General features: G+C 41.2%; 5 protein-coding genes, 5 long non-coding RNA genes and 3 pseudogenes across 64 annotated transcripts; 8 read left to right on the forward strand and 5 right to left on the reverse strand.

Annotated features, from left to right (window-relative positions):
* Window positions 1-332: 332 nt before the first annotated feature.
* On the forward strand, window positions 333-108,344 carry LOC102165807 (E3 ubiquitin-protein ligase Itchy homolog). 18 transcript variants are annotated; one of them, XR_014832176.1, is made up of 25 exons: window positions 333-447; window positions 5,077-5,203; window positions 21,851-21,941; window positions 26,974-27,115; window positions 27,438-27,562; window positions 28,708-28,845; window positions 31,968-32,013; window positions 42,540-42,697; window positions 44,260-44,449; window positions 46,301-46,396; window positions 52,626-52,800; window positions 58,010-58,079; window positions 65,450-65,534; window positions 71,217-71,345; window positions 72,996-73,068; window positions 74,122-74,193; window positions 77,924-78,012; window positions 80,523-80,682; window positions 80,963-81,096; window positions 81,417-81,557; window positions 90,752-90,872; window positions 91,283-91,387; window positions 95,167-95,263; window positions 102,234-102,306; window positions 105,690-108,344. It is a non-coding gene; the product is annotated as an E3 ubiquitin-protein ligase Itchy homolog (long non-coding RNA). The 18 variants fall into 18 exon arrangements; XR_014832177.1 differs by having other exon boundaries at window positions 5,077-5,153; XR_014832182.1 differs by having other exon boundaries at window positions 5,077-5,153; window positions 42,651-42,697.
* LOC110257495 (small ribosomal subunit protein eS27-like pseudogene) lies at window positions 69,105-69,383 on the reverse strand (annotated as a pseudogene).
* On the forward strand, window positions 82,294-89,226 carry LOC146395274 (uncharacterized). Its single transcript, XR_014832208.1, has 2 exons — window positions 82,294-86,734; window positions 87,125-89,226. It is a non-coding gene; the product is annotated as an uncharacterized LOC146395274 (long non-coding RNA).
* LOC146395275 (uncharacterized) lies at window positions 104,690-113,565 on the reverse strand. The gene is made up of 2 exons (XR_014832209.1): window positions 113,426-113,565; window positions 104,690-112,797 (listed from the first exon to the last, which is right to left on the reverse strand). It is a non-coding gene; the product is annotated as an uncharacterized LOC146395275 (long non-coding RNA).
* Window positions 113,566-113,585: 20 nt separating this feature from the next.
* Window positions 113,586-132,000, forward strand: DYNLRB1 (dynein light chain roadblock-type 1). 4 transcript variants are annotated; one of them, XM_013985283.3, is made up of 6 exons: window positions 113,586-113,649; window positions 120,143-120,198; window positions 123,750-123,825; window positions 128,879-129,032; window positions 129,242-129,409; window positions 131,624-132,000. In XM_013985283.3, the coding sequence occupies exons 4-6, from the start codon at window positions 128,891-128,893 to the stop codon at window positions 131,665-131,667; spliced, it is 354 nt and encodes a 117-aa protein (XP_013840737.1). In that variant the 5' UTR covers window positions 113,586-113,649; window positions 120,143-120,198; window positions 123,750-123,825; window positions 128,879-128,890; the 3' UTR covers window positions 131,668-132,000. The 4 variants fall into 4 exon arrangements, with proteins under 4 accessions (XP_013840737.1, XP_013840738.1, NP_001177109.1 ...); XM_013985284.3 differs by lacking the exon at window positions 120,143-120,198; NM_001190180.1 differs by lacking the exons at window positions 120,143-120,198; window positions 128,879-129,032 and having other exon boundaries at window positions 113,608-113,649.
* Window positions 132,001-132,839: 839 nt separating this feature from the next.
* On the reverse strand, window positions 132,840-147,634 carry LOC146395276 (uncharacterized). The gene is made up of 2 exons (XR_014832210.1): window positions 147,515-147,634; window positions 132,840-133,064 (listed from the first exon to the last, which is right to left on the reverse strand). It is a non-coding gene; the product is annotated as an uncharacterized LOC146395276 (long non-coding RNA).
* Window positions 147,635-147,982: 348 nt separating this feature from the next.
* On the forward strand, window positions 147,983-149,658 carry MAP1LC3A (microtubule associated protein 1 light chain 3 alpha). The gene is made up of 4 exons (NM_001170827.1): window positions 147,983-148,174; window positions 148,498-148,553; window positions 148,640-148,746; window positions 149,054-149,658. The coding sequence occupies exons 1-4, from the start codon at window positions 148,135-148,137 to the stop codon at window positions 149,214-149,216; spliced, it is 366 nt and encodes a 121-aa protein (NP_001164298.1). The 5' UTR covers window positions 147,983-148,134; the 3' UTR covers window positions 149,217-149,658.
* Window positions 149,659-149,860: 202 nt separating this feature from the next.
* Window positions 149,861-271,265, reverse strand: PIGU (phosphatidylinositol glycan anchor biosynthesis class U). Of its 5 annotated transcripts, NM_001185136.1 has the most exon segments (12): window positions 150,177-150,290; window positions 170,163-170,305; window positions 176,009-176,133; window positions 179,313-179,456; window positions 181,183-181,337; window positions 202,491-202,588; window positions 222,041-222,141; window positions 224,639-224,748; window positions 231,676-231,738; window positions 232,580-232,639; window positions 247,849-247,913; window positions 271,107-271,236. In NM_001185136.1, coding segments are annotated over 12 exon segments (1,308 nt in total).
* Window positions 235,242-243,430, forward strand: LOC102160747 (ATP synthase peripheral stalk subunit d, mitochondrial pseudogene; annotated as a pseudogene).
* LOC100519064 (large ribosomal subunit protein uL1 pseudogene) lies at window positions 261,590-262,240 on the forward strand (annotated as a pseudogene).
* A 23,098-nt stretch (window positions 271,266-294,363) lies between the features above and the next one.
* Window positions 294,364-303,339, forward strand: TP53INP2 (tumor protein p53 inducible nuclear protein 2). 2 transcript variants are annotated; one of them, XM_013985297.3, is made up of 4 exons: window positions 294,364-294,603; window positions 298,497-298,673; window positions 299,087-299,375; window positions 299,976-303,339. In XM_013985297.3, exons 2-4 carry the CDS (start codon window positions 298,550-298,552, stop codon window positions 300,226-300,228), a joined length of 666 nt encoding a protein of 221 aa, XP_013840751.1. In that variant the 5' UTR covers window positions 294,364-294,603; window positions 298,497-298,549; the 3' UTR covers window positions 300,229-303,339. The 2 variants fall into 2 exon arrangements, with proteins under 2 accessions (XP_013840751.1, XP_003359997.1); XM_003359949.5 differs by having other exon boundaries at window positions 299,207-299,375.
* A 1,116-nt stretch (window positions 303,340-304,455) lies between these two features.
* NCOA6 (nuclear receptor coactivator 6) lies at window positions 304,456-412,071 on the reverse strand. Of its 30 annotated transcripts, none has more exons than XM_085003582.1 (16): window positions 411,882-412,071; window positions 388,226-388,299; window positions 363,681-363,787; window positions 357,394-357,674; window positions 354,514-354,669; window positions 346,577-346,699; window positions 340,020-340,148; window positions 338,474-339,319; window positions 336,281-336,391; window positions 331,327-332,443; window positions 328,426-328,547; window positions 322,189-325,200; window positions 319,011-319,079; window positions 315,971-316,007; window positions 312,841-312,986; window positions 304,456-305,020 (listed from the first exon to the last, which is right to left on the reverse strand). In XM_085003582.1, the coding sequence occupies exons 4-16, from the start codon at window positions 357,626-357,628 to the stop codon at window positions 304,977-304,979; spliced, it is 6,147 nt and encodes a 2,048-aa protein (XP_084859708.1). In that variant the 5' UTR covers window positions 357,629-357,674; window positions 363,681-363,787; window positions 388,226-388,299; window positions 411,882-412,071; the 3' UTR covers window positions 304,456-304,976. The 30 variants fall into 30 exon arrangements, with proteins under 30 accessions (XP_084859708.1, XP_020933956.1, XP_084859706.1 ...); XM_021078297.2 differs by having other exon boundaries at window positions 312,841-312,989; XM_085003580.1 differs by having other exon boundaries at window positions 336,281-336,394.
* Window positions 350,391-356,098, forward strand: LOC146395277 (uncharacterized). Its single transcript, XR_014832218.1, has 2 exons — window positions 350,391-353,441; window positions 354,187-356,098. It is a non-coding gene; the product is annotated as an uncharacterized LOC146395277 (long non-coding RNA).
* Window positions 412,072-413,749: the final 1,678 nt, after the last annotated feature.

Consider the following 413,749-nt stretch of genomic DNA (forward strand, 5'->3'; position numbering starts at 1 on the left):
TGGGGTCTAGTAGTCAAAGTTTTAAGTAGCCCTTCAGGTGATTCTGATGCACACTAGCTTGGGATCAGCAGCTACAAGTCTTTAGAGGTTCTGGTGAGTAGCTGGGAGGGTTTTTTGAAATGCCTGGAAGTCATCCATGAGTCCTTCCCACCTGGGTGAGAGCAAACTTCGATTTAGCGGCGCTCACCAGCCTTGCCAGCTATTCTTGCCCGCAGCTGGCTAGTGCGCAAGGCCTTCTGGGGCTTGTAGTCGGGATCGCGCCCAAGCCAGAGACGCCTGCGCGTTGGCCGCCAACTCGCTCTATTAGCTGCGGTTGGGGCTCGGGACCGGCTGCCATCTTAGTCGAGGGAGTGAAGAGTCGTCGCCGCCCCGAGTCCTGGTAAAAATCCCCGGGCGGACCGGAGGCAGTTCTGGGGAGAGGGAAGGTCCTGGATGAGAGTGTCCAAGGCGAGCAAGGGGTAGAGGAGTGCGGCGCGCTTGCCGGGACCCCACAGCCGCGGCTGCCTCCTCTTCCCTCAGAGCCGGTGCCCGTGGGGGGCGCGGGGAGCTCGGGCTAGTGGCAGGGGCCTGGCGGGGGGTGGGTTGGCCGGACGCGCCGAGCGGCCACTGCTGGGCTCAGGCGTCTGGAAGCCCCTCGCCTCGCGGGCGCCCAGTTGTGAAAGGACTGGGCCGCCGCGGCGGGCGCCAGCAGGGTCCGGCCCGGTACCCCTCAGCCCCGCCCGGGGGCCACTCTCCGGCGGCCCGGCCTACGCGCGGGGCCCGGTGGCAGCAGCCGGCGCGAGCGACGTGGCCCTGCAAGGGGCGGCGGCCGGGCCCACCTGCAAGCCACTGCCCTTCCCGAGACTTTTCGGAGCCCCCAGTCTCGAGGGGCCCAGCACAGCGGCTGCCGCCTTTCTCTTTTGCACTCCCCTCCTCCCTCCATTGTCCCCCATCGTGGTGGTCCCGGCACCGGCTCCCTCCTCCGCGCCCACTACCGCCGCCGCCCCGACCCAGCCGGCGCCTCCCGGCGCTGAGTTTTGCAGACGTGGAGCTGTCACTGTCCTTCCTCTTGAGAGTGCCCTTTTCTTTAGCGGAGAAAGGAAAAAAGTAGCCGTGAACGTGTTCTAAGGGTCGAAAGGTGTTTGAGGGCAGACTTAGTGGGCACTAGTGGGGAACTCAAGTTTTCAGACTTAGCTTCGGGCCGATGCTGAGAGAGAGATAAACACTGGGTCTGTGGGCCCCAGGTAAACGTTGGGCCTAAAGTTGGCGATGTAACCAGATGAATTTTGCAAACCACACGAAATTCATAGTTCTCCAGTAATAAGTCAACATGTTTCTTTGGTTATATTCGTATCTTGATCTTGTTAGCTTTTCTGCCATTCTAGAGCTTAAGAATGCCTTGTGAGTGTGAGGTGGGGAAGGAAGAATGGAATTTTTCTTTGAAAATTAATGAGGCACTGGAGCCAGGCATATGTTATTATACTTAGCTGGGGTCTTGCATGAATTCGAATACAACCAGATCTTAAGAAAGTGCTAAAAGCAGTATATTTCCATCTCACAACGGAATAAAGATTTCTCAGCCTGTATAAAGTTTTCATGACAGATCTGGTGAGAACCTGCACTGTTTATTCATAGATTTATTCAAGGTGTAATTACTTCATCTTTAAGATTTAGAAATGAAGGTGGAAATTCAGCTGCTTTTTTGAGCAGTGTAAGTTTTGGGGTTTGAGTCCCAAAGGAATTCCTTCATCTTCATCATGAGTCAAGTCAGCAGGGATATGATATGATATGAAATAAACAAGTGCAGAATACTTCTTCAGTTTATTCTAGAGTTAACTCTATATTCATTAAAGAAACATCTTTACCCCTATTGGAATAGACAAACCAGTAGCCCCTAAATTTGATCATTACAATAACTAGGGGAGTTTTTTAAAAGTGGAAATACCAGAGATTCATTTCCTGAGATCGATTTGATACTTTTGATTTAACCTTGACAAATTTATTTTTTAAACTTGCCTCAGGCAGTTCTATTGGTCTTGGGAACCACTGAGACTAACAATGTGTTCAAACCAAAAAGCTTTGATAGGAAAGAGGAAGTAGCCAGTTCTGTTTGGGTTGACCTTGGAAAGGAGGAAGGATCTGCCCCTGGACCTAAGTTACGTCTTAGTTGATGAGTAGGAGTGTGATTGTGATGGGGAAAGGAAAGGACAGGGGAGGCAGAGGAAACTTGTTAATATTGTGTGTAAATGCAGAGAATTGTGGATGAAAAAGGGAGCAAAGAGTGGAATGGGGAAGGAGAGCGATGTGTATATGAGGCCAGAAAGGTAAAAGGAGGCAACGATATGAAAAGTTCTATGTGTAATGCAAAAAAACTTGTTTTATGTTGTTAGCAAAAGATACAGATTTTTAAACAGGGAAGTTATGTGAGTACATTTGCTTTAGAAAGATTCCTCTGGCGATTAAGAGTGAAAGGATGGAAGAGTGGCTATTGTAGAAGTCTAGGTGAGAAGTGAAAAGGCTTGACCTTGGAGAGAGGCTGTGGGGATGATCACAGGATTGGATTGAATTCCTCACTTGTGCAATTTTGTTGCCCTTTTTCTGTATGAGGATTTTTTTTTTTTTTTTTTTTTAGGGCCAGCCCAGGTAAAGGGCTGTTTTCTATCAGAAGAACCCATTAGCAAAAGTAAATATATTGCCAGGTTATATATGTTAATGATACCAGAATGTATTGTTCAGTAGCATCCTGAAAAATTAGTATCAGATCAGTTGCAATTTGGAGGAAAATTTGGAGATTAGACTGAAATTTATGACATTGCTTTAAGCTTGTTTCAAGTGTTTTTCTCCAACCCTCAGAAACTTGGTATTAGAATTTTAGAGCTGGAAGATATTGTAAAAATTTATCTAGTCCACAGTGGCAGATGTGTTTTGTTTTATGGCGCCAACTTTCCTTTGAAGTAGCTGCCAGAAGCCCTGTGTTGGGAAGGATTTTAGTCCATATGTGTTCTCTGGGAAAGTGAGTTATGATTGATTATTGATGACTCCTCTGTGGATACTGGTTTACTGATGCCTCTTTTGTGGACACTAGTTATGTAGTGGGTAGTATATGCCAGATACATTCTTAGACTAGGCCAACCTGTTAGTTTTCTATTTGTTTTTTAAAAAAACAAAAAACAAAAAAACTAAGGAGCTCCCATTGTGGCTCAGCAGAAATGAATCTGACTGGTATCTATGAGGATGAAGGTTCTATCCCTGGCCTTGCTCAGTGGCCTAAGTATCTGGCATTGCCATGAGCCGTGGTGTAGGTCATAGACAAAGCTCAGACCTGGTGTTGCTGTGGTGTACAGCTCTGATTCGACCCCTAGCCTGGGAACCTCCATATGCCAGAGATGTGGCCCTAAAAACACAAACAAAACCAAAACAAAAAAACTAGTTAAGAATCCACTAGGGGTTCCCATTATAGCTCAGTGACTTAGGAACCCAACTAGTAACCATGAGGATGTGGGTTCGATCCCTGGCCTTAGTGGGTTAAAGATCTGGCATTGCTGTGAGCTGCCGTGTAGATTACAGATGAGACTTGGATCTGGTGTTGCTGTGGCTATGGCATAGGCTGGCAGCTGCAGCTTCAATTCAGCCCCTACCCCGGGGAATTTCCATATGCTGCAGGTGTGGCCCTAAAAAAAAAATCAGAACTAGAAGTAAAATCAAGTTTAACTTTTGTTATGTTTTCCAGTGTATCAAGATGAATGTGTGCTACTAAAGAGCTTTTGGTATTGGACCAAAAGAAAAAAGTATTTCTAGCCTATATCTTTTGACAGAGAGTTTAACACAGAACTTTGACCTAGCAGTGAGTTTTGCTGTATTCATTCTGGCTTAAGAAATTTGTGTTAGTAGTATTTATAGGAAATAGCCTCCCCCCCTTTTCCTTTCTTGTTCTTTACCCTTCTCTCAATTTGGGTTTTGGGGATTGGTTTCCTTTATATGAGTTAAGGCAAAAGTATATAAAGGCTTTTTCTCCCCCCTTATTTATAGCACCTATCCAAATTGTGGGCTCATAATAAGCGCTCAGTAAAGGCATGTTGATTTTTGTGGCTGTAAATTATACTGGCTTTGAATCAATATAAATTAGCAAGGGGGGTTACAGAACAGAATTGCAGCATTCTCTGGTTGAGAGGTCAGCCCTCAGCTAAAAATGTTGGGTTGGAAACTAGCCTCACAACCAGAAGCTGTTCCTTGCCTCTGTCCTTTTTCAGTCTAATATAGTGTACTGTTCTTGGAGAACTACTGCCAGCTCAGCTCTTTGCTTCTTTTCAGAACTGGTTATACTCAAATCCTTGGAGTGCTTTTTCTTTTCTTATTCCTATGAGCTTCCAAGTTGGCAGGGACCGCCCTTACTGTGATCCCAGTAGGTAGACTATGTGTTTATATGGCCATCCTTGTTTTGCCATTTGGCCATATGCAGGTAGGGATCACCTCATACTATGTGAGTCATTTTCTCCCTTACTTACCTTCTTATTGGGCCTGCTCCATCAAAAATTATCCTAGGGAGTTCCCGTTGTGGCGCAATGGTTAACGAATCCGACCAGGACCCATGAGGTTGTGGGTTCGGTCCCTGCCCTTGCTCAGTGGGTTGACGATCTGGCGTTGCCGTGAGCTGTGGTGTAGGTTGCAGACGCGGCTTGGATCCCGCGTTGCTGTGGCTCTGGCGTAGGCTGGTGGCTACAGCTCCGACTCGACTCCTAGCCTGGGAACCTCCATATGCCGTGGAAGCGGCCCAAGAAATAGCAAAAAAAAAAAAAAAAAAAAAAAAAAAAATTATCCTAGCAAACTTTTTTTTCACTTAAAGAACTCTGATTTTATTTTATTTTTTGGCTGCACCTGCAGCATGCGGAAGTTCCTGGGTCAGGGATAGAACCCACACCACAGCAGCGACCCAGAACTGCTGCAGTGACAGTGCCAGATCTCTAACCCATTGCTCCCACAAGAGAACTCCCCAGTGAAACTTTTTAAAGCACATTGTGTCCTCAGGTTCCCAAGGTCATCACTGATCTGATGTATTTACAGAGATAATGTGTTAATGGACCCTCCTTCCTCTCTCAGGTAACATGCATTTAGCAGTGGCCTTCTGGAGACAGCGCCTTAACCCCAAGAAGTGACTCAAACGGTGAAAACTTCAGGTATTGTGGCATGCCTGTGAGAGAGATTAGGGACAGTGATGATGCAGAGGGTGAGCCCTGATCATATTAATGGGTATGGGGAGGTATGGGGAGAGACCATTGTTGATGTTGGCTACATGAATTGGTTCGAGAAAGAGATGGTTTCCACTTGGATCTGAAACCATAAGCTGCCTCTCTACAAGGCTTAGCCTGTGAGCCACATTGTACTCTCTTTTTTTTTTTTTCCGGTGCTTCCTAGGGCCGCACTCACAGCACGTGGAGGTTCCCAGGCTAGGGGTCAAATCAGAGCTACAGCTGCTGGCCCTCACCACAGCCACAGCAACACAGGATCTGAGCCGTGTCTGCAACCTATACCACAGCTCACAGCAACGCTGGATCCCCAACCCACTGAGCAAGGCCAGGGATTGAACCCGCAACCCCATGGTTCTCAGTCAAATTCATTTCCACTGCGCCATGATGGGAACTCCCACATTGTACTCTTAATTTAATTTGGGTCCTCTGACTTTTCTGTTTGTCTGGCTTCCTTAGACATATACGTGCTTTTCTTGTGTTCTTTTATAAGCATTTACCTCTATGTACTTGTCCAGACATGTGCACATATATGGTTGAAAAGTGTAGGACTTTAAAAGAAGTCAGAATGATATAGTGGAAAAAGAAAAGAGGACTTGGAGAGGAAAGGTCTGTGTTCTGATTCGATTTTGCTACTGATAAATTCTGATTGTTGGCAAATTATTTAATCTTGACAGGACTCAGTTTATATATCTATAAAATGTTGATTCCTACTTGCCTCCCTGGCATGTTGTGAGGATCAAATAAAACAATACATTAAATTTTTAGAAAAAAATGAATTCATAATTTGAGGTATTATCTAGATCTATAAAGTGGGAAAAGTTGGCAACAATATTGAAAAGGAAGACATGAGAACAGTACCGATTCACTTTAAAAGATCAGGAGAGGAGTTCCCGCTGTGGTGCAGGGAATAAAGATCCAGCTTGTCTCTGTGGAGGCACTGGCTCAATCCCTGGTGCAGGCCAGGGATTGAATCCGAGCTGCATCTGTGACCTACACCACAACTGCAGCCGCTCTAGGTCCTTAAGAACTTTCATATGCCATGGGGGTGGGAAAAGAGGAAAATAAAATTAGGAGAGAGATGAAAAAAAAGATCAGGAGAAAGAAAAAAAAAAAAGCCTACTGGTTAAGAAAAAAAAAGTAGAGTATAGAAAAAGTCAAGGGAGTTCCCATCTTAGCATGGTGGAAACTTAGCCGACTAGGAACCATGAGGTTGTGGGTTCGATCCCGGGCCTTGCTCAATGGGTTAAAGATCCGGCATTGCCATGAGCTGTGGTGTAGGTCGCAGACATGGCTCAGATCCCATGTTGCTGTGGCTGTGGTGAGGACTGGCAGCTGTAGCTCTGATTTGACCCCTATCCTGGGAACCTCCATATATGCTGCCAGTGTGGCCCTAAAAAGCAAAAAAAAAAAAAAAGAGAGAGAGAATAGGGAGTGAATGAAGTAGAGCACATGAATTGGTAGATGAGAAAGCTGAATAAGAAGAGAGGGTCCCTTTCGTTTTGCTAACCCTAACCTTGTGAATTAAAAGGTTGTTCCCAATATTTTTATTATTGTTATTACCACCTCTCTTCATATAAGTGTCCCATCTATACTTAGCTTCTTGTCTCCTTTATAAAAATTAGTGTTTCTTATCGATTCGATTTGTGACTTTTTGTGTTTTAGGGACTTTTTTTGGCCACATATATGGAGGCATGTGGAGGTTCCTGGGCTAGAGATTGAACCCATGCCACAGCAGCCACTCAAGCCGTTGCAGTGACAACATCAGATTTCCTCGGCCTGCTGCACCGCAAGAGACCTCCTAGTTTATATTTTTGATAACTAGTTGCCTTATATTTATGAGAGACCAAGGCTATGATTTGCTTATTATGGTATACCAGGCCAGTGTGATAATCAAATGTGTGTTTAATCTGTTCTTTTATGTAATTATGAAGAGAAAGGAAGGAGTTGGTGGGGATGCTTTGTGAGAGATCCTAGGAAAGGGAAGTGGTTAAGAGGAAAAGAGATGGTGAGAGTAATTCTTAGAGGATAATGAATGGAAAATCATGAAAATGGAAAAACAAACAAACATGTAAAACAAAAAAGATAGTGTTTTCTGCAGTTGAAGAAACATGGCACATTTCCTATCTTTAATGGTGATAATACTTGACAAAAAGTTATGTGCTAAGAAAGATCATTTTCCATACCAAATATCTTTAAAATAGTTCTAAAAGTATCCACTTCATCCTGAGGGCACAAAGTAGTTCTTTTTGGAAAGAAAACTGTGCCAACATTCAGGAGGCCTGGGTTATGGCCTTGGTATTGCTTGTTACTTAAATTCTGTGATTTTTTTGGTGGGGGGACCACATCTGAAGGATATGGAAGTTCTCAGGCTAGGGGTCCAATCGGAGCTACAGCTGCTGGCCTATGCCACAGCCAGAGCAATCCAGGATCTGAGCCGTATCTGTGACCTACACCACAGCTCACAGCAGCGCCAGATCTCTGACCCACCAAGTGTGGCCAGGGATCAACCCTGAATCTTCATGGATGCTAGTTGGATTCATTTCCCCTGTGCCACAACAGGAACTCCCTAAATTCTGTGATCTTGAGCAATTCACTTAAATCTTTCTGGCCCTTATTCTATTGAAAGTATAAACACATGCTCTCTTAAGTTCCTTCTAGTTCATTCTTTGTCCTTTGTGCTTCATTTGCTAAGTACTAATTTTTCAGGGTTTTGTTGATATCACAATATAGGAATGGTTTAAAATATAATAGGACTTCGTAATATTCAGTGCTTTATAAATGAGAAGCCATTTTATTTTATTATTATTATTTTTTTGGCTATGTCCATGGCATGTGAAAGTTCCCAGGCCAGGGAGCATACCCATGCCACAGCAGTGACCCAAGTCTGGATCTTTAACCCACTGCACAACAAGAGAACTCCGGAACACCTGTGATTTTAAACCAAGAATTCATTGGAGTTCTTGTCGTGGCTCAGAGGAAACAAATCCTACTAGGAACCACGAGGATGGTTCGATTCCTGTCCTTGCTCAGCGGGTTAAGGATCTGGTGTTGCCGTGAGCTGTGGTGTAGGTCGCAGACGAGGCTCAGATCTGGCATTGCTGTGGCTCTGGTGTAGGCTGGTAGCAACAGCTCCGATTAGATCCCTAGCCTGGGAACCTCCATATGCCGCAGGTGCGGCCTTAAAAAGACAAAAAAAATAAATAAATAAAAAATAAGAATTCGTCTGTGTTTGAACTTACTTGCCTTACTGCAGAAATAGTCCAAGAAATATATATTATGTATATTATTTTTTTGGATTCCCTAAACATTTCTCTGTTAATTACAGGGAAATTTTTCTTTTAAGACAAGAAAGTAATCCAGAAATGCTATCTGCATTTAGGTAAACTTTGGTTTGTTGGTTTTTTTTGTTTGTTTGTTTGTTTTTCCATTTCTTGGGCCGCTCCCGCGGCATATGGAGGTTCTCAGGCTAGGAGTTGAATTGGAGCTGTAGCTGCCAGCCTACACCAGAGCCATAGCAACACAGGATCCCAGATGCATCTGCAACCTACACCACAGCTCATGGCAACGCCAGATCCCTGAGCAAGGCCAGGGATCGAATGCTCGACCTCATGGTTCCTAGTCGGATTCATTAACCACTGAGCCACAATGGGAACTACTGGTTTGTTTCTTAGTCGTTTTTGCGAAGAAAGAATAGTCTGTAAAATTTAGTCTTTTGGAGTTCCTGTCATGGCTCAGTGGAAATGAGCCTGCATCCATGAGGACACAGTTTTGATCCCTGGCCTTATCCAGTGAGTTGAGCTGTGGTGTAGGTCACAGATGTGGCTTGAATCTGGTGTGGCTGTGGCTGTGGCATAGGCCAGCAGCTGTGGCTCCGATTCAACCCCTAGCCTGGGAACCTCCATATGCCGTGAGTTCACCCCTAAAGAGCAAAAATAAATAAATAAAATTTAGTCTTGTTTTTTTTTGTCCTAGAGAGTCAACTGAAATGGTCACAGAGGAAAGGATGATAGTCTAAAGGAATACTATTTTAGGGGTTAACATTGTGCACTAGACTAACATTGTCTAATTTTGAATTTTGGCTCTTCCACATATTGGCAGTATGACCTTGGCCAAATCAGTAAAACTTCTTGGTGCCTTAGTTTTCTCATCTGTGAATTGGGAACAATAATAGCATATGTCCAGAGTTGTTGTGTGGATTAAATGAGATAATGTACTTTTGCTTGAACAGTAGTTGGCTGAGAGTAAGCAGGAAATGTTAATTACTATTTTTGCTATTGTTGTCATTATCATATTGTTACCACCAACCTTGTCTGTCTTAAATTATCACCTCAATTCATTAACTCATTCAGTAAATTTATCTGTGGTGTGTATTGTAAAGTCAGATTCCTCTACAGGGCTAGCTGAACATTTTATTTTATTTTATTTATTCACTTTTTTTGTCTTTTTAGGGCCATACCTGCGTCACATGGAGGTTCCTAGGCTAGGGGTCCAATTGGAGCTGTAGCTGCCCGTCTGTGCCAGACCCACAGCAACGCAGGATCCAAGCCTCCTCTGTGACCTACACCACTACCTGAACATTTTAAATACTAATGGTAGGAGTTCCCCTTGTGGCTCAGCGTAAACAAACCTGACTAGTATTCGTGAGGACACAGGTTTGATCCCTGGCCTCCTTCAGTGGTTAAGGATCTGCTGTTGTGGTGAGCTGTGGTGTAGGTTGAGGGCTTGGACCCCACGTTGCTGTGGCTGTGGGCGTAGGCTCCAATTGGACCCTTAGGCTGGGAACCTCCATATGCTGCAGGCGTGGCCCTAAAACAACAACAAAAAAAAGTAATGGTAGATCAGATTGGAAGTTAAGTGAATTAGGGAATTAATGTGAATCCAGAGGAACAGCTGTTTTTTAGCTTTTGTTCACTTTATATTTTATTTTAATTTTTTAGCTGCAGTTGCAACATATTGAAAGTTCCCAAGCTAGGGATCGAATCAGTGCCACAGCAACACCAGATATGAGCCATGTCTGCAACCTACAGCATAGTTCACGGCAATGCCGAATCCTTAACCCACTGAGTGAGGCCAGGGATCAAACCTGTGTCCTCACGGACACTAGTCAGATTCGTATCTGCTGGGTCACTATGGGCACTCCCCCAAGTTTATTTTTATTTTTATTTTATTTTATTTAATTTATTTTTTTGGCTTTTTGCCTTTTCTAGGGCTGCTCCTGCGGCACATGGAGGTTCCCAGGCTAGGGGTTTAATCGGAGCTGGAGCCACTGGCCTATGCCAGAGCCAAAGCAACGCGGGACCCTTAACCCACTGAGCAAGGCCAGGGATCAAACCCACAACCTCATGGTTCCTGGTCCGATTCGTCAACCACTGCACCACCATAGGAACTCCCCCAAATTTATTTTTAAATAAATAATTCAGGAGTTCCCTGGTGGCCCAGTGTTTAAAGATTTGGCATTGCCACTGCTGTGGCTTGGGCTCAGTCCCTACCCAGGAACTTCTGCCTGTCAGGTGTGTAGCCAAAAAAATAAAATAAGATAAAATGTATAATTCAGTGTTGGCTCACTATTTTTATTTTTATTTTTTATTTATTTATTTATTTTGTCTTTTTGTTGTTGTTGTTGCTATTTCTTGGGCCGCTCCCGCGGCATATGGAGGTTCCCAGGCTAGGGGTTGAATCGGAGCTGTAGCCACCGGCCTACGCCAGAGCCACAGCAACGCGGGATCCAAGCCGCGTCTGCAACCTACACCACAGCTCACGGCACCGCCGGATCGTTAACCCACTGAGCGAGGGCAGGGACCGAACCCGCAACCTCATGGTTCCTAGTCGGATTCGTTAACCACTGCGCCACGACGGGAACTCCGTGGCTCACTATTTTTAAATGGCTGTATTCATGTATATTGAAGTTCCTGGGCCCAGGATTAAATCTGAGCTGCAGCTATAACCTATGCCACAGTTGTGGCAATGCCGGATCTTTTTTTTTTTTTTTTTTTTCCTTTTTTTCTGCATTTTAGGGCCGAATCCACGGCATATAGAGGTTCCCAGGCTAGGGGTCTAATCGGAGCTACAGCCACAGCAACGCAGTATCTGAGCTGTGTCTGCGACCTACACTGCACAGCTCACAGCAGCGCCAGATCCTTAATCTACTGATCAAGGCCAGGGATTGAACCTGCAACTTCATGGTTCCTAGTCAGATTCGTTTCTGCCGTGCCATGACAGAAACTCCAATGCCAGATCCTTTAACCCACTGTGCAGAGCTGGGTATTGAACTTGTGCCTCCACAGTGAACTGAGTTGGTGTAGTCAGAATCTTAACCCATGAGCCACAATGGGTACTCCAATGTTGGCTCACTATTGATGGGGGGTGGGGTGGCTATAGATGTAATGTGGCCTGAACATCTTAACTTTCTTCTAAGGAGAAGCTGGAATTCCAGATTTTGTGAGAAATTTTTATTTTTAAATGCTGGCAACTGAATGAATTCATAAAAACACTGTAGGCCAAACAGTCACCAGGCAGAATTTTGTCTTGTGGGTTGCCACTCTGCAAACACTGATCTTGACTTTTTGTATAACCCATGTTTCCTCTGGGAAGAAAGTTTATCCACATAGAGATTTTTACAAGTTTAAGCAGTACCTTAAAGTAGTCTAGGGTTGAATGAAGGATATAGAGTAATTATAAAGGCAAAGAAGAGTCAGAAAGTTATTTAAGACTGGGATTCAGAATGGGAGAAATGACGCAAATGGACCTGAGGTGGTGGCAGTACAGTGAATAGGAGTTGGAATTTAGATTTGTCTAAAGAGGGTTTGTATAGTCCTGGTAAGAGAAAGTTTGGAAAGAGACCATTGCAGGGACAGAAAAAAGTTCTCTTCACTTCTAGGTTCTTTGGCTGGCCCAATAATTGATATGACAGATTGATAGAAGAAAAACAAATTTTCCAAGTATGGTACCAGAGCCTCATAAATGTTTGAGAGAGACCTAAAGGGCAGCCTGCTAGTGGAGGCTTATATTAACACAGTGAGCTAAGGAAAGGAGTAAGGGTCTAGTGATGTAAAGGGAGAAAGGCCATTCACTGAAAAAGGAGAGGAGATGTTTGGAAAATAAGGTTGCCCTGTTAAAGCAGGTTAAAGTTCTTAGATAAAAAGATGTGTCTGATAACAAACAGTTCTTTTCCTGGTACAGGCCTCCTTTCCAATGTAAATTTAGGCAGATGGGGAGAGAAGAGGTAAAGAGCTTTTCCTGAATCTGCTGGGTTTTGATTGTTTCTAGCTCAAAATAATCCTTATGCTAAAGTGGCATATTTGGGATGGCAAATTCTGCTCCCCTCACCAGCCTTCTTATTTTGGGATAACCTTAAGTCCTATTGACTGACAGGATAAATTGGTATTTTGTGAAGATTTTTTTGGTACTATTGAGGTTTACAGTAGGGTCGATAGCTTCTGGAGGCAGGGAGACCAGGCTAGGGAGGTGGTAGTGGGAATGGAAAGAGAGGGACAGTGGAATCCTGCAGTAAAGAGGGCAAATTTTGAAGGCTTTTCCTGTATTGATTCTTTTGTAAAAATTAGGGTATGGAGAATAATACTAGAGAGGTTATCTTTTTTTCATGTTATACATCTTTATTACTGTCAGCCCAGTTATCCTCTTTAATAATGGATCACATACATAGCCTTATGATTTCCCAGCTTGCATAAGAAGAACAGAGAAGAATCAAAGTAGTTCAATAGCTTATTACATTTCTAGTTTTGGATTTTTGATGATCTCAGTTAACCTCTGATAGATATGTGTAGACTTGAATTTATACGTGGAATTTTTGTATTTACCAGGGATTGGAAATACTGACAAAAGAAAGATGTGGAATTTTGTTGCAAAAACTTGGCATAGTAATTTATGATTAGAATGTTTAAAGAAGCTGGTAAATGTTGTAGGAAGGTGGAATGTGTTTGTTCTGTATAACCTGAGAAAGTGATTTTTAGGATTTAATTTTCATGATTTAGTGGATCTTTTGTTCATTTATACTCTCATGGAAATTTTCTTGACATACACAGGAAAGTTATTCCTTATTCTTAGGTACAATGCAAAATGTTGTTATTGTAAGGAGTCTTTTTTAGTGAGTAAGCTGGATAGTGTGTTAGATGTAGCCTGAAAATTAAGAATATTTGAGAAATAGCCACATTTCCCTTATTGATGAATAGAAACACTGAACTGAGCTTCTGAAAAGTGGATGGAGTTGCCGCCATCATAGAGATGCAGTGATAGTGTAAAATTTAGCTAAATCTAAATCTCATTTAATGGAGAAGGGATTTAGTTTTTGTTTTTTGAACTTTTGAAGTGTGGTCTAACCTAGTTTGGGGGCTTCATTTGTTGTGAAAATTAAAAGGGATCTTTAAGTGGTTCATTTAATAAGTCTGCTTGAAAGAAAGGAACATGGAAAAGGGTTTAGCTGCATTTGCTGCTGTGGAGAGTTAGTAGTCAAAGGGAAATCCTAGATTATCTTTTTTTCACTTGAATTTTTAGGAGGAAAGATAAGTTACTGTAGGTCATAATTAAAAATTGTATTCTAGGGAGTTTCGGTCATGGTGCAGCAGAAACGCATCTGACTAGTATCTGTGAGGACGCAGGTTCGATCCCTCTTCTTGCTCAGTGGGTTAAGGATCCCACTTTGCTGTGGCTGTGGTGTAGGCTGGCAGCTGCAGCTCTGATTTGACCCCCAGCCTGGGAACCTCCATATGCCACTCGTTTGGCCCTAAAAAAGACAAACAAAACAAAAAACAAAAAAATTGTACTTTATATGTACTGAAATGTGCAGAACCTAGCTACTCCTGGTCTTCATTTGTTCAGAATGTTGATCTACTGTCATCCACTCCTTTGTCCTTTGCTTTTCGGGGTTCAAACTTTTTTCTTTATTTTTTGCTAGGGTTTTAGGAGGGCATGGAGATGTAACACATACGTTCACTTTGTACTGTTAGTTGATTTTACTATATAAATTGGTGTTTTCACTTTTAAGGGACAAAGAAAATGATTAACTTGTCTGTCCTCATTATTTTTTGTTTGTTACTGTGGTAAAATATATATCAAATAAGATTTAAAATTATAACTTTTGGGGGGGTGGGGGGGCTGTGCCCTTGCCCCATTGAGGTTCCCAGGCCTGGATCAATCTGGAGTCACAGCAGTGACAATGCTGGATACTTAACCTAGGGAACTTTTTTGCTTTTTAGGGCTGCATGTAGGAAATAATGGAAGTTCCCAGGCTAGGGGTCAAATTGGAGCTGCAGCTGCCACCTACACCACGGCCACAGCAATGCAGGATCCAAGCCACATCTGAGTCGTATACCACAGCTCACAGCAAATGCCAAATCCTTAACCCACTGAGCAAGGCCAGGGATTGAACCTGCATCCTCATGGATGCTAGTTGGGTTTGTTACCACTGAGGCACAAGGGGAACTCCATGGGAACTTTTTTTTTTTTAAAATGGTCATCCTGGAGTGCCTGTTGTGGCACAGTAGAAAGGAATCCAACTAGGAACGATGAGGTTTCGTGTTCGATCCCTGGCCTCACTCAGTGGGTTAAGGATCTGGCATTGCTGTGAGCTGTGGTATAGGTTGCAGACATGGCTCGGATCCTGAATTGCTGTGGCTGTGGTGTAGGCCAGTGACTGCAGCTCCGATTAGACCCCTAGCCTGAGAACCTCCATACGCCGTGGGGTGCAGCCCTAAAAAGCAAAAAAAACAAAAAAAAAGTCATGCTAATGGGAGAAGTGGTATCTCATTGTGGTTTTGATTTGCATTTCTTTTCTAGTGATCAGTGGTATTGAATGTCTTCTCATGTGCTGTTTGTATAGCTTCTTTGGAGAAATGTTTCTTCAAGTCCTTTGCTCTTTTTTTTTTTTTTTTTTCTTCTTCTGTCTTTTTGCCTTTTCCAGGGCCGCTCCTGTGGCATATGGAGGTTCCCAGGCTAGGGGTCTAATTGGAGCTGTAGCCACCAGCCTGCACCAGAGCCACAGCAACACGGGATCCAAGCCGTGTCTGCCACCTACACCATAGCTTATGGCAATATCGGATCCTTAACCCACTGAGCAAGGCCAGGGATGGAACCCACGTCCTCATGGTTCCTAGTCGGATTTGTTAACCACTGAGCCACAACCGGAACTCCCTTTGCTCATTTTTAAATTGGATTATTTGGTTTTATTGGTGTCTTGATTGTTTTGTAGGCTGCTGCCTACATCTTCTTGGTTTCTTGCTATTCTTCCTTTTCTCTATTCTTGATAAAGCAGTTACAACCATTCTCTAATATATAGTCCCTCAGTAAATGTTTGATAAAATGTTAAAAATAGTGCTTTCTGGAAAGGTTGAAGGATGGTTGGGGCAGGATCTTTTTCTCTGGTTTTAGAATTCTCTAATCTCTTTTAACAATTTACTTTGTGGGGTAAACATTTATAAAGGATTAAGCTTTTAGGCAAAGAAGTCCTTGTGTCATCTAAATTTTCTTTTGGAGAAGGAAGTTACGGAATCTTACTAAAAAGATATTTGCCTCCTTTTAGAGGACTTGCTGTTACTGTTTGCCTACAGAAAATATCTGTCATCCTGAGATATCCAGACAAAGGTTTTTACTTTTGCAATTCTGAAGGGAAGAAAATCTGTTTTAATCATTTCAGTGATTCACTTATTCGAGTTTTTGGGATGATTTGGAATTTCTTACTTTGAGACTATGTTATTTGTTAGGGCTCTTTTTTGTTTAAGAGGGATTTGGGAGTGCTCATAGACTCTATTTTAATAATTTTGAAAAGGACCAAACTGAATAAGTTCATGCACAACAATGACATAAGTATTTTTTTTTTCACTTTTTCCCTTGCTTTTTTGTTTGTTTTTTGTTTTTGCCTCCTTTATGGATCAAACCTGAGCCATAGCAGCAACAACTCTGAGTCCCCAACCACTAAGCCACCAGTGAACTCCCTGTTTAGTTCCTTTTTGGGCTATGTCAAAGTAGAGGAGGCAGTCTTAGAGCAGAATACTAAGGTAAAGATCTGCAGACCCAAAATGAAGGTAGAATTGGCTCTGCTTTCATAATCCTGTTTGCTTCCTATTTTGGGCTCTTGGAAGTAAATGATTCTCTCATTTTTTTCTGGTTTTTTAATGCAATCTTTAAAACAATACTTTTTGAAAAGTTCTTTTAATGTAAAATGCATGAATTTGTTTATAAGGTCTCCATAGTCATTACTCATTACTTGACAGTTCTTAAATAATGTATAAAAATAATCTGAGGAGTTCCCATCGTGGCGCAGTGGTTAACGAATCCGACTAGGAACCATGAGGTTGCGGGTTCGGTCCCTGCCCTTGCTCAGTGGGGTTAATGATCCGGCGTTGCCGTGAGCTGTGGTGTAGGTTGCAGACGCGGCTGGGATCCCACGTTGCTGTGGCTCTGGCATAGGCCGGTGGCTACAGCTCCGATTTGACCCCTAGCCTGGGAACCTCCATATGCCGCGGGAGCGGCCCGAAGAAATAGCAACAACAACAACAACAAAAGACAAAAAAAAGACAAAAAAAAAAATAATAATAATCTGAGAAAGGTTTGCTGGAAGGATGGGGGTGGTGACTATCCAGGGTCTTATATTTTGAGGAGAATTAGTGGATTTTGAAGAGATGGTCACAAAACGAGTTTTTTGGGGGGGAGCTAGGAAATTCAACTTTATATTTAATTAGTTTTGGAGTTCCTGTCGTGGCTCAATGGTTAACGAATCTGATTAGGAACCATGAGGTTGCAGGTTCGATCCCTGGCCTTGCTCAGTGGGTTAAGGATCCGGCGTTGCCATGAGCTGTGGTGTAGGTTGCAGATGCAGCTCAGATCCTGTGTTGCTGTGGCTCTGCCATAGGCCAGTGGCTACAGCTCTGATTAGACCCCTAGGCTGGGAACCTCCATGTGCCGCAGGAGGGGCCCTAGAAAAGGCCAAAAAGACAAAAAAAAAAAAAAAAAAAAAAAGTCTTGTTTTGGGAGTTCCCATCGTGGCCAGTGGTTAACGAATCCAACTAGGAACCATGAGGTTGCACGTTCGGTCCCTGCTCTTGCTCGGTGGGTTAACGATCCGGCGTTGCCGTGAGCTGTGGTGTAGGTTGCAGACACGGCTCGGATCCCGCGTTGCTGTGGCTCTGGTGTAGGCCGGAGACTACAGCTCCGATTGGACCCCTAGCCTGGGAACCTCCATATGCCGCGGGAGTGGCCCAAGAAATAGCAAAAAGACAAAAAAAAAAAAAAAAATTAGTTTTTATAATTTCACCCAAGCATTGTTTGCAAAAGAGAAAAAAATATATATTTTTTTCTGCTTTTCAGGGCTGCACCAGCAGCATATGGGGGTTCCCAGGCTAGAGGTCCAATCAGAGGTACAACTGCTGGCCTATGCCACAGCTGCAGCAATGCCAGATCTGAGCTGTATCTTCGACCTACACCACAGCTCATGGTAAGGCAGGATCGTTAACTCACTAAGTGAGGCCATGGATTGAACCTGCGTCCTCATGGGTACTAGTCAGGTTCATTAACTGCAGAGCCACCATGGCAACTCCGAGAGCAGTATTTATAGTGGTATAACAGTAGCTATATTTATTGTGTCATGTCAAATTCTTTAAACTCTAGCACTAAATAGTCAATCAAAACCGGGACACAATTTGTAATAGTTAATATTAAGTCAAAAAGCCTTTTGTGAGAACAGGGAGAAAATTTCCTCCTGGAATACTGGGTACAGAGTTCAAACCAGCAGATGAATGCTAAAAGTTAAATTCTGATGCCAGTTTCCTTAACTCTTATATACTATTGAACCTTGAAATTTTTACCTTCCTGTTTTTCTTTTTAAGATAATTGCCTCTTTGTGCATATGCTTAAGAATCCAGGCTGGATTCTCATTTGGCCGGAAAATGGGAAAGAACTTTAATGTGAGATTATTACATGATGTTTAGAGCCAAGATGTCATTGTTGTGGGGGATAGGGGCTGGTCCATATCTTACCTCCCTGTTAAGGTAACTTCACAGTAAATGAGAAAGTACCTTTTCTCTGTCATAAGCGTGTTTGAGTTCATTTCCTCCCCTTTTGTTGAAAAATTAAGTTATGGAAAAGAGTAGTTACCTTCTACCCCAACTCGGAAAACTCTTACCCCTCTGACAATACCTGTATCAACCCTTACACCAAGGTCAGCCCATTTGCTATCATTAGTGGAGAATGGGATCTAAACATTGCTCCTTAGTCTGTGTTACATTGGCCTTAGTGAACAGGAATTAACTTTTTTTTTTTTTTTAGGGCCACACTTGCGGCATGTGGAAGTTTCTAAGCTAGGGGTTGAATCAGAGCTACAGATGCTGGCCTGTACCACAGCCACAGCAATGCAGGGACCTATCCCCATCTGCTACCTACACCTCAGCTCATGGCAACACTGGATACTTAACCTATGAGTGAGGCCAGGGATCAAACCCGAATCCTCATGGATACTAGTTGGGTTCATTACCACTGAGCCATGACAGGAATGAAGGATACATATTTTAAAATAAGCCTGGAAATGTAGGAGTGGAATTCCTGTAGTGATGTAGCAGAAACAAATACGACTAGGAACCAAGAGGTTTCAGGTTCGATCCCTGGCCTTGCTCAGTGGGTTAAGAATCTGGTGTTGCCGTAACCTGTGGTGTAGGTTGCAGACTTGGCTCAGATCTGGCGTAGCTGTGGCTGTGGCCGGCTGCTGTAGCTCAGATTCACCCCCTCGCCTGGGAACCTCCATGTGCTGTGGGTGCATCCCTAAAAAGCAAAAATAAATACATAAATAAATAAATAAGGCTAGAAATGTAGTTTGCCCTGTTGTTTATGGGACAAGATGTTACTGAAATAATCTTGTGAAAAGTGTCTATGTCCACTTTTTTTTTCTTTTTGTTGCAATGGAGGCTTTATTTTTCATTATTATTATTAATTTTTTTTTTTTGCTTTTTTAGGGCTGCACCCACGGCGTATGGAAGTTCCCAGGCTAGGGGTCAAATCAGAGCTGCAGCTGCTGGCCTGCACCACAGCAACTAGGGATCTGAGCTGAATCTGCAACCTACACCATAGCTCATGGCAACAGTGCATACTTAACCCATTGAGCGAGGTCAGGAATCAAACTCACATCCTCATGTATACTAGTCAGGTTCATAACCTGCTGAGCCACAACTGGAACTCCTTCCACATTTTTCTTTAAACTGCCTTTCAGGAAGGTGTTAAGGTGCATTTTTATTGCTGGCAATGTTTTAAGCACCTTCTTTTTTACATTTGACATTTTGTTACATTTTTCTAGTGTGATACCAAACATTACTCAAATAAGTAAAAGTGTTAAGAATTAGTCTTATTAATATTTTTTGCTTTTTAGAGCCATACCTGAGGCACATGGAAGTTCCCAGGCTAGGGGTCCAGTCAGAGCTGCAGATTCTGGCCTCCACCCATAGTCATGTCATCACCAGATCCAACACTACACCATAGCTCACGGCAACACCAGATCCTTTTCCCACTGAGCAACGCCAGAGATTGAACCTGAAACCTCATGGTTCCAAGTTGGATTCGTTAACCACTGAACTATGATGGGAGCTCCTCCCAGGAGCTGTTGTGGTGTAGGCCGGTGGCTACAGCTCTGCTTAGACCCTTAGCCTGGGAACCTCCGTATGTCATGGGTGCGGCCCTAGAAAAAGACAAAAATAATAATAATAAATTTTATTGGAGTATAGTTGGTTTACAGCATTTTGTTAGTTTTAGGTGTGTGCAGAGTGCATCAGCCTTGGATATAGTCATATCCACTCTTTTTTAGATTCTTTTCCCTTCTATGTTACAGAATGTTGCGTAGAGTTCTCTGTGCTATACAGTAGACCTTTGTTAGTAATCTGTCTGTTCCATATATAGTAGCGTGTATATGTCAATCCCAAACTACCAATTTATTCCTTCCCCTCACATTTCCCCTTGGCTACCGTAAGTTTGACTTCAGGTTTGACTTCAAGATCTGTTAATATGTTTCTCTTCTGTAAATAAGTTTATTTGAACCTTTAAATGATATATGATATTTGTTTTTCTCTTATCTGACTTACTTCACTTAGTATGACAATCTGTAGGTAAGTCCATGTTGTTGCAAGTGGCATTATTTTATTTTATTTTATTTTTTTTTTGTCTTTTTGCTATTTCTTGGGCCACTCCCGCGGCATATGGAGGTTCCCAGGCTAGGGGTCTAATCGGAGCTGTAGCTGCCAAGCCTACGCCACAGCCACAGCAACGCGGGATCCGAGCTGCGTCTGCAACCTACACCACAGCTCACGGCAACGCCGGATCGTTAACCCACTGAGCAAGGGCAGGGACCGAACCCACAACCTCATGGTTCCTTGTCGGATGCGTTAACCACTGCGCCACGACGGGAACGCCAGTTTTTTTTTATGGCTGAGTAATATTCCATTGTATATATGTACCACATCTTTATCCTTTCCTCTCTGTCTGTGGACAGCTATGTCACGTCTATATCTTGGCTATTATAGATAATGCTGCAGTGAACATAGAGGTGCATGTATCTTTTCACATTATGGTTTTCTGTGGATCATTATGGTTTTGATTTGCATTTTCCATTTTTCTTTTCTTTTTTTCTTATTAGGGCTGCACCTGCAGCATATGGAAGTTCCCAGGCTAGGGGTCTAATCGGAGCTGTTGTTTCTGGCCTACGCCAGAGCCATGGCAATGCCGAATCCGAGCCTCATTTGCGACCTACACCACAGCTTATGGCAATGCCGGATCCTTAACCCCCTGATTGAGGCCAGGGATCGAACCTGCAACCTAATCGGATTCATTTCCCCTTTGCCATGATGGGAACTCCTGGAATGTCTTAGATACCTAAATGAAGTTGTTTAGAGTTCAGCAGTGAAATCTGGGATAGAATGTATAAAATTGGAACCGTTAGTATATAGATGATGTTTAAAGCTCTAACACTGGATGATATCCTTGAGGAAATGAGTATGGAAAGATGAGAGAAGAGGGAACCAAGAACAAAGTCCTAGGACACTCAATATAAGAGAGTAGAGAAAAGAGAAAGAATCGTCAAAGGAGTCTAAGAAAGATCAGTCAAGAGGTAGGTCATAAACCTAGAGAATGTGTATTGGGAACTCAAGGCAAGAAAGTAACTCATAGAAGGAATGATCAACTATGTCCGATTTTGCTAGTAAGTTAATGTAGGTTGAATGCTAGAATTGAAAATGGTACTTAGCAATGAGAAGGCCACTGGTTATGATATGGCCTTCAGTGGGACATGGAAATAGCCTGATTAGCACTATTTACATTTTTTTAAAATTTATTTTTATTTTTTGTCTTTTTAGGGCCACACCCACAGCATATGGAGAGGTTCCCAGGCTAGGGGTTGAATTGGAGCTGTAGCTACTGGCCTACACCACAGCCACAGCAATGCCAGATCCGAGCCGTGTCTGTGACCTACATCACAGCTCACAGCAACGCTGGATCCTTAACCCATTGAGTGAGGCTAGGGATCAAATCTGCACCCTCATGGATACTAGTCAGATTTGTTTCTGTTGAGCCACTATGGGAACTCTACGTATTTTTTAAGGGGGGATTTTTGTTGCTTACAGTGTCTTTTTTGTCCTGTTCAGGTTTGCTGTTTTGGTGGTGGTATGACTGACAGTCGATCACAGCTTGGTTCAATGGGTAGCCTGACCATGAAATCACAACTTCAGATTACTGGTATGTCTTAAAAAAATCTATTGCTTTACTTTTCCCCCACATAAGATTTAGAAAAAACCAAAAACTTAAGTCTTTATTGGCTGTTACATATCAGGTGCTAAATTAATAATTTGCTGAATAAATGAACAAAATGTTTGAATATGTTTCAGGATATTCTTGGGTATATTATAGGATTTGGGTTTGTTTTTTATCCATTAAACGTGCTTGGGCAGTTGCTATTGAATTTTTTGTTTTAGATTTTATTAGCTTTTGTTGAGAGATATTTCATGTACATACACTTTATCCATTTAGAGGTCAGTGATTGTTAGTACGTTCTCAGAGTTGTGCCGCCATCACCAGTCAATTTTAGAACATTTTCACCACTCCAGAAAGAAACCTCTGCCCCATGTTCTTCAACTACCCTCAGCCCTATTTATTGCTATCTCTATAGCTTTACCTATTGTCTCATATAAATAGAAACATAAAACGTTTGGCCTTTTGCCTCTGATTTTTTTTCACTTATCATAATAATGTTTTCAAGGTTCATCTGTGTTGTAGCATGTATTAGAATTTTTGTTGCCCAGTTCTATCCCATATGTGGACATATTTTATCCATTTATTAGTTGATGGATGTTTGAGTTGGTACCACTTTTTGGCTATTATGGATAATTATATGAACATTTGTGTGCAAGTGTTTATGAAGATGTATGTTTTCAGTTTTTTTGAGTTTATACCTAAGAGTAGAATCACTGGGTCATAGGTCATATAATATCCATGTTTAGCATTGTGAGGAATTCAAAATTATTTTTCAAATCATCCGCACCATTCTGTATTCCTACCAGTTATGTATGTATGAAGGTAACTGTTTTCTTTCTCTCTTTTTGCTTTTTAGGGCCGCACCCTTGGCATATAGAGGTTCCCGGCTAGGGGTCTAATCAGAGTTACGCTGCCAGCCTACGCCACAGCCACAGCAACATCAGGTCCGATCTGGATCTGTGACCTATACCACGGCTCCTGGCAACGCTGGATCCTTAACCTGCTGAGCGATGCCAGGGATCGAACCCGCAACCTCATGGTTATTAGTTGGATTCGTTTCCACTGTGCCATGACCAGAACTCCAGAACAATCAAATTCTTTAAACTTCTCATGTTACATACCTAATATACCTGCTTTTTATTTTTAAAAACTCAGTAAAATAATAAATGGAGATGAAGTCTCCATCCTCAGAAATAAATATTGTTATATTGCTTTAGATTTAGGTATATATACTTTTACACTTTTTTCTTTGCATAAATTGGCTATCTTACTTGCTATCATTATTGTCATAGTAAGAAAGACATTTAATAAATGCTTAAATACATCTCAAGGAGGTGTAATTCTTACCACTTTAAAGCTTTCAGTCTTGGATCTAAAAAATTCTGAGAATATACATGTATAGGCAAAAACATTTTAATAAATCAAACACTGAATAGTGGATAAAAGTTAAATATTTAGCAGATATATCATTAGATATGAGACAGCCAGAGAACATCAAGTAATAAACAGTGAAGTGCCAAGCTGAATAGAATCAAATGTCCTTCATCATTTTTTACTTCTTTGCTTTTGGTGCTACAAACCTCAGAACTGTTCTTGCACAGAACCTCTTAATTGACATTGTATTTTTTATTATGTTAATACAATGATGCTAGTCTCTTTTCTCAGCAATGTCAGATTCTCAGTGATTCTTTTTTTTTTTTTTTTTTTCTTTTTTTGCCTTTCCTAGGGCCGCACCCTCAGCATATGGAGCTTCCTAGGCTAGGGATCTAATCGGAGCTGTAGCTGCCAAGCCTACGCCAGAGCCACAGCAACGCAGGATCCGAGCTGCATCTGTAACCTACACCACAGCTCACAGCAATGCTGGATCCTTAACCCACTGAGCAAGGAACCTGCAACCTCATGTTTCCTAGTTGGATTCGTTAACCACTGAGCCACAACGGGAACTTGAGATTCTCAGTGATTCTACTTGTTTTTTGTAAGCTGCCTCAGCATCTTCTAAAATCAAGGAAGGCATAAATATACAAGTTTATTTTATTTTTATTTATTTTTTTGGCCATGGTGTACATAAGTTCCCTGGTGGTTCAATCCCTAGCCTAGGAACTTCCACATGGCTTGGGTATGGCTGGAACACCCCCACTCCCCATGCTGGCCGCCAAAAAAAACCCCGAAAATGTTGTTATAAAAGACTGATGTTTTTTAGGGCCAAACCCATATGGAAGTTTCCAGGCTAGGGGCTGAATTGGAGCTGCAGTTCCTGGCATATACCACAGCTCCCACAGCTCCCGGCGTCTCTGGATTCTCTGACCAAGGCCAGGCATTAAACCCACCTCCTCATGGATACTAGTCAGATTTGTTTCTGCTGCGCCACAACAGAAACTCCTCAAATTTGTTTCTTAAAATCTTTTTATCACATATACATAACACCCATCATGTGGAAGTTTCTGGGCCAGGGATCAAACCTGTGCCACAGCAGCAACTGGAGCCACTTTAGGGACAACCCTGAATCCTTAACTCATTGCGCCACTGCTGGATTTTAGTCCTGGTTCTGATCCTTAATGGTTGTGTGTCCATGTGCTTGCTCCATAGCTTTATTTGTCGAGTAAGGATTTTAATATCTTTGTCACATGGTTGTTCGGAGAACAATGTATATGATTTGGAAAACTCTACAACAGTGTATAAGTGCAGGGAAATATTTTCTTTCTCCGAATTCTTTATTTTTTTTCTCTCAGTAGAATTACTCGTATCTAATTTGATATCTTAATAGCAGTCAAAGCTTAAAAACTTTATAAGGCTGTTATTTATTTTACACTGTCTTCTTTCTTAACACTATCACTCTGATTTTCTTAAAATTTAAAAGGAACTGGAATGAATGATACTGTTTGGTGAAAGAGCATCGATGTATAATTGTAAAAATTTAATGTATGGTTAGAATATTGTGTTAGCATTATCAAAAGGCTTAAGAGTGGATCACATATTTAAAATTTTCTTTGCCTCTTTGTCATCTATGCTTCAAATCTGTGTGTCTCATCAGATTCTGCTGATATTTATTCTTGGATTTCTTGGATTATCTGTTCCTTATCTGTAATTACATGGCCTGGGTCCTTACCTTGGTTTTGGACATAGATCTGTCTGTCTTTCTCTCTCTTTTTCTTTCTCTCTCTCTGTCTCTTCCTGTCTGTCTCTTTCTTGCCTGCCACACCCATGGCATGCAAAAGTTCCTGGGTCAAGGAAGGAACCCTCACCCCAACATTGCCTGATCCTTAATCTCTAGGCCACCAGGAAACTCCCTACAAATTTCTTAGAATCGAAATTAGGTGAAAGCATTGATCTTCAGAACAGAAGGATCAGGAGTACCCATTCTGGCACAGTGGGTTAAGGATCCAATGTTGTCTCTGCACTGGCTCTGGTTACTGCTGAGGTACAGGCTCAATCCCTGGCCCAGGGCAGTGGGTTAAGGATCCGACATTGGAGTAACTGTGGCATGGGTCACAGCTATGGCTTGGATTCCATCACTTGCCTAGGAACTTGATATGCTGTGGGCAAGGCCAAAAATGAAAGCAAGGATTAGAAGAACATTAATAACATGAAATCATATGCAGTAGTTACTGTGTGTGTGTGCAACTGTAAAGCAAGGCAACTTCATGACTAATCATTTAATTCAATAGATGTATTAAATGTCTCTCAGGTTTAAATCACTAAGTACTATATGAGTTATAAAGACTGGTCATAACATTGCCATGAAGGGGATTACAGGGTGAGTTACGTAAAAATCAATAAACTAAAATAATGAAAGTTGTAGGAGCCATAGATAAATATGAAAATGCTGTGGAAGCATAGTGACGAGAACAATTTAATTTCTTAGGTTTAAGTAATCAGAAGGGCAGCCAAAAAAGAAAACAAAAGTTAAAATTTTATTGGATGAAAAGGAAGAGACAGAAGATCATTATGAGTAGAGAGGGTAGCACATATGAGGAGTGAAAGTGGCCTTATGAGGTACAGCAATGTACAAAGGGTGGTTTAGAATACCAGGGACCTTGGAGGAACTTGGTAGAAAGAGATTGTAAAGGTAGATTAGTAAACAATGTAAAATGTCCCAGAAGAATTTAATCTTCATTTTGTAAGCATTAGTGGATCATTGAAAAGTTTTGACTTAATCCCATCTGTTCTAATTCTAGTTGCTGTCAGTATTAGAGAAGTGAGAGCAAGAACACAATTGTTAAGAGGCCTTTTGGAGTAGCTGAGGTGACAGATGATACTGACATTTTTCTGGTTCTCTTTCTTTCGGTTTATTTATTTGTTTGCGTTTTAGGACTGCACCCGCGGCATATGGAGTTTCCCAGGCTAGGGGTCAAATTGGAGCTGTAGCCACCAGCCTACACCACAGCCACAGGGATTGAACCTGCGTCCTCCAGAATGCTAGTCAGCTTTGTTTCCGCTGAGCCACAATGGAACTCCTGGTTCTCTTTCTTTCAGTTTGTAGTTCTTTTGTTCTTTTAATTTACTACGGCAGTTTAAATTTTAGCAAGTAGACATTGATTTATTTTATAACAGCATAGTAATGAGAGTTTTATGCAATCTCAACTTTGAGATTTGAATACTTAAATGATTCCTCCTGTCCAGGCTTTACATTAGCCCTTGAATAAACTTTTAAATTCTGTTGAGCTTGTTTTTTTACATCTAGAAGTTAAGATGATAATACCCAGCTCACAGAATTGAGGGTTTCTTTTGTGTGTCTTTTTAGGGCCACACCTGCAACATATGGAAGTTCCCAGGCTAGATGTCGAATCAGAGCTGCAGCTGCTGGCCTACACCACAGCCACAGCAACACCAGATCCGAGCTGAGTCTGTGACCTACGCCATAGCTCACAGCAACGCTGGATCCTTAACCCCCTGGACAAAGCCAGGGATCTAACCTGCTTCCTCATGAATACTAGTCAGATATGTTTCTGCTGAGCCACAATGGGAACTCCTGTTTAACCTTTATGAAATTAAATATTTTCCCTTTTCTTTTACTTAGTCATTTCTGCAAAACTTAAAGAAAATAAAAAGAATTGGTTTGGACCAAGTCCTTATGTGGAAGTCACAGTAGATGGACAGTCAAAGAAAACAGAAAAATGCAACAATACGAACAGTCCCAAATGGAAGCAACCTCTCACAGTGTACGTTTGAAAGTATTTTTTTTTTTTTTTTAGTTAAAGTGTAATTGATTTATAGTGTTGTACCAATTTCTGCTGTATGAAAGTTTTTGGGGGTGGTGCGAGGGGAGCCGCACTTCGTGTGGCATATAGACGTTCCTAGGCTAGGGCTCAAATTGGAGCTGTAGCTGCCACCCTACGCCACAGCCACAGCAACGCTGGTTGTAAAGTAAAATATAAAGAGTGCGGTGAGAAGTTTCAATTGTAATTTGTTTAGGATCCCGTTGTGATATTTAATGAAAAAAAATTTTTATTTATTTATTTTTTAATCTTTTTTTACTTGTAGTATCGTCACCCCTGTGAGTAAATTACATTTTCGTGTGTGGAGTCACCAAACGCTGAAATCTGATGTTTTGTTGGGAACGGCTGCATTAGATATCTATGAAACATTGAAGTCAAATAATATGAAACGTATGTATGTAAAAATAATAGAAGTTATGCTCAGCTTTTGTTTTTCTTCAAGAAATTCATGTGCCAAACATGGAGAATGACTGTGTTCACTATTTGTTTTCAGGTTTCCTTGATAATAATATTAATAAGGACCTGAATCTTGAACTATTTAAAGCATTCTGAGTAAGCATAGATTGGCCAATATTTTGAATCCAATATTTAAAAAAAATTATTTAGTAGGAAAGATGTTTATTCTAATGCTTGATACTCAATTATGAAAAACTAAAAAAAATAAAGATGAAGGAGAAATGTAATCACTTCAGAAAGACAAATAGGGTTAATATTTTGATTTCCTTTTCAAATGCTTATTTTAAAATTTCCTTATTTTAGAATGCTGGGTTTTATTTATATGTGTATATCTATCTGTTTATACTGTAGATACATAAAAACTTGAAATATGGGCTTATTTTAATTAATATATTATTATTTCTTTTTTTGGCATATTCTGGGCCAGGGATCAAACCTGAGCCACAGCAACAACCCAAGCTGTAGTAGTGCCAGATCCTTAACCTGCTTCACCACAAGAGAACTCCAGATTCAATTTTTTTTTTTTTTTTTTCTTTTTAGGGCCACACCTGCTGCATATGGAGGTTCCAGACTAGGGGTCCAATCAGAGCTATAGCTGCCAGTCTATGCCACAGCCACAGCAACGCAGGATCCAAGCCATGTCTGTGACCTACACCACAGCTCACGGCAACGTCAGATCCTTGACCCACTGAGCAAGGCCAGGGATCAAACCTGAAACCTCATGGTTCCTAGTCAGATTCGTTTCTGCTGTGCCATGATGGGAACTCCTCTAGATTCATTCTTAAATCATATATTTTCACTGACTATAATTCAGACATCTATTACTGAGTAGTCTTGTGGCTGATTTTATGTAAGGAGAAAATGTATGTAAGTGGGATGATTGACCTGTTCAGTATTTTACATTGCAGGTATTAATCGTGTTTTTTTTAAAATGTTTTGATATCAAATGGACTGGAAGCTTGTGTGAAACCTGTTAAATTGTCTACACTGAAATGTAAATTTTTTCTGACATTGTTTTTAACTATTAAGATGACTTTTAAAAAAAAAAGTGACTTTTATGTAATTTTGTTCTCTTCCAGTTGAGGAAGTAGTTGTCACTTTACAGCTTGTAGGTGACAAAGAACCAACAGAAACGATAGGAGATTTGTCAGTTTGCCTTGATGGGCTACAGTTAGAGTCTGAAGTTGTTACTAATGGTGAAACTTCATGTTCAGAAAGTAAGTAATAACTTCTTACATAGTCTCTAATGATTCTTCTTACATTAGCCACTGTAGTATGTTGTAATTATTGCCATTTTTCACATTAAAGAAATTATTTCCTTTTTAAAAAGTGTTCATTTTCAGCTTTCCTTTTAGCACATTGTTTCTATGAAGAAAACAGTTTTCTATAAGTTGAAAAGCTAGCTAAATAAAAGCCACATCACTTGGCCCTCTGAGTGATGAACTGATTTATAAAGTATCCATTCTGTAAGGCCATCAATGGCTGTTAATATGGCATACTTGATGCCACATCTTCTCCAGTGCATGGGCAGATATACTTAGCTCTCTGTAGCAGTGTCTGATTGAGTTTTAACTTGACTCAGAACCTGCTTAGTACTGTACTAGAAAAACAAGTACAAGCTGAAATTGATCTGTTTCCTCTTCTGTTTTAATAGGCTACATTTATTGAGATGTCTTTGAGTTGTAATAATAACAGAAAAAATTATAATATACATATGCTGGTATATTTTGCAATTTATGATTTGCTAGTGTTTGTTAAAGGGAATAAATACAAGCTATAATTAAAAGAAGTTTGGAGTTCCTGTCGTGGCGCAATGGTTAACGAATCCGACTAGGAACCATGAGGTTGCAAGTTCGATCCCTGGCCTCGCTCAGTGGGTTAAGGATCTGGCATTGCCGTGAGCTGTGGTGTAGGTCGCAGACGTGGCTCGGATCCCACGTTGCTGTGGCTGTGGTGTAGGCCGGCAGCTACAGCTCCGATTAGACCCCTAGCCTGAGAACCTCCATGTGCCTCGGGAAGCGGCGCTAGAAAAGGCAAAAAGACAAAAAAAAAAAGTTTGAAGGCATTTGAGTTAGTGCCTGAACATCTAGAATGCTTACTAAAACAACTTCTCAGTGGATGTATTTCTTTCCCTTACTAATATGTTAATAAGTATATTTTCACGTGAAACATAGATTTAGTGGCCTCAAGACAAAGAGCAGATTGTTTCCTTGATTATTCTGACAGAGATCTTTTTGTTTACTTAGAAAGTCGTTATGAAACCTTTTGCATTTGTCAGGTGCTGCTGTACTTCTGTTTCTACTTTGGAAGACTTCCTACTTCCTCTTTACCTAATGACCTTTTTCAATAGCAGGGCCTTCAAGATAGTCCTGTTGTAACTTCCAGATTGGTTCTTTGGGGTTAATGAGAGTGAAGAGAAACTTCTGAATTGGTCACACTGTTTCAGAATTGACACATTCACTTTGATAGAACTCTGTAATAGTTACATTTTTAAATAAATTGGAATTCTAGAAGATAATATAAGTTAAATTACATTGTTAAACTGCCCGGAACTCCGGTATTTATAGTTTCCTAAATCCTTTTTTCTATAAATTGAGACTACTACTTCTGCAGAATATTTAATAATTAGCAGAAGTAAAGCATGTTAGTCTCCCCCCCCCTTTTCCCCTGCTGCACCAGTGGCATATGGGAAGTTCTCAGGCCTGGGATAAAATCTGAGCTGTATCTGTGACCTATGCCACAGCCATGGCAATTTTTTAACCCACTGTGCCAGGCTAGGGATCGAAACAACAGTGCCACAGAGACAAACCAAATCATTAACCCACTGTGCCACGGCAGAAAGTCTGCATGTCAGTCTTTATATTTCAGAGTAGAATCTAATCTGCGCATTTATACTTATGAATTTGCTGTTTATTTCCTACAGAAGTGGACTTTTTTTTTTTTGCCGTTTCTTGGTCCACTCCTGAGGCATATGGAGGTTCCCAGGCTAAGGGTCTAATCGGAGCTATAGCCACCGGCCCATGCCAGAGCCACAGCAACGCGGGATCCGAGCCGCGTCTGCAACCTACACCACAGCTCACGGCCATGCCTGGTCCTTAACCCACTGAGCAAGCCAGGGATCAAACCCGCAACCTCATGGTTCCTAGTCGGATTCGTTAACCACTGCGCCACTACGGGAACTCCAGAAGTGGACATTTTTGTGTCACCAGTTTTCCACTAAAGTAGGAAATAATTGATGGAATATAACCTGCTTCTTTGAAGTAAAAAGAGGCTTTAATTGGGAAGTCTTAGTGGATTTTGGTTGGAGTTGCCAGATAACAGTAGCTGCCATTTTTTGAATGTTTATCATGTGCTAGGCACTATGGTGTGTTTATATAAGTATTCACCTGACCATCACAATTTTGGAAGGCATTACCTGCATTTTGCACATAAAGGAAAGTGAGGCTCTGGAGTTTAAATAGTATGTCCAGCATCACACCAATAATTATGAATCAGAGTCAAGATTGAAACACAAATATTTATTGGTTTCCTTTTTTTTTTTTTCTCCACACTTAGGAACTTTAGGAGTTCTTGTTGTAGTTCAGTGGTAACAATCTCGAGTAGTATTCGTGAGGATGTGGGTTTGATCCCTGGTCTTGCTCAGTGGGTTAAGGATCCAGTGTTGCCATGAGCTTTGGTGTAGGTTGTAGATGGAACTTGGATCTGGTATTGCTGTGGCTGTGGCATAGGCTGGCAGCTATAGCTCTGAATTGACCCCTAGCCTGGGAACCTCCATTTGCCACAGGTATGGCCCTAAAAAGACAAAAGGAAAAAAAAAAGTATGAACATTGTGGCACTCATTTTGGCTACTTTGAGACCCATTTCTGCCTTTCCTATTCTTGAAGCTGTTTTCAGTTCCCTTCCAAAAGAGATTTTACTGGTTTTTCTGTTTTCAAAATCTGTTTTTTTCTTTGTCTTATTGGTAATTGCCACTTTTAGGGGGTGGTAGTTGGAATACAGATATAGCTAAAATTGGATTAGAATCAAGCAAACATGTATTTCAAAGAAGGCAGAAGTAGCAGTAGCACATGAGCAATATACCTTGACTCATTAACATCTCTTATAATAATCACTTGCATACACACACAGAATAATCATTTACACAAAATTTTGGTAAAACTTCTTAATCACATGAACATTTATCACATTTTCATTTTAAATGTGTTGGCCTTTAACTGTTACAGTATGTTCTTTACTAGAAACATTTAATGAAAAGTTTTGTTTACATAGCATGTTTAGAAAGATGGTGAAAACCACTTTTTGAAACTCATTTTCTGTCTAAATTTTATCGATTTTAAAGGTGCTTCGCAGAATGATGATGGCTCCAGACCCAAGGATGAAACAAGGTAAGTGTTCACTTACCACATACCACAGAATGAAAGAAACAACAAGGGGGGATGAATAAGTTTTATTTTAGTCGAAACTTTAATTCATATTGATAAAGGAATAAATGAGCATCAAAAATTTGGGGGCTCAAGGTAAGAAGGAAATATTTATGGTATATTCAGTACTCTTAGGTTATGTGACTGTAATTCTCTAGAGTAAACTAGAGGTACTCAGATGTTAATACTTCAGCTTACAGAAAGTGAGTATGTTGGCACTTTTCAAAGGTAGGGAAGTTCTGTGTCCCAGAGTCATTACTGGGATGTGTTCTTTTCTACAAAAGCTGGACTGTAATTTTTGGTTGTATGTGAAGATCACTATTAGCTGTGCTGTCTTCGGATCTTCATTAGAAGGGACAGAGATTTGTACCAGCTGTTTGCTCTTAACCTATATCCAGCATTTTAATGAGTCCGTCTGCTATGCAACTCTAGGACCTAAAAAATGTTGAATGAATCGTGTTGTGTTAACTCAGTTAACAAATTTGAAGTATTTATTGGTTATCCTGGAAACTGGGAATCGGAGATAAAATTAGGAAATAAGCTGATCCTGGTCTTGAAGCAGTAAGTGACATGTTTTAAGAAGAGAGTTACAAATCCTGTTGGATTCTTCTCCCCCCACCCCAAACCAATTAAGTGGTGGATATAGGATGAACCACAGAAGGAAAAATCAGAAGAGGAAAAGACCAGTGTCATAGGACATAAGGGAAAATATCCAGAAAGATAGGGTATTATAGTTTCAGATGCTGCAGGGGAGGATAGGTGGAGCAAGTAGGCCAGAATGTCGATGGTGGTTGTAGAAAAGTTGTTAGGCACATGGGAGTCCATGTACTTTGATGATGTATGAAAAACTCATCAAGATCTTTAGGAAAATCAGAATTTATAAAGCTACTGTTTAACCTAATAGAAATCTACCTTCACAGTCATTCCTGTGATAAATAGTAATTTAAGAAGTAGAATATTTAGTTAATTTCTTGCCCAGAAAAATAACTGTAACTTCTTATTGTGATTTAAAAGCAGTAGAAAAGAAAAGTTGTTTTTTTTTTTTTTTTTTGCTGTATAGGGCCACACCCGTGGCATATGGAGATTTCCAGGCTAGAGGTCTAATCAGAGCTACAGCTACCAGCCTGTGCCACAGTCACAGCAATGCCAGATATAAGCTGTGTCTGAAACCTATACCACAGTGTATGGCAACACCGGATCCTTAACCCACTGAGCGAGGCCAGGGATTGAACCCACAGTGGATTCATTTCCACTGTGCCCAACGGGAACTCCTAGGAAAGGTTTTAAAGCTGTCTCTAAAGACTGGAAGACAACCTATGCCTCTTGTGTTTCTCTTTAGTATGTTTCATAGATTTTTTTTTTTTTTTTGGCTGCAACCTCAGTATGTGGAAGTTCTTTGTGGCAGTGATGACACTGGATCCTTAACCTGCTAGGCCACAAGGAAACTCCTTTAATAGATTTTTTTTGTTTGTTTCTTTGTTTTTTTGTGGCCTCACGCATGGCATATGGAGGTTCCCAGGCTAGTTCCTTTAGTTTCCTTTCCCTCGTGTCATGTCTGTATGTTTCTCAGTGTTGTCTTCCATCATTTTATGAATTACCCAAGATGATTGGTGCCTGGCATACAGGATTTTTTTGTTGGTTGTGCCTTCTTGACTGTTAATCTTTAATTTGTATGTTATGACCATATGGTCTTATCAGCATCTTTGTTCTATAGCATTTTTTTGCGTTCTTTTTTTTTAAATGCTTTTTTTTTTTTCCATTACAGCTGTTCTGTTAATTTTCTACGGTATAGCAAAGTGACTCAATCATATATATATATATGTGTGTGTGTGTGTATATATATATTCTTTTTCTCACATTATCCTCCATCATGTTCTATCACAAGTGTCTAGATATAGTTCCCTGTGCTGTACAGTAGGATCTCATTGCTTATCTACTCCATATATAATGGTTTGCATCTATTAACCCCAGACTCCCAGTCCATCTCACTCCCTCCCCCTCGCCAACCACAAGTCTGTTCTCTAAGTCCATGATTTTCTTTTCTGTGAAAAGTTTCATTTGTGCCGTATATTAGATTCCAGATATAAGTGATATCATATGGTGTTTTCTTTTCCTTTTTTTTTTTTTTTTTTGTTGTCTTTTTGCCATTTTTAGGGCTACTCCCGAGGCATATGGAGGTTCCAGGCTAGGGGTCGAATCAGAGCTGTAGCTGCGGGCCTACTCCAGCGTCACAGCAACGCAGGATCCGAGCTGCGTCTGCAACCTATACCACACCTCACGGCAATGCCGGACCCTTAACCCATTGAGCAAGGCCAGGGATCGAACTTGCAATCTCATGGTTCCTAGTCAGATTCATTTTAAACTACTGAGCCATGACGGGAACTCCCATATGGTATTTTCTTTCTCTTTCTGGTTTACTCTGTATGAGAATCTCTAGTTCCATCCATGTTGCTGCAAATGGCATCATTTTGTTCTTTTTTTATGGCTGAGTAGCATTCCATTGTGTACATATATACTACATCTTGTTAATGCATTCATCTGTCGGTGGACATTTAGGTTGTTTCCATGTCTTGACTATTGTGAATAGTGCTGCAGTGAATATATGATTGCATAGCGTTCTTTATCTTGTCCCTAACTGTCTGAGCTTATGAGCAGATCAAATACATATATGTATGATGATAAGCCTAGGTTTGTAAGACTGAAGCAGAACAAAGCTATACTAACAGTTAATTCACTTTTCAAATATAACGGTGGTGTTTAGTTCACACTGAAAATTCTATATAGTATATAGGTTTCCATATTGGCTTTCAAAATCCATTTCAGGTTTTTAGCTACATACCCACTCATTAAAGAAACTGAAACCATCAGTTCTATTTTAGTATCACCATGTTTCTGAGACTTTACATTAGAATCACCTAGAGAACTTGTTCAACCACAGATTGCTCATTTTTTTTCCCCTGTTCCCAAATCCTTGCATCTAGGGTGGGGCCCAAGATTTGCATTTCTCACAAGCTTCCGGGTGATACTGGTAGATGAGCTCTTACACTTTGAGAATCACTGTTTGTTAGACATACAGTTATTTCTTAGATTACAACAAACTATTACAGAAAATCTCTTCAGATATATAACAAAATCTAATTTTTTCAATTCAGGCTTTCACAATTTTCCAGAAATGTCATCACTACATCTTTTTTTTTTTTTTTTTTTCCGTCTTTTTGTCTTTTCCAGGGCCATTCCCGTGGCATATGGAGGTTCCCAGGCTAGGGGTCTAATCGGAGCTGTAGCTGCCAAGCCTACGCCAGAGCCACAGCAACACAGGATCCGAGCTGTGTCTGTAACCTGCACCACAGCTCACAGCAATGCTGGATCCTTAACCCACTGAGCAAGGCCAGGGATCAAACTCGCAACCTCATGGTTCCTAGTCGGAATCGTTAACCACTGCGCCACCAAGGGAACTCCATCACTGCATCTTAATTTTATCTTCTTTTAGTACAGACTTCTTTGAATCTTGTTTCTTTTTTGAACTCTTTAGTTTTGCTTATTAGAAAATGATAGGTTATTTTTAAAATGTGAAATAGTGTATATAAAATGTTTGAAAAATTCATGGAAGAAATGGCATTTGACCAGAGACTATAAAACATAGTTATAATTTCCATATGTATATCTTGAGGGAATTGTAGGAAGGAGTTTTAGGTGAAAAGAAGGAATATAGTCATGGAGGTGGAGGAGAACATAGGAGGGAGTTTTATTGGAAATCTTCTCTGGCTGAAAATGAGTGAATGGAAGTAGGAAGTGGTAGGTGGTGAATTTGAGAGTAGAATCAATCAATATTTATTTATTCTTACTCTGTTTCTGGCAGTATGATGAACATGTTTCCTATTTTTTATTTTTTTTTAATTTTTATTTTTAGAGCTGCACCCTCAGCATATGGAAGTTCCCAGGATTGGGGGTTGAAGTTAACCAGAGCTACTGCAGTGACAACATTGGATCCTTGATATTAAACCACATGGGAACTCCAAAAATCAATTTTGAAATCAACCTGGAATCTAGTCTGATTTTGGGAAGAGCCAGAACTCTAACCTGATACTTCTTTTTCCATACAGCCAGTTTTCCCTGGCATGATTAGGCTAAAACCTCATTCTCTTTCTGTAGTACTTAACAATGTTAAATACCCTATCTTTTAAAAATATTTCTCTCTCTCTTTTTTTTTTTTTTTGTCTTTTTGCTATTTCTTTGGGCCGCTCCCGCGGCATATGGAGGTTCCCAGGCTAGGGGTCAAATCGGAGCTGTAGCCCCTGGCCTACACCAGAGTCACAGCAACGCGGGATCCAAGCTGCGTCTGCAACCTACACCACAGCTCACGGCAACGCCAGATCGTTAACCCACTGAGCAAGGGCAGGGACCGAACCCGCAACCTCATGGTTCCTAGTCGGATTCGTTAACCACTGCGCCACGACGGGAACTCCCAACATTTCTCTCTCAATATCTGTGACACTGCTTTTCTAATCTTACACTCCCATATATCCTTCAGTTTGTCCTTTTCCTCCTCTTCACTAAATATAGGCACTTGTGGTCCTGTTCTTGTCTTTCTTTTCTTTCTCTGTGAATTCTGCCCCCCCACCCCCAGGGTCTCAAATTCCATGATTCCAAAGATAATATCTAAAATAATTTGAAATCAGAAATTGTTTCATTGTCATCCACTGGTACCAATAAATGTAGATCTGGAATAACTGCACTCCCAAAGCTAGTCTTCTAGTTCTGTGGATGACACTGCTACCCTCCCAGGCAGTCTGACTTTTCTTCTCTTATGTGTCTCTTGACACTCAATGCCTAAGTCCCACTGATTTCACTTCCACATTCTCTTTCTACTCTTCTGCACTGCTCCAGTTGTAACCTTCACTGTCTTTCAGTGGATGACTATAATAAGTTCCCAAAAAGGTCTTCTTACCTTCACCACCACCACCATATAATCCAAACTATACTTGACCATCAAATAATTTTTCATATGGAGTTTTGGCCATATCAATGTCCCTGTTCAGATATTTTGAAAGACATTTCTCTCTATCAAAAAATATATATGCCTACACTTGCAAACAAAGTCTCCATGTGACTCTAGCTTGTGCAATGAAAACATTTATTCAACAATAAGCACTTACATGGAGAAAAAAAAGCATTCCACTTTAGGCAAAGTAAAACAATGATTATGAATTCAGGCTCCGAAGGTAAGGTAGTCCCAGGTGCAGCTATGCCACTTATGCTATTAATTCAGGCAAGTTCCTTTCCTTTTCCAAGTTTTGTTTTTCTCATCACTTGCAAAAATGATACCTACCTATCCCATAGAGATATTTAAAGATTAACTGAAATAACAGGAACCAGAAGTTCCTGTTGTGGCTCAGCAGAAACAAACCCAACTAGTATCCATGAGGACACGGGTTCGACCCCTGGCTTTGCACAAAGGGTTAAAGGATCCAGTAGTGCCATGAGCTGTGGTGTAGGTCACAGGAGAGGCTCAGGTCTGGCATTGCTGTGGTTGTGGTATAGGCTGGCAGCCTAGGAACTTCTCCATGCCCTGAGTGTGGCCAAAGAAATTAGTTTTTAAAAATGAAACTATAAAACTGTTAGAACAAAATATTTCTAAATACATTTAATTATATAGAAATGGAAAAACCTTGTGTTTTCAGAAATATAAAATTTAAAACAAATGACATTTAACTAATGATGATAAATAATTTATCATCATTAAATGATACAAATTAATGTCTTCATATTATAAAGTAATAAGGAAAAACTATTCTTTTATAATAGAAAAATATACAAAAGACATAGACATATATATAGTCGTGCATGGAAGAAGAAACTCAGATGCCCTATAAGTACTGTTGAACATTAACATTTTTACTTACTAAATTGGCAGACTTCAAAATACATAAGTACTTTATGGTGAAATGGGATTTGTTTGTTTGTTTGTACCTGTAGCACACAGGCTAGGATCAGTTGTTGATGTGGCTATAGGTGTCTGCAGCTTTATTTCCACTTTGATCCCTAGCCCAGGAATTTCCATATGTCACAGGTGCAGTCCTAAAATAGTAATATATATATATATATATATATTTTTTTTTTTTTTTCTTAAATTAGCAGTTGGTATTTCAGCCTTCAAAATACTTGCATACATGACCCAGCTATTTTGTTCAGGCAGTCTACCCGGAGGAAATAGAAAATGTCACCCCTCTTTCCTGAAAAAAGATTGTTATGCTATGTCCACATGATCAAGTATTCAGCAGTCATTAGAAATATTTTTGGGAGTTCCCGTTGTGGCTCAGTGGTTATCGAACCCAACTAGTAACCATGAGGTTGCGGTTTCGATCTCTGGCCTTGCTGTGAGCTATGGTTTAGGTTGCACATGGGGCTCAAATCCCGTGTTGCTTTGGCTATGGAGTAGGCTGGCGGCTACAGCTCCAATTGGACCCCTAGCCTGGGAACTTCCATATGCTACAGCTGTGGCCCTAAAAAGACAATAGACAACAAAACAAAACCCAGAAATGTTTTTGGATAATTTTGGTGAAATGCCCAGTTTGTAATGAATGATAAAACAAAAATTCAATCCAGGATATGAAAACTGTATGATCACATACATTGTATAAATATAGTCAGTCATAGCCAATGAAAAAGGACAGATAAGAGGTGCTTTGATTTCTTAATGGTAATAATCTCTAGAATATAGATTTGATGGTAATTTTTATTTTATAATTAGGATTTTTAATTTCGATTTTTAATTAAAAGTTAAAATGGAATAAATGTATTAATTGCATAAATGTAAAAAATTATGTGTAGGAAAGGAGAATGAGAGAACAGCTTGAGCAATTAATATAGAAATTTTTTTTTAAATTTTAATTTATTTATTTTGGCCGTGCTCACACCATGTTGGTAGTTCCTGGGCCAGGGATTGAACCTGTGCCACGGGAGAAACCAGAGGCACAGCCAGATCTTTAACCTGTTGCATTACAAGAGATCTAGGGAAGTTTTTTTGTTTTTGACTTCTTCTGTGGCTTGTGCAAGTTCATATGTGGGGGATCAAACTTGTATCACAACTATAACCAGAGCCATGGCAGGGACAATACCGAATCCTTAATCCACTGAGCCACAAGGGATTTCTCTGGAAGTGTTCAGTTATATTTGTGGCTGAGAGGAATAATCTAGAAGGAAGATGATGGAAGAGACAAGAAAGGTGTTAAATGTTGGTGAAAAGTCTTACGGAATATGTTAAGGACACACAGATAAGCCTTGAAAAAGCGAAGATCGATTTTTTTCCGCAGAAATGGGAAATGGAGATGTTTAGTCACACAGAGAAATTTTAAAGTGGAAAAGAATGTTCAAGAATAGCTGAAAATCATCATTTTAGAGAAGAGGAGGATTCAGGGTCATCTACAAATTGGGATTAGGTATTTGAGGAGATAGAAAAAGTCTTAAGAAAGAGCAATGGGAACATGGCCAGGAATAGATGTAGTAAATGATTTTGTAGCTCAGTTGAAGTTGTCGAATAATGTAAACTGAAGTCCATGTTGCCTCAGTTATTCTGAAGTGATCAAGCTTTAGGAACTGAAGTTTGTTAGAATAAAAAGATTATAAACTGAAGAAGCACAAATATTAACTTTTTCTGTCTTTTGCTTGTGTCTTTATAATTGTACAGGACCTAGTAAAAGCCCTTTGTCCCATGAAATTGCTATTAAAATATTTAAATTACTATTAAATTTTTAAAGTTACTATTAAAATTTTAAATTATTAAAAATTAAAAATTACTATTAAAATTTTTTGCTGTTAATTTTAACACTAGTACACCAATCCCATTGAACCTGTGGTAGAGGTTTTCATAGTCATCTGTCATTTCTAATTATTTCTCTTTTGGGGAACTTGAGCTTTGACTTTTTTTTTTTTTAATTACAAACAGGAAAAAATAATACCCATTTTGGTACCCCAAAAAAGAATTTTTGTCTTGTGATTCATTGAAAATGAAAACCTCAGGACTTTTCCTTACTTCTCTCAGTGGAAAATTAGTCAGGATTTTTGCAGAACTATTTGCCCTTTAATATGATACTTTACCTAGTTTATTTACTAATAAGCATCTAATTTCTCAGCTGGAACATTCTCCAGCATTACTTGCTGACCTCAGAGAACGGTAGTGGGGAAAGTAAATGAAAGACTAGTTTTAGTATCAAAAGGTTGCTTGGGGGTGGGGAAGTGTTGGGCAATAGTGAATTAAAGGTGTAGCCTGTGATAGAGCCCTAATGAGACCTGAAGGGAACTGAGGGACTGTGAAGATAGAGGGGGTTAAAGGTCGTGGAGACTGAATTAAAGATAAAGTAGTAGGGGGCACAGCAGAAACAAATCTTGACTAGTATCCATGAGGATGTGGGTTCGATCCATGGCCTTGTTCAGTGGGGTTGGGGATCTGGTGTTGCCCTGAGCTGTGGTGTAGCTTGAAGACAGGGCTTGAATCCTGTGTTGCTGTGGGCTGTGGTGCAGGCCAGCAGCTATAGCTGCATGTTAAAATCTTAAATCTAATGTTTAAGATTCTAACCTTAAACACAAGACAACATCTTTAGAATCAGTTTCTGCTGTGCCTTTCCTTACCATAGCAGATTTACAACATGCCCTGAATGGTCTGTCTCCATAAATCTCTAAAACTCCAATAGCAGTAGGTGGGTAATTTAGTATGAACCTTCTAGCAGAGAAGGTTTTAAGGAATCATTTACTCTAGGTCAGTGCACTTGTGAGGCGTAGAGACATTAAATAACTTTTCTTTGGTTACATAACTTGTCAATTGGAGAGTAGGGCTAGAAACCGTAGTTTCCCATTTTTGGTCCATTCTACCAATTATTTGTCTTTTTAAAAGCATCAAGTACCTTTCTTTTAAATTAGTCACCTCTTGAAAGAGTATATAGAGGCAGTACCCAGGATGTCAGAGGCATACAACTCCAAACAAACAAGTATATGACTCAACATCTAGGGGAAGGAGAGTGGTGTCAAAGCTCACTCTTGCTTGCTACATTCGGTTTATATTCTGGGATTGCTTGGTCTTTACTGCAGTCAGTCTTGCTGTGCCTGGTTAGAGCTGACTGCCTATTACTGAGCATTTCCATTTATAAGCATTTGAGGAACCCCCAGAGCAGTACTTGTTATACCCTGCTGTTCACACAGGTCATCTGGATATCTTGTTAAAATGCTGTCTCTGTTATAGTGCACTGGGAGTTGAGTCAAAGATTGTGCATTTCTAACAAGCTCCTATGTATTGTGCTTGTTTCTGGTCCAAATACTATATTTTGAGTAGAAAATGCCCAAAGACTTCTGGGAAACATAGCATGAAAGTCATTTAAAGAGTTCTTTTGTGGCACAGTGGGTTAAAGGATCCAGTGTTGTCACTGCAGCAGTCTGGGTCTCTGCTGTGGCATGGGGTTGATCCCTGGCCCAGGGACTTCCACATGCTGTGGATCTGTCTCCCCCCATGGGGGGGGGATTTAATAGGTTATTAGCTCTATTTTAGTTTCTTGAATCTATTAGATTTTATTCGGACCTGTTGTGAGATCCAGGAGTATACAGTAATAATGTGTAGTGGTTCCAGGTCGTACATATCAGAGCTTTAGCTGAAGCACATCCAGACCTGTTAACTCATGCTCTACTTTCTAGTCAACAGCTAGCCTCCCTAGGGAAAGGAATCAATTGTGTATAACTGACAGTACTAGCCTGACATTCCTCTTAGTTGTTCTCCCCCCTTTCTTCCCTCCAATTGATATCAAATTGCTTTGAAGAAATGAGAGTGCCTTTAAAAAAGTCTGTGAGTACCTCTCTTCTAGATCACCAACTTTGAATATTTTATATACTATTTGCTGGAAGGGGGTAGAGTACTTTTTCTCGTGCTATGAAAATCAGCCCTATCCCACACCTAAATAATATTATGAACTGATGTAAACCAAGGAAATAATGATTAAGTTATCTATTCTTGTGATAAAATGGTGTTCTTTTTAAATTCATTTGAAAAATTTTTTTTTTTTTTTGTCTTTTTCTAGGGCTGCTCCCGCAGCATATGGAGGTTCCCAGGCTAGGGGTCTAATTGGAGCTGTAGCCGCCGGCCTGCGTCACAGCAAGGTGGGATCCAAGCTGTGTTTACAACCTACACCATAGCTCATGCCAAGGCTTCATCCTTAACCCATTAAGCGAGGCCAGGGATAGAACCCACCAACCTCATGGCTGCTAGTTGGACTTGTTTCTCTTGCGCCATGACAGGAACCCCGTATTCCTAACCAGCATACCTAGTAATTCGGAATGGTCCCAAGTATTTCTTTGCCCTTGTTTAAACCCTCTCTGTTTCTCAGTGGGCTCTGAGAAATTAATTAGGTGGCTTTCTCAGGCTCCTAGAACTTTAAGTTTTGGTCTTCCTTCTGGTTTTTTGTTAAATTGATAGAGCATTCTTTTTCTCTTGCTTTCTTCTTACCCAGAGTGAACACAAATGGATCAGATGACCTTGAGGATGCAGGGTCTAGCGACAGTAGGAGGGTCAATGGGAATAATTCTCCTTCACTCTCAAATGGCGGTTTTAAACCTTCTAGGCCTCCAAGACCTTCACGACCACCTCCACCTACCCCACGTAGACCAGGTGTGTATTCCAGCCATACACTAGGGATGTAGCTCTTAGTACTGTGATTGTAAATAATATTCTCTCTGGGATTTGATTATCAGGTAAGTGTTAGGAGACCCTTTTAGGTTAGTTTTCTAGCTGTATTTTTACAGTTAAGATTTTGGCCAAGAAGAATGATCTTTCTGTAATAATCAAGATGTGCTTTCTGTAATAATCAAGTAATCAAAAATCTAAGTTTTTCTGCCCAGAGTGGCAGAAAAGTTATTGAGGCAGGTGCTCTACTGAGAATGAAAATCACATGTGTGCTATATAAAAGTATAGGGAGTACAGATAAGATTACAACTTTTTTCAGGGTTTGCAACATAAGCATTTCATAGTCAAGGATCTGGCTGCTTATTCTCATTATATCCTTTAAAAAGCCAGTCAATAAATGGCAAGTAACCCAACAATGCTAAATGATATTCAGATATTGAAGCAAAAATTATATAAGTAAACATTTTTCATGTAATAAAAATGTAGACATCTCTAATTAGAATATTTAATGTTCTGATTAACGAGAATAAATCCTTAATTCTTTTTTTTTTAACTTCCATGTGTTAGTATGTGGACAGGAAATATAAAATAATTCAAGTAGTATTAGAAAAGCAAATTGTCCACAAATGATTTTATTTAATGACTTGTTTATTAAATTATAGTTGATTTACAGTGTTCCTTCAATTTCTGCTATACACCAAAGTGATCCAGTCGTACATATATATATATATATATATATATATATATTTTTTTTTTTTTTTTTTTTTTTTTTTAAATACTGAGTTCCATCATGTTCTAACCCAAGAGGTTGGACATAGTTCCCCATGCTATATAGTAGGACCCATTGCTTACCATTCCATATGTAATAGTTTGCATCTGCCAACCCCAAACTCCTCATCTATCCCACTCCTTCCCCCTTCCCCTAGTCACTTTGTGTTTAGTTATACATCTTGCCCTTTTTTCTGTAGATTATCACGTTAACAGTATATTCCAAGTCCTTAAGTTTATGTATTACTTTGTCATAATATTGATGACTTCCTCCAGGAATTGTTTTGTCAACAAGTATTTCCTGAAGCTATAATATGTAATTAAGCAATAATATCCCTATAGTTACATAAGTTATGTATCACTATATATAATAGTTATTATCAGTCAAATCTTCCATATTATAGGTAACAATAGTTGGTCAGATATCTGTAGGGTTTCAGACCTGTTTTAAGAGTATGAAAAATTACTAAATGAACCTATACCAAGGGACATGAACACTTTTCTAAAAGTTTATTTCCTTTGGCATCAGGAAATGAGAATCTGTACGTGCTTCAAAATTATAATGAAACACAGGGTAGACAGGATCTAAAAAGTGGTAAACAGGCTTACTAGGTGGGACCATTGGCTATCTCCTATTATTTATCTTTTTTAAGTGATTTTTACTGGCATATCCATACTTTAAGTTGTGTATTTGTCAGCTACCTTTTTATTTTTTAAGTCAATATTCTATCCTAAATTTAGATTTCTGAAAATTTTTCTGTTTTTCTCAAATTTTAAAGCATCTGTCAATGGCTCACCTTCTGCCACTTCTGAAAGTGATGGCTCTAGTACAGGCTCTCTGCCACCAACGAATACAAATTCAAATACATCTGAAGGAGCAACATCTGGATTAATAATTCCTCTTACTATTTCTGGAGGCTCAGGCCCTAGGCCATTAAATCCTGTACCTCAAGCTCCCCTTCCACCTGGGTGAGTAATTGTTTTTGTTAACATTTGTTTTCTGGAGTTCCCATTATAGCTCAGTGGTAACAAGCCTGACTAGTATCTGTAAGGGTGCCAGTTCAATCTCTGGCCCAGATCAGTGGGTTAAGGATCTGGTGTTGCTGTTGAGCTGTGGTATAGGTCACAGATGTGTTTTGAATCTGGCATTGCTGTGGCTGTGGTATAGGCTGGCAGCTGTAGCTCCAATTCAGCCCCTAGCCAGGGGACTTCCATATGCCACAGGTGCGGCCCTAAAAATGAAACAAAACCAAAAACATTTGTATTCTTCATTTTTATTTTTGGTTGCACTCGTGTCATACGTAAGTTTCAGGGCCGGTAGTCGAACCTGTGCCAGAGCTGTGACCCAAGCCACTGTAGTGACAAAACCAGTTCCTTGTTGAACCACGCTGAACTCCATTCTTTAAAAAGCTGTTCTGATTTGCGTATGTGGAGTGGGGTATTGTCTAGAGTCAAACTGAACAAAAAAAAATACTTTTGAAATTTCTCCCTCATTTCCATAGCAAAGTGGAAGAAAAAAAAATTTTTTTTAAACTGAAGAACTCTGAGGTATTAAAAAAATAACTAAGGCCAAGTAATAAAATATTCACCTAGTTCAAATTGCCATTTCTGGCGTTCACGTTGTGGCTCAGTAGGAACCATGAGGTTGTGGGTTCCATCCCTGGCCTTGCTTAGTGGGTTAAGGATCCCATGTTGCTATGAGCTGTGAAGTAGGTCGCAGACGCGGCTCGGATCCCAAATTTCTGTGGCTGTGGCTGTGGTGTAGGCCAGCGGCTACACCTCTGATATTAGACCCCTAGGTGGGAATCTCCATTATGCCATGGGTGCGGCCCTAGAAAAGACAAAAAAGACAAAAAAAAAAAAAAAAGACAAATTGCCATTTCTTTGAAGGAGAAAAAGATTACATAAAATTTTTTTTCCCATCGTAAAGTCATATGTAGCAAAGTAAGAATAATTTAGGAAACAAAATTAATACTCAGTCTTTAAACATCTACTGGATATTTAAAAAATTATTATTTTTGTATACACACACTTTGTGGCATTCAGACTATTCCAGTGCTCAGAATGCTAATCAAATCAATTGATTAGGTGATGAATTGATAAACTTTAATGATGAGGATTTTATTGTTAAACAGTCTGTATTACTTATGTGGGTAGTTAAGCCATTTTCCTTTTTGAAAGCCCTACATGGGAAGCCAGATCAGAATGTTGTTTGTGCAAGGGATATTAGCAAAGAGAATCTGGGTAGGTGCTCTGAAGTAATTGGTTCTTCTGAACTATCTTGATTTATTCTTATGGTTTTCACTTTAAGAATAAACCTACCAAGGAAATGAGAATACTCAGATTGACTTTGTCCATGGGACTATGCAGGGGCACATCTGCTCAAGTCTTATTCTTTGATTTCAGCTTTTCTAGAATGGTAACTGTCCTTTGCCCTTCAGTTAACAGTTCAGTCTGTCTTCAGATTTCATAACATTAATTAGTTTTCTTTTACACTCAAGTCCTCTGTATAATCTGATCAGATTGAGATGGATTTTGTCTTCATAGTTCATTGCCTCAAGCCTTTTTAGAAATGTAAGACATCTGCTAGAGCAGGACTTCTGTAGGAGAAATCTTACTTATTCACTGTGTGTCATCCTTGGGATAGTATTTCTTGATTTTATTCCTAATTTTTTAAATTCTGATAATCTGCTGTGTATACTGACATGCTTACTTGTCCCAAGTTCTGTAATACCATATAAGAGAAAAAAACAAAGACAGGATTAAAAGGCAGCCTTCTCATGCTTGTAGCATATTAGCCTTTTAAATTTTGTGTTTAAGTTGGGAGCAGAGAGTGGACCAGCATGGACGAGTTTACTATGTAGATCATATTGAAAAGAGAACTACTTGGGATAGACCAGAACCTCTACCTCCTGGGTAAGTATCTGAATTAAAGAAGAAAAAAAGTATTTACTATAGAAATATATCTGTATGAAATCTTCCCTACCTTTCTACTTTTCCTCTTCTTGTTGGTCTTTTCTCTGTCTACTTTGTTTTGTGATAGATGCCGACTGGGGAGAAGAGAGTCAAGGAATTGATTGACCATGATGAATGACTTATTTTCACTCATTTCTGACTTTCATGGGTTTTGCTACTTCTAAGTTTTCCTTTGTGAACTTTTACCTGTCTCAGACCATAGAGTTATAAGATAGTTTCTTTTAACCGAATAAGAATTATAGGTTCTGTCATATATATTAAGGTAAAATTCTTAAAATAAAAAATTCATATATGTTAGTGAAATGACTGCAAGATAGTTTGGGATAATTAGTAAAATGGGGATATGTAAATCCATGGTGTTAAGCATTTAACATTTATATAAAATAATTGTAAGTAAAAACTGTAAGAAAAAAATTTTATTCAAGAGTAGTCAGTAGCATGGAGTTCCTGTCATGGCTCAGCAGAAATAAATCCAGCTAGGAACCATGAGGTTGCACGTTCAATCCCTGGTCTATCTCAGTGGGTTAAAGATCTGACGTTTCTGAGAGCTGTGGTGTAGGTCACAGGCGTGGCTCAGACCTGGCATTGCTATGGCTATGGCGTAGGCCGGCAGCAACAACTCCAATTCGACCCCTAGCCTGGGAACCTCTGTATGCCATGGGTGTGGCCTTAAGAAGGAAAAAAGAAAAAAAAGTATTCAGTAGCAAATGGGGAAATATTTAATCATGCTAATAATCTTTTTTATTTCTGTCTTTGTCTTTTTTGGGCTGCACCCGCGGCGTATGGAGGTTCCCAGGCTAGGGGTCTAATCAGAGCTGTAGACGCCGGCCACAGCAATGCCAGATCTGAGCTGAGTCTGCAACCTACACCACAGCTTATGGCAATGCTGAATCCTTAACCCACTGAGTGAGGCCAGGGATCCAACCTGCAACCCCATGGTTCCTATTCGGATTCGTTTACCACTGAGCCACGACGGGAACTTCTAATCGTGCTAATAATCTTAAATAGACACCTGAAGGGTAGTTTTTACTTGTTAAATTAGCAGATAAGCCATGAGCTGTGGTGTAGGCCACGGACGTGGCTCAGATCCAGGATTGCTGTGGCCCTGGTGTAGGCCAGCGGCTACAGCTCCGATTTGACCCCTAGCCTGGGAACCTCCATGTGCCACGGGAGCGTCCCTAGAAAAGGCAAAAAGACAAACAAAACAAAACAGATAATATCCAGTATTTGTGAGATTGTGGAGGAATGTTACCTTATAACATTGTTGGTGGTAGTATAAATTAGCTAAAGCCCTCGGAAAATATATATAACCATAGTAATACACATACTCTTAGTAAAACCTTCTCCAGAAATTCTAAACAGACAATGCAAAGGAACAAAATATCTTTGATATATAAAAGTATTTATTAATTTACTACAGTTGGCCTTTTGTGTGCATGGGTCGAAAATATTGGGGGGAAGAAATTCCAGGTGGTTCCTAAAAACAAAACTTGAATTTGCCCATACAGGCAGTTATTTACATAGCATTTACATTGTGTTAGGTATTGTAAGTAATGTAGGATTATCTAAAGTATAGAAGGGGGGAGTTCCTGTCATGGCTCAGCGGAAAAGAATCTGACTAGTATCCTTGAGGCTGCATGTTCCATCCCTGGCCTCACTCAGACTTAAGGACCCAGAATTGCCGTGAGCTGTGGTGTAGGTCACAGGTATGGCTGAGATCTGGCATTACTGCGTCTCTGGTGTAGATTGCCAGTTGTAGCTCTGATTTGACCCCTATCCTGGGAACCTCCATATGCCATGGGTGACCCTAAAAAGAAAACCCCCCAAACCCAAATAAAGTATATGAGGGGATATGTGGAGGTTGTGCCTATTTATATGCAAATACTATACCATTTTTAATAAGGAACCTGAGTATCCAAGGAGTATCCTGAAACCTATTCTGTATTTATAATATTAGAGTAGTAGAAATAACCCTAAGCAATCAACCAGGTAGAAATCACCAAATTATTTTATCAGTGTTTGTTTACTTAGTGTTATGTACCCAGTTGAAAGATAAATAAGATCTATTCTTGTGAAAATGTGTTTTTTTTAAATCTGTGAAAAGCTATATATATTCCTGTTAGGATTGCAAGTCAAAAGACCATTTGACAGAAAATGAGAGCATTTCTCTTCATTTTTTTAAATTACTGGATGAATGTTATTATTTATAGTTGTACAACAATCATCACGATCAAATTTTATAGCATTTCCTTCCCAAAACTCCAGTGCATCCCCATATCCCCCAACCTGCCTCATTTGGAAACCATAAGTTTTCAAAGTCTGTTAGTTAAGTATCTGTTCTGCAGAGAAGCTCATTGTGTCCTTTAGGTCTTGTCTGTTCTCCCTCTAGCTGCTTTAGATGTTAAGTTAGATCGTTTATTTGAGCTCTTTCTTATTTCCTGAGGTAGGCTTATGTTGGTATAAACTTCCCTCTTAGAACTAGTTTTGCTGCATCCTATAGGTTTTGGAGTATTGTATTTTTGTTGTCATTTGCTTCTAGGGTATTTTTAAATTTCCTCTTTGATTTCTTCAGTGATCCATTGGTTGTTTAGTAGCATGTTGTTTAGTTTCCCCGTGTTCATGTTTTTTGTGGTTTATTTCTTGTTGATTTCTAGTCATATAGCATACAGCCTTGTGATTGGAAAAGATGCTCGATAGATTTCAATTAAAGTTACTGAGGCTTGATTTGTGGCCCAGAATGTGATCAATCCTAGAGAATGTTCCATGTGCACTTGAGAATAATGTTTATTATGCTGCTTTTGGATGGAATATCCTATAAATATCTATTAAGTCCATCTGGTCTAATGCTTCATTTAGGGCATGTGTTTCCTTGTTGATTTTCTGTCTGGATGATCTGTCCATTGCTGTAAGTGCTTTGTTAAAGTCCCCTGCTATTATTGTGTTATTGTCAATTTCTCCTTTTAAGGTTGTTAGCAGTTACCTTACATATTGAGGTGATCCTATGTTGGGTGCATATATATTTACAATTGTTATATCATCTTCTTGGATTGATCCTTTGATCATTATTAACGTTCTTCCTTATCTCTTATAATATTCTTTATTTTAAGGTTTGTTTTGTCTGACATGAGTATTGCTACTCCAGCTTTCTTTTGTTTCCATTTGCATGGAATGTTTTCTTCTGTCCTCTCACGTTCAATTTGTATGTGTCCCTAGAAGTGAAGTGGGTCTCTTGAAGACAGCATAATATATGGGTCTTGTTTTTGTATCCACTCAGCCAGTCTATGTCTTTTGGTTGGGCATTTAGTCCATTTACTTTTAAGGTAATTATTGATGTGTGTGTTCGTATTGCCATTTTATTAACTGTTTTAGTTTTGCTTTTGTTGCTCTTTTTCCTTCCCTTCTTTTGTTCTCGCCTCTTGTGGTTTGATGACTATCTTTAGTGTTGTATTTGAGTTAATTTTTCTTATTTGTGTGCGTATCAATTGTAGATTTTTGGTTTTCAGTTACCCTGAACTTTTGATATCCTGTATATATACAGGGTTGTATTAAGTTGTTGGTCTCTTAATTGCAAGTGCATCTCCAGTGTCCTGCATTTGTACCCTTCTTTTTTCATGATTTCTGATTTTGATAACATATTTGTGTGTGGATGATTTCCTATCTTTGCTGTAATATGCCTTTATTGGTGAGCCTTGTCATTTGTGGTATTTTTGTTTCTAATTGTGGCCTTTTTCTTTTCTGCCTAGAGAAGTTCCTTTAGTATTTGTCGAAAAGCTGGTTTAGTGTTGCTGAATTCTCTTAGCTTTTGCTTATGTGTAAAGCTTTTTGTTTCTCCTTCAGATCTGAATGAGAGTCTTGCTGGGTAAAGTAATTTTGGTTGGAGGTTTTTCCCTTTCATCATGTTAAGTATATTGTGTCACACCTTTGGCCTGCAGAGTTTCAGCTGAAAAATCTGCTGATAACCTTATCGGGATTCCCTTGTATGTTGTTTCTTTTCCCTAGCTGCTTTCAATATTTTCTCTTTGTCTTTAATTTTGGTCAGTTTGATTAAGATGTGTCTCGGGGTGTTCCTCCTTGGGTTTATTTTACATGGTACTTGTGCTTCCTAGATTTGAGTGAGTGGTTCCTTTCCCATGTTAGAGAAGTTTTTGGATATTAGCTCTTCGAATATTTTTTCTGTCCCTTTCTCTCTCTATTCTTCTGGCACCCCTATAATATGGATGCTGGTGTGTTTAACATTGTCCCAGAATTCTTCAATACTGTCTTCATTTCTTTTAAGTCTTTTTTCTCTTTTCTGTTCTGCATTGTGATATGCACTAGTCTGTCTTCCACCTCCCTTATTCGTTTTTCTGCCTCCTGTATTCTGCTGTTGGTTGCTACTAATGAATTTATTTCAGTTATTGTATTTTGCGTCTCTGCTTGCTTAGGTTTTAAATCTTGTATTTCTTTGCTCAGTGTTTGCTGTAAATTATCAATCTTGCCTCCAGTTTATTTCCAGTGTCTTGCATCATCTTCAGCATCCTCAGTCTAAAGTCTTTTTCCTGGAGGCTGATAATCTCAAGATCAGTTAGCTATTTTTCTGGGGTTTTTTCTTGCTCCCTTATCTGAGTTATAGTTCTTTGCTTTTTCATTTTTGTAAGTTTTTGGTGTGGTGTCCATTTTGCAGACAGTAGAGTTATAGCCTCTCTTACCTTTGATGTCTGCCCCCCTTGTGGCTGAAGTTGGTACAGAGGCTTGCTGTAGGCTTCCTGATGGGAGGGACTGGTGCCTGCCCACTGGTAGGTGGTGCTGATTCCTATCCTTCTGGTGGATGAGGCTTTGTCTCTGAGTGAGATTAGAGAGGCCCGTGTGCCTGGGGGGGCGGGGTTCTTCAGGCAGCCTGTTTACTGATGGGTGGGGGCCTGATCCCACTCGGGTTATTGTTTGGCCTGGTGCTTCTCAGCACTGATGGGTGGGGCCAGATTTTTCCAAATTGGCCACCTCTAGAGGAACACTCACTGATGAATATTCCCAAGAGCTTTGTCTGCAGTGTCCTTCCCCCAGATGGAGCCACAGTCACTCCCTGTTTTCCCAGGAGCTCCTCTAAGAACTGTAATCAGGTCTGACCCAGATTCCAATAGAGCCTCTGCTTTGCCCTGGGACCCAGTGCACCTGAAAGCCTGTGTGCACCTTTGAAGAATGGGGTCTCCGTTTCCCCCACTTCCGTGGAGCTCCTGCACACACACCCCACTGGCCTTCAATGCCAGATTCTCTGGAGTCTCTCTCCCAATGCCAGATCCCCAGGCTTGGGGATTTGATGTGAGGCTCAGAACTCTCACTCCTATAGGTGAGTCTCTGTGATACTTTCCAGTCTGTGGGCCTCCCACCCAGCAGATATGGGGTCGCTAATATCACATAATCGCCCCTTGTACCTCTTGATGTGGCTTTCTGTTTGTTTTCTGGAGTAGGGTATCTTTTTTTGAAAGTTTCTAGTCCACCTGGTTGAAGGTCTTTCATCATTTGGTTGTAATTTTGTTGTTTTTTTATGAGAGAAGGTGAGCTTCAGTACTTCTATTCCAGCATCTTAATCCCCCATCAGCCTTGCCTTTTCATCATTGTCTTCTTCTATAGCTTTTGTCTTAATGACTGTTTAAAACTTACTCCATTAAATATGTTGTGTTTCAAAAACCTAACTGATACCTCTTAACTTTTAAGAAAAATTTTTAGAAACATTCCTCTTACGTTTGCTTATGGAGTCCATTTAAAAATATGTAAAAGACCTTGGAGTTCCCGTTGTGGTGCAGTGATTAATGAATCCGACTAGGAACCGTGAGGTTGCGGGTTCGATCCCTGGCCTTGCTCAGTGGGTTAACGATCTGGCATTACCGTGAGCTATGGTGTAGGTCACAGATGTGGCTCGGATCCCACGTTGCTGTGGCTCTGGTGTAGACTGGTGGCTACAGCTCTGATTAGACCCCTAGCCTGGGAACTCCATATGCCACGGGAGCGGCCCTAGGAAAAAATAAATAAATAAAAAGATAAAAAAAATATATAAAAGACCTCAGATAAATCAAAAGTAATTTTGAAAGGTAAAATTTTACCAAACCTGTACCAGGGATAAAATGAAGTCCAGTTTAATTCTTATCTATTTCACAATTATGTACTGAATCTGGTTGTTTTTGTCCTGATTTAGCTGGGAACGACGGGTTGACAACATGGGACGTATTTATTATGTTGACCATTTCACAAGAACTACGACTTGGCAGAGGCCAACATTGGAATCCGTCCGGAACTATGAACAATGGCAGCTCCAACGTAGTCAACTTCAAGGAGCTATGCAGCAGTTTAACCAGAGATTTATTTATGGGGTGAGCATATGTACTTGCATTAAAAAACTTAGTATTTGATTTTTTTTTTGTTTTCAGTATTTTGTGATTTTTATTTTTTCCATTATAGTTGATTTACAGTGTTCTGTCAGTTTCTACTGTACAGCACCGTGACACAATCAGATAGATTTTTTTTTCTCACATTATCCTCCATCATGTTCCATCACAAATTCACTGTGCTATATATAGCAGGATACCATTGCTATCAAAGTGTTTGATTTTTAACCTTCTACATATGAGAAATAATGCACTAAAAGTAGGTAGAAATACGATGGCAACCCAGTTGTTTGCTGCTGATATTGTTTTTATTTATTTATTTTTTGTCTTTTTTTTTTTTTTTGCTATTTCTTTGGGCTGCTCCCGCGGCATATGGAGATTCCCAGGCTAGGGGTCTAATCGGAGCTGTAGCCGCCAGCCTACACCAGGGCCACAGCAACGCGGGATCCGAGCCGCATCTGCAACCTACACCACAGCTCACAGCAACGCTGGATCGTTAACCCACTGAGCAAGGGCAGGGACCAAACCCGCAACCTCATGGTTCCTAGTCGGATTTGTTAACCACTGCGCCACGACGGGAACTCCTGATATTATTTTTAGACCTTGTCCTGTGTATTCTGTGTAGGTGATTTATTCTTTGATTTTAAAAATTTCCTAAAGTTCAACCTTCTTTGCTTTGTTACTGTCAAAAACAAGAAGTTAGGACAACTCAAAATTTGTTTAGAAAAGAATAGTAAAAATAAATCCAAGCAGTTTGAAAAGAATTAAAACAGTTCTGAATTTAATACTGTCTAACTTAGCAGAACATTAGACTGCTTGGGTCTAATTAGCACCTGACTCAAGTGGTCATTCAGAACTGATGATAGAATTGAACCCTTTTGTAACACATATCGTTTATGCAATAAATTACTTGGTGTTCCGGGTGTCTAAAGAAATTCAGTTCCTTATAGGATAATGTCAAATATATTAATATTTGAAGCCATGTTATCTTTGGTATCAAAACATCTTGGAGTTCCCACTGTGGTGCAGCAGGAACGAACTCGACTAGAAAACATGAGGTTGTGGGTTCGATCTCTGGCCTCTATCGGTGGGTTAAGGATCCAACATTGCCATGAGCTGTGGTATAGGTCACAGACGCGGCTCGGATCTGTTGGTGTAGTGGCTGTGGCGTAGGCTGGCAGCTGTAGCTCCTATTAGACCCCTAAGCCTGGTAATGTCCAGATGCTGTGAGTGTGGCCTAAAAAAGCAAAAAAAAAAAAAAAATCTCCTTTCTGGAAATGAAGTTTTATACATTTTCCTTTAGAGTAAGATTTATCTATTTATTCATTCATTCATTCATTATTCAGACACTTATGTTGCTTCCCTATCTTGGCTGTTGTTGCTATGAACATTGTGCATGTATCTTTTTGAATTAGTGTTTTTGTTTTCATCAGATACATACACCCAGGAGTGGAATTGCTGGATGATGTGGTAGTTCTATTTTTAGTGGGGGGTTTTTTCATCTTTTTGTCTTTTTAGGGCCGCACTCTCAACATATGGAGGTTCCCAGGCTAGGGGTCCAATCAGAGCTGTAGCCGCTGTCCTCTGCCAGAGCCATAGCAACTTGGGATCCAAGCCGTGACTGCAACCTACACCACATCTCATGGCAATGCTGGATCCTTAACGCACTGAGCCAGGCCAGGGATTGAACCCGTGCCTTCATGGATGCTAGTCGGGTTCACTAAGCACTGAGCCATGATGGGAACTCCCTCTATTTTTAGTTTTAGGTTTTTTTTTTTTTTTTTGGTTGTTGTTGTTGTTGCTATTTCTTGGGCCGCTCCCACGGCATATGGAGGTTCCCAGGCTAGGGGCTGAATCAGAGCTGTAGCCACCGGCCTACGCCAGAGCCACAGCAATGCGGGATCCGAGCCGCGTCTGCAACCTACACCACAGCTCACGGCAACGCCGGATCGTCAACCCACTGAGCAAGGGCAGGGACCGAACCCGCAACCTCATGGTTCCTAGTCGGATTCGTTAACCACTGCGCCAGGACGGGAACTCCTATTTTTAGTTTTAGTTTTTTAAGGAACTCTGTACTTCACCAATTTACATTTCTATTAGTAGTGTGTAGGATTCCCTTTTTCTCTACATCCTTACCAACATTTGTTATTTTGGGTTTTTTTGATGATAACCATTCTGATAAACATGAGGTGATATCTCATTGTGGGTTTTGTTTTTTTTTGGGGGGGGGTGCACCCACAGCATGTGGAAGTTTCCTGGCCTAGGGTCATATAGGCACCAGAGCATCGACCAGAGGCATAGCAGGAAAAAGTCATTTGGTGTTGCTGAGAAAGTCTGTTCTATTGGTTATATGAAGTGGCCTTTGTTCTGACCCTGGTTACAGGGCTGTAGATACTCACACAGCATTTTATTTTATTTATTTTATTATTTTTGCTTTTTAGGGTTGCACCTGCAGCATATGGAAGTTCCCAGGCTAGGGGTTGAATTGAAACTACAGCTGCCGGCCTTTACCACAGCCACAGCAACTGGGGATACAAGCTGTGTCTACAACCTACACCACAACTCATGCCAAGGCTGGATCCTTAATCTGCTGAGCGAGGCCTGGGATCGAACCTGCATCTTCATAAGTACTAGTTAGATTCGTTTGCACTGAGCCACGACGGGAACTCCAGCAATGCTGGATCTTTAACTCACTGCACTACAAGGGAATTTCCAGCAAGACCAGTTCTCTGCAGGTCTGTCATCCAAGAGCTTTTAAATCAGAAATGCAGTATTTCTCATGTGCTTTAAAATTTAGTCTGTTAACTCAGCTTTTCTAATAAGTTAGTGATATGAAAAAAAAAGAGACACTGTAAGATCTGCTGTAGATTTAGATTTAAGAGACTAAACCAAATGCAATGTGATGACTTTAATTGGATTCTGATTTAACCCACCAAGCAATCAAGCATTTAATTAGAGATTGTGTACTAGGTAATAAAACTAGCATAGATTCTTTGCTAGGTGTGATAATGATATTGTGATTGTGTAAGGAAATGTTCATAAATTTTAGAAAGGCATCTAAGATACATAGGAATGAAATGATGACTGATTTTTGCCTTAGCAAACAATGTGGGACAAAAATAAAGAAATGTGCTAGTTGAATCTTGGTGCTGGGTATGTGGAACATACCGTCTTATTTTACTTTTTTTGTTATATTTTATTGTATTTACAATTTGTGTTTTTTAGACTCCACATACATGTTTTATCATATAGTATTTGTCTTTCTCTGTATGACATTTTAATTTAGCATAGTGCCCTCCAATCCCATCCATATTGTCTTGGCATAAGTGACAAAATTTCATTCATTTTTAAGGCTGAGTTGTATTCCAGTAGTAGGTCTTCCTTATCTATTTACTTGGGTTTTTTTAAAATTTGATTTTTATTTTATATAGGTGGTTTCAGGTGTATAGCAAAGTGATTCATAAATATAACTTTTTAATCTGATTTTTTACTTCGGCTGTGGTGTGCATTAGCGTGATGTGGGATCTCAGTGTGTGTGTATATATATCCATTATTTTTCAGATTCTTTCCCTATATAGGTTACTACAGAATATTGAGTAGAGCTTTCTGTACTATACAGTAGGATCTTGTTGACTTTCTGTTTTATATATAGTAGTGTGTATATGTTAATTCCCAACTTGTAGTTTATCCCTTCCCACACATTTCCCCTTACATAACTCTAAGTTTGTTTTCAAAGTCTAAGTCTGTTCCTGTTTAGGTTTTTAATCTTATTTTTTTACTTTGGCTGTAGTGTGCATCAGCTTGATGTGGCATCTCAGTTCTCAGACCAGGGATTAAACTAGGGCTACAGCAGTTAAAGTGATGATTACTAACCATCATCTGTTTTTTTCCCCCAAGACTCTGCATATAAGTGATATGTGATATTTTTGTTTCTCTGTCTGATTTAGTATGATAGTCTTTAGGTCTATCCATGTTGCTGTAAATGGTATTAATTCATTCTTTTATGGCTAAGCAATATTCCAGTGTAAATATGTGCTACATTTTGAGTCCTGGTGCTGGGTATATTGGATACATTGTTTTATTTTACTTGTGTATTTTTTTCTATAATTATTTTTTCAGCAGTTAGTCTATTTTTTATTTGCTTTACTAAAGAAAGGTGCCAGAACATTTTTAAATCATGGCACAACATTGTAAATCAAGTATAATTATGAAAAAGAAAGGCTTTAGGCGTTCCCGTCGTGGCGCAGTGGTTAACGAATCCGACTAGGAACCATGAGGTTGCGGGTTTGATCCCTGCCATTGCTCAGTGGGTTAAGGATCCGGCGTTGCTGTGAGCTGTGGTGTAGGTCGCAGATGCAGCTCGGATCCCGCGTTGCGGTGGCTGTGGTGTAGGCTGGCAGCTACAGCTCCGATTGGACCCCTAGCCTGGGAACCTCCATATGCCGCAGGAGCGGCCCAAGAAATGGCAAAAAAGACAAAAAAAAAAAAAAGAAAAAAAAGAAAGGCTTTAATAAGCACATCTTACTGAGAGATCACAAAATATTCCCCATTTATTTATACGTTTAAACTAAAACACACTCATTAACCCTGCATAGTCAATATGACTTTTGACTCCTACTTGCCATTTATCTAACCAAACCTCTTCACCATTGTGATAATTTCAAACAAATTTAAGAGGTCATCTATACAGTCATCACCTCCTTCCAACTGCAGTTCCTTCCTTTGACTCACCTGACAGCCTATTTATTCTTCCTGCTCCCCCAGCTCTCTTCTCACAATTCTTTGTATATACTTTGTTTTGTATATGATCTTCTGTTAATGAGTTAGAAATACAAGATTTTTCTCAGTCAGCTGATGACTTTGAGTACTTCTATTTACAAGTGACTTTGGGATGGCTTATATACTTCTGTGATTTACTGATTTGCATGAAAGGAAGGAAAAGCCATTTGGATGTAAAATTATTTATAATATATGAATTTCAAATAATTTCAGATGTTAAATTATATTGACAAAGATTTATTTCTCCATCAGAGTCACTGGCATGACTGATTTCTAAGATGTGAACATGGTAAGAGTACCTATGATATAAAGTTGCTCATGGCTAGGGAAGGCATATCATAACTTATTAGCTTGTTCTCTACTTATCTGTTTAAGTTGTTCTTTATTTCACTATTTTGGTGGTTGTTCTTTTTAGAATCAAGATTTGTTCGCTACATCACAAAATAAAGAATTTGATCCCCTTGGTCCCTTGCCACCTGGATGGGGTAAGTCACGTGGATTTTTAAAATTGAATTCAGTTGTTTTAACAATCAGGTATTATGGATAGATAATACACCCTTCTCTTGTTTGAGTGAATATCTGGAAAGCTTTTTGGGTGTGTTGGTTTAATTCAGAGTGCCAAATGAGCATTAAATTTCCAAAAAGTTGTGAAGTTCCCTGGTGGCACGGTGTGTTAACGATGCAGCACTACATATGGTGTAGGTTTGATCCCTGGCCTGGGAACTTCTGCATGCAGCAGGAGCAGCCCCCCCACCCCCCAAAAAAACTTCCCCAAAGTTCTAATTTACTCTTCTAAAATTTAAAAGTATTTTGCCACTCAGCATGAAGAAGAAATTGATTATTTATACACATGATGATCTGGATGACCTCAAGGGCATTATGCTTAGTGATTCAATTTATATAACATTCTCGAAATGATAAAACTAAAGGGATAGAAAATAGAATAGTAGTGAGACAGAGCCACTGAAGGTGGGTACAAATACAGAAGGTCACAGAAGCGGTTCTTATGTGGTGATGGAAGAGTTCCGTGTCTTTACCATGGCGGTACTAATTACATAAATCTATACATGGGGTAAAAGTGCATAGAACTATACATTTACATAAATGAATTTAAATTTTAAAGATTAGTGAAAATTGAATTTTTAAATTTTTTGTCTTTTAGGGCCACACCAGTGGCATATGGATGTTCCCAGGCTAGGGGTCCAACGGAGCTGTAGCCATCAGCCTATGCCAGAGCCCAGCAACGTGGGATCTGAGCTGTGTCTGCGACCCACACCACAGCTCACAGCAATGCTGGATCCTTAGCCCACTGAGCAAGACCAGGCATCGAACCCGAGTCCTCATGGATGCTAGTGGGGTTGGTTATCCTCTGGGCCACGACGGGAACTCCGAAAATTGAATAAATTTTGTAGTTAACAGTAATTTACCAGTCTCAATTTCCTGATTTTGATACTGTGACACAACTACGTAAGATGTCACTGGGGGAAACTGGTTAAAGTGTATGTGAGATTCTTTGAACAATTTTTGCAACATGTTGTCAGTAATAATTATTTCAAAATAACAAGCTTTAAAAATATTTTGATCACATAGGTGATTCCAAAACACAGTTCAGAAATTGATTGAGTTGATGTTATTCAAAGAATAGTGGAAGGGGTAACATGTTGGGGTAGTAACTTTGTTTCCTGTAGTATGGAGCTCATGAGCATTTTCTCTTATAGAGTACCTTAGTTATTAAATCTTTGCTAGAGTTCCCTTGTGGCGCAGTGGTTAAGGATCTGGCGTTGTCACTGTGGCAGCTTGGGCTGCTGCTGTGGCTTGGTTCAATACCTGGCTCAGGAACGTCCATGTGTCACAGTTGCAACCCCCCAAAAAATCGGGGGGGGGAAACACTTTGCTAATAGATTAATAAATTAATAGTTAAGCCTGCTGCCACATTGTTGTTTTTTCTCCCTCAGTCTGGAAGTTCCCAGGCTAGGGGGTTGAATTGGAGCTGCAGCTGCTGGCCACAGCCACAGCAACATGAGATCTGAGCCACATCTGCAACCTGTACCACAGCTCATGGCAGCGTTGTATCCTTAAGCCACTGAGCGAGGCCAGGTATCAAACCTGCATCCGCATGGATACTAGTCAGGTTCATTACTGCTTAACTGCAACGGAAACTCCTCTATCTTGTTTCAAAAATATTTTTATTTGACTTTTATTAAGGTATAGGTGATTTAGTGTTGAGTCAATTTCTGCTGTACAGCACAGTGACCCAGTTGTATACACACACACACACACACACATTCTTCTCATATTATCTTCCATTATAGTCTATCCCAAGAAACTGGATATAGTTCCCTGTGCTATATAGTAGGACCTCATTGCTTATCCATTCCAGGTTGTTTTAAAGCTGTTACATGAATCATAGTGCTGTAGCAAGTTTCCAGAATAAACATTGCAGCATAGAAAGTTTTGAATGGAAGACAAAGAGAATATAGAAAGTAGAAAACAGCACAGTAAAGCTATTTATGGAACTAGTTGAAGTTTTATCTTTAAGAGCTGCAGACATTTTAGAAAGTGATATTTCCAGATAGTCTTGTTTTGGAAACATCTTTTTCTAAGATAGATTGCTTAAGCATTACTTTATTTGTGAACAGAAGGAAAAGATTGATGTGCCAAGATCACATGATTCTGGGCAATCAGTGATACTGGCTGTATAAGCCTGCCATTCAGTTACCCCATTGCTCTTTTTTTTTTTTAGTGCTGCATCCACAGTATATGGAGGTTCCCAGGCTAGGGGTTGAATAGGAGCTGTAGCTGCTGGCCTACACCACAGCCACAGCATCGCCAGATCATTAACCCACTGAGTGAGGCCAGGGATCGAAACCACGTTCTCATGAATCAGTCAGATTCATTTCCACTGAGCCATGATGGGCAGGCCTACCCCATTGCTCTTAAACTTATTTATGCCTAATATTCTTTTGAGTCAACGAAGTAAAAAAGTAATAATTCATAGTTATTATTGTTACTAGCTTATAACAAAGGGAAGGCATATGAGCATTGTGAACTTCTGTCTTCAGTGTGTCTAGCTGTTGGGTCTGGCTCTGTTGGAGTCATAATGGACAGTATATATTTGGTATGAAGTACTTGAGGGGATATTGCCCTTTTGAAACATATTGAACCAGGCTGATGGTCTTCTCAGCTTTATTTTTAGAGTTGTCTCATGCTTGTGTTACAGAGGAGAAATGGATTCACTCAAAAGATATATCTGAAGGTGTTTCATCCTGTTAATATTATTTCAGAAAAACCATGACCTGATTAGCTTTTGTTAGAAACACGAGCTATTCTACTTGTTCTCTAGGTCAGTTGTAAGAAAAATTACTTCTTGCTCATAGTAACCTGAATTATGGGCTATGTGCCTTTATTTGAAAAGCTTTTTTTGCAAAGCTGGTCCTCATGTTCTGTATCATCATCCTCACTATCAGAATCTTTTTCTTTTTTTTAATTTTTATTTCTGCCTTTTATTGCCACACCTGCAGCATATATAGAAGTTCCTGGGCTAGGGATTGAATTTGAAATGCAGCTGGAGGCTATGCTGCACCCTGCGGCCACGCCAGGTCCTTAACCCACTGATGGAAGCCAGAGATCGAACCAGCATCCTCACGGACACTATATTGGGTTCTTCACCTCCTGAGCTGCAGCTGGAACTCCATTTTTCATTTTTACTTCCGCCAACAAATAGCACCTCCCTAAAATAATGCCTCTGAAGACCCATTCCCAGCTTATTTATATTATCAGAATCTTGCCTTATTTATGTTCTGCAAAATATTAGATTTCTCTCTTCTAAAATTGAAGTGCACACCCCTTCCCCTTTCTAATGAAATGCTGATATCAGCGGTATATACATGGAACAATCATAGAAATAAGTTTTATATTTTCTTTATTTTACCTCGTGTTAGCTTTTTGGTTTCACTTTTTTAATGTTTTTAAACTTTTATTTAGAAAGCCTAACTAGTAAAATTACAGAACTAGAAAATGTATGAGCAGTAACAGAAGTGTACAAACTAAATATTTAAAGCATCAAGAAATAAAATCGGAGTTCCTGTCATGCCACAATGGAAATGAATCCAATTAAGAACCATGAGGTTGTGGGTTCAGTTCCTGGCCTCACTCAGTGGGTTAAGGATCCGGTGTTGCCGTGGGATGTGGTATAGGTTGCAAACGTGGCTCGGATCTGGCATTTCTGTGGCTCTGGCATAGGTCAGCAGCTATAGCTCTGATTGGATCCCTGGCCTGCCTCCATGTGCCTAGTGTGCGGCCCTAAGAAGACAAAAAAAAAAAAAAAGAAAGAAAGAAAGAAAGAAAATCCCAAGCAATTAGATGTTTTTCATGAAAAAGAAAATTTTCTTAGTTAAGACTTTTAAAAATGATGTAAACCAAACCCTTAAATCTGTTCATCCAAAAGGAAAGAGGAAAATCCCATGCAGTTCTGAGCTCCATGCCTTCATTCAGTACAGACTACCCATGAGTAAGATGAGGGTAGCTCTGATGTGGTTGGCAGGGTGCTCAGATCTCAGAAACCTTGGAGACCTCAGGCAGTGACTCTGCTCATGTTAAGCTTTTAAAATTTATTTTCTGGAGTTCCCATTGTGGCGCAGTGGTTAACGAATCCGAGTAGGAACCATGAGGTTGTGGGTTCGATCCCTGCCCTTGCTCAGTGGGTTAAGGATCCGAGCATTGCTGTGAGTTGTGGTGTAGGTCACAGACGCAGCTCGGATCCCGCATTGCTGTGGCTCTGGCGTAGGCCAGTGGCTACAGCTCCAATTCGACCCCTAGCCTGGGAACCTCCATATGCCCTGGGGAGCGGCTCAAGAAAAGGCAAAAAGACCAAAAAAACAAAACAAAACAAAACAAAAATAATAAAATTTATTTTCTTTTATTGTATGGCTATACCTGCAGCATATGGAAGTTTCTGAACCAGAGATTGAATCAGAGCCACAGCCGTGACCTGAGCTGCAGCTGGGGCAACACCACATCCTTTTAACCCACTGTGCCAGGCTGGGTATTGAACCCACACCTCCATAGCTACCAGAGCCTCTGCAGTTAGATTCTTAACCATTCTCTGTGCCACAGTGGGAACTCCTAGGATATTAATTTTATTTATTCATTTATTTATTTAGCCGTGCCTGTGGAAGTTCCCAGGCTAGGGATTAGACCTGAGCTATAGAAGTGACATCACCCAGTCCTTAACCATTGGAGTACCAAGGAACTCCTGGATATTAATTTTAGATTAAGGAAGTTCCTTAAAATTATTTGTTTATATAAAATTATAGATCTGCAATATACTTAAAAATTTGAATTTAATATGACTGCCAAGAACATGACCTTACTTTGTTTTCATGTAGTTAGATGTAGCACTATAGGTACTTCTTTTGCCTCAGACACAACTCTTAGAGTTGGTTGCATGTTTGCATCTCAAGATGCCATGACCACCAAAGCCACTGTTAATATTTAGGATATGTGACAAGATACAGAGTCCCATTTTTCTGTATATTGTATACACCCAAGTTCTAGTTCCATTTTAGGCTCAGCAGATACAGAAAGTAGCTGAGATGTCCAGAGCAGATTTATGATACTTGCCAGTATATACCTTCTGATGACTACTCCCTACCCCCAGCCCCTGCCAGTATCATCATTGCTACTTGAAATCATAGATTCAGTGCTGGAGATAAAAGTTGCCAGACATTATCTTGACAGTGCTATATAATTTTGCCTAACACTCATTCTGCAATATCTTGCTTAAAGATCCAAAGGATCTAAAAAAAGTTTGGAAAAAAATTAGGTATCAACTTTTCAAACTGTAAGAAATGAAAATTGGGTTTTTTTAACCATAGATTTAAGCTTTTTTTTTTTTTTTTGAAAATTACTAATTTTAGGATAGTATACTTAAAAAAGCTGAGAATCCATATTATACTCTTGAATACTTCATTTATTAATTGTGAGACATCTTGGCCAAATTTAAAACATTCAGACGCTGGAAGAGAGCTTTTATTTTGAAGAATTTATTTGTAATGAGCAGAAAAGTCAGTAGTTCAAACAACAACAAATGTTAACATTAAAATTTCAAAATTATTTGGTTATTAAGAGCAAATAATATCACCCATCTTCTAAACCTTAATGAGAAAGCCCAAAGAAGCATGGCAAATTTTGTAGAATGGGACAAGAAAACAAGGAGAATTCTAAAGTAAGATTCCAGTGGAGAAACAAATAGCTGCTTCAGATGCAGTAAATTAACTGAGCCCTGCTTCCCAACCCTTATGTATAAAGTTATTATAAAGTTAAAGATATTTGTGACTTGGAAACTGGTTGTATTAAGAAGAAACAGGATTTAGGAGTTTCTGCCATGGTGCTCTGGGTTAAGAATCTGACTGCAGTGGCTTTGGATGTGTGGGTTCAATGCCTGGCCCAGTACATTGAGTTAAAGGATTCATGTTGCCACATGTGTGACGTAGGTGACAGCTGCAGCTCAGATTCAGTCCCTGGACAGGGAATTGCCTTATGCCATGGGTGTGGCCATTTAAAAAAAAAAGAAGAAACATGTTTTGTTTTTGTTGTTGTTTTGGCCTTATCTGTGGCATGCCAGGAATTGCACCTGCACCATAGTGGCAACCTGCAGTGATAATGGCGAATTCTTAACCTGCTGTCCCACAAAAGAATTCCAAGAAAAAAATGAATAATGCTTAATTAGAATATAACAAAGGCATTCCCATGGTGGCTTAGTGGTTAATATATCTGACTATTATCTGTGAGAACGTGGGTTTGATCCCTCGCCTCGATCAGTGGGTTAAAGGTCCGGCATTGCTGTGAGATGTTTAGATGTGGCTCAGATCTGGCTTGGCTGTGGCTGTGGAGTAGGCTGGCAGCTATAGCTCCAATTCAGTCCCTAGCCTGGGAATCTCCATATGCTGTGGATGTGGCCCTAAAAAGACCCCCCCCCCAAAAAAAGACAAAAAGAATATAACAAAGAGCTCCCTTGTGGTTCAGCAAGTTAAGTTCCCTGGCCAGAGAATTTTGGCATGCTGCAGACACTGCCAAAACAATGACAACAGTGGAAATCTCCACAGTGAAACAGGTACCAGTTCTATTTCCCCATAATATTTTAAGAAATGAGATGAGTTTCCATCCTCCAGCTGCTACTCAATTCTGAGATTTGGGTTAGATAATTTAACTGGTCTGAGTTTCTATATCTTCAAAATAAATAAAAACTCCTTAATCCATGGGACTGATAAGGCTTAAATGAGGTCATATATGCAAAGTTAAAATAGTTATTTATTCTTGCTACTATTGCTGGGGCTGAGCAGATTGAGCAAGACATTGTGAATTAAGTCTACTTAACTTCTAGAATACAGTATTTTCATAACTTTAGTAAGTGAATTTAATAGTGAAAGAATAAATTAACCCTTTTAAAGTTGTGATGTAAAACATAAAATCGTGAAAAAAATAAAACTATAACATTGGGAGTTCCTGTTGTGACTTAGAGGGTTAAGAATCCGACCATTATACATGAGGATGTGGGTTTGATCCCTGGCCTTGCTTAGGATCCAACATTGCCACAAGCTGTGTGTAGGTCAAAGATGCAGCTTGGATCTGGTGTTGCTGTGCCTGTGGCAAAGGCCAGCAGCTGCAAATCCAGTTCAGCTCCTAGCCTGGGAACTTCCATATGCCACAGGTGTGGCTCTAAAAAGAAAACAAAAACTATAAAAATCAGTAGTGCAATGGGCCAAGTCAACTCATCTCATTGTTTTAGTTTGAGGAAGAAGACAATGCCAACTCTAACGCTTTGCCTTTTTTTTTTTTTTTTTTTTTTTTAAAGAGAAGAGAACGGACAGCAATGGTAGAGTATATTTTGTCAACCACAACACTCGTATTACACAGTGGGAAGATCCCAGAAATCAAGGGTAAGAACTTTCAGTTATTAGTGTATAGATAAACTTTAAGATTGTACCCTATTTCTGGCTCAGTTATAAAAAAGTTTAAACTTAGTTATTTTCCCCCCAAAGGCCTTAAACATTAATCATCTACATTCTTTAGAAAGAAAAAATATTATATTATTACTGTCATATTGTGAATATAGGTTTCATGTTCTTTCATATAATGAATGTAGGGGGTGGGGGTGTGTGTGTGTGTGTCACCAAGCACCTATTTCTTTTTTTTTCTTTTCTTTTTTTTTTTTTTTGTTGTTGTTGTTGCTATTTCTTGGGCCGCTCCCGCGGCATATGGAGGTTCCCAGGCTAGGGGTTGAATCGGAGCTGTAGCCACCGGCCTACGCCAGAGCCACAGCAACGCGGGATCCGAGCCGCGTCTGCAACCTACACCACAGCTCACGGCAACGCCGGATCGTTAACCCACTGAGCAAGGGCAGGGACCGAACCCGCAACCTCATGGTTCCTAGTCGGATTCGCTAACCACTGCGCCACAACGGGAACTCCACCAAGCACCTATTTCTTATTGCCAGTTAGTAATTCTGAAGCAAGGTTTTGCAAGCTGCGGTATCTGGATATAATTCAGGGAGTATTTGACTTCAGAAAAATACACATTCAGTTTCACTAACCTTCACCTGAAACTGAGTATTCCTTCCATTATGATTATAGGCTACAGCCAAAGTAGAATTAACAATGAGTAAGGACTTTGACACCAGTAAAAATGATAGGTTTTTTTTGTATCATTCTGCAGTTGTTCCAGATATCTCAAAATATTGTTTACACATAATTACAAGAACTTGATAGTTAATATACAACTAAAGAGACAAATTAGTTTTTACAGGTTTATCTTTTTAGTATTTATAATTGTTTTTCTTTGTAATATTAGTGATAGTGTATGGGTTAGTTTGCTAGGGCTGCTTTAATAAATGCCGCAAATTTGGAGTTCCTGTCGTGGTGCAGTGGTTAAAGAATCCGACTAGGAACCATGAGGTTGCGGGTTCGATCCCTGCCCTTGCTCAGTGGGTTAACGATCCGGCGTTGCTGTGAGCTGCGGTGTAGGTTGCAGACATGGCTCGGATCCCGCGTTGCTGTGGCTCTGGCGTAGGCCAGTGGCTACAGCTCCGATTCGACCCCTAGCCTGGGAACCTCCACATGCCGCGGGAGTGGCCCAAAGAAAATAGCAAAAAGACAAAAAAAAAATAAATAAATAAATGAGCAAAAAGACCAAAATAAATAAATAAATAAATAAATGCCGCAAATTGAATGACTTAAAGAGACACTTGTCTCATAGTTTAGAAGGCTAGTTCAGGAGTTCCCAAAGTTGTGGTGCAGTGGAAACGAATCCAACTAGGAACCATGAGGTTGCAGGTTCGATCCCTGGCCTTGCTCAGTGGGTTAAGGATCCAGTGTTGCCCTGAGCTGTGGTGTTAGATCACTTCCAAAAAAAAAAAGGCTAGTTCATCATCAAGGTATCTGCAGAGCTATTTCCTCTGAAGGCAATAGGAAAGGATGTGTTCTAGGCCTTTTCCCTATCTTTAGTAGTTCCCTGGTTGTGGCAGCCTAACTCCAGTCTTCATATGGCATTCTTCCTATACGCATGCATATCTTTAATGTTCAGTTGCACCCTCCTCCTTCCTTCTTTTTTTTTCCACACCTGTGGCCTGTGGAAGTTCTTAAGTCAGGGATGGAACCTGCGTGTAGAATCAACCCGAGCCACTATGCTGACAATGCTAGATTCTCAACTCACTGTGCCATGAAGGAACTTTCAGGTTTCACCTTCTAATAAGGACTTTAGTCCTACTGGATTAGTGGCTTGCCTTACTGCCGCATGATTTCACCTAGTTACATCTGTAATGACCCTGTTTCCAAATAAGATCACATTTTGAGGTACCAAAGGTTAGGAGTTCAACATAGGAATTTGGCTCGACATGTCAACACATAACAATATGTAATGCTGTTGGTTTATCAGACTGCCATGGGGTTCCATTCTGTAGGGAATTTGGCAAGTTCTGTAGTCAGAAGGCACAGTCCCCACAAAATTGTCCTAACTTAAGACATCAGTCACAAGCTGGGAGGCTTCCAGGATTGCTCTCGCTTCCGTCAGACTGGGTAAAATGTGGGGAGTCTCCTCAACCACTTTCAGGTTCAGTAGCTTCCTATAGAGACTAGAATTCACCAAAACCTATTATACTCACAGCCACCTTTATTAGGGGGAAAGAATATAAATTAGAACCAACAGAAGGAACCAGATGTTTAGGGCAGAGTCTGGGAGGAGTCCACATGTCCCGAAGTGATGTGGAACAATATGTGCTTGGTAATGCTCAGTAGGGAATCTCACCTTAATCTCTTGAATCCAGAGTTTTTATTGTGGCTTCAATATGTACTGCATGCATGGCTAACCTTTAGTTTCTAGCCCTTCTGCAGTGTTTGGGCTAATACCTTTTAGTGTTTAATTACTCTAGCGGTCAAAGCTGATACAGCATATCCCAAAGCCTCCATCATAAATAACATTATTGACTGTCTGGTGTTGAAAGCCCCCAAGCAAATAAAGAGATTCTTGACAGGCAGGACATTCCTGAGGCCTAGAGACCTCCTTCCAATAGCCAAGGGCAAAAGTCTCACTTCTGTTTAGGTGTGATTAATTCTTCACATGTGTCATAAGTTGGAGTTTTAAGGACTTCTGTTTTAAAGATATGCTTTAAGTTTAAAATCTATTTCTGGGAGTTCGGCTCAGCAGAATCGAATCTGACTAGCATCCATGAGGACACCAGTTCAATCCCTGGGTTAAGGATCTGGCATTGCTATGAGCTGTGGTATAGGCCGCAGTCTTGGTTTAGATCTGGCATTGCGATGGCTGTGATGTAGGCTGGCGGCTACAGCTCTGATTGAGCCTCTAGCCTGGGAACCTCCGTGTGCTGCATGTGTGGCCCTAAAAAGACCAGAAGTAATAATAAAATCTGTTTCTGGGTACCAGCAAAGCAAAACATTTTTATGGAGTTATAATATGTAACTTAAATATATTCAGTTTCTTAAGAAAGACTAAGAATTTCATAAGTAATGTTTTAGTTTCTTTGTAGCCTTCTACTCCTATGGTTAGAATAGACCACAACACCTTTAAGGGCACATGGAGGTTCCCAGGCTAGGGGTCCAATCAGAGCTACAGCTGCTGGCCTATGCCACAGCCATGTCAGATCCGAGCTGTGTCTGCAACATACACCACAGCTCATGCAACTCTAGATCCTTAACCCACTGGGTGAGGCCAGAGATCCAACCCATAACCTCATGGTTCCTAGTCAGATTGTTTCCGCTACACCATGATGGGAACTCCCTCCGTGGATCTTTAATGTTTTAGAGCTGAAGTTAAAATCATATTTTTTTTTTAGCCCATAATCAAAACTTCAGTGAAAAACTAACACCAAAATAGGAGACTGCTATTGTATTCCTTACAGAATTAAACATAATGACATTATCTTGGTAGATTTACTAGATTTACTGAACTGATAAGGCTTTCTGCAATAGATTGAAATTCAAGAAGTTGTGTGGACATTAGTGTTGCTTTCTTCTTACCGAACATCCTTTTGTGAGTCTCACCTTCCCTCCTGTTGGCTGGCACAACACTGTTGAACAACCTACACGAAGCACCACTATCTTAGCATGGTTGAAAACCATGGTGATCTTGTAGGAACCTGGACATTTAACATCCATAAAGTAAGAATTTGGACTCTGAAACAGCTTTTTTTTTTAATGTTTTTTCTTTTCCTCTTCCAAGGAAGGATGCAGTAAATCTCTAGCCAAAGGCATGTTGGTCCTTTCGCAAGCACAGCCCTTCCAGATCTGTCTAGAATCATATTTTTAATAACACAATTGACCCTGAATCTTTCCATTTTGTTTTCAGGGCAATACTTATTACTGAGCCTGTCTTGCAAATATTATTTCAACTAAGGAGAATTGTTATCTTCTTAAATTTTTAGGTAGCCTATTTTATCTGACATTTGTATTAGTTATAAGTGAATACAGTTAAATATTCTTAACCTATCGACATAGTTCACAAAATACTGTACTAGGCCATGATTCTCAGCCTTTGTTCTTCTGAAATAAGTACGCTTGAGAAAGTGACCCTCTTATCACCAATATTGGCTCTTTAAAACAATGAGATTAAATGCCTCCAACTGCTCCTCTTCTTTTTTTCTCATGTGAACTTGAGTATTTCCATTGTTTTGTTTTCTTAATAAAGCCAACAGATAAGAAAATTAATTTGCAAGAAATAGCAACAACAACAACAACAACAAAAAGACAAAAGACAAAAAAAAGAAAAAAGAAAATTAATTTGAAATTGTAGAGTAGAGAAAAACAAACTGGCTAATATGGAAAAAACTTGGAACACATACTTAATTAGCTAATTGGCTGTCATTATGACAGAATGCACAAATACAAATTGCAAGAGGTGTGTTCAGTGGTTCCCTACTCATTTTAGTGTCGTATTTTGAAATGTAAAAATAAATTTCTTAGACTCATGAGTGACCAGTGTTCATTATATTTTGTTGATGTCTTAATTTTAATATGTAATAAATTAAAATTAAGTCATTTATAAGTGCCTTGTAATCTAGTTCCTATTTTAAAATTTACATGTTACTTACATGGTGAAAAATTATTGCTAGACACACAAGCTGAAATATTTGATAAACATTGGTGCTAGCACTATGAAGGAAGTACTTTAAGAGTCCTGAAGAGAAGAATCAAAACATGGTAGGAGAAGTAATAATAGGTACAATTTGAAGGCTTTACTTCATGAGATTTTTACGTGTATTGTCTTATTTATTCCTTAGTCTTATTACATAGCTATTAGTTCCATTTTATGAACTAAGAAACTGAAGGTCAAAGAGTTTAAGGTCTAAAGACTGGTGTTAAGGAGGTGGGTAGGAATAATCCATAGAAGAGTACTTGAGGAGTTCCTGTCGTGGCACAGCAGAAACAAATCTGACTAGGAACCATGAGGTTGCAGGTTCAATCCCTGACCTCGCTCAGTAGGTTAAAGATCAGGTGCTGATGGGAGCTGTGGTGTAGCCGTACACCATGAAAGCACAGGGTTCATGTAACGAAGTTGCAGGTAGAGTGAAGAGGTAAAACAGATAGGGACCATTGAGGGTAGAGTATAGAGGCAGAATTCAGGCCAAATGGAGGGGTTTAACCATTGCTTAATGGTGAATAGTAATATCACTTTTAGTTGAGAATGGATATGTTCAGATCTCTATTTAGTACCATCAACAATACAGTGTAGAATCAGTGAAACTAGAGGTAGGAAAACCAGCTGGATGGCTATTGTGAAAGTTTAGAAGAGATGAATAAAGCCAAGGTAAGGATGGCGCTGGGGATTCACAACGGTGATGAACATGAAAACTTCCAAGGTATAATTGGCAGAACTTGTTTTAGATAGGTAGGGAATAAAGGCCAAGTAATGGGGAGAAGACTGATGGTTGATGCACTTGTTGACATGTTTAATGTTCCTATAGGATTTGTAGTAAATAATTGGAAAGTACTAGAATAAATGATTTTTTTTAGAACATTTCTACTACATTTATGGGTGGGTATTTTTAGTTTCTGTACTTGGCAAATAAGCAACTCACAATATTCTTTATTTGTTTTCTATGTTTTAAATAGTCAATTAAATGAAAAGCCCTTACCTGAAGGCTGGGAAATGAGATTCACAGTAGATGGAATTCCATATTTTGTGGACCACAATAGAAGAACGACTACCTATATAGATCCCCGAACTGGAAAATCTGCCTTGTAAGTTTTTCCAATATTTTAATTAAAAGTAAAACTCCTTGCTGTTTTTAGCATAGGGAACATATATCCAGTCATTTGTGCTAGAATATGATGGAGGATAATATGAGAGAAAAAATGTGTATGTATGTATAACTGGGTCACTTTGCTGTAGAGCAGAAACTTATACAACATTGTAAATCAATTACAATAAATTTTTTTAAAAAGTAAAACTGATTTCAGAGTTCCCACATGGCTCAGCAGGTTAAGGGCCTGATATTGTTGCTGCTATGGCACAGGGTTGTTGTTTTTTTTTTTTCTTCTTTTCCTTCTTAAGACTGTACCTAAGGCAGAAATCACCAAAGGGACAGAAGTAGTCAATAGTGGAGTTTCCTTGTGGTGCAATGATTTAAGAATCTGGTGTCATTGCAATGGCTCAGGTCGCTGCTGTTGCTAGGGTTCAATCCCTGGCCTGTGAACTTCCACATGCCACTGGTACAGCAAAAAAAAAAAAAAAAAGTCAGTGTAAATAGTCCTAGATCTGCTAAAGAAATTGAATTCATCACTATTCCCATAAAGAAAATTCTGGCCTAGATGACTAAAGTGGTAAATTTTATTAAAATTATAGGTAATAAGTAATGCCAATTCTATTCACATTTTTTCATAAAATATAAGAGGTTGGGAATACCTCCCACCTTATTTTATGAGGCTCCTGTAACTGATACCCAAATCAGACAAAAACAGGATAAGGAAATTACTGACTTCCAAACGTAGGTGTCAAAATCTTTAACAAAATAATGGCAAGTTAAGTCCAGCAAGGAGTTCCCGCTGTGGGATCAATGGCATCTCTGGAGTGCTGGGACACAAGGTTCAGTACCCAGCCTGGCACAGTGGATTAAGGATCTGGAATCGCTCCAGCTGTGGTTTGCATCTGATTCTTGGCCTGGGAACCCCACATGCCCTAAGGCCATCAAAAGAGAAAAAAAAAATAGTCCAGCAAGATATTAAAGGGTTACACTATTATCATGTAGAGTTTACCACCGGAATGCAAAGTTGGTTTAATATATAAAAATATATTAATATTTTTAATATATATAACATGATCAACATACAAAAATCAGGAGTTTTTGTCCAAACTCTGATTGGACCCCCTAGCCTGGGAAACCTCCATATTCCACTGGTGCGGCCCTAAAAAACAAAACAAAACAAATCATCTATTTTATACAGTAATGTGTATGTTACACCCACTCTTTCAATTCTTCCCTCAACAGTTGCTTTATTCATTTATTTTTTTTAAATTTTTAGTTAAAAAAATTTTTTTTTCCTTTTTACAGATGCACCTGTGGCATAAGGAAGTTCCTGGGCTAGGGGATGAAATGGAGCTGCAGCTGCCGGCCTTCACTACACCCATCACTCTATGCCACAGCAACATCCCATCCCTAACTGAGCCGAAACAGGAACTCCCCCTCAGTGGCTTTAAAAAGATCATTATTTATTTCTGTTTCTTATGTTAAAACAGTCTTCAGAAGTATTTGTTAAGAAGGAAAAAGGTGGTGTTAGGAATATGGCATACCAGGGCACTTTTGTATTTGACTGGTAAGTACTTAGGGAGTGTGAAATTATGTTTTCCTTAAATACTTTATCATAATGTGTCATATTAACATTCTTTCTCAGAGACAATGGACCCCAGATAGCCTACGTACGGGACTTCAAGGCAAAGGTTCAGTACTTCCGGTTCTGGTGTCAGGTTAGTATTGGGACTGTGTTTCTGTACTCATTTTCTTTTCTTATGTTGCTTATACAGTCTGACTGGGAAAACAATTAACTCAAAGAAAAACAGGTAAAATAGAAGCATTGGAATCTTTTTCCTATTTTTAGGTCAAAGAGAGAGATTTATCACTTAGATAATTTATGGCTTATGTTGTCCAGAAGAATAAATTTGAAACCATTTGAACAAGAAAATGTTGCTACTCATTCCAGTACTCATTGTTTTCAGAATGCAGAAATCTTCAAACAAATGAGTTACATTTTTTTTTCTTTTTTTTTTTTTTCCAGGGCTGGATCCACAGCATATGGAGGTTCCCAGGCTAGGGGTTGAATTGGAGCTGTAGCTGCCAGCCTATACCACAACTCAAGGCTACACTGGATCCTTAACCCACTGAGCAAGGCCAGGGATTGAACCCGCAACCTCATGGATCTTAGTCCAGTTCGTTAACCACTGAGCCATGACGGGAACTCCTGAGTTACTTTTTCTGATGTATGAATTATAGCCAGTCCCTTTCATTATATTATTTGATATAAAGGACTTTGATAGATCCATCCATATGTATCCTTTTGGTACATACCTTAGTGTATATTATATATATAGTTATATTTGAAACAAGTGATGAACTATTTCTGACATATATTTACTGAATTAATGATTTCTTTATGGGGTCTAAATAAATTTAATGCTTTAGTCGAAGTTTTGAATATTTTAAACCCTTGTACATCAAACTGTTGTAATTAACTAGACCCATCCAAGCAAAAAAATTTGAATTAGCTTTTTAAAAATAAAGATTTAACCCATTAAATAATCATTGTGCAAATGAGATCTTGCTTTCTTGTGTTTCTTCTATATCAAGTGATCTATATTAGCATGAATACTCATAAATGCATGGTTAAACATTATTAAATGTAAATTCGTATTCATAGTCTACTTGTTTTTGTAAAGAATAAAGTAAGTAAAACTTTACTCTTTTGGTTTTTTGATAGGCCATTTTAATGGTGAAAGTTGACTTAAGACATTCTTATATTTCAGCAACTGGCCATGCCACAGCACATAAAGATTACAGTGACAAGAAAAACATTGTTTGAGGATTCCTTTCAGCAGGTACTGTTTCATCCATTAAATGGTTTACTCTATGGCTTCCAGTCCAGAACCTTTTGGTGCTGGCACTTTAAAGTGTTTGAAACTTTTTGACTTGGAGTCCTTGAATTTTAAAGTCTGATCTCATTGCCAGATGCTTTAGTATTCAAAATGTAGGAAATGCAGACAGTTGTGTAAGTTCTTTGCCTTTAAAATGTCAGAGTAACTTAGTGTTTATTTTCAGATTTCCATTTCTAATCTCAGTGTTTGATTTGAAATAGATATTTAAGTAAGAAGTAGGATTTTGGTAGACAAAAGTTTGGAAATATCCACGAATATTATTGGATGCAGGTATCAAAGGAAGGGAAGACCATGCTTTTATCTCTTGCATTTTTACAATAAGCATAGTTATTCTTACAATTTAAATATTTTTTTAAACAGTAAAAATGTAATTGGTCATTGATGACAGTATCTATAAATAATATTTTCAGGAGTAGTCAACCAGTGTTTTATTTGTCCTCAGAATCTGAGTTATTTAACATTTGTTTTACAACTTAACCAGCTAACTGCAGCTAAGTATTAACTGACTTTGTTATATTAAAATAACCAGTGAACGTATGTATTAAAATGAAAACATCCAGTTCATTTTTATTTCATGGCCAGATGTGGGATGATTCTTTATTATCAAATCCTTAACCATGATTTTGGTAGCTATAGCTTTAATATGTACCAAACTGAATACAAAGGGAAAAGAGATTGTCTGAGATAGTTGACAGTAGCTGTCTACTTATTTTCAGAAACACTGGTTCTTTACTAATGGATTCTCAGTTGTTAAGACTGAAGCCAGTGAATATCCTGCTAAGTAGGAACAGATAAATTTTTATTTTTTATTTTTTTTAAGATGTCATTTTATTTTCCTAATGTGGGGCTAGATTATGTTTATTTATTCCTTTTCAAAAGAAGAAAACTTATTAAATACACTTACATCTCTGGTTTAAAAATATAATTCCAAAAAAAGCTTTTAAAACAAAAAGCTGTGTGTTCAAATTTAGTACAAATTCATTGATAACAAAACCTGACCTGATTAGACATGAGGCTGTTTATAGTGATTATTTAGCCTAATTAGTGTGAATATTCATGTGATAAGCAGCAGTGTGGATATGTTCACCTACAGGTTGTTGTCCCAAGTTTTGATGGGCTTACTATACTGTGGCAAAACAGTCTATTCACCTTTTTAGAATTAAAAAAAATAACCCAAGTTCAGAAATATTTCCGGTCTCAAGGATTTAGAGAAGAACTTGCTAATGTATATTAGTGATGTAACTGGAAAAAAGTAAAAAGAAATTGAGCTCGAGGGTGATGGAATTATCACAAAACTGGACTGTGATGATGACAGCACAGTTCTTTTTTTTTTTATTACTCATTGAATTTTATTACATTTATAGTTGTACAACAATCATCACAACCCAATTTTATAGCATTTCCATCCCAAACCCCCAGTGCATCCCCCACCCCCCAGCCTGTCTCATTTGGAAACCATAAGTTTTTCAAAATCTGTGAGTAACCTTTCTACAAAGTTCATTGTGTCCTTTTTTTAGGTTCCACATGTAAGTGATAGCATTTGATGTTGGTGTCTCACTGTCTGACTTCACTTATCATGATAATTTCCTCTTCCGTCCACGTTGCTGCAAATTTCCTTCCTTTTAATGGCTGAGTAATATTCCATTGTGTATATGTACCACATCTTCTTTATCCACTCCTCTGTTGATGGACATTTAGGTTGTTTCCATGTCTTGGGTATTGTATAGTGCTGCAGTGAACATTGGAGTACATATATCTTTTCTTTGAGTCATGGTTTTCTCTGGATAGATGCCCAGGAGTGGGATTGCTGGATCAAATGGTAATTCTATTTTTAGTTTAGGAGCAGATAAATTTTTAGAGCAGAGGTTGACTAAGGTTTTTTTAGAGTCATTCTCTTGATCTCAGTAAGATTCCAAGGCCATTCTCTATCACAGTCATTACCTATTTCTAATTTTCTTGTTTGTAACCAGCATACAGTCATTGAGTAGTCAGTCTCTGGTAGGCCAGTTTTTTGGAACATAACTTGCCAGTCTGTTATGATCCTAAACAATGCAAAATGCTGAAAAATGCAAAACATGATTAAATGTCTTTTTACCTTTTGAAACCTAGAGAGTTTTGCTAAATGACAGACCAGATGGTGCAAAAACACCATCCGTTGAATAAATGTGAAGTAAAAACTGAAGAGAAAAATTCGATTATTTTGGAAGAGTGACATATAGCAAAATTAGCATTAGATGTTCATAATAACTATTAGATGACGTTGTTTGGGGGAGTAAGTGTTTTTGTTTTCATAGGATAACTGCTTATGGGGGACATTGCAGGAGAAACATTTTTCCTCCTTCATATTAGACATTTGTTAAAGAGTATTATTTATTTATTTAATTTATTATTTATTTTTTGTCTTTTTGCCTTTTTCTAGGGCCTCGCCCGGGGCGTATGGAGGTTCCCAGGCTAGGGGTCGAATCGGAGCTGTAGCCGCAGGCCTACACCAGAGCCACAGCAGCACCAGATCCGAGCTGCGTCTGCGACCTACACCACAGCCCATGGCAACGCCAGATCCTTAACCCACTGAGCAAGGTCAGGGATCGAACCCACAACCTCATGGTTCCTAGTCGCATTCGTTAACCACTGAGCCACGACGGGAACTCCTAAAGAGTATTATTTAAAGGTATTTTCTCCAGAGGAGTAGCAAACAAGATCAGGGACAGCCTAACAGTTTGAAGAGTGGTCACAGGGACAAGGATTAGCCAGAAGGACTAAGAAATGAATAAAACCTGTAACATTTCTCATTTTCATTGCTGTATTTCTAGCCTGTAGTGTTTGTCGAATATTTGTCATGAGCATTGAATTTTTTGTTACATCTGATATTTTCTTGTTGGGGTGGGATATAATTCATAAACGTGATATATCTGTTTTGTTGAAACTGAGAGAGCCCTAGCACAAGCAAGTCACTTGCTGAGACCTTCTGGATAGATAAATACGGTTGCTCATTCTTATCCTTTCATAAAATAGTGTCATGGAATGGACTTTTTTCTATCCAAGCCCTGTCCTTTTTTTCTCCTAAGAGTAATTAATATTTGCTATATTCTACTGGCCCAGTTTTGGGCAAGTAATTAAATACTTTTAAAAAGTAAGAACCCAAATGACCTATACGTTGTAGCTCAGTAATGGTACTGTCCTTCAACTATGAAGATGATCTTATTAACCACTGTAGTAAAATATAAAATTTGAATAGTTTTTCAGGTTTCCTCTGAAAATGAGTTTCCAGGTTAATTATTTTCTCTTTCATTTCCAAATTAACCAGTTAACTATTATGTGTACCTTTGGGCTATAAAACAGACCCAAACCTACCCAACCACAAAAGGACCTAACTTTTGCTCATAGCCACAAATTGTTCTGCTCTAAGCAAGTGAGAGAAGCAACTTTATGTCAGTAGTAGGATCATTTAAAAGCAAATTACATACTTATAAAGTATATGTACAATTTATAAAATATGGTGAAACTTTGCTATATTTTCTATATGTGTGGTGTTGACCAACCCTCAGATAACATTCTGTTTCATAGGTAATTTTAAGTTATTTATAATGAAAGAGATTTCAGACCTTCTAAGTGGTAGAAGGTGTTTCTACTTTTGCCAGTCTATCACTTCTTTTTTTTTCTTTTTTTTTGGTAGATAATGAGCTTCAGTCCCCAAGATCTGCGAAGACGTTTGTGGGTGATTTTTCCAGGAGAAGAAGGTTTAGATTATGGAGGTGTAGCAAGGTAGTGATAATATGAATACTCAGAACTTAGTTCCTTTCCTACAAAGGTATCATTACACTTTGCTTGCAAGTATTATTTTCTCAATTTTCTATTTCAGGAAAATGAAATGTAGGACATTATTATATCTTTATTCTGAAACTATAAAATTTCTAGAAATATCAGTTCAGTGTTACTGCTGGTCGATTCACCCATATCACTCATTTAATCCTTAGGATAATTCTTGAGAATATTTTACAGTTAATGATAAGACTTAGAGACTCACCAGCCACATAACTTTTGCTCATAGCCACAAATTATTGCACAGCCTAAGTGCAAGCTTTGCACCATCAAACTAGAAGCCGGTGTTCAGTCTACCACCTCATATCTGTTCCACAGAGCATGCAAGGCCATATAGTTTTCAGGTCACTTACCCCATCACAGATTCCCGATATAGGTGACAGTCATTCAATTCCCAATTGAGAATATATAAGGTTGTATAAAATAGGAGTTCAAATTTTAAATTCTCCTTTCTTTATATTGGAGCTTCTAATCAAACTCTAGAAGATAGGCTCAAGCAAGAAATTGCTTTGCTGGAGTTCCTATTGTGGCTCAGTAGGTTAAGGACCTCATGTTGTCTCCATGAGAATGTGGATTTGATCCTTGGCTGGCTCAGTGGGTTGAGGATCCAGTGTTGCTGTAAGTTGTGGTGTAGGTTGGAAAGGTGGCTCAGATCCGGTGTTGCAGCTCCAATTGACCCCCTAGCCTAGGAACTTCCATATGCTATAGGTGTGGCCATTAAAAAGAAAAAACAAAAGAAATTGCTTATTTCATAACAGTATATCACACTAGGTTAAAAAATTGCACAGCATTGGCAGTATGTAAAGCCAGGGACTTTAGAGTCAAGATAGGATTTGATCATTTTTCTGCACTCATTAGTATGATTCAGGGCAAGTGTCTTCATCTGTAAAAGAAGAATAGTTCTTTTTTTTTTTTTTTTTTTTTTTTTTTTTTTTTTTTTGTCTTTTTGCTATTTTTTGGGCCGCTCCCAAAGCATATGGAAGTTCCCAGGCTAGGGGTCCAATCGGAGCTGTAGCCACCGGCCTACACCAGAGCTACAGCAACGCGGGATCCGAGCCACGTCTGCAACCTACACCACAGCTCACCGCAACACCGGATCCTTAACCCACTGAGCAAGGCTGGGGATCGAACCTGCAACCTCATGGTTCCTAGTCAGATTCGTTAACCACTGCGCCACAACGGGAACTCCAAAAGAATAGTTCTGTCTACTTTTCTAGGATTATTGTGAAGAGGAAAAATACTGTTTATTAATATGCTAGTTCAGACCCTGAGTCTTTGTGTTGTCACTAACTGGTTGGCTGCATTTTAGTGGTGTTTTCCTAGGTTGTGTTTCATAGCTCACATTCAAAATGTGTGGAGTAATTACAGGTACATGGTAATATTAGTAAAAACATTTACTCTTGTATAAGTTAAAGATAATAAAGGTGAGGTCAATCATTCTTTTTTTTTTTTTTTTTTTGTCTTTTCTAGGGCCGCACCTCGGCATATGGAGGTTCCCAGGCTAAGGGTCTAATTGGAACTGTAGCCGCCAGCCTACTCCAGAGCCAGAGCAACACGGGATCCGAGCCACTGCATCTGCCACTTACACCACAGCTCATGGCAACACCAGATTCTTAACCCACTGAGCAAGGCCAGGGATCAAACTTGCAACCTCATGCTTCCTAGTTGGATTTGTTAACCACCGAGCCACGATGGGAACTCCAATCATTCATTCTTAATTAGAAAATCAAATTGCAGTATTAAAAGTATAAGCAGGATTATAACCAGAGGCTATAAACCAATAGGAAAAGAAGTCTCAGGCACAGGCTGATACCACATGAATTGCCTGACATTGCCCCTGTGTACTATTCTACAAGATTCATCCATGTTACATGGTAACTATGATCTTACATTAGCGTTGGTTGGTATTTTCACAGCAACCTTCTCAGAGTATTTTCCTGATTTCTTGAATTAAGTGTTTTATTGCCTCTCTGAAATTGGAAGGTTTTTCCTATTTAAGATTTAGAGAGCAGTGGCACTTAATGAGCATCACTGAGGGGCTTGGTAATGGATGGAATAATGCTAGATTTGTGTCAGCTGCTCTAATCACATGGGTCAACAGTGAATTTTCAACTTGCCTATGTACCGTATTTCATTGATTCTAAGACTAAAATTTTCACATACCTGAAATTGAGATGTGCATCACAATTAGAAGAACATCCTTTTAGTAGTTTTAAGTAATGTTGTCTTTAAAGTTAATAATGTCTTAGAGTCTTTGAAATAAAATAAGCAGTGTGTAAACATCTCTGTAAAATAGATGTCACTTTACACCAAAGCAGTAAAAATCAACATGAGATTAGAGAATTATTATCACCTGAGGAGCATAGATTCCTGAGAACTTTGTAGTGCTGCTCTTTGATTTGTTGGCATGGTTACTTAAAGATATTTCATACTAAATTTTCTTTTGGTTACAGAGAATGGTTCTTTCTTTTGTCACATGAGGTGTTGAACCCAATGTATTGCCTGTTTGAATATGCAGGAAAGGATAACTACTGCTTGCAGATAAACCCTGCTTCTTACATCAATCCAGATCACCTGAAATATTTTCGTTTTATTGGCAGGTTTATTGCTATGGTAAGTGCTCGTGGAGAATTGTGTTTGCTTTAATTCAGCAATACCTAAGCATTGTTTCTTTAAAATTTCTCGTCTGAAATTAATTTTCTCAACATTTGTCTAAGATTGGACTTGTTATATCTGCCCTTTTCCCAGAAATATTCCATCACAATCATATGACCGGAGTTGTTTGTTTTGCCGGGGGTGGGTGGGGATTGAATGAAGAACTCATCTAACATTCTGAAACACAGTGACTAAGGTATAAAATTATTTTAAATCATTTCGTTTTCCTCTTGTATAGGCTCTATTCCATGGGAAGTTCATAGACACAGGTTTTTCTTTGCCATTCTATAAGCGTATCTTGAACAAACCAGTTGGACTCAAGGATTTAGAATCTATTGATCCAGAATTTTATAATTCTCTCATCTGGGTTAAGTAAGTTTGTTTTCATTTAATTTATCAAAATATAGTCTATCTGCTTTCATTATGGTGTTGGTAGCTTATTCAAACCGTAGGCATGTAGTTATTTTACTGATGTTAAATGGTTTATAATGAACTTGTCTCATTCACTGGGATTAATTTTACAACAATATACCCAATATCTTAGACAAGAATATGACTTTAGATCCTGATGTTCCAATTTTCTTATTGATTCTTATGTTACAGTTTAAAAATAATTATTTAAGAACACAGTCCTTTAGTTAAAAACTCTTACATGATTAATTAGTGTAACAGTGTTACTTTGATTTGTACAGAGAAAACAATATTGAGGAATGTGGTTTGGAAATGTATTTCTCCGTTGATAAAGAAATTTTAGGTGAAATCAAGAGTCATGATTTGAAACCCAATGGTGGCAATATTCTTGTAACAGAAGAAAATAAAGAGGAATACATCAGGTAAGAGAGAATGCTTATTTTGATATAGTCTCTAGCCTTTCTGTTGGACTTAAAGTACATTAATAATTGCTTAGTAAGACTAGTGGACAGTATTTCAAAAAATACTTGCCTTTTTACTAATAATTATGAGAACTGATCTGTATGTATTAGACTGTTTAGGACACAGTTGACCACCTCCTACCTTATAAGTACATTGATAGAGGGACACTTTTATCTGGTTATAGTCGTGGAGCAGGAATCTGATATATTTAATTTGAGCCTTGATGGTTGGGAAGTATTCAGTTATGTAGAAATAAGAGCAAAAGTTATGTGCGGAGATATGTAGGCTAGACAAGGCACAAAAAGTAAATAGAGAAGAGTTGCCATGGTCTTTAGTGCTGTCAGGTAGCTCAGAGCTGGTGGCCCTTTCTGTGATGTCCTGCATTTCAGAAGCCAGAGAAAGTGAATCCTTCGAAGATGTGGAGTCTGATAAGTTATGATAACCCTTAAGTGAGCACTTAGAGCTATAGCCAGTGGTAGATGTAGAGCCAGATTAGAAGAAATTAAGTACTAAATTCAGTAGTGGTTTATTCTTTTTAACAAGCCTGGCAGCAAAGCCATGAGAAGTCGGTTGGATGTTTGTGGATGCAGCAAGTTAGACTATTTGTTCTGTAGATTAATGCAAACTGTAAACCTTACATAGAATTAGTCTACTGGGTGCTAATGGGTTTTATAATCCCTTTCTGGTATATTTCAGTTTAACCAGAATTTTGAAGATTTTTATAAAGTGGTAGAAAAAAATTTGGTTGTATAGAACTTTGATTTTTCTCCAGAAGTGGAAGTTTAAAGGGTAGAAGCAGTGCTGGATCACTTTTTAAAATACCAATTCTGTAACTACATTGCTATGTGACAGCATGTCATTGAAAAGAATCTCAAAATTATATGGAGATTGTTTTCATGGGGAATACTGGAAGAGCAGGTAAAAACTTTTAAATGATTGTTTTATTAGTGTATTCTCTTAGACTCTGCATTAGTTCATACCTTTTGTCTCAAGAGTTGTTAGTTCACTCGCATCCTCTCAACACCAATTCTATCAGATTAGCATGAGATTTCATATTGCTACTTCTTGAGTTTTAGTTTCTGGGTCTCTTGCCTACCTTTCTACTTTAAAATATTTAATGTGTCCTTTCCAGATTTCTTGTGATTAGTCTTTGAATTGTATATCTTCCACCATCTTTTTTTTTTTTGGTCTTTTTCAATCCTTTGTCTTTCTGTTCAAAGTATATTTCTTGGAGTTCCCATTGTGGCTCAGCAGGTTAAGAATCTGACTAGTGTTCGTGAGGTTGTGGGTTCCATCCCTGGTCTCACCCAGTTACTTAAAGGAACTGTGTTGCTGTGAGCTGTGGTGTAGGTTGCAGATGCAACTTGGATCTGGCATGGTTGTGGCTGTGGCTGTGGCTGGCAGTTCCAAATCAACCCCTAGCTTGGGAACTTCCATGTGCTACAGATGTGCCCCCCAAAAGTATGTTTCTTATTCATAGCATATTCTTTTTTTTTTTCTTTTTTACGTATATGATTTTTTTTTCATTATAGGTGGTTTATAGTGTTCTGTCAAGTTTCTGCTGTACAGCATGGTGACACAGTTACACATACATATATGGATTCCTTTTTCTTATATTATCATGCTCCATTATAAGTGACTAGATACAGTTCCCAGTGCTACACAACATTGCTTATCCATTCCAAAAGCAATAGTCTGCATCTATTAACTCCAAGTTTCTAGTCCATCCCGCTCCCTCCTCCTCCCCCTTAGCAACCACGAGTCTATTCTCCCAAGTCCATGATTTTCTTTTTTGTGGATAGGTTCATTTGTGCCATACATTAGATTCCAGATACAAGTGATAATCATATGGTATTTGTCTTTCTCTTTCTGACTTACTTCACTCAGTATGAGAGTCTCTAGTTCAATCCATGTTGCCGCAAATGGCATTGTTTTGTTCTTTTTCATGGCTAAGTAGTATTCCATTGTGTGTATATACCCCATCTTCCTAATCCAGTCATCTCTCATGGACATTTAGGTTGTTTCCATGTCTTGGCTATTGTGAATAGTGCTGCAATGAATGCGGGTGCATGTGTCTTTTTCAAGGGAAGTTTTGTCCTCATATATGCCCAAGAGTGGGATTGCTGGGTCATATGGTAGTTCTGTGTGTAGTTTTCTAAGGTACTTCCGTACTGTCTTCCATAGTGGTTGTACCAGCTTACATTCCCACCAACAGTGCAGGAGGTTCCCTTTTCTCTACACCCCCTCCAGCATTTATTTGTGGACTTATTAATGATGGCCATTCTGACTAGTGTGGGGTGGTATCTCATGGTAGTTTTGATTTGCATTTCTCTAATAATCAGTGATGTTGAGCATTTTTTCATGTGTTTTCAAATGTTGGCCATTTGTGTTTCTTTTGCCTATTTTTCAATTGGATTGTTGGCTTTTTTGGGTTGAGTTGTATAAGTTGTTTGTATACTTTAGAGATCAAGCCCTTGTCAGTTACATCATTTGAAATTATTTTCTCCCATTCTGCAGGTTGTCTTTTAAGTAAGCCTTAAGCATATTCTTAAGTCTTACTATCATTATTCAGTCTGATAATCTTTACTTTTCATTGTAGTTAATACATTTAAATTTAATGTTATTACTGGTAGGATTGGACCTAAGTCTGCCACCTTGCTACTTAACTTGTTTCTTATTTTCTTCCAGTTTCTTTTGTTCCTCCTTTCCTGCCCTGTTTTGTATTAATAAGAGTAATATCTAGTTTTCTTTTTCTATCTCTTTTTTTTTTCTTAAGCGCCTCACCTTAGGCATATGTAAGTTCCTGGGCTAAGGGGTTAAATCTGAGCTACCACCATCCACAGCAACACCAGACCTGAGCTGTGTCTGTGATCTATACCATAACTCAAAGCAATGCCAAATCATTAATCCACTGAGTACAGCATGGGATGAAAGCTGCATCCTCATGGATACTAGGATTTGTTTCCCCTGAGCCACAGGGGAACTCCACCTTTTCACTTTTTTAATGATTGCTCTAATGGATATATGTGTGCTTCCTTAATACTCATAATTAATATTATACTAATATGTTAATGTATGTAACACTAACTTGTAATTAATATAGCACTTGTACACTATAAGAGGCTCATAATAATGTAATTCTATTTATCTCTTTTTAGCATTTGTGCCACTACTGTTTTATTTGTAACCACATAATACCATATTCTTGATTTAAGCAATCAATAGATTTTTAAAGACTTTAGAGAATAATATTGTTTTATATTTACTCACCATTACCATTTCTTACTCTCATCATTTCTTTCTGCAGATTCATTTTTTTTCTACCTGGGATCATTTCCCTTCAGCTTTGTAAACTTTATCTTTTCTCTTAATGTGTGCCTGGTGGCAGTAAATTCTCAGCTTTAATTGAGAAACATCTGGTTATATCACCTTCAGTTTTTTTTTTTTTTTTCTTTTTTGGTTCTGCCTTACAATTTTTATTTTTATTTATTTATTTTATTTATTATTTATTTTTTTAATTTGTGCTTTTTTTTAATTACTCAAATGAATTTATCACATCTGTGGTTGTATAATGATCATAATCTGATTTCACAGGATTTCCATCCCACAGCCCAAGTACATACCCCCACCCCCTAAACTGTCTCCTCTGGAGACCATAAGTTTTTCAATGTCTGTGAGTCAGCATCTGTTCTGCAAAGACGTTCCATCTGTCCTTTTTTCAGATTCCACATGTCAGTGAAAGCATTTGATGTTGGTGTCTCATTGTACGGCTGACTTGACTTAGCATGATAGTTTCTAGGTCCATCCATGTTGCTAAGAATGCCAGTATTTTGTTCTTTTTAATGGCTGAGTAATATTCCATTGTGTATATGTTCCACATCTTCTTGATCCATTTCTCTATCGATGGACATTTAGGTTGTTTCCATGTCTTAGCTATTGTAAATAGTGCTGCAATGAACATCGGAGTGCATGTGTCTTTGCGAGTCGTGGTTTTCTCTGGATAAATGCCCAGGAGTAGGATTGCTGGATTAAATGGTAGTTCTATTTTGAGTATTCTGAGGAATCTCCATACTGCTTTCCACAGTGGTTGCACCAATTTACAATCCCACCAACAGTGTACTAGGGTTCCTTTTTCTCCACACCCTCTCTGTTTGTAGACTTTTTGATGATGGCCATTCTGGCTGGTGTAAGGTGGTACCTCATAGTGGTTTTGATTTGCATTTCTCTAATAATGAGTGATGCTGAACATCCTTTCATGTGTAACTCGGCCATCTGTATGCCTTCTTTGGAGAACTGTCTGTTTAGATCTTCTGCCCATTTTTGGATGGGGTTGTTTGTTTTTTTGGTATGGAGCTGCAGAAGGTGTTTATAAATTTTGGAGATTAATCCCTTGTCCGTCAATTCACTTGCAAAGATTTTCTCCCATTCTGTGTGTTGTCTTTTTGTGTTGTTTAGGGCTTCCTTTGCTGTGCAGAAAGTTTGAAGTTTGATTAGGTCCCATTTGTTCATTTTCTTTTTATTGTCAATACTCAGAGGTGGTTCTAAGAAGATGTTGCTGTCGTTTATGTCAGAGAATGTTTGGCCTGTGTTTTCCTCTAAGAGTTTTATAGTGTCTGGTCTTATATCTAGGTTGTTAATCCATTTTGAGTTTATTTTTGTGTATGGTGTTAGGGAATGTTCTAATTTCATTCTTTTCCTTGTGGCTGTCCTGTTTTCCCAGCACCACTTATTGAACAAGCTGTCCTTTCTCCATTGTATATCCTTGCCTCCTTTGTCATAGAGTAGTTGGCTGTAGGTGTGTGGGTTTAATTCTAGGCTTTCTATCCTGTTCCACTGATCTATATTTCTGTCTTTGTGCCAGTACCATGCGGTTTTGATGATTGTTGCTTTGTAGCATAGTCTATATCACCTTCAGTTCTGAAGGATATTTTCACTAGATTTGGAAATCTAGGTTTATAATTTTTACTTTTTTAAGCACTTTTTCCCAATGATGTCATTACATTGTTGGCTTCTATTTTTGATTATGTGAGCCATTGTATTTATTTTGAGAATAAAATGTTTTTTTGTGACATTTAAAAGAGTTTCTCTCTCTCTCTCTTTTTTTTTTTTTTTCCGGCTATACCTGCAGCATGTAAAAGTTCCTAGGCCAAGGATCAGACCTGCACCACAGTTGTGAACTGTGTCACAGCTGCAGCAACTACAGATCCTTCACCTGCTGTATCACATGGGAACTTTCAAAAGATTTTATTTGTATGGTTTTTTGTTTTTGTTTTTTCTCTTTTCATGGCCACCCCTGTGGAAGTTCCCAGGCTAGGGTCAAATGAGAGCTGCAGCTGCCAGCCTCTGTTACAGCAAGACCGGATCCAAGGCACATCTGTGACCTATGCTGTAGCTTGCGGCAACATGGGAACCACTGAGCACGGCCAGGGATCAAACCTGGGGAGTTTCTGTGTTAAGAATCTTCATCTTGGAGTTCCCATCGTGGCTCGGTGGTTAACGAATCCGACTAGGAACCATGAGGTTGCAGGTTTGATCCCTGGCCTTGCTCAGTGGGTTAAGGATCCGGCATTGCATGAGCTGTGGTGTAGGTTGCAGACGCTGCTCAGATCCCATGTTGCTGTGGCTCTGGTGTAGGCCAGCAGCCTCAGCTCCAATTCGACCCTTGCCTGGGAACCTCCATATGCCACGGGATCGGCCCTAGAAAAGGCAAAAAGACAAAAAAAAAAAAAAAAGAATCTTCATATTTTCATAAATTCTGTCCATCTAATCCTATAGATTCTTTAATACATTTTTAATAGCTTTTATAAAATAAAAAGGAAGAGGGACCCAAATCAATAAAATCAGAAGTAAAAAAGAAGTTACAACTGACACCACAAAATAAAAGGTCACAAGAGATTACTATGACCAAGTACTACCAATAAAATGGCCAACAACAAAGAAGTGGACAAATTTTAGAAAGGCACCATCTCCCAAAGCTTAACAAGGAAAAATTAGAAAATATGAACATACAAATTACCAGTACTGAAATTGAATCAGTAATTTGAAAACTTCTAACAAACAAAAGTCCAGGACCAAATGGCTTCACAGGGGAATTCTACCAAATATTTAGAGAGGAGTTATTTAGTGTCTTAGCTTTCTGAAACCATTCCAAAAAATTGTATAGAAAGGAACACTTTTGAACTTATTCTGTGTGGCCATTTATCCCCTTGATACCAAAACCAGTCAAAGATATCACAAGAAAAGGTAGCTATTAGCTAATAGCTTTTATTTATTTCTGGCTGCACCTAGGGTATATGGAAATTCTGGGGCCACAGATCAATCCTGTGCCACATCAGTGACAATGGAGGATCCTTAATCAAATGCACCATCCGGGAACTCCCAGGCTAATACCTTTTCAAAAGTCTTTACCAGGAATTCCTGTTTTGGCTCACTGGGTGAGGGGACCCGAAGTAGTCTGCATGATGATGCAGGTGGGTTGGAGATCTGGTGTTGCCACAAGCTGTGGCCTAGGTCTTGGGGGTGACTTGAATCTGAAGTTGCTATGGCTGTGTCATGGGCCTCAGCTGCAGGTCTGATTCAGCCCCTAGCCTATAGCTTCCATATGCCACAGGTGCATTTGTAAGGAGAAAAAAAAAACAAAAAACAAAACATCTTTACTAACTCAACATTGGGCCTTATTTTATGGATTTTTTTTTTCTCTTATGAGTCACGTTTATTTTCTTTCTCTTTCTTTCTTTCTTTCTTTTTTTTTTTTTTGCTTCCTTGCGTAGATACTGTTTTTTAATTGTGGATGATACATGGTAGAGACTCTGAATTCCTTTTTTTCCCCCCCTTTGGTGAATACTGAGTTTTCTTTTGACAGGCAGTTAACCTTGTGTGCAGATCACATTGATTGTGCAGAAGCTTGTTAGAGCACATCTATTTCCATTTTGCTTTTAATTCTCAGAAAAATCTTTATTCCTCAAACATTGTTCATACTCCTTACAATGGAAAGCCCTAGGTGTTTTCCATGTAACTTTATGAGAGTTAAACTCCTAAATTGTGTGTCTCTAGCATATGGCTGATGAAATTTTTACTTGGGTCTTTGGCTTTCCAGTTGCTGCATTGCATAGGTTTCCTTGGTGTCTTATCATGCTACACATGTATTTATGAGTCATCTAAGGTTTTAAAGTATATTTCTGTGCAAATTTGGGAGTTTCTTTGTTTTCTTTCTTTCAGAGATTTTTCTATAGCCACCACCATCCTCATGTCTTCTTAGCCCAATAATACTCTATTTTAGTTTGAGTTTCATTTCCATGTTTTCTTTGTAAACTGGGTATGTGCCCTTAGAGGAAAAGCCTAGTAAATTCATTTCAGCTCTCGCATGCCAACTAACTTCAAGAATCGTATCCCGGAGTTCCCGTCGTGGCGCAGTGGTTAACGAATCCGACTAGGAACCATGAGGTTGCGAGTTCGGTCCCTGCCCTTGCTCAGTGGGTTAACGATCCGGCGTTGCCGTGAGCTGTGGTGTAGGTTGCAGATGCGGCTCGGATCCCTCATTGCTGTGGCTCTGGCGTAGGCCGGTGGCTGCAGCTCCAATTCAACCCCTAGCCTGGGGACCTCCATATGCCGCGGGAGTGGCCCAAGAAATAGCAACAACAACAACAACAAAAAGACAAAAGACAAAAAAAAAAAAAAAAAGAATCGTATCCCCACCAGTTTCTGCCTCTCTTCATTTCTCTTTCATATCTTCAAACATTTTTAAAAATTTGCCCAGTGTTTATAATCATAATCAGTTTTAATTAACTTTAGGACTGTCGTTGTCTCCACCTATCATCAAGTAATCAAATGCCTAAAGTACATGTTTGCTTATTAACATCATTAAGAAGTAAACATTTAAAATGTCTGTATTTGATGTGATTTTTTTTTTTTTTTTTTTTTTTTTTTTGTCTTTTTAGTGACACACCAGCAGCATATGGAGGTTCCCAGGCTAGGGGTTGAATCAGAGTTGTGGCTGCCAGTCCATACCATAGCCAATGTAGGATCCAAGCTGAATCTGCAACCTACACCATGTCTTACGGCAGCACTGGATCCTTAACCCATTTAGTAGGACCAGGGATTGAACCCACGTCCTCATGGATGCTGGTCAGATTCGTTTCCACCGATCTACGACGGAAACTCCTGATGTGATTTTTTAACTCTGTTAATGTGTATATTTGTAGATGCAGATTACAAGAACATCAAAAGTTTAAATCTGGTATATTTAGTGCAAACCATTTTTCATTATGAATACTTTTATCCAGTAGTGTCTCAGTGGGATAAGGATCCAGCATTACCACTGCTGTGCCTCTGATTACTGCCATGGCATGGGTTCGATCCCTGGCAAGAACTTCTTCAAGCCATGGGAGTGGGAGTGCTCCCCCCCTCCCCAAAAAAGTGCCATCCAAAAAAAATTGCTTGGGGGAAACCTATAAGTTAAAAGAACCTTAGATTTTGGCAGTGTAGGAATCTTTTACAGATTCTGATCAAGTCAGTATGTCTTAAAATTGAGTTAATCGGTTGACGTTGAGCACTGAATATTTGATATAAAAGAATTATTTTTGACTTTTTTGTGTGATGATAAAGTTACAGTTATGTTTTTATTAATTTATCTCTATATCTATTATTTATTTTCCATTTGGTGTCACACCTGTGGCATGTGGAGGTTTCTGGGCTAGGGGAGGAATCTGAGCTGCAGCTGGTGGCCTTCACCACAGCCACAGGAATGCCAGATTCAAGCCATGTCTTTGACCTACACCTCAGCTCATTGCAGCACTGGATCCTTTAACCCACTGAGGGAGGCCGGGGATTGAACCTGCACCCTTATGGATACTACTTGGGTTCTTAACCCACTGAGCCACAGCAGAGTCCCTAGTTTTTTAAATGAGAGCTCATCTTCTAGAAATATATACTGAAAAGTTTGTTTTAAATGAAATTGTGTGCTATCTAGGGTATGGATGGGACATAATGAATTAAATTAGTATTGTATTGAAGTTGAGATATCTGTACATGGGGTTTACTTTACTTTTATGTATGACAATTTTCATAAAAATGTTTTTAAAAGTTATTTTTATACTCAGATTTTAAAGGTAAAAATCTAAACTTCCTCATAGCTTTTTTTATATTCATTTACCAGAATGGTAGCTGAATGGAGGTTGTCTCGTGGTGTTGAAGAACAGACACAAGCTTTTTTTGAGGGTTTTAATGAAATCCTTCCCCAACAGTATTTGCAGTACTTTGATGCAAAGGAATTGGAGGTAATGAGTTCTTCATCTGTAGCACGCTGGTAAATGATGTCTTCAGGTGTCTACTTTCACCTTGCTTTGCCGTCTTTTCAGTGGCAGTAGTATTTTTTATTCTGGCTGGATGTTTCTGAAATAGCCCCTGGTATTTAAAAGTGTTAGCAAAAAAAAGGGTTTTAGAACCTCTGTCCAGTGAGTGACTGACTAAATATGTGTATATGTGACACCAAACATCGAAACTCAACTTTCCTAAGTATAATAGATGAGATTTTGATAAAATTCTTGATAAACCGTTGACAAGCCAAAGTCCCCTGATTAATCTTTTGAAAGTTGTTTACTACTACTCTTTTCTTACCTATATCTAGCATTTTTATGAAGCTTGTTTAGTTTCCTAAAGAAACCATTTTTCTTTTTCATTTTTAAAGGTCCTTTTATGTGGAATGCAAGAGATTGATTTGAATGACTGGCAAAGACATGCCATCTACCGTCATTACACTAGGACAAGCAAACAAATCATGTGGTTTTGGCAGGTTTGTCCCAGTTTATTTCTTTTGGAAGACATGCCATAAATTTTTAGAATTTGCTTACCACATAGGGAAATACTTCACAGAACAAAATGTACCATTATATTAAGGCTCCTTATTCTATTCTATGCATTATAATAAATGAATACTGATTTAACAGCACTCTTAAAGACTGTTGCCAAATAAGCAACACACGCCTTGCATTATTGCCCAGGACCTAAGACAAATCCAGATGATAATATTCCCTTGCATCTCATCTAAATGCTTTTGGAATTTTATAAAACTGTCTGAAGTATCATTTTCATCATTTATATCTCATTAAGAATTAAATAATGGTCAGAAGGCATGACTTAAGAGACTTTGGAATCATAATAGTGTCTCCTCAAAAAATGTCTGCTATAAGGACATGAAAAGTTACATCAAAAGTAAGCATTAGGAAAGTGTAAATCAAAACCATGATGAGGAGTTCCCATCATGGCTCAGAGGTTAACGAATCCGACTAGGAACCATGAGGTTGCTGGTTTGATCCCTAGCCTTTTTCAACGGGTTAAGGATCCAGCATTGCGGTGAGCTGTGGTGTAGGTCGCAGACGTGGCTTGGATTCCTGTGTTGCTGTGGCATAGGCCAGCAGCTACAGCTCTGATTAGACCCCTAGCCTGGGAACCTCCGTATGCCATGGGTGCGGCCCTAAAAAGACAAAAGACAAACAAAACCACAATGAGATATAAACCCATTAGGCTGGCTATTATTTTAAAAAATGGAAAATAGTTTCTCTTGTGGTTCAGCTGGTTAGGAACCCGACATAGTGTCTGAAAAGTTGTGGGCTCAATCGCTGGCTTACATAGTGGGTAAGTATCCAGCATTGACACATGCTGCAGTGTAGATCACAGATGAAGCTTGGATCTGGTGTTGCCATGTCTATGGCATAGGCCTGCAGCTACAGCTTTGATTTGTCTCCTGGTCTGGGAGTTTCCATATGCCACAGGTGCTGCCATGTAACTAAAAGGAAAACAGTCATCCTTGGTAAGGATATGGAGAAACTGGAAGTCTTCTGCATTGCTAGTGGCAGTATAAAATGGTACATCATTGTATTAAACAGTTTATTGGTTCTTCAAAAAGTTAAACAAAAAAATTACTATATGATCTAGCAGTTATACTCCTTGGTATATCCAAAAGAATTGAAAGCAGGGACTCAGATGGATAATGTTTGACTGTCTGTGTTCATATCAACATTATTCACAAAAAGATGCAGCAATCTAAATGTCCAACAACAAGTGAGTGGTAAACAAAAGGTGGTATATCTATACAATGAAATATTGTCCAATTTTAAAAAGAAAAGGAAATCCCCCCCTTTTTTTTTAATGCTATCTATATAGTTAAGTAATTTTTATGGTCAAATGTGGCAAATTGAGATTTTCTCCACTCTTGAATATGCACATTTTAGTCCTAAATACATTTTCTAAAAAGTAATTTATAGGAGTTCCTGTTGTAGCCTAGTGGGGTTGACAGTGTCTCTGGAGTGCTGTGACTCAGGTTGGATCTCTGGTCCCAGCAAAGTGGGTTAAGGATTCAGCATTGCTGCAGCTTCAGTGTAGCCTGTAATTGCAGCTTGGATCTGATCCCTGGTCCAGGAACTCCATATGCTGCGGGTCGGCCAAAAAAGGAAAAAAAAGTAAATTTTATACAAATTTAAATTGTGAAATTGAGAGGAAATTCTGATGCAAGCTACAACATGGATTAATCTGAAGGGTTTTATGCTTAGTGAAGTAAGCTAGCCACAAAAGGACAAGTAATATGTGTTTCCACTTATATGAGTTACCTAGAATAGGCAAATTTATAGAGACAGAATGTAGAATAGAGGTTACCAGGAACTGGGGAGTAGGGAGGCAGAGTGAGGAGATAAGTTTAATGCTATGAGTTTTTGTTTGTTATAATTAAAAACACTTCTGCAAACAGTGTGATTGTACTTAGTACCACTGAATTATAAACTTAAAATGGTAAATTTTTCTTATATGTAATTTACCATATTAAAAATTTTTTTTCCTGCCTGCTATTTATGTAAAAAAAATTCCTGTTGTGGCTCAGTGGGTTAAGGATATGATGTTTTCTCTGTGAGGATGCAGTTTAGATCCCCCTGGCCAGGCCCAGTTGCTTAAGGATCAGGCGCCTTCATACTGCAGCATAGGTCAGCGATGCAGCTGACGTCGAGTGATGCTGTGTTGGAGGCAGCTGCAGCTCTGATTCAACCCCCTACCCAGGAGCTTCTTCCATATGCTGCAGGTGCTGTCATAAAAAGAAAAAGGAAAAAAAAAAAAAAAGATCAGGTGACTGAGCACTTGTAACAAATACAATTAATGCAGTACGATAAAAATTCTTTACAAAAAAAATTTTTTTCTGAGCCAAAATACTTGTGCTTCAGGCTAGAAAGCATCCTCCAGAAACTTAAAGGTTTGAGTCAGATTTGTAGGAGTTAAAGCCACATAATTCTGGCAACATATAGCTACACCAAGATATAAAGAACATTGTTCCCTGGAGTTCCCGTCGTGGCGCAGTGGTTAACGAATCCGATTAGGAACCATGAGGTTGCGGGTTCGGTCCCTGCCCTTGCTCAGTGGGTTAACGATCCGGCGTTGCCATGAGCTGTGGTGTAGGTTGCAGACGCGGCTCGGATCTGGCGTTGCTGTGGCTCTGGCGTAGGCCGGTGGCTACAGCTCCGATTCAACCCCTAGCCTGGGAACCTCCATATGCCGAGGGAGTGGCCCAAGAAATAGCAGCAACAACAACAACAATAACAAAAAGACAAAAAGACAAAAGACAAAAAAAAAAAAAAAAAAAAGAACATTGTTCCCATTGTGGCTCAGTGGAAATGAATCTGACTAGATCCACGAGGACACAGGTCTGATCCTGGCCTCACTCAGTGGGTTAAGAATCTGGCATTTCTGTGAGCTGTGGTGTAGGTCGCAGACCCAGCTCATATCTGGTGTGGCTGTGGCTGTGGTATAGACCGGCAGCTCCAGCTCCAGTTCAACCCCTAGCCTGGGAACCTCCATATGCTTGTTGTAGGTGGCCCTAAAAAGACAAAAAGAAAAAGAAAAAAAAGACATTGAGAGGATAACATTACTGGGATACATCTGGATGAGCATTCATTAGCTTGATTTCATTAGCTTAATTTCATTTGTTTGTAAAACCAAAGAGTTTGAGCTGACTTGAGCTCTGTGTCCTAGGTTACAATATATGAATGTCTACAGGACAGTTAGATCTAGTGAAAAGTAGGAGCTGCCCCAGAATAGCTGAACCTGAGACTGCGTGACAAGGGAGTTCTTGGTCTCAGGGCACTTCTTTTTTTTTTAAGGGCCACATCCACAGCATATGCAGGTTCCCAGGCTAGGGGTTCTAATAGGAGCTGCAGTTGATGGCCTACGCAGAATCTGAGCTGTGTCTGCAACGCAGCTGATCCAGATCCTTAAACTCACTGAGTGAGGCCAGGCATTGAACCTGCCTGGTCATGGATGCTAGTTGGATTCTTAACCCGCTGAGCCACAATGGGAACTCCTTAGGGCACTCTTCTATCTCCCTATAGGTTTGTGGTAGTAAGATTTATATAAGGGATGGTTGGTGGGGCTTTGACCACCATGGAATAGCTCCAAAATCCATTGTGGTGGATACACTAACTTTCTAGTGCATCTGATACTACGAGTTCAGTTAAGATTTGAAATCTTTTTCTTTCCTGTTTAGTATGCTGTCACATATGATCTATGTATTTCTTTAAAATGTTCTTTTAATAGTTTGTTAAAGAAATTGATAATGAGAAGAGAATGAGACTTTTGCAGTTTGTTACTGGAACCTGCCGATTGCCAGTTGGAGGATTCGCTGACCTAATGGGTATGTCTACATGGTCACTTTTCCTATAGTTTATCACACTGCTGTTACATTAATATCAGAAATAATAAGTATCACCATTTTCTTAATTAATCATTGTTAACCTGGATTTGTGTAAACTTTTAAGTCACTTTGTATTCCTTATCTCTAAAAATTTTTAGGCCTTAAGCTAGACCCCACATTTTAACTCAGTAGAATAACCATCTATATGTAAATCTGTTTCTTTCTTTCTTTTTTTTTTTTTGTCTTATTAGGGGTGCACCCGCAGCATATGGAGGAGGCTCCCAGGTGAGGGATCCAATGGGAGCTGTAGCTGTCAGCCTACACCACAGCCATAGCAATGCCAGATCCTAGCCACATCTGCAACCTACACCACAGCTCACAGCAACATTGGATCCTTAACCCACTGATTGAGGCCAGGGATCAAACCTGCAATCTAATGGTTCCTAGTTGGATTCGTTTCTGCTGTGCCATGATGGAAACTCCTGACTTGTTTACTACTCTTCTCTGTGATACCTGAAGTTCCTTGAGATAATGATCCTTCACCTTTCTATTTCTGGTGCCTAGCACAGTGCTTATCACATAATAGTCACTGATTAAATTGTATGTTGTTTTTTATTTTTTATTTTATTTATTTATTTATCTTTTGGTCTTTTTGCCTTTTCTAGGGCCACTCCCGCAGCATATGGAGGTTCCCAGGCCAGGGGTCTAATCTGAACTGTAGCCACCAGCCTACGCCAGAGCCACAGCAACGCAGGATCCAAGCCGCGTCTGCAACCTACACCAGAACTCATGGCAATGCCGGATCCTTAACCCACTGAGCAAGGCCAGGGATCGAACCCACAACCTCATGGTTCCTAGTCAGATTCGTTAACTACTGTGCCACGACGAGAACTCTTGTGTGTTGTTTTTAATCAATGTGAGTTTATTTTATGACTAAATAATAAGTGTAGTGAATTCAGGTCTTTAACACCAGCACTGTGCAAGTACCATAGGAAGATAGAAGAGAAGGTGTGACTCTTAAGTCTGCTTCAGGTGCTTCAGAGTTAGAATTAAAGAAGCAAGTAGGCAATTTGGGGTACAATGTGTGGAACCAGTTTAAAAGACTTTAAAACTTGGATATTACTTAGGGTTTTGGAAGCTATGAAAACTTTGAAGATCTGAGAACTTGCTGAAGCTACATTTTAGGAAGATTTTATAGTAAGATATGGCTTGTATTGAAAGATGGGGAGAGTCTGGAAATAGGAAGGAATTATTACAGCAATGATAAGAACCTGGTCTTAGGAGATGAAGTAGGGATGGAAAAGAAAGGATAAAATGCTAAAGAAGTTCCAAAGATAGAAATAGGGCTTGATTAGAAGATGAAATATAAAGGAAAATGTCAGAGATATTACCATGTTATGAAACATGGAGAAGTTGTGAAGCATAAAGAATCTGCTGAGCTTAAGGTGGCAATCAGACAGGTACCTAGAAAATCTGGGGAGGGGAGGAGCAGTTTTTAGGTAAGTGTAGAGAGAGAAAGAGTCGTAAGGGCAGTGAAGCAGTGATATTCGAAGCTGTGGGAATGCATAGGCTTATGCAGAAATAGAAAACAGAAGAATGGAGCGCTGACGCTTAGAAACATCTCTATTTAAGGATGAGATAGGAGTAGCCTAGATACGGATTTAAATGAGAGGCCAGGAGTTCCCATCATGGCTCAGTGGTAACAAATCCAACTAGGATCTATGAGGAAACGTGAGTTCAATCCCCGGATTCACTTGGTGGGTTAAGGATTCAGTGTTGTTGTGAGCTCTGGTGTAGGTTGGAGACATGGCTCAAATCCTGCATTGCTGTGGCTGTGGTATAGGCCAGCAGCTGTAGCGTCAGTTTGACCCCTAGCTTGGGAACTTCTGTATGGAGTGGGTGCAGCCCTATAAACCAAAAAAAGGCGGGGGGGTAGATAGGCCAGAGAGTAATAAGGAGAAATAAATATTCTAGTCTCTCCAATGCAGTGTAGAAGTTTTTATCCAGTGCTACAGGGAGAAAGGACTTGGAAAGGAAAATTTCTAAGTAAAGTTTTTGGAGAGGGGCACCTTTGAGGATGCTGTTTGGAAAAGAGGGGAACTCTCTTACGTCATGGCAGGTTAAAGGTCCAGCGTTGTTGCTCAAGCGGCTTGGATTGCTCCTCTGGAGCAGGTTTGATCCCTGGCCTGGGATCTTAAACATGACAAGGGTTTGCCCCCCACCTCTACCCCCACACCCCGCCAAGAAAAATTAGAAAAAGATAAACCATGTTATGGGTTGAGGTAAGGAATAGTGTCCAAAATGAGAAACAAATTGGGACAAGCTTCTCAATCTAAACTGGAAATCTGATTTTTTTTTTTTTTTTGGTCTTTTCGCTATTTCTTGGGCCGCTCTTGCGGCATATGGAGGTTCCCAGGCTAGGGGTCCAATCGGAGCTGTAGCCACCGGCCTACACCAGAGCCACAGCAACGCAGGATCCGAGCCACGTCTGCAACCTACACCACAGCTCACAGCAACGCCGGATCGTTAACCTACTGAGCAAGGGCAGGGACCGAACCTGCAACCTCATGGTTCCTTGTCGGATTCGTTAACCATTGCGCCACGATGGGAACTCCGGAAATCTGATTATTTAAAGAAATGAGAACTAGATCTTCTCTTGGAAATAATATTTGCGGTTAGGTGGAGCAGTCTAAAACACCATAGAAGGATACCTGTGGAAGGCAGAGACAGATTGTGTTCCTTAGAATTTTCATGGACTTTTGGTTTAACCTTGCTTCTACCCAGTATAGGAGAAGAAAGTTTTAAGAATGCTATATGTAATGATTTATTGTGGTAGGTTTAAACCTTATGAGATCTAACATCCCATTTTGTAACACATTTATAATGTCCTATTTAATATTCTGGAATGAACTTGGTAGATGTGAAATTATGTATCTACAATCTCTAATTAAAATATACAGATACATAACATTATAATATAAAGAAATTTTTTTTAAAGTGATATAAAATAAAACACTGGAATTCCTGTTGTGACGCAGTGGAAATGAATCCGATTAGAAACCATGAGGTTGTAGGTTCCGATTCATAGCCTTGCTCAGTGGATTAAGGATACACTGTTGGCGTGACCTGTGGTGTAGGTTCTAGTCGCGGCTCAGATCCTTTGTTGCTATGGCTATGGCGTAGGCCTGCAGCTTTATCTCTGATTTGACCCCTAGCCTGGACACCTCCATATGCCATGGGTGTGGCCCTAAAAAGCAAAAAAACAAAAATTAATTAATTTAAAAAAATAAAATGAAACATTATTTCAATACATGTATATTTTGGGACAACTCTATTAGAAGACATAATTTGTCAGAGCCTTGTTTCTACTTAAAAGAAAAGATTTGGGAGTTCCCCACCAAACAATGGGGCTAGGACACAGATTTGATTCCCAGCCCAGCACAGTGGGTTAAGGATCTGACATTGCCACAGTTTGCAGCATAAATCTCACCTGCGGCTCAGATCTGATCCCTTGCCCACGACTTCCATATGCCACAGAGGTGACAAAAAAAAAAGATAGAGAAATGGTATTGGGGAATTCCAACTGTGGTTCAATCGCCTGAGTGTGAATATAGTGTGGCTCAAGTCACTGAGGAGGCTCAGATTTGATCCCCAGCCCGCTGCAATGGGTTCATGATCTAGCATTGCTACAGCTGCAATGTAGTTTGAGGCTGTGGCTCTGAATCTGGCCCTGGCCCTGGCCCTGGCCCAGGAACTTCCATACGCCATGGGTGCGGTCATTTTTAAAAAAAAAAAAAAGGTTTAAAAGGTCTGAAGCCCTTCTGTATAAGAAGCACTGGAATATGAAAGAACAGATAGAAAAGGTAAGAAATATTAGACTTAAATAAATATTAGAAAAAGAGGAACATAACCTACATGAATTAAGGATAATATACCTGCCAAAATAAATTACAGCTAATCTAAGTGAAGAAACGAGGTAGATCTTAAAGTGTAGTTTCTAATTATGAAATTCTGGTATAGGCCAAGACTGGTATGTAAAAAGGCCTCAGAGATGATAACATTCGAAAGTTGTAAAAGGTGCAAGAGTCTGTATGGAAGTTGTTTTAGGGACAGTGTCAGAATAAGATGGAAAACAACAGGCAGAGTCTTTAAATCGCTCTTTCCAGGTGAGAGAGAAGATCTGTGAACTGAGTTCCCACTTTTCCATTCTTTGGCCACTGGAAAAAATCCTGTGGTGTGCTGGTCATTTAAAAAAAAAGAGAGAGGAGTTCCCTTGTGGCGCAGCGGTTAACGAATCCGACTAGGAACCATGAGGTTGCGGGTTTGATCCCTGACCTTGCTCAGTGGGTTAAGGGATCCAGCGTTGCCGTGAGCTGTGGTGTAGGTTGCAGACATGGCTTGGATCCCGCATTGCTGTGGCTCTGGCGTAGGCTGGCAGCTACAGCTTCAATTAGACCCCTAGCCTGGGAACCTCCACATGCCGTGGCAGCGGACCTACAAAAAGGCAAAAAAAAAAAAAAAAGAGAGAGAGAGAGAGTTCCATCGTGGCCCAGCAGAAACAAATTATGAGGAATTATGAGGTTGCAGGTTCAATTCCTGGCCTTGCTCAATGGGTTAAGGATCGGTGTTGCTGTGAGCTATGGTGTAGGTTGCAGATGCGGCTTGGATCCTGTGTTGCTGTGGTTGTGGCATAGGCCAGCAGCTGTAGCTTCGATTGAATCCCTAGCATGGGTATCTCCATATGCCGTGAGTTTGGCTCTAAAAAGCAAAACAAACAAACAAACAAACAAAAAAACAACAGGCAACTTAAGTCATTAAAAGCAATATAGGAAGTTCCCTTGTGGCACAGTGGGTTAAGGATCTGGCGTTGCCACAGCTCTGCCACAGGTTCCAACGACAGCATAAGTTCGATCCCTGGCCTGGGAACTTCTACATGCTGCAGATTTCCCTGAAAAAATTAAAAATTAAAATAAAAGCAATCCAGACTACTATTACATATTAAATAGGATGATTAGGAGTTCCTGTCCTGGAGCAGTGGAAACAAATTTGACTAGGAACCATGAGGTTGTAGGTTTGATCCCTGGCCTCACTCAGTGGGTTGAGGATCTGGCATTGCCTTGAGCTGTGGTGTAGGTCCCAGATGTGGCTAGGATCTGGCGTTGCTGTGGCTCTGGCATGGGCCAGCACTACAGCTCTGATTAGCCCCCTATCTTGGGAACCTGATATACCTCGGGTGCGGCCCTAGAAAAGACGAAAAGACAAAAAAAAAAAAAAAAAAAGGGATGATTAAATGAAACATTTATATGGTTAGAAATGCTATAATAGGCGTTCCTGTCATGGCGCAGCGGAAACGAATTCGACTGGGAACCATGAGGTTTTGGGTTCGATCTCTGGTCTTAGTAGATTAAGGATCTGGCGTTGCTGTGAGCTGTGGTGTAGGTGGCAGACGCAGCTCGGATCTGGCATTGCTGTGTCTGTGGCTTAGGCCAGCAGCAATAGCTCCAATTCGACCCCTAGCCTGGGAACCTCCATGTGACATGGGTGCAGCCCTAAAAAGAAAAAAGACCCAAAAAAAAAACCACGATTTTTTTGCTGTAATATATTGAAAAAATGTGTGAGTACATAAACTAATAATTTCAAGTTTAATTAATATATTTTAACTATCCTTTTTCATAATGACCATTTCTTATATTTCTGGACTTTTTATTTTTTATTTTTTTGTCTTTTTGCTATTTCTTGGGTTGTTCCCGCGGCATATGCAGGTTCCCAGGCTAGGGGTTGAATCGGAGCTGTAGCCACCGGCCTACACCAGAGCCACAGCAACGCAGGATCCGAGCCACGTCTGCAACCTACACCACAGCTCACAGCAACGCCGGATCCTTAACCCACTGAGCAAGGCCAGGGACCGAACCCGCAACCTCATGGCTCCTAGTCGTATTCGTTAACTACTGCGCCACAACGGGAACTCCTAAATAACTACTTTTGAAAACACTTTGATGTCATTAGGTACAGAATTATACCAATTTAAATTTGTACTGGGTTTTGTTAGGTGGGACATGAAAAAATTCTTTGGGTGTGACTCTCACACATGGCAGAACAGTTAGTGTCCCTGGCCCCTTCTAATTAAAAAGTTCAGGCATTCCTGTTGTGGCTCAGCAGTAATGACCCCAACTAGTATCCATGAAGATAAGGGTTTGACCCCTGGCCCCACTTAGTGGGTTAAGGATCTGTTCATTGTTGCTATTAGCTGTAGTGTAGGCTTGCAGCTGTAGCTCCAGTTCGACCCCTAGCCTAGGAACGTCCATATGCCACAGGTGCAACCCTAAAAAGACAAAACTAAAATCTGGTAGAACTACCAATCCTTTTACCCCCACCCAATAAATGCTTCTCAGGGAGCTGTGGTGACCTTGAAGAAAACCAGTGTGCAAAGATCACCATTCACAGCTGTATATAACACAAAGTAAATGAGAGGCAAGAATTGGTATAAGTATGTAAGGGTGTGCCCTGCAGGACCCATAAGCACAAACATTAATACTGAATTCACTAGTTTGCTTACATTTTCTGAAGTTTAACCAGTTTTCTATGTAAATCAAGTTTAATAAGATAGTTGTAGTTTTCCTGTTGTGTTTAAAACTAAACTTAACCTTTTTATGTGTTCTGTTCTTATGTGAGGTATTACTAATTATAGTATTCTGTTAGTTTTGCTGAGGAATGCTATATAAAACTTCATTTTCTTTTCTTGGGCATACATTACCTATATGGTTCTCAAATTATAGCACTTGTTAGAATCATCTGGAAGCTTGTTAAAACACACATTGCCCAGCCTCACCCCCCAGTTCCATAGGCTTGGGTTAGGACATGTGAATTTCCTGGTAATGAGTTTCCTGGTGATGCTGATGCAACTAGTTTGGGAATAACAATTTGAGAACCATTGTACTGTCAAACTCTTGATGATTTCACTGTATTTTAGGGAGCAATGGACCACAGAAATTCTGCATTGAAAAAGTTGGGAAAGAAAATTGGTTGCCTAGAAGTCATACCTGGTAAGTAAAATCAGAAAGAGTATAGAAAATAGGCTTGGGAACAGTTTTCCCAGGGTTACTTGAGATGTTGCCTCCTGGGCTTGATGTCCTAAGAATGTCTTCCAAATACAACATAACTCTCACCCAAGAAAAAAAAAAAAAGAAAGAAAAACTTCTTCATTCATCCTATATATACTACATGTTAGAAATTAAAAATGAAATATTTTCACCATGGTATTGAATTGTTTTTGAAAACTTTCTTAATTTAGGTAAGAAAGAGGAGTTCCTGTTGTGGCGCAGTGGTTAACGAATCCGACTAGGAACCATGAGGTTGTGGGTTCGGTCCCTGCCCTTGCTCAGTGGGTTAACGATCCAGCGTTGCCGTGAGCTGTGGTGTAGGTTGCAGACGTGGCTCGGATCCTGTGTTGCTGTGGCTCTGGTGTAGGCCGGTGGCTACAGCTCCGATTGGACCCCTAGCCTGGGAACCTCCATATGCCGCGGGAGCGGCCCAAGAAATAGCAAAAAAACAAAAAAAAAAAAAAAAAAGAAAGAAAGAAAGAAATTAACCCACTTTCATTCAGTAATATTTAGTAAATTTACAGAGAAGTAACCATCTAGAAAACTTTTAACTTTTCTGTGCAGGCAGAGGAAGAAATCAAATCTAGAGTATAGGGAGAACTAATCTAAAATGGTGACAAATATTTTGTCATTATGAATGTAGTTTAGGAGTTCCCGTTGTGGCTCACCAGGTTAAGAACCCGATGTAGTGTCCACGAGGATGTAGGTTCAATCCCTGGCCTCACTTAGCATGTTAAGGATCAGGCATTGCTACAAGGTGAGGCATAGGTCAAAGATGCGGTTTGGATCTGGCATCACTGTGACTGTGGTGTATTCTGGCACCTGCAGCTCTGATTTGACCCCTGGCCCAGGAACTTCCATATGATGCAGATGTGGCCTTAAAAAGAAAAAAAAAAAAATGTAGTTTAGCCACATTTTCAAAAATGTGCAAAACTAAAAACCAAACCTTATCTTTCTTTAATAGAGTATGTTGGAATTGAACCTAATGTCAACAACATTATTTGAACTTTATTTTGGGAGACATTTCAGTGGTCCTACATATACCTTGATGGATATCCATTTGTTTTCCATCTGTCCTTTAAAAAAATTTTTTTTTGGTGGGGGCTGTAGTGGGGGGCATTTTAGCAGCATATGGAAGTTCTTGGGCCAGGGATCATACATGAGCCTCAGCAGTGACAATGCCAAATCCTTAACTGCTAAGCCACCAGGGAATTCCCTCTTTCCTTTTGTATTTGTTAAATTGTTTACTCCTTTATGTGTTCATACATGTGCTTTTTAAAAATAACAGCTTGGTAGTTGCCTCTTTGGTGCAGTGGGTTAAGGATCCAACTGTAGTGGCTTGGGTCACAGTGGAGGTGAGGGTTTAATCCCCAGCCCAGCGCAGTGGGTTAAGATTCCAATGTTGTCACAGCTGTAGTGCAGGTCAAAGCTTTGGCTTGGACTTGATCCCTGGCCCCAGGACCTTCTATATGCCACGTGTGTGACCAAAAAAATAACAACAACTTGGCACTTTTGTTGAAAATCAGTTGACAGTAAATAAATACACAGGTTTATTTCTGGGTTCTCATTGATCTGTATCCTTAGTGGCAGTAACATTGGCAGTTACTAATTACTGTAGCTTGCCAGTAAGTTTTGAAATTAGGTATGCATTCTTCATCTTTTTCAAGGTTGTTTCTGCTCTTTGGGTCCTTTGGATTTTCATATGAATTTAAGATTAGCTTGTCCATTTCTGCAAAGAGGTCATCTGGGATATTAATAGGAATTGCTTTGATCAGTTTAGGGGAGTATTGCCACATTAATAATATTTGGGCTTCTGATGCAGGAATATCAGATGTATTTCTATTTATTTAAGTGTTCTTTAATTTCAACAATGTAGTAGTCATTATACAAGCCTTGCCTTTCTTCTGATAAATTTATTTCCAAGTGCAATAGCTTCTTTTTGAAGCTGTTATAAATGGGAATTGTCTTCATTTCAGATTATTCATCGCTAAATATAGAAATACAGTTCATTAAAGTACCTTCATTCTGTATATGTGTTTTGATTTGACCTTTCGTTCCTTTTTTTCAAACTTGGGACAGACTATATACCATTAGATTATTGTGAACGGGTTAAAAATTATCTCCGTCACACGTGAAAATCAGCCTCATGACTTTTTCCAGTTCCATGTTTCCATTTGTTCATCTCCATAACTGTAAAATTATTTTCCTTTTGTGGGTAGCATTATTTCTTCTGTTGACAAACATCTTCCTGCACCTTAACCGAAATATATAGGAGATGGCCATGGCTTTAGTGCATATATCACTCTTTTAACTTGTGAAGGTGTTCTTTTTTTTTTTAAACTCAATGAATTTTATTATAGTTGTACAACCATCATCACAACCCAATTTTACTACATTCCATCGCAAACTCGCAGCCCATCCCTGTTCCCACAGTGTGTCTCCTTTGGTAACCATAAGTTTTTCAAAGTCTGTGTGTCAGTTTCTGTTCTGCAAAGTTCATTGTATCCTTTTTTAAGATTCCACATATAAGTGATATCATATGATGGTTGTGTCTCACTGTCTGACTTCACTTAGCATGATAATTTCTAGGTCCATCCATGTTGCTGCAAATGCCACTATTTCATTCCTTTTTATGGCTGGGTAATATTCCTTTGTGTATGTGTACCACACCTTCTTTATCCACTCGTCTGTCAGTGGACATTTAGGTTGCTCTTGGCTATTGTATACAGTGTTGCAGTGAACATTGGAGTACGTGTATCTTTTTGAGTCGTGGTTTTCTCTGGATAGATGCCCAGGAGTGGGAGTGAAAGTGTTCTGAACATGGCTCCAAAATTAGAAGATGCCCTTTAAAAACTCACAGCTAAGAGGGGTTAGCGAAATTCAGTAGGACCAGAAAATTAGATATTAGAGCAGAAATTTTTTTTTTCATGAGGTATACTTAAAATCTTTTGGTAAGAGACCTTTTTTTAGCCTATAAAGCCTAAAATATTTACAGCAAAAGTTTGCTAACTACACTTAAGTTAGGGTCAATGGGAAAGCTTGAGAGGACTGACATTTTCTGGAGTACCTGCTGAGCACCAGGTACTATGCTATCTATATGCTTGTTTCTTCTTCACTCTATCCTGAGAGGTAAACGTTATTATTCCCATTTACCAAAGAAGAAACTGAGACCGGGAAAGGTAAAATGCTTGTGCTCAAAGGCTTAGTGACAAGAGCTGGGATTTGAACCCCACTTTCTTGGCTTTAAAACCAGTGTGGTAAATACTACACTGCCCATATGATTCTTCATGTATTTCCTTTTCTAAGCTAATGATTCTTACTTTTAGTTTTAACCGCCTGGACCTGCCACCCTACAAGAGTTATGAGCAGCTGAAAGAAAAGCTATTATTTGCTATTGAAGAAACAGAAGGATTTGGACAAGAGTGACTTCTGAGAACTTGTACCACCAAAGGACAAGAACTTACTTGCAGTGTTTGTCCTTTTTCTTCTTTGCCTATTGTACATCTTATAAAATTGGACTGTGACTGTTGAGAGAGTTATCTTGAGTGTAAGTAAATTAATGTTATCATTGAGATTTCTCTCCCAGTGATTCTGGATATCTTAACATTTCCAGAAATCAGATCTGCAAATGACTAGTCAAAACTTAACATGAGATTAACACAGCAATGAAATCTGCCTTGTCTTATTCCACTAGATTGTTTCCTTAACAATTTTGTATATGTGTATCAGAAGTCTCACTTGGGGAGTAAGTTTTTTTCTTTTAGAGATTCTTCAGATATGCAAGGAAGTCCCTTGGTAACTAAAATATATAAGATCTTCTTATTAAGCCTCATGTTAAGAGATACTTGTTTGAAGTAGCCCAACTTCTGGGGATGTGAACAAACTTCTGGCTTGTGCTCTTCCTCTTATTTCAGCCTGGCCTGACTGTTTTTCTTCCTTTCTGGAGCATGAATCCATACATCATTTTGATGTTATCCTTAGAAAGGACAGATGCTAGATTCTTGTAGTTTTGTTAACTTGAATTCAGGGAGAAGTTGGTCCCAGCCTGCAAATGACTTTATAACTCTCTTCATTTGGGAGTCTGATTGTTTTAATTGCCTTGGAAATACTAAACTTTACAAATAATGATAACACTGTGCTTCCTTCACTATATAAAATTTAACCTAGATTTGGAATTAATTTAACTGATTTCATCAGAGGCCATCATTGATAATTTTTGTATGTTCCTATACATAAATTGCATCTTCATGATTTTATCATAATCCAACAACTTCAGTTATATTTAATTATTGTTAAGGAGTTCAGGTTATAACTAGAATGCTTTCTAAAATGCTTTCAAATCCAAGTAGAGGTCAGTGAAACATCCCATAAAATTATACTTTCATTAGGGAGGGAGAGCTGTGGTATTAGCTAAAAAGACAGGAGTCATACATTTACTCTCAATACATTTCTAGTAACCACAGAAATGTATTCTCTATGTGAATTAAAACTTCAGATTTATCATTTTTCTGACATATGTTGGAATAGTTTTTTCCATTCTTTCTATTGTCCTGATTTGAATATTCTCTTCACCTCCAAAAATTTTAACAGGTTTTCCCCTTAATTATTTAATAATAGATTGCCCCATTAGTAACTGATTAATGCACTTTGACCTTCTCTGTAGTAATTCTTTTAACTTAGCCTAGCTTTGACTCTGTCAAGATGGCTGCTATCAGAGGTTTGACATTATGGACACTGGGAGGAAGCCTAAGCCAGCTGAGTGCCTGTCATAGCTGAATCTTGATTTGAGGGTGGCCTCATAACTCATGAAATAGGGACTTTGGCAGATTTCAGTAGCATTGCATGAACAAGTAGTATTGAGACAAAATAATCAGAGAGTAGCAAACCCCTGTTCCATGTGGAAAGAAAAAAAAATTATTTTTGTCCTTAGCTACTCTTGCTTTTACATCTTGGAACAACAAGAAGAACATTTTTAAACTTGTGTATCTGTACTTTAAAACACTGCCATCAAAAAGCAGACTTAATGTAAAAGGGTTGCCTCATCCAGAAATTGTTGGTGTAAAGGGGGGAGATTGGGGTCTCCCCAGTCCTATCTTTATTTTTATTTTATCCTACATATGCTAGGAAATGTGGTATGGTCTCTTAAAAGCCCTATTTGTCTTCAGAGTAGCAACCCTGCCTTTTTGTTGTGGAGGGGGAAAGCTATTGCTTTGTCTTACAGAGCAAACGTCTGCCAACTGCCCCTTCGTTACATAAGTCTGAACTTTGGTAATATGTGACTATGGAGATTAAGCCTTCTGTAAAGACTTCTTATTGAGGTGAATGCTCATATTGAAATGTAGTTACCTACAATATTTACTAGAGATTTATGAGATTAAATTAAGAGATAACGTAAGAAAGTAGACTTTTTTTGTTCTACATAATGCTTGATGATTCATTTAGGGACCTAGAAATGTTGTGTGAAAATGTATAAATATCACTCAAAAGGCTTTCTGCCCTATATTTTTAAAATACAGAATAGTTATATTTGAAGTAGTCCTGGCCCTAGTTCTATAGGGCTTGGCTATTTAATATTTTTATGGAAGAAACGTTTAGTTCCGGAAAAGGTAAATGCTTGTATATATTTTTGCAGCCTGGGATCTCCCTTATTCCATTTCTTCCTTTAATTTAAATGGCCACATGTATATGTCTCTCCCTGCTGTGTTAGGAAAATGGGGGCTGGATATCCCAAGAATCAGAGGTTATATAAAAATAATGCAAATAGACAGTGGACATAAATATCTATCAAATGCTATCTTAAATTTTGGTCCAAACTGAACATTTGGAAATAGATTTATTGTAAGTGTTTAATTAGAGCGATTTCTTAAATCTGAGCTAAATTGCTTTTAGAGTCCTTTTTCTTTGTAAGCATTGTAAATGCTAATAAATCCTGTTAATTTTTTTACTGCATGTTATGTTGAAATAAAAACAAAGTAAAATGAGCAATTGCCTTATTCTTCTGCTCTTTTGGGAGGTTGGGGGAGGTATCATTTCACATACCGTGGGTCAGCAGGGAAGGACATCACTTGATTCATCAAATAGAGTGATTTAAAACTGATCCAGCATCTGATAATAACAGTGAATTCTTGTAATAATTATTTTATGCTATATGAGAGTGCAGAAGAATCTAATTTCATAAGACTTACAATAACTCTATTTAAAATTCAGGTACTAATTTTTCACTAGGAAATTGACACACCAATATCAGTTTATCAGAAATTTTAGTGAAGCATGACTCAGCTGTCCACCAAGGTCTCATCCTAGATGAACTATTTCAGTGAAGCCCACTCTGCACTTTTTATTTATCTGATTAATAGTCTGAAATGTTATTTGGAATGACTCATGGAAATTAGACTTCTGTTTTTATATCCTTCCTTGTTTTTAAACTCCTTTAGGTTAACTACTGCTATTTAATATTGTTGGCATCTCCAGCCCCCCTCATTTTTTTGTTTTAGAGTTATTTACAAAATTATTTGTATATATGCTATGCTTTCTTAACTAAAAATGGGATTGCAGCACTGGATTGTATATTATTGTATTGGAGTTCCTTTGTTTTCTTGAACTGTAATAGCAAATACTCAGGTAACTACAAATTTCACAAGGAGTCAAGTGCTCTTATAAGGTCCTTCAGGGGATGCCTCGCTTGCATTTCTTTAAAAGATGTAAGACTGTTTACAATTAAACTTTTTGGTCCTTCATTTGCACACTTCTCTGTTAGTCTTAAGGTTTTCCCCACCTGCAGGGAAGCCTTCTGTATGAACAGGTCATATAGATTTCTACTCCTCTGCTTCTGTAAATGGGCAAGTTACAGCCTGCCTGTACTGTCAAAAAAAAACTCACTGAGGTGAGACTGGATTTGGTGCCCATTTTGAAGAGAACCAAGATGAAGATGTCTCCTTTTCTTGAACAACTAATGGTTCTCTAAGACAGGATCCCAGCCAGAAGTGCTCAAGAGAGAACCACCAGCTAGCTACCAAGACTGTCAGTAAACTTGTTTCAGTAGACCTTTTTCTTCTTTGCTTTTTAGGGCTGCACCCACGACATATGGAGGTTCCCAGGCTAAGGGTCAAGTCGGAGCTATAGCTGCTGGTCTATACCAGAGCTACATGGGATCCAAGCCACCTCTTCGACCTATACCACAGCTCACAGCAAAGCTGGATTCCTTAACCCACTGAGCAAGGCCAGGGATCAAACCTGCAACCTCATGTTCCTAGTCGGATTCGTTAACTACTGAGCCACGATGGGAACTCCTGGTAGACCTTTTTCTTATTAGGAAAACAAGAGATTATGTTCTCCTTTAAAATAGATTCCATGGAAAGAAGAGGGAATTTATTTGTTGTTTTTTTAAACACGGTGATCTAACAGTGACTGGAGGACAGAAATTACAGGTTCCTCCCAGGTCCTGCAAAGTAGACCCTATCCTGTTTATCCTATATAGGCAGCTGGAAAGCTAGTTTCAGCATGGCTAAGAGAAAGAGGGAAAACATGTTCCCCCCAGCATGAGGAAATCTTCCACAGGAAAATAAGTAGTTGGGTTGGTTTGTTTGCTTTTAAGGGCTGCACCCGAGGCATATGGAATTTCCCAGCCCTGGGGATAGAATCAGAGCTGCAGCTGCTGGCCTACATCTCAGCCACAGCAATGCCAGATCCCCAGCTGTAGCTCATGGCAATGCCGGGTCCCTGACCCACTGATCAACTCCAGGGATTTAAACCGCATGGATACTAGTCAGATTCGTTTCCAAGTAGTTGTTTGTTTTTTGCTTTGTAGGACTGCCCCTGCGGCATATCTAGGTTTCCAGGCTAGGGGTCTAATCAGAGCTACAGCTGCTGGTCTACATCACAGCCATGCGGGATCCAAGCCACCTCTGCAACCTACACCACAGCTCACAGCAAAACTGGATCCTTAACCCACTGAGGGAGGCCAGGGATCGAACCCGAAACCTCATGGTTCTGAGTCGGATTTGTTTCCACTGCACCGCAAAAGGAACTCCCCCAACTAGTTGTTTATTCTGATCATTTGCCTGTCCAGCTCCAGATCCTACAAAGCATCAAACTGGGACTCCGCTGTGGCTGAGACTGTTCTGTTCTCTGGAGTAGAATTCTCTAGACTCTTATGAAAAGCGCCTTACATTGTAACTCCAGCACAGAAACTGCTGTCATTCCCATTTCATTTATCTATTTCTGTGTGTCTGGAGGGCTCCTTTGTGGTCAGGACATTTAGGAGGATCCACAGGAATCTTCCTGGTTGGCAACAAGGGTCTTCAGTGGAGACCTGTACTGGTCCCTTGTGAACAGTATACTGGTTCACAAGATAATACTGGTTCCTTGTGGACAGGTTCCCACTGAGCAAAGATGCTGTGGGCAAGAGGGCTTCCTCAAAGAAACCACAGGGAAGAACCTTGAGAATTTACAGTCATACCTGCAGATCACTGAAACCAGCCATACTGTTATTTCCATCTGTCTTATTAAGACCTCTATTTGTCTTCTCTGTCCTAGCAACTGGTATCACACCCATATTCACTTAGTCCAGGATAACTGTCAACACTTACTGTGTCCCAAAAACTTAGATATGCTATATGCACTGTCATTTAGTCTTCCTGGCCACTCACAGAGAGGAATGATTATCTCTATTTTAAAGAAAAGAAAATAGGCTAAACGTGGTTGAGTAACTGGAAGTGTCCAGTTATTAAGTGGCAAGAGTGCAAATTGGAATTCAGGATTGTTTGATGCCAAAGACTACATGCTTAAAAAGTTTTGCTGTACTGCTACTTACAGCAACCCTGGGAGTCTTCCATGGGTTAGCTGTTCCATCTAATTGGTCTCCAAATCCTGTCGAATCCATCTCCAGAACTTCTTTTGAATCACTTCTCTCAGAGCTGCCCCATTGCCACAGCCCACATTCTTCATCCCTACCCTGGTTTGCTGTAGCAATCTCTTGTCATTGCTTCCATTCTCTCCAGTCCACCTGTGCTACCTTAGAATGCCCGTTGGAAGACTTCAGTCTCATGGTTCTCCCCTCTTAAAATTTTACAAGTTTCCTCCATTGCCACAGAATAAACTCTAATTAAAGCTCATAAGCCTGTCCACTCAAGGCCCTAACTATTTCCAAATCAGTCATGAACCCATGGATCATTGGCCATTCTCTTTTTTGCTTTTGTGACTGTGATGTTCAATTCATTCACCCCTCTCAGTACAGTTCTCTATATGTAAGATTGTGGTAATGATCCTTCTGTGCTTTTCTTCCAGGATTTTTTTTTTTTGCTTTTTGCTTTTTAGGGCTGCACCTGCAGCATATGGACCTTCCCAGACTAGGGGTCGAATCGGAGCTACAGCTGCTGATCTCCACAGCCACAACTAAACAGGATCTGAGCCGCATCTGCAACCTACACCACAGCTCCCGGCCATGCTGTATCCTTAACCCACTGAACGAGGCCAGGGATTGAACCCACAACCTAATGGGTCCTAGTCAGATTCATTTCCGCTGTGCCTCTTACAGGATATTACAGGATATTTTGAGGTCCAGTTACTACAGCCCTTCTTCCCCTTGCAAAATGTTTGTCGAATGTTTCCAGAGTTCAATAATCACTTCTTTGTGTCTTAATACTTTTTTTAAAACTTTGAAATAATTTGACTTACAGAGCTGTTGCAAATATAGTATGGAGAACTCCTCCTGCACACTCTTCATCCAGCTTTCCCCAATGTTAACATCTCATATAAGTTGACATCTGTAAAATAATGCTAAACTAAAACCTTTTTACAGATTTCACTAGTTTTTCCACCAATGTCCCTTTTCTCAGTCTCTTTCAATCTGTGACAGTTCTCATTCATTCCTTGTCTTTCCAGACTTTGACTTTTTTTTTTTTTTTTTGGGTCTTTTTGTCTTTTTCCCATTTTCTTGGGCCGCTCTCGCGGCATATGGAGGTTCCCAGGCTAGGGGTCCAATTGGAGCTGTAACCACCAGCCTATGCCAGAGCCACAACAACGATGGATCCGAGCCGCGTCTGCAACCTACACCACAGCTCATGGCAACGCTGGATTGTTAACCCACTGAGCAACCTCATGGTTCCTAGTCGGATTCGTTAACCACTGCGCCACGACGGGAACTCCAGTTCTTTTTGTGTGTGTGTGTGTGTGACTTTGACATTTTTTGAAGAGTATTGGTTGGGTACCTTATAGAGTCCCTCAAGTTTGGTTTAATGTTTTCTCATGGTTAAGGCCATGGATTTTTGTGAAAAACACCACAGATGTAAAGTGCCCTTTGCAAGATTATCAGAGGGCACATATTAGTATATCCCATAACCAGTTATGTTAACCTTGATCCTCTGGTTATGATGGTGTCTCCCAAGTTTCTTCACCATAAAGTCACTATTCAATCTTCTTAACATGCAGACGCCCCTGGAAGGAAAACCAAATCCTTACTCAACTGAACGAGGCGACAGTGGAATGAAAGTTTGGAGCTTGAATTCAGCAAGCTCCAGTGCCTCCAAGAAACTTTAAGCTGAGGCTACAGGAGATAGAGTGGGTGTAAGCCCAGTAACATAGCACAAGGTTCACTAAATGGCAGTTGTCTTAGCAAATTATTTCCTGCTAGAGAACCCAGAATTTTTTTGTGTGGAAAACTTAACATAGGGCTCTAGGAAGAAGGGTCCCCCTTTTAAAGGTGAGCAAATGAGGGACTACAGAAATTTGAAGTGGCTTCTCTAAGGCAACACAAGGGCGGCCCTGAGCTAGAGGTTCTAAGACTAAAAGACTCCCAGGCTAGCCCCGACCACTTTACCTCAGTGCCCTCATGGAATCCGGGGGAGTCGCTCACGAGACCCTATGGATTCTTGGCTCCAGTTCGAATTTCGGACTTTTTAGCGCATTTTGGCTCGGAGCCTCGCCTTGCCTCAATTCGGGAGCAAAGTGGATATCAGCAACACCCACTCCTTCAGAGTCTCTCCCCACCCTACACCCAGGACCTCCAGAGCTAGCTCAGGCCTCGGTTAAGTGTTGAAAGCCTCTTCCAACAAAGCCAACTTGCCTCTTTTCGGCATAGCTGGAGCTGGGAATTTTCCATAGCTGGATTGCTACTTTGCTGTTCGCGGACAGCACTGGGCCAATTCCCCAGGATCCGCCTACCCGCCTGCTGGCTCCTGATAGGCTACCGAGCCTGTCCGCTTTGACAGGAGCTGTGCGCAGGCGCAGAGAAGCTCCGGGACTGGGCTGAAGGCCGGCGACGAGGAGCTACAGGATCGGTCCGAGATGGTGAGTATCTGCTGGGAGCTTGTGGCCAGCGGCCGGGAGGTGGCCAACCACGACCTCCCACCACCCTCAGCCCAGAGGTCCATCCTCCCGGGCGGCATCCGCGGGGCTGGGCGCGCCGGACCGAAGCAGTCTGGAGGGCGGAACCGGGGCGGCGCGGGCCTCCTGACTCGGACCGAGGGGGCCGAGGCGGGGCCACCGGATCCAGTGGTCCCTTGACCGGAAGTAGTTGCTGGTGCCACGGGGAAGGATTGACGGAGCTGGGCACACGGGCCCCTGCATCCTAGCAACCTTGGCCTTGTTGAGCTATAACAACAATAGTGATTATATTTTCTAGAAACTTAATTCGTGCCAGACACTGCTATACGCTTTACATACCCTGGCCTGCCTCCTCACCGTAGCTCTGTGAAGTAGGTACGACCATTATCCCTGTATTACACACTCGGGATGTAAAACCCGGTGAAACTAAGTGCCCTGCCCCAGTAAATGACGGAGATGGACTTGAACCCTAGACACTTGACTGCTGCCTTTCTGTGTGATTCTTTCGAGCCGTTGAGAAATGGTGCATGAGTCAGAAACGAGCGGGATCCACCCTTGTGGTTCCTGCCTTGCTGACTGGAACTGTGGGCTCTTTATGCCTTTACAGGTTTGGTTTCTTGTGTTTTTAATCCTCCCAACTTGTAAAAAACAAAACAAAACAAAAAAAACAACAACTTGGAAAGAGCTTTTGAACGTTAAACCATGTGAATGGTTTTAAAAAATCGTATTTAAGAATTTAAAGCCTAAAAGAAAAATTGAAAGGGAATAAGAAACAGTACCATACCTGGAGGTAACGACTTATAATTAGGCAGATTACTTGTTTTGTTTTCGTCAGTTTTTGCTTTATATAGTTTAGCTGTATGTAGAATAGATACAGCTATTTATAGTTTATAGTTAGCTAGTTTATAGACTAGATGAGGTAACTTTATCATTCATATCACTTTTTAAACTGTAAAAGAAATTGACTTTTAGCAGATAATAACTGCACACAGTAAAAACAAAAAAGCATCTGAAAGGATCTAAGTGAAAATAAATCTTCCACCAAACCTTGATACCCAGCTTCAATCTCCTTTAGAAACATTAGTTCCTTTTATATGTATACCAGCATGTATATATGTCCTGTCTTTTTCTTACACTAATAGTAGCTTCCTGCAACTTCTACCATGCTATTGTGTGCTTCTACTCATGAAAGCAAAATATATTTAGATGCACATTTCAACAAATTGAAGCAGTACCAAAGTTTGTAACGTAGAAAGTATATGTAGTTCCCACCTCACTCCTCTCTGGTAATGACAGTTGGGTGTGTTTCTTTCCATATTTATTAAGTGCATAAGCATATTTATATATAACCTGTTACATGATATTGGAACATATTTATACATATTAAGTTTACTCTAGGCTATATGGGTAGATAATCTCATTTTGGAACTTACACTCTTCACTAAAAACTATCAGATATTTTTCCATGTCATTATATACAAACGTACTTCATTCTTTTAAAGGAGTGTATTTATCTTCTACTGCAGTATATACATTGAGATGTATTACAGTATTTCACTCCAGACAATGCTACAGTGCTGTTTTTGTCCTTTTTTTTTTTGCCCCACTCATGCTAGTGTTTGTGTAGCGGTAAACAGAAGTGGTACTAATGACGGGCACATTTTAAACATTTTGTAGAAACTGACAGATAGCTCTTTTGGATGGTGATATAAAAGTCATCCATAGGGAGTTCCCGTCGTGGTCCAGAGTTACGAACCTGACTAGTATTCATGAGGATGTGGATTCAATCCCTGGTCTCGTTCAGTGGGTTAAGGATCCAGCATTGCTGTGAGTGGTGGTGTAGGCTGGCATCTGCAGCTCCGATTCGACCTCTAGCCTGGGAATTTACACATTTAGTGTGCGGCCCTAAAAAGAAAAAAAAAAAATCCATAATCACATCCAGTTTTATTCCACCACACAACTGTTTTCATCTTTGTATGCTATGTTCTCCTCGTCTTTGTTTACATATGCATATTTTTTCAAGATATACATTCTAGTTTTTTGTTTCTGTTTGGTTTAATGTCCAGAGACATATAACTTTGTTGCCACATCATCTTTGTATTGAATTATTTTTAATGATTACATGGTAGTCCATGAAATATTTGAACCATAATTTGCCAACCCATTTCCCTATTTGGGTTGCTCCTAATTCTTTGTTAATAAAGATAGCAGTTTAATGAATGTCTCTGTATGTGTAGAGTTTGTTTTCTTTTAAACAAATTTATTAGATGATTTTCTCAGGAGAAATTCTAAGGAAGAGACTCTCTGAGGCCGGGGGACCAACACTTGCAATAGTGTTGTCCAGTAGCTTTCTCAAAAGGTTGCGTTGGAGTTCCAGTCATGACTCAGTGGAAACAATCTGACTAGTAACTATGAGGATGCAGGTTCAATGCCTTGTCTCGATCAGTGGGTCAAGGATCCAGCATTGCCATAAGCTGTGGTGTAGGTCACAGATGTGGCTTGGATTCTACGTTGGTGTGGCTGTGGCGTAGGCCAGTGGCTAGCAGCTCTGATTTGACCCCTAGGCTAGGAACTCCCATATGCCTCTGGTGCAGCCCTAAAAAGACAGAACAACTACAAAAAAAGGTTGCATTGCCTATGTACCAGTTTTGCTGTAATACTGCCAGTGTTCAAAAGATATCTCAGCATTGCTATAATTTTCATGTTTATATGTACAGGGGGAGTTCCCGTCGTGGCGCAGTGGTTAACGAATCCGACGAGGAACCATGAGGTTGCAGGTTCGGTCCCTGGCCTTGCTCAGTGGTTTAACCATCTGGTGTTGCCGTGAGCCGTGGTGTACGTTGCAGATGCAGCTCGGATCCTGCATTGCTGTGACTGTGGTGTAGGCCGGTGGCTACAGCTCTGATTAGACCCCTAGCCTGGGAATCTCCATATGCCGCAGGAACGGCCCAAGAAATAGCAAAAAGACAAAAAAAAAAAAAAAAAAAAAAAAATATATATATATATATATATATATATATATGTACAGGGAACAATGAACATTTTTCTGTGTGTTTGAATTTCTTTTGGGTGTATTTTCTCCTAGTAGCCTTCTTGCCCTCTTAATTTTAGAGACTTAACTATTTTTCTTAATATTCTGTGTGATATTTTAGAATTACCCCCTTTTTTTTTTGGCTGCACCCACAGCATATTAAAGTTCACAGGCCGAGGACCAAACCCATGCCACAGAGGTAAACCAGAGCCACAGCAGTGACAATGCCAGATTCTTAACCTGCTGAGCCACCAGGGAACTCCTGGAATTACTTTTCTGCCTGTTTTATTTATTTATATATATATATCTATTATATATATTAATATATAAATATATATTATATATTATATATATTAATATATAATATATATATAATATATATAATATATATATTATATATATATATATTATATATATAATGGCCTTACCCATACAGCATGTGGAAGTTCCTGGGCTGGGTATTAAATCTGAGCTGCAGCTGAAACCTATACCACAGCCGTGGCAATGCCAGATGCTTTTGTTAAAATCAAACTTGAGCCATCACAGAAACAATGCCAGATCCTTAACCCACTGTACTACAGTGGGCACTCCTGTTATATTTGATGCACTTGTTTTTCTCTCCTTTTTTGTTTTCTAGAAGTTAAAACAAATTTTTTTTTTCTTTTTGGGCCACCCCGTGGTATATGGAATTGCTGGGCCAGGAATCATATCTGAGCCGTGGTTATGATGTAAGCCGCATCTGTGGCAACACTGGATCCTTAACCCACTGTGCTGGGCCAAGGATTGAACCCTCATCCCAGCACTCCCAAGACACCGCTGATCCTGTTGTGCCACAGGGGGAACTCCTAGAAATTAAATTTTTATATTCAGTAGTCGGATTGGATACTGTTCCTTTATGAAACTTTTGCTTCGGATAATTATCCCTCCTATGCAAAACCAATAAATAATCATTAAGTTTTAGTTCTACTTGTTTTTTTAATCTGTCAGCAGCATGTACCTGGGAACTAGAGCACCCAGGAGTTTTGTCTTTTCTCTGATGCAGACACCCATGTTAATAGTAGTAAAGACTCAAGAAGCTCCCTAATGGCCTAACTGGTTAAGAATCCAACGTTGTTGCTACTGTGGCTTCAGTCACTGCTGTGGCACAGGTTCAATACCTAGCCCAGGAACTTCTTTTTTTTTTGTTTTATTAGGGTCGCACCCATGGCATATGGAGGTTCCCAGGCTAGGGGTCAAATTGGAGCTGTAGCTGCCAGCCTACACCACAGCAACATGGGATCTGAGCCGGGTCTGAGACCTACACCACAGCTCAAGGCAACGCTGGATCCTTAACCCACTGAGCAAGGCCAGGGATCGAACCTGGATCCTCACAGGATACTAGTCAGGTTCATTAACTGCTGAGCCATGATGGGAACTCCTAGCCCAGGAACTTCTGCATGCTGTGGGTGCAGCCAAATAAAAAAAAAAAGATGATGACGACTCAGGATGCTGAAGATACCAGTTGGGCTCTTTCTAGGAGTAGGATGGGAAGTTGGAGATAGGAGCTGACTCTGGGGGGCTCCATATCCCCTCAGGTTTTTCTGGTACCAGTTAGCTAGCCCTGATAGGAGCTGACTCTGGGGGGCTCCATATCCCCTCAGGTTTTTCTGGTACCAGTTAGCTAGCCCTGCAGGGATGACAGACTTCTCCTGTCTGCAAATGTTCCTGTTGCTGCTTGTGGCTTTTTGGTATCATGTGTTTTCTTTCTTGACTCCTTCCTTTAGGGCTGAACTTGAAGTTTGTTTTGAGCAATTTCTCCTGAAAGCAGATGCTCTATGCCTTCTGGAGACCCTTCTAGGCCTTATGGCTCTCACTCACCTAGGCCTAGCCCTACCCTACTGGTTGGGTTCAGGTTGGACAAGCTACTCTCCATCCTTACAGGGAAAAAATTTTATTAAGTTGGACTACATTAAAAATTTTTAAAAATAAAATAAAAATTTTAAACTTCTGATTATTGAAAAAAATACTAAGGTTAAATGAAAAACATGGAAGAATCGTGATTTATATGATGGGCAAAAGTCTAATATTTCTAACAAGAGATTTTGAAAATCAATAAGATTTGTAGAAAAATCAAGACTCAAAAAGAGGAATGCAGACAATAAATTCCACTAACTTCACTGATAAGTCTTTTTTTTTTTTTTTTCTTTTTTCTTTTTCTTTCTTTTCTTTTTATGGCCACACCTGTGGTATATGGAAGTTCCCAAGCTAGGGGTCGAATCAGAGCTGCAGCTGAGTCCTATGCCACAGTCACAGCAGCACCAGGTCTGAGCTGCATCTGTGACCTACATGGCCTCTTGCAGCAGCACCAGATCCTCAACCCACTAAGTGTAGCCAGGGATCAAACCTGTATCCTCACAGAGACTCGTTGCGTTCTTAAGCCACTGAGTCACAATGGGAACTCCAATAAGTCTTTTTTTTCTGACTAACCTCACTGATAATTCTTAAAAATTATTGAAAAGTTGGCTTTCTATTATTTGGGGTTTGCCTATTGTTTGTTTGTTTTTGTTTTCTGTCCTGCCTGGGGCTTATGGAAGTTCCTGGGCCAGGGATTGAACCTCTACCACAGCAGTGACTTGAGCCACAGTAGTGACAATGCTGGATCCTTAACCCCCTGAGCCACCAGAGAATTCCAGGGTTTTGCCTATTAGATTGGCAAAAAACCAAAAAACTTGGAAATACTGATTATCTCTGTTCCTCGAACATGCCAAACTCCTTCCCACTTCCCACTTTGCTTTCATCCCATTGCCCAGAGTGCTTTATTTTCCCTTTATTTAATTCTTGGTTTAAAGATGATATCCTGACCACACTAGCCAAAGTCGCATTCCCTTGTCCCCCCACCCCACCCTGTCCCTGTACAGCGAATCTTTGTCACTTGTTTCTGAAGGTTTCTTGCAACAAAATGTGAGCTCCCTGAGGACAAGGAGCTCATCATTTGTGGTCAGTGGTATATTCAGCTCTTTTCTTGACCTGCTATGTGTGCTTGGGCAAAACTCTTCTTCTGAACTTCGGTTCCTTGTTGTAAAACGGATATCATACTAACCATGGAAAATTCAGATGATCATGTATCTGAAAACAGTGATCCTATATCTTACCTGAAGAGGGTACTGAGTAGATCAGTGTATCCTTGTATGTTCTCTCGTTCTTGGTAAGTGTGTGTTGACTTTTTAAGAAGCCAGATCTCAGTGGTTTGTTCTTATTAAATTTAGGATCAGCTAAACCCTCGCTCACTTTTACCCTGGAAGGTAAGACCATGTCCCCCCTCTACTTAAAAAGGTTAATTTTTGTAAAACATTATTGTAGGAATGCTTTTTATTTGCTTCTTAAGTATTTATTGAGCCTATCCTCTACCGGGTACTGGGATCATAAAGACTAGTTTCCTGTTCCCAGGGTGCTTTGGGTCTGGAGGAGGAGACAGATGCAAAACACAGTTATACTCCACTGTGGTAAGTGCTCTGGAGTCAGGGAGCCATGGGTACCTAGAAGAGGGGCAGGTGTCGGAGAAGCCTCCCATAGGAGGCTCATAAGCTGAGTCTAAACAGTTGGGAGTTAGTTTCATGAAGTAGTGAGTGAGGGAGAGGTTTCTTCTTTCAGAGGGAGCAGCGCATGCCAGGGCCCAGGCTCAGGCTGGCTGTGCTTGCCCCCTGCAGTCCATTATCCATACAGCAGCCAAAGCCATCCTTTCGAAACGCCGTCAAAACCTGCTAGTGGCTCCCCACACTACCACCATTAAAGTCATTACTGTAGTTTCTGAGGCCCCCTGAAATCGCATCTGATCCTAGCTATCTATCTCTCTCTCTCATCTGGCTGCCTGCCACTCACTGCATTTCAGCCACACTGGCACCTTTGCTTTTCCTGAACACACCACTTCTCCGCTCAGGGCTCTAGCACTTGCTCTTCATGCTGCCTGAAACACTCTTCCTAGAAATCCACATGGTTAAGCTCCCTCTTTTTCAGATCGCTACTCAACTATCACCTGAGCTAGGCTTTTTCTGACCACCTTATTTAAGATTGCCATCATGGAGTTCCTGTCATGGATCAGCAGGTTAAGAACCTGACTAGTATCCATGAAGGTGCAGATTTGATTGCTGGCCTCGCTCAGTGGGTAAGGATCCAGCATTGCCACAAGCTGCAGTGTAGTTTGCAGACGTGGCTCAGATCTGGCATTGTTATGGCTGGGAAGTAGGCTGGAAGCTGTAGCTCTCATTTGACCCCTAGCCTGGGAACTTCCACATGCTGCAGGTGCAGCCCTAAAAAGCAGAAAATAAAAAATAAAATAAAATTGCTATCAGCCCCTGCATTCCAGACCCCCCATCCCTACTATATCTGACATTTGTATCTTACTTATTTTATTAATGTCTGACTACACTGTCTACCAACGTTGACTTCCTGAGGGAGGGATTTCTGTTACAGTCTGTTTAATACAGCACCCCTAGCTCTTAAACAATGTCTGGCACATAGAAGGTACCCATATTGAATGAATAGCCATCTTATGAAATTTCATTTTTCTCATTTTGGCCCCACTTTAAGACCTCCAGGGGATATTTTGAACTTCAGTTCTGACATCTTTGGATGGTTCCTCTTCTCCAGTTTGATTGCAGATTGATTGAGCTTGTTCTATTCTTACGTTGAACTTATCAGAGCCCTGTAGTCCTCAAATCAGAGATCTCTGATCTCTTGATATACAGAGAGATGAGTTAAAAAATGGGTTTGTTTGTTGTTTGTTTTTCTCCACTCACAAGATACAGAAGTTCCTAGGCCAGGGATTGAACCTGTGCCACAGCAGCAAGCCGAGCCACTACAGTGACAAAACTGGATCCCTGTGTCTCAAAGGAACTTCTAAAAAATGCTTTTAAATAGAAGCAATATAATGGAATAAAAGAGACTCTTTTCTTAAAAAAGAATATAGGAGTTCCCGGGGTGGCTCATCAGAAACGAATCTGAGTAGCATACATGAGGACGTGGGTTTGATCCCTGGCCTCACTCAGTGGGTTAAGGATCCAGTGTTGCTGTGAGTTGTGGTGTTGGTCGTAGATGCGGCTCAGATCCCGAGTTGCTGTGGCTGTGGTGTAGGCCGGCGGCTACAGCTCCAATTCGACCCCTAGCCTGGGAACCTCCATATGCCATGAGTGTGGTTCTAAAGAGACAAAGAATGAAAAATAAGTAAAACCTTATCTATAGTTCCCTGCTCTCAGTGTGGCTTTTTTTTTTCATAATCCTTCTAGCCCTCTTGTTGTTTTCATATGGTTGCAGTCACCAAGCGCTTTTTGCAGTGGTATAAGTATTCTGATCACCGTTGTTAATATGTGTATTATATTCCTGTGAATGGACATTCCATAATTTACTTGGTCTTTTCCCTAATTATTGGGCATTTCTGGCCCTTCCTGCTTTTTGTTAGCACAGATGCCACTGCAGCAAGTACCTTGCTGTGTTCTTTTAGTTCTTTTGGATTATTTCCTGAGGGTAGATTTCTAGGAGGGTTACCAGGTCAGACTGAGTACTGTGTAGTCTTGACCACTATAGTCCTTTACGTCTCCTCTCCAGAGTAGTGTATGGTAGGAACTCGGTGAACGTCTGGACCACTTGTGATCTCATACATGCGTGGCCCACTGTGTGGTATTGTCACATGCACATGTCTAGCCCTGTCCTTTTACCAAGGCTCTGGATTATAGAGCCATCAGGCTTTTTGCTGTTTTGTAGGAGGAAATTGTTTGCCCTTCCTTCCAGCATTTGAGAGTGTTGGTACATCATTGGGGTGTGGGTGGCTGTGACTGGATTGTCAGGCTTCTGCCTACTAGAAAACAGTCCTTCTTTGTGCTGTCTCCATCCTCTGTTTAGAAGCTCCTCCCCCTGGGCCAACTCATTAGCCCCGGAGGGTAGGGAACCACTCTTGGTGAACAGAGCCTCTATTTCCAACACAGTATGACTCTCAGCCTTTGAGGAGCTTCTGACTGGATTCTAAATGGGTCTGGAAAGGCCCTCCTCAGAGCACACACATGTTAAGCCAGTTTCCATCCACAGGAAGAGTTAGGCCTAGTTCAGTTAAGCAGCTGTTTATTGAGCCCCTACTCTTCAGACCATTATAGAGACTCTCGGTCAGACGGTACCTACTGCATCCTCAGAGTGCCACAGTCAAGAGTTCAGGGAGTCAGAAGCAGGCAAAGACATCAGTAAAGGCTTCCTGGAGGAGGTGATATCTTAGATGCTCTAGGAGAATTTGTTGGATTTCAGCAGAGAAGAGGCCTTGTTTGGGTAAAAAGATGTGGAGACAGAGGTTTGGACGTGCAGGTGGAGAGTGCAGGGGAGGGTAAAGAGATGGGAGCAATAATAGAGCAGTAATAATAAGGCCTCGCATGGCAGGGGGAGGACCCAAAGTCTGATTGTCCATTCTGTTTACAGATTCCGTGTGCTAGACCGTCTCACCTTGACTAGCTCCTGGAGAATCCGGACTAATGAGTCCCTTCTCCAGCTTTTCCTCTGGCTGTGTGCCTTGTGTCACACTATCTCAGACGCTAGGTCATTAAGTCCCTGAGTCTATCCTCATGGGATCATTTTGCTTCCTTTGGAATGTTTTCATTTGTGCTGTTTGGGCCACAAATGACAATATGTCTCCTTCCTGTTAGATACCCCCCCTTTTTTTTTTTTTTTTTAGTCATCAGAGTCCTCTGGTTTGTCCCCCAGCTGTGCCAAATATATGAGTCATGGATGTGTATAGACTCCTGGGGATGGTATTTGATCTCTGCTTCCAAATAGCTGAGGGAGAAGGAGTAATAGTGCCTGGTAGGAAAAGGGCCAGGAGCAGCCCCACCCCATACTGGAGTATGGTGGCTTAGATGCTGCTGGTGGCCTAGAGACCATTCCAAATGCTGGGGAGGTGCCACGTGCCTAGGTGTTACTTGTTTGTTGTTGGAACGTGTGATTCATCTGCCAGGGGTTTGAAGGGAGTTGATTCAGTCTTCTTGACCCCTCCTAACCTTGACCTTGTTCTCTCTGGCAGGCGGAGGTGGAGGAGACACTGAAGCGACTTCAGAGCCAGAAAGGCGTGCAGGGTATCATCGTGGTGAACACAGAAGGTACCCCCTCCTTCCAGCTGTGACCTGAGTGCACACAGGCCCCCGGAAAACAGCCCAGCACAACATAACACTTGTTCTTTACTAAGCCTCTTCATGTACCTGATCTATTTTTCATCCTTTTTTAAAAACACCTCTAGGAGTTCCTGTTGTGGCTCATCGGTTAACGAACCCAACTAGCATCCATGAGGACGTGGGTTTGATCCCTAGCCCCTCTCAGTAGGTTAAGGATCCGGCGTTGCCATGAGCTGTGGTGTAGGTCACAGGCAGGGCTTGGATCTGACGTTGCTGTGGCTGTGGTGTAGGCCGGCGGCTACAGCTCCAATTGGACCCCTGGCCTGGGAAACTTCATATGTTGTGGGTGCAACCCTAAAAAGACAAAAACAAAAACAAAAAACCTCTGGTGTGCCAGCATTATTATTGGAATTCTAAATTTTAAAAAAAGGAAAAATTCACTCTATCCTACTGCCCTGACACATACTTTTCAGTATGCCATGCTTTTTAGCCCTTGTTTGGGTTCATTTTCTATTGGTCATAGTGACAGGTGTTACCCTTTTGCATGTGTTTATTCGTGAGTATTTGTTTGTTTGCTCCATGGTTTTTTTTTTGCTCCATGGTTAATGTAAGAAAAATTTTAAGTGCCAGTACAGTGTTTGTTGATCATCCCACATTTATGTTGGGTTTTGTTTTTTTGTGGGTTTTTTTGGCTAGATAATACTCATGTCAGCTTCTTTGGGCCTGTAGTTTTCACTCCTCTTCTGGGATGTTATTTCAACAGCTGGAAGAGCACAGATACTAATTTTCCCAAACTGTGGTAGACATGGTGAAAACGGGGACTGACATGATCACACACCTGTTCTGTGCTGGCCCACTGGCTGGTACTTTACCAACATATCATTTCATTTATTCCTTCAAGCAGCTCTGTGGGCTCCATTTTGCCATGGAGAAAAGTGAGTCTAGAAATTTAGTTGATTTACCTACCGTTATAGAGCCACGATTTCATCCCACATGTGTCTGAGCGCACTTGTGCTCTCACACTGTGCTGTGAAGGACCAGAGAGTAGCTTCTGGATGATGTCTTAGGCCATGTCCAGGGCCACCCAGCTGGGCTCTCCCAGGTCTCTAGCCCAGTTCATTCAGTCAGCTCTGGTTTTGTTCAGGGCTGCTTGAGCACCTCGGTGTGTATGCATTGTCATTTTAGCCCTTGTTTAGGAAAGGCAGAAATCTCAACAGGGTCTACCTAAATAGGGCAGAGCACAAGTCACCCAGGGTGACAAATTGGAGGTGGTGTGTCCTCAGAATGCTGTTTTCCAAGTCATCAAACCCTGGCCAGCCAGAGTGCTCTCCACCTTTGTCAGAGTCTAATTAAACCCTGTGGTCATGGCCTTCAAAGGAGGCAACAGGTTGGGGAGCCTAGAGGACACCAGGGGAGGCAGCTCAGGTCTGCCACTGATCAGCTGGGTGGCCTGGGCTTCCCCTTCCCCTCTTCAGACTTTAGCTGCCCCAAATGGAGTGCTTGGTCCTTGCTTCTAGAAGCTTCTTGCTCCAAGACCCAAAAGACCCAAGAGTCAAAAAGAAACTCTCCTCTGGGACTAGACTTTTTTTTTTTTTTTTTTTTTCCCGGTCTTTTTTTCAGAGCTGCACTCATGGCATATGGAGGTTCCCAAGCTAGGGGTTGAATCAGAGCTGTAGCTGCCAGCCTACACCACAGCCACAGCAACTCAGGATCCAAGCCTCATCTAAGACCTACACCTACAAAAATTGAGCCTTTTCATTGGGAAAATACAGCCCCAGCTGCTTACCTTTTGGATACTAATGTAGCAGTCCTGCACAGTGGCTAAGAATGTAGAATGTGGAACCAGACTGCCTAGGTCTGAATCCTGACTCTACTTATGTATCAACTGTATGATCTTAGACAAGTCATTTAAGCATTCCCTTCCAGTTTCCTGATCTGTAAAATGTGGGCAGTCATACTATTTTCCTCTAAGGGAAGCTTTTAGAATAGTGCCTTATGTGTAGTAAATGCCACATGAATAGTAAAATTACTGTGTGTTTACTTATTTGTAATTCGTGCTCCATTTACAGAGCTCCCACTTTAGTGTCTTATTTACATTTCACACAGTGACCCTGCAAACAGGGAGATTTGCCCATTTTTCAGATGAGAAACCAGAAATTGAGAGCAGGGAGGTGACCTGTCCCAATCAGCCAGCCATAGGTGGATGGGGTCAGAATTCACTATTCTATAGGGCTTTTAAACCCTCTGAAGCGTCCATTAAAGATCAGAGGGAGTTGCCGTTGTGGCACAGTGGAAACCAATCTGACTAGTATCCCTGAGGATGCAGGTTCGATCCCTGGTCTCGCTCAGTGGGTTAAGGATCCGGTGTTGCTGTGAGTGGTGGTGGTGTAGGTTGCAGACGTGGCTCGGATCTGATGTTGCTGTGGCTGTGGCTGGTAGCTGTAGCTCCGATTCGACCCCTAGCCTGGAAACCTCCATGTGCTGTGAGTGCAGCCCTAAGAAAAGCAAATAAAAAAAAAAAAAAAAAAAAAGACTCAAATGTAAACTCCCTAAAGCAGGGATTTGTCTCTTGTGTTCACTCCTGTATCCCCAGCACTTGGAACAGTGCTGACACAAAGTTGGTGCTTAATAAATATATGTTAAATTTTGTTAATGTTTTTTGTTGATTGATAGAGGCAGGTTTGGTGAGAGGACCTGGCTGTACAACCTGACAGACCTGAGCCCCAGATTAGAAATCTCGCCTTTGGGAGATCCTGCTGTGGCGAAGTGGGTTAAGGATCTGGCTTAGGTTGAACTGCAGCTCAGATTCAATCCCTGGTCCAGGAACTTCCATATGCTGTGAGTGTGGCCAAAAACAAAAAAGAAAAAAAAAAAAGAAATCGTGCCTTCGAGGTGACCAGCTACTTCTGCGGGCTACTTGGTCCCCATTTGTGAAGGCAGAGGCTTGGCGTTGGCAGCCTAGTCATTAGGGTATATTTGAGACATTCCCCACCTCTGGCATCCTGGGAATCTGGAATTGATCTCTTGTCCTTGTCTGAAATTATCCCAGTTTTGTCCCTGCCCCCACCCTCACCCTGCCCCCCTGTGTTTTCTTTTGTTTTAAAGTGAGCCGACAAGAGGTTAGTTTCTTGTCTTCTTTACACATCCTCTCACTTGGTAGAAATGGTTTCAAACTCACAGTATTTGAACTACTGAAATAATACCTTCTGTTTACTCATTTATCGACAGCCATAAAATGTCTTTTCTAAAGATACTGCTGAGCAAGTCAGACCTGGTTCTGGCCTCAGGGGCCTTATCATCTCTTAGGGGACAAACACGATGATCACTTCCCTAAAGCTGTGATACCAAACTTGAGTAACTGCTCTGAAGGAAGATTGCCTGGTGCTGGGACAGTAGAATGGGGGACCTGACCACATCTGGAGGCGGATGGAGACATAAGGGACAGTGGGAGTCATGAGAGAAGAGGGGAGGAAAGGAACATTCCAGGCAGAGGGACTTTGTGGTGTGTAGAAAGAGGGCGAGAGGGTTGGCCACCCAAACTTTGCCAGGTCTCGAAACTGGCCCCCCAGGTTGCGTTTATTGTGTGGGTGGTGTTGATAACAGATCACTTACTACATGCAGATTCCTGTGAAACATTCTCAAAGGAATTGAGCCATATTTAATTCTCACACCTGGACTCTGAAGCCCAAGCATTATTTTAGCAATGAGGAAATGGAGGCTCAGAGGCGTTAAGTCACTTGTCTAAGGCCACATAGCCATGAAGGAACAGAGCTGGGGTATAAGCACCGGTCATCAGATGTCAGAGCTCCTGCTCAGCCATCTCCCCGGCTGCCCACACTGCCATCCTTAGAAGGTTCCGCTCTTGAATGCGGCCTCATGAGGTCCCGCTGTGTATATTACTGCCATCTAGGACCCAGCAGCAGCCCTGGTCATCCTGTCCCTTCAAGGCAAGTGATCACTACAACCTGTTCTCATAGCTCCACTTAGCTCAGGACAGCCTCTCTGACTCAGCTGCTTCTCTTACTACTGTGCCCTCTTCTGCCCACCCTTGTGTTCCTGTGCCCTACAAGGTCAGTTTCTTGCCATCCATGGGTAGGCCTGAGGGTGACTGTCTTTGGCTGAGACCCTCAGCTGGTCAGTTATGGGCCAGATCAATAGGGTCCTGGGACCCAAATCCAGCCACTTATGTGTTGGGAACAACTTGTCCCACATTCGTCACAAGAACCTGTCAGCTCTGGGCACTGCTGACATGTTATGGTAATTCTTAGGCACCTGGTGGCCTGAGGTGGCTCAAGCTGAGCCCATTCCTCACCTCTATGACACTGGGCACCGTCCATTGAAGTAGGTCCATTTAACAATTCATTGTGAGGAAGCAGTCCTTAAAACACAAAAGGCTTGCTGTAGGATGTTGCTCACTGCACGATACCTTTTTTTTTTTTTTTTTTTTTTTTTTTTGTCTTTAGGGCCGCACCCACGGCATATGGAGGTTCCCAGGCTAAGGGTCTAATCAGAGCTGCAGCTGCCAGCCTACACCAGAGCCTGGGCAATGCAGCATCCGAGCCAGGTCTGCGACCTACACCACAGTTCATGGCAGCACCAGATCCTTAACCTACTGGGTGAGGCCAGAGATTGAACCTGCATCCTCATGGAGGTTAGTCAGATTCATTTCCACTGAGCTGTGATGGGAACTCCTGCATGATAATTAAGTTAAAAAGTCCAGCCTAAGTACCCACAACAGGGGAATGATTAACCCTGTGGAATGGCCACTTGTGGGCTCTTTGAAAGCAGTAGCAGTGCTGTTTTCAAGGGTGGATTAAGGGAGAGAAACAAACTTTAAAGTGGGGGCACAATCGTGTGTACACACATGTTTATAATTGGGCCCTAAGCCTCCTTGGTGGGAACTAGAGCAAAATGCTAGCAGTGGTTCTGTCTTGACACAAGCTGACCTTTTTTCTACACTTTTCAGTATTTACTTGTAGGAGCTGTTCTCCTTGTTCATGTTCTAAGTGTTATGAATGACAGTCTCTCCTTCCATTGCTAGAAGCCAGTCAGTATGGTGCAGCCCTGTGAATGGAGCCCCGCCATGGAGTCAACAGGCCTGCATTTTAATCCTGGCCCTACTGCTTATCTTTATCTGCTATGCGACCGTAGACAGGCCGCTTCCCCACTCAGAGTTTCTGTTGCCTCGTTGGCAGGTAAAGATGGTGAGGCCCTCAGAGGAGCTCTGGGAACTAGTGCTGACACACTCAAAGCACCCAACACTAGGCCTTCAATAAATAGTGGCATCAGTTTTGAACTGCCAGTCTAAACTATGAACTGCCAGTCTAGAATTATGGGCGTGGGCTGGCACCTGGGCAGAAAGGAGCGCCAATGTTCTGCTCAGTCCTTTCTGCTCTCCCCTCAGGCATTCCCATCAAGAGCACCATGGACAATCCCACCACCACACAGTATGCCAACCTCATGCACAGCTTCATCTTGAAGGCCCGGAGCACCGTGCGTGAAATTGACCCCCAGAATGACCTCACCTTCCTTCGAATTCGCTCCAAGAAAAATGAAATTATGGTTGCACCAGGTAAGGGGTCTTCCTTATCCGACTTAGGAGCAGACCCTCACAGTGCATGCTCTGAACATATCAGGAAGCTGAGCGCATGGGCCTCTCCATGGGTCTGAGGAGTTGAAGGTACAGCTGTTACTGCCTCACTGTCTGATCTGTCTCCAGCTGGCAGCCCAACAAATTACTCATTTATGGTGATTCTAGGCCAGACTCTGTCCTGGGTGCTAAGCCACAGAGGGGAATTGTGATCTCATGGTGGACAAATTATGTGGTCTCCATGGACGGCATCTCTTGGCTTAAAGCTTCCAAGAATGTCTGCTCTGGAGTTCCCATCATGGCTCCGTGGTTAACAAATCTGACTAGGAACCATGGGGTTGCAGGTTCGATCCCTGGCCTTGCTCAGTGGGTTAAGGATCCGGCATTGCTGTGAGCTGTGGTGTAGTCGCAGACGCGGCTCAGATCCCACGTTGCTGTGGCTCTGGTGTAGGCCGGCGGCTACAGCTCCGATTGGATCCCTAGCCTGGGAACCTCCATATGCCACGGGAGCAGCCCAAGAAATGGTAAAAAGACACACACACACACACACACAAAATGTCCGCTCTGGAGCAGCCGAGTTAACACGGTGTTATCAAGCTTTAACACACTGCTTCCACAAAGTACTGGGAGTGTTGTTGAACGTAGAGCTTGATTATTTGTAAGAGACGGTACTGCTAATTCTATCTGTTTTTATCAGTTTTACTGGTAGCTTGTTATTTCTATTTGCCCTTTTTTTTTTTTTTTTTGTATTTTTGTCTTTCTAGAGCCACTCTTGCAGTATATGGAGGTTCCCAGGCTAGGGGTCCAATCGGAACTGCAACCACAGCCACAGCAATGTAGGATCCGAGCTGCTTCTCCAACCTATACCACAGCTCACAGCAGTGCCAGATCCTTAACTCCCTGAGCGGGGCCAGGGTTCGAACCTGTGTTCTCATGGATGCTAGTTGGGTTCGTAACCACTGAGCCACGATTGGAACTCCATATTATTTCTATTTTTATTAGAGATTTTTAACTTATGCAGATTCCTTAACCATAAAACTCAGTCATATAATATCTGCTTCTTCCCAGATGTTCATCATCATGCGAAGAAGCTTTAGGCTTGAATCTGAACAGGCACAAAGCAGGCATGGCCAGGGTCCTGCCATTTCTCTTCCATTCAGCAGAGGGCAGACCAGAGGCATTCAGCATCTGGGTCAAACCCACCTACCCTACCTGGCATATTTGCCTTGGCTTGGGCAAGTCATTTAATTCTCTGAGCCTTAGTGTTCTCATTAGTAAAAATGAGAAAACACTGGTCCCTGCCTCAGAGTGATTCAAAGATTCATTGAGGTGCTGTATGAAAAGTGATTCACCCAGGGGTCTGCTCGTGGAGACCTTGGTCAGTGTTTGCAGTTTGATTATTAAGTGGGTAAAGTTGAAACACCCGCTTCTCCCATATCCTCTTCTGTCAAATGAGAGGCACTTGGGCTCACCCCTGAGGACCTGGACTTGCTGTGATTTCATGATGGACATTCCTTCTGAGTGGGCTGGATCCCCAGAGCTGGAATTCAGTTAGCTTTGACCCTCTATGGCCTGGTGCCTTTGAAATTTTCTAGTCCAGAAGGCTCTGGAAGACCAGCAGCTTGTGACAGAGCTGACATTATCCAAGACCAGTGGGGTTGAGGTTAGAATTCCATCTTTGATACCAACAACCTCGGTAACCTTAAACTGACAATTCTCCCCGAACCTGCAGCATCAGCATCACCTGTGAACTGTTAAAAAATGCAAATTCTCAGGCTCCCTCCAGAGACACTGAGTCTGAAGCCTGGGGTGGGAGCAGCACTGTTGTTTTAAACAGCCCTCCAAGTAATTTCTACATCCTCTAGGTTGAGAACCATTCTTGTAGGCAGTTCATTTAAACTCTGAACCTGAGTTTCCCTACCCAAAAACCAGGAAATCCCATCTCCTGTTACTGGGAGGATTAGAAAAGACAGGTGCTGCAGACCCGCTTTCCAGTAGCCACAGGGCAGAAGCCCCCACAGGAAATTTCCAAGTTCATCTCCTGTTTCCCCAGCAGATAGAAGTAGCCTGAGCCTTGGTGCTTTTATCCCTCCCCCCAACCTCTCATTTTATAGTTGGTGATTTAATGATTTGCTTGCTTTGTAGTGTGTTTTTCTCCCATTCTAAATTTAGTGATTTTTGTTTTCTTTTTTGCAGATAAAGACTATTTCCTGATTGTGATACAGAATCCAACCGAATAAGCCACTCTCTTGGCTCCCTGTGTCATTTCTTAATTTAATGCCCCTCAAGAAGAAGAGCGTGAATCATGTCAACTGACTGGCACGTGGAAGTCACTTTAGTGCCCTCTCAGACCCTACCAGTGACGGGTGGACTGTGGCTCCACCCACCCCACTAAAGCCATCCCTCTGTTAGCCAGTCACCCGATCTTCCGGCAGAGCCCGCATTCCTCTGGTCCAAGTTTCAGAGCAAGAGCTCGTGAGAAGTCCACACCCTGTTTCCCTCTGAATTTGAGTTCACTGTGTCGCCCTTGGAAGAGGCTGTTTTTCTTTAACTAAAAATAACCAAAACACTTACCCTGCTGTGTGTCTTTAAACACTAGTTCTCAGGCCTCACTTCCTGTGTAGTCACATGGTCTGAAGGTGAAGCCCAATGCCACCCGCAGCCCAGTGGTGGATGGTGCTCCTTATTGTACCTGTGGCCACACTTACTGGGCTTGAATCTGGTTTATAACTGGTGTCCTGGTTTCTGGGCCTCTGGTCCCTAGCTATCTCTTCCGTCATTTCCTGCTCCCACCAATGTTTTGGGGTTTTTTTTATTTTAGGGCTACACCTGCAGCATATGGAGGTTCCCAGGCTAGGGGTCCAATCAGAGCTACAGCTGCCCACTTATGCCACAGCCACGCTGCATCCTTAACCCACTTAGCAAGGCCAGGGATGGAACCCACAACCTCATGGTTCCTAGTTGGATTTGTTTCCACTGCACCACGATGGGAACTCCCCCGCCAATGTTTCGAAAGATTGTTTTTAACTGCACTTCACTGGGGAAAGGAAATGAGGGAACACTGGTTGAGTACCAGGTGTGGCTCATACCATCTTCGCAGTACCCCGCAGACGGCTATTTAAAGGCCTGTTAAGGAAGCGGAAATAAGGTTCTCAAGGTTGATTTGCCAGAGGTCACACAGGCAGAAGCGTAGGTCTCTGCTCTTTCCACACGGCCTTCCCCAGAAACCCCAGATGGTCACCTGAGTGGGCGCCTCCTGGGTAAGCGTACCCCTCCCTTAGACACGAGTCATGGGGGTGGGGTGGGCGTGGGAGCAGCGAGGAAGGCGGGGTGCGCCTGCCTCTCCTGAGGCTGTAGGCCGCTCACCATCCAGAAGCACGCTGGGATTTTTTTCCCCCGCAGAAACCACATGTATTTATTTATTTTTTATTAGGTTTTCTTTTTGTCTTTTGTTTCTTGTTACAGAAGGAAAAAAGTTAAAACTGTAGTGCAAGCCTGGAAACTCCCCTTCCTTGTCCTCCTCCCTTCCCCAGCAGTGAGCTCCGTCTGCAGTGTGAGTTCTTCCATTCAACAAAAACGCTTTCTTAAATTGCCCAGCGAAGTTCTCCTCAGCAGGACCAGGGGAGTAAAGCATGACCTTTGGGAGCCAAGAGGTATAGATAAGGGCTCAGCAGAATTTTTTCAAAATCTATTTTTTTGAAAGACCATAGGAATTTTCCACTCCATAATATGTTTGTCTTTAACATAGAAATAATCCTTTCAAATAATTTCCCCCAAATCTTTGAGTAAAACTGATTCTCTGGGAAATCACCTCATGTTTGCCCCCATCCCTGTGGACCAAGAAGCATATTCTCAGGAGGGGTGACTGCGAGACTGGACCAAAATGACCCTGAATCAGTAATTATCTCAGAGATCCAATGTTTAAAAAAAGTGAGGAATGGCCACCCGTATCTTCTCTTTGTTCTCAGAGGCTATTGCAGCTAGGATCCAAGTCCAAGGTTCCGGAGTTTCTCCAGGAAGGATAATGGGGGGAAGACTGTCTGATTGACGTAAATTACCCCCCCCAGGCGAGGGCAGGGGGCAGGGGGCAGGGGAGGGCTGCCTCCAGGGCAAGCGTTTGGACCTTCCTTTGGTTTAGTTCCTCTGCCCGTCCCTCTTGCTTTCCTTAAAGTTTTCCATCCTGAGGGAAATTTGGGCTCCGTCTGGCTTTGAAAACCGGAGGACCCATGAACAGAAAGATGCTCTACCTCCTAGTGCTCTGGGCGGTGGGATTTCACACCTGGGCAGCCTGCCTCGGCTTCATTCCAGTTTTGATGGCGGCATGCAGAATTCCTGATCACGTCTTCAGGTGTGAAATTCCAGGTTTTAAGAAGTCTAAATAATGGTGTAACACATGCAGATGCCCTAGTGTTTCTGACTTAAAAGTAGCAAGTGTCGGGGCAAACCGTAACTAAAAGGTTGGACACTGATATGGTGCTGGGCATGAGGGAAGGGCGTGGCTTCTGGGTTCCAGAGGTGCGTTTGCCAAAACAACAGGGTGTTTCCACTGCTAGCATTATTAACATTTTTAAACATGGAAGTTGAAATAATTGTGTATCCTCCATTTAACTCAATAATTGGTACAATTAGCATTTTTCTCTATCGCATAACTATCCATTTCTCCCATCTATCCATCCAATTTTTAGATGCATTTCAAAGTACATGCTCCTAAACACTTCGACATGTCTCATTACCTAGTTTGTTGACCCTTTTTGGAGAATGGGTGAGATTTACATACGGTGAAATGCATATAGATCTTAACAAATGCTGACATCTGTCAACCCAACCCTTTGTCAAGATCTCATCATCCCAGATGAGATCTCCTGCTGCTGCCCAGCCAGTCAGTGCCTCCAGTCACCAGAGGCAACCCCTCTCTGATTCCCTTCAGGTGGGCTCTTCACCCTCCAAGCTGTAGCTCTCAGCTGGGGTCCCTGAGCAGGGGGCCTGCAGTCCAGGGAAGGGGTTGCCTCCCAGGGAAAATGCTGCAGCTGTCATCTCCATTTATCCCTCCACCTCAGCACTTCCTGATGTTCCTCTGTGAGCTGGTATCGCCTTTTCTCCAAAAATATATGTTCTAAAAACACTCTGGGAAATGTAGGCTCTCTATTCTTTCATTCACTTGACACTCAAACCAACTGCACTTTGTACATGTTCTCATTGAGACCCCGAAACCATCTTTCCACACCAAATTCAGGTTCTGGAAAAAGAAAACATGAGAAAGGATCTCATAAATTGGATCACTGCAGCAAAGTGGAAGTCGTTAAGTTGCCAAGCACATCCAGGTGGTAGATGCAATCCAGTGTGGGAGAGCTTAAGCTGATCAACCACATTCAGTCAAGGAAGAACACAGAACACATTCAAAGTGCTGGTTCTAGTTAAACAAGCTCAATTGGCTCAAAGGGCAGTTTTATTTGGGTCTCCTGCCGTCCTGTCCTTAACCTCGTCCTCTGGGGCCAGCTCTTCCCCTTCCCTGGCTGGAATGGAGGGCAGGTCCCAGGCTTCTCCCTTCGGTAGCTGACGTGTCCAGCCCTGTGTAACAAAGCTTTTGGGCTGCGTCTGGAGAGAGGGGCCACCCCTTCCCCATCTTGGGCCCAGTGCCAGCCTTGCCCTCCGCAGTGGAGGGGGCAGCTCATGTGTGGCCCTGGCCTTGAGCTCTCCCGTGTTGCCGAGAGCAGAGTAAGATGAGGGGAGGAAAGTTCATTACCACCGTGAACCGGCTTCTTCCTCTCCGAGCCGGAGGTGTGTTCAAAGCTGACACTTGTGCTTTTGGTGCATTTTACGTGGGTTTTCAAAGATCCCTTCTCCTTGTCGTGCTGTCACCTTCTGTCAAACACCCCCAACCCCCATTCCCTTCTTTTGGGTGATAAGTGTGGTCTCTGGCTGGCTCCCTGTAACTTTCCTTTTGGCCCCTGGTGCTCAGGGTCCCCCTTTATGGAGTCAGGGTGAAGCAGAATCACCCTGCCACCTCCCTCTGTAGATGGTGAGACTTGAGCACATCAATGGCTTCTAAAAATCACCCTCTAACTTCTAGCTCTTTTATAGGCTAAAGATGAGGTAGAGTGTGAACTCACCTGGGGCCACCCTGTTTTGCATTGGTCCCTGTTCCCCTCTTGGCACATGGCAACTACTGCCTTGGGGTCTCAGCAGAAACTGAGACAAAAATAATTACAATTTAACGTCTTTATTCACAAGAAATACGTTGTTAAAAACTTGCCTGAAGTTGAGGTGCAATTTTGTGATTTTTTTTTGTTTTTTAATTTCCTGGGTTGTTTTGACTTTCAGGTATTAGATTTCCATATGTATTTAGGAAAAACATCATAAGCAAAGTAGCAGACTGATTGTAACTGGTTCTTATTTTGCAGTCTTTCTTTAGAAAACAGTACTTTATTCGTTTATTCATTCAATTATTTGGTGAATGCTTGCTAAGTGCCAGGCCCCAGCCTAGACGTAAAGGAGTTGGTGACAAGAGCTTATTTCTCATGGAGATGAGATAGCCAATTGAAAAACAAGTATCAAACTATGTTTGGGCTCCTCCCTAGACCAATTAAATAATCCTTGAGAGTAAACTCTGGACTTGATCAATTTGTAAAGGCTGCCTGGGTTTCTGTGACATGTAGCTAGGGTTGGGAACCACAGGCACAGTCTTACATGCCATGGTTAAGAGTACAGGAGGCTATCTATAACCAAAATATCAGTCAGAGATAAGAGCTTTTGAAAGATAAAAAATGAGGAATAAATGCATCAGAAGAAGAGGTGCAAGCTAAAGTTGGGGAAATCTCCAACAAAAAAGTGGGGAGGGAGTTCCTGTTGTGGCGCAGTGGTTAACAAATCCGTGAGATTGCAGGTTCGATCCCTGGCCTTGGGTTAAGGATCCTGTGTTGCTGTGAGCTGTGGTGTAGGTTGCAGACGCGGCTCGGATCCGGCATTGCTGTAGCTCTGGCGTAGGCCAGTGGCTACAGCTCCGATTAGACCCCTAGCCTGGGAACCTCCATGTGCCGTGGAAGCGGCCCTAGAAAAGGCAAAAAGACAAAAAAAAAAAAAAAAAAAAAAAAAAGTGGGGGGGGGAAAAAGAAAAGTTTAGAAAATTAAAGGATTAGTCCAGGAGAGTCAACATCTGATTAAAAGAAGTTTCAGAAAGAAGACAGGATAGAACATTATCAACAAGAGACAACAAGGCGTTTCTGTTGTGGCTCAGTTGGTTAAGAACCTGACTAGTATCCATGAGGACACGGGTTCAATCCCTGGCCCCGTTCGGTGGGTTAAAGGATCTAGCATTGCTGTGAGCTGTGGTGTAGGTCACAGACGTGGCTCAGATCTGGTGTTACTGTGGCTGTGGTGTAGGCCAACTGCTGCAGCTCCAATTCAACCCCTTGCCTGGGAATTTCCATGTGCCGTGGGTGCGGGTGAGACCTGTGTCAGGCCTCATCATCATGATATCTCAGAACACTGTGGACAGATACAATCCAGACAGAGAAAAAGAAAAACAGAGTACAAAGGATTAGAAATCACATCCATATCACTATAAACTAGAAGAGAAGGGAGCGATGCCCTCAAAATTCTGATTAAAAAAATAAAGCCTAGAGTTCCACACCCAGCCCACTGTTAAGTGTAAGAGTAAGGTAAATATTTTCAGATTATATTTATCTGCCATGCATGTTCTCCCAGGGAGCTAGTGACGAATGTACATCAAAATTAGAGAGTGAAGGAAAGAATGGAAAGCATGGTACCCAGGCAGTTTGAGTCTCCAACACAAGAGAGTCAAAGGGTTGTGTCAGGAGGATGGTGAAGTGTGCTGGGCAGCAAACTCAGAGGCAGTCCTGAATGGGGTAGAAGGATGCTTCCAAAAACAAAACAAAACTGATAGGTTATCTCAGGTACGTGGATATAGTCAAAGGAAATTTTGAGCTTGAGTTTTCAGCGGAGTGTGAGACGCCTAAACATTCTTTGTTCCGGAGGCCCAGAGTGTAAGTCAAGGGCTGCAGGTGGGGATTTGGGGGTCAGTGTCATGTTGGAGGCCCTGACGGTGTGAATGTGGACACAACCCAGGTTGACAGGAGCAGGCTGAGGAAAGCGGAGGCCCATGCAGGGCGAGAACCTGAGGGGCAGCGGGAAAGGCCAAGGGGAGGCACCCATCTGGGGACGGCAGGGCTTAAGGACAAAGGAGGAGAGGAAGAGGGTGGAGACCCTGGCCTGGTCATTCGGGGAGGTAGCATGAGAACTGAGCTCTCCCTTGGATGGAGAGGGAAGGGGACCAAGGGAGTGAGTCCCAGAGAAAGGCTGGGTCCAAGGTCCCACGTGGGTGTCTCCGTACCGTAGTGGTTATCACAAGGTCCCATGTGGGCAGTGGGGTTGGCAGTCATGGCCTGCACATCCCAGAGAAACCAGGGACTTCAAGGAGGAAGGGTGGGGCAGCCCCAGCCAGAGGCTTGGGGACCCCTGGGTGGGTTTCAGTCCCTCCTGCCTCTGGAAAACTCCACTTATAATTCTGTAAACAGGAACAACCAATCCTTAATCAGAGATAATGACCCTGACTACTCCTGGGTCCTCCCACTGTGAGGCCCATTTTACAAATGAGTTCTGCCTTAAATAAGATACCCCAGTACCGTGGTACCAAAGTTGGTTCATCTGATTCCAGGTCCTGTTTCCCCAGGACTCTGTGTCTTCCTGGTCACTCACTGACCCTCAACCTCAGAGGGAGGCTCTGTTACTAACTCCATTTTGCAGATGAAGAAACTGAGGCTCCAGAAAGAAAGGATTTGCTCAAAGTTATCCAGTAAGTGGTGAAGCAACTTTATACCCAGATATGTCTGCTGTTGTATACAGGAGCAAACAGGCCCAGAGAAGGGACCTGCCATGGTTACACAGTAATTGGTGGCCTACAGGCCAGGAGATATCTACTCTCAGGTGACAAGCCAGCTAAGGCCAGCTCTGCCTTTTCTCAGGTCCCTGAGTCCCAGTCAGAAGCCACAGAATAGCATGGATGAGACATTGCCCTGAGCTGACAGTTTCCCCAACCATCCCAAAGAGTTCCCTCAGACCCCTTGGGTGCCCAGCAGCAGTCCTTGGCCCAGACTCAGTCCTGCACATGGGGTGCAGGTGGCAGACTAACCCTCAGATGGGCAGGGACTTGGAGAGATGACGCAGTGGGTGCTCAGAGGAGAGGTCCTCATCCAACAAGAATTTACTGAGCACCTACCATGTGCTACACTCAGAGCTGGGATGGTGCAAGAACCACACTTAAAGGAAATACTGCCCAACGGGGCTTACATGTTAGTGGGAAAGGTAAGTAAAATACATTTTTAAAATTATATAGCATATTAAAGTTAAGCCCACAATGAGCAATCACTACATGACCACCAGAATGGCTAAAATTTTAAAAACTGGCAACGCCAAATTTTGGAAAGGGAGCAGAGCAACTGGAACTCCCATGCTTTTTTTTTTTTTTTTTTTTTTTTTGGCCTTTTTTGGCCTTTTTAGGGCCGCACCCACAGCATGTGGAGGTTCCCAGACTAGGGGTTGAATTGGAGCTGTGGCTGCCGGCCTGTACCACAGCAACAGCAACGTCAGATCTGAGCCGTGTCTGTGACCTACACCACAGCTCATGGCCACAGTGGATCCTTAACCCACTGAGCGAGGCCAGGAAACAAAACCATATCCTCAGGGATCCTAGTCGGATTCACTAACTGCTGAGCCATGAAGGTAACTCCCTTTTATTTCTTTTTCAATGGAATTTTTTTTTTCTTTTTGCCATTTTCTTGGGCCACTCCTGCAACATATGGAGGTTCCCAGGCTAGGGGTTGAATCGGAGCTGTAGCCACCGGCCTACGCCAGAGCCACAGCAATGCAGGATCCGAGCCGCGTCTGCAACCTACACCACAGCTCATAGCAATGTCAGATCCTTAACCCACTGAGCAAGGCCAGGGACTGAACCCACAACCTCATGGTTCCTAGTCGGATTTGTTAGCCACTGAGCCATGACGGGAACTCCAATGGAATTTTTTTGAAAATTAACAATGTTTTACAATGTTGTGCCAATTTCTGCTGTGCAGCAAAGTGGCCAGGTCGCACATATATATACATTCCTTTTCTTATATTATCTTCCATCATGGTCTGTCCCAGGTGACTGGATATAGTTCCCTGTGCTGTACAGTAGGACCTCATTGCCCATCTATTCTAAATGTAAAAGTTTGCGTCTACTAACCCCAAACTCCCAGTGTGTCCCACTACCTACCTACCTCTCCCTTGGCAACCACAGGTCTGTTCTCCATGTCTGCGAGTCTGTTTCTATTTTGTAGCTAGGATCATTTGTGCCATATGTTAGATTCCACAAATAAAGTGATATCATATGCTATTTGTTTTTCTTCACTTAGTATGAGAATCCAGTTGCATCCTTGTTGCTGCAAAAGATATTTTGTTCTTTTATGGCTGAGTAGTATTCCATTGCATAGATGTACCACATCTTAATCCATTCATCTGTTGATGAGTTGTTTGCATATTTTGGCTGTTGTGAATAGCGCTGCTATGAACATATAGGTGCATATATTTTTTGAATTGTAATTTTGTTCAGATATATGCTGAGCAGTGAGACTGCTGGGTCATATGGTAGTTCTATATTTAGTTTTCTGAGGTACCTCCATACTCTTCTCAATTGTGGTTGTACCAATTTACATTCCCACAAACAGCGTAGGGCGGTTCCCTTTTTCTCCAACCCCCTCTAGCATTTGTTATTCGTAGACTTATTAATGATGGCCATTCTGACTGGTGTGAGGTGGTACCTCACTGTAGTTTTGATTTTCCTTTGTCTAATGATGAGCGACGTTGAGCATTTTTTCATGTGCCTGCTGGCCATCCGTATGTCTTCTTTGGAGAAATGTCTATGTAGGTCTTCTGCCCATTTTTCGATTGGGTTGTTTTTTTATTGATGAATTGTATGAGTTGTTTGTATATTTTGGAGATTAAGCCCTTTTCAATTACATCATTTGCAACTATTTTCTCCCATTCCTTAGGACGCCTTTTTTTTTTTTTTTAATGGTCTTTTTTTTCTTTTGCTATGCAAAAGCTTATAAGTTTAATTAGGTCCCATTTATTTTGTTTTTATTTCTATTGCCTTGGGAGACCCATATATTATTGATAAGATATGGAACATTAATTTCAAGCATAGCAACATAATGATTCAATATTTGCATATTGTGAAATGACCACCCTAAGTCTAGTGAACATCCATTACTATACACTCTTATAAAAAATTTTTTTATCATGAGAACTTTAAGGTCTACTCTTTTAGTGCCTTTCAAATATACACTATAGTAGGAGTTCCCTGGTGGCACAGCAGTTAAGGATCCGGCATTGTCACTGCTGTATCACAGTGGGTCACTGCTGTGGCACAAGTTCGATCTCTGGCCCAAGAACTTCTACACGCCATGGGTGTGGCAAAAAAACCCCACTATTAGTAACCATAGTCACCATGGTGTACATTATGCATCCCCATGACTTTTTTGGGGGATGGGGGCATGCCCATGGCATGTGTAAGTTCTCAGGTCAGGGATAGAAGCCATGACACAGCCGTGACAGGCTGGGTCTTTTTTTTCTTTTTAGGGCCCGAGGCACATGGAGGTTTCCAGGCTAGGGGTCAAATCAGAGCTGCAGCTATTGGCCTACACCACAGCCATGGTATCCGAGCCACATCTGAGATCTATGCCACAGCTTGCTGTAATGCAGGATCCTTAACCTACTGAGTGGGGCCAGAGATTGAACCCATATTCTCATGGATACTAGTTGGGTCGGTCATGGCCAAGCCACAATGGGGACTCCCACAAAGCTGAGTCGTAACTGCTAGACCACCAGGGAACTCCCCCATGACTTTTATGTACTTATTTTATAACTAGAAATTTGTACCTTTGGGAACTCAGCCACTCCCCGCCCCCAGCCTCTAGCAACCACTAATCTGCTCTGTTTTCTGTATTTATTGTTTTGCTTTGTTTTTTAGAGTCCACATATGAGATTATGGTCCATCCATTTTGTTGTTGCAAATGCCAAGATTTCCTGCTTTTATGGCTGAATAATAGTATTCCCTTGTGTATATATATGCCAAATTTTCTTTCTCTGTTCATTTATTAATGGACACGTAGGTTGTATCCGTATCTTGGTTATTGTGAAGCTGCTGCAGCGAATGTAGGGGTGCATATTTCTTTTCAAGATAGTGATTTCCTTTCTCTTGGATACTCAGAAGTGTAATTGCTGGACCACGATAGTTTCATATGCTGTTTTGCATAGAGATTGGGACCGATTTACATTCCACCAACAGTGTACAAGTGTTCCCTTTTCTCCACATCCTTGCCAACACTTGTTATTTCTTGTCTTGAGAATGGCAGTTCTAAACAAGTGTGAGGCGCTCTGTCCTTGTGGTTTTGATTTGCATTTCCCTGATGATTAGCGATATTAACCACCTTCCCATATACCTGTTGGCCACCTGTGTGTCTTTTATGGAAAAAAATGTATACTTAGATCCTCTACCCATTTTTAAGTTGGATTATTTTTTGCTTTTGAGTCATAGGAGTTTATGTATTTTGGATATTAACCCTTTATCAATAAGATATATGATTTGCATACATTTTCTCCTACTTGTTTTGTCTTCATTTTGCTGATGTGCAGAAGCTTTTAATTTTGATGTAGTCCCTCTTGTTTATTTTTTGTTTCTGTTGCTTTTGCTTTTGGTGTCAATTCCAAAAAGTCATCACCAAGACTGATGTCAAGGAGCTTACATATATATGTTGTCTTCCAGGAGTTTTATGGCTTCAGGTCTTACATTCAAGTCTTTAATCTATTTTGAGTTGATTTTTGTGTATAGTGTAGGAGAGTGGTCCAGGTTTCCCATGATGGTTTACTGAAGAGACTGTCCTTTCCCCATTGTGTATTTCTTGGTTTCTTTGTACGTAAACTGACCAGATGTGTATGGGTTTATTTCTCGGCTCTCTATTCTGTTCCATTGATCTATGCGTCTATTTCAAAAAAATTTTTTGGCCACACCCACATGTGGAAGTTCCCAGGCCAGGGATCCAGGGATTGGACCCACGCCACAGCAGTGCCCTGAGCTGCTGCAGTGAGGATGCCAAACCTTTTCCTTTCCTTCATTTTTCCTTCCTTCCTCCCTTTCTTTCCATACTTGCAGCATAAGGAAGTTCCCAGGCTAGGGGCTGAATCAGCTGCAGTTGCCAGCCTAAACCACAGTCATACCAATGCCAGATCCGAGCTGCATGTGCAACCTATGCTGCAGCTTGTGGCAATGCGGGATCCTTAACCCACTGATGGAGGCCAGGGATTGAACCTGCATTCTCATGGGTTCTCAGCCCAAGGAGCCACAATGGGAATTCCAACAATGCCAGATCCTCAACCCACTATACCACAAGGGAGTTCCCTATGTGTCTATTTTTATTCCCATACAATACTGTTTTGATTATTATAGCTTTGTAATGTAGTTTGAAATCAGAATGTGTTGCCTTCAATGTTGTTCTTCTTAAGGTTGCTTGCTTTGGCTATTTAAGGTCTTTTTTGGTTCTATACACATTAGGATTGTTTGTTCTATTTTTGTGAAAATGCTATTGGAATTTTAATAGGGATTGTATTGAATCTGCAGATTTTAACATTAATTTTTGCAATCCAAATGAGCACAGAATATTTTTCCATTTATTTGTGTCTTCTTCAGTTTCTTTCATCAATGTCTTCTAGTTTTCAGTGCAGGTTTTATGCCACCTTGGTTAAAGTTATTCCTAAGCAATTTATTCTTTTTGATACCTTTTTTTCTTTTTTTTTGTCTTTTTAGGGCCACACCTGCAGCATATGGAGGTCCTCAGGCTAGGGGTCCAATCGGAGCTATAGCTGCCAGCCTACACCACAGCTACAGCAACACCTGATCTGAGCCGCGTCTGCAACCTACACCACAGCTCACAGCAATGCTGGATCCTTAACCCACCGAGCAAGGCCAGGGATTGAACCCGCAACCTCATGGTTCCTAGTGGATTCATTAACCACTGTGCCATGTCGGGAACTCCCTTTTTGATACAATCTTAAGTGGAATTGTTTTTTTAATTTCTCTAATAATTCATTATTAAATAAGACCATTTCAGGAAGACCTCCCTGAGGAGATCGTGAAAATGAGAATGTGAGCCCCGAAGAGATCTTGGGGAAGAATGCTCCAGCAAAGGGACCAATAAGTACAGAAATGCTCTGGGGCACACAGGTCTCTGGGATTCCCAGAAGGGCAACAGCCAGAAGGCCAGTGTGGTTGAAGCTAAGGGGACAAGGGTGAGGGGAGATAAGGTCAGTGGAGCAGCAGATCCTACAGGCCTTATGGGCTACTGTTCAGCCTTTGACTTCTGCTTCTAATGAGTGAGGTGAAGGAATAGTATAATCAAACACCTCTGTGCATAGGCTGACTCTTGTCAGTGTAGTGAGACCAGACAGAACTGGGCGAGGCCAAAGCATGGAGACCAGCGAGGAAATGGTAGCAGTAGACAAGCAAGAGATGGTGGTGGCTCTGGCTTGAATGGCAGCAGTGGCAATGGCAAGAAGTAGTCAGGTTCTGGAGGTATTCTGAACATGAACCAAGAGGATTTGGTCATGGACAAGATATGGGGGAAGAAGGAAAGAAAGGAATCAAAGGTGACAGACGGGGACAGGGAAGATTAGAGTGCATTTTAGGGGAAGATCATGAGTTCACTTTGGGGAGGTCAAGCGTGAGATGTCTGCTAGACTTTCAAGGAGAGATATTGAGTAGGCTAGGCCTTTGGATTCAGGGGAGAACTGGAAGCAGGAAGCAGGGAGAGAAGCCAGAGGACTGGTGGGCGGAGTGTCTGCCCTGGTGACTGGTCAGGTAAGAGGAAGATGGAGAACCAACCCTGGGATTTGGGGAATGGGACTGTCCCCAAAGGCTTAGGCAGACAAGAGAAAGGTGTAACCACTTCCCCCATGCCGTGGCCAACCTAGTTCTTTCAGTTGCTCCCCGTGGCTCTGACCACAGTCTCCTGTAACAACGTGTATATGAGATGTGCCCACAGCTCAAGAGTCAGCAAACTAAGGCTCTCAGGCCAAATTTCTCCGTTTTAGCAAATAAAGTATTAATGTGACACAGCCATGCCCATTCAGATTGTCAGCCTGCAATGCTGAAAATATTTACTGGTGGAGCTTTTAAAGGGAAAGTTTGCTGACCCCCTTTCTCCCTCTTTCACTACAGCAATGTTCTGCTACAGGAATACACAAGATATTTTATATGATGTTTAGGCTAATCCCAATTTTTTTGCTATTATGAAAATATTTCAATAAACACACTTAACCATATTTCCTTGGGGTCATGTGCACACCCACAAGTGTAATTCATGGTTTGCAGGATATGAGCATCTTCAGTTTTGGTAGAATTTGCCAAACTGTTCTCCAAAGTCACTGAAGGGATTTAGTCTCCCATCGGCAGAGTTCTCATTTTCCCATAGTACCCCAAAACTTAGTATTGTGTGTTCTTAAGATTTATTAGTTATCAATATAGTAGATTCCTTAGGGTTTTCTGGCTATGAATGATAGTTTTGCTCTTTTTCTTATCTTGGTGCTCTGGCTGGGCCCTCCATATAAGATTACATTTTGTTCAATACAATTTAAAATTTTGTTCCTGGCTCTAAATGTTTAATATTTACCATATAATACGGTGTTTTACCCTTTGGTAATGTTTGCTGCAGGTCTGGGCTTTTTTTACTTTGGGAGAACTGAACTAGAAAATCATCTGGACTATTTTTTTTTTTTTTTTGAGGTTTATGGCTACTCAATATGTCTATTTCTTTTTTAATTAGTCTTAGCAAATTATTTTTTTCTAGAAGATTGTCCATTTCATCTAAATTTTTAATGTAGTGGCATAGTTTATAATCTCATTTTTGTTATTTCAGCTATACCTGAGATTGTGCCCCTTTGGCCATTAATGCTTACTTTACTGGTCTTTTCAAAGATCTGGCTTTGCTTTGTGGTCCATACTAGTGCTTTTGTTTTCTATATCATCAATTTCTTCTTTTCATTATTACCTTCCTTCCACATTCTTTGAATTTACATGTAATACATTTTAAAATTCTTTGACATTCTCTGCTCATAAATTTTCCATTATTTCTTCTTACCTAATATCACCAATAAGGTTACAAATTTTCTAAATACTGCTTTAGTTCTCACCTCCGCCACCCGCCCCACCAATCTGGAATTTTTTTTACATGTATTCTTATTTTTAGTTTGATCTATATAGTTTTCATTTGTATCTGATTTTTTTTTCTGTCTTTTGTCTTTTTAGGGCTGCAGCCACAGCATATGGAGCGTCTCAGACTAGGGGTCTAATTGAAGCTATAGCTGCTGGCCTACACCACAGCCACAGCAATTCGGGATCCAAGCTGCGTCTGTGACCTACACCACAATTCACAGCAACGCCAGATCCCTAACCCAGTGAGTGGGGCCAGGGATCAAACCCACAACCTCATGGTTACTAGTCGGGTTCATTAACCACTGAGCCATGACGGGAACTCCTGATTTCATCTTTGAGTAGTTTTCTAGAAATATGCTTAAATATCCAAATATTTGGAGTTTACACAGCTCTTGCCTGGGATCAGAGAACATGGTCTGTGTGAAATTGATTACTTGATTTCTGTTGAGATTTGTTTGGGGTCTAATAGGTCATTTTTTTAATAAATGTTTCTTGTGTGCTTGAAAGTAACATTAAAGTGCTATGGTGTTCTATTAGCCTCGACTAGGAATATTAATAGTATTAGAAATCTTCTAAATCATTTTTTTTTTGGCTGTTTGGTCTATTAGTTACTGAAAGAGGTTTTAAATCTCCCACTGTGATGAAGGATTTGGCAATTTCTCTTTGTATTCTGACACCTTTGCTTCATACATTTTAGGCCTTATTTTTTTAACTTCTAACATACAAATTTGGAATTGTTATATCTTAGAAAATTGTTTCCATCATTTTGTGTTGAGCCTCTTTATCTCTAATAGTGTCCCTAGCCTTAAAGCCTATTTTTTGTGACTATGCTATGAATATATCTTTTGGTTAGTTTTTCTCTCATATACTTTTTCCCATCTTTTTACTTTTGATTTCCTTAGGTTTTAAATGTCCTCTTGTAAACAGCAGAGCTGCATTTTATTTTTCTTGGCCAATTTGTTCATCTGTTTTAACAGGTGAATGTAAAACATTTAATACCTCTGGTTTTGTACCATTTATATACCATTCTTTTCACTTTGCTTTCCCTTTTCTCTTTTTCTATCTATTACATTTTTTTAATACCCTTTACTAAACTTTTCTCTTTTATGCATTGACATATACTTTCTATTCTTTGAGTGATCCCTCTGAAGTGTTTGAAATACATACTTGACTATACAAAGCCAGGTAATTATCAGTTAGCTTTATCCTCTTCCTCTCCAATAAATCAAGCTTCTTAAAACACTTGACCTCTGACCCCCCTCCCCAGTCCTACATGTGCCATGCTCCTGTGCTATGCTCCAGACTCATCAGCACCATTCTTGTTCCACAGCAGGTGTTTGTTTAGATCCACTTCCCATTTTACCAGCTTAGTAGCTTACCATTTTTCTAATTTCTTCTCCTTAGAGTTGGGCAAATTCACTACAGAGTGTCTAGATGAGTTTTTATTTATTCTGTTCTGGATGTTATATGAGGATCCTGGTTTTTAATCAATTTTGGAAGTTTTTCTCCAGAGCTTCACGGTCTTTTCTCTCCTTCTGGAATGCTAATTAGACCTGTGAATTCTCACTTTGCCATTTCTGTCACTTATTTTATACCATGTAAACATGGTTTGTTTTCCAGGTAATTGCTTCTGCTCTCTCATCCACTTCAGTGATTTTCTTTTTTGCTATATCTAACAGGGCTTGCTTGCCTCGTCCTTCTGAGACCTGAATTTCAGTAGCTGTTTTTCAATTCTAGAAATTCCTTCTAAAACCTCTAGGTTCCTTTTCAGTGTCTTGCTGTCTTCATGTTTTAATGCTCACCCAACCCCCCACAATGACCACTACCTTTTTCTTTCTCTAACCATATGCTCCAGGATGAAGACTTCTGGTTCACTGTTGTCATCCCCAATGCCTCATACGGTCCCTGGAACAGAAAAGACTCTGAGCGAGGGCTGTCTGACGCCTTGGTTACAGTGGAAACAGAAGGATGCTATGCCGCAGCCTGGCCAGCTCTCCCCACCGCCAGACCAGCCAGCCTGCTCCCTGGCCTTGCTGGCGTCCATTCTCCCCTCACCCTGGGCCTGGGGGAGCCCACCTCGCCTGCCCCTGCACAGGCCGTGACGTCACAGGACTGTGACGCTCACTGGGCGCCTCCCCTCCTTCGCAGTGTGGGGTTGGGGGTGGGGGCGGGAATGCAGGCTCCCTGCGCCGTGATGTCACGGGCCCGGGCGGGCAGATTTTGCGTCGGCCCAATGGGAACGGCGCGCTGGCCTCCCCTTTAAGGAATGTTATGACCTGACGTCACCCGGGCGAGTTACCTCCCCGAGCCGCCGCCGCTGGGCTCAGCGCGAGCCCCAGAGCCCTTGAGCGGGAGACGCGGAGCCCCCGGAGCCCCCAAACCACAGCCACCTCCCCGCCTCGCGCGACCGGGAGCCCCGGCCTGCGCGCTCCGCCGGGCCTGTGCGATGCCCTCAGACCGGCCTTTCAAGCAGCGGCGGAGCTTCGGTGAGGCCCGACTGGCGATCTGCGAGCGCTAGGGGTGGGGGCGTGGGGGGGTCGGGGGTGTTGGCAGATCTACTTGTCTGCCGCAGGTGACGTCAGCTTCATGACGTCAAGCTCGGGTTGGACCCCTGGGCTGGGAAGCAGGCTAGGGCCTGGGCCCGGGCCTCCGCCTCCCATCCCAGTGCTGTGCCCCGGCCCTGGCCCTACCTCCACCCGCCTGGGGCTTGGCGGGGGGCGGGGCGGGGTCGGGGGCCGCCCCTCGGGGACTAGTGGGGCGGAACCCAAGGAGAACCTCGGCTGGCCTCATCCCCGACTGCTGTCTGCAGCCGACCGCCGTAAGGAGGTGCAGCAGATCCGCGACCAGCACCCTAGCAAGATCCCGGTGAGTCCTACCGCATACCCCGCCCCCGTCCCCTGGCCCCAGGTCCAGCCTCCCGCTCACGCGTCCCCGCCCCACCTCACTCCCAGGTGATCATCGAGCGCTACAAGGGTGAGAAGCAGCTGCCAGTCCTGGACAAGACCAAGTTCCTGGTCCCAGACCATGTCAACATGAGCGAGTTGGTCAAGATCATCCGGTGCGCTGGCAGCAGCTGTCAGGAGGGGGACTTGGGTCCTGCTGGGATCAGGCATTGGTCTGGGTCCTTCTGAGAAGGAAGGGGTGGGGGTGGGACATGGGACGGGGTGCCGAAGCCCTCTTCTGGGGAGGTTGGGAACGGTCAAGGTCAGGCCTGGGATCAGTATCTTGTCAGAGGTGAGAGCTTCTAGAAGGGGCTGGGATGGGTGTGAGGGGGAGAATCAAAGTCAGGGTGGGTAGGGGGTGAGGGCTACACTCACCCAGCGGCCAGGCCCCTCACGTTTGGCTTGCCCTCCCGCCCACCTCAGGCGCCGCCTGCAGCTGAACCCCACGCAGGCCTTCTTCCTGCTGGTGAACCAGCACAGCATGGTGAGCGTGTCCACGCCCATCGCGGACATCTATGAGCAGGAGAAGGATGAGGATGGCTTCCTCTACATGGTCTACGCCTCCCAGGAAACCTTCGGCTTCTGAGCCAGCAGTAGGGGGTGTTGGCTGGGAGTCGGGGGCCCTGTCAGGCTCTGCCCAGGGAGCTCCTGGCACTGGAACTAAGCTGTCTCTGCCCCTGCCCCTGGTGGGTTGGACAGGGATGCTGCCACCCAGCCAGAGGGCACCTATCACCCCTACTCTGCCCCTGGATGGATTCTGGCCCAGTCATATTAGGGTTGCCCCTCCGGGTGCTGGCTGGGAGGGGGAAGAGTGGGAAGCAGCCCCCAGCACCCCTGCCCTGTGTGGTTTGTCTTTTTTTTAGACCCCTGCCTGTCTGCCCACCTGTCCCTCCCCAACCTGAGGCGCTGCCCATGCCTGGATCTGCCCACCCCTGAAGGACTGGGTCCTGGCTCACCTGGTCTTGACATGGTGTATGGCTCTGTGGTCATTGTCCCTTTGCAGAATAAAGATTGCTCAGGCCTGCCTGGCCCTTTGCCTCCAGCTGCTTGGGGAGTGGGGAGGGCTGTGGGTGGGGCTGCCCCCACCGTTGTCCTCTCACTGGTGCACAGACTTGTGTGCTGTGGACTCAGGGCTCATTCAGGAAACCCACGCCTGTGTATAGTGCATCGTGGGGGTACTAGAGGCCAAGCCCACCTCTTCCACGAGGGCAGCATGGTTCCAGGTAGACGTTTTCATAACAAAAGAAACATTTATTAAGTAGCCACAGCCTAACAAACCCTGCTCACCTGCTTCTTCCCCTTTCCTGCTTGGGAGGGGCTCCTGGTGTGCAGAGCCACACAGTGGGGGCCAGGTGGAGACTCCTGGCTCCGCCCCACAGGCCTTGCTGCCAGCCTTGGCTCCTCACTGGTGCCAGATATTCATGACCCTGGACTCAAACCTCATCTGCCCCAGGGCTTGCCTGCTGGCAACGCTGGCTAGAGGGCTTGGCCCAGCTTCTGGGCCTTTCGCCCCCTGAGGTCCGTGCAGCCCTGTGCCCAGCCAGGCCTACTTGAGCACAAGCATGGCCTCCGTGCCGTCCTTGGCGGTCAGGTAGAGACCGTGTGTGAGGTAGTACTCCCGCCGCAGGAAGGCGTAGAAGTAATCAGAGATGAGCAGGATCTGGGGGGAGAGAGAGGGTGTGAGAAGCTTCGTGGTACCTCCCCCTGAACCTTGGGTCCCTGAGGGGCTGGGCAGGGGTTGGGGAGACACTGCCCAAGGACCCCCCCACCCACGCCCCAGCCTCAGGGCCTACACTTGACCTGCACGGTCTCACTGGCCCCTCAGAAGATGCCCTCCCGCCCTCTTCCTACCATGGTCTGTACTTCCATCCCCATCTCTGGCCTCTGAACTCCAAACTGCTGCCCCTCCATCTCACCTCTGGGGTACCCACAGGCATTTCCACCCCAGCCAAGCCCCTTGTCAAACCTGCTTCTCCCACTGGGAACCCATATCCCTCACCTTTCATTCAGGTGTTTCAGGTCACAGTCAATGGACACGTCTCCGGCCACAGAACAAGCCACCAAGCCTGTCAGTTCTATTTCTACCTCTCTGCACAGCTGCCACCTTGGATAAAGCCACTGGCTTCTGAACAACAGTGCTCTCCTCTCTGGGCTTCCTGATCTCAAACCTCCCACCCACCCACCCTAGCAGCAAAGGCTGCTTTTCAAAACGCAAATCTGGACCAGCTTAAGGTCCTCGAAAGGCTGCCCATGGCTCTTAAGGTGAAGATCAGACTCCCTGGGGCTCCACGGCCTTGCACTCAGTCCCTGCCTGTGTACATGCTTCTCCCTCTCCTGGGCTCCACCTCATGGCTCTAGCCACCCGGCCTCTTCCCCCCCAAGGCAGGATCTCTGCTGTTTCCTCTGCCCAGAATGTTCCATTCCCCTTTCATCTAGTCAAACCTGCTAGCTCTGCAGGTCTCAGCAAGGATCTCTTCCGCAGAGAAGCCCTTCCTCACACCCCAGATTGGGTCTTGGTCCCATTAACTTCTATTTGGCAGCATGAACACATCCAAACTGCAGTTTTGCATTCATTCATCTGCGTGATGGCCTGCTGACTGTGGTGCCTGGCCTGGGCAGGGTCCCTGAGTGATTCTGCCACCGAGGAATCTGTGCCCAGCTCGGTCTGTCTTTTCTGTCTGGGCCTTGGAATCAAAAGAGCCCTAGTGGCTCAGCCTCCCACTCCCTCACTGAGGCTCAGAGGGGAACAGGGATTACCAAGGTATCTGGAACACTGGGCTTGCAGCCTTACCTTCCCAGTCATCCAGAGCTTTCAAGGAAGACCCCCTGTGCCTGGGGCAGAAGGGGCAGGGCAGCTCACCCAAGGGGAGCTCACCACTGAGGACACCCCCGGGTCTCGGGCAATTGGAGGCCTCTCACACTGTCCGCACCAACCACTTCGGCGCAGATCAGGGAGACATAACCTGGAGCAGGGGGCACATCCGGCTAGGGCCTTGGAGCAGATCAGAGCTTGAGCTGGGGATCTCAGCCTCTGACCCCCAGATCCCTGTCCCGAGCAGCCTCTCTCACGCTGTGGGCAGGAAGCAGAGCACAGAGAGGTCTGGAGGCAGCACTTAGGACCCACACCATCAATGGCCTCAAGACAAGGACCTGCCATTCTGTCACCACAGGAGCCCATCTGGAAAGCTGATGGTTCCCATCTTACAGATGAGGAAATTGAGGTACAAAGCGCTCCATTGTTAGCCTAAGGCTGTAGTAGGAGAGCTGGACTAGTGGCCATAACCCTACAAGGTGATACACCTGGGGCCCAGTGTGCCAAGGGCACAGAACTCAGGCCTTGTCCTGCACGCAGCTGCCCGTGGGGGCAGTTATCACCCCAGAGGCGGCCCTCACCCCCCTACAGCCCCATTCCCACCCAGGCCCAAGGTGCCAGTCTGGGGAGGGGGGTCTGGAGCTGGTGGGGACTGATCCCTGAACCAGGTCAGATGAGGGGCAGGTGCAAAGTCACAACTCACAACAACTCCAATGTCGCACACAATCAGCTGGTCAAATAGGAAATCAAAGTCCTAGGTTATTAGGTTAAACTATATTAAACTGCCATTTTTTTCAGATCAAAAGTGGTTGAGTATTGGCAATTTCATATGGTTCAACTTCATATAATATGGGGAAAAAAATCAAGAAATAGTAGAGTAAGTATATCATCTACAAGTACCAGAACAAATATCGGTAAGACCTTAGGGAGCCATTTTTTCCTTGTAAGCCTTAACTTCGTAAATTACGTACACATGTTATGTTGATAAAAATAAAAATCCAATTACAAACAGCCAATAAATGATTGAAAAAGTAAAGAGAATTCCTTGTGGAATCCTGACCAAAGAACTCCAAATAATATATGTAGATACTCTCCCCTCAGGAGGGGGAGCTTAATTCTTGCCCACTCCCCACCCTCTGGCCCCTGAGAGTCCGCCGGACTCCATGACTCACATCCAAAGAGCAGGGAAAGAGAAAACAGTAACTTCGCAGTGGAGAAGCCTAGCAAACACGATCTTAACCAAGTGATGAAGGGTGAACGGCATGAAATGCGGCCGGCATGTACTGCCCGAGTCATCCAAAAACCTAAAACACGGCCTCATGATGGGAAAAGCATCCAACAAACCCAGAGGGGACCCTCTACAAGACACCTGGCCTGTGTTCCTCAAGACTGTCCCATGTCACGAGAAATAAGGAAAGACAGAGTGTGAGCAGAGGACGTGGGGGAGAGGCGACAAATCAATGCAACGCCGAACCTGGGACTGGATCCTGGGAGAGAAAGAGGACACAGGGAAAACTAGTGAAATCCACATAACATCTGGAGCTCACCTAATAGTAACATACCAGGGGCAGTTCCTTGGCTTTGACAAACACACCATGGTAGTATTATAAGATGTGAACAATGCTGGGAAGTGGGTGGGGGGCATATGGGAACTCTGTACTATCTAATTATTCCAATATTTAAAAGTTTATTTTAAAAAGCAATGTACAATTGTTATAGTCAATGACATAAGTGAACCCTAAAAATATCCTGCTAAATGAAAGAAGGCTTTAGAAAGGGTACCTTAAGATTTGTGTTTTTCACTGTATGTCATTTCACATAAGAAAAATGTAAATAAGTACTGAGCTCTGGATAATGATATACATGCTGAAATATCTAGCAGGAAATGTACTGATTACAAAAATAAGATGGACTGAGGGATGGATAATTTGTGATCATCCAAGTACAATGAGATGGTAATGGTGGCGTCTAGGTGGTGGTATAGGTGTTCAAGGTTAAATCTTTCAGCTTTGCTGTGGGCGAAAACTTTCATAATAAAGTACTGGGAAGAGGACGTGGAGGGAGGGCGCTCTGACTGCTGGCTTAGTCTGTCTGGAGCCACAGGTCACTAGGCCTGAATGGGTACTCTGCTCGTGCTTGCAGGGAGAGGGCGTCTCAGGGACACGCTGACCGGGAGGCTTGGCCCTTTTGGAGGGAAGCCCCTGGCTGTCCTGGACTGGCCGAGACAACCTCTTCTGACCTTGAGGCTTTCCTTTTGGGCTGAGGAGAAGGGATTTCCCAGAGGCCTTGGGATTCAGCCAAGACGGCAGTTGCAGACCCGGTGCCCCGTTGCCCAGTCTGGGCAGGAGAAGTGGAAAGAGCACGGGTGAGTTAGTGGCTGTGTGACCCTGTATAAGTCACTTCCCCTTCCCTATGTGGCATTTTTCTCATTTGTAAAATGAGCGACAAACTCTAGTTTGTTACTTACAGTAGTGGCTCTCCTCGTCCTTGCTCTGTCCCCCTGAGCTTTCAGAGACCTGAAGAGCAGCCCATTCTTTAAAGCTGCCCTCACTGACCAGAGCTGGGCCCCTCGGCCTCCCTCCTGCCAGCGACAACCAGGTCACACCAATTCCCCCCCTCAGAATTCCAACTCAGCCCCCCTTCCTCCCTCCCACTGCCCCTTCTTGCTGGGAGACCTCCCTCACCCTCTGGTTCCTGAGTAATCTTACACACAGACAGACACACACAGACACATACATACACCACGAGAGCCCTTCACTTGCCTGCTCAGAAGCCTCCAGCACTCCCCTCACCCTGGTCACACATCATGTCCCAGCAGCCCTGGGACACAGCCTGGTCTTGCACACACTATGTGGCCACCTCTTGGTGCCTCTGCTCACGCCCTCCCCACCCCCCGGGTTGGAATGATCCTGCAAAAGAGCTCCTACTCATCCCTTGAGAGGCAACATCTCCATCTCTAGCCCCAGAATCTACTCTAACCCCTGCTCAGTTATACAACCCCTGAGTGAAGTCACCTCCCACCGGCCTCCCCACCAAACGAGGCAGCATCTTCCCTGGCTCTGTGACTACAGACCCAGTGGAGGGCTGGCACGCTGGGAGCAGTGTGCTGGTCCCACCCCTTTGGCACTGCCCCAGTAAGGGCTCACTCAGACCATATTCCTCTCACTGGCAACCATGAGAGCTCCAGGCTCCCCTTTGGGCCACGATGAAGATGAAGATTGAATGGGGTGGCTGATAAAAGGGTGGCCAGGGACAGAGAAGGGTAGACCAGAAGTGGAATGAAATGGTCAGAAGATGCTCCACTGCAGGGTGCAATAAGGAGAGACCAGGAAACCAACACCTGAGTAACTGCCCAGCCTTTAACAAAAAGCACATCATTGACTCTTCCCAACACCCTGGGGGAGAGCTTATAAGCCCCACTTAGAGATGAGCAAACTCAGAGGCTAAGGGTCTGGCCTAGGGCCACTCAGAAGTAGGCGACATGTATAGGTGGCAATGCCTGTACTGCCTGACCGGAGCCCAAACCCTAGTCCTTCCTTGGCCGCCACAACCCCTCTCAAGAGTCTGCACCCACATATGCTGAATCCTACTATGGCTCCACATCACACTTCATCTCTACTAACACCCCTGTCAAGGCTGTGCTCCTAGTTCACAGCTCTGTCACTTAGCCAAGGAGAGAGAGTTTCTTGAGAAGGCAAGACAAGTGCCTAAGCCAGCAAAGGCTGTTGATGCACTGCATCTAGAATTCGTGGGGCTCGGGATCACAGCCTGGGCCAACACCGTCCTCTGGGCTGCAGCGTCTGGGAAAAGCAGGTACTGTCACCCCAGGCATGTCCCAGTTCCCCAGGTCTCTTGCTTATGTTGGAGATGCCAGTGCTCAAAAGCCAGCCCGGGGGTTGGGGGAAGTCATGTGGTCGTCACCAGTGGTGACCAAAGTGCATCCTCTGCCCTCCTGCCCAGGTGCTAGGAAACTGGGAGCAAGAGCCAACGGCTAACTTGTGCAGCTGGACCGGGCTTTGGGGTGACCTGCCAACTCACAAGCCTGAATGGACACGCACGGAAGGAGGTGGTGGAGAAACAGAGCTCCATCCTCTAGCTCTAAAGATGCCAAACAGGAGTTCCCAGAGTTCCTGTCGTGGCTCAGCGGTAATGAACACAACTAGTATCCATGAGGATGTGGGTTTGATCCCTGGCCTCGCTCAGTGGGTTAAGGATCTGGAGTTGCTGTGAGCTGTGGTGTAGGTCACAGACTAGGCTTGGATCTCATGTTGCTGTTGTGGTGTAGGCTGGCAGCTGCAGCTGTGATTTGACCGTAGCCTGAGAACTTCCATGTGCCACAGGTGCAGCCCTAGAAAGAAAAAAAAAAAAAAAAAAAAAAAAAAAGGAGTTCCCTTGTGGCACAGTGGTTTAAGGATCTGGCATTGTCACTCCAGCAGCTCAGGTTACTGCTGGGACATGGGTTTGATCCCCGGCCCAGGAACTTCCACATGCCACAGGTGCGGGGGGTGGGTGGAAGCAAAATAATAGGAAAATCACTGGATCTCAGCTTCAAGAGTCTGGAAAGTCACAAAGTAAGATCATAGTAGCAACTGCAAAGTAAGAGAATGGCAATTATCATCTACGCCAGTTCATATAAACTTTCTCCACTCACTTCAATATTCCCCACTCACAACCATTCTTCTTGAGGAAAGTGAGGCTACTATCCCCTTATCAGGTTTAAATAGCCTCCTCCCTGTGCTCCAGATTTCAGCTCACACTCCTGGCCTCTTCCCTTCCTGGCACTGGGAGGTTTTCAGAGCATGAATCTGATCTCAGATGTCCTCAGCTTGAAACCAAATGGTCCTCAGCTAATGAGGCCCATGCAGGCCTTGTGGCTCTGACTGCCATTGTCCTGATATGGCTTCACTCCCTGTCAGGTGGCACATGCCCATCCTACAGAACAGCCTTCCACGCTAGCTCACTCCCGGGCTTGCTCACCCCCAGGTGAACCACCTTGAACCTGGTTTGACCCTCCTCATCTCTCGGGACTCACCGCCTCTCCCCAGGAGCATCCTTAACCACCAGCTCTGAGCTCCCCAGGCCGAGTTGACCCCATTCAGAGCACTCTCATGCTGCCCTGGCCCTCTTCTTTCTCTCCTTCAGATGGCAAGCTGCTTGGCAGTGTCTCATTGACCCCTAGCAGAGCACCTGGCACCTAGCAGGCACCTAGATAATACCTGCAAATCAATAAATTAGGCCCGATGAGTTACGTGACCTGCCCAAGGCCAGGGAGCTGGGCAAGGATGAGGCTGGGAGTCACCGTGGAGTTTGGGCCTTCAAAGTCCAGGCCTTCCCACTGGCCTTGTCCCCCTATATTTAGCCTGGTCTTTTCATGTCACTCTGATTATGCGGGTAGGAGATAAGCTTGGGATGCTGAGTGCTGAGCCAAAAGTCTGAGGATGGGAAAGGCAAAGGATGAACTAAGATCCTGACAAAGTGCCACCAGCTGAGGACAGCAAAGCAAACATGCACACCCTGTTGGACGAGGACGGGGGCTCCAACCTGGGCCACTGGCACCTCAGGTTAGGAGGAATAAACATTCCTTCCCGTCAGGGTTTTGGCCCCCATCTGTCCACAAATGTGGGCTCTGTGCTACCAAACCATAGTGATCTGCCCGACATTTCCTCACTGGTCCCTTCCCAAACACACACCAGGCCAATGGAGACATAATTCCAGGAAACAGGACTGTGGTTTCGCTTGCACTGGGTGAACAAGTGAGTCCTGAACAGGCCCAACATGCCAGAGGATTGGTGTCTAGATCTCTGGGCGGAAAGGCAAAAGCAGGGCCAGCCCGGGATCCGCATGGTTTGCAGCACAAGGAGAGGGGTTCTGAGTGAGGAGGCAGCAGCTTGCAGAGCATCCAGACCTTTCCGGGAAGAGTAGAGGGAGGCTGCCAGGAAGTCTGTTTTGGATGCAGACACAGAGAGGGAGTGGGGCTCCCGGGGGGTGAGAGGGGCAGGAGGCTCTGGCTCTGAACCCCTAGATCCAGCAGGACCTGCCATTGGCCCTGCTCTGATCAACAAAGAGAATAGAACTGGGATTTCAGGGTGTACGTACAATTTTGTGTGAGGTCATTGGTTAGAAATTGTGGTTTCTGACCCCTGCTCATTCTTTTATCAATAGACAGTCACTGAGTATATTCTTCTAGGTGCTGGGGATATGGTCATGACCAAGACAGGCCTGGGGGCTGCCCCAGGGGAACCTACAGTCACTGAGAGGGCATGAGAAACAGGGTATGAATCAACACACTGCTCCCTCCAGAGCACAACTGCCCACCCTCAGCTGCTTCATCTGCAGCTGAGATGATAAGAGCAGTGACTCCTTCAAAGGGCTGTTATGAAGATTAAGTCAATGCTTTACCATAATTTAAAAAAAGGACACAGGGAGCTGTGTGTGATTGGGTCCCTTTGCTGTACAACAGAAATTGAAGAAAATTGTAAGCCAACTATACTTTAAATAAAAAAAATTTTAAAAAGAAACTGAAACAGTAAAATCCAATAGATTCTCTCAGATCTCCACCCCCCCCCTTTTTTTTTCAGGGCCACACCCTTGGCATATGGAAATTTCCAGGCTAGGGGCTGAATCCAAGCTGCAGCTGCTGGCCTACACCACAGACACAGCAACTCAGGATCCAAGCCACGCCTGAGACCTACACCAGAGCTCACAGCAATGTCGGATCCCCGACCCACTGAGCGAGGCCAGGGATCAAACCTGCATCCTTATGGGTACCAGTCAGATTCATTTCCACTGTGCCACAACGGGAACCCCGACTGGTTTCTCTTTAGAAAAAAAAAGAAAACAACCTGAAGGGCTGTTGGTAGGAGGATAATGAGTCCTATGGAGAAACAGGTCCTGTCATGTGCCAACAAGGAGAGGTCACCGAGCTGTTTCACTGCAAGGGCAAACAGTCAGGAACCCATCATGAAGCCAACAATAAAACACACACACAAAACTCCTGCTCCATGAGCAGATGAGGAAACATCAATGCACAGCAAAAGGTCCAGAAGGCTGAACAAGTGCATGATCCAGAAGGTTAAAGGGACCACATGGGTCTGGCCCCTAGTAGGAGCTCTTTAGCTGTAATTCTGGGGAAAGTCTTCCTTATGTTGCCAATTTTTAAGTTGAAATAGGGTAAGTGGGACATCTTACCTTCCTCTTAAAAAAGCTAAATTTAAATATTTATTTTCGTTCACATGGAATCCCAGATAACCATTATCTTTCTGCTGCTCACTGACCTGCAGAAAGTTTAAAAAAAAAAAAAAAAAGAGGACGAGGATTGTTCTCCTTCCCTTGGTTTCCAGGTCTGAACATTTCCTTAGGAATTTGCTCTGGAAGAGCTGCTTACGCTACTTCCCATGTTAACATGTATCAGCAGGTGAATCTTCTCACTACCCTGGAGGTGGGGGGCATCACCTGCACCCTGGAGAGGTTCAACCACTTGCCGAAGGTCACACAGTGATGGAGCGGAAGGAGACCTCCACCAACCAATCCGTCTCAACCCCTCCTTCTCTTTCTCTCCCATGTAAATGTCACACACACCTATGCACCTATGGATGGTTCACTGTTGTCATTTCCTGACTCTCGGGCACTTATAATGAGCAAATGAGCTGTGCTACATGCTGAAAAACACTTACTGGCCCCAAGGGAAATGTTTACCCTTCATGTCACTAATAATTACTGATGATTTATTCTACTGTGGAGCATGGCACTGACCGACTCAAACAGAGGGGGACTCACAATCTCCAGGCCAAGATGTTCTCTCATTCAGCTCTGATTCAGCCGTGATGGGGCTGGCTCTGGACGCCTGCTGAAAACCCATACTCATCTGTCTTGCTCAGGGAGGGGGGATTGGGACCAGGCACTATTAGGCACTGCTGCAGTGAGAAGAGCTGAGAAGAGCTGGCTGTGGGGCTGAGGACACTCCCTGAAGCCATGCCTCTCACCAGAAGCACGGAGTGTAAGTCAGATGACAGCTGCACTGGCCTGGGCTGTGGAGGACACACAGGGGCTTCGCTGGCCAGGGAGACCAGGCCTGGCAGAAGCCAGAGAAGGGTTGCGGACAGAGCTGCTACCCCTGACCTTAGCCCCCCTCCTAGACCCCCTCCCCTTCCCCTCTCTGAGTCTGGAAGACCCAGCACCTACTCCTTATCCCCTATGGCTTTCCCAGTCCCCTCACAAAAGGAAAGGGGTACTCATGGCTTCTGGATTTCTCTAACAGTTACTCATTGCCCATTTGGCCATTAATTACACGATGTTCTCCTGGGCTCTTTTTGGTTCATTCAATCATTCTACAAATATTTGCTAAACAGCTGCTCTGTGCCAAGCACTGATCGGGTGGTTGGGGACCCTGCAGGGGGCAGGAGAGACAGACCTCTGCCTTCACGAAGCACATGGGCGAGTGGGGGAGGCAGAGAGAGAAGCACTTGCAAACTAAGTGCTACGTAGGAAACCAATCAGAGGCTAAGAAAGAGACCATGGGGTGTTCCTGTCATGGTGCAGCGGAAACAAATCTGACTAGGTACCATGAGGTTGTGGGTTCGATCCTTGGCCTCACTCAGTGGGTTAAGGATCCAGTGTTGCTGTGAGCTGTGGTGTAGGTCACAGCTTGGATCTGGCATGGTTATGGTTGTGGCGTAGGCCGGCAGCTACAGCTCTGATTAGATCCCTGGCCTGGGAACCTCCCTATGCCGTGGGTGCAGCCTTAAAAAGAAAAAAAAGAGAAAGAAAGAAAGAGACCATGGGGTGGGGAAACCTCACATAAGGCCTCTCTTAGGTCTCTCTTAGACATTTAACTCCTAAATGTTTCCTACTATGCTCTGCGGCTCCCAAGAGGCCAGAGGGCAGAGATAGTATAACCTTCATGATGAGGAGTGACTGTCCAGCCAGTTTAACGCTCCAGGACAAGGACAGCCTTGATGAGTAAGTGTCCCCTGATACACTCCTTTTGTGATCTGGCAGCAGCAGCAACAAAGCCCAAAGCTGGCAGTCCCAGGAGGCATCTGACCCAACAGAGGTGTCTCTGGCTCAGAGCCACAAAGCTCAGACCAGAGGAGACCAATGACACAGGTGTGCCGGATGCCTGAACAAACTGCCAGCTTATGGGCACCTGGACCACTGCTGGGAGGCCTGGAGGCCTGTCTGAAGGGCAACTTGGCAAAAATATGCCAAAATGTATGATGCCTGGAATTTGTCCTAGAAAATACTGGCATGTGTGTACAAGAGTCTATGGAGGGATATGCAAGGATTTTCCTTTTTTTTTTTTTTTTTTTTTCTTCTTCTTTTTTTGGTCTTTTTAGGGCTGTACCTGCAGCATATGGGAATCCCTGGACTAGCGGTCAAATCAGAGCTGCAGCTGCTGGCCTATGCCACAGCCATAGCAGCACCAGATCCAAGCCTCATTTGCAACCTACATCACAGCTCATGGCAACGCTGGATCCTTTAACCTATTGAGAGAGACCAAACCTGCATCCTCATAGGTTCTAGCCAGGTTCATTATCGCTGAGCCACAACGGGAACTCCAAGGATCTTCCATTTCTAATAGTGAAACAATCGGAAGCAACCCCAATGTCCATCATTGGCCTACCCAGTCATATAAATCATGGGTCATCCCACTGTGGGATGGATAGCACAGAGCCATTAAAAAATGATCTCAAGAGGCAGGATCAAGATGGCAGAGGAGTAAGATGTGGTGCTCACCTTCTCCCACAAACACATCAAAAAAACCCATCTCCATGTAGAACAATTCACACAGAACATCTACTGAATGCTGGCAGAAGACCTTAAACCTCCAAAAAGAGCAAGAAACCCTTCATATAACTGGGTAGAACAAAAAGAAAAAAAGAGAGAGAGAATGAGAAAGGAATCAGGACAGGACCAGCACTTATGAGAGGGAGATGTGAAAGAGAAAAGGAACCCATGCCCTGGGGAGACACCTAACTGATGGGAGATCAGCCAAGATGGAGGGACCTCAAAGCTGCAGAGAAAGTACAACAGCTGGACTGAGGAGGGCAAAGCACAGAGAGAGCTGCAAAGATCATTGGTACCACTGCCCCTGGACACCACAGTCTGAGATGCTCAGCCAGGGGCTGGGCACTGAGACTCAGGCTCCGGAGTTCAGTTCTGGGGAGAGGACTAGGGTTAGTGGTGTGGAAACAGCCTGAGGGAGCTAGGGAGTAGCGTGCCAAGGACTGGGAAGTGGAGCACCACAGCTGAGGGAACCCAGGAGGAGGTCTGGACCTGCAGGAGAAGCAAGGCACCATTGCTGGGGAGAGCAAGAGGAGCAGGGGTGAACTGCCATAGAAATATCTTTCTCTGTGCATGCGTGGACTCTTGGAGGATGGGGCTATGGGTGGTCAGGCGCCTGTTGTACCAACCATGGGTGGCAGCACCTCCTGCACAGGATAAGTGTGATGGGACGCTTCTTTCATGATCTACAGGCAGTGGGGGCAAACCATGACTCCAGAGGTGGGCATGGCCTGCCACTACTAGGTGTCCATGAACAGGCACCACCTGTGGCCCCAGTCACCTCAGAGGTCAGCACAGAGGAGCGCATTGCAACTGAGCACAACCTGTCGTTGCTTTCACTCCCATGGGAATGCACACACCCCATCGCTGCCACTGCCAAATGCTCTGGGTGCTGCCTAAACCTGGCTGAGGCTCACTGCCACTTCTCAGGGCCTTGCAACTAGGAGCGGCCTGTGCCACCTTCCTGTGGGTCCTTGCTACTGTCAAGTGCTCAGCAACCAGACACTGGCTACTAGCCCTGCCCATTGCCTCCATCTCCCTGGAAGCATGCACACACCCTATCAAGGGGATGACAGCCTGCACACACTGAGGAAAGAGAGAGCAAACATCCAAACCCTCACATCAAAAATAAATAGTAAGTCCTCACAAAACATGCAGAGGCGCTCTTGCATATAAATAGCCCTCCAAGACTACAATAGTTAGTTTCCCAAAACTCAAAGAATAAGAAAAATATAAGCAAAATAAAGATACCCAGGAAACATTCCCAGTTAAAAGAACAGAAGAAGTCACCTGAAGGAGCAAAGAGTGAAACAGACCTCTGCAGCCTCATAGACACAGAGTTCAAAAAGGAGATAGTAAAATACTGACGGAATTAAGGGCAAATATGAAGGAAGTAAGAGTGGATATGAACAGTAATACAGACTACTTTAGAAAGGAACTAGAAAATACAAGGAGGAGCCAAGAAAAATTAGAAAATTCATTTGCAGAGAAACAAACTGAGTTAGAGGCACATGAGCAGAATGAATAATTAAGAGGGATGAACTAGTTACTTGGAAGATAGAATGATGGAAATCACCCAATCAGACAGAAAACCAAATGAAAAAAACTGAAAGTAATATAAGAGATCTATGAGATAATATAAAGTGGGCCAATCTATGCATAACAGGGATTCCAGAAGAAGAAGAAAAAGAAAAGGAGATTGAAAATATATTTGAAGAAATTATGGCTGAAAACTTTCCAAATGAAATAGATATCAAGATACAGGAAGCACAAACAAGCCCACACCAAGATATATTACAACAAAAATGGCAAAAGCTAAAGCTAAGAGAGAATTCTAAAGGCTGTAAGAGAAAAACAAAGTGTTAATTATAAGGAAACCCCAAAAGGCTATCAGCTGACTTCTCTACAGAAACATTACAGTACAGAAGAGAGTGGCAAGATATATTCAAAGTTCTAAAAGGGTAAAATGTGCAGCCTAGAATACTCTACCCAGCAAGAATATACTTTAAAATAGAAGGAGAAACAAAGAATTTCTCCAACAAACAAAAACTGAAAGAGTACAGCAATACTAAACCCATTCTAAAAGAAATACTGAAAGGGCTCCTCTAAAAAAAAAAAAAAAAAAAAAAAGTAGGAAGAAATAGGATGGGAGAAATCACAATTGGAAAGTAATCATTTAAATAACCAGTATACAGAACCAAAACAAACAAACAAAAAAACTATTGCAAATGTGATGATAAACACAAGGAATAGCAAAAGGACAAACATGAAGATGTTAAAAAAGGACATTATGTGGGGAAGGAAAGTAAGAAAATCTAGACTCTTTTTCTAGGATGTGTTTGAGCCTATATGACTATTAGGCTAAACCAAGCAGATATAGGAAGGGGTTAATATACCTGAAAAACAGGGCAATCACAAATCAAAACCAAATAATACATTCACAAAATCAAAGAGGACACATGCATAAAATAAAAGGAAATCATCCAACCAAAAAAAGAATGGAACAAAGGAGAAACATAGAATCAAATGGAATACAACATTTAAAATGGCAATAAATACATATTTATCAATAATTACCTTAAATGTCAATGGACTAAATGCTCTAATCAAAAGGCATAAGAGTGGCAACTGGATTAAAAAACAAGAGACTACAATAAGTTGCCTATAAGAGACTTACCTTAGGGCAAAGGACACATATAAATTGAAAGTGAGAGGATGGCAAAAGATATTTCATGCAAATGGAAAAGACAGGAAAACAGAAGTTGCAATACTCATATCAGACAAAATACATTTTAAAATGAAGGCCGTACAGAAAGAAAAGAAAAACATTATTTAATGATTAAAACAAAACAAAACAAAACAAAACCTGGGATGCTGCAGTGGTGGAACCTGGCATCTGGTAGATGCCAGTGAAATCCTCAGGTGACGTCTGGCCACGTCACGTCTTCCTTGGCTTTCCTTCCACCCACCACTTCTTATTTAAGCAAATCCACACAAGCTGTGTTTTCTATGATACCTGTCTGTGACTTTCCAGAGCTGCAGGTTCCCCTACCCCCTTTACCAGGTGTTAAAACTTTTCTTTTTGTACCAGTGGATCTGGGCCCAAGACACTACCCACACTGGAAGGGAATTTCTATGATAAATGTATAAACTGAAAAAAAAAGACACTATTTAATTATAGAAGGATCAATTCAAGAAGAGGATATTACACTCGTCAATATATACTCCTAATATAGGAGCACCCAAATACATACAACAGACACTGACAGACATAAAAGGAGAAAATGATGGGAATACAATAATAGTAGGAAACTTTAACACCCTACTCACATCAATGGACAAATCCTCTAGACAGAAAATCAGTAAGGCAACAGAGATCCTAAATGACACAATAGAAAAGTTAGACATAATTTATATTTTCAGGACATTACATTCCTCCCCAAAATCAGAATATACATTCTTCACAAGGGAACATGGAATATTCTCAAGGACTGACCACATAGTGGGCCACAAAACTAACTTCAACAAATTTAAGAGTATAGAAATTATTTCAAGTATCTTCTCTGACCACAATGACATGAAACTAGAAATCAACCACAGGAAAAGAAATGAGAAAAAACTGACTACATGGAGACTAAACAACACGCTACTGAAAAAAAAAATCGGTGCTTAGAGGGAAGTTCATAGCAATACAGGCCTTCCTCAAAAAAGAAGAAAAATCTCAAATTGACAACTTAACTCACCACCTAAAAGAATTAGAAAAAGAAGAATGAACAAAACCTAAAGTCAGCAGAAGGAAGGAAATCATAAAGATCAGAGAGGAAATCAGTAAAATAGAGATTCAAAAAACAATAGAAAAAAATCAAGAAAACCAATATCTGGTTCTTTGAAAGGGTAAACAAAATTGACAAGCCTCTGGCCAGATTCACCAAGAGGAGAGAAAGAACTCAAATAAAATAAGAAATGAAAAAGGAGAAATCTCAACTTATACTATAGAAATGCAAAAAAAAAAAAAAAAAAAAAAAAAAAAAGAGAGAGAGAGGATACCATGAACAATTATATGCCAACAAATCTGATAACCTAGAAGAAATGGACAACTTTCTAGACACACACAGCTCACCAAAATTGAATGAAGAAGAAATAGATCAACTGAACAACAGACTGATCACTAGAAATGAAATTGAATATGTAATAAAAACACTGCCTACAAACAAAAGTCCAGGACCAGATGGCTTCACAGGCAAATTCTACCAACATACAAAGAAGACATTATACCCATCATTCTTAAACTTTTAAAATTGTACTCCACAGAGTTCCTGTTGTGGCCCAGCCATTAACAAACCTGACTGGTATCCATGAGGATGCAGGTTCAATCTCTGGCCTTGCTCAGTGGGTTAAGGATCTGGCATTGCTGTGAACTGTGGAGTAGCCCCGCAGCTATAGCTCCAATTCGACCCCTAGACTTGGAACCTCCATATGCTATGGCTGTGGCCCTAAAAAGACAAAAACAAAAACAACAACAAAAAAAACCTCACTCCAAAAAATTGAACACCTAGGAATAAACCTGACCAAGGAGGCAAAAGACTTAGATGCTGAGAACTCTAAAACATTAATCAAGGGAATTAAAAAGTACTCAAAGAAATGTAAAAATACTCCAAGTTCCTGGATTGGAAGAATTCATATCATTCGATGGCCATACTACCCAAAGCAGTCTACAGACTCAATGCAATCCTTATCAAATTACCCATGACATTTTTCACAGAACTAGAACAAACAATCCAAAAATTCATATGGAGTGGGATGGACTGGGAGTTTGGGGTTAATAGATGCAAACTATTGCATCTGTAGTGAATAAGCAATGGAATCCTGCTGTATGGCACAGGGAACTATGCCTCGTCACTTGTGATGGAACATGATGGAGGATAAAGTGAGAAAAAGAATAAATACACATGTGTATGACTGGGTCACTTTGTTACACAGCAGAAATTGACAGAATATTGTAAATCAATTATAATGGAGAAAATAAAAATTTTAAGAATAAAGAAAAAACCAAAACCCCCCAAAATTTATATCAAACCATAAAAGACCCCAAAACACCAAAGCAATCCTGAAACAAAAACCAAGCAGGAGGCGTAACTCTCCCAGACCTCAGACAATATTACAAAGCTATGGTAATCAAGATGGTGTGTACTGATACCAAAAAAGACAGACAGACCAATGGAACAGAATAAAGAACCCAGAAATAAACCCAGACATCTGCGGTCAATTACTCTTCGACAAAGAAGGCAAGAATATAAAATGGAAAAAAGACAATCGCTTCAGCAAGTGGTGCTGGGAAAACTGGAAAGCTGCATATAAATTAATGAAACTAGAACACACACACAACATGCAAAAAAATAAATTCAAAATGGCTTAAAGACTTAAACCTAAGACACCTAGAAAGAGAACTAGAAGAGAATATAGGCAAAACATTCTCTGACATCAGCCATACAAATATTTTCTTAGTTCAGTTTCCCAAAGCAATAGAAATAAAAATAAACAAATAGGACCCAATCAAGCTTAAAAGCTTCTGCACAGCAAAGGAAACCATCAAAAAAAAACCCAAAAAGATAACCTAAGGAATGGAAGAAAATAGTTTCAAATGATGCAACTGACAAGGGTTTAATTTCCAAAATATACAAACAACTCATATAACTCCATAGCAAAAAAAACAAATAACCCAATGGAAAAATGGGCAGAAGAACTGAAGACATTTCTCCAAAGAAGACATATGGATGGTCAACAGGCACGTGAAAAAATGCTCAATATCACTAATTATTAGAGAAATGCAAATCAAAACTACAATGAGGTACCACTTCACATCAGTCAGAATGGCCATCATTAATAAGTCCACAAATAACAAATGCTAGAGAGGGCATTAAAAGGGAACCCTCCTACACTGTTGGTGGGCATGTAAATTGGTACAACTATTATAAAAAACAGTATGGAGTTTCCTCAGAAAACTAAATATAGAACTACCATGTAACCCAGCAATCCCACTCCTGGACATATATCCAGAAAAAACTTTCCTTGAAAAAGATACAGGCACCCCTGTCTCCATTGCAGCACTATTCACAACAGCAAAGACATGGAAACATCCTAAATGTCCATTGACAGATGAATGGATTTAGAAGATATGGTACATATATACACAATAGAATACTACTCAGCCATAAAAAAGAACAAAATAATGCCATTTGCAGCAACATGGTTGGAACTAGAGACTCTCATACTAAATGAGGTAAGTCAGAAAGAGAAAGACAAATACCATATGATATCACTTATATGTGGAATCTAACATATGGCACAAATGAACCTATCTACAGAATGAAACAAATTGGCCGTGGAGAATAGACGTGTGGTTGCCGGGGCGGGGGGGAGTGGGATGGACTGGGAGTTTGGGGTTAGATGCAAACTATTGCATTTGGACTGGATAAGCAATGAGATCTTGCTATATGGCACAGGGAACAGTATTTAATTACTTGTAATAGAACATGATGGAGGATAATGTGAGAAAAAGAATGTATATATATGTATAACTGGGTCACTTTAGTGTACAGCAGAAATTGACTGAACACTCTAAATCAACTATAACAAAAAAATTTTTTTAAACGATCTCAAGAAAAGATCATTAAGAGAACAACAGCAAGTCAAAGAACAGTACTTAGAGTGAGATGTCTCTGTGTTTGCATATGGACTTAGATCTGTCTGTACGTGCAGAGGCTGTCTGCAAAGACACACACCAGACCCATCCTAACAATTGCATCTGCACTAGGGTGGGAAGGGGTGGGACCCAGGCAAATTGTTACTTTTCATTTCATATGCTTTTGTTTTGTTTGACTTCTTTTCCCTGGAAATTATGCATTCATGTATTATTTTGTATGATTAAAAATATATTTCAAAGAGATTAAAAAAAGATAAAGGACAATGGCAAGAGTTCAACCTGGTTTTACCCTATAGCTCAGCCACCAACACTCCCACCCCCACCCCACCCTACTTCTTCCCAAACTGAGTTGCTCCTGCCTTTGATGGCACCTGGCAGCTTGCATACATCCCCCATGCTGTGTTCAGAAACCGTTTTCTCCTCAAGGCAGCCAAAGGGGGAAAAAAATCTGTCATCTGGCAAGTTCCACAGATACTTGGTAATCAATGCAACTGTATTCCTGACCCACACCGGACACTCACAACCTGACAAGCTTCGGACTATTTCAGTGGAGTTCACCAAGCTCCCCAGAGGTGCAGGGCGGGCCCAATGCCTCCCACGCCAGTCATCACTTTCAAAGGAAAAATAAGGGGATTTCAGCAAGACACAAGAGCCAGAACAAACTTTTTCTTGATTTCCTCAAGGTACTAAGCTGCATCCTGTGGAATTCTGTTTGCGTGGACACAGGTAAGAGGTGCTAGCATCTGCCATTAGTGACCTGTGTAAGTGACAGGCAGTACAGAACCTCTGGCCTGGTCCCGCCCAGGCTACAGGGCTCTCCGTTTCCCTTCCTGCTATGCACAAACCAAGATAAATAGCTGGACTGGACATGAATTGTCCAGAAATGTCCATGCAGGAAATACCAGACCCATCACTCACTGCAAGAGCCCTAACTCTCTTCTTCTTTCTCAGAAGCTAACCTTGGAGGCAAGCATCTCCCTAGGAATTATTCACTGGCATCACTGGTCTTTCTGGCGAGCCCTGCTTCCCATCCCATCCATTATGCACAGGAAGTGCCAGGCTGTGCCAATGCAATTGAAATGGTAAATGGTATGACTGATTCTTGTAAGACCTTGGCAGTTAGGCCAGAGCTGACCCTAGGGAACGCAGCATGGTGAACAAGAGGACGTCAGAGAAGTTTGCTAGACCGCCTACAACAGAGTCTCTGCAGAGCTTGTAAAAAATACAAATTCCAGTCAATATCTCTGGGAGTGGATCCTGGAATGGTCCTTTTTTTTTTTTGTCTTTTTGCCATTTCTTGGGCCGCTCCCACGGCATATGGAAGTTTCCAGGCTAGGAGTCTAATCGGAGCTGTAGCTGCCGGCCTATGCCACAGCTACACCACAGCAACCGGGATCTGAGCTGTGTCTGCAACCTACACCACAGCTTACAGCAACGCCAGATCCTTAACCCACCGAGCAAGGCCAGGGATCAAACCTGCAACCCCATGGTTCCTAGTTGGATTCGTTAACCACTGAGCCACAACGGGAACTCCAGGTCATCTTCATTTTTTAACAAGCTCCCCACGGTGATTCTGAGGCTGAGACCCATTGCTCTATGGCTCTGAGAGAGAGGCTTTCCCCCATCAGAGGAGGGTTGGAGATCCTTGTTGGTGCTTCTCGGACCCCCTCAGTCTCCTCTCCTGCCACCGCTGGCTGCAGTGTGTGCTCCAGACTTACTCAACAGCTAGACCCACTATATATCTCATCTCTCTGCCTTTGCTCCTGCTGCTCCAAAGTCTGGAAAGTCTTTCCTCCCCTTTGCCTCCCTCCCCTCCCTCACACGCTGCACTGGTTCTAGCTGTCCCGCACAGCCCAGGCAGTTCCAGAAAGAGGGTGGACTCAGAAACTGGATTGAGCCTTGCCTGAATTTGGTTCTTGGCTCCTCTAATGACCATGGGCAACAGAAGCCTCTGTGAGCTTTGGTTCCCATTCGTAAAATAGGGATAACACTGTCTGGAAGGCTTGCTGTGAGAATTCGACACATCGAGATGCCCAAGAACGTTAGCCAAATTCAGTTTTCCCTGCTGCTCTTACTTCCCTACCTTTTCTATGAGTCCTGGAACTACTTGAGGGGAGGAACTGTCCCTCATTCATGACCAAACGAACCCCCTGTTTTGGCAGAACCCAGGACCCAGGTTGAACGTCGGAGGCTACAAAATAAATCTTTGTCCCAGTGGTGCCTTTGACTCTTACCTGCCCAACGTTGAAGGTCAGTGTGATGGCATAAAAGAAATTGGAGTTGGCACTTCCTGCGTAAATCCAGAGGTGCCACAGGACAGGGAAGAGCAGGGAGCAGGCGATAATGATGCAGGTGAGGACAAAGATGTTTCGCAGGACTGTAAAGACAGAGGTCACAGTTAGCCCATTGCTGACTCTTTGGGACTCCTTCCTTGCAGGGATGGCCCTGCAGGACAGAGAAGTCCAGGAAAAGCCTGATGTAGCTGAAAGGTAGAACCCCTGCCTCCCAACACACACACGTGCACACACACACAAGGAGAGGCACCAGGCTGCCAAGACCCAAACCTCAGACCCTTAGCTCCTCATGCCCAAAGCTGGTGGGATGTCCTAGATTTGGACTCAACCTCACCTTGCTTTTTCTCTCTCCCATTTTTTTTTTTTTTTAAGGGCCACACCCTCTGCGCATGGAGGTTCCCAGGCTAGGGGTTGAATTGAAGCTACAGCTATTGGTCTACACCACTGCCACAGCAACACAGGATCCCAGCCTCATCTGCGACCTACACCACAGCTCATGGCAATGCCGAACCCTTAACCCACTGAGGCCAGGGATCAAACCTGCAACATCATGATTCCTAATCAGATTTGTTTCCACTGTGCCACAACGGGATCTTCTCCGCTGCCTTGCTCTTTAAGTCTCTTTTTGACAACGTCCCTCTCTAGCATCACCCCCACACCAAGAGGGAATGCAGAATCCCACCCGAAGCGCCCCCCTCACCAAGCTCCCAGAGGACCTGGTACAGAGGGTGGTTCGAGGGCAGGCAGGCCGAACTCTGCTGGTGGAGAAGGCAGCCTGACTGTGGGCTGCAGATTTAGCCTCAGAGAGATCTTGGTAAAAATTCCTCCTCTGCCAGCAAGTTTCTGAGTCCCAGCTTCCCCATCTCTAAAATAGGGCTAAAATGCCTACTTTGTGGGAGCATCCCATGAAATAAACAAGATGTGTGGAAAAGCTGGCACAGATATACTGCCGTGTTTTTTATTGGTGCGGTAACCAATCACCACAAACTTAAGTGGCTTAAACAATACAATTTACTATCTTACATTTATTTACTATCTTACATTTCGGGAGGTCAGAAGTCCACAGGCTAAAATCAGGGTACCTGCAGGGTTGCCTTCCCTCTGGTGGCTCTAGGGGAGAATCCGTGACCTTGCCTTTGTAGTGTGTAGAGGCTGCCTACATTCTTGGCCCATGACCCCCTTCCTTTTTCAACCAGCAATGATGGATTAAGTCCTTCTCACATTGTATCACTATGATCTCCTCTTCTGCCTTCCAATTATACTTTAGACCCTCTGACCATGTAAAGTGATGTAGTCACAGGTTCTGGGGATTGTGGGGTGGCCATCTTTGTAGGAGGCATTATTCTGCCTACCACACTGTGCTTTTATTTTCCATTTAATTCAATAGGGGATCTCTGACAGTAGGATTATATGCTATCGTTTCTTTATACTTTATTGCATTTTTAAATAAACTAATAAATATTATTTAAAATTAATTAAAAGAATGCCTTAAAAATTAGCACTTAAAAAAAAAAAAAAACAAAAACACCAAAAACTTAGCACTTAAAAAAGCTCAGGTAAGTTTCCTGGCAGGCACTTAATGATCAGAAGTTCCCTTCCCCTCTCTGATCCTGACCTTCAGGAAATCCCTTCTCCCAAGTCAGAGTTTTGGGACATTTAAGGGATGAACCTTAAGGCCTCTTGTCTCAGTTGTACAGTGACTTGGTTGAAATGCTATCCTGGCGGTTCATGCACTGGAAGGCGGACTGGATTACAGACAAGGTTCTCAATTCTGGTTGTAAAATGAACTCATCTGGGGAGCCCTGCCCAGACTAAGTCAATCAGAGTCGACAGGGGTGGGGCCCAGGCGTCCATACTGGTTTCTAAAAGCTCCCCTGGTGATTCCAATACGCAGCCAAGACTGGGACCCACTGGTGTACAGCTATAGACCCTTACCAAATAAGCAGCCCACACCAGTCTGTAACAGAGACTTCATGGGTCTGTGTCACATTGAGAATCATCAGGACAAGGTAGTTCGGAGTTTTCTTAAAGCTGAATGTTTTCAACTTAACGTTCCCTCTTTATTGAAAAATGATAGGTGTCTTGCTGCTGGCTGCTGTTGTTAAAATGTCCTTCCTTTTATGAAATGGGGATGAATAACTAGTAGTTGACTGTTTTTTGTTTTGTTTTCTTTTTTTGTTTTTGTTTTTGGCTGCATCCACGATATATAGAAGTTCTAGGACCAGATTTCGAACCCACACTACAGCTGCGACCAGAGCCACAGTTGCGACCAGAGCCACAGCAAAGCTGTGCCACCAGGTAACTCCTGACTGTTTTAATTTCTTCAGTAAAACAAAAAGTTGGCAACTTGGTCACCAGGATCTTTTGAAATGTTAGTGGTCCATGAAACCCCAAAATTTGGAAACGCTCGCCTGGAGGACTTGCAAGGTCCTCTTTTCTGATCTGAATTTCCAGGATCCTGGGCTTTCAAAGCTGAGAGGTGAAAGCCCTGACTCAAGCCTGAGACTTCTTGGAAGCCTTGTCCTTGCTCCCAGAAACAGAAGTCTGGGAAAAGGGATGTGTACACTGAGAATTATGCTTGTTATTATTAATAAACATATTTTTAATAAATATTAAATTATATCTTCAAGAAAGGAGAACTCCAACATTGGTGGTCCTTTACATTTCTCAGTGGTTCTTTCTGATCCCCTGGAAATTATTTTGCTGAAAAGAACATACACTATTCCTAAGATGAAACTCCTGTGGCCTGATGGCCCAAGTGGATTTTTGTTCTATTCTTCTAGTCCCTTTGGATTTCAGACTCGGTGACAACAGATGACCAAGAGGTTGAGAGAGGCTCACATGCCGCTCCTGGGTGCAGTCACAAAGAGCTGCAAGGATACATTCCCATGTGCCTGGAGGAACCGTCGTCACCAGCGTCCAGTTGGCTTCTGGCCTGTGGTGACCTTTGCAGGACTGGGGAGCTGCTGCTCACTCTTGCTGGCTGACAGGCCAGAGGATTATAGCTACATGCCAGAGCAGATGGAGCCAGGGACCTGGGGCACAGGACGGCCTGTTCCAGGCACTAGGAGGTATCGGAGATGTAAGAGATGACCCGGGCCTGATGAGACGCAAGGGTTCACCCTTCATCAGCTGTGCTAGGCCAGATGGAATCAGATTCCCCACCACGTTTACTGGGTGACTTTCTCTGATCTCTGGCTCCACTGCTGACAAGCCAAAACTTCAGGCAAGTCATTTTCCTTCCCTGAGTCTCAGGCTTATTCAGAAATAAAATCCCACTTGAAGAATCCAGTCCCATCAGGAGGGGAACAGAGGGGATTTAGGGACTTCAAAGGTCATGGTGGTGATGTTTCTTTTCTTAAACTAGGTTCTGGGTATATAGGACTTTGTTGTGTTATTTTTTATAATTAATGTGTATTTTAAAATCAGTATTCTTTTATCACTATAAAACAGTTAATAAAAACAAAATAAAGCACACACACACACAGACACACAATCCAGCCCTTTGGTAATTGGCTCTTTGAGCTGGACCACTGCAGGCTGGCACGGGCTCTGCCAGCAGGCTGTTCCCTAACACCGCAATTGCGCGTTCGTATGATTCATCCTGGCCCCAAGCCCCACAGAGTCCCAGCGTCTGGGACCTGCACTCAGGGAGGGGCCCACGTGCCTCTTCTCCCCACTGAGCCGGACAGAAAAACAAAACAGTGAATGTGCGAGCAGGCATGTTGGCACTGGAACTAATGTTTAAACTGAATTCTTAACCACATTAGAAGGCTGAATATATTCAACCTAGGCACACAGACTCTGCAGAATCTCCACAGGTCCAGGCTGAATGTAATGACTCACAGCTGCCATGCCCCAAACAGACATCGTGAGCACGAGTACCTTCTGCCACAGGAGCTGCGCCTCGAGAGGTGGCAGCCCAGGCTCTCTGCAGGAACCTTCAGATGAACTAAACTTGCCCAGCCAGCCAGCAACAGCATCTATTAGATCATCCAGGGTTTCAGAAACGCCATCCTTATTTTTTTGTGCCTCACCACCCCAGAGGGCATAAAATAGCTTATTTCAAGTTTTGAAAAATATGTTTATTTCAGTGACTCTGAATGACTGTGGGTACCAAGCCTAAGGCTGGCTTTGATCATAAAACTATGCAGGAGACCCCTCCGCCCTGCAACCCCTGCATAATTATCACTACTATTAATAACTGCAGTGCTATTTACATTTTCTTCTTTCTCAAACTTGAAACGCCCATGAAAGATATTCTCCCCATATGACAGATGAAAAAAACGGGAGGCTCAGAAAGGTTAAATAACTTGCTATAATGGGAAAGCCAGGACTCAGACTCAAGGCAATCTGGCTCCAGACCATGTTCAGCAATAGGAGATGAAAGATATTCCCCGAGGGAGATGCAGCCAAAAACGACTCCATTTGGAGGGGAAAGGGGATCAACATCCCCAAGACCCACCCTGTCACAAACTGGGGTAGGTTCCTATGCCCTGTGACTTGCCATTGGCCACTCTGCCAAGGGGCGCCAGGCGGACTCTGAGGCTGCTGGACTGGATGATTCTTGACTGTGTAATGAGGGTGTCGCAGGCAGAAGATGCCACTTCCTGCTTCCAGTCAAGCTGCCTGGCCACCACCCTACCAGGCATCACCTGCAGGAGCAGCAGGGCTTGGCCTGCCCACTCGCCTGTTTATCTTCACTCAGAGGCCCACTCCTACAGGTAGAGTTCTTTCTAACAGCTGATCAGTTTCACTTCCTGGTTGACACCCAGCAGTCCCAAAACAATAACAAAGACTTGCTTCCTCTGAAGTCTGCCCTGCCTGGGTTCATTCTTGACACCTTGCTGTGCACCCACCTTAGGCAAGGAAAGTTCAACAGTTCCCTTCCCGGTTTAGAGAATCGAGTGGTACTGGGCCACTGGCACTGCCTCTTTACTAGAGAGGTTTCAAAGAGCCAAGCACAAACATGTGCTGAGTTGTTCTGTGTGTCAGGTTTGATCTTGGGTGCTGGAGACACAGAGGTGAGGGAGCCATGAGCCTACCCTTGGGGAGCCCACAAACACTGAAAAGAACTCACACAGGGGGTGAAGAGCCAGACTGAGGGAGACACTAGGAAACACTAGAAAGCATAACTAGATCACCACTAGGCCACCTTTTGAGGAAGGGATGGTTAGAGCTTAAGGGGTCTTCACAGCAGGCAGGAAGTCTAATGTTGCCTGTCTGTCTTCTGTGGATCTTTCGACACACCACTGGGAAATGGTTCAAAGCCAAGGCCTAGTGCCGCACTGTCCAACACAACAGCTACTAGCTGTGTGTGCCTTCTTAAATTGAAGTTAAAAATTCAGTTTCTTAGCATACTGGTGGCTATTCTATGGGACTATCCACAGAAAGCCCAAATGGACAGCACTGGCTGGAGGCTCACAGGTTTGGAATCTGACGCCAGCCCTTCTACCTACCAGTCAAGGAACAAGTGGCTCTACTTTTCTGTACCTCAGTTTCCTCATCTGCAAAATGGGGATACTTTCTTCAGAGTCTGGTGTGAAGATAAAATGAGCCAACGTGTGTAACACTCTTAGAACCACAGTGGCCAGGTATACTGTAAGTGCTCAATAAACGTAGTTATTTTTATTATCATCACTAGTCCACAGCACCAAGGAGGCAGATATTGTACATGGTGTCCCGGCCGATCAGTGCTGCTAGCACAGCAAGTGCCTATTCATTCCTTTTTCCCTGGCCGGGGGACACCAATCTGCCAGCATGGGGTCAGAGGTAGGAGTACTCACATCTGTAGAGGTGGTTCCACACGGGGAAGAAGGCCATGTAGAGGGCCACATCCCCCACGGTCGGGTAGGACTTGAAGATGGAGATGATGGCAATCTGGATGAACATGAAGAAGACAGGGTGTTCCCTGGGGAAGGCGGGGCAGGGCAGACAGAGAGAGGAAGGTCAGTCAGGGACCAGGCCACCCCAGAGACTCCTGACCCCACCCCTCGATTCAAATCCAAAAGTACTCTCTGGGGTCTTCACAGAGGGCTGGCTCTGCTACCCACAAGACACAGGGCCAGGCCAAGTAGCAGAAGCAGAAAACTGCGGGGACCGGAAGATGCCCAGAGGTGGGGAGGAGAGCCCAGCAAACACTGAGAAACAGTCCACAGAGACACTTCCCATCAACCCCTCCCCCACCGCTCTGAGCCTTCCCCCAGGAGCTGTGGAGGAAGAAAACAAATGAAGTCAGCGTCCTTTATTACTGGGCTTAAATGACTGCTTGTCAGCGTAAAGAGGCAGCCGCCCTTGCCAGAGGCCCCTCTGACATTGGACCCAGGGCAGGAAGTGCCTCCTTGCTGAGGCTTTTCTCTCTGACAACATGGTCAGTGGGGTCCAGAGACCTTTAGCTATGATGAGCTCCTTTCCTGAAAGAGAACTGAGAGCTGCATGCAGCTTTTCGCTCTTAAGGGCTGGAAATGGAGTTCTTGCGTCCTTAATCTAGTAAGACTGGCTGCCATTTCCTAAACCCTCACTCTAAGTCTTATGCGAGGTCCTTTTCTTGCATCAATGCATGTGATCCTGACTACACTGCAACTGCACCTCGAGGTAGGCAATGCCGTCACTGCATTTTGCAGATGAGGAACTCAGGTTCAGAGAAGGTAAGCAGGTTCGTAAGTGGTGGAGTTATTTGTCTCCAGAACTGCTCAGCACCACCAATGCTGCTCTCCTGAGTGCCAGAACGACCACAGCTCTGATCAGAGAGGGTGAGACAGAACCCAATTTCTGGTGCTCCTCCTCTGAGAGCTGACCAAGGGCTGAAGGGAAGCCAACAGGAAGGCTTACACCTTCCTTAGTACCATCTAAACAACATGCACATGCCCTACTTCTGCCCAGTAATCTGGATGCCTAGCTCACGCAGCTTTTCCTCAGAGTAATGGCATTCTTGTCTGGCAGGGCAAAGGTCAGGGTGACTCAATGGGTGTAAATCTAAGATGTGGAGACAAATGTGTACACACCCAAATACTCTACAGCAAATGACTCTGAAACTCAGAGTGACAAAGTCACACAGACCTGTATCCTCTAGGAAGGGTCCAGCTATCTCAGTGAGCATCTTCGGAAGGATAATCCAGACCACTGGTTTTGGGCTTTTTAGGGAGCTGGTAACAGCTGCAACATTCCTATGAAGAGGCTAGTGACCACGTAGTGCCCCCAAAACGTGGAGACCCGAACCCCGTGCAACACCACCTGGGGAAAGGTGACCTGAAGGTCCGGGCCTCACAAAGCTGGCACTCCAGGGGCTGGAGAGTGAATGGAACTTCCTAACCAGGCACAGGAGGTCAGCCATGGGGGAAGTCAGGTATCTTCAACTTTTCTTTATTTTTTTTTATAGCTGCACTTGCAGCATATGGAAGTTCCCAGGCCAGGGACTGAATCTGAGCTGCAGCTGTGGCAATGCTGGATCCTTTAATCTACTGTGGTGGGCTGGGAACCGAACCCACACCTCTGAAGTGACCCCAGCCACTGTAGTCAGATTCTTAACCCACTGAGTCACGCTGGGAACTCCTAGCTTCACCTCTTCTGTCCCCACAACTCTGAGGCCCTGGCCGTGTGTGTGTGTGAGTGTGTGTGTGAGTGTCTGTGTACATCACAAGATGGTGGTGCTACTGTCTACCCAGGAGCTATCTGTGGCCTTATACATGCCAACAATAGAAACTGCTGGAAAGCTGGCTACACAGAGGGAGGAAAGATGCTCCAAGCTCCCGGCTTCTCTCAGCCAAGTGGCCAGGCCTGACCAGAACAAGGGCAGGAAATGTGGACCACAGACAGCTGGAGAGCTTGGCGGGGTAAGGCTGCCAGAATTCAGGAGCCTGCCAGGCCAAGAAGGAATGGTTTTCTGTCAGATGCCAGGCCAAGGCTATGTCACAGGAAGGAAACATCAGCTCTGGGCTTTTAGGGAATGGGAACCATGTGCATTGGTTCTCTGGCCATGGAGAAGAGGGAAGGTTGGAGCAGAGAACTTAAACTCCTGAAATCTAAATCACACTCTTCCAGCTTCCCTCATCTAGGTATATCCATGCCTACTGGTGTCTGTTTCCCCTCCTCCGAAACTAGGATTATGTAACCATTTCTGGGAGCTACTGTAAGTGGTATCTCTCGGGAGTCTGGCATGTGTAGGGCACTGAGCATAAGTTCTGGAGCCAAACAAACCTGGGTCTGAATCCCAGCTTCACTGCTTACTGGCATGTGACTCTGGGAAAATCATCCCATCTTTCTGAATGGCAATTCCTTCAATTATAAAATGGAAGTGATAATAATGCCTACCAGTAAGAGTTGCTGGAAGGGTTAGGCATGACTGTATTTCAAAAAGCCTAGACAGGAGTTCCTACAGTTGCTCAGCAGTAACAAACCTGACTAGTATCCATGAGGACGCAGGTTTGATCCCTGGCTTCGCTCAGTGGGTTAAGGATCTGGTGTTGCCGTGAGCTGTGGTATTGGTCGCAGACGTGGTTTGGATCCCACATTGCTGTGGCTGTGGTGAAGGCCAGCAGCTGCAGCTCCAGTTTGACCCCTAGCCTGGGAACTTCCACATGCTGCTGGTACGGCCCTAAAATGATTAAAAAAAATCCTAGATGTTAGCTCCGTTATGCTAGAGAAGAGAGCTCATAGGTAACTCCTTTGAGGGAAACTGATCAAAAGATTAAACATAGTTGCAGGTGGCCAGCTTCCCAACTAACACGTCCTGAGACCCTTTGGGCAAACTGTTACCAGGATGCTGATGGAGGACACCCAACAGGATCCACTTTTTCTAAGGATTCCTCCTCCTCCCCAAGCCCCACCTTTATCTAAAACGACTGGGCTCAGCAATAACATGGGTTCAAGGATCCCAAAGTGAAGCCAGGGGAAATATCAGGGCTCTGGAGCAACATCTCTGCAGCCTGCCCTCATGTGTGGCTCTACTGCTGGGTACAGCCATTGAAGCGACTGAAGACTGACTGGGCTCCCTGGGCAAAAATAAAACCTGATAGCAGATGTTTTGAAGGGTACCTGCAAAGCTACAAATGGCTCTGTGGACAAAAAAAAGCAGCAGGTCCAACCACTTACTTCAGCTTTATGGCTAAGGGGATGGTGTAGAAGAAGACGTTGATCTGAAACACACATACAAAGAAGAGGCTGAAGTGCTCAAACATCTCTGCAAAGAAGTACCAGAAGAGACCAATGTTTGGAGTGAGATCTGGAACAGAAAGTCTGGAATGAAGAAAACAAAGGCAGAGAAAAATGAGAACAAAATTATAAACAATCTGCTTTGACCTGGTTTTCTCCTGAAGGCTTTGGTCACTGCTGGGCAGTCAAGGACAACTTTGTCTCCACAGAAATCAGGATGTGAGGGGCTCTGCAGGCACCCCAGGCCCAGGTAATTAAAAAAATAATGGGCAGAGGCACAGAGAATAATAACCCATAAAAAAATATTACCTGAGCCAAACTCTGGCATGCATCAGAGATCTGAAACAAGGCAGGAATTCATGCCAGAAATCAAAACACCAGTCCCTCTTTTACTGTCCAGGATATGTATTTGTTCAAAGTCAGGAGGTACCCACACTGGAGCAAGAGAGGAATGGGTCTAAAACCAACAATGCCTATTTGGGGCATTCCAAAAACCTGTGTAGAAGACAAGCTCAGAGATCCTGTTCTCCCCATTCGTGCTCCACATGCCCACAAGCTGCAGCCAGAAGACTGAGTGCCTGACACTCTGCAGTGAGCCTTCCAGGGGCCTGAGGAACCACTGCCAGGTCCTGGCTAGGATCCCAGACCTTGTTTGGGAAATAAGGATTTATCTGGAAAACTTTTGGTCTGGTTATATCAGATAAAGATAGGCTGCAATTTCGGCTCTTCTACAAATTTTACATTATATTTTTTCTATTTAAAAAAATACAGGGTTGAAACTGATGTCAATTCACAATCTTAAAAGTACAATAAGTGGAGCGCAGAAAGGGAGAGAGAGAGGCAACAGTTCATGGTCAAATTTCACTGACGAAGGCCTCCACCCAGGGCAAGTCTTTGCTTCCTGCTGTAACTACATTTCCTTTTCTGTGAAATTAAGTACAGCACACAATCTGTGGACCAGCAGAAAACTAGGAAAAGCCTTTCATTGGGCATTCTAAACTCTTCTCCAAGGCAGAGCATGAAAAACTGAAGGTTACTGGTCATTGTTAGGCTCAGCCAAAATTTTACACAAATAAGCAGCGCAGACATAGATCCCTTTCCCACTCTGGCTGGTTTAAGTGTCTATCACTCACGGGGCTGTGAGTCCCATGCTTGGGCAGAGACTATCCTGAGAAATGTGGAAATGTCTACAGGATTCATCTTGAAAACCCATTTCTTTCTGTTTTTTGGGGGTTTGTTTGTTTTGGTCATGCCCACGGCATGTGAAGTTTCCAGTCCAGGGATGAAACCCAAGTTGCAGCAGTGACAACAGTAAATCTTTAACTGCTGGGCCACCAGGGAACTCTAAACCACACGGGAATTTCAATTTTCTCTAAAAGTCTGGCATATGGAAGACGGCTTTATTTTAAAACTGTTGGAGATCCTCTTGCAATGGAGATACACATCCATTCCTGTTTGGGATTAAGTCAGAATCTCCCAGTCAGAGGCTGGTAGTTGCTTTGGAAGTTCCCCGAAAGTGTTCCTCAACTGTAAGAGACCAGTGGTTCTCAAAGGGTGTTCCCTGGAACACATCACCTGAAAACTTACTAGAAATGCAAATTCTTGGTCCCTACCCCAGACTTACTTAATCAGAACCTCTGGAGGGAGTCCAGCAAGCTGGGTATTCAAGCCCTGCAGATGATTCTGATGCACGCTAGAGGCTAAGGACCACTGCTCTAGATGCTGCCTGTGCTTGCTCTCCCTCTGATTCCAGATGGAGGTGTGAACACTAAATTAACTTCTAGAGGGTTCTAATGAGGCCGTTACTTACATGAAGCCATAGACTGCAGGGATGAAATCCCAGGAGCTGAGAAGGAAGAAGGAGAGGCAAACGATTACCACTAGGCTTCCCACATACATCATGGCATACTCCCAAGAGAAGATCCAGAACGCTTTGCTCTTCACTTTCACCGGTATGTACTGCCGCTAGGAGAGAAGGCAGAACAGTGTTTTTAAGGATCTCAAGGATAAAGAGCAGTTATCAGATTAAACTTCACGGTTCCTTCTGCAAAACAGAGGCCACAGAAACACTGAAAATCAAAGGATTGAAAAGATATGCTAGGTAAACACTAACCAAAAGAAAATTAGTTTAGGTATTATTACCAGATAAAATAGACTTTAATGTAAAAAGTACTGCAGAGATAAAGATGTTCCATCATGAAAAAAGGTTCATTAGAAGGATATAATGGTTCTCAAATTGTGTGTACCTAATAACATGGTCTCAAATATAGGAAATAAACATGGACAGAGCTACAAAGGAAAATTACACAAACCCATCATCAGTGGATAATTGGTGGATCAGACAAAAATCAGAATCAAGTAGAAATATGAAGAGCATGCTTCATGAATTTGTTCACATAAGATCTTAAAGAACAATTATACTTATAGAAAACAGTGCACCTGGTGAACTCACATTCATTTAAAAGCATTGGGAGGGGGGGCATTTATAAAAACTGACCACATACCTAAATCAGGCCACCAAGCAATATCAGCAAACTTTAAGGAATCTGTATCATAAAGATCCCTTTCACTGACCACAATATAATTTGTCGAGATCATTAATAAAAAGATAACCTAAAAATACATTAGGAAAATTTTAAGCATTTTTGTGAATAACTCAGGAGTCAACAAAGAAATAATAGAAAGCTTTGATACTAGAAATTAGTGGTTATGAAAACACCTTATATCACCATTCAAATGTAATATAGATAAAACAGCACTCTGAAGGAAAAATACAACTTTATAAACTTCTATTTGAATAGAAGGCTGAAAATAAATAAACACCTTTTTTTTTTTTTTATAAACACCCATTTTAAGACATGAGAAAAAGAACAGAATAAACTTCAAAAGAAGGAAGGAAATGATAAAGGTAAGAGTAGAATTTGTGGGAACAGAAAACGAAGTTACAACATAGGCTTATCTCATTTTATTACGCTGTGCTTTACTGCACTTCACACAGGTTGTGCTTTTTTTACAATCTGAAAGTTTGTAACAACCCTATTGGTGACAACTTTCCAACAGCATTTGATCACTTTGTGTCTCTGTGTCACATTTTGGTAACTCTTGCAATATTTCAAACTTTTTCATTGTTATTATGTTTGTTACGGTGATCTGTGATCAGTGATCTTTGATGTTACTATTGAAACTGTCTTGGTAAACCATGAACCACAATCATACAAGATGGCAAACTTTAATAAATGTGTTCTGACTAGACTGACTAGCTATATTCCCCATCTCTCTCCTCCTTAGCACCCCCTTATTTCCTGAGACTTAATATTGAAATAAGGCAATTAATACCACGACACAGCCTCTGAGTATTCAAGTCAAAGGAAGTGTTGCATGTATCTCACTCTAAATCAAAAGCTAAAAATGACTGAGTTTGGTAAGGAAGGTACATTGAAAGCTGAAATAGGCTGAAAGCCAGGCCTCTTTCACCAAACAGCCAGGTTGTGAATGCAAAGGTAAAGTTTAAAGTTCTTTTTTTCTTTTTAGGGCTGCACCTGTGGCATATGGAAGTTCCCAGGCTAAGGGTCAAATTGGAGCTGCAGCTGCCAGCCTAGGACATAGCAATAGCAACGTGGGATCTGAACCTTGTCTGCAACCTCTACTGCAGCTCACCGCAATGCCAGATCCTCAACCCACTGAACAAAGTCAGGGATTGAACCTGCATCTTCATGGATATTAGTCAGGTTCTTAACCCACTGAGCCACGACAGGAACTCCTAAAGTTCTTGTACAAAATTACAAATGGTATTCCAGTGAACACATGAATGATAAGAAAGCAAACAGCCTCATCACTGATATGGAAATAGTGTGGAGAGGAGATCAAACCAGTCACAACATTCCCTTTAGCCAAAGCCCCATTCAGGAAAAGGCACAACTCTTTTCAATACCGTGAAGGCTGAGAGAGGTGAGGGAGCAGCAGAAGAAAAGTATGAAGCTAGCAGAGGCTGATTCATGAGGTTTAAGCAGAGACGCCATCTCCATAACATAAAAGTTCATGGTGAAGCAGCAAGTGCTAATGTAGGAGCTACAACAAGTTATCCAAAAGATCTAACTAAGATAATTAATGAAGGTGACTACACTAAACCACAGATTTTCAATGTACATGAAACAGCCTTCTACTGGGAAAAGATGCCATATAGGACTTTCATAGCTATAGAGGACAAATCAATGTCTAGCTTCAAAGCTTCAAAAAACAGGCTGACTCTCTTGTTAGGGGTTAACACAGCTGGTGACTTTAATTTGAAGCCACTGCTCACCTATCACTCCCAAAATCCTAGGGCCCTTAGGAATTATGCTAAATTGACTCTGCAATGTTCTATAAATGGAAAAACAAAGCACATCTGTTTACAACATGGTTTACTGAATATTTCTCTGAGCAGTAGGCCCAGTGTTGAGACATATTGCTCAAAAAAAAGTTCTTTCCAAAATATTATTGCTCACTTTGTGATGGAACATGATGGAGGATAATGTGAAAAAAAAAGGACGTATATAAATGTATAACTGGGCCACTTTGCTGTATAGCAGAAATTGACAGAACATTATAAATTAACTATAAAATTTTTTAAAAATATTACTGCTTATTGACAATACAAGAGCTCTGACGGAGATGCACAATGAGATTAAGGTCGTTTTCATGTTCGCAAGCACAACATCCATTTTGCATCCCATGGATCAAGGAGTCGTTTCAACTTTCAGGTCTTATTATTTACAAAACACATTTTGGGAGTTCTCCCGTGGCTCCGCAGATTAAGGATCTGGCATTGTCACTGCAGTGGCTTGGGTCACTGCTGTGATGAGGGTTTAATCCCTGGCCTGGGAACTTCCACATGCCACAGGTGTGGTTGAAAAAGAAAAAAAAGAAATACATTTTGTAAGCCTACAGCTGCCATAGATAATGATTTCTATGGATCTGGGCAAAGTGAATTGAAAACCTTCAGGAAAGGATTCACCATTCTAAATGCCATGAAGAACATTTGTGATTCATGAGAAGAGGTTCAAGTATCATCATTAAGAGGAGTTTGGAAGAAGTTGATTCCAAACTTTATGGATGATTTTGAGGGGTTCAAGAACTTCACTGGAAGAAGGAACTGCAGATATTGTAGATACAGCAAGAGGACTCAAATTAGAAGTGAAGCAATCTCATGACAAAACTTGAATAGATGAGCAGTTGTTTCTTATGGATGAGCAAAGAAAGTAGGCTGGTTTTTGTTTTTCCCTTTCTTTTTTTCTTTTATGGCCACCCTATGGCATATGGAGTTCCTGGGCCAGGAATCAGATCCAAGCTGCAGTTGCAACTTATGCTGCGGATGCGGCAATTCTGGATCCTTTAACACACTGTGCTGAGTGGAGGATTGAACCTGTGTCCTGGCGCTGCATAGACACTGCCAATCCCTTTGAGCCACAGCAGGAACTCCAAAAATGGTTTCTTGAGATGGAATCTACTCCTAAGGAAGATGCTGTGAAGACTGTTGAAATAACAATGAAGGATTTAGAATACTACATAAACTTAGTTGATAAAGCAGTGGCAAGGTTTGAGAGGACTGGCTTCAGTTTTGAAGGAAGTTCTACTACTGATGGTAAAATCTACTGATGGTAAAATCTATCGAATAGCATTGCATAATAAAGAGTAATAGTTTGTAAAAGTGGGAATCAATTGATGTCTGTTGGCAAATTTCATTATTGACTCATCTTAAGAAATTGCCAAAGCCACCTCAAACTTGAGCAACCACCACTCTGATTGGTCAGCAGCCATCAACACTGAGGCAAGATCCTCCACCAGCAAAAAGAGAAGGCTCAGGTGATGGTTAGCGGTTTTTATTTTTTTATTTTTTTTTTCTTTTTTGGCCACACCCATGGCATAAGGAAGTTCCTGGGCCAGGGTTCAAATTCAAGCAGGAGCTGTGAACTAAGCCACAGCTGTGGCAATACCAGATCCTTAACCCACGACAGGCCAGGATTGAACCAGGGCCTCCAAAGAGAAAGTCGGATCTTTAACTCATTGCACCATAGCGGGAACTCCTGTTAGCATTTTTTAGCAATAAAGTATTTTTAATTAAGATATGTAAATTCTTTAGACATAACGTTGTTGCACTTCTAATAGACAATAGTACAGTGTAAACATAACTTTTCCATGCACTGGGAAGCCAAAAAATTTGTGTGACTTGCTATATTGTAATATTTGCTTTATTGCAGTGGTCTGAAACTGAACCTGAAGTATCTAAGGAATCAAGAAGCCAAAAATCAGCTCCTAGAAATGACAAATGAGACTGATGAGTCTCTGATAAGATAGGTCGAGGAAAAGGGAAGACAAATAAACAATATTAGGAATATAAAAGGAGACCTAACTATGGCTGTGTTAGGGTTAATAAATATAAAAAAGTATGCAACATGTTTAAAAACTGAGGCAAGCAGTGGAAACAAACCTGACTGCTATCCATGAGGACGTAGGTTCAATCCCTGGTCTTGCTCAGTGGGTTAGGGAATCTGGCATTGCCATGAACTGTGGTGTGTGCAGACGTGGCTTAGATCTGGCGTTGCTGTGGCTGTGGCATAGGCTGGTAGCTGTAGCTCCTAAACTGGGAACTTCCATATGCTGAGGGTGCAGCCCTAAAAAGCAAAAACAAAACAAAAACAACAATAACAAAAATGAGGCAAAATGGGAATTGCCATTGTGGCTCAATGGGTTAAGAACCCAAGTAGTATCCATGAAGATTCAGGTTCAATCCCTGGCTTCGCTCAGTGGGTTAAGGATCTGGCATTGCTGTGAGCTGTGGTGTAGGTTGCAAACAAGGCTCGGATCCCTCGTTGCTGTGGCTGTGGCGTAGGCTAGCAGCTGTAGCTCTGATTCAGTCTCTAGCCTGGGAACTTCCATATGACACTGGTGTGACCCTTAAAAAAAAAAAGGAAAGGAAAAAAGCTAGTAAATTAAAAATAAAATAAAACCATGAAATATTAGAAAAAAAACCCCGACAAATCCATCTTTAACCCTAATGGAGGGAAAGGCTCAAAATCCAGAGGCAATAAAAAGAAAAGTTTTATATATTAAAAACACCATAAAAAAAAACGAGAATATATATTCACACAAAAACATGCATGCGAATGTTCACAGTAGCATTATTCATAAATAGCCAAGAAATAGAAACAACCCAAACGCCTACCAACTGGTGAATAAATAAAAAGTGGCATGTTCATACAATAGAATATTATTTGGCAATATTATTTGAATGAAGTACTGTTATATGCTACAACAGGGATGAACCCTGAAAATGCCATGCTAAGTGAAAGAAGCCAATCACAAAAAACCACATATTGTATGAAACCACATATTCCCTTCATATGAAATGTCCAGGATAGGAAAATCTACACACAGAAAGCAGAATCATGCTTGCTTAGGGCTGGAGGGGAGCGGCACATTGAGGAAAAACACAGTGATTGCTAATGAGTATGAGGTTTCTTAGCGGGTGATAAAAATGTGTGATGGCTGCACAACTCTATAAACACACTAAAAATTACTGAACTGTATGCTTTAAATAGGTAAACTGTATGGTATATAACTTATATCTTTTTTGGCCACACTCACAGCATGTAGAAGTTCCTGGGCCAGGGATGGAACCCGGGCCACAGTAGAGACCTGAGCAGCTTGCAGTGACAAGGCTGAATCCTTCACCTGCTATGCCATACTGGGAACTCCAACAGCTTTTGTTTTCTCATCAAGATATAATTTACATGCCACAGCAAATATAATACACAATGGAATCAAACTCCTAGAAGAGAACATAGGCAAAACATTCTCTGACATCAACCTTACAAATGTTTTCTCAGGTCAGTTTCCCAAAGCAACAGAAATAAAAGCAAATATAAACCAATGGGACCTAATCAAACTGACAAGCTTTTGCAAAGCAAAGGAAACCAAAAACAGAACAAAAAGACAACTTACGGAATGAGAGAAAATACTTTCAAATGATGCAACTGACAAGGGCTTAATCTCCAAAATACACAAACAACTTATACAACTCAACAGCAAAAAGTCAAAAACGCAATTAAAAAATGGGCAAAAGACCTGAATAGACATTTCGCCAGGGAGTTCCCGTCGTGGCGCAGTGGTTAACGAATCTGACTAGGAACCACGAGGTTGCGGGTTCAGTCCCTGCCCTTGCTCAGTGGGTTAACGATCCGGCGCTGCCGTGAGCTGTGGTGTAGGTTGCAGACGCGGCTCGGATCCCGCGTTGCTGTGGCTCTGGCGTAGGCCGGCTACAGCTCCGATTGGACCCCTAGCCTGGGAACCTCCATATGCCGCAGGAGCGGCCCTAGAAAAGGCAAAAAGACAAAAAAAAAAAAAAAAGACATTTCACCAAAGAAGATATACAGATGGCTAACAAGCACACGAAAAAATCCTCAACATCACTGATTATTGGAGAAATGCAAATCAAAACTACTATGAGGTACCACCTCACACTAGTCAGAATGGCCATCATTAATAAGTCCACAAATAACAAATGCTGGAGAGGGTGTGGAGAAAAGGGAACCCTCCTGCACTGTTGGTGGGAAGGTAAGCTGGTAGAACCAGTATGGAAAACAGTATGGAGATACCTTAGTAAAATATACATAGAACTACCATATGACCCAGCAATTCCACTCTTGGGCATACATCCAGACAAAACTTTCCTTGAAAAAGACACATGCCACCAGGATGTTCATTGCAGCACTATTCACAATAGCCAAGATACGGAAGTAATCTAAATGTCCCTTAACAAATGAATGCATTAAGAAGATGTGGTATATATCACAAAGGAATACTACTCATCCATAAAAAACAAAATAATGCCATTTGCAGCAACACGGATGGAACTGGAGACTCTCATATAAGTGAAGTAAATCAGAAACAGGAAGACAAATACCATATGATATCACTTATATCTGCAATATGGCACAAATGAACCCTTCCACAGAAAAGAAAATCATGGACATGGAGAACAGACTCGTGGTTGCCAAGGGGGATGGGGAGGGAGTAGGATGGACTGGGAATTTGGGGTTAATAGATGCAGACTATTGCCTTTGGAATGGATAAGCAATGAGATCCTGCTGTATGGCACTGGGAACTGCATCTAGTCATTTATGATGGAGAAAAAAGAATGTATACATGTACATGTGACTGGGTCACCTTGCTGTACAGTAGAAAATTGACATAACATACAGTGTTATGTATGTATAACAACCAGCTATAATCGAAAAAATAAAAATTATTATTAAAAAAATACTCAATGGAGAAAATCTAAAAGACTTCCCCCTAAAATAAGGAGCAAGACAAGGATGCCCACTCTCACCACTTTTATTCAACACAGTACTGGAAGTCCTAGCCACAGCAATCAGACAAACAAAAGAAATAAAAGGTATCCAAATTGCAACAGAAGAGATAAAACTGTCACTCTGTGCAGATGATGTAATACCATATATAGACAACCCTAAGGACTCCACACAAAAACTACTTGAACTGATCAATGAATTCAGCAAAGTAGCAGGATACAAGATTAACATTCAGAAATTGGTTGCATTTCTGTATACTAACAATGAAATATTAGAAAAGGAATGTAAAAATACTTTTTAAAATCACACCTCCAACAATTAAATACCTAGGAATAAACCTGACCAAGGCAGTGAAAGACTTATATGCTGAGAACTATCAAACATTAATCAAGGAAATTAAAGAGGAGTCAAAGACCTGTTGTATAGCACTAGGAACTATATCTAGTCACTTAGGATGGAGCACAATAATGTGAGAAAAAAGAATGTACATATGTACATGTGCCTGGGTCACCTTGCTGTACAGTAGAAAACTGACAGAACACTGTAAACCAGCTATAATGGAAAAAATAAAAATCATTAAAAAAATAAAATAAAAAAAAGAGAAAAAAAAGAAAAAAAAGAGGAGTCAAAGAAATGGAAAGATAGTCCATGCTCCTGGATTGGAAGAATTAATATTGTAAAAATGGCCATACTACTCAAAAATGGCCAACAATCTACAGATTCAATGCAATCCCTATCAAATCATTACAACATTTTTCACAGATCTAGAACAAACAATCCAAAAATTTATATGGAACCACAAAAGACCCAGAATTGCCACAGCAATCCTGAGGAACAAAAACCAAGCAGGAGGCATAACTTTCCCAGACTTCAGGCAATATTACAAAGCCACAGTAATCAAGACAGTGCAGTACTGGTACACAAAAAGACACACAGACTAATGGAACACAATAGAGAACACAGAAATAAACCCAGACAACTATGTCAATTAATCTTCAACAAAGGAGGTAAGAATATAAAATGGGGAAAAGACAGTCTCTTCAGCAAGTAGTGCTGGGAAAAACTGGACAGCCGCATGTAAACCAATGAAACTAGAATACACCCTCACACCATGCACAAAAATAAACTCAAAATGGCCTAAAGACTTAAACATAAGACAAGACACCATCAAACTCCTAGAAGAGGCACAAATGAACCCTTCCACAGAAAAGAAACTCATGGACTTGGAGAACAGACTTGTGGTTGCCGAGGGGGAGGGGGAGGGACTGGGATGTATTGGGTGTCTGGGGTTAATAGATGCAAACTACTGCATTTGGAATGGAGAAGTAATGAGATCATGCTGTATACCCCTGGGAACTATATCTAGTCATTTGTGATGAAGGATGATGGAGGATAATGTGAGAAAAGAATGTGTATATATACATGTATGTGACTGGGTCACTTTGCTGTACAGTAGAAAACTGATAGAAAACTGTAAACCACTATAATGGAAAAAAATAGAAATCATTAAAAAAATAAATAAATAAAACTCCTAGAATTGAAAAAAAGATATAATTTATATGGAGTTCCCTTGTGGTGCAGTAGGTTAAGGATCTGGTGTTGTTACTGCACACAGCTCAGGTTGATGCTGTGGCATGGATTTGCTTCCTGGCTCTGGAACTTCCATATGCCATGGGTGCAGTCAAAAAAAAAAAAAAAATCTGTTAAAAGAAAAACTCTATAGACAAAGTTAAATGGCAAATGAAAAACTAGAAGAAAATATTTGCAAAGGGTTAATACTTCTAATATTCTTTAAAATAAGAGAAAGAAGACCTAAATCCAACAGAAAAATGGGAGGAGGGGTAATAGACAAGCCACAAACATGAAAGAATGTTCAAACTCACACATATTTTGAGAAATGCAAATTAAAACAACACTGAGATACCATTCCTCACATCAGGTTGGCAAAAAAATGCTAAAGTTTCAAAACACTCTGTTAGTGATATTGTAGCAAAACAGGCACTCTCACACATTACTGATGGAAACAGAAAATTTGTGCAATCATTCTGGAGGGACATTTGAAAAGACCTAACAAACTACATATATACTTACCTTTGGACCCAATAATTCTACTTCTAGAAATCTGCATTGATAACATATCTCTAATAACATGAAAATACATATATGAAAGATTACTTATTGAAGCATTAACTGTAATTGCAGAATACTGGAAACAATCTAAATTCTCATGAATATGAGAAAAGATGAATAAAATGTGGTACATCCATACAATGGAGTACTATGAAGCTCAGAAAAGGATGAGGAAGATCTCTATGCATCTATAAGTAATTATTTCCAGGAAATAATGTTAAGTGAAAAAAAAAAAAAAAAAAGCAAAGCATAAAACAGTACCTAGAGTATGCTATTCTTCACACGAGAAAGAAGAGGACAGGCGTTCTGGCTGTGGCACAACAGGATCAGTGGTGTCTTGGAAACCCTGGGACATGAGTTCGATCCTGGGCATGGCACAGTGGGTTAACGATCCGGTGTTAACACAGCTGCGGCTTGGGTCGCAACTGTGGCTCGGATCTGATTCCTGGACCAAGAACTCCATATGCTTCGGGGTAGCCAAAACAAACAAACAAACAAACAAAAAAAGAAGAGGATAGAAGAATATATGCACAGATTGGCTTACTTGTCAAAAGAAATACAGGAAGGAAAAACCAGACACTAAAGAGAATAGTTACTTGAGCTGACAGAGGAAAAAATAGAAAGAAAAGAACAAGATAGGCATGAAGACACAGTAATACTTATCTGAATATAACTTTTTTTACAGCTGACTTTTAGAACCACAGTGATACTTGACAGTCCCGTCACATACCACCAAAATAAAACAAAATCAACCAGGAAGTAGAGGAATACAAGCAGGAATAAAGGAACCTAAGTATATTACAAACAGTAACAACCATACTGAAGGGCCTCATAGGGGAAGAAAAGAACTACCTAAGTGACTTTGAGGAACAGTAACTTTACAGAATACTTAAGGCTAAAAACAAAAAGAACAATACATAAGTGTTACAATCAAGTCAATAAATGTATTTCATACGAGGGCATTTCTCATAATTCTAGAACTACTTCAGGGTCATACCAGAATTGAACAAATAAGCAAACATACTGCAGATAATGAAAAGTTTCTTACCATTAGAGAAAGAAGTTATAAATAAGAAAAAAGTAGAGACTAAAGTGAACCCTGTGGTGCTGGACTGGGATCACAGGTTCCGGTAAGAACAGAGAGATAAAGAATTAAATATGTGTATGTGTGGGTTAGTATACATACATATATTTCATAGTTCTGTCTTCCAGAAGCAGTAATACCCCAATAACAATAAGCATACCTAGAACTCTTGGTTTCTAAATAGCATTCTCCAATAAAAGAACCCAGGAGTCCTGAGAGAAGCAGTTGATTCCAGGGCTGGGGCAGAGAAAATATAAGATGAACTTGGAACATCTTGTGGTACCAGAAAGAAAAGAAGGTTAAAAAATAGAAGGTACTTGTCAAAAGAAGACAAGGGCCAATATGCAAGGGTTCCTAATGGTCAAAGCTAGAAGAATATGAGCAATAAGACAACAATAGTATTGGATTTTCTTTTTTTGAGGTGAAATTCACATAACATACATTTAGCCATTTTAAAGTGTGCAATTCGGCAGCTGTTTTGGTCATGTATAATTCATAGGTTCTTGAACATTTGCTTTGAAATGTTTGAAATGGGTAAGGGCGAGCGAGCTTCTCTAGAATCTCGCTGCAAAGAAAGCAAGTTTCAGCGTAGATGCTGGCAAAGTTAGCAACATTTATTAAACAGAGATTTACTACCAAGCAGGCACACAACAGTTCACACAAACTATTCTAGAAGGTTGATTAGGTCCCGGCTTTTTCCCTTGCCATTGTTCCAATCACCACTTGCAAGAAAAGTTCACTCAAGGCAGAAGTAACAATATCCCAGAGGCAGGGTTCAGTTGCCCTTGGAATCACACCAGGCAACCAGAAATCTCCTCATGGAAAGCTAGACAAAGGATCAGTTAGGAATTAAGCCTCAGGAACCATCTGCAAGGGAAGAAGTTGCAGGTTTTCCTAGATTCTTATTCCCTCTTCATGCAAGTATAGGAAGTATCTAAAATATTTTAGTCAATTCCACTTCTTTTGAATATTTCAATTTTACTAGGACTGCCTACCTCTAATATCCAACTAACCTCACCAATAAAAATCCAATCTGCTTCTGACATTAACTATGCTAATTAGTGAAGGTGTACCTCAGGCTATGGAGAGCTGATCCACTGAGCGGCCACCTCACATAAAGCTAGCTGGGCACCAGGGAGTGTGGATGCTTCATAAAAGTAGCTCATTGCCCCTTGAGTTGAGGCTGAAACTACGTGGCATATGTATAGTATCAGAGGGTCTCTGCAGAGGTATTTTAAATAAATTATAGACATCATAACTTCTTTAAAGGAGAATGGGAGCTGGAGAGGATATTATTGTTAACAGATACAAGGGGAGAGGAACTGGATCAACTCTATGGCCCCTCTAGGCATACACATAGCCCTACTCTTCCCCCTCTTTCAAACTGTGAGGTCGCCTCGCCACACATGGTTATTTAAACTTAAATTAATGGAAATTAATTAAAATTAAAAATTCCTTTGTCTTCCTAGCACACTGCATGTGTTCAATCGCCACTGCATGTGGCTCCTATATTGACAACACAGAAATACAGAACTATTCCATCATCGCAAAAGTTCTATTGATAATGCTGCTCTAAAAGAACAAAGTTGTAAGAGAATCATACATTTCTGGAAAAAATATTCTGAAAATAAGTCAACAAACAGGAGGTTATCCGTAGATAACATTCAAAGAGGGCTGCACTTAGGTTTTGCGTTCCCTTCCAGATTTCTGCCTGCCATTGATGATCTCAGTCTTCTCTTCCTGAAAAATACTGCCACCTAGCACAGAAGGAGGGGAGGGAGGGAGGAAAGCACAGCCCAGGGAGGGAAAAAACCCTTGAAAGCAAAAATGTTGCTTTGTTTTGTTCTCCCTTCCTTCTCAGTAATGATATTTTAAAAAAAAATAAAGTGGGAAGTGAAAAGACAGCCATGGTGAACTGAGTCAGGCATACTGTTCAAAGTGGTTCTCTTAGTAGACTGCTAAGCACATACCAAAGATGTTTCACACTTCGTAAATCCCATTAGCAGCCTCCCAGTTTGGGTTTGCTATGCCTGTTCTTAGTGCTTTATCGGACCTAAAGTGTTATTATTAAGTAGAAAATGATTTTTTTCCCCTAACAAATTTGTGATTATAAAATATGTACTAAATTTTAGGTATAATTTTTCCTTTTAAGAACTTGGTCTTGGAGTCAGGTTTGCTTTGGGGAACAGAGCCCTGAAAATATAGTGTGGAATGTTTACTGAGTCTACTTAAAAAAGCTTGCCTTAATTAAAGATTAAGTAATCTTTTAGACTACTCCTGTTATATAAGAGTAAGGCACTCCTGAAATTCTTAAGAAACGTGGGGAGTTCCCCGGTTGCCTAGTGGTTAAGGACCCAGTGTTGTCACTGCTGTGGCTGAGGTCACTGCTGTGGCATGGGCTGGATCCTTGGCCTGGGAATTTACACATGCTGTGGGGGCAGCCAAAAAAAGAGAGAGAGAAACTCAGGCAATCCTTTGATGGCTTGTTATTTATAAACCCTAGAGCCAAATTTAATCTAGAGGTCCACACTGCAAATTTCCCTGTCATAAAGCAAATGACCATAAGGTCAAGAGAAAGAGATTTCCCATCACTCCCCAGTCACTCTGTGCCCTGTCCCAACCACAACCCCTTCCTTCCCTCCAAAGTAACCATTTTCTCTGGCTTTTATAGCAATTGCTTCCTTGCACTTCTTAATGGCTTTCCATCTAAATGTGCATCCCTTTACACTTTAATCTTGCCTATTAAAAAAAAGTTGTATCAAAATTTTTAGTTGATTAACAATATTGTGTTAGTTTCAGGTTTACATCATAATGATTCAGTAATTTTGCAGATTATATTCCATTATAAGTTATTATAAGATAATGGGTAAGTTCCCCATGTAATACAGTATATCTTTGTTGCTCATCTAGTTTATACATAGTTGTTTCCATCTGTGAATTCCATAGCCCTAATATGTCCCTCCCCTCTTCCCTCTTCCTTTTGGAACCACAAGTCTGTTTCTCTATCTGTGAGTCTATTTCTGTTTTGTACATAATTCATTTGTACTAATTTTTTTTAGATTCTTCAGGAGCCTTTGATAGGTTCCTTGTTATCGGGTATCACAATTATCTAGGATCATCCTGTACACATCCTGTCCTAAACCTAGAATCAACCATTTCTCTAAAGAAACCCTAGTTTCTTTTAATAGGTAAAAATGGTAAGATTACAACCTGAGCTCCAAGGATGCTGATACTGGGGTGGTCATTGTTTCTAGACATAATACAGACACACACACCCACATATATTCAGATATCTACAGGGGCAAGCAGGTAACAAATAAATGAAATGTGATACAGATTTCATTCATTCATTACCACAAGCACAGGAATTGTGGTAAACTGAAGAGGTAAACTAAAGGAGATAGATCTTCCTATTTTTCAAAAGAAGCCAGAAATATGAATTTTTAACATGAATTTTTCAAATATTGACAACTATTGAAATAACTAAACACTGAGGTTAAATAAAACACATCCGTGGACAGATGTGCACCCTCAACTTGAAAAATTTAACCAGTATGTACATACTCTTGTCTGAGAAATCACACTGTAGCTAATATATAAATATATCCGGAGAAGAAGAGAATTCTAAGATTGCTTGAGGAAAAGCCAAACTATAATAAGGAAGGGAAGAAATATATAATTATCTCCCTCTCTCACTAACTCTCTAAAGTACTAAGGAGAAAAGCATTTTCTATATCATACTCCTATTTTCTTTCTGGAACACAGTGAAAAAAGTAAAACTATCAGCTATCAGAAAAAAATTTCAAGGAAAGTTGGATTCTCTACAAAATGTTAAGAGTAAAAATTCTATACCTAAGCTCTTAGAATCTGAAGCTGAGACAGACCCAAGAGATATTTTATATGACTAGGTTTATCAGAGGCAACAGAATTGGTGAAAACTTTCTTGCAAATGCATGATCAACTCCTCACCCTCATTTTTACCCCTTCTAAAACGAAAGCAAGCTAATAGCATTGCCACCTCTGCCTTGGCCCCCTCCTGGAAGCAGGAGAGCTGACAGAATGTTGCTGGGGCAAGGAGTAAGATGTGGAAATTCTAAATAAGGCCCCAGAGAAAGCCTAGGGAAGGGCTCAGTTATCAGGAAAGACCTGGTTGGGTTTGACTCCTTTAGTGCAAGCTGGTAACATGTGACCTGCTTCAAGCTCCAGAAGTATAGAAATCCCAGGATTAACTTCTTCAGAGGTCAGATTAGACTAAAGCAAGAATCATAAGAACATTCACAAGGTATTCCCCCTTAGTTTCTGTTACCTTATTTCAGAGAAAATAAGAACCTCAAACCATCTAAGGAATCCCAAGCAAAAGGAAGGGGACTAGAAACTTCCCTGACTGTACCAACAAGCTCCCTCTGCCAACTTCACAGCTTCAGCCTTGAGGTCCTGTGCACTTGGAATATCCTTCACCGTAGCCTCTTGGTCTCGTGCACTTCAGGGCTATTTTATTCTGCATGCTATCAGACCATAACATTTGAAGCTCCTCTCTAATTTGGAAACTAGGCTCTAAGCCAAGGTCAGAGGAAGAGTAAAGTTGGAGGAGGGGACCAGAAGGGCTCAAACTATCATTCTCAGAAGTGACTCACCAGGGAGTCAGATGCAGCATCCCCCTGACTTTGATCTTGAAGCCTTTCTGTGTCTCATGTACGCAAGAGAAAAACAGCTTTGCCTCTGGCACTGATCAGACATTATCTTGTCTATTACTGGGCTTTTGTACCCCCCAGAAATTACCCTAGCAGAAAGGAGGGAGATTTGCAGTGGCAAAGGAGTAAGTACAAACTAATGTTTACAGCTCCTTCGACTTTAGAAGATAAATATTTTATCTTCCCCTCATCACCCCACATTTCTCCAGCCTGGGGACCATGTCCTTTTGTTGAATATCTGAATACTAATACTACTGAACTCTTATCATATCCTGTTCCAAATACTTGACATGTATTAATGCTTTATAGTACCTACTATTGTATTATCCCCATTTTATAGATGAGGAAACTGAGGCATAGAGAAGTTAAGGAGTCATTTCCCAGGGTTAGAGAGCTAATCAGAATCCAAGCCAAAGGAGTTCCCGCTGTGGTGCAGTGGAAACGAATCTGACTAGTAACCAAGAGGTTGTGGGTTCCACCCCTGGCCTTGCCCAGTGGGTGAAGGATCCGGCGTTGCTGTGAGCTGTGGTGTAGGTCGAAGATGAGGCTCAGATCCTGCATTGCTGTGCCTGTGGTGTGGGCTGGCAGCTGTAGCTCTGATTCAATCCCTAGTCTGGGAACCTCCATAGGCCACGAATGTGGCCCTAAAAAGCAAAAAAAAAAAAAAAAAAAAATTTTTTTTAAGTAAAATAACAATGATTAAAATGTTAAGACATACAAAGGAAAAAGAAGACAACATGCAAGAACAGATGGATGACGTAGAGATTAAAAACTCTAAGAAATAATAAACAGGAGATGCTAGGGAAAAAAAAAGAATCAAAGCCAAGACAACTTCAGAACATATATTCTATGTCCCTCCTTTTTATTATGAAAATTTCAAACACAGAGAAAAGTTGAAAAAATAATACATTAATCGACCACATATTTACCTAGATTAAATATTAACACCTTGCTACATATAAACCTTTCTGTGTATGTGAATTTTCTCCACATTATGACGCTTCTCCCCAAAACAATGCTGCATGAAGCTCCTAAAAATAAGGATAGAGTCCTATAACCATAATACTATCATCACATCCAAGAAGCTAACAATCCCCTATCATCTAATATCTTCGAAATATTCTAAATATCCCCCAAACATCCTTTATAACTGTTTTTTCCATATCAGAATCCAATCAAGACTCACCTATTCCATTCAGTTATTATCTCTTTAATCTAGAACAGTGCCCCAATTTCTCTTTTTCATGACATTGACTTTGTGAAGAGAATTAGACCAGCTGTATTACAGACTATCCTTCATTTTGGTTGTTTTATTGTTTGCTCACGGTGTCATTTAACTTGTTCTTCTGCTCTTATATTCCCTAAAAACCAGAAGTCAGATCTAAAGGCTTAATGAAGGTTAACATTTTGGGTAAAAATACTTTGGAGCTGATGTTATGTACTTTGTACTGCATTATATCATGAAGCACATCGTGTCAGGCTGTTTCACCATAAGTGATATGGAGTTAGATTATTTGGTTAAGGTGGTGACTGCCAGAGCACTCCTTTGGAAAGATATTTTCCCCTTCACTATTAGCATATAATTTAGAAGTAGGAGGGGATACTATTTTGTCACCATGCAAATACGAACAGTTAGTTCTCCAAAAATCTTTCATCTAATGATTTTAGCATGTGCTGGTGATCTTTGCTAGATTTAATAATTTCAATGGTGATTTACTATTCTATCCTTCCTTCTGCAGGTAGAAGCTGGAAATTTTCTGTAAAAGAGCTTTCTTCCTTTAACTAGGGAAGAACTATGGCTCCTTTTAAAAAGACAGGGTAGGAGTTCCCATCGTGGCTCAGTGGTTAATGAACCTGACTAGTATCCATGAAGACATGGGTTTGATCCCTGGCCTTGCTCAGTGGGTTAAGGATCCAGCATTGCTGTGAGCTGTGGGGTAGGTCACGGGTGCAATTCGGATCTCAAGCTGCTGTGGCTATGTCATGCGCCGGTGGCTACAGCTCCAATTCAACCCCTAGCCTGGAAACCTCCATATGCTGCAGGTGCAGCCCTGAAAAAAAGACAAAAAAAAAAAAAAAAAAAAAGAAAAAAAGAGTAACTGCTAAGTTCTTTCCTTTTAATTATTGACAAAATAACCACATCTAATGATGGCGTATACATTTTTTCCTCTCCTCACTCCTTTTCTGAGCATTACTATGGACACACAGATTTTTATTTATGCAATTACTTGCAGTCATTATTCTTTTGATGCTTAGAATATACTAAATGTAGCCAGTAGGTGTCCCTTTGGGCTGGTTCCACTATTCTTTTTTTTTTTTTTTTTTTTTTTTTTTTTTGATGTTTTTGATTGATTGATTTTTTACTTTTCAGGGCTGCACCAGAGGCACATGGAGGCTCCCAGGTTAGGGGTCGAATCAGAGCTACAGCTGCTGGCCTACACCACAACCACAGCAATGCCAGATCTGAGTCGTGTCTGCGATCTACACCAAGCTCATGGCAACGCCAGATCCTTAACCCACTGAGTGAGGCCAGGGATCAAAGCTGCAACCTCATGGTTCCCAGCTGGATTTGTTTCCACTACACCACAACAGGAACTCCGGCTCCACTATTCTTTTGACATAGTACCATTAGTTTTTTTTTTTTTGTCTTTTGTCTTTTTTTTGTTGTTGTTGTTGTTGTTGCTATTTCTTGGGCCGCTCCCGCGGCATATGGAGGTTCCCAGGCTAGGGGTTGAATTGGAGCTGTAGCCACCGGCCTACGCCAGAGCCACAGCAACACGGGATCCGAGCCGCGTCTGCAACCTACACCACAGCTCACGGCAGCGCCGGATCGTTAACCCACTGAGCAAGGGCAGGGACCGAACCCGCGACCTCATGGTTCCTAGTCGGATTCGTTAACCACTGCGCCACAACGGGAACTCCAGTACCATTAGTTTTTAAGGCTACTTTTCTTTCCATCTTAAGATGTCTCAGTCAAGCCTTCGCTCTTATGTATACTACATATGCCTTCCTAGAGGGATGTAAATGCCTATAAAGGGCTCTAAAGACTCTGAGAAAAATACAATGTCAAGAACGCATGTGGAGTTCCCGTCGTGGCTCAGTGGTTAATGAATTCGACTAGGAACCATGAGGTTGCGGGTTCGATCCCTGGCCTTGCTCAGTGGGTTAGGATCTGGCGTTGCTGTGAGCTGTGGTGTAGGTCGCAGATGCGGCTCGGATTTCGAGTTGCTGTGGCTCTGGCGTCGGCCGGCCGCTACAGCTCTGATTAGACCCCTAGCCTGGGAACCTCCATATGCTGTGGGAGCGGCTCAAGAAAAACACACACCACAAAAAAAAAAAAAAAAAAAAAAAAGAACGCATGTATTACTTCCTTGTGGTTATCAAGTCCAATTCAATTAGGAGGATGAAAGGACTTCTAAGATTATCAGGTCCAGCCACCCATGCTGATGCTTACAGCTTTGCTAAGACTCCCCAACAAGTGGCCATTCAGTATGCGGCCTGAACACTGTGATTCACAGGGAACTCACCTTACTTGAGACACCCTACACTGTCCCAGAACTGCCTTATGTTGGGCTGCTTATACCTCTGACCCATTAGTTCTAGTCCCTCTCATTGGAGCCTTTGGGTTTCTGTGAAACTCAGACCTACAGATAATTTCCTCTTCTGTTCCCTCCCTCATATTTAACACAAATGGATTTATTTCCTGGATGTGACTGAACTGATCTTCCAAATACACCATAGTGACTCACAGGCCCTACTGCCTTTCAAGGCCACTTCACATTCACATACTTACGTAAAAACATGTAAATATAGTATGGGCTGGGCTTTTAATTTCTCCATAAATGGGTCCTGAAGTTTATCTCACTCTTTTCAGTCCTGTTCACCACAAACACACGGCTGCCAAGCACGGCCAATTCTACCTCCTAGAATTCTGCATCTAGTCCCTCATCTCTCCATTTCTCCTGAACCTGGTCTGGAACCCCAATCAAGCCCTCTGACTCAGTCTAATACAGTGGTCTAACCTTTCCCTGCCTCATCTTCTCTTCACTCCAATGCACAATACAGGCCACCGCCAGGGTGGTTTTCCTGTAGCACTTGCCCTGCTAGGAAGCCTTCCATGCTTTTCATCTGCAGAGTCCAGCATACTGGCCTTGGGATGCTTAGTCCATGTCGGATGAGGGAGGGACCGACTAAAGTGACCTGCTGAGTGGCTCGATTTCATGACTTAGTTGTACTGCCCACTTTTGTCAGGAGGAAATTTCCTTGAGTTTTAAACAAAAGCTATCTTACATAAGGCAGTACTTAGTATTTGGCTTAACTATTTAAAAAATTTTGGTCAGTTCATGTGTATAAGTAAATATATTTTTATGGTATTTATTTTGATAAATAGTCACGCAAAAGTTCTAGTTACATGCACTCTTCTTCGTGCTAAGACGTTCTAAAGAATCAACTGTAAATATGAAGTAAAAAAGGAAATACCAACAGCATGTTGCTATTTGGAGAAATGCCTGCATTCACAAGAATCTAGAAAGAAAGTCAAAGTAAAGTAACATCGCACTATGATGATACATCTATTAAAATAGAAATCAAATTAAATTTGAAAAGCCAGAGCTGACAGCCTGGGAGGAAGTGGTTCACTTCATTTGAGACACTGATGGTGGCACTGCAAATTGGTTCAGGCTTTCTGGTGAACATGCTGGTCTTGCAGAGTAAGAACTATAAAACCTCTCACACCCTTGGATCTAATGATTCAGCTGGAGGAACACACCCTAAGGAAATAACTTAAAGAAAAACAAATGTCTATACTATTTATGTTAGTGACAACTAGGCAAATCTCAAATTCCCCAAACAGGAGAAGGACGGAGCTAACCATGTATCATCATGAACATCAACACAAAGATGTATTAGGAAGACACTTAAAATGACGCCCACATGGCCTATTTCAATAAATGGAGGCATACACTCAGTTTTAGCAACAAGTTTATATAAGAACAAAGGTTCTGAAATCAGGTATTTCTTGGTTTGAGTCCTGGCATGGCCTCCTATACACTTTCAAAAATGTTTCTCTTCTAAGAATGGATTTGGACCATGTGAGACCTGTAAGAGGTTACTTGCTCTTGAGAAGATGTATGTATTCTTATTTGAGTAGAAAAGACAGATGGTTAGAGAGCAGGCTCTTGCGTCAGACTCCCTGAGCTCACATCTCAGCAGTCACTTGCTGGCCGTGTGACCTCAGGCAGGTGACTAAACCGCCCAACATTCCAGTTGCAATCCATGTGTCTAATGTGGCTAATACTAGATTAATACATGGCTAATAATATGACCTACCCTATAAAGTTCTTCTGAGGTTGAAATAAGATGGTGCTTATAAGTGCTCAGCACAGTGCCTGACATGCAACAAGTTCTAAATGTTGGCAGTTTGTATTCTTCAACTAAATTACTGATCACCCACCATGGTCCAAACATTTCATCAGGTGCAGCCACTACATTTAATTCCTGTCAGAACCTTACAAGGTGAGTGTTGTTTACAAAAAAAGTTAAAGAAATGGGCTCAGAGAAGGGCCTGTGAATATTAAGTGAGAAAAGGAGATTGCAAGATGGATAGTAGATCCCAATTACAAATAAGAAAATGAAATGAACTGAACCATTTGCAATGATATGCATAATTAGAATGTAATGTTCATTAGATCCACTTTGTTTAAAGTTAATCAAGTTTCTTTGTGTTTTCAAGTTGAAGCGAACAAGTGTAAACTGGGAACCCAGTCTCATTACCTTTATTGAGCCCTGCCCTTCTTTCCCCCAAGCAGAGACTAGGCCATGTATTAAATGTCACCTGAATGTTGGCTTCTGACCAGCAAGTGCTTACCTGGAGGAGATAGAGGAGTCCTGGGACAAACAAAGTGAGTGGATACAGAGACTGGTATGTTGCTAAGGCAAGAAAGATGGCACTGAGGAAGGCACTACCTGTAAAGAGAAATAAATACATGAAATAACCCAGCCATATCAACTAGGATTAGATTCAGTGAGTCTCCAAAACTAAAAACTTTCCATAACTGTTCAATCACCTGTCACATGTCTCGAGGTGCACAAGATGCTATGCAAAATGACAAGACAGTGCTTTTTGGCTTGGTTTCTGATAAAAGGAAACCAAGGAAGTCAAAACCATTTACCTTTATGTGGAATCTAAAGTATGGCACAAATGAACATATCAACAAAACAGAAATAGACTCACAGACATAGAGAATAGACCTGTGGTTACAAAGGGGAGGTGGGAGGGAGAGAGATAGACAGGGAGTTTGGGGTTAGCAGATGCAAACTATTATACTTAGAAAGGATAAACAAGGTCCTACTGCATAGCATAGGCAATTATACCCAATCTCCTGGGATAGACTATGAAGGAAAAGAACATAAGAAAGAATGTATACAGATGTATAGCTAAGTCACTTTGCTGTACACCAGAAATTGGCACATATTGTAAATCACCTATACTTTAATTTTAAAAAATTGAAAAAAAAATTATCTTCAGCTATTTATCTCTACCTGAGACACCACAGGTCTATTTCTCATAAAATTTTCTGACCCAGAATGTTTTTACAAAACTTCAGCCCAAAGATAAAGCAATAGCGTCTATTAATATCCATGCCCTATTTAACTTACCAATTGATTAAGCCTACAACTATTGCTTATGCTATTCACAGCTGTGAAACCTATCCCTTTGGTTGTTGCAAATCCCCATCACTATTTTTATAACATCCCTTCTTTATGTAATCCCTTCAGGTCACAGGTTTATTATTCCGTCAAATTCAAGCATATTAATTTTTGTTAATAATGACCCCATTCCCTAAATAAAATTGACCACCATGGAGTTATTAAACATGATGTTACAAAGAATTTTCAACGCATGGAAAGATGTTTATAACATTCTATAAATTGAAGATTATAAAAGAGATACACACTATGATCCTTTTTTTTCTTCTTCTCCTTTTTCAGCTGCATCCATGGTACACTGAAGTTCCTTGGCCAGGAATCTAATCTGGGCCAGAGCTGTGACCTACACCACAGCTGCGGAAACACCAGATCCTTAACCAACTATGCTGGGCCGGGGATCAAACAAGTGCCTCCACAGAGACAAGCCATACACTAACCCACTGTGTCACAGCAGGACAGCCTCTTTTAAACAATAAAATTCATAAATAATCTAAAAAAACACTTAAGGGCTAGGCCACAAATTTCACAGTGTTTTTCTCTGGGTGGTTGGATTATAGATGATTTTTCATTTCTGCTTCTCTATATTTTCTAAACTTTCTATAATGAACATGCTTTGTTTTTATCATAAGAAAAAGCAGATATCTTGTCTACCAAGGCAATAGAAATAAAAGCAAAAATAAAAAGTTTGGGGCCTAAACAAACTTAGAAGCTTTTGCAAGGCAAAGGAAACCATAAACAAAACAAAAAGACAACATATGGACTGGGAGAAAATATTTGCAAATGATGTGACCGACGAGGGCTTAATTTCCAAAACATATAAACAGCTCATTCAACTCAAACACACACAAAAAAATCAACTCAATTAAAAAATGGGCAGAAGACCTAAACAGACATTTCTCCAAAGAAGACATACTGATGCCCAATAGGCACATGGAAAGATATTCAACCTCACTAATTATTAGAGAAATGCAAATAAAAACTACAATGAGGTATCAATTCACACTAGTCAAAATGGCCATCATTAAAGGGTCTACAAATAACAAATGCTGGAAAGTGTGGAGAAAAGGGAACCCTCATACACTGTTGGTGGTAATGTAAACTGGTGTAGCCACTATGGAAAACAATACGGAGGTTCCTTAAAAAATTAAAAATAGAGTTGCCATATGATTTAGTAATCCCACTCCTGGCCATATATCTGAAGAAAACCCTACTTCAAAAAGATACATGCAATCCAATGTTCACTGAAGCACTATTCACAATAGCCAAGACACGAAAGCCATTTAAATGTCCACTGACAGGTAAATGGACAAAGAAGATGTGGTACATATACACAATGGAATACTACTTAGCCATAAAAAGAATGAAATACTGCCATTTGCAGCAATATGGATGGATCTAGAGATTATCATACTAAGTGAAGTAAGTCAGAAAAAGATAAATACCATATGATATCACATACGGGGAATTTAAAATATGACACTAACGAACTCATTAACAAAACAGAAACAAACTCACAAAGGAAACAAACATTTGGTTACCAAAGAGGAAAGGGTGGAGGGAGGGATAAATTAGGAGTTTGTTGTTAGATATAAGCAATTATATATAAAATAGATAGATAATAAGGTCCTGCTGTACAGCACAGGGAACTATATTCAATATCCTGTAAGAAACCATAATAGAAAAGAATATGAAAAAGTGTATGTGTGTATAGATAGATAGATACATAATTGAATCACTTTGTTCTGTACCAGAAAGTAACACAACATTGTAAATCATCTATATTTAATAATAATAACTGGATGGATATGAGAAAAAACTCATCTTTCATAAAAAAATCCAAGTAACTATTCCCTTTCAGATGGTTTAAGACAACAGAGTACCCTAAAATCAAGGCTAGAGCAATCTAGTTTACCATAGAGGTTTTAGAGGGCCCAAAAGTCAGCAGTTCAATTAATGCACCAAGGTTGGTATCTATAATGCTAATATTTCATCAAATAACAGTGCTCATGATCACTCTTATTCGGGTAGTATCAACTTCTACTGAAAACAGCAGACATCTCTGAATGGTGTTTCATAAAAGGAGGAATTATTCACTCCACTCAGTACAAGGAATTTTACCCTCTTCCTACCCAGCTCCAGAAACAAACAGAAGATGTTTCATAGATTCATTATTTTTTGTCCACCAAAGTGGCCTGTATACAGTGGTTTGACCTACGATTTTTAGATTTTATGATGGTGCAAAAGTGATACACATTCAGTAGAAACCATACTTCTAATTTTGAATTTCCATTTTTTCCCCCAGGTCAGCCATATACAGGACCTACTCTTTTGTGATGCTGTGCAGCTGCAGCAAGCTGCAGCTCCCAGTGAGCCTCTTCATCACAAGGTTAAACAATCTGTACACTTAGGGCCATTCTGTACCCATATAACCATTCTCTCTTTCACTTTCAGAAGAGATTCAATAAATTACATACAATATTCAACACTTTATTATAAAACAGGCTTTGTGTTAGTGACTTTGCCCAGCTGCAAGGCTAAATGTGTCCTGGGTACTTTTAAGGTGGGCTAAGCTAAGCTGTGATGTATGGGAGGTGAGGTGCAGTCAACGTATTTTTCACTTGTGACATTTTCAACCTATGAAGGGTCTACTGGAACATAACCCCACTGTAAGTCGAGGAACATCTAAGGGCCACCTTGCTGGGGTGGGGGTGGGGGGTGGGCTATGAATGTGATTACTTCATACGAGAATGAAGAGTTAAAAACTTTGAGTGCTCTTATCCTTCAAACCAAGGACACTCACCAGCTAGAGACAATCCCTGTTTGAAAGAAAGTGGAAGGGAGGCAGAGGAAGGAGGAAGCTGGAAGTACAAGACCATGGACAGAGCTCTATGGGATGGGCTACTTCACCACGTTGATTAGTGCCAGACAAGATGTCCTGTATCCAGGGTCCTTGTAAATATGACTGAGCAGGGACAGATCATGCCAGCAAAGCTGCATGACACACCTAGAACCAGAATCGGATCAACTCTAAGATAGGGAGATAGTGCTTAGGGGGAAAGGTGCTATTCTGGAGACTAACAGCTAAGATGAGCTCAGGACTCCGTGATTAGACCAAAAATGTGAATGATATTTTGTGGGAAATTGGCAAAGAGAGGGGAAAAGCTGGAAAAAAGTTCTAAATTTTACATTGTTTCCTTCAGAAGTTGGTGGTACTGGAGTTCCTGTCGTGGCTCAGCAGTTAACGAATCTGACTAGTTATCCATGAGGACGCAGGTTCAATTCCTGGCCTCACTCAGTGGGCGAAAGATCTGGTGTTGCCATGAGCTGTGGTGTAGGTTGCAGACACAGCTTGGATCCCATGTTGCTGTGGCTGTGGCTCCAATTCAACCCCTAGCCTGAAACTTCCATGTGCCACGGATGCAGCCCTCAAAAGCCAAAAAAAAAAAAAAAAAAGAAGAAGAAGAAGTTGGTGGTGGTGGTAGTCAGAAAAAGCCCCAGTGTTTGCTAACAGAGGAGGGCTAATGTTTCAACTCCATCCATTTTTACAAATGTGGTGCAAACACGTGCTTTCACCTTTGTCTCCCCCAGGAGACACCAGGGAGTGAAATAAACACAGGCACCTCTTGCCCTAATTGCCTGAGGTCAGTAATTACTTGTCTGGAGCAGCTAACTATTTATAAGGCCCAAGAGAGAAGAAATGACTCCTACATAAAGAATAGACTGATAAGTTTTGGAATACTTGCTCCCAAAGTCAGGAAGAACCAGTCTTCCTTCCTTGGATGAAATCACTGGGAAGGAAAAATCTGTTCTATCTGCTGGTCTATCAGGAAATGGCATCAGCATCTCCCAGACACCACAGCTATTCCTTCCCGTCCAGGTCTCACACTCCTCCCACCAGTCACCATGCCCCGCTGACCCACCTCTGGAACATCCGTCACTGTAGTTCTTACTCTCATCATCTCTCCAGGAGTTTTCAGCTGCCTCTTCCTTCTCCTCCTCCACGCTCCCCACCTCCCTCCCAGCCAGTCCATTCTCCACTGAAATACCAGAAGGGTCCTTTTAAAAGACAGTTTGGATTGTGACAAGCCCCTCTTTAAAGACTTTTGAGGGCTCTATTTCATCTATGATTTAAGCCCAAACTCCAATAGCAAACAAGACCCTCCACTATTTGGGTCTCATTGCTCCACCTTCATCACATCCTCTGTCCTCCAGCCACACGGGATCATTCCCCAATTTCCGAACATAGTGGGCCTTTCATTCCTCTGGGTCTGTTCTCAGGCTATTTCTTAGCTGTCCTGCCCTGCCCTCCTTCTAATAAATACCTATCCTTCAGTGACCAGTTGAACTGTTACTTCCTCTATAAGGCCTAAGCAGAAATGATAATAGCAGATTACAGCTAACATTTATCAATCACTTATTAGATGCTAGGCACCTATCCTCTCTATTGGTGAAGAAACCAAGGCACTGAAACAGAAAGGTCCAGTAATGTATCAGTTTAAGTAATGGAACCACTCAGATGATTCCAGTGTACACTGTCTTCATTCAATACTCTCATTCAATACTGACACTCGTTTTTAAGATTTTTATTTTTTCTATTATAGTTGATTTACAATGTTCTGTCAATGTGACACTGTCTTTTAATAATTTGCTAATGTTTCTCCCTCTCCCTGTCTGTCTCTTAAGTTTCTCGACAGCAATAAGCCTCTCAACTTTGAATCTTCAGCACTTAGTACAGTGCCTGGCACATGGGATGAATGAAGGAATGAAGAGCATTCAGTGATACATGTGAAATCCTTTTTAAAACTGCAAGCATATAATGGAAACCAATGTTCCTTTTTAAAAATTTGAGATATAACTGACATATAACATTATATAAATTTCACATGTCCAACTTAATGACTTGATAGGTATAAATATTGTGAAATGATCACTATAATAAGTCTAGTTGAAGGCAATCTTCTTGAGGAAGGAAAACTTACGAAGTATAAAACACAAGAGTAATGAAACATGGGAAAAGCACAAAATAAATCTGATTCTTAAATAAAACAGAGGCTGCAGAATAGCAGTTGAGGATTGTGGCAGGGGGCCAGGGCAGAGAATGCGGAGTAAAGTATCGGATGGCTGAGGCCTCTGGTCTGGGAGCAGAAACTTGGTGCTACAACAGTCAGGAACCTGGCGTGTGGGATGCTGGGGCAGGTGTGCATGGGCCATGTGCACAGTCTGAGCAAAAGTGAGGGGAGGATGGAGGCACACCTACTATGTTTTCTAAAAAACTAGAAGAGGTAGAGTTACTATTGTGGTTCAGTGGTAATGAACCTGACTAGCATCCATGACGATGTGGGTTCGATCCCTGGCCCCACTCAGTTGGGTTAAGGATCCGGCATTGCCATAAGCTGTGGTGTAGATCACAGACATGGCTCAGATCTGGTGTGCCTGTGGCTGTGGCGTAGGCTGGAATCTGCAGCTCTGAGCTGACCCCTACTCCAGGAACTTCCATAGGCCTAAGGTGCAGCCCTAAAAAGACATAAAATAACAACAACAACAAAGCAATGAAAACTAGAAGAGGCAAGAAGAATGGGATAGGAAGGCAGGAGGATGATATATGCTTAGGGCAGGGGCAGGGAAAAGTAAAAGGTGCCTTCAAATGTTTTAGACAAACCATGCAATACCCAAACATTTCTGGAGTGCCAATTCTATGCCAAGCCTGTGCTGGGTGCAGGAGACTGATGACTCAGATAGTCTCTGTCCTCAGGGAGCTCCCAAGAACAATGACAAAGTATGGGAGGAAAGTACCAAAGAAGCACTTTCAGCCCATCAGGGGAAGCTGACACCTAAGTTTTGAACAATGAGTAGGCGTGGCCTGGCAGTCCAATAGAACAACATGTGCACAAGCAGGAGGACAGGGAAAGAATGGGTGCTGGGGGTGGAGGGTGGGGACTGTAATTTGCTCAACAAGACAAAAACAGAGGGGTGGAAGGAGTGACTGGAAGAGGGTGAAAAAGGGGGCTCTGTGGCTATTGGTAATATCCTGTTTCTTCATGTGAGTGTTGGTTACTCATCATTTTGTGAAAATTCACCCAACTGTACACTAATATTTTGTGCATTTTTCTGTCTAAATGTTATAACAAAAAAAGTTATAATTTAAAAGGCTCAGCAAGTAGGTAGGTAAGGGTCAGATCATGTGAGGCTTAGCTTGCACAATCATTCAAAAACATCTACCTACAGGCCCAGACATGACATCTCAAATAATGCCTGAAGTGGCAGCCTCATTTGGAAGAGCTAAGGTATCCTGCTCATCTAACCAGGAGGAACTATACCAAGAAGACAGTGACTCTGACTACAAAAAGATATAATCTATCATTTATCTGCTAGAATGGCCCAGACTTAGACACTAGGTTTTCTGCATAAGCTCTAGTCTTTGACCTTATCATAAGAATATTAAAATAAATCAAATACCAGTTGCAGTATTATCAAATGTATGTGCACCAGTTGCAGTATTAGGGAATTTCATTATTTCCCCAATTTAGCTTTGAATATGTTTTCCAACTCTCTATTTGTGTCAGCATGGGGGCCAAAACCAGCCTGGGCAAGACCTGGGGTAACACTCTGCCTCCAGGGACTGCACCCTGAAGTGATCATTGCCTGGGTGGGTGGCATAGCTACAGGACAGAGCAGGAGTATATACAAGGTGGGACTGTGGAGGCTGGTTCAATATACGGACTCCAAGCAGAATGAGCAGAGACTGGGTCACAGTGCCTGGGTCACCATGGGACAGACTAGAATGTGGACAAAAGGGCTGAGGTCCCACAGGACACTCAGAAGAGGAAGCTGTATTAGAGCTTGAGCAACAAGCAAGACTACTAGGCAGGAGGAGGGTCTGGAGCCTGGCCCGATGTACTATATTCCTTGCCAAGAGTTCTTTCTCAGAGTAGTCCATCCGTATCAGTGATGATGAGGATAACTGACGAAGGCCGCCCTCTCTTCCAGCCATGACTACAAGCACTTTACCTGCAGTACTAAGTCATTTAGTCCTTCCAATAACGCCATGAAATAGGTATTATTACTATCCTCATTTTAGAGATAAGTAAACTCAAGGACAGAGGTTTTTTTTGCCCAGGGTCACAAAACCAGTAAATGGCAATAGAATTTGAACCCATTCCAGAGCCCCCAGTTTTTAACTGTATCATTATGCTACCTTCTTGATCTCAATCTATGGCTGTACCATAAAAATCACAATAAGCAGAGCAACTATTTGTTGAGGGGCTTTTTGTTTTTGGCTGCACCTGCAGCATATGGAAATTCCAGGGCCAGGGATCAAATTCGAGCCACATCAGCGATCTGAGCCACAGCAGTGACAATATCGGATCCTTAACCAGCTGAGCCACCAGTGAACTCCTGTTGGGGGAGTTTTGCTAAGGAATCATGCTAAGCATTTTGTGATTTCTATTTATTCCTCCACTTATTCATGAGGCAGATTTTACCTCTGTGATCAAACTGAAGCTCCTGAGGTTATGTGATTTGCCTGAGGCTGTAGCACTGGTAACTAGAACTAGCAGGTTTTGAAGCTGGGTTGATCTGGCAAAATCCCAGCCTGCTTCCTCCTAGGGACCTTGGGTCCTTAGTCCTCTGAGACTCTCTTCATGGGCAGGCCTTTACCCCAGAGGAACCTCGTATAGAGAGGTGATGGGCTCATCAGGCCTTGAGATCATCACTCGGCCTTATTTTTCCAAGGCTGGGCTCAGGAAGAAAACCTCTCATTTTAACCTTCTGCTAGTCCTCCCAAGAAGGCTCAGGGAAATCTGGTCAATCCTGAGGGATCTTTTAAATAGAAGGATATAATTTAGAGTAACAAGGAGTTCCTGTTGTGGTACAGTGGGATAATGATCCAGCTTGCCTATGTGGCATTGCTGGTTCAATCCCTGGCCTGGCACGATGGGTTAAGGATCCAGTGTTGCTGCAGTGGTGGTGTAGGTCATAGATATGGTTCAGAATCGGGAACTTCCATATGCTGATGCCCCCAAATTACACTAAGTGTTTCACATGTACCATCTCATTCATTCTTTACGTTCACTCTATGCAGTAGGGACTGTTTCAATCCATGTGTTGCAGATAAGGAAAGTGAGGCCCAGAAAAGTAAAGTGACTTTCTTTAGGTGATATTGCCAGGAAGTGATGGAGCTAGGATTAGCTACCAGGTCTTCTGACATCAGAGACCAGCCTGAGCTCTGACTCTGGACTACCTCTGATAGTACTGACCCTTCTTTTTCCTTGGGAAGCAAGTCCTGTCATCCAGGATCCTTTTGGTGGAATAAGAAGAGGTGGAAGAGTCCTTAGGTGGCAAACTTCAAGAATTTCTGGTCTGGAGCATCTCAGTGCTGATGAACACCAACAGTGAACAAGCAGGAGTAGCTATTAAAGCAGGAGTGTTTTCCTTTGAAAGCCTAATGAAGAGGACTTCACAGAGATGGAGTATTTTAATTAGCTCACAGAAAGGCAGTGAGCCTCCACCAAAACCCCAACCTTTGAAGTGAAACCCAAGCTGCTCCACTAAAGCAACAGCAACTCTGCCCACAGACCTGAGTTTCCCAGCCAACGCCCCAACAAGGACATCACAACACAATGGCCTGGGCCTTGTTCTGACCTGCGATTCTCAGTGTGTCCCAGGCAACCCTGGGCTGCCATAAAAGAAGCTAAGGGAGGACAAGGAGAAGGAATCAAGGGGATAAAGCAAACAAGGCCATTCCCTTCTGAGGGTGGGGGGGCACCTGCTCCATGGAAGTTTGGGGAGAGAGGTACCACATTTACTTCTACTGTCCCTATCTTCTTTGCAATCAAGTTAATATTTTTAATTATGTGCTCATGGAAGAAATTTTGAAAAAAAAAAAGGTATGAGGAGGAAATAAAAAATTACTCATGAACTTACTCTACAGAAACAAGTATTCTTTTGTGATCTATTTTCTATTTTTGTTGTTTTTAACAGCTGAAATTATCTTATTAAAACATATTTTGCATTCAGCTTCAAAAAATAAATGTATTCTTACATAGTATTTTTTTTCATTTGAAATGTGCATTTTCTTTTTTTAAATTAAATTTTATTTTTTTAATTATTTCCCCAATACAATTTTTTTTTCTGCTGTACAGCATGGTGACCCAGTTACACATACATGTACACGTTCTATTTTCTCACATTATCATGCTCCATCATGAGTGACTAGACATAGTTCCCAGTGACACAGAGCAGGATCTCATTGCTAATCCATTACAAAGGCAATAATTTGCATCCATTAACCCTGAGCTCCCAATCTACCCCACTCTCTCCCCCTCCCTCTTGGCAACCACAAGTCTATTCTCCCAGTCCATGATTTTTAAATACGATGTGCCTGGGTAAACTGTATTTTCTTTAATTACATGGGGAAATCATTTTTACTTAGCTATTCCTCTATTTTGAAGTATTTTCCAATTATTCCAATCATTATAAATAATTCTGCAGTTAATGACTCTGCATCATAAAGCTTGGTCTGTGATTCTGTATTACTTTAAGTTATTGAAAGTAAAACTCAGGAGCTCCCTCTGTGGCACAACAGGATCCACACTGTCGTGGGAGCACTAGGACGTGGGTTTGATCCCCAGTCTGGCACAGTGGATTAGAGCTCTGGCATTGCAGCAGCTGTAGATTAGTTTGCAGTTAAGGCTCGGATCTGATCCCTGGCCTGGGAGCTCCATATGCAGCTGGGTAGCCAAAAACAAAACAAAACAACCCCAAAAATAAAACAAATAAAGGATTTGCTTTTTTTTTTAAAGTAAAATTCATAAATCAAAAGTACAAACTTGTTAATTATGGCCAGATTGTTTCCCAAGAGGGCTGTGCTAATTTCTATGTCAACCTGCCATGTGGGAGCATGCCAATTTGATAGCACCTTTGCCAGCACTGAGAATTACTTTCTAAAATCTTTGCCAGTTTGAAAGGGAATAAAAAAGCCACTTCTTTGTTATTTCAATTTACTTTTCTTTATCAATTATCTATGGAGTTGAATATTTTTTCATATTTGCTGTCATTTATATCTCTTCTTTTGTGAATTCTCCCAACTCTTTTCTTCCTTAAATAAACAGTGAATTATTCCTTCATTAATTTTTTTTCTTTTTAGGGCCACACCCACAGCATATGGAGGTTCCCAGGTTAGGGGTCAAATCAGAGCTGTAGCAGCTGGCCTACACCATAGCCACAGCAATACCGGATGCTTAACCACTGAGCGAGGCCAGGGATTGAACCTGCATCCTCATGGATCCTACTCAGATTTGTTTCTGCTGAGCCACTACAGGAACTCCATCCATCATTAATTTTATTAAATATCTAATTATGTGGTACAAGTGCAAAATGCAGAAATATGACTTGCAAAGTATATAACTGAACTTTGTATATGCTGTTAATAGGAATTGCTAATATACTCAAAGACAGTAAAGATACTCAAAGAGACATAGCTAACGTAGAATTATTCAAATATTTTAACAGATTGGAAATGTTATTTGGGATGGTCTCTATTACAGATGCCAACAATGGAAAATAAGTTAAGTGTCCAGCAAAAGTGAAGGCCTGGGACCCCCATGACAAATATACCTGAGGAATAGACATGGAGGTGGGTGATAAAGACTTTTATACTTTTTTTTTTTTTTTGTCTTTTGTTTTTTGAGGGCTGTACCTGCGGCATATGGAGGTTCCCAGGCTAGGGGTCTAATCGGAGCTGTAGCCGCCGGCCTACGCCAGAGCCACAGCAACGCAGGATCTGAGCCGCGTCTGCAATCTACACCACAGCTCATGGAAATGCCGGATCTTTAACCCACTGAGCGAGGCCAGGGATCAAACCCACAATCTCATGGTTCCTAGTCAGATTCGTTAACCACTGAACCACAACGGGAACTACAAAGACTTTTATTCTTGTTTCATGTGCTTAAATTTCTTTTATTTTTACCAAGCACTTGAACTACTCCTAAAGTTAAAAAAAAAATAAATTAAATTTAGATTTAAAGAAACTAATACGTCACCAATATTATACATGATTCATATGAAATAAATAATAAAACAAAATTTTGTATATAACACTATAAAATTGTTTATAAATTCATTTTTGCTGTGGAACTAAAAACAATGTGGCTGTAAGAGTTGTATGTGACCTTTTCACATGTTTTTTTCCCCTGCAAACAAAACCTTTCCATTAACTTAAATGGTCTTACAAAAGATGTTCTTAAAATGGCATACTTGACATTTTTGTGTGAGACTCCTATTGCACGCACCTCAGAGGGCACGTCTTCAGTCTTTTTACCTTTGCGTTCAGCTATTTTATTTTATTTATTTATTTTTTTGTCTTTTGTCTTTTTAGGGCCGCACCCATGGCATGTGGAAGTTCCCAGGCTAGGGGTTGAATTGCAGCCATAGCTGCAAGGCCATGCCAGAGCCACAGCAACTTGGGATCAGAGCCACATCTGAGACCTACACCACAGCTCACAGCAACGCCGGATCTTTAACCAAGGCCAGGGCTTGAACCCGTGTCCTCATGGATACAAATTGAGTTCATTAACCACTGAGCCATGACAAGAACTCCTGTGTTCAGCTATTTTAAAGGTGGTATTTTCAAAGACCAGTGCTCAATCCCTTCTGCCAGGCTACAGCATGTAGTCCTTATTTTAATGGACACCAGGCACCCTGACGGATGGGTCTACTTGAGCTGGACACTCTGGAAACAGGAACTGAGGCAGGGAGTATTTACAGAGAGCAAAGAGTCTTCACTATTTCAGAGTGGTTTCCGACAAATGACCACAACCTTCAGAACAAGACAATTCAGGTTATCCAATAGGCTAGTCATTTCAAATAACCTGATAATAATTTCAAGGAACCTGACCTACACAAAGACCACCCACAACCCATTCTAAGAGAAGCAAGAGACCTAAGTCATTCCTATATGTCACTCTAGAAAAGGTAAGCAAACTCTAAGTAAAAGGTTCTGTGTAAAACTTTTGATTCTTTATTTCTTAAGTGTGCAAACTGTTCAGCAACAATACAGGGAAATAATTTGGGCTCTCATACACTTTTTTTTGTCTTTTTAGGGCTGCACTGGCAGCATATGGAAGTTCCCAGGCTAGGGGTCCAATCAGAGCTGCAGCTACTGGCCTACACCACAGCCACAGCAACAGCAATGCAGGATCTGAGCTGCCTCTGTGACCTACAACTGCTACAGCTCATGGCAACACCAGATCCCTAACCCACTGAGCAAGGCCAGGGATCAAACCCTCATCCTCATGGATACTAGCTGGGTTTGTTAGCCTGTGAGCCATGACAGGAACTCCTCATACACTTCTTTTGGGAGTATAAATTGGTAAAACTCTTGAAGAAGGCAATTTAGTGATAAGTTTCAGAAATCCTAAAAAAAGGTACATACCCAGTGACACAATAATTCTATTTCTAGGACTTTATGGTGAGAAAGTAATTGAACATGTGTGAGAATTTACTGTTAGAAGTTACATTAGGAAATTAACTGTAGCATTATTTAAATAGCTGAAAACTGGGAAATTACCTAAATATTTAATAGAAGTTAAAGAATTTCTACATATTCATCAATACAATGGAACAGTAAGCAGTCATTAAAAATGACAGACTAAATGTTTACTGACATATTAATGGCCCCAATACTCCACCCCTCCTTATGTCCAGGCTCTCTGCCATATAACTTTGTAGTACCTTCCACTGTGGAAAGCATGGAAATACCCACTCCTGAGCTCAGCCATATATGTTTTGATCAATGGGATGGATGTAAGCACATGTAATGCAACCAGCAACTTCAAAAGCTCAAGCCTGACTGGGTTTGCTCACAGTTTTGTCTCTGCCACTGCAATGAGAAAAACATGCCTAAATTATTCCTCTGGTCCATGAGGATGACAGACATGTGGAGAAGAGCTCAGCCTAGATTAGCCAACTACAGCCAGCTGTTGATGCAGAAATGAACCCCAATGAAACCAACAAACTGCCTAGCCATATCCAAACTAGATCAGCTGACAGCTGGCTGACTTACAGATGTATGGACTAAGTAAATGTGTACTGTTGCTTTAAGCTACTGAGTTTTGGAGTGGTTTGTCAAATAACATTTTTGCGGTGACAGTTACAATACAATATTTAAAAGTCTTTAAAAAAAAAAAAGGAGTTCTTTGTGACCTGGCATTTGAGGATCTGGTGTTGTCACTGCTGTAGTGCAGGTTCCTTCCCTGGCCTGGGAACTTCCACATGCCATGGGATGGCAAAAAATAAAATAAAATAAAAATAAAATTGTTAAAAGAAAAATGAGGGAATAATCTAGAAATATACACCTCCAATGCTAATAGACTTGTAGTGAAAAAATGGTAAATTAATCACATGTATATCATCTTTCCCTCCAAAAACCTCACTAAAATGACAATAAAGCATTAAAGCTAATCTCAAGTCACAATAAACAGGAGAAGAGATCATAGCAGAATAAATTTTAATTCAATGGTGGAAACATTAAAAGCAGGAGGAAGAGGGATAAACAACTGAGCAATGTGAAGAAAATACAGCTCAATGGCCTGCAGAGAAGAATACCAATAAAAATCAGGCCAACTCACCCCACACAGCTTCTGAGAAATCTAGCACCTTGAAGCATCAGATACTATGGAAGGTTAGGCATAAGGTATAGAGCTGAAAACTAAGCTGAAAGTTTACATACAGACCAGCCAGAATCCCAAGTCTCACTCTAACTATATGCAACCAGGTGACTAACATGCCCCCATCCTTCCAACTTTCTACTCCATCGCCAGAGATTGTAGTTCTGGAGACAATTAACAAAAGAGGCACACGTCTGAGGATACTAAGCACAGCAACGGGCTGAGGAGAAATGCTGGCTGAAGAGTAATGAGATTACATAAAATCTGTATATTATAATCAAGCACTTTCCTGTTCCTGCTCACAACTGCAACAGTTGGTCCCATGAACCCCCTACCCCACTGCAACTCCAACTCTGTTACCCTCAGGCAGGAAACTGTAGGATTCCTCTGTGGAAAAATGAAATATTTCAAAGGAAAAGAAAACCTATAAATGATAACATTAAGAGATACTCCAACAAAAAAAAGGTCAGCCTGCCGTCTAATCTCACTACAGTGAGAATGATCCATCAACAGGTCTTGCCCATGCAGAGTCTCAACTCAACATGCTAATGCCTCATTCTTAAATAATAAGCAGACAGCCAAGGATCACCATAAATGTGAGAAAATCCTTCCATATGAAAGATAGAGCCCAAGACAAACAGGGGGGAAAAAAAGGCAGAGGGATCCAGGAAGACTAAGAGATTATGCTTAGAACAGATGGAAATGGGAGTTCCCGTCGTGGCTCAGTGTTTAACGAACCTCACTAGCATCCATGAGGACGCAGGTTCGATCCCTGGCCTCACTCAGTGGGTTATGGATCTGGCGTTGCTGTGAGCTGTGGTGTAGGTTGCAGATGCGGCTAAGATCCTGCGTTGCTGTGGTTCTGGTGTAGGCCAGAGGCTACAGCTCCAATTTTACCCCTAGCCTGGGAACCTCCATATGCTGCTGGTGCGGCCCTAAAAGACAAAAAGACAAAAAAAAAAAAAGATGGAAACTGAAAACAGAAAAACTCAGAGAGAAAAGAGAGGATACTGTGGTGATAAAATAATAATGATGCTTCAAAAGAACTACTTGAGACCAAGAAATAACTTAAAGGCATAATATAAAAAGTAAAAATTCAATATAAGAGTTGGAAGATAAAAACAAACATTCCAGAGAAAGTAAAAGGAAGTAAAAATGATGTAAAAATCAATAGAAAACAAAACATGCAAATGAGATCAATCTAAAAAGTCCAATATTCAATAGACATTCCAAACAAGAGGAGAGGAAAAACAAAGAGGAGAAAATTTGAAAAACTATATAGGATTATCTTCTAGAATTAAAGGACACTAGTCTCTATATTGAAAAGGCTTATTTACCAAGTGCCCAGTAAGGACTAAAAAAAAGACCCATGTCAAGACATAGCGTCATGAAATTTCAAAATACTGATGATAGAAAAAAGATCCTAATCCCTCCAGAGAAAAAAATTAGGTTACATATAATGGCATCAAATTGCCCAACTGCAACCAGGATGCTAGAAGACAGTGAAGCAACACCTTCAAAATTCTGAAGGATAGGGTGTTCCCTGCCCTGGTGGTTAAGGATCCTGCATTGACACTTGTATGGCTTGGGTCACTGCTTTGGCTTGGGTTATTGCTATGGCGCCAGTTTGATCTCTGGCCCAGGTACTTCTACATGCCATGGGCACAGCACACTACCCCCCCAACCCCCGCAAAAAAAAAAAAATCCTGAAGGAAGTTTTTCCAGTCTATAATTCTATACCTTGTCCCATCTAATAATTTGGTACTTAGAACAAAGACATTTTTCATATGGGTAACAACCCAAAATATATACTTTATACACTTTCTCTTAGAAAACTACTAGGGGAAGTACTTTAGCAAAACCAAAGAAAAAATTAATAAAGGAAAAAGGGAATCTAGGAAAGAAGGGATATAATACAAGAAAATTAGAAGGTAAAGTTATATCAAGACCAGACAGCTACTAGGACAGACTGGTACAGGATGAAGGATGCGTGAAGCAGATCTCCAGGAAAATAACGGAACCAATAGACTGTTTGATACATTTAAGCTTTTTTTTTTTTTTGGCTGCCAAGGGCACATGGAGTTCCAGGCCAGGGATCAGATCCAAGCCATAGCTGTGACCTACACCACAGTTGTGGCAATTCCGGATCCTTTCACCCACTCTGCAGAGCCAGGGATTGAACCTGTGTTCTTGGTGCTGCAAAGATGCTGCCAATCCTTTTATGCCACAGTGGGAACTCCTATTTAAGCATTTTAAAATTATTTGTCTTTTTGGGGCTGCCACTGCAGCATATGAAAGTTCCCAGGCTAGGGGTCCAATCAGAGCTGTAGCCGCTGGTCTGTGCTACAGCCACAGCAACTTGGGATCTGAGCCGCATCTGCGACCTACACCACAGCTCACAGCAACATGGGATTCTTAACCCACTGAGCAAGGCCAGGGATTGGACCTGCATCCTCACGGATATTAGTCAGATTCATTTCCGCTGAGGTATGACAGGAACTCCAAAGCATTTTTTTAAAAACTGCAGAAACATTTGTTTTACTGTGCTTTACAGATTTTTTTACAAAATGAAGTTTTGTGGCAATCCTGCATTAAGTCTATCAGAGCCATTTTCCCAACAGCATTTGCTTATTTTGTGTGTCAGTGTCACATATTGGCAATTCTTGCAATATTTCAAACTATTTCGTTATTATTATGTTTGTTACAGTGATATGTGATCAGTGACCTTTTTTCTTTTCTCTCTCTCTCTCTTTTTTTTTTTTTTTTGTCTTTTTAGGGCTGCACCCAAGGCATACAGTTCCCAGGTTAGGGGTCAAATTGGAGCTGTAGCTGCCGGCCTACACCATAGCCACAGCAATGCCAGATCTGAATGAGCCATGTCTGCGACCTACACCATAGCTCACGGCAACGTAAGATCCTTAACCCACCGAGTGAGGTCAGGGATCAAATCCGAGTCCTCATGTATACTTGTTGGGTTCATTACCAGTAGGCCATGATGGGAACTCCCAAGGGACCTTTTTAAAATTAATTTATTAGAGTATAGTTAATTTACAATGCTGTGGCAGTTTCTGCTGTATGTGATCTGTGATCTTTGATGTTACTATTATAATAGTCTAGGAGCACCACACATCCATATAAGATGGTGAACTTAAGTGAAAAGTGTTGTATATGTTCTGACTATTCCACCAACCAGCTATTCCCCCATCTCTTCTCCTCCTCAGGCCTCCCTATTCCCTGAGACACAACAATATTGAAGCTGGGCCAATTAACACCATTACACTGCCTCAAAGTCTTCAAGTCAACGGAAGTACTCCATGTATCTCACTTTAAATCAAAAGCTAGAAATAGGAGTTCCCTGGTGGCTCAGCAGGTTAAGAATCCAGCATTGTCATTATTGTGGCTCTGGTTACTGCTGTGGCAAGGGGTCGACCCCTGGCCTGGGAACTTTCACATGCCATGAATATGGAGAGATGGGGGTGGGGGGAGCTAGAAATAATTAGCTTAGTGAGGAAGGCATGTCAAAAGCTGAGACAGGCTGAAAGCTAGGCTTCTTGCACCCAACAGTTAGCCAAGTTATAAATGCAAAGGTGAAGTTCTTGAACAAAATTATAAGTGCTACTCCAGTGAACACATGAATGATAAGAAAGCAAAACAGCCTCACTGTAGATATGGAGAAAGTCTGATGGTCTGGAGAAGAGATCAAACCAGTGACAACATTCACTTTAGCCAAAGCCCCATCCAGAGCAAGGCCCAACTCTCTTCAATTGTATGAAGGCTGAGAGAGGTCAGGAAGCTGCAGAAGAAAACTACGAAGCTAGCTGAGTTTGATTCATGAGGTTAAGGAGAGAAGCCATCTCCATAACATAAAAGTGCACGGTGAAGCAGCAAGTGCTAATGTAGAAGCTATAGCAAGTTATCCAGAAGATCTAAGATAATTAATGAAGGTGGCTACACTAAACCACAGATTTTCAGTGTAGATGGAACACCCTTATATCACAAGAAGATGCTATTTAGGACTTTCATAGCTAGAGAGACAACAATACCTGACTTCAAAACTTCAAAAGACAGGCTGATTTTCTTGTTAGGGGCTAATTTTTTTAGAAATAAACTATTTGTAAATTAAGCTATGTATATTTTTTAGACATAATGCTATCACATACTTAATAGACTATAGAATAATTAGACGTAACTTTTTTTTTGGCCAGACCTGTGGCATGCAGAAGTTCTAAGACCAGGGATTGAACCTGTGCCACAGCAGTGACCTGAGCTGGGTCAGGGACAATACTGGTTCCTTCACATACTGAGCCACCAGGGAATTCTGACATAACTTTTATATGTATTGGAAAACCAAAAAAATTTGTGTGACTCACTTTATTACAGTATTTGCTTTATTGCAGTAGTCTAGAAGCAAAACCACAGTATCTCTGAGGTATGCTTTTAGCACTTCAAAGATATAGCAGAGCAAGTAGGGAAAAAAATAGGGATTGATACAAAAAGACTGAGCAAAACAAAAACAGGCAAAAAAAAAAAAATCATAATTATTAACCCCAGAAGAAATAAAAGTTTGTACTAGAAAGAAAAGTAACCATAGTTACTACTTTGCCTAGCGGTGAATAATATATAGTGTCATAAAAATATAAGTACCAACTACTGACTTATTTATTTACTTATTTGTTTATTTATTTATTTATTTTTGCTTTCTAGGGCTGCATATGGAGGTTCCCAGGCTAGGGGTTGAATAGGAGCTACAGTCTCTGGCCCACACCACAGCCACAGCAACGTGGGATCCAAGCATCTTCTACCCACAACACAGCTCACAGCAATGCCAGATCCTCAACCCGCTGAGCGAGCCCAGGGATCGAACCTGCATCCTCTTGGATCCTAGTCAGGTTCATTAACCACTGAGTCACGCAGGGAACTCCTTAAAAGTATTTCTAAATGTTATACTGTCTTTTTTTTTTTTTTTTTTAAATCCACAGTCTAAGTGTTACAAAACCCTGTACAAATCAGGAACTGAGCTTTGTACTTTCCTTCAGGGCCTTACCTTTCATCGTGGTCAAAATGAAGAAAGCAATGAGGGTGTTGTTGATGGCGCAGGTAGACTTGGCAACACAAGACAAGACCGTGTAAGGATTTAAGAGATAGCTGGGGAAAAACACATATTTGGCATTAGTAATCCTGGTCAAGGGACCAGGGAGCCCTGGCTACCATAGCCAGGAAGTTCAAAGGTTTACTAAAAACATACTCAAGAGAAGGCAACTTCTTAGAAATGAATTTTCTTAAGTGAAAAAGAATGGAGTGGGGTTGTGGCCAATAAGCAAAAGGCACTGAACATTCACTGCCTATTCCATGCTATGTGCTATATGGAAAACCATCTATTTCATCATCACTGAGACCCTGTAAACCAACAATAATATTATTTCCACTTTGCAGATGAGGAAACTAAGACTCACTGGCTAAGTAACTAGTCTAAAGTTTTACAAGCTATTAAATACGTTCAAAATCAGGTCTTTCTGGCTCTAAAGCTTATGATCGATTACTTCAGGTTTCAAAAACGATAAAAATTCTACCAATTCCCACAGAGCCGTATACTTTAGGAATGGCTACAGTTTTCTCTGAAAACTAGCAAAGTAGTTTTTCCTCAATCAGATTCCTAGGCTCTGATACAAGCTACGTTCATTCAAGAGGTGACTGCAGCTTAAGTTTGGTCTTTTTAGTAGTCAAGCTATATCCATCAAGCCAGATCCAAAGGACAGAATAAGTACCACTGAATTCAACAGGCTGGTTGCCATTGAACTTCACAGGATAACCTGAACTTCCACTGGGAAAGAATTAAGCTGAAATAGACTTTTCCTGAGGTAGGAAGGAATGGACTGAGAAAATAAATTTGAAATGCTGAACAGAGAGATCTTATACAGTCATAATGAATTGTTATTTTATTTTTATCCACAAAAGGATTTGAGGTAGGTCGAATGAGAACAGATAAAAAAAAAAAAACAGTAGCAAAATTAAAACAGAAATAAACCATCAAGGAGTCCCCATTGTGGCTAAGTGGAAATGAACCTGACTAGTATCCATGAAGACACAGGTTCGATCCTTGGCCCTGCTCAGTGGGTTAAGGATCTGGCGTTGCCATAAGCTGTGGTCTAGGTAACAGATGCAGCTTGGATCTGGTGTTGCTATGGCTCTGGCATAGGTTGGCAGCTTAAGCTCCGACTGGACCCCTAGCCTGGGAACTTCCATGTGCCTCCGATGTGGCCATAAAAAAAAAAAGGAAAAAAAAATAAGAAAGCAAGAAAGCATTAAGACCAGGGAAAATATAAATAAAAGGAAAAAGTAAAAGCCAGGGAAAGAAGACCAAATGGGTCTCCTATAGCACTGAAATAATCAGTTTTAAATCTGGCTCTGAGTTTCCTGGCAGACAAAGTGAAATGGGATATCAGTTACATAATTCTGATTTTCAGATAGGAAGAGACAAACCAGTGTCTCAAGGAGAGATTATAGTTACTATTCACAAATAAAGACCATAAATCTAACACCTCTCAGGGCTGTAAGATTAGGAGTTCTAAAGCCAAAGGCCCATAAATTGTTGGTGTTTTTTCCCAGCATTTATAGAGAGGCTCGTTACACAATCTTTAAAGAAATGGTTTTTGCTATTACAAAACTACCCCTGGAGACATACAAGTCCACAAGGGATTCATAATGTTGCCAAACCTCTGGTTCTATTAGGTAGTTCTCACCCTTATTTCTGAAATACATAGATATGAACTGATACCTCAAATTTGTTTGATGGGAGAAGAGAAAAAGATATTTCTAAATAGCAGGTGATGTTCAAGAAGTGGCTACGCAGGCCACCTATCTGGAATGCTGAATAGGAGAGTCACACACAAGGCGGAGGGTTGAATAAACTGTCCTCATATGGCCCCTTCTAAATCTGAAGTTCTAAGGTCATGTTTTTCCATGAGGAAACTTGTCTGCCCTGTTTACTGTGTATCGTATCCCTAGAAACTAGTTATTATTAATATTTACTATTAGTTGCCTAAATAATTATTCATATTTGCCTATCTCAGGAATATAAATAGGTGTAAGTTAAGAAAGAACATAATGGGCATCACAGAGAACTCCTAGAGAATTTTTTCATAGAGCCTCAGTAAATTCCATTCTCCCATACTGGTCACCCAGGTGGGATGGGTCTGTTTGGCACTTCACTGCAATTTTTTGAACTACAAATGGAGGACCAAATTGTACATGAAACACTGGAGTTGCTTGAAATAACAGCTGCACGAAGATCAGAATTTCGTGCAATCATATATCATAACTGAAGAAATTAATTTTTCTTTCTTTCTTTCTTTTTTTAAGAAAACTGGTTACAAGGAGGCCGGAGCCCAGATCAGGATGGAATGAAAAAGCATTTGTGAAGGGTTGATTGTGCATGTGCCTGTGTGAGGCTTTGTCCCAACAGAGACAGAATGGCTCTGTCTCTTTTCCTGGCCAGAACCCCAGTTGTGCAACAGAACTATAGCTAATACTGGATGACTAAGACTGCAGATCTCCAAAAATACAACAAACAACATGAAAAGGTCTCATCAGATTTTCCTCGCATTTGCTGGCACTGAGCCCTGTTTGGTCAGAGAATACTTACAACACGGCCACTTTCAGAGGGATGTGACGCATTTCCATAGGGGTCCGGATGAGTTCAGCCACATCTGGGGCATACTGGTCTAGTTCTAGGAGGAGTTTCTGCTTTTTGAACTGGAAAAAAGAAAAGTGACAAAATTACACGAAACAAATAACTTCCCATTGCTTTTACAGTGAAGACAAAAGTCCTTCCAGGGCCCACATGGCCCTCCTGACCTGGCTTTACCTCTCCATCATCTCACACCCACTCCTTGCACCTCTCACTTTGTGGGTTGGAGCACCATGAGTGTGCCACACCCCTCCTGCTCTCAGGCCTTTGTTTATTTTAATTTTTTTAATTTTTAATTTTTATTTTTTTAATTAAAAAAAATTTTTTTTTAATTTTAAGACCTTTGCATTTAACCTGGAACCACCTCTTTTTCTCTTTCTTTAGTTAACTCCCTAGGTAGACCTCAATTAAATCATCACTTCCTCAGAAAGCTGTAAAAATCTCCCTACTATATGCATTTTTTCATAGTACTATTTACACTAAAACTTTTAAATTTATGTGACTGACTAATAGCTTTCTCCTTCACGATACTATAAATTCCATGAGGCCAGGGATCATGTTATTTGCCAATATCTGGCACAGTGAGTAAACATTAACTATCTGCTGAATGGCTAAATAAATGACTGAATGGCAAAGTTTTCAGCCATTTTGAGGAGTTAGCATCAGTGGTCCAAGGACTCCAACGTTCCATCAGCAAAGTCAAATATTTTCATGCAAAGTGGAATGATTCCCTGAATGTCACAGTGTCCAAGCTCTCCTGTTTAAAGTTGTTCACTTCCTCTGAGGAAGTGGAGAATGACCACAATGAAGAGAAGAGGGAAGAGGGCTAGGTGTGGCTGGGCAGCTGGAGTGAAGAGTTAAGAGGGAGTGAGATGAGGGTGGAAAGCTCTGGCCTTCCCCATGTGTGCCCCAACAAGTTCATGGATATGCTGCAGAAGGAAAAAAAAGGCAGGCCACCCTATGAGCAAACATGGGTCAGACTACAGAAGGAAACAAACTCTGAACCCAAAATGGGTAGCCCTGCTGATTTAAGGAGCTTAGAGAATATAAAATCAATGTGACAACCCATTATAAAACAGAGTAATTCAGAGAAGCCAAAGTAGTATGTGATTAAAGACTTAATGGTGAAAAACACAGATGGCAACAGAATATACACTGTATCACACAATTTACATAAAGTTAAAAACATGCAAAATACTACTATATGTTATTTAGGGATATTTACAAATACAGCAAAAGGTAAGGCCATGTGTGGGAATGATAAACCCTAAATTCTAATAGTGGTAACTGGTGAGAGATGAAAGTATCATCAGATGAAAATATCAGAAAGAAGTAACTATATGCAAAATGTTCTATTTTTTTTTTAAGCTGAAATAGACTCAATATGTATTATTCTCTATATGTTTTTATAGGTCTTAGATATTTCATAATTTTTTAAAATTTAAAATTAAAAACAAATTTTAAAGAGCTATATTTCAGTTCAAAAGAAAATCCAGGGGGTCATCACAGGAATACAGGTAACCTCAGATTTCTTCCATAGGTTTAGGTAGAGGCTTAATCAGAAAACCTGAACAAATTTCAAAAGCTTCTCTTTAAACATCTCTAGGAGGAGTTCCCGTTGTGGCACAGTGGTTAACAAATCTGACTAGGAATGATGAGGTTGGGGGTTCGATCCCTGGCCTTGCTCAGTGGGTTAGAGATCCGGAGTTGCCGGAGCTGTGGTGCAGGTCACAGACGCGGCTCGGATCCCGTGTTGCTGTGGCTGTGGTGTAGGCCATGGCTACAGCTCCAATTACACCCCTAGCCTGGGAACCTCCATATGCCAAGGGAGCAGCCCTAGAAAAGGCAAAAAGACAAAAAAAAAAAGTCATCTCTAGGAGTCCAAGTTAAGTGCTGGGGATTACCAGTAAAATTTATGCTGCCCTTTAGAGCAGGGGTTATTTAATTAAAAGGGAAAAATATAAACTAAGGTGCTTTTATCAGAGAGAAGGGGGCTGGCTCAGCAAACAAAGCATTAATGAGGACAGCTGCAGCAGTGGTGGAAGGACAGAGGACCCACCAGCTAAGGGTTCTGGAGTTCTACTGCCAAAAGAAGGCCAGCTGGAAGGTGTGAGCTCCACAAAGGCGGCTGTAGAAAGGAAACAGGGAGTTCACCCAGGAGCAGCCAGAAAGACAGGTGGGAATGCAGGCCCATTCCCCAGGCTGGAAGGCGGCCAGCAGACTACAGTTAGAGATGGAAGATGCTGAGGAGGGATGTGTTTACCCGGCAAAGGTGACAACAAGGAAAGAGGAGCACTTCCTTCTAACCCCAATCATCCAAAATACTTTAAAAACAGAAAGATTTTGTGAACGGAGTCTCCTCAAGAGAAGGGCAGTCAGGTCAGCAGTCCCCACTTTCTCTGCTACCTCTCTTTTTATCTTCCTCAATCTCACCAAAACTGCTATTATGCCCGGCCTCATGGGCTCAATATTGACTCAGATCCCCCAAACACGACAAAATCCCTTTAAAAAATCCCCATGCAACCAGTTAAGAGACAGGAAAGTGGCTAAAAAAATCTAAGGAAAATCACACACACACCAAGAAAATATTAGAAGTATAATGATAAATGAGGTTAAGGAGTACAACTTAAAATTCAAAAATAAGTATTTTTAGATATATCTAGCAGCCATGACAATGATGAAATTTCAATCTATCAAAGGAGGTGAAAAGTGACCTAAAAAGTAATTACCTGGATGTGTTCTTTGTGATCATTAATCAGCTTTTCTACATGTATATTTGTAGCAGAAACTTCTGAATTTTAAAAAAATCTCTGGGGTGGAGTTTTCCTTCTCTTTTACCCCCTACCCCATGCAGCCCTTTCCTTGTCTCTTGCAGGGTTTGGTTTTGCAAGGACATAATTCCCCCACTCCAAGTAAAAAGTTCTTTCTGGTCACTAAAGCTGTGTCTATACCCTTTGCATCCTTAAAACTTATGGTGGGGGGAGGGGGAAAGGAGTAAGTACTGCCCCCCACCCCCCCACTGCATCTCCACCTCTCAGGCTCAGCACAGAACAATTTCAGAACCTATCCTCCAAACTCACAACCCTCTAGGCATATTAAGGGGATACAGGTTTTTATCACTCCCTATCAAACCACCTGCAGCATTCTAACATAAATTCTGAGTTCCAAATAAGTACAGTCTCAGCAAAGGACAGACTAGACTAACTTTGTTCTTGTCAAATGACGTAAATGCAAAATGTCATGAGAATCAGCATTCATATTCTATGTGCTAAAAGTTCCAGATAGGGGTGGAGATGGAGAGTCTTCCTTCTCTGCACCAGTTTCCCAGGATGCATTTGGGTGTAGACACAGCTTTATTACTAGAGATAAAAGGTCTCAAATCCCAGCAAGATGAAAACATTTCCAGACTACCTGCTATGGGCCCACTGAGAAAAAGTGGGAAAGATTTGGAGGAAGATATGCTGATATTCTACCCAAATCAGTAACAGTGTGTTAGTATCATTAAAATTTGCCATTTAGAATACTTTTTGACACAGAGTAAATTAAACTCTTATTCTGACCAAGAAATTTAATATTCTAGTAGGCTGAATTCTGAAGATGAATAAACAAAACTAGTTTAAATTTTATCTGGTCTTGGTGATAACAGTAGCACACCCTGTCTTGGTGTGCTAAAAACTAGGGTATTGACAGTAGCTCATTTGGTTTTCTTTCTCCCTCTTTAAATCACCCAAGGGGAAAAAAAAGATTTCTATATGGTCTATATAAAGTCAGAAATTAGAGTTCCCACCATGGTACAGTAGGTTAAGAATCCACCTGCAGCGGCTCAGGCTGCTGTGGAGATGTGGCTTTGATCCATGGCCCAGTGCAGTGGATTAAAGGGCCCAGCACTGCTGCAGTGGCAGCACAAACCACAGATGTGGCTCAGATTCAATCCCTGGCCCGGGAACTTTCTTCCATATGCCACAGGTGCGACCATAACATGAAGGAAAAATAAAATAAAATAAAGCCAGAAATAACTAAGAAATGAATGAAAATTATTGGTGCTTTAAATTAAAAATATCTCTTTTATTCGCATTGAAGCCGTGATAGGAAACTCTACGAAACCTAGTTTCATTACTTCCCCATAAGCTTCTTCTCCCATTAAAAATTGTTTTAACTAAAGTATATAGAAGTTTCCGTTGTGACAGGTTAAAAACCCGACTAGTATCCAGGAGGATGTGGGTTCAATCCTTGGCCTTGTTCAGTGGGTTAAGGATCCGGTGTTGCCATGAGCCATGGTATAGGTCAAAGATTCGGCTCAGATCCGACATTGCTGTGCCTGTGGCGTAGGCTGGCAGGTGCAGCTCCAATTTGACCCCTAGCTTGGGAACTTCTATACACCACAGGGGCAGCCCTAAAAGGCAAAAAAAAGTATATGATAGTTGATCAGGAAAAAAATAGGAAAACATGTAATGTTAGCATCTCCAATCAGTGCTCATTAAAATATATTTCAGTTTTATATTTTGGTTGAAAGACATGGTTGATTGTGTTCTTAAATGAAAGCTACCAACCCTTCCTTAGACATTCATATATATATCACATACATACTACACACACACACACACACACACACACACACACACACACACACACACACACAGGTGGCTATAGATACGGATCTATTTTTTTCTCTAGTGTTTTTTTTTTGTTGTTGTTGTTGTTTTTTTTGTCTTTTTGCTATTTTTTGGGCCGCTCCAGCGGCATATGGAGATTCCCAGGTTAGGGGTCGAATCTGAGCCGTAGCCACCGGCCTACGCCAGAGCCACAGCAACGCGGGATCCGAGCCGCGTCTGCAACCTACACCACAGCTCACGGCAATGCCAGATCGTTAACCCACTGAGCAAGGGCAGGAACCGAACCCGCAACCTCATGGTTCCTAGTCGGATTCGTTAACCACTGCGCCACGACGGGAACTCCTCTCTAGTGTTTTTTTACTAAAAACTTTCAAACTAGAGAATAGCTGAAAGAATTTAATACAACACCAAGATCCACCAATTGCTAACATTTTGTCACATTTCCTTTATCTACACACACACACACAATTTTTTTTTTTTCTGGAACCACTTGAAAATAAATTGCAGATACCATGACCCTTCACCTGTAAATATTTTAGCATATAGCTATCTATCTTGAGAGAAGAAAATAACCACTGCTATTTTATCTCTGAATTCCTCTGCTTATGAATCTCATCCCTCGTTATTTCATCTCTGGCCTTCCAGGGAACCCTGCTAAAGAATTTCACTTCAGCCCCTAAAATTTTCTTTTCTTCTCTTTTCCAGCTTTCTTGAAATTTAACTGACATATAACATTGTATGAATTTAAGGTGTACATGATGATTGGCTATACATACATATTGCAAAATGGTTACCACAGTAAGGTTAGTTAACACATCCATCACCTCATATAATTACGTGTGTGTGTGTGCGCGCACACTGAGAGTATTTAAGATAATACTTGAAAGTGACTATGTTAAATATAAGATCTTTAGAACTTAATCATCTCATAACTAGAAGTTTGTATCCTTTGACCAACATTTCCCCATTTTCCCACCACCAGCCCCTGGCAACCACCAATATACCCTATTCCTATCAGTTTGACTTTCCTCCTTCCTTTCTTCCTTCCTTCTTTCCTCCCTCCTTCCTTCTTTTTTTCTCTCTCTCTTTCTTTCTTTGCCATTTCTGGGCCAAGGAATTTAAGGGGGGATTCAGGGACTCTTTGAGCACTGATAACAACTATGGACTTAGAAAAATGACATATGTGCAAACATACACAATCTTTCACACTATTTTAAGGGCTTTATAAACCTATTGAGCCCTATAAACGGACCCTAAGCTAAGAACCCTCAGTCTAGATAGTTTAAAAAATCTCTTTTGAGGTCTAAAATTCTAGAATTCACCAATTTTATGTTATTGATGACCAGTGCACTGAAAGGCAGACTGCTAATTCTGGTTCTATTACTTGGTAATAGAAGTGAAAATGAACCGCAGACAGAAAACACTAATGGGGTGCAGCCTTCACTCACCCTTGCCTAAATCCTCTCAGTGGCTCCCAGCCAATCAAAGAGGACTGCAGCCAATTTTTAAAATAACTACACAGAGAGTACACATGGTTAATCTGTTAATTCTCTCAGAACCCAGGAAAATGAGAATGGTCCTAGTACACAATTCTCCTTGGTTATTACATATGGATTAAGACGAAATTTACCATCAATATTTTCAACAGACAGTTAATAATACATGTTAAAATTTCCAATTTAGATTGATCCCTGCAGGGAATCAGAAACTACATTGGGAATCTAGTTTTATCTTGCATGGGCATAACAGTGAGTTAAAAGCTCTATTTGTTTTCCTTTGGAAAGAAAAACTGGTGAAAGAAATAAAAGATTTTTAAGACTCTTCATTAATATAACTGTAGTTCAGGAGTTCCCATTGTGGTTCAGTGGTAATGAACCTGACTAGTATCTATGAGGATGCAGGTTCGATCCCTGGCCTCGCTTGGTGGGTTAAGTACCTGGCGTTGCTGCCAGCTGTGGTACAGGTCACAGATGTGGCTTGGATCCTACATTGCTGTGGCTGTGGCATAGGCCGGCAGCTGTAGCTCCAATCTGACCCCTAGCCTGGGAACTTCCATATGCTGAACATGATACCATTAAAAAGCAAACAAACAAACAAACAAAACTGTAGTTCAACTTCTTTAGCTCTAGAAAGTCTAAGCTTGGGTGAGTATTAAGCCATATAAGATTAAGCTGACCTTTCTATATCTATCAGTAAAACTATCTTGTTGGTTTGGGTTTGGTCATTCCAGGATGGCTGAAAAAACCAGAAGCTTCACCCTCACTTCTTAGGATTTTAAAACAATTGATCCGTAAGTACATGACCTCGGATTCTTTGTAATAACAGAGACCAGCAGGCTACTGAATTCCACTGGTTTTGCCCCACTCATGGACTACTCACCACAACTTTATTGAAGTCTTGGATTGCAAAATACAAGGCAATGGCAGTGAGTGCGTCGGTTATCTGTCACGAGAAAGAGAAATAAGAGGAAATGAACCCAATCAGTGTACAAGTAATGGAATGCTGCCAGAGCCTTTTTGGATGGTGGTAGATTATCAAGTACTGAAATCTTACAGTCAAGCAGAACCTCAACCCTCACTTTGATTACAAAAGCCTTTTCAGGGAGGTCTGACCAGAAAAGCCTGAGGATTAGGATCCATCTAGGTTTACAACAGTTTGATGTCCCACATATGCTCTGCAATTGCAACTTACTTACATTTTCTCTAAAATGAGCATAATCACCTTCTGCTCTGTAGGCCTGATACAGGTCAAGTGCTTAGCACATAGTAAGTCCAAAGCCACAGCTGTTATAATTATTAAGGAAGACCTCAGTGGAACTCCTACTTGACTCGGATTTTCAACCCTAGGCAAGTGTTTCAAATTACTACACTCACAAAACATAGCCCCATTGTCTCAATTTTGAAGGTTCTTGCCCTGAAAATCTCATCTGGTCTACATCCTCTTCACAGAATCGCTTTGTAAAACGCTAAGGAAATTCAGGATGCCCTCTACACTGGCACCATAATTAGGGCCAATCATGGAATCTTGAAGCTAGAAATTCAAGACTACGTAGACCAGAAATCAAAATTTGAAAGTATAAGGAACTGGCCAGATGTCAGAGACTACTCCTCACACATCCATAATACTATCAGTTCCATGAATTCATATTTAAGACAGCTTTTCACTTTTATGTTCTGAGAAACACTTGAGCTCCCAAAATAGATTTTTGTCTTAAAAATCAGAAGATAAAAGAACATAAAATTAAAAATATGAATATATTGATTTTATGTGGAAGGTTACTTACCATAAATACCAATTCAGCATAGTCAATCAGGAAATGAAAGAGGTATATTATTAATGGAGTCTGTAGGAGAAAAACAAAGTTAAATTTTACTATTATCAGTTTCCAGAGTAGGGGATGAGGAGGAGGCTATTCTCTCAACAAAAGTCTTTCTTTCTCAGGATAGTTCAATGCTAGTTTGCCAGCATACCTATGAGGGAGAATTATTTAGTCTCACTGCATCATTTTGTGCCCCTGGGACTATCTGCTGAATTGAGTAAAGAGAATAAACAAAATCTAATATATGTGTTGAAGAACTATTAATACAGTAAAGGTATGAGGTGAATTTTAGTTCTAAGACATGTATAATAGGTAAGGGAAACACCATAGTGGACCAAGATTGCTGAACTCATAAAATGGAAAATGCCTTCGCTGCTTCTGTTCTCTGAGATGTTTTGTTTTGTTTAATTTTTATGGCTGCACCTGTGGCATATGGAAGTTCTCAGGCCAAGGACTGAATCTGAACCACAGCTGCGGCCTAGGCCATAGTTGCAGCAAACTGAATCTGGATCCTTTAACCAACTGCACTGGACTGGGGATTGAACCTGTGCCTCTGCAGCAACTCCAGCAATTTGAGCAGCTGCAGTCAGATTCTTTTTTTTTTTTTTTTTTTTTTTCCGTCTTTTTGCCATTTCTTGGGCCGCTCCCGAGGCACATGGAGGTTCCCAGGTTAGGGGTTGAATCTGAGCCGTAGCTGCCAGCCTATGCCAGAGCCACAGCAACGCGGGATCCGAGTTGCGGCTGCAACCTACACCACCGCTCACAGCAACACTGGATCGTTAACCCACTGAGCAAGGGGCAGGGATTGAACCCGCAACCTCATGGTTCCTAGTCGGATTCGTTAACCACTGGGCCACGACGGGAACTCCTGCAGTCAGATTCTTAACCCACTGTGCCACAGCAGGAACTCCTCTCTGAAATGCTTTATAATATTAGTGTTATTTCCTCCTCAAAAATTGGAAAAATTAGGGAGTTTCAGTTGTAACTCAGCGGTTAACGAACCCAAATAGCATCCATGAGGACACGGGTTCAATCCCTAGCCTGGCTTAGTGGGTTAAAGGATCCGTTGTTGCCATGAGCTGTGGTGTAGGTAACAAATTTGGCTCGGATCCCGAGGTTGCTGTGGCTGTGGGGGAGGCCATTGGCTACAGCTCTGATTGGACCCCTAGTCTAGAAACCTCCATATGCCATGGGTACGGCCCTAAAAAGACTGAAAAACAAAACAAAACAAAACAACCTTAAAATTAACTGTGAAGCCATTTCAACCTGAGTTTTCTTTGAGAGAAGATTTTTAAATTACAGACTCAATTTTTTTCCAGATAAAACACTATTCAGATTTGCTACTTTTTCTTTGCCAGTTTATTAAGTTATGGTTTTCTCGGAATTTGTCCATTTCATATAAGTTCTCAAAATTTTGGCATGAAGTTGTTCATAATATTTTATTTGTTGGTGCCTATAGGAAGTACAGTGATGTTCCCTTTTCATTCACAATATTGGTAACGTGCAACTTCTCTGTTTTATCTTGACAAATTTTGTCGGAGATTTTTCTTAATTGTATTAGTCTTTCAAGTACCAACTTTGGGCTTTACTGATTATTTAACTTTTTTTTTGGCTCCACCATGGCAGAGCAAAAGTTCCTGGGCCAGGGGTAAAACCTGCACCACAGAAGTGATGCCAGATCCTTAATCCATTAGGCCACAAGGGAACTGCAGATTATTACACTTTTCTTTTCTACTTCATTAATTTATTTTTTTAAATTATTTTTATTACGGTATCTATTTTTTATTTTATTTATTTATTTATTTTGCTTTTTAGGGCTGCATCTGTGGCATATGGAGGTTCCCAGGCTAGGGGTCCAATTGGAGCTACAGCTGCCGGGCTACAACACAGCCTCAGCAACGTGAGATCTGAGCCACGTCTGCAACCTACACCACAGCTCACGGCAACGCTGAATCCTTCACCCACTGAGTGAGGCCAGGGATTGAACACGCATCCTAACAGTTCCTAGTTGGGTTCATTACCCACCGAACCATGATGGGAACTCCTACTTCATTCATTTCTAAACGTTACAATATACAATTCTTCCACTGTTTCTGGGGATAATTGCTTTATTTTTTTCTAATGATACCTAGATCACTGATTTTCAGACTTTCTTCGTCCCTAACACAGTTGACCCTCAAACGATATGGGAGTTAGTGGTGACCTTCCACACAGTTAAAAATCTGAATATAAATTTACAGTTGGCCCTCCATATCCATGGTTCTGCATCCTTGAATTCAACCAACCTTAGATTGTGTAGTACTACAGGATATATTTATTGAAAAAAAAATGCATATAAGTGTAACTGCACAGTTCAAATCTGTGTTGTTCAAGGGTCAACTGCGTATTTACTTAAAGCAGTAAATTTTCCTTTGAGTATGGCCAGAGCTGCATCATACTAATTGATATGTTGTTTTTTCAGTATCACTCAGTTCAAAATACTATAATTTCCACAGAGATTTCTTCTTTGAGACTAAAGTGTTTACCTTCCAATTATTTGTAAGTTTTCTTTTTATATTTTTGTAATGTATTTATTACTGTGATAACAGACAATACTGTGTGTGATTTCAGTTATTTAAAATGTGTCATGACTGGCTCTGTGGTCCATTATATGGTCAGTTTTGGTAAGTACTCCATGCACACTTGAAAAGAACGTGCACACTAACATTTACAGGTATAACATTCTATGTATGACATCTAGATTGTCTGTTAATGATTTGTTCAAATCTGCTATATCCTTATTGATTTTTTTGGCCTGTTTATCATATCGGTGACTAAAAAAAATATGTTAAAAATCATGCTCTATGATTGTGTATTTGTCTCTCCTTTAGTCATGTCATTTTTGCTTTATATATTTTGAAGCTATGTTGTTATATGAATATATATGTAGAATTATATCTTCTGGGTGAATTGATCTTTTTATCATTATAAAATAATCCTCTTGACCTCTAGAAATGTTTCTCGTCTTAAAGTGTTTTTGTCTAATACTAATATAGCTACATCAGATTTTTGGGCTAATGTTTGCATAAAAGAGCTTTTGCTACATTTTTACTTTCTGCTTTTTTATATGTCCTTATATTTGTTTCTTAAAAGCAGTATATAATTATTTTTAAACCCAATCTGACAATCATTATCTTTTAGCTGCATTTTAGTCTATTTACATTTACCGTAATTACTGATACATGTGTTTAAGTTTACCATCTTACCATTTCATTTTCCATTTGTCCCACTTTCTCTATAGCATTTTTTCTTCTTTTTTGGTTGTTTCACTATTTTTCTTATTACTCCATTTCCCTCCATTAGCTACACATTTAGCTACTGTTCTTTTAGTGGTTACTTTTCAGATTATGACACATGTCTTTGACCTTAATTAAAGTATAACATAAATGATTACTTTCACCACTTCACACTCCATATAGCTACTCCCAGACTTTTCTGTTATTGTTTGTTTGTTTTTGTTTTCTTTTTGCTTTTTAGGGCCACACCTGTGGCATATGGAAGTTTCTAGGCTAGGGGTCAAATCAGAGCTACAGCTGCCAGCCTACACCACAGCCACAACAACACAGGATCGAGCTGCATCTGCAAACTACACCACAGCTCACGGCAATGCCAGATCCTTAACCCACTGAGTGAGGCCAGGGATCAAACCCGCATCCTCATCATTCCTGGTTGGGTTCCTTAACCACTGAGCCATGCTATTGTTTTTATAGCTTTAATTTTACATATATTTTAAACCTACAAGACATTATTACTATTGTTAGTACGTATATGTTACTATTTATTATTTATTTATTTACTGACAGGAACTCCCAGTCAGTACTTATTTAGATTAATCCATCCATATATTTGCTTTTTCCACTGCTATTTCTTCCTTCCTGTATTCCATGATGATGTTGAGGATCATAAACCTTCTACCTTTTTGTATTTTTAAAAATGTGAGTCTGCTGGCAATAAATTCTATCAATTTTATTTGCTTGGAACTATCTTTATTTTGCCTTCATTTCTGAGAGATATTTTCACTTAGTATAGAATACTATGTCAGTAGATATTTTCTTTCAGCACTGTAAAGATATCTTTTTATTGTCTTTTGGATTCCACCATTTTTGTTGAAAAGTTAGTTTCCATCTTATTTCTCTTTAAAGAGAACTATCCCTTTTTGGCTGTTTTTAATCTACTTTGGCTTTGAGCAGTTTTATTTTAATGTATGTTTTTCTTTAAATTTATCCTTGTTGGGTTTAAAGAGTTTCTTGAATTATTTCACACGTTTAAAATTTTTTCAGCTAATAATCTCCCCAAATATTGTTTCTGCCTCATCTTATCTCTTTCCATTCTGAAAATCTATTTGTAGGTATGTTAAATGTTTTTTTACTGTATCTCATAGGTCTCTCTCACTTTTACCCCCCTATTTTCTATCCTTTTCTCTCCAAGCTTCTGTTTGGATATTTTCTACAGACCTATCTTCCAGACCACTAATCCTCTCTTTAGCTGTGTGTAATCTGCTGTCACACTTGCCTACTGCATTCTTGTTATTATGTTTTCTAGTAATAGAATTTCCATTTGATCATTTTTATATATTCCAGTTTCCTGGTTAAACTATCTTAAACATATTAATTTTTTGAACATATTAATTACTGCTCATGATCATTTTAAAGTCCAAGTTTTGATAACTCCAATATCTAGATCACCTGTGAATCTGTTTTTAGTATCTACTTTTCTTTTACTATGCTTCTTAATTTTTAATGGAATGATGGACAGTGTGCAAGAGAAATTGTAGAGGTTCTGAATTTTCTTCCAGAAAGGGTATCTTTAAGCTTCTGGCAAGTAATTAGATGGAATTGTATCACCTTAATCTAATTAGGGGTTTAGCTAATTTGAAGCTGGATTCAGTCTTTTTAAGACCAGCCCATATATGATCTACCCTTATTCTTTGAGCACAGTCCTTTAGAGGACGGATCTAGAAGCCAAGTCCTTTGACAGAGCCCCTACCACTTTGGTTGGAAGTACACTCAAATCTGTATTTCCCCAGCACTGTTAGACTGCCAAGAGCTCTGGTTAGCTCCATAGCCTCTTACCAGTCAACTTCTCTTCTCCTTCTCTGCCCCCTCAGCTTGTGCCACTTACAAGTTGGAAAAATGCATCATGGAGAGAGCAGTTCAGACTGTCAATTTCACTTTTTGCACTTTCCACTTTTTGCACTAGGCCCTCAAGTCCTGGCTATCTTGGTACTTTCCAATGACATCAAACATATATTTTTTTTAATTCCTCCTGATAGTGTAGTTGTTCTAGGCAAGGATAGTTGGTCTGCTATTGCAAGCCAGCTCACCAGTTCCCCAAAGCAGAAGGAAAGTGCATGACTTGGTTTTAGTGAGACCCTGATGGTGACTCGGAAGGACCTCTTCCTAACTCCCAACCATGTGTAAAAATGTGTCCTGTGATACTGTAAAGGTCACTGACAGGCTTTTTTTAGTTAGAACAAGCTAGTGTGGTAGAAAGAATATGGCTTTGGGTTCAGAGTCACGTTTAAAATCAGGTTCCACCTATGGACCTTTGGGCAAGCTGTTTTCCTCTCTCAGCCTTAGTTTCCTCGGCTGTAAAATAAGTATAGTGACCTATTTCACAGGATTCTTGGGAGAATTAAGGAGTAATGTTCACAAAGTACTTAACATAGTGTCTAGCATATAGTAAACCTCAAAATGTTAGCTACCTGAAATAACTTTTTACCTCTTTTTGAAAATAGGGGCATCAGCTTTGCCTTTCAAAGTTCTAAAAGAATTAAACTTTTACAACTATCTACTAATGGATTCTTTTTTGCATTTATCTTTGTAAGAAGTAGATATTTTTATTACCATTAGCCTGCTTTCAACGTGTTTTAATGCTTCGCTGATAGTTTAGAGTGGCGTTACATAGGTCTCAGAAATAACAGAACAAACTGTTCTCAAAAGTTTATCAGCAATTGGGCTCATTTCCATAATGAACTAACATGTAACAGTAGTTAGTTTAACTGCATATCATACTGTAGAGAATCACACACTGAATACAATTTGTTTTTATGCTTCATTTCCATTTAGGTGACCACTATCAGTCAGGGTAGGGTATGTGTGTGTGTGTGTGTGTGTGTGTGTATATATATATATGGATAAACTCACAATTTTCTTATCAGTACTTGACTAAACACAGAAAACAGAAACATTTGTCGAAGGCAGTCATAAAATCTAACCTGTGGTTGCTAAATTCCTTTTTTCTCTCCTGTGCAGATTTTTCTTCTCCACTTTCACATATTTTTACCTTTCCTTAGAAGTAGATAATAAAATCTGATAAAGATTAAGAAACAATACAAAGCAATGAATTTTCTCTCCAAAAGTGTTCTTCCCACTTGGCTTCGTATAATTTTCTTTATAGTACTTTATTACTTAACAAAACTACATTAAAATATAGGTACCTCTTGCTTTATGAATCCCAGCTTACAAGCAAATTAACCCATATTCAGAAATGAGGAGCAAGGGACTCTGGGTTTGAAGCTGTCCTCACTGTGTTCAGGGAAGCAACAGTTCTTGCCCCTTAATTCAGATTTCTTAAAGGTTAACAGTTCTAAAGGGAGAGTTAGTATGCTCCTCATAGCTAGAAATCCCTACCTCTTCCCCCTTCACACACTCACACATGCATGCATGATGAGGAGTAAGAATTTGTTTCAGACTCCCTCATTTTATCTAAGAATACACTTTCACAGAGAAATAACATTTTAAATGATGGTTGACTGGCTAGGTAGAGCTCTCCCATTTATTCATTTGACATTTTTTTCGGAAAGGACTATTTCACATTTTCCTCTCTGCTCAACCTCCAACTTCCTTCCCCACCTCTCACTTGTAGCCCATAATCTGAAAATCTTATTTCCTTTTTCTTCCGGTCACGTCTGTGGTATGCGGAATTCACTGAGGAAAGCACCACCTTGTTTTCCCACTACCAGTGGACCAGTTTACTGCACCTACACCTATATTCTCTACTGTTCTCTTACTAACAACAGATGAACTTCCTTTCTTCCTAAAACCAAATCCTTCACCTGTGAACTGGATCCCATTCCTTCTTGCCTCCTCAAAGACACTGCTCACTTGATTATCATTTCTTACATCATCAATTTCTTTATCCACTGAATTATTCTCATCAGCATTCAAACATGCAGGTCTTCGTTTTCTCTCACTAGCTCTCTTTTTTAGGGCCACATCTGTGTCATATGGAAGTTCCCAGGCTAGGAGTTGAATCAGAGCTACAGCTGCCAGCCTATACCATAGCCACAGCAACACAGGATCCTTAACCCACCGAGCAACACCAGGGATTGAACCCACATCCTTTTCATCATTTCTCTGCCTCTTTTTAAACAGGTCCTCATATTTTAAAAATCTTCACTAGACATCTCCCTCCAGCTACCATAGCATTTCTCTGCCCTCCTTTAGAGAAAAACTCCTCAAAAAGGTTGTCTGTATCCTTTCCACATCTTTCCCTCAATGTATTTCAATTAGTCTCTTGCCCCTATACTCCACTGAAATTGCTGTTGTCAAAGTTCAAATATCTCAATTTTGGCAAATCAATCATCAATCTTCAATAAAAATTTTCTCAACCTTGAAAAAGCATTTGACATAGTTTTTAACTCCCTCCTTGAAGCACTTTCTTCATTAGCTTCCATGAACTACATTCTCTTGATTTTCCTCCTTTTATGCTTTATTTGCTAGTTTCTTTTCTCCTTCCCAACCTTAACCTCAATGTACTAGAGTGCTCCAGGTCCTGGTATTGTTTTTTGTTTGTTTTGGCCACTCCTGTGGCCTGTGGAAGTTCCCCGGCCGGAGACTGAACCCAAGCTACAGCAGTGACAATGATGGATCCTGGATCCTTAACCATTAAGCCACCAGAGAACTCCCCTGGTATTCTTCTTTATGCAAATTCACTCCCTAGGTATCTTAGTTATCTATTGCTGCGTAACAAATTATCCTAAAACTTAATAGCTTAAAACAATACACATTTATTATCTCATGCAGTGTCTAAGAGTCAGGAATCCAGAAGCAGCTTCACTGAGTGGTTCTGGCACAGAGTATCTTATAAGATTGCAGCCAAGTTGTTGCTGGGGTTGCGATATGTAAAAGAGGTTAAATATTTGCTTCTAAGTTTACTTGGCTATCAATTCCTCACCATGAAGGCTCCTTAAAGTTGTTCATGACAGGGCTTCCCCAGAGCACGTGCTTCAAGAGAGAGAAAGTTTACAATGGAAGATGCAGTGTCTTTTCTAACCTAATCTTGGACGTGACATACCATCACTTCTGCTGTATTCTATTGGTCACACAGACTAGCTCCGGCACATGTGAGAGAAGACTTCATGAGGGTAAATACTAGGAAGTGGAGATCTTCATGGGCCATCTTTTTTATTTTTTTTTGTCTTTTGTCTTTTTAGGGCCACACCCACAGCATAGGGAGGTGCCTAGGCTAGGGGGTCGAATCAGAGATGTAGCTGCCAACCTACACCACAGTAACAGCAACGCAGGATCCAAGCCATGTCTGCAACCTACACCACAGCTCATGGTAATGCTGGATCCTTAACCCTCTGAGCGAGGCCAGAGATCGAACCTGCATCCTCATGGATGCTAGTTGGGTTCATTAACCACTGAGCCATGATGAGAACTCCCTTCAGGGGCCATCTTGGAGGCTGGTTATCATGCTAGGTGATCACATCCAGTACCATGTTTTCAAATATCATTTATAGGCAGATAGATCCCAATTTTATACCTCCAGCCTGGATCTCTCTTCTTGAGTTTCACATTTATATGGCCAAATGCCTCAACCCTGACACTGGGACAGCTAATAAGCACGTCAAACTTAACATGATGAAATCTGAACTCTATTTCCCACTCCAACTAAAACTTGCTTCCTCATTAAATAACACCACCATTCACTCAGTTGCTCAGACAAAAAACCGCTATCTTGAATGGTATCCTTAAATTCTCTCTTGCCTTCATAGCTCACATCAAACTTATAAACAAGTTTACCTCTAAAAATATAACTAGAATTTATAGACTCTAATCACTTTTCACCATTTTTGTTGTAACCACCCTAGTTTAAAGCCATGATCATCCTGCTTTGACTATTACATAAGCATCCTAGTCATTTTCCCTGCTCTCAACTCTTGCCCCTAGAGTCAATTTCCCTCCAGACTACAGATTTTTTTAAACCTTAGAAAAGATCTTAGTGTTTATTTTCAATGAAAAGAAGGTTACAAATCCAAGAGAACCTCAGTTCCAGTGTGGCAGGAATACTAAGCTTTTCCTTACCTTCTAGGACTATTTTTCTTTTTTTTCCCCCTTCTCTTTTAGCCACCCTCATGGCACATGGAAGTTCCCAGGCCAAGGGTCAAATCTGAGCTGCAGCTGTGACCTACACCTCAGCTGTAGCAACATAAGATTCTTTACCCATTCCCCAGAGGAGGATCAAACCTACGCTCCCACAGAGACAACACCGGATCCTTAACCTGCTGTGCCACAGTAGGAACTCCAGAACTTAACCTTTTTCAGTACAACTCTGAACTAAGGCCAAAGCCGTACATTCTTTTTTTTTTTTTTTAAATAGAAGTATAATTGACCTACAACCCTGTTAGTTTCAGATGCACAACATAGTGATTTGATATTTCTATACATTACAAAATGATCATCACCACAGCAATACTTATTAAATGTAAAATAAATATGACTGCCTTCCCTCCTAGTTTAAAAGTCCATGATGTTGGAGTTCCTGCTGTGGCAGGAATCTGACTGCAGCGGCGTAGGTCGCTGTTGAGGCGAGGGCTTGATCCCCGGCCTGATGCAGTGGGTTAAAGGATTCAGTGTTGCTGCAGTTGCTGCACAGGTCACAGTTGCAGCTTGGATTAATCCCTGGCCCAGAAATTTCCATATGCTGCGGGTACGGCCATTAAAAAAAAAAAAGTCCAGTGTCTTCCTAACACAATAAAAAATAAAATCCAGGAGTTCCCGTTGTGGCGCAGTGGTTAACGAATCCGACTAGGAACCATGAGGTTGCGGGTTCGGTCCCTGCCCTTGCTCAGTGGGTTAACGATCCGGCGTTGCCGTGAGCTGTGGTGTAGGTTGCAGACGCGGCTCGGATCCCGCGTTGCTGTGGCTCTGGCGTAGGCCAGTGGCTACAGCTCCGATTTGACCCCCAGCCTGGGAACCCCCATATGCCGCGGGAGCAGCCCAAGAAATAGCAAAAAGACAAAAAAAAAAAAAATCCACTTGCTGTTGTGGGCCACCAAGTCAGTAAAGGCTCTCAAGACGGCTGGACAAAACTTGCTCTAAAAGTCATTGGCTGGAGAGCTTTTGAAGAGATCATACTCTAAGACCCAAAGGCCACTGCTAACTTCCTGAAATCCTAGAATAAGATCCTCACCTCCAGATTGGCTACCCTACCTGAGAACCACCTACTATGCACTCCACTTACAAGGCCAGTGTGGTGAAGGCGGCCTTGGCAGACGACTTTGAAAAGAAGTTTAATGCCCTGAAGTTTCTCGTGACACAGCATAAATATACTGTCCAGGAGGACACTAAAGAAAAAGATGCACGAGTGCTGTGCTGAGTTTTTTTCTTTCTTAAAGGTGCGGATTGAAGAATATGAGAAAGAGCTGGAGAAGATGAATGACATATTTCCACTTGAGTAACCATGAAGGGCTTGAATGAAGTCTTCCTAGAAACCAAATTAGACAAGAAGTATTCCAAGTGGCTTCACCAGCCAACTGAGAATTTATAAATTTGAGTCCGGGAAGAAGCTCTAGTCCTCATATTACAAACTCTGGACATTAAAAACAATTATATTAAAAGATAGCTAAAGGGGAGAGGGTGCAGGAGGAGTGAAATAGGTGAGGGAGATTAAGAGGTACAAACTTTCAGATGAGAAAATAAATTGAGTCACAGGTATGAAATGTACACTCTGGGAAATATAACCAGTAGTCATACAATATCTTTGAATGGTGACAAATGAGAACTAGACTTATTACGGTGATCATCTAAAAATGTATAGAAACATTGAATATACTAACTTAGTGTAGCAGGTCAATGATAATTCAAAAACAAACTCATAGAAAAACAGATCAGATTTGTGGTTACACGAGAGGGAGGGGAAATTAGATGAAGATGGTCAAAAGATACAAACTTCCAGTTATAAGATAAATAAGTCCTAAGGATGTAAAGTACAACATAATAAATATAATTAACACTGCTATACATCACATATGAAAGCTAAGACAGTAAACCCAGAGTTTGCATCACAAAGAAAAAAAAATGTTTTCTATTTCTTTAATGTTCTATCTATGGATGATGGAAGTTCACTAATCTTCCTATGGTCATCATTTCATGATATATAAAAGTCAAATCATTATGCTGTACACCTTAAACTTACACAGTGCTATCTATCAATTATATCTCAATAAAATTGGGGGGGAAAGATACATAGGTAGATGGACAGGAAATCCAAACTCCTAACCATGTCTATAAAAAGTCCTACAGGAGTTCCCTTGTGGCTCAGTGAGTTAAGGATCCCGCATTGTCACTGCTGTGGCTCGGTTACAGCACAGGTAGATCCCTGACCCGGGAACTTCTGAATGCTGCAGGCACAGCTTTTTTTTTTTTTTTTTTTTGAAGGCCTACATAATCAGACCCCTAACTTCTTACAACTTATCTCTATTATTTTCCTCTTTGCTCATTCTGCCCTAACAATGCCAGCCATCCTCCTGCAACTCTCAAATGCCAAGCTCATTCCCAAATCAGGCCCACCAATGGCTTGCTCGCTTCATTTAGTTCTCTTATTCAAATTCCACTTTCTCAGAGTGCTTTCTCGAACACACCAAAACAGCCACACATGATCATCATTCTTTATCCTTTTATTTGACTTTATTTTTCTACATGTATTTACCTCTTAACTGAAATCACATTTTTAAAAAATTTAGCTTTGTGGAGGTGTAGCTGGTACAATAAACTGCATATATATGCAAAGTTTACAACTTGGTGTGTTTTGACCTATGTATATACTCATGAAACCATCACCATAATCAAGATAGTGAACATATCCACCATTCATAAATGTTTACCAATTTTACTGTTCATCCCAAAGAACCAATGTTTTTTCCGTGACTTTTAATATTGTTTTTCTATTTTCTATTTCATTTTTCACTCAGATCTTCATTATTTCTTTTTTTCTGCTTACTTTATCTTCTTTTTCTAGTTTCTTAAGGTAGAAACTGAGGTTAATGATTTGAGACATTTCCTCTTTTAAATTATTTATTTTAAAAAATTCTTTTTTTTTTTTTTTTTTTTTGGCCACAGTGCAAAGCAGCTTGATATGCGAAAGGTAAGACAGTAAATCAGAGTTCGCATCACAAAGAACCTTCAGGGAACCCCCCTCTTTTTTAAAGTAGGCAATGAACACTATAAATTTCCCCTAAGTACTGCTTTACCAACATCCCACGTATTTTGGTAGGTTGTTTTTTCCTTTTCATTCAGTTCAAAATACTAATTTTCCTTCTGATTTCTTCTTTGATCCAGGAGTTATTGAGGAATATGTTATTTAGTTTCTAATCATTTGGGGATTTTCCAGGTACCTTTCTGGTATTAATTTTTTACTTAATTCCACTGTGGCCAAAGAATATCATTTATATGACTTCAATCCTTTTAAATTTGTTGAGCCTTGTTATATGGCTCAGAATACGGTCTATCTTGCAAATGTTCCCTGAACACTTGAAAACACTATATGCCAGAAACTAACACATAAAGTAACACATTAAGTAAATCAACTAAACTTCAATTTTTTAAAAAAAGTAATCTCATTTACAAAAGATTACATGTTTTGCTGTTATTGGATAAAATGTTCTGCAAATGTCAATGACATGGTCAAGTTGGTTGGCACGCTGTTCAAGGTTTCTATATCCTTGTTGATTTTCTGTCTGCTTGTTTTATCAATCATTAACAGAGGGCTACTGAAATCTTAGACTATAATTGGAGATTTGTCTGTTTTTCCTTGCAATTCTATCAGTCTTCATGCACTTTGAAACTCTGTTATTAGGTGTATAAACATTAGGATTGTTATGCCCTCTTGATGAATTGACCCCTTTATCATCATGAAATGACCTTCTTTATCCCTGATGACATTCTCTGCTTTGAAAATTCTTTTTTTTTTTTTTTCACTAAATTGTTTCTCTCAGAAATACAGGTATCATAAGGCCAAGGACTGTGTCTTGTTTTTAGCACCAAGTAGGTAGCTGGCATTTGACATGAACTTAACAAATCTTTGTTAGAGGAAAGAGGGAAGGGAAGGGCATACACATGCAGATGCAAAGCTAGCCACTAGGAGTAAGTGATGAAAGGGCACCAGTACATGTTCTGAGGAGCCTATATCACAGTGGGCAAAACAAGTACAGAGGCAATTTCAAGAGTATGAGCCATAAAAAGGATAAGCACAAGATACTTTGGAAGATACAGGAAAAAACACCTAATTTAGTCTAAAGCGATGAGGGCTGGCTTCCTGCGGGAGGCAGAGCTTAAGCTAAATCTGAATAGTGAGTCAACCACACAAAGAGGAAAGAATGGGAGTTCCCACTGTGGCACAGGAGGTAAAGGACCTGGTATTGCCTCCGCAGTGGCTCAGGTTGCTGCTGAGGCAGAAGTTCCATCCCTGGCCCAACACAGTGGATTGAGGATCCGGTACTGTTGCAGCTGTGGTGTAGGCAACAGTGGCTTGGATTTGATCCCTGGCACCCAGGAACTTCCATATCCCAACAGGTGTAGCCAAAAAAGAAAAAGAAAAAAAAAAAAAGAAAGAAAAAGAGGAAAGAATAGCCCTCTATAAGGAGATAATAGCATGAGCAAAGACATATATGCAAGAGAGAATATGATGCTGCAACACAATGAGAGTATGTCAGAACTCTCTCAAGGGGTTCCTATTCTGTCTAGAAAACATACTGCCCAAGGCCCACAGCCCTGGAGCTCTCATAGCTAGTGGGCTGTGTTGTGTATGCCCATGCACATCTGAACTGTGTGCTCATGAAGAGTCTCCTAAACAGATCCTAATCTGTTTCTGCTAATAGTTCTCGTTATTGTGGTTCCATTACGTAGTAATACAAAGATAATGAAACATGAAGGCAAAAGAGTTATCTCCATGAGAACCAAGTTGAATGTTAGAAAAAAAAATTATAAAAACAAAAAATTTACTCTCAAAGTAGGTATGAGGGAGACAACTGTAAAAATTGGGGGTTAAATTGTCAAATTAGAAGACTTCTATTCTAAACGATAAGGCCAATAAAAATGGGAAGGGGAAAGTGGAAAGATATGTGGTTGATGGGGTAACAGGGCCCACAGGGCTTTGTGTGCACCCTAAGGTGTTTGGATTTTATTCTGAGGTCAGTGCTGAGCATTCAAAGGTACCAAACAGGACAATAACAAAATCAGATTCACATTTTAGGAAGACCACTGACTGCAGAATAAAAAGTAAAAGAGCAAAAGTGAAGGCAGAAAAACCTGTCAGGACGCTGCTGCAGTAACCCAAACAAGAGATGGTGGTGACCTAAGAGTGATTTTACTATTCTTTAAGAACTAATTTTGGGAGTTTAAATAGGCTTTTGTGGGCTTTCTAAGAAACCAACATTGCTGTCACAGTTTTTAGGGGAAAACATGTTCCAAAGAAATAATTACACGCCAATTAGCATATGACCTATTTATGACCTGGGAACTGTTTACAATTTATTTGCCAATAAAAATAGTAGCTTCTACAGATGTCTCAACTGCTGGCTTTTTTATGGCCACATCCAAGGAATATGAAATTTCCCAGGCCAGGGACTGAATCTGAGCCACAGCTGCAACCTACACAGCAGCACTGGATCCTTTAACCCACTATGCCATGCCAGGGATCAAACCTGCGCCCCTGCAGTGAACAGAGCCACTGTGGTCAGATTCCTAACTCACTGAGCCACAGCAGTAACTCCTACAGGCTTAATCTGAATCATTTCCACTACAAGTGTGGAACCGCCTTCTCAAGTAGAAAACACCTAAAAAAAGGGCTGTTTTGAAATATGATTTTCAAAAACAGATCTTTTAAAATGTTTGTATGAAACAGAAGTTAGCCTTGGTATCTGTGAGTATTTACTCTTAGTACCCAGAAAAGAAAACAAGAACACTTACTTCATGAAATACTGCTCCAGAATACGGAGACACTCCCAAGTCCAACAGTGAGAGGCCTTCAACCACTGAAAAGTAAGACATCCAAGTTCACTCTTACTTTAGAGACATATGCAGACTGGCCATAAACCAAAGTTTTATATACTCCCAGGAATAAGAAGGGCTTCACAGTTTGTCTAATTCCCTGTACCTTATTCCTAGCAAGTGAATTTAAGTCTTGATTTCAATGATGGTGAAATTTCTTCTATACAGAGTATCTCTTTCCATTGTGGGGCAGCACTTATTATGAGAAAACTACAAACTAATAGCAACCATGGATCTCCTTGTAACTTCCGCCCACTCTAAAAAGTGTTTTGTTTATATATATTCTGCCCCATTCCAAAAAAAACAGTAAGATAAATTAGAAGCTGTGAGAAATGTTGTCCACAGAGTAGGAAAATGGGGAGTCACTTTCACATGCTACTTGTTTGGGTGACATTAACTTTTCTACAGAGCCACATACACTTTTTAAGTGTGTGACTTTTGGCCCAGAAATAGTTGTCCTTAGGGCAATTCATCCCAGGGAAATCACTAGAAAAGTGCCCAAAGAAAATGTTCATTATTGGGCTCAGAGTACTAAAAAATTAAAAATAATGTCTCTGGAATTTCTGCTGTGGCTCAGGGGGTTAAGGACCCAACATTGTCTGAGGATGTGGGTTCGATCCCTGGCCTAAGGATCTGGCATTGCCACAAACTGCTACATAGGTCAAAGAGTGTGCTCAGATCTGGTGTTGCCATAGCTATAGCAGAGGCCCCAGCTGCAGTTCTGATTTGATTCCTGGCCCGGGAACTTCCATATGCCACAGGTGTGGCCAAAATAAATAAATAAATAAAAAACCTCCAGTGTCCATTAATGGATTTATGTAAATGAATCACACACACATACAGTAATAATCATGAAAGCATTAAGTATGGATAATGAATTTAGTGAATAAAAATATGACTGGAACAGAATATTTGCAAAGGGAAAAATAGTAATTTTATGTGAATAAACCTGGCATTCACTGTCTCGCTCAAGTGACCATCATTAGTAACATACTGACCAGTTAATATTATCAGTGTTCAAGTATATCCTGACATGATTCACTGAGATGAGGATAAACACACTTCTGTGGTCCTTACGCCAAAAAATGTGGTATCCTTGCCAAAAAAGCACAACTTCCATTTCATCAAGAGAAAGTATCAAGCAAACCCTAATTGAGAGACAAAATAACCCTTTAAAAATGTTAAGTCTGAGGAAATGTCCCAGACTGGGAGAGACTAAAGATATATAATAACTAAACGCAAGATGAGATAATTGCACCAAAAAGAAAGACATTAGTGGAACAACTGGTAAAAATTCTGTAGGTCTGTAGATTAGTTAATAGTATTGTATCAATGTTAATTCTCTGCTTTAGGTATTGTGCTATAGTTATGTAGGATGTTAAGAGTAGAAGGAGCCAAGTGAAGGGTAAACTAAAACTCTATGTACTATTTTTGTAACTTTTCTGAAAATCTAAAATCATTTCCAAATTAAGAGTTAAAATTACAAAATATATTACAGATGCGCTGCTGACCCTTAAACAACATAGATTTGAACTGCACAGGTCTACTTATACTCGGATTTTTTTTCTTTATTTATTTAATTTTTTTTGTCTTTTTGCTATTTCTTTGGGCCGCTCCCACGGCATATGGAGGTTCCCAGGCTAGGGGTCGAATCAGAGCTGTAGCCACCGGCCTACGCCAGGGCCACAGCAACGCGGGATCCGAGCCGCGTCTGCAACCTACACCACAGCTCACGGCAACGCTGGATCGTTAACCCACGGAGCAAGGCCAGGGATCGAACCCGCAACCTCATGGTTCCTAGTCGGATTCGTTAACCACTGTGCCACGACAGGAACTCTGGATTTTTTTTCAATAGTAAATACTACAGTAGTACACTATTTGCAGTTGGTTGAATCTTCAAATGCAGAACCACAGATATGGAGGAACCAAGGGTACAGAGGAAGAGTGTATATGGAGTGCTGACTATAAATGACACTTGGCTTTTCAGCTGCACAGAGGGTCAGCTGGTGCCCCAACTACTGCATTGTTCAAGGGTCAATTGTATATTTACTGAAGGAAAGATGACCATGAACAGTCCTTTTTTTTTTTTTTGGCTGCACCCAAGGCATGCGGAAGTTCCCAGGCCAGGGATCGAACTCGTGCTGCAGTTTCGGCCTGTGCCACAGCTGCAACAACACTGGATCCTTAACCCACAGCACTGGGCTGGGGATCAAACCCGAGCTGCCACAGAGACAACACCTGATCTTTACCCGCTATGCTGCAGCAGGAACTCCCCCCCATGAAACACTCTTAAATGAAAATGCATGTAAAATATGATCAAATTTTATTTTAAATATTGATCAGCATTCACTCTTTAAATCATATGAGGATGAATATGTATGCAATGAGAAATGCCTCAAAATAAGCATAAAACATAAACATTAAACAAGTAAAAATAAACAAAACAGTTAACAGTGACCATCTCTGGGTGATAAGATTGCATAAGATCTTTGGCTTTTTTTATCTTCAGTTTCTGAATCTTTAGCAATGAGCATGTATTACTTTATAATTATTAATAAAAAACAGGAAAATTAATTTTGAGAGTAAAAAAAGAATAAGAAAAACATAAAATAGAGCCACAAGAACCTATAAAATGTATAAGCTTATAAATGCATGATATATACATAAGAAACTGATATAGGAAACTGTTCCCTCCAGGGAACAGAAACGGGTGGTATAGGAAAATGGTGAAAAGGTGTCTTTTAGTCATATAGACTTCTGTACCTCTGATTTTTAAACCATGTGGCTGAATTACTTATTCAAAAATAAGTAAAATCAAATTTACAAAGCCTGTTTTAAAAAAAAAACTATATATTTGTAATGAGTAGGCCATAAACATGGCTTTAAACTTTGCAGACCCACCCTAGAAGGAAATCTATCAGTTACATTGTTTATGGGGTCTATTTTTTAAATTTAATTTTTATTTTATATTGGAGTATAGCTGATTTACAATGTTGTGTTAGTTTCAGGTGTAGAGCAAAGTGATTTAGTTATACATATATCCATTGTTTTTTCAGATTCTTTTTCCAATAATAGGTTATTACAGAATATTGAGGAGAGTTCCCTGTGCCATATAGTAGGTCTTTGTTGATTATCTATTTTATATATAGCAGCATGTATATGTTAATCCCAAACTCCTAATTTATACCTCAGTCGCCATGGTGTCTGTAAAACAAAGCCTACTGCTCAAGACAGTTATAACTGGTCCTCGTACCAGGACCAAAGAGAAACTTCCCTGAAGGAGCCCCACAAGGAGGCTGCTGTGTAACACAACTATTAAACCCTTTACTAAAAGCTTTGTTGGAGACCCGAGGAGATGGTAATATCAGGCCACTTCACGGGACAACTCTCAGTCTAAGCCAAAAGCATCCTACCACTTTATAGAGGACCAGTAAGATGCTATCCAGGAAATCGCTCTCCACTGGTTTAATCCAGAGGTAAATTCTTGATTATGTAGCTGCACATTTTTCAGGCAACTGTCTAAAAGTAATTTCTCTCAGATATGCTTTTGCCAGGTATTTGCATTACTAGCGCACTTGCTAATGTGTTCTCTGGTAAGTGCCTGGACTGTGGCTCTACTGTCTTGATGATTAAACTTGACCTCAATATTATTTAATATGTAATTGATCTGGGAAAAGAGTCAACATCATGTAAAAACGTGAAAAAACAAAAACAAAAAAACATGTCTCTGGAGCACTGGGATGCAGATTAGATCCTATGACTTGACACAGTGGGTTAAGGAACCAGCGTTGCAGCAGCTGCTGTGTAGGTCACAACTGCGGCTTGGATCTGATCCCTGGCCCTGGAACTCCATATGCCATGGGCAGCCAAAAGAGAAAAAAACAAACAAACAAACCCTGCCATTTACTACCACCAACTACAACATTAAAAAGTGTAGGAAGAGGGAGTTCCCGTCGTGGCACAGTGGTTAACGAATCCGACTAGGAACCATAAGGTTGCGGGTTCGATCCCTGCCCTGGCTCAGTGGGTTAACGATCTGGCATTGCCGTGAGCTGTGGTGTAGGTTGCAGACGTGGCTCGGATCCCGCGTTGCTGTGGCCCTGGCGTAGGCCGGTGGCTACAGCTCTGATTCGACCCCTAGCCTGGGAACCTCCATAGGCCGTGGGAGCGGCCCAAAGAAATAGCAAAAAAAGAAAAAAAAAAGTGTAGGAAGAGCATAATCTCACAATGTTTTTACTTGAATATATCTAGCATTATGATAAATTTCTTACCATGTCCTTATTTTTCCCATTTTGTCACACAAAACTGGCATGGTCTGCAGTGCATTTGGGAATATCTAAGCTACAGAATTTAGCAAAGTAGCAGGATACAAGATTAACATTCAGGATTTGGTTGCATTTCTAACAATGAAATATTAGAAAAGAAATACAAAAATGCAATACATTTTAAAATCGCACCCCCCAAAATTAGATACCTAGGAATAAATCTGATCAAGCAAGTGAAAGACTTACATGCTGAGAACTATCAAACATTAATCAAGGAACTTAAAGAGGACTCAAAGAAATTGAAAGATATTCCATGCTCCTGGAATGGAAGAATTAATATCGTAAAAATGGTCATATTACCCAAAGCAATCTACAGATTCAATGCAATCCCTACCAAATTAACCATGACATTTTGCACAGAACTGCAACAAACAATCCAAAACTTACATGGAAGTATGGATAAAGAAAATGTGGTGTGTGTGTGTGTGTGTGTGTATGTATGTGTATATATATGTATATAATGGAATTTTACTTAAAAAGAAATGAAATAATGCCATTTACAGCAATATGGGTGGACCTGGAGATTATCATACTAAGTGAAGCAAGCCAAACAAAGAAAAATGTCATATGACCTCGCTTATATGCTTATATGTAGAATCTAAAAAAAAAATACAAATGAACTTGTATGCAAAACAGAAACAGACCCATAGACATAGAAAACAAACTTATGGTTAACAAAAGGGAGAGGGGGGAAGGGGTAAATTAGGAGTTTTGGATTAAAGTATAGACACTACTATATATAAAGTAGATAACCAACAAGGACCTACTGTGTAGCACAGGGAACTACACTCAGTATCTTGTAATAACCTATAATGGAAAAGAATATAAGAAAAGATATGCATATTTATGTGTGTGTATATATATATATATATATATACATACATATATAACTGAGTAACTTTACTGTACATCTGAAACTAGCACAACATTGTAAATCAACTATATGTTGTCAATGAAATTTTTTTTAAACAAAAAAAAAAGCAAAAAAAAACAAAAACTTACATGGAACCACAAAAAACCCAGAACTGCCAAAGCAATCCTGAGGAACAAAAACCAATCAGGAGGCATAACTCTCCCAGACTTCAGGCAATATTACAAAGCTACAGTAATCAAGACAGTGTGGTACTGCTACCAAAATAGACATATGGACCAATGGAACAGAGAACCCAGAAATAAACCCAGACACCTGTGGTCAATTACCCTTTGACAAAGAAGGCAAGAATATAAAATGGGAAAAAGACAGTCTTTTCAGCAGGTGGTGCTGGGAAAACTTAACAGCTGCATGTAAATCAAGGAAACTGGAACACACACATAACATGCACAAAATAAACTCAAAATGGCTTAAAAACTTCAACAAAAGACTAGACACCATAAAACTCTTAGAAGAGAAAATAGGCAAAACATTCCCTGACATCAACCTTACAAATATTTTCTCAGGTCAGTCTCCCAAGGCAACAGAAATAAAAGCAAAAATAAACGAATGGGGAGTTCCTGTCGTGGTGTAGTGGTTAACGAATCTGACTAGGAACCATGAGGTTGTGGGTTCGATCCCTGGCCTTGCGCCGTGGGTTAAGGATCCGGCGTTGCCATGAGCTGTGGTGTAGGTCGCAGACGTGGCTTGGATCCCGCGTTGCTGTGGCTCTGGCATAGGCTGACGGCTACAGCTCTGATTAGACCCCTAGCCTGGGAACCTCCATATGCTGAGGGAGTGGCCCAAGAAATGGCAAAAAAAGATAAAAAAAATAAAATAAAATAAAAATAAACGAATGGGACTTAATTAAACTGACAAGCTTTTGCACGGCAAAGGAAACCAGAAAAAAACAAAAAGACAACCTATGGAATGGGAGAAAAGAATAGTTTCAAACAATGCAACTGACAAGGGCTTAATCTCTAAAGTACACAAACAAGGTACACAACTCAACAGCAAAAAAAACCCAACAACCCAATTGAAAAAATGGGCAAAAGACCTGAATAGACATTTTGCCAAAGAAGATATACATTTGGCCAACAAGCACATGAAAATATGCTCAACATCACTGATTATCAGAGAAATGCAAATCAAAACTACTGTGAGATACCACCTCACACCCATCAGAATGGCCATCATTAATAAGTCCACAAATAACAAATGCTGGAGAGTGTGTGGAGAAAAGGGAACCCACCTACGCTGTTGGTAGGAATGTAAATTGGTACAACCACTATGGAATACAGCATGGAGGTACCTCAGAAAACTAAATATAGAACTACCATATGATCCAGCAATCCCACTCTTGGACATATATATGGACAAAACCTTCCTTGAAAAAGACACATGCACCTGTATGTTCATTGCAGCACTATTCACAATAGCCAAGACATGGAAACAATTTAAATGTCCAGTGACAGATGAATGCATTAAGAAGATGTGGTATATATACACAATGGAATATTACTCAGCCATAAAAAAGAACAAAATAATGCCATTTGCAGCAACATGGATGGAACTAGAGACTCTCATATAAGTGAAGTAAGTCAGAAAGAGAAAGACAAATACCATATGATATCACTTATATCTGGAATCTAATATACAGCACAAATAAACCTTTCCATAGAAAAGAAACTCATGGATTTGGAGAAGAGACTTGTAGTTGCCAAGGAGGAGGGGGAGTGAGTGGGATCAACTGGGAATCTGGGGTTAACAGATGCAAAGTACTGCCTTTGGAGTGGATAAGCAATGAGATCCTGCTGTATAGCACTGGGAACTATATCTAAACACTTCCAATGGAGCATGACGGAGGGTAATGCGAGAAAAACAATGTATATATGTAAGTGTGACTGGGTCACTTTGCGTACAGTAGAAAACTGAGAGAACACTGTAAACCGACTATAATGGAAAAAATAAAAATCATTTAAATAAAATAAAATAAAATAGTTGACCATAAAAGCTAATTAGTTATGGCCAATTATTCTAAAACAACAGTGTTTTGTTTTGTTTTGTTTGCATGAAGTCTCTCAATTCTTAACCAATAAAACCCATGAAACAAGATTTTTTTTTGGGGGGGGGGGCACACTCATGGCATATGGAAGTTTCCAGGCTAGGGGAATCGGAGCTACAGCTACCACCACAGCCTCATGGGATCCAAGCCATGTCTGCAAACTGCAATGCATCTCAAAGCAACACTGGATCCCCAACCCACTGAGTGAGGCCAGGGATCAAAGCCGCATCCTCATGAACACTAGTCGGATTCATTTCTGCTGCGCCACAATAGGAACTCCCTTTTTTTTTTTCTCCCAAGAATTCTTAGTTACCTTCATGTATTTTTTTTTTTTTTTTTTTTTGTCTTTTTGCTATTTCTTTGGGCCACTCCCGTGGCATATGGAAGTTCCCAGGCTAGGAGTTGAATCAGAGCTGAAGCCACCAGCCTACACCAGAGCCACAGCAACGCGGGATCCAAGCTGCATCTGTGACCTACACCACAGCTCATGGCAACGCCGGATCGTTAACCCACTGAGCAAGGGCAGGGATCGAACCCGCAACCTCATGGTTCCTAGTCGGATTCGTCAACCACTGCGCCACAACGGGAACTCCACCTTCATGTATTTTTTTGATAGCTGATAATAAAAGCATATCATCTAGTATAAGACAAACTCTGTCTTTGAGTTTCCCATATCAAGAATCATATGCATGCAGCTCATTCAAAAGAAGTGGTATCTTTATATTGCTAGCCAGAGGACCCAAGAATCAGTGTCATCTCAGTAGCAATAAACACACCTAGCATACAGATTTGGTTTCTAAATAACATTCTCGAAAAAAAGTAACCAAGACTCTTTGAAGAAGTGTCAATTCTAGGGCTGGAGCAAGGAAAATGCAAGGTAAGCCTGGAAAATCTTGTCGTTCCAGGAAGAAACAAAGTGCCAAAAAAGAAAGAAAGAAAGAAAGAAAAGAAAAGAAAAAAAAAAGAAGAAGAAGAAGAAAGTATGTCAAAAGGACAAAGGAGACTGAAAGAGGTCCCAATGGCCAAAGTAGTATAGATTATAATCCACTGGTACAACCACTATGAAAAACAGAATGGAGGTACCTCGGAAAACTAAACATAGAACTACCATATGATCCAGCAATCCCACTTCTGGGCATATATCCAGACAAAACTTTCATTGAAAAAGATACATGCACCCATATGTTCATTGCAGCACTATTCACAACAGCCAAGACATGGAAACAACCTAAATGTCCATCAATGGATTAAGAAGATGTGGTATATATACATTACACAATGGAATACTACTCAGCCATAAAAAAAGAACAAAACAATGCCATTTGCAGCAACATGGATGGAACTAGAGACTCTCATATAAGTGAAGTAAGTCAGAAAGAGAAAGACAAACACCATAGGATATCACTTATGTGGACTCTAGTATATGGCACCTATGAACCTATTTAATACAAAAGAAACAAACTCATGGGCATGGAAAACAGACTTGTGGTTGTCAAGGAGGAGGGGGAGGGAGTGGGATGGACTGGGAGTTTGGAGTTAGATGCAAACTACTGAATTTGGAGTGGCTAAGCCATGAGATCCTGCTATATAGCACAGGGAACTATATCTAAACACTCGTGATGGAACATGATGGAGGATAATGTGAGAAAAAGAATGTATATATAACTGGGTTACTTTGCTGTATAGCTAAAATTGAGTGAACATTGTAAATCGACTATAATTTAAAAAAATTTTTTAATTAAAAAAAAGATTACAATCCAGAGAATAAAAGAAATATCCATGAGTCCACACAGATAGAAATATGATTGAATAAATAAACAGGGACAACTCTTCCTTACAGAATTCCAATTAATAAATGAAGAAGGAATGAGAAATTAGAACATTCACTAATACCATATGCAAAAATAAACTCAAACTGGATTAAAATCTAATTGTAAGATCAGAAACCATAAAACTCCTAGGGGAAAACAGACAGAACACTCTTTGACATAAATTGAGCAATATTTTTTTGGATCTGTCTCCTAAAGCAAAGGAAATAAAAACAAAAATAAGCTAATTAAACATAAAAGTTTTTGGACAACAAAGAAGCAATCAACAAAATGAAAAGACAACCTACCGAACAGGAGAAGGTATTCACAAATGATCTGACCAATAAGGGGTTAATATCCAATACATATAAACACCTCATACTACTAAACTTCACCTAAAAAAAGAAAAAACTCAATTAAAAAATGGGCAGGAGGAGAGGATCAAGATGGTGGAGGAGTAAGGCATGGTGCTCACCTTTTCCAACACACACACACACACACACAAAATCTACATGTAGAACAATTCACGCAAAACATCAACTGAATGCTGGCAGAAGACCTTAAACCCCACAAAAGGGCAAGAAACCCTCCACATAACTGGGTAGAACAAAAGAAAAAAAAAGAGAGAGAGAGAGAAAGGAATCAGGACAGCACTAGCGCTCCTAAGAGGGAGCTGTTAAAGAGGAAAGGAACGTGATCTAGCGATCCCACTCCTGGGCATCTATCCAGAGAAAACCATGACTCAAAGAAAAGATATATGTACTCCAATGTTCACTGCAGCACTATATACAATAGTCAACACGTGGAAACAACCTAAATGTCCATCGACAGAGGAATGGATAAAGATGTGGTACATATACACAATGGAATATTACTCAGCCATTAAATGGAAAGAATAATGGCATTTGCAGCAACATAGATGGACACAGAAATCATCATGCTAAGTGAAGTCAGACAGTGAGACACCAATATCAAATGCTGTTGCTTACATGTGGAATCTAAAAAAAAGGACACAATGAACTTCTTTGCAGAACAGATACAGACTCACAGACTTTGAAAAACTTATGGTTTCCAAATGAGACAGCTTGGGGGAGTGGGGGGATGCGCTGAGGGTTTGGGATGGAAATGCTATAAGATATGATTGTGATGATCGTTGCTCAACTAAAAATGTAATAAAATTCATTGAGAAAAAAAAAAAGAAGAAAAAAAAAGAGGAAAGGAATGCATACCCTGGGAAGCCACCTAACCAACAGGGAGATCAGCTGAGGCAGAGGACCTCAAAGTCTATATAGCCCTTCAAGACTACAGTAGTTGTTTTTCTTAAACTCACAGAATAAGAAAAATATAAGCAAAATGAAGATACTCAGGAACCATTCCCAGTTAAAAGAACAGGGGAATTCACCTGAAGGAGCAAATAATGAAACAGACCTCTGCAGTCTACAAGACATCAAATTCAAAAAGGAGACAGTGAAAAGAACAAATATGAAGGAATTAAGAGTGGATATGAACAGTAATGAAGATTACTTTAGAAAGGAACTAGAAAATATGAGGAGCCAAGAAAAATTATAAAATTCATTTCCAGAGACACACGTTGAGTTAAAGGCACTGAAGAGCAGAATGAACAATGCAGAGGAATGAATCAGTGAAAGAATTGGAATAATGGAAATCACCCAATCAGGACAGCAGACAGAAAACCAAATGAAAAAACATGAAAGCAATATAAGAGATCTACGGGAATAACAAAAAGCAGGCCAATCTACACATAATAGAGATTCCAGAAGAAGAAAAATAAAAGGAGATCGAAAATATATTTAAAGAAATTATGGCTGAAAACTTTCCAAATCTAAAGGAAACAGATATCAAGATAAAGGAAGCACAGAGGGCCCCAAACAAGTTGAACCCAAACAGGCCCACACCAAGTCAAATTATAACAAAAACGGCAAAAATTAAAAATAAAGAGAGGATTTTAGAGGCAGCAAGAGAAAAAAAGAGTTAACTAACATCAGAGTTCTTGTCATGGCTCAGGGTTAATGAACCTGACAGGATCCATGAGGATGCAGGTTCGATCCCTGGCCCTGCTCAGTGGGTTAAGGATTTGGTGTTGTCATGAGCTGTGGTATAGGTCACAGATATAGCTCAGATCTGGCATTGCTATGGCTGTGGCGTAAGTCAGCAGCCATAGCTCCAATTAGACCCCTAGCCTGGGAATCTCCATAGGCCACAGGTGTGGCCCTAAAAAAGAAGAAAAAAATAAAAAAATTATAAGGGAACCACCATTAGGCTATCATCTTATTTCTCTACAGAAACACTACAGGCCAGAAGAGAGTAGCAAGATATATTCAAAGTTCTCAAAGGGAAAAATTTGCAGCCTAGAATATTCTCCCCAGCAAGAATATCATTTAAAATAGAAGGAGAGGAGTTCCTGTCGTGGCATGGTGGAAATGAATCTGACCAGGAACCACGAGGTTGTGGGTTTAATCCCTGGCCTTGCTCAGTGGGTTAAGGATCCAGCGTTGCCATGAGCTGTGGTGTAGGTTGAAGAGGCAGCTCAGATCTGGTGTTGCTGTGGCTCTGGCATAGGCCCACAGCAACAGCTCCAATTAGACCCCTAGCCTGGGAAGCTCCATATGCCATGGGTGTGCCCCCCCCCCCAAAAAAAGGGAGTTCCCATCATGGCTCAGCAGAAAGGAATCTGATTAGCATCCACGAGGGCACAGGTTCAATCCACAGCCTTGCTTGGTGGGTTAAGGATCCATCATTGCCTTAAGCTGTGGTGTAGATCCTAGACATGGCTAGTTTCCGGTGCTGCTGTACCATAGGTTAGTGGCCACGGCTCCAATTTGACCCCTAGCCTGGGAACCTCCATATGCCGTGGGTATGGCCCTAAAAATAAATAAATAAAATAAAATAAAAAGACTTCAAGATTATATAATGTGGGGAAGAAAAGTAAGAAAATCTAGACTCTTTGTTTTTTAGAATGTGTTTGAGCTTATATGACTTTCAGGCCAAAGCAAGCAGATATAGGAAGGGGTTAACATACTTGAAAAACAGGGCAACCACAAATCAAAAACAAACATTACACTCACAGAAAGAAAAGGACACAAGCATAAAAGAAAAGAAAGTCCTCCAACCAAAAAAGAAAGGAATAAAGGAAAAAACCAGAATCAACCAGAAAACAAGGTTTAGAATGGCAATAAGAATATATTTATCGATAATTACTTTAATGGTCAATGGACTGAATGCTCCAGTCAAAAGACATAGAGTGGCAGAATCGAAAAACAAAAAAACAAACAAACAAAAAAAGAGCCTACAATATGCTGTCTACTCACCTTAGGGCAAAGGACACATATAAATTGAAAGTGAGGGGATGGGAAAAGATATTCCATGCAAATGGAAAAGACAGGAAAACTGGAGTTGCAATACTCATATCAGACAAAATAGACTTTAAAACAAAAGCCATAAAGACAGACAAGGACACTATTTAACGATAAAAGGATCCATTCAAGAAGAGGATATTACACTCATCAATATATATGCCCCTAATATAGGTGCACCCAGATACATACAACAATACTAACAGACATAAAAGGAGAAATTGATGGGAATTCAATAATATTAGGAGGCTTTAACACCCCACTCACATCAATGGACAGATCCTCCAGACAGAAAATCAATAAGGCAACAGAGATCATAAATGACAGAATAGAAAAGTTAGACTTACTTGACATTTTCAGGACATTACCTCCCAAAAAAATCAAAATATACATTCTTTTCAAGTGCACATGGAAGGAGATCCTGTTGTGGCTCAGTGGTTAACAAATTTGACTAACATCCATGAGGACGCTGGTTTGATCTCTGGCCTTGCTCAGTGAGTTAAGGATGTGGCATTGCTGTGAGCTGTGGTGTAGGTTGCAGACACAGTTTGGATCCTACATTGCTGTGGCTGTGGCATAGGCTGGCAGCTACAGCTCTGATTCGACCCCTAGCCTAGGAACTTCCATATGCCATGTGTGTGGCCCTTAAAAAAAGGAAAAAAAAAAAAGTGCACATGGAACATTTTCAAAGATTGACCACATATTGGGGCACAAAACTAACCTCAACAAATTTAAGAGCATAGAAATTATTTCAAGTATCTTCTCTGAACACAATGGCATGAAACTAGAAATCAACCACAGGAAAAGAAATGAGAAAAAAACTGACTACATGGAGATTAAACAACATGCTACTAAAAAACCAATGGGTCAGTGAGGAAATCAAGAGAAATTCAAAAACACCTCAAGACAAATGATAATGAAAACACAACCATTCAAAATCTATGGGATTCTGCAAAAGCAGTGTTTAGAGGGAAGTTCATAGCAGTACAGGCCTTCCTCAAAAAAGAAAAATCTCAAACTGAAAACTTAACCCATTCATAAAAGAATCAGAAAAAAGAACAAACAAAACCTAAAGTCAGCAGAAGGAAGTAAATCATAAAGATCAGAGAGGAAATCACTAAAATAGACATTCAGAAAACAATAGAAGCTCTTTTCCGGTTATTGCTTTGCCAGGCACCATGAGCAGCAAAGTCTCCCTGGACACCCTGTAAGAGGTGGTGTGGGAGGGCCTACATGGGAACCAGTGCAAGAGCCGGAAGTTTTTGGAGACGGTGGAGCTTCAGATCAGCCTGAAGAAACATGACCCTCAGAAAAACAAATGCTACTCCGGCACCATCAGGCTTAAGTCTACTCCCCGCCCCAAGTTCCCCATGTGTGTTCTGGGAGACCAGTAGCATTGTGATAGGGCCAAGGCTGTGGATATCCCGCACATGGATATCGAGGCATTGAAGAAACACAACAAGAATAAGAAACTGGTCAAGAAGCTAGCCAATAAGTATACCTTTTTGGCTTCAGAGTCTCTAACCAAGCAGATCCCACAAATCCTGGGCCCAGGCCCGAATAAGCCTGGCAAGTTCTCTTCCTTGCTGACCCACAAAGAGAATATGGTGGCCAAAGTTGATGAAGGGAAGTCCACAATCATGTTCTAGATGAAGAACGTGCTGTGTCTGGCACTGGCCATTGGCCACATGAAGATGACAGGTGATGAGCTCATGTACAACATCCACTTAGCTGTCACCTTGCTAGTGTCATTGCTCAAGAAAAATTGGCAGAACATCTGAGATATGTACATGAAGAGCACCCCGGGCAAACCCCAGTGCCTATACTAAGGATCAGCTTAATAAACCATCTGCCATCATTTTAAAAAAATATATTAGGAGTTCCCGTTGTGGCACAGTGGAAACGAATCCGACTAGGAACTATGAGGTTGCGGGTTCAATCCCTGGCCTTGCTCAGTGCGTTAAGGATCTGGCATTGCCGTGAGCTGTGGGTTAGGTCACAGATGCGGCTTGGCTCTGGCATTGCTGTGGCTCTGGTATAGACCAGTGGCTACAGCTTCAATTAAACTCCTAGCCTGGGAACTTCCATATGTTGCGGGTGTGGCCCTAAAAACACAAAAGACAAAAAAAAAAAAAGAAAAAGAAAAAGGAAAAATCTCAAGGGATGTTGCAGAAATAATAATTAAAAAAAAATAAGAGGATACTATGAACAATTATATGCCAACAAATTTGACAATCTAGAAGAAATGGACAACTTTCTAGAGACATACAGCCCACCAAAACTGAATCAAGAAGAAAGAGATCAACTGGACAGAATGACCACTAGAAATGAAATTGAAATGAAACTGAATATGTAATAAAAACACTCCCTACAAACAAAAGTCCAGGACCAGAAGGCTTCACAGGCAAGTTCTACGAAACATACAAAGAAGATCTTACACCCATCCTTCTTAAACTTTTCCAAACGGGTGAAGAAGGAATAATCCCAAAGACATTCTGTGAAGCCACCACCACCCTAATACCAACACCAAAGATACTACCAAAAAAGACAATTATAGGCCCATATCTTTGAGGAATATAGATGCAAAAATTCTCAATAAAATTTAGCCAACTGAATCTAAGAACATGTAAAAAAGATCATCCACCACGACCATGTGGGATTCATCCCGAGTTCACAAGGATGGTTCAACATACACAAATCAATCAATGGCACAAACCACATAACAAAAGAAAAGTCAAAAACCACAGGATCATCTCAACAGATGCAGAAAAAGCATCTGACAAAGTCCAACATCCATTCATGATTTAAAACTCTTACCAAAATGGATATAGAGGGAACACACCTTAACATAACAAGGGCCGGAGTTCCCGTCGTGGCGCAGTGGTTAACGAATCCGACTAGGAACCATGAGGTTGAGGGTTCGGTCCCTGCCCTTGCTCAGTGGGTTAACGATCCGGCGTTGCCGTGAGCTGTGGTGTAGGTTGCAGACGCAGCTCGGATCCTGTGTTGCTGTGGCTCTGGGGTAGGCCGGTGGCTACAGCTCCGATTCCACTCCTAGCCTGGGAACCTCCATATGCCGCGGGAGCAGCCCAAGAAATAGCAACAACAACAAAAGACCAAAAAAAAAAAAAAACATAACAAGGGCCATTTATGAGAAAGTCACAGCCAATATAATACTCAAGGGAGAAAAGCTGAAAGCCTTCCCACTAAAATCTGGAACAAGACCAGGATGCCCACTCTCACCACTTTTATTCAACATGGTATTGGAAGTCCTAGCCACAGCAATCAGGCAAACAAAAGAAATAAAAGGTATCCAAATTGGAAGATAAGAGGTAAAACTGTCACTCTATGCAGATGACATGATACTATATACAGAAAGCCTTAAGGACTCCACACAAAAAACAAACTCATCAATGAATTCAGCAAAGTAGCAGAATACACTCAGGATTCAGTTGCATTTCTAACAGTGAAATATTAGAAAAGGACTATAAAAATGTAATACCTTTTAACATTGCTCCCCCCAAAATTAAATACCCAGGAATAAACCTGACCAAGGAGGCAAAAGACTTACATGCTGAGAACTATCAAACATTAATCAAGGAACTTAAAGAGGACTCAAAGAAATGGAAAGATATCCCATGCTCCTGGAATGGAAGAATTAATATCATAAAAATGGCCATATTACCCAAGGCAATCTACAGATTCAATGCAATCCCTATCAAATTACCCATGACATTTTGCAAAGAACTACAAAAAAAAATCCAAAAATTTATATGGAACCACAAAAGACCCAGAATTGCCAAAGTAATCCTGAGGAACAAAAACCAATCAGGAGGCATAACTCTCCCAGACTTCAGGCAATATTACAAAGCTACAGTGACCAAGATGGTGTGGTACTGCTACCAAAATAGACATATGGACCAATGGAACAGAGAATCCAGAAATAAACCCAGACACCTAGGGTCAATTACTCCTCGACAAAGAAGGCAAGAATATAAAATGGGAAAAAGACAGTCTTTTCAGCAGGTGGTGCTGGGAAAACTCAACAGCTGCATGTAAATCAATGAAACTGGAACACACACACAACATGCACAAAAATAAACTCAAAATGGCTTAAAGACTTCAACAAAAGACAAGATATCATAAAACTCTTAGAAGAGAGCATAAGCAAAACATTCTCAACAGCAACCATACAAATATTTTCTTAGGTCAGTCTCCCAAGGCAACAGAAATAAAAGCAAAAATAAACGAATGGGACTTAATCAAACTGACAAGCTTTTGCACAGCTAGGAAACCATTAAAAAAAAATAGTTTCAAATGATGCAACTGACAAGGGCTTAATCTCTAAAATATACAAACAACTTATACAATTCAACAATGAGCCATTGAAAAATGGGCAGAAGACTTGCATAGACATTTCTCCAAAGAAGATATACAAATGGCCAACGGGCACATGAAAAAATGTTCAACATCACTAATTATTAGAGACATGCAAATCAAAACTACTATGAGATACCACCTCACACCCATCAGAATGGCCATCATTAATAAGTCCACAAATAACAAATGCTGGAGAGGGTGTGGAGAAAAGGGAACCCTCCTACACTGTTGGTGGGAATGTAAATTGGTACAGCCACTATGGAAAACAGTATGGAGGCCAACTATAATGGAAAAAATAAAAATAATAAAAAATAAATTTCAAAAAAGAAAACGGTATGGAAATACCTCAGAAAACTACATATATAACTATCAATAATTCAGCAATCCCACTCCTGGGCATATATCCAGACAAAACCTTCATTCAAAAAGACACATGCACCCCTATTTTCATTGCAGCACTATTCACAATAACCAGGACATGGAAACAACCTAAATGTCCATCAACAGATGAAAGGATTAAGAAGATGTGATATATACACACAATAGAATACTACTCAGCCATAACAGAGAACAAAATAATGCCATTTGCAGCAACATGGATGGAACTAGAGTTCCATACTAAGTGAAGTAAGCCAGAAAGAGAAAGACAAAAACCATCACTTATACCTGCAATCTAATATATGGCACAAATGAACCTATCTACAGAAAAGAAATAATCTTATGGACTTGAAGAACAGACTTGTGGTTGCCAAGGAGGAGGGGGAGGGAGTGGGATGGACTAGGAGTTTGGTAGACGCAAACTACTGCATTTGAAGTGGATAAGCCATGAGATCCTGCTGTATAGCACAGGGAAATATATCTAGTCACTTCTGATGACTAGGTCACTTTGCTGTACGGCAGAAACTGACAAAACAATGTAAATCAACTATAATAGAAAAAATACAAACCTGAAAAAAAAAAATGGGTAGGAGACCTGAATAGACATTTTTCCAAAGAGGAAAGGCAAATGACCAAGACGCACATGAAAAGATGATCAACACTGCTAATCATCAGGGAAATGCAAATCAAGAATACAGTGAGACATCACCTCATCCCTATGAGAATTGCTATCTTCAAAAAGAACACAAATAACAAATGCTGATGAGGATGTGGAGAAAAAGGAACTCTTGTACACTGTTGTTTGAAATGTAAATTGGCACAGCCACTGTGGAAACCAGTATGGAGGTTTCTCAAGAAACTAAAAATAGAACTACCATATGACCCTGCAATTCTACTCCTGGGTATATATCCAAAAAAAAAGTAAAACCACTAATCTGAAAAGATACATGCCCCCCAATGTTCCTGGCAGCATTATTTACAATTGCCAAGATATGGAAGCAACCTAAGGACATCAATAGATGACTGGATTAAGAAGATGTGGTATTGGATTTCCCAAAGCGGTACAGCAGAAATGAATCTGACTAGAAACCATGAGGTTGCAGGTTCAATCCCTAGCCTCACTCAGTAGGTTAAGGATCCAGCATTGCTGTGTAGATGTAGTATAAACCGCATACAGGGCTCTGATCTGGTGTTGCTGTGACTGTGGTGTAGGCCAGCAGCTGTAGCTTCAATTAGACCCCTAGCCTGGGAACCTCCATATACCACGAAAAAAGAAGATGTGGTAAATATATACTGCAATGGAATAGTATTTAGCCATTAAAAAGAATGAAGTTTTGCCATTTGCAGCAAACCTGGAGGGTATTACACTAAGTGAAATAAGTCAGAGAAAGACAAATACTGTATGATATCACTTACATGTGGAATCTGAAAAAAAATACAAGAAACTAGTGAATATAACAAAAAAGATGCAGACTCACAGATACAGAGAACAAACTGGTGGCTACCAGTGGGGAGAGGAAAGGGGGGAGGGGCAATATAAGGGGGTGGGTTTAAGACAGCCTCAAGGATGAACTATACAACATGGGGAATATAACCAATATTTTATAAGTGGAGTATAATCTTTAAAAGTTGTGGAATCACTATATTGTACACCTGTAACTTAAATAATATTGTATATCAACTATATTTCAATAAAAAATGAATAAGTAAAAACAAAACAAGGAGGAATGAGGGAATAGACATGTCATCATTAGACCACCACAGTAATGACTGCTGCAAGGAAGATCAACCTATAAATGTAGGAAAGAGTAGGAAAAAACTTAAAGAGAAACAGGATATTTACGGAGCCCCAAAGTATATCCCCCTAATGTTAATTACTTAAACGGGGAAAATAGTAATTTTACAATGGAGAAATCAGGCGGATGTTACTTTAACCAAGGGATTAAGGTTAACATTAGGAGTAATAAGACATTTCAATATATCTCTTGATCCAATGCATTGAAAGGAATTCTTCCCAAAATCCTCATCTCAAACTAACTGTGAGAAAACATTACACAAAACCAAATTGAGGGACATTCTACAAAACAATTGACCAGTAGGCTTCAAAAGTGTCAAGGTCCTAAAAGATACGGAAAAGCTGAGGAACTGCCACAGATTGGAAAAGAATAAGAAGCTCTAACTAAATGCAATGTGGGATCCTGAATCAGAACCTAGCACAGAAAAACAGTACATAAAGTGGTAAAATTTGAATAACAACTATAATTGTTATAAGTGAACATAGTTATTCCCTCAGTTTTGATTATTACACCATGATTACGCAGGATGTTAACATCAGGGGAAGCTGAGTGAAGGGTATATAAGATCTCTCTGCGTTATCTTTGCAAATACTCCCCAAGTCTAAAATTACTTCAAGTAAAAAATTAACAAATAAAACATACTGGTATCCGATCTCTGGATCCAACTGCTGATGTGTAGGAAATACAGAAAACACAAGAATATGTTACAGTGTACCATGACTATACAATTAGGAAAACCCAAATTGTATCAGAAACTCTACAGGTCAAATGGTCTGGGTTCTTCAAAAGATAAATACTAAAAAAAAGGTTGAGATAGATGGGGAATTTAAAAATTAAAGGAGACTTAAAAGACACACAAACTTTGTTTTAAGAGCATGACTAAGCTATGGTGTCTAGGGGTGCTCATTTGGGAAATAAGCCAAAAAGAAAGCAAAGATGTCATTTACTTATAAAAGTCAGAATACTGGTAGAGTTCCCATCGTTGCGCAGTGGTTAATGAATCTGACTAGGAACCATGAGGTTTCGGGTTCCATCCCTGGCCTCAGTGGGTTAAGGATCCAGCATTGCCGTGAGCTGTGGTGTAGGCTCAGATCCCATGTTGCTGCTGTGGCTCTGGTGTAGGCCGGTGGCTACAGCTCCGATTAGACCCCTAGCCTGGGAACCTCCACATGCCACGAGTGTGGTCCTAGAAAAGGCAAAAAGACCAAAAAAAAAAAAAAAAAAATCAGAATACTGGTTACTTATGATGGGGGATGAAAGGGCTGTGATTGAGATCGGGTGTAGGGAAAGACTTCTAGAGTAAGTGGCAGTGTTCTGATTCTTGACCTGAACGACAATTCTAAAAGTGTTTGCCTTAAAATAAATGAACTGTGTAACACATTGTTGTGTGTATTTTACTAATTCTGAATTTATTTAACAAAAAAGTGGTTTTTAGTTTTTTGCTTTTTTTAAGGAATACCATCAGAAGTGTTCCTCCCAACCCTGACTCATAGTGGTGCCGGAGATGGGTTTCTAAATAAGCACTAATAATTTGAGCTCTCCCCTGATTCAAAAAGCTAAGCCTACAAGAATTACTAATCTTTAAGTCAAAGGCTGAAGAAATATCAAATGTGACAGAAAGGTTCTAAAATTATTCTTGACACATAACACAAGATGCTATACAGTGGTCACTGGTAAAACAGCCATGCCTAAAGATTGCCAGCTAATCACATAATGTTACTATCCATGTGACTTTCAGCAAATAACAATATCTCTGTACTTTAATATTCTCATCTATAAAGTGCCATTATAGAAACTAAATGCTTTTTTTTTTTTAACACATCTAAAATGCTTAGAACAGTACCTGGCATGCAGAGAGCTTTACACCAGCGTTAGTTATTATTATTTATTGGAAGCATACATCTGCATTTTGTCAAGCAAGAAATTTGTATAAATTTTAGCTGTACTATCAAATCAACTGGTGGGTCTGTAGAAATGAGGGACATAAGTAGTTTTAAGTGGTGAGAGAGTAGAGAAAGTAGGGTCTAATGCTGCCTTGGATCTTCTGGAATTCAGAAGAAAGCAGGAACCAAGTGATTTCAACAAACAATTCAATTTGTTCAACAAATAATTATATGCAAATATCATATGCAAAGATATAAAGTCTAAACTCTTACCATCACACATATGAACTACAACTACCTTTTTACCACTTATCAGCTGGAACCTGGGCAAACTACTTAACTTCACCAAATCTCAGTTTCTTCATCTGTAAAATAAGGAAGATAATGCCATCTAATACAAGAATAACTGGAGAATAAAATGAGGCTTACCAGTCTCCGGAAGTATTTTTAGAAAAGTTAGCTCTAATTATTCATAAAACAGCCATTCATTACACGACTCCCCATTCCAAAATGTCAATGGGATAACATCAAAAACTCTAGCATTTGAAGTTTGAGGACATGATGCAAACTATTGCATTTGGAGTGGATAAGCAATGAGATCCTGCTGGATAGCAGAGGAAACTATATCTAGTCCCTTGTGATGGAACATGATGGAGGATAATGTGAGAAAAAGAATATATAAATACACGTATGACTGGTTCACTTTGCTGTACAGGAGAAATTGACAGAACACTGTAAATCAACTATAATGAAAAAAACAAAAATCATACAAACTAAAAAAAAAAGAAAATACATCTAGAGAAATAAATAGATTTTACCTAGCAAAAAAAAAGTTCAAGGACATGAAGGGGATTTCTGGGCTGCTGGTAATGTTCTGTTTCTTGAACTGCAAGCTGGCTACATGAGTATAGTAAATTATTTAAGCTATACACTTATTATTATGTGCACTGTCTGTATATTGTACTTCAGTAAGAAAAGTTTATTTATTTTCTTGTCCATGACCACAGCATTCCGCAGAAGTTCCCCAGCAAGAGATCAAATCTGCAGCCACAGCAGTAACAACAGGAGATCCTTAACCCGCTGTGCCACCAGGGAATTCCAGTAAGAAAGTTTTTTGAAAAAAAAATCTTCAAATTCTGGCCTTCACCTTACACCCACCTCATTACTCCCCTACTTTGGGCATTTCACATCTTTCAACATGTCTTGATCCTGACAACCTTCTACCTGAAACTCCGCTTCCTCTAATCTCCCTTTTCACACTCTACATCCTTCAAGAGTTAGCTCAAATCCCACATTCCTTAAACTGGAAAAGGAGAGGACACTTTCTTCAGGGTCAGAACTCCAAGGAAGGAACTGGAGGCACACAGGAAGTACACTTTTCTTTCTTTTTTCTTTTTTTTTTTTTAGGGCCACACCTGCTGCATATGAAGTTCCCAGGCTAGGGGTCAAATCAGAGCTGCAGCTGTGGGCCTACACCACAGCCACAACAACACTAGATATATCCAAGCCACATCTGCGATCTGCAATGCACCTCACAGCAACGAGGGATCTTTAATCCGCTGAGAGAGGGCCAGGTGTTGAACCTGAGCCCTCCTAATGGATACTACCTGGGTTGTTATCCACTGAGCCACAATGGGAACTCCAGGAAGTACACTTTTCATAAATGACTATATCTGTTTGTCTGCCTTATTAGAGTGCCTGTGGACTCTTTAGTCCAAACTGGCTCTCTGTGGGCTCCAGTATAAAACAATGTTTGATGAAGAACTTAAAAGAAATAAGATATAGTAGGAGAAGCTGCACTGCAAGTCCCAGGCTGAGACAAGGTTTATAAGGGCACTCACACACTCTCCTCGCTTATGCAGGAATGGTCCCCTCAGGGGCACCCCCCCCACACACACACACACACCCACGCACAAGCGATCTCGCGCCAAAACTCACTCCACTTAGCACGCCCTTTTCTCATCCCGACCCTTCCTCAAGCAGATCTTTCCTCAGACCACGCCCCTCAGCTCAGGACCCGAGGGGGACACACCCCCTCATATCTACATCTCGCAGGTGACCAGCCCCTACGGCCCCAACCTCACCACACCAACCAACGTCCCCCCGCCCTTAGCAGCCCCGCTCGCCCGCTCGAGGACGCGATAACTGGTGAGTTCCCTCAGAATCTTGAACATGCGGCCACTGCCCCCGCCTCCCATTCACAGAGGCCAGAGGCGCACAGGCGGGGCCTGGACGCCTACTCGAGCCGGTGGCCTCACCTCTCTTCCAAGAGCTCAGTGGGGACACCACCTCCACCCGCTCCGAGATGAACTCGGCCAGACTGGAGCGAAACAAGGCTGCCCGCACAGTCACTGCCACCACCAGCACCAAGGCCAAGGGAGCCGCCATGATAGCTGGGGCGGGCGCGCAGGCAGGAGGGGAAAGGCGAGGCGGAAGAGCCTCGCGGTCTGTGCACCGCCCTCTGTAGTTCTGCGGGTCAGCGCGCCTCGCGGCTGCCCACGAAACTCCCAAACTGGGAACTACCACTCCCAGGAGGCCTTGCGGCGAAGTAGGGCGTGGCGACGGAAAGCGGGGCGCCTCAAGCTTATAGCAAAGGGTTGGGCGAGGTCTCCCACTATAGCAGGTGAATTGTAATAGCACTGAGGTGCTGCTGAAAGGAGACACGTGAAGACAGTTACCATCCTGGAATTGTTGAGCGAGTTTTAAAGAAACGTTCATTTCACTCTTGTGTGTATGTTTTTAGTGTTAAAATGTTTCCTTTTTTATGTTTTCAAAGAGTATTAAATATGTATTCGTTGATTTACTACATACTTATTTGTAGAATGTCAACTATATGGGTTCTGAGGATACATTGTGGAGTATTACAGAGATTTATTAGCTCTGCGGCCTTGAACAAGTTGCCGAACTTTTCTGTGCCTCAGGTCCCTCACCTTAAAAATGCACTCGTTTTTGGCTCCTTGTGAGTGAGCTAGAAACCATTGAAGAATGCTTAGAAATTTTGCCAGCCGCTTTTAAACACAGACATTACTGTAAATTAGTACAGCCACTATGGAGAATAGTATGGAGGTTCCTTTATAAACCAAAAAGGGAGTTCCTGCTGTGGCAAAGTTGGTTAAAGAGAAGTTGATTAATGATCTGGCTTATCTTTGTGGTGTTGCTGGTTCCATCCCCAACCCTGCTCAGTGGATTAAGGATCCTGAATTGCCGCGGCTGTGGCTGGGATTCAGTATCCCCCTCCCCAGGAGCTTCCATATGCCTCGGGTACAGCCATAAAATTAAAAAAAAAAAAAAAAGTATCTAAGAATGAAAGTGTTTATATGTGTAAATGATTCACTTTGCTGTATGCCTGAAACTAACACAACATTGTAAATCAACTGTACTCCTAATAATACTTTTTTGAAATTAAATAAAAATAAACTCAGCTATTATCAAAAATTAACTTATACAAACCTACAATTCAATAAGTTGTGTAAACAACAAGGTAATAAATACTCAAAACATCCCTTGCTAAGTATTTTACTACACTCTTGTTTTATCTGTGCTCTTGAGGTTATTTACCACTGCTATATCACTATGGCAAATACTGTATAATGGTATACTTCTGCCCTTGCCTTCCCAAATCATGTTTAGTGACTTAAGTTTGATAGTTTGAAATCCCAATCAATGGGAATGTTTACACCACAGAAATTGGCAAACAGTGTGTCAGAGTTTTGGAGTTTGGAGAGCCATCAATAAGCATAAGTAGCACACCACTTCATTAATGTATAAAAAATACTTATGATGAATGCTTAAATGTTAGCTATAGTAATTAAAATATTAAATAAATATAAGGAAATTTAAGATCTGTGAAGGAAATGAAACAGGTTGCATAATCAAAAATAATTTGGTGGGGAGTTCCCGTTGTGGCTCAGTGGGTTAAGAACCGGACATAGTGTATGTGAGGATGTGGGTTCAATCCCTGGCCCTCATTCAGTGAGTTGAGGATCCGGTGTTGCACTGGCTGTGGCATAGGCCTTAGCTGCAGCTCTGATTCAATGCATAGCCTGGGAATTTCCACATGCCCCAGGTGCGGCCATAAAAAAGAAAAAAAATTAAAAAAGAATAACTTGGTGGAATGGTGGTGGTAATACTACACAGAATGGTCAGGGAAGACTCTGGGAAAAGGTAACATTTGCAGTCAAATGCTCTACCACTGAGCTGTACCCTCCCAAGAGGTGACATTTGAACTGAAATGAACCTAATCAGAGCTTCCAAGCACAGGGAACAGACTGAGTCAGGAAGAAGCAAGATGTGTTTGAGAAGAGAAAAACGTAAGAGAAAGTGAAGAAAGTTTTAGAAGGTGTGGGTGGGGTTGCAGAGAGGGGCAAATCAGATAGGAACCTGTTCATCATAGCTGGAAATTCAGGCTTTATTCAAAGTACAATTCATGTGCCATTGGAAAATTTTAAACTAGGAAGTGATGTAGTCAGGCTTACTTTTTTTTTTTTTTCGTCTTTTTTGCCATTTCTTGGGCCGCTCCTGTGGCATATGGAGGTTCCCAGGCTAAGGGTCTAATCAGAGCTGTAGCTGCCAGCCTACGCCAGAGCCACAGCAGCGCGGGATCTGAGCCACGTCTTCGATCTACACCACAGCTCACGGCAACGCCGGATCGTTAACCTACTGAGCAAGGTCAGGGATCGGATCGTCAACCCACTGAGCAAGGGCAGGGATCGAACCTGCAACCTCATGGTTCCTAGTCGGATTCGTTAACCACTGCGCCATGACGGGAACTCCAGGTTTACATTTTTAAAAGAGATCCATATCCCCAGGCCCTATACAGGGTTTTGGGGAACATTGCAGTAGTAAAGCTACACCCCCTGCCTTAATAGACCTTGGAGAGTAGTTGAAGAGACGCAGAGTCTTTTTCATAACCCAAGTAAAAGTAAAATCACAACCCATAATGAGAGAAGTAAAAGGGGGAACAGGATAGTAGGAGAATGCAAAAATCAGACCTGGCGCTAATAGTTTTCTGGACCAGTGGGAAGGGCAGGTTTCCTTTAGGGGAGGTGATCATGAGGGAATAAAAAGAGACACTCTCATCCATTGAGCCCCCCTCTGCCAAGCACTGTGCTCATACATATATGAGCTGGAGATACCTGGTGACTCAAAGGGTTAAGGAACCAGCATTGTCACTGCTGTGGCTCTGGTTTACAGCTTTGGCACAAGTTCCATCCCTGGTCTGGGAAATTCCACATGTGGGGAGAGGGAGGGTAGGGAGTGCAAAAAAAAAAAAATCAACAATAAATCAATTATTTAGTCTGTACAGCCTGCCTTCCTAAAGATATGTGTATCTATAGACACAGAAAATAGATTGGTGCTTGCATAGGGCCAGTGTGGTTGGAATGGTAGGGAATGGGAAATGACAGCTAACAAGTATAGGATTTCTTTACAGAGTGATGAAATGTTCTAAAATTAGTTTGTGGGAATGTTGTACAACTCTGAATGTACCAAAAACCACTGAGCTTTGTACTTTAATTGGGTGAATTTTATAGTATGTGTATTATGTCTCAACATCTTTAAATGAGCATTAAAATCACTTGGAAGATGTATTTTTTAAATGTGAACTTCCTAGTTCTGCCTTAGAGACTGTGATTCACTAGGTCTGGTGTGGAGCCCAGGAACCTGCATTCTTAATCTCTCTGGGTTATCCTGATGCTGGCGGTTCAGGAGCCATACTTCAAAAAACATCACCCTGAAGACATAGGTATCCAGTAATTTATGCAACAAAAAGATGAAAATAGTAATAATAGTGCTTACTGTATGCTAAGTACTAAGTGCTTTATGTTTTGCCTCATTTATATATATTATATATATATTATACATATATATGTATAAACAGGTTCTATACATATAAACAGGTTCTATAATTTCCCCATCACTGCATACAACTGAGGCATGAAGAGATTTAACAGCTTGTCTGAGATCACACAGGTAATAAGTGGCAGAAGCAATATCCAGATGTTGTGGTTAAGCTATTGCCTGCGAAAATGAGAGCAATTTGGGCTGGGTTGGGTTGTTTTGTCGTTGCAGCTGAGAAGGTTAGAGAATTGAAATAAGGGTAATAATAAAGGAGTAAGCAAGGTGATTTCTCTCCTGAGAAACCAGAGATACCTGATGATGTGTGGGTTACCTAGAGAAGAAGAAATTGAGGCTCTGAGTAACCAGCTTTAAACCACACACCTGAGTAGTTTTTTTCTTTAACATTAATTGAACACTCATCATTGCCAGATCCTGCACTAGGCTATGGAATTACAGTCTATCAAGTACATTTTTTTTTTACTCCAAATAGCAGTTTTTATTGACCTTGCATCATGCCATTCAAGAGTCAAAGTTCTTGAAAAGAGCATAAGATTGCTTGTGATTAGGCCCCATGCCTGCCTCTTGGCTATGTCTGAAGAGGTGATATTTAAGCCAAGACCTAAAGGATGAAAAGGAGCCACTGCTGTAAATAACTGGCAATGGTGAATGGTGTGTATACGGAAGAGGGGACAATAGTTACAAAGAGCTTGTAGCGAAGGAGGCCAGTGTAGGAATGACGCGAGCAAGGGGTAAGACCAAAGGAGTAAGCAAGGGTTAAATGGCCTTTGTAAGACCATGATGCTAAATTGCATTTTTATTCTAAGAGCAACAGGAAGCCCACCGAAGTCTTTCAAGTAGAGTTGGAACATGATCACAACTTAGATTTAAAAAATAACAGCCATCTGGCTACTAAGTGGAAAATGGACTGGGGGTGGGTGAGGGGAGACCAGCGAAGAGGCTGCTTCAGTCAACCAGGTGAAAGAAGATAGTAGCTTGGGTCAGGGTTGTAGACAGAAGTGGGTGGATTCAAGAGATGGTTTGGAGGTAGCATTGATCAATTGTTTCCCAAATCCTTCTATTTCTTGTCCCAAAGCCTAACCTCTGTTTTGCATAAACATTTTAAAAGATCTATTTCTTGTCCCCAGGTCTGAGACCCTGACTCCTAAAGGTCTGAAGGCAGTTCTCTGAGACTTTCATTATTAAGAATTTAGGACAGGAGTTACCATTGTGACTCAGGGGTAATGAACAAGACTAGTATCTATGAGAATGTGGGTTCCATCCCTGGCCCTGCTCAGTGGGTATTGCCGGTATTGCACTGAGCTGCAGTGTAGATCAAAGATGCAGTCTGGATCCCACATTGCTGTGGCTATGGTGTAAGCTGGCAGCAGCAGCTCCAATTTGACCCCTAGCCCGGGAACCTCAATATGCCACAGGTGTAGCCCTAAAAAGAAAGAAAAACAAAAACAAAAACAAACTGGGACAGAAACTTAGAGCAACAATCTCAGATTAAGGAATATAAAAATCTTTAAACACAAGTGAGGGCTTTTTCCTCCCTGGCTATCTGATGAGCAGCCACCATTATGAATGACACAGTCACCAGCCAGGAAAGGAAATTCATGACATAACAATTGTTTCTGCAGAAAAAAAACTGTCATCGTGGCCCTTACCCCTGGGAAGGCAACAGTGCTTAAGATAGAATTCAAGAAAGACTAATCAAGATGTAACCCAGAGAACACACCAGAAAATTATTTTGAGGAATTCCTGCTGTAGCACAGCAGGTTAAGCATTCAGCGTTGTTTCTGTGGCAGTGAGGTTTGATTCTGGGCCCAGCATAGTGGGTTAAGGATCCCGCATTGCCACAGCTCTGGCATAGGCCACAGCTGCAGTTTGGATTCAATCCCTAGCCCGGACTTTCCATATGCTGTGGGTGTGGCAAAAAAAAATTATTTTTGCCTTCATATTTGAACACACTTTTGCAGTGGTGAAATAAGACTTTAATAGAAATTACAATTTCTTAGATTATGCAAAGAGAAATCAACCCAAACATAGATTTGCAAGATATGGCCTGAATAAGAAGGAAAGAACTATGACCTAGTTCTTAAGAATTTGCTGAGAGTTCCCGTTGTGGCTCAGTGGTTAATGAACGTGACTAGTATCCATGAGGTCGCGGGTTCAATTCCTGGCCTCACTCAGTGGGTTAAGGATCCAGTGTTGCTGTGACCTGTGGTGTAGGTCAAAGATGTGGCTTGGATCCCATGTTGCTGTGGCTGTGGCGTAGGCTGGTAGCTACAGCTCCAATTTGACCCCTAGTCTGGGAATCTCCACATGCTGCGGGTATGGCCCTAAAAAGACAAAAGACAAAAAGAAAAGAAATACAAGAACAGAATAAAAAAAAATCAGAGTTCCTTAAAAAGTGAAAAGGATTAAAGGTATAGCATTGACTTGATCTGTGCTTGACCATGCAGATTTTTCACCAGAAAACAATAAATTATATACAAACTTAAAAACAATAACATATCAACAAAGGGGGCTGGGTGGGGGGAGTGGAAGACAGTGGCATGTAGGGAAAAATACAGACATCCTTGAGATTGAAAATACAAGAAAGGTCTGGTCTAGTTCATCACATAGATTGGGAAATTAAGGCCCAGAGGGGAGAAGTGCCTGGCCCAGGATCACACACCAAGTCAGTGGTGGCACCAGGCCCAGAAACCAGGGTTCTCGCCATCTGTCTCCTGCACCAGCTGCCTCTTGTTCCAGGGCTGGGTCTCTGGTGAGGCCCCTTGGGAGATCCACACTAGTCTCTTCCTCAATCCTTGGATCCAAGTATTGTAAGGGCCCAAAAGGAACCAAAGAGCTTGTCTTCCATCATGGCCTGAGGACAGATATCAGGACCCAGTACCTCAAGCCCTTTCTCAATTTCCTTCCTGTCCCCTACCACAGATGCCCACCATTGCAAAAACCATCCTGTTAGGAAAACCAAGATGTGAACTAGGCCTCCAACCTGAAGGCAGAAGACTCTCTCTCCCTCCCCTATCCTCTTCTCTCTGAACCTCTCCGCCTCCTCAGGAGCTACACCCTCGGCAAGTATGCAGCCAGACTCCTCCTGCCCTCCCCCCAAACACCCATTGCTCAGGTATAGCGGGCTTTGCTTATTGCTTTCTGGTATCCATCCCCTCTTCCACTTTTCCCAACAGGACATTTAATTCTCAGCCAGATGATTTGAGTGAGCTTGACCTCAGCCCCATTTCCAGGAATGGCCCTAAATGGCTTAAACTAACCAATACCTTCTAAATCCGTAGCCACAGTAATTGATTCAGGCATGAGCATATGATTCAAATCAGGTCAATCAGAGCCAGCAGGACTCAATTCTGGTATTTTTGACTGAACCATTTGGGCAATGGGCTTTTTTTGCTGGGTTTGAGCTTGGACGCACCTAGACCCAGGAGCAACTGGCAGCTTATATGTATAAGAAAAAAATAAGGCAAGGCCAAGAGTAAGGCCCGACTGATTCTACTGATAAAGGTACAATGAGCCACTTTTTAAGTAGTTTATTACTTACATAGACAGCAAGAAGAACATGCCAGCTTCCTGTGATCCTTGTTCCACACACCAAACAGGATGGTACTGAAACAAAAGGGGCTGAATAATTGCAACACGAGTTGTAAGGTACTGTACCCTATTGCTGAGGAGCCAATTCTAGACAGCAGTTAAGAGGTTGTATATTCTGCAGCTCCATTCTGAATACAGTAGGGCTGAACCTGGGAAGCAATATGAATACTGTCTTGGGGAGTTCCCATTGTGGCTCAGCGAGTTAAGGACTCAATGTAGTCTCCATGAGGATGCAGGTTTGATCCCTGGACTCAGTCAGTGGGTTAAGGATCCAGCAGAGTACACAGCTGTGGCCCAAATCCAGTGTTGTTGTGGTTGTGGCATGGGCCTCAGCTGCAGATCCAATTTGACCCCTGGCCCAGGAACTTCCATATGCTGCAGGTGCATTGGTAAAAAGAAATTGCTTTGCCTTACTGCATTACAAGACTTTCTACCTCTCATGTCCTGGGAAGATCACAAGGCATTCTAGCAAGTTTTAGGTAAGCTTTTCAGACCTTTGCCAGTGTGGCCTATATGAATGAATACATGCAAAGTCACCATGGTGCCACGGCAGCGCCATTCCCCTACACTATCATGTGGTTACAGAGAGAGGACCTCTCAAGAATTAAGCCAACTCCTAGGAAGTGTTCTAGAGAAATTAGAAAAGACTGGATCTTGGTTCCATGATTTGAGCCACTGGATCTAGTCTTGCCTGAGGGAACTATTGATGGACAGTTCAACAAATTCCTTTTCTAGTTTAATCCAGTTTGAGTTAGGTCTTTAGTTACTTGCAACCAAAAGCTATTAACCAACCCAACAGGTGGAACTCAGCCTCCCAAAGGACTCTCGTATACTTCTCTGGTAATACTTCAATTAACATTTGTATGTTGATGACTCTCAGAGCTTCATTTCCAGCCCAGATTCCTCTTGTTGAGATTCAGACCTATGTATCAAACTACCTCCTAGACATTGACACCTGGATATCCCAAAGTCACTTTAAATTCCAAATACCTAGGGAGATCCTGTCATGGCTCAGTGGTTGACAAAGGTGGTTAATGAGGATGTGGCTTTGACCAGGATGTGGCTCAGTGGGTTAAGGATCCAGCGTTGCCTTGAATTGCGGTCGCACACACAGCTCGGATCCCCAGTTGCGGTGGCTGTGGCGTAGGCTGGCAGCTGCAGCTCCATTTATTCAACCACTAAGCCTGGGAACCTCCATATGCTGTGGGTTCGGCCCTAAAAAGACAAAAGACAAAAAAATAAATAAATAAATTCCAAATATCTAAAGCTGAGCTGATGATCTTCTTTCCAACAACTCACACTTTCTCCTTAATTCCTTATCGCTGTGAATGGCAACACTAATCTTTCAGTTGCTCAGCCATAAACCTAGGAATCAGCCTTGACACCTCCCACTTCCCATCCCCAGCATCCTCCTAAATATCAGTCAAATGCACCTTCTCTCCATTTCACTGCCACCAGCCTGGTCTAAGCTACCAGCCTTTCTCACCTACATGTCTGCTATACAATCCTGACTCCTGATGCCACTCATTCTCCAGTGATTCTCCGTGCCTGACATTTATTGGTGAATGAATGATTAAATGAACAAATGAATATCGATAACCCCTTACTTAAAACCCTTCACTGGCTTTCTCTTACACTTAGTTTAAGAACTGAAGCCGGAGTTCCCGCCGTGGCTCAGTGGTTAGCGAATCCAACTAGGAACCATGAGGTTGCGGGTTCGATCCCTGGCCTTGCTCAGTGGGTTAAGGATCCGGTATTGCCGTGAGCTGTAGGTTGCAGACGCGGCTTGGATCCCACGTTGCTGTGTCTCTGGCGTAGGCCGGCTATGGCTCCGATTATACCCCTAGCCTGGGAACCTCCATATGCCACGGGAGCGGCCCTAGAAGAGGCAAAAAGACAAAAAAAAAGAACTGAAGCCCTTAAGATGGCTCACAAGGCCCAGAAAGATCTACCCCCATGTTATCCCCTCTCTTTCTGCCCTATTTGCTTTGGAAAAAATAAACAATCAGTGGTCATTCCCTTGTATTTTGTACACCCCATCAGCTACCAAACATCTGTCCTCACTTGGCAAAGTCCTACTTATCCTTGAAACTCATTCTTAAAATTCTCTTCTCGGAATGGCTCAGCAGGTTAAGGATCTGGTGTTCTCACTGCTATAGCTCTGGTTACTGCTGCGGCACAGGTTCAATCCCTGACCGGGGAACTTCCACATCCTTCAGGTGTGGCACACACAAAAAAATTTCCTTCTTGGAGTTCCTGTCTTGGCTCAGTGGCTAACGAACCTGACTAGTATCCATGAGGACGCCAGTTCGATCCCTGACCTTGGGTTAAGGATCCAGCATTGCCATTAGCTGTGGTGTAGGTCGCAGATGTGTCTCGGATCCTGTTGTTGTGGCTGTGGCATAGGCCAGCAGTTATAGCTCTGATTTGACCCCTAGCCTGGGAACCTCCATATGCTAAGGGTTTGGCTCTAAAAAGACACAAAAAATTTTTTCCTCCTCTATGAAGACTTTGATTTCCTCAAAGAGTTAGTTCTTTGTGTATGCTTCCAAAGCACTTAGCAGCTGCTGCTAACCTTCACTTAATGATCACTATTGATAACTCTGTTGTCTGAAGTTCTTGGGATTCTGAACTTCTGTTCATTCTTCTGTTCATTGTGTCTACTGAATCTTTTTTTTTTTTTTTTTCTTTTTTGGCCACCCTAAGGCATATGGAGTTCCCAAGCCACAGTTGAGACCTAAACAGCAGCTGTGACAACACTGGATCCTTAACTATTGTGCTGGGAGGGGAAGAAATTGTGTCTTGGCACTGGCATCCCAGCATTCCCAAGACGCTGCCAATGCCATCGTGCTCCAGCAAGAACTCTTGTGTCTGATGAGTCTTATTCATGGTAGATTGTTTCCTTGAATATTTCATCAATTGTTTCCTTGTGGATTATTAGCTGTTTGGAAGAGCTTTATATACAGGAATTCTGTGTAAGCAATGGCCAGGGAAGAGGGGTGTGCAGAGGCGATCCAGAGAGGATTTGCCTTTGTCTCTGCTGGGTATCTGAGAGATAGTTTCTCCTCTTTGTTAATTTCTCAGCCTGGGCGATTCCTAGACATGTAGGTGATGTAAATATGAACCCCACACTCGCCACTCCCTACTTCATCAAGGGCAGGGGGGCAGTTTCAAATTCTCAGAAGAGTTTCTTTCTCTCACTCAAAGACCAGGCCAGAATGGACATATATGATTTTGTCTCTTAAGCTGGAAGCCAGATGTTTGTTTGTTTGTTCTCCTCTGGTCTGTGCTTTTGCTGTGAGTGTAGCCCTTCAACTGTTCTAGATTTATCGAGGGCCTCAATTCCAACCCCTAACTTCATGTGAGCCCAAGTCTTCATCTCCCCACATGTCTGTTAAGACCCAAATGGTTGCAGGTCCATTTGTACATTTAAAGGGATGTTTGTTGTTATTTCCAGCATTTCCATGTGTTACGTAGCAGGAAGTTCCAGATATTACCAGAAAAGGAAATTCAACTCAATACTTAGTAAACAGAATTGTCATTGTCTTGTTTACTTGTCTAGTTTTTTCCATGAGTAGCAAGCTCTGAGAGGGCAGGGACAAGGTGTGACTCATCTCTGGGTCAAGGCCTCCAGTCTAAGACCTGGCACAGAGTAGTGAGTGCCTTCACTGATACCAAACCTCTGCTCAGACACGTCCAGTTATGGGGATCTCAATTTCTCCCACTCCCAAAGTAGCCTTTCCTTTGGAGAGGGTTGGGTTACCTGGGTGACCGCCTGGTAGCAGGGGTCAACCTGCCCCTCTTCTGTGTTCATTCTTCCCAACACTTGGCTTATCCACTCAGATTCTGTGAAGCGGGGCTCAGGGCCTAGATGATCCCAGTGACAACTGGGACTTTGAGCCTTTATTCAGGAGAAAGCACATGGGCCAGTTCAAAACCTAAGGTTCCTATGTTAGTAGAAGTCTAAACTGGCACATTTTTGGAGAGCAATTTAACAGCATCTCCTGAAATCTGAAGTGTGTGTACCTATCAATTTGACAATTTACTTCTGTGAATCCATTCTGTTCATAAAAGAATAGTCACTGTAGCATTGTCTGTGGCAACAAAAAATCGAAAACCACCCAAATTTCCACCAATCTGTGATCAACTAAAGCTTCCTTTTTTTTGGTCTTTTTTGCCTTTTCTAGGGCCGCTCCCACGGCACGTGGAGTTCCCAGGCTAGGGGTCTAATCGGAGCCATAGCCACCGGCCCACACCAGAGCCACAGCAGCTCAGGATCCGAGCCTACACCACAGCTCAGGGCAACACCGGATCCTTAACCCACTGAGCAAGGCCAGGGATCGAACCCGCAACCTCATGGTTCCTAGTCAGATTCATTAACCACTGCGCTTCGACGGGAACTCCAAAGCTTTCTATTGCCATACAACAGGGAACTGTAAGATGATGTTTGGTTTTGTTTTTAATGAGGAAGATCTACATATACTGGCATAGGTAGAATTCCTGTGTCATATTACTGAGTGAAAAATGTGAGTCTGCACGACAGAGTATCTAATATGGCATATTTATGTAGAAATAAACAAACCTATGAACAGAATAAATTGGGTACAGCCTGGAGGCTATTTGGCAGTAGCTATAGTATTTTTAAAATGCTGCTTAAACTTTTTTCTTTAGGCCACACCTGCAGCATATGGAAGTTTCCTGGCCAGGGATCAAATTCAAGCCACAGCTGCAGCAACACTAGATCCTTAACCCACTGCGCTGGGCTGGGGATCAAACCTGTACCACCATAGAGAAAACTTGGGATCCTTAACCCACTGTGCCCCATGGGAACTCCTACTTAAACTTTTAAAATAACCTCAACTGACTAATCTCCGCTAATAGACATTCATCTTCCAAATAACTAAGCAAAATAATGGATAAAATATTAATTGGAGGATTGTTTATAATAATAATAAAAACTGGAAACAATCTTTTTTTCCACGGGAGACTGGATAAATACTGTGCACATATGTAATGGAATACCATGTATGTGTGAAAAAGGAGGAGGCTTCTCTCCATACTGATAAAAAAAAAAAAGTCTGAGGAGTTCCCGTCGTGACTCGGTGGTGAATGAATCTGACTAGGAACCATGAGGTTGCGGGTTCAATCCCTGGCCTTGTTCAGTGGGTTAAGGATCCGGCACTGTCGTGAGCTGCGGTGTAGCTCGCAGATGCAGTTCAGGTCCCGTGTTGCTGTGGTTCTGGCGTAGGCCGGCGGCTACAGCTCCGATTGGACCCCTAGCCTGGGAACCTCCATGTGCCGTGGGAGCGGCCCTAGAAATGGCAAAAAGACAAAAAAAAAAAAAAAAAAAAAAAAGTCTGAAAGATATATTGTAAAGTGAAAAAACAAGATGCAGAAGAGCGTCTTTGTGTGAAAAAATACTACATATATATGCATTGAATTTTAAGTGCATAGAATATTTCTGGAAGGAATTACAGGAAACTAAAATTGGTGGTTGCCTCCAGGGAGGAAACCAGATGGTTGGGAACAGGGGAGGGAGGAACACTTGCTTTTCCCTGTATTCCCTGTTGAACCTTTGGAATTTTGAACTATGTCCCTGTAATTAAATAAGTAAATAAAAAAATTTTTAAAGCATAATTCTAAAACTAGAAGTAAAGCAAGCCCTCTGAAACTATACACTTCCTGTGTGTACATACACATGCCGTGTAGAAAAAAGAAAGGATTCACTCTGAATTAGGGGCAGTGGTAGAAAGTCTCTGGGACTGGAAGAGGGGTGGTCAAGGGGGACCTTGACCTTATTTCGATTGTTTGGATTTTAGGTTTATAATTTTTTAAATATTACAAAGCGTCCTTGAATTTTATATAATATAAATATTATATAAATTATATATAATACAAATATTATATTATATAAATATTATATAATATAAATATTATATAAATTGTCACATCATGTAAAATACATTTTCATTTCCGAGTTCCCTCATGGCTCCACGGAGTAAGGATCTGGCATTGTCACTGTTGTAGCTTGGTTACAGCTGTGGTGTGGGTTCAATCCCTTGCCTGGGAATTTCTTCATGCCATTGGTGGGGCCAAAAAATATGTATAAATATTTTTTAATTTTTAAAAATAGACTTCAAGTGGATAGACCACAACTACCCCCAGGCAAAGGAGTGAGGTTGACCCTCTTCTGAGAAAAGGATTTATGTCATCCCCTTTATCCCACCTGCTTTCCCCAAGGACACCCTGGCTCTCAAAGAGGCACCTGGGTTACTCCCAGCATCATTCCAAAGAACCTCTCCTATCAACTCTCACCCACTTGGCTCCCTGTCCCCAGTGTTCTGGGCTGAGAACCAGAGCTGATTGACTGGAAGGTCATATTTCCAAAGGGCCCCACTGATGCAAGGTGGAGCAGGGTCAGCCCAGGGAAGCTGGGACATCTGGCTCCAACATCTCACCTGTTATCCCCTTCATCTCCCCATCACCCTTCTCCCCACCTCTCGATCTGTGTTCTTCTCTCAGTCCATTCCATGGAGAGAAGGTCTCAGAAGAACCCACTCAACTGGATATAGAGACATTTAGTATTCCCTTTCTCTTGACTAGTTGCATTTTAGGAGGCATTTAAAGAGAGTAATGCTAAACTGTGAGGGCGGATGCGGTAATGGTGGAACTTCTGACACCAGTGAGGAAGGGAAAAACGGATTTGTTATCACTTTTAGGTCATGTTGAGAGCTGATGCTATATAGCGCTTAGAGTTATATGACCTCTGGAGCCAGGGTGATAGGATTCATATTCATTTGTCCTGTAGTAGGTGCCAAACTTTGAGCAGGTAACTCAAACCCTCTGTGCCTCAGTTTCCTAACCTGCAAGATAAGGATAATAAGAGGAGCTCCTTCATAGGATAGTTGTGAAGCTGTGATGAGATATTACATGAACAATCTTCAGAACATCCCCTGGGCCATAGAGAGCAAGCAATCAATGTTAGCCATCATTACTATTACTTGTACAAATACTTTTTTAAAAAAAGGACACAGATAAAAAAGTTCGATGGTCCCTGCAAGAAAAATTGTCTCGCAAGTCAATAAATCACCTGGGTATAAAGCAAAGAGGTATTAGTCACGAGCTTTTTAATCCAACCCAAGTCAGGGACAGTTGTCATGACAAAGGTCTCAAACAAAAGTCTAAGAAAAATGATGTTCCGGCCAAAATCGGTGACAACTTCACTTCCAAGGTAGAAAACATCTGACTTAGGAGTTGTGAACTGCTGAACTTGCCCTTCTCAAATGAGCTGGTCAATGTTGATTTTGTGCATGTAGGGCAGTGGTCACATTGTATTTCCTTAACTAAACTGAAATAAGCATCTTTGAATGTTGATTTTTTTTAAATTTTAAAACCAGCTTTGTTGAGGTATAATGAGTTTCGACAAGAATATACACCCCTGTAACTATCCCATAATCAAAACCGGAATGCTTCTATCACTCCAGAAAATTCCCTCATTCCCTTCTTTTTGGGGGGCCATACTGGCAGCATACTGTCAGAGCCATAGCTGCTTCAACTCTGGATCCTTAACCTGCTGTGCCACAGCAGGAACTCCCCTCATTCCCCATTGTAGCCAGTCCTTCCACCCACTCCCAGGCAGCTATTGATCTGCTTCCCATCAGTATATATTACCTGTGCCTCTTCTAGAAAGTCATGCAAATGCAATCTATTGTATGTACTCTTTTGCATCTGGTTTATTCTGTTTAACATGGTATTTCGAGGTTTAACCATATTTGTTACAGGTATTAGTAGTTTGTTCCTTTTTAAATTGTTGAGTAGTAGCCTATAGTATGAATACACTACCATTCTGTTAACTTCTTTTTTCTTTTTCTTTCTTTTTTTTTTTTTTTTTTTTTTTTTTTGCTTTTTATGACCACACCTGATAGTTCCCAGGCTATGGGTCCAATCAGAGCTACAGCTGCCGGCCTACACCACAGTCACAGCAATGCAGGATCTGAGGTGTGTCTGCGACCTACACCACAAGTCACAGCAATGCCAGATCCTCAACCCACAGAGTGAGGCCAGGGATTGACCCTTTGTCCTCATGGATTCATTTCTGCTGTGCCACAATGGGAGCTTCCATTTTGTTAACTTTATATACTAGATTTTGAGAGAACAAAGATTGAGTTTGAACTCTGGGAAGAGAGGGTAAAGAGGTAAGAGCTGGAGGTAGAAGTGAAACTGACAGTACTTATGGCCTGAACCTAGCCAGAACCCAGATTGGGACTCAAATCCATATGCTGGGGCTTGAACCCACAGTTTTTAAATTTAAATCATTCACCTGGTGTCTGGACTTACTGAGTTCAGGTTCTTTATGCCTCCTTGCCGAAGGGATTCAGGGAGAGACAAAGTGACAGGCAAGAAATAGATTTATTAAGATAGGAGGCTTGGGAGTTCCCATCGTGGCGCAGTGGTTAACGAATCCGACTAGGAACCATGAGGTTGCGGGTTCGGTCCCTGCCCTTGCTCAGTGGGTTAACGATCCGGTGTTGCTGTGAGCTGTGGTGTAGGTTGCAGATGCGGCTCGGATCCTGCGTTGCTGTGGCTCTGGCGTAGGCCGGTGGCTATGGCTCCGATTTGACCCCTGGCCTGGGAACCTCCATATGCCGCAGGGGCGGCCCAAGAAATAGCAAAAAGACAAAAAAAAAAAAAAAAAAAAAAAAAGATAGGAGGCTTGTGAGAGATGCAAGCAGGCAGGCAAGGAGGCTCTACCCTGAGGATCAGGTGGGCCTCAGTCTTATAATCCAAGGGGTGGGGTGTAGGGGGAATGCCTCTTCCTTTTTCTTTGAGTTGTAGCTCCTCCTTGGTATCTGGTAAGACAGTATTTGACCCTATAAGCTCAAATTAGGACTGTCATGGTGCTTATTCAAATCAGCAGAAGGGTGGTCCTTAAACTCCTGCCTCGTTCTGATGGTCTTCTTGAGCAATTAACTTACAGTGATCTCCCAAAGTCCCCTAGGTTTCCCTCTCTATCTTACGGTCCCTTATTGGGACTTCTACGATTACCTGTGTAACTATCCTACTCCATCCCTATCAGAAGCCTCAAGTTCCTGTCCTGTCCCTTTCACCTACACATTCTGTTACCCTGGGCAAGTCCTCATTCAGGCCTCAGTTTCCTCATCTGTAAACTCAGGGTACTGGCTGATCTCTAAATAGCCATTCCATGCAGTTCCTCTACTGGTAGAAGGATTTCTTCTCTTTCAAGAAGGCATTTCTTTTAGGCTCACAGGAAAGGTCCTGCCCCAGGATCTTAGAGTAAACCCAGTCAATTCCTCTGGCAGAAGGAGAGGGCAGAGTCCACAGAAAACCAGACAAGCAGATGAAGAATAAGCAGGGAGGGCCCCAAGCAAGTCCAGGAATAGATCAATAAGTACTTGCACTCTATTCAGAGCCTCTGCCCCTTGCTCTTCTGCCAAAAGCTCATGGCAGGAGACTCTTAGCTGGAATCAAGAAAGACAGGCCAGGAGGATTTTTCTGGAGCAGGAGGGATTTTGAGGACCTGGGAGAGAAGGCCCTGGTGATGGGTTGAGGCTGCCATTCTGGGCTGCTCCTCTGGGTGGGAGGAACCAAAGGAAAGGGCAGCGAGAAGAGCTTGATTCAGAGAATGGATCAGATCTTTCAAAACACCATTGAACCTGAACACTCTCAAAACCCAAATAAACCCCAGGGTCCCACACAGCTCAGGCTTAGCATCTTCAATGTCATTATTCAAGAACTTCACTATAGGAGTTCCCACTGTGGCTCAGTGGGTTAAGAACCGACATCATCTCCACAAGGATGCAGGTTTGATCCTTGGCCTCACTCAGTTCTCTCTAAAAAGCCTAGAAAGCATTAAAACAAGACACAACTCTCCTTAGAAAGCAATGGGCAGGAGCTCCTGGCGTGGCGCAGTGGTTAACGAATCCGACTAGGAACCATGAGGTTGTGGGTTTGGACCCCGCCCTTGCTCAGTGGGTTAACGATCCAGCGTTGCCGTGAGCTGTGGTGTAGGTTGCAGACACGGCTTGGATCCTGCGTTGCTGTGGCTCTGGCGTAGGCTGGCAGCTACAGCTCCGATTTGACCCCTAGCCTGGGAACCTCCATATGCTGCGGGAGCGGCCCAAGAAATAGCAAAAAAGACAAAAAAAAAAAAAAAAAAAAAAAAAAAAAAAGAAAGCAATGGGCAGAAAAAAAGTGAGCAGGCAAAGGAATTCTCCATCATGCCCCCATTGTACAGACAGAGAAACAGGCCCGTAGGACAGAGAGTCATCCAAGGTCACATAGCAAGTCAGAAGCAGAGCCAAGACAAGAGTGCAGGGCCCCTGATTTGAATCATATCCAGGCCATTCAACCACAAAGCAAACTTCTACTCATCCTTCAAAGCCTCATTAAGATGTGTCCTCTCCCAGGAAGCATTCCTTAGATTCCTTTTTATTCCCCTAGCACCTTGTCCTATGCACTGTCCTAGCCTTTATCTCACTGATGATGTTTCTGTTTATACTGAATGAGATTCTCCAGAATAGAAAAGGTTATATATCCCCTGGAAATAAACTTGGCTTTCCTGAAGATGTGGTGAATTTAAGTGTGCAGTGTTCTGAGAGACAGGCTGACAGTGTGATTTGAAGGCTTTGAGAAGTGAGAGGTTAATTCTTCCCAAAGAGATCTAGGAGAACTTCCTGGAGGAGGTACTATTTGGCTGATATATATCCTGGAGTTGCATTCCACATATTCAAGTTACTTGATTTCAATTATATGACTCTGACAAAAGAAAGAAAGATTTTTCCAAATTATAACAGTATTTACTATGGATTTCGCAAAAATATTTGCACTAAGACAACATGTACCAGAGTAAGATAAGTAACTCAAGTTGCCTCTTAATATTCATGCAAAAACCTTTTTCAACACGTGTATCTTCCTATTGCTGTGTAACAAACTTCCACAGACTTAGGGGCTCAGGGTCAACATCCATCTGTTAGCTTACAGTTCTGTTAAGTCAGAAGTCCAGGCACAGGGGTTCCTGTTGTGGCTCAGCAGTAATGAACACACCTAGTATCCATGAGGATGCGGGTTCGATCCCTGGTCTTGCTCAGTGGGTTAAGGATCTGGCATTGCCATGAGCTACAGTATAGGTCGCAGACACGGCTTGGATCCCGAGTTGCTGTGACTGTGAAGCAGGCTCAAAGCTACGGTTCTGATTTGACCCCCTAGACTGGGAACTTCCATATGCTGTGGGTGTGGCCCTAAAAAAGCAAAAAAAAAAAAAGAAGTCGAAGTCCAGGCACAGCATACCTGGGCTTTCTGCTTCAGAGACTCAACAAGACAAAGTTTGGCTTCCAGGCTCCCTTAGGCTTGGGCAGAGTTTCATTTTTTGTTTTGGTTTTTCTTTTGCTGCCATGCTACTGAGATCCCATTTTCTTGCTATCTGTTGGCTGGGGACAACTTTCAGCTTCTAGAAGCCCCTCTTGGGTCTTTGCCACGCGGCCCTTTTCACAACATGGCAGTTTGCTCCCTCAAGGCCAACACAGGAGTGTCTGCTGCTCAAGAAATACCACACATTTTTCACACATAGCCTTTACAGTTCCACAGGAGAGAGCTCCGCTATCCCCTCTCTCCTCCTGAGCTGGAGAGATGCAACCATTTCCCTTCAAAGAATCAAAGTGTGGGAATTCCCATAGGGCACTCACATCAGAGCTGCTCACCCAAGTACAAACAGAGCTATGGAACCCCAGAGTCACCACCTCATGTTTACGCCGTGGGCAGAGACTAAAACTAAGCCAGGCATTTGGCTTCCTGCCACCTGCCTCCTCTTCCTGAAATGACTCCTGTCCTGACCATCACCTCTTCATTGTCATGGGCATTAAGCACAGTTCACACAAACAAACCCAGATGCCAGGAGACTGGGGCTGGAGGTACTGCTCTGGAAGCATGGAGTCAGCCATTTTGTAGATGGGAAAACTGAGGCTCAGACAAAGAAGGTGACTTACCCAAGGCCAGGCAATGAGCCCAGGATAGAACCAGGATTATAATCTGGATTTACTGACAATCAGGCCAAGGTCTTTTTCATGGTGCGCGCGCGCGCGCACACACACACACACACACACACACACACACACACACACACACAGAGACTTACGCCCAATTCAAACATCTGTGGCTTGAACAACAAAGCTTTTGTTGTTGTTGTTGTTTCTTTCTTGGCCACCCCAAGGCATATGGAGTTCCCTGGCCAGGGATCAGATCCCAGCCGAAGATGCAACCTAAGCCGGAAGCTGCGGCAACACTGGATCCCTAACCCACGTGCCAGGCTGGGAGTCGAATCTGAGTCCCAGTGCTCCTAAGACACTGCCAATCCTGTTCTGCCACAGCGGGAACTCCAACAACAAAGTTTTTTTAGTAGAAGTTCCAGAGATATGGCCCCGTATATATAGGCCAATCTGTTGGGGGAATGTGCGGATTATGTTTGCCCTCACTGGTTTTACTGATTAAATTTCTTTCCTTCTCTATCTCAGTTTCTTCACCAGCAAAATGGGAAGAATAATATAGTCTACATTAGAGGATTGTTGTGAAGATTAAATGAGTTGTCGACACAGGCAATGATTTAGAATAATACCTGGCACATAGAAATCCCAACAGTATCATCATTAATAGACTTAACTCTGTAGATCTCGGGCTGCAGAGTTCAGGGTGGGGATGGGGAACTCTATTTCAAGAGTGATCAGGGCTTGCTGGTTTTGAGTCAGATTCCAAGCTACCCACTGGGTTTGTCTAGGCCTTGCCCTCTCTCTTGGAGGGAGAAGAGGAGAAAGGAGAGCAGTGAGCCACTTCTCCAGCAAGCTCATACCTTTGAGTACATGCAAGATCCCGTGAGGGACACACCCAGGCTGACACATCTCTGCCCTTTGAAGTGGGGGACCCCAAGCCACTGGGGAGCCTCATGGTTTGGTGACGGCAAGCCCAAGGCCCAGACAGAAATAGAAGGGTGGCCTCTTGACCTCCAATCCAGGAGCCCATAACACTGGGCAGGTGCTTACACCTGGGCATGGATTAGATGGGTATGAGCATCTGTTAACCTGTGTACATGTGTGTATGTTTGTATATGAATGCATACATGTGTATGCATAGGTGCCCACGTGTATCCATATATATATAAACAGGAGTGGCACTCTAAGTCTGATTGGAAATGAGATCTAGGATTACCCCCAGCACGGTGCTCACAGCCTCTTTTTCCAATCCAAGGCCCAGGCCAGGGTTCCGGAATACTAAATCCATTCCCTGGGGCCAGAGTCAATAAATGGCTGTTCTGCTCTATAATTCTAAGCAAGTACCTTGACCTCTCTGTGCCTCAGTGTGCCTTAGTTTCCCCACCTATAAAATGAAAAGTTGTGGATGAACTATGGTCTGAGGTGTCCTCTCAGCCTGTACATGGGGTTCATAAGGCTGGGCACAGAATCCAGGTCATTTGTGGACCAGAGTGTGTGCCAGATCCTGCTTCCCTATTCTTGGGGAAACCAGAATCCTGTGCGCAACAGAATGTGTCCTGTACCAGGTGTGGGAATCTTCCTATACTAGCCACTTCTTTTTAATGGCTACACCTGCGGCATATGGATGTTCCCGGGTTAGGGGTGGAATCAGAGCTGCAGCAGCCAGCTTACGCCATAGCCACGGCAAGGCCAGTCACCACAGCTTGTGTCAATGCTGGATCCTTAACCCACTGAGGGAGGCCAGGGGTGGAACCAGCATCCTCATGGATAATATGTCAGGTTCTTAACCTGCCGAGCCACAACAGGAACTCTGCAGCCACTTTTTTTGAGCTAAGCTTTTAATTGCTGAGCCATTGATTGGAGGCTACTCTGTGCCAGGCCCAGCGCAAGCTGGGTGAGGGGAGTATATGAATGAAGACCTGCCCTTGAGATGACAATCATCTACTTGGGAAGACACATACATACACACAATTAATTATCATTGCTTACTGTTTATTGAACAAATAAATGACTGTACTGTCCCCAACAAGGTAGCTCTGGGCTACCTAGAGGAAGAAGGGGTGAATAGAATCTTGAAGACAGGAAAGATCTGAGTTCAAAAAGGTCTGAAGAGGGCATTCCAGGCAGGGGGAATGAGCAAAAGTGTGGATTTGAGAGTGTTGAAGAGACCATGAAGAGTTTGACCTTCGCACAAGGTGCATGTAGGTGAAGAAGGAGATTAGAGCTGGCGAGAACTGGGCTGGATCATGGAAGGCCATGAATGCTGTATTAAGAAGCATGGTACTTTGGGAGCCACAGAAGGTTTCAGAGCAGGCAGGTGGTGTGACAAGAGAGGCATGTTTAAGTCAGCAAGACGTCAAGAGAGGGTGTGAGGTCAGCAGGAAGCAGATATGAAGGGCAGAGGCTCAGGGTTGCACAGAATGAGGATACTGTGGGGATACGACTCCAAGGGCCAAAACACTGCTCTCTCCTCCTCTCACCCAGAAGCCTCTGGATATTATTTCCTGGTTCCTTCTCCCAGTTGCTAGGACTGAGGAGTCCCCCTAGTCTGAATTAGACTGGGACAGGATTTTAGAACCAGAGCAGCCACTCTGGCCTAGCTCACCCCACCCACCCCCACCCCACCCTACCCCCACCTCCTGATGGGCCGGATGAGCAGCTCTCAGACCCAACCCGACTAGCCCAGCTCCTCCAAGAGAGGAACCAGAAAACCCTGGAGACTCTGAGGATGTGTGTGCGTGGTTTTTCCCCAGGCATTTCTCAGGCTGCTGAGAATGCTGGGGACCTAGAGGATGGGATTGGCAGAATCCTGAGGGTGGAGCATTTGAAGGAACCTCTAAAAGGAAACTTGGATATGTTAAGTTTGATAGATAATGAAATTGAGGTCCAGAGAGGTAACATGACTTGCTTGAGGTCACACAGCAAGTTTGGGGAAAGTCAAGACTGTGCCTAGATCTCCCTGGGGAGGCTGAAGCATTCTGGGATTTAGACAGTCTGGTGCCTATAGAGAGTGGAGAGATTTGGGGCCTGGAACTATGGGTTCAAGTTCTGGCTCTGCCATTTGCTGTAGCTTTGTGACCTTGGGAAATCGCTTAGGCTCTCTGAGCCTGTTTCTTCAGCTGGAAAATGGGGAGGGGCATAACACCCATCTTTCAGGGTTGTTGTGAAGATCAAAAGACATATAAAGCACTATAGCACAGTGCCTCGCACTCAGTAAGTGTTCAATAAATATCAGCTACCGGTCTGGCAGCAGCAATAGTAGGTACTCAATATTTGCTCAATGCATTGCTGAATATAAATCTACATACTAAGCATGAGATTTGTTGAGTCTCAGTTTTCCCGCGTGTAAATCGAGGCTAATAATCAATCCCTGTCCCGTCACTTTTCTGTCCAGCCCCAGCAGCAAGGTGGGTTAAACAAGATGTGGAAACGTTCCAGTGCTGAGCACTCTCTAGCTCAGTGTTTATTCAGCCCAGAGCAATCCCTCTCCAAGTCCTACTCTGAAAAATATTCTGTCAGTCTAACCAACTCTCCTATACTCCCGGGTACACCCCTGGAACCGGGGAAGGGAGATGTGCCCCACCTCTCAAGCCTGTCCAGATGAGGAAAAATGGAGCGGCAGAGCAGATAATGCGTAGGGGTGAGAAGGTGAGGCAGAAAACGGAGGCCCGGGAGAAGGGCGGGGAGGAGGAGACTGGAAGGTCACGGATGTGGCGCGGAGTTGAGAAAAGGGTACAGACCGAGGGATTTGGATAGAGGATACAGGTGAACGGACAGGAGGGGCAAAGGCGCTGGGATATGCGGAGGGAGTACAGAAAGATGGGGATCCTGTAGAAGGAGTGGTAATTCTCCTCACTGAGAGGTCTGTGGGGTCGCCCAGGAGCAGGGGCTCCAAGCGCCCAGCAGTCGCGTCTCCGAACGCCCCACCCCCCAGCCTCCGGCTCGGAGTCTTGATCCCGGGAGGGAGCCACTAGCCAGCGAACCAAGGAGGAGGCGGGGAGGGGAGATCCGCAGCCTGGGATTGGCCGCCGCTTCGCCGGTCGCTGACGCGAGGCGGGCGGGCCCCTTTGTGACGTCACAATCAGCTGTTTGAACGCTCCAATTTGTGCTGTGAGCCCAGCAGCTGCTGCACAGACTCGAAGCCCAGCGGGCGAGCGCAGCAACCCGGAACGTCCGACCCGTACCCCCGCCGCCTCCCCGCCTAGCCCCCGCGATGCGGCGGGGCCTGTGATCAGCCGCGGACCCTAGGACACTCCGCCTCACAACTACCTCAGCGCCACCTCCGCCTGCCGCCCCGCCCCTGCCCCAGGTGAGTTCTGATCAGCTTTGGCCCCTGGGCTCCCGGGGCCCCAGAACACTCCCCGCTCCCCCAGCTCCCGGGTCTTTGTCTCTTTCCGCCGGCGGCCGCCGGGGCTGCACTCCCGCCTCTGGATTGGCTGCCGCCCGTCCGGTAGACTCTGACGTCTGCATATTTGCATATGACATTGAGACGTCACCAAGGCCGGGACCGCCCCCCCACCCCCTCCCGGCTCGGGTCGCCTGTCCTCCCGTGACCCGTCGGGCGCTGAGTCGGGACTGGGCCCACGGGTGAGGGACGCTGAAAGGCAGCGGGACCAAAAGGTCCTCCAGTTTTCTGGATTAATCCAAGAGCTGCGTTCAAGCCTCTGATCCTCTACTTTCTCCTTGCGACTTGAGAGAGGTTCAAACAGCGTTACTGGGTCTACATTGGGGGAGGGGGTTGTCAGGAGTTCAGGGGCGCCTGAAGCTTTGGCTCCAGCCGGATCGTTGAGGCAGCGCCAGATGGTGGTGGAATCCCCTCCCTCTGGCTCCAGGCTCTGCACCCCTGGACTAACATAATTACATCCTTCTAATCCCTGAAATGTGTGCAGCGCCTTAACTGAGGTCACGTCACTTCCCGAAAGGAGGGGTCTTAGACCCCATTTCACGGAAGGGAAAACTGAGGCCAGGAGCGGGCAAGTGGCTTACTCTAGGTCCTGCAGCCAATTAGAGTCATGCCTGCCTAGTGAGTGGCAGATGCATTAGCCCTGGGCACATACTTAGTATGAGCTTATTACAAGTAGTTACACATTCTCCTTCCACTGAGGACTGTACCTTGGGCTAAGCGCCATCCAAATTTGATAGGGCTCCTAGGAGATTGGGTCCCCTTTTGAAGCCCTGATCCTTACTTTATACCCTGGAGTTCCAGAGCCCAGTAAAATTACTCCCTCCCATCTGTTTTGACTGCAGAAAGGTGAGTCAGTGGCTGCATCAGGCTGTCTCCAGGGCCGATGTTGGGATGGGGTAGAGGTGAGAGTTCCCTTTGTTTGGCCCTTCTTTGCCTCCCAACATCAGAGTTGTCAGCTAGGAAGGACTGACCTGGCCTAGTGCTGATGATTACAAGGCTTGTGTTGCCCCTCCCTCTGTTCACAGAGAGGGACCAGGAGGAAAGGAGGCAGGAGGAAAGCCTCTGACTTCCTAAGTTGATGGGCCTATGGGCTGGACCAGGAGTCCCATCCCAACCTGGGCTTTGCTCAAGGATGGGCAGAGGTGGCTTGGGGCTCAAGTGCTATTCTAGACATGGCTGCTATAGTTATTAAAGGGAATGGTTCTCTGTGGAGCAGCGCTGGGAATGTGAGAACCAGGAATTTGGTAGGGCTGGGCAAGAAAAGTCCTGGGAGCCTCCCTCAGTGGTCATGAGAGGGGGCGGGCACTGGATGGCTGGTGCGGCTGTCACTTCTGGCCCTATCATTGACTTGCTGTGTGACCCCAGGCAGGGAGCTTCCCTCGCCACCCTAAGGCTCCCTTACCTCAATATGTAATTTGAGGAGGCCCAGAGCAGACTCTGGTACACAATGGGTGCTCTGGTAATACATGATGCATCTTGACGCCAGGAACCCCAGACCTTTTATAGCTGGACCAAGAGGCTCTGAGTACCTCAGTGACTCGATGAAGGTCTGACTCCTGTCTGACTTGCCCATCTCTCCTGCATCATATTTTTGGAGATTGCTTACTGAGGGGTTTCTGACTCTCTACACTCTGGACTGGATGCTCAGTGACCTGGGGCTAGGCCTGCTTTGCCACCATCTAGCCATGTGTCTTTGAGTGGACTTATGTCCTCTGATCCTCAGGTTGCAAAATGGGCTGGGTGAATATCATGGTCCCTGAAACACCTCTTAACTTCCTTTTCATTTTCTTAATGAAGCAGTAGGTCCTTGGAAAGAGGGTTTATCTCCCCAAGGCCACAGTATTCCCTTTCTTCAGGAGGGGCCAAGCTCTGGATATTTAGTAACTGAATCACTAACTCCCTGTGGCTACAGATGGGCTAGGATATGTGGCTTGTGCTGGGCAGGCACTAGTTGGGGGTGGCCCAACCTTTTTCAATCCCTGAAGATCTCCCACTGGCAAAGCCCTCATCCAGAGAGTACTTCCTTCTGGAGTCCACTGTGGGTCCACAAATGTGTAAATACTCTTAGGGTCTAGAGCTTAGGTGATTGTGTGGCAAGTGTGAAAACATACCCAGGGAATGTGAGAGGTAGCAACCACCATAAAAATAGTCCAGGTGGGTAAGCAGTAAGAGTAGAATGCTTCTACTTTTTAATAAAATTTTTTTTATTATAGTTGATTTACAATGTTCTGTCAGTTTCTGCTGTATGACAAAGTGACCCAGTCATACACACACACACACATTCTTTTTCCCATATTATCTTCTATCATGTGCCCCCAGGGAGTTCTATTGGAAGTGCGGAAACATCCTTAGAGGAAGGTGACAGGTGGCTGAGTAGCAAAACTGTTGGCCATCTTCTTGGACAGATGTGGAGAGTCAAGCTTTAGGGATATCCAGGGGGCCTGACCAGCAGTCCCTAGCCGAGGTCTACTCCAAGGTAGAGACCCTGGTGTTTCCACTCCTGGAGCAGCGGGTCTCTTTCCTCACCCAGGGAAGGACTGATTGAGGGCTTGAGTCCTGGTGCAGTCCTTGGTCCTCATCCTTAAGGGCCCCTGGGCCCCATAGCTCCCTACCTCCATCATCACTTCCCTCTGACCTGCTGTCTCCCCAGAGCTAGGCAACCTCATCTTCTTCCTCTTAGCCAGGGATGTTGCCCTTGAGCAGGGGCTTGGGAATAGGAGGTAAGGGGAAGACTGCCTGTGGAAATAAGATCTTCATCTGACAGACACAGTTGAGGCCTGTGCAAGGACATGGTGAGATGGTAGCTGTTCTCTGGGATTATTGCTAGCGAGTGCTTTCAAGCCGCACAGTAGTGGTTCTTAATCTCTGGGGTCAAGGACTGCTGTTTAGGAAATTGTAATGAAAACTAGGGTCCTTCTTTTTCAGAAAAATATGCATGGGCCATGACCCCAGGCCACTAAGTTAAAAATGCCTAATTCAGACAGATACCCAACAAAGACAATGGAATATAGTGATCTGAAATCTGACTGCATGGGTTAAAATCTTACCTCTGTGTCTTACTGGCTGTGAGATTTTGGGCAAATTATTTTACCTCTCTGAGCCTCAATTTCGTCACCTATAAAAGAAGGGTAATAACTATACCCGCTTCCTAGAGTTGTTGTGAGGATTACATGAGGTAATATAAGTGCTCAGTATAGTACTTGGCAGATGAATGTTAGCTGTATGACGGTGGTGATAAATAATCACAATGTTGGGCAACATCTGCTTGGAGAACTCCTATTTACCCTTCAAGGTCCAGGTTGGATGTCCAATCCTCTGGAGACCTTTCCTGAGAGAGTCTGGTCATGTATGTTACTTCTAGAGAATGCAATAATGTCAATAATAACTTGATGAGTTTATTGATGCTTCCTCTGTACCCAGGTACTGTTCTGAGCACTTTGTGTTTAGCTCATTTAATCCCTAGGAGAGCCTAGATGAGGTACTGTTATTAGTTCATTTAATTCGTATAAGGGCTAGGAGGAGGATACTATTATCATTATCCTTTCCATTTGACAGATTAGAAAACTGAAGCACAGATAAGTTAAATAACTTCTAAGGTCATACAGAAAATAGAAAAGCCTAAAGGCAGGCTGCCTTACCAGAAAGTGAATACACATACACACACATACAGGGCAAAGCTTTGCCACGCATCCCTGTTGTACTTTTATCACTGCTCTGGGGACTAGGAGTGGTGTCCCCAGCTAGGAGAGGGGGTAGACCAGTTTATGGTGGTTCTGACTCCTCTCTACACCTCCCAGGTCTCTGCACTGCCATAAGGCGCCCCCGCCTGAGGCTTCTTCACTCCTCTACCATGTTCCAGCGCTTTACCAGCCTCTTCTTCAGCACCCCGGCGCCCCCGGAGGACCCCAACTGCCCCCGAGCCTTTGTCTCTGAGGAAGATGAAGTGGATGGCTGGCTCATCATTGACCTGCCGGGTGAGGCCTGAGTTGGGGGCCAGACTGACTCCTGGACCTGTGAAGTCACCTTTAGGGCAAGTGGCATAGCAACCTGAGGAGAAGAGAGTCGCTAGGGAATTGGGGAGTTCCAAGCCTACTGGGCAAACTGGGGCTGAGGCTGTAACATTAGAGGTGGGTTAACAGGGCCTTATTCCATGCACCTTCTGGCATATCCTGGTGATCCAGTGTTGGAGCCCACATTTCACATGCCCTAGGGCAGGTTGAGACTGTGGGTACACCATGGGTGCAGCAGGCAGGGCTGCGGGTCTGACTAACGATGCCCTTTCTCTCCCTGTCCCACTGTGTCCGGTGTGTGTGTGTGTGTGTGTGTGTGTGCCCCTCCCCGCTGTGCCCCCTCCTCTGCCTGGCTCCCCTTCCTGCGCGCCCCGTAGACAGCTTCACCGCTTCCCCCAGCCCCGGGGCTGCCCCTGCCCCTGCAGGCCGCCCTCCGCCCGCGCCCTCCTTGATGGATGAGAGCTGGTTTGTTACCCCTCCGGCCTGTTTTACTGCAGAGGGGCCCGGACTCGGGCCTGCCCGTCTCCAGAGCAGCCCCCTGGAGGACCTCCTCATCGAGCACCCAAGCATGTCAGTTTATGTTACTGGCAGCACCATAGTGCTGGAGCCTGGACCTCCTTCCCCACACCCTGATGCTGCCCTGCCGGATGGAAACCTTAGTGATGGGTGAGCAGGCAGGGGGCGGAGCCTGGAGGTCTAGAGCAGTGTATCTTGGACACTAGAGACCTGGGTGCAGAACTGAACACAGGAGCCCACCTAGGCTGTGGAGGAGGGTCCTTTAGAGGTGTGTCTTTGTAGCAAAGGGCAGGAACCAAGGGCTGGGATGAAGCTAGGCCTGAAGGTAAAGGGGTGGGGTATTGAGATAGGGATAGACCTGGCTTTCTGGCTGGGCTGAGGCTTGAGAGAGCCATAACTTTGAGGCTTGGGACCAGTAGAGGCTGGAGGAGCAAGGCCAGAGAGCTGAGGAGGTAGGGGTGGGATTCTAGAGGCTTGTACAGAATGCCATGGCTGAATTGGAAGTTGGAGCCAAAACTTCCCTGGGGCCTGGTTTAACTATCTTAGAGGCTAGAACTGAGAAGACCTCTCCAGGTTGGCTTCTTGTGCCTGGTACCCACAAGAAGGGCATGGGCGCCCCCCTGTGAGCTGAGACCTAATCGTGCCAGGGCAAAGGTGCAGAAAAACAGGGCGGGAGGTGCCAGTGCTCCCCTCTGCCACTCCCCCCACCCCCATTTTGTCAGTCCTGACCACCTTGCTCTGTCTCCGCAGGGAGTTGGCGCCTGCTCACCGGGAGCCCCGGGCCCTGCACCACGCTGCTGCCCCTCTGCCGGCACGGGCTGCACTGCTGGAGAAGGCAGGCCAGGCACGGCGGCTGCAGCGGGCCCGGCAGCGGGCAGAGCGCCACGCGCTGAGTGCCAAGGTGGTGCAACGGCAGAACCGCGCCCGCGAGAGCCGTCCTCGCCGGCCCAAGCACCAGGGCAGCTTTGTCTACCAGCCGTGCCAGCGCCAATTCAACTACTGAGTGTCCGCTGGCTGTGCCACAAGCCCCTCGCTGACTCCTGACCCCTGTCCAGCCCCTCCGCCACAGCCAGTGTGCTGCTCAAGAGGCACCTGCAGCCCACCTGATACTACATCCTCCCTCCTTAGGTGTGTGAGGTGGGGTGATAGCCACTCTCTCCCTGCGACTCCATTTCCCTATCTCTGATCCTCTAGTCTGCCTCTGAACCTCCTTGCCCTTCACCCTCTAACCTTCTGGCCCCCAAGCTCAGCATCTAATCCTCCATCTCCCCCACCAATGACACCCCATATTTCCTCTTCTGGTCCTCAACCCAACCTCTGCCCTGGCCTTCTCCATCCCTGCCCTTCAGTCCTCTCTTTCTGAGAGTCTCTTCTTCCAGTCCCAGATTTGATTCATTCCCTACCTTCAACTCCCACGTTACCATACTCACCCTATCTCATGTTTGGCACTACATTCACTCCTGCTCCCTTATTACTCATTCCCAGTAATTCTCCCACTGAAAGTAAAGGGTTCTCTGCCTCTAGTCTCCCTCTTCCCTCCCCTCTGGGGGCTGGGCTCCTCGGAGTTGCTTAGGCATGGAAAGGTGAAGTATGTGGAAAAGGACTGTGAAATGTGAGTTGGAGGGAGAAGGTGAAGGGAATCAAAGAAAAGAGGCAACCTATTGAAAATACAGATAGGACCGACAGGTGAGAGGCTGTAGGAAACAGGGCACCATGGAGGCTGGTATTGTGTTTGCTCAGAAGGCCAAGCCGTGCTCTCAAGCTGGAGCCTGGAGTCTGCTCCCACATCCCTCTCCTATAATCTCACCTCCCAAATCTCTTCCTGAAACCAACCCCTCTGCAGGCCCCTGTATCTGAAGGGCTTAGTAGTACCTTGCTGCCCTGCTTGCAACATGTCAACCCAGGAGTAAAGGCTGGGCAAGACCCTACAATCCTGGACATCTGTTCACATGCCCAAGGTGCTAGAACTAGTTTAGGAGAGATATGGGCCAGAGTGATTCGAGGAAGGGGAAGGACAGACCCCAGAGTAAGCATGCAGAATTACAATGCTGGGGAGGACAAGCTGTGGGGTGAGGCCATCCCAAGACTGGCAGCTTAGCCTTCATCTTGCCTCTGGCCTTGTTTTCCATACCCTGCCAGAATGGCTAATAAACACTCTTGGGCAGGAGGCCAGGAGCCCTACTGCCTCATTCCCCTATAATCCCTATTCAGGTTCAGGGCCTTTAGGGGGCCTCTCTTCATTTTCTCTCCCAGGGTTCTCTTCCTTTCCAGGCTGCTGGGGAGAAATGGATACCCTATGGTTCCCCTTCCCTTCTCCTCCAATAAACACCTAGAAGAGGGAACCTAAGTACCCAAGTGAAACAAAGGAGATGGGCAGCCGGCTTTTCCCTTTCTCATGGTGGGACTGAATTTTGGGCTCAGACACCAGCAACAGCCTCTTGGGATGCCCCAAGTTGCTTCCCTTTTCCTCTGTCCTTTTTTAGGTGTGCTCTTTCTTCCTTGGAACTTTTTAAGATTTCCTGTTACATACCAACATGGGTCTTCCCCCTCACTCCAATTCTAGGTTTCTAGGCCTCATAGTCAAGCTGAGGCTTGGAGAAAACTCTGTAATTTCATGAGAGCAAAGGCAGCTGCCCTCCCTGACCCTATAACCCTAAGCCTCACGTGGGGTGTATGGGTCAGGGAGCAGGTAACCCCGTGGATGCTGGGATGGGGACAGAGGAAGCCCTACTGGGGGGTCTCCTATCCAAGGGAGTAAGCCAAATTTATATTAAGAGCAGATCAAAGTCCCCATGCCCATCCACCAGGGCCTAGTAGTTGACAGCCTTGCTCCTCTTCCTAGGTTCTTCTTCAGTTACAACCTAGTTTCTTTTATTCTTCCAGCTACTCCATGGTTGCTTCACAGCCAGCTTAGGGTCTTCAGCACTTCAAAGAGATGAAACTCCAACTCTTACCGCCTACTCCTTTGCTGTCAGCGGGAGCCTAGGCTTAGCTCTGGGAAGTGCTCATGATCCTTCTGTGGGGGAAGTGTGAGTTATAGAGCACTTGGCTCAAATTTCAAAAGGCTTCTCTCTACCTTACCCCATATTTATGGAGGCTCCTGTAGTTCTAGAACTCTCCAATATCATCATTTGGCTAGTTGCAAGGCTCATGTCTTTGTATTTTCCTATAGATTCTGTAGCACTTGAGTGTGGCAATATTTTAACTGTGTATATTTCTAAGAACAACACTACTTGGTCTCCTGCTAGTCTGACTCCTGAAGCATCAGAACTTGTCATACTATATTGACTGTGTATGTGCCTTTCACCTTGAGCATGCTTCAGGATTTTTTTTTTTTAAACCACAGAACTTGAATCCATGAAGGAACCAGAATTCACAAAGTCTATGCAATCTTAGATAGGAGAGGGTTAGAGAGTCTGTCTTTACTGACGTTTTCAGAGACGCTGGAAAAGTTTGTTCCAGATTGTGAGTGTTAATATCAGTACTACCAGCACTTTGCCAAAACTGAGTATGTCCAAGGGACCCCTGTTTCTAGAGTGAGTCTCAATTATATCAAAGGATAACTTCCAGTAATTCCCCAATATATCTGAGTGCTCTCTGCAAGCTGGGTGTCATTTCCAGCTTTTGCCAGTCTGGCCCCAGCAGGGTACTATGTGTGAATGAATGCTGCTGTTTTGGAGTATGCTTGCTCCCCAGCCCCCACCCAGAACCCTGATCAGTTTGCTCTGACCCATAATGTTAGGTGCAATGAGGACCCTATCAGAGCTCTTGGATGACTCTTAAAGATCTATGTGGCTTTTATGTGAGGGGACGGAAGGCAGACACACCATGGCCCCTTATATCTTCCCTCTTGTTCTGCCACCTAGTTCCAAATGGAACCAGCAAGTTGAGTGCATCCCTCTTGAGTGTTGTGTTGAGACAGGCTGAAAAGAGGAGACTCTAGTTAACTATGTTGTGACATGTTGACAGACTCAAAGACACAACCACCTCAGCCTGGTCATGTGGCACGCCTGTGTATGTGTGTAACAGGATTCTGATTGTTAGACTGTAATGTTTTCTTCTATGGGAAAAAAAAGTAATATAAAGAAAAATAAATAAAAATCTATTTAAAGCATATTATGCTGTCTTTCTGAGTAGGGCTACAGTAGAAGAAGCACTTTGCAATCTCAAACACAGTAATGGCATAGGGTGTTATTATTAGGCTGCCTTTGATTCTGGTTGTGTGTGTCATACAGGGAAGGAAGAGGGTAGATAAGCTTGCTGGTAACAGAGCCAGACAATGTGGGGTCTGACTCATAAATAACTACTTTTAGAAAATCCTTATAATGCAGCACACATTAAAAAAAGAAATAAGAGCCTGAGAATCACCAATTCATCCCTTTGGTCTCAAGCAGTGGGTTGCAGAGCTACGGCAGGGGAAGGGATGGAGGGCATGTCTAGTGTAGGAGACAGAGCAGAAGCCTGGGACAACAGCAAGATAAAGACACAACACCAAGCAATGAAGTTAAGTTCCTTGAATGTAGAGTAGGGTAGGGGCAGAAGCAGCTGGTTTGAAGACCACAGTTCTTACGGTAATAACAGAGCCAGGAAAGGGAAAAACCTAAACACGTTGATGAGAAGTAACCCCAAGCCTGATGCAGATGAGAAAAAGGGCAGCCAAAGAGTGGAATGTAGTAGATATCTCTGAAGTATATAACTAAAAATGCACACTTTTATTTGAGAGCTGTTCCATCTAACCATGGAAATGTACTGAAGGTAGAAACCTAAGCTGAACTAGATTCTTGATGCTGTTACAAAGAATCTTACTGGTCAGTCTGGGTTTATGTCTCGAACAGAGGAGGTATAAACACAATTGTTTTGGGGAAATCCATCGCATGGAAAAGCAGATGAATGAGGTAAAGTGCCAGCTGGGTTGCGATGGCTTCCTGTTTCTAGAAAATCTTGGGTGACATTTGATCCTCACTAAGTTGATTCTGTTATATGCAATCAAAAGGAATTTAACCAATTAATATCAAAGTACCTGCTACAGTACTGAAAAGAGCTCATTTCTTCAAAGCAAGAATGAATTGAGTTAACAAGCATATGCATTTTCCACACTTGTTAAGTGGGTATCTTAGGTGCAAAGAGGACAAGACAGGATTGTAATTCACAAAGAAGGCTGTTCCTATTCTGTATGGTCCAAGGAAAGAGCCTGCTTGCCCAATGATCCCTCAGCAATAACACGTTGATATTCTAGGACAAAGACATTTATTTAGCACATTCAATATTTCACATTGTATAAACCCTTAGATTCTCTTTATTCACTGGTCCATTTCTACAACAAATACATCCAAAACACTATATAATAAAATTATTTACAACATTTCCAAATGAGAAGATTCTTTTTGCCCCACTACTGCTATCCACACACAGTACTTCCACAGCACAATATATCATTAGAAGATCTAAAAATGCTCACCCTGTACTCTAGGCTGCTTAGGAAATGTGAAAACTAATAACATAATCGTATTAGCTCCTCTCAATACATGGCAACATTTTAGAAACCTTGAACTTCATCTTGCAACATCAAAAGGGTTCAACAATTCTGCTTTCTCCATTGCACTTTACGAAACAGGTTGCAGGGACTAGGAAAAGGACCACATTATTAAAATGACTAACTGTACAGAAATGGATTTTAAAAAGTCACAGCTCAAAATTGCTTTTTGTAAAATTCACACACATTTACAAATATCAAGTCGTCGTCCAGCTTGTTTACTTGGATTTTCTCCGCTTGGATTGCACCACACTGGTTATGTCTGTTGGGGAAAGGAAGGACATTTTCAGCTGAGGCAACTCTTTACAGCAGTGCCTTTTAGACAGTCCACAAGAACCAGGGCTGACCCAAGTGGAGCCCTACTAGACTCTAAATCAGAAGGGGCACTCAGTGAGGGGGGGCGGGTCTCAGGCTTCTTGGCCCCATATACTGGGGCCTGGCAATTGGGGAAATGTGATACAGGTAGCGGGAGGTGAAGCAAACATACATGGCTGGAAAAGTGCCAGGGTGAGGAGAGCTACTTTAGTTGGGAAATTAACCCCACAATCTCCATCACCTGTTCCTATCACCAAGAGAAATGATGGGTAGACCGACAATGCTTTTGTTGAGAAATCAATGAGTGATGCTACAAGCAAGTGAATAAACTGTGGCAGAGTGCAACAAAACAGTATTTAGATCCCTTTTGGCGCCAAGCCATTACTTTGCAGGAAGGAACTCTTTTTGCCATGGTATAGTCAAAGTCTCTAAATAACATGACCATGACCCCTAGTCAGCAAGTGTCTACTGCCTAGTCAGGAATTATCAAGGCTGTGGATACACCTGTGTACGTGACATAACGGAGAAGGAGTGTGTTTTGATTCCTTGAATTCCTCTTGTATTATTCAACCAACCCATACGGTATATAATCTTATCCTATATTTAAACCATTTTTCTCAAAAACTTTTTCAATACAAAAGTCTTCTACAGCAAAGTACAACGAGTAGCCCGAAGCTCTCCATGTAATCATTTCTTTAATATCTCACATTGATCTCAGAAATTCACTCTCTTCTTTGTGCTGCTCAATACTAGGTATTTTGAATTTAAAATGAAAACTAAAAAAATCAGAATATACATTCTTTTCAAGTACACATGGAACATTATCAAGGACTGACCACATATTAGGGCACAAAACTAACCTCGACAAATTTAAGAGTTCAGAAATTACTTCAAGTATCTTTTCTGTCTACAATGGCATGAAACTAGAAATCAACCATAGGAAAAGAAATGAGAAAAAATGGATTACATGGAGACTAAACAACATGCTACTAAAAAACCAATGGGTCAATGAGGAAATCAAAAGCAATTTCAAAAACACCTCGTGACAAATGATAATGAAAACACAACCATTCAAAATCTATGGGATGCCTCAAAAGCAGTGTTTAGAGGGTAGTTCACTGCAGTACAGGCCTTCCCCCAAAAAGAAGAAAAATCTCAAATCAACAATTTAACCCACCACCTAAAAGAATTAGAAAAGAATGACGAACAAAACCTAAAGTCAGCAGAAGGAAGGAAAATCATAAAGATCAGAGAAGAAATCAGTAAAACAGAGATTCAAAAACCAATAGAAAAAAAATCAAGAAAACTAAGAACTGGTTCTTTGAAAGGGTAAACAAAATTGACAAACCTCTGGCCAGATTCACCAAGAAGAGGAGAGAAAGAACTCAAATAAACAAAAGAAATGAAAAAGGAAAAACCTCAAGGGATACTGCATAAATAATAATTAAAAGTTCCCGTCGTGGCACAGTGGTTAACGAATCCGACTAGGAACCATGAGGTTGCGGGTTCGGTCCCTGCCCTTGCTCAGTGGGTTAACGATCTGGCGTTGCCGTGAGCTGTGGTGTAGGTTGCAGATGCGGCTCGGATCCCGCGTTGCTGTGGCTCTGGCGTAGGCTGGCAGCCACAGCTCCAATTAGACCCCTAGCCTGGGAACCTCCATATGCCACGGAAGCGGCCCAAGAAATAGCAAAAAGACAAAAAAAAAAAAAAAAAAAAAAAAAAAGAAAAAAAAGAAAAAAACACAAAAACATAAGAGGATACTATGAACAATTATATGCCAACAAATTTGACAATCTAGAAGAAATGGACAACTTTCTAGAGACATACAGCCCACCAAAACTGAATCAAGAAGAAAGAGATCAACTGGACAGAATGACCACTAGAAATGAAATTGAAATGAAACTGAATATGTAATAAAAACACTCCCTACAAACAAAAGTCCAGGACCAGAAGGCTTCACAGGCAAGTTCTATGAAACATACAAAGAAGATCTTACACCCATCCTTCTTAAACTTTTCTAAACGGGTGAAGAAGGAATAATCCCAAAGACATTCTGTGAAGCCACCACCACCCTAATACCAACACCAAAGATACTACCAAAAAAGACAATTATAGGCCCATATCTTTGAGGAATATAGATGCAAAAATTCTCAATAAAATTTAGCCAACTGAATCTAAGAACATGTAAAAAAGATCATACACCACGACCATGTGGGATTCATCCCGAGTTCACAAGGATGGTTCAACATACACAAATCAATCAATGGCACAAACCACATAACAAAAGAAAAGTCAAAAACCACAGGATCATCTCAACAGATGCAGAAAAAGCATATGACAAAGTCCAACATCCATTCATGATTTAAAACTCTTACCAAAATGGATATAGAGGGAACACACCTTAACATAACAAGGGCCATTTATGAGAAAGTCACAGCCAATATAATACTCAAGGGAGAAAAGCTGAAAGCCTTCCCACTAAAATCTGGAACAAGACCAGGATGCCCACTCTCACCACTTTTATTCAACATGGTATTGGAAGTCCTAGCCACAGCAATCAGGCAAACAAAAGAAATAAAAGGTATCCAAATTGGAAGATAAGAAGTAAAACTGTCACTCTATGCAGATGACATGATACTATATATAGAAAACCCTAAAGACTCCACACAAAAACTACTCAAACTGATCAATGAATTCAGCAAAGTAGCAGGATACAAGATTAACACTCAGGATTCGGTTGCATTTGTATATTTACAATGAAGTATTAGAAAAGGACTATAAAAATGTAATACCTTTTAACATTGCTCCCCCCAAAATTAAATACCCAGGAATAAACCTGACCAAGGAGGCAAAAGACTTACATGCTGAGAACTATCAAACATTAATCAAGGAACTTAAAGAGGATTCAAAGAAATGGAAAGATATTCCATGCTCCTGGATTGGAAGAATTAATATCATAAAAATGGCCATATTACCCAAAGCAATCTACAGATTCAATGCAATCCCTAACAAATTAACCATGACATTTTGCACAGAACTGCAACAAAAATCCAAAAACTTATACGGAACCACAAAAGACCCAGAACTGCCAAAGCAATCCTGAGGAACAAAAACCCAGCAGGAGGCATAACTCTCCCAGACTTCAGGCAATATTACAAAGCTACAGTGATCAAGACGGTGTGGTACTAGCACCAAAACAGACATACGGACCAATGGAGCAGAATAGAGAACTTAGAAATAAACCCAGACACCTATGGTCAGTTAACCTTCAACAAAGAAGGCAAGAATGTAAAATGGGAAAAATACAGTCTTTTCAGCAAGTGGTGGGAAAAAATGGGAAAATTTCAGCGAAATAGGAAAACTAGACAGCTGCATGTAAATCAATGAAACTAAAACATACACTCATATCATGAACAAAAATAAACTAAAAATGGCGTAAAGACTTAAACATAAGACACCATAAAACTCCTAGAAGAGAACATAGGCAAAACATTCTCTGACATCAACCATTCAAATGTTTTCTTAGATCAGTCTCCCAAAGCAATAGAAATAAAAACAAAAATAAACCAATGGGGAATTTCCACTGCAGCCAAGCAGAAACGAAGTTGACTAGTATCCATGAGGATGTGTTACATCCCTGGCCTCCCTAAGTGGGTTAACGATCCAGTGTTGCCATGGGCTGTGGTGTAGGTCACAGATGCGGCTCAGATCTGGCATTGTTGTGGCTGTGGTACATGCCAGCAGCTGTAGCTCTGATTCAACCCCTAGCCTGGGAACTTCCATATGCTGCACCTGAGGTCCTAAAAGAAAACAAAATAAAACACTGCTATGGGTGGTGTTCTATAAAAAATAATGGAAGAAAATAGTTTCAAACAATGCAACCAACAAGGGCTTAATCTCTAAAATATACAAGTAACTCATACAACTCAACAGTAAACAACCAACCCAACTGAAAAATGGGCAGAAGACCTGAATAGACATTTCTCCATATAGCACCAGTCAGAATGGCCATCATTAATAAGTCTACAAATAACAAATACTGGAGAGGGTGTAAAGAAAAAGAACCCTCCTACACTGTTGGTGGGAATGCAAATTGGTACAACCACTGTGGAAAATAGTATGGAGGTACCTCAGAAAACTAAATACAGAACCACCATATGATCCAGCAATCCCACTCCTCGGCACATATCTGGACAAAACTTTCACTGAAAAAAATATGTGCACCCATGGGTCCACTGCAGCACTATTCACAATAGCCAAGACATGGAAACAACCTGAATGACCATCGACAGATGAACTGGTTAATGGTACCTATACACAATGGAATACTATTCAATCATAAAAAAGAACAAAATAATGCCATTTGTAGCAACAGGGATGCAACTAGAGACTCTCATACTAAGTGAAGTCAGAAGAGAAAAACAAATACCACATGATATCACTTATATGTGGAATCTAACATATGGCACAAATGAACCTATCTACAGAAAAGAAACAAACTTGTGGACATGGAAAACAGACTTGTGGTTGCCAAGGAAGAGGGGGAGGGAGTGGAATGAACTGGGAGTTTTGGGTTGGTAGATGCAAACTATAGCCATTGGAATGGATAAGCGATGAGATCCTGCTGTATAACACAGGGTGCTATATCTGATCACTTGTGATGGAACATGATGGAGGATAATGTGAGAAAAAGAATATATAGATGTATAACTGGGTCACTTTACTGTATGGCAAAAACTGACAGAACATTATAAATCAACTACAATAAAAAATTAAAGAAAAAAACGAAAACAATGTTTTTTGTTTTGTTTTGTTTTGTTTTTGCTTTTTAGGGCTGCATCCATGGCATATGGAAGTTCCCAGGCTAGGGGCTGAATTGGAGCTGCAGCTTCCAGCCTACACCACAGCCAAAGCAACTCAGGATCTGAGCCACTTCTGCGACCTACACCACAGCTCACGGCAACGATGGATCCTTAACCCACTGAGAGAGGCCAGGGACTGAACCTACATCCTCACGGATACTAGCTGGATTCATTTCTGCTGAGCCACAATGGGAACTCCCAAAACAATGTTTTAGAATTATTTTCCCATCAAAGACAAAAAAGTGTTTTCTATTTAACACACTTTAGTGTAAGATGAATCCAATTTATGCATTTCTAGGCTGAATTTTCTTATGCTGCATGTCAGGTTCAGTATATTAAGCAATTTTTCTTTGCTCTTTCATATTGTATTTTATTTTGAGAACCTAGACTCAAAATGTAGATGCAAAGAGCAAAAATTTAACTACTCTGTTAGCTAGGTAATTTCCAAGAAGTGAGGCTTAGATGACTTGCTGAGAGATGGCCTGCGTAGTGTTTTTAGGGTTCTTTTGGTGTAAATTTCAATATATACATCTTGCTGGGAGATCATGATGCTTGTGCCAGGTGGAGAATCAGTTTCTTTGATTTGCTCATTATCATTAGTCTTTTGCTAATCAGAGGAGAGTTAATCTGACATGATGTTGACAATGGTATTCTTTATTTTAATAAATAAACTAGGTTTCACAGACCCCACAATTCCCCATAATTGCCTCTTTATGTCCAACTCTCAAGCTTCATTTCCAATGTAGCAAATTTGTCATTTGCAGTAAAAACATACAGGGTTTTGTCTTGACAAAGTGTTCATCCCTTAGAAAAATATCTATTAATTAGGTCAAGGTTGGGAGCTTCTACTTTGTTGTGACATGAAGGATCAAGTGGTGTGCCTGAGAAACACATATGTGGGGCTGTGGGAAGTGGTAAGCAGTAGGGGGATAAGCGACCTCAGGCTCCTCACTCCATTCCTTCCTTGCTTGTTCCCATCTGTCACTGCTCCAAAGCACCCAGTGATCTGGCAGGCTGCCTCTGCTTCTGAGGATGAATCAATGAGTGGGGCCAGGAGTAAACAAGTGATCTATGCTAGAAACTACAAAAAAGAAAAAAGACTTTTTAAATAGTGGGGTGAGGGGTGGCAGTGGTGGTGTAGGGTGTACTTTTATTATTTCCATGAAGAAAAATCCTGATTTTGAAGTCTCTATCACCTTCCCTGGATAAATCTAGCCAATCTGGGTCATAGAGCAAAGTCACTTTTGATGTTTTTTTATAAATCTGGAGAGTTTTGTTTCTGTGGTTCTATTTTATTGTCCCTTCAAAATGTTACCAACTTTACCATTCCTTGTGGCCCATACTGACATTTTTAGAATTTAATCCTAATTATAATGGTAAACCATTGAAGGGTTTTAAGCTATGGTAGCAGTGAAGATAGGGAAAAGTAGATGAATTGGGGCACGTGAAATCAAATGAGCAGATTTTTGTAAATGGATGTGCAGGTGAAGGAGGGAGGTGTCAAGGAGGTCTTACCTGATGGACAGATACATGGGGAGAGCATCTGTCCAGATAGATGGACAGATAGCAGGGGAACAATAGCAAAGGACTTGACATCAGGGGTGAAAATCACAAGTCTGTTTTCAAACATGTTGAGTTTGTGGTCCTCTTAAGGATGTACATGCAATTGCCTAAGATCTCTAGAGGTCCATACTAGAAAATAAATTTATGAGTCATCTGTGAAAGGTAGTAACTAAAGAAGGGAGGTATGAATGAGATCACTTAGGGAGAAAATGTAAGTTGAAGAGAAAAGTTGACTCAGGGTTAAAGTTTGAGTAGGTTGACATCTAATGAATGGGTATAGAGACTGATAAGGAATAGCCAGAAAGGAGACAGAAAAATATTGAGAGTTCTGGGTCAGAGAAGCCAAAGGGCAAAGTTAATTCAAAAAAGAGATAGCAAAGTAAGTCAGAAAGAGAAAGGCAAATACTATATGATATCCGCTATATGTGGAATCTAAAACATGGCACAAATGAACCTATTTACAAGGCACAAATGAACCTACTTACAAAACAGAAAGAGACTTACATAGAGAACAGACTTGTGGTTGCCAAGGGGGAAGGTGGAAGGAGTGGGATGGACTGGGAATTTGGGGTTAGGAGACGCAAACTATTACATTTAGAATGGATAAGCAGTAAGGTCCCACTGTATAGCAGAGGAAACTACATCCAATCTCTTAGGATAGAGCATGATGGAAGATAAGAAAAGATAAGAAATATATATATGTCGGGGTCACTTTGCTGTATAGCAGAAATTGGTACAACACTGTAAATCAACTATAATAATAATAATTAAAAAAAGCAGTCAATAGAGAAGAGAAAACTTGGTGGTGTAAGGTTCTTGAGAAGGTCAGAGAAGATGGAATCAAAGGTACAAGAGAAGGAACGGGCCTTGGACTTAAGGAGAGACAGTTGCTCTATTATCGTAGGAGTAAAGGAGGACCCGGGTAGATTTACGTCCTGGCAGTGGAAGTTGCAGGAGTTCTGTTTTCTCTGTGAAGAGGGGAGAACTCTGCTGAAAGAGAGGATATAAAGTAGGAGCCAGAAGTTTGAAAACAGTAGAAAGTAGGAAAGAGAATTGACCACAGAAACCATAGAAAGATGGCGGAGCCTTATTGAGGACCTATCTGAAATGGTGATCAAGGATCAATCTGCCCTATTACGTACTTGCTGCTCTTGTACACACATACAGAAAACATACAGTTAAATGAACCAACAAGTAAAGTAAGAACCAAACAGCAGAAGTCAAAGTAACTTGACAATTTAAGAAACAGAAGCAAAGATGAAGGATAAAATCTGCTGCTGCTGTGATAAGAACCCTATTCTTCTATTTAACCCATAAATAGCATCTACAGACCACTGCTAACCTTTAGTAGAGCTGGAGGCTGAAGCAGGCCGAGAAGATCGCTTCCGATGTCCATTTTCCACACTTTCAGAAGCCACAGTTGGCTCTTCAGTCCGGGAGTTTCTTCGGCTTGGAGTTTTGGACTTTTCAATTATCTCTTTGGGCTCACTGCTGACAGGGGGAAGCATAAAGTCCAAGGAGATAAGGGTATCAAGTCACACAAAAAATAAAGATAACAGTTTCATTCATAAGGCAGGAGATTAAGAACTACAGAATCATCCTAGGGTAATACTGTTCCACTCTGGGACAACAAGCACAATTACCCTCTAATATTACTGACAATTTAAAAGTGAATCTAACTTGTTACATTAGTAAAAATAAAATATTTATGCATAATGCTAGAGCAATAGCCAAGGACTTGACAATAGGGTGAAAAATCACAAGTCTGTTTTCAGACATGTTGAATTTGGGGACATTGTGGAAAAATAGGTAAAAGATAGTAAGAACTCGGAACAAAAATCAACAAACTTTCTCATCTGTTTTCCTAAAATTTCCCTTCAAAAATTAATAGTACCTAAATCTACGAAATTACTAATATACACTGGCATTTACTATGAGCCTGGTATAGTTAGGCAGCAGCATGTTACGAAGTCACATTATAGAATACACATGAGAAAATAATCACAATATACCACTGCACATATTGATTGCTTCTACCTCAATCCCTCTTTTTTTTTTTTCAGTATGCGAAGAATTAAAAATTGGTACTATCTAGTATTATTGAGGGTACAGGACAAAAACTCTTGATGGAGTATAAACTATGCAGCCCAGTGGTTATCAACAGGGGCCATTGTGCCTCCTAAAGACATTCAGCCATGTCTGGAGACATTTTTGATAGTCATGACTGGGGAAGGATGCTACTGGCACCATTTGGGTAGAGGCCAGGGATGCCACAAAACATCCTATAATGCTAACACAGTACCCTCCGCCATTCCCTACCCTGTCCCCAATAAAGGATTATCTGATCCATACAGTCAATATCACTGAGGCTGAGAAACCCTGGTGTAATCCTCTGGCTCAGCAATTCCATTTCTAGGTGCCTAAGGAAATAAATCTTTTTTAAAGAGCTCTAATTACATATGAGGATATCAAAGCATTTTATTCTTCCTAATGAATACAGGAGACCTAAATGCTTAACGATAATAGATTAGTTAACTAAATCATGGCACATCCAAATGGAGTCAGAAAAATCATGTTGCAGAAAGCTATTTAATGATAAAAATTGTTCGTGGAGTTCCCTTCGTGGAGCAGTGGTTAACGAAACCAACTAGGAACCATGAGGATGCAGGTTTGATCCCTGGCTCACCAGTGGGTTAAGGATCCGGCGTTGCTGTGAGCTGTAATGTAGGTTGCAGACACGGCTTGGATCCCACATGGCTGTGGCTGTGGCAGGCAGTTGCAGCTCTGATTCAACCACTAGCCTGGGAGGAGCTTCCACATGCAGTGAGTGTGGCCCTAAAAATACCAAAAAAAAAAAAAAAAAGTTCGTAATGCATTACTGTAGGAGAAAAAAAAGATACCAACATTATGATTAGTATAATCCTATTTTCGTTATAATATATATTAAGTATATATATAACCACATATGAATGAGTGGGTGATATACATATATATATATAGTATTTATATATGGATATAATACTAGATATTAGAGCTATATAAACACTATAGTATATATATAAAACACTGGCTTTTTTTTTTTTTTTTTTTTTTTTGTCTGTCTTTTAGGGCCTCACCCACGTCATACTGAAGTTCCCAGGCTAGGGGTCGAACTGGAGCTGAAGCTGCTGGCCTATGCCACAGCTCACAGCAACGCCGGACCCTTAACCCACTGAACGAGGCCAGGGATCAAACCTGGGTCGGTCTTTGCTGATGCTAATTAGATTCATTAACCACTGAGCCACAACAGGAATTCCAAAACACTGACATTTTTAAACTCTATTTCTATCTGGACATACTTTGTGAGGAAGACTAGAAGAACTAAAATATTGTTGAGTCGTAGGAATAGTGGTTAATTGGTAATTGTCTTTGTAATTCTCTGATCTGAATTTTAAGTTATCTTCAGTAAACTTATACTATTTTCATAGTTCGAAAAATGCATGTTTGGAGTTCTCTTGTGGTGCAGTGGATTGGGGATCCAGGTTTATCACTATCACTATTGCGGCATGGGTTGCTGCTATAGTGTGGGTTCAATCCCTGGCCTGGGAGCTTTCACCTGCTGCAGGTGCAGCCAAAAAACAAAACAGAAACAAACAAAATCCATGTTAAAATCCTCGGGCGGGGGGGGAAGAGAAATTGATTAAATTTACTTATAAGACATGGAACTGAAACATAAGGAATGCAACAAAAACAAAAAACCAATCAAATGGACACCTCTTTCTGGGAAGACTTCCATGCCCTAACTCCCCAAGTGAAGTTCTCTTCTGTCTTTAGGATTCAGTCTGTATCTGGCATTCCAGAGCACATGCCGGGCTGCACAGCATGTTTTGTTTTATTTTAGTGTCTTGTATCTTCCACTACATTGTAAGCTCCTTAAGGACATGAACCACGGCCTGACTGTCAACGATCCCTACCTCTCCACTGTTCACTCCTGCCAGGGTACCCACCCTTTGCTAGTGGCGCTATGCTTGGGAATATGGCCATAGGTTCACTCTTCTAGCTTTACATCTAACAACTCTCCCACAAGCCAAAGCAAGTCAAGGAGAGGCAAGAATTCAGCTGGGGTAGAATCACAACTCGCTCAGCGGGTTAAGGATCTGGTGTTGCCATGAGCTGTGGTGTAGTTCACAGACACAGCTCAGATCTGGTGTTGCTGTGGCTATGGCGTAGGCCGGTGGCTCTGATTAGACCCCTAGCCTAGAAACCTCCATATGCCAAAAAAAAAAAAGAAAGAAAGAAAGAAAGAAAAAAAAGAAATATTATCTCTGAGGGATTGGGGCTGATGACAGCTCCCTACTTCAGTAGGAAAGACTGGTACAAAGAGTGAAAGAAAAAGACAAGGTGAAGAGAGGTTTAAAGGCTGAGAAAGGTGATAACCCTTCAAAGTGGCTTATGCCATATTCATGCTAAGCCTGCAGAAATGATCATCTTACCTTTGTCCAGAGACCATGGTAGCATTTACTTCGAGTTCTGTTAAAAATACAAAGGACAGAAATGAGATGTATGAGCTTCTGGTGTATATGTCCACAGGGAGAAGCTAGGTGTCTATGAAAATTCTGAATGCCCTGTTTAGGCTAATGTGTTTCCATGCATAGCAGCATCCTTATCTTAACATGGTATATAGAGAGAGTTGGCACAGGCAAAATTCGGCTGTCTGGGCATAAGACACTTTACTCAGTCTATTTTTATTTCTACTCCATACTGTGAAATTATCTTGTTTGGATCAACCAAACTGAATCCACACTGCCTGGTTCATATTTCATCCAGCTATCACTAGGTTAGTAAAATAATCCTCTTCCTCTCATGTGAAAGAGATTGTTTTCATTCTTAGACTATCTTTACCCTCTTGACATATTTTTTTAAACAGCAATCTTCAACTATGTCTCAAATATCTATTAAGGATGCATTCTCCTCCAAAGGATTTCTTCACTGAATTTTAGAGGGCAGATTGCTGTACTCTGAGATATTGCCTAAATACCCCACTATGTTCTTCTCTTCCTCAACCTCTCAGCAATGCCCTCCAAGAAAGGAAACTCTCAGTAATTTGTTTAAAAGCGTTTGCTTAAATGAGCATCCTATGGGTTTACCAGGCACTTCTTTCTCAGCACCAGCAGAAAAACACCTTCTTCCTCCATCATACACCTTTAGGTAGTTTCATCTTTTGCAAAAGACCATCCCTGATGCACCAGTCGGCAGTGATCTCTCCTGCCTCTGGTCTCCCACAGCCCTTTACCTGTTCCCCCTTTCAGGGAATTCAGCATCACAGACTCAGCATACATGTCTAACCTGCCTTACTTACTGCACAGTCATCTCCCTGAAGGCAGTGAAGTCAGAGTGCCTGGGTTATTTTGACCTCATTGTTTAGTAGCCATGTATTGGGCAAGTTACTTGACCTCTCTGTGCTAAAAAAAAAAAAAAGGGATCACTACCCACCTCCAAGTTAAAAAGATTAAATGGAACAATGCATCTAAAAAACTTAGTATATAGCACCTGGCACTTGGTAATTACTCAATATTAGCCATTATTAGTATTGCTATGATGCTCATGTTGATGCAGTCTTTATGTAAGGAGGCTGTACTTCTCTGCCTTCAAAGATGGCAGAAGGGAATTTTTGCTTCTCATTTGCTATTTAGCTCCCCATATCTAATCCATAAAACCTGGAGACTCTCCAGAAGAAACCTCACTGAGTCTCTGCTGCCTTGCTGGCTCTGCTAGAGCTGAGAAATAGGTACTGTGTGTTCAAATGTAAAAACAGCTCAAGCCAAAAAAAAGTTGATTACAAAAAAATTTTGGTTTGCTTTTTTTTTTGTTTTTTTTTTTTTGTCTTTTTTGCTATTTCTTGGGCTGCTTCCGTGGCATATGGAGGTTCCCAGGCTAGGGGTTGAATCGGAGCTGTAGCCACCGGCCTACGCCAGAGCCACAGCAACATGGGATCCGAGCCGCATCTGCAACCTACACCACAGCTCATGGCAATGCCGGATCGTTAACCCACTGAGCGAGGCCAGGGACCGAACCTGCAACCTCATGGTTCCTAGTCGGATTCGTTAACCACTGCGGCTTCGTTAACCACTGCGCCACAACGGGAACTCCTGGTTTGCTTTTTTGAAACAAAATTCAACGCTTTTGAGAATTTTAACACTATCACAGCTAATTCATGTAAGTGGAGACCAAAGGGATTTAATGAAGGCAATTATTGGCTTAGTGAGTATTTTTAGGAGATTCATTTAAGCCAAACTTTCAAAAGGAACAAGATTCTTCAGCTAATTACTCTGAGAAGGAGGATATATGATATGGTAAAGCCCATTTTCTGGAGAAAAGAGTTGGGGCAGGAGATGGAATTCCCTTCCCTCTTCTAATCGCTCCCTTTCTCATAAAAAAGTGAGTTTTACAATCTAATTTCTTCTCTGAGTAATCTGCTCCATTCCTACCCTTCTCAGGTATCATGTAGCAAAGGCAGAATCTGGGTGGCTAATTTTTTTTTTTCCTCATCCATTTTTTCAGAGGCCTGGTTTTACTTAAAGTCTATACCAAAGTATATACAACAGAAAGTCCTATCCATAATATAGGACATGGCACCCTGAAGCAGGTTTTAAAATAATCACAACTTTTACTGGCTTAGACTCAAAATTAAACATGGCTGTATATTTTTAAAACTTAATTTTGTCAAATGTGTGAATTGTATTGTCACTGAGATTCTAACCTTCTTGTGAAAAGCAATCATACTTCTCTTTTTCTTTTGTTGGTACCCCTCAATAACCTACAGTGACAAAGAGCCAGGCAAGACTAAACTATAACGAACCATGCTCTTTATCAGCTTCAGCCATCTAATCTATGAGGGCAGTGCGCTGTCACTGCCATCAAGATCCTAATGCGTTCAGAGCTGACCCAGCAGCCTACAGCAGTTATTTGTCAGATTACCACGGACTCCACCTTCCAGAAACTCCATCTCTAGTGCTATTTACAATATCTTGGTCATGGGAAGAAACTTAATGCCATCCAGAAATGACTGAAATGACTGATCCCCTGGAGGAATGGCTACCTCACGACAGCAGAGACTCTCTGAACAAGCCTCTACTCCTGTCAGGATAATGTAATTACCTTCATAATGCAGTGATGCTTGCCACCCCAGCAAATTACTACATGCCAATCAGGCAGCTGCCAGCTATGGGTGCCGGGGTCATGGAACAGGGCAAACTCTGCAATGGAAACCACCCACAACTGGGTGGCAGACAGACAATGGGCACTGAGATGCCCTTCTTGAGTTCCCTGGCTGACCCCAGGAATGCGTCAGAAAGCAAGCCGGTCAGGAGAAAAATAACCTCAAATAGTACTGCACAAGCTCTGCCACTCAACTGAAGTCTGCTCTGAAGCAGGTAAGACCGTTTCAGCCACTTCCTGGCACAATGAGGATAGCAGTGGTTCCTTCACATGTTATTCATTCCATTCAAAAAATTTTTCCAAGGTGGACCTTACCTGGTCTGGCAACAGACCCCTGCAGTGCTGTGGCTGGAGTTTCCTTTGGGATTAAATTCTGTGAAGGGGCTGAGGCAAGAAAAACAAAAACGAGCAGTCTTTTACCTTCATTTCTAAACAAAGCAGAAAATACTGACTGAATCAAGGGCTAAGTAGTGGCTGAAATACACATACTCTTAGAGGACAATACTGAAGTTGGCTTTGAAAACATATTTCAAAATTTAATTAACTACTTTAACATTCACTAACAAAGACTACTGCTAGGGATGTTCTTCCTTTTTTGTATATACAAAGATCAAGGGACAACATGGCCACGAGACAATAGTACCCATAATTTTTACCTCTTGGGGTCAAGTTCTGTCCAGTACTCTAAAAAACCCAACGGCAAACCTTAGTAGGCAACAAACCACTTACAGATGGAAAATTACACCATTCAACCTTGGCCTTTGAAAAATTGCTCATCCCTCTAAAAACTACATTCCTTGAGACCTGAAATGAATCATATAATTTATTCTGTACTTTTTTACAGTATTTGTCAAGTGCGATGGGCATAAAACTAGTATTCAATTCATATTTAATAAACCAAATCAATTTGATATGTTATCTACTAATTAACAGTTACCAAGAATTTACTAGAGGCGAGGCTCTGTGCCAAGCAAACTTAGAGACCAAATTACATTGTTCTTGCCCATCAGGAACTCAGTCTAGTATTAAATATAAGATGTGGTACACTGAAGTGAACTATAACATTATGTGAGCCAGAGTCATAAAGTACAAAACGCTATGAGAGTCCAAAGAAAAGGCGATCAACGCTAGATTGAGAAATCTGAAGGTATATTAAAGGGAGAAACATCAGGATTAGGCTTTGAAGGACAGAGAGATCTCAGGCCCTTGAAGAGGAATGGAACAGAATGCACAATGTACTCTAGAATGGAAATTTCTTGGATCATACGTTAAAGATTGAGGGGACAGATATGCCACAGTCATTCAAGGTTATGTCCTACCATCTTGACACTCAGTCTAATGTCCTAGATAAACTCTGCCACAAGTTTCATCCTCTTGTGGAAATGGTGATTTCTGCAGATTTCTTTCCCTAGTCAATGATGCATTTATGTTAAGAATTTGGATGCTGGAGTTCCCATCGTGGCTCAGCGGTAATGAACCCGACTAGGATCCATGAGGACTTGGGTTCTATCCTTGGCCTCATTAAGTGGGTTGGGGATCCGGGATTGCTGTGGGCTGTGGTGTAGGTCACCACGAGATGAGGCCTGGACCCAGTGTTGCTATGGCTGGCAACTACAGCTTGGATTCAACTCTTAGCCTGGGAACATATGGAATACAGTGGGTACAGATGTAGACAGGAAAAAAAAAAAAAAAAAAGAATTTGGATGCTTAAAACTAATAAAGCTTAAAACTATACCTTAACTTTTACTTTTTACTCCACCATTGGTTTCTCACACTGTCAAAGTAAAAGCACAGAAGCCCCTTGAAAAAGAATGGAAATAATCTTAACTAAAATTGAGAAGTTTTTTCCAACTGCTAGTTCACCTCTCTAAGGCTCACATATTTTTCTAGGATTGTATATGATCCAGATAAGAATATTTTCTAATCATTTCATCATTATTCTCTTGGTACTGGAGGGAAAAGTTTCCTGAAAGAAAGTAGAATGGAAACATTTAATAGCAGAGAATATAAGTCACACAAGGTTTTTAAAATATTCTTAGGGCTCACCTACATTTATAGCGCTAGAACCAGAAATCTAGAGTGCCCAGCCCTATGAAGTCTCTGTCTCCTGCAAGGGCAGAGAACTCCTTGGAGACCTTCCTCTCTCCTTGTAACTCTAGCACTGAAGTGAAGAGGCAAAGAGAAGGGGAATTAGCCTTTGCAAGGCTCTGTGTGAGAAAGTGTGCTGGCCTTCATGCTAAGCCCTCTCAATAAATCTTTGTATAAACTGTCAGAGGTAGGAATTACAATCTCCATTTTACAGGTGAAGTACATGGCTTACAAGAAGTTAAAGGATTTATCCAACTGCAACTGGTAACCACTGGAGCTAGAATTTGAACTCTGATCCTTCACTGAAGTTTGTGTTCCTTCTGCTCCTCAAAACATTTTAGCTGCATAAACAAGACAGGCACTATTGGTGGCCCTAGGATACAACAAAGGTCCTTCCAGCTTTGGCAGTGTTCGACTGAGTCCACTCTGGGGAAAAAGAGCTTCTGTACCACTTAAGCCTTACAGAAGGAGGAACACGTGTGCATGCGTGTGTGTGTGTGTGGGGGGGGAATGCAAAGGAAAGGGAGATATAAGGACATCTATGCTGCCATCATTAGCCTACCTTAACAGTACACAGGAACTCTGAGCTAGAAATACATGAATGGAAAGGTCTAGTTTTCAAAGAGACTGGTAATAACAATTCTTTACCTTTCATTGAATGATTACTATAGTCTAGCCCTGTGCTAACCTAAGCATGTTACATACATTATCTCATTGAATTCTTACAACTACTATCGTCCCCACATTACGAAGGAGGAAACTAAAGTTTTGAGTAGTCATGTAACTTGCCTAAGGCCATACAGCTGGTAAATGCTGGCACTGTGATACCAACCTAAGCCTATCTCTCAACCACTTTGGTCCTCTCATGTCTATTATGGTGAAACCTGGTTTTTTGGAAAGCTCTCCTATGGAGAGGCAAGTCAGAAGAGAACAGACCCTGACAGAATACAATGAAGAAGCTGTGAGATAACTGTTTTGAAATAGCTGAAAGCACTTTGGTGAGGAGAATCCACAGAAGCTGCTGTTCACCCAATTTAACAATGTTAAATTGGAGACTCACAGGATAGATTTTGAATGAAAACTGAACCCTTGAGCTTCAATCTTTTCACCCGTAGAATGGCGTTAGGGATACCTGACATAGTTGATACTTCTTTGTAAAATGAAATATTTTATATAAATGAAAGGTGTTTCATTATTTCAAGAGCTGAGAACCATGTTAATGAATGTAAACTTAACAGAGGATTTTAAAAGAATATTTTCCCAATGTATTTCAAATAAATGGAACTATCACTATTGCCATTTAGCCCATTCTTCTTCCTCCAAGTAGAAAAGAAGTCATGCTTTCTCTTGTGGGATAGGTCATCTAAAAATTCACATGAGATGATGCCATGCCCCGAGTACATACCTATGCTGGACAGAAGCTCTGGATGAGATCCCACCTTCTCCTCCACTAGGCCACCTGCAAGTGGCTCAGATGTTATGCCAACATGATTGCTTTTTGTGGTCGGCGCCGCAGAGATGAGCTCAGAGGGTACCAGAGTGGTTACTATTGAGCGTACATTGGTGGGGAGAGTACTGCCAGGTAAGCTGGGTCCTGCTGAGGCGGAGCCCGGGCCCACAGGGCTAGAGGTCACTTTTAGGAGAGTGGGTGCTGGGGGAGTTGGGGTTTTACTGTCCAGCTCTGTGGATAACTGCTCTGTTCCCATGAGCCCTGGAGCTGCAGTCTCTAGCCCTTGGCTTTCAGTCTCTCCATCTGCACCATATTGTTCTTCCCCTTTCTCAAGAGAACCTGTAACTTTTTTACAAGCTTTCGTCAGCAAAATCTGGCCGATTTTGTCCACTTTTCCTTTGCCCTTACTAGATGAGACTGGGCTTCGTCGGTTGACAGAGGAGCCTGGACTATTAGTCAAAAGGGGAGAAACCACTGTGGTTGACTGTGAAGAGGGCAGAGTGCTCTGATCTGCTGAGGTGCTCACCTGAGGACTAGTCTCATCTGGATTCAATTCTTTCACTTGTTGGACAGGGGCATGAGGAGGGACAACTGGAGAAGCTGTACAAGGTGGGGACGGAAGCTGAACAGGCGTGGCTCGTGAGTTAAGGACCAAGGGTCGACCTGTCTGTATGTTTGGAGCAGGACTACTGGAGGGTGCATTAGGCAGTACAGGAGCAGAAGAAAATTTAATATTCTGAGGTATGTGTAGAGGGCCAACGACTGCAACAGAGGGAGGCATCAAGCCAGAGTTGGTTGTCAGTGGGGCTGCAGGAATTGTGCTTGGCTGTGATCCTTTCATAACCTGAATTATTGAGGACGAATTGATAAAGACAGGTGTAATGAACTGAGGCCGGGCATTTGACTGAGCAGCTGACTGTCCCTCAGAAACCATAACCTTGCTACCCACATTGGGCATTGTGACGACCGTTGACATTAATGCAGATTGCAGGTGAGTTGGCAGAGCCGCTGATGTGTTCGCTGAAGTCGTGATGGGGTTGGAAGTTACAAAAACAGTTATTTGATTTGGGGGCAAAGGAGTGGAAATGGAGGAAGAACTGACAGGTCTTGACATTACTTGAGGGATGCTTGGTGCAACATTAGAACTGACCTCACTCAATTCTGGATGCACAAGGGTTGAACACGGCTCGTTACTGTGAGGTAAATTTAGGGAACCAGTGGGTTCTTTAGAAGAAGACGGATCCTGCAGTGTGGGAATGACGGATGCTTTTTTCAGGTCCTCTCCAGAAACTACTGGGGGTGTTACTTCCAGATCTGTAAGCCCGGGGGGTTTTATGGTCACATTAGGAGCTCCAGAGTTGTCAAGAAGTTGACTTAATGATGTTGGTGCTTCCCTCATAGCAGGAGACACCAAAGTTTTGTTCTCTTCGACACTGGGCAGTTTGTTAGGATCCGAAGGTTGCCCATCCTTTTTGGATTGATCTTCAGGAACAACCATTTTAACTTCTTGGGCTGGGACTGCTTTTAACTCAACATTTACCTGTTCCTTCCTACCCTGGGAGTTCTGGCAATCGCTGTCCTGAGGCACATTCAAGCTTTCCTTGTTATCCTCGAGAACACCCCCTACTGCAGCAACAGGCATAGTAGGATTCTGAGGATTCAGTCCACTGTTGTTAGGGAAGCTCCCAGGTACAGGAGGATTGGGCAAAGGAGTGGGACTGACCAATACATTTCTTGGCAACTCCACATTTTGCAACAAGGCTGTGTTTGTTTGCGAGGCCAGAGTAAGTTTAGGAGCTTTTGAATTTTGTCTCCCAGGACTTGGGGTGGTTTTCCTACTTGACCCAGGACTAGACCTGCGGCTGTTGCTTGGACTTGCCCGTTTTGTTGCTCCAGAATTAGACTGCTTTCCAGAATTTACCACCACAGAATCTAATTTGTGAGTCTGTGGGGCAGCAAAATTGGAAGGATTATTCATGGAAAGATTTGAAGGTGCTTGCCCTATGGCCTTCAGAGTTGTTGGATTTAGTCCTTGTTGATCAAACCCCCTGTTTAAATTTGGCCTGGGAGGTAAAGGAATATTAATCTGTGGGGGAAAGAGTCCTGCTATGGAGGCATTGAGTCTTTCTGGTGATAGACTGATTTCTGAAGGTTCTGTGCTGGGAGGGCGGTTGTTGGGAGTCTGAGGATAATAGGGTCTGGGGCTGGCTCTGTTTGGTGTTTTAGGCCTAGATGTTTGGGTTGGAGCAGCCACATTTGGAAAGTGGTGGCCATGAGAGCTGGGCAGGGAATTTACAGGAGGTTGCTGGGGAGTTGCACCTTGAGTTGCTGAAAGGGGTGATGGTCCAGGTTTTGGCCCTGTCATCATTAACTGATTCTGGGAGACTACTAAATGTGAAGGCATGCTGTTTGGGCCTCCTGAGACCGATGGTACTTCACTGCCACTTGCCTCAGGGAGCGAGGACATCTCACCTAGCGGTGAACTGGAAGGATTCTGGGGGTTCTCCTGGTATACCATTTTCCTTGAACTATTTCCCAAAGCAGTATTCACAGGCATTGGCATTCTTTGTTTATCAGGTGATGGTGGCACGGAGGCAGGTCCTTGCAAACTGACCATGACAGGCACACTGCCACTCTGTTGCATGGGCATTCTCTGGGAGTCTGGGTTCAGGGGACCCCTTGGGGGATGGACATTCTGGGAGACTGGAAGTCTAACTGATTTGGGGTCCTGTTGCATCATGAGCATCATCATCATTTGTTGCTGCTGCTGCTGCTGCTGCTGCTGCTGCTGCTGCTGCTGCTGCTGCTGAGACTGTGGCTGACTGGGAGGTGGTGGCTGCTGTGGTGGTGGTGGCAGTTGTGGCTGTGGCTGCTGCTGTGGTGGCTGTGGTGGGGGCGCCACATGCTGCATGAGCTGGGGAGGCATCTGCTGAAGTGGCCTCTGTTCAACTGGTTGAGAAGGATAACCTAAAACAAGCCCCCAAAATCAGGGAAGTTAGATTTTCAGCAAGAAAAGCTTTGCTACCTTTAGAATATAGCCAAGCAATACTCATCTAGGTGGCACAGACTGTAGACAAACAGCTCAGGCATGCCCATTCCCAGGGGGGTAGGGGCAGCTCCTCATTCTTTGACTTAAGCAAAGAGGCACATCGCTTAAGAAAGCCAAAAGCAAAGCATCAAGAACCTGGAGCTCCTCAATCTTCAGGGTTTGAAGGAGGCATCACTGAACCAAGACTCTGATACAGTGTTGTGCACTGAAAGTAGCCAAGTCTACACCAGCCAAACATTCAGATGAAATGAGAAAAACTCCATCAACAGCAAGTAGTTGACTACCCAGCAATGGGGTCTCATGCAGGCAAGATAAATATTTCACTGTACTTGTGAATGAAGCATTTAAGATTCTCTTTTTTCTGTTAGCACAGATTAATTCTCTTAAGACTTGCTTTTGTTGAAAATGCCAGCACTGAAGATAAGCCTTTTTATTCTTTCAGCAGAAGTAAAATATAAAATTCTAGGATTCAATTCCTTAAGAGGGATTTAAAATTACTTCAATCCACTGCCTTTACACACCATGCTGCATCCTTAAGGCTCACTCCTTTGGAAAACCCAATGAATTAAACTGCCCCTCCGATGTAAATCATTTTAATAAATAGTAGGAGCTAATTAAAGCTGATACACACAATAAAAATAAAATGAGGGCACTGAAGTTCTTTTTTTTTTTTATAAATTATTAGTCTCCATTTACTTTCTTTTATGTGAAACTCTATTTGGAGAAATATTTTCTATGAATCCATAACTGGAGAATAAGTAAACAAGAAGCGTAGCCCTCAGGAATAAAAAATAATTTTGGGAAAAGAACTCTGAGGGACAATGTCTTAAGATTTCTAGAAGGTAACATCTCAAATGATTCTTTTGTGAAGATTTTATTTGGAATTTTAGCACCAAAACCATACACAATCAGTAGAAAGGACAGAAAGATCACTAACCAAGAATAAAGGTAGTTCAGTGGGAAAAAGTATGCATATAGCTGTGATACAATTTCACAAACTAGATTTACTCCATTGTTGCATGAAAAATACACTAGAGAAGTTTTAAGAAGGTATAGGGATAAGGACAGTTGGCTCTGGCAGTAAGAAGTGATGGCTCAAGATTTTCACAGAGCAACTACTAAATGCTGCTGATGCACAGACTCAAACCCTGTGTTTAATAGTTAATTAGTGTCTTCTGGCCAATGACTGACACAGCACCAATGAGTACAATGTGCAGAATCCTGCTTTAAGGTGTTTTTTTAAATCCTTTTTTGTTTTAGGCCCAAGTAACCTCTTTGCATTTATAAAGCCAATAACATGGAATTTTGGTATTTAACTCAGATTCCCATTTTAAGAAAACTGTACTTTCTTTTTTTCAATCTTTTTAGGGCTGCACCTGTAGCATATGGAGGGTCCCAGGCTAGGGATTTAACTGGAGCCATAGCAGCCAGCCTATGCCACGGGCCACAGCAACGCCAAATCCAGGCATCCGTGACCTATGCTGCAGCCTGCAGCAACGCTGGATCCTTTAACCCACTCAGTGAGGACAGGGATTGAACCTGAATCCTCATGGATACTAGTAGGGTCTTAACCTGCTGAGCCACAATGGAAACTCCAAGAAAATTTTACTTTCTGCAGAAGCCCCTTAATGTGAGGGCTATAACACAAAGGCTTTTATCTTTGAAATCAGGCCACCAGACAGCATAAATATAAAGAAAGCAGCAGAGACAATACAGCAGCCTCTCAAAAGTAACAGGTAAGGGCATGGCTGCTATAAAATTCCAGAAGCTGGAGGCAGCAGTCCAAAATACACTCTTGATAAGACGATATATTGGGGTTGCCATGACAAAATGGTAGAGAGGGAAAATCGGGATGTACACAGTGAATATAATATAATCAAAAAGCAAAGGATGAAAATTCATATGCCTTTAGGGGCCAGATCTGTAATGAAGAACAGTGAGCTGGTGTGAGACTGTTGTAGTTCTATGGACAGAGCCAAACTGCAGAGCAGATGCTCTATCTAAAGGTATTTAAATTCAGGTTTCTGTTTGCTGTTATCAGTTTCATAACTGAAACATACTATAGGCCAAATTCAGCCTATAGCCTCTCAGTTTGCAAAAGGTAGAAAGGAAGCAATAATGTCTGTGAAGCCACCCATGGTTTACAGAAGAATTTAGATGTGTCTGAGGGAAGAGGGCACCCTCCTATTCATAATGTTGTTGTACATACCCACCAAAGACTAGTAACCACCCAGCCTCAATTGTGCTGCTGCAACTCACTGATGGGAAGTGTGGTGTGCTCAATTTGTAATAAATAACAAAGTATTGTTATTATGATGAATTTACTTTGGGTTGGGGGTTCTAGGTTGGAATGAATGAATGTTAGGAGATTTCCTTTTCAACATAATTTTCAACATTTAGAAGATGATACTACTTTATAATCAGAGTTGGGTACTATAAGCAGAGGACTTCACCAATATTGGTCTTATTTATCATTAAGCTGGGTAGGAAGTACATGAGTGTCTCATTTATTACTGTGTGTGTGTATATTTAAATTTGTGTGTGTGTGGCTGTGCCTACAGCATATGGAAGTTCCTCAACCAGTGATCAAACCTGTGTCACAGCAGTGACCTATGCCATAGCAGTGACAACATTGGATCCATAACTGCTAGGTCACCAGAGAACCCCACTCTTTATATTTTTTACGTTTAAAGATTTATAATAAAAGTTCTATTTAAAAAAATCTTACTCTGCTTTGAGAAAGTCCCAGTAGGAGAGGCTGTAGGAAAGGCAGGCAAGCAGGATTAGAATGAAAATATCTTTCCATTTAACCTTATTCCATTTTGATGTCAACTAGAACCTTGATACTGACAAGAATAAAGAGGCACCTGATATTTTAGTCTGATTTTATGAGGACCTAAAATAGTGAAGACAAATTTGAGCAGAACACGCATGCAGAACACACACACACACACACCCCTTCAGAAGTTATATTTGAAATTTTTTTACTTAATACCAAGGTTTCCAAATACTAGACACATTAAATCACTAAAGTAGCCTAGTTGGCAGACAAAATAAAATATTATTGTCTCCTTGAAAAAAAGCCTTACAATGCTGTAAATAAGTGATGACAAGTATACAAACTTTAGCTAACATTTTATCACCTGGTGGTCGGTTTGAAAATTCTGGCAGTTTAGGGCCTGAGTTGTCCAAGTTTATTCCTTGCTCTCCAGGCAATGACTGCTGATCAGCCTCCTCCAGACCAGCTGGGCGAGTATCTGAGGTGCTAGAAAATAAATTACGCATTTGAGAGTAAGTTGTATAGTTCACACACAAAACTAGCTTAACCCCTCCCCTATTTCTGAACTAAAATCTGTTTGCATTATCATTCTTAGCATTATTTATATCTCTCTAGTATGATATTCAGTATTTGGCATAAAAACCATCTGGCAATTTCATTAAATGTTAAAATCAATTTAATAACATGGCTATTTACTCAAAGTGCTTTCTACAAATTTCTGATTTAATGATTTTCATATAATCATCTATCCCTTAGATGTTTTAAGACCTGATTATAGTTTGAGCTATCAATACTATAAAGTACTGTTGCTATGAAACTGCATTATCTTTGATGTAACTATCAAATTCAACCAGGGAGTTCAGATTATTTATTTTTTTTAATATTGCAGTGGTGGCTCCAACAATTCATGATACCTTGCAAGAAGCTGCAGACTGGCTGATGAAAACAGTATTTGGAGAACAAAGAAAGATGGAGAATACCAGAACAAAGGTAATTAATTTTGTTGCAGAATGAGTATTTGCACACATCCCCATTTGGCTTTGGGATGCTTTCATTTTCACCTAGTTGTACCTTAGAATTTTTAGGGGGGAAAAAATGAAAAAAATGTTCTCTACTAACATTCCCAAAGAACCAGCATGCTCGGAGTCCTCTTTTTTTTTTTTTTTCCCCCTTTTTCTTTCTTTTTAAGGTCACATCTGCAGCATATGGAAGTTCCCAGGCTAGGGGCTGAATTGAGTTGAACTGGAGCTGCAGCTGCTGGCCTATGCCATAGCTACCCACCGAAGCTTGCAATGCTTGATCGTTAACCCACTGAGTGAGGCCAGGGACTGAACCTGCATCCTCATGGATACTAGTCAGGTTCTCAACCTGCTGAGCCACAACGGGAACTCCTGTAGTATGCTTTACTTTCAAAGAATTGTACTGCTAAAAAAAAATCTCAGCTACCTGGTCCCAGCACTTCATGCTATAGATGAGAAAACAAAGGCCCACAGAGGTGTAAGAAACAGGCCCAAGGTTCCACAGTAAGCTAGTGGTAGAGCTGGGAGCATGCACTCTTCCTTTAAACTTACTGTCTCCCTTCCTAGGAGCCCTGATAAGCCCCTTTTCATAACTTGTAGCCCTGTCAAGGCTACAAGCAGTCTCTCTAAGAGATGGTGCCGACAGCAAAAATCCATGCTAATGGCAATTGAATAACCTTGCAATTTTACTCCTAGATTACTAGTAAGAATAAATATTGCCACAAAAAACGTTATTCCCATACAAGTTGAGAGTGGTGAACTTAGAAAGAGCTATTGGAAAAATAAGATAAAGAGCTTATTATAATTCTGAATTCGGGAAAAAATAAAGATTGTTTATATACGATCACTGAATTTTGACTTATAAGGTTCAAGAAGCGGCAAGTGAATATATTAAAATATTACAGTACAATCAAAAAAATATTGAGAAAAGGCTGAAAAGTCGTTGTTTTATTTTGAACATTTATGTTTGCTTAACTAAATCTCCCCCATTCTTTTCTATATATCTAGCAATTTATTTGAATTAACCTGTTTTACATTTTACATTCATTAGTCACTATTCTCTGGTAATAAATGCCTTTAAATTCCAGTTTTATGATTAAAGGCAGAAAATCCAGTTTAATCAATATTCTTTCTGGAAATATTTTATCAAAGCCAAAAATATGACTTAAATTAATGCTTAGCTTCAGGAAATGAAATATAAATTAATTGCCCTTCCTGCTGTGATCTTGCAAAAGAACTCATCTGGAGAATCTTTGTCAAAAGGGTAACTGATTTAAAAAGTCCAATCATCTTAGCATGAGGTTTTAAGCTTCTAGGGGTAATAAAGAACCTTTAAAAGAAAAGCACCTATACAGAAAACCATTTCTATTTGAGAGACAAAAGGGAGTCTCCATAAGTAGTCTTCATTTCCAAAATACATTTGGCCTTTCTGGTTCCCCAACAGTCATTAGAAGCCTGACATGCTTTGAGTAGTTATAGTGTGGTAGTGCTGGCTACTTTTCAGGCTCTGAATGCCACACACCCCCTGAGAACACAGACTTAAGTGACATATATCAACTGACTGCAATGTATGAAAGTTGTTTGGCTCCTTATTTTAACAAACTGTAAAAAAAATTATTTTGAGGAGTTCCCGTTGTGGCGCAGTGGTTAACGAATCTGACTAGGAACCATGCGGTTGAGGGTTCGATCCCTGCCCTTGCTCAGTGGGTTAATGATCCGGTGTTGCTGTGAGCTGTGGTGTAGGTTGCAGATGCGGCTCGGATCCCGTGTTGCTGTGGCTCTGGCATGGGCTGGCAGCTACAGCTCCAATTAGATCCCTAGCCTGGGAACCTCCATATGCCGTGGGAGCGGCCCAAGAAATGGCAAAAAGACAAAAAAAAAAAAAAAAAATCATTTTGAGATAATGAGGGAAATTTGAACACTGTCTGGATATGTGAGAATATGAAGGAAGCATTAGTTTTTCTAGGTGTGCTAATGGTATTGGGTAGTCAAAAACAAAACAAAAACCTGTCCTTATCTTTCAGAGGTACACACTGAAATACTTAAAGTGAATTTGCTTTAAAATAATCAAGACAGTATTGGGGAGAGCAGGGATGAAGGTAAGATAGACTATGAGTTGGTGATTTGAAGCAGGGGGAATTTCATTATACTATTCTTACTTTATACATGTTCAGAATTTCCCATCAAAAAAAGTTGTTCACATAGAAATAAATGAATAAGATTTTAGGCAAACTATCACAACCTACTTTAGATCTTGCTGACTATTTTTCTTCTTCCGAGGGGGTTTCTTCTTCTTCGGTTTATTTGCGTTGGTGTTATTTTGCTTATTGTTTACCCCAAAATGGCCTGCAGAGATATCACTCTGCAATAAGTTGACCAACAATGGGCTTGTTAGCGTGACATCCTTATTGACCGGGAAGCCTGGATTCTGACCACAGGACATCTGATTTCCATTGGGCGCTCCACTGAAAGGTGCACTGAAAGGCATTCCATGGCCTGAGAAGTGGTTTCCCGAGGCACTGTTTCCCTGCATGGCCTGCACGTGGGGGGGGACCATGTTGGTTTGTTGCATGCTAACGTCAGGCATCATCTGAGACAAGGTGACATCATTATTTGCTGTAGTAGCAGGATCGCCATGCTGCTGGGCCATATGTGGGCTGGGCCCTGGTGGCCGCAAGACCTGCCCCTGAATCCCCATAACCTGAGATGGACTGTTGTTCACAGGCCCTTGTTGGGGCAGCATCTGTCCTGACATCTGTCCTGTAAACTGCACCATGTTTCCTTGCATGTTTGGAGTTGGTCCCCTCATTATCTGTGCTGGTCCCGGCATGACACTGGATTGGTTCTGAGTGTTAAACTGTTGCTTATTCCCCTGCATCTGATTGGTCATGATCTGCTCTATCATTGGGTTCTGTTGGAGCAAGACTTGCCCCTGAGGCCCCATCATCTGGTTATGCGGCGCCATCATTTGTGGGCCCTGCTGGGGAAGCATCTGCTTGGGTGGGGTCATCCTCTGGGGTGAAGGCCCAAGATTTTGGCTCTGAGGATTCACCATCATCTGACCCTGTGGCATAAGCTGGGCCCTTGAAAGGATCATAGGGTTCTGAGGGTTCAAGGTTCCTTGTTGCTGGACCATCTGGCTCTGGGAGGGCACGATCTGCTGGTGCATGCTCATCAGCTGAGATGCTGGGCCCTGCTGGGGCTGGCCTTGCATGTTGCCCAGGTTCACCTGAGGAACCCCAGAACTACCAGCCTGTTGGTTGTTCATGTTGCCATGAATTCCCATGAGGCTGGACTGCATCATATTTGGTGGCCCGTGGGACACCTGCATCTGGTTTTGAGGAGGACCAGCTCCTTGACCACCTTAAAAAGAAAAAGAAAAAAAAAGCACAGTTTCAGAAAGAAATTCTATTATCTTGTTAGTACTAATACTCAAATTACCTTAATTAGAAAAACCCCCACCCATATATCCAGGGACCAACATAAACAGATGTGTTGTGCTCAACTTACTTCCGTGCGTTTTCTACAGTAAGGAGACATAACTGTGACATATTTGTTTATATTCTCAGTGACCATACAATAGAGAAGGTGAAACCATTTCTTTATTCCTATTTGGTAACTTAAAGATAAAATTCTGAAGATCAATAAAGTTTACTTTCTTTTAGATTAAACAAAAGAGAAAGACAGCATCTCATTGTTCAAAATGACTTGCAGCTACCTTAAGATGAAGAAAATTTAGGTTAGTGAAATAAATTCTACTTTAGATGAGTCAAGGAACAAAAAATGTGATATAGCTTCTCAGGAAAACCTCAGCAATGTTGAGAAGACACAAAAAAAGACTCCTCGGAAAACTAATAATGACTATCAAAGATTATTGCTGTGACATCTGGATACTGCACTTTAAAGAAAGGAACACTTCATACTTCCTAAAGATAGGTATCCTCTGCCCCAATGTGGTAAAAATTACTTAATCTGGAAGCTGAGCCTCTGGTGGAAGTTAACTGACAGACAATTCAGAAGCTGCAGGCAGAGGATAGTCAACAAAGGATGTTAAAACTTGAGTGACCCTCTCCTGTGGCAGTCCTTAGTGGACCACATGGGACATGTTTTCTTTTTCTTCTTTTTAATGGCCACCACTCCTGCAGCATATGGAAATTCCGAGGCCAGGGATTAAATCTGAGCCACAGCTACAACCTACACTGTAGCTACAGCAGTGCCAGATCCTTTAACCTACTGCACCGGGCTGGGGATTGAACCCACACCTCTGCAGTGACCTGAGCTGCTGTAGTCAGATTCTTAACACACTGTGCCACAGCAGGAGCTCCTTATTCTTCTTAATTATATCTAATTCAGACAAAGAACACTGCCTGAATTGTTGCAGTATTTACTTATTCTTGGGTTTTTGGGATTTTCCTATAGCTGCTTATATTATCTCTACCCTTTTGCTGAAAAACCTAATAGCTTATTTTATCTCCCTTTTATTTTTATTTCTTTTTTTGCTTTTTAGGGCCACACTCATGGCATATGGAGGTTCCCAGGCTAGGGGTTTAATCAGAGCTGCAGCTGCCGGCCTATGCCACAGCCACAGCAACACGAGATCCAAGCGGGTACCTACACCACAGCTCATGGCAATGCTGGATTCTTAATCCACTGAGCGAGGCCAGGGACTGAACCTGCAACCTCATGGTTACTAGCTGGATTCATTTCCACTGCGCCACATGGGAACTCCTATTTTTCATTTTTAAATGGTGACTAGAAAGTGGCAGCTACAATGAAGTTAGGAGGTCAGTCCATGCTCCAGCCAGGGAGGCAGAGGATAAACTGTCCTTTGTTCATACCATCCAGATTTTTCCTGAATCCCATAGGAAGATTTTCTAAACTGGCCTTGTAAACTCTTAAATTGAATTCCATGACCACTGTACATACTATATTCATGAATATACCAGTGTATGTTCATTCAAATCAACAATTATTTATTGAGTACCTAATACGTACAAGGCATTTTTAGCACTGAGGTAACATCAATAAATAAGACAGGCCAAATTCCTGACTCCTTGGAGTCTAGCTGGCAAGAGAAAATAACAAACAGATCAAGTATTTTCACAGGAAGAAATAAAAGCTAACAAGTGAAATAAAGTAGGGTAAGAAAACAGAATTGGAGGAGAAGAGTTGAGTTCTCTTAGATGGGCTAAATGGAGAAATCAAAACAATACATGCACGCAGGAAGCACCATATAAAAATACAAAATAGCGGTGCTTTTGTGGAGGAATTAAGAACGATTTCATCACTTTTTAAAACTTCCTACAGGAAACATGAATTCACATAGCTCAAAAACATAGTTCTGCATTACCAGATACGGAAAATCACGCAGTTCGCCCTACCCTTCTCTCATTCGTCAGGAGATTGCTTGAACATTTTTTTTAAAAAGTTGGAGTTCCTGGGAGTTCCCGTTGTGGTGCAGTGGTTAACGAATCCGACTAGGAACCATGAGGTTGCGGGTTCGGTCCCTGCCCTTGCTCAGTGGGTTAACGATCTGGCGTTGCCGTGAGCTGTGGTGTAGGTTGCAGACGTGGTTCGGATCCTGCGTTGCTGTGGCTCTGGCGTAGGCTGGTGGCTACAGCTCCGATTCAACCCCTAGCCTGGGAACCTCCATATGCCGCGGGAGCGGCCCAAGAAATAGCAAAAAAAAGACAAAAAAAAAAAAAAAAGTTGGAGTTCCTGTTGTGGCGCAGCAGAAACGAATCCAACTACTAAGCATGAGGTTGCGGGTTTGATCCCTAGCCTTGCTCAGTGGGTTGAGGATCCGGTGTTGCTATGAGCTGTGGTGTAGTTTGAAGACATGGCTCAGATCTGACGTTGCTGTGGCTGTGGTGTAGGCCAGTGGCTACAGCTCCAATTAGACCCCTAGCCTAGGAACCTCCATATGCCATGGGTTTGGCCCAAAAAAGGACAAAAAGGCAAAACAAACAAACAAATAAATAAAAGTTTAAAACTATTCTCCTTCCTTAGAGATGTACACTTAAAGTTGGAATCACAAAACTACCTCCAAGTGGGGATGCAAGTTCAAATAATATATGTGCTATCTCAGTCCAAACTGCCTGAATGAGAAAGCGTAAGAAGATTAGTCATGTGGTACCTGAGCAATCAGAAACATGAAGTCTGGGCTTATCCAATATTGTTTTACAAATACTTTTTAGTCATTCTGGTTCTATACTCTTTGTCCTCCTAAGTTTCTTCTTATATTCAACACATTGTTGACATTTAATCTGTATTGATTAAATCCTGGTCTTTAAACACCACACTATAAACCAGAGTTCAGACACTGAACATAAAAACAAAGTTAACATGTACTACAAAGAAATTTTAAAAGTTGTATTTGTTCAAAATGCCATGTGCCTTCATGCCTTTGTACCTATCACTTCCTTTGTCAGAAACATTTTCTTTCTTTCTTTCTTTTTTTTTTGTCTTTTTTGAGGGCTGCACCCCTGGCATGTGGAGGCTGCCAGGTTAGGGACTGAATGGGAACCGTAGCTGCTGGCCTACACCACAGTCACAGCAATGTGGGATCTGAGCCGCGTCTGCGACCTATACCACAGCTCACAGAAATGCCAGATCCTTAACCCACTGAGCAAGGCCAAGGATCGAACCTGCGTCCTCAGGGATGCTAGTCACATTTGTTTCTGCTGAGCCATGATGGGAACTCCAGAAACACTTTCTTTAGTGTCCATTCACTAACTCAGGGGTCAGCAAACTATGGCCATGGGCCAAATCCATTGCCATTGCCAGCTTGTAAATAAACAGTGTTTGGAACACGGCCATGCTCATTCATTCACGTATTGTCTATGGCTACTTTGGTGCTACAAGAACAAAGTTAAGTAACTGCAACAGAGAACATACAACCTGCAAAGCCTAAAGTATTTACTATTTGGTTCATTTCAGGAAAAGAAAAACAAACAAACAAAAAAACCCCCAAAAAACCCTGCTAACCCCAGCTTTACCTCGTTTCATCTCCTTTCTTCAGGTGTTTCTAGATTTTCGAGACATTCTACCTACTTTTGATATGTCAGTTATTGCCCTGAAAGAATAATTATTTATAGGTCCGAAACTAAGAGGAAGAACTAGGACTTATATTTCTCTGTATATCCTTGTGGTCCACACAATGCTCAATAAATGCTTGCTGAATAAATCACAAAAACAAACCTGCATGCTGGACATTTTGATTTGCTTGCAGCTGAGGGGCTCCTGAATTCCCAGGGGTAGTTGCTGTGGTCGAAGGCACCTGACCTTGCATAAAGTTCGGATTGGCCTGTCCTGCTGAGAAGCCAGGTGGGAGGCGTTTAGGCATTCCTTAATAGAAAACAACGAGTAAGGCAGTTACCTAGCAAATTTATACTCTTGCTTAGATGTGGAATGAATAAGGAAGGATGAGCTGCATGAAGCCTCCACTGGCTTAGCTCTCTCTGTCACACTGGTAGGATCTTTAATAATAAGGTTGGGAAAGATGGTTAAAAAAATCAACACAATCTCTTACATGAGCATTGTCAAAATGAAAAAGAAATACTAAAAAATTTACACTTAGAACATGCCAAGGAAAAGATGGCAATCTGCTCCCTAAATGTGATCTGAGGCCACGTCACAGCAAGGTTTAGGGCTCACTTTTCTCTGTGATACTATGGACCCCAAAACTTTACATACTTTAACACAGGTACCAAAGGAATACGCTAAATTCTCTTATAGTCAAATAAGCTGACAAGAAATACTATAAAACAAAGACCTGGGTCCTGATATTAAGCATAGATAGATGACTTCTTTTCCCCTCCATTGAGGGAAATGAATGACAATTTTCTTTATGGAAAATTTCTCCCCAATATTGTACTTGTCTCTTTGGAAGAGACAAGAGATTAGAAATAATTCAAAGGAATGTCAAAGTGACGATATGTTAAATTTATCATTACACCTTCCCCTCAAATGGTTTGCTGCAATTCTGACAGCTATAGTACCAAAAACTGCTTGAACAGAATCTTACTAAAGTAATACTTTCTTTCATAGGAAGGTTTAATTTAAGAAAACAAAATTGTAATAAGAATCTCAGAATCCACTCACTGTTTATAACAGGCCTGGATGTGGCCAGATCACCTAGGTGAGCATATCATTTGCTCTATGAAAGCATCAAGACCTAAAGCTCACTTAAAATTTTTTTGTGTTAGTCCATTTACTTAAGGGCCAAATTTTCAATGTCCTGAAAAACGCTCTGTAGACAAATATGCATTTGTCCTTTCTTTAGCAGTGACAAGTCCCCATTTACATGCTTCCATTGTAGTTAAATCAGTAATCACATTTGCAGGAGAGACTACCCAGCTTCCACTGATCCAAGGCTAGTTGCCCAGAACAGTGAAGTTTGGAGCTGAAATATTCTTGCATTTTCTAAAAACTTCTTAGGATTCAAATATTATAGCCTGCATGTCAGTAAAAGTAATTACAAGAGAGTGAAAAGACTGATGAGCAACTTAATTTTACCAGAAATCATGGGAACATGCCTTTGCTATGTTGCACTAAAGATGCAAGGATTTTTTTCTGGGTAGGCAATGGGTGTCTTTTGGTGGGGGTATGTTTATCAGATGATAGTATTCCTGATACTCTCTATACCTTACTGAAAAGCTCCAAGCACATTCATGTGCACTAGATCAATGATTAATAAGAATAAATAATAAACATGGAGATGGATAAGTTTTACTGTAATCGTTTTACCTCTCACACATTAAGCTCCATTGCTTTTTCTTCATACAAGAGGCACCTTACAAAATAAATAAATAAATCTCCTTTAGGTATAACTGGTGGAATTCCCTCTCTAAGGAGCAGGCATTGGCATTATAAAACTATAAAAGTCAATGATTCCTGAACTTATTCCCCTTTAATACTTTAATCAAATTTAACAAATACCACGCTATCTACTAACCAGGATTATCAAAATTGAAAGCTAGACGGGCCTTTTCCCCAACAAACCCTATACTTATCTTTTCATTTTTGCTCTATTACATAATCTTAATTTTTTCAACAGCTGAGCAGCTTAAGTTGTTAATAAACTCATGTTTCTTCTGGATGTTTTAACTTACTACTACAAGATCAAGCAAAAATATTTTGAAAAAGAAAATGAACATCTCTATATTGAATTTTACCTGTTTTTATCCAGAGGGCTAGCTTAAACATAACCAGTAAGATGCTGCATCATGCATCAAGTTAACTAAGTTATATAATCAAATGCCATCACTGCATCCACAGAAACAAATAATTACATCCTTATTACACTACCCTCAATTAACTCTAAAAATTGAAGTTCTACTAAGATCTATCTCCAGTAAATTCACCAACACAAACAGCTTCAGTGTTCCTCACCTCCTAGGCCTGGATGTAAACTCTGTGGCCCCTGATTTGGTGCTTGCTGCTGCATCACCATGAAGTTAGGTGGCACGTTTCCCTGTTGAACCATAGGATTCCGACCTGGAGAGCTGACAGGCTGCTGAAATCCCTGGGGAAGTGGGTTATTTTGAGGTGGCCTTGGTCCCATCTGCTGCTGAGTTTGGTTAACTGTTGGGGAGGATGCAGGGGATCCCTGCTGGAAGGAGGAGGGCGAGGAGGCAGGAGACTTGTTGGTGAGGTGGGGCTGCTGCAGGGGGGTTGGGACCCGAGAGGGTCCTCCCTGCAAGCTCTTCATCTGAGGAGCTGTGAACTGGCCTGGGTTGCTCATCTGAGAAAAGTTTGTATGGGCTTGTGAGGCTTGCTGGCTGCCAAAGGGATATGGAGGGGGAGGGTGGGAAGGTGTCTGTACCGTGGCTAAGGATGGTCTTGCCTGGAGTTGCTGTTGCATTGGGCCAGGCAAGGGAGCCTTCTTCCACCCTTGATTTCCAGTCATTGTGCCCAGAGAACCCTGGGCTGGAGGAGGCTGAAGGGCTCCCGAAGGCAGCTGATTCCAGCCTGGAGGAACAGGCACCTGAGTTGGGGCAGTAAATTGGGGTCGAATTCCCTGTGGCTGTTGTTGCTGATGTTGCTGTGGGGGTCTTGCCTGCAGCTGCTGCTGCTGCTGCTGCTGTTGCTGCTGCTGCTGCAGCTGGGGAAAATTAGCTGGATTTATTTGTCTGTTCACAGGGACAGGCTGCATTGGGTGGTGTGGGGGAGCTAAAGATCCTGAGGGATGACTTTGCTGCTGTATATGGAGCCCAGAGAGGAGTGGATCCATTGCATCTGTTTAAAGATAGTCAACAAAGCAATAATTAATTTACTACAACCTAGATCCCAGAGCAGTAGTCTTGGCAATTCTGCAAATATACAGTAAAATCTGCTGGTACCATTCAATGAAATGTTCATGAGCATTTACTATATGCAAATCCACTGCCAGGATGATAGAAAGACAAATCTTATTTAAAAAGAGCTTTTAATTTTAAAGTGGATATAAGAGTCAAACATTAAATATAGAGAGCAATATTTTCCAAAGCATATTCTGAGGAACTATGTTCATTAGAGTTTTAAGAAAACAAATAATATAGTCAATCAGGTTTGGGAAACACTGGTTTCTTCACTGTAGGACTTTCAGTGCCTCCAATATGTTAAACTTTGAATCTCTGGGAGGGAGGATCGAGTAGAATACATTAACCAAATTTGCTTCACTAGAATTCTAGGTCATGGAATAGCAAGACTAAGCAGGTCAAGGAATACATTTTTTAGGAAGGATGGGGTATAACCCATAAGAGAATAATGAGAAACTCTGAGAAGAAATTCTGAGAAGGAAATGGTGAATTTCAGTTTGAAGAAACTATGGTAGATTTTATAAAAAGGATGGCATTTAAGCTGGGGAGTTAGGAATTTGGCATCAGACACAGATGAATTTTGTAATCTGTGCAGGGAGGTCCAGCCTCTTCAATTCGCAGAGTCTGGAGGTCAATACCTGACTGAGAAGCAGGGCGAGGAGTCCTGGGCTGTAGATCTGAATTGGGGCCTGGTGCCATCATGGAAGATGACATGTTTCCACCCTGGGGTATCATAACAGTGGCAGGGTTGGTCATCCTTATTAATCCTAGAGGAAAAAAAAAATCTCTAGAATACAGTATTGGAATTGGCACAATGATTATTTTTAATGAAGTATTTTAAGGATATAAAGAGGTATGGAAAAATTTTATACCACCATCTATCTTATTTATATCTAAACATTCTACGCTGTCTCATTCAGATATTTACGCAGATACACCAGAGCCTCCTTCCCAATATTCCACTCCCTCCTTTTTAAATTTTTTTAAAATAAATTTTATTGGAGAACAGTTGACCTACAAGGTTGTGTTAGTTTCAGGTATATCTAGTCCCTCCTTCTTATATTTGGGGTTAACAGTTTCATACATGTTTATCTTTTCTACATATTTAAGTAAACTGTGTTGCCTTTTTTGTATGCATCGTATTTCTGTATAAGTGACACCATTCTATATGTATTCTTCAGTTTCCCTTTTCACTTAATGTTATTTTTTGAGATTCATCTATCTTGACTGCTATAATGTCCCATTTTATGGAACCCACACATCTGTTCTCCTGCTGATGAATTCTAACTTTACATTCTTAGAATTCTGCAATGGCACACATTTGTCCTGTATTCTTGTGGACATGTAAGAGTGTCTTTAAACTATATACTTAAAATTGCTAGGTTTCAAAGGATAAGCACCTTCGATTTTGCTAGATATTAGGAAACTGCACTCAAAAGTGGTTATACCAATTTAATTACACTCACTAGCAGTCTAAAAACTCCTCTTGCTCCACATCTTCCTAATTTCTGGTACCATTAGACCTTCTAGGATTTAGCATCTATGTTCATAAATGAAAAGAGCCTATAATTCTCTTCTTGTCCTTTAATTTTAGCATCAAGATTAAAACAACTTCAAAATGAGCTAGAAAGCAGCTCTCTATTTTCTATGCTCATAAAGATTATGTGGATCTGTTCTTCAAATATTTGGTAAAAGTCATCTGGGCCTGTAGGTTATACTAACTGATTCACAGGGAGACAGATTAATCATGTCAATTCTTAAGTAGTTACAGATTTTTCATTTGCCATGTTTTATTAAATCAGTTTTAGTTAAATTATATTTCCAAGAAAATTGTTAATTTGCCAATGCTTTAAAATTTACTAGCACAAAGTTATTCATGGAGTGCCTTTTTTCCCATTCTTTTTAAAAATTGAGATACAATTCACATATTATAAAATATACTCTTAAAATGTACAGGTTTTTTTCATTCTTTTCATTGCTTGTGCTGCTGCTTTTTTTTTTTCAATTTGTCTTACCAGGATCATCAATTTTAGTTGTCTTTTCAAAGAAACATCTTTTGGTTTTGCTACTCTGTTCCTTTAGGTTTTTATTTTTATTTTTTGCTTTTTAGGGCCGCACCTGGAGCATACGGAGGTTCCCAGGCTAAAAGTCTAAACAGATCAGAACTACAGCTGCCAGCCTAAGCCAAAGCCATAGCAATGCCAGATCCGAACTGCATCAGCAACCTACACCACAGCTCGTGGTAATGCCAGATCCTTAGATAATGCAAAAAGACAAAAGACAAAAAACAAAACAAAACAAAAAAACCAAACCTATAAACTGAGACCTTATATTTTATGTGAGTCCTATAAGAGCATATAGCTAAATCTGAGATTATTATTCAATCTGACTACTCACATTTTATCAATGTTCATAATCCATTTGCCTTTACTGTTAATTACTGGTATATTTGAGTTTATCATTTTATGATACCATTGCTTTTTACCCTTCTTTTTCTATGCTGTTTTTCCTACTTTTTCTTAATTTTACTGATTTTTTTCATCACATCCTTCCTTTCTACCCCTCAATTACTAGTTTAGAAGTTATACATTCTATTATTTGAGTGATATCTTTAAAATGTCAACAGATATATCCGACTTAATGTCTAAAGACCATATATGATCATTATTACTAAATAAGTCAAAGCTTATTTAGATTTATCCCATGTTTAACAATTATTTAGCTCACCATTCCTTCTTAGCTCTTATTTCTTCCATCTTAGGTTCAATTTTCTTCTTCCTGAAGTACATCCTTGAGCAGTTCAATTAGCAAGGGTCTGTTAATGGTAAATTCTCTTAGTCTCTTTAAAAAGGTTTTTATTTCATACTACTCTTGATGCTGTAGCTTGGTTTAAAATTCTAGGCTGTTAATTTTCTCATCACTTTGAAAATACTATTCTAATGCTTCAAGGCTTCCAATGTTGCCATTGAGAAATTAGTTGTAGGTCTGATAATCTTCCCTTTCTAAACATCTGGTCTTTCATTTTGAGTTGCTTGACAATCTCTTTTTTTATGCTCTGTAGTTTTACAACTTTGTGTCTAGATGAGACTTTACTTTTATTTATAGGGCTCAGAATTACTCTGCTTCTGAATCTAAGGAGTCACGTCGTTCATCAATTCTGGAAAAATTTTAGCTATTCTCTTTTGCTATTGTGCCTCCTCAATCTCTTCATCTTTTTCTGGAATCCTTTCAGACATATGTTAAACTTTTTCATTTTATCCTTCACTTCTCTCTGTTTTTGACCACATACACAGTATGTGGAAATTCCTGGGTCAGGGATTGAACCCACGCTGCAACAGTGACAATGACGGCTTAACCCGATGAGCTACCAGGGAACTCCCATATCCTTCACTTCTCGACCGTTTTCATATTTCCATCTCTTTATTTATTGTCTGATGCATTCTGGGTAATGTCTTCAGCTATGTCTAATTTGCTGAATAGGTTAGTCACTTCAATAATTTTTAAATTTCTATTAAGTTCTGTTTCCCCCCCACACACACATTCTTTTTGTTTTGATGGTGTCCTGTTCTCTTAGAATTTTCATAATTTTAAACATTTTGATGTTCCTATTATCTAGAATTCTGGACAAAAGAAGTCTCATCCTAAATTTTATCAGTTTGGAATATAAGCTCATTTATGGTAGGCTTTAACTATGCTAAGTCTGCAATGGTTTGGGGTGAGAGACTCAATGATTATTACCATTCTAGAACCACTTAATAACTTAGCTTAGCTGTTCCTGGGTCATTTCAATAACATGTTAAATGTCCAACATGCATGAGGGTAGAGAAGACAATTATACAAGCACCATTTCCCCCACCCTTCAACTACAGCCCAGAGTGAGAGACAAGTTTTGCATTTATCTTTTTGTGCCAGAGGGTGAAAATTTTCTAATCTACCTTTAATTGAAAATCCTGGCTTCAAGAAGGATTCTGAATTTTAAATTTCTTCTTTATGTGGACCCATGGCAAAGCTTCATATTTTATCCCTCTTGGCCATTAAAACTCAAATCCTTTGGTCCTTGCAGAATCATTTATTTACTGTGGTTTTTTTTTGGGGGGGGGGGCTATGCCTGCGGCATGCAGAATTTCCTGGGCCAGGAATCGAACGCAAACCACGGCAATGACCTGAGCCATAGCAATGACAACACTGGATCCTTAACCACAAGGCCACCCGGGAACTCCTATTTATTGCTATTTCAATTTTCTTCTTTGACTTCTTTCCTGTCCTGGGGATTTCCCTTACATCCTTATAAGCTCAGCCATGCATTAAATATTACATTGCATCCACCATTTTCAGGTGTTTTGTAGTTAGGAGAGGGCAATTAGGTAAATGTTTTTCTGGATTGTTCCTGATGTTGAAACTGGATTTGTTCCTAGGGAACTCTGCCCCACTTTTCAAAGATGTAATTAGACAAAAAAAAAAAAAAAAAAAAAAAAAATTGGAGTTCCCGTCGTGGCACAGTGGTTAATGAATCTGACTAGGAACCATGAGGTTGAGGGTTCGATCCCTGCCCTTGCTCAGTGGGTTAACGATCCAGCGTTGCCGTGAGCTGTGGTGTAGCTCGCATCCTGAGTTGCTGTGGCTCTGGCGTCGGCTGGCAGCTACAGCTCCAATTCGACCCCTAGCCTGGGAACCTCCATATGCCACGGGAGAGGCCCAAGAATTGGCAAAAAGACCAAAAAAAAAAAAAAAAAAAAAAAAAAAAAGATGGTAATTAGAGAGTAAAAAAGTTCTTAGAAAATACAAAGATACAGATCTTCTTAGTCTGCAAACAGCCTCCTATCCGTTTAAGTTCATGCTGGCTACATGCTCAAGTGCTACTATAAAATCCACTTTAGCAATATGGGGAATTTGGACTAGAGCCATGGTTTACAACTGGGGGCAATTCTGTCCCCAAAGGGGTGGGTATCTGGAAATGCCTGGCGACAGTTTCGGTTTGAACTGGGGAAGGGGTGGTGATGATAGTGGCATCTGATAGGTAGAGGCCAGGGATGCTGCTTAACATGCTACAACGTACAACAGCTCCTCAAAGGAAAGACTTATCAGCTGAAAACATCAATAGTGAGTGACAAGGTTGAGAAACCATGACTAAATGACTACTATGGTATCCTCACTGATCTTGGGATTCTTTTAGGCTATGAAAAAAAAAGGCTACAGATTTGGTTTTAACTTCAAAAGACTTGCTTGTCAGTCAACTTTCTGTTGCCAATGCTAAAAGAAAAAAAGTAGCGCTAAGAATAATTTAGTCTAAAATATTCTAGATACACAATTCCAAAGTTACTTATTGTTTTAGAGGGTAGTTAAGGTCTCTTTCCCTACAAAAATTTCTCTGTTTAGTTTAACCAAGTATTAAATTTTGTTTGCATCCATTGTCCCAATGGACAACAGAGAAAAATGTTCTTGAAGTATGCTTGAGTAAAGAGAGATACCTAGGTGTTAAAATGTTACTGTGACCACAGATCATTACTGATTGATTATTCCTGAAATTATATTGTATATATTATCACAATCAATGTCCTTAATTAACCTACAGTCTAACCTAGTATCAACCTAAACCTCCTATGTTTCCTGTGTTGATAATGAACTACACTCATCACTATAATTTATACTCACTTCTCAGAGATGCTTAGTAATAACCATGTCTGCTATTTGCCAGATACTAGGAGAGGCTGCATTTAGTGTGTTGATATTGGTTTAACAGAGTTAAAAGCTGGAAGGGATCTATAACATTGTTTCTGAGACATAATTAAATGTTTACAGGTAACTAAGACCAGTAAATATTAAGACATATGGCAAAAAGTTGACACTAGAACCCAGATTTCCTGAGTTTCATCCAAGGTCTATTCTTTCTTTTACCAACTATATACAAGTTGGCTAAATTCTGCCCACTCTTCTTCTGGCACTAGTTCTTTAGTAGTGGCAATAGTGTCACCTATACTCTTTCATCAAGCTGTCTTAATACCACATGCTCAGACTTCTGTGGAGAACTGTACCTATTAATACCCTATTATAGGTTCCAGGTTGGGTATTTTACATTTACTATATACTCAACATAGCCCAACACCACCACTCCTGGCATATGCCAGGAACTCAGTAAATGTCTGCTACATGGTTCAGGGCTCATCCACCTTCAAACATAAGCTCAAAAGATTACAGGTACTATTATCTCATTTTATAAGTAACTAAACTGTTGCTTGGAGAGGTACAGTGACCAGCTGGAAGTAACCACTAAATGATAGTGCCAGGATAAAAACCTAGTTCTAATTCTTTATGGCCATGTGTTCAGCTACAGTTGAGAACAATGGCTTTATAAACTGAGCTTCTCTATTCTGCTGCATTTTTTCAAGAGCTGCTACGGTAGGTGGAGAGGCGAATGGTTTGGTACAGTGTCAGGTACTTACTCTCTTTCAACCACATCAGCTGTGCTTTTCTGGCTTATTAGAATAAAAAGTCCTGCAGCAGAAAAGTTTGCAAGCCTCTAGTGTAGTGAAAACAGCACTGATAGAAGCCCACTGCTACTTGACCCTGAGCAAACTGCTTCCTTTCTGAGAGCTCCACAGCTTCCTCAGCTTTACATGAAGGAGCCGACTCAATTCTAATACTCTGTAGTTCACAGAATATTGAGTTCAATCTCTAAAGAAGAAATTTAAGAATTGCTAGAAAAGGCAGCAAATAATGTGACTCTCTCAGATTCAAAATACATAAAACCACATATTCTCCCACATACTTCTACAGGTTCCACATAAACATGCAAGAACGCTCAGCTCACAAATTCTCAGTCACAGAGAAAGGTGGGAGTTAGAAACCTACATTATACTTTAAACATTCTGAATGTAGAAAATGTTTTATTCAGTTCTATTTTCAAGATTTAATGTAGGTCCTATGATATAATAAGAACTTAATACATGTTTGCTGCATGCCTCAGGGCTCATCTACCTTTAGGCATGAACCCAGAAGACTGCAAAAACTGTATGTGCTTCAGGTATGATTCTAGCCTCCTAAGAGTCTAGAGTCACATCTTGCTTTCCTAAACTAACAAACAGAAATGTGCCAGGAACTCCCACCTATCATGCAGGACTCAAATGTTCACACGTTAGCAAATAAAGCCAAAAAAGGAAATTAGTAAAATGTCATACAATTCAGTGGGAGGTCTCACCTGGACCACCTGCCATGGGAAATCCTGCCTCCATCCTAACTGAATTTCCAGCTCCCATGGGTCCATTCATTCTCACATCTTGGCTTCGGTTTTGAGCCAAAGCTAGGTTGATAGCACCTTCCCCTGAAAATGATAATCAGGTTAAAAAAGAAAATCATCAGAATAAGATGCAAACTTTGTTTAAAGAACAAGTATGCAAGAGCATTAGTTTTCTGTGTTTTTGAAGAATTATGGTAAGTATACCATTACAAAGTAAATTCAACACTATACTTTTTTTTTTTTTTCAAACTCATCTGAGCAGCTTCACTTACATGAAGCACGAGGGAGAACACAACTAATTCTCACAATACATCAGATAGACAATCATCAATGATGTGCAGCATCACCAGAGAGCTTGGAATTGTGAACATTTTCTTTTCCTTTTTTTTTTTTTTTTTTGTTGTTGTTGCTATTTCTTGGGCCGCTCCCGCGGCATATGGAGGTTCCCAGGCTAGGGGTCGAATTGGAGCTGTAGCCACCGGCCTACGCCAGGGCCACAGCAACGCGGGATCCGAGCCGCGTCTGCAACCTACACCACAGCTCACGGCAACTCCGGATCGTTAACCCACTGAGCAAGGCCAGGGACCGAACCCGCAACCTCATGGTTCCTAGTCGGATTCGTTAACCACTGCGCCACGACGGGAACTCCGGAATTGTGAACATTTTCAACCAGCTCACTGCATGTGTGCGTGCGTGTCTGTGTGTGCGTGAGTGCACGTGCACTCATGTGTAGGAAGAAAATATTCTCAAAAAGTCTCAAAATCCTAGATTACCTTTTGAGAATTTATGATCAGAAATTAGCAATAACAGTAGGTTTAATGCAGAAAGAACACACAATGGAATGGGGGACCCTGTAACATTTGCAGGCAAAATACCATTTCCCTTTCAACAACTGCAATGTAAACAGATATGCAGCAGAGAAATTCATGCAGTGAAGGGGAGACAGGCTGCTACTAATCTACGTCTGCAATGTCTTATAATAAGACCAACACTTGTATAGGTTTTCTTTTTTTTTTTTTTTTTTTAATGGTCATACCTATGGCATATGGTCAGCGATTGAATTGAGCCACAACTGCAACTTACACAGTAGCTGAAGTAACACCAGATCCTTAAAAACCACTGTGCCAGGTGGGCACTGAATCCAAGCCACTGCAGTTGAATTCTTAACCCACTGCGCCACAGTGGGAACTTGTATATCGTTTTTAGTGCTTACAAAATTTTACCTCACTTGAACCTCACAAGAGCTTGGTAAGTAATATCACTAAAAGTGTTCCAATCGAGTAGACTCTAAAGTTAGAGGCAATTTAAATCTCACTTGGTCTAAAGATAAAAAGGTTTCTAAAACAAGTTTTGGGATGGTTTCTGTGCTTAATCCCAAATTCTGACTGTTACTCTGGAAGACAGCACCACCTTGTGGGCAGATATAAGAGTATAGCTAGTCTATGGCTGAGGAGTTTTACAGAACCAGATAATATCTGATTCTATTTTAGAGAACCATATAATAAAGAAGGAAGCAATGAGGGCCTAGCAGTTTCCCCTATCTTGCCACTGATCTAGGTCAGCTAGCTAGCTTTCTTTCTTTCTGTCTTTTTAGGGCCTTATCCGTGGCATATGGAGATTCCCAGGCTAGGGGTTGAATTGGAGCTGTAGCCGCTGGCCTACATCGCAGTCGAAGCAACACCAGCCATGTCTGAGATCTACACCACAGTTCATAGCAACACTGGATCCTAAACCCACTGAGTGAGGCCAGGCATTGAACCTGCATCCTCATGGATACTAGTCAGATTTGTTTCCACTGAGCCATGATGAGAACTCCTAGGTCAGCTTTCTATATTAAGTATTTTAATCAGGAAGGTAGCAACTAATTTTAATTAGTTCCCTTGGTAATTGGGAACAATATCTTGCCAGTAAAGGACCAATAGCTAGGGGCCACAAGGTATTTTAAGTTGCCTGTGGGAAGCAGGAATACAAGAAAAAGACAATACAGATCTTAAGGGTTTCCACTAAAGGGAAAGAACAATTGATATACTAAACTTCCTAAGACATTCTAGGTGGAAAGAGTATTGTTCATGAAATGGACTTGAGATCACATCACTTCTCAGCTTTGAACTGCTCCAATGCTTCCCACTGTTTTAGAAATAAAAACCAAACTCCTTAACAAGGTACACAAGCCTAAAATTATCCATCAGGCCCTGTTCAACAGAAATACAATAAGAGCCACACACATAATTTTAAATTTTCTAGAAGCTGCAGTAAAAAGGTAAAGAGAAAACAGAAATTAACTGTAATATTTATCTTACTTAACCTAATACATCCAATGTATTATTATTTCAATTTATAATATAAAAATTATTAATGAGATAATTTTATATTACTTTTTGGGGGTGCTAAGTCTTCAAAATCCAGTATGTATATTACCCCACTTATAGCACATATCAGCCTGAACTAGTCACATTTCCAGTACTCAGTAGTCACATATGGCTTGTGGTTACCAGAATGTTCACCCCAGATGTGGTCCTTGCCTATCTCTCTAACCTCAATGCACACTACTTTCTCCTTCAATCGTAAGGATTCAGCCTCAGGGCCATTTTTTTACTTTGTAAGGCATACAAACCCAATTCTCACCTCAAGGCCTTTGCATGTATGTTGTTCTCTCTGCCTAAAACAGTTCTCCTGCACTCTTCACATAAACCAACTTCTTAATTTTCATGTAATCTTAAGAGTCACATGTTCCAAAAGGCTTTCTCCAACCATCTTATCCAAAGTTAGGTCACCCTTATCAGAACATCTTGTTATTTCTTCTAGAGCACATCCTATGTAGTTACTTACTCATTCACTTATTTTCTTGTCTGCTTCCCCTTTATATCTGTTATCTAGCATAGTTATTAATAGTTAATTAATAGTTTTTAATAGTACCCCCTCTTCACTCTCAAAAGTTTCCTAATTTAGATGATAAATTAGATGGCTATCTTAATTATATCCTTTAAACACAGAACAGTGCTTGGCACACGGGAGGCACTCATTAGCTATTTACAGAATATATGATAAGAACATCTTATCATAACTTTACAAAGAAATATAGGCATTTTTCCAAATGATAAATGCATTCCTAGAAAACCTCACATTCTATAAACTCTCACACCGAAAATAACAAGGTTTATGGGAAAAACAGTGTTGAGGCAAACTCAAAACACATGTGGCTTTGAAACCAGAGCTCTAACAAAAACACAAATTAGTGGAGGAGTTCCCATCGTGGCTCAGCAATTAACGAATCCAACTAGAATCGATAAGGATGCGGGTTTGATCTCTGGCCTCGCTCAGTGGGTCAAGGATCTGGCTTGCCATGAGCTGTGGTGTAGGTCGTAGACACAGTTTGGATACTGCATTGCTGTGGCTGTAGTGTAGGCCGGCAGCTGTGGCTCCAACTGGACCCCTAGCCTGGGAACTTCCACATGCCTCGGGTGCAGGCCTAAAAGTACAAAGCAAACAACAACACACACCACACACACAAATTGGTGGAGACAATATGCCCAAAGACACTAGTATGGAAATGCCTGGTTAAAGGTGTGAGGAAATGTAGATGCAGTGGAGCTTTGAGGCAGTGAGGCTTCCACTGAAGCGGGAACAGGAAGAAGTGAAACTTGTCACATGTCAAGAGCCATGCAATACTGAGGGTGTATTTCTGGGGAAGATATCTGAGTGTAACTTCTCATCCTTAATTTTCCTGAAATTAAGCTGAAAGGACTCCTACATATCTAGCAACTAAACTAAAGGCTTTTTTCTTCTTCTTGTGGATAATTTTCTTTCTTCTTTTTTTTTTTCTGGTCGCCCCCAAGGCACATGGAGGTTCCCCAGTTAGGGATTGAATCAGAGGCAGAGCTGTGACCTACGCTACAGCTGCAGCAATGCTGGATCCTAAACTCACTGCACCGGACTGGGGATCGAACTGACATCTGGATCAATCCCACTGCACCACAGAGACAAGCTGGATTGTTAACCCAGTGCACCACAGAGGGAACTCCTCTTATGGATAATTATCCTTCTATTCCTACTATTCTAACACCTCTTGCCCAGGGGGAAAAAAAAAATCTCATACGAATAAACACAATTTCCATACTATACTGACGTTATTGTCCTATTTTCCAATTACACATAAGCTAGCTGTTTTCAAGGAAACACACATAGAGAACACTACTGACTCCCAGACTTGCTGATTTGGGTCAGTAAACCTTGGCCTGTGTGCCAAATCTAACCTGCTGCCTGTTCATTTAAGTAAAGTGTTCCTAGAACATAGCACCTTCATTCATTTACATATTGCCTATGGCTGTTTTTGCACTACAACTGTAGAGCTGAGTTGACTTGACAAGAGATCTTCTGGCCAAAAATATTAATTCCCTGCCCCTTTACACAGACGCCTGCTTTAAATCACCATGAATTTTTACAGAGCGGTCAAAAAAACGTCCTCAGAAAAGACACCTCCTTTACTGAAACTCAAAAGACGGGTACAGGAAGTATTCTTCAATGGAGAATAAACTGCAGGAGGAACAACCTGTCCCTCCACTCCTGCAGCAGACACCATGACAGTGGCAGCACCTTCTCTTACAACTTAAAAGGCATTAGACCATCACCAGTTTCACAAAAGCAACAGTTGCTGCCACCACTTAAACTCCTGCCTGAATTCCTAGGGAGTATGGAATGAGAAAAGGAGATCACCTGGGACACATATGCGTAGGCTCAAAGTTAAAGAACCCTTTTCTGTAATGTGATAATCATTGCCCTATGTGGAGTTCATAATTTCTTGCAATATGATTTCTATTTTGCTTCCTTGATGATACTTGCATTTTAATTTGTGGAACCAGTCTTACCCTTTAAAGAACTTGGAGGATGTAGATATGATTAAGAGAAGAAACCAGTATCTCCTTTCTTCAGTGGAAAACACTACCACAAAGCCCTTTTAATTCAGGAAAATAGGTAACAGAGATTATAAAATGTTTGGTGTTTTGAGGAGTTTCTGTTTTGGCTCAGCTGGTTTAAGAACACGACTAGTATCCACGAAGATATATGTTCAATCCCTGGCCTCGCTCAGGATCCTCATTGTCACCAGCTGCGGTGTAGATTGCAGATGCACCTTGGATCTGGTATTGCTGTGGCTGTGGTGTAGGCCAGGAGCTGCAGCTCTGATTGGACCCCTAGCCTGGGAACTTCCATATGCCCACAGGTGTGGCCCTAAAAAAAAAAAAAAAAAAAAAAATAGTTTGGGGTTTTTAAGAAACTGCTTATAAGTTTCTTACAAAAAACACATATGCTTCTGTGCTTATAAAACATAAGCGGTCTATACGTGTTACTACAAATAGTTGTTTGACTTCCACTCTTCCCAAAAGTTAATCCTATATCTAATAGATTGCTATGAATTAATTTTACTTTTCTGAAACATTTTAGACAATCCAACATTTTTCAAAACAAAACAGTTATTGTTTAAGCCACTACTTCCTTGTTAATCAAACTATGGAATTTATCCCTTTTTTTCAATCTACATCATCTCTAAATAGCTTCTCTACATAATCTGTTTGTTGGTACCTTCTGGGGTACAGCAACCTACAATCCTACCTGTACAAAATGTGTCTCACTTCCTGTATACAAAACACTGACCTTTTGGTTACTGAGGTTCTGTGGAACATTTAGGTTCTATGCAAGCAAGCACAGGGTTGGGAGGGCTTGGCTCACCAATGCAAGGGAAGGCTGGAATCAATGGCTGTCACCTGGTTTGCATCAACACAGGAGGGGAATAGCAGCTTTTAGTTTACTGGCCATCCAAAGATAGAACCTCCTTTGTGCTCCCCCATACTTGGTACTTATATCTCTCACAAATTTGTCTCCTTCATCAAGGTCATGGGGCTCCTTATGAATTCATAGCATCAAGGACTATATTTTATTTATCATTTATTCCAAGTGCTGAAGTGAAGTGGTGCTATTATAGATGCACTTCCTTTGCTTTCATCAACACATGTTTACCAAAGAACTTAACATGTATAAGCAAGCAGAGATACAATAGTCAGCAAAACAAGAGATGGTCCCTGCCCCTACTGGAGCTTCTATGCAGGAACGAAACAATGATCAAATAATTGCTTTAATCAATGTGTGAGAAAATGATCTGAGGGACGGAGATACAGACTTTTGTGAGAGCACTTAAAAAAAGACTCTGACTTAGTTAAGGAGCTTAGGAAATACATCCTCAAGAAGATTTAAGCTGAAATTTGAAGGCTTGAGTATGTATAACTATGAGAAAGGGGAATGGCTGGAAACAATATTCATATAGAGAAGACATGAATGCAAAGGACTCATGGCAGGAAGAAGAAATACATATTCAAGGAATCAAAAGAAAGCTGGAGAGGCTAAGACAGCAAGGAGGACGGCTGTCCAAGATGAGGCTGGATAAGAAAGCAGGCAGTTCCTGTCATGGCTCAGTGGTAACGAACCCAACTAGTATCCATGATGACATGTGTTCAATCCTTGGCCTCACTCAGTGGGCTAAGGATGCAGCATTGCTGTGAGCTGTGGTGTGTGTTGTAGATGCAGCTTGGATCCAGTGTGACTGTGGCTGTGGCATAGGCCAGCAGATCTGATTGGACCCCTAGCCTGGAAACTTCCATATGCAGTGGGTTCACCCCACCCCCCCAAAAGACAATAAAGTTGATTAAAAAAAAAAAAAAGAAGAGGAGTTCCCGTCGTGGCATAGTGGTTAACGAATCCAACCAGGAACCATGAGGTTGCGGGTTTGGTCCCTGCCCTTGCTCAGTGGGTTAACGATCCGGAGTTGCTGTGAGCTGTGGTGTAGGTTGCAGACGCGGCTCGGATCCCGCGTTGCTGTGGCTCTGGCGTAGGCCGGTGGCTACAGCTCCGATTCAACCCCTAGCCTGGGAACCTCCATATGCCGCAGGAGCCGCCCAAAGAAATAGCAAAAAGACAAAAAAAAAAAAAAAAAAAGACAAAAAAAAAGACAAAAAAAAAGAAAGAAAAAAGAAAAAAAGGTAGAGGTTGGACCATGCAAAGCCTGAAGTCATGATAAGGAGTTTGGTCATTATTCTGTGAATAATAGCAAGCCAGAGCAGTGTGTTTTGTTTTGTTTTTTGTCTTTTTGTCTTTTGAGGGCCGCATCCATGGCATATGGAGGTTCCCAGGCTAGGGGTCCAATCAGAGCTGTAGCTGGTGGCCTATACCAGAGCCACAGCAACGCCAGATCCAAGCCACGTCTGCGACCTACACCACAGCTCACAGCAACCCACTGTGTGATCCTTAACCCAGTAAGCAAGGCCAGGGATCAAACCCGCAACACCTCATGCTTCCTAGTAGGATTCATTTCTGCTGCACCACGACAGGAACTCCAACAGCAGTGTTTTAAGGTGTGTGTGTGTGTGTGTGTGTGTGTGTGTGTGTGTGTGTGTGTGTGTGTGTGTGTGTGTGTGTGTGTGTTTCCATCATATTTTCATTTTTTAAAAGATACTTCTGACAAAACATTTGAAAAATGAACACTGCTACAAAAGGATTGTTCAGGGCCTCCCAGTTGCTGTTAGATTAATAAAGGAATAAATACTAAGGCTTACTTGGTGGAAGGAAAAAACTAAAATTAGATATTCTTTAAAAGAAATCAGTCCCTGGTCAGGGTGCCAGTAAAAATCAGTCTGAAAGAGTGAAGGCCAGGCAAATGGAGTCTGAGGCTATGGAAGCTGAGGTGTCAGGAATAGAGCCTCAATTCCTCTTTATTCTAAAGTGCTGCAATGTGAAACACAGGTGACATGAATTACTTGGCATTCTGAAACATAAGAGGAGAGGAACAGACAAAGCAGCATATAAATCATGCTACACTCTACTACTGCAGTGATCTGGGTTCAGAGGCACACCTTCAATCTGAACAGAGAGAATTCCCAGGTCCCGAAGCTGCTGGTTGTTGCTCTGAGCCAGGATCCGTAGCCGTTCCGCTGCTTCCCGGGGGATGTTGAATGTCACACGCACACTATTCCAGGGCTCCACCTTCTGTACCTTTAGCTTGCTGGATTCTTGGTTGTGAAAGAATGAGAATAATATTAGTAATCTTTTGGCCATCAGAAGACATGGAATGAACAAAAACAGTAACAACAAAGTAAAAGAACAAGGCAGAACACCAGCTTGGAGTAGCTAATAGAGCCTTAGGCTTTGGTGTTAGATAGACTTTGAATTTAAGCTCAGCTTTACCTCTTAGCACCTTGGTGACCATGAATACATTACATTTAACATTTCTGAAACTTATCTTTCTCTTCTCTAAAACCGTGAAAAAGCTACTTCATGAGATTGTGAGTGCTTAATCAGATAATATATATATACCAAAAACCTAGCACAGGTCCAAACACACCATAGGCACTTCATAAATGTAGAGCAGTAAGCTGGAGTAAGGAACATAAGAGAGAAGAAGGGAGAGAAAAGTACATTGTACACTAAGCCTGAATTGTGAAGCTGAGAACATCTAAGTTTCAAATTTCAAGTGAAATTCTAAAAAATTCAGTTGGCAGATATGCCAACCTGCAACTACAATTCACTAAACTTGTTTAAAGAAAGAGCACTAAAAAGGAAAATAGTAGATTTATTTACAAAATGTTAAGCAATTTTACTTCTTCAAAATATTTGAAAAAAAATTTTTAAAAGGAGCTCCCTTTGCTGCTCAGTGGGTTAAGACCCAGATATAGTGTCTGTGAGGATGCCAGTTTGATCCCCACTGCACCACAAGGGAACTCCTATGTCTCTGATTTTTAATCTTTTCCTACTTTGAACAAGAGTAGAATTTCCACTGAAGCACACCAAACTGAGGAGAAAAGCAACATAAATTTGATATACATTCCAATTAGGATATGAAAACATTACATTTCAACAAAAGTCAATGCAAACTTCAGAACATGTTTTTAAATGAAGATACAAAAGTTAAACTGAGGAGGCAATATTGTTTGTTAATTACATTTCACAGATAGAAAGCAAATCCCAGGTCCAGATAACTAATTGAAAAAAAATTTTTTTCCCTTGGAAGTCCCCCTGTGGTGCAGTGGGGTAAGGATTCGGCATTGCCTCAGTCCACAGCTGTGGAGGGTTTGATCCCTGGCCTGGGAACTTTCATCATATTCGAGAACATTTAACTTAAACTACTTGTTGGCTCAAGAATGTAACTGATAACCTTAATTCTGGGTTTGGTAATTTATTTAAAAGCCATTAATAAACTGATTAAGCAATTTAAAAACAAGAAAAAAATGTGGATAGGAGTTCCCATTCTGGCACAATGGAAATGAATCCAACTAGGGAACATGAGGTTGCAGGTTTGATCCCTGGCCTCGCTCGGTGGGTTAAGGATCCGGCATTGCTGTGAGCTATGGTGTAGGTTGCAGATGCCGCTCAGATCTGACGTTGCTGTTGCTGTAGTGTAATCCAGCAGCTAGTCCGATTCGATCCCTAGCCTGGGAACCTCCATATGCCGAGGGTGTGGCCCTAAAAAGAAAAAAAAAAAAACAAAAAACAAAAAGTGGATAATTAAGAACAATGAGCAATGAACAATCAAGGCCCAGCCCTTAAAATATGATCTATTATGACCGTGGTTATGGGTGGTAATTGCAACTTTAACACATAAAATTCTCTAATGCTAAATTAAATAATCTACAACTATAAAGAAGTCATACAACGTACTAAAAAAAAAAAAAAAAAAAAGACCCTTTATAAATAAAAGACAGCTCTCCTTCTGACATAAATTCTCAAAGTAACAGACCCCAAAACCTAAAACAGCTGGTTAGCACTTATCAAATCAAGATCTGTGATAAAAGGATAAAATCTAGGCTTTGTACTACATCTAAAGAGATTAAACAATCCGTTAACCAGAAAAGACGGAGAACATTTAAGCCAAAGCTGAAAACCACAAATTCCCAGAAGACCATGACAGCTTATCTAAATGTGTGAAGATGCTAGATGGGACTGTGGTAAGGGGGAGCCTGTCGTCTGTGGCAGCTGCTACTCAGTACCACCTGGGAAAGAAAGTAAGCTGAATGTTCTCAGGAGTTTCCTGTTTAAAGACAAATCCAAAATCTGAATTTTAATGTGAAATATCTCTTTTTTTAAAACATTGGAAATGAAATTCAAACATTAAAATAAAAACCAAAATAAAGTAGACCATAACACATGGCTAGACACTGGATCCAGCAGGCTATCAGTTAACCTCTGATTCTAAAATTTAAGAGAACAAATTTCAAGTAGATTTTTTTCCCCTGGTTACACCAGATCCTTAACACACTGAGCAAGGCCAGGGATTGAACCCATATCCTCATGGACACACTGTTGGGTTCTTAACCCACTGAGCCACAATAGGAACTCCCTCAAATACATTTTAAGTACAACCATAGAGTAAAAGATTTCTGTAATATTTAAGGGGCCTCAAAGATGCCATTCTAACCTCTTCATTTTATAGGTAAGGAAACTAAAGACCAGAGAGCTAAAAACAAAAAGTAAATTTGGGTCTTGAGAATTATTCCTATCCATTAGAACAGATTGTTTAAGATTACTATGCTAAGTAATGTTTTATTATGTTCGTTCATTCCATATACTTAAAAAATACAATAGCTTTTCTATTTTTTAAAAATCCTGAAATTCCAATTTTGCAATTAAAAACAGCCTTTCAACAACCTAGTATAGCATAGTTATACTTTGTAAAACTCAGGATAACCACAGAAGAGCAATTCCAAAAGAGTAACAAGAAAGAAAAATAATTAAATTACCCATGTGTAACAAACTGGGCACATTCTCCAATATTGTGTCCAATTTCCATTTGAAGTCTTTATCATCTATATTTCCTTTGAAGGCCACAAAGATTGTGGAATCCTCCAAAATACTATCACTTTTTGAGTCATCATCTTCTAGTCCAGAGTCAAAATCCATCTCTGAGTCCTCTACTGTTGATGAACACAGGGAAGTATAGATGTCTTCTAAGTTTGGAAGGTCATCCAAAACCATGGTGAATATTATTCCAGAAGCATATGCCAAGTAGACAATAAAAAACCTTTGAAAAGAGAAGATACAAAAAGCATTACAATGCATAGTTATATAATCAACAATGTATAAACCATAGTTCTATGAAAACTATAACTTATCTGCCAAGTAATAAGGAAGTACTATACAATTACTGAGAGGATGAACTTTTAATAAAGGTATTCTATAATTCTTAAAAATACTAGAAAAAAGATATACCAGTTTTAAATAAAATTCCTTTTATTTTGTCAACCCTAGGATATGGGCAGGAGGGAACAAGAGATCACAAGAAAATAAAGGCATTAGCCTGCTGTGACTCTTTGCCTGGAAAAGCAATAAAGCTATTTTTTCTCCTTCCCCCACCACCGCCAAAAAATAAATAAAGTATTTTCTGAGAATTAATTCAGAAATTTGGTTGACCCTGAGACTTCCCTTACTCTTGTCCTAACAAAGCTTCAGAGTAGCCAAGGTTTCTAATACGCTCCTCCTTCTCTAACCTGCAAAGGACAACTTGACCCAACTAAGAGCATCTGCAGGACTATCTAAAATCCTAAAGTCTTTCATGAGGACCCTTTAAAATAACTTCTAAAAGGTTATTATGAGTGGCATAGCTGAAAATAATGATTCATAACAGAACAAAGATACAAAAATTTTAAAATATTTTTTCAAAAGTAAAATAAATGGTTAACAGAGATTTGTAGAGGCAAAGAACTATGTGCAGAACAGAACAAAATTCCTAAAGTTTCGATCTAGAGAAGTCACATTTTCTGCTATTTTCAGTTACGTTGCCTACCAAAGAGCACAAACATTAAAGACCACACCATGTGATCATTTCCTCCATTATCTTTTTAAATATTCTGCAGCATATGGAAGTTCCCAGACTAAGGACTGAATTGGAGCTATAGCTGCAGGCCTACGCCACAGCATGCGGCAACGCCAGATCCTTAACCCACTGATTGAACTTGCATCCTCACAGACACTACATCGAGTTCTTAACTCACTGAGTCACAATGGGAACTCCCTCCTCCATTATCTTTGGAACTGATGATTATATTCTTAACCCAAGAGTGAATGAACATTTCGGCATTTGTGTTAAGAATGGCATGGAAACATAAGAACCTCACACAAGTCTTCTATTTTTAAAAAATTCCTTACATAAAGCATAATTACAACTAATGTTCTCTTTTTTTAAAAAGATGGTTAAGAAAAAAGGACTGAAAATAAATCCACTAAAGTGCAAACAGTGTTGTGCTAGGTTGGTAAGACTGCTGGTAAATTTTCTTTTCCTATTTTCTAAATATGTTGTAAGTCATTAGGAAAATGCAAAGCTAAATATGCTGTTATACGGTTATATTGCTTGCATAAATAGAAAAATATCTCAACTTTTAAAAACTGATTAACTACTATTTTTAAAATAGTAAATTTCAAGAGCAAAGGCTTTCCAAAAACCAACCTGTGCAATCTCTGGGGGTAAAATTCCTCTGTTGTAAATAAATGCGGAAAAAAAAATTTTACATTTGAGCAGAACACCTTATAGTTTGCCAATTAAAACCGTTTCTAGTACCATCACTGTTACAAAGGAATTTTGAGTGATTTAGAAAAAACAGCATTTAAGGAGTTTCTGCTGTGTGCAGTGGGTTAATGATGATCCAGGTTGTTTCTGGAGGTGCCATTTTGATCCCTGGCCTGGAGCAGTGGATTAAGGATCCAGCATTGCTTCAGCTGTGGCATAGGTCAAAGCTCCCGCTCTGATTTGATCGCTGGCCTGGGAATCTCCATATGCTGTGGGGGTGGCTGAAAAAGGATGAAAAATAAAAATAAACCCATAGAAACTATAAGATGGGGACCAAAGATGAAAGAAAGAAAGAAAGAAAGAGAAAGAAGAAAAAAACAGCATTCAGAAAATCCTTTAAAATACCACTGTCCTTAATCAATTGCCATCTGCATTTTACAGATACTAAAGAACCTCAGAGGTAAATAAACAAAACTAGAAAAGATTTTTAGGGCTTAAAAAGCTGCTGCTCAGCAGGAAAAAGACTGATTGCTGAAAGTCTGAAAACCTGTAGCTATTTAGCAGCTGTTTCCAAGTTGGAACAACTGCAAGAAGAGAATTCAAAATTTAAGACACATTTTCCAAAGAATCTTTAACTAGATAGAAGAAAAGCAACTGATAGTTTGATAGTCTTCTAAAAAAGATGTTTTTGGTCATGCCATGAAGGCTGTTTATCCAGATTTTGGAAACCCTCTACCAACAGACAAAAAGTCAACTAATTCAAATTCAGGAATTACCAGTTTTAACAGTATCAAGGGCACTGTATAGGTGCATAAAAAAAAAAAAAATAGAAAGTCTATGAAAAATATTGCTAGCCTTCCCTCCAGGGGAAGAGACTGCTTCCTGATAACATATTCACTGATATAATGCCCACTTAAAATCTAAGGATTTATTATCAAAATAATAGACTAACCTTTGAGCGAAAATGCAGTTCAGCAAACTACTCTAGGAGAGAGAAGACTCTCTCCAAGAGTATAGCAGACTAGCTCAAGAGATTCATTTGCTCACTTATGGTCATCTATCATGACAGCATGTGTTATTTCTTTGGGTATGCTAAGATTAACCATTAGTTATCTTGCTCATCCACATAATTTCTAGATTACTTACTGATTTCACTTCTCATTGGAGCTCTTTTGTTCTTTTATAAAGAAATCTAAAAACAAATGGGACATTCAGGAGGAATTAAAAAAGTAAGCATATTTTTCTTGTACTTGTCCAAGGTAGAATGAAATAGATTTCCAAATGAAATCATTTCAGGGTAGCCAAATGGCTCCAACTGATGAAGGAATGCTCTTTTTTAAAGAAGAATGCCAACTTCAATGTAAAGAAGATAGTATCATTAGAAGAACCTGTTGCAATCCCTAATAAAATAATTCAGGTTAAGGATCACTACCAAGGATTAAACACTATGTGAAGGAGTTCCCATTGTGGCTCAGTGGTAACAAACCTGACTAATATCCATGAGGACGAGGGTTTGATCCTGGCCTTGGTCAGTGGGTTAAGGATCTGGTGCTGCCGTGAGCTGCAGTGTAGGTTGCAGACACGGCTTGGATCCAGGTTGCTATGGTGGCAGTGTAGGCCGACAGTTGCACCTCCAATTCAACCCCTAGCCTGGGAACTTCCATATGCCATGGGTGCAGCCCCAAAAGACAAAAAATAAAAATAATTTAAAAAAACCCCAAAAAACACTATGCGAAAAATTGACAGAGTTCTAGATATTCACATGATGTCAAATTGTAGTACCAGCTATCTGCTGCTTGGCAAAGGGAAAACTGTAACTTTACAATGGAAAGACCTGACTTCTACCACCTGAATGCAATGGTCCACCTCAGCATCATTAACACAGAAACAACCTGAAATTATGTACACTATTAAGCACACAGCATCAAAAACTTTAGGATTGCAAACCATTCCTATGGTAAATGCAAATGCATTTAAGATCCAGTGTTCTCTTATTTATTTTGCTTGCCTAACCCTTGTGGGCATATGAACTTATAATTTCTGAGATCCTTAATAGTGTCTTGTCTTTTTGCCCAAATGGCAGATAATCTGAATAGCCTGTGACAATCTTTTACCCATTATTCACATATAAATCTGAATATACATAAATATATTTAATGTATATTTAAATTTGAAAAGACGTGTATAGGTAGCTAAGTATATATAAACATATATTTATAACTTATATATTTATAAATATATGTTCAGATATATTTATTTTTAGTCTTACCATGATTTGGAAGATGTTCATAAATATGCTTCTAAGCCTTCCTGATACCTGGTGAAGTTTTATCTTGAAGTAGTATCATGCTTCTGGTATTCTTTTTCCTTAAAAAAATTTTTTTTAACTATTATGATCAATTTCAAGTATATATAAATTACAGTAAATTAACAGACATCATGACTTTTACCTCTGACTGCTTCAGTATGCATCTCTTGAGAAACAGTAAGAACACTGTCTTATATAACCACAACACTATCATCATCACACCTAACAAAATTAGTTATACCCCCTAATTATCCTAAAAATGTGCTTTACATCTATTTTTTCAAACCAAGATCCAATAAAGGACAATACAGTACACTTGATTTTTAAGTCTCTCTCTCTCTCTGTTTTTTTTTTTTTTGGTTTTTAGGGCCGCAGGTGCGGCATATGGAAGTTCCCAGGCTAGGGGTCAAATCGGAGCTGCAGCTGCTGGCCTACGCCACAGCCACAGCAAGGCAGGATCTGATCCCATGTCTGAAACCTACACCACAGTTCATGGCAATGCCAGATTCTTGACCCATTGAGCAAGGCCAGGGATCGAACCCGGGTCCTCATGGATACTAGTTGGATTCATTTCCACCGCACCACAATGCGAACTCCCAGATTTTTAAGTCTCTTAAATCTCTTTTAACGTAGAACCGTTTTACCCATCTCCCCCTCCCCTGGCCCTGTCCCCGTCATGGCCTGAGTTATATAAGAGGCCAAGCCAGTTGTGCTATAGAAATCCTACACACTAGATTTGTCTAATTCTTCCCTCATGGTGTTGTTTAAGTTGTTCCTCTGTCTCCTGTTAAAAACTTGTTATATTCAAGTTAAACAAGGAGGTGTGATGATGATGATAGTGTTGTGGTTATATAAGACAGTGTTCTTACTGTTTCTCAAGAGACGCATACTGAAGCAGTCAGAGGTAAAAGTCATGATGTCTGTTAATTTACTGTAATTTATATATACTTGAAATTGATCATAATAGTTAAAAAAAATTTTTTTAAGGAAAAAGAATACCAGAAGCATGATACTACTTCAAGATAAAACTTCACCAGGTATCAGGAAGGCTTAGAAGCATATTTATGAACATCTTCCAAATCATGGTAAGACTAAAAATAAATATATCTGAACATATATTTATAAATATATAAGTTATAAATATATGTTTATATATACTTAGCTACCTATACACGTCTTTTCAAATTTAAATATACATTAAATATATTTATGTATATTCAGATTTATATGTGAATAATGGGTAAAAGATTGTCACAGGCTATTCAGATTATCTGCCATTTGGGCAAAAAGACAAGACACTATTAAGGATCTCAGAAATTATAAATTCATATGCCCACAAGGGTTAGGCAAGCAAAATAAATAAGAGAACACTGGATCTTAAATGCATTTGCATTTACCATAGGAATGGTTTGGGCAACGGGAACCTCACACACCCATCTATGCTGAGCAGCCACTACTTTGCTCCATCTTATCACTTTCTTTTTGGAAGGATGGGAGGAGTTACACAGGCCCAGAACTAACATATTCTGAATTTTTTTTTTTTTTGGCTTTTTAGGGCCTTACCTGCAGCATATGGAAGTTCCCAGGATAGGGGCTGAATTGGAGCTGCAGCTGCTGGCCTATACCACAGCAATATGGGATCCAAGCCACGTGCAAACTACACAGCAGCTTGCAGCAATGCCGGATCCTTAACCCAATGAGTGAGGCCAGGGATTAAACCCACATTTTCATGGATACTAGTTGGGTTTGTTACTGCTGAGCCAGAACAGGAATTTTAAGACTAAAATCCATATATTTAGCAAAATCTCTATATCTTAAAATAGATTTACATTTCTGGAAAACACTTTATGGTCCAAATGAAATACAATGAAGCTGCATATGGCCCAAAAGCCATCAGTTTTCAATTTCTAATTAGGTCTTTAACTCAGGTATGACTTATAAGATGGACTGGCAGAGCACGAGGCCCCAGTGAACTATGCTGACCTCAGCGTAGTGTTGGAGGAGATCAGGTTTGTAAAATGCATTTAGGTGTTATGATGTGCCTTCAGGAGATCTGGGGACTCCTTGAGAGAAAGAAAAAGAAATCATCATCTTAACCCCAGAGAAACAGAAGGCACTCAAACTTAGAGAATTTTTGCTATATAACTCTGATAGTGTCATTCCATTGCTTGGAATTAAGCTGAGCTATATTCATGCTCACGTAAGATTTCACTCACCAAAATGTCTTTTTAAATTTTTATCATTTATCCAGGTCATCTTCTAAATCCAAACAAGCTGGCATTTTTAGGGTCTGTATTTCAAGGTAAGCAGCCAAATAAAAATTCTAAAAAAAGAAAAAATAAAAATACAATATTATATAGAAATTGTAATCTCTGCATCAGAACTCAACACAAATATCACCATCAATCAGGTCAATTTAGACATTTTTGGACAATGTTAAAATAGGGTTTTCATTAAATGTGAAAATAATTTTTTTTTTCTGAGATCTTAAACAACTCATCAACAAGCAATTGAAAGAATACAGAAGCATATATCAGAATCATGAAACTGGGAACCTAAGTCTTAGAGCCCTCCCTATATATTCATTTCTAAATCTGTCAAATTAAAATGAATTAACACCATAGCACAATGTTCACAGATGCTTGGAGCCAAAATGAAAATATTTTGCACATACACTAAATACAAGACCTATTTCTAACAGAATTTCAAATTCTGTTTTTAAACTTCATTTGTACAGATTTTAGTTTTTCTTATTTTTATTTATAATAGCTATACATTTTAGTTTTCATTAGGTTTTCAGTTCTAGTTCTAAAGCATTCTTTATTGTATATACAGAAATTATGCATGGAAACTGCCTAATTTTGGCATGCTTCAGAAAAAATTTCCCTCTTAAGATAGTATCAGTCTACATGTCTTTAACTGGGCTGCTATAGTTTTATATTATTTCCAAATATTGATTTTATAATCTCAAAATTTTAGATGGATTATATATGCTAGATAGTAATGATTATTAGAGAAATAACTATACCTTAACTATTTTTCAATTCAAGAAAAAGTGTTTTTAAGTCTCCAAGGAAACATTAATAAAAATTAACTTTTAAGAAGGCCATAAGAAAAAAAAATTTAATTTTTTAGATTATTTATTTATTTTTGCTTTTTAGGGCCCCACTTGTGGCATATGGAGGTTCCCAGGCTAGGGGTCTAATCAGAGCTGCAGCTGCCGGCCTATGCCACAGCCACAGCAACACCAGATCTGAGCTTTGTCTGTGACCTACACCACAGCTCACAGCAATGCCAGATCCTTAACCTACTGAGCAAGGCCAGGGATGGAACCCACAATCTCATAATTCCTAATTGGATTCATTCCTGCTGCACCATGACAGGAACTCTGAAAAAAAATTTTTAAATAAAAGAGTTCCCCTGATGGTGGTTAAGGATCTGGTATTATTACTGCTATGGCTCAGGTCACTGCTGTGGAGCAAGTCTGATTCCTGGCCTAGGAATTTCTGTATGCTGCTGGTATGGACAATAAATAAATAAATAAATAAATAAAGCATCTAAAAACAAAAAAAGAGGGGAGTTCTCTTGTGGCACTGCAAGTTAAGGATTTTCTGTTGTCGCCATAGTGGCTTGGGTCACTGCTGTGGCATGGCTTTGATCCCTTGCCTGGGAACTTCCATATGGCATAGGCATGGCCCAAGAAAGAAAGAAAGAGACTTAAAGAAAATTTCAATAAATCCAACAAGTAACAATTAGGATAGTCAAATACTTTGCTAACAGAGCATTAAAATTGCAAATTTAAAATAAAGAAACAAAGGCCTTTCCAACTTAAAACAACAACAAAACCCTTGGATTGGGTTTAAAAAGAATTCAGAAGTACAAGATTTCTAGAAATAAGGAGAATATTACATTTTGGAACCTAAAGAATACAACCAAACCAGTAGAGAAGAACATTCACAGCCATGAATACCTACATCAAAATCAAACAAACAAACAACAAACAAACAAACAAAAAAAGAGTTGCACATTAGACTAAAAAAGTTAAGGAAATTAGTTCCCATTATGGCTCAGTGGTTAACAAATCTGACTAGCATCCATGAGGATACAGGTTCAATCCCTAGTCTTGCTCAGTGGATTAAGGATCCGGCATGGCCATGAGCTGTGGTGAAGGTTGCAGACACAGCTCAGATCCTGCGTTGCTGTGGCTGTGGTGTAGGCCAGCAGCTATGGCTGTGATTTGACTCCTAGCCTGGGAAACTCCATATGCAGTGGGTGTGGCCCTAAAAACAAAGCAAAAAAAAAAAAAGTTCAGGAATAAAACTCAATAAAATGAACTGAAAGAAAGAAAAATGAAGCAATACAGATTAAAAACAAAAAAAAAAACCAGAAAAAATAAATAAATAGGTACATTGGGGGAAAGAAATCAATAAAATAGTTAAACTATTAGTTAATCTAGTAAGTAAAAAGGGAAAAGTCCAAATATATAAAATAAGAAATAAGAAGCCACGAAGCAGAAAATTAAAAGGACAAGAGATTATTTTGCTCAAGCTTTTGCTCACACTGACCTTTGTAAATAAGACAATGCCCCCAAAAGTACTACACACAGATTTAATGAAACATCAATGGACCTTTAGAAAGAAGATAATTTAATGATCTGAAACTATTCCAGAGCATATAAAATCTCCTGGAGTTCCCTCTGTGGCTCAGTGGTCAATGAACCTGACTAGGAACCATGAGAATGTGGGCTCGATCCCTGGCCTTACTCAGCGGGTTAAGGATCTGGTGTTGCCGTGAGCTGTGTTATACGTTGCAGATATGGCTCAGATCTGGTGTTGCTGTGGCTGTGGCGCAGGCCAGTAACTGTAGCTCCGATTCGACCCCTAGCCTAGGAACTTCCACATGCTGCGGGTGCAGCCCTAAAAAAAAAAAGAAAAGAAAACCTCCCAATTCCCCTTATGAAGTAAAACAACTCTTCTTCATTAAAAAAACAAAAACAAAAAAAACTCAAGTAAACAGAAACATACAAACACTTCCTTAACTTGACAAAATATATCTTTTCAGCCCAAAAGTCAGCAGCTTGATTAAAGGGGAAAAACTAGAGGTATTCGTCATCTAAAGCAGGGAAGAAATTAGAGAGTGTGGCCAACATGGGAAGAGTAACATGGGAAGAGACCCTGAGCTCACCTCCTCCCATGGGCACACCAAAATCACAACTACTTAGAGCAATCATCTATTAGAATGACCTGACGATTAACAGAAAAGATTCTCCATAATTAAATGTAAAAAGAAGGAACCAAGAGACACAGACTAGTCGGAATCCACACCTGCAGGTAAGTAACTCTCAAAGGAGAGGACAATCACAGTTGCAGAGGTTCTTCCCAAGGAGCAAAGGGTCAAAGACCCACATTAGAATCTCCAGCCCAGGGATTCTGCACCAAGAGGATGAACCCCACAATATCTGGCTTTGAAAGCCAGCAGGGCTTCTGTATACAAAAGAACTAGAAGGCTGAAGGAGACAGAGAATCTGCTCTTAGAGGGTACATGCAAAATCTCACATGCTCTCCCAGCACAAAGACAATAACATGAAAGAAGCCTGGGTCAGAACCACTTGCTAATCTTGGAGAGCGTCTTGGAGAGGTAGGCATCAACTGGAACATGCTTTGAGGAGCTTATTCTATCATGAGTATGATGGTGCTGACAAGCATCACTTTGGAGTACTCCTTCAAGCTATTAGTGCCAGGGGCTTACCTCCCCATCAGTAGGTCAGCATCAGCCTCAGCCCCCTGGGGTCCCACAGCCAGTCACTCCAGAATGCAGCCCCACCCATGACCCCTGAGCCCTGAATTAGCTCCCTGGGTTTCTGGCTCCTCCCACCTGTGGGCTGACACCAGGACCTAGCCCCACCACTGGGGGGTTGGCAGCCACCTCATGAAGCAGGGTCTGACAGCCAACTGGGCTGGGAGCCAGCCTTATCTATCAGCATGTCCACAGTACTTGGCCCCACCACAACAGAAGGACCCTCAGAGTGTATACAGGGAGACACTTAGAATATATAGCTCTAGGAACCAGAGGGTAATGTGCCTCTGGGCCCCATAGGATAGCTCCTACATAAAGCCACTTCTCCAAAACCGGGAAATGTAACTGACCTACCTAATAAATAGAAACAAAAAGAGATTTAGGCAAAATGAGGAGACAGAGAAATAGGTTCCAAACAAAGGAACAAGATAAAAGAACTGAACAAAGTGGAGATAAACAATCTACCTGACACAGTGCAAGGTAATGACCATAAGGATGCTTGGGAAAATGGAGTGAGAAATTTAACAGAGTGAGAAAATATAAAGAATGACCAAACAGAGCTGAAGGACACAATCACTGAAATAAAAAATACACTAGATATAATCAACAGTAGATTAGATGAACATAGCAGAGTAGTGGAAAATCACATAGGCTGAACAGAAAAGCAAATGTAGAAAGATGAGGATAGCTTGAGAACTCTGGGAAAACTTCAAGCATACTAATATTTTCAGTTCAGAGGTTCAAGGAGAAGACAGAAAGGGACAGAAAACTTATTTGAAAAATAGCTGAAAACTTCCCTAATCTGGGAAAAGACACAGCCATCCAGATCTAGGGAAGTACAGAGAGTCCCAAACAAGATGAACCCAAAGAGGTCCACACTGAGACAAATTATAATTAAAATAGCAAAAATTAAAGATAAAGAGAGAATCATAAAAGGAGCAAGAGAAAAAAACAATTAGTTCCATACAAGGAAACTCTCATAGGACCATGAGCTGACTTTTCAGCAGAAATTTTACAGGGCAGAAGGGAGTGGCATGATATAACCAAAGTGATGAAAGGAAAGAAATCTACAACCAAGAATGGTTTACAAAGAAAGACTACAATTCAGATGTGAAGGAGAGGTAAACAGTTTTGCAGATAAGTATCACTAAGAGTTCAGCACCACTAAACCAGCTTTAAAAGAAATGTTAAAAGGACTTCTGTAAGGAAAAGAAAAGACTGCAACTAGAAATATGAAAATTACAGAAGGAAAAATCTCATTGGTAAAGAAAAACATACAAAAAAGGTAGTAGGTCAACCACTTATAAAGCAAGTGGGAAGGTTAAAAGGTAAAAGGAGTAAAATTATCTCTATCTAAAATAAGTAGGTAAAGGATACACAAAATAAAAAGAGGTAAAATGCGATTATGAAAACATCAAACATGGCTGGGGGGAGTAAAAATGCAGAGTTATTAGAATATGTTCTACCTTAAGAAATCAACTTAAAATATTGGTATATATATGAACCTCAAGGTAACCACAAAAGAAAAATCTATAATAAATATACACACATAGAAAAGAAAGGAATCCGAACATAACACTAGAGATAGTCATCAAATCACAAGGGAAAAGAGCAAAAAAAGAAGAAAGGAACAATTAAAGAACCATAAAAACAATCAGAAAACAACAAAGTGGCAATAAGTACAAACCATAATAATTACTTTAAATGTAAATGGATTAAATGCTCAAACAAAAGAAAGAGTGGCTGAATAGATACAAAAGCAAGACTTGTATATACGCTGCCTACAAGAGCTCAGTTCAGATCTAAAGACACACACAGGAGTTCCCGTCATGGCGCAACAGAAACAAATCTGACTAGGAACCATGAGGTTGAGGGTTCGATCTCTGGCCTTGCACAGTGGGTTAAGGATCCAGCATTGCTGTGAGCTGTGGTGTAGGTCACAGATGCGGCTCAGATCTGGCATTACTGTGGCTCTTGAGTAGGCCGGCAGCAACAGCTCCGATTAGACCCCTAGCCTGGGAACCTCCATATGCTGCGGGTGTGGCTCTAAAAAGACAAAAGAAGACACAAACACAAAAAAAGACATACAGAGACTGAATGTGAGGAGATGAAACAAGGTATTCCATGTAAATGGAAACAAAGAGAAAGCTGACATAGCATTACTTACATCATAGTAAAACTTTAAAACAAGAACAGTAACAAGAGACAAAGATCATTATGTAATGAAAAAGGGATCAATCCAATAAGAATATACAGCAACTGTAAATATATATGCAAAGGAACACCTAAATACATAAAGCAAATAGTGACAAACATAAAGGGAGAAACTGACAGTAACACGATAATAGGGAACTATAATACCTCACTTACATCAATGGACAGATCATCCAGGCAGAAAATCAATTAGGAAACACATTAGACCAGATGGAGTATCTCCATTTATAAACATATAGACAGATAGAACATTCCATCCAAAAGGAGAATACACATTCAACTGCAGATAAAACATGCTCCAGGAGAGATACATGGTAGGCCACAAAGTCTCAATAAATCTAAGAAGACTGAAATCATACCAGGTTTCTTTTCTGGCCATAAGAGTATGAGCCTAGAAATCAATTACAAGGAAAAAATGACAAAAACCATAAACACGTGAAGGCTAAACAATATGCAACTAAACAACCAATGGAGCACTTAAAAAAAAAAATCAAAGAGGAAATTTAAAAATACCTGGAGACAGGAGTTCCCATAATGGCTCAGTGGTTAATGAATTCGACTAGGAACCATGAGGTTGCAGGTTCAATCCCTGGCCTTACTCACTGGGTCAAGGATCTGGCATTACTGTGAGCTGTTGTGTAGGTCGTAGACTCGGCTCGGATCTGGCATTGCTGTGGCTGTGGTGTAGGGCCAGCAGCTACAGTTCCGATTAGACCCCTAGCCTGGGAATCTCCATATGCCACAGGAGCGGCCCTAGAAAAGGCAAAAAGTCAAAATCAAAAAACAAAACAAAACAAAAACCTGGAGACAAATGAAAATGGAAACAAAATGATTCAAAACCTATGGGATGCAGTGAAAGCAGTTCCAAGAGGAAAATTTACAAAAAACAAGCCTTCCTCAGAAAAGAAGAAAAATCTCAAATAAACAACCTAGCTTTACACCTAAAGCAACCAGAGAACGAAGGACAAACAAAACCCAAAGTTAGCAGAAGGAAAGAAATAATAAAGATCAAAGCAGAAAAAGACTTAAAAAATAATAGAAATGATCAATGAAACTAAGAGCTGGTTCTTTGAAAAGACAAACAAAAGTGATAAACTTTGGAGTTCTCCTGTGGTGTAGTGGGTAAAGGATCTGGTGCTGTCACTACAGTGGCTTAGGTTGTTGCTGTGGCATGGGTTTGCTCCCTGGCCTGAGAACTTTCACCTGTCAAGGATGCAGCCCCCCAAAAAATTTTTTTTGATAAACTTTTAGCTAAATTCATCAAGAAAAAAAGGAAGAGAAACTAAATACATAAAATCAGAAATGAAGAAGTTAGAACCGATATTACAGAAATACAAAAGATCTTAAGAGAGTACTATGAAAATGGGGGGCAGGGGAGAGTACTATGAACAACTATACACCAATAAAATGGACAACCCAGAAGACATGGATAAATTCCTAAAAACATACAATCTCTCCAGACTAAATGAGGAAGAGATAGACAATATGAACATATCAATTACCAGTAATGAAAATGAATCAGTTATTTAAAAACTCTCCACAGTTCTCTGGTGGCCTAGCAGTTACAGATTTGGTGTTGTCACTTCTGTGGCACAGGTTCAATCAATCTCTGGCCCAGGAACTTCCTCATGCCATGGGCATGGTTTAAAAAAAAAAAAAAAAAAAAAAGGAATCCAAATTGGAAAGGAAGATGTAAAATAGTCACTGTTTGCAAATGACATGACACTACATACAGAAAATATGAAAGACATCACCAAAAAACTATTAGAACTAATAAAGTTGTAGGATACAAAATTAATACAGAGAAATCCACTGCATTCCTTTCTTTCTTCCTTCCTTTCTTTTTTTGCTTTTTAGGGCCACACCTGTGGCACATGGAGGTTCCCAGGCTAGGGGTCTAATCAGAGCTACAGCTGCCAGCCTACATGACAGCCACAGCAACGCAGGATCTGAGCCATGTCTGTGACCTACACCACAGCTCACAGCAACACTGGATCTTTAACCCACTGAGTGAGGCCAGAGACTGAAACCCCAACCTCATGGTTCTTAGTCGGATTAGTTTCCACTGCACCATGATGGGAACTCCTGCACTGCATTTCTATACACTAACAGTGGACTATTAGAGAAATTGAGTACACAATCCCATTAATAACTGCATCACAAAGAATAAAATAACTGGGAATAAATCTAACCAAAGAAGTAAAAGACCTATACTTTGAAAACTATAAGACACTGATGAAAAAAAAAAAAAAACCCAAAAAAACTGAAGATGATGCAAACAAATGGAAGGATGTAATGTGTTCATGGATTGGAAGAATTAATATTGTTAAAAATGACTGTTTTACCCCAGACAATCTACAGATTCTATGCAATACCAATGGTATTTTTCATAGAACTAGAACAAATAATTATAAAATGTGTATTAAGACAAAAAATAGACAAAACAATTTTGAGAAAGAAGAACAAAGCTGGAAATATCAGACTCCCTGATTTTAAACTATACTACAAAGCTACAGTAATCAAAACAATATGGTACTGACACACCAAAAAGACACATCAATCAATGGCAGAATAGAGAGCCCTGAAATAAACCCATGCTTATATGGTCAATTACTTTATGACAAAGGAGGCAAGAATATACAATGGGGAAAATAAAGCTTCTTCAACAAATGATGCTGGGCAAATTGGACAGCTAATGCAAAAGAATCAAACTGGAATATTTTCTCACACCATATACAAAAATAAATTGAAAATGAGTTAAAGTCTTAAAATGTAAGATCTAAAATCATAAAACTGCTAGAAAACGCAGGCAGTGAGCTCTTTGACAGTGGTCTTAGCAATAATTTTTTTGATGTGTTTCCTCAGGCAAGGGAAAAAGAAGCAAAAATAAACAAATGGAACTACATCTAACTAAAAAGCTTTTGTGGGCATTCCTGTTGTGGCTCAGTGGTAACAGACATGACTAATATCCATGAGGATGTGGGATTGATCCCTGGTCCTGTTTAGTGGGTTAAGGAACTGGTGTTGCTGTGAGCTATGGTGTAAGTCGAGGACAGCTCGTATCTGGTGTTGCTATGGTTGTGGTGTAGGCTGGCAGCTGCAGCTCCAGTTCAACCCCTGGCCTAGAACTTCCATATGCCATGGATGTGGCCCTAAAAAGAAAAATAAATAAAAATAAATAAAAAGATTTTGTACAGCAAAGGAAATTACCAACAAAATGAAAAGGCAGCCTGCTGAATAGGAGATGATATTTATAAATGATGTGTCTGATAAGGGGTTAATATCCAAAACATACAAAGAACTCATACAAGTCAACGAAAAAACAAGCAACTCAATTAAAAAATGGTCAGAGGACCCGAATAGACATTTTTCCAAACAAAAGACATACAGATGACCAAAAGACACATGAAAAGATGCTCAACGACACTAATCATCAGGGAAATGCAAATCAAAACCACAGTGAGATATTACCTCACACTTATCAGAATGGTTATCATGATAAAGAAAACAAATACAGGCAAGACATGGAGAAAAGGCAACCACCATGCACTGTTGGTAGGGATGTAAATTGGAACAGCCACTATAGGAACCAATATCGACATTCCTCAAAAAATTAAAAATAGGAGTTCCCACGGAGGCTCAGTGGTTAGCGAACCCAACTACCATCCATGAGGACGCAGGTTCAATGCCTAGCCTCGCTTAGTGGGTTAAGGATCTGGCGTTGCTGTGAGTTGTGGTGTAAGTCACAGGCAAGGCTCAGATCCAGCATTGCTATGGCTCTGGCACAGGCCAGCAGCAACAGCTCCGTTGGACCCCTAGCCTGGGAACCTCCATGTGCCGCGGGTGCAGCCCTGAAAAAAGACAAAAAAAAAAAAAAAAATTAAAAATAATACCACCGGGAGTTCCCATCGTGGCGCAGTGGTTAACGAATCCGACTAGGAACCATGAGGTTGCGGGTTCGATCCCTGCCCTTGCTCAGTGGGTTAACGATCCGGCGTTGCCGTGAGCTGTGGTGTAGGTTGCAGACGTGGCTCGGATCCCACGTTGCTGTGGCTCTGGCGTAGGCCGGTGGCTACAGCTCCGATTCGACCCCTAGCCTGGGAACCTCCATATGCCGCAGGGGCGGCCCAAGAAATAGCAACAACAACAAAAACAACAACAACAAAAAGACAAAAGACAAAAAAAAAAAAAAAATAATACCACCAGGGAGTTCCCGTCGTGGCGCAGTGGTTAACGAATCCGACTGGGAACCATGAGGTTGCGGGTTTGGTCCCTGCCCTTGTTCAGTGGGTTAACGATCCGGCGTTGCCGTGAGCTGTGGTGTAGGTTGCAGACGCGGCTCGGATCCCGCGTTGCTGTGGCTCTGGCGTAGGCCGGTGGCTACAGCTCTGATTCAACCCCTGGCCTGGGAACCTCCATATGCCGCAGGAGCGGCCCAAGAAATAGCAACAACAACAACAACAAAAGACAAAAAATAATAATAATAATAATAATAATACCACCATATGATCCAGTAAGTCTACTTTTGGATATTTTTACAAAGAAAACAAAAACTCTAATTCAAAAAGATACAGGAGTTCCCGTCATGGCGCAGTGGTTAACGAATCCGACTAGGAACCATGAGGTTGCGGGTTCGGTCCCTGCCCTTGCTCAGTGGGTTAACGATCTGGCGTTGCCGTGAGCTGTGGTGTAGGCTGCAGACGCGGCTCGGATCCCGAGTTGCTGTGGCTCTGGCGTAGGCCGGTGGCTACAGCTCCGATTGGACCCCTAGCCTGGGAACCTCCATATGCCGCCGGAGCGGCCCAAAAAAACAGCAAAAAGACAAAAACAAAAAAACAAAACAAAAAGATACATGCACTTATGTTCACTGCAGAATTACTCCTAGTAGCCAAGATACAGAAGCAACCTAAGTGCCCACCTACAGATGAATGTATAAAGATGTGGTAAACACTTGTGATGGAATATTAATCAGCCACAGAAAAGAATGAAATCTTGACATTTGTGACAACACAGATGGACCCATAGGGTATTATGCTAAGAGAAATAAGACAGAGAAAGACAAATACCACATGATTTCATTCATATATGGATTTCAAAAAAAAATAGTTAACAAAACAGAAACAAACTCTTAGATACAAAGAACAAACAGGGAGTTCCCATTGTGGCTCAGCAGTAACAAACCCAACTAGTATCCACGAGGACACAGGTTGAATCCCTGGCCCCACTCAGTGGGTTAAGTATTCGGCATTGCTGTGAGCTATGGTGTAGGTCACAGAAACGGCTTGGATGTGGTGTTGCTGTGGCTGTGCTGTAGGCTGGCAATTCGACCCCTAGCCTGGGAACTTCCACATGCTGCAGGTCCGGCCCTAAAAAGACAAAAAACAAACAGGCTGTTGCCAGAGGGAGCAGGGTTAGAGAATAGTGAAATAGCTGAGGGAGATTAAGACATAAAACCTTACAGTTTTAAGTCTTGAGGATGTAATGTACAGTAGAGTGAATATAGTCAATAATACTGTAATAACTTTGTATGGTGACATGGTAACTAGACTTACTGTGGTGATCATTTTATAATATACAAAAGTATCAAATCACTGTATTACACACCTGAAATTAATACAATATTGTAAATCAATTATACTTCAATAAAAAATAAGGAAATCTGAAGTTCCCACTGTGGTGCAGTGGAAACAAACCCAGCTAGTATCCATGAGGACACCAGTTCAATCCCTGGCCTCTCCGAGTGGGTTAGGGATCTGGTGTTGCTGTTCGCTGTGGTACCAGTTGCAGACAAGGCTCGGATCCCAGGCTGCTGTGGCTTATTGTAGGTCTGCGGCTGTAGCTCCAATGTGACCCCTGGCCTGGGAATTTCGATATGCCATAGGTGTAGCCCTAAAAAAAGCAGGGGGGGGGGAGAAATTCAACAAAGTAGCATGGCATAAAATTAATACACGGAAAACAATAGCTTTTATTACATATGCAATACGCAGTAGATGGAAAAAAGACTGTATTTATAATCACAACAAAAAAGATAAAATGTTCAGGAAAGAACTAAAAAGAAGTGCAGAGCTATAAGAAGAAAATTTAAGGGAGTTCTCTGGTGGGTTAGCCAGTTAAGGATCTAGCGTTGTCACTGCTGCGACTTGAGGTGCTGCAGGTTTGAACTTTTTCATGCTGTGGGTGTGGCCAAAAAAAAAAAAGTTCATATGGAAATGAGTAAGAAGAGTCAGAAAAACTGCAAAATAATGGTAGTGAAAGTGACAAGTCCTACCAGATATCAAACCATAGAGTCTCAATAATTAAAACTGGGTAGTACTGGCATATAAACAGACAGGAGAGCAATGGAACAGACTAGAAATTCCATAAATTGACCATAATGCATACAGAATTTTAATATATCCTAAGGTATGAAAAAATGGATTTTTCACTAAATGGGAGGAGGCAGTCATCTGGAAAAATAAAATTAGAGCTATCCTTTTCACCAAGTTAACTCCGAATAGACCCCAAACTTCAGTGTAACACATGAAACTCTAAAAGTATTAGAAGAAAGTACAGAAGAAACTTTCATAACCTTGGAATGGGAAATGTTTTTCTGATAAAGTCAAATACATCAAAATTAAAGAATTCTGCAAGGAAAAAAAACACCATTAAGTAAAAACAAAACAAGCAAAACCACAAAAAAACCTACAAAACCAAATGACAAGTTAAGAAAAAATATCTGCAACCATATCACTCAAAAAAGAGCAAATCTCCCACATATAAACACATAACAGAAAAAAACACTTTTAGGTGTACATATGCATGTGTATATATAGATATATAAAACAAAAAAGAACAACAATTTTTACAAATGATTATGTCCAAAATGGACACAAGGTACCATCGGAAGAGTCACAGAAAAGGTAATGAACTTTAAACACGTGGAAAGATGTTCAACCTCATACATAAGGACAACAACAACAAAGTCACCCACCCCATTTTTTTCTATTTATCAGATTAGCAAAAATAAAAAAAACTTGATAATACACTGTCTTGGCAAGGCAATGTGAAAACAAGTACTCTCAATCATTGCTACTAGTAGTACCATCAGCATAGAAAACATCTATCAAAATTATATATATACCACTAGCCCAGCAATCTCGTTTTTGATTAGTGATCCTTATAGATACACCTGCTCTCACACAAGATGACAAATATATTAGGTTATTCACTAAAACACTCTTTGTAATAGCAAGATAGGAAATTACCCAGATGTCCATCAACAGAGACTAAGTTTTAGAACTTTCAGTAAAGAATGAAATGCAGTGAGAATGTAGATGCGGTCTACATACTGATTTGGAAAGATCTCTAAGATGTATCATTGAGAGGAGAAAAAAAAAAAAATAACAAGGAGGAGTGAAACAATGATTGTCAGTCATTTGACAGTAAGATATGAACGTGGATCACATCATTACCAGCTGCTAAGCCACAGCCACCACCTCTACCAATATTCCTTTAGGCCAGTCTCTCATACTTGTCTTCTAACCCTATCCCATCCCACCCCCCTTAACTTCAGGCTCTATTGTTCCTACACTCTTGCTCCTCCCCACCAACTCCTTTCCTATCCCATAGCTGGCTCTTTCCACAGTATTCCTTAAACAGTGTCCTGGCCTGCTTTACTCACTTATTCTTTAAGCACACAAAGTTTACCAGCTGCCTCCCCCTCACCCCTACTGGCTCACAAACTTGACGTTAAAGAGCTAGAGAGGAAATTATAGAATAATTAGTCCAATTCCCCCACTCTCAAAGAAAAAAACCTGAAACCAAGACAGTGGTACTGTGACTTAACTAAAGTTACAGACCACAATTGTGGCAGAATTAGGACTAGATCCTAGTCTTTCAGCCTCAAGTTCAGTGCTTCTTCCATCATATACCCCACATATACACAGTGCACAATCAGCAGAAATATCAGAACCAAGTGATCCAGTCTAGTTCAGGCCAATACTCATTAATTGGAACTGCCCTAAATGACTAAAGTCAGAATACTTACGATTAAATGAGTATATATTTTGAAAGACCTTCAGTCTTCAGTAACTCTCAACCTTGGTTACTTATAATTACTTGGCAAGTTTTAAAAAACAGTAATACCTGAATCATACTAAGTCTGCACTGTGCCGTGAGCTTAGGGAATTTAAACACTACCCAGGTGATTCCAATGCGCAGCCAAAGTTTAGAACCATACTTTTCATACATTATTTAATTTTACCTTTAGATCAGGTAATTGAGTAAGGTGGGGAACATGGCTTAAGGACTTGCAGCAAAACAGTGAAGGAGAAACAAAAGCTCTTTCTTTTCTTTTGCTTATTATAAACTTTGGTTGCTTCTTTAAATTTTTTTGTTTTTAACATAAGTAATGTAAGACTACATTGCTTGTGAGAAAATCAAACAAAACTTAACTGTATAGAATCTAAAAGTGATTCCTACCCCAACCTGAATTTCATTTTGTTTTTTTCTACATCTATGACCTTGGAGTCTCTTAAACCTTTCTTAGCTTCCACGTTGTCATTTAGAAAATGAGGGGCTAACATACTTTCCAGATCTAGGGACACCAAGACTATTTTAAACCTTGGCTATTTGATTTCAGTGTTATCATATTTCCCTGAGAAACTGGAAATCATTTGGTGCAAGATCTTTAACTCTTCCTTCTTCCATTAGTGGCTATTCTCCACATCCTTTTCAATCTCCCTTCTTTCAAAAAGTTAACCCCAAGCTGGGAGCTAAAATGGAAGCTACCTAACAATGCCTGGCTCATCTCTACCATTGCCTTCACCCTAATTTTTCATTGATATATTTAAGGAAACACTGAAAGTCAAAGTAATTATTAACAGCACTAGAAACTAGGACTGCTGCTCAAAGAACAGTTCTTTTCCATCAAAGAACAGGCAGGAATGGGACTTGAAACACAATACAGCCAGGCAGGAAGGTAACAAACTTCTAACTACCTGCTCCAAAACACCTTTCTCCAGAGGCAGCAATGGCAGTGGTAAGTCACATTATCCTACTGTGAGAGATTCAGAAAGGTCAGTGCTACTACATGCCCACAGCCTTTCATCTCTACTTCAGATTCTATACCGTACAAAGTAGTACATATACCCTGGGTTGGAAGGCAAAAGCACAAAGCGCTGACAGCAAAAGTCATGGTAGCATTACATTTTGGGAATTACAGTTATTTGTAGCCCAGATTTCAAATTATCAAAAAACAAAGCCTCTTTTCCAAAGTCAAATTCCAGCCCAAAGGAAGGGATTTCCCCCACTCATTCCAGCAGGAGATACACAAATGACTGCTAGACACTAGAAAGTATTAAGAAACTATGTGCATTAATTAGCCCTTCAGTTTAACATCTGAAAGGAGAATTCCTACAGCTACCAAATAGCTAATGAAGGAACCTATCTACCCTATTTGGCACATACTAGACTGTATATACTCCTTTCCTCGTTCAAGGAAGAATAACTGAGGGGAGATGGGAAAACATTCTGCAACATAAAAGAAAAGAAACTCTGCATCTGTGATTCAGAAAATGCATATATAAAGAGCAACAGATTAAATTTTAGAAATCAACTACATTACTCTCAACAAATTTCATAATTAAATTTTAGAAATCAACTACATTATTCTCCACAAATTTCATAAAACACACTGAAATAAAAGATCAAAGTCCACAGGGCTGAAATGAAAAGAACTAATTGAGATGCAAGTAGAAATAAGAGAGGAGAAAAATAAAGTTAAAAATTTCAAATACGTCCATACAGATGGCCAAAAAACACATAAAAAGATGTTCAACATCACTAATTATTAGAGAAATGCAAATCAAAACCACTATGAAGTACCACCTTACATTGGCCAGAATGGCCATCATCAAAAAGTCTACAAACAACAAATGCTGGAGAGGGTGTGGAGAAAAGGGAACCCTTTGGTGGGAATGTAAATTGGTGCAACCACTGTGGAAAAACAGTATGGAGATTCATCAGAAAACTAAAAATAGAATTACCATTTGATCCAGCAATCCCACTCCTGGGCATCTATCCAGAGAAAACCATGACTCGAAAAGATACCTGTGCTCCAATGTTCACTATAGCATTATATACAATAGCCAAGACATGGAAACAACCTAAATGTCCATTGATGGAGGAGTGGATAAAGAAGATGGGGTACATATACACAACAGAATATAACTCATTAAAAGGAAAGATATAATGGCATTTGCAGCAACATGGATGGACCTAGAAATTATCATGCTAAGTGAAGTCAGTCAGACAATGAGACACCAACATCATATGCTACCACTTACATGTGGAATCTAAAAAAAAGGACACAATGAACTTCTTTGCAGAACAGATACTGACTCACAGACTTTGAAAAACATGGTTTCCAAAGGAGACAGGTTGGGAGGTAGGGGATGGGCTGGGGATGTGGGATGGAAATTCTATAAAACTGGGTTGTGATGATTGTGTACAACTATAAATGTAATAAAATTAATCGAATAATTAAAAAATAAATAAAAGTAAACTACAAATGAAAAAAATTACAAATATGCCAAAGCAAAATTCAAATCTTTACCAGAAAAATAAAAGAGCAGAATAATTAGAAATGTGGTGAGAGCAAATTTGAGAATGGAGAAGGAAAGGACAAAGCAATGAAAAGTATTAAGAGAGTGTTGATAAGTAGAGAGAAATAAACTTCAACTTGATTGTTATCCCTGAAATAAATGGACAGAAATAATAATCAAAGATTTTTTTTAAAAAGGAAATGAAAACTTTCCTGAGTCAAAGAACGTTCTGTGTCTCTAGCTCAGAAAAGCTCACAAGAGGGAGTTCCTGCTATGGCACAGTGGGCTAAGGATCCAGTGTTGTCTCTGCAGCAGCAAAGGTTCAATCCCGGGCAGTGTGTTAAGGATCTAGTGTTGCTGGTAACTGTGGTGTGGATCACAGCTGTGGCTTGGATATGATCCCTGGCCCAAGAACATACATATGCTGCAGGTACAGCCAAAAAAGAAAAAAAAAAAAAAAAAAAAAAAAGAGCTTATAAGAGACCAAGCAAAATTACCAAAAAGATAGTGACAACTAGATTTGTTCTAGTGAAATTTTCAGATTACAAGGATAAAGAAAACGCCCCATAATCACCCAAAAAGAAAAAAACAAGTCATACAGAGAGGACCCCAAATCAGTCTGGCCACACATTTTTGCTTTGCGAGACCAGAAGATAATGGCAAAATATTAAAAATTAAGAGTGAAAAATAATGAGACAAAATAATTTTGCTCCCTTTCCCACCAGGTTGTCTTTCAGTATGAAATCAACCTAATGATACTTTTGGATGTGTACCAATCATGTACTTTTCATAAAAATTTCATCTGAATAATAATTAACCACTAACAGAGACCTTGAGAATAGGGAGGAAGAGATGAAACCAGTTAAACACAGGGTAAGTCTAAATAATTGTTATAAATATGGTTAACACCAAATGCTATGTTTAAAATGACTATTAAAAAGGAAGCTCTATAAGATATAAAACAAAAATCAACTGTTATCAGTCACCATCATCTTCATTTGAGTACTATGAACATTTCTGCTAGTATGCACTGTCATTAATGTAGTGGGTTAAAGTCCCCTATTAAGGATAAAGAGTTTTAGACTAGGTCATGGTACACTGGTCTGTTCTAGATGTGTTATACAGTAAGAACCATACAATAAGTCTTCTTTTGTGAATGGCTTCTTTCACTTAGCTTCATTTCTCCAAGCAAGTAACAGTACTTTGTTTTTTAAATAACCAAATAATATCTCTTGGGATAGAAACACCATATATATTCATTCATCAGGTGATACGACATTTGGGGTGTTTCCACCTTTCACTATTACGCATAATGCTGCTATGAATATTTGTGTATAAGTTTTGGTGTGAATATACGTTTTCATTTCTCATGGGTATATATACACCTAGGAGTGAAATATGTTATCTCTGTATTTAACCTTTAGAGGGATTTGCTAGACTTTCTTCCAAAGCCGTTACATCATTTTTCATTCCTACCAGCAGTATACTAGGGTTCAAATTTTTCCATATCCTCAACAACACTTGTTGTTTTTCTGATTATAGCCATTCTAGTGAGTGTGTAGTTGTATCTCATTGTGGTTTTGATTTTCATTTCCCTTATGGTTAATGCTGTTGAGCATATTTTCGTTTATTGGCCAAAAGCATAATTTCTTTGAGGAAATATCATTCAAATCCTTTGAGATAATTTTCTTTTGTAGTTTGGGACAAATTGGTTGACTGGGAAAAAAATCTGATTAAATTCTCACTTCATAATTGTTCTAGTTTATTGGAGCTGACATAACAAAATTACATAGACAAAGGGGCTTATAAACAACAGAAATTTATTTCTTATAGTTCTGGAATCTGAGAGGTCCAAGATCACTGTGCCAGCATGGCTGGGCTGTGGTGAAGACCCTCTTCCAGGCTGCAGACTGCTAAATTCTTGCTGTGTCCTCATGTAGTAGAAGGGGCTAAGGAGCTCTGTGTGCTATCTCTTGTAAGAAACTAAGTCCATTCGTGAAGGCTCTACCCTCATGATCTTGGCATCTCCCAAAAAGCCCTACTTTCTAATACCATCATAATGGGCATTAGGATTTTGACATATGAATTTGGGGGGAATACAAACATTCAGACAGTAGCAACAATGTATACTAAAAAGTTCTGACTAAAACATTTAATACAAAAAATAAAATCATATGAGTTCCTGCTGTGGTACAATGGGTTAAGAATCTGACTGCAGCAACTTGGGTTACTGTGGAGGAGAGGATTTGATCCCTGGCCCAATAAGATGGGTTATAGGATCTGGTGTCAGTCACAGCTGCAGTTCAGATTCAATCCCTGGCCAGGGAACTTTCATGTGCCAAGGGGTCGACTGTAAAAAAATAAAACAAAATAATAGAACTACAATCACATGCTGTTACATATTTAAATACAGTATATTTATCAGTTCATGGACTAAAGAGATAAAGCAAAATACAGTTATAGCATTACTTTTTTTTTTTTCTTCTCGCTTTTTAGGGCCACATCTGTAGCATGTGTAAATTCCCAGGCTAGGAGTTGAATCAGACCTGCACCTGCCAGCTTACACCACAGCCACAGCTACACAGGATCGGAGCCATGTCTGCGACCTACACCACAACTCACAGCAACACCAGATCCTTAACCCACTGAGTGAGGCCCAGGATCAAACCCAAATCATCATGGATACTAACCAGGTTCATTATTGCCGAGCTCTGATAGGAACTCCTACATTATTATTTTTTTTAATTGTGCAGGACAAAGCACACAAGCTACTCTTGTAGTCAAAATATAAGTTTGAAATTACATTTGTAAATGACAAAAGGTTAATAAATAACATTAAAGAACGCTTAAAAATTAAGGAAAACATTAACTTCCCAACAGAAAAATTGACTCTCAAAATAGAAAATTAGAAATAAAAATCATCAATAAGTAAGTGAAAAGTTTGTTACATTTCCTAATTTTTTTGAAAAGCAAAATGAAATCTGCCTTTCTTCCAACATCAAATGGCAAAGATTTTTAAAATGAAATACTCGGTGCAAGGTACAATGAAATAGATTAACATTCATATTTTGCTTATAATGTTCATTCTCCTTAACATAGTCACTGTAATCTTAACATCTAGGAATCCTAGCTTAATAAATAAAGATGTGGTTAAAGATTTATATTCAAAGATGTGTATTGAAATATTAATTATAGTGAAAATTGGAAACTAGCTCAAAGTTCAACAGAATGGTTAAACAATTTAAATGTACTCAAACATTGTTTCTCCACTAAAATTCATGTTTTCAAGAATATAACATCATGGGAAATGTGCACATTTTAAATATTAAAAAGTATATAAAACTGATTATTTCAGCTTACTTAATTCTGTGGGTATGTCTATGCACATATTGGGGAAAAAGACAAAGGAAACTTGATAAGACAAACCTCCAAAAATTGGGCAAAAGATTTGAACAGATACTTTATAATCAGCACACATAAAGATATTCAACATCATCAGTCATCAGGAGAATGAAAATTAAATCTACCCCTACTTATAATGGGTAAAATTTAAAAAACTGATAATATCAGGAGTTCCAGCATGGCTCAGTGGGTTAAGTATCCGGTGTTGTCACTGCAGTGGTTTGGGTCATTGCTGTGGCACAGGTTCAAGAGTTCAATCCCTGGCTCAGGAACTTTCACATGCAGTGGGTGTGGCCAAAAAAAAAAAAAAAAAAGAGTGATAATATCAAATGTTGACAAAGCCATAGAGCAACTGGAACTCTCATAGTGGTGGGAAAATAAAAACATGTATACACAAAGTCTCGCCTATGAAAATTAATAGCAAGTCTATTTATAATAGCCTCAACTGAAAGTAAACTGGAAAAAATCAAAGGTTTATCAGTTAATAAATAGATAAACTGCAGTATACCCCTACAATAGAATACTGTCAACCAGTAAAAAGGATCAACTACTGAAAGGATTCTCAACCAGTGGAGGGAGAGGACTTTGCCCTCTACAGGACATTTAGCAATGTCTAGAGACATCTGTGATTGTTACAGCTGGGGAGAGAAGTGTTAATGGCTTCTAGTGGATTGAGGTCAGGGATGCTGCTAAATAACCCACAATTCACAGGAGAGTCTCCAAGACAAAGAATTATCCTGTCCAAGATGTCCACAGCACCAAGGTTGAAGAATTCTGAACTGCTGATATATGCAACAACATGAATGAATCTCAAAAACTTGATGGCAATCAAAAGAATATTTCTGTAACATTCTAGAAACAGGCAAAACCAACCTATAGTAATAGACATCAGATTAGGTACTTCCCTGGGACTGGGGTGGAGGCCAATTTCACAGGTGCATAAGGTACCTTTGGAATGAAAATGTTCTATACCTTGATTGTGGGGATATATACATTTGTCAAAATACAAACTGTATGCCAAAAATTAGCACATTTTATTGTATGTAAATTATACATATAAGGTTAGGAAACAATAAATTGTTGAAGCTGGGTGAAAGGTGTATGAGGGGTTCATGATAGTACTTTACTTCTGTATCTGTCTCAATTTCCATGACAAAAAAAAATTTTTTTTAAATACATATATAGGAGTTCCTGCTGTGGCTCAGCAGATTAAGAATCTAACTAGTATCCATGAGGATGTAGGTTCAATCCCTGGCCTCGCTCAGCAGGTTAAGGATCCAGCATTGCCGCAAGCTGCAGCATAGGGCGAAGATGTAGCTTGGGTCCTGTGTTGCTGTGGCATAGGCTGACAGCTGTAGCTCGGATTTGACTCCTAGCCTGAAAACTTCCATATGCCTTAGGTACGGCCCTAAAAAGGAGAACACACACACACACACACGTTTCTGCTGTGATCCAGTGGGTTAAGAATCCAACTGTAGCAGCATGGGTCACTCTCAGGTTTGATCCCAGGCCCAGTGCAGTGGGTTAAAGGATCTGGCATTGCCACAGATGCCCAGGAACTTCCATATGCCACAGGTGCGGCCATAAAATTAAAAAACAAAATCAAAAACATATAGAAATGCTAAGTAGTACAGGGACAGGCCTTAACTGAATCTTTTTTAAAAAAACACACACCCAAAACCTACTCAAGATTAAAACCTCCTTATGAGAATGACCTTTGTGTTATGTCTCTGTTCTTGAAGAGGAGAGAAGCTGATGTGACAGAAGAAAGAAAGATACATGGTTTGATACAAGGACGGTAAGGAAAAATTTACAAGCTACTCCTAACCATCTCTCCACACCTCTTAATGTCCTATCTAGTTCCAGTTTGGCACTAAGCCATGTCTTCTGTGGTAGATGGACTTCTAAGATGGCCACCAATTATCTCAGTTGCCTGGAATTCAAGCCCTAGTGTAATCTCCCCTGCCTTCCATTCCCAAGTGTGGGCTGGCCTAGTGACTTACTCCTAATCAACAGAATATGGCAAAGGTGATGGGACGGCACGTCCATGATTAGTTTATAAAAGGATAAGGCTTCCATCTCCCTAGGAGACTCTATTGCCTTCTCAGCTTGCCATGTTGGAGAGGCCACAAGGCAAGGGAACTGACAACAGCCTCAGCCAAACAGCCAGTGAGAAACCAAGGCCTTTAATCTAACATCCCTTGAGGAAGTTAATTCTGCCAACAACCAATTACGCTTAGAAGCAAATCCTTCTTCAGTTAAGCACTGAGATGAGACTCCACTCTTGGCTGACACCTTGACTGCTGACTGTAAGAGACCCAGAAACAGAGGGCCCATCTAAGCTGTACCTAGATTCTTGACCCATGGAAATTGTGCCATAATAAATGTTTATTATGGAGTTCCCATTGTGGTTCAGCAGGTTAAGAACCCGACATAGTATCTGTGAGCATGCGGGTTTCGATCCCTGCCCTTGCTCAGTGGGTAAAGGATCCAGTGTTGCTGCAAACTGCAGTCTAAGTCACAGACACAGCTTGGATCCATTATTGCTGTGGCTTGGGTGTAGGCCAGCAGCTGCAGCTCCAATTCAAACCCTAGCCCAGGAACTTCCGTATGCTACAGGTGCAGTGGTAAAAAGGAAAAAAAAATGTCTGCTGTTATAAGCTGCTAAATTTGTGCAGTTTGTCATGCAACAACAGATAACTAACAGTACCTTCCTTGGAAATCCTGCTGAAAGTTCACCTCCTTTTAAATGGTTTGGCAGTTTTTTTACAAGTTAGATTTAAAAAAAAATTAGATATACCATATAACCCAGCAGTACTGCTAGGGATTTCCTAAAAAATAAGTGAAAATATGTCTATTCAAAGACTTGTACAAAAATGCTTTACAGTAGCTTTATTCACAATCATCAAAACCTGGAAACAACTCAAATGTCTATCACATGTGAATAAACAAGCATGTTATATCCATACAACAAAACACTACTCCACACTCAAATGGAATGAACCACTGATACATGCAACAAATGGATAAGTACCAAAAATCATTCTGCTGAGTGAAAGAGCTAGACACAAAAAAGAATATAGTGTATGAATGCATTTACATAAAATTCTAGAAAATGAAAAGCAATATATGGATGGAGGCATTGAATGGAACAAACTGCAAAGGAATATAAGGAATATTTAGGAAGGTGGAAGTTTTCTGTAATTTGCTTGGGGCAGCAGTTTCATAACAAATACTGTAAACTAATAAATATATCTGTCAAAGCTCAGTGAAACATGTTTCACTTTTAAATGGAGGTAGTTTATTGTATATAAATTATATCTCATTAAGTTGACCAAAAAAAAAAAAAGTCATCTTCTTTGTCAAGCCTTTAACTACATCTAATTTAGCTGTTCCATTATTCTACCTTAGCCTCACACAACATCCTATAGTTAAATTACTCCAGAATAACTATTACAGAGAATTCTGAGTGTCTTGAACTCTACCATACCTAAAAGTTATAGAACACTACTATTCACCAGGCACTGTTTTAAGCACTCAGGATTTTTACCTAAATTAGTCCCCCCAATAAGCCCACAAAATAGATTGTTACCCCCATTATACAAATAAGGACACTCAGAGAAGTAACTTAAGGTCACATATAGCTAGAAAGTGACAGAACTGTGACTGGAGCCCAGTCAGTTACAGAGGCTGAGCTCTTCACTTCCACTCTATATCTCGGACCACTCAAATATTAGGTAAAAGCATACTTTGACAGGTTCATTCATTCATTCAACAAGTATTTAACCGTACAATACATGCCAGGTGTTGTTCTAAATGATAAAGATATAATATTGAGGAAAATGGAGACATGCTACCTGCTCTTATGTAGCTTACATTCTAGTAAGAACTTAGGTTTAAAGTACAGGATACTTAAATCAAAATATTTATCTGCTTATTTATGTATTTATTCAAATATTTACGCAAAAAAAGTCACAAGTTGTGTAGTAGCCAGATCTGCTTTAACTAGCTAGAGCAGTGACTCCCAACCTTGTCTGCACCTTGGGAATCACCAAAGAGCAGGATCACTTTAGGATCTTTTAAAAATTCCTAGGCCATACCCCCAATTACATCACAATCTGGAGTGAAGGGTGTGATGGGGAAAGGGGACAAAGGCATCGGTACTTTACAAAGCTCCAGAGGTGATTCCAATGTAAAGACAAGTTTCGGAAATTACTAAACATGAGTTTTTATCTGTCTGAATAATGATAAAGTTCATTCATGGTGACACAGAAAGAGGGAGATGAAAAGTAAACAAAACCAAACCAATATATACATGCCCTTCCCTGAATCAGAGATTTGCAAGGTAAAGGTAGCTTTGATTGTTTTTCTCCAATGTTATAAATTCTGAGAATATTAGAAAGAGGCCAAATAATTACTTTCCTTCTTAGACAGAATCACAGACAACTGAGATATTCACCTTTTTATCTTTTCTTGGTACTTTCCATGGAACCAATAAAGAATTCTTCCATACTACATATATTCAACATAACTAATAAAGGTTGATTCAACTGCTTTCCTACTAAGCAGATCTTATTTAGTCACTCAGAGTTCAATCCACAGGCCAAATTCAGCTTGCCAAAGTAAAATACTCTGTGGACAATGAAATAAAAACACTTTCTTTTTTAAAAAGTGAAGTCTATTTCTAATTCAATCTTTTGTTTAGGTTGAAACCAAATCTTTTATAATTCAAAAACTTGCATTTGTATACTATAGAATCAACAGACCTGTTTAAGAACACTCTGACCACTCTCAGAAAAGACAGAGGTTCAGTAGGACCCCTCTCCATTCCATCCAGGACCTAGACAGAAAGAAAAAAAGGCAAAGAGGAAGAAGAAAAATATCAGAAGAAAAGACTTAATATATAAGCCCAATAAACCTATTCAAGACAAGTTTCTGTGACTGGTCATATTTCTTCTACCACTGTTTCTGCTGATTTCTCTCTAGAAAAGAACTGTAAAAGACATGAGATTACCTACAGCCTCAAGTCCAGTGATTTCTTTTAAAGGAAAGCTTATCATAATCACCAAAGAAGCTTTTTCAAAACACAACAGCAGTGCGTTCTGTGTTCACTTTATAATTCATCATCCCTAATGAACTGTGTACTTTGCATTATGTGTGCCATACTTCAATTAACAAATATTAAAAACAGAGACACTTGCCCTGGGCAGAACCCCTGAAGGACTCTAATATACACAATAGAATATTACTCAGCCATTAAAAGGAAAGAAATCATGGCATTTGCAGCAACACGGATGGACCTAGAAATTATCATGCTAAGTGAAGTCAGTCAGACAATGAGACACCAACATCAAATGCTATCACTTACATGTGGAATCTAAAAAAAAGGACACAGTGAATCCAACTAGGAACCATGAGGTTGCAGGCTCGATCCCTGGCCTCGCTCAGTGGGTTAAGAATCCGGCGTTGCCTGTGGTGTAGGTCAAAGACACGGCTTGGATCTGGTGTTGCTGTGGCTCTGGCAGAGGCCAGCAGCTGTAGCTCTGATTAGACCCCTAGCCTGGGAACCTCCACATGCTGTGGGTGCGGCCCTACAGAAACAAAAAATAAATAAATAAAAATTAAAAAAAGGACACAATGAACTTCTTTGCAGAGCAGATACTGACTCAGAGACTTTGAAAAACTTATGTTTCCAAATGACACAGGTTGGGGGTAGGGGGATGCATTAGGGTTTGGGATGGACATGCTATAAAATTTGGTTGTAATGATCGTTTGTACACCTATAAATGTAATAAAATTCATTAAGTAATTAAAAAAAAAGAAGGTAGCAGAGGCAGTCCCACAGATGTTACATGATTTGCCCTAAGGCACATGTGTAGTTAGCTACAGACTTAATCCTTCTTGTCATTTTCCTGCTCTTTCTGTTATAAAACTGTAAATATGCTAATAATATTAAACTTTTAAATTTAACATTTACTCTCATATTTATACTCTAAAAAAAAATTTATTACAAATGACAACTGCAAAAAACAAAGTAAACAAATAAATGGAAAACGCAGATGTTGTGGGTTCACAACTGTGTACCACCACAGCTGCTGCACCATCCATATAAGGAAATTAAATAAAGCCTAACACTCATCCAATGATTTCCTAACTGCAGTACCCATTTTTTATGTTTTTAATATAAATGTCAAGTGATTAGTAGTAAAATTAACTGGATATACCTTGAGATCAGACTAGCATCATTTATAACAACAGGGTAACAATGGAAAAAGAGCATGGCTAAACATGCAGGATGAGTGTGCCCCAAATTACAGTTGTGACCTTCCCACAAAGTTGTATGATTTGGGGCAGGGTACAATTTCTCTGTGCCATAGATTCTTTTTTTTTTTTTTTTTTGGCTTTTGTCTTTTTTGTTGTTGTTGTTGCTATTTCTTGGGCCGCTCCCGCGGCATATGGAGGTTCCCAGGCTAGGGGTCGAATCGGAGCTGTAGCTACCGGCCTACGCCAGAGCCACAGCAACGCGGGATCCGAGCCGCGTCTGCAACCTACACCACAGCTCACGGCAATGCCGGATCGTTAACCCACTGAGCAAGGGCAGGGACCGAACCCGCAACCTCATGGTTCCTAGTCGGATTCGTTAACCACTGCGCCACGACGGGAACTCCGCCATAGATTCTTAAAATTATAAAATGAGAGGATGGATCATTAAGCTAGAGCTGAACAGAGAACTGCAGTTTCCTTCCAGGCTTAAGAAAACTTGAGATCCTGCTGTATAGAACAGGGAACTATATCTAGTCACTTATGATGGAACATGATGGAGAACAATGTGAGAAAAAGAATGTATATATATGTGTGACTGGGTCACTTTGCTGTACAGTAGAAATTGATAAACACTGTAAACCAACTATAATGGAAAAAATAAAAATAATTAAAAGTAAGTTGTGTAGTATTCTAGTGTGTAAATAAATTACGGTTCACTTAAAAACTTAAGGACTATTTATCAGAAAATTTAATTATTATTCTACATGCTTTTACTTTAGCAAATAATATCTCTATTCAAATGTTTCAAGTTGCTTTGTAAAATAAGACTCCTGGAATTCCGCTGGTATCTGCCTCATAAATATAAGCATAGTCTTCGGCTTTTATCAAATACAGATCTCCTAGATTTGCTCTCTTGGTACAAAACATCTTCCTCTCTAAACATGGCGAATAACCATACCCTCGATACTTTACCATCACCACCATGAGACTTCCCTTTTTTTTGTATAAGTTTTTTTTTTTTTTTTAAGGTACCCTCTTTAATTTAATTTTTGTCTTTTGGGGGCCACACTCGAGGCATATGTAAGTTCAGGCTAGGGGTTGAACTGGAGCTGCAAATGCTGGCCTATGCCACAGCCACAGCAACATAGGATCTGAGCCACGTTTGTGACCTATATCACAGCTCATGGCAATGCCAGATCCTTAACCCACTGAGCAAGGTCAGGGATCAAACCCATGTCCACTTGGATACTAGTCAGGTTTGTTACCACTGAGCCACGACGGGAACTGAGTTTTGTTTTGTTTTAAACTTTATATTTTGAGATCATTTCAGACTTAGAGAGCATAAGCCTTTCCTCCTTTTTTTTTTTTTTTTTTTTTTTTTTTTTTAATGACCACATCTGCAGCATATGGAAGTTCCTGGGCCAGGGATCAAATCCAAGCTTCAGCTGCAACTTACGTCACATCTGTGACAACACAGGATCACTGCACCAGGCTGGGGATCGAACCTGTACCACCAAAGAGACAACACCTTAACCTGCAGTGCTACAGAGGGAACTCCACATGTCATTTCTTTTAATGGAAAATATATATGTAGAGAATGCCCTCATAATTTTTTGCATAATTTTACTATAATTTAAATACTTTCAATGGATACATTTGTTCAGCCTCCCTTTACCAACCACCTACTATGTACCAGGCACTCTGCTAAACACCTTCTTGCTCTTGAAGTTACTACATAAGAAACAAAAAATGGGGAGTTCCCGTCATGGTACAGTGGTTAACGAATCCGACTAGGAACCATGTGGTTGCGGGTTCGATCCCTGCCCTTGCTCAGTGGGTTAACGATCCGGCATTGCCATGAGCTGTGGTGTAGGCTGCAGACGCGGCTCGGATCCTGCGTTGCTGTGGCTCTGGCGTAGGCCGGTGGCTACAGCTCCGATTCGACCCCTAGCCTGGGAACCTCCATATGCCGCGGGAGTGGCCCAAGAAATAGCAACAACAACAACAACAACAAAAAGACAAAAAAAAAAAAAAAAAGAAACAAAAAATGTGTGCAATAGATGATTTAAATAGCATTTTCATGAATCTCTAGATCTGGTATTACACCTATACTACTTTAAAATTTTAAGTTGGCCTTCTAACTACACAACCTTAAATGTTTTAGGGTAATTTATACAGCATTTAAAAAGTATATGAATAAATAGTTAAATGTGAAATGTCTATTTGCCATGACACAACTAATGTTAAGATCCAATCCTATCCTCCCTACAGTCTCTAGTAAGATTCTTAAAAAACTATTACATGCTTTCTGTTCCCAAATCCAGGAATCCCAAGGGAAAATATATGCAAATCTCCAGCCAAATCACAGTGCCCCGAAAAGATCACCAAATTGCCTGCTGAGACTGGCATTTCATTACTGTAACCCCCCTGGTTTGCTCTTGGTAGGGATAATGGACAATTTAAGAGATTAGGGAACATTAACATTATACCTTAAAACTTCAATCCTGACATTTTAGTTAAAGAAACAAAAGATAAATCTGTGAAATATAAAGTCTGAAATTCCTAAAACTACTCATCCTAACACAGTTGACCCTTGAACAATGCAGGAGTTAGGGGCTCCAACTGCAGGGATGTTTGTATGTATTAATTGAAAAAAAAAAAAACTTCATATAATTGGACTGGCAGAGTCAGACCACACTGTTCAAGGGTCAACAGCAGGTAATAATTTTAACTAAGCAAATATAAATCAACAGAATAAGTAGGAGGTTCAGTGAGATTTTCCCCATCTTGTTAGACATCACAGTAAGTGGATAAAGTAAAATTCAGAGGAAAACTGCTTTATAAACATTATGTTCTAATTGTGAACCACTATGTTCTTTCATTTATAATAAAGCTTCCATCAAAAAAAAAAAAAAAAAAAACGCAAGTTTGGAATACTAGTGTTTTAATCCATGCTGTAATATACAAATGACATGGAAAAGCTGACCAAATCCTACAATCCAAGAATTTTAAAAAATCCCCAAAAATGACTTGATGAGACTCTGAGCAGTGTTAGAGAGCCCTTAGTAATCATCTGGTCCAATACTCTCATGGAACACACAAACTTAGGGCCTGAGCAAACAATTTATCCAAAGCTTCTTAGTAGTTGGGAAGTCTTTCACCTCACATATGACACTTCTTTTTTGTTGTGGTTGTTTTAGGGCCGCACCCGAGGCATATGGAGGTTCCCAGGCTAGGGGTCTAATTGGAGCTACAGCTGCCAGCCTACGCCACAGGCACAATACCACCAGATCCAAGCCGAATCTGTGACCTACACCACAGGTCGAGACAACAGCAGATCCTTAACCCACTGAGCAGGGCCAGGGATCGAACCCGAAACCTCATGGTTCGATTCGTTTCCACTGTGCCACGACGGGAATCCTGACATACAACACTTCTTTAGAAAGGAAGTACTTCATTTTATTTTATATATATTTTAGGGCCACACCCACAGCATAGGGAGGTTCCCAGGCTAGGGGTCGAATCAGAGCTACAGCTGCCGCCTACACCACAGCTACAGTAATGCCAGATCTGAGCTGCGTCTGCAACCTATACCACAGCTCACAGCAACGCCAGATCCTTAACCACTGAGCAAGGCCAGGAATTGTACCTGCGTCTTCATGGATACTAGTCAGATTTGTTTCCACTGAGCCACGACAGGAACTCCCAGTACTTCGTCTTAAAAGCACAGAGAAGTATGTCATACAGTGATAATGAATGTTGTCTTGCCTTAAGAAAAAACTTTAGAGAACAATGACCTTCTTTCTCTATTAAGTTTCCAACATGAAACTCAAATCATGAAATCTGGGCTCCAAATTACAAAAGTATTTAGGCCATCATTCTAAGAGTCCGCCAATGTTTCCTCTTCTCCATTGTCTTAACATACAGACATACCTTGGAATCCATGGGGCTGATTCCAGGACTTTCAGTCCCAACACAACAAAACCGGCAGATGCTGAAGTCCCTTACATAAAATGGTAAGGTATTTGTATATTAACAGTACATCCTACCCATATCTATAAATCATCTCTAGATTACTGATACTACCATTAATACAATGTAAATGATACGTAAACAGCTGTAAATACAACATAGTTTGTAACCTTGACAAATTCAAGTTTTACTTTTTGGAACCTTCTGGAATTCTTTTTTTTTTCTGGAAATGTTTTCATTCTCTGGTTGGTTGAATCTGCAGATGCGGAACTCATGGACATGGAGAGCCAAGTGTATTCAAGTGTTCACAGATAAATTTGTCAGCACGCCCCCCCCTTTTTTAACGCTCTTACAACTGTCACTAAAAAAAAAAAAAAAAAAAAATCAAACGCTGAAGTCTTAGATCAGCTTTCAAGGCCTGTGGCTACCATTTAATCATTACTGATGACCCAGATGAATACACTTGGCAAACCTGCAGACAGAACTGTTATTAGGTGAATACATTAACATTTTTAAGCATAGGTAGAGCATTCAAATTGACTTGGGACAACCAGAAAAGCACTTCTTCAAAAGAGGGTATTTAAAAACTAGAAAATCCAATACTACGCTTAATTCCCAAACAATGAAAAAGAGGTAATTTTTTGGGACTTCCAGCCATGGCTCAGTGGAAACAAACCTTACCAGTATCCATGAGGATGCAGGTTCGATCCCTGGCCTCGCTGGGTGGGTTAAGGGTCTGGTGTTGCCATGAGCCATGGTGTAGGTCACAGATGCAGCTTGGATCCTGAGTGCTGTAGGCTGGCAGCTACAACTCCAATTTGACCCCCTAGCCTGGGAACCTCCATATGGTGCAGGTGGTGCGGGCTTAAAAAAACTAAAAAACTTAAAAAAAAAAAAATTTACCTTCGTCTTTTTTTTTTTTAGGGCCACACCCACTGCATATGGAGGTTCCCCGGGCTGGGGTCAAATCAGAACTACTGTCACTGGCCAAAGCAACGCTGGATCCGAGCCACATTTGTGACCTACACCACAGCTCACAGCAACAGCAGATCCTTAACCCACCGAGTGAGGCCAAGGATTGAACCTGCATCCTCATGGATACCAGTCAGGTTCATTTCTGCTGAGTCACAATGAGAACTCCAAGAGATAATTTTTTGATCAGAAGAAATTCAATGGCATAATAAACAGGTTTAATAAGAAATGTTTATATTAAAGAACAAAGAAATAAATCTCTGCCCAAGTTGCGAAGAAGAGAAAAACAAAATTAAAGTTAAAAATTAACAATAAAACAAAAAAAAAATAGAAAAAAATTTAGACAAATTAACTTCAGTGGAGTGGTGGTGAGCAAGAGATGAACCTAGAAATCATAAATAAAAAGACTGACAGACATGATTAGATAATACAGCCTGTATGTCAAAGGAACCACAAAGTCATAAGACAAATGAAAGACTGGGATAATATATTTGGGCCATGACAAAAAAAGGGATTAATACTAAATAAACAAAAGCACTCACAAATTGATTAAAAATTAAAAAATTAGGAGTTCCCGTTGTGGCGCAGTGGTTAATGAATCCGACTAGGAACCATGAGGTTGCAGGTTCGATCCCTGGCCTTGCTCAGCAGGTTAAGGACCCGGCGTTGCTGTGAGCTGTGGTGAAGGTTGCAGATGCGGCTCGGATCCTGCATTGCTGTGGCTCTGGCATAGGCTGGTGGCTACGGCTCCGATTCGACCCCTAGCCTGGGAACCTCCATATGCCATGGGAAGCAGCCCTAGAAAAGGCCGAAAGACAAAAAAAAAAAAAAAATTAAAAAATTAACAACCCAAGAGAAAAATAAGATAGAGGATTGGAAAAGGCAATATCCAAAATGTGGAATGCAAATTGGACAATAAGTGTATTCAATTTATTAGGAAATGAAAACTAAAATAAAATACTTTTCGCCCAGCTGACAGGCAAAAACTGAAGATACCTATTATCCAGTGCCAGTGGGAATAAGAACTGCAACCATCTTTATGGAAAGTAACCTGGCATAATATTGAAATAAGCCTACTTTTTAACTCATATTTGGGAATTTATTCTACAAAAGTAAAAGCTTCATTTCTTAAAGATATATGCATAAAGATGCCTACTGTTTATGATATGGAAAAATATCAGAAACAACCTAAATGTCACTGAGAGAAACCTACATAAATGGAGCATTATGCAGCAAGTAAAAAAATGAATATCTCTTTAATGATATAGAAGAAAATTATGAAATACTATAAAGCAAAAAAACCAGAAGCTATAGAATAATGTGAATGGCATCATGAAAATCTTACCCAAAAAAGGAGAGAAATAAGTCAGTATGTATATCTGTGTTTCTAAGAGCATAGAGAAAGATATGGAAGAATCATACTGGGCTAGTATACTTGGGCATGCTGGAGGACAGGAACTGGAGAGGAGTAGATGGTTGGCTTTATGCATCTCAGATGAGGCCCAGCTTGTTTCATTAAGCCTACACTGCTTTTGTGGTTTGAAAGGAAAATCCTATTTGAGTATAATTTGTAACAGAAAAGAAACAGAATTTAAAAAAAAAAGTCTATAATGGAAGTGACAGAAAAAAATAGCTATTAAAATTGATACAGCATTAGTATACAAAAGTCAGCCAAATGAAACACTCAGAAGACAAGAAACAAAAATAAATTCTGAGTGTTTTTTGGGTAGGTTTGTAAACAACACCTATGAATTCAGGATTTACCTCCATTTCAAAAAAAATAAGTTTTTTAATTAAGAGCTTTATGTTTCTTAGTATTGCCTGCTTAGAATGTTTTTTCAAAAAGCAAACATGACTCACCATAAAATTCTGTCAAAGAAATGCTCCCTATTATATATTTGCAATATGTATTTTTTTGGTTAAATTATATTTAAGTTAGCTACATCAGAATCTTGAAATTTATCCTTTATAACAATGCACCACTCTTTGTTACACTATAAAATTTTTAAGCACATAGTACAAATTTAAAAGGAAAATATCAAATCTACACTGAACAAATGGTCAAATGATATGAAAAAGCTAGTTCAGATAAGATTGAAAAATACTTGTCACTTTAATATTCGTTTTCTGCTAGTCAGAAAAGAAATAAAATGCAACTTCATGATGGAGAGATCCAGCAGTCACAATATTAACCCTATGACTGATGTTATCATCAACAGTGGGAAAACCAGACATTTATGCACCTCGCAATATGGTGCAAAGTAAAGAATATTTATTAAATATTTTTGCCAAATGTTTAACTAGAATCTAATCAAGTCTTAAACCTTCCAGTTTAGGGAAATACAAGGAATAAAGGAATAAGTTAAATGCCACAAAGAAATCAATCAGATATATCCAGGATGTGGGACATTCAACAAGAAAACTGCTTTGGTCTCAGCAAATCAGTGCCATGTTTTTAAAAAAAAAAAAAAAAAAAAAAAAAAAAAAAAAAGGGAAAGAAAAGGTAGGGAGCAGGAGTTCCCGTCGTGGCGCAGTGGTTAACGAATCCGACCAGGAACCATGAGGTTGCGGGTTCGGTCCCTGCCCTTGCCCAGTGGGTTAACGATCCGGCGTTGCCGTGAGCTGTGGTGTAGGTTGCAGACGCGGCTCGGATCCCGAGTTGCTGTGGCTCTGGCGTAGGCCGATGGCTATGGCTCCGATTTGATCCCTAGCCTGGGAACCTCCATATGCCGCAGGGGCGGCCCAAGAAATAGCAAAAAGACAAAAAAAAAAAAAAAAAGGTAGGGAGCAGATAAGATATGGGAACTGTTCTAGATTTTTTTAAAAAAGCCTACAAAAATAAAAACATGCAAATGCAATGCATGATTCTTAGTTTGATTCCACTACGATGAGTTCCTGTCGTGGCTCAGTGGTTAACAAACCTGACTAGTATCCATGAGGATGCGGATTCGATCCTTGGCCTTGTTCAGTGGGTTAAGGATCCAGCATTGCTGTGAGGTGTGGTGTAGGCCAGTGGCTACAGCTCTGATTCGACCCCTAGCCTGGGAACCTCCATGTGCCACAGGTACAGTCCTTAAAAAAAAAAAAAAAAAAAGACAAAAGATTCCACTTTGAACAAGTCAGCTATAAAAGTCATCATAGAGACAACTAAAGAAACTTAAATACAGACTTGGTGTTAGAAATATTAAGGAATTACTGGGAGTTCCCACTGTGGCTCAGTGGAAACGAATCTGACTAGTATCCATGAAGATGCAGGTTTGATCCCTGGCCTCATTCAGTGGGTTAAGTATCTGGCATTGCCATGAGCTGTGGTGTAGGTTGTAGATGTGGCTCAGATCCTGTGTTGCTGTGGCTGTGGTGTAGGCCGGCAGCTACAGCTCCGATTCAAGCCCCAGCCTGGGAACCTCCATGTACCATGGGTGCGGCCCCAAAAAAGACAAAAAAAAAGGAAAAAAGAAATATTAAGGAATTACTGATAATTTTGTTTGGTGTGATAATGGTGTTGTGATTATGTAGGAGAATGCTGTTATTTGTAAGAGACGCATGCTAAAGTATTTAAAGGCGTAGTACAATGAAGTCTTTATTTTTAAAAGTTTAACATGATAAGTGTATTATTAAGCATATGGAAACATGCTGAATAAAGGTGTTTATTATTTCTGGGACGGTTTTTTCATATGTTTGAAAGTTTTCATAATAAAACACTTAAAATATCAAAACCCCCACAAAACTGTGAGGTAGCACTATTATACTAGAAGAAAAAAACTATAAAATCTATTACTAACTACTAGCTAGTAACAATGTAAACTAGTAGTTGTTCTAAAGAATAATCTAGCAATATGGTTAAAAGGTGCTATCTTTACTAAATGAATTATTTTAGGGAACATATTCCAAGAAAAAAATTGGGGGAGGGGGAGATTTATAAAAAGCTATTATAGCAGTATAATTTAGAATTGCAAATCACATATAAAACCAAACTGGAAATCATTCAAATACCAAATAAACAGAGAATATTCAAACTTTGGTTATTATATATTCATTAAAAATGGTAACTATATAGACATGTGGAAAAGTGTATTAGTGTAATGCCAAATGAAAAACTATATTAAGAATGTATGTACAGCAGAAATTAACACAACACTGTAAATCAACTATACTTCAACAAAAAATAAAAATAAAAACATTTAAAAAGACTGTGTGCATATGATGACTAGGAAATTGTCTGTCCATAATATTTAAATATAATTTTTTTTTTTTGTCTTTTTTTGCTATTTCTTGGGCCGCTCCCACGGCATATGGAGGTTCCCAGGCTAGGGGTTGAATCAGAGCTGTAGCCGCCCGTCTACACCAGAGCCACAGCAACGCGGGATCCGAGCTGCGTCTGCAACCTACACCACAGCTCATGGCAACGCCGGATCGTTAACCCACTGAGCAAGGGCAGGGACCGAACCCACAACCTCATGGTTCCTAGTTGGATTCATTAACCACTGCGCCATGACGGGAACTCCTAAATATAATTTTAAAAATTTCATGAACACACACGATCTTAGAGAAAATATAAACAATGCAAATATAGAATCAGGAAGAAATGCCAGAGCACAACAAGGAAAAGTACCTGAGCACTACTGTTGACCACAATTTTGAATGAATACTCACAATTTGAATACAGTCCTACTGTGGACAAAAGTCAACGTAACTATCATTTAGAAGACAGAGAAGGGCTTCCTGCGTGGCTCACAACATACAAGACATAGAAAAAGAAGATATCATTGGCTTTAGTAGTACCTAATCTTCCTCAATTCCTTCCACTAGCCACATGTTTAAAAAAGATATGGAAAAACTGAAAAGGGTTCAAAGAAAAATCAAGAGATTAAAAAATAGGATGGAAAATAGGTGATCTTGAAGAAAGTTTGCAAAAAAAAAAAAAAAATTGAACAACATGATTATCAATATTTCAACCCAGAGAGGCTTTGAATAGAATAGAGACCCTAAAAAGCTCATACGTCTCAATGCCCAAAGAAAAAAACGCTCATTTGTTATTGTTTTTGTTTTTTACTTAAGAGGAATTTCTTGATGGTCCTGGTGAAAAGTTACTGGCACGGGCAAATGAGGGAGGCTAAGTGTATTAAATATCTGTTTTTCTTCAGGGTATCTACTTACCCATGATCATCTGATGACAGAATCTCCCTAAAGTTTGAATTAGTTTTCCATCATTTCAAAATTCTTCAGTGCTATCCTGCTCCCACACACAACCCACTCAGCAGCATTCAAATATCCTAGATCTGGCATCTAGGGCCCCAATAAATTACTCTGGCTTGATCTCCCCACAACTCCTCAATACATCAGCAAACAAAACTTCTCTATCTCATTTCCTAAATATTCCTTATGCTTTTCTGTGTCGGCCACTCCCTTGGTTCTTCTCTCCTTAACTCACCTCATTGCAATTTTACCCTTTCACTTGTTTAGTAAATTTTAATTTAATACTTCTGTATCACACCACCCATTTTAAGTTGAATTGTGCACCCCCCAAAAAAAGATACATTAAAGTCCTAACCCCCAGTACCACAGAATGTGACCTGATTTGGAAATAGGAACTCTAAAGATGCAATTAGTTAAGATGAGGTCATACAGGAGTAGGATAGGCCCCAATCCAATATGATTAGTGCCCTTATGAATAGTGTCCTTATAAGACACAAATTTGTCCTTGTAAGAGAAAAATTTGGACAGAGACAGAGATATACAGAGAAAACGACAGAAACTAAAGTGATGTAGTTGCAAACCAAGGGATTTCAAGGATTAATGGGAGCTAGGAAGAAGCAAAGGGAAGAATTCTACTCAAAGTCTCAGGGAACATGGCCCACTGACCTGCTGCACTCAGGTTCTAGCCTGAAGAACTATGAGAGACTAAATTTTTGCTGTTTTAAGTCACTCATTTTGTTATGGCAGCCCTAGGAAACTAATATACCATCTTTTCTATGAAGCCTTCCCTGATCCTCTAAGTGGAAGTGATCTCTTTCTCTCTCCTGAATTCCCACAGTGCTTACTATTTCATTTAAATGCTTTCCTCTGGATTGGAAGAGTCAATATTATTAAAATGACTATACTACCCAAGCAATCTATGGATTCAATGCAATCCCTATCAAATTACCAAGGACATATTTCACAGAACTAGAACAAAATATTTTAAAGTTTGTTTGGAAGCACAAAAGACACTGAATAGCCAAAAACATCCTGGGGAAAAAAAAAAAAAAAAAAAAAAGGAGCTGGAGGAATCAGGCTCCCAGACTTCAGACTATACTACAAAGCTACAGTCATCAAAACCATATGGCACTGACACAAAGACAGAAACATAAATCAGTAGAACAGGATAGAAAGCCCAGAATTAAACCCACACACCTACAGTTAACTTATCTATGACAAAGGAGGCAAGAATATACAAGTATATACAATATGTGGTGCTGGGAAAACTAGACAGCCACATGTAAAAGAAGGAAATTAGAACACTGCCTAATACCATACACAAAAATAAACTCAAAATGAATTAAAAACCTGAATATAAGACCAGATACTATAAAACTCTTGGAAGAAAACATAGGCCAAACACTCTCCTACATAAACAATAGCAACATCTTCTCAGATCTGCCTCCTACAGTAATGACAATAAAAACAAAAATAAAAAAAGGGGACTTAATTAAACTTAAAAATTACTGCACAGCAGAGGAAACCCTACACAAAACAAAAAGACAACCCACAGAATGGAAGAAAATATTTGCAAATGAAGCGACTGACAAGGGATTAATCTCCAAAATTTATAAACACCTTCTGCAGCTCAATACCCAAAAAAAGAACAACCCCATCAAAAAATGAGCAGAAGATCTAAACAGATGATTCTTCAAAGAAGACATACAGATGGCCAAAAAACACATAAAAAGATGTTCAACATCACTAATTATTAGAGAAATGCAAATCAAAACCACTATGAAGTACCACCTTACACTGGCCAGAATGGCCATCATCAAAAAGTCTACAAACAGTAAGTGCTGGAGAGGGTGTGGAGAAAAAGGAACCCTATTACACTGTCGGTGGGAATGTAAATTAATGCTACCACTGTGGAAAAACAGTATGGAGATTCATCAGAAAACTAAACATAGAATTACCATTTGATCCAGCAATCCCACTCCTGGGCATCTATCCAGAAAAAACCATGACTCGAAAAGACACATGTACTTCGATGTTCACTGCAGCACTATTTGCAATAGCCAAGACATGGAAACAAATGTCCATCAACAGAGGAGTGGATAAAGAAGATGTGGTACATATACACAACAGAATATAACTCATTAAAAGGAAAGAAATAATGGCATTTGCAGTAACATAGATGGACCTAGAAATTATCATGCTAAGTGAAGTCAGTCAGAGATACCAACATCAAATGCTATCACTTACATGTGGAATCTAAAAAAAGGACACAATGAACTTTGCAGAACAGATACCAACTCACAGACTGAAAAACTTATGGTTTCCAAATGAGACGGGTTGGGGGTAGGGAGATGCACTGAGGGTTTGGGATGGAAATACTATAAAATTTGGTTGTGATGATTGTGTACAATTATAAATGCAATAAAATTCATTGAGTAATTCAAAAAAATTTTTAAAAAAACCCATGCTTTCCTCTCTATTTATGTTCACATCACTTTCCCAGATGAATTAGTTTCCTGGAAGGCTGAAACTAACTACTCATCAACTGTATACTCCTCTCAGCTGTGGTAGGCAGTCAACATACACTGACTTTCATAATCAAATTTTTCTCCACACTTAATTATTCTGATAGCAATGCTTCTGAATGAGTTTTCTCCACATACACTGAAGAGTTAAACACAATCTAAAAGAACTCAGTTGAAGGTTCATTTTCTTTAGGAAGCATACCTAGATTCAATCTTACTTACGTAAATTTTATCAATATACTTCACACTGATATTTACATGCGAGTGTGTATATATACACACACGTACTACACACACACACACACACACACACACACACTGCTGTTAGCTAATATCTACAATGGGAAATAATGTTTATTTAACAAATCCATTATTTAAGGTCTATTAATTTGTCTTATTAAGTCTAGTCAAATGCTGGTTTACCTAAAATCACCCCACCTTTACTGATATTTGGTAGTTAACCAGTGTCTTTGAATTTCTCCAAACGTATTAGTTTGGGGGGCAGGGGGTGGCATGCCCATAGCATGTGGAAGTTCCCAGGCCAGAGATGGAACCTGCGCCACAGCAGCAGCAATGCTGGATCTTTAACCGCTGTGCCACAAAGGAACTCCATGTACGAATTTTTAAAGTCTGTATTTTATAGAAAGGACACAGCCTTACTTCCACATAACATTTAAAATTATGGCAAAAGGAGTTCCCGTTGTGGCTCAGTGGGTTAAGAACCCAACATAGTGTCCATGAGGACGTGGGTTCGATCCCTGACTTCACTCAGTGGACTAAAGACCTGGCGTTGCCACAAGCTGCGTTGCAGATTGTAGATGCAACTTGGATCTGGTATTGCTGTCACTGTGGCGTAGGCCTGTAGCTGCAGCTCTGATCTGACCCCTAACCTGGGAACTTCCATATGCTGTAGGTGCAGCCATAAAAATAATAAAATAAAATAAAATAAAGTTATGGCAAGGGACTTAATCTTATGAACAATTTTCCTGAGTAAAATCCAAAACATAAATCTGGTTCACGAATTTCCAAGACTTTAGTATTTCTTCCTATGAGAGACTGCTGCTGCCTCATCTTTAGAAAAAGTACATGAATGGTATTATGCAACTAATACTGAACAGGTTCAGTATCAGCAAAGGAGCTGGTTAACAAGAACATTTGTTGTTTCTTTGTGTATGGGGGGGATTTGCAGCTGATTCATGCTAAATGCAAACCTAAATATCTATTTAAAGTATGAACATTCTCTGAATTTGATGATAATTAATATTACTAAAACTGACACAGTTTTTTCCCTAGCTTTATTGAGATGTAACAGACATACAACACTGTGTACAATGAGATGGATACATATTTAAATCCTGAAATGATTATTACAATAAGGTTAGTTAATACATCCATCACCTCACATAATTACCATTTTTTTGTGTGTATGATGAGAACATTTAAGATCCACTCTTTTTTTTGGGGGGGGGGGGTCTTTTTGCCTTTTCTAGGGCAGCTCCCGCGGCATATGGAGGTTTCCAGGCTAGGGGTCGAATTGGAGTTGTAGCCACCAGCCTACACTAGAGCCACAGCAACTCAGAATCCGAGCCACGTCTGCAACCTACACCATAGCTCACGGCAATGCCGGATCCTTAACCCGCTAAGCAAAGCCAGGAATTGAACCCGCAACCTCATGGTTCCTAGTCGGATTTGTTAACCACTGAGCCACGACCGGAACTCCAAGATCCACTCTTTTAGCAACTTTCAAGTATACAATACAGCACTGTTAACTACAGTCACTCATGCTGTACCTTAGATCCCCAGAACTTATCCATATTACAACCGAAAGTTTATACCCTTTGACCAACATCTTTCAATTTCCCCTACCTCCCAGCCCCTGACAACCACCACTCCATTCTCTTTCTGAGTTTGGCTTTTTAACTGATTCAGTTAATATGAACCTGACTGTTTATATTCTGACATAGAATATACAATTCTTTACAAGTTAAAAAATATGTGGCTCTGAATTTTTGCTTTATAGGGTCTATATATAAAATATAGCTTATCACCAAATTCTACGGCTGCATTACTCCTTCCAACCAGGCGACAGTGCTCCCTTTATGTACACAGCTATATATACCTCTGGTCATTTATTAATTAACTCAGCAAATGTTTATTGAGCTTCTAGGCAGCCACCTTAAATTCTTTTTAGAATAAGGTAAGGTAGAAAAAGACTAAATTTTTAAAAATAAATAAATGTGCCAGACAACACAAGTAGACACTGGAGCCAAAGGAAGGGAGAGAGGGACAGAGAGACCCAGGCCCAGCTCTAGTGAGGACGGAAAGAGTGAAATAGCTCCATTATCTCCCCTTTCTCTCCATCTCTTCCTATAATTCATGGCCAGGCTTACTTTCCTAATGTACAGATTTCTTCATGTTACCATATGGCCAACAACTTTTGATGACTCCCCATTACCTCGTTAATCAATTTCAAACTTCTCAGCCCGGAATTGAAAAGGATTCAAAGCCTTCCACATATAATATGCAGAGACTAAGAACACAGACTTTGGCATTAGACTGCCTAGACTCATATTAATTCTCTACCGATTGTTAGTTCTATTTCTCAGTTTAACTATAAAAAGGAGATTACATGCACCCGTATGTTCAATGCCGCACTCTTCACAATGGAAACAACCTAAATGTCCATCAACAGATGATTGAAGTAGGAAGATGTGGTATATATACACAATGAAATACTACTCAGCCATAAAAAAGAACAAAATAATGCCATTTGCAGCAACAAGGATGGAACTAGAGACTCTCACACTAAGTGCAGTTAAGTCAGAAAGAGAAAGACAAATACCATATGATATCACATATCTGGAATCTGATATATGGCACAAATGAATCTTTCCACAGAAAAGAAAATCATGGACTTGGAAAATAGACTTGTGGTGCCAAGAGGGAGGAGGAGGGAGCAGGATGGACTGGGAACTTGGGGTTAATAGAAGCAGACTATTGCCTTTGGAATGGATAAGCAATGAGATCCTGCTGTGTGGCACTGGGAACTGTATCTAGTCACTTATGATGGAGCATGACAATGTGAGAAAAAAGACTCTATACATGTATGTGTAACTGGGTCACCATGCTGTACAGTAGAAAACTGACAGAACACTGTAAACCAGCTATAATGAAAAAAATAAAAATCATTATATAAAAAGAAAAAAAGGAGATTAAAAAATAGTGCCTATTTCACAGGGCTGCTGTGAGGATTAGATGAAATACTACTTATAAAATGGCTGGCAAATTAACTAGTAAATAGTATGCATATAAAAAAATCAGAGCCACACTGTTGCTCAGTCTCCATTTCCAGTCTCAACTTCAACAACAGCTCTGTGACAATCCTGTTCTCCAACCAAACTACACACTTTACTATCTCCTAAACACCTATACTTTAACTCAGCCTGGAAAATACTGTCTCATCTCCAAGTATTAAGATCCTAATCTTTTTGGCAGTCCTGCTTAAAGGCCACCACCTTCAGGTACCATTCTCTGATATCCCAACTCTGTAACATGTATATATATATATATATATATATATATATATAATGCTACATGACACTGAAATTCTGTCTAGATTCATCCACATATTCTGCAGAGTTCTAGCCCAATGTACACAGTAGGGTTCAGTAAGTGTTTGACAAATGAATAAATGCCTATATTTCCTCTACGTCACCAAATGCTCTCTTGGAAAACAGCTCCATATCACAAGTAAAAAGATCTCTTCAGTATTAGTTCATAAAGTTGAGCAGCTAATTTTCTTTTCTATTATCAATGTGGTAATTTCTACTGTAGTACCCAACACATAGGATGCCTAAATACTCAGTGATTTGAATTTCATCTCATCCTTTTATTTCCTTTTTTTTTCCCCTTTATCGGCCACACCCAGGCATACGGAAGTTCCCAGGCCAGGGATCAAATCCCGAGCCACAGACGCCACAGCTGCAGGAAAGCCAAATCCTTTAACCCACAGCACTGGGCCGGGGATCCAATCACCAATGCCACAGACAAGTCAGATCATTAACCCACTGTACGACAGCAGGAATTCTTCATCCTTTAATTTCAATTATCAATTTATTCATTATGATCAAGAATGACTCAACCTGAGAAACAGATTTTAGTTTTTACCCACAAACTCATCTGTCAGTTTCTAGCCATCCTGATCATATCTCAACATGCTGTTTATTGGTTTAGGAGAGATAATATTTAAAACTTCGATAAAGTTAGAACCAGAAAATCAAATAGGTTGATAAAGTAAATGAGCAAGAGAGTAGTGGAGACTACAGGGAACTTCAGGGAAGAGTTCCATTCCCACAGGTAGTCTAAAGCAACAGATAAAATTAAGCAGCAACTTGGAAGCATATCCTGTAACACCTAGCTCTCAGCCATTCTGTTTTGACCTGAAAAATAAATTAATTCTACAACTGTTCCATTCTATGCCTGGGAATCAGAAATCGACAATAATACTAAATAATAGCTAATATTATCAAGCATTTTCTAGATGTCACACTGTTCATATGAAATAACTCAATTCTCACAACAACTCCATGAGATAAATACTATTATCTTTTTTTTTTTTTTTTTTTTTTTTTTTGGCCGCATCCATAGCATATGGAAGTTCCCAGACCAGGGATCAAATCGGAGCTGCAGCTTCAACCTAGGCCACAACTGCAGCAATGTCAAGCAGGAACTCCACTATTATCCTTATTTTAAAGATGAGGAAAGTGAGGCACAACGAGGTTATGCAACTTGCCCAAGGTAACACAATTAGCAAGCAGGGGAGCTGGAAATAGGACTCAGATAGACTTCATCAGAAAGAGCTCACAATTTGAAAACAAGTACCATTCAATAAATGGTGCTATGGGAGTTCCCGTCGTGGCTCAGCAGTTAACAAACTCGACTAGTATCCATAAAGATGTGGGTTCAATCCCTGGCCTCACTCAGTGGGTCAGGGATCCAGCACTGCCATGAGCTGTGGTGTAAGTGGGAGACACAGCTTGGATCCTGTATTGCTGTGGCTGTGGCGTAGGCTTCACAGCTGTAGCTCTGGTTTGACCCCTAGCCTGGGAACTTCCATAGGCATTGGGTGTGGCCCTAAAAAGACAAAAGACAAAAAAAAAAAAAAAAAAAAAGGTTCTGGGATAATTAATTATACATTAACAAAAAATGAAATGACCCTACCTCACACTAACCACAAAAGTCAATTCCAGACAGAGATCTAAACATCAAAGGCAAACAGTAGAGATTCAAAAGGTTAATATAAAGAATAACTTCAAGGGTTCCCACTGTGGCACAGCAGGTTAACAATCCAACTACAGCAGCTCAGGTGGATAGGAGACACAGGTTTTTGATCCCCTCCCAGCGCAGTGGGTTTAGGATCCAGTGTTGCCACAGCTGTGGTGTAGGTTGCAGCTGAGGCTCAGATTCAATCCCTGGCCTGGGAACTTCCAAATGCTGTGTGCATGGCCATAAAAAAGAATAACTTCAAAATCTTGGGGGAGGAAAAGATTGATAAACTTAATTAAAATCCAGACCTTCTTTTTAACAAAAGATAACTAGTTTAAAAAATTAACAACAAATTCGGAAATGAAATCTGTAATAATACAACCAACAAAGGATTAATAATCAGAAAATATAAAGAAATCTTTTGAAAAAGATAACCCAATAGAAAACCGACGAAACGAGCCCTAGAATGGCTGTGAAAACTTGGCACTAACCACAGCTGCCACACAGTGGACCCCGAAACAGTAGATCTTGGCATCACTGACCAATATAAAATATTCAAGGGTTTATGTCATGCTGCAGGTACACAGAGTATGAGGGACCAAACCAGAAAGACAGTGCCATCATATAGGAACTGGATGGTAAATCAGAAGTTTAATGTCCAACATTCAGCTACATAGATTAGGGAATGGCAAACATCATGAGCAAACGGTCAGAAAGTAAACATTTTCAGCTTTGTGAGCTAAATATTCTCTGTCACAACTACTTAACTCTGCCACTGGCAGCGTGAAAGCAGCCAAAGGCAATATGTAAATTAATGTGTGCCTATGTTGCAATAAAACTTTATTTACATAAACAGGTGGTGGAATAGATTTGATCCATGGACCATAGTTTGCCAACCTCTGACACTGACAGCTGTGATATTTCTTACACTCTAGGAATACTTCCAGTCTTTCACTGTTGACACCTCTGATTTTCTTAAGCAATAAACGACATCACTCTTGACAGCTTTGCAATGGCTTCCAAAAGTCTATTACTCTACCAAAAACATCTTTCCCTTATTATCTGAGACAATTCTCTCTCATTTTCCTTTCAACCTTTTTTTAAACTTCTTTGACAGCCATCATCCCAAACTAGAAATGTAAAAAAATTCACCCTCTCTCTCACTACTCACAACGTAATTATATCAATACGTGAAAATTCTAACTCTGTTCAATGCTTACAGTTTCTGCCTTAGTTCAGGCCCTCATGACTACTTCCCTGCTATCCTGTTCACGCTCCTTCCAAAACACATCCATTTATCCCCTAAAAATTAAACCTCATTGTAACTCCTTGAAAACTCTGACTACCTCTCTAAAATCCAAGGATTCAGTCCAAATTCCTTAACAAGGTCCTTCACAATCAGGTCCCAAAACAACCTTCCCCGTCTCATCTCCAACCACTCTCACAACACACTATGCTCCAGCCACATTACATTACATTCCCATGCATGCCCTTACCTGAAAGCTCTTCTCTCCAATTCTGCATCTGGCAAACTACTCTACCCTTCAGGACACACATCAAGGGTCACTTGTTCACAGAGCCTTCCCGGATTCCTAGAGCAGAGACATACCTTCTTCTGTGTCCTTCTTACTACCTACATACCTACTTACATACCTACATCTGTATCCTTCATGTAACTCTCCTTTGGCGCTTACCATCCTGAACTGTCATTGTTTACATGTTCACTTCTCTCATGGGACTAAATATCCAAAGTGAAAACACCCTGCCTTGCTATAAAGACCTTAAGACTCCTCAGAGCCTAGCATGGTGGTTGACCTAAGTAGATGTCTTAGGGCACAATAAATGTGGTTTGAATGGAAGACATTCTTTGTGGTTTCTTAACCTGAGGTTCATACATGGGAGTCCACAGACAGAATTCAGGGGCATCTGTGAACTTGGACAGGAAAAAAAATTACCTCTTTATTTTCACTGACTTCTAACCAAAAGGAACTATTTTCTTCAAATATGAATGTAGGCAATAAACCATCTGGTATTAGCAGTATCTGTGTCTCTGCACAGTAATCACAGATATCTTTATATTACAGTTGTTACAGCTATCTTAAAAATTACAGATATTCATCACATCTTTAAAAGTATAATTATTGGACATATATCTGTATTATTATATCACAACTTGTATACTTAGGTATTTCAATATTAATTGGTTTCTCTATACTCCAATGTATTTTATTTTATGCAATTAAAAACTATTCTGAGAAGAATCCATAACCTTTGCTAGATGCTAAAGGGCATAGACAAAGTTAGGCCTTCCAGCATAGAGAGACCCAAAACAAATAAATTATGTTGCTGTATACAGGTACTGGACATATACTGAAAATCTTATTGCTACAAACATCCTCATAACCTTTTTGTTGAAAGTCCTTTTTGTTATGTGGGAGCCCTGGAATTACTTATATGACTAATTTGCAGTTTCTCTCAGAATTCCCTCATAGCCCATGGGGACTGTGAATTCTTCTCTACCATGATTAAACTTCAATTACAGTTTGGTCATGATAGAGATCCTGGGTCTCTACCATCGTTTACTATTGCCTTCTTAAGCTTTTTGTGTCCCTTTGCTGTTTAGTAAACACCTAAAAGAGACGGAGCAGCTCTTAAACCTCTAGAAAGTTAGATGTCAAAAGGGTCCTAAAGATAAATTCTCTGGACAAATGAAACTTCTCTCATCAAATAGCTGGTTACCTATACTTTTTTTGTATCCTATTCAGTGTTGTTTTGTTTTGTTTCCTATGGCCCCATCCCCAGCACATGGAATTTCCCTTGCCAGGGACAGAATGTGAGCCACAGCTGCAGCAATGCTGGATCCGTCAATCCACCGTGCAGGCCAGGGATGGAACCAGCACCTCTGCAGCGACCCAAGCTGCTGTGGTCAGATTCTTAACCCACTGGGCTCCTGTATCCCTTTCAGTTTTTGTACTAGACAAACTCATTACAAAAACAAAATAAATTACTTAATGATTCTTTGACATATGCTGCCATGCTTGACTCCCTAACAATTTCTCCCAGCTAGCAAATTCCTCTAAGACAATGTGTTGAATGAGACAGCAGCAGGCTAAGTTCCAGTACCTCTTCTGCCATTAACTGCTTAGATCTTTAGAAGTCATGTTTTCCTTTCTGTCTCAGCTAAAATCACTACATGATCTGAAATCCTTACATGATCTAAGAACTATACATTCATTCCTCTGCACCATTCCTACTGGCTTCACTAACACCTTTCGGATGACCTCCCCAGGTGACCCTGCTCTTAAAACAGTGGGCTGTTCCCTTCCTGGGAAGACACCTTGGGTCACCGCCCACAAACAGCCTGGTCCCTCCTTTTAAAGACACACACAAACTCCCAAAGTTGATGGAGACTCTTCTGGCCAACCACTTTCATTCCGCATCTCTTGCTGGCCAGCTCCTGCATCCAAACCTCAGTCCCCCTTTTCTCTTTTCCTCATCAAAGCCTTACTTTATTCTGTTCCTCTTCCCAATGAGGAGTGGAGGATACTGAGGGCAAATATGTCCTCAGCCCCCTGGGAGTTATACGGACTTGCCCTGAGACTCCGAAGACTGCCCCCAATCTGATACCAGCGTCTGTACCTAAAGGGCCCCCATTTCTAATCACAACCCCAAAGAACTGTCCCAGCCCTGACAGCCTGAGCTCAGATCCCACGCCCCTCCGCGCCCTACCTGCCTGGGATCATGAACACTGCCTAAACCAGCTCCAGATCCTGCTCTCCTAGCCCCAGTGATCCAGACCCCAGCTCCGTTTGGACCCAACGTCCCTTCTCCGCGACCCCGACCACGACCCCACGTCCGGCTCCCGCCAGTTCTTCGGGCCTGGAGCGCCACCCGGTGCAGACCCTGGCCGGCTCAGCACTCCCTGAGCGCCCCAGACACCTTGTCCTGCACCCTCCCCATCCCGCCCAAGCCCCCCGCTCCCTCCAGCGCCCCCGCCCGTAGGCCCGGGGCCCGCTCCCCAACATGGCGACGGGGACACGAGCGCGGCGGGCAGGCAGGCGGGGCGGCTCCGGGCCGGGCCCGCACAGGGGCCGTGCTCCACGGTCGGCCGGCGCCATTTTCCCGCGCCGGGCCCGGGCGGCGCCTCCTTCCCACGAAGCTAACCGGGCCAGCACCAGGGACGCCCGGCGGGCCCACCCCTTACGGGCCCGCGTCGCCGTCACCTCACCTGAGCGCGGCCCCAGCCCTCCCGGGCGGGCCTCGGAGCACCGGCCCGGGCCGTGGATGCCCGCGGCCCTCCGTGTGTCCGTCCGTCCGTCCTCGCCTGCGCGGGTCTATCTGGCCGTCGGCTCCCGGCCGCCCGCAGCCCGACCCGGCTGGGCCTCAGGGAGCCGGCGGGGAGGGGGATGGGCCGGACCGGGCCGGGGAGGGAGGGGGAGGGAGGGAGAGAGGGAGGGAGCGCGGGAGAGGGCGGGGCGGACTAGGGGCGGGGAATTGGCCACGTGACCAAACGTCTCCGAGTGCGCGAGGTAGCGCGCGCCCGCTCACTTCGGTATAGAGCTTAGTGTGGCGATCTGCTGGTTTTGTATCTCGACGAGGTAGTGTCGTCAGTGGCTTCTGCCTCCACTTTGCAGTCACTGCACAATCCTATAAGAGCCCTCTGGCTGAATGTCCTTGGGCAGGTCAACTCTCCATAAGCCTCGATCTATGCACATGAAATATACAGATAATAATAGTGTTTGCAAAGAGGAAATGAAGGAAGGCATGGAAAGCGCTTGACACAGTGCCTGACACATAGTATGTAATAACGTTAATGATGATAAACTTTAGCCTTTATTATTTGCTTGTAAGTCCCTCTCTACTTTCTCCCATCACAGTTGCCCTACCAAGCTCTGAAGGTACAAGGGAGTGTGGCCCCCTCCCCTCTCCACAACTGTAGGAAGGCCTACCCAGCACTGATGTCTGTCATAGGCCTGCATTCGGATCTGGCTTTCACTCGATAGCTATGTGATTTTCTCTGCCTCTGAACTCAGCTTTCTCATCTATAAAATGGAAATTAAAGGTCTGTTACAAGCATCATATTAGATTGCACAGCTCAGGCACACTAGTCTTATCTAAGAAAAAGAATCCTTTCATTCCACAAATATTTATTGAGCACACACTCTGTGTGTGCCCGGACTGGTGAAGTAGCCATCTAAGGCCTTTTCATGTTCTCCTTAGCTCCCCTTCGATCTCTTTTCCACCCTCCTGTTAGAGTAATGTTTCTAAGAAATCTGATCATGCCTCTCCTGTATTTAAAACTGTTTGATGGGGAGTTCCCTTCATGGCTCAGCGGTTAAGGAACCCAACTAGGCTCCATGATGATGCAGATTCCATCCCTGGCCTCCTTCCGTGTGTTAAGGATCCTGCATTGCTATAGCTGTGGCTTAGGCTGGCATCTGTAGCTCTGGTTCGACCCCTAGCTTGGGAACTTCCCTATGCTGCAAGTGTGGCCCTAAAAAAAGCAAAAGCAAAAAAAAAAAAAAAAAAAAAAAAAACTATGTGATGGCTCCACACTGCTCTTAAGATAAAGGCCAAATGGGAGTTCTTTTGTGGCGCAGCAGGTTAAGGATCCAGCGTTGTCACTGCAGTGGCTTGGGTTGCTGCTGTGGTGTGGGTGCGATCCCTGGCCTGGGAACTTCCAAAAGATAAAGGCTGAATAGTAGTTCCCATTGTGGCTCAGAGGGCTGAGAACTCTACATAGCATTCATAAGGATGTGGGTTCAACTCCTTACCTTGCTCAGTGGGTTAAGGATCTAGCATTGCTGCAAGCTGTGATGTAGGTCGCATATGTGGCTATCTGGTGTTGCTGTGGCTGTGATACAGGCCGGCAGCTGCAGCTCCAATTTGACCCCTAGCCTGGGAACTTCAGAATGCAGTGCAGCCGTAAAAAGAAAAAAAAAGAAAGATAAAGACCAAATATCTGTCTCACTTTTGCCCTTCCCACATCTCCAGACTTCTCTCAGGCCCTCTTCCCCTCTCTGGAGTGGCTGAAACTACACTGACCTTCACACATTGTACTTCCTCTCTTCTCAGGACCTTGCACATACTGATTCT

The sequence above is a fragment of the Sus scrofa genome, chromosome 17, assembly GCF_054392235.1.
Source record: "Sus scrofa isolate SSC_HxYL_T2T_F1_AM1 chromosome 17, Sscrofa_HxYL_maternal_Yorkshire_Landrace_v2.0, whole genome shotgun sequence".
NCBI classification, from domain to species: domain Eukaryota; kingdom Metazoa; phylum Chordata; class Mammalia; order Artiodactyla; family Suidae; genus Sus; species Sus scrofa.

Excerpts from the sequence above, each read along its gene's own strand:
- DYNLRB1 (XM_013985283.3), top strand. The coding sequence starts at position 128,891 with ATGGTGCAGCCCTGTGAATGGAGCCCCGCCATGGAGTCAACAGGCCTG. Across the intron at positions 129,033-129,241 it reads TTCTGTTGCCTCGTTGGCAG|GCATTCCCATCAAGAGCACC; the intron begins GTAAAGATGGTG and ends CTCTCCCCTCAG. Across the intron at positions 129,410-131,623 it reads TGAAATTATGGTTGCACCAG|ATAAAGACTATTTCCTGATT; the intron begins GTAAGGGGTCTT and ends TCTTTTTTGCAG.
- MAP1LC3A (NM_001170827.1), top strand. The coding sequence starts at position 148,135 with ATGCCCTCAGACCGGCCTTTCAAGCAGCGGCGGAGCTTCG. Across the intron at positions 148,175-148,497 it reads CAAGCAGCGGCGGAGCTTCG|CCGACCGCCGTAAGGAGGTG; the intron begins GTGAGGCCCGAC and ends TGCTGTCTGCAG. Across the intron at positions 148,747-149,053 it reads GAGTTGGTCAAGATCATCCG|GCGCCGCCTGCAGCTGAACC; the intron begins GTGCGCTGGCAG and ends CGCCCACCTCAG.
- PIGU (XM_021077222.2), bottom strand. Across the intron at positions 202,589-222,040 it reads CATTTTGACCACGATGAAAG|GTAGTGCCTTCCTCAGTGCC; the intron begins GTAAGGCCCTGA and ends TTCTCTTTACAG. Across the intron at positions 176,134-179,312 it reads CCCTTAGCCATAAAGCTGAA|GGAACACCCTGTCTTCTTCA; the intron begins GTAAGTGGTTGG and ends CGCCTTCCCCAG.
- TP53INP2 (XM_013985297.3), top strand. The coding sequence starts at position 298,550 with ATGTTCCAGCGCTTTACCAGCCTCTTCTTCAGCACCCCGGCGCCCCCG. Across the intron at positions 298,674-299,086 it reads GCTCATCATTGACCTGCCGG|ACAGCTTCACCGCTTCCCCC; the intron begins GTGAGGCCTGAG and ends CGCGCCCCGTAG. Across the intron at positions 299,376-299,975 it reads GATGGAAACCTTAGTGATGG|GGAGTTGGCGCCTGCTCACC; the intron begins GTGAGCAGGCAG and ends CTGTCTCCGCAG.
- NCOA6 (XM_085003561.1), bottom strand. The coding sequence starts at position 388,287 with ATGGAGAGGGGTCCTACTGAACCTCTGTCTTTTCTGAGAGTGGTCAGA. Across the intron at positions 340,149-346,576 it reads TCCCATGGCAGGTGGTCCAG|GATTAATAAGGATGACCAAC; the intron begins GTGAGACCTCCC and ends TTTTTCCTCTAG. Across the intron at positions 316,008-319,010 it reads GGGGTCTGTTGCCAGACCAG|AACTCGAAGTAAATGCTACC; the intron begins GTAAGGTCCACC and ends TATTTTTAACAG.